The 576,716-nt window shown below is 35.2% G+C and overlaps 3 protein-coding genes and 1 non-coding gene across 5 annotated transcripts in view; 3 read left to right on the plus strand and 1 right to left on the minus strand.

Annotated features, from left to right (window-relative positions):
* Nucleotides 1–21,765: 21,765 nt before the first annotated feature.
* Nucleotides 21,766–89,956, plus strand: LOC150094863 (rho GDP-dissociation inhibitor 2-like). The gene is made up of 5 exons (XM_090411270.1): nt 21,766–21,952; nt 56,832–57,012; nt 67,075–67,158; nt 75,977–76,117; nt 88,764–89,956. Exons 2-5 carry the CDS (start codon nt 56,835–56,837, stop codon nt 88,958–88,960), a joined length of 600 nt encoding a protein of 199 aa, XP_090267396.1. The 5' UTR covers nt 21,766–21,952; nt 56,832–56,834; the 3' UTR covers nt 88,961–89,956.
* Nucleotides 89,957–108,469: 18,513 nt separating this feature from the next.
* Nucleotides 108,470–340,144, minus strand: not (ubiquitin carboxyl-terminal hydrolase nonstop). Of its 2 annotated transcripts, XM_090411717.1 has the most exons (15): nt 339,851–339,987; nt 337,679–337,815; nt 337,235–337,416; nt 289,594–289,726; nt 250,265–250,378; nt 236,372–236,473; nt 217,483–217,655; nt 199,489–199,636; nt 177,011–177,113; nt 169,095–169,177; nt 154,583–154,646; nt 145,718–145,844; nt 138,251–138,420; nt 136,578–136,727; nt 108,470–109,376 (listed from the first exon to the last, which is right to left on the minus strand). In XM_090411717.1, exons 3-15 carry the CDS (start codon nt 337,283–337,285, stop codon nt 109,334–109,336), a joined length of 1,461 nt encoding a protein of 486 aa, XP_090267843.1. In that variant the 5' UTR covers nt 337,286–337,416; nt 337,679–337,815; nt 339,851–339,987; the 3' UTR covers nt 108,470–109,333. The 2 variants fall into 2 exon arrangements, with proteins under 2 accessions (XP_090267843.1, XP_090267842.1); XM_090411716.1 differs by lacking the exons at nt 337,235–337,416; nt 337,679–337,815 and having other exon boundaries at nt 339,851–340,144.
* TRNAE-CUC (transfer RNA glutamic acid (anticodon CUC)) lies at nt 125,983–126,054 on the plus strand. Its single transcript has one exon. It is a non-coding gene; the product is annotated as a tRNA-Glu (tRNA).
* A 30,627-nt stretch (nt 340,145–370,771) lies between the features above and the next one.
* The window catches only part of eIF3b (eukaryotic translation initiation factor 3 subunit b), a 242,628-nt gene continuing 36,683 nt past the window's right edge, over nt 370,772–576,716 (plus strand). Inside the window, exons 1-14 of the mRNA XM_090410856.1 lie at nt 370,772–370,923; nt 399,684–399,879; nt 422,363–422,482; nt 454,503–454,560; nt 476,958–477,086; nt 487,667–487,959; nt 500,954–501,020; nt 503,730–503,776; nt 516,144–516,378; nt 521,300–521,372; nt 529,481–529,603; nt 552,128–552,206; nt 566,860–566,998; nt 567,134–567,259. Of these exons, the coding sequence (XP_090266982.1) occupies nt 370,782–370,923; nt 399,684–399,879; nt 422,363–422,482; nt 454,503–454,560; nt 476,958–477,086; nt 487,667–487,959; nt 500,954–501,020; nt 503,730–503,776; nt 516,144–516,378; nt 521,300–521,372; nt 529,481–529,603; nt 552,128–552,206; nt 566,860–566,998; nt 567,134–567,259 (1,827 nt within the window). The 5' untranslated portion in view covers nt 370,772–370,781. The remainder of the gene's footprint in view (nt 370,924–399,683; nt 399,880–422,362; nt 422,483–454,502; nt 454,561–476,957; nt 477,087–487,666; nt 487,960–500,953; nt 501,021–503,729; nt 503,777–516,143; nt 516,379–521,299; nt 521,373–529,480; nt 529,604–552,127; nt 552,207–566,859; nt 566,999–567,133; nt 567,260–576,716) is intronic.

The raw sequence follows: 576,716 nt of genomic DNA on the forward strand, positions 1-576,716 counted from the left end.
TGTGTGTGTGTGTGTGTGTGTGTGTGTGTGTGTGTGTGTGTGTGTGTGTGTGTGTGTGTGTGTGTGTGTGTGTGTGTGTTCAACTGAAAATGACAATTTGACCATTTGTTATGTCGTTCATAGACAAGTACTCCATTAAACACAGTCACACAATAAATTGCAAAATAAATGAAAGTAGAAGTTTAAAGCAAGATTTTAGGGCTTCATTTAGAGTTTTGGAAGCTTAAGAAGACAAACTTTGCGCGTGAAGTATCTTCACGCTAATTTACTTGTATACAGAGGCTTTTGACTTCACATCAATGCCATAAAACAAAACAAAAAAAAAGAAAAAAGCATTGGCCAGGTTTCTATCTTTATTGAGGTCTCATCAGCAGGAGCTAGACTTAGAAGATACTAAGGTAAGATCAATACGTCATTGTATTCAGATCATAAAATATTAATTGCCGATGCAAAAGATGAACTACAATTAGCATTTTACAACCTTGACCAGATTGCCACTAAATACGATATGTGAATATTTCCTGACCAAACAAAAGTTATGGAACTTAAAGGATCACAACCAATAATAAGAATCAAAACAGTTTTAAATAAGAAAACAAATAACAAGTTAATAATTTCTGTTATCTTGGTTGTAATATGTTACACTGTAGAAAACAGATTCAACACTTAAATTAGTAAAATTAGCAAACATTAATAGCATTTTAGTCAAAGAAATGCCAGATTAAGGTTTTATTTTACATAAATGTGTTTATTATACGGAAGTGAAAGAGTAACATTGAAAAATAGAAATTAATAATTAAAATAAAATAAATAAATAAATAGATCAACAAAGAATAACATCATCGCAATTTTTTTTTTCTTTTCAGAAAGGCAACCGAATACACTAAAGGAGAAAAATAAGTACGACTACAACAAGAAACAACCTAATAAATAATTAATAAAAAGTGGTTCAACATTGAAATAAAATTGACATTTTATTCCAATGTTGGAATAAAATTGATATCAGTGGATATCAACAAAATACTAAACATACAAATAATATATAAACCAAAAAGAAAACGAAAGAGAAAACTGTTCAAGTGAAACTGCAACGGACTATGAGGCTTAATGTTGCGAAAGGAAGGTGACAGGGAAAAAGATCGTGCCTTGTACAATACAGATAAATATTACATCAGTTGAGATTATCATATAAGGTATATGTTTCATCTTGAAAGTAAATTATATCCATCCTTCCTCTTGTACTGAGATCGGCAATCATTAATTTATGCCGGTGCTAGATGAATGGAGGAATTACTGAGTAACTAGAACTGCTTTCTGATTATCACATTTGATGAAATTGCTTCATGCAGACGACAACTGTAATGATATTAGACCGCTGTGTAACACGTTTCTGTAGATTGTCATTTCCTAATTTTGGTAACCTGCTAATGAGAAATTTGCACTTCGCGAAAGTTTACGCAACTTATTTAACTTCCAGGTAATTTTCCTGTTTGCAGCGAATAGCAATAATATCTGGAACCAAGATTGTTCTTGCCGCAAACCAAAATGAGCATTTTCCTTATAATCTAAGCCAGTAATTTTCACCTGTGGTCGGCTACGATGGGACTTAAATTAAATAAATAAATATATATTTTTTAATTATCCAAACAAAACAAATTAAAATTGAATAAGTAAGTAAAAATTATTGAAATCAAATGGAGACTTAAAAAAACTAACAAACAGCGTCAGAATGTTCAAAGGCTGAAGCAATAAAACTAATATTGTTGTTCACTTCACCCCTCTTTTGTTATTCGTCATTCTGCCGCTAAATTTGTAGTGGCAGAATGATCTGCCGCTAAATTTGTAGTGGCAGAATGATGAATAATAAAAGAGGGGTGAAGTGAACAACAATATAGTTTTATTGCTTCCGCCTTCCCTTGCTCTTTTGTCAGATATGAAGTGAACATCTGTTATCCACATTTCAACCAATTGCTTGTTGTTTATTGATTTTTATTACTGAAGGTTTCCCTCCTTCGACTAAGGCTCAGTATATCTTCAGAAGTGCTAAGTGATACTTGGACAAAGTGTGTCATGAGTTAACCCCAGTATTTATATATTTTTCGGAAACGTTTTTTAATAATGGAAAAGGCTTAGAACTAGGACTTTGAAAAGAAGAGTAAATGAAAAAGGTAATGCTAACCCTAATTGTGATACACGTGTTGTTACGGCGATTAAATCTGATACTATTAAAGTAGAAGAAACAAGCAGTTCAAAGAAAAAATGCAGTAGGAAATATAACAGTTCATATTTGAAATTCGGGTTTACTTAGTGTGGAGATGAAAGTGAACAGAAACCTCAATGTGTTTTGTGTTATGAAGTGTTGTCGAACGAGTGCATGAAACCTGCAAAACTCCAACGACATTTAGAAACTAAGTTTTTCACATTGTGATGTGAAAAATAAGCCAATTGAATTTTTTCAGTGACGCTTAGGGACATCAAATCATGGGAAAGGTATAGTTTCGGCCATGGGTTCCATTAATAACAAGGCACTGGAAGCATCCTATCTCTTAAGTTTGCGCATAGCGAAAACAGGGAAAGCTCATTCTATCGGGGAAAATTTGCTACTTCCAGCTATAAAAGATGTGGTAAAAACTATGTTTGGCAACAAATTACTAAAAGATGTTGATTTGATTTCTCTTTCAAATGACACTGTCGGTCGCAGAATTAATGATATGGCAGGTGACGTAGAATCTCAGTTAATCGAAAGAGTTAAGAAGAGCCCTTATTATGCGTTACAAATAGACGAGACTACTGTTATTACAAATGATGCGTAGTTAATATGCTACGTAAGATATGCCCATGATAACAGCATTCATGATGATATTCTGTTTTGCAGAACTTTTCCGTCCCGAATAACTAGAGAAGAAATATTTCACACTCTCAGTAAGTACATAATACACAAAGGGATCCAGTGGGAAAAATGTATAGGCTTCTGTTCGGATGGAGCTCGCGCCCTTACAGGTAGGCATAGTGGGGGTTGTTTCTATGGTCAAGGAAGTAGCTCCGGATATGAATTGGGTATTGTTTCATACATAGGGAAGTGTTAGCCTCCAAAGGAATGCCACCAGAATTTAAAACTGTGCTATACAACGCTTTAAAGCTAGTTAAATTAAAGCTCGACCGGTAAATAACAGGTTATTTTCAGTACTCTGTGAAATGGGCAGTGAATATATACAACGTTTGCTTCATTCTGAAATTTGCTGGCTTTCCAGGGACAAAATACTAACAAGGTTATTCAATTAAGGCATGAAGTTTTATTATTTGTAAATGAACGTAATTCTGATTTTGCATCACTCCTTGTTAACGAAGCATGGTTATCAACACTATCCTATCTTTCAGACATTTTGTTTCGAAATTAAATGAATCAAATCTCTCCCTTCAGGTAAATTCTTTAACTGTTCTTGATGCCTACGACAAAATAAAGGCATTCGAGAAAAAAACTGGTTTTATGGATTAACTATGTAAAAGACAGACGATTTGTACCTTTTCCAACATTGGAATCCTTTTTAGTGGAAAATTATATTTTGTTGATTCTGAGTTTCTGGAAAGGGTTTGTGACCACCTCAAAAATCTGAAATGGAATTTTGAAACATATTTTCTGAATAACTTTTATAAGAAATTTCAGTGGGTTCGCGATCCATTTCAGGCTTGCGGTGACGAGAACGACCTTTCGTTATCGAAAACAGAACAGTTAATTGAGTTTCAAGTGACAGTGGACTTAAAATGCAATTCCGTGATCTTGGTTTGGCTCGATTTTGGATCTAGCCTTCAGTGAGAAGTGAATTTCCTGAATTATCTGAAGAAGCATTGAAAATCTTCATGCAGTTTTCTACAACCTATCTTTGTGAGAAAGGACTTTTAGTGTTAGTGTGTGTGCCGATCTTCGACTGAAGTTGACCAATATTGAGCCAGATATCTATCTAGCAACTCTGCAAGGGCAGAGAAGCTCAACCATCTCGTTAAAAGTAAGTAGTAACATAATTCTATCATATTATTTATTTGTTTAATTAAAATTAAAACTTTATTCAATGATGATACACTTTTAATCGTTTACCTCCAATTTAATTATGTTTCCATGTATTCAAACCATGCTCTTAGATTTATTATGTTATAAATGGCATAGTTTTTCCGAAATGTTAGTAATTCCTACATAGGTTTTTAAAAAAATTACAAAAATTCAAAACGACATATAGGGAAATAAATTAAAAACACTATGTTTATTTTTGAAGTAAAACTTTAATTCCAACATTCTAAAATGTTATTTTTCTTGCTTTTCTGTTCGCAAAATTGTCGATAACATTGTCGAAGTCTATTTCATCACTCAGTTGCTGTTTTATAGACAGTATGGCAAGATTTCTTAAGCGCCAAAAAAGTGCTGCCGGGGCGTATCTTCCCTCACCCCACCCTCCCAGCTACGCCTTTGTAACTTAGTGGTCCGTAGAATTGTTTTAGACATTTTGCCTGTCCTTGGGCTTAGAAAGGTTGAGAAAGCTGATCTAAGCTATTACAAATAATATTAACACTAAATATGTTCGTGCTTAACCAATAAAATTCAGAGCACAGCTACCTAAGTTTTTCTGTTTCTTGTTAATTGAAATTTAACTTCGTGGTAAGGGTACATAACATTTGTTTTGAAATGATAATGTAATATGTACACAAATAGTAAAACAAGCACTATGATCAGTGACAATCATAAAGGAAGAATACGGAAGTCTACTAAATAAATAAATTCCGTGTGATGATACAGCGTTCCCCCTTTTTACGGGAGTTCACGGTACTATCTAGTCCCCCTAAATTTTATCCGGGCTCCGGAACCGGCATAGGCTGACGAATCAGACCAATGGCTGGGTCAGTATTCCTGACTGTAATCCGTGTGTCCTCGGACCGGTTTGCCTGCTTGCGGGATGAAAAAACACCAGATAAACTGGCCGAAAAAAAACCTGCTGTCCACGCCTAAGACCGGCTAACTTGGCTATGGCTGAGGAAGATCCTTGAGATCCTCACGTCGTTGACGAGAATCGAACCTAGGAGTGAAGTGTGAATTGTAAATTTATAGTGAAACAAATTTAAACAAAAAAATACATTTTTAAAAGGTAAGTGTATGAAATTTAATATTATTTTACTTGTTAGTTTTATGATTTTTTTGCTTTTAAACTGAAATAATTTAATTTAGGATTAATTAATTAGTTGATTTTTAATAAAATATGCCGGTCAATTTTTTAATATATGAAATGTGCTAAAAACTATTAATTCCAAATACCCCCCCCCCTCAAGAATTAAAGATCATTAAAATCGATGCAAAATGAAAATAATGTATTTATAGTTTGCATCGACAAATAATTACATAAAAAAAGCTAAAAGAAGTTTATTGATGTAATTATTTAATTAAATCAGTAATTATAAAAAGTTATTGATGTAATTATTTGTCTCCAAGCTTCCCCCCCCCCCTCCCCTTCCTGGAAAGCATGACAGCACACCCAACCGAAATGATCACGCGACGCCACTGATATATATATATATATATATATATATATATATATATATGTAGAAAGTATTTTTACCTTGGGTATAAATATGTTAATATATATATATATATATATATATATATATATATTTTTTTTTTTTTTTTATTTAACTTGATGAAATATACATTAGAATAATAAAAGGACTATTTACATATTATAAGTATATATATTACAGAAAAAGGAAGATTTTCCTTCCGGATATACAATAGAAAGTGCAATAAATGAATCAACATTACAGTTCAGTTTCACTCTTAATATTTCGAATTTCCTCTATGAATTTAGCGAAAATTCTTGTTGCTTTTTAGTAATCAAGTTCCAGTGAAAGCCTCCTTTGCGGTTTCCGACGGAGGCTATACCTGAGGGTTTGTGTCGATTCGGTGATGAATGGGTGCTGGTTATTTCTTGTGTGTTTTAGGTAGAGGCTGTAGATGACAGCCTTAGCGCAGATGAAGAGGAAATTGCATATTCTGTGTCTGTTTTCTTCTGTATGGACTAAATTCCAGTAGTCTTCTTGGTTGTGTGCGTAGTTACAGGTAAGAGGCAGTGTTTAGTACATAGGTTTTCATCACTTTGTTTGCAGGACAGGTTAGGTGTGTGTGTGTGTGTGTGTGTGTGTGTGTGTGTGTGTGTTCCAAGGTACCTGAAACTTCGCAGAATAGACTCGGATCCGTTCCTCTGAGCTGAAATTTATAGAGCTTAGGTCGGAATCTCGTTTGGCACACTTCGATTTATATGGCAGATCCCACTGAAAACTGAGTGGCATGTGGAGCCTTGTAGATGAAAGGGTTAAGGATGAATATACGAAGGGCGAAGCTGGCGGCTTTGGTATATTTTCTTGTAGATAGAGGGAAGAATTGGAAGTGAGGCTTCAGATTGTACAAGATGAAATATCGGCTCCGAGCAGTTTCTCGGAGAAGGAAGGAATACGGATTCCCTGAGGTGTAGCGATATCCAAATAGGCTTTTATAATAGCAGCTTGCATCTGTTGATATTGCTTTTCAGTTTTTGGGTTCTTCATTGGTAGGCTTGTGAATGTTTTCCAATTTAGAATTTAGGGTCTGGGTCAGGAGGTCCCCTATGCAGGGGCGCGCCGGCAATAATGTGCAATGTGTGCAACGCACACAGGCGCCAAAGATTTCTGACTGATACCTTTTTGTGGCTCGATGGATCTCAATCCCTTGGATTATAATCCCTTCATCTCTAAGGTTGGGTTTATTTAATAAGAGATTATCGAGCACTTGGCTCGCCCAAATTAGAGCGGTGTGGAAATGCTTGTGCCAATGAGCAGAGCTGCTTTCGGGCGCTTGTGTTTCCACCTGTCGTTTTCATCATAATTAGATGACTCTTGAATGATTCGATTGGGGTGAATAGCTGCTTTGGTGAAATATGCAGAGGCAATGACATGGAGAAACGTGGGAATATCTTGGATGTTAGCATCTCGATGGAGGAGAGCAAACCACGGAGCATCAAATATCATGCGAAGACATTTGTTTTGGATGACTTGTATTTTGATGTTGCTGGGGGGAAGTATGACCCTAAACCGGTGATCCGTATGTTAAAGTAGGTATAATAATTTTACTTAAATATAAACAGCTAATAAGCTTCATTTCGGCGATATACTAATTTCGGCGGTATAATAATTGTTTTGTAGATCCGTAGCTTGTTTTCAGTGCTGACTTGGCTTCTTCGGTTGAGAAGAGGGTAGAGCTGTGCAATTGCGGAGTTTGATTTGTTGCAGGCATATACAATGTGAGGGTTAAAACTGAGGCGGTTATCTAGTTGTATACCTAGATATTTGGTTTTGGATTTCCATGGAATAACTGTGTTGAAGTCCGCACGGTTAGCCTCATGGCTTTGCGCTTCGCAACCATATGACTGGGGAAGAAGTGTCCCAGGTTTGATTCCCGTCGAAGACGTGAGGAATTTGAGGATCATCCTCAGCCATAGCCAAGTTAGCCGGTCTTGGGAGTGGAGAGTAGGGTTTTTTCGCCAGTTTATCTGGCGTTTTTCATCCCGCAAGCAGGCAAACCGGCCCCGTGAACACACATGGATCTACAGCCATAAATACTTAACCTCCCATGAAGAGGCTCAACTTGCCCCAATAGGGACGGGGGGAGGAGGAAACTCCATACGAATAAATAAATAAATAAACTGTGTTGAAAAGTTTTAACTTCTCCGTAGTGGGATGCTTTCCTTCTTGTGAAAAGAATGCAGTGCTTTTGTCAGCATTAACGGTTATCCTCCATTTTCTGAACCATTTTTCCAGATTTGTTGTTGCGATTTGTAAGCGCTGCATAACTAAGTGTGGTCTAGATCTGCTCAGAATTGCCATGCCGTCCGTATAGCAAGCTATGATGGTTGAAGCCGTGCTTGGGACGTCTGCTACGAAGATGTTAAAAAGCAGTGGCGAAAGTAGTGAGCCTTGAGGAACACCTGCAGTGATTCTTTTCAGGGAGGATCTGAGTCCGCGCAGATTTACTTAGAATTTTCGTTTTTTTAGGAAGGAATTAATGAGTTTAGTGAGATGAAGTGGAATGTTGGCTGCAATTAATTTATAGATAAGGCCTTTGTGCCAAACCTTATCAAAGGCCTTTGCAACATCTAAAAAGATAGCTCCTGTGTGTTGTCTCCAATTAAAACTGGTTGTTATGAATTTGTCAATCTATGAACTTGTTGAGTTGTATTGTGCCCAGTACGGAACCAAAATTGCTCTTTAGGAATTATGTTGTTTTTGTTCACCTCTTCTTGCAGGCGATTGAGAATAACTTTTTCCGCGATTTTCCCCAGGCATGATAGGAGGCTGATTGGTCTGTAGTTTTGTGGAAATTGAGGCGCCTTTCCTGGCTTATGAATGAGGATTATATCTACTTGCTTCCAGCGAGTGGGAAAATAATTTAGTCTGAGTATTGCGTTTATGATGGCTACTAAATGCATGACTGCTTATGCGAGAGTTCTTTTATTATCATGTTAGTAATCTCATCAGGACCTGGGGCTTTTTTGTTGTTAGGCGAGGAGGAAATACTTTAAAAAATATTATTCATTAATTGTATCAAAATAAATTACATTTTTGTTTAAATTTTAATTATATTTTATAGATTTGCCTTAAACAAATTATTTATAATCACTTATTTGTTATTATTCCTTAAGATCTTATTTCATTCTGATCACAGTTCTAACAAATAGTTTAGCGTAAACAATGTAAATACTCACTTTACTGGATGACGCGCGTTTGAATTTGTTTAATCTTGTTTACACTCACATTTGTTCTAAACATATATAAGAAAATCTGCTGCAGTTTTTAGCTTTATTCTATATTCTGCTGTTATCAGCAGAATATAGGCAACATCTTGCAATGTATCTGAATGGTCATCCGAAAAATTTAAATCATTTGAACAATTACAAAAAATGGACAGAATTAATTACATCCTCAAAAAATAAAACTTGTATTGATCATTTGCAACAAACAGTTTTAGATAATGAAAGGAAACGTTGGTATGAAGTTATAAAAATAATAATAATTTTTGTACTACAGTTTTTAGGCAAACAAAATCAAGCTCTTTGTGGTAAAAGTAATAAACTTTACGATCGCAACAATGGCAATTTTTTAAAATGCATTGAGATGTTAGAAAAGTTTGATCCTTTTATATCGGAACACACGCGACGTGTAGCTAATGATCCTGATGATCCTTTAAAAATATGCCCTCCTATTTAGGAGATAAAATTCAAAATGAAATACTCACTTTACTGGCATCAAATATTAAAAATGACGTTTTTGTAAAGTGTTTTTTTATTGGGGTACGGGGTATAGGGGTGTCAACTAAAGTTTTGCACACAGGTGCCAGACACTACTGATGCGCCCCTGCCCCTATGATTCTTATTCCTGCCCAGTTCCATGTAGGGACAAGAAAAGGCTGGCCAGTTGTGAGACTTGTTATGTTTCTGTTCGAAAATAATGGTTCTGTAAGTACAGCTGACTCTGTTGATCCTGTCAGTGAGAGATGAAATTCTGTGTGTTTCCACCGCTGTAGAGTATCTCTGTAAAAATGAGGTAGTTTAGGAGGAAATGGTGCAGAACTGGCCATTCGGAGGATTGTGGAAAGTGTAAGTCCTCTGGTGGATGATTTCGTGATGTGATCGAAGGTGATGCATAAGTATGATTGCACTGAAGTGTTTTCAGAAGGAAGATTATCCTGAAGGATCTAATCTTGTTTTCAAGGGAAATCCTCCCTTACTGAGTGGCTTGCAGAGTTCACGGTATGTTGTCCAGTTAGGCTTGTTCCAGAGGAAACGTTTGATTGCTTTTGAATATGGTGGAGAAATTCTTCGGGGGGGGGGGGGGAGTGAGTACTTTGAGGGTGTGCCATAACACACTCGCAGCCATCTGGTTAATTATTAGTACTCTTCCTCTAGGTGAGGACATGGAACGAATGTGTTCCATTTAAGTATCTGTTTAAAACGGTTGTCCAGTTCAGTGTATTATATATTTTGGTGTTGCCAAGGTGCACACCTAAGTATATTTGTCCTTCACTTGACCAGGTACATTCGATAGGAGAATCATTTCAAGCCTTCCATCTGCCTGGAATTTAATTTGGCGCCTGAGGCTTGTGCATATAGTCTGTGTGCTTCCTCGGTTACTGTTATTTCTTCTTCATTTCGGACTATTACAGTGACGTCGTCAGCATATGCTGATAGGGTTATTTTTTGGTGTGGCTCTATTATGCTGGTTCGTTTGGAGATGATTGTGTCGTGTATTCTTTTTAAGAAGGGTTCTATGGCCAGTGTGTATAACTGTCCAGAGAGAGGACATCCTTGCTTGATCCCTCGGGAGAATGACAAAGTGCGAGTGAGCCTGTTGTTGATTTTTAAACAGAAGTGTGCATCTCGGTAGGACAATTGCACTGTTTCAATGATGAGAGGATCATAGCCAAATGCCTTTAGAACTTCATATAGGTACTCGTGCTCTACCCTGTCGAAAGCCTTCTCCTGATCAAGGCTGACGAGTGCTAGGTTTTCATGTTGGCTGTTTGCGATATGGATGAGATCTCTTATTAAATGGAGATTATCATCTATTGATCTTCCTGGAACAGAGTACCTTTGATGTTGGCCAATAACTTCAGGCAGTGTTGGCTTTATTCGGTTTGCTATAACTTTGGAAATGATTTTACAATCGGTATTAATTAGGGAAATTGGACGCCAGTTTCGGATATCCGTGTGGTCCCTCCCCCCTTCTTTGGTATCAATCGTGTTACTGAGGTCGTGACGGATTGTGCGAGGCCATTGATGTAGGCTTCTTGCAATGTTTTCAGGAGAAGTGGTCCGAGTTCATTCCAGAAGACTTGGAAAAACTCCGACGTGAGACCATCAAGGCCAGGAGATTTGTTCTTTGGCAAAGATGTGCATGAAGTTTTCAGTTCATCTAGCATGATTTTGTTTTCTAAGTGGTTCCGATCTGTTGCTGAGATTTTTTTGTTTCTTTCAGTAATTCGTGAATGGCATGATGGGATGTTCCTGTGGAGCTGTATGCATTCTTGTAGTATTGTAGGATTTCAGAAGTGATTTTAGTTGGATCTTCTGTGATGCTGCAATCTTGAAGTCTAATAGAGGAGATGCAGTTTGCTGGCTGGTATTTTTTTTTTCCAAAGAGAAAAAATATTTTGTGGGGGCATCTGAAAGATTTATTTGTAAGTGCCGCGATCTAAGTAGGGCACCTTTTGCAGATAATTCTGAGTGTCTTTCCATGGCTTGGAGGTCCGAATGGTATTCAGGGCTTTCTTCTGGGAGATACCTGAGCTGTTCTTCAAGTTGTCTAATGCTAATGTTTCTCTGTTGATTCTTCTGGTGACTGTAGATTTGCGTGAAGTATTTTATTCGTGATTTTAGGTGAAACCACCATGTTTTCATTGGGTCTGTATTCCCCTTGAAGTGAGTGAGGTTAGTTATTAAAACCTGAGTGTTTGTTATGTATTCTGGATCTTTCAGCAGGGTATTGTTGACGATCCAATAGGCACTTCCTGATTTGGATGCTTTCAACGATAATGAAAGTAGCAGCTTAATGAAACAATGATCTGAGATGTATGAAGGAATGTGTGAGATGTTTCTAACTAGAGGAACAGTGTGTTTGGAAATGTAGTATCTGTTCAGTCGTGCTTGGTAGAGTGGCCTATTAGTTGCTATGGTTGCTGACCTCCATGCGTAGGACTTCTTATCTGGATGTTGATGCTGAAAGACCTCAAGGAGTTCATTATTGTTTACCAGTGTTTGAAGTTGATTTATTAATGAGCTACGATGTTCAGTACATTGAAGTCTGTCTTTTTCTTGGTCAAGAGTGCAATTAAAGTCTCCATCTATTACGATATGTTCTTAGTCAATACTGGAAAGATGGTTTGAATGAAATCCAAGATTTGTGATGCCATAGCATCCTGCTGTGGTATGTAGATATTTAACACATGCAGGGTATTATGGTTGTGTGCTTTTATGTTAGCATACAAGACGTATCCTGGTATATCACTTTTTTTTAGTTTTGTAGGGAGATTGATGATGTACACCTAAGCTAACTCCTGCTCCATGATGTTGTTGGGTTGCAGAACGATGTAGGTCATAAGGCCATTCTGCCCATCTTCTAGATAAATTGGATGAGGAGTTGATATTTGTTTCTTGCAGAAGTAATAGGTCTATACGATGTTTTTTACCTGGTCAAGGACTATTCTGTTGCATAAAGCAGAGGCACATCATCTTGCATTGAGAGAAAAAAACGCTTAACGACAGTTTATGAAAGTTTAATTGTAGTTTGAATCTAATATTAGTCCTGGTATTGTGTTTGTAGACCATTAATCAGGTAGTAGATTCGCTTACTCCTGTTAACCTCTGCTCTGTTATTTTTACATTTCAATTTTGAGTGTAGATCCTGAAGTTGAGATATTAGTTCAGAGATTCTTTTGGTGTATTTAAGGGCTATAGTTAATTTGTGAGGGAGCCTCGTACTTTCTGTATGAAGGATGACAGCTGCTTCATGGTTAGGGGACCCTCAATGTGGGGAAGTTCTCCCCCCTCAGCTTCTTCCTCTTCTAAGTCATCATGTGGGAGTGCAGTTTCCTCATCGTCTGAGAACTCTGTTTCTCCTTGGCTGGCTGCAGGTGATGAAAGGCCATTTTGAGTAGTTTCTTCTATCAGATGAGGTTTTGAATTAGTGGGAAGATCCTTGTTTTCATGCTGTTTGTACTGTGAAACTTCGTTATCAGAGCTTTGGATCTCATTATTCGACAGAGCCTTGTCTTTTCCAGTTCGGTATTTTCTTGGATCTGAGATTCCTGATAGGGAAAGAGGTTTTAGTTTACTTTTTCCTATGCTTGGATTTTCTTCGCGTACGATGTTGTTCTGTTCAACTAGTTTGCTATTCTGGGCTGGGATATTTGTTGATGAATCCTTGGTAATATAGGGACTTTGTTTCCTAATGTGACCCTCTTCATGACAGAAGAAGCACTGTGATGAGAAAGATAAGTAGAAAGTGTAGGTTAGTCCATTTATGTTCATGTTGATTATTGGGAGGTCCTGTAATGCGTTGTTATTTGGAAAGTGCGTTAATGCCTGTCTTCGAAAGCTTTTAACATGAGAGAATTCGGGCTTTTTCGTGGCTGCCGACAATGTGCGTATTTTTATTGTTACAGAACCGTATCTTGATAACATGGATCTGATGAGTTGATGTGGAATTTCAGAGGGATCATTTGATACAGTTACTTTTGTCGGGGCCAGTGCTATTGGGGCTGCTTCAAAGTGATAATCGCCCATATCGACGCCTTTTTGCAGCATGGTGGTTTGTGCCAATGAGATGTCGCTGAAATACACCTGCAAAGTACCATCTATGCGGAAACGTCAGTATCATTTTTTGAGGGTACAATTTTGGCGGTCGCCGTCAGATAATCTTCTAGTGCGATGTTTTCTTTGGTGACGAAAATAACAATCCTATTTCCTCGAGAAGTGATGTTGCTAACAGTGGTAGTTATTTTTGCGTTAATCGGTTTACTGCTGGCTGATGTGGGATTCGTGTGTGAAATCAGTGTTTTGGGGGACGATAGGATATTTCCGTTTGATACAACATTAGCGTATGATTTAGAATTGACTGACCTGTTTTCCGTGTCCATAGCTCCCGTAAACTTTGCTCTTCCTTCCGGGTACGAAGTAGTGGGGGTCCTTGCTTTGCTGCGTCAGTGGTAGCACAAGAATCTGCGGTTGCAAGGGCAGGTAATCCTTCGCTTGTGATAGCCACAGGTGAGGAATGCAGCTAGTGCAGGTGGCAAACAAGGAATTATGGCATCGAAGTTGAAGAAATATAGGAAATCATACACCAGGAGAAGAAAACTGTCCTAAATCACTTATCACTACACTTACGCATCACAACACCTTGGCCACCTAGCATATAGATAATATTATTTTTTATTAAACTTTATAAAATATACATTGGAAGATAGGTAATAAAAAAATACTATTTACATATTATAAGAATGTATATTACATAGAAAGATGGATTTTCTTTTTAGATATATAATAGGAACGAGGGGGAACGATAGATTATTGGTAGACAGGATTTGTATTTTCAGTAAGAGTCAATATTACAGTTCAGTATCACTTTTAGTTATTTTTGCAGCTGAAGTGTATGGTCGTCGGCAATCCAGAACACTGTATCAGTTGGATTCCACCCCTCTATGAATTTTGTGACAGTTCCTGTTCCTTTAATAATCAAATTCCAGCGAAAGCCTGCTTTGTAGTTTCCGACGTAGTCAACACATAAGGGTTTGTTCCGATTCAGTGATGGATGGGTGCTGGTTATTTCTTGTGTGCTTAAGGTAGAAACTGTAAATGATGGACTTGGCGCAGATGAAGAGGAAATTGCATGTTCTGTGTTTGTTCTCTTCTTTATGGACTAAATTCCAGGAGTCTTCTTGGCTGTGTGCATAGTTACAGGTGTTAGAGGCTGTATTTGGGGCACAAGTGATCATCGCTTTGTTTGCGGGACAGGTTAGATATGTGTGTTCCAAGGTGCCTAAAACTTTGCAGAATAGATACTGATCCGATTCTCTTAGCTGAAATTTGTAGAACTTACTAGGATAGATTGCTGGAATAAATGGGGAAATTACGTGAACTTTTAGATACCATAAAAAGAAGGAAAACTGTATATTGGTCACTTACTTCGTAATGAAAAATATAATATACTTTAATTGATTATAAAAGGGAAGATAAATGGAAGAAGAGGACAAGGAAGATGAAGAAAATCTTGGCTGGCAGACATCAGACAGTGGATTGGCATGAACTCTGAGAGACTGCTCAGAGTGGCTGAGAATCGCTCAAAATTTGCCAGGGTGGTCGACGACCTTCGATAGGAAATGGCATTCAAAGAAGAAGTGGGATAGATAAATAGATGATCATTTTCCGTATTGCATCTCTTTTACAGATATTTCCAGTCATTGTTCAGCAGAACTAGTATCCATCATTACCCACCCACCCCATTTCTTCTAAACCTATATAACAGCACTGTATGCCATTAATTTTGAAGAATATCATAACTAGTTTTTCCTCTAGAACAATTCGTTTTGACCATTAGAGGAAAAACTACTTTTTCCTCTAATGGTCCTTAGGCATACATTGAGATACTGCCTTATTTAATTACTTTTTCGAAGAAGTTATACATACATTGCTGATATATTTCCCTTTCAGTATATGATACCAAGGGATCAAAGATAGTATTCTCCCGATTTGGTCATAATTTCCAGCTTTGCAGTTCGGCATGTAACGTCTCCTAATTGAAAGGAAAAAAACACTAGAAAATTTTCCAAAAAAATCTTTTCCTAATTAAAATTCGTTTTTTTTTATTTTTGTTGTGTCATCATGTGTTCTATTTCTATACTACTTATGAATTAGCGATCATTGCAGATACTCAGTCATAGGTCGTATGCGATGCGTATTCTCAAATCGTCTACTCAACTCTCCCCCCCCCCCCCAAGATTAAACCTGTGTGCACTAATCTAACACACAATCTGCTGTGAATCTAACACTCTTCAACCTCGTTCCTTCTTTTACATGTTGCATGAGAAACTTGTCTCGCAACAACTCAATTAATTCTCCTTCATTCTTATCATGAAATTTCTCTTCTATCCAAATCAACTTTTGAATAATTGAAGTCACCCATAATTATTACTCGTTTAGTACCCATCGGTGTTATTTAGCCATGCATTTAATTCTCCAGCAACTCAACTGCGAGGACTGTAGCAACAGCCATCATATATTTCAATCCTGTTAGTCTCTATTTTACATCCAGATATCCCCAAACTCACTGATACATCAGACATTATTACTAGTATTCCTTTCGTTCGTTTCTAACCTAACTGAACTCAACTCATTTGATATCATTAAAAGTACTTCCTCCCTTCTCTTTTATCTCAGCTATCATTCTTAAAAAATACACTAGATCCTAATTACATCTGATTAATAACCAGGTTTCATTAATGCTGACAATCGTAGACCACACATTCAATGCAGCAACGAATTCTGTCCCTTTATTCCTAATGCTCCTGGTATTTGTGTAAGTTTTATCTTTAAAACAAGATCAGTGACTAATAGCTGAATTTCTTATTAATATTATTCTCCTTCTCTTCTTCTTTTCATGATTTGTGGCTGGGAGGCCTGTTTAGGTCTGTCCCCCAGCGATTCATTATTCTCGTTCTTTGACTCTTTTGTCATTATTATTATTCCTCCATGGAATGAAAAGATTCATCGTCGGAGGTCCCGTTCTGAGAGTAGTGAGTATTCACTATCTAAGCATTGACCACACTCTCGGGTAATGGATTCCATTCACTCACTACTCTCATTGCAAAAAACCTGCTCCTCTGTCCCTTGCTCACCCCCTCCTTATACAGCTTCCGAAAATGTCCTTTTGTTCTCTCCTGTCTTCTCCAGTTCTATGAAAAACCACATCCACATTAGTCTGGTAATAACCCCTTAATATTTCAATCATATTACTCCTCCAGCTATCCACGAGTTTCTGAAAATAGCATGAATGCAGAAATTCAGTCAGGAATACATATCCATTATGTGGAGTATGAAAAAGTCATCAAAAACCTGAAAAGTAGGAAGGCAGCTGGAGTAGATGATATTCGACCAGAAATGCTCAATTATTGAAGTATCAAAGTTTTACAGTGGCGCATCGCATAATTCAGAAGGACTGGTTAGAGGGTCGAATTCCAGGTATTTTGAGCACAGCGCTCGTAGGACCCGTCTATAAAAAAGTGGAAATATAACTGGATGTGAGAATTACAGAGTTATTTCCATAGTGAGTGTTAAGATCTATGTAAGTATACCTGAGAAATGCCAAAGAAAAATTGTGGAAGGGAAGCTTGGTGAAGAACAAACTGATTTTAGGCCAAAAGGAGGCTTTCAGGATTAGATTTTCATGATAAAAGAAATTGGAGAGAAATCTTGAGAACATAACAAAGATTTCTACTTACGTTTTGTAGACCCGGAAAATGTATATGACAAGATGTCTTTAAAATGCTACCGTTATATGCTTTAAAATGGACATTATATCGAGCAGTACATAGTCTCTATTTGAACTGTAAATCAGCGGTTCGAATTGAAGGAGCTACAGAAAGATGGTTTTTTTGTTAAATTAGATGTGCGATAAGGGGACACATTATCTATGTTGCTATTCATCATCTATATGGATTTCATTGTGAAGGAAAGTGGTATTAAATCTGATATCAAAATTGGCGATATTAATCGTAGCTTATACTTCTGAATAAATCCAATACAAGTCTACAAGATTCAAAAAAAAAAAATCAGATAGGGAGTAGGCGACACCTTAATACCCTATCTAGCTTTTGGAGACTGAGTGGGCAATTCAGTCTACAAGATTCTCTAAGTAAATTGAATACCTGTTGTAATAAATGTGGCATGAAAATCAGAAATAAAATGGCAAAGACAATGAAAATGGCAGAGAGAGAAAGATTGAAAGCATGAACTGAATCATGTTCTATAGTGAAGCTATAGAACAAGTAAAATATTTCAGCTAATAAGGCACAATTTTTAGTTTAGATAGTACATTAAATATGAAATAAACAACAGAATTATCAAAGCTGGTATGATAGGAAGTCTCAGTTGAATAAATGTATATGGAACAATAAAGAAATTAGTCAAAACACTAAATTAGCTATATACAAGACATGCGTTCGAACCAATTTTAACTTACAAATCTGAGAGCTGTGCTAGAAACAAAACACACGGTCAAAGATTGGAGACCTCAGATATCAGAGTTCTGAGAAAGATTAGTAAAGTGAACAGATGCTATCGGTGACTGTATCACATTAAAAATGAGGATATTAGGAAAGAACTTGCCATTGTTAGCATTCAAAAATTGTTAGTAGGTAATATGGATACTTAAACAGAATGGGAGAGGAAAGATGAGCAAAACATGTGTTCTTTGCCAGGTCGGTAGCAACAAGACCCAGAGGAAGACCAAGATGTAGATAGACTGATGAACTAAAAAGTGTCTTGAAAGACAGAAATGTAAGACATGATAGTATTGTAGTCTTGACAGATAACGGATTACTGTGAAGGAAAATTTTTGATCATGAGCTAGTAATAGTGCAATTTTTTCATGTAGTACTATCGTAATTATCCTGCACATTCCCTGAAGTACAGTATATGTCAGGAATTTGATGATGACGTACTTAACAACGGATGACTGCAAATCGGCAAAACTTGTCCAAAAACTCGGAGAAAACTTGTCTTTAGGTGGAGAAAGGAAGGTAGAAATCTTCCTTTCTTCACCTTTCGATATTGTAGTATCGAAAGGATACTAAAATATTAACAGATTTTATAACTTCAGCAATACGTTCAGAAATTCTCTTAAAATACGGGAGTGGAATCTGAATGATATCTTCAGGAGATCGAGAAACTGGTGGCCTATAGCCATTAAAGGCTTTCTAATAAAGGATTCATTTAAGATTTTTTATAATAGCATATTTGATATAATTCAATGCTTGCTGTAAAAGGACTTCTGTTGAACATGTATTATGAGAACGATGTAATAAGGTCTTTATTAGGATGAAAATAAGAAGTAGCGTGGATATAACTATGGAAATGAGTTTCTTTTCTAAATACTGAAAATGATGAACTACCATCTGGTTAATGAAGAATGAAAATATCTAAAAAGATTCGTTGATTATTTTTATCCTCTTCTAAGGTAAACTGAAAAGCCGAACGAAGTATATTTATTTTTGAAAAGAATAGTTTCAAATCTGACGGCGAACCTTTTCATATTTCAGAAATAGCATCCAGATGTCTATACCACATATAAGTTTAGGAGAAATGTCTTTAAGGAGATGATCTCCAAAATATTTCATGTAGAAATTGGCAAGACTAGAAGAGAAAAGACTACCCATAACTGTGTCCTCAACGTGGTATAGTTTATCCTGTACATTGAAACAACTAGAGTAGATTTTAAAGTCAAAAAGTTTGATAATATCCAGAGGAAAATCTTGTTTAAGTAAATTAATAATATCTGTCGAAGGAATCTTTGTGAAAAGAGATACTATAACAAGACTAAACATAATATCTCAAGGTTCTAAATGTAGATTACAATTTTTTGTTACAAAATCTATGACATGTAGTTCTTGATGTGAGTAGTATTTTCCAGTGACCGAATATAATAATAGACAATTACGGTATTTATGTATCTTGATAAGACCCCATCTAGACTACTGTGCCTAGATATGGGTGCCAGGGTTTCTTCTTGATGGGGAGGAAGTGGAGAGGATCCAGAGACGAGTGACCAAGATGATAGCAGGTATGTGGAAAGAACCTTATGAGAACAGGTTGAAGATTTGTGGGTTACTAAAATTGGTTGATAGGCGAAAAAGGGGTGATATGATTGAGACATTCAAATTACTGAAGGGTTTCTATAGGATTAATCCAGAAGATATTTTTGAGAATGGGATTGGTGGTGGGAGGACTAGGGGCCATACATGGAAGCTGGGCAAGAGTGTGGTTAGCAAGAGTGTTAGAGTTAGGATTTTTACTTGGAGAGTGGTGAACGAGTGGAATAAGCTGCCAGAGTCTATTGTGGGTGCTATGACCCTGAATGAGTTCAAGGCGAGGTATGATAGATTCTGTATGAATGTGGAATTGTTGCTCTTGACATGATGTTAGGGCCTCCCTCGATGAGTCTGTCAACTCCTTCGAGTTGCCCGAGATAATAACAATAATAATAATAAAAATTCAAGTTTAGTCGTCGACTGGAGGAACTTTTTTTAAGCCTTTCTTCGACAAGTTCCTGAGTTAGTCAATCTCTGGCACGGGGAAAGAAGATTTTTTTCTCCTTCTTTTGTTACTTCACTTCATCTTATGTTCCCTACCTGGCTATTTTTTTTTGTTTGTTTGTTTTTGTTTCGTTTTACACAAGGCCTGTGTAGCGCAATGGAAGAGCTGCTTGCATCTATTGCGTTAAGACTTCCAAAGATAGACTTAAGTTCAAGTTTAATCGTCGACTGGAGGAACTTTTTTTAAGCCTTTCTTCGACAGATTTCCGAGTTAGTCGATCTCTAGCATGGGCAAACGTTTTTTTTTTTCAACCTGAAAACTTAAGAAAAGAGGTCTGAGTAGCTCACTGAAAGAGGCGATTGTATCTTCTGCTCTAAGCCACCCAAAGATAGACTTATAGTTCAAATCTAGTTGCCGATTGGAGGAACTTAATCTAAGCCTTTCTTCGACCAGTTCCCGAGTTAGTCGATCTCTAGCACGGGCAACCGAATTTTTCGTCCCGTAAACACAAGAAAATCGACCGCAGAAACTTCATTATTTTACATAGTAACATATCCTGTTAAGGTTAGGCACCAATAGATGGCAGCAGTTGTTTGCCGGTCTCTTCATCGATGACAACCTATAATTAGTGATATAAGTGGGCCAGGCATCTCTGATTGGCTACCGGTGGAGATTGAACTACCCACTCAGTCTCCAAAATCTATATAGCTTTAAAGGCCTTGCCTACTCCCTATAAGGAAATAAAAGGCTTATTAATTATTAAACTTAAGAAAATCAAACATAGAACCCACGTTGTTTCAGATAGTAACATATCCTGTTACTGTTTAGACATAACATATCCTATTACTGTTTGGACGGTAACTTATCCTGTTAACATATCTCTTGATACTTAACCTCTTGTTTGCCATTCTCTTAATAGGTGTCCGCTTATAATTAGTAATAGTCATAAGTCAGCTATCTCTGATTGGCAACCAGTGGAGACCGAATTGCTCACTCAGTCTCCAAAAGCTAGATACGGTTAAAAGGCCTTGCCTACTCCCTCTAAGGGAAGAAAAGGCGTCAGGTAATTTTTTTTTTAAATAATTTTCCTGTTTTTTCCCTCTTTTGAAAATTTTTCATTTTCATTGGTTGAATAAATTACTGTTGATGATCAATTAATCAGTCAATAAATCAGAATCTCATAAATCTGCTAACACCTTTATTATCATTATCATTAATAATAATAATAACGTAGGCACATCCAGGGAGTTAGGGACTCATTGAGGGGAGGGCCCTGGAAGGTGTGATTCCATACTAACTATAATATCTGTCCTTAGAAATATTTACTGAAGATACACCCACAATGTCTACTGGTAGCTTGTTCCATTTATTCACTGGATGCAATGAAAGAATCTGGACCTCACATTTTCTCTCCTCATTCCTTTACACAGGTTCCATGAATGTCCCCAATTTCTCCACCGCCAGCCATGAGCACCAAAAATTTTCCTTTATATATACTGTAAGAACCCTTTACTAGCTTGTATGTTTATATCATATCTCCTGTGTTCTTTCTATTTCGCAAACTTCAAAGGCCACGTTCCTTCAGTTTATCTCCATATGCAAGGATCTACATGCCGGATATGATTTCGGTTAGACGGTGCTGGAACATTTTCCGAGTTTCCTCATCTCCATGGAGCCCAGGTGACCCTATCTCATCACGGTAGTCCAGATGTGGTCTAAAAATTAAAAAAAAAAAAAAAAACACGAATAAGAATCGAAAGAGTTTATTTATCAGATATAATATTTAGCTTTGAAATCGATTATCTAGACTTCATAGTGTCAATCATTACACCGACTATATAATCAAATAAAAAAAATCCTAGTTCATAGAACGAATCACATTTTCTTCTGCAGATACCTGATTTACTTGTGACAGCGCGGTTTTAACGGGAAGGAAACGTATGAGGTGGGGAAGACGTGTAGAATATTTTGTTCTGCGTGAATATCTAATAACTTTGTGAAGTTAGTTACGTTAAGAAATAATCAGATTGTTGAAACAACACTTTATAGGAATTGACCATTTGACTTTGGAGAATTGAGAGGTGAGATACTTTACTCATCAAGAAGACGTTAAAATTTAAAATAGTTATGTGGAATGTTATTACTTATTATTCACCTGATAGTACTTGACATTTTATTATATTTTGTGTAGTATGATTTCAAAATCACTAAGAAGTCAAAATTTTGAGGTACAATGATTCTGTATACCTTATTCAATGTATATTTATAAAAAAAAAAGGTAATAATAATCGGAAAGTTTTGGGGCGTGTTTTCCTCTTCACGTTTTACAAATTCTCGAAAAGGCGGAGTATCTGAAGATCGTTTGGATCGAATCGATTACTTGGATTTAATTAGCCAAAGCTGAGAATTTATGAATCAAATAGTACATCTCTTTAAGGGTGAACAGATGTTTATTTCTTTCCCCCATTTTACTATATCAGTGAAAGTTTACTGAATTAATGCCACTTCCTTACTAATGTACAAAATGTCAACACAATCTTGTTGAGTACAAAACCTTAATTTATGTTTTATCGGTATTTGCAAGAACTGATAACAATTAAAGTAACAGATATTATAAAGATGGGTATAAATTTTAATATCCATATAATGAAACGAGTTTTATTTTGCAAATAAATCAACAGTTGTGGAAAGGAAAACACGATTCGGTTTACACCTAGTATGAGTTAATACTTCCAGTGGCATATGTTTTCTGATTAAGAAAATCATCAGCAAATTCCTGATATATACCCTCAAGAGGGGTACAGGATATGATAGTACTACATGAAAAATTGCATTTTTATAATTTATTATAAAAAAAAAACAAATAAATTTTTTGGTATGAAATGGGCAAGTATGTGCTTTTATAATACTGTAAAATTATGATTCATTTCCTAATGTCTCACTTGAAGTCATGTAATTCAGTATCTAGCTCCTGTAAATTTAAGTTGGCAGCTGTAATTATTCTAGTCAAATTGAACAAAGCAATATATGTTGGGGGGAGGGAATTATTATTATACAAGCACTTCCAGAGATTTATTGAGGAAACAGTTATCATATCTCTCCATGAATATATTTGTTGAAGTATAAACAACTCCTGTTGGTAACTTCTTTCCGCATGTCATGAAACTTTAGACCATATGCATTGCTGAGTACATGTTAATCAGATTTTAGAGATAGCTCCTTGTTCTCTCTCTACCACCTGCTATGACCTGAAATATTTGTCTTATATCTATATGATATAATCTTGTAATCAACTTGAATTTTTATCCCATCTCCTCACCCTATTTGCCAAGTTTGTAATCTCTGATTTCACATTTCCTCATGTAGAATATTCCACAAACCATGCCAGCCTGGTTGGCCGAGTGGATAGCGTATCCTCTCTCTACCCAAAAGGCTGGCGATTCGAAAGCCTCCATGGGCATGGATGTCTGTGGAAATACCAGTGGTAGACGGCATTGGTGTAGTTACAGTCAGTTGGTGATTGAATGGTGGAGATGGAGCTGTAGAACAGGTGCCCTCTCTCTCTCTCTCTCTCTCTCTCTCGATGAGTCCCTGGAGGTGTCAAATAATAATATATTATCTAAGTTACATGCCTCTAAACTGTTAGTGCAACCAGCTAATCTCTATGGAACTTAGGCCACTACATCTGACTATAAAGTTGCCATAGGGTATGAATAAGTAATCTATCAGTTCTAAGAAGGCTTGTATCACTCAGTGCTGGAAGTGCCACTTGCATCCTCTGTGCTACACTGCCTGATTGCTGACTGGAGGAAATCTTTCTAAGCCCTTCTTTGACAGGTTCCCAAATTAGTCGATCTCTGGCATGGACAAGTAGGTTTTTCGTCCTGTAAACTTAAGAAAGTTGACCATAGAACCTATATAGTTTCAGACAGTAACATATCCTGTTAGGGTTAAGTACCAAGAGATGGCAGCACTTGTTTGCTGATCTCTTCGTTGGTGTCTGCTTATAATTAGTAATAGTTATAGGTCAACTATCTCTGATCGGTTACCAGTGGAGATTGAACTGCCCACAGTCTCCAAAAGCTAGATAGGTTAAAAGGTCTTGCCTACTCTTTATAAGGGGGGGGGGGGGGAGCGCTAGCTGATGAATGCTCAATATCAAAACATCAGTATATTAAAACTGTGCTCTAAATTAGCATTTCTTTTATCCAAGTTGTCAGCTGTAATATCTTTACATAATAGTATGAAAAGGTTAGATCTTCCTATAGGAAAATCCTGCATATGCCACAATGTGTGAAGAGTTTCCATTTCTAAGAAATGGAAACACATGTCCATTTTTTAGGTTGCAAATTCTATAGCACATCAGTTGCCATGTGTGTGTGTGGGGGGGGGGGGGCAGATGATTAGAAAGCAAGGAGTCTGATGTTTTTCTTAGACATTGGATTTCATTTGCAGTGGGGATTTCATCCTCCCTCACAAAGTGTACCCTTGAGAATATGAGGAAAGTTGCTGTAGATAAGAGGATGAGAAGTTAGTTTAGTAGATTTGTAGTTGTGGACTAAGAGTGGATGTTGATGAGTAACCACTTGTTTTAACATGCTTAGAGAAAAGTATAAGAATGGTGAAAGTCAATTCAGCAGAGTAGTGCCATGAAATTATCAAATAGAAAAGGTACAGGTAGAATCACTTGCAGATGTAAAGAAGTGTTTGAAGTAATGATAGAGCTGACATCAGTTAATCAGATTTCCCTCTATATACCATCAGTGATTTTTTTTTAAATTCGATTTAGGTTTTGTATAAAATGGAAGGTTTGTAAATTCAGGTGGAATGATACTATCTGGATACTAGCTGGGCTGTATGTTCCAGGGACAGTTTTGCTGTGTGCCCCACACACACAGCAAAACCACAGTAACACAGATGAAATACTACATGACCACTACTTACATAAAATATTGAAGCCAAATTATTCGAATCTTTTTTTTTTTTTTTTATGGTTACATCTGAAAAGATGGCCAAATTACTCAATAAATTAATCTCTATCATGTATTCAAATACCATAGGGATGTATAGCTTCCCATGCCTGCAATTTAGCACAGTGTGGTGAGGCAAGAAGATATTCGTTAGCATCTAATTTGGAGAATATAGGAAATTTGTTACCATCATTAATTATGGTAAGTCAGGACTGGTATTACACCATACTTTGGACACTATCACACAGGACTAGCCAAATGAAAACTAACGCTACACAGAGGTAATTACACTTCAGAGAGAGAGTGAAAGAGTCTTTTTGATGTCAGTAGCACAGAAACACTCTCCAGATCTTAATGAGTAAGGTTGTGCATAGCCACACTAATTTATCAAATGGAAGCATTTTAAACCTAGTTCCAAATTATTAGGCAGTATGTTTCTTTTTATCCAATGTTAGATTGGATCATAATAGGATGTTAGTTAATTTTCTTGTTTGTCACACTTTGAGTTGTTTTCACTATTAGATTGTTATGCCTGTGCATTGTGATAAATTTTTTTGTATTTGAAGAATAAGATGATAACGGTGACATGAAAACAGAAACTAAATGTTCTTTGTGTCTAAAGTAATTATTGTGAAAGAATGTTAAGTGAAACAAACAGTGACAGAAGAGTGGTAAAAAATATTCTATTAATGCAGTTGAAACCTGAAATGTGGAAAAGCAACTGAAGTAATGATATTTGACCAGAAATGCTCAAATATGGAGGTATAAAAGTTTTACAGTAGCTACGCTGCATAATTCAGAAGGCTTTATCAGAAGTTCAGATTCTTGATGATTGGAGCAGAACTCTCATAATACCCATCAATAAAAAAAAAAGGGAAATAAAAGTAATGTGAGCATTGTAGAGGAATTTCTCTACTGCATGTTTAAGGTAAGATTTATGCACTCATACTTGAAGTTACTAAGAAAAATTGTGGACGAGAAACTTGGAGAAGACAAGCTGGGTTCAGACCAGATAAGGCTTGTCAGGGATCAGATTTTCACTTGATGTCAGATAGAGAAATCATGCATGTGTATATAACAAGGATGTGTATTTATGTTTTATAGATCTGAAAAAAGCATATGGCAAATTGCAAAGAGAAAATCTGTTCAGAATATTACAAATTATATGGGATTATTAAGAGAGATTTACAGGGGGTCAGGGACTTGTTGAGGGGAGGCCATAAGCTACATGCAACTGCTGTATAACCCTTTCAGAAGTTTAAAAGTCTCAATCATATAACCACTCTTTCTCCTGTTTACTACTGTCTGCAGTTTACAAATTCTCAATCTGCTTTTATAATCAGTATTCCAACATCCTGATATCATTCTTAACTCTCTCCTTTGCACTCTCCACTATCAGAATCACAAAAATATCCAGGAGAGACTTACACACAGTAGTCCAAGTGTGTAAGCCTTGATAAGACCAAGTGAGGTCTTATCGAGGCCTTGTAAAAAGGAAAAATGACATCCTATCTTTACGTGTGAAAGTTTGTTTCAGAATTGCAATTGTATTTTAAGGGCGTGATCTAGATTTTTCTCTCAGAGTGGTGCATGATTGGAATGGATTGCCATTGGATGATGTGTGTGAATGAATTGCAATTTCTGCTACATGATCTCTGAACTTCAACTTGCCATCTGCTGACATTCGAAGATCTCTAGCCTGATCAGTTTCTTCTAGCATAATCCCACCAATATGATACGACATTGTGATATCTAATCACACCAAAATGCATGACTTTACATTTACTGACATTCATTTTCCCTTGCCCACAATTCCAGCCTATTCAAATCATTCTGTAAGTACCATATTTTCCGGTGTATAAGACGCACTTTTTTACCTTAAAAATGGGGTGCGTCTTATGTAATGAAGGTAAAGATTGTTTCCTCTTTTCAAAGTCATACGCACTCCCTTTTATGTTCCAAGATCTTTGTAGGCGGTTAATGGTGCAATCAAATTGATGCGTGACCTTCACGTGACTTCTAGCGCGTCATTGGCTAAGAACGAGAGTCCCTATTTAAGTTTCATAATATCTTATCTGAGTAATCAGTTACTGATGTTTATCAGTATTGAGTTGACGTGTTGAGATATTTTGTGTTCAGTTTGATATTTCCCCATAGATTTTAGTGATAGAAAAAAACAGGCGACATTCATATACTTCAAGTTACAAATTGCAGGTTGTAAAATATGCGGAAGAACACGGGAATAGGGAAGCTGAAAGTCATTTTGGATCTCCACCTACAGTAAAAAATGATTAGAACTTGGCGTGGTCAGAAGGAGATTTTGTACAACTTTTTGATAACGAAAAGCGCGCGGAACGTGGAAAAATTTCAAAGTGGCCAGAACTAGAGACCGAAGTTTTGAAATGGATGCAAGAAAATCGACAAAATGGCATTGCCATTTCAACAAAAGTCTTTCTTGAAATGTGGAATTAGCAATGCCCTTGATGGAAGTGAAGATGATGATGATGAAGAACAAGAGGGAGAAGAAATTAATGATGATAGAGAAGAGTCAGATGACAGTGACATGGGTTTTGCAGGTTTCTGAAAGGTCAGTTTACTATTAAAAATTACCTATTATTTTATCCATTTTTTTTTTTTTTTAAATCATACTTGCAAGCTTAGGTTTTTTCCAGAAAATTGTATTAAATTTCTTGGGTGCGTCTTATACACCGGAAAATACGGTATGTATCAGTAGCATTCCTGATTATCCTACCTATCTTTGAATCATCAGCAAATAGCTGTGTGTTGTCAAATCCTTCCCAAAGTCATTCATGTACAGATTGAATAACAGTTCACCAAGGACTGATCCTCATAGTACAGCACTGGTTACCTTAAATCTTGCAGATTCACATCCGTATACCACTTTTTGATATCTGTCAGTCAGCCATCCTCTTATATTTATCCACAGCAATATTTTATAATCCACATCCATATTCTCCAATTTAAGCAAGTTTTCCATTCTGTATTCTGTCAAAAGCCTTAGCAAAATACAAAAGTATCATGGTGTATCCATTTCCCTTTTCCGGCTCAATGGTAACATTATTATCGAATGTGAGCAAGTTACTAAAACATGACTTTCCCTTAGTAAATCCATGCTGTTCATTGCAAAGGAGAGATTCTCAAGCGACCCATTTCTGAAGGTGAGCCCTAACTAACTTTTCCAAAATCTTCACCACCACTTCTTAGATACTGATTGGTCAATAGTTGGATACATTGGTATTTGCACTACTCTTGTGTAATGGGATTATCATACATTCTTTCCACTCCTGCAAAATCTTCTCTGTTCTGAGACTCAAATTATATAGCCTAAGGAATAGCCAGTTCAGCCAAACACTCTTTTAGCACCTGTGCTGATATCCCATTAGTCCCTATTACTGAATTGTTATTCAGTTTGTGCAACAGCTTTAATACCTCCTCTTCCTATCCCTGAGTTTCTTCAGAAGAGGTAGCAGTGAACTCAATGTTGCATACACCAAGTTGATCCCTTTTAGCAAAAGGGGCACTTATTAGTTGAACAACCACTTCACACTATCTGCATTTAAGAGTTATTCTTTCATATTCATTCTTTCTTTATTCTACTTGCATCATATCGATACTACAAATATCAATATGCTGCAAGCTTCGATATCGAAGCTTGCGGAGCCAGTTTCTTTTCATACTCAGACTCAGCTTTTCCATACACAGTTAACTCTTCTGACCTGCTGCTTATAATTTTCATGGGACATCATCCTTATGCACATGGTATTCCTTTCACATCATCCTTTTCTAACGAATCTCTGGCTTGATAAAATTACACATCCATTTGTCTCCTATCTTATTCTTCAAACTCGTGGGAAACATTTTGATATTGTATCATTTAAGTATTTTTTAAAATACTTCTCACGCATTGTTGATATTCTTCCCATCCAGCAACTGATATCATTGTGCTGAACTCAGTATACTCTTCAATTGGTCATAATTTCCTGCTTTGTAGTTTACTATGTAATTTCCTGAATGGAACATTCATGAACTTACCACTTCCAAAGTGAATACTGCATGATCACTGTCACCAACTGGATGCAGAATAGTTTTCTTTGCCAAAGCTCCCTCTGACACTATAATCAAATCTGACACTCTTTGACCTCGAGTTCCTTCTGTCTCATGCTGCTTGAGGAAGTTGTCTCGCAATAGCTGAGTAAATTCAGCGTCATTCTTCTAATGAGATTTTACTGCTACCAAATCAACGTTTGGATAATTAAAATCCCCCATTATGATTACCCTTTATTTAGTGATGCATTTTTTCACCACTAGCAATCAATCCGCCATGTCTGTAACCACACCCCACTATATATTTGATCATGTTAGATTCCACCTCACACCAAATAGCTTCAAACTCACTGCCACATGAAAAACTGTTACTAGTATTACAATCATAGGTCTCAACACTATATGGATTCAAGTCATCTGATATAATAATATAATATAATATAAAAATATAATAATAATCATTAGCAGCATGCCCCCCTCCTCTCTTATCCTGTCTATACTTCCTAAAAATACTGTAACCTTTACACTCAATACCAGTTAGTATGAGGGTGGTCTGGAATGTTCTCATCCTCAACCATAGATGGCAACACTATTGGCAAGATTTTTTTTTTTTTTTTCTAAGTTGGTACATCTGTCATAAGCATCCATGTGAAATTGCAATTCATTCTATCGAGTAGCAAAAGTGATGTCTGTATCCCTTGAAATGAATAAAAATGAGTATCGTGCAGTTATAAAATTCTTTGTAAAAGAAACTTTAACGCCAAAAGAAATTCATTAGAAGTTCTAAAAAGTTTATGGGCACTCTTCTCTTTCGTTTTCGACAATTAAAAAATGGGCTGCCAAGTTTAAACGTGGCTATACCAGCCTTGAAGATGATCCATGTGAACGTCCAAAAAGTGTAACAACACCAGAAATCATTGATCAAATGCACGATATGGTATTGGATGACTGGCGAGTCAAAGTATGTGAAATTGCTGAGACTATAGGCATTTCAAAAGAACATGTAGGATATATTTTGCATGGAGAATTGCAAATGAAAAAGCTTTGCGCAAGATGGGTGCTGCACTTTGCTCACAGCAGATCAAAAACATTTGCATGAAAATCTCTGAACAGTGCTTGGAGCATTTTAACAAGAATAAAACTGATTTTGTATGTCGATTTATTACTATAGATGAGACTTGGATTCACCATTACGCACCAGAATCCAAACAGCAGTCAAAACAGTGGACAGAAGCCGGTTGTTCAGTGCCAAAGAAGACAAAGTTGGTTCCATCAGCAGGAAAGGTCATGGCATTGGTGTTTTGGAGATGCTAAAGGCATTTTCTTTATTAATTATATTGAAAAGGTAAAACAATAACTGTGGAATATTATTCAGATTTTTTAACCAGGCTAGACAAAATAATTCGTGAGAAAAGACCCAGTTTGTAGAAGGAAAAAATCATCTTTCATCAGGATAATGTACCTGCCCTCAAAGGTGTTTTGGCAATGGGAAAATTAAGGGATCTGCACTATTAAATTGTTGGAACATCCACCCTATTCCCCAGATTTGGCTCCTTCTGTCTTTTCCCAAAACTAAAACTCTTCCTCACTGGTCAGCGTTTTTCTTCGAATCAAGAGGTAATTGCAAGTGTAGAGAGGTATTTTGCAGATCTTACTGAGAACCACTACAGGGACAGGATAATAGTGCTGGAGCATCACTGGAATAAATGTATTAGTCTTAAGGGAGATAATTAAAAAAAAAAAAATTTGAAATTATAAATTTGTTTTTTCGGTATTAGGCTGAGAACTTTTCAGACCACCCACGTATTTCTGATTCTGATAGCCAGGTCTCACTAATGCCTATAATCTGAGGTCCCAACATGTTAACAAATTCTATCCCTTTGTTTCTGATACTCCTAGCATATTTATATTGACATTATAAGCTACCTGCCTGTTCTTTTTTTATACTTTTGTCTATATGCTCTACATGACACAGTTGGACAACTTGTGAATCTCTGTTATTCTCTAGTGCCTTATATATATGTTTGTGTGTGCAGACATCTTTATTAATAGGATAAATGGAATGTTGTTATACAGAGCAATTCAAAGTCTGTTTAAGCTGTGAGCAGAATTGAAGTAACAGGAAGGTGGTTTGGTGTAAAATCAAGAGTAAGATAAGGGTGCGCACTGTATTCACTCTTAGTTAGCAGGAATATGATCAGTCATTACACAGCACTATTTGTGATAGTAACTGTTCATGCATAGGTATTCAGCAATAGTGTGTTTTACTGCTGATTACCTTGCACGTTAACACTATTGAAACATGTTCAAAAAACTTCCAATGGATTAATAGTACAGTTCCAATTGTGATTAAGGTCCATGAGATAAGATATTAAATCCTACAAATCAGAAATGAAATGTGAAATCAATCAGGGGTCTTTGCAAATGAAAACACATTTTTAAAGAAAGTAGTATTAAATCTGATATCAGAATTAGGGATATCAAACTGAGCTCTTTGCTTTATAGAGAGATGATGTATTCCTAAAACATCCAAAACAAATTTCCAGATTTTTATAATAAATTGGATAACAGCTGTAACAAATTTGTCACGAAAATTACAATAAAAAGACCAGAGCTATGAAAATAAGCAGGAAGATGGAAAACATTCTTGGCAAAGAATCTGTAGAATGAGTACAATATTTCAGCTATTTAGGCACAATTTTGTAGTGAAGATGGCAAATTAATTATGGAAATAGATAACAGAATAAGCAAAGATGGTCTGTTTTGGAGTCGTTGAATAATTTCTTATTGAATAAGAGCAATTTTCTAAAACACTCAGCAGTATACAAGACAGTTTTCAAACCAATTTTAACTTGTGGATCTGAGGGTTGGATTAGAAATAAAACAGTTGATCAAAAACTAGAAGCCATAGTTATGAGTTCTGAGAAAAATTAGGAGTTTAAACAAATGGCATAACAGCAGAATCATATTCATTATGAAGATATTAGGAAGGAACTTGACATTGTTAGCATTGAAGAATGCATGAGAGAAGGTAATGTAAGGTTACATGAGCAGAACAGGAGAGAAAAGATTAGCAAAGTAAGTGTTTAATGCCAAGATGGCAGAAAAAAAGACTCAGAGGAAAGACCAAGATCTAAGTGGATTGATGTAGTCAGAAGTGCCTGCCCTAAAAGACAAATGTTATATCAGACCATTGGCATGCTGGCAAGCGATAGACTAATTTGGAGAGAAATTGTTGATAGGAGAATAGTGATAATGTATGGTAAGTCTTCAACTCATGTGTTTTTGAGTTGAATGGATTTGTAGATAACACAACCATGGTACTTCTGTTTACGACTAGCTTTCATAGTAATATCATGTCATTAACATTTTGTTTGTTTCTATCTTGAGCACAAATTGTCTTGTTAGTGAACCTACATAGTACTTATTGTTAACAAAATATAAACCCTAAATATGTGTGAGAAATGTAAAAATAATGAGAATACGTGTATTCGGCAAATGCTAGAATTCTTTAAAATGATCGACAAAGAAGTGACTGGCTTAAACGTCCAGTATCCCGACCCCAAATAGTTGCAAAAGTGCTTAGAGCAGTGCTTGTGCTATATATTGATTTATAACAAGAAAAATACTGCTACAATAGTGCAGACATCAATGGAGAAGTACTTCAAGATCACATACTAACCTGTTGATGTATGTGTGTGTGTGTTCATATTGAACATGTAGTACTCTGTGTATTAGTTTTCTTACTGTTATATATAAATATATGCACTTGAAATGATGCCAAATAAAGTTTAATTTTCTCAGTTTTCTTTTAACCTGTTAAGTTTTAATTATCCTTTGAAACAAATGTATGCCAAAAATGCATCACATTTGAGTGCCATAACATAAGTTTTCAGCTTGCATGAAAATCTTTGGAATGAATTAACCCTCTAACTTGAGAGTATATGTGTGTGTGTGTGTGTGTGTGTGTGTGTGTGTGTGTGTGTGTGTGTGTGTGTGTGTGTGTGTGTGTGTGTGTGTGTGTCAGGAAATTTATAATGGAGATGCTGGTTTAAAATCCAGAGAAATATTAACAGCTTAATAAATATTATGATTATTACTGCATGGGGAACTTCCATGGTGTCTGAAGACATTGTAGGAGAACCACTATCCACACATTTATCATATCCCTCCTTGCATGCATTCATGACAGTGTACTTATTGTACAACATACTCTGGTAATTCATTGCATTCATTCACCACCTCTCCAAGTGAAAAATCTGGTCACCACATTCTTGCTGACCACACTCTATCCCCTCTAACAAAGTGACTAAAAATTTCCTTTGCATAAATTCTATAAAATGTTTATCACAACTCCTCTTTTACTGTCTATGGACCAGCTTCTGCAACTGCAAACCTCAATATATTTTCATAAAGAGCATTTCACAGGCTACTCGTTATCTTGGTCATTTGCTTCTGGATCCTTGCCACCACTTCCTCATTCCCAAGAAACTCAGTTGTGACCAGATCTGTGCACAGTAATACATCAAAGCCTATATTATGAAGTGGAATTATAACTTCTTTATCTTTGCTTGTTAGTATGTTCTTCACTAATCAAGTAATCTGATCTGCCCTTGACCACCTTAACAAATATACTCTGTCTACCAACATCTCCAGATTGCTATGTACACTTTTCCAAGTATAGTTCTATCAGTGTAGGTACACAGCTTGTAATGTTTTCATCCTAAATTGCATAACTTGACACTTTTCCACATTAAACTGGCACCTGTTATATTTTGTGCATACTGTCAACCTACTTCAATAATTTTCTATCTCATTTATGTACAAGTTAAATGGTATTGGGCCAAGCAGAGACCTTTACAGCACACCACCAGTCATTTGCTTTCTCCTAATTCTGTTCATCCATTACTACTCTTTGATATCTGTACATCAGCCACCATGTATCCATATCATCAGTTCATATCTACCCTCTTTTCTTCAGTTTGTGTAATGGAGTTAAAAGTAGTATCCTGACAAATGCCTTTGCAAAATCCTATAGTATCATCTTTTAGCTATTCCATTTATTACAGCTCAGCTGTCACTATTATAAAAAAAAGCAATAAATTACTAACCTTCACAAAATCATGCCTCCCTCCCCCCATAACATATCATATTCATGTTCACTCATTCCTGAATTCTGTCTTTGACTAATTTTTCCATTACCTTTAACTACCATTTAATATCAAGTAATAGATATCTTTGTTCTTGTGATGTGATATTTAATGCTATTAAATAGTGAGATGAGTAACTGTCAAAACCTAAATTTTTGACATGTTTGGTCCTTTCAGAGTTCTGAAGGACCAAATGATTTATTATTTTTTTTTTAAGGGTTAGGAGTTACATTGTAGGCTGAGTGTAGAGGTGGAATTTTTCTCTGGAGCCATGTAGGGTATGCTGAAATTCATGTTAGCCTTGACACATTTGTTGGAGGACCAAGGTTTAGAGAGTGAATAAAATGAAGAGATGAAACTTCTATTCAAGCAAGAATTTTTTCAATTATTTTGATCAGAGAAAGTGTTTGAGTGAGTAGAGCAGAAACACTAATAATAAACAGTAATCTGAAATAAGAGTATGGATTACAGTGGGCCATTAGACACCATTGTTGTGCCAAAATCACAAAACTAGAAATGGCTGAAGAAAAGGTATTCTATAGAAAAGAAACTTGGGCAAAGTTACAGTCTATACGAAGAGAAGAATTGGCCTTTACAGTATATTTGAAAGGAGAACTAATTCAGAAATGATTGAGGTTGTTGGTAAGTTTGTGATGATTATCTGATATTATGATAGACAGGTGGACAGTTTGGTTTTAGTCATTACAAACAGCAAATCATGGGAATTTAAAAAACAAGGGGAGAGAAATCCAGTTTAAGTTGTGAACATTCATGTTCCTAAGTAAGATGTCTTCTGTTTGGTAGCTGGGCTCTGAAAATCAAGCCTCAGTATTGAATGGAGACTAATGAGGGTGGCAATAGATGATGTAGAGCCATCTTTGATAGCTCAATGCTCCCTTGCCTTATATCTGTTTAAGATTCTCTGGCATGGGTTGTGAGAGCTCACGCTTTCCTAAGTACCACTTTTATGATGTAAGAATCATTATTATTATTACGTGACTCCTCCAGGGAGTCCAAGGATTCATCATGGGATGGCACACTACTCTACTTTGCTAAATACATCTCATCCTCTCCATTACTACTTAATTCTCCGACTACTACCATCAACGCCATCTATCACCCATCATCACCAACAACAGTACTTTTGTCTGTAAATTGCATGTGTTCTGAAGGCGGATTTGTCTGTATGCAGGATGAAAATCCCAAGTTTCTGGGAGAAAAAACTCTGCTACCACTGTATGAGATCAGCTAACTCATACATACTGAGGAGGACACGACAAGAATCAAACCCAGGTCTTTTCCATTCGAAAAGTGCAACATTCCACTATTCTTCCAATTGTGCTGCATCAGCTGTTAATCATGTAGAGTATAGTTTAAATGTTTGTTATGGACAGTAATTCTTGCTGTCACTTGTAATTCTGATAGAAATAGTAGGTAGGGCCAGGATGACTAAGTAGTGGTGCGTATTATTTGTTTTTGTTTAGGTTATGTGAAAGCATTTATTAGTGGGTTTTTTTCTCTTGCTGTTTCGCCATTTTTTTGCAGATACTTTTTCATCTGCAGTGATACCGTATTTGTTTGATTTCATGGTTAAAGAATTCAGGTATAGCATACGAGTGTCTCACTTGTGTGCCTGCATGCATGCATGCGGTGGAACTGTGATCTTACTCTACATATCAGTATCTCTTGCATCTTTAGGCTAGCCTGCAGAATTACTTTGTCTTTGTATCCTCAAATGGAGGATGTTTAGTGTGCTTACAGTATTTGACATGTCCTTCAAGGAACATGAAGAGGGACGTGTCCTTGAAGAGAGAGAAAAAAAAATGGGCAGAGGTATGAACTGGAGGCCCTGTTTTGGGGACAAGCAAAGTTGACAACAAGCGTGGTCAACTTTTGAAGCTGTTGATGTAGCGAACCATGCAATATTGCTAAGAAATTAAAACTTCAGCAGAAATGATAACTTGAGAAATGTTTTGGTTTTTTTTCTCAGTAGAAAGAAAAAGAAGAAAAAAGGAAAATGATGGATACATAATTTTCTTTTCTTTTTGTGATCTACATGAATGATTGTAAATTTACCCACAGTAAAACATACTGATATGCTAATGATATAACATTTCATAAGTCTCCAAACTGTGCTGAATGGTTCGTAATTACACTTTATGTAATTTCCTGTAAGCTTATGAATAGCAGTCATATGGATGATAGTGTTCAGCCCCTGGCTGGAAAGAAGACCTGGGTTTGAATCCTGTTCAGAATGTAAAAAATCATTATAAGGATTTCATCGAAAAAGAAATAACTAGTTGCTAGTCTTGCATAGAAACAGCAGGATTTTTTCTCTCAGAAAATTGTTTTTAATCTGTTGGCTAGAGAACACAGAAGACAGCAGAATTTACAGGCCTCATAGCTTTAATTGCTTTGTCCATGGTTTACATTGGTGATGGCAAACTTAAATTGTATCCTCAGGCTCTATTTATCAAATAACATTGCAAGATTTATTATTGTTGTTGTACAGGCACCTCCATGGAGTCTGAAGACTCATCACAGGAGACCCAAACTATCCACATAATCTATCATAACCTCTCCTCGAACCCATTAACAAAGTACTTACAATTGACTTTGGCAATCCATTCCATTCATTCACAACTCTCCAAGTGAAAAATCTAGTCTTCACACCCTACTAACCACACCTTTTTTCAACTTATATGTTGAAACATGTGCAGCAACTGTTCACTACCCCTTCTAATAAGTACAACAATCTACAGGTCTTCAAATGTAATGTTAGCAAGCTGCTCCTTAGCTATCTGGTTGCCCACAATTCTAATGTACTACAGGTTGAACCTGTCATGTATGGGATTACCATTAAAAGGAAAAAAAAAAAAAAGAACTTAAATCACAGTAATCATGGATACCTACTACTTAAATCTCAGCCTTTTAAGTCTTTTGTTTGATGAACAACAACAGGCTATACATTCCATGCCTTTCCCCAGTGCCGGCCCTAGGAATTTTGCTGCCCCTTTCCCCTAAAAAAATTCTTTGATGACGTCTTAAAAGCCACGATGTTAAGCTAGGCTTCAACATGTCTGATTATAAATTCTAAATAGTAACATTAGCTAATGAAAATTCTTAAGTTAATGAAAAATTATCATAAACTCTTTCTTTACAGAAAGAGAGAGATAATTAACCCTTTAACGGTGGAATTTTGTTCTGAAAATGTTTATCTGCATGGATAATTAAAATCAGTTGTACTAATATCGACATTACTGGGATGAGAAGTACTTGCCATGAGCTCGGAATTTTTGGTTTCGGTCCTTTCACTTATTTTCTCTTGTACTACATTAGCTGTTTCAGTTTAGTTTTTAGATATTTATGCAAAGCCCTGCTTTTTTTCTGAATATCACGTTCTTTTTTCCGATTTTCGTTTGCAATATTCTGTGCCTGATAGTTTTTTTTTTTTTTTTTTTAATCAAAGGATCTCTTCAGTATGAATTAAAAAAAATTTATACTGAATTTTATCAGACATATTGAAATGTTAAAATTATTTTCAAAGCCAAATCCTAATAACTGTATCAAAATATTATTAACAATCACTGCACAACTGTATTATCAAAATACGTAAATAGTCTGTATTTATGTGTTTTGATTCTATTTCTTTAACTGGTTTACTTTTAACCGATTATCTCATTATAATCGTTTGGTCTCATTGGTTAAATGAGATTTACCCTCAGTCAAGGTCAACTCATGACCAACAATGGAATCGGAAATGAATGCAAAATAGGTGTTCTACTATAGTCACGTCATCTGATATTAACACCGACAGTGCGATATTAAATGCAACATAATACTACATTATTATGATTATGATTTTTTAAAAAAATATGCAGTACAATGAAGTTTTGTAAAATTTCTATCTTAAATCTGTCTATCGATTTCTTTATATATCTATCTATTTCTTTAGACTTGTCTTCTATATTTTCATTCGTTAACTTTACTACACTTTATCCTTATCAGTTACCTTTCTATATAGTCAGTCAATCTTAATTCCTTTTCTCTACTTTCAGTATATTATACTTATACTTGAGATTTCTAGAAATTTATTTGATTATTTCAGACTGCGCCACTAAAAATCCCTAATTGGCATAAGAAATTAATTATACCTCCAGCAGTCATGGCTAACTCCTAACTTAAAATTCGCACCAAGGTTTAATTTCTTTCCTGCTTACAGGATCAGATTTATTTGGGAACAGTGCAGTTGCTAAAAAGATCAGACGGCACTTCTTATAAATAAAACAAACATGTTTATTCACACTTAGACAATAATACAATGTATACACCTAAATGATGTTACTATCATTATCTCTCAAGGTTAAGCATCAAGATTAAAAATCACATAGAACAACTCTCAGGCATGTTATAAGCATTAAATACGTAAATCATCAAAGAATTAATTCTGTATATCAAATAACTATCAGCCCACTTACAATCTAGAAATTATCATGCTTTGACAAGTAAAAATCTCCAATTCTAACTTTCACAAAAAGAATGTAACACTCACCTAGCAATCAACCTTTCACACCATCACAATTCTAAATTCTATAATTTTCTTATCAGCTCTTTTAAACCATTTCAATGTAATACAACGTAAGCTTAAACTTTCATTAACATCTTTTCAATTCTTCTAAAAGAAGATTTACTTCATACGAATTAGTTTTCAATCTATTACATCTTTCAATCCTATGAATTCAGTCTATCCGAAACAGTCCTTCACATCATAAATTAAGAGAAAGTTTTCAACAAAAAAATTCAACTCGCATTATTTCTTTCATAGGCACAATTGCACTTTAATTGTATCTTCTCTTCGGGCTTATTCTGGATCCCCCCCCTATTGTTACGGCTTGCTCTATCGCTTCAGACGCATCATGGACACTGTGTTCTCCTCTGGAATTACTCACAGAGCTGGAGTGCAATCTTTCGGCATAGTAGGCACTCGGACGTAGAGGCATCTTGGTCCTGGGCTGCTCTACAAGGTTTTTCCTCCGATTACCCTCCATGACTTCATCCGGGATTGTACGTAGTCCATGGATAGACTCCCCTCTTTTCTCCTGGCATCACATCTCTCCAAGTCGATCCACCTTAGTCCATTCCTGACCTTTTTATTTCGCCTCTCTGGACCTTGCGCGAAGTTTCTTAGACTCCAAATATTTCCGCGCAAACTTTGAACTAAGGTCTAAGATCCCCGTACCTATCACATGCTAACTCCTTTCCTTCTAGAAAGTTCGACTTCTATTTCCCTGAAGTATAGTTTAATCCCTTTTTCAGCATAGCGTAACAACTTCTGATGTATACTGCCCCCCTCTGCTATCGACCTTGACGGCAGTGTCGGACTGCTTTGGTTACAATGGGTTTCCATTCTACCGTATACCAACTGATACATCAAATATATTTCGGAACTCTAAGGTAATTTCCCCTAAACTTCTATTTTTAGATACCTGTGTACTTTATTTTTGCATGTGTAATTCCTCTGGGTCTATACAGGTGGGCATTTTGTATTACTTATGTAGGTAATTCTAACGTACTTCTAATCTCTGAGGGATTCTCTTTTGAAATACACACTCATATATCTTTTATCTACAGAATCATGTAAATTTTAATGGGCTAATTTTATATGAGCTGATATTATTGTTTACATCTCTTATATACAATTTTACAATTCTTTGAATTTCAGATGTGACTCCTGTAAAATCGATGCAATTAAACAATGTAAGAATTATGATGTTGCATCGAATTTTACAGTTTTATTATATAAAAATTTAACTAACGACTTCCTGAAGTCTGGTTTCAACAGAGAAGGAATAAATGACTTTTTTTTATGATTTATTTTTCGTATATTTTAGGCCGATTTTGCTGCTCCCAAAAACTTGTCGTCCTTTGCAAATGCACGTGTTGCACCGTCGGTAGAACTGGCCCTGCCTTTCCCTCCATCCTCCTTTATATATACATCCTAACTCCCTATGACTTAGTTTTATTCTCAAACATGAAATTAAGCAGTGCTAAATGTGACCTCATATGGAAAATACAAGTGGTGTTTCCAGCAGTAGCAGAAGAAAAAAAATGCTAGATACTGTGTATAAACTTGCAAGGAGACACTTTGAATGCAACAGCAGTGATGATCTAAGGAGAAATTTGTCAAGAGGAGTATATATGTTGAACTATAAGGCAGATGATTATGGAAAGCGCTGTAGTCCTTTCACATCAATACTATTGGATAGTAGTATTGATGTGGTAGCGGATAGTGAGCTGTGGGGAAAACAGTTGACAAACCATGAAAATTGGTTAGGACAAACCTAACAGCAATGTACAACTATATTATTATTATTACAGTAACCTCCATTAAGTTAGTAGACTCATTGTGGAAAGTCCACTCAACAAACAACATGTCTATCATATTGATCTTTGAAATCATTTACACTCCCTACATTCCCAATACATTTTATTCACCAACTCTCCATTTAAAAAATCTACTCCTTTACACTCCCCTCTACACAACTTCTGGGATGGTCTCTCGTTCTTCCCATCGTGCCATCCATTCTTTTTATAATTAATTCTGTATTAATCTGATTGAACCTAAAACTAAAAATTAGGTGACTAAATTGAATAGGAGTGAAATGGAACAATGAAATTATGGAGAAAATATGAAAGATAATTGGTAGTGAACAAATGTATCTGGAAAGCTGAAAACTCAGTGAAGAAAGAGAAAGTGTACAAGATTGACCATTTAAGCCAAAGAAAGTTCAAGAGAGTTTTTCTACTATGCAGCAGCTAAGAGAGAATAATTATGGAAGTGTGGCACTGGTGGATGATTATGGTAGCAGGGTAACCATGGTGAGGTATTCATCGGTATTGTGGTTTAATTCATAAGCCAAAGCAACAGAATAAATAAGGTATTTATTTATTTAGTTGCTAATGTTATTTTGATTTTCTACCTGGCGTCTTCAGAGCACAAATAGTTTGTCACAATATGCAAACACTAATAATCACTTATTAGTAGAAACAATTCTAAAAATTGTAAGGGACAAACAAAAAACTAAAGTCTTAATTTGGTGCCATCTATTGTTAGATAAAGAGAATTCTATACATAATAGCAAAATAACAGATGGATTATTTAATGAGCACTTTTGTCAGTTACATCACTGATGTGAATCTTAGAGATCTAATATTTATCTCCCTTCACACCAGTTTATGTGAAGCACAAAAAATATTAGACAATAAAAGTGAATCAAAGGTCTTTGAAATTTTAAGTGGGCTAGATGATTATTATTACATAGGCATCTCTAGATGAGATGCCTATGTAATAATAATCAGACTCACTGCAGAAAGCCCACCTCTCCTGAACTCATTCACTGATAGAACACTCATGACAAACTGACAACCCATTTCACTCATTCACTACTCTCCATGCAAAATAGCTAATTCTGATGGCATTGCTCACAACACTTATTCATTTTCCAAGACTACCCCTTCTCTCTCTCCCTCTCCTCCTCATGTATCAAAAAAATTTCCTCTGTATTAATCCTATAAAACCCCTTTTAGTTACATTACTATTACAAGTCCTCTTTTCTGCCTATCTGCAATCTTCAAATCCTCAAATTTATCCTCACATCAAACGTTACACAGACCATTCTCTCCAAGTACACTGTGGGTGTCTGCTCTCCCATTGGCAATTCTGACCATAATTTTATTGAAGTCTCCTCTACAGTTTTGTCCTCCTCTCAGCCAATCTTAGCCTTGTACTATATGGCACTACAATTGTGCCAACTGGGATAACCTATGAAATTTTTATGCTGCTTTTCCATGGTCAGATTACTCTTTTCACTCTCCCGATCCAAACACCTTCACTGAACTGATAACTGAAATAATCCTCACTGGAATAAGAGCCTTCATTCCCTACTCCACTGCAAACCCCTATCCTGTCCAACCCTTGGTTCTCAAAAAAAATATGCCTCTGCCATCCACGATAAAAATGAAGCTTTTGTTTAATGGCTTAAATGAAAACCTCCAGCTTATCATTCAACTTACACTAGAGCTGGAAACATGTGTAAAAAAAGTTATCAACGATTCCAAAGCAGACTTCATAAGAATGAAATACAATAAACTTGCCTCCTACTCAACTGGCAGTCAAGTCTTCTGGTTCCTTGTTAAGGCTGTTGGGCTTCTGCCCATTCCTGTTGCCACTTCTCTTGCATTCTAATGGCACTATGGTGACCTCATCCAAGGAAAAGCCAGACATCAGTCTTTTCCTTCATTTCCTGCCTGGATAACCAAAGCAAATCACCTCCTGTACTCCCACATGTCCACTGCATGCCTGTTCTAAACTTTCCCAAAAGGACATCAGATAAACCTTCATTAATCTTGATACTAATAAGGCTCCTGTTCCAGATGGTATTCCTCCATTTGTGCTCAAGACTTGTGCTCTAGAACTGATGCCCATCCTATATCACCTATATAAATTACCATATTCTACTGGCATCTATTCAATAGTATGGAAGCAAACCCACATCCATTCTTCACCCAAAAAGGGATACAAAAGTCAGCCATCTATCAATCCATTTCTCTTACCTCAGAAGTGATGGAGAAGGTTATCAACAACAGCTTCTTCATTATATGAAGACTCAACAGTTAATTAGCAATCACCAATATGAATTCTGCCTTTCTTATAAACAACCTTCTAGCTAATCTCACCCACCTTTGCACACATACCACGGAAAGATTTGGAGAAACTCGTGTTAGTGCTCTTGATATTTCAGAGGCATTTGTGTCTGGCACCGAGACCTCCTGAACAAGCTGCCATCTTATGGCCTTCCTTGTACATTCTGTGATTGGATTGCCTTCCTCTCATTTATGCAACTTTGCCTAACTGAGAGGAGAGCTCCACATAGCCTTTAAAGGAATGCAGAGAACCAACCAGAGCTTCTAATCTAATGTCCAGTTCTTAACTTCTTATGGTGCACCCTGTTAGGTATCTAACCGGATACTGAACGAATGAGGATGAGCTTGCAATTTGGGATTTAGCCAACCAGAATCTAACTTTATTGGTTTAGACCACAATGCAAAATGATACATGACAGAATTTCATGCCAGCTGGGGTGTCGCCTAGTTAAACAAGACCTCGTTGTTTTTGGCATTGAACCAGGGTGAACAGCAAAAAAGTCAGCTACTGAAACACATCTCCCATTTAACATCACCAGAATTCAAGATCGGTACTATCAACATACGAAGACTGAATGACAAAGAAATGGAGCTGGCTGAGGAATTGGATACGTACCAGATCGACATAATAATAGGGGCAACTGAAACAAAAAAGACAAACTGGCAAGATCTTTCTAAGCAATAAATACAAAATGTTATAATCAGGGAAAAGGAGTAACTATGGTATTCAACACTAAATACGAGAATAATCTTCTTGAATGGCAGGTAGTATCAAGGTGGGGTGGCATGGGCAAATATCAGAATGGGGAACTGGAACTTATTTGAGCCTATGGTGCCACAAAGGTAGAAGTGGAGGAATTTTTTGAGGCTTTAGAGAAAGCAACTAACACAATGAAAAAGGAAAAGTTGATCCTTGTTAGGAATCTAAATAGAGTAGAAAATGATTGTCAAGGCATACAAAAATATTTTCAGAAAATTTGGAGAAAAGAGCAAAGCTAATAATAATAATAGAGGCAAATACCTCTTGGATTTGGTGAAAACAATCTAGATTCAAGCCAGATAGAGGCTGTCAGGATCAGATTTTCACTTTACTACAAATAGTTGAGAAATCATGGGAATATAACAGAGATCTGTATTTAAGTTTTGTAGATCTGGAAAAGGCATATGACAAAGTGCAAAGAGAGTAGCTACTCAAAATGCTACAGTTGTATGGTGTCAATGGGACATTATATCAAGCAATACTTAGTCTTTATTTGGGTTGTAAGTCAGTAGTAAGAATTGAAAGAAGTACAGGAAGACAGATTGATGTTAAATCTGGTGTCAGACAAGAATTTACATTATTCCCTTTGTTATTCGTTATCTATATGGATCACATTAGGAAAGAAAGTGGTATTAAACCTGATATCAAAATTGGGGATGTTAATCACAGTTTACTTTATGTAAATTATGTTATACAAATCTGGTACAAGTCTGCAAGATTCCCTGACTAAAGTGAATAACTTTAGTAATAGATATGGTATAAAGGTCAGCATTAAAAAGCCAAACTCAATGAAAATAAGCAGGAACATTGAAAATATCAACTGGATTTTGAATGAAGAACCTATAGAACAAGTAAAACATTTCAGCTACCTAGGCACAATTTTTTGTGAAGATAGTAAATTAAATATGGAATTAGACAACAGAATCAACAAAACTGGTATGGTTGGGAGTTAACTGAATGGGTGTATGGAATAAGAGGGAAATTAGTCGAAACACTAACTTGGCTATATACAAGACAGTGTTCAAACCAATTTTAACTTGTGGATCTGAGAGCTGGATGAGAAATAAAACACTTTGCCAAAGACTAGAGACCACAGATGTGAGAGTCCTGAGAAAGATTTATGGCATCAGTTGCAATATCATATTAAAAACGAGAATATTAGGAAAGAACTTGACATTGTTGGCATCCAAGAATGTGTTAGCAGAGTTAATCTCAGGTGGTATGGATACTTAAACAGAATGGGAGATGAAAGATTAGATAAACAAGTGTTCTCTGCCAGGTTGGCAGGAAAATGACCCAGAAGAAGACCAAGATGTAGGTGGATTGATACAGTAAAAAAGTGCCTTAAAAGATAGAAATATAAGATCTGATAATGTTGGAGTCTTGACAGGTAACAGATTGATTTGAAGAAAAATGTAGATAGGAAGTTAGTAATGATGTAAGTTTTTTCATGTAGTAGTAGCATATCCTGTACACTCTTTGAGGATATATCATGTCAGGAATTTGATGATGCTGGACTGTTTCAAGGTTCTGCCCTTGGCCATGCTCTTCCTCCTTTATATCAATGACTTCCTTTCTCTGACTTCAAATCATATTCACAGCTTTGCTGTTATCAGCAAAGCTGTGAATATGACAGCTCTTCGTTCCTCTTCCTTATTCAATAAATCTTGTGGTGCCCTAATGTTAGATACCTCAAGATCTTCCATGACCAGTGACTTGAACACTAATGTCCTCAACATCTTCAAATGAAGTGAAGATAATTTAGTAAATTTCAATGCTCAGAAAAACTCAGGCCTGCCTACCCACAAAAAAAAAATAAATAAATAAAAATCTCATCCTATCTCATTTTTGATAACATTCCAGTTTATCCTGACACAAACATATTATTTACATAACTTTATTGGCCACTAAAAAGCTTTATTTATAAGATTTGCATAATCTTATAAGATTAGCATTCTTGGGGGGGGGGGAATACATTCTATGTATTACAAATGACAGAAATGGTTTGCAGGAAACTGATGATACTAGGGATTTGGAGGTGGAAACAGTGAATTAAAATTCAGAAGGTATATTGCCAAAGTTGAGAAACAGCTTAAAGGATTATTACTTGATTGTTGAAGAACATTGACAAATAGAGATAGAGGCTATCTGTTTTTACAAGAGTAATAGAACCATAGTGTTGACTACTATGCACAGGTTTGGTTGCCTGGGTTTTTTTAGCGGTTAGGAAATGGAGAGAATCCAGAGGCACATGACCATGGAGATGGAATAAAAGTGTGGTCTGAAAAATATGACTGATAAGCAGAAAACAGGATATGGTAAAAACATGTTATTAAAGGGATTCTATATAAAATATTTCTGGGGCAGAGTTGACTACTACCAGGTGCATCCCCCAGGTGGTGGATCGGGGAACAGCCTTCAGATATGGAGACTAGCTGTGTATAAGCAGAGCAATCTGGCGAATAAGCAGCTGTAGACCAACAGCGGCTGAGCTATCAGGGCATGGGGGAGCAGAAGTGGCAACTCTGTCTCACTTAAAACCCTACAAAGCTCAGTGACAACTCGGTGACATGGCGAGTAATGCCGCCATTAAATAAACACCTGCTAGGACCACTGCCCCTGACAGTGGGAAGCAGCATTGTCAGTACTGACACAAGGTTGAAGCCAAATGATAAAGGAAAAGCTTGATCAGAGATTTGCAGATGGCAATATGATTATGTTGTGTACATCTGTAATATTGCAGAGCAGAAAGCAAATGGAAAAACTACTGCTCTACCTTATCTCCAGAACAACCACCATGGCGAGCAAACTCTTACAATTGGCCCTGAGTTCCCGGCGTCCCTTAAATGGGACAGGGGGTGTGAAGAATCTCCGGGCTCAAAATGGTGTCCTCTTTTAAAATCGCAACTTGGAATGTAGAACTCTGTATGAAGCCGGCAAATTAAGAAATGCCACAAGAGAAATGAAGAGGCTGGGCATCCGGATTTTGGGAATTTGTAAGACAAGATGGCCAGGATCTGGAAAGTGTCAACAAGATAATACGACAATGTATTACTCTGGGAATGATGAGAACAAACATCGACATAGTGTAGCTGTAATAGTAGATGAAGAAATCAATAAATCAGTAATAAATTGGATTCCATTTTCTGAAATTTGAGAGACAAGATGTTACTTGTGAGACAATGCTGTTACAACTTAAGGGAAACCCCATTAACATAGATATCATCCAAGCTTATGCACCCACAGCTGACAAAAGTGAAGAAGATGTTGAAGAGTTTTATGAACACCTAAAAGAGATTAAAAACCTAACAAAGAAACATGATATAAACATAGTGATGGGTGACTCCAATACAAAAGTGGGCAGAGGGGGTAATGGAGGAATTGTTGGTGAACATGGCTTAGGCACCATAAATGACAGAGGAGATCACCTAATCCAGTTCTGTCAGGAAAAAGATCTAACAATAGCAAATACCTGGTTTAAACTTCTGCCCAGAAGACTGTACACTTGGAAATCGCCTCAAGATAACCGATATAACATTATCAGAAATCAAATTGATTATGTACTGATAAATAAAAGATTCCACAGTAGTATAAAGAGTACAAAGACTTATCCTGGAGCAGATATCTCATCAGACCATAATCCCATAGTTGCAGAAATACGTATTAGATTAAAATCAGCTAAAAAATCACAAAAGAAGAAAAAGAAAATTGATTTAGAAAAAACTAAAAGAACTAAAGATAAAGAAAAGTGCCAAGTCACAGCTTAACCTGCGATTACAACAGATTAACATAGAAGAAAATAAAAGAGTGGAATCTCTTTAGAATAGCTTAAAGAATATCATCGTAACAAGTATTGAAGAAGTAGGTTATGTGAATAATGTAAAAAAACAGGAATGGATGACAAATGAGATTCTCTCTCTCTCTCTCTTATTGATACAAGAAGAATATACAAAGACATATACAGAAACACATATCATCAAGAAAAAAATAAAAGAAGCCAAGGAAAATTGGATGAAAAATTTATGTACTGAGATTGAACTGCTTCACAAGAAACATGATCATTTCAATCTGTATAAGAAAATCAACGAAATTTCCAGAAAACTCAAAAAAAAAGCAAACAGTGTCTTTAAGAGAAGACAAAAGTGGAAAAATAGTTCTAGAAGAAGAGAATAAAGCACAGATTTGGATAAAATATGTAACAGAACTTTTCAATGATACTAGACAGAAGCCTATAAATATAAAAGATAACATTCAAGGATCAGCAATCATGAAATGTGAAATAGAGAATGCTATAAGATCAAGTAAAACAGGAAAAGCCAGTGGACCAGATGGTGTGTAAACAGAATTTGTAAAATTAATAGAACCAGATAACATCAAACTTCTTGAAAAACTATTTAATAAAATATATGAAAGTGATGAATTTCCATCAGATTGGCTCAAATCTACATTTATCACTATCCCAAAGAAACCCAAAGCGAATTCCTGTGGTGACCTCCAACTTATTAGTCTATTGAGCCAAACATTAAAAATATTTTTGAAAGTAATTCAGAATCATATTTATAGAAAAAGTGAAGAAACTCTTGGTGAAACACAATTCAGCTTTCGAAATGGTTTTGGTACTAGAGAGGCCCTTTTCTGTGCCCAAATATTGATACAAAAATGCATAGAAAAACAGAAATCTGTCTTTATGTGTTTCATAGATTTTTAAAAAGCATTCGACAAATTCAGACACTAACTTAATAGAAGTCCTTTAACAAATAGGGCTACACAGACAAGACATAAGACTAATAAGAAATCTGTATTGGAATCAGTCAGCTACCATTCAATTAGACAACATTACCACCAGTGATCTTAACATCAAAAGAGTGAGACAAGGATGTGTGCTCTCACCACTCTTGTTCAATATATAAGCAGAGGTAATCTTTAAAAAGGCATTGGAAGAATGTCCAGAGGGAATCGCAATAAATGGAAAGATTGTTAACAACCTACGATATGCAGGTGCCACCGTGCTAATTAATAACATTATGGATATCCAAAAACTCATTGACAGAGTATACATAGAAAGCCAAAGAATGGGAATAAATATAAACATTAACAAGACAAAATACATGGTCATCAGCAAACATCTAGCCTCATCATTGAAACTGACACTCAATGGGAATAAATATTGATCAAGTGTCAAGATATAAATATCTTGGTTGCTGGCTTAATGAAAGGTGGGATCCTGAAATAGATATAAAGACAAGGATTGAAGTTGCATGGCAGTCCTTCATGAAAATGAGAACATTATTCTGCAATAAAGACCTAAACATGGAAGTCAGATGCCGAATGCTGAAATGCTACGTGTAGTCTATTCTGCTCTATGGAGTTGAAACGTGGACATTAAAGGCGACAACCATCGAGAAAATTTAAGCCTTTGAGATGTGGCTATATAGAAGAATGCTAAAGACATCATGGACAGAAAAATTATCAATGAAGATGTCTTAAAATCCATTGGCAAAGCTAAAGATCTTGTACAAATAATCAAGAAACGTAAAACATCATATCTTGGCCATATCATGAGAAACAGCAAATACCAACTTCTACAAACTATTTTGGTAGGAAGAATTGATGGCAAAGGAACTAGAGGAAGAAAAAGAATATCATGGTTTGACAACATCAAGACGTGGACAGGAAAGAGCAGCGCACAACTGCTCCAATTACCACAAGAACACAGTTTGTTCACCAAGATGGTCACTGACCTTCGATGGAAGATAGCACCATAAGAAGAATATAAAATATTATATATATATATATATATATATATATATATATATATATATATAAATAAAATATTATATATGTTTGTATGTATGTAAATTCTTATTAAAGGGATTCTATATAAGATTGATTCAAAAGAAGTTTTTCAATAGATAACAGGTAGAGCTTTAAAATTATTATTAGCATGAGACCTTCATGGAGTCAAAAAAACATTGCAGAGGTCCCCACGTTAACAAAGATCATTGAACATGCCTTGAACACATTTGCAGTTTCTGCACTCACAGGAAATGCATTTCACTCACCAACTACTCTCCTTGCAAAGAACCTGCTTCTCATCCCCTTGCTCACACCCTTCTTATACAGCTTCCAGGGATAGTCTCTTGTTCTACCTTTATCTTTCTCTATTCTATGAAAAATCCAGATTAATGTGGTAACAACCCTCACCAACTTATATGTCAATCATTCGCTTTCTTTTTATTCATGAAGCTTTGCAAATTGCATTCTCTCAATCTCTCTTCTTGCCCCACATTGCAGGGTCTTGACACAAACTTAATCTTCTTTGGACCTTCTCCAAGATATCCTTGAAAACTGGTGAGTGACCATATCACTGCATAGCATTCCATACAACATCAATACGGCATTATACAAGGGAACCATAACCTCTCTGCTTTTATATATTATGTTCCCTTCTTCTTATCATTACCATAATCTTTGTGATTGTGTCATAAAATTTTAGCGGCATAATGACTGAACTTCTGGTTGTAGTGGTTAACAAAAACTTGATCTGTCACCTCCTCCACCTTATTCAAATTTCAGTGTTAATAACTTGTATCCTTTTTATCGCATCTTTTGCCTACAAAATTTCAAGATCTTACATTTTGCAAAATTAAAATGGTAGATCCACTCACTTGTCCACTCACACTACCTCACTCATCTATTTAGAGCTCTTGCAAGACCAAAAAAATTGTGCTCTACTCCTCATGATTCTTCCCAATTTTGCATTGTTGGCAAACATATGCATATCTCCAGTTATGCCTATCCCAATATTGTTAGTGTACATTGAAACAGTAATGGTCAAACTCCTCAATTAACAACCCATTGTTACTTTTCTGAAAGCAATCACCTATTCAATCCCATCCATTCCAATTTAGTTACTAGCTGTTCATGTGACTGTCGATCAAAGGCACGTGAAAAATCTAAGTATATCACTGTTTGCACATCTCCCTTATCGACTGAATTTGTCACCTTGCAGTTCATAAGTAGCATTCTAAAATATGACCTCCCTTTAATAAACTGATGCTGACAATCAAAGAATACTGCTGTTATCAGCTTAATTCTGAATACTAGCCCTCACCAACCATTCTAACACTTAAATATAACTACATTTCTGATGTTGGATAGCTCATGATCAGTGTTTAAGCAGCATCTGTCTCCTTTCCACTCACTCTTTCCATGCTATATTTCCCAGTTGTCTAAGTTTTTTTCATACATTTTACTATGGTGGCATAGCCATTTTCTTTGTCCAGCTCATCTGTTCCTTCATCAAAAGTGACGAATTACTATGCTATCCTGTAGAAAGTATCATATTCCCATCCACAAATTCATGAATTTTGCTCTCAACCAACCTTTTCAATACCTTCACCACCACTCCCTCCTGATATAGTAATTGGTCTCTAATTAGCTACCTCAGTCTTGGAGCCTCTTTTGTGTAATGAACTTATTTTGCCGTCTTTCCACTCCCTTGGTGCTTTTGCTAGTATTGGCAGTCTGGTTAAGGACACTAATATTTCTCCTAGTTACCTTTAACTTACTTATTTCTCTTCGCTTCATAGGGAGCATAGGACCTCAACCACAGATCTCCTCTCTCTCTCTCTCTCTGTGTGTGTGTGTGTGTGTGTGTGTGTGTGTGTGTGTGTGTGTGTGTGTGTCATTGTTTCCTTCTTCCAGTGTCCAGTTCTTCTCCATAAGAGCTTTACCTAGGGTATGTCATTATTAATGATTTTATATTCATTTAAGGTTATTTTTGGTCAGATTTTTCTGTTGTCCTGATTTTCATAGCAAATCACTTTTTTTAACAAGGATGAGTTGCTAGCCCTTCATTCAACCTTACCTATTTGCCCGTACTTGGGATTTGCATGATGATGCATAGCTGCATCATGGCTGGTTTGCTTTAAACCTGTAAACTCAGGCCAATATTGCATCCAATACAATGTCTTTAAATTCTATGTCTTTATGTACATTGATATTTCATGATTGAAATCTCCTTGTTGCTTATTTATATTTTCCCATCAAACTGTCACATCAGTAACTGTGATATATCAACCTAGATTATCATCTAGGTTGAGATATCATAGTTATTTGATGTGACACTCAAATCACTAGCCAGATTGGCTGAGTGGTTAGCATATCCACTCTCAAATCAATAGGCTGCAGATTTTAATCTCATGTTGACTTTATAGGTTGAAGATGACTTTCATTGCCCAGTATGAGACCACAGTCTTGCTTATTTGGTGGAAGCCTAAAGTGACTTCAAATAGCTCAATGTTTGATCTATAGAACATGATCAAATGTATAGAACATTTGATCTTTTGAAAATGAAATACAAAAAAAAAAAATAATAATAATAATAAAGTAGAAAAAATCCTTGGCCCACCCGCAATATGAATGTTCTATAGGTTTACAAAAACCTTTCATGGGTAGGAGCCATATATATATATATATATATATATATATATATATATATATATATATATAAAAAACATCTTAGTAACTTCTTGTGTCGCCTTTCATTAAATTTATCTTTTGGTAGTCAAAGAGGTAATATATAGTCTGACGGGTATATTTTGCTGACAGATGCATACTATTAAAACTTGGGAAATGCTGTTTATTCCTACCAAATCTAATGCATACATCCTCTTCGTAGTTCCTGGACAACACTTTTATAGCTAAGTTATGCAAGGGCAAAAAAAGTTAGTTCCTATCACTTTCAAATTGGGACCAGTTAGCTAAGGGAGACTACCCTAACAGAAAACATTAGTCCTCCTGGATTTCTGGGGTTTGGGTTAATGATCCTGGCTTGGAAAACGTTACCTTGTCATAAAGTTTGGGAAGTCTCCATAGTTCAGTCAGTATAGGCGAAGCGCCTTTGGTTGGAAACACCTGGGTTTGATTACTGTCAGTTACGTGAGGAAGCTTTATCTGGTCTTGACTAAAGGTGAGTTAGCCGGTCTCTTACAGAGGTGGGGAGTTTTTTCACCCAGAAACTCATTTTTCATCCCCCCCCCCAGGACAGTCAAACCACCCCGAGAACACATGCATCTATAAACATAGGACACACCAGGAGACATAGGGCTAACTACCTTATCCTCGATATGGTAGTGGTTAAGTGAATAGAAAATCCTCAACGCCACAAAGAGGAGGGAAGGAATAGGAAGATATAAGAAAAAGTTTGAGGAAATGATAACTGCTAGATGTACTAAATGACAAAAGTGGCAAATGCTATAAGGATTTGAAAATTGGATCAATGCTCTGGGAGTCAAAAATTGGAAGACCTCGGCAATAAGAAAGGCCGGCAGAAGTTTCTGAAGGCCAGGACCCACAGGGCTGTTGAGCCGATGATGATGATGCAAGTTTTATCTTTTTGTAATCATTCTTCAAAGCTCTTACTTCCCATATGGCAAAATGATTTTTTGGGAATTCTTTTGGCTTCCTTAGCTTTACTATCAATCCCCTTCTTTACACCACTTACTTTACAACCCTCTGATTTTAGGATTGTAAATTCTGTTATGACTGTATGAAAGCCAGACCATAGATTTTTAGTTGATTGAGGTATGTATCCTTTTATGGTAAGCTGCTAACAGACTAGTATCACAGCATACAACTGAAAATCAAACTTTTAACCAATATGGATGACTTCTAATAACCGAATCAACGTGGCTTACAACTTTTTTATCCGATAACTAGTGTTTATGTTACAAAATATTGTTTACATAAAATAAAAGGTTATGAGTTGGGTACTGTTGTAATTTGTCTTGCTCTTCTCTTATATATTTTCAGTTTAATTTAAAATCATTTTATGGTATACAGTGCATATTAGTGCCCTTATAAATATTCAGAAAGAGGAAAAGTAAATTTGAGAAGACATTGAGTTACCTACCCATGAGTTTATATTGTAATATAACAGGCTGATATATATTATACATTATATATAATATATGTTATAACAGTGAATGGATGTTGACTCATGCTGCATCAGCTGCTCATGTGTTTGAGGGAAAGTGGAAAAATAGTATCAGCCAGTTCAACTGAACATTCTGCATGAAAATAACTGCAGAAGAGACAGAGCAGAAACAGTGAAAATAAGTAGAAGTAGTTTAACTGAAACACAGTTTTACTGTGTTTATGTCCACCGTAAAGAAGTTTAACTGAAAGTATAAATTAGACAAGATATTCCGATTTGTGTGTGATAAACCCATTATGTGTTAAGGAATGAATAATAGAAAATTCAAAAATAGTGTAAGTGCATGAAGAATGGTATATCTTTTCATAAACACCAGATTTTTTTTTTTTTTTCCCCCCACTATTAGGACTCTAGATATTTAAAAAAAAAAATAAAAAAAAAAATAAAAAAAAATAAAAAGTTTCACACTACTTTAGCATAGAAAGTCTGTCATTGAGATTTGGATGATTAAGAACTTCTGCAATTTCTTCTAACAGATGTTCAAATTTGTAACTCCTTTTATGTAGAAGATTAGTGTTATCCCTAAGGATTCTGTGGCTAATGTTATTAATTTCATGTTCTGCAAGGCTGGACTTATCTAAGACAGTTATTTAGTTCAGTCAGAGGCAAAGCTAGGGAGGAGCAGAGGGTGCAGTCCTGTCCCGGGCGGCACTTTGAACCTTTTTGAACTTTTGCAGTTAATTCTAAAATACAGTCTTGAGAACTCATTCCCAAATATTGTAATACTACTGTGAATTTTCCTCAATTGCTGTAAGACTTGCTAGTTGTGAGAGTTTTTCTAAATAAAATTGATTAAGAATTACCTATATTACTATGAAATAGACTTTGCCAATGCAATCGATGATTTTGATAACAGAAAAGCAAGAAAAATAACATTTTAGAATGTTGAAATTAAAGTTTTACTTCAAAAATAAATATAGTGTTTTAATTTATTTCCATATACGTCGTTTTGACTTTTTGTAGTATTTTTGGTGTGTATTGTGAGGGGCAGCAAACTCAGGGACCGCCCCGGGTAGCATGAGCTCTAGCTACGCCACTGAGTTCAGTATAGGATTGGTGTTCAGAAATAAGTTTTGCAGCAGAGTGACCAGTTTGCTTGAAATAGGATAAATTGGAATCTGATACTTAGATTCAGGTAGCAAGAGTGGTTTGCACTTTATCTTTTGGAAAAGGAAAAAGAAACCTGATATGGCTAATGGGTTTGCTTGTGACTGCAAGATGAAATTTATTTAGGATACCAGCAACAATTCAGGACTGGGTGGACACGAATATGATACTTTTATAATGTATCGTATTCCTCTCTGCGAATCCTGAATTTTGCCTTTTACCAACTTCCTAAATATCTTACCTACCACTTCTGAGGTACTGATTAGCCTATAATTTTCAGCTTCTGTCTTGGAGCTGCCTTTGTTTGCGAAGGTTTTTTTTTTTTCTTTTTTGTTTGACTTCCAGATAACAGGAGGTCCTCCTTAAAACAGCCTTTCATTGTGCAGAGAGTATCATTGAATATGGTAGCTGAGTTGAACATGAATATTTCTGTGGTTTAACAAATCTTCATTTAATTTTCAGTATGGACACCATGTGTTTCTAAACAGAAACAGATTTATTTTAATAAATAGCATGAACCAACAAGTTTTGTAAGTTGTTGGACTTATGTTATCAGTTATAAGAACTTCAATGCTAGTACGCATAAACAGTGACCAAAAAAAAAAAAAAATTGTATTAACTAATGTGCAAGCATTCGAACAACACTAGTTGCTGTCATGTTCTGTGGCATTAAGTATGTCATATTCCAGTTCCTTGGTTATTAGATTTTTGATGAATGCAGGCCAAACATAATGTAGGATTAAAGTAACCTTGGTTTTTTGTTGTGTTGTGTGAAGGTATGGAGCATTTCTGAGGCCTCTTTAGATTTATAAAACAGTTGTGATTAACATTTCTGTTGTTGCATTCTCAGAACTAAGGCTCAAATTAAACATTTGGTCAGAGGAGGTGTCAATTCTCTTGTGCATTCTCATAATATACAGGCTGATATGCCATCACATCCCATGAATGTGTTGGCACTGTACTTCTGCAATATCAAAAGCACCTCCAATTCACCTACCTCTATTCTTTCAATAGTCAATGTCACATCTGACACCAGGAAGAGGCGACATAGTTACTTTTGCCATAGTAATTTGCTTACTTTTTATAATAAAATGACAATGGAGTTGGATAAAGGAAATTGCAACCCAGTGATACTGCTGAACTTTGTCAAGGCATTTGACAGGATATTGCATGGAATTCTGTTGCATAAATTGGAGCAAATGGGGATGGATATGAATCTGGTGATTTGGATTAGAGGGTGGCTGATGTATAGATATCCTAGGAGTTGAGTCCAGCAGAGAGTAGGTGACTAGTAGTTTACCACAGGGCTCGGTCCTCTGTCAAATCATTTCCTACATCAGTGATGTAGGAAATTATTTGACAAGAAATCGGTAGTTTACTGATGATGCAAGACTGAGAAGAGCAATAATCAGTGAAGGTGATGTAGAGATTCTGCAGGATGACTTAAATAGACTAGCAGTATGGGCAAAGGTGAATGACTGCCAATTTACCGTGACTAAGTGTAAGGTGATGGGAAGAAGAGATCACAATCTCTGTTCTGTACTGATTCAACTGAACTGCAGGAAACTGATTAGACCAAGGTTTTGGATAGGGAGTTGCTGTTTAGTTGATGTTTAGAGTGAAAATAAAAGATAGAGCAAATTTCAGATTCATTTCATCAATATACATGTTTCTCAGTGTTGTTCATTTCCACATCTAGCTTGCAAAACCATACTTACTTTCCCTAACAAACTCAAATTTCAATTCCTTCTAGCAAAAGTAAAATGAAACTCTACTTCGAAAGTAAAATTTCATTTTACCCTGAATTATGCACTTTTCTTTAAAAAGTGACAGATGCTTATGTTCACTTTGATATACTATGTTAGAGAATTTCCAGGTTATAATCTCCTTTTTTGATAAAATTTGGCTGAAAAATCTGTTCCATTGTATCGAATTCATTTGCTGTCTCTGTTGTTCTAATGCAACCAACCATTCTGAGCCTTTTCAATTTCCTTTCTTGAAATGTTGATTCTTATAGAGTCTGGTTGTCCTAATAGTTTATTAGGACAGCTGGAAATTTCAAAATAAAAATCTGCATTTTGATAGCATTAACAGATTTTTTAATTCAATAAAGAAAGAAAGAAATCTTTCTATTAAAAATAATTAAAGTATCATTTATCTTATGCACAGTTTGTTCATTATACAAACTTCATGTTTTAATTTCAGGAAATGGCTGATGAACCAGAGGTTGAGCAACCTGTACCCGAAGATGAAGAAGATGTTAATTATAAACCTCCACCTGAAAAGAGCTTAAAAGAAATAATTGAGATAGATCAAGATGATGAGAGTTTAATAAGATATAAAGAAGCACTGTTGGGTCAAGCTACAAAAGATGAAGTAATTGTAGGCAAGTAATCATTGCTTTTAATTATTTGAATTTTGTTGCCCTGTTTTTCTCCCATAACATAATGTATTTTCTAGTTAGTGATGAGACAATGAAAGATTCACATTATTTATAGCCCTCTGAATACAGTCTGCTTGCAGTGGTTTAGCTGAGTATATTAGTAACATTTGTATTAGACAAATATCATTGTAAATCTATTGTATGTGTCCTCATGGAATAAACAGAATATTATAATAGTACTACATAATTTAATTTGGAAATAACAGATTCCAAAATCTGTTATTTCTCATGTCTCCAATATTGGCAGCTTGCTAAGGCACTACTAATTTATTAGTCCATCTAGATCTTCTGAGCCATTTTCTTGCTATCCTGAAATCAAACATTTCTTTTACTAATCTTTTCCCTTCCATTCTGTGTATTTTAGATTTTTTTCTGTTGACACTTTTGTAATGCAAACAATGTGTTCCATTTTGGTATCTTCATTTTTAACGTGATTCTGCTAATGATCAAAAATCAGATCCAATTTTTTTTCTATGTTTTCATAGTTTTTTATTGCTGGTTTTCCTACCAAACTGTTACAGCATTTATTCAATTTAGGTAGTCTTGAAGACGTGATATATTTATTCAGGAGTGTAACGTTATTTGTATAAAGTAGTGCTAAGTTTAATATATCCAATTTTGATATTAGATTTAATGCCACTTTCCTTCTTAATATGAACCATGTAGATGTCCTCCTGTGATGCGTCTTTGGACATTCCCTGGAGGTGTCATGTAATAATAATAAAATATAGATGTGTGTGTGTCCTTTCTTATGATTGATTTTATGTCATTCAATCTTCCTGTATATCCTTCAGCTTTAACTGTTGTTTACAACTTAATTATAGACTATGTACTAATGTATATAGTTTATATACATTAGTACATAGTTTATGCTCCATATGTTTAATTGGTAACCGGAAGAAACAGAACAATGAGGAAAAAGAACAGGGAAAAAAAAAACATTTATTTGTGTTGTGTCTATTTATTAATGAAATATCTATATAAAAAAAATAATTAATCACTACAGAACAGGAGAAAAAATAAAACATTTGTGTTGTATCTATTTATTAATGAAATATCTATATAAAACAAAATATAAAAGAAATATATATAAAAAAAATAAATAAATAAAAAATTAATCACTGCAGGTTGGCCATTCAGCATAAAAACCTCAATTTATCTTCTTGATTTTGATATTCCTGCACAATTATTGCCACTTGATTACTAAGGGTCTCATACCTCTTTTTTCTGACTTCTGGGCGACCTGTATAGGCATTGGCTAATAATAATCGCTGGCAAGCTATATCTCATCTTAATCCATCTAATAGGTTCCAAATGCTTGGGTGACAACAATGAGTTTAAGGCGTTGTGAAAACCTTCACAACAACTTGTAGTCTTAGGACATCTCTCAGCAGCAGCCTCAAAATGATTCCATATTCTAATTGGAAAGAGAGGTGATCTTCCTGCAACTCCTTCGATGTAGGTTGAGAAGAAATATGTGAGAACTTCATTGTAGTTATCCTCATCTGGAAATGTGGCAGCTAGTTGGTCAAAGACAGTTCTTACATGTTATTGGCACAAAAGAGAGAGCAGGTAGGGACTTCATGTCAATATCAGACTCACACACTTCCTTTAAGCCAACACTGTTGATCTTCCTAATAACACTCTGGCAAAGGTGAAAGTAGCATCCTTTTACTTCCTTGTGGAAAAGCAACGAGTAGCAGACATACATGCTTTTTCAAAGTCCAGCAGAATCTTTTGGGGTGTTATATTGGGCACCAATTGTTGCAATATGGTAAACATTCTGTTGTATGTATCCATATTCTTTTTTTTTGCAAAAGAAAATAAATACATGGAGGATATGAATTGCCACTCATCTAGCATGCCATATATACAGCTGAAAAAACATGCTAGGTGCTTTATCAAATGTTCTGTCTCATTCCCAATGAATCATTGCCAATATTCTTTCTGGGTCACCAGCTCCTATATCATACAAAATGAGGTCAGCATACTTCTCTGGGATAGGAAAATCAGTTGTAGCTGGATTGGGAATATAAGTAGTTTCTTTATGTTTAAAAAGACTTCGCACGAGTGAGGATTGCTTTGGTAAGTGTTCCAAAACATCCCTATTCACTTCTGATAAAATATTTCCCGTAACATTCCTTGGAGTTGCACCAACTGCCTTCATGTCTTGCTTCATCCTAGCCTTTAAAATGTTTGCCTGTGCTTTTTGAGAATTGAATCATGGCAGTGTTGTGGGACCTCTCCAATGATATTTTCTTCCTGTGTCCTCAAGAATGCCTTGCATTTGGTGGCAAAGTAGACTCTGCATCTCCAGTAAATCACTCCACTCTCGTTTTCCCTATACTTGGTATATTCATATCCTTGGTACAGTAGAACTTGATTTCTTTTCTGTGTCAGTGAAAATTCCATGATAATAGATCTGTTAAAAAATAAAATTATTAATTTTAAATTCAACTCTGTCATAGTACTAAGCTAACTAGTAAATTATATGGGCAGATAAGTACCCGCCGATATGATCATAAATGCATATGAATGCTTACCTTACAAATAAATTGTATGTCTACAGTGAATATGTGGAAGATGGATCACTCTTTTATTCTGGCAAACTGATGATACAATTGCTAAGATGTTTTCACAACAAAAATTCAAATGCCATGCAAAAGGACACCAAGTAAAAGTGTTATATTGCAAACTTACTAGAAACTGCATTAGGGGTGTTGAGTGAAAGAGTACCTATTCCTGGTAATCCTGTAATCTGGTAAGTCACTCAGTTCTTAAGAAGTACCCCTGTAATTGCTTAGTATTCTTGGAAATGTAGGCATACAGTTTATTTGTATTTTTGCTAGAACTACATCCGGATAAGTTTTGACAAAACCAATAAGGCGCCACGAGGAGTCTGTGAAGGACTTGCTCATTTTAATGTTGTAGAACTATACATTGATGTTTTTATGCCGAATGGGCAACCTGCAGTGATTATGTTGTATAAAAATCTATACAACATATTGAGATACGACAATAATAATAAATAATAATAATAATAATAAATGTTTTATTTTTCCTCTGTTCTGATTTGTCATAGTTCTGTTTCTTTGCTGTTCTGTTCTTTCATAGTTCTGTTTCTTCATATTCTGTTCTTTCATCGAACCATTTAATTAGTGGTGTTTTGAACTGCTTTTCTTTTAGTTATGCTTTTTCCAGATCTAAAGAAGCACAGATACTTCTTATATTCCAATGATTTCTTGACTATTTGTCATAAAGTAAAAATTTGGTACTTACAATTCCTGTTTGGCCTGAACTCAGTTTATTCAAGTTTCTCTTTCATAGTCTTATCTGTTTCTCAAGTCTGCTTCCATAAATCTTACATGGAATACTCAGCAAAAATTTTTCTTTATTATTTTATAATTCTTTTTAAAGATGTGGTTACTCCAACCATTTGGAATTCAATCTTCTGACTAGGCCTTTTGAATTATGCAATAAACTCATATTGCTTGAATACCAGATCTCTGTTTTATTAATTACACATTAGTACCTTTTTATCATAGTATTAGGTTTTCACCTGCAAGAAAGAAAAAAAAAATCCACGCGGTTATAGAAAAAGAAAAGGTTGTATTTATTTATAGTCATAGTTAGAGTGGTTTTAACAATATTCCACCTCTTTATCACGATTCCTTTGTTGCTTGCTGTCTTTTTCTTGATTACTGTCATTATATATACATTGTATGAAAGTTCTGTTCTATGATTCATTCTCTTTCCAGAAACATGTTTCCTTCTGGTTGCTACAGATTTGGCAGACTAACCCCCCTCCCCCCCCTAGACTATGGCTTTAAGAAAGAACAACAACAGGAAAGAGAAAATATATTTGCTTTAGTTTTGAGTATTCTAGGAAGTTTTCCCTAAGATACATATGTGACTTAAAGGGGGATTCTCTCCACTTTAGGAGGGGGAGCATCCAAAAATGGATTCTGTCAACTCTCTGTGTTAGACAATTTCTTTTTCTTTTTTAATTTATTTTTAAATATTTTAAAAATTACCTTTTATGCTGTTCCACATAAGATATAAATGTTCTTACACTAACCTTTACATTAGTGTTAAGTATTTTTTGCACCCAGAGAGAGAGTGGCTCAGGGGTTAATGGTTAGAAGAGAAAGACTGTCATGTCATGTTGATATTAGTTTGCATGGACATCTGCTAAAGGCTTAGTTTTACTAGTTTCCTAGATAATACAAGTTCTTATTGTTGTTAACTGAGCCCTTCAGGGAGTCGAGGTCTCAAGGGAGACTGTACATCACCCAGACCAGCTGTCATACCTTCCCTTAAACTCATTCATACTAAATGATGTACTTACTACCTCTAAAGGCAAACTATACCAATGACTCACTTCTTTGTGAGAGAACAACCTAGCCCTTATTCCTTTCTTGAGCACAAACAAACTTAACTTCCTTGGATGCCCTTGTGTTGTTCTCTCCCCTTCTTTATAATGAAAAATTTCATCAGACGATATCCTATAACACCTATTCAGGAGTTTATAGACTCTGTCATATTGCCCCTCTTTCCCCTGTTAACCAGTAGTCTGTAATCCACATACAGGTAACCCTCATAACGCAGTACTTGTAGTAACCCTTTATCTTTTCATGTTTTTCAACGCACGACTTAAAAATCAAATTTTATTTTCGTTAAATTTGTGTCTACCCGTATCGTGCAGGTAGTTATAAGTAGCGAATTTATATTAGGGGAAACACCCTTTAGCACGCATGTACGTCAGTTGTATACTGTATAAAGTGTTTATTGTTGAAAATTGTCTTCGTTTTCTGCCAGGAAAACGCATTGAAAATCATAAGTGTGTTATCTCAAGCTGAGTACTTTATTTTCTGGTGAGTTACATACATACATAATTAATATGTAATGGTTTTTTATGTAAAATAATTTTTTTTATAGTAATGGCCACAAATTGCATTGAAAAGGAAAAAATGAAGATTGAAAAGAAAATTCATCTCGAAGAAAAAAAAGTTAAAATCATGGATTGGTTGAAAAATGGAGAAAATCCAGTCGTTGTAAGGACTTTGAATTTAAATGATTCAACAATTCAAACAATCAAACACAATGAACATAAAATCCGAGAAAGTGTTTATTGCTGGGTCAACGGCAAGTGCAAAGCTCGTTGCTTGTGTATGCAATTTTCTAAGAGAAAAATGAAGCAATCTCTAATGATTTGGAAAGAAGATGCACTCAAAAGAAAATTCCTTTGGATGGAAATATTATTAAACAAAAAAAACCTCAAAGTTTATAAACATTTATAATGAAGATGAGGTGTTCAATGCTGATGAATCCGGGTTATATTGGAAAAAAATGCCAAAATGCACCTATATTTCGAAAAATGAAAGATCAGCTCCTGGATTCAAAGTTTCCAAAGACAGAATTACTGTACTGTTTTGTAGTAATGAATCACGTGATTAGATGACAAAACTAATGTTTATTAACTGATCCTCATGCTATGAAAGATTAAAATATGCACTTATTTTTATTTTGCCTAAAACATTTATGCATTACGTGCAATGAAGCTTAATTACAATTTGTAATTTTTATAATTTTATACCATGTATTTATGTCATAGTTTATGTTTTAACTTACATTTTAGTGCCTGTATTATTACTTTTTTTTTATTCCTTGGAGGTATGGATGTTTCTCTCTTTTAATACCTTATTTGCCCATCTTAATACCTTAAATGATGGGCAAATACCTTATTTGCCCATCATTTTTTCAGCAGATAGCATTTCTGATATTCTTGGCATGTTTAGACCTTGTTCTTTCTTTCTTTCTTTAGTGCTAGCTTATTTTTGTTTACTTCTTGTTTTTTGTTCCAAAAAAACTGTTTTTTGGGACAAAAACTATTTTTTGGTTCTAATATTGTAGTGCTGAGAGCTGAATGTAGATAATTATTATTACTATTATGGGCAACTCCAAGGAGTTCTTAGACACATCGAGGGAGACCCTAAACATCAAGAACAACTATTCACACAGTATCTATCATACTTTGCCTTGAACTCATTCACAGTCATGGCACCCACAACAGACTTCGGCAGCTTATTCCACTCATTTACCACTCTCCAAGTAAAAAACCTAGCTGTAACATCCTTGCTAACCACACTCTTGCCCAGTTTCCATGGATGGCCCCTACTCCTCCCACCCCACCACCAGTCTTGTTCTCAAAATATCTTCTGAATTAATCTTATAGAAACCCTTCAGTAATTTGAATGTTTCAATCATATCACCCCTTTTCTGCCTATCAACCAATATCTGCAACCCACATATCTTCCACCTGTTCTCATAAGGTTCATTCCATAGACCTGATATCATCTTGGTCACTCGCCTCTGAATCCACTCCACCTCCTCCCCATCAAGAAGAAACCCTGGTGCCCAAATCTGGGCACAGTAGTCAAGATGGGGTCTTATCAAGGCTCTATACAGAGGAACAATAACTTGCTTGTCTCTGCTCGTCAAAGTATTGTTCCGTAACCAAGTGATTTGATGAGCTGATTTAGCCACTTTTACAATGTTCCCCCTAAACTTCAACTCCCTATCCACCAACACTCCCAAATCCCTGACCTTGTCAATCTCCTGGAGTACAGTTCCACCAATGTGGTATACTGTTGCTAATCTTTTCACTGCAAAATGCATAACCTTACATTTTGCCACATTAAATTGACATCCATTCTCCTTAGCCCAGTCCTCCAATCTATCCAAATCATCCTGCAAAATTTTGACCATGTACATTCACTATTGCTCTACCCAACTTTTCATCATCAGCAAACAAATGAACAGTTCCTCTCAGATCCTTTCCTATATTGTTAATGAACAAATAAAATAGTAGTGGTCCAAGAACAGAACCCTGCAGCCCACAACTAGTCACAGGCCGTCTTTTGGACTCTACTCCTGAATAAACTACTCTCTGATATCTCTCCATCAACCACCACCTATCCATCTCACCGACCCTATTGTTACACCCTGATACCTTAAGAATGTAGAATTCCCAGCCATCATGGTGTAACATGAAGAAAAAAATAAAATAAAACCCCTGTATAAAAGCTAATAGATGAATTATTTAAAGGAAAGAAAAATATTCTTGCATCCAAGTAAAATATATAACAAAAAAAAAGTGTTGAAATATTACAGAATTATTAAAAGAAGGAAAATATTACAGTTGTGTTATAAAACAATTAGCTAAGTAAAACAGAAAAGATTAGTAATAAGAAATTGTATGTGAGAGGCTAGAGATTAAAATATTAAGTAAATTCTTAAAAATTTGGAAGGGGGGGTTGATTTAGAGGCTAGCAAAAGAAAAACAATAGATTATCGCTCAGGGTCAATTCCCGGATTTGAGACATCGATACGGGCTCGCCGACCAAAGGATGTTTGGCAAAAAAACACGAATCAAAAAAAAAGTCGAATCAAGTAAGGGGCAGAGAAAACAAATTAAAGAGGGTGCCGTTAGGAGTCAAGGTATAAAAGGGTTAGAACCCCCCCCCCCCCCCAACGAGGCTTTTTCGTGGATAGTTTCTTCATGAACTCCTTCGTATAGGTTTCGCGTGGTTTTTCTGAGTGGCGGGATTGGAGTTATCTCCGTCATCACAACAAGAAAACAATAGTGAGCGGGATTTCGATTCTGTATTTCCTATGGCAAGAAACGAGGAATGCCATTTAGCTAAGGAAAGAAAGTATTATCTATGTGCTTCATCGTCCAGTGACAACTACGAGAAAGGGAAATCTGTAAAGAAGTCGGTGTCCACGTGGTGAGTTTCACAGCCATTGTATAGATGATTCTAAAAGTGTCCTTAATTCAAGTACGAAAGGTTAAGATCGCGTAAACACAGTTTATTGCCAAAAGAACTTAGGAGTGACAGATTATAGGAGATATCATACCAGGATAGTACAATCGGATAAAGGTAGAGGCCAATATAGAAAACTCAAGAGAAAAAGGTACTGGAAAAATCTCATGTTAATTGAAAATCGTCTGTAATTGTTATCATTATTCTATTACTGAACTGTTGAAGAGACTAAGAAAAGTTATACTAGGACTTTAGTGCCTGACTGATTATAATGAAAGTATGCTTGTTAATATTATATAAGTAATTATGTGTCTTGAAAAATCATGCATGTGTATTGTAACCTATAGGAAAGTTTAAATGTCAAAGTTATGTGTTAGTACAGTGAAAGGATAATATAATCTACATAGTTTTAAATAGTTAAATAGAGTGAGTTGATCACATATGTCCAGATGCTACAGCATATAGTGTATTCAGAATAATATAGGGTTAACTAATGTGTTAATTAGATCTAGGATTATACATATGATTGTATGTGTTGAATTTGTTGTAGCAGTATGATCACAATACCCATATAGGATCATAGCCAAATACTTGCGATTAGCTAATGTTATTTTGTAAATGTTTCTTAGTATTGAATTGAATTATATTAGAAATTGAATTGTACCATGCTAATGAGTTTAATAAACCTTTGTTCATTGATAAAACAGTTGTCTGAAATTGCTGCCCAATGCACCACTTGAAAAACGTATGAACCTAATTACGCGGGAAGTTAATGTGTAAAAAGCAATATTGTTTCACATTCAGACATATTTTAGTGATTTCTCCATGTTTTTGTATTTAATATCTCAAACTAAATGTCCCAAAAGGCACAGTATAATATAAATATTAGGGACACTAAGGGAAGAAATAACTTAAATATCTGTATTTTTGGGTGATATCTCGTACATAGATAAAAGTTGAATATAAATAAGCATAACTTCACTAGATAGGATAATAATCGTAAGATGGGACACAACACTATATCCATCCCTATATACTGCAGTTTACTGATTAGAATTCCATGTGGTATCCTGTCAAAGGCTTTAGCAAGGTCCAGCAGTATCACTGTAAACCCATTACCCTTATCCAGTTTAGCTATCACTGTGTTATAAAACATGAGCAAGTTACTGAGGCATTATCTACCCTTCACAAAAAGCCATACTGTCCCCCATACAGTATCCCATTTTCATCTATCCATTCCTGTATTTTTTCTCTTGACTACTTTATTCAAAACCTTGACAACGACTCCTGATATGCTGATTGGTCGGTAATTTGCAACAGCAGCCTTGGAACCTCCTTTATGCAGTGAAACTATTTTCCCCTCTTTCCACCCCCTTGGGAACTAACCCATACCCGAGACTCAAATTAAACAAAATAGTCAATGGCACTGACAATTCTTTAGCCACTTCACATACGAACTGAGCTGGTATACAATCCAATCCTACAGATGTATTCACATTAAGGTTTTGTAAAAGACTATTCACTTTCACTTCATTTACCACAATTCCCGTATAAGCTATTGGTTCCTTCATTCCTGCAATATCACCACCTGAATGATATACTCTTGCAAAGTGCTTGCTCAATAATTCCACTATATCAACTGATTTGGTTATCTCCCTACCAACGGCATTCCTTAAAATCATTCTGCCGTATACATTTTTTCTTTTACTTACTGCATATCGAAAAAACTGTTTGGAATTCTCTAGCTTACATGGCTAATTCCCTTTCATAATCCGCTTTTGCTTTTCTTACCACGTCGTTACCCTTCTCCTGCACTTTATACTGTTCGTGTGCCTGCAGGTCACCTTTCTCCTTAAATTCCCTTCACAGTTGTTTTCACTTGTTTCTTTTTTTGCAGCTCAAGCTTAATGGTGTTATTCATCCATTTAACCACTGCTTGATTTACTCTTCGGACTCTAGGTATACAGTCAGCTTACCTTATGCAAACGCTCCTTAACCACCTCCCATGCACTATCATATCATATAATGTCGTGCCGTTGTGTTAGATAAAAGCTAAAGAGTCTTCACAGTTGCATAAAGTGTTTCATTGCAATATTTTAATGTTGAATGTTCTGATTGTTTGATAACTAATGTCAGTCATATTTAATGTATTCTAAAGTGATCAATTATTTTCTTATAGATCCAGAAAATCCAGGCAAAGTGATTGTAGACAATCTAGTAATGCTAGTGGAAGGAAGACCTGATGTTGTTTTGGATTTAACAAGTAGGTAGAGCATTTAGGAAGGATAGAAGGGATGGATGGAAACAGATTTGCATACTTTTTGTATACAAATTTGTAAGAGCAAGTTGAGTTTTGCTTTTTTTTGATGGTCAGAATTGTTTTTTTTCCCCTCATACTGATTTGATAAATTGATTATATGCAATATGATTGACTTAGCTCTGTTGGTGCCATATTCTTTGTACATTTAATGTTAAATTACAGTTCAATTTTCAGTTTGATAATTTTTTTTTTCCTCTACAGCTCTACATGCTTTATTAAAACTTAAGAAATTAGGTAGATTTTATAATTTTGTTAAAATTCTTGATTTAATATGAACAACTCAAATTGATCATGTGAAGCTATCAATTTTTATATATGAATTTAAAAGTAATATTACATACTATTACATAACTATTAATGCTATTAAACATCATAATCTGTATGTATCAGTTTTATATGTACTACATAACAAAATAAAATGTTTTCCATGAATATTTTTTTTAACAGTATTTCTAAAGGCGAGAATTTCATGTAATAGGCTTTCTGGTATCGAATTTCAAGTATCCAATAGAAATTGATCTACAATCAATAGGTCAACACATAATGCAAATTACTCATCCTTATAAAAACATGGGTTGCAGCCACATTATTTCATTCCCATTTTTTTTGCTCAGTGTGTTAGCTACATCACCAGTACCTTCAGGATGGCAAGTCAAATTAAACTTGATAATTATATTCTTGTTTTATCCTTTATCCAAGTTTATTTAAGCAAAGATTAAACAATAATAAAATTTCTTGTCAATTTTAATTTAACCTATAACCAAGTGAAAAAAAACTTTCAACTACTATCTCTGATCTAGAGTGTTTTAATAATAAGATTATACACCTTTTCACTACAGAGTACTTAAGAATGATGTAGTCTGTGCTTGACTTCTTTCTATTAAGAAAGAAGTGCAGGGATTTTTTTGAGTCATTAGAGAAGGCAGCCAACATGAAGAAAAAGGAAAATTTGTTTCTTGTTAGATATCTGAACAGCAGAGTAGGAAATATATATCAGACATACAGGAATGTTTCAGGAACATTTTAGAAAATTGCAAAGCTAATACTGAATTTCTGTTCAGATCATGCCCGTGTCATTACTAACACTGTGTTCCAGCATAAAGATGTGCACAACTTCACATCAAGAGAAATAAGAACTCTCATTGAATTCTTATTTCTTTATAGTGGCTTAGGACACAAAGTATATATTCATTTGAAAATTTCTGGAATAAGAGACACTAGAATGCAAATAAATAATTTATTAGCTAAAATTAATTATTTACAGCTGATGTTTTGCTAGCATTATCAGAGGCAATTTAACACTATATACTCAGTGAAGACACAAACTAAAATAACCTGAATAACAAGGACAGTCACATACATGGAGGGTGACAGTGGTGCTTGTCATGGTGATTCCTGTTTTTAATGCCAATAGGTAGATAGGGCAATGCACCAAAATCTATTTAAAATTATACTCTTCCATTCTGTTACAGTTAACTGGGTTCTGTAGAATTTATACTGCTTCCAGGAATAGTCTCTCTGATTTCAACTAGGATTTGTACTGTCCAACCACAGATCCAAGACCCTAGTCTGGCAACCTGCCAAGAAGAGTCAATTCATGCTGAAGGGGGAAAAGAAATGAAGGATGTACGAATTGGTCACCAACACGTGAAATCATGTGCTTTATACTTAAAATTTTCCAATTGTTATACAAACAAAATAATTACCACTTTAAAAACTACAATATTATTATTACATAGCACCTCCAGGGAGTCCAAAGACTCATCAAGGGAGGGCACCTACTCCACACCTCTCTGTCTCCACCACTCAATCCACCAACTATGACCATGTTCATCATCTACACCAACACCATCTACCGCAGACCACCACTAGTGTTTTGACAGACAATCGCAAACATCCATGATATGGTGGGATTTGAACCTGCAACCTTTTGGCTGGAGAACAGATATGCTAACCACTCGGCCAACCAGGCTGGCCATCTTCATAAAAGAAGAGTTAATTTTCTGACGTGTGATAATAAACATGCGCAGAAGTGCCGAAGGGTCTCTCATGTGTGTGCATACAGTAAAGTAGCCTTGCTTTCTTCTGTCTTATGAAGTGGGCTTTATCTAAGGAATGTTGAGATTGTCTGCTTTTTGGTTCTCCATTCCAGAGGTATTTTTATGTTCTTTTTTTTTCCTGACCAAAGTAGTTCATCCTATCTGTCCAAAATATTGAGTTCCACACTGGTAGTGGATGCTGTAGATACCTGGGAGGAAGCTACGTGTCTATGACAAATGATCAGGGCGATCCTTGATTTGTCTTTGGCAGGTGGATATTTTGTTTAGGTTGTATGCAGTTCTGTTTCAGGAGGGAGTCCAGTTTATCTGTTGTGCCTTTGATGTAGGGTAAAGATATAGTGATATGGTCTGGTTTGTGGGGAGGGAGGAGGATTTGTTGGGCCTGGGGACAAAATGTGCTCTCCCCTGGAGGCTGAAGTTTTGAAAATTCCAAGTTTCTGGACAGAATGGTGGTGCAGAGTGGCATGTAGGTATCTGCCTACCTCTGTGTGGGGTGGGGGAGGCTTTGCCTTGTAACTAAAGTATTCAAGAAGGCAAGAGCCCCTTCTTTTCTGCTTTCACAGTGAATACATATCTTCCTCAATGGATATTATTGTGGAAATGTAAAAAGTTTAATCAGAGCCTGTAGGCCATGCAGCTAAATGGCAGACATCTATATACCTCAACCAACTTGGGGCTTGAGGCAGGGGAGGAGGGGGCGAATTAAGTACTGAAGATTTGATTCCATGTATAAATTCACAAGGAGGTAAAAGTGGTGAGCCCATTGTAACACCTTAAATTTGTGTGAAAGAACTGGCTGTTCTAGCTAAAATACCCTGATTTAAGCAGTGCTTAAAGAATTTTGTCAGGGAATAAATTTTGGACAGGAGAACTTGTATACTGAAGCATTTGTAAAAAGGGATGACATCAAAGCTTATTTTGTATAGTCATTTTAAAGTGTGTGGAGTCTTTATGTATGACGATATCTTGTCGATGTGTTTTTGCTAGTGTATAGGTGGGGCAACTTATGGCATCCACAATGAGGTGCTCCAGGATTATTGGCCTTAGATAGCCCATATAGTATAGTCTTGGTGTATATGGATAAATTTTCAGTTTGGACACAGTTTCAGTAGCCAACTTGTATTGCTTTCAAGCAGACTTCAAGTTTTGTTTTTAAATTGATACTGTAAGGTTTTTATACTATAGGCAAGTAAATTGATGTATTGGATAACAAGTGTGTAGTGTTAAATTGCCTCTGATAATGCTAGTGAAACGTTGGGTGTAAATAATTTATTTTAGCTTGTAAATTATTTATTGGTTCCAGTGTATTATTATTGTTCCGGGAAACTCCAAGGAGTCGACAGACTCATCGAGGGAGGCCCTAACATCATGTCTGGAACAACTATTCAACATTTACACAGTATCTATCATATCTTGCCTTGAGCTCATTCACGGTCGTAGCACCCACAACAGACTCTGGAAGCTTATTCCACTCATTCACCACTCTCCAATTAAAAAACCTAGCTCTAACACCCTTGTCAACCACGCTCTTGCCCAGCTTCCATGCATGGCCCCTAGTCCTCCCACCACCAGTCATATTTTCAAAAATATCTTCTGGATCAATCTTATAAAAACCCTTCAGTAATTTGAATGTCTCAATCATATCACCCCTCCTTCGCCTATCGTCCAATTTCTGCAACCCACAAATCCTCAACCTATTCTCATAAGGTTCATTCCACAGACCTGCTATCATCTTGGTCACTCGTCTCTGGACCCTCTCCACTTCCTCCCCATCACGAAGAAACCCTGCTGCCCATAACTGGGCACAGAAGTCCAGATGGGGTCTTATCAAGGCTCGATACAGAGGAACAACAACTTGCTTCTCTCTGCATGTTAAAGTATTTTTCATAAGCCAAGTGATTTGGTGACATGGTGACCTGGCCTCCCTATCCACCAGCACTCCCAAATCCCTGGCCTCATCAATCTTCTGGAGTACGGTTCCACCTATGCGATATACTGCTGCTATTCTTTTCACCCCAAAGTGCATAACCTTACACTTTGCCACATTAAACTGACATCCATTTTTCCTAGCCCAGTCTTCCAAACTATCCAAATCATCCTGTAAAATTTTGACATCCTGTGCACTCACAATTGCTCTACCCAACTTTGCATCATCAGCAAACAAGTGAACACTTCCTCTCAAATCCTTTCCAATATCATTGATGAACAAATTGAAAAGCAGTGGTCCAAGAACAGAGCCCTGCGGCACTCCACTAGTCACAAGACGTCTTTTTGACTCCGCTCCTGAATAAACCACTCTCTGGTATCTCTCCTTCAACCACCCTCCTATCCATCTTACCAACCCTATATCTATCCCCATCTGCTCCAATTTACTGATTAGGGTTCCATGTGGTATCCTGTCAAAGGCCTTGGCAAGGTCCAGTAGTATCACTGTAAACCCATTACCCCTATCCAGTTCAGCTGTCACTGTGTTATAAAACGTGAGCAAGTTACTGAGGCATGATCTACCCTTCACAAAACCATGTTGTCCCCCATACAATATCCCATTTTCATCTATCCAATCCTGTATTCTTTTCTTGACTAATTTCTCTAAGACCTTAACAATGATTCCTGATATGCTAATCGGTTGGTAATTTACAACAGCGGTCTTGGAACCACCTTTATGCAGTGGAACTATTTTCCCCTCCTTCCACCCGCTCGGGACTAACCTAGACTCGAGACTCAAATTAAACAAAATGGTCAAGGGTACTGACAATTCATTAGCTGCTTCTCGTACTACACGAGCTGGTATACCATCCAACCCCACAGATGTATTGACATTGAGGTTATGCAATAGACTACTCACCTCCACTTCATTCACCACAATTCCCGTATAATCTACTGGTTTATTCGTTTCTGCAATGTCACCACCTGGATGATATATTCTTGCAAAGTGCTCACTCAGTAACTCAGCTATCTCAACTGATTCGGTTACCTCCCTACCATCGGCATTCTTTAAAATCATTCTGCCATGTACATTTTTCCTTTTACTTGCTACATATCTAAAAAACTGTTTAGGATTCTCTTTAGCCTGCATGGCCAATGTTCTTTCGTAATCCTTTTTTGCTTTTCTTACCACACTCGTCACCCTTCTGGCCTGCGCTTTATATCGTTCATGTGCCTGCCGGTCACACGTATACAGTTCTTTGTTCCAGAAACTTCGACATGAATAATGGCAACAGGCATGGAAATTGAAATACAGAAGTATATACAGGAGATTTGGAATTGGAAGTGATCACCATTTAGTTTTGAGTAGGTTAAAAATTAATTTCATATTGAAAAGTAAGTTTTTCAAAAAAAAAAAAAAAAAAAAAGTTGTGCATCATTTAAAGGTGACCTGTAAACTCAAAGGGAAGATGTTGAAGTTTAGTCATGGTTTGAAAAGCACCTTCATGCTTTTCAAACCATGACTGTACAGTCTAAGAGGGAGGTGTTATTAGGGACATTCTTGTCTTGGAATACTACATTGTTGTTTGGAAATGAAGTTTGGATCATGGGATGTGCTTGATTACCCAAAATGTTGAAATAATCACTTGCAGTAATTCTATCATGAAGAGTAATAATGGGACCAACGGATACCATGATATTGCTGCCCAAACCATCACAGACTGTCCAATGCTTTATTGTTGGCACAGTGCATTCCAGATTGTTGGGGATTTTTATATTCCAGTTATTCATAGATATTATCTTAATATTAATCCTACCATAGAGATGATCTGTTTCTAACAATTATTTTTTTTATTTCCGAGTGTACCTACATATTATTATGTGCACAAGGGTTCACTCCAATTGGTGCAATGATCTTAACTCTTTCTTTCAGAATCCAAATAATCACTGACTCAAGACCAAATACAAAATAAACACATTTAATAAAACAAAAACAATATATATACACTTCAAACAATATTACATAACTAACTACAAATTAATTGGCTCCAAGGCCTTTTTAAAATAAACTTACCCTTAAGACTAAAGACTTTGTTTTCAAAATGACAAAATGTTCATAGCCAGTTTCTCTCTCTGTCAAGGCCCTTCTCCAAAGACATATGACTTTATTCTTCATTTTTACAGGATCCTTTCTCATCACTTATGTAGCACACGTTAATTCTTCCGAATTTAATTCTGTCTCTTTTCTTCAGTAGAAATAATAGTCAGATCCGGCGTCCTTAATACAGATGAAACTTCCTAATCAGAGTTTTCTCGAACATTCCTTTTGAATGTAAATAACAAATTCTTCTTTTATTCACTAAATGCTTATTGACAGTCTTAACTCTTCCAATAAAAAAAACTTACAGTTCTATGATTTCCTTTTCGGAATCTACTATAAATCTTTCAATTAGTGTTTCCTCCAATATTCCGTTTTAAAACGAATATAGCAATATTTCCCTTTTATTTATCCACATACTAATTCCACATTAAAACTTAATAGTTCCACGATTCCTTTTTCGGAATATACTATTAATTTTCCTCTGACTGTCACAATAAAACTTAAGTTCCTCTGAATCTAAATATCTGCTGGCCTGTGTTCTAAATTCCTTCCAAACGCTCTCCTGTTTACTCTCTCCTTGCTTCGATACCGAACTTGTCAGCTGTCAATCACACATCAAACGTCTCGGCGAGCATGCGCACTCCTTGAAAATGGCAAGTGAGAAACTAGGTGTAATGGCTGGCACGTTGTCTCCGTTAGCGACAAGAGAGAATGTCTTCATAAAAACACAACTTTTGATAATTTTAAATTACAATAAAATTCTTTTAAGTAATACAAATATCAAATCTGGTAAGTACATCAATTTTTTAACTTCTTTACATATCATTTTTGACAAAACAATTTCAATAACGGGCACATCGCAAGTGCCAACAATGTGTGTTATGAAACTAAAACTAATAAACATTTTAACATAAATAATTCGTAAAAATATTCAAAATTTTAATTATGATTATTTTTACACTATCATGAAGAATAATAATGTGAACAACGGAATACCATGATATTGCTGCCCAAACCATCACAGACCGTCCAATGCTTTATTGTTGGCACAGTGCATTCCAGATTGTTGGGTTCCTTGTTCTCCAAACATAAACTTGTCCTGATGAAGAAATCAGTGCAGAGGTCGACTCATCTGACCATATCACACATTTCCAGTTTTCGAATCAGAGGTTTAGCAATTGCAGCTCTATCATGAATATTGGATTTATGAAGCTCATGTCAGACAGTTTTTGTGGGAACAGGTTTTTTAGCACAAATTATCACTTGGTACAATCACTAATGCACTTGCATGAGAACTATAGAGTGTAAACAAAACAAGGAACATTCAGTGCTACTACTATATTTTTTTATTATTTCTTTTTTCATTATAGCCAACACAAACAAATCCTTTTCCTAAATATCTTAGTGTTTCCATTATTTTATCCAACTCTTATATATTATAGTAGAATTATAATAGTCAATGTAGTGTAAACTGTAAAATACTACACATTTATGGTCAATTACATGAGAGTCCAGCATTAAGAACACAGGTGTGCCACGACAGAAATTACATTATGCTATTAAAGGGTTTAGTTTGGTTTATTGGTAGTGTATTTGGGAAATCCCATGTATTTCCCAAATATAAGCTAACAAAATCTATATATTTACACATATTCTAGTCTATTTTTGCATATTAAAAAGAGACAAAATATAAAACCTATCACGTTTTAAACTTTACTCTTCTCAGAATGATTTCCATAAATTTTCTTTTGTCTTGTGAATGGGAAATAGATTGCTGTTGATAGTGTTTCTCAAATGCAAGTAGCAGAATGATGTATTACCTTTTTACTCTATAGTTGAGATAGATGAGAAAATTTGTTTACTGTGTTGAAAATTATACATACAGTAATTTGCCATTTATCTGACCACAGTGGGAAAGACATGCATGAGCCAGTTCATTGAAGGGTTGCTGTTTTTGAAAGTCAGATAAATGGTAGATTACTGTACTTGATAAATTATTTGTTTTCATCCATAGTTTATCCAAACATAATCAAAGAAATGTGTGTATGTGAATTTTTATAATGTCAAAGCTACTTTTTGTGTGTGTGTGTGTGTGTGTGTGTGTGTGTGTGTGTGTGTGTGTGTGTGTGTGTGTGTGTGTGTGGAGAGAGAGAGCAGTTGGCTTACCATCACTTTGCTCTGTATATTCCATAATGCAAAATGCACTTCCTTTCAGAGCTTATATAATGCAATGCAGAGACCAGTTTTTATCTTTGAGGTCTCATCACTGGAGGATAGATCCTGTAGTTATATGTGGAAATATTCTTCCACCTGAGGTATTATCAAAGATAATAAATGGAGCATTGCTTGTGTTTGGATGAAATAGGGATAAAATATGGGTTGTCTCATACATGCGATCATCCATATTTCATTATGGGTGGTTCCATATTGTACATCAGTCTGTATACCAAAAGGGGAAATCCATCCTCTTTGAAATCCAAACTGGGCAGTTCATGTGATCTGATTGTTGTCAAGCTTTCCTGCATGTTAATTTTATACTTGTATTATCTTTTGTATTTACAGAGATGACCAGTGATCTCTAAGAAAGTGGTTCTAAAATTAGTTAGCATGAGTGTTTTTTTAATTTATTTTTTTTTTATATATCACTTTATTAATAGTTTTTCTTGTTATTTAGCTGATTTGGAATCATTAAAAAAAAAGATATTTATTGTTAAAGAAGGTATCCAGTATCGTGTTCGCATTAATTTCTATGTTCAAAAAGAGATTGTGACAGGACTGAAATATGTTCAAAAGATATATCGACATGGCATTCAGTGTGAGTATGCTTCTGTCTTGTTTAGTGTTATAAACACATCATTAATAAATTTTGGTGGTGGTAGTGGGGAGGGTAGGAATATATTATCAATATAAATACATCTGCATAGAGTTAGAAAACTTGCTCACTTTACCAGTATCATGTCTAACATATACTATGAACACATTCCATTTGCTTGCCACCTATCTGTGTAGAGAATCTGTTCCTCATTCCTTTGTCAGTGCTCTTATAGAACTTCCAAGGATGGCCTCCCTCCCTCTCTAATGGGGGGGGGAAATACATTTCACATCTCTTCTGTAATGTGAAATGTGCATTTTTCCTATACATCAAGAATAACAAATAGCCACAATAATCAGTTCTTTACTGTGCTGAAATATGAAACATATAAACATTATATATAATGAATTTCATTATATATAATGAAATATATATATTTTAATGAAATATATATATTTCATTAGTGTTTTTGTTTATTCCTACACTTTAAAAAAAAAAAATTCTAGTTTCTTTTCCAATATATTCATCTACTTTGAAAACAAAAATTCTAATTTCTTGTTTTCAGCTGCTTCCAAACTACTAAAATTGCACACCTTATATTCACTTATCTCATCATCATCATCAAATTCCTGCCATGTACCCTCAAGAGGTGTACAGGATATGACAATACTACATGAAAAAATTACATCATTACTAACTTCCTATCTACAATTTTCCTCCAAATCAGTCTGTTACTTGTCAAGACTCCAACATTATCAGATCTTATATTTCTATCGTCTAAGGCACTTTGTACCGTATCAATCCACCTATATCTTGGTCTTCCTCTGGGTCGTTTTCCTGCCAACCTGGCAGAGAACACTTGTTTTGCTAATCTTTCCTCTCCCATTCTATTTAAGTGACCATACCACCTGAGATTAGCTCTGCTAATGCATTCCTGGATGCTGACAATGTCAAGTTCTTTCCTAATATCCTCATTTTTAATATGATATTGCCATTGATGCCATCTGTTCATGCCTCTAATCTTTCTCAGGACTCTCATATCTGCGGTCTCTAGTCTTTGGTCAGGTGTTTTACTTCTGACCCAGCTCTCAGATCCATAAGTTAAAACTGGTTTGAACACTGTCTTGTATACAGCTAATTTAGTGTTCTGACTAATTTCTCTCTTATTCCATATGAATTTATTCAATTGACTTCCCACCATACCAGCTTTGCTGATTCTGTTGTCTATTTCTATATTTAATTTACCATCTTCACTAAAAATTGTGCCTAAGTAGCTGAAATGTTTCACTTGTTCCACAGGTTCTCCATTCACAACACAGTTGACATTTTCAATGATTCTGCCTATTTTCATTGTCTTTGTCTTTTTATTGCTGACCTTCATACCATATCTATTACAACAGCTATTCAATTTAGTCAGAGAATCTTGCAGACTTGTAGCGGATTTATTTAGAAGTATAACATCATCTGCATAAAGCAAAGAGCTGACATTAACATCTCCAATTTTGATATCAATTATCAATGATATCAAAGATTATCTTAGTCTTATAAATAAGACAAGGGGAATGTAATACAAATGAAACATAGTTTAATTAAATAACTATATAAATATAATTATTTCAAAAAATTCATTTAAAAATATGCTTTGTCACATTTATACCAATTTTAATTTCAGGAATAAAAAAAATAATAAAATAAAAATTATTTTAACAACAAACAAAAGAAACAAATCCCTTTACTAATCCTCTCTAGGATTAACCACTATAACTTTTCCCTGCAATCAGTTCCAAGAGTCATTTCACTCTGGCTCAAAGTTAACACTCTTTGTTAACTCTCAAATAATATAATGACTTCTGCAACCTTAGTAAACTTCAGTATAAACAATTTTCAGAAGAATTACCCTACTTCAGAAAGAAGAGAAAACACTTAGAGTAATTGTTGGCTCTCTACAGTTCTCTAAACAAATCTTCATTTCATGAATTCAGTTTCTTTCATTGTTGAAATAATTTTCTTCTTGTCCTCAGTATTCTGTAATACACACACACTATCATGAAGAACACTGTTTAGAAGAAAAACACCACTTCCTACTTGATACAGAATGATCTGTCTTCAGTTTCATCTGTTGATAGGAACAAACATTGTTAAATAAACACTAGACCAAAACTACTACTGAAATTTTCTCTTAACAAAAACTTGAGCTATTCTTTATTCTTTTAAAACAAGAACAGCATTTCATGCCTTCTTCAAGATCTTTATTTTCTGGTAGTTGTACATCATTTGAAAGAATAAATATGTTCAGATTTATTTTATGGGACTCATAAAAAAAAGTTCTATTAATTTGCTGTCTCTACTGCTCCCATAATTCCGCTAACTGTTTGATCTTTTAGATTTGATGTCCTTCAATCCAGTTTTCCTAATGGTGAGGTCATTTTCTTTAGAGACTTTAATGTTCACAACACCAGCTGACTCTTCTACCCCAATTGCACAGATCAAGCAGGTAGAGAGGAGTCATTTGCTATTACCAACAACCTTACACAAATAGTGCACATGCTTACCTGAATACCAGGAAACCCAACCACTCTCAAAATACCTTGGACCTCTTCCTCACTAGTGACCCATCCAAGTACACTGTTAATGGTGATCTATTCTCTAGGTAGCCAAGTGGGACAATCTGTGCAACTACTATGCCATATTTTCTTGAATGGATTATTACTTCCAGCCATCTGACCCAAACCTATGTGCTGAACATATCACTGAAATAATTCTTATTGGCATGGAAACATTTATTCCCCCATTACACCCTAAGTTCCAGTCCCCTATCTAAGCCTTGGTTTTACCACAGGTGTGTCAAAGCTGTACAAGAGAAAAATCAAGCATACCATAACTGGCTGGTATCCAACAGTCCATCCTCCTAAACTGCCCCAGATTTGCAAGAAAATGACTTTGTAAGAGCTAAAAGCAGGAACTTGCATCCTGTCCACATGGCAGCCGTGCATTCTGGTCTCCAGCCAAAGCCATTGGTCACAACTTCTGCCCAACAACTCCAACCACTATTGTGTCCTGATTGGCTCTGTTGCATCACCTGCAGAAAAAGCCAGCTGCCTGACTTCCTACTTCTCCTTCAATTCTTTTACTGCTGATTTTGATAAATATCCTCCAACCATTCCACACACACTCTACACTCAGTATACCCTTTCACCAAAAAGAGATCAGGAGAATTTTACTCAAATTGGAGTTCAAAAAGTCTCCTGGTCTAACTTGGAGGTCTGTGCTCCAGAGTTGACTCTCATTCTATATCATCTTTTTACACTCTTATTACACTGGTATCTGCTCTGCAGTATGGAAATTATCTCATATTCAACCTATCCCTTAAAAATTCAGTACTCTCAAACTACCATTCAATTTCTTTTACTCCAGTTCTTTTCAAACTAATGGAAAGAGCTATCAACACTCGACTGCTATGCTATCTTGAAGATTCTCAGCTAATAAATGACTGCCAGTATGGGTTCCATCAGTCAGTCAGCAGGTGATCCTCACTTAATGGAAAAGTTTGAGTCCTAAATGGTCGCCCTTGATATCTCCAATGTATTTGACTGGGTCTTGCACAAAAGTCTGTTAAGTAAACTCCCATCATTTGGTCTGTCCCCTGACTTTTGCAGTTGGACTGCCAGCTTTCTGACTGGATGCTCACTTCAGGTAATGGTGGATGGTTACTTAGAAAATAAGTATACAACCACTGCAGGGTCCCACAAAGTGCTGTTCTTTCACCTACCCTATTCCTTCTATTATTTTTATAATAGACGGTGCTGTTATTTCACCTACCCACAAGCTGCTCTTTCACCTAGCCTATTCCTTCTATTATTTTTATGGCTATTTAGCCTATTTTTGTTTAGAAGTATCCCAAGTGGTACTCCTAAACAAAAATAGCCATAAAAATAGTATTTACTTAGAGGAGTAACATGGGAATTTTCCCAGAAATAATACTTATTCCTTCTATATATAAATTACTTACTTCAGCAGATTAACTACTAACTCAATACATAGTTTAGCTGATTACAGTGCATTTTATTCCTTCCTTTCATTTGATTCGACAAATCTGGCAATGCACAAATTACCACAATCTCCAGACACCTAACCACTACCACCTTCAATACAGATCTCCAAAACATTCATCACTGGGGTTTGGATAATCTGGTCAATTCTGACCACACACACAAAAAAGAACCCTTCTATTCAAGATTTACTTTTGATAACATCCAAATCCCCATGCATGATGAGATTTATTTTTCTTTCTTTTTTTGCTTATACTGTAACTCCAAACAACTCCTAACTTTATACAATCACAAATCCGTCTGACCATTGAATACTGCTCCCATATCTGAGGTGGTGTCCACAAGAGCTCCTTAAAGGTCCTGGACTCTGTACAGAAAAGGGCAGTCAGACTGATCAGTGATCCCCACTGACGGATATGTTTTACCAACTTTCACACAGGTGTTCAGTTTCTATTGCTTGCATCTTCTACAAATGCTTGTCTGGCAGTTATTCATCAGAATTAGCATTAATAATACCCCCCCCCCCTCTGTCAAAATCAATTCAAACACATGCAGTAACTAACCAATACTCCCTCACAGTTCATCTCCAAACTCACAAACAAATATCTCCTCTTCTTTGTTCATCCCTTCCACTGCTGCCCCATGGAACAGTCTGCAATCTTACGTGTCTCCCAAGGAATGCAATCCACAACATTTTCAAGATAAATGCAAACAAGTTCCTTTTTGCCCATTCATGGTATTAGCTTTGACCAACCTCTTATGGATGGGTTTCCATGAAATTTTCACCCACAAAATAATATGGGTGAAAATAATAGTGCACTAATACCATAAATAGCAGAAAGTTGAGAAATTAAAAACTTGTTAATGCTGCATTGGCATAATCCAATAAAAATAATTATTCAATTACATTCATTTTCACTATGGCACACACTACTGTGACAAACTTGCTTGCTATAGCAACTGAAAAGCCCTGATTTGAAATTCCATAGGCACGATGCTGTTATAAAGAAAATTCATTATAGCAAACTATTCCTGTAGACCCCATGAGTTTGCTGTAGTGAGAGTGTACTGTACTTGAACCATTTGAATGAATGAATGAATTGGTTCTAAATCATTATCAAATCGCTGTCCTGGTTGGCTGAGTGGTTAGCATATCCGCTCTCCAGCCAAAAGGCTGCACGTTTGAATCTCACCATGGGCATGGATGTTTGTGGTGGCCTGTGAAAATACTAGTGGTGGCGGTGGGCGGTAGATGGCAGTGTTGTAGTTCATTGTAGTGGGGGAGACAGAGTTGTTGTAGAGTAGGTGCCCTCCCTCGATGAGTCTTTGGACTCCCTGGAGGTGTTATGTAATAATTAATTTGATTTTTTTTCCTAATAATTTTTAACCAGTGGTTGTTGCTTCATAAACCACATGAATGATCTGATTGTTTGATTAACTTCCAGTCTGCTTCATTTATTGAATGAATATACAAGTGGGTGGGGGGATGGGAAGTTCTGTTAAACACGTAGAACAAAAATTATATTAAAGCAGCTGATATAACCACAAGAAAGAACATAAGTTACCTTCATAACTCTGCTACTGGTATGTTCTTTCTTGTTTACATCAATTGCTTTAATATAATTTTTGTTCTAGGTGTTATCAGAACTTTCCAGACCCCCCCCCCTCGTACATACACATGATGTTTAAAAGTTTGTTTAAAAACTTCTGAACATTAAGAGTTGTGACTACCAGATACAGTATATACATTTCCCTTAACTTGAAGCTATAAAATTGATTGGGCTCTTTGAGCTGTCAGGATCCTGCATCCCATGGGTTTTTAAGGTAAGGAAAACTGGCATCTCATTGTATACATTGAGTGGTCAATTTGTAGCAACCCCCCCCCCCCAATCCCTGTTGTGTAAATCAACAAGCCTGTATAAAGTAGTGAAGCATGTGCTAGGTGTGTGTGATGCATGCACAATTCATTGCAATAATGTTCTTGTGGTGGGCCAATTTCCACTTGACGTAATTGAGTACAGTATGGTAGGTGTTGGTGCCATCAGTACTGTCGACAGGGTGTAGCATAGAGGCAGCCTGCCTCACAGTGTCGCTTAATTAAGGGTGATCGTTTAGCCATATTGCAGTAAGCACTGCATTAGGGCAACAAGATATTTTGCAACATCTGATGTAGATGCAATAGATTTATTTGAAGAATTAAAAATTCTCTCAAAAATAATACAAGAGAAAAGTGGTCCTCACAAAATTTTATCATATATATAAATCTTGTAGAATTTATCCCAACGTAACCACAGCCATAAGGGTATTGTTAACAATTCCTGTTAGCGTAGCAAGTTCAGAAAGAAGTTTTTCCAAGCTTAAACTGATTAAAAATTATTTGCAAACAGCAGTGACTCAAGAAAGATTGGTTGGTCTAGCAGACATAGCTTATAATTTAAATATAGAAGAGCTTATAAACAGTTTTATTGTGCGATATCCCCATAGAGCAAGCATTTAATTAATATTATTATACATCAGAGGAGAGAGATGTTTAAATTTTTGCCTCAGGGCAATCTAACCTGACAACGCCCCTGGGTGCCACACATGCACAGCAGTATACTGAAAATGAGCCAACAACTGGAAAACATCCAGAGACACGTGCTCTTGTTAGGGACTGCTGGAAGATTCATTCAATCTAATGAGCAGGCTACAACCAGACATTTGGTGCCTCACTATAACAGTAGTTTGTAAAGAAATATTGTATCTCCTGCTACAGCTGTAACAGGCTTGTGAAATTCCTGTCACATCTCACTGAATTGAAATATACGTAAATAGTTAAATAAAAATTAGTACAAAGGAACATTTCTATTAAAATTTTAATCACTACATAAAAAAATGGCTTTTATTTAGAATTTATTCCAATTCTGCTCCTGAGAGCTTCCGTAGCTAAGTCAGTATAGGCGAAGCTCTTTGTTCGGAAAGACCTGGGTTCGATTCCCATCCGTGACGTGAGGAAATCTTTATCTGGGCTCTTTTGACTAAAGGTGAATTAGCCAGTCTCATGCAGAGGTGGAGGTTTTCCTCTCCCGGAAACTCAGGATTTTCGTCCCTCAGAACAGGCAAACCAGCTCAGTGAATGCACACACGCAGACATAAAATACCTTTTCCCCCCAATGTCAGGCTCTGTGACAATTCAGTTGGGATTACGTGCATAAAGTTGCATCATGCAAAAGGCTGATGCCAAATAGATGCGATAAGACACAAGAGGAAGAAGAGAAGATTCGAATTCTGCTCCTGACAATACAAACAAACAGCTATGGGTAAAAGGAATGCAGAATAGCAACACTAGATGAGTAAAAAAAAAAGTCACTGGTCACCAGATTTGACTAATTTTACTTTCAGTTGTTTCACATTGACAGCAGTAGCAGTTTGAATCAGTGGATTTGTAGTTCCAGGTGGGAACACTGATGGCTGGTTGGTTGTGGTTTTATGTTATTTTCTTGGTTCATACCAGTGGAGTGATATCTACATGTTACTCTACTTAAAGATTGTTGCTAAATAGGTGTGCTCCTTCATGCTTCTGGTTTATTTATCTAAGTTTCCTTTAGCAGGATAATGCACTTACTGCAAAGCAGAAATTGTTTAAGAATGGTTCACAGACCATAAATGTGGCCTTATTGCACTTTATCCTACAAAATCACCAGCTCTCAACCAAGCTGAGTATCTATTGAATGATTGAAATGAACTGTTCATTATAGATCAATATGCTGCAGTTTGGTCTGAGGTAACTGTAAGATGTAGTTGAGTCTGACTGAACTATAGGTGTATGGAATACTTTCAGTACCTTATCAAATTTATGACTCCCACTTTAAGTATTGAGACTATTTTGAAGGCTAAAGGAATGGATTTTGCTGTCAACACTCAGTGTATTTGATTATCATTTTACATTCTTTAATATTTTTAGTTTTGATATATCTCTCTTCCTTTTTTTGTACTGCTGGATAATTAACTTGTATTAAGTCACTGTTTCCATTTATTTACAGTAATGAACATTTACATACATCTTGCAGAATGTAACAAAAATAATCATAAATGTAATTTTTAAAAATGAATAATAGTGTGGAAGAGTTACTATAGTTATCTTTGAAAAAAAAAAAAAGGTCTCCTGAGGTGGCTTGAAAATAAGTTTTATTGATCACTTGAACAGGGTTAATCTCTAATCAAGTTAATCTAACAGGCTAATCATTAGACCACCTAAGGAATTAATGTTGTTAATGTACAACCTGTTGTGGGTGGTATTTGATATTAAAAAAAAAGTAACACAAGACTGCAGTATGGTAGTATTGATACTTGCCAGATTATTTTCAACTCAGTTTAGAATGGAATGGAGATCAATGTCAAGTTTTGCTGAATGAAGGAATGGAGTATATCATCATTATTGGTAAAAAGGATTTGAGATGTGGAAGGTCATTTTCTGTAATGATTTAAGATAAGACAGGAATAGCACAGAAAACCTACATGAATGAATTGATTAATTCAAATTATGTGCATTTTTTTGTTGTATTGTTTTAAAAACTGTTCATTTTTGAACTCATGTTCAAAGTCAACAGAATGATACATTGTTGTTCATTTGGAAAGACCTGGATTCAAATCTCATGTCTTGTGATCATTCTAGGATATGATGAACCTTTAGTAGGACTCACAATTGAAAGTGATTTAGCTAGTCTTGCATAGAGGTTTTCCTCCCAGAAATGTGATATTACTTGTCTGAGGTCAGAAGTGACTGCTCGGATTTTTCATCTGCAAAACATGAAATTGACCAGAGGTACATATGCAATTAATAGAGAAAATACACTCACCTTAGGTTTATTTTGAATTACAGCCAAATTAACTAAATAATCCTGCAATTACTTGAAAATAAAAGTTCTACATTTGGTCTCTAGAGTAGAGTTTTAACCAAATAATGCATTGTTCGTTCACAGCCTCTCATGAGTTGGTACTCGTATAAAAGAAAAACAGCTAGAGAAGATACAATTTTTTTTATCCCATTTGATTGTATGTTTAGTACTGTAAGTTAAGATTAAACAATCTGGTGTCTCGTTTTTCATCCCGAACACAGTACTTCTCTTTTTTTTTTTAAGGCCTCCAGTAAAAGGACCTAGCTTTAGTTACTATCAGAATTCTAGCCAGTCTTAATCTTTCTCACAACTTTAGGCTGCATATTTATGTGGCTCTTTGCATAAACATTTGTATTATAGGATAGGTGAATCTTGTTAAAATCTGGCTAGTGTAGCTGGATATAAAATTACAGTTTTCACCAGAGTTAAAGATAGGTACTACCAACATAAGAAGCCTGAATGGCAAAGAAATGGAGCTAGCTGATGAATTAGATAAGTACCAGATTGACATAATAGGGGTGACTGAAACAAAAAAGACAAAAACTGGTGAGATCTTTCTGAGCAATAAATATAAAATGTTATATTCATGCAATGACAATCAGTGAAATGAAGGAGTAGCCATAGTATTCAACACTAAATACGAGGCTAATCTTCTTGAATAGCAGGCAGTCTCAAGTAGAGTGATGTGGGCAGATATCAGAATGGGGAACTGGACAATGAGACATATTTGTGCCTATGGTCCCACAGAAGGTTCTACTAAAGTAGAAGTGGAGGAATTTTTTGAGGCTTTAGAAAAAGCAACTGACACGATGAAAAAGGAAAAGTTGGTCCTTGTTGAGGATCTAAATAGCAGAGTAGGAAATGATTGTCAGACATACAAAAATATTTTGGGAAAATTTGGAGAAAAGAGCAAAGCTAATAAATAATAATGGTAAATATCTGTTGGATTTCTGCTCAGGACATGGACTGATTATTACTAACACCATGTTCCAACATAAAAATGTGCACAAATTCACATGGAGAGAAGAGACAAGGAATAAGATAAGTCTCATTGACTATGTTATTGTTGATAGTGATGTTTTCTCCATGGTGCAGGACACTAGAGTGTACAGAGGATTTGAAATTGGAAGTATTCACTATTTAGTCTTGAGCAGGATAAAATTGAATTTCATATTGAAAAGAATAACATGTAAGAAAGTTTTAAAGCGAATAAAAGTTGAGCAGCTCTCAGATGTGAACTGTAGACTAAAATACACAAAGATTATTGAAGAAAAAATGAAAGAGTTTAAGAACAGGAATCAAACCTTGGAGATTCAGAGGCAAACTCTGAAGAAAACATTGATTGATTCTGCCAGAGAGGCATGTGGTGAGGTTGTGTGCAAGGAAAAAAAATTCAGAACTCCCTGGTGGACACAAGAAGTTAAAGAGTCAGTGAAGGAAAAGAAGAAAGCATATCAAAAGTTCCTGGCAAATAAGTCAGCTCGTGCTCTTAGAGAATATAGAGACAAATGCAAGAATGCTAAATACTGTGTAAAACTAGCTAAACAAAAGTCATGGGAGGACTTTGGCAAGAATATAGAAAATAAATATCAAGAAGGTGGCAAAATATTCTGGAGGTTGTTGAAGAAGCTTAGGAATGGAGGAAAGAGTGCTGTAAAAGGAGTTAGAGATGATAAAGGTGACCTGAAATCTGGAGAAAAGGATATCCTTGAAGTATGGAATAATTACTTTGAAAAACTGCTAAATGAAACAAGCAGTGATGACAGCACAGTGGTAAAAAACACTGACCAGGCATGCAGGCAGGAATACATATCCATACTTGAAGTAGAAAAAGCCATCAAAGGCTTGAAATGTGGAAAGGCAGCTGGAGTAGATGATATTTGACCAGAAATGCTGAAGTATGGTGGTATAAGAGTCTTACAGTGGCTGCACTGCATAGTTCAGAAAGCCTGGACAGAGGGACGAATTCCCAATGATTGGAGTAGAGCTCTCATGGTACCCATATATAAAATGGGAACTAAAACTGAATGTGAGAATTACAGAGGTATTTCCCTACTGAGTGTTCCTGGCAAGATCTATGCAAGTATACTTGAGAAACAGTTGAGAAGAATTGTGGAGAAAAGCTTGGTGAAGAACAAGCTGGATTCAGGCCAAATAGAGGCTGTCAGGATCAGATCTTTACGTCAAAAGACGTAAAGCATGGGAATATAACAGAGATCTATGTTTAAGTTTTGTTGATTTGGAAAAGGCATATGACAAGGTGCCAAGAGAGAAGCTATTCAATACGCTACAGTTATATGGTGTCAATGGGGCATTATATCAAGCAATACTTAAGTCTTTATTTGAGTTGTAAGTCAGCAGTTAGAATTGAAGGAAGTACAGGAAGATGGTTTAATGTTGAATCTGGTGTGAGACAAGGATGTACATTATTCTCTCTGTTATTCATTATCTATATGGATCACATTATGAAGGAAAGTGGTATTGGAGATGTTAATGTCAGCTTTATGCGGATGATGTTATACTTCTAAATAAATCTGCTACAAGTCTGCAAAATTCTCTGACTAAATTGAATAGCTGTTGTAATAGATATGGTATGAAAGTCAGCAATAAAAAGACAAAGACAATGAAAATAGGCAGAATCATTGAAAATATCAACTGCGTTATGAATGGAGAACCTGTGGAACAAGTAAAACATTTCAGCTACTTAGGCACGATTTTTAGTGAAGATGGTAAATTAAATATGGAAATAGACAACAGAATCAGCAAAGCTGGTATGGTGGGAAATCAACTGAATAAATTCATATGGAATAAGAGAGAAATTAGTCGGAACACTAAATTGTAGTGTTCCGACTACAATTAAGTTAAAACTGGTTTGAACACTGTCTTGTATAATTAGCTGTATACGAGACAGTGTTCAAACCAGTTTTAACTTATGGATCTGAGAGCTGGGTCAGAAGTAAAATAGTTGAGACCGCAGATATGAGAGTGCTGAGAAAGATTATAGGGGTGAACAGATGGCATCAATGGGAATATCATATTAAAACCGAAGATATTAGGAAAGAACTTGACATTATCAGCATCCAGGAATGCGTTAGCAGAGCTAATCTCAGGTGGTATGGTCACTCAAACAGAATGGGTGAAGAAAGATTAGCAAAACAAGTGTTCTCTGCCAGGTTGGCAGCAAAATGACCCAGAGGAAGACTAAGATATAGGTGAATTGATATGGTACAAAGTGCCTTAGATGATAGAAATGTTGGAGTCTTGACAAGTAACAGACTGATTTGGAGCAAAATTGTAGATAGGAAGTTAGTAATGATGTAATTTTTTTCATGTAGTACTATCATATCCTGTACACCCCCTTGAGGGTACATGGCAAGAATTTGATGATGAGTTTTTGAAACAATGCTCAACTATGCAGTATGTTGATTTAAAATAATGAGCGTATTTTAATGAGACTTTTTTTAAAAAAGGGGGGGGGGGGCGAAGCTTATTAACGTTATTGTACACTATTGTTTTTGAAATGTGTTTAAATATGCTATATACTTATGATGATGCTAGCTCAAAACTTAATTACTTGATTTGAAAATGTTAGAATCTTCAGCATTCATGTCATTTTAGTTTTCTAAGAAACCTGAAATGACATAAATGCTGTTTCAGGTAAATAGTTCTCAGGAATGATTGTAATTGATTTTAAATGATAGAATTACTTGTTTTATTTTGTAGGTGAGAAAATGGTTCATATGGTGGGTAGTTATGCACCGAAACCTGAAATTCAATCATATACAACTCCAGTAGATGAAATGCCATCAGGCATGTTGGCAAGAGGAACATATATAGTGAAATCTCTTTTTACAGATGATGATAAACATGAACATCTCAAGTGGGAATGGAGTTTTGAGCTCAAAAAAGACTGGAACTAAATCATTTCAATTAAGATCACATTTTGGTTACATATACAGCTCCTTTTACTGACATTTGTTCTGGATTACAACTTTTTTTTTTTAATATACATGCAGATTATAAGCTGTGATGCACAGCAGGAATATGTATGTCTGGTGTTGGTAATTTGGAAATGTGGCATTTTTATTTGTGCCTTACACTTTTTCTCTAAAGTCTTTTCAAGATTGCATTGCTATAGTGATGAAATTGGATGTGCTTGCCTGTGTCTTATGGTGCTGAATATTGACATAAGTTGATATCTCATATTTTCACAGTGGGAATAAGATGATTGCTTGTACTATAGTGTTTTAATAATTGAAGATCCAACAGATCGAAATAGAATTGTGTAGTAACTTTTTTCTTAATTATATATATTTTTTGATTAAATTGTTAAATGTTAATCAGTCTTTTTGTTCACCAGTATATAGGATCGCACAATTCGTGTTAATTCTGAGTTTCTCAGAATTCTGCTTTTTCTTTTACCATAGCCTAAGCTCTAGCAAAAACACAAAGCAGTAATTCTACACTGCTATTGAATGGGAAACATACTTATCAACATAATGCTGACACATAGTACTGCATGCAGTTTATGTGATAAAACATCCCTGCCTAAATTTTAATTTTGTAACAATTTTGTTAAGTATTTTGCGTGTTTGGGATATTGTCCCATAGGACCAAATTAATGTGCAATGAAATTTGACTGTGTAAATGTTTTTTTTTTCTTCTTCTTTTAAGACTATATAATGCCAAATGTACAGTTTTCTCAGTAGATATAAAAAGTAGTGAGCATTTGTAAGGTTTAGCTACTATTTTATATAGCTTTTTTTCTTGTGAGAGGGAGGTTTAGATAATGAATATGTTAATTTAAAAAATTGCATAAAACAGCATAACAAAAACATTATTGGAAATGCAAAGTTGGCTGTGTAGACTGTATTCTCTCCCAAAATACTGTATAAAATTAAAATCTTATTTTCCAATTTGGCTATTTTGTTTTCTTTCTCTGTTATAAAGTATATTCATACTTAAATAAAATAACACCAAACATCATTAAGTAATAACAGCATTATACCATGGATTCGGATTGTACTTTTCACTTTGGAAATTTATATAGTTGTTCTTAAAGAAAAAGAAATAAAGATGATGAGTTGCATCACCTGATATTGGGATTGATAGTAGTGGGTGTATATGTGTTATTTTAAAGCAGTGCCATATGCCTGAAGATTAATTAGGAGTAATGTCAGTGAAGGGTAGGCACAGCACCCAGTGCAAATGATTTTAACTGTTATTAGACCTAAGCAGAATTATGCATCATGTTGGAGACTTAATGGATTGTATACAGCATTCAGAAAGGATTAAAAACAGAATTTAATTCTTCCTATATTTTCTCAGTCAATGAGACATCTTCAGGGATTACATAAAAACAAATAACAAACAATACTAAGCCCAACCACGTGTGTGACACTAAAGTCCTATCTAGGTGGAGCCCCCTCTAAGGGCAGTTGTAGGTGGCATGGAATGTAAAGTGGGACCTCTGGTGATAAGCATTTCCCAAATCTTAGTAAGCTTAATGCAACCATATTTGTTAAGATTTGGTTGATTCCTGAGAGCTGCTGCTGATTCTAAGAATAGTCTTTCTCTTTTGAATTTGCTGTGGTGGAGCATGGTGTTTTTTTCCCCATGAGATCCTGTGGGTTGTATCCAAGACATGGTCAGATGTATGATTTATGTTCCTCCAGGCGGATAGTAGCTGACCTGCCTGTCTGTCCAAAGGATGCCAGTTTACAGGAACAGGGTACTTTATAGACTCCAGGCACTGAGAGAGGAGGGAGCTGATCTTTTGTAGAGCAGATAAGGGTAGCACGTTTGCGGTGGGGCTTAAATGCTGTGTGTAGGTTGTACTTTTTTAAAATTTTGGCTATTTTTTCACATGTGCCATGGATGTAGGGTATGGTGACGGCATTTCTAAACTCTTTTTGAAGAGAAAGCCAGGGGGGGGGGGGCTGATTATTTTTTTAATGCTGTGATAGCTGTAGCCATTGGAGAGGAAAGTGGTGTGTATGTGGTCAAGCTCAGTTGTAAGGGCAGTTCCACTGGAGCAAAGATTGTGGGCTCTCTTGGTAAGAGTTTTAATAATGCCATATTGTTGAGCAGGATGGTGGTGGGAACGTTTGTGGATGTATCTGCCTGTGTGCGTGGGTTTTCTATATACCGTGAAGGAAAGTGTACCGTTGGGAAGGCGTGTAACTAAGGTGTCTAGGAAGGGTAAACAATTGTTCTTTTCCTTTGTCATCATGAACTGGATTCCTGGATGTAGACTGTTGAGGTGACAGAGGAAGGCGTCTAATGTGTCTGGGCCATGAGGCCAAATAGAGAACACATCATCTACATATCTTAGCCAGATAGAAGGTTTGAGAGGGGCTGAGTCTATGGCTCATTTTTCAAAATCTTCCATATAAAAATTGGTGAGAGGAGGGAACCCATGGCAGTTCCTTCTATCTGCTTATAGATTTTGTTCTTCCAAGCAAAATAACCAGAATAGATGGCAAAGGAAAAGAGATCTAAGATGTCAGAAGGAAAAACGTTTTTTAAGAATGTTGAGTTATCAATTAAGGGTATATTGGTAAACAATGAGGAAGTGCCAAAGCTTACCAATATGTCTGTTATTTAAGGTTAAATTTTCTATGAGGATTTTGAAATGGGTAGAGTTTTTTTATATAGGATGTGGAAAGTCCAGTTAGAGGGGGGGGGGGGGGTCAGAGAGTTGGCCAGCTGTTTTGACAGTTTGTAGCAATGTGCATTAGTGGCATCTACTATAGATCTTAGTGGGGAATTGGGTTTGTGGATTTTTGGTAAACCGTATATTCGGGGGAGATGGAAACAGAAAGGTTTTTCAGTTTATTCGTGATTTCCGTGGGCCAGGAAAACACTTTTTTAAGTAAGTTTTTTAACTTGTGTTTGGTTGCATTAAGCTCCCTAAGATTTGGGAAATGCTTATCACCAGAGGTCCCACTTTTTTTGGGTGTGTGTGTGGGGGGGGGGGGAGTTATTGATGATAGTTCTCCTACCTTAGAGAGAGTAGGAGTCCAACTGCAGGCCAGTGAAAATAGCACATTTGAGGCTATCTGGTGTGAGATAGAGGCAGCAAAATAATATACAGCTGGATGCTTTAATGGGGGATGGAAAAGATGGGAATAGTGTGCATCAGCAAATAAGATCAATGAGTCTATGGCAGGTAATTATGGGGAATTTCAACTATGGGAATATAGATTATAAGAAGGAGAGGACACGAGAAGAAGGAAATAGAATTTATGCAGCTACTAAGGAATAATTACCTGAGACAGCATGTGAAGGGTTTGAGAGTGCTCGATCTAGTAATTGCATCTGAAAATTTGTCTATAACCAGTATGACCAGGTTGTTGCCAACTGGTGAGAATGATCATATGATCTTGACCTGGGAGGTGGCTGAATGAGTCTGATAGTTGCCACAACTCCCATTTGTTCATGTTTCAGTTATCTAGACGATATACAGCAATTTTTGAAGCAGTGCACTTTAGGACTCTATTTTGGCATGGTGTAGGCAGTGGCTTTCTTCCTGTGGTTTCCTTCACTTTTGATGGCAGCCATGCTACAGTAGATTGACCACAAGACACCCTTTTAGCTATTTCACTAAAGAATAGCCTTCTTTATTCAAAGCTGAAGCACACTTTCTGCGAGGTGTTAATTGCACGTAACTAGCCCTAACCATTTCAGCATGAAAATACAAAACCTAGCTCTTGCTTTCTATTTATAGCAAAAAAAAAAAAAATTCTGACACAATAGCAGCAACTATTACATTATACAGAAACCCTTGGTAATGATGATGATGCAGCACAATGAAATATATAATGATAAGCCAATGAAAATGACCTACCTTAAACTATATGTAAGGTGATGCAATTTCTATGAGCATGAGTGTATATTAGCCTAGCAAATAAAAAGATAATCATAATTTTAATCATGGCAATATATGAAATGAAGAGATAGCATTTGGGACAAAGAAAATGAGTTTTTTGAGAGATATTAGGCAGTATGTAAGCAGGAGCATGCAAGAATCGGGGTATTTGATTTGATCATCTCATCAGAAGATATTATAAATGAGTTGTCGAATCTTTAACTTCTCGAAGTTTATCTGAATAATAAATTGGAAGCAAGTAGTAATAGTATGAAAACGTAAAAATCCTTCATGTATTGCTCTACTCACTTCAGATCAGGAAGGAATGAAGAGTACAAGTTCCATATAAAATTTCTATTATCTTAAATACAATATCTGTGTGCTTTGCATAAAACAACAATACACATAAAAAAAAAAAAGTGTGCGTGCATTCTCTTCACCAGCCTAAAACACTGGCAAAATCTTGCTTTGCAGCCCAATTTGTTTTACATGTAACATATTTTGCACTTTCTTCTAATACACATTTTCTTTTTTATAAACGAGTATTGAACTATTTTTGATTAAATTTCTAATGTTACCTTGAAAATTTTTGCAGGACCAAAGAGATTCTGATTACTTCACATTCAATTTACACTTTGATAAAGGATTAGAGAAGAATACAATTTCTTAGCATCTTTAATCTATTGTATAACTAAGTGGAAAAAACTTTAAGCAAATGTAGGAAATATTATAAAAATTTAGCATTTGGAGTGTTTACTGCATTTTAAAAATGGTTGCACTTTCAGTGATGATCCCCACACAGGCCAGCCACTCACACCACCAAGACGCTGACTACATCCATATGTGTTCATGAGAAATTGTTTAACAATCAGAGAACCTGCTAATGAACTCAACATGTTGTTCAATGCATGTCAAGTGAAGCTAATGGAAAATCTTGGAACAAGACAGTGACAAAACTTGTATGCAGCTTCTCATACAGGATTAAACAGAATAACATAGTAATAGTCATCACATTGGATGTCATAGGTTTATAGCTATAAACTGACAAAACATGCCGCTATGGAATCCATCTCCTCCATCAAAGATAATGAAACAAGTCTGTACAATGCAGTCAATTTTTTGTTCACACAATGGGCCTGATACATCAGGTATTTCTTCATGAACATTGGATTGTGAATTATACCATTTACAGATCTATTATTCTGAAGATAATTCATCAGAATCTGTTTCTGCATCTCTCTGCCCCCCCCAGGAATTCTAGACATAGCATACTTGTTTTCATTTCAACTTACTCATCAGTGTTACCAAGTCATCACAAAAGTACAACTGATTACACAGAAGCTACAAGCCAGTTCTTATTTAAGTGCAGTTCCTCCTGCAATTATCTTGGATTGCATTTTAGATTTTTCCTTAAAAAAGCTTTTTACTAAAAGAATCAAAAGGCTTCAGTTTGGCAATGCAAAATTATATAAGTTGGATATTAGATCCAGCATTATTTCAAAGCTGAATGTAGAACATGGAAGTTTCATAAAAATAAGTTGACCAGAGAGCTTGCAGGAATGCACTCACCGATATTCATAAGTTGCCTTAGTGTGAACTACTTAGAAAACATAAACACTGTCCAAGCATCTATATATTCACTTTCTATTGGTCCATTTTGATAAGATTTCACTGTATTTTAGTAAATATTTTTATACACTGACGGAGAGTTTGCTTACAAAAAATACACCAACATTTCAGATTCCTTAGTACTGAACAAGAGTTTTTGCTCTCTTAAGGTTTCTGCCTGGTCTCTGAGGAGAACCAACCAGTTCAAAACAGCTGTCAGGCTAGTGAAACCTTATCAAAATGGGCTAATAGAAAGCAATTATATAGACGCTTAGACAATGTTTGTTTTCTAAGTAGTCCATGCTAAGGCAAGTCGTGAATGTCAGTGAGTGTATTCCTATAAGCTCTCTGGTCAATTTATTTTTTACAAAACTGTCATAGTTTCTATGTTCAGCTTTGAAATAATGCTGGATCTAATCTAATATCCACTTATAAAAAAAGTTTGCTATATTGTACAGTAAGTATTACATTTATGCATGTCAACTTGCAATCCCTTTCCACTTAATGTATATCTCACTTCTTTCTCAGTCCCTTTTATCAACCAGCAATAAATGACTTTTTCAAGGTAAGATACATCCTTTTTCCTTCAATAACACTGGGCACCTATGTAAATCAGGTGAACTTGTGTTCACCTGTTTTATTGCATTTATTTAGTGCATAGAATTTAAAAAATGGAACTTGTTTTTTTTTTCCAGCTAGAGTTGTATATGCAAAACAGGCCCTAAGTTGCTGTTAATGATATATTAAAAGATACACACATTTTACCTTGATGGACCTGTGATTTCAGTCAGGATTTCTCCATGACTGCAGGTCATAAAGAGTCCAGTTATTCCTGTTTTGAGCCTTTCTTCATTTTCTTCCCACCTTAAGGCCGGTCTTCCAGGTTTCCTTTTGGTATCTCTCTGATATTAATTTGTTACTCTGACTATTCATCTGTTGTCTCTCATTCAAGTTGTAGATTGCTTTTGTTACATCTTGGAGTCTAGACTTCTTTCTGATTTCTGTGTGTCTTACTTGGTCTATTTTATATATATATATATATATATATATATATATATATAGCACATTCTTCTTTTAAAGTTGTTTCATGTTTCACTGCCATAAGTTAATCCTAGTAGGATGTGATTATTGAATAGATGGGCTCTTATTTCTGTATGTTTTGGTTGGTAATTGTTGATTTTATTTTGTTTCAACTTTTTCGATTGTGTGGGATTCTAGATTGTATAACCCATAATATATATATGTTATTTATATATATAATTAAAATTGTAAAAATTAATATAAATTATGATGATTCAAGCCTCCATGGAGTCACAAAACTCATTGTGGGAGGCCCATCCTAGAAAACAGTATCATACCACTGTTTGTGCTATCACCACTATCCAGTCAACCCTGTAACTACCTCAAAAGTTTAAAAGTCTCAATCATATCACCTCTATTAACTGCCAAACTCTGTAGTCCACATTCCCTCAGCCTATTTTCATAACATTGTACAGTACTGATACCATCTTATCTGCCTCCTCTGCACTCTTCATCATCATCAAATTCCTGACATGTACAGGATATGATATTACTACATGAAAAATTTACATCATCACTAACTTCCTATCTACAATTTTCCTCCAAATCAACCTACTACCTGTCTAACATTGTCAGATCTTAAATTTCTATCTTCTAAGGCAATTTTTTTACATGATCAATTCATCTATATCTTGGTCTTCCTCTGGTTCTTTTTTCTGCCAACCTGGCAGAGAACACTTGTTAACAGAGAAAAAATGTCAAGTTACTTCCTAATATTCTCATTTTTAATATGATATTGCCATTCATGCCATCTGTTCAGGACTCTCATATCTGCATGTGTTTTATTTCTAACCCAGCTCTTAGATCCATAAGTTAAAATTGGTTTGAACACTGTCTTGTATATAGCTAATTTAGCATTTTGACTAATTTCTCTCTTATTCCATATAAATTTATTCATTTGACTTCCTACCATACCAGCTTGGTTAATTCTGTTGTCTATTTCCATATTTAATTTACTATCTTCATTGCAGGAGAAAAATTATTCTCCAAGATGGCAGAGGAAAGGCATTCCTCATGGAAAAAAGAAATAGAAGCCCTTGATATGACCCATAGTAGCAGAAAGGCATGGAACTTTATCAACAGAATTAGGAAGGATTTCACTAAGCCATATGAGCATCTGCAGGTAACAGCTAATCAAATTGCTCATCAACTGCTGCTGAATGGAAAATTCACTAAAAAACACACAAAAAATAAGATACTTAGAGCCCCAAGTGAGGAACAAAATATGATTAACTCATATTTCGCCATTACTGAACTCAACTGTCATAAACCTATTAAAAGCTAGAAAATCTGCAGGCCTTGATGATGTCTGTAATGAACAGATTAAATATTTTGGAACCAGGACTAAAGAGTGGTTATTAAACCTATACAACACTTGCCTCAGAACCCTAAGGATACCAACTATCTGGAGGCATGCCAAAGTGGTGGCCTTTCTGAAACCAGGAAAACACCAACCAAAGCAAAAAATTACAGATCTATATCGCTACTCAGCAACCTCTTTAAACTCTATGAATGATTAATTTTGAATAGGCTACAACCCCTAATCGAACCCCATTTTATTGCTGAGCAGGCTGGCTTTAGAGCAGGCAAATCCTGTACATCCAAATTTTCAACCTCACTCAATATATAGAAAATGATTATGAGCAAAAATAGCCACAGGAGTAGTCTTTATAGACCTAACTGCAGCATATGATACCATAAATCATCTCGCACTCATCCAATCACTCTTGGAAAACAGACGCTTTTACGTGGACCTTGGGGCTAGGAGAGCCGCTGGCACCACCAAAAAAATGGCCTTCCCCAGGGAAGCGTGTTATCACCATTACTTTTCAACATCTATGTCAATGATCTCTCCATCTTTTCAGGAACTAGAAATTTTATCTATGCTGATGACCTTGCCATAGCTACTTAGTCAAAAAATTTCAAGTCCATTGAAACTACTCTATCACTTGCCTTAAACAGTCTAATCACATGCTATACCAGCAATCAACTAAAACCAAACCCCTTGAAAACCCAGACTAGCCTTTTCCACCTTACCAATAAGGAAGTCAACAGGAAGCTACAGATTTCTTGGGAAGGCTCTAATATAGAACATTCCTGGAAACCAATCTACCTCGGTGTGACTCTCGATCGTATGCTCTCATATCAAACCCACATAGAAAAAACAAAGGCAGAAGTGAATGCAAGAAACAACATACTAAGAAAGCTCACTTGCTCTAAATGGGGTGCAGACCCTAGCACATTGAGATCTCTGCCTTGGCCTTTTGCTATTCTTCTGCTGAATATGCCGCTGAAAAACTTGACCAAGCATTGAATTCAATTCGAAGATCTGCATTCTCAGCTGATGAAAGAAGCAGACAAATGAATGATGAACACCACTCTGTTCGGCCAGACCGCTGTGCCCCAAAGACTAAGATCCCGACAACTATTGACCTACCTAAAAACCTCCCAGAGACAAGACTTAATGGTTTGCACTATATCCTGAAAATAATACTGGTATTCCAACAGCCGAATATCTTCCACGTGGTGCCCACTTGGAAAAGCATAAACAGACTCTGGACAACACGATGCTGCAAACAAAACTTTTTTTTCATATTTAATTATTATTCCCTGTATAATTCACTTACCAAATCTAAGCTAATCTCATTGTAATGTATCCTAATTTGTTATAAATCATGTTGTACGACTTACTGACTACTGTACTACTTGTGTTTGGATATGAAATAAATTTACTATCTTCACTAAAAATCATGCCTAGTTGAAATGTTTTACTTGTTCTATAGGTTCGCCATGCAGTTGATATTTTCAATACTTCTGCCTTGCCTTTTTCGTCTTTGTCTTATTATTGCAGAACTTCATACCAAATCTATTACAACAGTTATTCAATTTAGTCAGGGAATCTTACAGACTTGTAGCAGATTTATTTAGAAAGTATATCATCTGTATAAAGCAAAGAGATAACATTAACATCTCCAATCTTGATATCAGGTTTAATACCACTTTCCTTCATAATGCGATCCATATAGATAATAACGAGATAATATACATCCTTGTCTGACACCAGATTTAACAAACCATCTTCCTGTACTTCATTTCTAACTGCTGACTTACAACTCAAATAAAGACTAAGTATTGCTTGAAATAATGTCCCACTGATGCCATACATCTGTAGCGTTTTGAATAACTTCTCTCTTGGCACCTTGTCATATGCTTTTCACAGATCCACAAAACTTAAATACAGATCTTTGTTATATTCTGATAATTTCTTAACTATTTGTCATGAAGTGAAAATCTGATCTTTACACTCTCTATTTGGCCTGAATTCAGCTTGTTCTTCAAAGTTCTTGGCCTAACAATGAAAAAACGAATTTATAATTGCAAAATTATTTTTTATTTTTCAACATAATCTCCCTTAGACTAATACATTTATTCCAGTGATGCTCCAGCACCATTATCCCATCCTTGTAATGGTTTTCAGTGAAATCTGCAAAATACCCCTCTACAGCCGCAATTCGAAGCTTGATTCGAAGAAAAGCACTGTCCAGCAAGGAAGAGTTTTAGTTTTGGTAAGAGATAGAAGTCAGAGGGAGTCAAATCTGGGGAATAGGGTGGATGTTCACACAATTCATAGTGCAGATCCCTTAATTTTCCCATTGCCAAAACACCTTTCTGGACAGGTGCATTGTCCCTGATGAAATATGATTTTTTTTTTCTTCTGCAAACCAGGTCTTTTCTCACTAATTTTTTCGTCTAGTCTGATTAAAAGATCAGAATAATATTACCCGGTTATTGTTTTAACCTTTTCAAGATAATTATAAATAAAATGCCTTTAGCATTCCAAAACACCAATGCCATGACCTTCCCTGGTGATGGAACCGGCATCTTTCCACTGTTTGGATTCTGGTGTGTAATGGCAAATCCAAGTCTCATCGATAGTAATAAATTGGCGTACAAATCAGTTTTATTCTTGTTAAATGCTCCAAGCACTGTTCAGAGATTTTCATGCGAGAGCATTTTTGATCTGCTGTGAGCAAGTGCAGCACCCATCTTGCACGAAGCTTTTTCATTTGCAATTTTTCATGCAAAATATATCCTACACATTCTTTTGAAATGCCTATAGTCTCAGCAATTTCATGCACTTTGACTCACTGGTCATCCAATACCATATCGTGCACTTAATCAATGATTTCTGGTGTTATACTTTTTGGACATCCTTCACGTGGATCGTCTTCAAGGCTGGTATGGCCACGTTTAAACACGGCAGCCTATTTCTTAATTTTTGAAAACGAAGTTTACAAGTGGGTTAAGCGATTTCAAAGTGGTCATGAGATGTTTGAGGACAACAAAAAGCCGATCGTCCAAAAACTGGACTGAGCGAAGTTAACATCCAAAAAGTGTGTGATTTCATCAAAGAAAATCCGAAATCGTCTGTGCGATTGATTGAAGATGAATCGGGGATTCCAAAATCAACTGTGAACAACATTTTGACCAAGAGTTTGGGCCTTCATAAATTGAATTTGCAATTTGTTCGCAACAAGTTGACCGACGACCAAAAAATGTATCGAATTGAACACTGCAAAGATCTCATTAAAACCACTCGTAAGGACTGAAACTTCTTTAAAACGATCATTACTGGTGAAGAAACATGCTGTTTTGAGTATGAACCCTAAACAAAGCGGCAGAGTGGAGACCACCAGAAGAGTGGCATCCGAAAAAAAGTCGCTTGGAGAAGTCAAAAGTAAAGACAATGTCGATTTGTTTCTACAATTCCAAGGGCATTATTCACAAAGAATTTGTTCCACCTGGCCAAACAGTCAATGGTGAGTTTTATCTCGAAGTTTTGAAGCGATTGATAGCGAAAATTCGTCACGTACGACATAAATATCGTGACAACCGAGGGTGTACAATGAATGACAACTCTTATTTCTGCAGGTCAGCATCCTTCTCAGTATTGCAGCAATCCTTTGGGTTACCTTCACAATATGTTCCCTGAATTTCAGGTTTCTATCAATCACCACCCCCAGATCCTTTACCTACTCCCTGACTTACTCCGAACTTCAAGACTTTACATTTAGCTGCATTAAACTGAACCCCTATTCATTTGCCCATCTGTCCAGTTTATTCAAATCCTCTTGCAGGGCCTACCACATCTGCACTATTACCAATAACTCTTCCCAACTTCACATTTTCTGCAAAAAAGCTGAATATTCCCCTGCAATCCATTGATATAAAGGTAAAACAATACAGGTCCCAGTACTAAGACCTATGGGAACCCACTTGCAATCTTCTACCTCCTTGATACTGCTCCCTACCAGATAGCCAAATCCAGTTCACTAACCTGACATCTAAATCCATGTGCTACAACTTAAATATCAGCTTATCATGTGGTACCCTGGCAAATGCCTTTGTAAAATAAAAAAATTGCAGAATATGCCTTTCCCTCATCAACCATTCTCATCACTTTATTATAAAGACAATCATATTACTAAAACAAGAGTGCCCCTTAACCCATGCCGATTCTCACAGATAACATTACCCTCATCTTCTCAATGCTGTAAATGATTTCTCCAAGATCTTAACTACTTATGAAATACAAACTGGTCTATAGTTTGACACTTCCAATCTGCTATCACCCATATGCAATCGCACTATCTTATCCTCCTTCCACTACTTGGTACCTTTCCCACGGCCAGACTTTCATTGAAAAGCCAGGTCAACAGAGCTGTCAATTTTATAGCACTCTCAAAACCCATGGCAAAATCCTATCTAGTCCCATTGGTTTATTGACATCCAGAGCTCAGTATATGAAATACACTCTTCTTGCACTTCTGAACCTCGAACCTGCCCTATCTGTCTAGTATTAAAACCTACTTCTCCAGGATGAAATACCCCAATAAAGATGATTGAACAACTCCACTTTGCATCAGTCACTCTATTCCCATTTTTATCTGCATTCTTCCACAATCATTTCTCCTCCTACTGGCCACATAGCTAAATATTCCTTAGGATTTTCTTTGGATATCAGGGCAAATCTCTTCTCATATTCTAGTTTTGCCTTCCTTACCACACCAGTCTTGGCCAGTCTTATATTCTTCATGCATCTGCTCCCTGTCTCCTTATATCTCTTCCATAACCTCTTTTTTATCTGCAATTCCTGTTTGGCGAGAAGGACGAGATATCATCAGTGCTTGTGGTATACAGCTTAATAAATATTCCTTCACAAGTTCCCAAGCACTGATGATATCTCGTCCTTCCAATTCCTCCCTCCACAGAACTGCTGCAATTTGATATGTAAGACTATTATAATCACCTGCTTTATAATTCCAGATATATTCCTTTCTCTTTGATACTCCTGCATGTCTATATTCATCTTCTAAGATGACTAGACATGCAGGATTCCCCCCCCCCATGAATAGACATGGGGGGGGAAGATGCCATCTCAGTTATAATCAGCTCTTCTGATGCTATGACCAAATCCAAAACTCTTGAACCCAGTGTTCCTTCTACTACATGTTGCCTAAGACATTTGTCCCTCAAGAATTTCAAAAATTCCATTCCCTTATTACTACGTGCAGTTTCCTCTTCCCAATTTATACTGCTGTAGTTAAAATCTCCCAAAACAATCATTCATCTGTTTATCTCCTGCTCTTTGCTGTCTGTGTTCCCACTAAATATCCTATCCTGCCCACCTCTATCTCACACCATATGCTTTATAAACTATTAGTGCCATTAACCTCCGTCCCCCCAAATCCTCCACTCTGAAAAGATATATGTCATCATTTATCATAAGCAGTACTCGACCACCACGTTTCCCCTTCCTATCCTGTTGAAAAATGAAATACCATGTTACTTCTATTCCTGTCAGTATATCATCTCATCAACCTTGTCTCAGATATCTCAATAATCTTTGGACAGGCTGGTGCCACCAATTCATCTCCTTTATTCTGGATACTCCTGGCATTAGTATAAAGAATCAAGGCATTGTCACTTATTTTATACTTATCATTATCCTCTGGATTCAGCCTTACCTGATGTATCCCCCCCTTCTCCCAAGCACCTATTCTCACAAGAGGCCACCCCTGCTACCATCCACCCTAATAATTTTAGTTTCCCTGCATTGACACCGATTTCTTCAGAAAATAACATTCTCTCCAGATGTCTCTCCACCTTTCTCATTCAAATCCAAGCCATCCCTCACATACAGTGCCTCTCTCTCTCCTCAAATGCCCTCTAGGCATCCATGTATTCCAAGCCTCTCAATACATTCTGGCTATTATACTATTCATTATTGATGCTCTTCTCTGCAGCTCTACATTATTATACCTGGGCAATACTATCTCTGTCTTCTTCCATATAATCTCAGATCTCTTACCACCCAATTCACACTGACTCTCAAACCATTTGTACCCACAATCACAATGCATGGGGGGTAGGGGGGGGTTGTAATAAGCTACTGGCAAACTAAGCTGTGGCTGCTGCCATTATTCAAATACTGCACAAAGAACTACTACAAAACTATGCTAAAATATTATGTTTTTAAATATTAAACAAATATTAAAGTGCTTGCATATTTTACTACATTTACAATAATTAGGAAAAAATAAACACATATTTTGAAGTACTTCATGTCCTCCTGTATGTTGTACACCTTTGCATGTCTCTCTTTGAAGAAATCAACAAATGTTTCCCATTAACATGATGTCTGGCAGAACCATTTGGTCTGCTGATGTTTCACTTCACTAAGGTTTTCGAGAAAATCTAGGTAAGAATGAAACAAATAAATCTGCAATGACATCTTTCCATCATGAGGTACTCTGTTATAATTTGATCAATTTTTATAATTTTCAGCTTTGTCCCCCCCCCAAAAAAAAACCCTTGACCAATATACTCTGAATAATTTCCAGGCTTTTAGCAAGACTTATCTTTTACTACTTCCCTGTTTCATTTCATAAAATTTGAGAAGGTATTAAACAGGCTTATCTTTTAATACCTCCCTAATACGAGGTACAATAATTATACTTTCCTTAAATTTGGATTCTCAAATTTTTCTGAAAGTTTTGTGGTTAGGTGCTGGAATGCAGATCAATTTTTGTCTAATGCTTTAACAAAGTTTTTCATGAGACATACAGTGATGAAGAAATGAACAGAAGTTAACACTGGGCTTGCATTTATATTCTTTCTTTTTGGTATAAAATCTCTGCCGTATTTTCTTAATGTTTTGTTGTTGCCCAACTTTACAAAAAGCAGCAATATTTTGTAAATCTTCCTTACATACTCAGCAGTACAGTAATGCAATTACTTTTAAATCCCCACAAAATATTCCAGTGGTAGTCCTTTTACCTTATTGCTTCTATTAATCTGGACATACAGAGGTCTCCTTCATAATAATGCACAAAAGAAATATAAGGCCTCTCATTATGCTACACTGTGAAACAAAACAGGTTATGGAAGGGTCCACCAATACACAAAATTTCAAGCCGAAACTTAACTCATTTCAGTTATTTTATATCAAAGCAGTAACAAATTTCATTTATTGGTTAAAGCATAGAAAATCCAACTACATTAGTAGACTAATGTACCTTGATTTTCTAAAATGTGATAATTATTACATGATATTTTGGTGTTCTCCAAAACAAACACTGGCATCCCCCAAACATCATATACCTGTATTTTCCTGGAATACAGTGAGTCTAATTAACTTTGCACTCTAATTAACTTCTTTCTTTTAGCACTTATAAATGAATTGCTTACAAAAGCAGTTGGTAGTTGTATTACAGCCTATAACTTAAATGGTACATAACAAATTAAAGAGTTTCAAAGTCAAGTGAGAATGTGAACAGACTGTGCTGTAGTATTCAGATGTGTTCAAGCTGTTACAACATCTACAAAGAGAAACTTAATTTTAGTATTATTACTGAATAATTTATGAAAAAAATTCCAAATATATGCATTTGTAAAAACAAATTCTTATGAGATGGAATTTTTTGGATTGCAGAATTGTATTGAGCTCCTGAATACACTGCAAAATACACTGGAATTAGCTAATTACACACACAAAGTTTTGATTTGCTGATCAGTCTAACCAAACCAACTTCCTTATTCATTTTTATAAATGCCTCAAGTAAAAGCAAACATTCCGGAAATTCAGTTGGCTAGTCATAAATGCCAATTCACAGACTGAAATATGCAATTTATACTTCTAAATGATGCAGTTAAATGACTTGAAGAGCAAAAATGGTTGAATGGCAAAACTTCATGTGCTGCACTCACCTATTTTATTAACTTAGGGAATGTGTGCAGATAATGTATATTATTTTTATTTACATTAAACTAAATAAGAATTAAAAATAACGACCTATCTTGTTGCCAATTATAATTGTTAGAAAATCATAGTTAACAGTTCTAATAATTCACAGTCTGATTTAGTCACTCAGTGCAAGAGGTTAACATAAGCTTGTTAAATATAACTGATTAGTGGTGCTAATTATAGGCCAATATTCCTAAAGATGAATTTGTTTAATTTTATATATATTTAATGGAGTGTATCTTGTTTAATGTTCAAACAGTCTAATAAAATGCAAATAATTGCACTTGCATAAATTTTAGGCCAAAATAGTGATACAATATTAATGCCAAATTCATCCAAAAAATACATTTAATTTCCTAAATCAAAGAAAATACTCAAATGCAATATTATTATTCAGGCCTCCATGCAGTCAAAAGACTCATTGCAGGAGGTCCTTTGTAGGAAACACAAAGTCTATCAAGACTCATCATGGGAGGTCTCTCCAATGAAACACAAAGTCAATCATACCACTTCTTAAACTCGTTGACTGTTCTTGCTCTCACCACTCTATCAGGCACTGCATTCCATGGTTTCAACCACCCTCCATGCAAAGAAACCACTCCTCACCCTCTTGTTCACAGTTTCCTTTCACAACTTCCAGGGATGGCCCCTTGTCATCACTCTTTCCTAATGTTCAACCAAGCATAAGAACTCCCCAGTGTCAACCCTGTAACCACCTCTCAACAGTTTAAAAGTCTCAATCATATCACCTCTCCTCCTTCTATCCACTAAACTGCATTCACACTCCCTCAGCTAATTCTCATAATTAACATTGTTCAGTCCCGAAACCATCTTTGTTATCTGCCTCTGCACCCTTTCCACAGTTAATTTATCCCCTTCAAATCCTGGGGACCAAATCTGAGAATAATAGTCTAAGTGTGGTCTGATCAGGGTCTTATACAACGGAATGATAAATTTTAACTCTGCAGGTCAGCGTCCTCATTATTGCAGCAATCCATATAAAAATTAAATATCAGGAAGATGTATTGAAATGGAGGGAAGCATACTGTAAAAGAAATCAGATATGATAAAGGTGGCATGAAAATGAAAGATAAAGTAATGATATTCTAAATGTTTAGAGAAATAACTTGAAAAGATTTCTAAATGAAACAAGTGACAACATGACTGAAAAAAAAAACATTCAAGAGGAATGCAATCAGGATTACATATTAATACTTGAGATAGAAAAAGCCACGAAAAACCTGAAATGTGAAAAAACAGCTAATGATATTCTACCAGAAATACTCAAATGTGGACATAAGTTTTACTAAAATAAAGAGCCAAAAGGCTATATAAGTTTTACTGTATTGCATAAGTCAGAAACCTGGTCAGAAGGTTGAATTCCATACAACTAGAGCAGAGTGCTCATAGTACCTATCTATAAATAAGGAAATAAAATTGAATGCAAGAATTACAGAGGAAATTCTCTACCTAGAATACTTAATAGTAGTCTAGGAAAAGTATAAAGAGAAACTTGGAAAAGCTGGGTTCAGGTTTAGTGGTCATGATCAAATTTTCACTTTAAGATAAATAGTTGAGAAATCATGGGAATATAATTGAGTTTTGTAGATCTGGAAAAGGCTTATGATCAAGTGCTTAGAGAAAAGCTGTTCAAACAGTACCAATTATGTGGGTAAATAGAACATTGTACAGAGTAATACATAGTCTCAGTATGTTATTTTCAACCACAAAATTAATTAAATAAGATAACAAATTGGGTTTTAGTGGTCGGAATTTGATACAACTGGTAACCGACTAGTTTCGCCACGTTAACTAGTGGTGTCTTCTGGGTTTGATGAACATGCAAATATAAACTTAAAACAAGCTTTGATTATGAATCAATGCATAACGGGAAAAAATTATACCGAATGCATAGGAACCATTAACGTTAACCATTCTAGTTAACGTGGCGAAACTAGTCGGTTACTAGTTGTATCAAATTGCAACCAATAAAACCCAATTTCAGTTATCTTATTTAATACATAGTTTATATTTAAGTTGAGATCAACAGTTAGATTTGTGAAGAAGATAAAGGTACAAGCAAGAATACAACTCCCACTTATCACATTATATTAAAGAAAACGACATTAAACCTGATATCAAAATTCTAGATATTCAACTCAGATTTTTATGTAGATGATTTTAAAATTATTCATTTTAATTATCCTACCTTAGAATTAAAAAGACAAAGACTGAAAATAGGCAGAATAAATTGAAAACAGCTGCATACTGAAAAAGAAATCTATTAAACAAGTAAAAACATTTCAGCTATTTATGCACAATTTTTAGTGAAGATGGCAAATTAAATATGGAAATAAACAACAGAATAAGCAAGGCTGGTATGGTGGAAAGTCAAATGAATACATTTATTTGTAATGTAATAAGAGAGAAATTAGTCAAAACACTGAACTAGCTGTATATGTGACAGTATTCAAACCAATTTTAACTTATGGAGTTGGTTTAGAAATAAAACAGTTGATAAGAGACTAGAAATGACAGATATGAAAGTTTTGAGAAAAAAATTAGGGATGTGAACACATGGCATCGATAGCAAAATCATATTAAAAATGAAGATATCATGAAGAAACTTAGTATTCAGAAATGCTAACAATGTCAAGATATAACATGAGCAAAGCACTAATCTCAAGTGTTATGGTTACTAAAACAGAATGGAAGAGGAAAGGTTTGCAAAAAAAAAGTGTTTTATACCAGGATGGCAGAAAAAATAAAAGCTATATGAACTGTGGCAGTTCACGTAGAAGACTGAAATAATAATTAACAATATTGGAGTCCTGATGGTTAAGATTAATTTGGAAGAAAACTTAACAGGAAGTTAGTAAACTTTTCATGCACAGATGACTGTCACTACAGCAACTTCTAGGGACTGCAGGAATAATCTGTAGTAATGGATAGTCTGTTATAGTGAATTTCTTTTATAACAGCACCGTACCTAAGCGTCTTTGCTTAGAACTTTTCACTAGTTTGTTATTTATCGTGATGAGTGTTACAGTGAGAGTTGATTGTAGTACTATCATAGTATGCTGTACACTTTTTGATGGTATATATCTGGAATTTGAAAAATGCTCATCATTATCAATGTTTCATGGTTTTAATGAAATATGACTATGAAAATAACATACTGATTGACAACTAGCTCACACTCAAATATTTAGTTATTTTGAGCATTGGAAAAGTGCAAAAATGTTTTACATAAACATATTATTAAACATTTAATTTTTCATAATGTTAAAAATGATCTGTATTTGTTATCTGTATGCGTAACCATTTGGCCATTTCTCTTTTGATGGTAGAGTAGATTTTCTACCCTCAACATAATGAAATAAACTACACTTCCAGTAGTTTTGCATATTAAAATTCAGCATGATTTTTTTTAAATGTACATAGGTAATTTTAAATTTTAAAAATAATCCTATATGATCATATTACTGCAGATGAATTAGAATGTGCAATTTACATGACAACACTTGTTAGTGTTATTTATTCATATAACGTTTTCTTGCTGTACAGACCTTATCACATTAACAAAGAAGTACTATTACAAAAAGTAATGCATTATTACAGTTTACAATTTAGAAGTTAAGCCTGCATTCAAGAGACAGTGCTACATAGTCATAAGCAGCAACTTTGTACAGAATGATTTGACCTTCCCTTCATACTTGGAATTTGTTACGTTCCCTACATTAAGTGAATTGTGTTCATTTCAGTTTGTTGCTTGTACAAGCCATAAAAAATTTCAGATTACTGATCATTTTTAGTAATTACACTTACTAGAAAATCTAACTATAATATGCATGAAGTTCACTGTTCAAACTGTGACAGATTACAATAAATAATTACATACATTACTAACCTGAATTATTAAAGGCTATGTACACATTTGTTAGACAAGCATAAGAACATTTCCAGACATATGGACATTCTGGTTATCAATATTTAATGTTCACTGTTTTCGAAGAATACAACTAGGTTTTAACAAAGTGATAATTACATATACACAAGGAACACATGGATTCAGGCTCTTGGCATAACACTGATAGATGATACCCTGGTAGCATTTAAGGTTGTTTAGAGTTAAATGCCTTATTAACATAAGGCCAATATTTAAGAAAGTACTGCAAACTTCACTGATTTCACTTGGTATGTGAAGATTTATGCTCTGACACCATAATACTGTATTGGAAATAAAATAATACCTTAAGTCAGTGGTATACTTTTATTATTTCAGGGAACATGCGACCCTGGACAACAGTTGAGCAAACAGCCGTGTCAGAACTAATACACAGTGACCTCACTTAGCCTGAGTGGAGATCATTACATCAGAATACACAAACATGGAGGAATTAGTTGACAACTAGGGTCCAGCCTCTGTCATTCATATTCTAGGATCTGTTTATGATAAAACAGCAAGTAGCTGAAAGATAATGTAACAATTACTATTACTTCATCTACAAGACTAATAATCCCACAATGCTTAATAATAATAAATAAAAAAGGAGTTAAAAAATGCATACACTATATATACAGTGATCTCTCAATTATCTGATGGAATCAGGAAATAAATTTGCTAATCAGTTAACTAAATGTACAGTTACATATACGTGCTATTGTATCAGAAGTCAGCTGACATTCATAACTAAAGGTTTAATGATTTAAGAATCAAGTAATAGAGAGATCACCATGTTTCGCACATCTTAATTACAGCACTCCCTCGATTATTGTGCCTAATGTGTTCTTTAAAACAGGCGCATTAATCGGAAACGCACTAATAGAATATAATAACCTATGGAAAAAAGTATACTTCATTCCTCAAATTTCTCTTTTGATCCTCAATTTTTTTTTACAAAAGAATTAGGTTATGTCTCAGAGCCAAGTTAAAGGAAAACCATGAAGCTGAAAACAATAAAACATATTCAGAATATAAATTATTATTCTGCTTCTTAACAAAGATTTGAGCTAATGTAGTTTGGCGGGCATTCTGTTTCTTTTTTTTCATACAACTGATAGTAGGGCCCTATTGCCTCTTCTGCAAATTTTACTGCTTCTCTCTTTATCAGGGTCAGCCTATAAGCATTGCTGCTTAAAAACTTTGATTGTGCAAATTTTCAAATTGCTCCTCGGAAATTGCTTTGGACTAGTCAGTGATTAAATTTTCTTCATATTCTTCAGGATCTTCCCACTGTGTATCTAAATTTAGCAGGTGTCGGAATCACTCAACTTCTCAGAATGAGATTTAATTAGCTTAGATTCATTTGAAAAGCCTCTAAAATCATTTGCACAATGTCGAAGAATGTGATTCTAAATGGCTCGCATATTGCAAGCAGTAATTGAATTCGACTTTGCGACTTTATAACCAGGCTGAGATTTCTCTGATCTGGCCAGAAAAGTCTTGAAAGGTATTCAGTTCCAAAAAAAAAAAAAAAAAAAAAAGGCTGGTTTCATCGACATTAAATATTTGTTGGTCATAATAGCCCCCTTCTTACACAATTTTCTTCAAAATCTCTGGATAATTTGTGGCCACCTCTTTATCTGCACTTGCAGCTTCGCCTTTGATTAGAACATTATGCAGGCTATTTCTCAAACCACCCATCACTACCGTGGAATTCTACTTTTCCATCAATGAGAGCCCTTTCTTTCAAGGTTACAAAGAGATAGTTAGCCATAAAGAATGTATAGATAGAAAATTTTAAAAATCTGTAACATTCATTTTTAAGATGTATGTAGGCACACTAATCTAATTTGGGTATCGAAAAAAATGACGCACTAATCGAAAATGCACTAATCAGGGGCGCATTAATCGAGGGATTGCTGTATTCACTTTATTTCCTTCAAAAAAATTAAATTAACTGTAGACTGAAATTGATATTTTACTATAATTATCATAAACTGATGAATAACCAATCTTGATTATTTGAAACATAAAAACAACCAGCAAGTAATTAAAAACTAAATAAATTAAAGGAAATAAAATCATGTAAATAAGTAGGTTGTAAAACCAATGACCAAAATTAATGATTTTAGTCATTAAAACATTACAATTTTATTTTCTTCTTGCATGTTGTGAGAGAATCACAAATTAAGTATGGGACTAGACTAGCCTGGTTGGCATATCTGCTCTCCAACCAACAGGCTGCAGGTTTACAAGTCAGATTCCCATTTTAGTAAGCATGGATAATTGCCTTCAGGTGGGGAATCAATTTCATCACCAAGCGTAAGACCACACTTTGCTCACCAGAGGAAAAAGTTCCATGTTTAGTCTTTAGAGTAGGGATTATGGATAATTTTAAAAAATAATACAAAAATAAAATATATGAAATTAATAAAAATAGAAAAAAACCCTTTGTCTACTCATGATACTAATATACTATAGGTTTACAATCTTTCATGGGTAGGAACCATATAAAAAAACACCTTTGGTCTTGTGGTCCACTTATTTGTCCAACCCACAGTCTATTGAGATCCTCTTGGAAGGCCAAGAGGTTCTAGTTCTATCTTCTCATAGTTCTTTCCAATTTTGCATCATCAAACAGCTGCATATCTCCAGTTAAGCTGGTCCCAATGTCATTAACATACAAGTTAAACAACAATAGTCCCAAAACAGAATCCTGTAGCGCACTTCACTAGTGGCCTTCCTCTGTATGGACTCCTCCATATGCAACCTGATGATTGCTATCTGACAGCTAATCAGCTATTAAACTCACTAAGCTATTATAATTTCATCAGTTTCAATTTAGCTAAAAGCTTGTCGTGTGGCAGTCTATCAAAGGCCTTTGAAAATACCAAATACACCATTGCATCTCCTTTATCCAGCAAATTTGTCACCTTGTTGTAATACATAAGCAGATTGCTAAAACATGACCTTCCCCCTAACAAACCCATGCTAACCATACTGCTATTATCAACTCATTTCTGAATCTTAGTCTTTACCAATTTTCTCAAACACCTTAACAACTACAGATATCTTGTCTTCCTTTGTCCCTTATCTCACAATTTTGGTATTTTACACTTACAGTTCCACTATCTGGTTTTTATTTCTTTAACTAGTTATGTGCTCCCTTCTTCCCATCAACAATTTACGCAGCTTCACACGTCTGCTTTCACTCAAATGCAGACCATCTGCAGCAAATAGCTCTCTCCTACCTTCAAATTTATCCTACATATCAAACTCAAGTCGTATCTTCCTGCACATTCTAGAATGATCACTGCTCTTCTTTTCAGCTCTTCACTATCATACCTTAATAACATACAATTCTACCTACCACTCACTCTTTTACTTCACTGTTTCTAGCAACACTTGCAAATCACATGCTTTCTCATTCACACTTCCTGAGAAGTCATTTGTTCCAACCAGCAGTCAATTCCTCTGCATTTCCTCTCCTCTCCACAGCCTCAGTCACTCTTCCTAGTGCACTACATTCACTTCTCGGACTTTTGCCACATTCTTTTGGCTTTTGTCATTCTCGCTACCATTGATTGTTTCATTCATTTTCTCAAAACTAACAAGTCTTTTACAGTCTCTCTTTGCTATCAAGATGAGCACTCATTCTTGATAGCACTCCATCTGCCTTAAAAATTCATAATTTATCAACATAACCTAATGAATACATATAGCGCATCTTATGAAATGACTAAAATCAAAATTTAATTCTTGTAAAAACAAACTCAAACAAATAAGCCCACCCACTACAAAACACTGTGACCACACAACCTCTATTTCAACTCTTACATGTAAACACACAATTATCCACAATTAATTAGTCAAACTTATCTAAACCAGGAGCCATTTTTTCATGTTTTTAATCACATAATTCATGAACAAAAATCTGCACAGGAACAACTCCAATATGAGTGAATTTTTAGTTTCTCTTGAACAGACAAACAAAAAACCAAAAAATTATCCATTAATCAGAGTTTAATTTAAATTTTTAAGCTGGCTTCAAATACATATCTGACAAGCAGCAATTCAAATACAGTATATCAGAAAGCCAATGTTAATGGTCTAATAAATAACAAAACTTTCTGTTACCAAATAAAAACTGAAATATAAACTTAATAAAAAGTATCCTTTCTTTTAATAAATTTAGTTTAATCCTTCATTCAAGTGTAAGCAAACAACGTTTGCACCTGAAAATATCTTCAGGACTGGGGTAAGGTAGTGCAACACCAGGCAACTCCGAGCAAAGGTGGACCGAGCTCTCATTACTCCTTGTCTCAGTATCTCCCATAATGCAAAGCACATCTCCTTGTGAACATGTATACTGCTATGCATTAAGGGAAGGGCCACTACCCTTATTGAGGTCTCATCAGTGGGAGGCAGACCCAAATCCAGTTCTCTAAATCCAGAGTAATTCAATAATAAGGTGGTACACCTGTTGGCAACTCCTATAAGTAACTATGACCTCTCCTATTGCTTCTGCCTTAGTATCTCCATGGTTGGGTCTGCCTCCCACTGACGAGATCTCAATAAAGGTTGAAACCGGTCTGGGTAGCGGCCCTTCCTTTAATGCATAGCAGTATACATGTCCGCAAGGAAATGTGCTTTGCATTATGGGAGATACTGAGACAAGGAGCGATGAAAGCTCGGTCCACCTTTGCTTGGAGTTGCACTACCTTACCCCAGTTCTGAAGATATTTTTAGGTGCAAACTTTGTTTGCTTACACTTGGATAAAGGATTAAACTAAATTTATTATAGTCTAACCAAGTGAAAAATAAACTTCCAATATCCTTTCTTTTAATGTTACATGGTTCAGCACGCAGAAATTATCTCCATAATTTATCAAAATTGATTAATAAAAGTATATGATGTATATTTACAATAGTTTATGGAAGAATTTTATTATGTATCTCATATATTAAAGCAAAATACCTAGATATAAATAACTCTGAAATTAAGAAAACTTGGGGAACATGGGATATATTTCATCTCACTTATACTGCTTAAAAGACAGTTTCCTAAAATCAACTTCACTAAAATCCTAAAACAAATCCAAATGTGTTGATGAGCAAAGAGTTAAAGCAATGATACAAATTAATGCTAATAAAGGAAATGAAGATATAAAAAGGTGTCACCAGGCAAACTCAATCTTGCTGAATTATATGATGAACTTTATGATATTTTTCTAGAAACAAATGCAAGGAATAAAGAATTAGCTAGACAGGAGAAGAATGCTGTTTGGGCAATGGTCAAGGAATATTTAACTTTTACAGAAGCAATGTCCAAATATATTTCACAGGTACCCCTCTATATAGAAGGAAAAACTAACATTTTTCAGTCTGAGATATTTTACGTGCACTAGCTGAATACATTTTTTTTTCAGGGGGGGGGTGTTCCTGTTCTTCTTGTAGATAAACTTATAAAACTTGTAGAAAAAATCCAGAAAATATTAAAAACTAGTTAACCCCCCCCCCCATTCATAACAGAGATTACAATAAATCTATCACCATTCCTTATATCCAGAGCATGTCTGAAAAGCTAATAAAAATCCTAAAAAATATGGCCTGACTACCTGTTACAAACCATAAAAGAAACTGGCATCCCTTATCTGCTCCACCAAAGACCAGCCATTTCCCCTAGACCTACCTGGAGTATACCAGGTCCCTTGCAGTTGTAAACTGTCCTACCAAGCCAAACAAGCAAGACAGCTAATATCAGGATATCCAAATACAAAGACTACATTCGGGTTTCACCAATACAGCCACTCGGGACTTGCTGACCATGCACTAGATACCTACCACAGAATACGCTGGAAGAAAGTCATTTTACTACACCTCAGCAAATATAAATATGAAAGATTATTTTTGGATTCAGCTTCAGTCTAAAAAACTTCCCAAACCTCAACAAATTTGGATGCATGAGACTGCCCCAAATTTGGGAAGCGTGCGTCCTAAGAACATCAGCCCAACAGCCAAGACAACCCAATTTAGTCCACTAGGGGACACCTTTAGGACTCTAGGACCAATGGCAGTTGCCTTCTTCAGCCTCATTTGCTCGTTGTTAGTGCCTGCGTGCACATCATAGTTTTATGTTCCCAGAAGATGGCATTGTAACATTGCCGAAATATTGGAAGGTATTGATTAAAATTTTTTAATTAATATTTTGGTATATGTTGTCATTTCCTGAAAAATTTAGTCATGTATAACCAACGTATAAGTTTATCTACAAGAAGAACAGGAAATCTGCTCACAAAAATCACCCATCTCTGGACAAATGCCATGGAGAAGTTTGGCAAATCTCAAGTGGTTGCACTTGATATCTCCAAAGCTTTTGACTGGGTCTGGCCTACTAAGCAAACTATCATCATTTGGTCTGTCTCAGGACTTATGTACTTGGATTGCCAGCTTTCTCTCTCTGGATGCATATTATGTATGATGGTGGATGGTTCCTTATCCTCTCACCATTCAGCTAATGCCAGGGATTCCACAAGGTTCTGTCCTCTCACCAACCCTCTTCCTGCTATATATCAATGACCTACTTCAGTTGACCTTCAACCCAGTATACAGTTTTGCAGACAGCATATTGCACTCCTCCCTTTCATTTGATAAACCTTATTCTACACAACTCACCTCAACCTACAGAATATCAACCACCACTGCCCTCAATTCTGATCTCCAAGCCATCCTCCAATGGGGTTCAGATAACCTCGTCAATGCTAATAAAAAAAGTAATACTGGGAGAAAAAAAACATTTTCTCCCAGTATTACTTTTGACAACACCCAAATTTTCAGACAAGATGAGATTTCTCCTCTTGGAATTAACCTGACATCAAGCCTTTCCTGGCATAAACATATCACAACCATTGCATCCTCAGCTTCTAAAAAACTAGGATTTCTCTTTTGCTCAAGATGTTACTTCACCTCTTAACGGCTGTTAACCTTATATGAATCACAAATCCACCCAGCTATTGAATATTGCTCTCACATTTAAAGTGGGTTCCCCAAAAGCTCCCCTCAAAGTGCTTGATTCAATAGAGGAGAGCAATTAGACTTATTAATGACCCATCTCTTACCAACTCACTCCTCCCACTTTTGCACAGATGTTTGGTTTCTGCAATATGTGTATTCTATAAATATTTCCATGGAAAATGTTCATCTGAAATAGCATCAATAATTCCTCCACTTAGTACTAAGCTTGTTGGAACATGTGCAGCTGCTGCTGCTCAACATCCCTTCACAATGTACTTCGAAACCCACAGAACAAGTTTCTTTTCCAGCTCCTTCATCCTTGCTACTGCTATATCATGAAACAGTCTTCCCCCTAATGTGTTACTAAAGGAATACAATATACCGTCTTTTAAATCAAATGTAAACAAGTTCCTACTTTCCCAACCCACTATACAGTACTAAAGGCTGATCAACCAACCTCTCGTGTATGGACTCAACATAAAATCTTACTGCCCTCAAATAAACTATGTAAAGAAAATGGATATCATTCTTAGACACCACTCCACCTAAAGACCTTTAGATTATGATTTCACTAAATTGCAAATCAAGAAATTAAAAAACCTACTCAAAAAAGTTTCTTTCTAGCCTCCTGACATCGCAAAAAAAAACTTAAATCCTGCAGTTTCCATCCCCCTGGCTATAAATTATCCAAATAGTTAGTGAAATCTTTTGCTCCCCTTTACTGGTCACATATCACATCATACATAAAACTCTTCTCATTTTAAATTTCTATTGAAAATCTAATTGTTAATGATATCCTAGTGAGCTTCAACATCACCTCATTGTTCACTAACATTCCCTTATATAACACCTTATTGCTTTAAAAAAAAAAAAAAATGTTTTTCCTCTTGATATCATAGGCCTCTTTTCCTTTGCTCTCCATTCCAGTTATTTCTCTTGGAAGAACAAAATCTATAAACAGATAGAGGGTAGAGAAGGGGGAGACCCCCATGTCTCCCCCCCTTGGCAATTTATTAATGGAAAAATTTGTAAAACAAGCTCATGACTCAGCACCTCTCAAACCTATCTGTAGATGATGTATTTTCTATTTGGTCTCATGGTCCAGACACATTAAACACTTTTCTGTCACTTCAATAAGTCTTCACCCTAGAATCCAATTTACAATGGAAAAGGAAACTAATAATAGTCTGGCCTTTCTAAACACCCACCTAACTAATGGTTAACCTGTCCTTTTCAATATACAGGAAACCCACTCACACAGACAGATACATTCACAACCTTTGACAAATACTAAAAAACTGCCTTGACATTATGTATTGTCTTGACATATGTATCTGCCTGTGTGAGTGGGTTTCCTGTATATTTCCAAGGCAGTTGACATCTGCCTTGGCATATTGGGTATGGAGAGCAATATGGGGAGTTGTGTATGTGGAACAATATCCTAGAAGAAAAGGAAAGTCAATAGCGGTGTGCCTCAGGGATCTGTTTTAGGGCCAATGCTGTTTAACCTGTATGATAATGGGGAAGATCTGAATGAGGACATACAGCTGTTTGCAGATGATGCAAAGTTGGGACAAACTACGAGGGTAATCTGAAAAGTTCTCGGCCTCAACCATAGATAGCAACACTATCACCAAGAGTTTTTTTTTTCCCTAAGTTGGTACATCTGCCATAAACAACCATGTGAAATTGCAAGTCATTCTATCAAGTAGTTTGTTTTATACAGCTGTCTAAAGCAAAAGTGTTGTCTGTAACCCTTGAAATGGATAAAATTGAGTATCGTGTGTTTATAAAATTCTTTGTAAAAGAAGGTTTAAAGGCAAAAGAAATTCATTCGAAGTTCATAAAAGTTTATGGGCACTCTTCTCCTTCATTTCTGACAATTAAGAAATGGGCTGCAGAGTATAAACATGGCCATACAAGCCTTGAAGATGATCCATGTGAAGGATGCCCAAAAAGTGTAACACCGCCAGAAATCATTGATCAAGTGCACAATATGGTATTCGATGGCCGGCAAGTCAAAGTTCGTGAAATTGCTGAGACTATAGGCATTTCAAAAGAACATGTAGGATATATTTTGCATGAAGAATTGCAAATAAAAAAGCTTTGTGCAAGATGGGTGCCACATGCTCACAGCAGATCAAAAATGCACTTTCATGAAAATCTCTGAACAGTGCTTGGAGCATTTTAACTGATAAAATAAAACTGATTTTGTGCATCGATTTATTACTATGGATGACACCTGGATTCACCATTACACACCAGAATCCAAACAGCAGTCAAAACAGTGGACAGAAGCCAGTTCTTCAGAACTAAAGAATACAAAGTCGGTTTCATCAGCAGGAAAGGTCATGGCATCGGTGGTTTGGGATGCTAAAGGCATTTTGTTTATTAATTATCCTGAAAAGGGTAAAATAATAACTAGGGAATATTATTTCGATCTTTAACCAGACTAGACGAAAGAAAAAATTTGTGAGAAAAGATCCAGTTTGAGAAGAAAAAAAATCATCTTTCATCAGGACAATGCACTTGCCCATAAAGGTGTTTTGGCAATGAGAAAATTAAGGGATCTGCACTATGAATTGTTGGAACATCCACCCTATTCCCCAGATTTGGCTCCCTCTGACTTCTGTCTCTTCCCAAAACTAAAACTCTTCCTCGCTGGTCAGCATTTTTCTTCGAATCAAGAGATAATTGCAGCTGTAGAGGGGTATTTTGCAGATCTTACTGAGAACCACTACAAGGATAGTATAATGGTGCTGAAGCATCACTGGAATAAATATATTAGGCTAAGGGAGATTATGTTGAAAAATAAAAATTAATTTGGAAATTATAAATTCATTTTTTCATTGTTAGGCTGAGAACTTTTCAGACCACCCTCGTATGAGGAGTAGAGCAGATGTTGTGGCCTTACAAGAAGAATAGACTGAGTGAATTGGCATGTGAGTGGGGATGCTAGTTGAATGTTGAAAATGTAAGGTTTTAAAATCTGTAAAGCAAAGATAGGATGTAGAATTTACTCTTGATGGGGATATATTTTTGGAAGTGGAGGAAATAAGAGATCTTGGGGTGATGATGGATAAGGATCTGAAATTCAAAGGACATAGTGCCAAAATTGTGAGGACAACACACCAAATTCTGGAAATGATGTGGAGGACACTGACTTGTAGAAGTAAGGAGATTCTGGTCCCACTGTATAAGGCTCTAATGAGGCAACATATGGGCTACTGTGCACAGATTTGGTCACCTGGTTTTCAAAAGGATGAAGAGAGTCCAGAGGCGATTGACCAAAATAGTTTCTGATCTCTGGAATGTTGAATATGAAGAAAGGTTGAGACAATGAAATTTGTAGAATTTAGTAGATAGGAGGAAGAAGGATGATATGATAGAGACCTTCCTATAACAACCCCTTACTAACTTGTATGTTAGTACAAGTTAGTAAGGAATTGTTATAGGATTAACGTTGAAGAGGTCTCTCATAAAATGGGAAATTAAGGAAAAACAAAAGGCCATCCCTGGAAGCTGTATAAGGAGGGTGTGAGCAAGGGAGTGAGAAGCAGGTTTTTTTGCATGGAGAGTTGTGAATGATTGGAATGCACTGCTTGAGAGCATAATGTCTGCAGAGAATCTGAATGTGTTTAAGGCACAGTATGATGAGCTGGCTATGACAAAAGGGAACTCCTAGATGAGCCTGTGGTTCAATGGGGATCTTAGGATGATGATAATAATAATAATCTCTCATCTTCCTTATACCCTCTTTTTTTTTTTTTTACCTTGCGGTGTCGAGGGTCCATTGATCATCGGACCTCACTCCGTTTACAGGATAAGGTGGTCAGCCTTATGCCCCGGTGTATCCTATGGCCTGTAGTGTTGAGTTCTCAAGGCCAGTTTGCCTGCTTTGCGGGATGAAAAACCCCAGAATAAACTGAGGAAAAAACCCTGCTGTCCACACCCAAGACTGGCTAACTTGGCTATGGCTGAGGAAGATCCTTCAGCTCCTCACGTCACTGACAGGAATCGAACCTAGGACACTCCTTCCCCAGGCTTATGGTTGTGAAGCGCATAGCCACTAGGCTAACCGCGGGGACTAATAATAATAATGACAATGAAAAATATATCTGCAGTCATTGACTATAGTCAATCTGACCTTGCAGATCATGCATGCTTTGGATACAACTCACAGAATCAAGTGGAAAAAGACCACCATGTTCCATCACAGTACATTTAGAAGAGAATATTTTTAGAATCTGCTGCTGCTCTTAAAAACCAGCCTAATTTGAATAAATATGGTTGCATAAAACTTTTCAAATATGGGAAACAATAATACTTCATGTGTTCTGACTTTTGTCTATTTTTGTAGAAGATGAAATACCAGAGTTTCATCAAGGATCAGTATGGTTTTGTTAAAGGTTTCATTTTAGCAATTTACTTATACATTACACAGGATAATGCGTGTATTACAAAAGGAGATGCAGATAACAGTAGTATATCTACTGTTAGATGTTTTATTGATTTACTATTGAAAATAGATTTATTATACAGATATTTTGTCTCACATATCGTAAGACATCATCAGAGTAGACAGAGAACAATAAGGAATTTAAATAAAAGAAACAACAGAGTACATGCATTACATTGGAATCTCTCTCTCTACACACACACATACAGTAGTGTGTTCATTAGTTACAAACTATTGGGCTGAAAATAAAATTTAATTTAATAATTTTGAGTTAAAAAAAAACAACAACTCGAGAATACAATTTATTTTATTATTATTATTATTACCCCAAGACCTCATGGAGTCAAAGACTCATCTGGGAGGTCCTTTTATCATACACACAGCTCATCATACCGTGCCTAGAACACATTCAAACTCCTTGCAGACACCAACTCTCAGGCAAGGCATTCCAATCATTCACAACTCTGCACAAAAAAAACCTGCCTCTCACTCCCCTACTCACACTCTCTTTATACAGTTTCCAGGGATGATCCCCCTCTGGTTCTCCCCCGATCTCCCATTTTCTGTAGAACTTCTCCAGCATTGATCCTATAACAACCCTTTACCAACTTGTAGGTGGTCTCTATCATATCTCCCCTCTTCCTCCTGTCCACCAGACTCTGCAAATTACATCTTCTCAATCTTTCCTCATACTAGACATTCCAGAGGTCAGAAACTACCTTAGTCAATCGCCTTTGGACCCTTTCCAACGTCTCTTCATCCTTCTGAAAACCAGGTGACCAAATCTGGGTACAATAGTCCATGTGTGGCCTAATCAAAGCCTTATACAACGAAACAAGAATCTCCCTACTTCTACACATCAATGTCCTCTGCATCATTCCCAGAAGCCTTTGTGTTGTCTTCACAATTTTGGCTATGTGTCCCCTAAATTTCAGATCCTTATCCACTATCACCCCCAGATCTCTTATTTCTTCCACCTCCAACAATATATCCTTGCCAAGCATAAATTCTGCATCCCATCTTTGTTTTCCAAATTTTAAAACCTTACATTTTGCAACATTGAACTCGCGTGCCCAATCACTCAATTTATTCAAGTCTTCTTGTGAGGCCACAACATCTTCACTGCTCTTCATGCTTTGTCCCAAATTTGCATCATCTGCAAACAACTGAATATCTCCATCCAAATCTTCACCTATATCGTTAATATACAAGTTAAAAAGTAATGGCCCCAAAACAGACCCCTGAGACACTCCACTAGTGACTTTCCTTTTCCTCAATACAGCTCCCCCATACACAACTTGTTGATACCTATCAGATAGCCAATCTCCAATCCAATGCACTAATCTAACCAACCCCATCTGCTCTAGTTTGACTATCAATTTATCATGAGGTACTCTATCAAAAGCCTTTGCGAAATCTAAGTACAGTAGACTCTCGACTATCCGGCCTCCTTACTATCTGGAGCCCGGATTTTATCACGGAGAATTATAATAATACAGTAATTCTCCATGATAAAATGAGGAATACGTACTGTAATTTACTTTGCCAAGGCGTTGCAAGTGGGTGTCTGCTACAATCCTCCTATGTGCCGTGTGCATAACACAAGTTGAGACATGCAAAGTGCGGATTTTCCCACTTTGTCAGTTGTGTATCAGATGTCCACAAATGCGGAATATGTTTGCCATTGTTCCTGGTTACGTTAGTAAATTGTTAGTAAAGAGATTCGAAACATATCACTTGTAAAGTCTTGGAAAATTCTTTTGGACCATGAAGGTGAACATTTCAACCTTGAACCCATGTGTGAAACCAAAGTGGAAGACGAAAAACGATAAACTTGTTTCGTTGCTCAAAAATGTACTGAGCTGTGACGATGTCAATGCAGAGGACATTACAGAATGGATGTCAAACGACGAAGTTGAAATAACCAACAACGATATTGTGGAAATGGTGACACAGGGGGAAGGAGGAGGAGGCATCCTTAGATGACAGGAAAAATCTCATCCCACATTCAGAAGGGTTCGAGACGATTGAGGCAACGCTACAGTACATTAACGAGCAGGAGGAAGCGACACCAGCTGATATCATCTGCTTGCATAAGTGGAGGGACATTGCGTCAAGGACTTTTTCAAAAACTAAAAGTTTTGACTCTTTCATCTTAGGCCTACCTTTTCACATTTGTGTGAAAAGGTAGGCCTAGAACTCCGGCCTATCCAGCTTTTGTATTATTTGACTATCCGGCCTGCCCTTCCGCCACATTAGGCCAGATAGTCGAGAGTCTACTGTATATTACTGTGTATTCTTCTCCTCTGTCCAAGGAAGCAGTCACTTTATTGTAATAAGTAAGTAGATTACTAAAACATGACCTCCTTTTAGCAAATCTATGCTGTCCATCAAAGATAATACCATTTAATATGAGTGCAAGACTCGTATTTAAAAAAATGTCAAGACAGGTGTCAACTCCCTGGTACAAAACCCAGTCCTGAATTCTAATTTTATAAACTTCTCTAAAACTTTAACTGCCACTCCTAATATATACTAATTGGACTATAATTTGCTACTTTTGTCTACTACTGCAGTGGAATTATTTTCCCCCTCTTTCCGCTCTTTTGGGGCTTAAATTAAACAGCTTGGTAAGACATTATAGCAGTGTTCACATTAAGGTTCTGCAATATACTAAGCACTGCTATTTTTTCCATCTCTTGTCTCTCATCAGTCAGTAACACATTGACACTGCAATATCACAACCAAGACGGTATACATTTGCAAAATGATCACTTGATAATTCAACTATTTGATATGGTTCTGTTACTTCCCTACCATCAACACTTTTTAAAGTAATCCTTCCATAGTTATAACTCCTTTTACTTGCCACATAGCAAAAGAACTCCTTAGGATTTCTTTTGGACCCATCAGCTAGCTTCCTCTCATAATTAGCTTTGGCCTTCCTTACCATCCAAGTCACCCTCCCTGTAATGGTTGCTTTATTTTCCAAGGAAAAGTGCAAAATGCAAGTTACAGCTGATCGGCGTTGAGGTCCGATGACAGGTCTTAACAAGCAAAGTGTTGCCAACCACACACTTTCAAGTGATCGGGATTTTACAAGTTCAGTATGCATCGGCAGGAACGTGCATGTTATGACTTATTCACTGTATAATACTATAAATACATGAGAAATAGATTGTATCTGAATTGTATAACAAGCAGTTAGCAATTTGATGTAGTGGATAAAAATTTTAGTGCATGTTCAATTTAGTCGGTACCTTACTTACACAGATTATGCAAAGCAAATTATTGTTGCTCCAATAAAACAGCAGGTTTCACATGTGTATTTTTATACCTTTTCTTGTAAAAATAATTTGGTTTAGGTACGTGAGAAATTGCATTCTAGCAATTTCATAAATTTCACTTTTTTTTTTTTACAGATAATATCATGGCTGAACTCAAGAAGAAATGTAGACAATATAATATTGAATATTTGAAATACAGCTTTATTCAGTCACCTACAAACAAAACATTACCAATGTGCCTGATTTGCCAAAAAGCTTTTTCAAATGAATTGAATCTATGAAGCCTTCAAGACTAGAACATTTGATAAAAAAGATAAGGATTTATCATATTTTCAAGTTTGCTGATTGCTAAATCAGGAAAACTGCATAATGTTGGTGAAGAACTAATCCTACCAGCTGTTAGTGAGGTCATAAGCACTGTACTGCACAAGTCAGCCTCTGATATTATCAAGAAATTCCTTTCAACAATAATACAGAGCAACAAAGAATTGATGAAATGGCCCAGGATGTTGAAGACTCATTATGTGAGTATTTAAAAACAACCCAACTCTCTATACAACTTGATGAGTCTACTTTAACAGGAAATGAAGCCTTACTTTTAGCATATGTATGATACATAAAAGAAGAAAAAATCTGCCAAGAATTATTATTTGCTAAAAATTTGCTAACTGACGCTAAAGGAGAATCAATATTTCATGCATTGGAAGAGTTTTTTAAAGAAAAAGAAATCCCTCTGATTAATATTTTGTCAGTTGCTACTGATGGTGCTCCAGCGATGGTAGAGCGCTATTGCGATTTTATTGCATATTTCAAAGAGGCGGTGGCAAATGTATTCACTCGTCAACATTTAGTTGCCAAATACCTGAGTGATCACCTACACAGGACATTACATTATGTAATTACAGCAGTCAACACCATCAAAAGTCATTCACTGAATGATAGATTGTTTGGACAACTTTGTATCGAAAACAATGAAGAATTCAATCACTTGCTACTCTTCACAGAAGTTCATTGGCTATCAAAGGGTGCCTGTTTGAATCGATTTTAAAAATCTTTGACCAGTGCTACAGTTTTTAGAAAACAGAGATGATTCTTTAGGAGCCAACTTAATTAATTTCAGAAGTGACATTTGACCAACTTGTTTAACAAATTTAATGAAACAAATCTACAGCTCCAAGGAAATGAGCTGAATTTAATAAAAACAAAAGCTGTTATTTCTGTGTTTGTGTCAAAATTTGTCCTGTACAAACAAAACTTAGGATGAGGAGAATTTAGCCAGTTTCCAAATCTATCAACAGTGGAAAAATGTGATGAAGACATGCTCGGCTATTGTCTGCACTTGGAAGCTCTCCATTGTGATTTCAACCAACGATTTAAAGATATTCTTGAAATGAAAATACCTGATTGGGTTTTGGACCTTTTTCAAGTACAAACACAGAAGAATCTTTACAATTACAAGAAGAACTGATAGAAATAACAACAAATGAGGAATTGAAATTAAAATTCAAAAACAGGTACCAACAGTTCTGGTTGTAAAAGTAGATGCCCATACTTTATCCAGGATTGTGGGCTGTAGTAAAAAAGTTTTTAATTGCATTTCCATCATATTTAGTGGAACGTAGGTTCAGTGTGGTCACAAATCTTTTAACTAAAAAAAAGAAACCGACTGCCAATAGCTGATTGCAGTGATTTAAGAATGCTGCTGACAAATATAGAGCTAAATATCAATAAATTGGTAGCAGCACACCAGGCTTTCCTTCTCATTAGGATTGGTTATAATATTACTGGTCATTATTTACTATTTTATGTGCATTTTTTCTTTTACACATGTGCAATTTTGTGTTTGTTTTCTTAATTTTAATAGTGTTATTAAATTTTCAGCTCCAACTTGTCCTATGTTTACATGCAATTTATGAAATTTTAAATAATTTTAAAATTTCATGAATTTCAGTTCTAAGGTGCCATATTTCCAAACTTCAAAAATCTTGACTAGATGCATAATAAAAAGCAAATTTGTTTCTATCTATTTGTTTTCATATTTTCATATGATTTTCTTTTATATGTATCAGGTAGAGCTGGTCAGGTCTTAGAAAGTAGTTTCCAGGGGGTGCTGAAGAAATTTTTTTTGAAAAGGGGGTGGTAAGCCAAATAAGTTTGGGAACCATTGAGCTAGACCGATAAAAGTTCTGAAATGTCAGTCATCATTTTTCTTTCATAAAACACTCTGGACATTTCTTTTCTACTATTAGTAACATCCATTGCAATAAACAAGACATTATGGTTAGCATTAACAATAATCAGATTGACTACTAATGCTATGAAGGAAGAAAGAAGAAGAAGAAACAGGATAATAACACAGGGTAATATAGGTTCCAACATGGTCTAGTGGTTAGGATACCTGGCTCTCACCCAGGAGGCCCGGGTTCAATTCCTGGTGCCGGAAAAATGTTTTTTGCCAGCAAAGGTTGGTCGATTGGTAGAGCCTCTGCTACTAATAGCTCAGTTAAGTAAGTTTGAGCGCGGTTAGTAGTTGGATGGGAACCAATCGTTCGATGCTGTTGGCACACTCTCCCTTGATGAGTCTTTGGACTCCCTGGAGGTGTCAAATAATAATAATTAAGAAGTTCCTGAAAAACACTCATGGCCTTGCTCAAGCACTGCACAACATCAGAGTTAGATCAAGAGAACCCTGGACTATCCAAGAATAGTTAGTCTCCTTTCTCCAGTTCTAACCAACATTTACATGAAAGTATTCAAAGAAAAAACCTCGGAAGAATATCCACTGAAGCCTAAGGTATGAAAAATGTATACTGATGATAATGTTCTCTTGGGTTGAAGACAAATTTAGCAATCTCTTCTTGATTTTTGAGGTCACCTCAACAACTAGCACCCCTAACATGAGATTTACTGCTGAACTAAAGTCAAATGGATTCACTCCCTTTCTTAGTGTTCTCAGCAATGGGAGAACAAGCTTGCTGTAACATTATTGATGGTTGAGTTAACCAAAGAAATCTATTTCCTAATAAATTCATTCCAACAAAATGGTTATGACAAATGTACATCTCTAGACCCTCCTTCCAATCAGAAAAGCTCAACGAACTTCAGACGACAAGGAAAAAGGTTTTATTTCACTTTCCTACACTGACTCTATATCAGTCAACATATATCCAGAATTCTTAAGGAGTACAAAATATAAACACTACCATTTTTTATTAAAATAGAACCCCTACTTTGATCATTTAAACCTAAACACAGTTATACCTATGGTATAACTGCAAGACCCCATGCTATGAACAAAGAAAAACCTATTTGAGCAAAGCATCAAAGAACATGCCAATGACACAGAATAACAGAATTGTGGAATACTGATTATGAAGACAGATTGAGAATTTGTAGACTGCAGACATAGCAAACAGGAGAAAGATGGGATGTATGATTGAGACTTACAAACTTCTGAAAGGGTAATACAGGATTTCAATTGATGAAATTTTTCAATTTAAGGAGTGTGGGGGGGGGGGGGGGTAGATGAGAGGGCATCCTTGGAAGCTGAGAATGAAGGCCACTAAGAAGGGGGTGAGGGCTAGATTTTTCTCTGAGAGGGTGGTGTGTGATTGGAAATGATTGCCATTAGATGTTGTGAGTGCAAGCAGTGTGAATGAATTCAAGAATAAGTATGATAGCTGGTGTGTGTAGTAGGCAGCCTCCCTCGATGAGTCTCTCACTCCCTGTTGTTATTATTATTAATAATAAAGAAACCAGAGTCTTTGGAATGCATCTGAAATCTTACACTGGTGCTTATGACAAGACTCTGGGAGTCTCTTGAGATTATGCTAGATTAGTGTAAACTTGAAAAGGAATCCTAGTATTTATCTATCTGAATAAGGAAGCATGCAACCATATACAATAATCATATGCCCACAACTACTTTTAATAACTATAATCCTACATAATACCATATTTGTTGACACCATGTTATTCTTTTTGCTATTTGTAAGTCTGTCTTTTTTATATATTTTTATATTGCTTACAACAAGTAAAGATGTCTCTTGCAATAAGGACAAAACAAGTTAGATTAATATTTTATATTAAAAAACACTATAATATATTTAAATATAAAGAGCTAATAAGCTTCATTTCGGCAATGAAAACATTACTTAAAATAAGGGGATATTAAATCCCACATAGTTTTAAAACCGAATGAGAAACTCAAAGATTGGAATCAGAGAGTTTCTTGCCAAATATAGTAAACTATAAAGTATCGGCGACACTAGCGTTAGCAAATGCAAGTGATCCTAGTACATAGTACAATACTGGGCAGTTCGTTGCAAAGGTGGAGAAGTTCAGATCGCTATTCTTAGGTATTTTCCATAATGTAAAAACACATTTCCTAGGAAATGTATGCTGTTATTACATTATGGAGGGAGGTCACTACCCAGACCGGTTTCAGCCTTTTCACTGATGAAGCCTCAATAAAGGCTGAAACCGGTCTGGGTAGTGACTCCCTCCACAATGTAATAACAGCATACATTTCCTAGGAAATGTGTTTTTACATTATGGAAAATACCTAAGAATAGCGATCTGAACTTCTCCACCTTTGCAACGAGCTGCCCAGTATTGTACTACATACTAGGATCACTTGCATTTGCTAACGCTAGTGTCGCCGATACTTTATAGTTTACTATATTCGGCAAGAAACTCTCTGATTCCAATCTTTGAGTTTCTCATTTGGTTTTAAAACTATGTGGGATTTAATATCCCCTTATTTTAAGTAATGTTTTCATTGCCGAAATGAAGCTTATTAGCTCTTTATATTTAAGTAACTTAATGGTTGCACCTGTTTGGATAACTCATTCGCAGAGTATATAAGTTCTTTTCGCTATACACTTTGGTATTATTAGGTCTAGCTACTCACTGATGAAGCCTCGATAAAGGCTGAAACCAGTCTGGGTAGTGACCTCCCTCCATAATGTAATAACAGCATACATTTCCTAGGAAATGTGTTTTTACATTATGGAAAATACCTAAGAATAGCGATCTGAACTTCTCCACCTTTGCAACAAGCTACCCAGTATTGTACTACGTACTAGGATCACTTGCATTTGCTAACGCTAGTGTCGCCGATACTTTATAGTTTACTATATTCAGCAAGAAACTCTCTGATTCCAATCTTTGAGTTTCTTATTCGGTTTTAAAACTATGTGGGATTTAATATCCCCTTATTTTAAGTAACTATAATATATATTATATAAACACACATACACACATATATACAAAATGGTTTGACAAAAAAATGGAAACACTTGTTATGAATACATATTTCTCTATAATATATATAGTATTGGACCACATTTTGCCTTCAATATAGCCTGAATTCTTCTTGAAATGGACTCAAATAAGTTCTGAATAGTTTCTGATAGAATTTTGTACCATTCTTCTTGAAGAATATCTTCAAGTTGTTTTAAAGTCATTGAAGGTGAGAATCTGTTTCTTATTCTAGTCTCCAAAACTGACCAGAATGGTTCAATAAAATTTAAATCTGGTGATTGTGCTGGCCCAGGAAGATACTGAAGTTCACCTTCATGCTCTTCAAACCATGAAGAGCATGAAGGTGATAGCCATTGAATACCGCATTGTTCTTTGGAAATAACATTTGGATCATGGGATGCACTTGATTACTCAAAATATCCAAATAATCACTTGCATTACTTCTGCTAAGAAGTGTAATAATTGGACCAACAGAATACCAAGATATTGCTGCTCAGCCTCAATCACAGAACTGCTCCCGTGCTTTACTGTTGGGAACCAAACATTCCAGATTGTAGGCTTCCTTGGGTGTTCTCCAAATGTAAACTTGTCCTGATGTAGGAAACAGCATGAAGACCAACTCATCTGACAATATCACATGTTTCTAACTTTCTAATGTCCAGGTTTGATGGTTGTGACACCATCATTTATGCATCCGAGCATTCTTTTCAGCAATCAGAGATTTAGCAATTGCAGCTCATGTGAGACAGTTTTTGTGGAATCAGGTTCTGCAAGATGAATGTTCAGTTCTGCTGTACACTGAGAAGCTTTCTAAAGAGTTTTGCAACTCTATAAAATTTTTCTAATAAAAAATGGATTAATCTTTTTCTAATGGAGTCTATATCTGGAAGAATATGTATGACCTGATCTGTCCAATTCACAAAATCTAATGCAATCTTGGTGCTCTTCTAAGCATATCATCGCAAACCTACCCATAATATTAAAGACTAAGGACAAAAACCGGATAATGTAATGGAAGCTTTTTTTTTTACAATCACATGTATATATGTATTTATATGCCAGCAAACAAACCAAGAAGATTTTTATTAATCACTAACCAACACATTAATATTTTTTTTCTCTAAACTCTGAATAGTCTTGTCTCCCAGTAATTTTGATTCCATATAATGAATATCTTCAGAGTCAGCACAGAAAAAGACTTATTATAATTATGAGAATCATCACATTCTGAATTTGGCTAATTCTCTTTTGATGATCTTTTATCTTTTCCAGTAGAATTTATTAAGTAGTATATTTCATATTTAGAGCTATACTTTTTCCTTCCAATTTAAGTGTATATACTTCTAGCTCTCTCTCTGTCTCTCTCAAATAGAAGTATTATTATTACTAAACTAACAAAGAACATGTTCTAGTAGTGCAAGATAATAAGCAATACTGCAGGAAGTATAACCTTTTACTACAAGATAATTCTACTTATCTTGCACCTTCAGAAACCCTATACAATCCCAAATTAAATAAACTACTAGATGAAATTCAAGTCTGGGACGAAGAAACAACAAAAAAAATCTATGCCCATTATGCTAGAGCTTCTAGACTGTATAGTATTTCCAAACTGCACAATTATAATTTTCCTGCACAAAAATTCTCCTTACATGAACAATCCTGGAGTTTTTAAAAACCATAGGTCTGATATTGTTTTACTGTCCAAAGATTTAATCAGTTTATATATGGTTTCACTTTTTAATTCCACTAACAGAAACATCAGAAAGATTTTCCTCCCAATATTGTGAAATTATCTGATTTTGATATTAATGTGAAACCAGATAATTTGCATATCGTTTTCATATTAGGAAAAAACTTGAAACAAACTGAAGGAAGGGGAATGTACTCTCCAATCTCTCCCACCCTTGCTAAGTATTGCTTGGAGCATTTTGGGTGGCACATCTTGAACACATTCACTTTCCCTATCATTGTTATATGGATGACATTATTGCAAAAATTTGCTTATCCCAAGGCAACCAGACTAACTCAGACACTATCAAAAAATCTTGGTTTGCTGTGAACATGCATTATCTTTAGGATGAGACTATTTTATATATAAAGTATTTTCTCTCTAATGGTTATAACTAACATGTATTACAGATAGGTAATATGTGTTTCCTCATTTCTGAAATGTTATTCTGTTCTATTTTTAATCTTACAACTGCATTGAAAATGCAGTTGTAAGATTAAAATTAAGATTGAAAATTAAAATTAAGATTGAAACATGACCAAAGATTCCGGTTTCAGTTATAAAATTCCCTTAAGTCCCCCCCCCCACACACTTTTTTAAAAATTGTTATTGTAATAATTACAAGCATTTGAATCCAAATGCTTATGAAAAATAAACCAAACTAAATGAACTGAGAAAAAGACCAATCAAATAGTGAGAAATGAACTAAATTATAAAGAACTAATATTATTAGACAAAACTCAATAAAAAGAGGTCAAAATGGTATGGTCATGTAAACAGAATGAATCAACAGAGATTACCTTATATCACCCTACACCACCAAACGGACAAGGGCAGAGCAAGAATAAACTGGATCACTAATATCAAAAAAGCTGCTAAGATCAACAGCCTCCAAGATCTTTCAAGAAAGACTTTATTAAGAGAAGAATGGAGAAGATGGACTCATGAAGTAGTCAACCCGTCTTGACAGAAAATAATTAATTAATAATAACTTTAACAAACACCTCCCAAACTTGGAAAGCCAAATTCACAGATGAACATCTGTGGGCTGTTCCTCTATAAATTTGGCTTTCCAAATTTGAGAGGTGACTCTGTTGAAGTTATTATTTTGTTCCATTGACCGTGAACTCAATAGCCATTTAAACTCAGTTTTCTGCTTACAACATAATTTATATCATGTAGCTGTCTGTTATACTTTTGACATTTTATAAATTTGACATCTTATATTTATATATAATCTACTCTATACTATAAAATGATAAGCTGAAATTGGAAACGGATGTGACGTCGGCTTGAAACGGATGTAAGCTGTAATGTTTTTATGTAATGTTTTTGTCAAGTTATTTGAAACGTTTTGAAACTCAGGGGCTACCCTGAGTGTCAAGTCTTCAAAATTCGAGTCATCAGAATTCAAGGAGAACCGGCCTACCAGTCCGGAACACAGGGGGTTGGGTGCCATAGGCGTCAGGGGACGGAGCCCCTAGTTGTATATATAAAATTACTGAAAGAACAGAAGAATTTTCAATTTATAAGTTATTCAAATTCTTATGTCTGTGATCAAAAATCCAGGAGTATGCACAGCATATTCTGTTATAGTAGGAGGCAATTTGTATAGGTTATCCATGCTGGAATTGGACAATAACAATAATGCCAAGGTGGAAATTTTGTTTTTAGGTAACATTATTGTGATACTGTGTCACGAGTCTCACCCACATGAGACAGATAGATAGATAGTGGCCTTGGTAAGGGATTGGATAATACAACTGCCATTCGTACATAAGTGTTTTGTATTTTGCCTTTTCAATGTCAGATTTTTTTTTTTTTCCCCTACTGTGAACTTTCTTCTTTGTGAACTAAGAATGAAGCTGGAGTTTATTGCTTTTGCACTGTTGAAAGATCAAGACTTAGATAATGTGTGTAGATTTTGAATAGAAAAGAGAGACGAAGGCTTTCATTTTAACAAGTATAATTTCAACAACTTGGTCAGAGTGAGTTATATTAGAAGAATGTAAATTGTAAAAGAGAATCTGAATAGTAAAAGAAAGGTAGAATACAAATCATCCCACTTGGCATCATTATAGTCCAAAGAACATAAAACTGAGATTAGGTAAGGGGACATTCTGTCTCATGTGCTCTTTCTTTAATGCACACAGATCAAGTCATACGGTAAGAACGTGACTGAGCCATCAATCAGTTGCGGCCCTGATGAAGGTCAGTCAATACATACCAAGAGACATTCTGTTTAAAACTTCCTTTATATTTTAGTTTAAAAATTAATTATAGACTAGCCCTGCATTTATCTGAAGCTATATTTTCCAAAGTGTGGTATGTGTACCCCCCCCTTGGGGTACACATACCACACTTTGGAAAATACAGCTCTAGAAGAAACAATTTATCAAGTTGTGGTCTGAGTTATCTAGAATAAAATCATCACATTAAAAAGAGAACTTGTTGAAAATGAATGCTAGATGATTAGTGAGGATTATCTATCCAGCGGTTAAATGAATGAGCCCCCCCCCAAAAAAAAAGGATGTCTATAAGTGTAGTAACAAAAACCACTACCATTTATAAAGTTATCGATCCATCTAATTCTCATTCCTTAGATGAGTTCAGTTCTCTGGTTAGAGATTTTAGACAATTAAAGTTATCAAACAGTTAAATCCCACTCCTCTCCCACCTCTCATAAACATCTCTTCCTTTATAAAAAGCTATTTATTTCAAAAGTTTAGGAGATCTTACCCTCAAAAATTCAGTCACTATTAGCTTTGACATTATTTCCCTTTTAAAAGCATAGCACTAATAGACTTGATTTAATTAAGCTTTCCCAACAGCATGTTTGAATAAATTCACTCTCCATGTTGGTTATTTTGCATCATCATCATCATCAAATTCCTGCCATGTACCCACAAGGGGGTGTACAGGATATGATAGTACTACATGAAAAAATGAAAAAATTGGTTATTTTGCATGGGAGAAAATGCAAAAAAATTAAATGATACTATCACTTTTGCCCTTTCCAACCTATTTTATAGACTGAACACTTAGAAAACAGATCCCTCAAAATAGTCACACTTAAATTCACAGTTTAGCTACACTGTGTTGATGACGCTTCCTATTTGGTTTCATCACCCAGACATACACTGGATACATTTATAGTCACGTTAGTTATACAGCCAGCCCTCGGTTTACGATGGTCCAATTTACGCAGATTCACAATAACGCCGGATGCCTGCGCATGCTTTCTTACTGTAGTGTGGTCTGACTGAGAAACGACGCTAGCAGGCACTCCAGTGTTCGAGTGTTTACCGAGCTACTATGATGTATATGTATCAAACCTAGTTTTACTGTTGAATCTACTTAATTGTTCTATTTAATTCTTTTTACATACATACGTATTTAAATTGATAAAGTACATAATTACATACCATGTCTGATAAAAGAAGTGCAGAAAAGTTAGCAGAGCTTGGTGTTAAGAAGGTGCAGAAATCAATCACACTTGAAAAGAAGATGTAGACTTATTACAGACACGTGCTAATGTCTGTAGAAGTATGAACTTACCTCCATCGACTGTTACTACAATTATGAAAAATGCAGATAGAATAAAACAGTCTGCGCAACAATCCATGGCATTACTAAATGCAAAACATGTAAGTTATAGCAGGGGTAAACTTCATGAAAAAAATTATTATCATTATGGGTGAATGACGTGAATTAGAAAAATATTCCTCTGATGCAGGCTGTTATAACTGAGAAAGCAAAAACAATTTTTGAGGATCTTAAAAAGATAGAGGTGAAGAAACATTTTTAGGAAGCAAAGGTTGGTTCATGAGATATAAGTCTCAAAGTAAGTGCCATAGTGTCAAATTATGTGGTGAGGCGGCAAGTGAAGACGTTGCAGCAGCAGCTGCTTTTCCTAAAGAATTTCAAGACTGTGTAGAACAAGGAAGTTATCCTCCTGATCTCGTTTTTAATGTTGATGAGACTGGGCTCTACTGGAAAAAATTGCCATCATGCACCTTCACTTCCTGTGAAGAACGTTCCGCTTCAAGTTTTAAAGCTGCAAAAGATAGACTTACGCTTTTGTTGGGTGCAAATGTCTCCAGAACTTTGAAGCTTAAACCAATGTTGGTATACCATTCACAGACACCACACACCATCAAGGGTCTAAAAGCCATGCTGCCAGTCTATTGGAAATGGAAGAAGAAAGCTTGGGTTACACAAGACATTTTTATAGATTGGTACACAAATTATTTTTGTCCTACCATGCTTCGTTCTGTAAAGAAAATGATTTGCCAGCCAAGGCATTGCTTCTCTTGGATAATGTCCCTGGACATCCTCAAAACCTTACTGAAGTAAGAACACCATTGGATGTCAAGGTTGTTTACATGCCCCCAAACACAACATCGCTTTTGCAACCGATGGATAAGGCGATTATATAAATCTTCAAAGCCTCTTACCTCTGTATAACATTTATGGAAATGGTAAGAGTCTTGGACACTTCAGGAAAAACTATTAAAGACTACTGGCAGTCATTCGATATTTTGAAGGGTATTAACAACATCAAAGCAGCTTGGAACGAAGTGTCAGTAAAGTGTTTAAAAGGAGAATGGCAAAAACTTTTTCCAGCATTTATGCACAACTTCAAAAAATTAGAGCAAGAGGAGAATGTTACTGAAGATGTTACTAAGCTTGCGCGAGAGGTGGGATTGAATGATATTACAGCTGAAGATGTGACAGAAGTCTTAGAGAGCCATGATAAACCGCTTTCCAATGAAGACTTAAAAGAATTAGCCAAACAATTAAGTCAACATCCAAAGGAGGAGAAAGAAAATGAAGAAGGTCCTCAGAGAGATATAAAAATGGCTGATTTACAGCGTATCTTTGCAAGCATAGAGACACTGACTGATGAACTCTTCGAAATGGACCACGATTGGGAACAGAGTGTGAACGTAAAAAGGAGTGTAATCGCATCTATTCGACCTTACACTGAACTCCTTAAAGAAAGAAAAAGAAAATCTAGGCAGTTAAAACTGGATACTTTTTTTTCAAAAAAAAAAAAAAAAATGCAGGTGATCCGAAACCAGGGACTGCAACGTAGAAATATGTAATATCTTTTCGAAGTTTCATATTTTTTGTATATAATTTTGTTTTGTTTCATTATTAATAATTTTATTTTAACAAATATATATATGTATGTATTTTTTGATTGTGCAGAACATAACTTTGTACCTCCCATTAAAATTGGATTCGTTTTACGCCGATTCGGTTTACGTCCATTTTTTTCAGGAATGGAAGTGAAGCGTAAACACCGAGGGCTGCCTGTATTTCTTTCAAATGACTGTCTTTTTAGCTGATCACTGAAAATCTCATCCACACAGTAGACAAACAATCACATCCACAATTACCCAGCCCAACAATATCTTGAAACATTAGCACATAGGGCCAAGGTTATTATATAAAAGTTGTGCTGTAATATGAAATATTACACCACAACTCCTTCCCCAACACACAAAATCATAGCAACTCATTAATTAAATGGTTACTTTTAAATGAGAGAGATACATTAAGGGAAAAATATTGTGGAGGAAGGGTTTTTTTGAGGATTTTGACTGTGCAGGAAACCCAGTGAAAGTAGAATGTGCTTCCCCCCTCCCCTCCAGACCAAAGAAATGAAGAGGTTGTAGAAGAGTTGTGTGCTTATTAATATTAGTAGTCTTCCACCAAAAGACTTAAGCCCATCTAGCATGTCATGTTTTGCTATCTAACTAACCGATTTGTAAACAAAGTATTATAAAATACTACCAAATGTATTCAACGAGTTTTATGTTCTTTTAGAACTGAGTCAAGCATATAAAAACGTGGCAGCTGGAAGAAAGTGGTGTACATTTATATATATATATATAAACAAATAGATGAAACAATATAATTTTTATATTTTCAAATTTCATTCTAAAAGCATGTAACCATACCCTTCACTATCCAGGACATCCTGAACACTTGCTCGGGTAATAAGGTGATCATCACATTTGAACCACTGATCACGATGCTGCCTAATATATGCTGTGTAGTGGCCTGTTTCTATTGTGCCACTGTGATTGACCACAGCAAATAAACAGTACCTGTAATCAAAGATGTAAATATTAGTAATATTTATTGAGTTTTCCAAGGGATGTGAAAGAGAGAGAAAGAAAGAGATGATAAAAGGTCTTTCAATTCTAATGAATAACAGCTTAATGAGTTGTTCACAGTTAATTTACACATATATACACTACTGCTTGATTGTGTTTATTATAGTCTTTTTAAAGCAGTACATGTAAAGTGGCACTGGATAAGAAATTATCTGCACTTTAAATTGATTTTATTAATAAATTAGTATGATTCAAAAGCTATTAGTATGATAGAAAATACAAAAGCACAATAATGGGGGTAACATGAGAAAGAAGAGTTTGAATTTGTAAAAATGAAAATCCAAAATTAACATTTCAATTTTGATATGATTTAGAATTTTTCACATTATCAATAATCTTCAGACACAGAATTAGACTGTTAACCAAATGCATTTCATAACTATTACTTAAACTCTGAATTAGAGAAATACTGTACATCTGCAATTCTTGTTAGAGGCTTAATAGAGCAAAAACAGCACTGGAAAAATATTAAAACTAATGTTTAATGCTACTGATATTTTGACTGAGTCAGAGACATCTTTGGGGAGTACAATATAAAATTGTAACTTAACACACAAAGACACAAAAAACAAAGTTAAATTCAGCAAACCTACTTGTAAAAGTAACCTACTTGAATTCAGTCTCCTCAACAATCATTCCTACTTGATTTTCATTAAAAAAAAAATAGTCCATTTTGCCTATTCTTACTTTTAATATCATCAAGGTTTCCAGTCAAGAAGAGATTTTGCTTCTTGGTTAACAATGACATGAAGCATCTTCTGGAATAAACGTCATATCTCTAGCAGACTTCAGTACCAAAAAATTGCTACACTCCCCAATGTATATTAGATGCTACTTTGCATCTAAACTGCTCTTTCCTCTATAAATCTTAAATCTTAGTTTGAAATGCTTCATCCATATCCTTAAGTAGAGATGTGCTCCCCATAAAACCTTGTTAATATTGTTAATAATTAAGTGTGGAAGACTTAATACAACAGACAAATTAATGACTCTTCTCTTACCAATTCCCTTCACTTAATCTCATAAATCCTCAGTTACCTTCTTAGTGCCCTATCTTCTATAAACTGTGTTCACCTAAACTTGCAATTCTCTCTTCTTCAGAGTGAACATACTAACAATTAACCCTCTTCATTCTTACCTACTGTCCTGTAAAATAGGTTTCTTTTTTTCTCTTTGAAGAGTTATTGACATCTCAAAAGATGTCACTAACCTTCTTTCTACTTTATCCTTATCCCATCCATTGTGCTGTTATACTATAGATTGTGAACCTTTTGCGAGGAAGATTGCTATAAAAAAAAAAAAATTGAAGTTTTCGAGATTCTGCTGTTTAAAAATTCTCTTAACAATGAACAACTGTGAAAATCTCTAAAAATCAATTTTTTTTCTATCTTAAAATTGTGTGAAATGACCACTTATGGCTGATAATTGTTATTATTATAAAATATCAAACTTACTTATTATCATTACTGTTGGCACCATTATTAAAATTTTTATCTCCACCACCATTACCACCACTGGAAGTTTTGCTGCGACATGATGACATAAATGGCATCATGTCCAGGCACTGGGGAAAGGAAATAAATGTTGAGATCTTCTTATGGAAGCGGCTGGAATGTTCGAAACGCTAAATATGTAGCATAAACAAATTGGAAATTAGATATTAATTGAAAATTTTATAGTACACTAGATATTGAAAATACATCATTTTGTATTAAAATAGATTGGTTACAGATAGCTGCTGAGTTACAGAGATGTATTATATTATATGAGAGAAATAAGAGTAACTCATGGGCCCAAATTCATTGGATATCTCTGAAGATAATTTTAGGTGAATCCTATGATTTAAGCCCAAAAGAACTAAATATAAGAAAAATGAGTTTAGAAAAGAAATATCGATGATATAAAGTAAGCTACCTGCACAAGAATACTCAAAAATAATCTATGTGTTTATGGTACACAGTTTTCAGGCAGACCATATTGTTAAAAATAATAATATGAAATATTTCTTACCAAACATGCTGAAATTATTACTACTAGTAAGAAAATTTGAATTTGTTTGGTTTATTAGTCTATTGTTATGTAAAAGTAGACACTGAACTGTTTCATGCATTAAGAATCAGCAGCACCTTCATGCTGGTAGATTAAAAAAGGAATAAAAAAATTGAAACAAAATTTAGAGCAGAAAAAATCAAAACCAAAAGGCACGTCTTTTTTGATAGCAGGGAAGTGATTGTTGAAGATAAATTCTAGTATGCTGAGAGACTTCCTAAATGATTTCTAGATGTCACTGGTGAGACCTTGGTTTAGTTGAGAGAGCCATATGAATGAATGGCTATAGATGATTCCTTGATACAACATGAAATTAAGTTGTCCTCCAGATATGGTATGATGGCTGCATTATCCCAATCAAAAGTGTGATTAGTGGTAGATGAATGATGTGAAAACTCAGATTTTTCTTATTTTCTATATTCAACATTGATAAGATGTTTCTCTTTCTCTCATGTCAAAACTTTTGTTTTGTTTGTCTGACCTATGTAAGCTAGACCAAAAGAACATGGAATTTTAAAAACACCTGTTTGTAAATGAGATTGCTGTCTGTTGGAGATCTAAGGAAGCTATGGACAGTTTGGATAGGTTTGTAAGTTGTCTGATATTAAAAAATGGAAAGATTTCTGATGTATGGGTTGAAAACAGAATCTTTGTTCTGAATGTGAAGATTTTGGTGGGAAGGAGTATCGGAAAATAGTATCCTCTGGATAATGTTCTTGGAATATCTTTCTGTTGAGGACAAAGTGGTCAAGAAGAGACTGCAGATCTTCTTTTAGCATCTTTTAAAACAGACTAATTTTTTGGGAATGAATTATGCATAATTTTCAGGATGGTGAAAACACAAATCATAAAGATAGAATTCAGTATGGATAGGTTGAAAGAAAATATAAATTTCATTGGACATTTTCTGTAAACTCACCTCCTACTGAAAAAGGCTCTTCCAATGAAATGCCAATCTTCTGTGTTTGCGATTAGTGAATCAAATTTTTGGATGGAATGAGTTGAGAGAATGAATAATAAAATTGTTGCAACTGGATACATCGTACTTGAGTTGCGATGACAGAGTTGTCATGGACATTACTGATTATGTTTCAAAAATATACTCACACTTGAAGACTCTTTCACCTACTCTACACTAGGTTATCATCCTGCCTAGACCACTTGTGAAGAAATAGTGTAGTTTTGTAACTGCCTTGAATTGATTGATTTATGGTTTAGTGGCACAAGGACAGCAAAAGTCATACTGCACCACACCAAAGGTAACAGCAGTACATAAGGTATTAAACAATCAATCAATAAAGAGATAAACGAGTAAGTAATACATATGTACAAAAAATATGTTAAGCAATGCCGTATCTACATATAAATAGAATTTATAATCAGATGTGTTTATATAGACAGACTCGATAGGAAAACTCAAATCTTTTCACACTAACTCCAGGATTATACGATTTATCCAAGATTCAGAAGACTGATATTCTTTTGAGATATTGTTGATGGAATAAGCTCACCAAATTATCGAAATATTTTTCTGGATTATTAAAAAACGTTGGGCACTCTGACTCTTATATAAGAATTCAGTCCATTTTGTGCAGAAACTGTCACATATTTCCATCTAGGCTGGTATCCTTGCATGTCTAGATACAGTTTCTTTTTACATCAATGCATCCTTTGTTGAAGTCGAGCCTTATTAAAAATCTCTTCTCACCAGATGTCATAAGACTGTTCAAGCAATGCCTTCAAGTCCAACTTCTTTAAATAGAAAATTGTTTTTACAAGGAACTTTTCTTTGGAGATTGGCAAGGCCATGGGAAGCCCCTATTCCCCTTCTGCTGATATTTTCATAGACAACACTGATAAAAAGGTCCTAGTTCAGAGTGAACCATCTGGAGGAGATATGTTGACATCTCTATAGTTTGGACACATGGTATATTCATTTTAAGCAATTTTAATTATTCTCTCAATTCATTCTAATATGAATCAAAATCCAAAATTTTGATTCATATTAGAATTAAAGTGCAAGTAAACTATTTTTTCCTGATATTCTAATGTCGGGGAAAAAAAAAAAAAAAAAAAAGGTAGCATTTTCTGTAAGCTTGCTCATACTCAATGCTAAGACTCTGCATAAGTCCAGTTTTGATGGTACTGACACCAGGCAAGGTGCAATGCCTGATGACGAGATGTCAACAGTGGTAAACAATTAGGGCGTTGGCTCCCATAGCCCATGGTATGCAGGAAACGTCATACCATTCACTCATTGACACTGCTTGGACCTCCAACATTGAAACTGAATGTGATTTGTGTTGCCATTGTCCTGCAGTTGGTCTGTATGAGTTTGGACAGTCTACATTGACCCTGGTCATCAATGGCGTATGGTTGGCTACCACTTACTCGGTGGACACTGGTATACTTGTGGTAGATCCTTGATACGGTTGATAAGGTAATTGTGGTAGACCCTTGATACAGTTGAAAATGTTACCTTGTTAAGGTAACATTTTCTGTATGCTTGCTCATACTCAATGCTGAGACTCTGCATAGGTCCAGTTTTGATGGTACTGACACCATGCAAGCTGCAATGCCTGATGATGAGCTGTCTACAGTGGTAAACGATTAGGGCATTGGCTCTCGTAGCCCATGGTATTCAGGGTACGTCATACCATTCACTCACTGCTTGACAATGAATGTGATTTCTGTTGCCATTGTTCTGCAGTTGGTCTGTATGAGTTTGGACAGTCTATATTGACCTCGGTAATCAATGGCATATGGATGGCTACCACTTACTCGGCAGATGCTGGTACATTGTTGGTGTACTTGTAGACCCTTGATACGGTTGCACTCAAAATTCCTAGGGGTCTTACCACTTGGGCAATAGAATGACCTATCTGTCTTGCACTGATAATACATCCATGATCAAAATCACTAAGATTGCCACATTTATCTATGTTCGTTGATTGTGATACACTGTTGGGAAGCCACGATGTTTGCCTATTTACTGTCTGTGGTCGGTTTGGGTACATTTCATTCTGCGCAGGGGATGCCAGATCAACTTCCCATCGCCTCTAATGTTTTGTCCACTGAGTGTATATTAAATACATTAAAATGGAGAATATTATGGATCCAACCATATTTTATAACCAAATATATATAAAAAGAAACTTAACATTTTAAAAATTTACCAGAGAGCTTACTAGAATATAACCTTTGGTATTGGAGTTGCCTTAGTATGTGCTATTTAAAAGTCACAAGCTCTTCAAAGGAGTCCATACATTCGTCTTTTATTAGTACTTATTAGGTTTCACTGGTTAAATTTCAGAGACAAGGCAGAAACCCAGACAGCAAAATTTCACTGGTTTTTGTCCTATGTCAGAAAGCTAAATTCAATTGGCTGATGAAAATCAAATTATACGAAAAAGATATCAGGCCAATGAAACCTAATTTAAGCACTAATAATAGATGAACATACAGGCTCCTGGGCTGAACGTGTCTTTTAAGTAGCACATACCATGGCAGCTCTCTGCCGAAGGAACTACCTGTATACATGTGTGTGTGTGTGCGCGCACGTGTGTATTATATATATACACACTTTTTGCAGCTAGAATCCAAAACATCAATAATAATATAAACTGATTAGGAAATTTGATTCCCTCAAACGTACACAAGACCGTTTATCCTCTAATGCTTAACAATGTTGTCATTAATAAATCTTCACATATTCTTATAATGGCAGAAATCAACGTACTCTCCAAAGGGCTTAATTTTGTTCCTTCACCTAGATCTATTCCTAAAGAACTTTTTCTTACAAAAATAGAAAAAGCTGCCTCTAATCTACCAACACAGGATGCAAACCTACTTAGGATAGAAGCTATATTTGCTATTAACAACAGTAGACCTCCCATTGACAACGTCTCCTGTTCGGAGAGAAAAGCTCTTCATCAACTGCGGAAAAATAAAGATATCATCATTTTGCCAGCTGACAAAAGGAATGCCACTGTCATCCTAAATAGAACCGATTATCGCCTCAAGATCTATGAATTATTTGATTGTAATACTTACTCTGAACTTCAAAGAGACCCCATGAGAGAACTACATAACCAGACAAATAATCTTCTCAAATCCGCCTCAGAATTATCTAGGAATATCCTAGATAATTGCTCCGCTCTCTTCATCCACTTATTCCCCATTTATATGGTCTTTTGAAGATCCACAAAGAAAACACTCCTCTCAGACCAATAGTTGAAGGCATTTACTCCCCTATATACCTACATACAATCTCTCGCTTCCTCCTTGAAACATCTACAGAATGTACAGCATAGCCGAGGGCAATGGTAGAGAGGTGCAAAGACTGTACCATGAGCGATATCCTATGCGGCGTGTACCTGATCATAAAATGTTTACACGACTGCACCATCAGTTGTGTGAGGCAGGCACCTTCCATGTCAGTTGACATGATGCTGGATGAGCACGGACAGTCAGAATGACAGCTATGAGCGAGGACATCTTGTGTATACAAGATGTCCTCGTTGTGACAGATAACCCAGGTACAAGCACGCGATTCCCCCCCCCCCTGGAGTCTGGGTGTGTGCATCAGAAGAGTCTGGCGAGTACTGCATGAAGAAGAGCTACACCCCTATCACTTGCAGTGATTGCAGGCATTGACAGCTGTTGATTATCCCCTATGCATGGATTTCGCCCAGTGGTCCTGCAGCAAAGTGTCGTACAGCCCGATTTCCTCGCTCATGTGCTCTTTACGGATGAATCAACTTTCGCACATCAAGGCGTAGTCAATGTCCATAATGCGCATTAGTGGGCGGCCTAGAACCCCAATGGTACACGTTCACAGTCGAACCAGCAATGGTCGCCATCAATGTCTGGGCGTGCATGACTACTTAATTGGACCCTACCTACTGCCGGACCACCTCGATGGGCGAACGTACCGTATTTTTCTGCAATAGGTTTTGCCGGAATTGTTTCAGGATGTTCAGGTCACCATCCGCTCCCGTATTTGGTTCCAGCATGATAGGGCACCCACCCATTTCAGCATGAACGTGCGTCAGCATCTTAATGCCACATCTGGGAACCAATGGATTGGGCACGGTGGTCCCATCCCGTGGCCACCCGATCTTTCTTGTCTCAATTTCTTTCTGTGGGGAACATTTGAAGAGTGTCGTGTCCGAGACGCCTGTGCAGTCTGCGGAGGATCTGGTAGCCTGACTGTCCGTTGCAGCCTGCGATGTGCACGACAAGCCCGGTGTTTAAGAGCAGGTATGCCAATCACTACTCTGCCATTGTGCTGCCTGTATCAATGTTGGTGGGCGGACGTTTGAGCATTTGTTGTAATGATCTCCAATAAATGTCACTCTGGAAACCTGTGTCTGTCCGTCCTTCATTTCCGACTCCTCACTGCATTTGCAGCCCGCATATTCTATGACAAATATTGATGGTTTCGGTGTGTACTACCATCCCCTCACATTTGGACCATGAATTCAGGGACACCCTGTGTATATATATATATATATATATATGACTATTAATATCTAAAGTATGTCCTCTGATCTTAATATTTATATTGGGTGTTTTCCCTTTTTCTCTTGTTACCAGCATGGTTTTATTTTTCTTGCAGTCAAGTCCATATTTTTCACTTAGTATCAGTGTCTCTTCTAGTAGGTTTGAAGATCTTTTTGTTTTCAGCCAGCAGTACCGCATGACACACACACATTTGACTATCAAATATGTTGAATCCATAATATTCTCCATTTTAATATCTTAATAATGCCAAATTGAAGCTTTTCAGCTCATATTTTAGTAATATATATCAAATACATTATCTGGGACAGAGTAGCTTCATTGTACTATCAATTTCTTATGATGACATTATCAAAAGTGTCAAAACAAGATAAGATAACTTATTTTGCAAATCTTTATTTGTATTTTTCAATAAATTAAACCAAAACTTAATTCCAGGCCGACTGAACATTTGGCAACACTCAGGAAATAATTGTGAGATATCAGATATCATTTCAACACTATGTAACACTTCATAGGATTCTGGTATTACATTAAAATAGAATGGCAGATGGCGAATTCCGTGAGAATGGAAAATTTTATACCAAACTTGAGAAATCACCAATAAAATGTTATGGGTAAAAACAACAAAAGCAAGGATGTCACACTTCAGACTATGCAACTATTTTTAAATAATGTAAACATTTATAAACAGATGCAACACTTAATGAAGAATACAGACTTTGAGGATGACATTAAAAGATGACACTCTATACCTGAAAACAAGATAAAAATTACAAAACTTGAGTCTTGAGTGGCTATGTTTGAGAACAGGCAAGAATATACATTAGTTATCATCACTCTCAAAATGTTTGACATGGGAATTGCGAGGCTATGCTTCAATGAAGATTTGAATGTATATTGTCTGCACATTTGGTACTAGTTATTTCTTGTGCTATCATCCTTGGTCAAACATGCTTTTAATATTTGCAGCACCCTCATCCTAAATTACTAGACCTTAATCTAAGGCCAAACAATTTGTATCACTGACAGAATCAAGTTACTGTGATGGATGCCATTTGAGAAATTATTATTTGTAATTTTCAAACTGTGTTAGAAAAAAATATATTAGAGAGAGCCAAAGAGAAGCATTTCAAAACTAATCCTCTTGTCATAGATAAAGTATGATTTGAATAGTCAAAAAAAAGCAATTGTTCTAAGAAATTTTTGACAGGCTGCCATCAGATATTGCAAGATCCTCACAGTTTAAAAAAATCAGATGATACTGCAACAACAAATCATGTGGGGAAAAAATATACATACCTTAAAAAAAAACTAAAAAACAATTGCTGAATCAATAAAAGAAATACCTTCAAATGGAAGCTAGCTACAACAGGAAGTTTTTTCATAGTTAGCTGCTTAGTGGATTCCTGATAACTTTGACAACTACTGCACTTTATCTTTGCTGAACTTCCCAAATGTTCTGGGCGGGTGAACCTAAAAAACAAATATACAACAAAGTAGCTGAAAAATTACCAGCCATATTACAGCAAAATACATATCTGAACTTTAACAGATAAAAAATGCAAACTTTGAACTACATGAATTATGTGAACATTTTCCACAAATGTTATCAGTTATATTTGCATCTAAAAAATGCTATGTATACAAAATCCAAAAATAAATAAATAAAAAATTGCTTGTCACTATTTTAGTGTAGAATTTAAATATGAAACGTTTAAAATTAATATTTTTTTTCCTCTTGAGAGATGACTAGAGATGATAGAGAGAAAAATTTAACTATGAATTTTTTCAGGAGAAATTTCAATAATTTCAACTGGAGGGGCATACAAGATGTGTGTGTGTGTGCACACTGCTTGGAAAGAAGTCAACAGACACCCCCCCCACACACACACACACTGGGTAAGGTGAATCGTGTCATGTAAACAAGTCATGTGTTTGTAGTTGGTATAAACTGGAGGAATATGATGCTCCCAAGTCAGTGCAACTGTGTCCGGGTGAAATGGCTGCTAGAAGAGAACTGAGTGAGTTGAATTTGAAAGAGGCATTGTGACAGGATGCCACATTGCAGGCCTATCTGTTCAACCAATTGTTGATAAATTGGGCCATCCTAGGTCAACAATCAGTGTGATACCATACTGAGATAGAAGTGCAGGGAGTCAACTGCATTTGCTACCCACAAGTGATGACACACACTGAACACGACCATAGGGTGCTATGAAGGAAAATAGGTTAAAAAAAACTACCATTCATCAGCCAACACATTGAATGCAGAGTTCCAGACATTGACTGGAACATGAATCTCCACATTAAAATAGAAAAAATTCAAACACAAAAAATTCCAAACCGAAGCTTCAACATGATTTTTGCATGGTAGAACCAGTATGTAAGCAGCCCTATATTACCTGAACTAGGTGGAAATGTAGGTGGCAATGTGATAGTATGGTCCTGTTTCTCCTGGTTTGGCCTCTGACCTCTGTTTGTGGTTTCATGAACATTGAACTCCAAGAGATATATGAACATTCTGGACAATGCAATGCTTCCTACTTTCTGGCATTGCTACAGAACTGACCATTATCCTTTCAGCAAGACAATGCACCATGTCATAAGGCTGCTGCTGTAACTGCACAGTTTGTGGACATGAACATATCCACACTTGACTGGTCTCCACAGAACCCTGATCTCAACTCTATTGAACATCTGTGAGATGAACTGAAGCATCAGGTGAGGTCAAGGAATGTCGGCCCCAAAACAGTACAGGATCTCATTACATGCCGACATGAAAAATGGTCCAAAATTCTCAACGATCACTGTCATGCTTGTGGAAAAGTGTGCTCCATAGGATTATTATTAATCATCAACAGACCTCCATGGAGTCAAGAGACTCATCATGGGAGATCCCACTATCACATGTACAACTCATCGTGGGAGATCCCACTGTCACATGCACAACTCATCATACCTCAGCAAATGCATTCACTGTCCCTGCAACCAAACTCTCAGACAATGCATTCCAATCACCCGCCACTCTCCATGCAAAAAATTTCTACTACTTACTCCCTTGCTCACACCCATCTTATACCAGGGATGGCCTTTCATTCAAACTTTGGTTTGCATCATCATCATCAAATTCCTGCCATGTACCCTCAAGGGGTGTACAGGATATGACAGTACTACATGAAAAAATTACATCATTACTAACTTCCTATCTACAATTTTCCTCCAAATCAGTCTGTTACTTGTCAAGACTCCAACATTATCAGATCTTATATTTCTATCGTCTAAGGCACTTTGTACTGTATCAATCCACCTATATTTTGGTCTTCCTCTGGGTCATTTTCCTGCCAACCTGGCAGAGAACACTTGTTTTGCTAATCTTTCCTCTCCCATTCTATTTAAGTGACCATACCACCTGAGATTAGCTCTACTAACGCATTCCTGGATGCTGACAATGTCAAGTTCTTTCCTAATATCCTCATTTTTAATATGATATTGCCATTGATGCCATCTGTTCACGCCTCTAATCTTTCTCAGGACTCTCATATCTGCAGTTTCTAGTCTTTGGTCAAGTGTTTTACTTCTGACCCAGCTCTCAGATCCATAAGTTAAAACTGGTTTGAACACTGTCTTGTATACAGCTAATTTAGTGTTCTGACTAATTTCTCTCTTATTCCATATGAATTTATTCAATTGACTTCCCACCATACCAGCTTTGCTGATTCTGTTGTCTATTTCTATATTTAATTTACCATCTTCAGTAAAAATTGTGCCTAAGTAGCTGAAATGTTTTACTTGTTCCACAGGTTCTCCATTCACAACACAGTTGACATTTTCAATGATTCTGCCTATTTTCATTGTCTTTGTCTTTTTATTGCTGACCTTCATACCATATCTATTACAACAACTATTTTAGTCAGAGAATCTTGCAGACTTGTAGCGGATTTATTTACAAGTATAACATCATCCGCATAAAGCAAAGAGCTGACATTAACATCTCCAATTTTGATATCAGGTTTAATACCACTTTCCTTCATAATGTGATCCATATAGATAATGAATAACAGAGGGGATAATGTACATCCTTGTCTCACACCAGATTTAACATTAAACCATCTTCCTGTACTTCCTTCAATTCTAACTGCTGACTTACAACTCAAATAAAGACTAATTTTGGTTTGCTTACACTACAATAAAATATGGACAAAAACAAGAAACCAATTATCATATACAAGGAAAGGTCTGGAAGTTCATATAAAGGCCCAGAACAAAAATGATATTAAAGCAACTGATATAATCACAAGAAAGAGCATACAATGATATAAAAACATAACTCTTTCTTGTAAGGTTACATGGTGATCAGCATTTATATTTATGAATTTAGGGACACAAAACGCACGTGTTGAAATGATTATTTTACTAATTATTAATAAAATAACACTTGACGTTTCGACCCCTGTATTGAGGTCATCATCAGAAGGATACATGTGTATAGGGAACCAAGCTACATGCTCTTACACTCTATACTGGTAAATTATATCTATGCTGTTGATTAATCTTTTTCTTAGCCTGACCTCTAGCAATAATTAAATAAAATAAAATAAAATAAAATTGAATAAATAAATAAAATAAATAATAAATAGATTAAAAAATTAATAATTAATAAATAAAATAGATAAAAATCTACAATAAACTCTGCTAAAGTCCTCATGTACTAAGATTCTTCTGGATTTGTACGGTTCAGATGGCTATACTATGATATTCTTCAGGAATTGTACAGTTCAAGTTGCTATTGAATGCTAAGGGAAAAAAACACTTCACCAAGTCTTCTTGTAGTTGGATTTTTCTTCGGCTTGTTCTGGTTGCTATAAAGGTTGCAAGTGGGTCCTCCACATTCTTGGAATGGTTAGGCCATCGTTTTTGTTCAGATTTGGGTTATGTTTGAGCATTTCACATGCTTCTTTAAATTTCCTCTTGAACCAAGCTTTGGTGTGGTGTAGGGACTTGGTATTTTTCCAATCAATTCTGTGTTTGGAGTGCGTGGTCAGAAAGGCTGGTTTTTCCAAAATGGAGGTATTTAATGTGTCATTTGTATTCGTCCTTCCTAATTGGGATGGTTCGCCTTGTTTCCCCTATGTATGGTGGGTTACATGTGCATTGTATTTTGTATACCCCTGGGTGAGCTAGGTGTGGAAGAGGATCTCTGGAAGAACTGAGTAGGTGTCTTAATTTTGTAGGGGGTTTAAAGGTGGTTTTGAGGTTGTATTTGTGTAGTGTTCTGTCTATTTTTTCAGAAATGCCTCTAACATAAGGTTAAGGTATGGCAACATGCATTCTTGAAATCTTTTTTGTTTTTACTAGTATCTCCGTGGAGGATCTTGTGAATAGTTTTTTTACTGTATCCATTTTTTATAAATGTGTAGTTGATTATCTTGTATTCCTGGTTTAGAGCTTGTTCATTTGAACAAATAGTTTGAGCTCTGTGTTGAAGGGTGCTTATGACACGTAGATTTAATTTACCGGTATAGAGTGCAAGAGCATGTAGCTTGGTTCCCTATACACATATCCTTCTGATGATGACCTCAATACAGGGGTCGAAACGTCGAGTGTTATTTTATTCATAATTAGTAAAATAATCATTTCAACACGTGTGTTTTGTGTCCTTAAATTCATAAATATGAATATAAGAACATACGTTACCTTCATAACTCTGCTACTGGTGTGTTCTTTTGTGTGGTTATATCGGCTGCTTTGAAATCATTTTTGTCGAGGTGTTTAGCAGAACTTTCCAGACCTCCACCCCCCCCCCCCTCTCATAATATCAAGCCTCAGGGAAAAACTTCAGGACTTTATTCTTTTTTTTTTTAAATCTAGTCCCTACTTACCGCATCATCCTTATACATTCAGGGTAAATCAAAAAAAAAAAAAAAAAAATCAACATTAGCCATCAGATCAGAAGTCTTCAGTTCTCTGCATCCCTTACAGGATATGTGAAGATTTCTTCCTCCTCTTCCTGGTCATCTAGCTTCAATTTTTTAATATGACAGCTTTCCAGACATAGCACAAGAAAAGAGTGGCCATGTAAGAAACAGAAGCTTATTAAATTCTATACAGCTGTAATGAGAAGTAAATTAATGAAAAATATTATGTGAAGCCTGTCAAAACAGAAAAATCTATCAAGACAGAAGACATGCCATCCAAGGAGACAAGCTAAACTTTAAATCCTGATGATTTCTTCACAGTGTAAATTGAATACATGACCTTCTCTAAATAAGTGAAACTTCAAAGGTCATGAAGACCTTGCTATCATCTAAAATTAAGAGGAACTGGAATATGAATAAGATGTTGCAAAATTCTGCATTTCCATCTCACTACTTCTAATAAACAACAAAACTAATAAAGTTCTGAATCCCTCAGTTTACAGGATGGATATGGTGGTTTAGTGGAAAAATCTGAAGGAACCTGCTAGATTAGGGAATCTCCATAGATGAAAAGATACTGTAAATGATGTTTTGTTATTAACTAATTCAGAAAAGAACCATTTTTATTTACAATGGGAAAATATTAAGGATTGTACTCATAAAACACAATTTAAAATTATTATTATTACTTGCTACCTCCATAAAGTTATACAACTCACTGCAGTCTACTTTATCTAATTTGGGTGTGGGCATCAAGAATCGAATCTCCCAAAGGAGAAGAAAACTGACTGCCTCCATATCCGACTAGCTAACTGCCTTTGGCACAAGATTCAAACTGATGTCTTCTTTCCAACCAAAAGGAGTTGCAAGTTGTACCATTTAGTGGTCTCCTGACTGCATTTGCCAGCCTGTTAACCGAGTGGTTAGCATATCCGCTCTCCAGCCAAAAGGCTGCGGGTTTGAATCTCGCCATGGGCATGAATGTTTGTGAAAATACTAGTGGTGGTGGTTGGCAGTAGATGCAGTTGGTGTAGATGATGAAGGTAGTTGCCGTTGGTGGAGACGGGAGTTGTGGAGTAGGTGCCCTTCCTCGATGAGTCTTTGGACTTCCTGAAGGTGTTACGTAGTAATAATAATAATAATAATAATTTAGGAAGGATTAAACTAATGAAGCTAATGAAAATGGAAGCACTAAACATAAATGGTGGAGCATTTTGATTTACATATCAATAGGTTAGTGGTGCAGAATGCATCAATTTAAAATGTGTCAATGTATCACTTTACTTTGGATGAAGGAAAATAAGTACATGGAGAATAAATATACTCTTTGTACTTATAACTGAATATACCAAATAATTATAATCAAACTGTATGTACTAAAAACTGTTTATTCCTAAATCATTCTTATTTCAAAATTGGATTATTTACTAATATTCTAAACTTTGATCTCAGAAAGTGGTACTGCCTTAGGCTAGTTTTCAGAATTTGTAGAATGTTAAATTTTACAATTAAAAAAATAAATAAAAAATTAAAGGAACATAATGATTCATTCATTCAATTCCTGACAGATAACTTCAAGGGATGTACAGGATACTATCAAAGTACTACTGAGATCCCTCAATTTTCCAATTTTCAAATAAATGAACCTTCAATTAACCAAGCACTGAATGGATTGGTGTATAGATCAACTTTAGGTACATCACCATATAAATATACCTTCAGTTAACCAACTCCTCAATTACCTGACTAGCAAATCAGTTTCCATTGCAGCAAGATAATTGAGAGATTAATGAATATAATTAAGTATATATGATTACTAGTTTTCTATCAACAATTGTCGTCTCAATTAATAAATTATATGTCACTGATTACAGTTCCTTGATGAGCAATGTACAAGGAAGCCTATACATTTCCTGTTAATCCTTGATTTGTAACCTAGATTTGTTTTCTTTTGTAGAATGAAAAGATTCAAAACATATAGCAATGGAAAATTTACTACAGTAAAACTGATGCAATTCTCGGTACACAATAAATAACGGAAAATAACATGAGTTTTTTCCGTTATTTATTGTGTACTGATATGTCTACTCATGGTTTACCTCTTTTAAAACTTGATGCAATTCTCTTTTTGTCACACTCCAAATTTTGGGCTCTTTCTTTCAGCGGTACAGCAGGAGAGAGAGAGAGATTGCGGTGTGTGAGGTGTTCCTAGGAGCTTTTGCACTGAAGGCACTTCTACTATGCAGCTGTCTTTAAATGCATTAAAAACCAACTATGAGACAAACAAGCAACTTACAATCCAATGATGGCAAGACTGTTAACTGGTGTATTTATAATCATCAGATTATAAGTCAACCAAATAGCATTAGTCTTAACTTCAAGGGCAGATAGCTTTGTTGCTATTACCTTCAATAACATAAGAAACTGATGACAAGCTTTTTGTTTTGTTTTAAATAAGTATTTAAACAAAGCAATTTCTACTAATGATGTATTTTTAAGTGTTTGTATCATGTTAGAGTGCTGATGCACACTGATACATCAGTGTGCATCATCTTTCCATTCCTAAATTCATGAGTGCTTAAAAAACACGAAACTAAAAATATTTCCCATATCATTTGGATAAAAACTGCAATAAACATTTTCTGTCTTATAGATATAATTGTATTTAGTCATATACACCTGGAAATAAAAATGTAGTAATACACTGATATCCAAAACCTAAGGATGAACACTATTTCTAAAGTTACAACTGCAAATTCAGATGAATAAGTTTGTGGCAATTTGTATAACTGACAATTTCCGGTAGAAAGTGAGTACACATTGAAATTTTCAAATCGCACACAAAGGGGTCATGTGGTAGCACTCAACAGGATAAAAGGCAAATTCTGCACAAAGCGAGTTTGGTTTAAGAAAGCTCTTTTTATGAAGGAATCAAGTTGCAAACTTGGATATCTTGTGATGTCTCAAAGACATCATCTAGATGATTTCATGTGCAGGGAAGAATTACTGGAAAGTTTGAAGAAAGCCACAGAATTACTGATATTTCCAGAGTTTGGAATCTCACATAGTGTTGTATCAAAGCTCTGGACAATGTTTCAAATCAATGGAACGTGTTCCAGACATTTGCTAAGAGGTTGTCCTCACTCTACCCCAGAAAAGCATGAAGACAGATTTTTGTTATAACAATATAACAAATATAACAGCAAAACGTAATTGATGCACCATGGCAGGTCAGCTTGCAAGTTGGCTCCATTCAAGCACAAGTATGCAGATGCCGACAAACTGTGGCAAGATGTCTGCAATAAGTAGGTTTATATACTTGAAGGCCTGTATTCAGTGTCCCTTTATCCACAGCTCATCATAGACCATGTTTTCAGTGATGCTGAATCCATACAAACTGGACAAGACACCAATGGGCTAATGTATACTCCAATTCTAGATGACATTTGATCTGCTGTGAGAGTCGTACTGCTTACCATTGCAAGAATGTTCTTGAAAGGGATAGATATGCCGGTGCTTGGAATCATGGTGAAGGGAGGCATTATGCTTAATGGACACACCAAGCTACAAATGTTGGAAAAAGGAACTATGACTGGTGAATGCAACAAAGTTCTTCAACATCATATTTGATTGTTCCGTGGTGCTGTAGGTGAAGAATTCATTTTTATGGATGACAATGCCACACCATACATGAGCAGTGAGATGCTTCTGGAGAATATTAATCGAATTATCTGGAGGATATTAAGAATCGAGCAGCCAGCATGCTCTCCAGATCTCAACCCCGTAGAACATGTTTGAAATGCAACAGGAAGACACGTTGATGCTCGAAATTCCCCTCCAGAAAACAAACAGGGCCTCATCCTTGCTTTGAAGGAGAAGGAGGAGCGAGCCACTTTGCTTCAAGAACTCCTGAATCACTTGGTGCTAAGCATGGTATGACGTGAGAGCTGTATTGCAGTTCAGGGTGGACATATTCTATACTAAAATGTTTCTCTGCATAGTTTTCTGTAAGCAGTACATTAATTCCTTAATTACATTCTTAGAAAATTTGCAACTTTTGCCAAAAACGTATTGCAATTTAATTTGGGTATAAAAGTTATAACACATTTTTTGTGTAATATAATTTATTAGTATGCTAGCAATAAATTTATGTCAGCATTTGGCTATAGTGATGAAAATTTTTTCAAATACAGGTAAAAATGCAGTTCACCCTTAGCCTTAAGACACCAGTACATAATGAAAACTACATTATATATATATATATATATATATATATACACATACACACACACACACCTTTCTAAACAATCCAGTAACGAAGTTGGTTCTAAGTTCTCTTCCTCTCCATTACTTCCTAATGCTAGAAAATATTATAAGCAAAAACATTAAGAACAATTGTTTAAAAAAGCACTTTCATTAAATTTTCAAATAAAAATCTACAAGTAACATTTCCAATTTCCATAAACTGAAATACATGAATAAGTATATTACTTAAAGCACTATAATTAGGAGTTCAGTGGGATTGGTTGTTTATATTATACCACGGCACAAGTTTAGAAGCAAGCATACTATTTGTAAAATACATGTATTGAAAAGTTCAAGTTTCCATGCTTGATATATCCATGTGTTCGTGTCTGCTGAGTACTATGTACAACAATTTTTTTTTTTTTTTTTTTTTTTTTGTAAAGCAAAAATTACTTTATTTAATAAGTAGTTTTGTACAAAATTTGAATGTACTTTAGATTTAAAAATAAGACCAAAAAAAAAAAAGTATTCAGAGAGAAAGATTTCTGAATTAACAACTGTCATTATTCAAATTAAACTTGAAAAAGATGTTGAATATCATAGCGAGATGTCAGATGTATCGCTCATTGTTGCAATGTGCTATATGACTTCTCTTATAGCCTAATTCATTGATGGTCTTTTATAATGTAAAGTCATGAAGTTTGGGATACATCGATAGGAAGCTGCATACTCAATTGGAGGAGCTGTGCTGTAGGGGAGATAAGAGATCTGGGGGGGTGATGATCGATAGAAAACTGAAATTCAGGGGGCATATTGCAGAGGTGATGAAGGTAACCCAGAGGATTTCTGCAATACTGAGAAGGAAGCTGCCCTGCAGAGAGAGAGAGAAGAGTTATCATTCCGTTGTATAAGACGTTGTATATTATTTTACAGATCATTGGACGGATAATACTGGCATAAAAAATAATTACACCAGAAACTTACAAAATACCTTAAATGATAAAATAACAATGAAAGAATTAAAGGACAACCTAAATAAAATAAAAAATGGCAAATCAGCAGGAGAAGATGGGATAAACTCCGAACTGTATAAATTTGCTGGAAAAAAATTTCATCAAAGATTACTAAAATTTTTAAATAAAAAATATAAAATGGACAAATACCAATAGACTGGAATACAAGCAGAGTAATACCTATATTTAAAAATGGGGATAAAACAAAACCTGCTAACTACAGAAGTATTAGTTTATTGAATACATGCTACAAAATATATAGCATAATACTTAATGAAAAACTAAAAATATACAGTGAAAAAATATTATTAGAATTACAGGCATAGACTTCTGTGGCTAATTGGTTCAAAAGATATATTTCGGTGATTAGACCACATTTTTTATTATTCAGAATTAGAATGTCAAAATGGATTTAGAAAAGGATGCTTTACAATGGATGCAGCTTTCTGTTTAAAACTACTTATAGAAAAAAGAAGAGAATTTAATTTAGAAACTCATCTTTTGTTTATAGATTATGAAAAAGCATTTGAAAAAGTAAAAAGATATATACTGTTTGATATATTACAAAGAAAAAATATACCTACAAAAGTTATAACATTTTTTGTGTAATATAATTTTTTAGTATGCTAGCAATAAATTTATGTCAGCATTTGGCTGTAGTCATTTATGTAGTTATGTATATTTTACTAAATGCAATATTGAATATATATAAAGATAATGAAATAAAAATAAATGAAAAGTTGTCTGAAAAACAATCTATAAACCAAGGAGTAAGACAGGGATGCCCTCTGTCTCCAACACTTTTCAATATTTACATTAATGAACTATTAATACAGTGGAATACCTTAAACAATCAAGGTATAGAATTTTCCCAGAATAACAAAATAAATATGCTATTATTTGCAGATAATCAGGTAATAATATCAGATAAGGAAGACAATTTACAAAGAGCAATATATAATTTAAACATTATAGTAGAACAGTTTGGAATGAAAATTTCCATAGATAAAACTAAAACAATGGCATTTTGTGAACAAACGCCAGTTAGAAACAAAATAGTTATTAATAATAAAATAATAGAACAGATAAATACTTTCAGTTATCTTCTTGGATGTGAAATATCATATGAAGGAGAAAAAGACATAAAATTAAAAACATCAAAATTTTTACAGATTATAAGCCTGATAAATAGAACACTCAACCCAAATATAGTATAAAAAGAAACATGCTGGAAAATATACAATACTTTAGCAGTGCCCACATTATTATATGGCAGTGAAATTTGGGCAATAAACAAACAAGATAAACAAAGAATAAAAACAAGTGAAATGAGATTTATGAGAAGAACTGCAAAATACACATTATTAGATCAAAAAAGGAATGAAGACGTTTTAAAAGAACTAAAAACAAATTCAATGGAAGAAAAACTAAACAATTATAAACAAAAATGGATTGAACATGTAAACCGAATGGCCAACACCTGATATCCTAAACAAATACTAAAATATAAGCCAATTGGTAAAAAAGGATATTGGATGGATAATGAGACTGGAACAGACCAATATGGTCTATTCCCGTAATTATTGTTATGATGATGTATAAGACCCTGATCAGACCACACTTAGACTATTGTTCTCAAATTTGTTCCCCAGGATTTGAAGGGGAAAAATTAACTGTGGAAAGGGGTACAGAAGCAGATAACAAAGATGGTTTCAGGACTGAACAATGTTAATTATGAGAATTAGCTGAGGGAGTGTGGATGCAGTTTGGTGGATAGAAGGAGAGGTGATATGATCGAGACTTTTAAAGTGTTGAGAGGTAGTTACAGAGTGGACACTGGTGGAGCAGCAGGAAGGAGTGATGACAAGGGGCCATCCCTGAAAAGTATGAAAGGAAGCTGTGAGCAAGAGGGTGAGGAGTGGTTTCTTTGCATGGAGGGTGGTGGAACCATGGAATGCATTGCCTGATAGAGTGATGAGAGCAAGAACGGTCAATGAGTGGTATGATAGACTTTGTTTCCTAGGAAGGATAGAATTTGAGAAGAATCAACCAAGTTTTGTAAAGATTACAAACACTGAATTTCAATAAAATTCTACCAGAGAGAATTCAGAAAATAGCTTGCATAGACACGAACAAAATTAATCTAATAACTGTGCATTCTGTAAATTGCTCCTACAAAAACATAATTAGAAAAAAAAAATTTTCTTTGGCATATATTACTAATGCTGCAACAATAAGAAATATATTTGCAAACACTTCCACAATCTATCAGTACAAAAACTATTTCAAGCAGCTTCTTCAGATGAATATTGACATTTATCTTAAAACAGCCCATTTAATAAACCTGCTATAGACACAGGCAAAAACCAATTTCTGTCTATGTCCTATAGCAGATATCAGTATAACCAACTTTAGTAGCTGTAGTAGCAATGTGAAAGAAATGAGTGAATGCCAGCAGACAGAGAGAGAGAGATGAGCAGCATGATTGAAGGTGCAGAAGGCAAACATAATGTGCAGATAGATATAACATTAGGAGTCTACTTACTTGGAGGATGGTGATGAGTGGGTGAGTGAATGTAGAGAGAGAGAGAGAGAGAATGTATGGAAAATGAGTTCAGAAGCATGAAAGAAGACATCAGGAAACTGGGGGGGAGACTAGCTGATGTAAGCAAACAAGAGTAAGAAAAAGAAATGTGTCAGGCTTAATTAGAGAGAGAGGGTTATAAGGAATGATGGAAGGAAAGAAAATAGGAGAACCAGGAGAAGAGAGGAAAGGGAGATAGTGAAGCACAAGAGAGAGAGAGAGAGAATGACAGGAAGGGTGGTACGTGAGAGTGCAAGGGAGGGGAGAAAGAGAGGGGGGGGGGATGCAGTGAGCAAAAATAGGTTGGTTGATTCATTAAGAGTTTATTGGTGCAAGAACAACAAAAGTCATACTGTGTGTTGAACCAAAGGTTACAGCAGCTCAAGATAATAATAAACCATAATAAGTTAATCAGTAAATATCAATGTTGTGTACAAAAAGCAAATTTTAAAAAATTAAGTAAAGCAAACTGCTATCTCCATGTAACTAGAATATATAATCAAATGTGCTTGTATAAATTAATTCTTTTTAAAAAGTTAAGAACTTCATGCAATTTGTACAAGTGTCTGATAAGATCTGCTTTACAGTATATGGCTCAGCCAGATTAGTGAAAAATTCATTCCTTTTTTGAGTGAAGTGTTGGCATTCCACCAGAACACGATGAATGGAGAGATGCATTTTGCATTGTTTACACACGAGTCACAGCCCTCAAGCAGAGACTAGCAAGAACAACTTCCTCTCTTTTGTTTTTTCTGTTGACTTGACTGCCAATGCTTAATTTCAGGCTTAATCTTGTGCTTATTTGTCAATGCTTCCTGCCATGATGACAGCCATTGGGTTATTAATTTTGATCTCAAAGTGTCTGTAAATTGTATATATAGGACTGATAAACAGTACCTGGAAATCATATGAGCTGGTCTGATTAGGAGAAATCAGATCAGCTCATTTCTCCTAATCAGATCAGATCTGATTAGGAGAAATGAGACTGCATCTGCAGTCTCATTTCTCCTAATTCCAATATGGCCAGAAATATACAGCATAGCTGAATTTCAAAATTAAGAACCTCCAATTTGCACAACATTTATAGAACCTCGAATGTCTGCACACATATGTATTTATATATTTTTATGTCATGTGTCTTTATTATGCCACACGCTAAATAAATAGAACCTCGAAAAGTTGGATGTGGATTATACAGAAGAGGCAAGATGGCCTATAAAGAGATCAATTAGTCAGTATAAATTATACACTTTTAATAGTGGTTTTCTTTTATATGCACAAGCGCAGGCTGAACTGAATGCAACTTTGTTGTATAACTGCTGCAATCGAGCGGGATTTCATTGGATGTGATAAAGACCGGAAGAAAATCAGTATTCTGATTTGTACACATTAAATAACTGAATATAGACAGATGATGGAATGTCAGATTTCCTTACTTGGCATAGTGAGAAGTTGTATGATGGAGCTGTAACCTGTCATGGAGAAATGCTGTTATGTTCGGTGTAAGTAATGTTGTCAGGATTCATGCCAATAGCTTGCATAACCTCCTTAACATGCACACCAAAAAGACATATGGAAATGTGATGTATGTGATAGTGAGCCTTCCAATGGTGAGAAAAGATACTGGTGCACACAGGAAGCTCTGGAAGAGACTATTTTTAGAGAATAATTATTATTATTCCTCCTCTTGTGCCTTATCCAGGAAACTCACAACCAATTCTGGCAATCCCACTTACCGCTCACAATTGCTAACCACACTTTTACCTAAGTTCCAGGGATGACCTCTTGTCCTACCTCCTATAGCCAAGTGCTGAAATATTTCATTTGTATTAATCATATTAAATTATTTAAGTAACTTAAATGTTTTGTGTGATATCCCCCCCTCCCCTTTTTTGTATATCAGCAATTTTGCAACCCAAAAACTGTCAATCTATCCTCATAAGGAGTATTCCACAGACCACTCTCATCTTAGTCACTCACCTATGGATCCTCTTCGCCACTTCCTCATCTCCAAGAAACCCAGGTGATCAGATCTGGCACAGTAATCCAGATGTGCTTGTATCAAGGCCTTATAAAGAGGAATGATAACTCCCTTAATCTCTGCTTGTTAGTAAGTTCTTCAATAACCAAGTAATCCTATGAGCTGTCCTGGCTACATTAGCAATATGCCCTCTAAACTTCAACTCCATCTACTACTACTACCCCCAAATTCCTGGCTTCATCCATTTCCCAGAGTACAGTTGCCTCAATGTGGTACTCAGCTTATAATCTTTGAATCCCAAAATGTGTAACTTTACACTTTTCCACATTAAAATTACATATATTATCTTTTGCCCATACTATCAGCATCACCTTGCAAGCACTCTACATCACCTTGATTAACTATTACCTTACCAAACTTTTCATTATCAGCAACCATGGTCCAAGCACAGAGCCCTGCATTACACCACTGTTCACCTGCCTTCTCCTGCATTCTGTTCCTCCATATACTACTTTCTGGTATATCAGCCACCCTTTTATCCATATCACCAGTTTCATATCCATTCCCATTCGTTACAGTTTGCCCCATGTGATATCCTATCAAATGCCTCTGCAAAATCCAGCAGTATCATCATGTAACCATTCCCTTTATCCAACTCAGTTGTCACTATTATAAAAAGTTAGTAGATTACTAAGGCATGACTGACCCTTCACAAAGCCATGCTGCCCCCCCCCCTCAGAGTGTCATATTATTATCCACCCATTACTGAATTCCCTTTTTGACCAATTTTCTGAGTGCTTTTATCACCATTAATGGGATAGTGATTGGGCTAAAATTTGTTACCACAAACTTAGACCCTCCTTTATGCAAAGGAATTATTTTGCTCTCCTTCTACTCTCTTGGGGCTCTGCCAGAGCTGAGACTTAAATTACACAATATAACTTAAATATAAAGAGCTAATAAGCTACATTTCGGCGATATAAACAATATTTTAAATTAAGGGGATATAAAATCCACATTGTTTCAAAACTGAATAAGAAACTCAAAGATTTGAATCAGAGAGTTTCATGCCGAATATAGTAAACTATAAAGTATCGGCGACACTAGCGTGAGCTAATGCAATTGACCCTAGTACGTAGTACTATACCGGACAACTCGTTGCAAAGGTGGGGAAAGTTCAGATCGCTATTCTTAGGTATTTTCCATAATGTAAAAACACATTTCCTAGGAAATGTATGCTGTTATTACATTATGGAAGGAGGTCACTACCCAGACAGGTTTCAGCCTTTTTTGAGGCTTCATCAGTGAGTAGCTAGACCATAATACCAAAGTGTATAGCGAAAAGAACTTATATACTCTGCTATACGAGTTTCCAAAGAGGTGCAACCATTAAGTTACTTAAATATAAAGAGCTAATAAGCTTCAATTCGGCGATATAAACAATATTTTAAATTAAGGGGATATAAAATCCACATTGTTTCAAAACCGAATTTTTTATATCGCCGAAATGAAGCTTATTAGCTCTTTATATTTAAGTAACTTAATGGTTGCACCTCTTTGGAAACTCGTATAGCAGAGTATATAAGTTCTTTTCGCTATACACTTTGGTATTATGGTCTAGCTACTCACTGATGAAGCCTCAAAAAAGGCTGAAACCGGTCTGGGTAGTGACCTCCCTCCATAATGTAATAACAGCATACATTTCCCAGGAAATGTGTTTTTACATTATGGAAAATACCTAAGAATAGCGATCTGAACTTTCCCCACCTTTGCGACGAGTTGTCCGGTATAGTACTACGTACTAGGGTCACTTGCATTAGCTCACGCTAGTGTCGCCGATACTTTAAAGTTTACTATATTCGGCATGAAACTCTGATTCAAATCTTTGAGTTTCTTATTCGGTTTTGAAACAATGTGGATTTTATATCCCCTTAATTTAAAATACACAATATAATTAAACTTAATTCAAATTAAAAAAAATTTTAATTAAACTGGCAATGCCTAGTCAAACGCATTGCCAGTTCCCTGCACATTCTCTTAAAACACTAGCCAATATCCCATCCAATCTCACGGCTGTATTTGCATTCAGAGTCTGCAATATCCTAAGTACATTTGGTGTAATATGGATAACTAATGATATCAAATAGGAATTGCAGATGAAAAGGTTATTATGGAAAAATTATAAGGAAAGTGGGGAAAGCAATTGCATGAGGAATATAAGACTCAGTTCAGGAAAGTGACTAGCATGGTAAGGAAGGCAAAACTTGAATATGAGAATCGATTAGCCCTGAGATCAAAAGAAAATCCGAAGGAATCCTTTCATTATGTGGCCAATAGGAGGAGAAATAATTGTTGAAAAATAGCATTGTTAGATGAAAATGGGAGTAGAGTGATTAAAGCAGAAGACAGTGGAGTTATTTAATGATCACTTCATTTAAGTATTTCATCCTGGAAAATGTTTCATTACTAAAGGAATGGGGAGGGTTCAAGACTTAGAAGCCATTACAAAGTGTGTTTCAAATATTCTGGATGCCAATAATGCAATGAGACTGACAGCTCCAGTGACGGCTTTTCAGCAATAGTCTGGCTATGAAAAAGGTGCCAAAGGAACAGAAGAAAGGAAAGACAGTGTTATTGCAAGGGTGGCGATATTCAAAATAGACTATCTTGAATTTCTTTTGTAGTTGTTGAGTTTGGAGAAATTAGTTAGTAGATGCTGGTAAGATCTTTCATATGACAGAACAAGGGGAAAGAGTAAGGACTAGGAGCCATCTCTAGAAGTTACAAATGGAAGTGGTGAGTAAGAAGGTGAGGAGTGGTTTTTTTGCATGGAGGGCAGTTGGACTCTGGAATGCATTGCCTTATAGCAGCAGTTTTCAATGTTTTTTATCTTATAACCTACTAAAACTAATTACTAAAATTCTACGGCACACCATTCAAGTATTAAGAAATATATCAACTGTTTCAAATAAAGACAAAACCCATTGCAACCCTCTTCTCAAAATTCAAATGGAGTTTCAAAAATCTCTTTAAAACTCCATTTATTTATGACACCTTGTTACAAGGTGTCGTAAATAAATATATATAAATCAAGGTGTAATGAAATACAAAAGAATAATCAAAGTTATTTATGATAGTAATTGTTTATTAATTTTTTCTAATATGCATACATGTAACATAAATGTATTTTATTTAATGAACGAGACACTTGAGCTTGGCAGTGTTTCATTATGTTCCTTACGTGAGGTCCGATTGTAGATAGCCATACTGTCAAATTTTCTTCCTATGTTTCAAGCCATAAGCTATTCTTGATTTTTTATAGTGTTCATTGCAGAAAAGCTAGCTTCATACAATTATGAAGTGAAGAAAGGAAGAAGTGCTTCAATTGTCTTTTTTGTGATAATGGGATATTCACTTTGAAGAGACAACCAGAATGAAATAGTATTTGTTGAATGTGTAAGTTTTAATCCTCTGTCATTCCTTATTTCCGTTAGCTCATCGTCTTCTGCAGTGTTTAAATTTGCCAAATGACATGCACTTAAGACATTGTATGACAAATGAATCTCTGTCGCACAACTGGAGGAACCCATAAACATACAACAATACATATCTACAATAATAGATATAATAAATCTATATTATACCAATATAATCATAATCCACTCTTAAAAATTCCGTTCAATGCAATATAAACATTATGACTCCTCGTATACTTTGTAGGTAAAATGAACAAAAAATTTCTTTTACATCAATTTTTATTCCTTTATATCAAAATTCTTGTGACACACCAGTGAACCATTCGCAGCACACCGGTTTAAAATTGCTACCTTATAGGGTAGCGAGAAAAAAATCACATCAGTTTAAGGAGTGGTGTCATAGACTGTGTTGTCTAAGATGGATCTTGCATGATAAGGAGGTCCTGAATAACAATAATAATGAAACAAGCCCACTATAACAGTGTGATTATATACCAGCTTGAGTTTTGAAAGAAGGTGATAAGGAATTAGTAGTACCTTTGACCGCATTGTTTAAGTCTCAGCTCTGGATTGCTCACAAAGGAACAGAAAGAGGGGAAAATAGTTCCATTGCATAAAGGAGGCTCCAAGACAGAGGTAGCAAATTACTGATCAGCATCTCATAACTCGTGGTCAATGTACTGGAGAAGTTGGTTAGGAGCAGAATACAGGAATGGGTAAAGAGAAATGGGATGCTATATGAGGAGGGAATGCCATGGTAAGTTGCTCATATTTTATAATACAATGACAGCTGAGTTAGATAATGTTTACAGTGATACTGGCTAGACTTTGCAAAGGCTTCTGACAAGATACTGCATGAAATTCTAATCATTAAATTCTCTACTCCTGAATAAACTACTCAGAGAGTAGTTTATTCAGGAGTAGAGTCCAGAAGAAGGCCTGTGACCAGTGGCATGCTAAAGGGCTCTGTTCTAGGAACACTACTATTTAATTTGTATATCAGCAATACAGAAAATGATCTGAGAGGAACTATTCAGTTGTTTGCTGATGTGAAACTGGGTAGAGCAATAGTCAAAAATTATGTTAAAATTTTGCAAGATTACTTAAATTAAGGGGATATTAAATCCCACATAGTTTTAAAACCGAATAAGAAACTCAAAGATTGGAATCAGAGAGTTTCTTGCCGAATATAGTAAACTATAAAGTATCGGCGAACACTAGCGTTAGCCAATGCAAGTGATCCTAGTACGTAGTACAATACTGGGCAGCTCGTTGCAAAGGTGGAGGAAGAAGTTCAGATCGCTATTCTGCAAGATGATTTAAATAGACTGAATCAATGTAATGTGGCTAAGTGTAAGGTTATGCATTTTGGGGTGAAAAGATTACCAACCATGTACCATATTCCTGGAATGTGCTCCAGGAAACTGATGAAGTCAGAGATTTGGGAGTGTTAGTGGATAAGGACTTAAAGTTTAGAGGGCACATAGCAAAAGTGGCTAAAGCAGCTCATCAGATTACTTGATTACTGAAGAATACTTTGACGAGCAGAGACAAACAGGTTTTTATTCCTCTTTATCGAGCCTTGATAAGACCCCATCTTGACTACTACATGCAATTCTGATTACCTGGATTTCTTGGCAATGAGGAAGAGGTGAGAGACCAAGATGGTAGCAGGTCTATGGAATAAACCTTACGAGAATAGGTTGAAGATTTGTGGGATACAGAAACTGGTTGACAGGCGGGAAAGGGGTGATCTGAAGGGTTTTTACAGGATTAATATAGGAAATTTTTCAGAACAGCTCTGGTAGTGGGAGAACTAAGGGCCATCCTTGGAAATTGAGCAAGGGTGTGAGGACTAAATTTTTTGCTTGATGAGTACTGAATGACTGGAATGGGTTGCCAGAGTCTGTAGTGGATGCCATGACTTTGAATGAGTTTAAAGAAAAGTATGAGAGATATTGCATGAATATGAGACAGTGCTTGGCATAACATTTAGGGCCTTCCTTAGTGGGTCTATGGAATTGTCCATATAATATTAATAATAATACTGCACAGTTTTATATCATTTAGTTTCTTTAACATGTAAATGCTTTTGCTTTGCAGTGTCATGTTCTTCTGAAGGAGAAGAGATTAATAGAATAGCTTAAGTCCTATAGTCTTCATCCTTGTATTAGCATGCTTCAAACTAGATCTAATATCAATGGCTTTGAGTTTCACAATAGTTGAGTTCTCAGGATGTTTTGCAACTTCTTTAAAACATCAAACTATTATTCAGTGTATCATCATCATCATGTAATTTTGAGCCTTGATCAGTGGTCTCTGTTATAGTAGATGTCCCCTTTCTGTTTTCTCTTGAGGAATCAGTCTGCTCTTGGTAGTTATATGCATTTTTATAGATGCATTATACCAACCTTCCACTATTAATAACTAATATATAACTAATATGTGTATAACTAATAATAACATTTTTATAGATGCATTATACCAACCTTCCACTATTGCAATAAAAAAAAAGTTAAATGTATAAGATCCTGTACGTTAAATGAGAACTGTAAAATAATTGTCATTACAGATGTAATGGAAGCACATCATGATGAAAGTTGGAAAATGTATCGCAAAAAACTGTAGCCTATCAGTTTGAACAAAGTTGTTTGATATCATAAACTGACATCTGTCACAAATGCAAGCTTGTGATATCAACTGTATAAGTTAAAAATGCATAAATGGGAAAATATAAAAATATAGGCATCACAGATTTCAACAAAGGGATAGAATATCAAATTCATGTTCAGATTTTGAAAATTCAGTAATATAGTAAAATTCCAGAAACTCAAACAGGCTCCTAACTAATACATTTATCAAATATCTGTGAAGATGTTAATTCAGTTTTATTTAGGTTTAACACTTATTGAAGAGGTAAGATTAAAAAAAAAAAAAAATTATTGGGGGAAAAATAAAAACATTAAAAATTTTAAAAGTAGCAGTTATATCATAAATAACTAATATGTGAAACAATATGAATTTTTAACAAGAATAAAGAAATTAAGAATACCTATGTATGTATGTATATATATGTATGTATGTATATATATATATATATATATATATATATATATATATATATATATATATATATATGTTTATAATTATTAAGTGACTTAAACCCGAGAAAAAATATAAGAGATTTAATAAGGCAGCCTGGCTGGTAGAGTTGTTAGCGTATTTGCTCTCTAGACAAACGGCTGTGGGTTCCAATCCCGTCGTGGGCATAGATGTTTGCGATTGTCTTTGGAAATATTAGTGGTGGTGGTTGGCGGTAGATGGCCTTGGTGTAGCTGCAGTCAGTTGGTGGATTGAGTGGCAGCAGAGGCAGAGTTGTAGAGCAGGTGCCCTCCGTCGATGAGTCTTTGGACTCCCTGGAGGTGTCTAATAATAATAAGGTTTCACTACTAGTTTCAAAAGAAATGCCGACTTCATCAGGTGAATACAGCACCATGGAGAAAACAACATCTTAAAAATATATTGTACTTTTATTCTCTGCCAATACCAATGTTGAAGGATGACAACATCAAATAGACTGGAACTTAACTTCAAACATCCATAAATACTCTGATGAATTAGAAAGATGTATCTTGGAATCCAAAGAAACAGCTCTCGACCCTACCCATCTAGACAGCAATCTTAGTTACAGCCTACCCGATTCACATAGTGCTGTAACCCAGTTTTGGAGTACTCATGATATCATTCACACGCAAAGTGCTTCATACCAGAGGGGAAAATAGTTCCACTGCATAAAGGAGGTTCCAAGACTGCAGTTGTAAATTACCGACTGATCAGCATATCAGGAATCGTTGTCAAGGTCTTGGAGAAAATAGTCAAGAGGAAAATATGGGATTGGATAGATAAAAATGGGATACTGTATGGGGGACAGCATGGTTTTGTGAAGGGTAGATCATGCTTCAGTAACTTGCTCACGTTTTATAACACAGTCACGGCTGAACTGGATAAGGTAATGGGTTTACAGTGATTCTACTGGACCTTGCTAAGGCCTTCAACAGGATATCACATGGAATTCTAATCAGTAAACTGCAGCATATGGGGATGGATATAGGGTTGATAAGATGGATAGGAGGGTGGTTGATGGAGAGATATCAGAGAGTGGTTTATTCAGGAGTAGAGTCCAAAAGACGGCCTGTGACTAGTGGTGTGCTGCAGGGTTCTGTTCTTGGACCACTACTGTTCAATTTGTTCATTAGTGATATAAGAAAGGATCTGAGAGGAACTGTTCATTTGTTTGCTGATGATGCAAAGTTGGGTAGAGCAATAGTGAGTGAACAGGATGTCAAAATTTTGCAGGATGATTTGGATAGTTTGGAGGACTGGGCTAAGGAGAACGGATGTCAATTTAATGTGGCAAAATGTAAGGTTATGCATTTTGGGGTGAAAAGATTAGCAGCAGTATACCACATTGATGGAACTGTACTCCAGGAGATTGATGAGGCCAGGGACTTGGGAGTGTTGGTGGATAGGGAGATGAAGTTTAGGGGGCACATTGCAAAAGTGGCTAAATCAGCTCATCAACTCACTTGGTTGTTGAAAAATACTTTGACAAGCAGAGACAAGCAAGTTATTGTACCTCTGTACCGAGCCTTGATAAGACCTCATCTCGACTACTGTGCCCAGATTTGGTCACCTAGGTTTCTTCTTGATGGGGAGGAGGTGGAGAGGATCCAGAGGCGAGTGACCAAGATGATAGCAGGTCTATGGAATGAACCTTATGAGAACAGGTTGAAGATTTTGTGGGTTGCAGAAATTGGTTGATTGGCAGAAAAGGGGTGATATGATCGAGACATTAAAATTACTGAAGGGTTTCTATAAGATTAATTCAGAAGATATTTTTGAGAATGGTGATGGGAGGACTAGAGGCCATACATGGAAGCTGGGCAAGAGTGTGGTTAGCAAGGGTGTTAGATCTAGGTTTTTTACTTGGAGAGTGGTGAATGAGTGGAATAAGCTGCCAGCGTCTGTTGTGGGTGCCATAACTGTAAATGAGTTCAAGGCGAAGTATGATAGTCGAATAGTTGTTTTTGACATGTTAGGGCCTCCCGCGAGAGTCTATGGACTTCTTGCAGTTGCCTGTAATAATAATAATACAACTAATGCTTGGACTCAATTTCAAACACTACTACTACTTGTTCTAAACTATGTGTTTGTCTAAAGTACGATATATTTTTAAGATATAAGATTTATATTATATTTTTTCTCGTATTTAAGATACAAGAAAAAATATAAGAATCTCTTATATTTTTTCTCGGTGTTTAAGTCAGTTAATAATTATAAACATGTCATTAAACTGAGTCAATTACTCTTTAAATATATATGTATATATATATATATATATATATATATATATATATATATGTGTATATATATATATATATATAGCTCTCGACCCATATATATATATAGAAAAAAAAAGTACAAATTATCTGGATTATTGCTTGTTCACCTGAGGTGGAAGACTGAAGATGAGAACTAGAGCCCAAATCTAGAGAAATATCCCAGAATGGATCTATAGTAGTAGAGACTGCCCTGAAAATTAAACAGTCTTCATTAATTTAAATATATATATATACACACACACACACACTTAATTTATAAAAACATTGAGTTAATTGAATGTTCTAATTATGAAAAATGTGCTGCAAAACAAAATCTCAAATTGAAATACTTAGTTTTACTTCCCTGTGATAATAAAAACCTCTATAACCTAATTCCTCTTCTAATCTCACAAAGATTTTAGTTATTGCGAAGTCATATAAGTGAAATAGCAACTGCTGAGTAATGGGTAAAAGAACATTTTAAACATTTAAAAGAAAATTTTGAACATTTAAACATTTTAAAAAGTACACTAAAGTATTTCAATGAGAATTGAGAAAGTACTTACATGACTTCTGGATAATACACTGAGTGGCCACTTTATTAAGAACACCTCACCATTTAGGGAAATAGACTATTGTTGAAGACAGTGAGTCATGTGGCTGCAGTTTGCTATATAAATCAGGCAGACATGTCATGAGAGGGTTCTGTTTTTTTGTTTAACTTTTTTTTCATATCAATCCCATATATGAGAGGTCAAAAGACCTATAAGCACATCAGTGCTGTGTGTGTGGTGGGGGATGCCGATCAGGACTGAGATAGAAGTTTGATCTTTTTTATTTTTTTTTAAGAACTGCAAATTGTAATTATATATGTAATTATGGGAACACTACATGAGGAAAGCTGTTCCAGAGGCAAAAAGAATAAAACAGGAAGAGAAGCAGGTTCAGTGTGTTTGCTGTTGCACAGTAAAGGGATGCTGGGCTGCTCTTGTATTAAGCAGTGCAACTGAAAGTGAAGGAATGATAGTTGGAGCAATTCACTGGAGCAATGATCATGGAAGTACCTGTAGAATAGACACAGTGCTGAAACACTGCATCTGTGAAATAGAGGTTAAAGTGAACCTGTAAGAGAACGATCATCAATGAGATGATCCTTCAATGTATTTGTACATAGGAGTTGGTTGGGTGTAAAACAGTCTTTTGAACAAAAGAGAATGCCTAGTTTCTTGGATGATGAAGAGGCTATTGACATGAGGTGTTTATACCAGGAGAGACTGGAGATAAACTCATCTCAGGGTGCACAGTTTGCTGTACTCTATCACAAATGGGGGTACAGGAGCAGATGACCATCCTAGGTCCCAATGCTATCAGCTACGAACAGGAAGATGTTGCTTCAATGGGCATGTGATCACCAACACTGGACAACTGATGACTGGAAAAATGTTGCTTAGTCTGACAAATCCCAGTTTGTAATGTATTATACTGATGGCAGCAACAAAAAGACCATGGACCCTTCCTGCCAAGTAGCAACAACTCAGGCTGATGGCAGGGGTGTAATAGTGTGGAAAATGTTTTCTTGGCACAAATTAGGTCTCCTGATACTAGGTGAACACCACCTGAATGCCACAGTCTATCTTAACATCGTCACTGATCATGTTCATCCATTCGTGGCTGCAGTTTACTCACCGTCAAATGGAATAGGTACCTCCAACAAGACAATGTGCATGCCACAAAGTGAGTAGCTTGCTGAAGTTATTCAAGGAACATGATAACAACTTTCCTTTACTTCAGTGGCCAGTTCAGTCCAAATTCAACACAATAGAGCATCTCTGGGATGAAGTGTAACAAGCAGTTTACAGCAGCAATGTGCCACCATCCCATCTGCAACAACTGGGTGTTGTCATTGTGAGAACATGAACAACCATCTTAGAGAAATGTTTTAGACAGTTGAATCAATGCCACAGAAAATACAAGCTGTTCTTAAGGCAAAAGGAGGTCCCACTCATTATTAAATGCTGATCCTAATAAAGTGCCACTCAGTGTATGTTGTCTTTGTTATCCCTATAGAGTGAGCTTTATAGATGAGTTAAAACTCGACTCCTTTATAAGTTTCTTTCTATGCCTTATGAGAATGGAATGAACTTTGGATTATTAGGGTATATTAAATTATCCAATACAAAAAAAAAAAAAAAAGTTTTACTGCATACTACAGAATGCGAGAAGTTACATTCTCACTTCTGCAAGTCATACACAAAATTATGAATTTATGAAATTTATGAATTAATGAAAACATCTGTCTTCATTATAAGTTTCCCTAAGTATCTATTACATTAGAAAAGAATGAATACTGAAATACATTATTGGAAATGGCTGCATTTAACATGGCTCCAACATAGACATGTTGCAAGACTTGTCAATAGAAAAATTTATTTTTCTTTAAGTTAAGGGATATTACATCCCACATTGTTTCATAGCCGAATAAGAAACTCAAAAAGTTTCATGCCGAATATAGAAACTATATAAAGTTTGGCGAGTCCAAGTGTAAGCAAATCCCTGGATCTGTTATTTATTTCCTATTCCCTCAAAGATACATTTTTAATTGAATACTTAGGGTAACTTGTAGTAAATTTAAACACCTTCAATAAAATAAGCAGTGTTACTGAATATTTTCTCAGCCATCTTTTTTTTTTTTTTTTTTTTTTTTTTTTGCACAAGCATATAATAATATGAATAAAATAAAAAAGACAACATTGAAAACTCAATATAATCACATTACATGATATTACTTTTATTAAATGAACTAATTTGACTCTGCTTTTTCAGGATTAAGCTCACAAAAATATATTTAAGAATACATAAAAGATCACATTTTCTAATATGCTAATATTATAATACAAAAATTAATGAAAAAAAATTTTTCTCCCTCTTTCTTCTCTTCAAGAAGTGAATTTTGATTTGTTGAAAACACCACTAATTATGAAAGCAGTCATCTTGAATGAATTCCATTTAGAGCAAAAAAAAAAAAAAAAAAAAAAAAAAAACCACCAACTTTCGTACAGCTAGTCAAAATTCGAATTTTCATAAAGGTTATAAAGCATGTTTTTTCAATAGAATTTTATTTGTGAAATTAGCATTTGTGAAGTGCCTCGAATATCTCAAATGTAATCAGAACTGATTTCAAGATATATATTCTCATATGAATCTTTTTGCTTTGCATAAATTGTGTGCTTTCTGTACCCAATGACTGCATTATAACTAACTGTTATATGTATTTTCTGGCAAAAATTTGAAAGCGGTTGTTAGACAAATGAGTTTAGTTAGTTACTACGTTTAGTCTACAATCAGTCTGTTTTGCTTGCATGCATATAGCAGAGATTCTGTGAGAGGGGGAGTGTTTTTTGTTATGAAGTGTTATTCCAGTTGCCTCTAATTGCTGAATATAGTACAATAAAACTACTTGCTTTTCTTGCTTCTGCAGTATAGCATCTGTTGAGTTTGGAATGTTTTTCCCGGCATAGGAATATTTTTATTCCAGCCTTTGAAAACGACAGATGCAGTAAACATTTATCTATTCCTGAATAAAAATGAATATGTCTATGCATTATTACAAGTGACTGATCTACAACAAAACACTAGCATATGCAAGATATCTATTATTGCTAAGACAACAAAAGAGCTGCTGACAAAAAAAAAGTAGCGAATGTAGGATTTGCGAAAGAGTGGATAATTCTGATGATGATCGGAATTCTATTAGTTTAAAAAGTGTATACTGATTCTCAGTAAGCAGAAGAAAATTCTTAGAAAACCAAGCAAAATTTAAATAAAACAAATAAATAAATACACATAAGTACAACAAATTTTACAAGACAATTTGCTGCTCCAATAATCAACATGTATTTTACCACACCTAAATGAATCACCTGATCAGCATTATTCCTCCCTATAGTTATTTACTGAGCTACCAAATTATTGCATCAGTCTTCCTTCTTTACCACTTCCTTACATGGGAAGTGGTCAAGGGGTGTCTGAAGGAAATTTAGGGAAGCAATCAGCTATATTAACACAAGAGCTGTATAAAATAAGAAATTCAGTATAAGGAGCAGAACAGAAGAGCTATAGCCACGATGAAGAAGGAAAAAAAAAAAAACAGACTATAAAAAGCTGATTCAATAGAGCAAAGGAAATGTGAAAGAATTCTGAGAGAGAATTTTCACGACATGGCAAATACAGGTATCCTTTGCTTAATGTGGGATTTAATTAACACAGCAAAATTAATTGCAACAATCCCTTTATACAGGGTGTCCCAAAATTCATGCAAGATTTAAATTTAGCGCCATTTGTGTGGTAAAGTGTTGCCAATGAGAAAAAAAAGACAGCATGACAGCTGACAGTTCAGGGTTATTAAAAATGGAGTGCTACATGAAAGAACAACGCTTGAATGGATTATGGAACAACAACAAGTGGATGCTTATTTTTTGAACAAAATCATCTTCAGCGATGAGGCTCATTTTCATCTTGATGGCTTCGTTAATCGACAAAATTGTCGCATTTGGGGTTCAGAAAATCCACGAGTGATTGTTGAGAAACCAATGCATCCACAACGTGTCACTGTTTGGTGCGGATTTTGGGCTGGAGGCATCATCGGTCCATTCTTCTTCAAAAATGCAGCTGGTAAGGCAATAACAGTTAATGGTGCTCGCTATCGCGACATGATAATCCAGTTTTTTTGTGCCTAAATTGCAAGATATAGATGTGGACGACATGTGGTTTCAACAAGACGGTGCCACATGCCATACAGCCCGAGAAACAATTCAATTACTGCACGAGTCATTTCCTGGTCATGTAATTTCCCGTTTTGGTGATCAGAATTGGCCGCCCAGATCATGTGACTTAACCGTGTTGGACTTTTTTCTTTGGGGTTTTTTGAAGTCTAAGGTTTATGCCAATAAGCCACGACCACCCACGCCTTGAAGGAGGAAATTGAGTGATGTATCAACGAAATTCAGCCACATTTATGCAAAACGGTCATGGAAAATTTCGACAAAAGAGTGTGTATGTGCCAGCAAAGCCATGGAGGCCATTTACCTGATATGCTATTCCATGCATAACCCCATACTGTATACTTTATGAATCATTAAGAAATTACAATTTTTAATTAAAAACCTGTGTTTTCTATCAAAATTACTTCTTGCGTGAATTTTGGGACACACTGTATATACATGGTAAGAGTTTTAATTAACGCGCCTTTAAATTTACCACCCCAGAACATGCAAGCCTCGAGGAGAGTTTCCTGGCCATGTGCATGACGACGTCATTCCATCCCATTAGGCATTAAGAGTAGGTGTATTACAAGCTCCAATTGTTCTGCTGCATTTACAAATTACGTTCTTCATAAATTTTACAGCCCATTAATCATGTCGAAGAATAAGAGCAATCCCACATTTCACATTAAGTGAAAAAAACAAGGAGGAAAGTAATTCCCTTAGATATAAAACTTAATATAATTAAAAGATTTAAACGTGGCGAAAGCAAAAGTAAGATTGCCATCGAATTTTGTTTTAACGAGTCTACGATATGGACTATTTTATCCAAAGCTGATGAGTATTGCGAGCAAAGGTAAAGTTGCATCTACACCTGCAAGTATGCAATGCACATATAACAGAAGTGCTATAATGGTTGAAATGGAAGATCTGTTGATTATTTGGCTGGAAGACTACAATCAAAATAGAATTCCGATTAGTGCCTATAATATCACAGCCAAAGCTCTAAGCCTCTTTTCAAGACTTTAAGAGAGTAAATATAACAAAGACAATTCAAAATTCACAGCTAGCAAAGATTGGCTTGAAAATTTTAAATCTAGGGATGGACTAAAGAATGTGAAAATAACAGGTGAAGCTGCAAGTGCATTTCCTGCTGAGCTGTAGAAAATTATCGAAGAAAATTATTATGATTGCCACCAAATTTTCAATGTAGATGAAACTGGCCTCTATTGGACAAAAATGCCATCTAGAACTTTTATATCAAAAAAAAGAAGCAGCACAGCCTGGCTATAAAGTATCAAAAGATCGCTTAACTGTTATGCTTGGAGGGAATGCTAATGGAGATTTTAAATTGAAGCTGCTGCTTGTCTATTGAACTCGGAGCCCAAGGGCTTTAAAAAGATGTAATAAGAACTCTTTACCTGTAATTTGGTGGGTGAATCAGAAGGTTTGGATTACCCAAAGTCTATTCAAAGATTGGTTTAAGTGTTATTTCTGTTCAGGAGTTGAAGCTTATTGCAAGAGAAATAACTTAGCTTTCAAAGCTCTTTTGCTTTTAGATAACACGCTTGGTCACCCAAATTCTCTTAATGATCTGTGTGAGAAAGTTTTATTTTTTCCATCAAATATGACATCATTGCTACAACCCATAGACATGAGTGTCATTGCAACTTTCAAAGCCTATTTTCTTAAAAAGACATTCTCAAAGGCAGTAGATACAACGATGGGAGAAAATGTGATTATGCTCCAAGAATTTTGGAAAAATTGTAACATTAAACATGCAATTGAAAACATTCATGACTTGTGGGAGCAAGTGTTTTCTAGTTGCATGAGAGCTGTTTGGAAAAACCTTTTGTCAGAATGTGCTAATGACTTCGTGCATTCTGGTTTTGATGGTGTTGATGCAGAAGATGTTAAAGAATTATTGGATTTAAATTCAAAAGAGTTTTCAGTGACAACAATCTTCTTGAAATTGAACAACAACATGCATATGAAGACAACAAAAAATGGAATGTGAAGACGAAGTTCCAAAGGAGATAACAATCAAAGAACTGGATGGAATATTTTGCAGTTTAGAATCGCTTCACAAAACACATCATTGCTACAACCCATAGACATGGGTGTCATTGCAACTTTCAAATGGATATGGATCCAGATGTCAATTGAAGAATGCTTGTTTGCTGAGGTCTAGAGAGTCATTTTGCTTGTTATCGTAGAATTTATGCTGATAAGAAAAAAACGAAAACTGTTCAAATGACTCTTGATAATTTTTTTTGATAAAAAATTGCAGTAATTAATGTCAGTACAAGCATTTATTAAACATTTACTTTGCATTCATTCATCTTTCCTAAAGAGTACCATATAAAGCGAATTATTAATACAGTAATCAATCATGGACGAATTGTAATTTTTACCATTGATTATTATATTTAACATGATTATGATATATGCGTTGACATCGAGGGATTAATTAATCACGTTAATCAAGGGATAACTATATAAGAAAGAATGAATGACCATCTAAGGATAACCATGGTGAATATTTATGGTAGGAAAGTGTAAAATGCACAAGAAAGGTCGATATCAAACCAAACACGAAATTGATATGAAAGCAGAAAAGTTAGCAAGCAGAGATGTGGTGAGTCTCCATAGACCATCAAATCTGGATAAGCAGAATATGCTTTAACTTCATCTTATACTCAAAATCAAGTAAGTACACATGAAGGGATGAAGAAAATGAGTAATTTAGCATACTCATCTTATGCACCTTATCAAAAAAGAACATGGTAATTTGTGAACTATCTACAAACATAACTTATTTCAATTTCTGTGACTATTAATTATTATAGTTCTTTAACTGATATTTACATAAAACTAATGAAGTGCAGCCCTGCGCCTACAGTCTGATAACTGAATGTTCAAAAGCCAATCTGTTTTTTATGGGAAAAGAATCTGTTTAAGACAAATTTAGCTTTCTGGCAAGTGTTGCATGCAGAATCAATAAGGATCCCAAGGATGTTAGAATGATGGGTGTAAATCATAGTTTATAGTGGTTTAACAGTACACTTCATGTGTGTGTATGTGTGTGTTATGTTCATATTTCACAAAACAAAATGGTTTTCAAGTTGATAACTATTTTCTTCATGTATTAAATTTTGACCTGAATGAAATAATTATAGATCAAACAAATTACCTAAGATATCAGTACAATTTAAATTTAACATTCACATTTATGACCAATAGCGACAGCTGCAAAATTATCAAACTATGTATTTTAGACTTACTTGCAAGCTTGACATATGACATCAGATTGTAATCCACCGGTAAATATCTGGTCAATAATACAGTTACAGTGATGAGGATTACTACTGGACAGTCCATTGGTACCTGAATTTAATTACGATCATATATTACTTTATGAATTGGCGCATAAAGGAGCTTAATTTAAAAATACCGATTACCAAACTCTTGTGAGCATAAGTAATAAACAAAATTAAAGATTTTACATATTATTTAAAAATAAGACTAGATCTAATCTATGAAAGCTACTCATAAATACACCAAATACAATACAATTTTTTCAGCCTGGTGCATAGCTACTCTAAGTTAGAGTAGATATTGCAAAACTACTGCAGAGAAAGAAACTGCAGGTTTGAATCCCAGGTTTGAAACTCACATGCTCTGGGGAATGGATGTTTGTGATTGTTTTTAAGTGGGAGATTTCATCACCCAATGTGAGACTAGCTTTGCTCATTGGAAATTTGAAATGGCTTGAAAAAGTTGCATGTTTGGTCTCTAGAATAGGGTTTCAAGATTGTATAAAAAATAAAACAAAAAATAAAAAAATTAAAAGTTATATAAATTTAATTTTAAAAATCCTTAGCTCACTAATAATACTAAAGTACTATAGGGGTTTACAACCTTTCATGGATGAGTCACATATGTTTATAAGTCATCCTTGACAATGAGGAGTTGATCCCATTAATTTCTTTTCTTTCTTATTTAATAGCTTCATCTAATGTTTTACATTAACCACTGCACTATGTAAAGAAGTTAATAAAGAACAGATTATTATTACATAATATCAACCTTTGGATATTGAGGAGTGATAATAATTTTGAGCACTGCCCGTGGACAGGATGCAGCCCGAGGTGTGATTTTGTGCAGCTCGCCTGTGGGTTTTGATTTTCACGAGTGAAAAAAATAAAATAATAATTTGAATCAAATAGGTATTAGATGTTTTAATTCTATCACTAATCGATAATTGAGATGTTGGTAATTTTATATGGTGTGTTTACATCACTGTATACCCACGTGTTTTTCAAATATTAGATGTGTCAAAGAAGCGTTCTTATATTGTTTTGTTCCAACTCGTATGCTCTGGCTGCTCGCAGGGAATGTGAGCATGCGATTAGTGTTGTTCATTTGTTCAGCTATCGAGGTTTTGTCACTGCTGCTCAAATTATTAGATACGCATTATGCTGCAGCCCTCGGGTAAATCTTTTTTTTTTTAAATGCAGCCCTCGGATTACCCAAGGTTGGACAGCCCTGCAGTAGATGATGCCATTTACTGTTAATAAATATATTAACAGTAAATAAATATAAAGAAGAAGCTGAAGCAGTCCAATGGATAAGTATTCAAGTTCTCAAGTATTCGAGAAACATGTTCTTCTGATCAGAACAGACACTCTTCATGGAATTGGGTGTGCCAGAGCCCCATTAGCCAGCAATTTTCAGGGTTCTCTGCAGGGTTTGATGCAACAATCCAAAAAAAGTGGTAGCAAAAGAAAACTTTGGTAAGATACCTGAAAGTTTTCTGGGTATGATGTAACCATCCAAGTGGGGGGGGGGGGGGAAGAGGATTAGGCAAAAGAAAAATTTTCATGTGAACATACTTCAGATAAACATCAACAGCACTTAAAAAAAAAGATGGAAGATTTTTACGCAAAAATAACATCCACACTGCATGCTTACAAGAAATGAAACTAAATCAAAATCTGAAGCTTCAAATCAAATAATATTCAACATTAAGGAAAGACAGACCTGATCGTTCTGGCAGAGGTTTAGCTATACGCTTACAGCAGTGGAGGAGCAAGAACTTGGATGGGGGCCCCCAAGTGCAACCTAGTTTTGAGCCCCCCCCCTTGTTCTAAATGCTAAACGAATGCTATCAAATCAATTTATTATTAATAAAAACTACTTGTCAATCAATTGTTTCCCTAAAAATAAATCTCTATTTTTAGCCTTTTGCAGTCACAGATAACCATCATAACTCATTATTGTTTATTGTGGAATTTAAAATAAAATGCAAAATATAATATTATTTATTAATAAAAAATAATAGGAAAAATTACATTGTATATCTTATTTATTGCAGAAAATTCATGCAAAATTTACATAAAAAAATATTAAAATTTATTTTTAATAATTATTAAATGCTGTTGGAACATTAGAACAAGTATGTACATACATTAGAATTGTAAATACAAAAAACGAAATTGGAACTTTTCTCGCTTTATGTTTAGCAAATTTATCAGTAATATATTCATAATCTAATAACTGAACTACATCATTTTCTATGAACATCATTGACAAATTAGTTAAATGCAACTGAGTTAATGAATTTCGTAAATAATTTTTAACACGTTTCAAAACCAAAAATGAATGCTCACCACTAGCGTTACAAATAGGTATTGTCAAAAAAAATTTTAGAATCGTCTCTACATTTGGAAATGTAGACTGCAAACCCCCAATTAATAACTTGTACATGTCAACAGGATCGGTGGTATTTTCTCCTTTTATGAATGCAATGAAATGAATAATTCTATCTTTAAAATATTTAATGTCAATATTTTTATGATAATTTGCAATTATTCTGTCCACACATTCATTAAATTCAACATCAGTCATTTTAAAATCAAAAAATAATTGAAAATCCTTAGTACATCAGTATAATTAGTGGTTATCCTAGATATTTCAGAAACGAGTACGTCGCAAATAACATTATGCACATTTATTACGCAATTTTGTTTTTCAATAAAATGTGTGTCTCATTACGAGTAGTTTTTTCAAATTGTAATTTTCTTCTTTTAAACCTGTCCGCCTTGTAGTTTCGGTTTTCTGTTAAAAAGTTGGCATCGTTCTCAATTTCATTGAATTGATTCCTGACAACCATGATAAATTTGAAAAGTGATTTCAAAAGATTTGTTCCTAACAATAAATTGTACTGCATTTCTTGTAATGATTTGCTGGTATTATTTATTCGTTGTAACAACTTATCCCATAAAACTGTTAGTAAAGCGGTTTCATATTCATTAAAATGTACTGATAGTTTCCTTGCCTCCAATTTACTCATTCATTTTTCATTGTTGGACATACTAATTTGAATTAGAGCTTCTTTAACATTTTGATAATTAGATTTTAATACTGAAACTGCATCTGCTCTTGATGCCCATCTACTGTCAGTTATTCTTTTTATATGTCGAGATTGAACGTGTCATACATTCAATGAGTATATTCCATCGCTGAGTGGACGTTGAGAAATATACATATAAATTTTGAACAAATTCAAAATAATGCAATGCACAAGATCAGGATTCTGCAGCACAATTTCCTATTAAATTTAGGTTTATGCTAGCACATGGTACATAAGTTGCTGTATCAATATGATGTTTTATTCTAGCTTGCAATCCGCTGTATTTTCCAGCCATATTTGCTGCAGTATCATACGTTTGACCCCTACAGTTTTTATATCTATAGATAGCTCTCCCAAAAAATTTAATACAATCCATTCTAAGTATTCAGAATCAAGATTTTTGATTTTGAGGAATCAAAAAAGCCGTTATTTTATATTTCCATATTTATCAACAAATCTCAGAATAAAAGTTAATTGATCTATATGAGTTATATTGGGAGTAGAGTCTACAATAATGGAGTAATAAATTGCTCCTTGAACTTCAGAAATTAAATATTTCTGAACTTTGTTGCCCATTAAATTAATAAATTCATCACATACAATGTGCGGTAAATAATTCACTTTGCCTCTACCTGAATTACTGAATCTTTGCAAATGACTTTTCAAAAAAAACTATCGAATTCCGCAAGATACTCGATACAACTTGTGAAATTTCCCCCTTCAACTGGAATATGTGGTCACGAAATGCTAATCCCAAACTGGCTAATAATTTCACAGTGGCACTCACTCGTTTTAAAACAGTTTGCTAATACTTTTGCTCTGAATCAATTTGCTTTTCCAAGTGCGTATCAATATGCTCAGTAATCGATAATCGTTTTTGGAGAGTTAACAGTCAAATCACTCTCCCAAAATGATAATCGTTTTTGGAGAGTTGATTTGAAATGACATGGAGAAGATTCGTGTTCTTGCAAGCTTAAGGCTAAATTTCTCCAGTCGTTGAACCATGCTGAAAATTTTGTTTGTAATTCAGAAAACAGTGTGCACACATAACAATAGACACATTTACTTGTTCCTGAAAATAATAACCATTGACGAAATTCTTTGGTGCCATTTACATTCACGCAATAGAAATTAGATTTGGAAATATTTCTATAGTAAGGTCGGTTCCTATCTGTATATTGCACTTGAAAAGTTGTAATATCTCCAGTGTTACATGATTTATTGATTAAATAGTATTCTATCATTTTATCAGATAAATGACATTTCATTGGGAAAATCACAATGGTTTTCAGTTTTACTACAGTCTCCTGAAACTATGCAAAATTTGTTTTGTTGTTTTGATTGCCCTTCGCTGTTTTGTTCTTCATTAGGAAGATCTATAGCACAAGGTTTTCATCCTTCAGATTGTTTTTTGATCTTCTCTTCCTTTTCAATTCCAATTCCTCTTCAGAGTTATTCTGTTCTTCATCAGTAATATGTATAGCGCAAGTTGTTGATCTTTCTGTATGTATTTTGATTTCCTTTTCAGTTCGCTCAGTTAAAAATTTAGCCAGCGAATTTCTTTGGTGCAGCGTATATTTTCCTTTTCTTTTAACCTTTTGCATTTCTCAGCTCCGCTCTGAAATCTTCCTTTCATGGCTAAATAAAATAAAAAATACTAAGTAAATTAAAGCAAAAATAATAGTAAAATAAAATTAACTGAATTTCGCCTTAAATTGATTTTATTATTTAATGGTATGATTCTAATAATCGACTAAAATGCAGTGGATTTTACTGTCTTGAATGGATCCTTGCTGTTGATTCTAATAACCAGTGATCACAATAAACAATGCTTGCTGTATATAACATAAACAATAATATAATACATGAATACTTACTTGATAACATTTCTTTTACAAAAAAGTGACACTAAAACACCAACCACACCAAAATTAAAGCAGTTAAGAACTTTTTATTCGTTTGCACAATTTGCAAGAGAAGATCAACTGCACTTATTTGACTGGATAGTAGGTACGTAAGCACACAAAGAATTTTCATTATTATTTACTACTTAAGATATTTTCTCATGGTCGAAAGGGAAATTTTATTGGTCAGTTATTAAGTAGTAAAAACTTTTACTATAACATTTGTCATTCAACGAATGGCAAATTATCTAGATGAAGATGGTATCTATGACTGAGGTTCGTAGAATGTATCTACGGAGACCCCTGACAATCGGAGACCCCAAGTGCACGCTTCTTGTACCTGTGCGATGGTCCGCCTGGCTTATGGACCAAACACATTAAATATAAAGAAAATATTATTTTTGACTCAAGTAGTCAAAAATAATACTACCACAATGTATTATTACAATAATCAACGCATATCACCCAGATAACACAGATATAAATACAGAACTACTTAAACAACTAAGTCAAACAATGTCAGACCCAACTTGGGCTCCCCAACTAGATTGGAAAGGAATACAAATAGAAGACATAATTGATGATCTAAACCTTGAGATCATAACACATGCATATCAACAAGCAAAATACATATCGGTCAAAACCAATAAGCACAGAATCAGCATTAGACATCACAGCAGTAGATTATGAAACTGGAAAAAAAAAAAAAGGACTTGACAACAACAAAGAAACATGCTATAAGAATGAATATTGTTGAATCTATAACAAACTTATAAAGTCCATGGGAATAGTTTCTTATAGCAGATAGTTTGCTTAAATGAATTTCTTTAGCATAGTATTATGTCTGTGGTACTCTAGTCAGGACTTTTCAGTAGTTTGTTATAGTGGTGTATGATATAGCAAGAACTGAAGTGTAATAAAGGCTAAAGTGTAATAAAGTAGTTGCACTTTGTAATAAATTACAAAGTGCAACTATTATAACATTGTTTAAAGATTGTAAAGCTAAATGGGGTGCTTAAGGGTCAAAGTTGTATAACTGAGAGGAGATCTCCACATAGCCTTTAAAGGAATGCGGAGCACCGACCAGGGCTTCTGACCTAATGTCCAACCCAACAGGGCGCACCACGAGAAGGTGAGGCGCCCTGTTGGGTATCTACCTGGCTACTGAACGAACGAGGATGGGCTGGCAATTTGGGATTTAGCCGACCAAATTGTATTGTATTCTTACTTTATTCTTACTTATTCGTACAACATGTCGGCTGGGGCGCCCGGTTAAACAAGGTCCCTGTTGTTTTCGTCAGGGAACCAGGGCAAACAGCGAAAAGTCAGCTACTGGAACAAATCTGAAAACAAACTCCAACTCAACATCACCAGAGTTAAAGATCGGTACTATCAACATAAGAAGCCTGAATGGCAAAGAAATGGAGCTAGCTGAGGAATTAGATAAGTACCAGATTGACATAATAGGGGTGACTGAAACAAAAAAGACAAAAACTGGTAAGATCTTTCTGAGCAATAAATACAAAATGTTATATTCAGGCAATGACAATCAAGGAAAAGAAGGAGTAGCCATAGTATTCAACACAAAATATGAGGCTAATCTTCTTGAATGGCAGTCAGGTAGAGTAATGTGGGCAAATATGAGAATGGGGAACTGGACAATGAGACTTATTTGTGCCTATGGTCCCACAGAAGGTTCTACTAAGGTAGAAGTGGAGGAATTTTTTGAGGTTTTAGAAAAAGCAACTGACACAATGAAAAAGGAAAAGTTGGTCCTTGCTGGGGATCTAAATAGCAGAGTAGGAAATGATTGTGAGACATACAAAAATATTTTTGGAAAATTTGGAGAAAAGAGCAAAGCTAATAATAATGGCAAATATCTGTTGGATTTCTGCTCAGGACATGGACTGGTTATTAATAACACCATGTTCCAACAGAAAAATGTGCACAAATTCACATGGAGAGAAGAGGCAAGGAATAAGTAAAATCTCATTGACTATGTTATTGTTGATAGTGATGTTTTCTCCCTGGTGCAGGACACCAGAGTGTACAGAGGATTTGAAATTGGAAGTGATCACTAGTCTTGAGCAGGATAAAATTGAATTTCATATTGAAAAGAATGACATGTAAGAAAGTTTTTAAAGCGAATAAAAGTTGAGCAGCTCTCAGTTGTGAACTATAGACTAAAATACACAAAGATTATTGAAGGAAAAATGATAGAGTTTGAGAAAAAGAACCAAACCTTGGAGATTCAGTAGCAAACCTTGAAGAAAACCTGATTGATTCAGCCAGAGAGGCATGTGGTGAGGTTGTCTGAAAAGATAGAAAAATCAGAACTCCATGGTGGACACAGGAAATTAAAGAGGCAGTGAAGGAAAAGAAGAAAGCATATCAAATGTTCCTGGCAAATAAGTCAGCTTGTACTCTTAGAGAATACAGAGACAAATGTAAGAAAGCTAAACACTGTGTAAAACTAGCTAAACACCAGTAATGGGAGGACTTTGGCAAGAACATAGAAAATAAATATCAAGAAGGTGGCAAAATATTCTGGAGGTTGTTGAAGAAGCTTAACAATGGAGGAAAGAGTGCTGTAAAAGGAGTTAGAGATGAAAAAGGTGGCATGAAAATGGGAGAAAAAGATATCCTTGAAGTATGGAATAATTACTTTGAAAAACTGCTAAATGAAACAAGCAATGATGAGAGCACAGTGATAAAAAACACTGACCAGGCATGCAGTGTTTTTTTATCACTTCAAGTATGGATAGAATACCTATCCATACTTGAAGTAGAAAAAGCCATCAAAGGCTTGAAATGTGGAAAGGCAGCAGGAGTAGATGATATTCGACCAGAAATACTTAAGTATGGTGGTATAAGAGTCTTACAGTGACTGCACTGCATAGTTCAGAATGCCTGGACAGAGGGATGAATTCCCAATGATTGGAGTACAGCTCCTATAGTACCCATATATAAAAAGGAAAATAAAACTGAATGTGAGAATTACAGAGGCATTTCCCTACTGAGTGTTCCTGGTTAAGATATATGCAAGTATACTTGAGAAATGGTTGAGAAGAATTGTGGAAGAAAAGCTTGGTGAAGAACAAACTGGATGCAGGTCAAATAGAAGCTGTTAGGATCAGATCTTCACTCGACGACAAATAGTGGAGAAATCATGGGAATATAACAAAGATCTGTATTTAAGTTTTGTCGATTTGGAAAAGGCATATGACAAGGTGCCAAGAGAGAAGCTATTCAATACGCTACAGTTATATGGTGTCAATGGGGCATTATATCAAGCAATACTTAGTCTTTATTTGAGTTGTAAGTCAGCAGTTAGAATTGAAGGAAGTACAGGAAGATGGTTTAATGTTAAATCTGGTGTGAGACAAGGATGTACATTATCCCCTGAGTTATTCATTATCTATATGGATCACATTATGAAGGAAAGTGGTATTAAAAATGATATCAAAATTGGAGATGTTAATATCAGTTCTTTGCTTTATGCAGATGATGTTATACGTCTAAATAAATCCACTACAAGTCTGCAAGATTCTCTGACTAAATTGAATAACTGTTGTAATAGATATGGTATGAAGGTCAGCAATAAAAAGATAAAGACGATGAAAATAGGTAGAATCGTTGAAAATGTCAACTGTGTTGTGAATGGAGAACCTGTGGAACAAGTAAAACATTTCAGCTACTTAGGCACGATTTTTAGTGAAGATGGTAAATTAAATATAGAAATAGACAACAGAATCAACAAAGCTGGTATGGTAGGAAGTGAATTGAATAAATTCATGTGGAATAAGAGAGAAATTGGTCAGAACACTAAATTAGCTGTATACAAGATAGTGTTGAAACCAGTTTTAACTTATGGATCTGAGAGCTGGGTCAGAAGTAAAACACTTGACCAAAGACTAGAGACTGCAGATATGAGTCCTGAGAAAGATTATAGGTGTGAACAGATGGCATCAATGGCAATATCATAAAAAAAATGAGGATATTAGGAAAGAACTTGACATTGTCAGCATCCAGGAATGCATTAGCAGAGCTAATCTCAGGTGGTATGGTCACTTAAACAGAATGGGCAAAGAAAGATTAGCAAAACAAGTGTTCTCTGCCAGGTTGGCAGGAAAACGACCCAGAATAAGACCAAGATATAGGTGGATTGATACGGTGCAATGTGCCTTAGATGATAGAAATATAAAATCTGATAATGATAATATTGGAGTCTTGACAAGTAACAGACTGAATTGGAGGAAAATTGTAGATAGGAAGCTAGTAATGATGTAAATTTTTCATATAGTACTATCATATCCTATATACCCCTTATGGGTATATGGCAGAATTTGATGATGATGTAAAGATAAATTTGAACTGCAGTTAACTAAAAAAATTCCTAAAAATTTTATGATATGCAAAAAAAATAATATTCTGTGAGTGTGAATTGAAAAGATATTTCAACTATTTCACAAGTGTTTAAATAGACAAAGGTAAGATTAAAAGAGGGATCATATAGGTGAAAAAAGTATGATATACCTAATAATATAATAGAGAAGAATCTTGAAAGAGGGAAAACCCTATGCCAACAAAAAGAAGGCAAAATATTATCACTACACAAAAAAACTGGCTAATAAAAATGTTTTTCAGTTATATACTTTATATCTGCAGTTGTGGCTTGAGTACTGGAAAGACTGTTTAGGTTAGGAAGAGTGATGGAATGAATTTAAGAAATAGAGAATTCTCTATGACTGTCAGCATGGGTGTGTAATGGTACATCTTGATTTAGCATTTTATATGAAAGTGATGAATGTACTGAATAAGAGGGACTAACAAAATGATATATTTGAAATTTGCAAAGACATTTGATATATTACTGCATGAAAGCTAGTATACAAAATGGCAGAAACAAATTGCAAACCTACCTTCATTGGTATGTATAGTATATGAAACAGCAATGTGCCCATCATCCTTCTCAAAAAAACTGAAATCATAACACTATCATATTGAGCTCATAGTTTATGCTCCAACACACAAGATCTTAAGCAAGAACTTCTCAACATCCAATGTATTATGCAACTGAATGTCTTCTCAAAACAGACTTTAACAACATGTTTTTTGATTCTTATAAACTTCCCTCCAACAACCCTGAAAGTACAAAGAGTCTCAATTCCATATATTTCTGGCATTTCCAAACCAAATTGAGGAGTCCTCAAGAAATATAACGTGATATCTACATTTATTCTGTTCAAACTTTTATTGTGGATTCCTTCTTCTACAGATAAAGGATAAATTACTTATCTTTAGGATAAGTAATTTATCTTTAGGTTAAATACAGAAGTTTACCAAATTCTCTGTGAATTCTAAATTTCTTATTTCAGATAAACTGGACATTCTGTGAGAAAAAAATTAAGTGACTATCAATCCTACATCATTAATAAGAAATGTGGCCTAGCACAACATGGAATTGACACTGATCACAGAATATTCTGGTCTAGATCATGTTTAATTCATTGATACCACTTCAAGTTCAAATGTTTACTTTGAAAGGAAAGTGCCAAAGTTTTTATCCATCATTCTAACTTGAATCCAAACAAATGTCTCTATTTATCTTATTGATAAATTTTTTTCTTTTTAATGCAATCAATATATATATTGATTGTATTAAATTTTATATATATATATTGATATATATATATATATATATATATCAACTGCTACAGCTTACACATATCGAGTTGTTTCTTTCATACTATTATGCAGCTCATACTGTTTTAAATAACCATTGTTAATGTTCTACCTTGTACTTCCTGCCACTGATGATAATCCATGAATTTCAGGTTGAAATATTTGGTAATTAAAGTTCATTATTTTATTTCCTGTGCATACACATAATCTAGTATTACATTTATGGCACAAGTATCTTCGAAGCATTATAACAGATTAGCCACATGGAGAGGAAACTGGTTGTCTAAAAGATACCAGAAAATTGTGCATCAGTGGCATGTCACAATGTCCTGTTCTTAGATCACTATGCGTTAATGTTCAACATATTTGTTATGCTGCTTTGATATAGAAAACTGACAACTAAAGAAGTGGTTGTGCAACTAAATAAGGCCTTGATTAGACTGTACACTGTTTCCACCGTGATGAGGAAAGTTGAGACAGATGACTGATTAATGCAATATTAGGACTTTGACTTGTAGATAAATGGAAAATGCCAAGGATCCATCAGGCCAGTGTTAGATCCTGAATGGAGAGCTTTACAAGTAAAATTCAAGTAAAATTTACTTTACAAGTAAATTCTTTATTCAGGATTTAACATAATAAACTACTACTAATTAAGGAGATATCTGCACATCGGCTAATAATTATGAAGTATTGTTTTATGTTTTGTAATAACGTGTAGTCCATGTTTGCCATATAGTGAGAGTTATTGTTAGGTTATTTGTAATTCCCAAGTAAGCTGTCTAGTACATTGCGAAATTCTGAGAAAAATTATAAGTAGTAATCCGGAATTATCGCATATAATCTGTACGAGTCGAGCGTAGCGATGGAGGCTATACCTACGCAGAAAAAAATTACGTCAGAGCGGCTACCTAGAATAATGTAACCTGACAGGTTAGGGAGAGTGTAGGATCACCCAAGGGGCATGAACGATGGGGTTCGTGGGTGAAAACCACATCGAGTAGAGGGCGCCCGAATAGGGCAAATAAAAGATGAAGCACGCCATTTTAGGAGCCTTTTTAACCTTTTGATCTTCGGTTGCGGGATTCGAGTTTTAGGGGGAGTTGGTCGGAGGATTTGTGAGAGAGCGGTGGGCCGACTATGATAATGACGGACGGCAGGTTCTTTTCTTGAGAAGGCTTGAAGATTTTCAAGCAGAGCTGATCGCGATATGACAGCCTATGTGGAATTGAGCCTTAGCAGAATGTCCCATTGGAGAAAGTTTCCAGCGGAGCAGTAGACAGCACGCAACAGTCGGAAACGATTAGAAGAAAAGCGTAGTACATCGCCAGGTGCAAAGACGGCCGAAGAATATGCAGTAAGGTAATCCAGACCTACATGAGATGGTGGCATGAAATCTGAAAAGATCCGGTAATGTAAAAGTTTTCGTTCTATGTTAAGATTCGTTTAGAAGAACAAGAAATTTGTGTGCATTGACTAAAGGACACTAGTAGAGAACTTTTAGTGAGAATTTGACTGAATTAATTAATCCCTTGTGGAACGAAGAAGAGTTGTTAATAGGCAGTAATTTGTGAATGGCTAGACTTGCTTAAAAATGAAATTTAGAATTAAGATAATTATTGATAGAGTATTAATGAAACTGTTCAATGCGTATTCTGTGAATAACTTGTGAAAGGAATTATATGGTAGTAGTATTATGCTTAAACCTAATCTTATCCTTTCATAATTGAAGGATTTAACTTGCTCTGATTCATTGTGATTTAGTATAACCCTTAACTTAGAGTGAATTTTGATCCATTGAGTATTTAAACTTACATAACTGTAAATGTTTTATGTTTTCCAATAAACATGCTTTGTACCTTATACCTGAGTTATGCCTGATTACGAATTCAAACCACCACTTATGAAATAGAACCTTTTTGGCAGGAAGGAATTTAGATATAATTGCTTAAGTGAGATTCGGTCCACGACTGCTAACTGGATCTGCACAGCGCTAGCGTGAGATAAAATAACTGGGTGTATCCCTTTAGAATTTAGGAATATTTCCCTGAACAAGAGTCTCTTCTGTTATAGGATATTGGCTGGCGCAGCAAAATATAAATTTTCCCAAAATCCGAAGAGGAGATAGATCTGAATTAATATCTTAAGGGCACAACAGTAGATTAGAAGGAGAGTTATTATAGAGGTAGAACAAGATATAATATAGAGAAAGCAGCGACATAACAATAGAGTAGCCAGTAGGATTTTGATTGTATAAGATTTTAAGTAAGCAAGGATAGATTCAAGAAACAGTAAATTAATGTATAAGAAGATAACAACAGACTAATTAAACTAACATAGAGAAATTACAATTTAACACCAGTATGTAATCAGCATCTAGGAATAGGAGATTGTTGTTCTTATTGCTTTCCTTTTCTAAAGTAAACTGGATCCTGGGGTGTTGATTGTTTAGATGTGTTAAGAAAATGTTGATCGTATTCAAGCTATGTGGCCAAATGACCACAGTAGTGTAGCCAGACAGTGGGTTTATGTGGTGCAGAGTTAAAAGTTTTTTTCTTCAAAGCTCCATGAAGAAGTAGGTCAGTGCTGGAGAAAATGGAGAATCCATGACTGTCCCCCCCTCTATCTGTTTGTAGAATTTTCCTTGCCAAATGAAACTCGGGCTTTTCATTTGGTAAGCAAAATTCTAAAAACAGACAGAGGAGACAGTCATGGATTCTCCATTTTCTCCACTCCTGGCCAACTTCTTCATGGAGACCTTTGAAGAAAATGCCTTAAACTCTGGCCCACATAAACCACTGTCTGACTATGCTATGTATGGATGATGTGTTCTCCATTTGGCTACAGAGCTTGGATACACTCAACATTTTCTTAACACATCTAAACAATCAACACTGGATCCAGTTTACCATAGAAAAGGAAAACAACAGTCACACATTCCTAGACACTCTGATTACATGCCAGCATGATGGATCCTTGGCATTCTAACAAATTAACAAAAATTCTAAGAAAATACACCCTTACAGACTACATAAAAAATTGGCATCCTTATCTACTCCACCAAAGACCAGATACATTCCCTAGACTTAGCAGGTCCCTTGCAGTTGCAAACTGTCATAATAAGGCCAAGCAAGCAGAACAGCCAATATTAGAATTTCTGAACACAAGAACTACATCTGGTTCAACCATTACAGCCCCTCTGGACTTGCTGACCATGCTTTCAATGCCCACTGCAGGATACACTGGAAGAAGGCCACTCTGTTGCACTGCAGCAAATATAAATATGAGAGTCCTTTCCTTCATGCTTACACTGTGATCAGAATACATCGTGAAAATTATGGAAACAACTACCATGTTAGAGTAAAACTTTAGTTTAATATAACCCAAAATAAATACTTGATGTTTCAACCTTCACATTAAGGTCATCATCTGGAGTATACACATATATATATACAAAGTCACAAGCTGCACTACAATCTACATGGCATGCTAAAGTTACTGACCAATGGTTACAACTATTGGCCTGATCTCCAGTGGGGGAAAAAAAAAACCTTACTACATCAAAGCTAGAGTTCTATTATTATTATCTATTAGGTTACAAAATTATATTAAGCTGGAGAGCAACATGTTTACAAAAAAGAAAAAATTAATAAATAATAAATAAATAACTTATATAAGTATACATATAAATTACAACCAACTGGTATGGATATTGGCCAATAAAAGCTGAAAAATTGCTTAAAGTCCTAAAGGCAAGGTTTGCTGGAAACTAGGTGGGCTGAATGTTTGCCGTCCAATTTTTTGGGATTTTTATGCCACAATTATCGTTATCCCTTTCCTGGATATACTAGTCACAAGTCTTCCCTCAGGCTGTCTATCCTTCACTGTTTACTGCAAAACTACACATACTGGCTAATATATACATGCTAACTCATATCACCAACCCAGCCATGCTTAGTGAAAACTTGACATGCCGGTCCCAAGCTCGGATAAATGGGTAGGGTTGAGCGCAGAGCTAGCAACCCAGTATCAGAAAAAAATCTTTGCTATGCAAACTGAAACTTTCCAAAATGTGATACCGGATGAAGAAAATAGAACATGAGGCACCTCTGTGAAAGCCCTTCTGGGGAAGCAGAGGTGTGGAAGAAAGTGACAGACACCTTACCAAAAAACAAGCTTAGACGGGGATGTTAGAATGTTAGAACCATGTTCAAAACTGGGAAGACATACCAAGTCTCGAGAGTTCTAGAAAAATACAGACTAGAAATAATGGGATTAAGCGAAACGAGATGGATAGGAACTGGAAAAATCAAATTAAACTCTGGGAACCAAAATATGAATGACCACACAAAGGGAGTTGCACTAATGATGACAAAGAAAGCTCATGGTGCACTAATGGAGTGGAACCCAATATCAGAAAGAATACTAAATGCTACATTTAAAGTCGGCAAGCAGAACATCACAATAACTGCTATATATGCACCAACAAATGATGCGATCCAGGAAGAAAAGGATAATTTTTATAACATGCTACAGAGAAGTATAGAAACAACAAATAAAAAAGATATGCAACTTATAATTGGAGACTTTAATGCTAAAGTTGGAAATGATAATACTAATAAAGAAACTGTTATGGGAAAGCATGCAGAAGGAGAAATAAATGAAAATGGAGAGTTACTTATAGACTTTTGTATGTTCAATCAGCTTGTAATAGGAGGGAGTCTCTTTCAACATAAAAAAATACACAAGTGGAGATAGATAGCACCAGATAGAAAGACAAAGAACCAAATAGACCATGTACTTATATCAAGGAATTGGAGGAAGTCACTCCTGGATGTCAGAGTTAAAAGAGGAGCCAAGGCATATTCAGATCACTTTCTCCTAACAGTTACCATGAAAGTAAAAATATTTAAAAATAAACAAACAGTGCACAACAGGAAGAGGTTTAGAATTGAAAAACTCAAAAACAAAGAGATTAGAAATAAATTTATAACAACTCTACAGAATAAATGGGATAAACTCGAAAAAAGAGAGGGAGATAACATAGAGGGAAAATGGACTAAGATTAAAGACATACTAATAAGCACATCAGAAAAGATATTGGGATTTCGAACTAATACAGACAAGGAATAGATATCAGAAAACACCAAATTAAAAATAGAGGAGAGAGAGAGAGAGATAGAATAAAATATATAGAGCAATTAACAGAGAAATAAAAAGAAGTGCAAGAAATGATAAAAGAAAATACATAGAGAATCTAGCACAAGAGGCAGAGGATGCTGCATATATAAATGATACTAGAAAGTGGTATGATATTACAAGGAAATTAAGTGGAAAAAGAAACAAATGGATAGTTCCTATATACAATAAAAAAGGAAAACTATTATTAAATGAAAAAGAACAGATAAATAGATAGGTGGAATTCTTCTCAGAGAAATTTCAAGAAATGACTGATGGTGATCAGAGCCTATAATTAAATGAACAAAATGCATCATTAGATATAAATTTGAAAGAAATAACAAAAATAGAAATTACAAAAGCAATAACTCAGATCAAAACAGGTAAAGCACCGGGAGCAGACAAACATACCAGGCAATATACTAAAAGCAAATCCAAAACCTATAGCAGAGATAATATATCCCTTACTAAATGAGATATGGCAGAAAGAAGAGTGGCCTAAGGAATGGAATACTGGATTACTCGTTAAATTACCCAAAAGAGGGAACCTATCTGAATGCAAAAATTGGAGAGGTATAACATTGCTGAGTGTTATAAGTAAAATACTATCAAGGATAATACTAGAAAAAATCAAAATAGAAATAGAAAAACAACTAAGACCAGAACAGGCAGGATTTAGAGCCAATAGATCATGCACTGACCACATTGCTACTTTACAAATTATCATAGAACAATCATTGGAATGGAAGGCAAGCTTATATTTAAATTTTATCGATTTTGAACAAGCTTTCGATAAACAGTATAAACAGATTTTCCCTATGGAAATTACTCAGAAATTATGGACGTCCAGAAAAAATAATAAGAATAATTAAAAAAATGTATGAAGATTTTGAAATTAAAGTAATACATGGAAATATCCTCTCAGAACCATTTAAAACAAAGACAGGAGTAAGGCAAGGTTGTATACTCTCCCCTACTATGTTTAATTGTCGTAGACTGGGTGATGAGAAAAGTATCTCATGGAAATACGGGATTACAATGGTTACTTCAAAACCAACTCCACGATCTAGATTTTGCAGATGATATCTGCTTACTTTCACAGAAGCATCAACATATAGAACAAAAAACAACAACACTTGTAGAAACAGCTAAAAAAGTTGGTCTTAGGATAAATAAAAATAAAACAATGTTGATGAAAATAAATGCAAAACAAAATAAACAAATAACAATAGAAGAAATACCGCTTAAAGAAGTAGAACAATTCATATACCTTGGTTCAATAGTATCAATAAAAGGAGGAACTACTGAAGATATAAATAGAAGGAAACAGCTGGCTTATTCAACTTTCAACCAACTTAGAAATATTTGGAAAAACAAGAATTTGTCTATAAAAACTAAAATGATAATATTTAATTCAAATATAAAGGCAATACTAATGTATGGATCAGAAACTTGGATGTTAAACAAAAAGATAGTTAAGTATCCAGATCTTCCTAAACAAGTGTTTAAGAATGATACTGGGAATATATTGGCCAAAACAAATATCAAATGAAGAATTATGGCAGAGAACAAAACAGAAACCCATGTTGCAACAGATACGTGAAAGGAAATGGAGATGGTTGGGGCATGTGTTTAGGAAAGAAGATAAAATAATAGTAAAACAGGCTCTAGATTGGAACCCACACGGTAAAAGAAGATGAAGAAAGCCAAGAGAAACATGGCAAAGAACAATACTGAAAGAAATAACAAATATTAATAAAAACTGGAACCAAATAAAAGCAGAAGCAAAAAACAGAGTCCGGTGGAAAATGGTGGTGGAAGACCTATGCTTCCAGGTGGAGTGAAGGGGATTAAGTAAACTCATATCACCAGCCTTCACAAAAACTTGGAGTCATTAACAACCTCAAAAACAGAGCTATAACAATTTGCTCTAATGAACAAACTCTTAAATAAGAAGTAAAAATTATTAGCAATACATTTATAAATAATGGCTATAGCAAAAATACTATTAATAAAGTTCTTCATAAAATTTCATCAAAAAATAATATAGATGACAGTAAAACCCATAGCTATCCCATACATTACAGCAGGAGTTCCCAATCCTATGCCCGCAGGCACCACGTGCCTGTCAACCAATTTGTGTGTGCCCGCCGCTGTTCAACCATGTGCCGTATAGTTTGAAATAATCGCGCAACAATTCATGGCATGCTATATGATGCATGCGTTAATGACACATGATGAGTATTAAATGCATACAATGTAAAGTAGACATGCATTCGAAGTTGTTCATTCCAGTTTAACAACTGGATTATCATCATATTCTCCTAATTATGAAGCACTGGCCAATGAAATGCCAAAGATCACACTAACTTACATATATATATTTAAATTTTTCATTTAACAAATAAATTATTCATTTAACAAATGAATTCAAAAAATTTGCTTGAAAAAATAGATGGTGCCCGTCGCCCTACCGGTATTTTAGAATGTGCTCTAGGAAACAAAAATGTTGGGAACCCCTGCATTACAGGGTTATCAGAAAAAAATTAATAGAATCCTACACCATTATAATCTTAATCCCACTTTTTAACCACCTTTAAAATTAAAAGACATATTCAGCTCCTCTAAGGATCCTCTCCCCCCATTGGCACATCCTGGAGTTATTGCATCTATTGCTTGCACCTGTATCATCTTATATTGGGGAAACTGGACATACAATACCCATTCGTAAAAAGAACACAGACACATTAAATTTAACAATTTTGGTGAAATAGTCCTATCAGATCATGCTCTTAACACCCCACACCAAGTTGATTGGAAGAGTACTTGCTCGTTACATCATACAAAAACCTGGTATGAATGGAAATTTAAAGAAGCCTGTAAAATTTTCATTAACCACTCTAATCTTAACAATAATGGTGGCATAAAAATCGCAAAACTTTGGATGGCACACATTCAGTCCTAAGTTTCCAGCAAACTTAGGACTCTAAGCATTTTTTCAGCTTTTATTGGCCACTATCCATGCCAGTTGGTTGTAATTTATATGTATACTTATATAAGTCATTTTTTATTTATTTATTATTTATTAATTTTTCCTTTTTTGTAAACATGTTGCTCTCCAGCTTAATTTAATTTTGTAACTTAACAGATGATAATAATAATAATAGAACTCTAGCTTTGATGTAGTAAGATTTTTTTTCCCCCCATCAGAGGTCGAGCCAATAGTTGTAATGGTTAGTCAGTAACTTTAGCATGCTATGTAAAGGCATGCTAAATTAACGTGAAGGTCAAAACGTTGAGTGTTTATTTTAGTTTATATTAAACTAAAGTTTTACTCTAACATGGTAGTTGTTTCCATAATTTTCATAATGTACAAATATGAGAGGCTATTCCTCAAATCTGACTCAGCCCCAAGAAACTTTCCAAACCTCAACAAATTTGGGGGTATGCAACTGTTCCCAAATTTCGGAAGTGCTCATCCACAGATCTTCAGCCCAATAGCTAAGACCACCCAATTTAGTGCACTAGGGAACACCCTTTAGAACTCTAGGTTCAACATTGGTTGCCTTTCTTCAGCCTCGTTTGCCCAGTGTTATTGCACATATCGTTGTTTTTGTGATCCCTGATGATAGCAATGTAATGTTACCGAAATATAAGAAAGTATTAATTAAAGTTATTGTAATTAATATTTAGTATATGTTGTTATTTTCTGAAAAACAATAGTTATGAATAGCCAGCACCTGTCTAAAAGAACTTCTGTAATTTTATTTTGTCTATGTATATATACATATATTTTTTTAATAAGTTAGAAAATTATTTTTTAGTTATTTTTTTTAGTTATCTTACATTAGTTACTTTTACATTGGTTACTTTTTTAGTTATCTTACATTAGCTACTCAGGTGGCTTTTTGTAGAATTGTCTGTTATTGTTTAATTAGCAGTCTATGTTCTTGTACTAACGATGCCTATGATACTTAATGTAAAAAATTAATGTAGAATTTTTGCCTAAGTTTTTTTTATGTGAGTTTCCTTGTTTTAAAGTTCTTTTAAGAACTTTAAAACAAGGAAATTATACCAACTAATTTGCAACTATGAAATGCTATGAGTTATGCCAACTCAGCATTCGTTACTGAAATAAAGCAATAAATTGCATCCTATACTTATTCTTATTATATTATTAATATTTTTAGTTTAATATGATCTGTACTTAACCTTTATGTCCGCAGTTTGAATTGAAGAAAGGTATAGGAAGATAGATGTCTTGATGCAAAATCAAGTATAGGATAGGAAAAGGGTGTATGCTATTTCCACTGTTATTCATCATTCATTATGTCCATATTATGAAGAAAAGTGGCATTAAATCTGATATCAAAACTGATTTTTTTTTTGTGGTTTCCACCCACAAAAGCTTTTTTTATAAACCTATAGTACATTTGAACCATGGATGGATTAAGGTTTCATTTTTTTTTCTATTTCTATTAATTTTATAATTTTTTTATTTATTTTTTACATAGTCTGGAAACCCTGTTCTAGTAACCAAGCATGCACCATTTTCAAGCCACTTCATGCCGCTAATTATCTGGAGAGTGGTCACACACCCGGTGATGAAGTTCATCTCTTACCCAAAGACAATCACAAACATTCATGCCCATGGTGAGATTTGAACCTGCAAACTGTTGGTTGGAGAGCAGAAACATTAACCACTCGGTCAACCAAGATGACAGTTTGATCTAATAAGACCAATTTGCCTGCCAATCCTCACTCATTTAATATCCAGGAAGATGCTTAATGGCTAAGTACACCATGAGAAGATAAGGATTGGATGTTTGTTTCTGCAAACTTGAAGGTTTGTTTACAAACCTTGGAGGTTTATTATTAATCATAATAATTGTAAAATATGTGGCAATTGATAAGGTTGGAAGTGGAAAGAACGTGTTACCCTTAGTAGCACATATATGCTGAAGTTATTTATTTTTTGTGTGGTCCACCCACAAGGGGGAGGTTATTTATTTAGAGAATAATGAGACAACTGCTATTAACCCTATATGGGAAAGTATGACACCATCTTATTAAAGAAGCATATTGCTCCTTTGTAATGTTTTATCTGCAAAATTGCACATATTCTCTGGTCAGTTTGTCTATTTGGAGGGATGAAATACTCTTCCACCTCATGCAAGACTGGCTAACTCATTTCTAAAAGAAAATGCCAGATAAGAATCGTTTGAATCCTAGACCCATGTCTTTCCAACCAAAGGGCAACATTATTAACAACTGAGCTACAGAGGGCTACAAAAAAGGTTGCAAACCTATCATAAATATGTATCATAGTTGGACTAAAGTTTAAGTAATACATGACTGATAGCAAACATTTACTTTTTTTTCAAACTACTAGAATCCTCCAGTAAGCCAGATTTTTATCCACTCGGCCAGTCAGACTGGCCTGGCTGGCCGAGTGGTTAGCATAATCGCTCTCCACGCCAAAAGGCTGAGGGGTTCGAATCCCACAGTGGGCATGGATGTTTGTGATTGTTTGCAGAAAAACTAGTGGTGGTGGTCGGTGGTAGATGGCATTAGTGGAGTTGTGGTCAGTTGGTGGATTGAGATATGGAGACAGAGTTGTAGAGCAAGTGCCCTCCCTCGATGAGTCTTTAGACTCCCTGGAGGTGCCAAATAATAATATCTCAGACTAGCAGCTGTGAAATCTATTTTCTATTTAAAGACATTCACAAATATCTATAATGCTGGGATTTGCACTTCTAACTAGTGGATGGAGAATGGGGGATGCTGTGTACTCACAGCCAAAAAAGTCAAAGTGGATAGCAATTTTGATAATTTCTGGTTAAGATTAGAAATCATCTTTTCTGAGTGAAAATTCAAATTCTGAAATTATATCAATTCATAAGGGAGGTTTGTTATATAAAATGGAAAATTATGGGCTGTTAAGACTTAAGTGTCTGAAAGGTATTCATTCATTTTGAAATAAGTGAATACTTTTATCAATAAAGCAATTGAAAAATCAGTTAGGATCCAAACCCAGAACATCACTGTGAGGAATCGCATACTCAGTAAGCACAGTCAAGTTTGATAAAAATCCATTAATTTGTTATGAATAGGTCACGAGTAAAAGTAGATTCTGACAATTGTTATGATGCAATTTATTTAGATTTCAACAAAATCTTTAATATTCCATATATATTTATTTTGTGCAAGCCTGCAGAGAGTTAGCCAGGGGTTGGTTTTCCTCCTGGTACTCAGTTTATTTTAAGGGGAAAAAAAAAATCTTTTTTGTAACAAAAATTGCTTCAATAGAAAGTAGAAATTAGGTGATTTACAAAGTTCATAACCATTACCATCCTGAATGGAAGGGTGAAATAATATAAAATATTTTGTAAATGTGTTGCTGAAAAAGGGTCTTGTACCATGTAGAACTATTTTCTCATAATACAAGCATATGAACAAAAAAAAAAAAAAATATATATATATATATATACGGTATACAAAAGTATAAGAATCACACTGTAATTGCACTGTTTCATATATAACTTCTTTAAAAATTACTCAACAAGAAAGTTTACTATACCTTTACAGTGTCTATGAAGCACATCCAGTGTTGCAATAAAAAATTCGTGAGCATCCTGCTGTTCATAGCCAGCTAAATGCCTTGCATGAGTCCATACCAAATGAAGTAAGCGATATGGAATGTGTGGAGTACTTTTCCCTGAGTAGAACTATGAATTAAACAAAACTTTTCAATTTATATTTTTAAAAAAATCACTCTCTTTCTAATGAAAAAACAAATAAGAGGGAAGACAAAATAAAATTCAATAATGCCACACACACACAAGCAAGAATGGTACCTAGTGTAAAATCTCTCATGATATGTAACTTATCATGTTTGCTTTTACATGCTTTTCTAAGCAGATTGCACTCAAAGAAATGTCAACTTTGTCTGTAATAATCTTATATTTGTAATAACTTAGTCACGAGCCTTTGTTAAAATAATGTGGTGCATGACATCATTATGTAACGCTGTTAACTCATGTCCATATATGACAATTTCACAAGACACGTGAAGCATGATGTCATCATTATTATTTTAGAGGAGTAACATGGGAATTTTCCCAGAAATAATACCCGATGTCATCATGTTCGGATATCAATAATGACCAAATGGAAGTTTCGAGACGTGCGCATGCATACAATGGAAATCCAGGTCTTTATAAGAGGAAACATTGAGAAGGGCTTTGTCTTAACTTTCTAACTCGGAAACTGCTCGGAGCCGATATTTCATCTTGTACAATCTGAAGCCTCACTTCCAATTCTTCCCTCTGTCTACAAGAAAATATACCAAAGCCGCCAGCATCGCCCTTCGTATATTCATCCTTAACCCTTTCATCTACAAGGCTCCAAATGCCACTTAGTTTTCAGTGGGATCTGCCATATAAATCGAAGTGTGCCAAACGAGATTCAGACATACAGTGGAGACTATGTCATAACATCCTGCCAACTTCTTCTAAACTCTATAAATTTCAGCTCAGAGGAACGGATCCGAGTCTATTCTGCGAAGTTTCAGGTACCTTGGAACACACACACACACACACACACACACACACACACACACACACACACACACACACACACACACCTAACCTGTCCTGCAAACAAAGTGATGAAAACCTATGTACTAAACACTTCCTCTTACACCTGTAACTACGCACACAACCAAGAAGACTACTGGAATTTGGTCCATACAGAAGAAAACAGACAGAATATGCAATTTCCTCTTCATCTACAGCCTCTACCTAAAACACACAAGAAATAACCAGCACCCATCCATCACCGAATCGGCACAAACCCTCAGGTATAGCCTCCGGCGGAAACCGCAAAGGAAGCTTTCACTGGAACTTGATTACTAAAAAGCAACAAGAATTTTCGCTAAATTCATAGAGGAAATTCGAAATTTTAAGAGTGAAACTGAACTGTAATGTTGATTCATTTATTGCACTTTCTATTGTATATCCGAAAGGAAAATCTTCCTTTCTCTGTAATATATATACTTATAATATGTAAATAGTCCTTTTATTATTCTAATATATATTTTATCAAGTTAAATAAAAAAAAAAATTAAAAAATTAAAAAAAATACAGGGTGTTCGGGATAAATTTGACATATTTATAATTAATTATATTTTTCCGTAAGTTACATGTATTAACACACACTTCTCTTCATTTAAAAGTTTGGACCCTTCTTCATTCATATACAAGATGTCAGAAAGGATGGATAGCTGGAACCCACCTGAATCATGGAAGAGAATAACTTGTATCAGGATGATTCGTGCCCGCCATCAAAATAAGGATATTACGACTGCTGCCCAATGCTCCCTGAATACAGTAAAAACAATCAGGCATGAACTAGAGACTTGCAATGGTGACTACGAGGATGTAGCAAGAAGAAAGATCCCTAGCAGACGATCTGATTGCGTTCGTACAGCAGAATTCCTCGCAAATCTGCAGGAACAGGTGTTGAAGAACCCTGGCATTGGAATTCGGGCTTTGTTCGTGGAGTTGCTAACTGTAGTCAAGCCCTGGATAACAAGGGTAGCCAATGGTAGGCCGTATGTATGGCAGCAGGATTCGGCCCCTTGCCACACCTCTGGGAAAAGTCAAAAATGGTTGTCTGAAAATTTCTACGACTTCACCAGTCCAAATGTTTGGCCTCCAAACTCCCCAGACCTTAACCCCATGGATTATTTTGTATGGGGCGCAGTTGAAAAAGACACCAATCGCACTTCCAGTAATACAAAAGCCCAGTTAATGGATAAAATTAAAACAGTTTTTGCGGCCCTTCCCAGGGAGACTGTAGCATCAGCTTGTTCGAGGTTCCGAAGCAGAATTGAAGCTGTGATCGATGCTAATGGTGGTTATTTTGAGTAAATCTTGTTGATAGTATTGTAATTAACTCTGCCTGTAATGTTTTTTTGTCAATTCATCAATTCATTAATTCATTAATGAATTGACAAAAAAACATTACAGGCAGAGTTAATTACAATACTATCAACAAGATTTACTCAAAATAACCACCATTAGCATCGATCACAGCTTCAATTCTGCTTCGGAACCTCGAACAAGCTGATGCTACAGTCTCCCTGGGAAGGGCCGCAAAAACTGTTTTAATTTTATCCATTAACTGGGCTTTTGTATTACTGGAAGTGCGATTGGTGTCTTTTTCAACTGCGCCCCATACAAAATAATCCATGGGGTTAAGGTCTGGGGAGTTTGGAGGCCAAACATTTGGACTGGTGAAGTCGTAGAAATTTTCAGACAACCATTTTTGACTTTTCCCAGAGGTGTGGCAAGGGGCCGAATCCTGCTGCCATACATACGGCCTACCATTGGCTACCCTTGTTATCCAGGGCTTGACTACAGTTAGCAACTCCACGAACAAAGCCCGAATTCCAATGCCAGGGTTCTTCAACACCTGTTCCTGCAGATTTGCGAGGAATTCTGCTGTACGAACGCAATCAGATCGTCTGCTAGGGATCTTTCTTCTTGCTACATCCTCGTAGTCACCATTGCAAGTCTCTAGTTCATGCCTGATTGTTTTTACTGTATTCAGGGAGCATTGGGCAGCAGTCGTAATATCCTTATTTTGATGGCGGGCACGAATCATCCTGATACAAGTTATTCTCTTCCATGATTCAGGTGGGTTCCAGCTATCCATCCTTTCTGACATCTTGTATATGAATGAAGAAGGGTCCAAACTTTTAAATGAAGAGAAGTGTGTGTTAATACATGTAACTTACGGAAAAATATAATTAATTATAAATATGTCAAATTTATCCCGAACACCCTGTATATATATATTGATGTGAATAAGACTGTGTATATATATATATATATATATATATATTATTCCTTTTTGATTTAATTAAATGGTTTGTGAACAATACATTGCCTGATTCTGTCAGTGCACTATCTTGAAAATTTTGAACCTGCATAACAAAGTTTAAGTGAACAATAATCAAGCTATAACTAATTAAAGGTAAAGATTAACATCAGTGCTAACAATATCCGCTTTGTCTTTAGTTTAAAATCTTATAATCTCACACTCAATACATATATCTAAATAGGGGGGGATATTCAGCTGTTTACTGATGATGCAAAACTAGGGAGGGCAATAGTTGATAAAGGTGATAAGATATCTTGCAGGATGACTCAAATAAATTGGTAGTGTGAGCAAAGGTTAATGGTTGTCAATTCAAAGTTGTAAAATATAAGGAAATGCACTTTGGGATGAAAAAATTATACACTTCATATCATACTGATGGTACTAGTTTACTGAAAATTGATGATGCTAGTGGGGTTGATTTTGGATGGAAATTTGAAATTCAGAGTACATACTACTAGAGTTTGTAAAATAGCTCAGAGGATTACTTGAATGCCATAGAGCATTAACAAGTAAAGATAGGGAGGATATTAATCCTCTTTATAAGGATATGATTCGGCCAAAAGTTGACTACTGTGCACAGATTTGGTCATATGTATTTCTTGGGGATCAGAAGGTTGTGGAGAGGATTCAGACAAGCGACTAAGCTGGTGACAGGTCTGTGAAATGGTCCCTATGAGGAGAGATTGAGGGTGTGTAGATTGCAGAGTTTATCTGACAGGCAGAGGAGAGGGAATATGATAAAAACTCATAAGTTACTTAAGGGATACTATAATATTGACACAGAAGAAAGTTTTCGATACATGGGAAGTAGGGGGAAAACAAGGGATCACACTTGTTAGCTGTCTAAGAGTGTGATAAGTATGGGTGTGTGTGTGGACTAGGTTCTTTTCTTGAAGAGCGGTATGCATTGTTGGAGGTAGTTACGAGTGCCCCAACAGTAAATAAGTTTAAGGAAATGTATGATAGGTATCATGTTAAGAATAGGGTGGGGTCTTCCACGATGAGTCTTTTGAATGCATTGAGTGCTGATACAAATAATAATACACACAATATATTTTAATATACCTGAATAAATTTAAATCAGTTAAAATTACATTATAATTCTTTAGCATCATTTAAGGTGTGTGAGAGGTTACCTTCCATTTTTTTTAAAATGTAGAATCCAGAGTATATCATCACAGATATTTGCTTAAGTACAAATAGTTCAGGAATCATGAGAATATAACAAGGATCTGTATATAAGTTTTTTAGATCAGGAAAAATCATATTACAAGGTGCCAAGAGAAAAGCTGTTCAAAACACCGCAGTTATATGGTGTGAGAAATAAAGGGGGTAACACAGTCGGAATTGAAATGAGTACAAGAAAATGGTTTTATATTAAATCAGATGTGAAACAAGTGCATATTATCTCCACTGTTATTCATCATCTATATGAATCACATTATGAAGGAAAGTGGCATTAAACATTGAAAACGTCAACTACATGATGAATGGAGAAACTACAGAACAAGCAAAACATTTTAGCTATTCAGGCACAATTTTTGTGAAGATGGCATATTAAATTTGGAAACAGACAACAGAATTAGCAAAGCTGGTGTAGTAGGATACCAGCTTAACCATCAACATCTTACCAACCCCAACAAAACTATACAAATTCCGAGTTAGAGCATCAGATATCTGTTCTGTAACACCTCAGATACCTTGGAACATACCTACCTGATCTTTTCTGTCAAAAAAAGGGATCATCACATACACACTGCCTCTACCACCTATAATCATCCACACAGCCATGAAGACTACTGGTACCTACTACACACACACACACAGATCAGAGAAGAAAAATATACAACTGTCCTTTCATTGTGTGACTATTAAATTATTTCAGGAAATTACAACATATACTAAATATTAATTAAAAGAAACCTTTAATCAATACTTCCTATATTTCGGCAATGTTACATTGCCATCTTCATGGGAACAAAAAACTATGATATGTGCATGCAGGCACTAACAATGAGCAAATGAGGCCGAAGAGATAACTAATGTTGTTCTTAGAGTCGTAAAGGTGTACCCTAGTAGGCTAAATTGGGTTGTCTTGGGCTGATGTTCTCATGATGCAAGCCTCCTAAATGTGGGGAAGTCTCATGCACCCAAATTTGTTGAGGTTTGGGAAGTTTTTTTTTTTTAGAGCTGAGGCTGATTCCATGAACAATCTTTCATTTATATTTGCTGCGGTATAGTAAAGTGGCTTTCTTCCTTCGTATTCTGTGGCAGGTATCCAGAGCACATGGTCCACAAGCCCAGAATGGCTGTATTTGTGAAACCGGATGTAGTCTTTGTGTTCGGATATCCTAATATTAGCTGTCCTGTCTGTTTGGTCATAGTAGGACAGCTTACAGCTGCAAGGGACCTGTATACTCCAGGTAGGTCTAGGGGAAGTGGCTGGTCTTTGGTGGAGCAGATAAGGGATGCCAATTTCTTATATGGTTTGTAACAGGTCGTCAGGTCATATTTTTTTTTAGGATTTTTGGTTAACTTTTCAGAGGTGCCCTGGATGTAAGGAATGGTGATAGATTTAGTGTGATCTTTGTAATGGGGGGGGGGGGGGGGGTGGTTAACTGGTTTTAATATTTTCTGGATTTTTTTGGAGTTGTAGCCATTGGCTAAGAACATGTTAAGGATGTGGTTCAGTTCAGTGGTTAGGGCATTGTCATCTGAACAGATTAATTTTGCCCTGTTTTTTATAACCCCATATTGTTGTGAGGGGGGGGGGAGATGGGATTGTTGATGAATGTATCTGCCTGTATGGATTGGTTTTCTGTAAACAGAAAATGCCAAGGATCCATCAGACTGGCATGTAATCAGAGTGTCTAGGAAAGGAAGACTGTTTTTTTTTTTCTTTTTCCAAGCTGAACTGGATTCTAGGGTGTTGGCTGTTTAAGAGTGTTAAGAAGATGTGGAGTGTATCTGAGCCATGTGGCCAAATCACGAAAACATCATCCATGTAGCTTAGCCAAACAGTGAGTTTTTGTGGGCTGAGTTTAAGGCTTTTTTTTCTTCAACAGTCTCCATAAAGAAGTTGGCCAGGGGTGGAAAGAGTGGTGAACCCATGGCTGTCCCCTCAATCTGTTTGTAGAATTTTTCTTATCAAACGAAATAGCCTGAGTTCATTGCGAATTTAAATAGGGCTGAGATATCGAGGAAATTTGGCTTGGATGAGCTCTAAGGTATCTTTGAGTGGGACATTTGTGAATAGAGAGGAGACTACCACTTCCTCAACTACCACTACCACTCAACACAGTAATTAACCTGTCTTCCATTACGAAGCCTGAAGCACTTAGCGCACTTGCATGTGGCCACAATTTCACCGTAGTGCCTAAGAGCCTAAGAAAATACCTTCTGAAGAAACAATGATACAGTAGAATGTGGAATCTGCAACCTTCCCAACCATATTTCCAACAATATCAGACTGGATGTAGCCTGTGTTCTTACCAAAGCAAAAACACCAAAAACCAACCTATCCAAAGAAGAATATAAAGCTCTACAAGAAATGAAGAACAACAGAGAAATAGTAATTACCAAAGCAGATAAGGGCAATGCCACTGTAGTTCTCAACCAAACAGACTATACAGGTAAGCTTACTTCTTTATTGTTAGATTGGTCTACCTACCTACATATTGAATATGATCCCACCAGCTCCAAAATAAGAACACTCCAAAGGCTCCTTAAGAAGGTTACTTCTTGGCCTTTGGAATTTACTAAAACTAAAGCCTTTACTCCAGATTTCCCCAAATATATGGACTACCAAAAATCCATAAACAAAATGCCACTACATCCCATAGTGGATGGCATTGATTCCCCCACATACAAATTACCAAACATTTAGCCAAAGCACTCACACACTATACTGGCAACACACCATCATATATAAAAAACTCAGCTCACTTCAAGGCCAGTATAGAAAACCTCTGACTCCAACACACTGACATAATGGCCAGTTTTGATGTCTCTGCCCTATTCACGAATGGAATCAGCCTCAGTTCTAAAAAAAACTTCCCAAATCTCAACAAATTTGGGTGTATGAGACTGCCCCAAATTTGGGAAGCTTGCATCATGAGAACATCAGCCCAACAGCCAAGACAACCCAATTTAGCCCACTAGGAGGCACCTTTAGGACTCTAGGAACAACATTAGTTACTCTCTTTGGCCTCATTTGCTCGTTGTTAGTGCCTGCATGAACATATCATAGTTTTATGTTCCCGTGAGGATGGCAATGTAACATTGCCAAAATATAGGAAGTATTGATTAAAGGTTTCTTTTAATTAATATTTAGTATATGTTGTAATTTCCTGAAATAATTTAATAGTCATGTGTTACCAACGTATAAGTTTATCTACAAGAATTTCCTTTCATTTGCGGCAAAAATTATCAAATACAGTTTTTTTTTTACCTAAAAAACACAAGAGAAAACCAGAATCTCTTAGCTACTGAATTCAAGCAACATTTTAAATGCACCCTATGCAGAAAGCTGAACAGCTGACTGCCACTGGAATGTCATCACCACTGAGAACAGGGACCTCTAAACCAATTCAATGGCTAGTGATATATGACAGTTTCCTTTCCCTGTTATATTAGTTCCAAGCAATCTTCAACTTTTATGCATAATTCCATTCTCATCTCCTGCACTTGCTGGATGCCTTACCTGCAGCTATAGCTAGCAAAGGATTACCTACCATTGCAATCGCACATTCCTGTACCACCAAAGAAGCTATACACATGGAAACGGTCAGTCAATTCTAAATGTTATGCTAATGTAGTATTTAATTAAAATATCCTATCTTCACCAAAAACTGATCTCACACATGAATGCCATATCAGCAAAACAGTAGACTAATTAACACAAAATAACTACCACTGTACCAATGTCATTTCCCAAGAAAATAGAACTGTGATTTTCAGCACCAAAGAAGGCACTCTGCTAGAAGAATATCTGACAGCAATTACAAAAATTGTACCTGCTAAAAATATCATTGATACCTCAATGCATGGCCAGTACTGTATAGATATATATCAACCACACCTCATGGGCACCAACAGTACTTAAAAAATGGGTTGACATCAGTGTCTACACATTGGGGCTCAAAGCAGCCACAAAAGCACTGGCAATGACAAAAGCAATCGTATCAAATGTTCCCCCTGAAATTCCTCATCAACTCATCAGATCCATATTGTCAAGATATAGTTCATCAGAAAAGTGGGAAGTAGAATATAGAAATGGGTTGATAACAGCAGTATTCTCTGTGGTTATCAGCACGGGTTTGCTAAAGGGAGAACATGTTTCACTATAGCAAAGTGACAAATGTCTTGAACAAGGGAGATGCATATACATTGCTATACTTTAGATTTTACAAAAGTTTTTGATAGTTCAATTTATTTAACAGCTTCAATAAGCTGTTAAATAAATTGAAGCAGATGGGATTGGATGACAGACTTTTGAGTTGGATCAGTGACTGGATGACACATAGTTATCAGAAAGTTGTATATGGAGATGCAGTATCCCAAAAGAGGAGGGTCGTCGCTTGTGATGTACTGCAAGGGGATCAGAGTTTTGAGACCGTTGTTGTTTAATCTGTATATTAATGATATTGGGATGAGTTTAACTGGTGATATGCAGCTGTCTGCATATAAAACAAAATTGAGGAGGGTAATGCAGAGTCAAGCAGATGTTATGGCCTCACAGGAGGACATGAATAGATTGCATGAAGCAGGTAAATGGAAATGTCAATTCAATGTTGTAAAGTGTAAGATTTTGAAATTTGGTAAGCAACGATGGGATGCCAAGTATACATTTGGTAGAGAAACTTTAAAGGAGGTGAAGGAGATGAGAGATCTGGGAGTGGTGGTGGACAAGGAGCTGAAATTCAAGGTCCACATAGCACAAGTTGTGAAGACATCACATTGGATAATGGCAGTGATGCAGAGGATCCTGACATGCAGAAATAAAGAAGTTATGGCACCATTGTATAAAAGCCTTGATCAGACCTCATATGGATTATTGTGCACAGATTTGGGTTTTCATGGTGATGAAGTTATGTTAGAAAGGGTCCAGAGAAGATTCACAAAGGTAATCAGTGGTCTTTGGAATGTGGAGTATGAGGACAGACTGATAGAATGTAAACTGCAAAGCCTCATGAATGGAAGGAAGAGGATATGATAGACATATAAGCTAGTCAGAGGTTGTTATCAGGTTGACGTGGAAGAGATTTTTCATAGAATGAGAGAGGGGGGGGGGATAACAGAGCAAGAGGCCATCCCAGGAAACTGTATAAGGTGGATATGAGCAGAGGAGTGAGGAGTAGGTTCTTTACATGGCGAGTGGTTTGTGAATGGAATTCATTGCCTGAGTGTTTTGTAAACGTAGACATATTGAGTCAGTTTAAGGCATGTTGGATGAGTTCTGTGTGCGATAGTGTGCACCTCCCACGATGAGTCTCTAACTCCGTGGAGGTCAGATGCAACATACCAAAGATAATCAACACTGACTTAGATGGAATCACCTATACTTTCTACATATCTGTCTCATCACAATGCTTCTTATGTCATGAGCAAGGTCACACATTAGGAAACATTGCTCCTACATTGTCAGTGACTCATTATCAAATATGCCAGCCCAGAAGAACAGACCAGTATCATACATGAAGAAAATCAAAGCACATCAAAAATAAACTGAAAATACTCTCTCCATCACAAATTTCAGAACCAAATAAATTGCAAACTGCACATGACAAGGATCAAGTTGCTCTTGAGTGCCTGCAGAGCAATGAGATCCAAAGTTCTGATAATGATGTTTCATAGGATGCAACACTTAACAAACGGCATGCAAAAAGTGACTCTAACAGAGATGACCAAGAAGAACAAATTATAAGCAATCTCAGATGCAACAACCAGAATTACCAACCTAGCTTTCCACTAATTCAGAACGAACCTCATTCAATGAAGAAAATACTTAGAATTGCCTTACATCACCTGCAGCCAAGCACAGAGGAACAGATTTCCCAGACGATGAAGAAACTACTTCCACATGACTTAGTAGATGAAGCTGAGGGTGAACTTCCCCATACTGAGGATCCCTTAACCATGAAGCAACTGTCATTATTCATACAAAAGGTATGAGGCTCTCCTCATAAATTAACAATACTGCTCAAATACACCACAAGAATCCCAGAACTAATATCTTGACTTCAGGATCTACTTCAGGATCAGAGCAGAAGTTAACAAGTGTAAATGTAAATATAAGCATATAAATGTAGGGATAAGGAGGTGATGGTGCCTCTATATAAGGCATTGATCTGAATACACATGGAATATTGTGCTCAGATTTGGTCGTCTGGTTTTCACTGTGATGTGGAAACACTAGAGAGGATCCAAAGGCAAATGATAACCAAAATGATATCAGGACCCTTGGGTATTGGTTATGAAAAGCATTTAAAGGAATGTGGATTATAGTTTGGTGGAGTGGGGGGGGGGGATATGATAGAAAACTTCAAGTTAGTTAAGGGATTCTACCAGATTAATATAGAAAGAATTATAAAGAGTAGATGTTAAGATGGGAAAGAAGAAGAGGCCACCCATGGAAGTTGTATAAAGATGCAGTGAAGAAGGGTATGAAAAGTGTATTTATTTATTTATTTATTTATTTTTTTTTTATTTTTTATTTTTTATTTTTTTTTTACATGGAGAGTTGTTAGTGAGTGGAATGCATTTTGAATGCAAGGAATGTAAATAACTTCAAAGTTCATTATGATAGAATGTTGCTGGTTGAGTGGGCCTCCCATGAGAGTCTATCAACTCTGTGGAGGTTACCAAAATAATAATTAACAGGCTGCAAACACAACACAATATCAGGACCAACATCAGGTGCCAATTTATAATCGTAATCAACCTTTTCATAAACATGTCGTTGAGTATTTTTTCTCTCAATGCAAGAGAACATACCTTTGCCTTAGGCAATAGAGTAGTTCTTGATCATATATAGAAATACCATATGAATCTAATATTGATACTAAAAACAAATATCAACTCATCATCTAATTTATCTACAAAATAAGTGGAGTGGCCTTATGATCTTCATCTATCATCAATCTCCCTACAAATTAAAACTGATCACAGACATACCAGGGCATGCCTTGTATGCCCTGCATTTATTCAATGTTTATATACCATAGCAAGATGCTCTGGAATCTAAAATCTTGGACTTCATACAAAGCCATCTTCCCAACATTGACATGTCATAATACCTGAGACTTTAACTACACTCACTGACAAAAAAAAAGACAAGCTGCAGTGTGCTGAACATCACATCTCATTAATAAACAAACTTCAGGCACTGGTAAACGATAATGAACTCATTGATTACTGAAATAAGAGCCAACAGGCTTCACTTCGGCAAAGTAAAATTATTCAAAATTAAGTGGATATTGAATACCACGTTATTTCTTAGCCGAATAAGAAACTCAAAGATAGGAAATCTAATCTAAGAGTTTCATGCCGAATATAGAAAACTATAAAGATCAGCAAGTCCAAGCATCAGCCAACATCTGGTAGTGCAATGCTAGGGCGACTCGTAATAAAGGTGGAGTAAGTTCCGATCACTGTTCTTAGTATTTTCCCATAATGTAAAACACAGCTCCTAGGAGATGTATTACTGTTCTACATTATGAAACCGGTCTGGGTCGAAACCCAGACCGGTTTCGACCTTTTTTGAGGTCTCATCAGTGAGTAGGTAGACCTAGATGTAATACTAAGGTTTCAATGGTCAGAACTCATATAATGGTCAGATCTTATTTGGCTAAGAAATAATGTGGTATTCAATATCCACTTAATTTTACTTCGCCAAAGTGAAGCCTGTTGGCTCTCATTTCAGTAATTGTATTTGTGCACCTTTTTTGGAAACTCGTACAGTAAAGATATAAGTTCTGACCACTGAAACCTTAGTATTACATCTAGGTCTACCTACTCACTGATGAGACCTCAAAAAAGGTGTCAAAACCGGTCTGGGTAGTGACCTTCTCTCATAATGTAGAACAGTAATATATCTCTTAGGAGCTGTGGTTTGCATTATGGGAAAATACTAAGAACAGTGCTCGGAACTTACTCCACCTTTACTACAAGTTGCCCTAGCATTGCACTACCAGGTGTTGGCTTACGCTTGGACTCGCCGATCTTTATATAGTTTTCTATATTCGACATGAAACTCTTAGATTAGATTTCCTATCTTTGAGTTTCTTATTCAGCTAAGAAATAATGTGGTATTCAATATCCACTTAATTTTGAAGAACTCGTTGATGTCTTTCAGCATCAACGAGTTAAATTTAAAAAACAACCAGGTCAGATGAGCTGATAATTCTTCAACCTCTATTCTCCTATCAGTCAATATCACCAGCTAGATAGTACCTCTTCCCCCTGAAAAATGCTTACTCAATTAAACTGTTTGTTTTTGTTCTGTTACCTCTCCACCACCAGCACTTTTTAAAGTCATCCTTCTACTTGCCATATAGCAAACTTAGGGTTTCCTTTGGCCTCATCAGCTAGCTTTCTCTCATAATTAGCTTTAACCTTCCTTAGCATACCGGTAAGGAAGACTAAAGCTAATTATGCCTGCACCTTATACTGCTCATGGGCATGCTGATCACTTTTTTTCTTTATAATGCCTCCACAACCTTTTCTTTATGTGCAACTCCTGCTTAATGAAGCTATTCATCCATCTAACTCCAATATAATTCATTCTTCTGACTCTAGGTACATTCAGATATGGCTTTCTTCGAACATCCCTAGACCACCTTCCATGCACCATCATCTCTTCCCTTCATATTTTTATGCCATGACTCTGCTGAAAGCAGACTCCTCAGCTTGTCATAATCACCTGGCTTGTAATCCCACATATATCAATTCTTAATAGAAAGTTCTGCATGTCTGGCAATTTCTCAGGACAAGACAACATGATCACTTTCTCCAAGCAGAGGCAGGGTAGCTAGATTGGTTCATATTTAGTTCTCTGATGCAATGATCAGATTCAGCACTGATGAACCTCATGACTACTACATTGTATGTTGTCTCAGGTAATTATCTCTCAGCAGCTGTATAAATTCCATATCTTTCCTTGCGTATGATAATTCCTCCTCCCAATGCATGTTACCATAGTTGGCATCCTAATAATAATTACTCGACATGTACTTATTATGCTAATTGACAAGTGCATATCACCTACTTAATTCCTCCAATATACCCCACCCCCAGATCATAGTAACAACTAATTACATATTTAGTCCTGTTGGCCTCTATCTCACACCAGATAGCTTCAAATGAACTGCCCTTTTGAATCCCTGTCATGTACTTTACTCTTTTTCTCTTGATCATTTTTTCCTCTGCTATCATTAGCAAACCTCTCCTCCCCCATCCTGTTCCTTCTGTCCTTTCTGAAGACACTATATCCATCCACTGAAAAACAGATATATAAACTTATTACATTAGATACTATGATTAAAATTATTAAATTTAGTGAAGATGGTGTATTGAATACAGGGGGCCTGCAGGCTAGGCTGATCTCGCACTACTGCTGTTACAGTTGTTAAAAACAAATATACAGTTCTAAGTGAAGTGACAAGTACTATACTAGTCAATACTATGGTTATCCCTACATGTGGCAATCTTAATGCTGAAATGGAACAACTTTTAAATGTGTAGATCGATGAGTAAACTGGTTGACATGTATCATTATGAGCTATTCAGAATAACTTTCATTTGCAAAAATTATTCAAAATTTTTCATTTATAAATATATATTGTAAATTCATATATATATATATATATATATATATATGCACGTGTGTGCGCACACACACACACATGCTATCTACCAATAATTGTGTGGACACTTTAGCAATTTACAATTGATACCAGCAGGAGAACCCTAATATCAAGTATGTCCACCTTTGGCTTTGATCACTTCCTGCACCCTTTGAGGAAGGCTTTCCACCAATGTGCAGCAAACATCAGGTGGAATTTGTCTCCATCAAAGCGGCACTGAGTTCAGTAACAGATCAAAGACGTACTACCCTGGACCTCAATTGCCAATTTGTCCCGCAGGTGTTCGATGGGGTTGAGATGGGACTCTGTACAGGCCAGGGCAGTCACTTAACACCCATCTCCTCATACCATTCCTTAATAGCTGCAGATTTGTGCATGGGACATTGTTATCTTGATAGTAACACGGGTCCATTCCATAAAAATTCCACAGTGAATCAGGCAGAACATGATTATCCAGAATATCAAGGTACTGAGTGTCTTCATGGAACCACAGACAACAACCAGTTTGGAGTGGTCCCACTCCAAACCTACTGAATGCACCCCACACCATTACTCCTCACACCAAACTTTACTGAGGGTACAACACACACTGTAGTAACTAGCATTTACTACGCTGCCTCCACACCCACGTGCTGCCATCAGACTGGAAGCAGGTGAACCTTGATTCATCACTTCAGTGGTACCATTTTCCACTGGTCAATTGTCCAGTTCACATGTTCTTTGCACCAGGCCAGATGAGCCACCTTGTTCATTGTTGTGATATTAGGCTTGTGTGCTGCTGCTCTTTCGTGGAAACCCAGTAAATGAAGTTCTTTTTGTACAGTATTAGTGCTCACCATGGTGTTACTAGTGCTCTGGAACTCATCACGGATGGCCTGTGCCGATTGTAGCGGGTTTTTGCATTTAACAGCCTCCAGTCGTTGTCAATCATTTTCAGCAGCCACCATGGGTGTTTTCCTACACTAGTAATGCCAGAACATCTTTATTTGTTGATCACATTGCCAACTGTTGATTTCGGATGCTCCAGTTGAGTGGCAATGGCACATATGGACATGCCACCAATGTGAAAGCACACGATGACACCTCTCGAAGTCATTGAGTTCACATCCTGTTGCCATACCACCAGGATTCAACTGCTACGATGAAATACTGATTCCTACTATCTGTACTGTATACCAGTTTTTATGTTATTAACAAACTTGGAATGTTTCATAACTTTAATAACAGGGGTGTCCGGACAATTATTGGTAGATTGTATGTGTGTGTGTTATTTAACAAAACCATGTTAAAATATTTAAATATCTTAACATGATTTTGTTTATGGAAAATATTGTCAGCTTAGGTAATTGAAAATGAAATAAAAGATGTATAAAAATATTATGTTGATAAAATTATGTTAAAATAATATTTTACTGTAAGAAGAATACAGCAGCAATGCTTGTAGTTTCGTTATTAGTAGCTGACTAGCAAGGCCTAACCATGCCTCATGACTATGTCAAAGAAGGAAACAGTATCATTCAGTAGTATGAAGAACTGGCAAGATATACATACCTTCCTACATCATTGGAGTTAAAATACCTGTGGATGCTTTCTGTACTGAGTGCAATGAAATAATCATCAAGTGAAAAAGAAACATCATCACACTCCCAGTAAAAATATCCAGTCTGCCATTATGAAAAACTTCCCTTTGATGTTTGTGATACCCAACTATCTGAAGTCATTTCATCATGCAGTCAAATTGAGAGAATACAATACATGTTTGACTATGATAGGAAATTGAACAGCTGCTGGATATGAGGTAAGAATGTATTTTATATATGTAGAGAGAGAGAGAAGAGCTATAAAAAAACAGGAACACATGGAAGAATACAAGGGAATGCTAGAAATAATTGCCTTTAAGGAATAAGAAATGACTGGCTGTATTTTGTGATTCCCTTATTTGTTCAAGTTCTTTATAATCTTCACTATTGTGATTTTTGGTTCTTTGAGTGGAGATTAGATGAAAAACTATTCTTTATCTGGAACTGACAGTTCTTAAGTAAAAAACGCCAGAAAATTCCATATAAGTTGTATTTCTGCTTCAGTTCGAAAGGTGTCCATATTTGTGACCACACAAACATTTACACTTGGAAAAGTATCCTCTTCATGAAGCATTAGTATATTGTGTTTAATTTTAGGAATCATGTGAAGCCAGGAAACAATTAGAGGAGTCTTTAACAGGAATAAATGTAAAAATATAATATCGGTGAAATTGCTATTCCATGGGTGTGCACTGCACACCCGGAGTATTTGTCCCTGATCCATACTATTTCTTTGCTATTCCAATTTATTATTCCAACTACTACTTACTTTTCTTTCATGGTCCCAGTATTCAGTTGTTTAGGTAATTGCATATATTAAATACCACTTCCTGACATGCCTCTGCAGGGGGGGGGGGGGGGGGAAGGAAAGTGATTCGCCATAGATGATGATCTGGAACCTGTGTCGTATGATGGGTATGTCTGTATAATTAAATACACTGTTAATGGCTTCCACAAAACATTCTGAAAATTGTTAACATCATTATCTTGCCAACAGACAGTTGTAAACCTATATATAGCATATTCAGTACCATGGGTTATACAGTCTAAATCCATTCTCTAGAAATCAAACATGAAACTTTTTCAGGCCTCTTCAGGCCTCCATTCAAGCCTTCAAATAGCAATCTCACTAGACGATTTTCATCTGAAACCCAAATAAAGACTATGCTTATCACACTTTTATCAGTTTTTTTTTTGTAATATATATTATTTCAGAAAGAAATTATGGAAAAAAATAAGTTTCTTTGTTATCATAATTATCATAGCTTGCTTTCTTTTATTTCAATATATGGATTCCATTTGCCCACCTTTATGATTAAATTTAGTTGTATTCTGTTGTAGTTACAACTATAAAACCTTCGCGTGCAAGTATGATTATTATGAGATACATGTACAGTTGGTATCTCACTATACCAAGCTTGCAGGGTCCACATATGAATAGTTAGTTATAATAAATAGTTTGCTATAGTGAATCTCTTTTAGTATACCAACGTAGCTTTGATTAGAAGTTTTTAGTACTTTGTTATAGTGATCTAATTGATAACTGCATTTACTACAGTAAGAGTAATCTGTTTATATTTATATATACAGATTACTCTATAATCTGCTTACACCAGCCCATGAGTGAAATTACAATTAAAATGAATCAATGAATTAAAGATCAAAGACATCGTCTCAATACTACAACTGTATGGAGTCAATAGTTTTAAATTATTTCTTAAAATATTTTAAACCTGAACAATTAACAAAATAAGCAATTAATTTAATTAAATAATTAATAAACAATTAATAATTAATGACAATTAATAAGCGATTAAAACAAATAATTAATAAACAATTAAATAATTAACAAAATAAATAAAAATAGCCATAAAAATTAATAACTGAACAAATAATTTTAGCAGTATCTATAATAAAGGCAACTGTAAACTGATGACAAAAATTTTTGGGAGAAATATATACCCATCTTTTCCGAAAGTTAATATTAATAGTGACATATGTAAGTATATGCTTATGTAAGTTGTTCTTACATAAGCATATACTTATTTTTGTTTTCACCAGTTAAATTTGCAGATGGCTTTTCATTCAAATGCATATTCTATTTTACATACATATTTTATCCCATACTGCTTTCATAAATCTATTAAAAATGTCTTATATTCTCTATTTAGAATCATTTACCTCTTGGAAGAGCCTGGACATTTCACAAACCAGGCACATGGAAGGATCGTCCTGAAACTGACATACATGTCTATCTGCCAGGAAGTAATCTCGCAACAGAGGTGTGTGCGTCAAAGCTTGAACTATACAGTTCATAAAACAGGTGTTCCCTAAGTTAATCAAACCTCGCAACCCTAAAATAACATGACAAACTTTAATAACAGTTGTAAAAATTTCAAATTTTTATCATCATCAAATTCCTGATATATACGTACAGAGAGTGTAAAGGATATTATACTAGTACTACATGAAAAAGTTCCCATTACTAACTTCTGATCACCAATTTCTTCCGAATTAATCTGTTATCTCTCAAGACTCCAATATTATCAAATCTAATATTCAAACAACAAAATTACATGATAACTACAGTAATGAACTTTAATGAAAGTACACATATAAACAAATATGTCAGTGTGTAGAAACAACAAGCAAATCAAAGAACAGGATCACAGGGTACATAAAACAATTAGTTTACCGATTAAAAACAGTTGCCATGAGCTAGAAATTAATATTAAAACTATTTTTGATGTTTACATTATTATTATTATTTTGATAATCTCCATGGAATCAACAGACTCATCATGGAAGGTGCACTCAACCAGCAACATGTCTATCATAATGAACTTTGAAGTTATTTACATCAGCTGCATTCACAATGCACTCCAACAATGCATTCCACTCGCCAACTCTCCATGCAAAAAATCTACACTTCACACACTTCTTCACCACATCTTTATATAACTTCCAGGGATGACCTCTTATTCTTCCCATCTTAACATCCACTCTTTTATAATTCCTTCTGTATTAATCTGGTAAAATCCCTTAACTAACTTGAAAGTCTGTCATATCTCCTCTTTTCCTCCTATTCACCAACCTCTGAAATCTCCATTCCCTCAAACGCTGTTCATAACCAACACTCTAGAATCCTGATATCACTTTGGTCATTTGTCCTTTGACCCTCTCTAGTCTAAGCATAATAGTCTATATGTAATCAACGCCTTATATAGAGGCACCACTACCTCCTAATTATCCCTACATGTCAATATACTTTTTATCATAGCAGCAATATGATGTGCAGCCTTTGCGACACTTGCAATGTGTCCTCAGAACTTCAGTCCATTGTCTACCATCACTCCAAGATCCTGAATCTGATCCGCTTCCTGAAGTATAGTTCCATCAATACAATACATAGTATTATATCTCTGTATCCCAAAGTGTAACACCTTCCATTTATATTTGTATAACTTTTTATAATATTTTATATAGCTGCAATCCCACTCATTGTCCAAGCTAAAAGTCTATTCAAATCTGTTTATAGATCTTATTTTTCCAGCTATATAACAAATTCAAAAAGCTTCACATCAGGAGTAAAATCATCATATAGTAAATTAACAGTGTCAGATAACAGTTTGGTCAGTTCCAGTTTGCCTGTTCTGAGGGACAAGAAACCCGAGTTTCTGGGAGAAAAAATCCTCTACCCCTCTATGAGACCGGCTAACTTGCCTTCAGTTGAAAAGCCCTGATAAAGGTTGTTCATGTTCTAGATGGGATTCGAACCCAGACCCAGGTCTTTCAAACCAAAGGGCATTGTCAAAACTGACTGAGCAACTGAGACTCCTGGAATGTTGGTAAATAGAAAAACAACGTCAGAGCTGACTAACATATCTGAATCTTGTATTTGAATATATCCTTGATTTCTTCAAGAAAATGTGTGGAATTCTTGATAAATGATCTGGATCATCCAATATGGACAGTTAATAAACATGAAAGAAATTTAATATTTCTATAAGTAGGAGAGTCAATACAATTCGCAATGGATCTCACTGGACAACCTTCTTTATTAATTTTTGGGAGACCATATAAATGACTAGCCCTTCCAAAATGGGTACATAACTTATAAAAAGTCTTTTGATCCCAGATAATAACTTCATCAAGGAGCTTATTTAATTGTTTAATCTGTGTTTTTGCAGAGTTATAACTAATTCCTTGATATACTGAGGTATCCTGCAAAATGCAGTCCATCTTCATCTTGTAGTCAACTTTATCCATTACCACTACAGCTTTTCCTCTATTAACATTTGAAATAGATAAATGGTTCTTTTGTTTTAATGAAAGAAGGGCACAGAGTTCAGTACTAGATATATTACAAGGAGGTAATTTGCTTATAAAGAGTAAAGCAGCAACTTTAACTTCAAAGATCAGATCTTATATTTGTCTTCTAAGACATTTTTTACTGTATAGATCTTTTTCCAGAATACTTGGCAAGCGTTCCATAATGGGACAGGAAAGGTGTCTGCTAACCTTTCCTCTCCCATTATGTTTAAGTTACCGTACCACCAGATTAGCTCTGATAACATATTCCTGAATGCTAACAATTGCAAGTTATTTCCTAATATCCTCATTTTTAATGTGATACTGCCACTAATGGTTCACTTCCCTAATCTTTCTCAGAACTCTCATATCTATGGTCTTTAGTCTTTGATCAAGTATTTTATTTCTAACCCAACTCTCCCATCCATAAATTAAAATTGGTTTGAATACTTTCTTGTATAGAGCTAGTTTAGTGTTTTGACTAATTTCTCTCTTAGTCCATATAAATTTATTCAGTTGACATCCTACCATACCAGTTTTGCTAATTCTATTGTCTACTGCACTTATTCAGAATACGGTTGACATTTTCAATGTTTCTGCCTATTTTAATTGTCTTTGTCTTTTTTTATTGCTGATTTTCATACCAAATCTATTACAACAGTTATTCAATTTAATCAGGGAATCTTTCAGACTTGAGCTGGATTTATTTAGAAGTACATCATCTGCATAAAGTAAAGAGCTAATATTAACATTGCCAATTTTGATATGAGATTTAATACTACTGTCCTTCATAATGTGATCCATATAAATAATAACAGTGAAGATGATGTACACTCTTCTCTCACACCTAAAGTAACATCAAACCATTTTCATGTACATCCCTCAATTCTAACTGCTGACTTGCAACTCAAATAGAGATAATGAGGTATTGCTCAATATAATGTCTCATCTACACCATATTACTGTAGCATTATGTACAGCTTTTCTCTTGGCACCTTGTCGTATGCCTTTTCAAGATCCATAAAACATAAATATAAATCCTTGTTATATGCCCAGATTTCTCAACTATTTGTCTTAAAGGGAAAATCTTATCCTGACAACTGCTATTTTGCCTGAATCGAGGTTGTTCTTCACCAATCTTCCCTTCCACAATTTTTCTTAGCCATTTCTTAAGCATACTTGCAAAAATCTTACCAGAAACACTCAGTAGGGAAATATCTCTGTAATTCTCACATTCAGTTTTATTTCCCTTTTTATAGATGGATACTATGACAGCTCTACTCCAATCATCCAGAATCTGACCTGGTTTTTCAGAAGTATGCAGTGCAGCAACTGTAAAACTTTTATACATCCATATTTGTGCATTTCTAATCAAATATCATTTACAAATATCATCAACATGTAGAATGGAGGCAAGAATTTGGAGAATTAAAGGTGAAAGAATCAGGTGTATCAAGTGTTGCTTGGGATAGTGTTAATAAGGCTGTAGGAATGGAGGACATATCAGCATGTATTTTTAAACAATGGGTAAAAGAGTTAACCATGCCCTTGACCTGTTTATTTAATGAAAGTCTAGTGGGGACAGTTCCTAAGGAGTGGAAAGAGGGTAAAATAATACCTATCTGCAAGCATGGTTCTAAGACAGAAGTTTCCAATTATAGACTGGTCTGTATATCTGCAGTTGTGATCAAAGTGTTGGAAAAATTGGTTACAAATAGAATACAGGATTGTGTTGATGGGCATAACATTCTCTATGATGGTCAGCTTGGGTTTGTGAAGGGCAGGTCTTGTTTTAGATATTTGTTTACATTTTATGATACAGTGACAAATGCACTGGATAAGGGAGACTCATATACAGTGATTTTATTGGACTTCACAAAGGCATTTGACAGATTACCACATGACAGCCTGGTGTTTAAGCTGCAGAAGATGGACTGAAGATTGGCTTTCTGAAAGATACCAACAAGTTGTGCATGATGGAGTAGTGTCTCAAAAGAGAAAGGTGACCAGTGAGTGAACAGGGTTCTGTTCTTGGGGCCCCCTACTGTTTAACTTATTTGTTAACGATATTTCATTGTGAATTGACTGGGGAGGATTTTCTAATGTTTGCTGATGATGCAAAGTTAGGTCAAATTATCAGGAGTATTGTCCAAGCTAAAAGTTTATTCAAATTTGTTTATAGATCTTATTTTTCCAGCTGAAAAATAAGATCTATAAACCTGTTTGAATATAACAAATTCAAAAAGCTTCACATCGATATTGTAGTTTCAATATTAATAAATGCAAGGTGTTACAATTTGTGGTACACAGACATAAGACTGTATACTGTATTAGTGGAGCTGTACTTTAGGAAGTGGACGAGATTTGGGATCTTGTTCCAAAGATCAAAGTTCCAAGAGAACATTACAAGTGTTGCAAATATTGTACATCATATTGTCACTAGGATAAAAAGTACATGTAGGGATAAGGAGGTGGGGATGCCTCTATGTAAGGCATTGGTCAGACCACTTATGTACTACTGTGCTCAAATTTGGTCACTTAGTTTTCACTGTCCTCCTTAATGGTATTGATCCATTGATCTCAAGAGCTATGCCAGCAGTAGCTAAGCCACTGGTAGGGCCTCCCTAGCTGGACAGGTTGAGAAGTAGGGGCCAGACTAAGAGAGAGAGATATCCTGGCCCTCCAAGGTTGAGGGTTTTGTGTAAGGCTGGTTTCCTTACCAAGTAAAAAATTTCTACAGCTTAGATGCTTGAAGTAGAAAATTCATCAGACTGAAACAAAGGAAAATGACCAAGGATAAAGGTAACCGATTAGGAATCTCAGAGATTTTAAAAGTAGCCATGTGGAATGTGCAAAGCATGACAACAAAGGAATTAGAATTAGTAAAACAACTAAAAACTAAATATATTAATATAGCTGTAATAATAGAAACAAAAAAGAAATCAAATAGATGGTATTACTATGCTATATAGTGGAGTTGACAACATATCAGAGCTCTAGTGGTGTGACCATTTTAATTGATAATAAATGGAAAAATGGAAAAAATGGAGTGCTTAAGGGTCAAAGCTGTATAACTGAGAGGAGACCTCCACATAGCCTTTAAAGGAATGCAGAGAACCGACCAGGGCTTCTGACCTAATGTTCAATCCTCACCTTCTTGTGGCGCACCCTGTTGGGTATCTACTTGGATAATGAACAAACGAGGATGGGCTGGCAATTTGGGATTTAGCTGACCAAATTGTATTCTTATAGGTTAAACCAAAATAAAAAATGATGATACAACATGACAAAATTTCATGCCGGCTGGGGCACCCGGTTAAACAAGGCCCCTGTTGTTTTCACCAGGGAACCAGGGCGAACAGCTAAAAGTCAGCTACTGGAACAAATCTGAAAACAAACTCCAACTCAACATCACCAGAGTTAAAGATCGGTACTATCAATGTAAGAAGCCTGAATGGCAAAGAAATGGAGCTAGCTGGGGAATTAGATAAGTACCAGATTGACATAATAGGGGTGATTGAAACAAAAAAGACAAAAACTGGTGAGATCTTTCTGAGCAATAAATACAAAATGTTATATTCAGGCAATGACAATCAAGGAAAAGAAGGAGTAGCCGTAGTATTCAACACAAAATATGAGGCTAATCTTCTTGAATGGCAGCCAGTCTCAAGTAGAATAATGTGGACAAATATGAGAATGGGGAACTAGACAGTGAGACTTGTTTGTGCCTATAGTCCCACAGAAGGTTCTACTAAGGTAGAAGTGGAGGAATTTTTTGAGGTTTTAGAAAAAGCAACTGACACAATGAAAAAGGAAAAGTTGGTCCTTGCTGGGGATCTAAATAGCAGAGTAGGAAATGATTGTGAGACATAAAAAAATATTTTGGGAAAATTTGGAGTAAAGAGCAAAGCTAATAATAATGGCAAATAACTGTTGGATTTCTGCTCTGGACATGGACTGGTTATTACTAACACCATGTTCCAACATAAAAATGTGCATAAATTCACATGGAGAGCAGAGGCTAGGAACAAGAAAAGTCTCACTGACTATGTTTAAAATTGAATTTCATATTGAAAAGAATGACATGTAAGAAAGTTTTAAAGCGAATAAAAGTTGAGCAGCTCTCAGATGTGAACTGTAGACTAAAATACACAAAGATTATTGAAGAAAAAATGAAAGAGTTTGAGAACAGGAATCAAACCGTGGAGATTCAGTGGAAAACTCTGAAGAAAACATTGATTTATTCTGCCAGAGAGGCATGTGGTGAAGTTGTCTGCAAGGATAAAAAAAATCAGAACTCCCTGATGGACACAGGAAGTTAAAGAGGCAGTGAAGGAAAAGAAGAAAGCATATCAAAAGTTCCTGTCAAATAAGTCAGCTTGTGCTCTTAGAGAATATAGAGACAAATGCAAGAATGCTAAACACTGTGTAAAACTAGTTAAACAAAAGTCATGGGAGGACTTTGGCAAGAACATAGAAAATAAATATCAAGACGGTGGCAAAATATTCTGAAGGCTGTTGAAGAAGCTTAGGAATGGAGCAAAGAGTGCTGTAAAAGGAGTTAGAGATGATAAAAGTGACATGAAAACAGTAGAAAAAGATATCCTTGAAGTATGGAGTAATTACTTTGAAAAACTGCTAAATGAAACAAGCAGTGATGACAGCACAGTGGTAAAAAACACTGACCAGGCATGCAGTCAGAAATACATATCCATACTTGAAGTAGAAAAAGCCATCAAAGACTTGAAATGTGGAAAGGCAGCAGGAGTAGATGATATTCGACCAGAAATGCTGAACTATGGTGGTATAAGAGTCTTACAGTGGCTGCACTGCATAAATCAGAAAGAATGGACAGAGGGACGAATTCCCGATGATTGGAGTAGAGCTCTCATAGTACCCATATATAAAAAGGGAAAAAAAACTCAATGTGAGAATTACAGAGTTATTTCCCTACTGAGTGTTCCTGGAAAGATCTATGCAAGTATACTTGAGAAACGGTTGAGAAGAATTGTGGAAGAAAAGATTGGTGAAGAACAAGCTGGATTCAGGCCAAATAGAGGCTGTCAGGATCAGATCTTCAATTTACGACAAATAGTGGAGAAAGCATGGGAATATAACAAAGATCTGTATTTTAAGTTTTGTCAATTTGGAAAAGGCATATGACAAGGTGCCAAGAGAGAAGCTATTCAATACGCTACAGTTATATGGTGTCAATGGGGCATTATATCAAGCAATACTTAGTCTTTATTTGAGTTGTAAGTCAGCAGTTAGAATTGAAGGAAGTACAGGAAGATGGTTTAATGTTAAATCTGGTGTGAGATAAGGATGTACATTATCCCCTCAGTTATTCATTATCTATATGGGTCACATTATGAAGGAAAGTGGTATTAAACATGATATCAAATTGGAGATGTTAATGTCAGCTCTTTGCTTTATGCGGATGATGTTATACTTCTAAATAAATCCACTACAAGTCTGCAATATTCTTCGACTAAATTGAATAGCTGTTGTAATAGATATGGTATGAAGGTCAGCAATAAAAAGACAAAGACAATGAAAATTGGCAGAATCATTGAAAATGTCAACTGTGTGGTGAATGGAGAACCTGTGGAACAAGTAAAACATTTCAGCTACTTAGGCACGATTTTTACTGAAGATGGTAAATTAAATATAGAAATAGACAACAGAATCAGCAAAGCTGGTATGGTGGGAAGTCAAATGAATAAATTCATATATTAAATAAAAGAGAAATTAGTCGGAAAACTAAATTAGCTGTATACAAGACAGTGTTCAAACCAGTTTTAACTTATGGATCTGAGAGCTGGGTCAGAAGTAAAACACTTGACCAAAGACTAGAGACCGCAGATATGAGAGTCCTGAGAAAGATTATAGGCGTGAACAGATGGCATCAATGGCAATATCATATTGAAAACGAGGATATTAGGAAAGAACTTAACATTGTCAGCATCCAGGAATGCGTTAGCAGAGCTAATCTCAGGTGGTATGGTCACTTAAACAGAATGGGCGAAGAAAGATTAGCAAAACAAGTGTTCTCTGCCAGGTTGCCAGGAAAAGGACCCAGAGGAAGACCAAGATATAGGTGAATTGATATGGTACAAAATGCCTTAAACAATAGAAATATAAGATCTGGTAATGTTGGAGTCTTGACAAGTAACAGACTGATTTGGAAAATGATTCTGCCAATTTTCATTGTCTTTGTCTTTTTATTGCTGACCTTCATACCATATCTATTACAGCAGCTATTCAATTTAGTCAAAGAATATTGCAGACTTGTAGTGGATTTATTTAGAAGTATAACATCATCCGCATAAAGCAAAGAGCTGACATTAACATCTCCAATTTTGATATCATGTTTAATACCACTTTCCTTCATAATGTGACCCATATAGATAATGTACATCCTTGTCTCACACCAGATTTAACATTAAACCATCTTCCTGTACTTCCTTCAATTCTAACTGCTGACTTACAACTCAAATAAAGACTAAGTATTGCTTGATATAATGCCCCATTGACACCATATAACTGCAGCGTATTGAATAGCTTCTCTCTTGGCACCTTGTCATATGCCTTTTCCAAATTGACAAAACTTAAAATACAGATCTTTGTTATATTCCCATGCTTTCTCCACTATTTGTCGTAAATTGAAGATCTGATCCTAGGAAGTTAGTAATGATGTAAATTTTTCATGTAGTACTATCATATCCTGTACACCCCTTGAGGGTACATGGCAGGAATTTGATGATGATGATGATGATAAATGGAAAAATAAAATACTAGAGTCCAATTTTGTAAACAATCGAATTATAACAGTTAAATTAAAAACAAATAGAAGCTGATTAAATGTCATAGGAGGATATGCTCCTGAAAAAAGCAGTAAAGAGGATTCCAAACAATTTTATGAGGAACTACGAAAACAGTTAAATAAATGTAATAAAAATGACTGTATTAATAGCAGGAGATCTCAATGCCAGAGTTTTGAAATGATCCAATCCTAAATGTCATAGGAAAATATGGAGAAATTTGCATGAATAACAATGGTCAAGAACTATTAGACTTCTGTACTTTCAATAGTTTTTAAATAACCAATACTTTTTTTCAAAAAAAGAATATAAATAAATATAACTGGAATGGCAGAGGAACAAGATCTGTAATGGATTATATCAATGCTAATCAGAAACTAGCTCCATGTGTGAGAGATGTACATGTTTACAGATGAAGTGAAATTTTTTCAGATCATTATTTAGTGGTCCAGTCTGTCTTAATGCTAACCTAAGCTATAACCTATAAAACAGATTACCTATGAAACAGAAATACCAGTAAAATGGAAAAAGGAAGTCATTAAATAAATTTAATGACTAGAAGCTGAAAAATACCAAAATAGAAAAATACTATTTATTATTTGAACACACAATTAGTTTCGTCTTCATCGAGTGCATAACATGAAAAGAGAAATACAAAAATATAAATTACAAGAGAAATAATAACTATAAATTAACTTGCAAATGTACCTGAGATTTGAAGCCAAAACTGGATAGCCAAAGACAATTAGATAGGTTATAGCTTAGGTTAGCATTAAGACAGACTGGACTGAGGACAATTTCTGTTGATTCCACAGTATTTCTCTCCAGTTCATCATTGAATCTAAAAATGTTTTCTGATTTGTTCTAGATCACTGGATGAATGACAGAATCTTCATGTTAGGGTGAGCATCAGAATTAAAAATGTGATTAGATAGTGTGCTGGCTCTAGTTCTGCCATATGTAATGTCTCTCAGATGTTCTTCTGTACTCAACTCAATGCATTTCATCTGACCAAAATAGAGAACATTGCAGTTACACCAAAGACGATAAACTCCTGGATATGTTAGGCTGTCATGTTTCAGTTTAGATATATCAAGTAAGGAATGGAGTTTGGAAAGAGGAGTAAAAGTGTGTATTTTAAATTTGAGACTTTTAGTTAACTCTGGTAAAACAGAGTTAATATATGGTAGAGATATAAAGCCTTTGACATTAGTACTATCTTCAGTATGGTCAGCATGTAAATTAAAAAGTAGCTTACAAACAGTCTGTTTAGGATAGCCGTTTTTCTGAACAATTGTAGGAAGGAAATGTAGTTCTCTTCTTCACTGAGGAGGGGCTTACAAGTTTACCCAATGTAGAAATGATGCCAAGCTTTTGAAATGGATAATGATGAGATTGCACATGGTGGTATGTGTGGATTTTCTATAAATAGAGATCTTCAGTATTTCTGACATATGAGTGAGTCTGACACAGGAATGGAAGAAAACCATCTCAACTTCCAATTCTGAGGTAAATTGTACTCTTGGGTGTTGATTGTTGAGATGGTTTAAGAACTCCTTGAAAGAATCTAGTCCATGATTCTGAATTAAGAAATCATCAGTATACCTTTTTCACAACTTTGGCTTCAGCAGGAAGGAATTTTTGGAAGTTTTTTTCCCACTTGGTTAGACTATAATAAATTTAGTTTAATCCTTTATCCAAGCGTAAGCAAACAAAGTTTGTGCCTTAAGTATCTTCAGGGCTGAGGCAAACTCGTGGTAAAGGTGAACCAAGCTCTCATCACTCCTTGTCTCAGTATCTCCCATAATGGAAAGCACATCTCCTTGTGGACACGTATAATGCTATGCATTAAGGGAAGGGCCACTACCCAGACCGGTTTCGACCTTTATTGAGGTCTCGTCAGTGGGAGCCAGACCCAGAAGTGGTGATACTAAGGCAGAAGCAATGGAGAAGTCATATTTATCTATACGAGTTGCCAAAAGGTGTACCACCTTACTATTAAATTACTCTGGATTTAGAGAAAGATGTTGGAAGGTTTTTTTTTTTTTTTTTTTCTAAGCTTGAGTCCACCTTTACCACAAGTTGCCACAGTCCTGAAGATACTTCAGGTGCAAACTTTGTTTGCTTACACTTGGATAAAGGATTAAACTAAATTTATTATAGTCTAACCAAGTGAAAAAAACTTCCAACATCTTTTTCTAAATCCAGATTAATTTAATAATAAGGTGGTAACACCTTTTGGCAACTCATATAGGTAAATATGACTTCTCCATTGCTTCTGCCTCAGTATCACCACTTCTGGGTCTGGCTTCCACTGACAAGACCTCAACAAAGGTCAAAACCAGTTGGAAGCTTAGGTGATGAATGGCAATGCAGTAGCCGATGAAGTTAACTGAGGCATGGCTGTTGCTGTTACCCCTCAGATGACATATAAGCAAATGAGTGGCTCTGCTCAGTGGTGGGGTGAGCCTGACACGGGGTAGAGCCAACGCTGAGAGTTCTCAGTGGCAGGGTGAGCCTGTTACTGAGAGGAACAATGCTGAGTTTTTGGAGTTTGACCTGTACTTGAACATTCAACAAAGGTCAAAACCAGTTGGAAGCTTGAGTGATGAATGACAATGCTGTAACCCATGAAGTTTTAACTGAGGCTTGGTTGTTGCTGTCACCCAGGTCCTGGGTGGTGGTGGTGGGTGTAATGAATGGCAATGCTGTAGGCCATGAAGTTAACTGAGGCATGGCTGTTGCTGTTACCCCTCGGATGAGATATAAGCGAATGAGCGGCTCTGCTCGGTGGTGGGTTGAGCCTTCCACGGTGTAGAGCCAACCGGTTTTGAGCGTTCTTCTTGGTGGTAGGGTGAACCTGTTACTGAGGGGAACAATGCTGAGTTTTTGGAGTTTGACCTGTACTTGAACATTCAATAAAGGTCGAAACCGGTCTGGGTAGCGGCCCTTCCCTTAATGCATAGCATTATACATGTCTGCAAGGAGATGTGCTTTGCATTATAGGAGATACTGAGACAAGGAGTGATGAGAGCTTGATCCATCTTTACCACGAGTTACCTCAGTCCTGAAGATACTTCAGGTGCAAACTTTGTTTGCTTACACTTGGATAAAGGATTAAACTAAATTTATTATAGAGAAGGAATTGCTTTTTTCTCAAAGCTTTCTAAATATAAATTTACATAGGGGATAATGGGTTGCCCAAGGCCAAACTGAAGTTTTGTTTATAAATAGTATTTTCAAAAAAGTAACTAGAATTTATAGCAAAACTGAAGCCTTTCAGATAAAATATTACATTCAGCAAGATATTCTGTCTAGCTGGATGTACTATTTTATAAGTAACATATAAATTTACTATGACCTAAAAATGGCAAGTTCATTTACTAGTTCATTTTGTAGAAATCTGTTCTGTTTTAGCAAACTTATGTGCTTTAACTAAAGACTATCTATGAAATCCCAAAGGTCTAAAAGAGGTTCACTAGCCAATTATGAATGATTAGACTTTTGTCTATTTCAGATAATTCTAGCCTAGTAGTAGTAGCAATTCTTTCCCACAGCAATGCAAACAGTTTTTTTTTGGTAAATCAAGGTTGAATTTCTTTGTCCTAAAATTATTTTTAACTCCTAAGAAACTTAGGTATAATATCACTGTCTCTGCACCTTTAAAGGAAAGTTTTAAAGCCTGTTTAGAAATCTGTATGAAAGTTTTCAAGTTTGCACACAACACAAAACGAACAGATGACCCACAATAAGTATGCATAACAGACAAGCTTCTATAGTTAGAAATGTCCACGGTATTATTTCCAGTATAAACCACAAAATATTAAGAAAAAAATAGTTCATTCAACAATAAACATGCCAGCAAAGGTTGGTCAATTGGTAGTCTCTGCTACTAAGGGCTCACATGAAAAGTTAAGTAAGCCTGAGCACGGTTAGTAGTTGGAAGGGGTTCAATGCTGTTGGCACTCTGCTAAGGACTGGTCATTCTCATAGGGTTAACTTCAGCCTGTAAACTGACGTATGTCAGGCCTCTGTGCCCTCGGGACACGTGGGGATTATAACATTTTCCTGTACATCCCTCGAGGGTATATATTAGGAATTTGATGATGATGATTCAACGATAAACATGTCCCATAGGTACAATGATATTTTAAAGGAAATTCATTTTAGCTAACTATCTACTAAAATGAAATAATTTATTAGTCCACACAAGTTTACTATAAGTGAAAGTCAATAGCATGTGTACGTGCAGACAGACAGGACACCCAAGAGAGATTTATATGAAAGAACATATTAAAGATGTAGAGAAAACATACCTGGCATAGCTTTTCACACTATTATTGAAAAGCATCAGATACTTTGGCAACTCACAAGAATATCACAGAGTGAATTCAACAGCTATGTTTGCAAATTCAAAGTAGCTGCTAAAATGACAAGTTGTCCAACACAATGCAACAAAAATCATGGCCTTATTTTAAGCCAACTATGATCAGCATACATAAAAGACCTACAAAACTGAGACTAGATTATGGTATACATTACATAGTGAAGCTCAATATGAGTTGTGTTTAAAATCTCAGCATGTGTACCATCAATTTAACAATTCCATATAAGGTAATTTATGTTATAGAAATTGATTTTTTTTTTTTTTTTTTTTTTTTTTTTTAATGTTGGGTCCCATACACAGGAGGTTGGTTGGCCAACCTATAGTACATTAGTACCGTGTATGGGTAGTGGGTTGGGAAAGGAATTGGGATCTATTAATCAAAGTGTTTTTTTCAAATTAAATTCCTAGTGAAGAGTGCAATACAGCACAGGCTTGTTGATTAAACAAATTTTACTTAGTGTTTTCTTCTTGTGGTTCTATCTAGTTCATACTACCATTGCCACATATGGCAAGAGAAATGAGCAGTTAATCAGAATTCTCAAAATCCTATGAAATGGAAAGAATAATCCTTAATCTAAAAAATGAACTTCATTAAAAATTCATTACAAAAATTAATACGGTGTTTATACACACACTTTGTCAAAATGAGTATCGGGACACCACTGCATTTCAGAGCAACTTAAATTGCACACACCAGGTGATCAGGATCTTTCTTCAACCCTGATCATACTTTCCATCTTTCTAGGCATACTCTCTACAAGTTTGTGATATGAATCAAATGTTCTGAGGATCATTCCTCCTTCAGTATATCCATCAGTCCAAATAACATAGCTGTCACAATGGTCAGACCCATGCCTAGCATTACACTTTATCCCAAAGGTATTGTATTGGAATGAAGTGTAATGTTATGTAGAAAGAGACATGAATCTTTCTGTAACACAACTATGTAGAAAGCATTGCATTATCCAAAAGTGTTGAATATCCATCAACATTCATCCTTCCAGGCACCACAAAAGGTCCAAATCCATACCTAGAGAAACAAGCTCCAGACCATTACATCTCCACTACTAATTTTATAGTTGGGATGATGCATTCAAGCATTATCCCACTTTATTTCAACTACGTTACTTTATAACACCATATGAGAAAAATAAACCAGATAATTTATTAAACTGCTGATATTTAGCTGGATTTCAAATCAGTATCCTCTGAGTGCAAAAGCATTTGTCACAAATACTACAATCAAATAATTGTGGAAATTAAGATTCAATAAATGATTAAACGTTACTTGTGTTCTGTGACAAATGCTTTTGTGCTATGAGGATGCAAGATGACAGTCTAAAGGTTCAGCACAATATCTGCTCACTCAGTTAATAAATTACCTAATCCTACTAAAATAAATTATAATACAAACAACAGTTAAACAAGTCAAGCTTTGCTACACAACTGTACTGATCAGAAAAGCAGAAGATCAAAAAATTGGAAGCACACGTGTGGTGTGTGTGTGTGTGGAAAAGGAGTCTTTTCTCCAAATTTAGACTTGGAAGGTATGCTAACATAAAGAAATAATTATCTCTATTGATGATATCCATATGCTATTCATCTATTAGTAATTTCAGTTTTCTGTAAAATAAATGAACTATTTTAATCATTTATTAAAATTATTAAAAATAGTTCATTGAAAAATGCTGATCCAATACTCATTTTCAAATTAGTAAATAATAATAAATGGTTTCTCAAAGTTTTTTGAAGTGAAAATGACAGTGTAGACGTGCACATAATACAACTTGCTGCTGTTGTTTATCAGTTATGATTTTTGTTCATAATTCTTTGACAACACATTAAAAATTATTTCAAAATAACATTACTTGTAAAGTTTTCTATTAGAAGGGAAAACAAAAATTAACTGCCAAAAATCTAGTTTAACATATCCTTATATAAATATTTTATATAAAATTTAGGTATCTGTTTTAAAAAAATTATTATTATTATACATGAGCATCTCCATGGAGTCCCCAAAGACTCATCGTGAGAAGCTCACACCAACTATTATTCAGAGAATGCCCATCATACTTCTAAAACTAGTTCACTCACAATTACCTCTGGCAATCCATTCTACTCACTTATCAAATAAAAATAAAATAAAATAAAAAGTTCTTACATCCTTACTAACCACACTTTTATACAACATCCAGAGGTGAATCTCTTGTTCTCTCCTATCCAGTCATATTTCTTTAGCATGCATTCTATAAAATTTCTTTAGTGCGTGTGTGTGTGTGCATATTGTATCCCCTCTTTATTGCCAACTTCATTGCCCACAAACCTTCAGTCTATCATCACAAAGGGGCACTTCACAAACCAGTTACCAGTTCTGATTGTATAAAACCTTATGAGAAATAATAACTTCCTTATCACTGCAAGCCAGCATGTTTCTTAGCATCCAAGTAACCCTTGGAGCTGTTCTATCGATTGCTATAATCTTCTGAACAACAACTTTCTACCATTATCCCTAAGTTCTTAGTCTCATAATTTTTTTTGCACTGCAGTTCCATCTATTTAATACACAGCCTGCATTTTATCATCAGTGTAAAGCTATGCATCAAAGTGCATAACTTTATACTTTAACACACTGAATTGGCAGCCATTATCCTTTACTTACACTGTCAGTCTATTCAAATCATCCTGCAGGATCTCTACAGCAGTTTTATTAACTGTTGCGTTCTCTCTAACTCCCCAGTTTAGTATCATCAGCAAAACTGGATATTTTCCTCTTGAATCATTCCCTAATATTCTTAATATAGCAACTGAACACTAGCACCTCTATCACAGAACCCAGGGCATATCACTAGTCACTGGACTTCTCACTGATAACTCTACCATAAACTAATCTTTGATATCTGTCCACTTAGCCACTCTCTTATCAATATCACCAATTTCATGTCCATTACCATTTGCTTCAAATTATGTAATACAATTCCATGTAGCATTCTATCAAATGAATTGATCTAGCAATATTTTTATGTAGCTATTTCTCTTATCCACCATAACTGTCACTTTACTGTAGAAAATGGGTAAATTACCAAAACATGATTTACTCCACTTTCACAAAACTGTTGTCCCCAAAGAGTACCATATTTCTATCCACCCTTTGTCCTTAAATAACATTTCTAATACTTTAACTGCCACTCCTGAGATGATGGTACATAATTTGCTACCTCTGTCAGGAAGCCTTCTATCATGGTATTTTAGTATTTTAATACTAAACAGATGATGCAGCTTTACATGAAGATTTTAGTAAATTGTATGAGAGGGCAACAGCATGTAACTATCAGTTCAGCACGTCAAAATGTAAGGCTCTGAAATTTGATAGGCAACAATGGGATACAAAATACACAGCTTGGAAAGAAGTTAAGAGACATGCCCCTATGGATAAAATGCACTGTGCCATGTAACAAACCATGTGTTTTTGTAGCTGGTATAAATTGAAGGAATATAATGCTCCCAAGTCAGTGCAACTGTATCTGGGTGAAATGGCTGTGAGAAGTGATGACCTGATGGAGTTGGAAAGAGGCTATGATATAGGATGCCATTTTGCAGGCCTATCTATTTGGCAAATTAAGTCATTCCAGGTAGTCAACTGCAAGTGCTACCCACAGCAGTGGATAGCACTTGCAGTTGATAGCACCCCTATCAGTGAGTGCTAACCACACTCACCAAATGTGATCATGGGGTGCTATGAAGGATAATACATAAAAAACACCATTCATTGGCTGACACGTTGAATGCAAAGTTCTTGGCAATGACTGGAACACAAATCTGCACAAAAACAGGATCAAAAACATTTAGAACTGAAGGTCACAACACAGGTTTCCATGGTAGGACCACAATATGCAAGCCCCACATTACCCGAACCAACATGCAGAATCATCTTCAGTGGCAAAGAGCATGTACAGTGGGACTCTTTCAGCAAGACAATGCATCGTATCATAAGGTTGATGCTATAACCATGTAGTTTGTGGTCACCACACTTACTGGCCACCACCAAGCCTTGCTCTCAACCAAATTAAACATCTGCAGGATGAACTAGAGCATTGGATGAGGTCAAGGGATGTCCACCCCACAATCACATCCCACATCCAGGACCTCAATTACATGCCTACAGAAAGAACAGTCCAAAATTCCAATCCATCGCTGTCATACACTTGTGGAAAGTATGCTCCATAGGACTGCTGCAGTCATCGCAGTGAAAGGAGGTTCTATATCTTATTAAGGTGGCCGCTATGGCATTAATTGATTTTTTCCAAACGGTGTATACACTTATTGGGAAAATTTTGGAGAAAGGTGGGAAGACAAGAGACCTCAAAGTAGTGATAGTGGACAAAGATCCGAAGTTCAGAGGTCACACTGCACTGGTTGATGTGAAGTCATCGCATCAAATTATAGCAATGATGCAAAGGACATTAATGTGTAGAAAGAGAGATTCTGGTTCTATTGAATAAGGCCTTGATCAGGCATCATATGGATTATTGTGCAGTGATATGATACTATGGGTTTCATGATGATAATTATACTGGAAAGGGTCCAGAGAAGACTGACTAAGTGGTAACTGGTCTTCGAGATATGAAGACAGAGTGAAGAAATGCAGTTTGCAAAGCTTGGTGAACAGGACGAAGAGAAGGTTATGACTGAGATATTTAAGTTGGTAAAGGGATGTTACTGGGTTAATGTGGAAGAAATTTTTCATAGAATGGAGAAGGGGAGGATTGAAACAAGATTAGGATATTCCAGGAAGATGTATAAGGGGAATGTGACTGAGCTGCTAGTGTTCAGTTGCTATATTAAGAATATTAGGGAATGATTCAAGAGGAAAATATCCAGTTTTGCTGCTGATACTAAACTGGGGAGTTAGAGAAAGCAACAGTTAATAAAACTACTGTAGAGATCCTGCAGGATGATTTGAATAGACTAACAGTGTAAGTAAAGGATAATGGCTGCCAATTCAGTGTGTTCAAGTATAAAGTTATGCACTTTGATGCAAAGTGCCAGGAAGATGTATAAGGGGAGTGTGAACAGGATCATGAAGATCCATTTCTTTGCATAGTGAGTAGAATGGATTCCTTGACACTGTAGTGAATATGGATACATTGAAGAGTTTAAAGCATGGTTTATGTGTACCTCCTACAAAGAGTCTTTTGACTCCATGGATGTCTGGTGGTCTGGTGTTAATAATAATAAATAGCTCCAAATGCACTGCTCACTCGACTCAACTTTCTTGTTCAAGTTCTACTTCTGCTGGTTGCAATTCTTCTGCCATCATTAGCAATCAACCCACCCTTCCACAAGTCCTATTCTCTCTAATGTCTCCAATTACATTATATCACTGTGACAATACCTTTCTCTGTCAACCAATTTTAATTTCCACCAAAAATAACACTGAGAAGTACAGTGCTTCAATTAGCTTTGAAATATCTATTCTGAGCATTGGTTAAAAATCTATATATATATATAAATTATTTTATTTATTTATTTATTATTATTAATTTTTTACCTATATATGAGTTATCAGTAATTCTCTTTCTTCTGGGATTCCTCCTCAGAAGATCCATTTCAAAACTACTTGGTTCCCATGGATAATACTGTTCTTTCATACCTAATAAAATATAGCTCAATAAATAAATGCTTAAACTAAATAAAGAACTCATACATTTAATAGGTTTTGCTACTTGACAATTTTACCAATAATAAGTGTCATTAATAATACTCTTCTAGGATTAACACTCAGAAAATTAACTTCAAAATTGTGGATAACTGCTTCTATATAGATACGTAAGCTGTTATACTTTGAAAAATTAATGACGGAAACTTAAACTTATGTGAAATAAATTATTAGCTTTAAAATTTTCACCTAAGTATCAAAGGCATCTTTAGTACAATAACGGGACACAAAATAAATTATAATAAAAGAATCAATTTTAAAAAGCACCACTACAGCATCAGGACAACAGATTATAAGTAAATTCCTAATTAAAAAAAAAAAAAAAAAGATATAAGATAATAATCAGGAATTTGCATAAAACTGACATAATATTTCCCAAAATGGGAATAAGCAAAGGTCATCGGATGTGTAAGTTCGGTCAGTGTAGAAAAGCCTCACAACTATCCTGGTAGAACTGTTATGATGTGGTCTGTGCCTTATATTACCCTGCTTTGCCTTTGCTTTCTTTATTTAATATATGTGAATAGTCAGCTGCCTTAACTATCGACTGCCACCATTTATCTAGTTCTACTATATCTTATTTCTCACATTCTACAGTCTAACAAATTTGTTTTAATGACTGCTCCAGTTAGCTTATATACTGAGTATGAGAATATAAGATCTTAAATCAAAGACTAAGCAGATATCCTTTCTTTTAAGCTTACACAGTGATCCAAATGCATTTTTTTAAAAATTATGGAGACAACTACTGTGTTTGTAAACAGTAGTTGTCTCCATAATTTTCAAAAAAATGCACTAAGCAGATATCATTTATATTCCCTGCTTATATTATTCTTACTTTAAACTAGTCATGGCTTAAATATAATTCATATAAACTTCTATCTTATGCAGGTTCAAATTTTTTAGGATAGTGCACTGACAGAATCAGTCCAATGTGTTGCTTACAAACCATTTAATTAAATCAAACAGAAATATGAACAGAATGAGTTACATTCACATATATATACACAATGTCATTACAATTCTGCTAGTCTCAATTCTTTCTAATCTAACCTTAGTTCTAAGCTAATTCTCAATCTAGCATAACATTTACTGAATATAAGACATACCTTGGTTAAGCCTAATTCACCATTAATATACATTATCTCATAAGCACAGATGCTTGACATACATTCTTGTTCAGTATTACAACTACTTACAATTCTTCTTCAGCAGACAGTCTTTCACATTAACCTTTTGTTCACACATAACTCTTTTTCTTGTCATTCTTGTCATTCTTTCTGCTTGCTGACACTTTCCTGTTTTCATGATAAAATTTTTCTTTGTCAGGGTTGTCGACTATGCCTTGGCTTTTAGGACCCTTAACATGGCAGTGATGTACAGTTCCTTCCTTCCCTTTGAGACAAATGACGCAATATTTCTTGCATAGCAATGTGCCCAGATAGAAGATTCAGAACCCTCGACACTTCTCTATAGATTTCTGACAGCGAACTTAGTGTGACGGAGACTCGGGTAAGAGAAAACTTAGAAAACTCTAAGACAAAATTCTCAGGACATTACTGTTTCATAGGGTGAAGCAAGATGCTTTTTATACAGTCCCATTGTCTGATATCTAGGAAATATTGAATGGAGAAAAATAATGAGCTATTAGCTCGCCCTATGAGGGCATGGGAGTTACATATCTTCACTTGATATTAAGATGGCTTTAGATCTTTATGTTTGTAGGTCTTTTTCATTGTAGTTTGCAGCTTGTTGTATCAGTTCATTAGGGTGTGTGGTCGTCTTCAAGAAGAACTGTTGCTAGAGAGAGTAAGAAAGAATAGATATATGGGATATTTGTTTCCCAATGAATCTGAACATTTCCGACGAACTATGGAGCATTTAGTATCATTCATAAACATTTGTCTTGCATTCATTGCAATTTAAGAATATTCGTATTGAAGGTATGGCTCCAAGCTGCAGAAGCATATGTAATTATAGGATAAATCACCATCTGGTAGAGAAGCAGTTTGTTTCTCGCGTTTAACTTGCTGTTTTTGTTAATCAAGGGTAGAGTTCATTTTTGAAATTATGGATTCTACAACCGTGTTAGAATAACTCTTTTTATTATCCCGACGTTTCAATCTTCATATCAAGATCATCATCTGGAGCATACATAAATATATAATACAAGGCTGCGTTACATTTGAAACTAAGCCAGAGAAACAATGATATGATCACATGCTACTCACTGGTATGACCTCTAGTTAAAAAAAAATAAAAAAATAAAAATTAAAAAAAATACATCAAGCTAATTTAATTTTTGATTACAGATAATTTTCCTTCCAGTAACAGTGATGTCCTATTTCTATTATTACAATTGTTATTTTTGATTTTAAAAAAAATAATAATAAAAATAAATAAATTACAACATGTCCTATTTTTCAGTAGTTGTCATTATAGATTTAGGATCCTGGATTTTCTAGAGTCCTGTTTATAGTTGTTCTTAGAGAGGAAGGATTCGTGGGATGAATATATGCCTTCCATATATATGGGATTTTTAGACTATCATTATTGTTTAGATTGGGGAGGTTGATAATGATCTCACAAGCTTCCTTAAATTTGCAGTCATACCATGTTTTGTTGTGATGTAGACAACTAGTGCTTTTCCAGTCAATTCTATGTAAGGTGTTCAGAGCATGATCAGAAAGTCCAGCTTCACCATAATTATTATACTTGATGTGTCGTTTATGTTCTTTTTGTCTGATAAGAATTGTGTGTCCTGTTTCTCCTATGTATGGTATGCTGCAGTTGCCGTAAATACGGTATACTCCAGGGTGGGCCGGCGGAGGGAGAGGGTCTTTGGATGAGTTGAGTAAGCTTTTTAATTTTGCAGGAGGTTTAAAGGTGGCTTTGAGGTTGTATTTTTGTAGTACTCTGTTTATTTTGTCTGATGTCCCTTTAATGTAGGGAATGATTATAGTTTTACTGTAGTCTGGATTGTCTTTGTTTTTTATTGAGGTCTTGTAGAGAATTTTGTTAATAGTGTTTTGGCTGTATCAATTTTTTTTGAAAAGTATTACTGATCATTTTAAATTTGTATTTCAGTGTCTGTTCACTGGAGCAGATCTTCAGAACCCTGTTTTTTTAGGGTATTGATGACACCTAGTTTTTGTGTTAGGCGGTGGTAGGAGTTTATGTGTATATATTGGACAGTATGTGTCTGTTTCCGGTAAACAGTGAAGGAAAGATTGCCCGAGGGAAGACGTGTGACTTCACTGTTTACCAGAACAAACAGGAAGATCTATATATAAATATATCTCCAAACATCAAGAGCACATCTGTCTTATTAAACTTCACAAATCTGGCCTTGCTCAACATGGAATTGATAATGCTAACAACAGGATCCAATGGCAAAATGCTAAGCTGCTACATAGATCTATATATAAACATGAACGTTTATATAAAGAAAGTGCTGAAGCCTTACTTCATAAACCTAATCTAAATTGGAACGATTGTCTCACTATTCCCAAAGTTTGGGAAGTTGTAATTCTCAATTGCATTAAATAAATTTTTCTGTTATATTTTAATTTAATTTAATTATTTTTAATTTCAGCCCATTAGTTTTAATCCATGAACACACAACTGCATATGTAGAGGGATTTCAATTTAAGCATGCTCACTACTGTTTTTTAATTCAATTCCTATCGTTGTTCGATAATTGTACCGATGATGTCTTATGATATATATAACATATAATACATAAAATATAACTTTTTTACATAATAAAAAAAGTTATTTACTATGGCATGTGTTATTCTATAATGATGGATACTCCACAGGTTTCACTATATAAGTAAGATAAATATATAAGTAAGATAAATATTTATAAATATTTATAAGAAAAATATATATAAATATATAAGTAAGATAAATATTTTGATAAACCTTTACAGGTTTATCAAAAGTGTGACAGATGCTAAGAAAGACCATGATCTCTTCATTCAAAGTCAATACTCTCTCTCCCTTTTGCAGTATATTTGCTAGACAGTAAGGAAAGAAATAGCACTAGGCTTGTTGGAACAATGGCAAGCCAAAATTGAGATGAACAACACACAGAAATTCACATGTTTGAGAAAGCACTTATCTGAATTGTTGCAACAGAATAAACACAAAAACATACAGTAAAAAACAAATAATTATGTGCATACATTATATATATATATATTGCATTTCTACTGGTGCTCTCAACTTACCAGTAGAAACTACTAGGATAAGATGGTTGGTTGATTGATTGATCGATTTGGGATTTAGTGGTGTAAGAACAGCAGAAGTTGACTGCACCTATACAAATGTTACAGCAATACTTCAATACACATATTTATTAAAAAAAAGTTAAGTATGTACAAATCTATATCAGATTTTAAAGAGGCCAAATTATCATCCTTCCGGTCCCTTTGCCAAGACCATTGGGCACAACTTTTGCACATCTGTTTCCACAACTCTCAACATCAATATGGTACTATAGTCACCTCAAAGACAAGGCTGACTTACTGGCATCAATCTTATCTTCCAATTCCTGCAATGATGACCAGAACAAAGTTCCCCCCATCTTATCAAGAACTGCTCACTGTAAGTCACACAAAGTCTTCTGAATCATCCTTAATAATCTTAATGGGGATAAAGGTCACCCAGCAAACTACTGTCCAGTTGCTCTCATTTCTCTCTCTAAAGGGTCATCAACAGCCAACCTCTGCACAACCTGAGGAAACACACAAACTAATCACTGACCAGCAATATGGATCCATGCTTGATTCAAAACCATCATTCTAAGCCTTCACTATCCTTCTCTGGATTGAAGCCATGGAAAAATCTAGGGGAACTCACATAGGTTCTCTCTAAATAATAATATTGTTATTATTATTAAGAGAGACTTCCAGGAAGTCAGGGACTCGCTGAGGGAGACCACATAATACACACACCAGCTATCATACTTATTCTTGAATTCATTCACGCTGCTTGCACATACAACATCCAATGGGAATCCATTCCAATGACACACCACCCTATGAGAGAAAAATCTAGCCCTCACCCCATTCTTAGCAGCATTCATTCTCAGCTTCCAAGGTATTGATATTTGATACCCTCTTCTTCTTTCCGCACTCTCCATAAAATGAAAAATTCCATCAACTGAAATGCTGCATGGCCCTTTCAGAAGTCTGAAAGTCTCAATCATATCACCCCTCTTTCTCCTGTTTGCTAGTGTCTACAAATACAAATTGCAATCTGTTTTCATAATCAGTATTCCACAATACTGATATCATTTTTAATATTCTCCTTTGCACTCTCTCCACTGTATCAGAATCACAACAGAAACCAGAAGACGGATCTGCACACAATAGTTCCAAGTGAAGTCTTATCAAGGCTATATAAAGAGGCAAAATGACATCCTTATCTTTACACGTGAAAGTTCGTTTTGGAATTGCAATTATCTTTAGAGTTGTATTTGCAATCTTTGCTACATGATCTTTGGACTTCAACTTGCTATCTACCAATAATCCAAGATCCCTAGACTCATCAATTTCTTCTAACAATCCCACAAATCTGATACGACACTGGATATCTAATCATGCCAAAATGCATGACTTTACATCTGGGGCATTTTCTCATACAATTCCAGCCTATTCAAATCATTCTGCAAGTTCTGCATTCCTGATTATCCTACCTATCTCTGCATCATCAGCAAATAGCTGTATGTCACCAGTCAAATCCTTCCCCAAGTCATTCATGTAGAGAGATTGAATGACAGTGGAGCAAGGACTGATCCTCGTGGTACAAGGACTGATCCTACTGGTTATCTTAAATCTTGCAGACCCACATCCCCCCGTATACCACTTTTTGATGTTTGTCAATCAGTCATCCTCTTATCGACAATAATATTTTATAATCCAAACCCATATTTTCCAGTTTATGCAACAGTTCTACCTTGCTGTATTCTGTCAAAAGCCTTAGCAAAATCCAAAAGTATCATGGTGAATCCATTTCCCTTGTCCAGCTCAATGGTAGCATTATTATAGAATGTGAGCAAGTTGCTAAAACATGACTTTCCCTTAGTAAACCATTGCTGTTCATTGCAAAGGAGAGATTCTCTCTTAATTCATTTCTGAATGCGAGCCCTAACCAACTTTTCCAAAATCTTCACCACCACTCCTGAGATACTGATTGGTCGATAGCTGGTTACATCAGTCTTTGCACCCTTGTGGAATATGATTACCATACATTCTCCTATTCCTACAGAATCTTCCCTGTTCTGAGATTCAAATTATATAGCCTGGTCAAAGGAATAGCCAGTTCAGATGAATACTCTTTTAGTACCCATGCTGATATTCCATCAGTCTCTATTGCTGAATTCTTATTCAGTTTGTGCAACAGCTCTAATACCTCCTCTTCATATACCTGAGTTACTTCATTCAGTGAAGAGGTAACAGTGAATTCAATGTTGCATACATCAGGTTAATAGCTTTTAGCAAAATTGGCAATCATTAGTTAAACAACCTCTTCTGTATCTGTTACCCTCAAACCGTCTGCATTTAGAAGAATTATTCTTTCATATTTATTCTTTTACTTGTAGCATATAGATAGAATTCTTGCAGGTCGTCTTTAGCTTACAGAGCTAGTTTCTTTTCATACTCAGCTTTTGCTTTCTGTACAACAGTTGTAACTATTTTAGCCTGCTGCTTATAATTTTCATAACAGACATCATCCTTATGCACATGGTATTCCTTCCACAGCATCCTTTTCTTATGAATTTCTTGCTTAATAAGATTACACATCCATTAGACTCCTACCATGTTTATTCTTCGAACTCTTTAGACACATTCTGCAAATGATATCATTCTGTTGAACTCAGTGTACTCTTCAGCTGGTCATAATTTCCTGCTTTATAGTTCAGCATGTAATTCCATCCTTTTCTGAATGGAACATTCATAAACTTAGTTACTTCCCAAGTGAGTACTGCATGATCACTGTCACCAAATGGAGGCAGAATAGTTACATCATTAACCGAAACACCCTCTGACATTATAATCAAATCCAACTCTCTTTTACCCTGAGTGCCTTCTGTCTATGCTGCTTGAGGAAGTTGTCTCACAACAGCTCAATAAAATTCAGTTTCATTCATCTCATGAAATTTTACTACTACCAATCAACATTTGTATAATTAAAGTCTCCCATTATGATTACTCTTTTTGCACCCATGATCTCTGTGTGGTGATACATTTCTTCATCACTAGCAAACCAATCCACCAGGTCTGTAACAACACCCCATTATGTAATTGATCTTGTTAGATTCCACCTCACACCAAATGGCTTCAAACTCACTGCCACATGAAATACTATTAGTTTTAAGTGGGGGGGGGGGGGGTTGCTGCCTATACAAAATAAAAAATAATAATTCTTTTTTTCCTAATTAGTAACCAATTTATTAATAAATTGGTTACTGGTTAGGGAAAAAAAAATTTTTTTTTTTTATTTTATATAGGTAGCACCCCCACTTAAAATTTCACCAGCCACCACTGACTACTATCATAGGTCTCAACACTAACTGGATTCAAGTCATCCAATATCATTAGCAGCATGCCCTTCCTCTCTTAACCTGTCTATCCTTTCTAAAAACATGGTACCTTTTACACTCAATACCAGCTAGTGTGTCTGATTCTGATATCCAGGTCTCACTAATGCCAACAATCTGAGGTCCCAACATATTGACCAAGGCAACAAACTTTACCCCTTTGTTTCTGATACTCTTAGCATTCATGTATAGACGTAATATACCTGCATATTCTTTTGTATACTCTTGTCTACAGCCTGCATGACAAAGTTGGACAACTTGAAGATCTCTGTTCTTCTCTAGTGCTTTATACATGTAGACATCTTTGCACACGTTTGATGGGTCTGAACTGGACGAACACAAATTCAAAATCATTCTCTCCTCATAATCATTTCCATGATAATGCCCATTCCTGTCATTACCACAATTATATAACACTGTCGCTCTTACACTCGTATTCTCACCATTCCTCCCATTATAATTTATAATTTAGTTTCCCTGACTTTGTATTAGGTCTCATACCAGTTATTAGTTTTGCAAGACTTAAAAGATATCAAAAGTATCTGATTAGATTTGGCACAGAGGTCCCACTTAGCAAACTGTCATTACACGGTATGCCTTCCACCTTCTGAGTGGATCATCAACATGCTCACTGGTTACTCACTACAAGTCATGGTGGATCATTTCCTCTCCTCAGATTTCCCCCCAGCAATGCTGGGCCACCCAGAGACCTACCAACAAATCATTGACCAGGAATATGGATTCCACCACTCTCAATCTACAGCCAATCTTCTAGCTTTCACCACCCATCTCTGGACTCAAGGTATGGAAAAATTCAGAATGAGAAATACGCTATGGTCAAAAAGTAGTACTGAACTTCAATACCCATTTATTCCATAACATATTGTCATAGTTATTGACTAGTTTTTTTTTTTGTTGTCGTACTGTAGTTGTGGAAAGATTCTATGCTTAGTTATAAAGTATGCTATACTTGACAATTCTTGATTTAATCCTATTCCTAAACGAAAATGTGAAATAAAGTGAAGTCAATGGCCTTTATATAGAAGTAAACTAGTCATGAAGTTACTTGACACTTATGCTTACATTTGAGTATAAGATTAAAAGTGTGTGTAGTTGGATTATGAAGTGCATTAAAGGATAGTAAATGGCATAATGTGGATGGCGGACTACATCACATATAGGTGGTGTAGTGTGTCCTCCTGTGATGAGTCCTTGGAATTCATGGAGTTGCCATAATAATAATAGTATATTATTTCTATGGTCTATACAGAAGTAATTTGATATTATTATTATTATTAAAAGGTTAAAATGAAGTGAAAGCTTTTGGTTTTTGAAACTAATTCAGGAGGCCAAGATATGACATTTTTAATGTATTGGGGGGGGGGGGGGTATTAATGGGGTTGTAATGTAGCAGTTTAAAAGTAGAGGGATCTCTAAGCAACACATTCATTTTCTGATTATATCACTGTTACTGAGAACACAGGAGCCTTACCCTTATTGCCAGACACAAATTTTGTCTTTACATAATTTATTGAAAGTGAAGAGCTGGCTGTTGGAGAGATTTCTTTCAGGCAGTGATACTTACATCAGGATGTTACATAGAGCCTGATGTTATAAGCCAACATTTGGAGGAAAGTTGCATGCTAAATATGCAACATGTGGTCTAGAGATGGAACTTGACAAGGTTCTACTGCATGGTTGCAGCAAAGTTAACGATACTGACAACTGTTTGTCAGGCCTTTTGACAAAATGTTAACTCGAAGAGGCCAAATCTGCAACTCAGAAAGAGATCTCTAAACAATGTAATTTTTTTTTTTTTTTGAATATATGTTTCTTCTTTATTTTTTGAAATTCCTTATGCTTAGATTTATCTGAAATATTTGAGAAAATACTCCAAAATTCTTGGCTGAGAATAGGAAAACAGTCACAACTTTAAAGAAATATAATCTCTGCACTGTTTTCAAACCTCATTTGAAACTGGCTGCACTTATCTGCTCTCCAAAGGAGCCACTCCCTTGCCTCTCTGTTCCAGATGTTTACAAAGTTCCTTTGTTCTTGCAACTTATCATATTATGGTCAAATTGGAAAATCTGCTGCCACAACTATGATCATTCAGGTCTGGATGACCATGCCTTGGATACCTTATACAGAAAAAATCAAATAGAAAAATACTAGGCTTCAACCACAGCAAATTCAAATGAAAGACTATTTTTTCAGAATCAGCAGCAGATTAAAAAAAAAAAAAAAATGTAATATAAATAAATATAGTTGTATTAAACTCTCCAAGATTTGAGAAATATTAATTCTTAGTGATCCAGCTCAATAGCCAAGACAAGCCAATAGTACCAATCATAGGACTTTAGCTGTGGACAACTTATACATAAACAAAGGGATCTATCTTTTTTCTAATTTTTTAGGAAATGACATCATAAACTAAATTATTAATTATAAAAACTTTAATTAATAACTACATATGTTGGCAATGTTATATTGCCATCTTCAGGGATCATAAAACAATGATGTGTGCATGCAGGCACTCACACTAAGCAAATGAGGCTGAAGAAAGGCAACTGAAGTCAGTCCTAGAGTCCTAAAAGGTGCTCCCCCCCCCACATAGTAGGGTATATTTGGTTGTCTTAGCCACTAGGCTGCCGATCTTAGAATATATGCTTCCCCAATTTGGGGCAGTCTCATACACACAAATTTGTTGAGGTTTGGTAAGTTTTTCAGAGCTAAGGCTAATTCAAGGAATAATCTTTCAAACTTGTAATTACTGTAATGTAATAAAGTGGCCTTCTTCCAGCGTATTCTGTGGTAGATGTCCAATGAATGGTCAGCAAGTCCTGAGTGGCTGTATTGGTGGGACTAATGCAGTCCTTATGTTCGGATATCCTGATATTGGCTGCCCTGCCTGTTTGGCCATAGTAAGACAGTTTGCAACTGCAAGGGACTTGGTATACTCCAGGTAGGTCTAGAAAAAGTGGCTGGTCTTTGGTGGAGTGGATAAGAGGTGCCAATTTCTTATGTGGTTTGTAACTAGTTGTGTGGTAATATTTTCTTAAGATTTTTGTTAGTTTTTTGGATATACCCTGGATATGTGGAATGGTGATAGATTTAGAGTAATCTTTGTTGTTTTAATATTTTTTGAGAGTTGTAGCCATTGGGTAAGAAGAGAACATAAGAAATAAATCTACTGAAACAACTATGATCATTCAGGTCTGGCTGACAGTGCCTTGGATACCATGTATAGAATCAAACAGAAAAAACTAAGCCACAACCACAGCAAATTCAAACTAGCAAGACTATTTTTTTAGAATCAGCAGCAGATTAAAATCCAACCTAATCTAAATAAATATGGTCATATTAAACTCTTCAAGATTCAGGAATCTTTTCACATATACAGACGCACTATCTTCGCTCTTCTAAAAGTAAAGTAGAATATGATCCCACCAGCACCAAATTCAGAACACTCCATAGGATCCATAAGAAAGTTACCTCTTTGCTGCCACCCACATTCTCTTGGCCGACACCATTGAAGCTATTCGTGCAATAGAAGTATAGCTTGCCACTACACTGGACACTGACCTTTGGGCAATCCTTTCCAACGTCTCGAACGCCTCAACAGAAAAAGTATTTCAAAGAATATGATGTCAGCATGTTAAAAAAATTTGAAAGTTTACAAAAGAACTCAGCTTCTGAACCTCAACTACTTCTCAACTTGGTAATAAACCTATCATTCCTTATCCTGAAGCAATCAGTGCACTCACACGTGGCCACAACTTCACTACAGCACTAAAAGAGATCCCTGCAGAAGAAATAATGATAAAGGTAGAACAAGGTATCTGCAGCCTTCTCAACCATATTGCCAAAAATATCAGACTGGATGCAGCCAGTGTTCTTATCCAAACAAAACCACCAAAAAAGCCACCTATCAAAAAAAGAATTCAAAGTTCAGCAAGAAATAAAAAGCAACAAAAAAAAAATAGCAATTATTAAACCTGATAAGGAAAATGCCAAGGTGATTCTAAACCAATCAGATTACACAGGTAAGTTTGCCTCTTTACTTTTAGATCATTCTACTTATCTCCCTATAGAATATGATCCCACCAGCACCAAAATCAGAACACTCCATAAGCTCCTTAAGAAAGTTACCTCTTGGCCTGTGGAAGTGACCAACTGTAGATGTTCCCCTCACCCCAAGATATATGGACTAACAAAAATCCATAAGCAAAATGTACCATTAAATCCTATTGTGGATGGCACTGATTCCCCCACATTCCCCAAACATATAACCAAAGTGCCCACACAATATACTGGCAACACATAAAAAAACTCAGCCCACTTTAAAACCAGTATAGAAAACTTCGCACATCAACACACTGAACAGTTTTGATGTTTCCTCCTTATTCACCGATGTCCCACTCAAAGATACCTTAGATCTCATCCAAACCAAATTTCCTTCCAATATCTCAGCCCTGTTTCAGTTCACCATGAATTCAGGCTATTTCGCTTGGCAAAGAAAATTCTACAAACAGACAGAGGGGAGACAGCCATGGGTTCTCCACTCTCACCACCCCTGTCAACTTCTTTATGGAGACCTTTGAAGAAAAAGCCTTAAACTCTGCCCCACATAAACCTACTGTTTGGTTATGCTATGTAGATGATGTGTTCACCTGTATGTGTAGATTTTCTGTACACAGAAAAAGCCACGGATCATTCAGGCAGATACATTCACCAGCGGTCACCCACTCCCAACAATATGGGATTATAAAAACCCTATATAGCAGGGCAAAATTAATTAGTTCAGATAACAATGCTCTAACTACCAAACTTAACCATATCCTTAACACCTTCTTAACCAATGGCTATAACCGCAAAAAAATTCAAAAAAATATTAAAACCAGGTAACCACAACCTCCTCTCCCTTCATAGCAGAGATTACTCTAAACCTAACACCATTCCATCCAGGGTATATCCAAAAAACGAACAAAAATCTTAAGAAAACATGACCTCACAACTGGTTGCAAACCACATAAGAAATTAGCATCTCTTATCCATTCCATCAAAGACCAGCAACTTCCCCTAGACTCACCTAGGTCCCTTGCAGTTACAAACTATGGTCAAACAGGTAGGACAACCAATATCAGGATATTGGCTGTTCTGTCTGTTTTCCACATAAGAAAACTGACTGCATTAGGTTCCACCAATAAAGCTACTCAGCCATTCAGAGCCACTTGATGACCATGCACTGGACACCCACCAACACCTTCTAAAGAATATGCTGGAAGAAGGCCACTTTATTACACTATAGCAAGTACAAGTTTGAAAGATTATTCCTCGAATCAGCCTCAGCTCTGAAAAACTTCCCAAACCTCAACAAATTTGGGAAGCATACATTCTAAGATCGTCAGCCCAATGGCCAAGACAACTCAATATAGCCTGCTAGGGGGCACCTTTTAGGATTCTAGGACTGACTTCAGTTGCATTTCTTCAGCCTCATTTGCTTAGTGTGAGTGTCTGCAAGCACATATTGTTATGTGATCCCTGAAGATGAGGATGTAACACTGCCAAAATATAGATAGTTATTATTAAAGTTTTTATAATTAATAATTTAGTTTACATTGTCATTTCCTAAAAAATTAGGAAGTATGTCTAACCAAAGGTACTGGGCCAAATACCAAAAATTGTGTCAATTATGGAGTTCATAAGTAACTTACTAAATCTGTAGATCTTAATTCCTTAAAATCAGAAACATGAAAATGCAGTTTATATTTACACTACAAAAAATAAGATAAATTGTTTCAGAATTCATAAGTTGTGGTTGAGAACTGTAAAAGTAAGAAACATGACCAATTGTTTTCTACTATATATTAAAGAACTGCAACTTGTAAGCAATATAACTAATTCAGTTAAAAGAAATTCATAATTGTAGTCAGCAATCAAATTTATATAAGGAAACATTTTTTTAATAATCAAAGTTTAAGTTATTTAATGACAAAGCATTCTAGATCTACAGCAAATATTAACTATTTTCCAAAATACAATACTAAAATCCATCCTTATAATAATTAGTTTCACAAAAATTTCAAATAATCAAAAATTGATATTTGACATACCTAGTGATCTAGCTGCTTTTCTTCTATGCTTCTTGGCTATAGTTTCCAGTTCCCTGTCATAAACATAATCTCCACATGAGAAACAAAAAATAGCTCCATAAGAGATATCGACAGCTGAAAAAGAAATTTTAAATCCCTTGAAATGCAGAATATAATAAGAGATTATAAAGTAAAGAAATGAGTACCAACAATCAATAAATTAAAAATACCAAGATATTATATACAGGTAACCCTCGTATAACGCAGTCTACAATTTCTAGTAAACCCTTTATTTTACTTTTTTTCATATATTTTTCACCGCGCACCTTAAAATCAAATTTTATCTTCGTTAAATTTGTGTCTGCCTGTATCGCTCAAGTAGTTAAAAATATCGAATTTAGTTTTATTGTATCCCTGAATAAGGTACTGTACAGAGGCTTTTGCAGTCTGTGCCATTCTCAACAAATAGTGCAATTAGAGACAGATGGAATAAAAACGGCACTACCTAATAAATCACATGTCCCCTCTCACACAAACTATGCTGTATAGACTTAAGCAAAACCATATGTTGAACTGAAACACAGTATCTAACTAAAAACTATTGTCCAATTTTTCAATTATGAAATAAGTGTTTGTTTTATTGCATTTGAAATTCTCGATATCATTATGACAGATCACAAAGGCTAACTTAAAATAAAATTCTACCAAGAATTCAAACATGCCATATAATGAATGTATGAGTTTGCCTGCCACCTCAAATGCAAACAAGAAGCCATACAATTCAACCAAGGGTTGAAACGTTCATGTGAGTTGAGCCAGTCAGTAATGAGAAGTTGCGTCAGAACGATAAATGACACCCTGTTGTGAATGTGTTAAAACTAATAGTGAATGTTGTTATGACAGTTTCAGATGTTATGGAATTCGATTGAAGAGAATTAGCATTTCAATTCAACACTTGCAGTTGCCTTTGTCTTTGGGTAGCGCGATCTTTTGTTAATACCACACCAATCATATGCACGTCTTTATAGCTGCTCTCTTGTGTAAAACAAAATTCAGCTTGTACGTATTGTAATAATTAAAAAAAAAGTTGAATAATTTGTAAGCGTATAAAAGGATATCACTTGTAAATCGTTGACGTGCCAGCAAAATTCTCAGACATGCCACCTCTGGCACGACTGTCATAGGTTCCACCTGTAGAGTTTACTGTATAAAATGTTTATTGTTGAAAATTGTCTTCGTTTTCTGCCAGGAAAGCGCATTAAAAATCATAAGTGTGTTATTCTCAAGATGAGCAGTTTATTTTCTGGTGAGTTACATACATATGTATGCTTTTTTTTTATGTAAAAGTTTCTTTTTATTGTAATGGCCACTAAAACTGCAACGAAAGGAAAAAAAACAACATTGAAATGGAAATTCATTTCTCTCGAAGAAAAAATTAAAATCTTGAATCAGTTGAAAATTGGAGAAAAACCAGGAGTTGTTGCAAGGACTCTGAATTTAAATGAATCAACAATTCGAACAATCAAACAAAATGAATATAAAATCCGAGAAAGTTTTATTGCTGGGTCAATGATGAGTGCAAAGTGCGTTGCTCGTATTCGCGATATTCTAATAGAAAAAATGGAGAAATCTCTAATGATTTGGATAGAAGATTGCACTCAAAAGAAAATTCCTTTGGATGGAACACCTTATTAAGCAAAAAGCTCTGAAAGTTTATAAACATTTAAAAGAACTTGATTAAGATTCTTCAGAAGAAATCTCTCAGCATGGATTCTGTGCCAGTAAGGGTTGGTTCGAAAACTTTAAAAAGCGGTTTTCTTTGTATAATCTTCAAATCCAAGGAGAATCAGCAACATTGAAGCTGCCCGGAAATACCCAGCAGAACTTTTAAAAATCATTAAAGAAGGTGGTTATAGTACAGACCAGGTGTTCAATGCGGATGAATCCGAGTTATATTGGAAAAAAAATGCCAAAACACACCTATATTTCAAAAAATGAAAGATCAGCTCCTGGATTCAAAGTTTCCAAAGATAGAATTACTCTACTGTTCTGTAGTAATGCATCAGGTGATTACATGACAAAACTAATGTTTATTAACTGATCTGCAAATCCTCGTGCGATGAAAGGGCTCGACAAGTCCACCCTACCTGTTTATTGGCGGGCCAACCAAAAAGGCATGGGTTACAGCTAGCATGTTTGAAAATTGGTTTTTCAAGTGTTTTGTACCCGATGTAGAAAGTTACACAAAGAAAAAGAATGAAGATAGTGATGACGATTAAAATATGAGCTTTATTTTATTGTGTCTAAAATATTTATGCATTATGTGCAATGATATTTATGTACAATTTGTAATTTTTATAATTTTATACTACATATTTGTGTTGCAAATATACGTATTGCAAATTTATTTGTTTATTTTTTATTTTTAATTAACAGAGCAGGAAGTTATTTGAGTAGGTTACTACTCACAAGCAATGATTATTTGCTATGTGCGCATTCAAGGAAAAAGTTTTAATTGTATATTAATTATTATAACTTGTTTAATTATATATATAATTAATTATTAATTAAATATATATTAATTACACACACACAAGCATATATATCATCATCATCATCATATATATATACATATATATATATATACACACACACACACACACACATTGTTAGGCCGAGAAGACACCTAAAAATGAAAAAACGAATTTATAATTTCAAAATTATTTAAATTTTTTAACATAATCTCCCTTAAGACCAATATATTTATTCCATCAATGCTCCAGCCCCATTATCTGATCCAAGTGGTGGTTCTCAGTAAGATCTGCAAAATACCCCTCTACATCTGCAATCATGATTTGAAGAAAAATGGTGACTAGCGAGGAAGAGTTTTAGTTTTGGGAGGAGATACAAGTCAGAGGGAGTCAAATTTGGGGAATAGGGTGAATGCTCCAACAACTCATAGTGCAGATCCCTTAATTTTCCCATTGTCAAAACACCTTTGTGGGCAGGTGTATTGTCCTGATGAAAGATGATTTTTTTTTTTCTGCAAACTGGGTCTTTTCTCACAAAGAATTTTTTCGCCTAGTCTGGTTAAAGGATCGGAATAATATTCTCCAGTTATTGTTTTACCCTTTTCAAGATAATTAATAAACAAAATGCCTTTAGCATCCCGAAACACCGATGCCATGACTCTCCTGCTGATGGAACCGACTTTGTCTTCTTTGGCACTGAACAACCAGCTTCTGTCCATTGTTTTGACTGCTGTTTGGATTCAGGTGTGTAATGGTGAATCCAAGTCTCATCCATACTAATAAATCGATGCACAAAATCAGTTCTATTCTTGTTAAAATGCTCCAAGCACTGTTCAGAGATTTTCATGCGAGTGTGTTTTTGATCTGCTGTGAGCAAGGGTGGCACACATCTTGCGCAGAGCTTTTTAATTTGCAATTCTTCATGCAAAATATATCCTACATGTTCTTTTGAAATGCCTATAATCTCAGCAATTTCAAGCACTTTGACTTGTCAGTCATCCAATACCATATCAATGATTTCTGGTGTTGTTGCACTTTTTGGACGTCCTTCACGTGGATCATCTTCAAGGCTGGTACGACCACATTTAAACTCGGCAGCCCATTTCTTAATTGTCAAAAACAAAGGAGAAGAGTACCTATAAACTTTTATGAACTTCGAATGAATTTCTTTTGCCATTAAACCTTCTTTTAACTGCACGACACTCAATTTTATCCATTTCAAGGGATACAGATAGGTTTGCTTTAGACAGCTGTATAAAACAAACTACTTGATAGAATGACTTGCAATTTCACATGGATGCTTATCACAGATGTACCAACTGAGAAAAAAAAAAAAAAATCTTGCCAACAGTGTTGCCATCTATGGCTGAGGCCTTTTCAGACCACCCTCATATGTGTGTGTGTGTGTGTGTGTGTGTGTGTGTGTGTGTGTGAGAGAGAGCGAGAGAGAGAAGAAAAAATGAAGAACCTATTGATACCCTTCTTGAACAGCTAAAAGTCTTAATCAAATGGGGAAAATGATACGGGTAGGGTTGTTCCAAAGAACAGAGGTAACTGAAATAACAGATGTGAGAAGTTGGTTTGTTAAGTTGGAGGGTGAATTGTGTATGGAGCACCAGCAAGTACTCCTGTTTTAATATGTTAAGAGGAAAATGGAGAAAGGGTAATGGTTCATTTGCTAGAGCAATGCCAATGAAAATACCTAAAGAAAAGGCATAGCATAAAAACAGAACAAATATAAAAAAAAGTGAAGGGAATCTGTGTGTGAGCGAGAGGGAGAGAGGGATCATCTCTTAACTTGATTACGCTCTTCTGGATGGTATATCAGGTATTCTTAGGAAGCTTGTTAATATATATATCCCATACACATAACAGATTGCAAACCTATGACATTTCAGTGATGTGTGTGTGTAAGAAATAAAAAGGAACCTATTGATCTTGAACAGCTGACCTTCTTCACACTGTTTTCTCTGGAAGGCTGTTCCAAAGAACAGATGTAAATGAAAGAGGAAGAGAAGCTAGTTCAGTAATTCTGAAGCTGAAATGATTATGGATGTTGATCAGCAGCTGCTCATAATTTTACAGGCTTAAAGAAACATGCCAAAATTATGGTGGTAGCCATTAGAACAAGTTATCAAAGTCCTGCTGTGTATCCTCAAAAGATGTACAGGATATTATGATAGTACTACATGATTAAGTTTATATTATTACCAGCTTTCTATCAATATCTTACCTCCAGATTAAACTGTTATTTGTCAAACTTCAATATACAAAGTGTCAGAGATCTTGCATTTCAACCTACTGGGACACTAAAAATGCCACAATTCACCTTGAACGTCCTCTGTAGTTTTCTCTGCCCTCCTATCACAGACAACTGTTTTACTAACCTTTCCACACTACTAGCTCTACTTACACATTCTCAAATGCTGACAATGTCAAGTTCCTTTTTAATGATTCTGCAATCCATTTGCGCCCCTAATTTTTCTCAGAATTCTCACTTCAGTCTCTAATCTTGAGCAACTGTTATTTCTAATCTAACTCTCCTAGATCCATAAGTTAAAATTCATTTGAATGCATAAATTTGTCTTGTATATTGTGTGGACAGACTTATGTGTTCGTCGAACATGTTGTTTATTATTTTAACGGTATAATAGAACACAGAAACTAAGTAAATAATTAATTTATTAACTTGATGCTGATATTTCGCTGGTGTTATAACCAGCATCTTCAGAGCACAAAAACACTGTTTGTTTTTGTGCTCTGAAGTGACAAACAGTGTTTTTGTGCTCTGAAGATGCTGGTTATAACACCAGCGAAATATCAGCATCAAATTAATAAATTAATTATTTACTTAGTTTCTGTGTTCTATTATACCGTTAAAATAATAAACAACTTGTCTTGTATATTGCTGGTTTAGAGTTATGACTAATTTCTCTTGTACTTCATACAAACATAAGTAACTGGTTCTCCACCACACCAGCAAAGCTGATATGGCAAGAAACCATTTGAGCACCTTTTTAATACCGCTTCAATATCAGTCCAGTGCATTCTTTGGTCTATTTCCAAATTTAATTAGACATTTTCACAAAACAAATGCACTGAACAACAAAAGAATTTTACCTGTTCCATAGGTTCAATACAGCTGATGTTTTATATTTGTGCGTAGCAATATCGATAGTTTGTTAATTAAATTTTGTTGTGTGATAGCTGTGGTTAGCATGCAATGTTTGGTTCAGTTAAAATTATGAAATAATTAAATTCTTTGTGTATCTTGTGTATGGCTTTGACAGTGAACAAAATGACAGTGAGACATAGATTAGCGCAAAAGACGAAAGCAAGGTGCATTGATTTTTCAAAAATGGTGACATGTCATGAATGTAATATGTATGCTGGGGGAGATATTGAGGATATCTATAAAGAGAGGAGTAATAAGAAAGATGAGAAAGCATAGGTGTGTGTAAAAAGTGTAACATGCTTATGGATTACGTGTCTTTGAATGCAAGTGGTAGCAGGCAAAAGGCCAGGAGATAATGAATGTAGCTATGGAAGTCAACAAGATTGACAGCTAAGTGCCTGAAAGATGATATGACTGATGATAATAGTAAGACAGCAGGGGAAACTGGCAGTATGTTAGTGGCACAAAAGTGAACGTGCAATGTAGCAAGAATGCTATTGGCATAAATGGCAGTGAGAAAGTAATTGAAGAGATGAAAGCAGAATTGGTAAATATGAGGCAAGTGATTAAACTTCTGAAGAATGAACTGAGGAGAATTACAGATTTGCATGGATGTATAAGAAAGATTGCCTTCTGAAAAAGATATTAAATGATTCGAAAGTAGCCATGTATAGGGGGGATTCCATGATTAAATATGTGATAAATCAAAAAGTACATAAGATTTATTTTCAGGAAAGTAAAATGAACAGAGTAATTGAAGCAGAGGATATAAGGAGTAAGCAAACGAAAGAGTTGTTTGTGGTAATAGACACAAATGATTTGGTTGGTAACAAGGAGAATGTAAAGATGGATGTCAGGAGGTTGTTAAGGAAAGTTAAAGATAAATGTGTGGTAGGTAAGGCAGTTAATATATTCCCCAAGTATGACAATAAGTTGAGATGGCAAGCAAAAATGGTATGTTAGCAGCATTCTGTGAGGAGAAAGGAGTTCATTTTGTAAGCATGAGAGATAAATCTGAGGAATGTTTGGTGTGAGTCAGCTAGAAAAACTGTTGGTGGAAAAGAAAGTAATGACCAAAGTGAATGCAAGACCTAAGGAAGTAAGAGGTGGTGGAAGAGAGGGAGAGTTTGTGAATGGAGTGGTGATTTGCACAAGTGAAAAGAACATGGAAGAAATACAAGACAGACAGGGAAATAGGATGAGTCTGGATGGGCAGGGAGACACTGCGTGAGAAATGAAGATGATGATTACAGGAGTAGATGAGTAAATGTGCAAGAAAGGATTGAGATAGTCAAGGATGTGGATATAGCATTTACATCTGGAGAGAGAGAGGTGTAATATTAGTGATAAAAGAGAGGAATGGCCAGGGGGAAGTATGGAGTCACATCTGAGACATCAATGGGACTAGTTATAGAACCAAAAAAGAAGCTTGTCTGTATATTTATGAATGCCAGAAGTATCCAAAATGGGGTTCATGATATTGTAACATTGATAGAGTTCAATCACCCAAAAACTGTTGGAATAATTGAGATGTGGTTGGATGAAAATGACATTCTGACAGGAATACAGATAGAGGGACATGTAGGTTTTTATAAAGAGAGAGAAAGCGAGTGCTATTGATGGTAACAGAGGAGCTATGCCCATCTAAGCTGGAGATAAAAGAAGCAAATAGTGACAGTAGTTTTGAAGTAGTATGGTGAAAGATGGATAGCATGAAAAGTTTAGTAGGCTGTTGCTATATATAGACCTGGTAATGTGAAGGTGGTGAGAAAGAAATTGTATAGGTAAATTGGTTTGGCTAATAAGAAAAGGGTGATCATTATGAATTTTAATTAAGATAATATAGACTGGAATAAAGGCAAAGAGAATGACTTTCTTGAAATTTTGAGGGCCAACTATTCTTAGGCAATATACAGGAAGATTGAGGGTACTGAATTTGATTACCTCATCAGGGATTGTTATTATAAATGAGGTGTCACATCTTCCTTCAGTTGACGAAAGTGACCAAGAAATGATCACTTGGGTGGTGGCCAGCCATATCAGACATTCTGTTAGAAAGGGATATATGTAGAACTATAAGGCTAGTGATTATGACAAACTCAAGAGGCAGCTTGCAGCTATAGCATGGAATAAAGAATTGGATGAGAAGGAAATCAATGCTGCTTGGTTCCTACTCAGGAATTATCTGGCAGAGGAAATGTCTGAGTCTATTTCAAAGGTCAGGAGATTAGATGAGGTAGGTATAAAATGGATGACTGAAGAGAAGAAGCATGGAAGCTGGAAGGAAAAAAGTATTGTGAAGGCATCACAAGATGAATGGTAATAATCAGTTACATCAAGAGCATAAGGAGCAAGCAAGGAAGTCATGCTTGGTAAGGGTAGCAAAGATGCAGTTAGCAAATGAGGCCAAAAGAAATCCTAGGGAGTTTTTTTTCTATGTTAGTCAGTGATAATGGTAGAATGATAACTGAGGAGGATACAATACAGAAAATGTAGAAAGACGACAAGGGGGGACATCCATGGACGTTAAGTTTATGTGCAATTAAGAAAGGGGGTAAGAACTAGGTTTCTCTCTCATAGAGCAGTGAGTAAGTGCAACCATTTGCCTGTTGAAGTAGCAAGTACATCCAGTGTGAACAAGTTTATGAAAGGATATGATAGCTGTTATGGGTGATGTACAGGCTTCTGCAATGAGCTCTTGACTCTCTAGAGATCTAATAATAGTCTGCATAAAGTAAACAGCCAAACTGAATATATTTTGACATCTGTTATTCTTCTCCTTCTTCGGCACTGCAGTCCCATGTAGGACCTGGGCCTCCCATTTTTGGGTTTCGTAACTCACTACAAGGTTGGGTTGTTACCCCCACACTCAACCAAGTGTAACTGTCTGTGAGCATTGTGTTCTTAAGACTGGTTTGCCTGCTTTACAGAAGGAAAAACCTCATATAAACTAGGGAGAAAAACCATGCAGTCCACTCCCAAAACCAGCTAACTTGGCTATGTCTGAGAAAGATCCATAGCTCCTCACGTCGGCGACAAGAATTGAATGCAGGACACTCCTTTCCCAGGCATACAGTATGGTTGCAGAACGCATAACCACTCGGCTAAAATTCGAGAGGGGTCCCTGGCACCTACGATGCCCAACCCCCTGAGTTCCAGACTAGTAGGCCTGTTCTCCTTGAATTCTGATGACTCGAATTTTGAAGACTCGAAATTCGAGTCATCAAAAAATCAAAAAAGGGGGTTCCTTCCCCCCCAAGCCCCCTCCCCCGAGTTCTAGCCTGGTAGGCCGGTTCTCCCGAGTTTCAAAATGTTTCAAATAACTTGAAAAAAATGTGATAGAAAAACGTTACACAAAAAGGCTTATCATTTTATATATATAGGGTAGATTCATTCCTTCCACAATACTTTCTTTCAGTTTCTGCTTTATATTGCTACTCATCCACTTAATCTCTACTCGGTTTATCCTTCTGACCCTGAGTAAGCTGTCTGATACTGCCTTGCTCAAACAATCCCTGAGTTTTTCTCATGCATTAATGACATTCATTCCATGTAATTTCTTAGGCCATAGCACTGCTCCAAGTTGACTCTTAAGTTTGTCATAATTGCCAGCTTTTTAGTTTTGCATAAACCCCTTCTTGAATGAAAGGGTTTATGTAAAATTTCTTGAATGAAATTTTCACATGTTGAGCAATCCCCCAGAATCTCCAGGGGAAAGTGACTGTATGGTCACTTTCCTCAATTGGAAGTAGAATTGCCACTGTAATTATATATAGATCTTCTGATGTGATTACCAGATCCAACTCTCTCAAACCCATGATGGTCCCCTCCATCATGTACAGTTTAAGGTAATTATCCTTTAGTAACTATATAAATTCCATTTTCTAGCTTCTCATTTTTTAGGAAATGACAACGTAAACTAGATTATTAATTATAAAAACTTTAATAACTACCTATATTTCAGTAATATTACATTGCCATCTTCAGGGAAGATAGCAATGTAACATTGTCTAACCAACGTATAAGATTATCTACAAGACATTTCATTTCCATTTTTCCACTTGCCCTTTCCCCCTTGTAATCTATATTCCCATAGTTGAAGTATCCTATGGTAATTACTTGTCCTCACTCATTGTACAGGACAAGTAATTATCATGCTAATCTGCCAATGCATGTCATTCACATCTTCTTTACACCCGATTCATACTCTATCATCAACCAACAATATATTTTGTCCTATTGGCCTCTATCTCACGCTAGACAGCCTCAAATGAACCATTTTTCTCAGATCTACAATCTTCCTTAACTTCTGTTTTTTTTCTTGAAGTTCTTCATATATCATTAATAATAATACACCTCCTCCTGCCCTATTTCCTCTATCTTCTCTGAAAATACAATGCAAGATGATGTTCAGGGGGCTGTACCAGCACAGTGTCTTGATACACTTTGGCAAAAGTTTTGACTCCCTTTCTCACAGAAATGCAACTTGGATACCAACTGATATGTCACCACCAAACCATCACTGATGCAGGGTGATGACCTCTCAATCCTAGGTGGTATGGTTTTAAAATAAAATGGTGATAAAATCAAAGACACGGAGAAGTGTCTTTGATTTTATCACCATCTCTGGTACCACAGAAGTTGTGGCATTAGAAAACGTCCAGTAGAAAGACAACAAGCTCTCACCACCAGTAAGTACACGTTACATTCTCTGTGAAACACTCATCTCTTGCAACATCACTTTCTGCATTCTCACAGGATCACAGCAGGGACATACCTTCACACCCTTACAAGATGTTGTGTCCTAACGCAGCATGGTCAATCTGTGCTTTGGTGGTCAGATACGTCTTCTGTATCATTATAATGGTTAATAGAAAGTTACAAAAACATCCTACCGATCCCGAGTGTTTTTAGCATGCAAAAAATAACAGATGGCTGCATTCCAACCTTGTGAAAAGCTATTTACAGTTACACGGTTTTCATAATTTCCCCAATGCATGTTAACCCATACAGCTAAACAACTCTCTCTTTCTCTCTCTACTGATAAACACTCGAATGTTGGCTGTGAACAGCATCACTAATGGAACTGGGCTTGCACAATTATATGGACAGCACAGAGGGTGCAGAAGTTGTAACAGTATTTATGGAAAGATTAGGTAGACTGACAGGAGATCTGCAGTTGTTTGCTAATATTGCAAAGTTGGGGAGAGTTATAAGGAGTGATACCAATGGTGCAAAGTACAGTATTTAAAGTACAGTAATATAAGGATATGATGTGTTTGGTACTGTACCAAGAAACTTCAGGAAGTGGATGAGATTTTAGATCTGTGGTGATGATTAACAGTACTTGAAGTTCAGTGTGCATAGTGCAAGTGCTATAAAGACTAAGTAGCACACTGCTGGTATGATAAGAAGTTATGAATTGTCAAGCAGGTATGAGGTGGTGATTGTGAAACTATATAAAGCACTGCTCAGACCAGAGATACTACTGTTCTCAAATTTGATCACCTATTTCACTGAAAGGTAAAAATCTGGAGAATATCCAGAGACAAATGACTAAGACAATATCAGGACTCTGGAATGCATATTATAAGGAGGTTCAAGGAAATATAAATTACAGAGTTGTAGATAGAGATCTTTATGTTAGTGAAGGAACTTTATCAATTAATACAGGACTGTACATAGAATGTAAAGTGAGGCCACCTCTGGAAGTTGTGTAAACATATGTGAAGTGGCAAGTGAGAGTACATTTATTTTTTTATTATTTTCTTTTTCTGAAGGGAGAATTATGAGTAAGTGGAATGCACTGCCAAAACATCAGAAGCTATGGATGTGAATCAATTTAAGGTTCGATATGAAAAATATGTTACTTGCTGAGTAAGACCTTCCATCAGTCTGGTGATCCCATGAAAGTTTGTTTTAATAATGCTTTCTATAAAGTCCCATGAAACACAGGGCTCAGTACTGGGATCTGTATTATTCAACCTTTATATCAATGACTGGTAATTAGCTTACGGAATTAACAATGCATATAAAGGATATTAATTAAAGGCAACTTTAATGAATAACTTCAATATTTTGGCAACGTCACATTGCCATCTTCAGGAACATAAAAATATCGTATGTGCACACAGGCACTAACAAAAGCAAATGAGGAAGGCAAGAAACTAATATTGTTCCTAAAATCCTAATGGTTCCCTCTGGCAGGCTAATTAGGTTGTCTTTGGAATGCATTGCCTGAGAGAGTGGTTAGAGCAAGAACGGTCAATGAGTTCAAGGAGTGGTATGATAGACTTTGTGTTTCCTAAGAAGAACCTCTCACGATGAATCTCTTGACTCCATGGAGGCCTGAATAATAATAATAACTTCGCATAGAAACGACCCCAAATTTGGGAGACTTACATTATGAGAACTTCAGCCCAACAGCCAAGACAACCCAATTAGCCCACCAGAGGGCACCATTAGGACTTTGGGAACAATATTTGTTTCTTGCCTTCTTCCTCATTTGCTTTTGTTAGTGCCTACATGCACATACCATACTTTTATGTTCCTGAAGATGGCAACGTGACGTTGCCGAAATATTGAAGTTATTCATTAAAGTTGCCTTTAATTAATATCCTTTATATGTTGTTAATTCCATAAACTAATTACCAGTTATGCATGACCAACGTATAAGCCTTGCTACTTTATATCAATGACATTGTCAATGGATTGCAAGGGGATATTCAGTTGTTTGTGGATGATGTGAAGCAGGGAAGGGTTATCAGTAATAGTGCAGATGTGGCAGCCCTGCAAGAGGATTTGAATAAACTAGACAGATTGGGATATGAATGGCGATATCGGTTTAATGCAACAAAATGTAAAGTCTCGAAGTTTGGGATTTATCGACGGGAGGATGCATACTCGATTGGAGGAGCTATGCTGGAGGAAGTAGAGGAGACAAGAGATCTGGAGGTGCTGATTGATAGAAAACTGAAATTCAGGGAGCATATTGCAAAGGTGGTGAAGGTAACCCAGAGGATTGCTGCAATACTGAGAAGGATGCTGACCTGCAAAGATAAAAGAGTTATTCTGTTGTATAAGATCCTAATCAGACCACGCTTAGACTATTGTTCTCAAATTTGGTCCGCAGGATTTGAAGGGGATAAATTAACTGTAGAAAGGGTACAGAGACAGATAACAAAGATGATTTCAGGACTGTACAATGTCAGTTACGAGGATCGACTGAGAGAATGTGGATTGCAGAGTTTGGTGGATAGGAGAAGTGATCTGCTCAAGACTTATGTTGAGAGGCAGTTACAGGGTAGACATTGGAAGTTCTTTCACTTGGTGGAACAGCAGGAAGGAGTAATGACAAGGAGCCATCCCTGGAAGTTACAAAAGGAAGCTGTGAGCAAGAGAATGAGGAGTGGTTTCTTTCTGTGGAGGGTGGTTGAACCATGGAATGCATTGCCTGAAAGAGTGGTTAGAGCAAGAACGGTCAATGAGTTCAAGGAGTGGTATGATAGACTTTGTGCTTCCTAACAAGGACTTCTCACTATGAATCTCTTAACTCCATGAAGGCCTGAATAATAATAATAATAATAATAATAACTTCTCATAATTTCTCAACTACTCAGTGTGAACTCAGCTTGTTCTTCCAAGTTTTTCTTTCACAATTTAATTACTTAGTCTCAAGCATGACTGCATAAATCTTGTCTGAAACCACAACAGGGAAATTCCTCTGCAAGTCCATTGTTTTGAGAGTATTAAGTTGAGTGCAATGGGACAATAGTCCGACAGCTGACTTATCTCCCTCTTTGGGAATATGATGAAAATAGGTTCACAACACGTGTTAGAATAATTACTTTACTTAACATTAAGCAAGTAACAATCGACGTTTCGACCTCTGCATTGAGGTCATCATTAGGAAAACATATGTATGTACAATATACAAGCTACATGCTGCTGCGCTATGTAAAAGTAAAATTAATCAAAATGTTTGTTAATCATTTAATAATAAATATCTGTTAATCATTGATGGCGCTAGTGTCGCAAGTGAACGTAGCGGTTGTTTTGAGCTATACTAGAAAAAGTGTTTTTAAATTGAAGTATAGTGAGGCATTTTGTCTCAAATTATGCTGCAGTTGGCTTCAATTGGATACAAATGTCCTTCAGTGGTGTTATTGTTGAAACTTTGTTGTTTATATTGTGTTTTCGCTACTTGTTTGTTGCACTGCTTCAGCATCTAAAGATGGCATCCACAGAGAGATGTACATCGGCAGCACAGAGGACTTCGTGCTACCGATTGAAAAATCCACAATGCATCCACTGTAGATTTTTCACAGTGGATGCATTGCGGAAACTGCTATATGTATGCTCCGAGGAATGTGAAGGATCTGCGGACTGTTTGGCTAAATGAGAAGAATGAAAACATTGACGTATGTGAGAAGTGTCTAGACAGACTACAGTGTTTGGAAATGGAAGCAAACATCAGGAGCATAGCAGAAGAGCTTCAGCAGGAGTTCGTGAATATGAAAAGCGACCTTCATCTCCTACAAGAGGAATTGGAAGTGCTCAGTAAGGAGGTTCAGGATATTAAGACTGAATTAAATGCTTTGAATAGAGAAATTAGGACTATGGAGATTACTTTAGCTGAAGTAACTAGAACAGGTTTAAGGGAGAATCTTTGGTGAATGATGAAGTAATGAATAGTATGGAAGTGATTGGGAGTCAACAGAACGAAAGAACATAAGCTAGAAGAAATGAGATGTTGTGAAAGTGAGGGTAGGCAAGTAGATAAGAGTGTTGAGGGAAAGTAATGAAACTGGGAGAGTCATGCTGAATAGTGTAGAAAATGAGGCTGTGAGTGATGCTTGTTTGGGTTTGAATGAAGTTATGAGTGGTATAATATATGGTGATTCAATGATTAAGGGAATAGAGAGCGGTATGCCTGAGGAGTGCTTGTCTGGCAGAACAACAGAGAGAGTGACTTTAGCAATAAAGAGAGGGCATGATGCAGAAAAGATGATAGTTATGGTGGGTACAAATGACCTGAATGGTAGTATTAATCAGGTAGCAAAAGATTAAGAACATTTTTAAATATCGTAAAGAAGAAAATTGTCAAAGGGAGGATAGCGAGTGTGCTGCCTCATTTTGACAATTATGAGCGATGATAATGAATGATATAATTGCAAGAATGTGCAAAAAAAAAAGAGGTCTGGAATTTGTTGATGTCTGGAGTGTGTTTGAAGGCAAAAGACAGCCATATGCAAGAGATGGGTTGCATCTGAACATGGAAGGTCATAAGCGTTTGAAGAAGTTACTGTTTTCTGAACAAATTAAAGTAATTGGGCAGGGAAACTAAAATTGAAAAGGTTGAGTGTAAGAGGAGAAACTTATGCAGTGAATGTATATTTGTTGATCTTTTTTTGCAGAATAATTTGAAGACTAGAGTGGATAAAAATCAGCATGGGACTACTCAAATTAGTAGAATGTACATCAGTCCCAAAGCTGGTACAAGAACTAAAGGGAATCTGCAATTTTTGTGTACTAATGCAAGAAGTATTCGAAATAAGAGGGAAGAATTTTTGGCATTAGTCAGTGCAATCTCACCAAAAGTTATAGGCATTAGTGAAACTTGGCTGTCAGCAGAAGATGTGGTTACTGGAATTGAATGCGATGGGTACAGTATTTTCAGGGAGGATAGAGAAGATAGAATGGGGGGGGGAGTACTGTTGACGATAGCTGATGAATTGCAGCCAAAGAAAGTAGTATATCAAGAGGATAGAAGTATGAATAATAGTTCATTTGAGGCAGTCTGGTGTGAAATAGTGATGCAACTAAATATAATACAGTTGGTTGCCACTATAGGCCAGGGGGTACAGGGAGTGATATTGAATTCATGCATCTGCAAATTAGTGCAATGAGTACAGGGTTGGTGATTATTATGGGGGATTTTAATTATGGTGTTATCAATTGGAAGGAGGAAATATCATGTGGCAAAAAAGGAAATGGAATTCATACACCTTCTAAGAGATAATTACTTAAAACAGCACATAACTGAAGGGGCTCGTGGTGTGAGAGTGTTGGATCTGGTCATAGGATATATGCATAAGTAAGGTGTCCTCGTTACCTCCAATTAGTGAGAGCGATCATGTGGTATTGACTTGGGAGGTTGCAAAATTTGTAGATTTCTCTCTTAAGAAGAGGTATATACAGAACTACAAGTTAGCTAATTATAACAAGCTTCTGAGTGAGCTTACAGCCATCCCATGGCAGAACATACTGCAGGGGAAAGATGTTAGTTGTGCATGGGATATAATCAGTGGGTATCTGAGGAAGGCAATATCAGAACGTATTCCCATGGTCAGGAAGACAAACAAGGTAGGCATTAGATGGATGAGTAGTAGTATCAGGCTTGATCTGCAAAAAAAAGAAAATGTTATGGAGAATTTACAAGGAGAAAGGAGATCAGTACACCCATGAGCAGTACAAGGCTCAAGCATAATAAGAAAAGCTAAATCAGATAATGAGAAGACCTTAGCCTAGGAGATCAAGGGTGATCCCAAAGAGTTCTTCCACTATGTGGCAAGTAAAAGGAAGAATGACTTTGGAAGGAATAACCATAGTGGGTGCTGATGGTATTGAGGTGACCAATTCAGATGTAATAGTAAAGTTACTGAGTGATCACTTTTCAAAAGTCTATCAACCAAGTGAGTATATCTCTGTACCTGTAGCAATATCTAATGTGAGAACTGAAGTTAATAAATCAGCGGTACTTAGAATTTGCAGAATTTAAATGCAAACACTGCTGTAGGTTTAGATGGAATATCAGCTTGGGTGTTGCGTGAATGTGCAAAGGAATTGTCAACGCATCTTACTTGGTTATTTAACTTAAGTTTGAACTCTGGTATGGTCCCTAGGGAGTGGAAAGAAGGCAAAGTGGTTCCTTTGCCTTCTTTCCACTCCCTAGGGACCACACCAGATGGTGATTGGTGCACTAAGACTGTGGTAGTTAATTACAGACCAATCACCATCTCGAGAGTGGTGGTAAAAGTATTGGAAAAGTTGGTTAAGGACAGAATTCAAGAATGGGTGGATCAGAATATGATACTCTACGGGGGGGGGGGCTAACATGGTTTTGTTAAAGGTCGATCCTGCCTTAGCAATTTATTAACTTTTTATAATAGAATGACATCTGAGTTGGACAAGGGAAATGGCTACACAGTGATACTTCTGGATTTTGCTAAGGCTTTTGACAGGATACCCCATGGAATACTGTTGTGCAAATTAGAGCAGATGGGTATGGATACTAAACTGGTGATATGGATAAGAGAATGGCTCATGGAGAGATACCAGAAAGTAGTATATGGAGGAGCAGAGTCCAGGATGACCAGTGGTGTGCCTCAGGGCTTTGTGCTTGGGCCGTTATTGTTTAATTTGTACATAAATGATATAGGAAATGGCTTGAAGGGAGATATTCAGTTGTTTGCTGATGATGCAAAGTTGAGTAGCTCAATAAAAAATCAAGCTGATGTTGAGAGTTTGCAGGATGATTTAAATAAGCTGGCAAAATGAAAAAAGGTAATGGATGTCAGTTCAATGTGGAAAAGTGTAAAGTTATGCATTTTGGGATTAAAAAATTACCAGCTGTGTACCACATTGATGGAACGGTACTCCATGAGATTGATGAGGCTAGGGACTTGGGGGTGTTGGTAGATAGGGAGATAAAGTTCAGAGGGCATACTGCTAAGGTGTCCAAGACTGCACATAGGATTAGTTGGTTATTGAAGAACACATAAACGTCCAGAGATAAAGAGGTTGTTATTATTCCCCTTTATAAGGCATTGATACTTCCACATTTGGATTACTGTGCTCAAATCTGGTCACCTGGATTGCTTGGAGATGAGGAGGTTGTGGAGAGGATTTAGAGGAGAGGAGATGTGACTAAGTGGGTGAGTGATGTAAAAAATGCTCCCTACATTGATAGATTGAAAGCTTGTTGTGGATTGCAGAGGTTGGTTGATAGGTGGAAAAGAAGGGATATGATAGAAACATTTAAATTACTAAAAGGTTTTCATAAGATTGATGCGGGGGAAATATTTCATCTGTGTGATAGTGATGGAAGAACAAGAGATCATCCCTGGAAATTAAGGAAAACTAATTTCCTTAGTTGTGTGTGAGAACTAGATTTTTTGCTTGGAGGGTGGTCAATGAGTGGAATGCATTGCCTGACTCAGTTAAGAGTTCATCATTTGTAAATGAATTCAAGAAAATATATGATAGATATTGTTTTGATAGTTTGGGTCTCCCACGATGAGTCTACCGACTCCATGGAGATGCTCATAATAATAATAATTTATTCTAGCCTGACCTCTGGTGGAAAAAAAAAATGGAACAACATTAAACAATTTCTACAGTCCTTTTGTACTGAGATTTTCTCCTGTCTGGGGTTGTTATAAGGGTTGAAGATGGGTCATCCACATTCTTTGAATAATAATCCATCATTTTTGTTCCGATTTGGATGATATTTTAACATTTCACAAACTCCTTTGAATTTTCTTTCAAACCCAGTTTTGGTGCAGTGTAGGGACTTAGTGCCTTTCCAGTCAATTCTCTGGCATGTTTGAAGTGTGTGGTCTGATAGGCCTGTTTTACCATAGTGGAAGTATTTAATGTGGCATTTGTGTTCATCTTTTCTGATTGGGATGTTGCATCCTGTTTTTCCTATGTAAGACAGGTTCACTGAATTTTGTAAACTCCTGGGTGCACAAGGCATGGAAGAGGATCTTTAGAGGAGCTAAGTAAATTTCTTAATTTTGCCAGGGGTTTGAATTTTGTCTTGATGTTGTATTTAAGTAATGTTTTGTCTATTTTTTCTGAAATACACCTAATGTAGGGTATGACATTCTTATAATCTTTTTTTGTTTTAATGGTATTTTTATGGAAGATCTTGTGAACTGTTTTTTTTTTTTTTTATTGTAGCCATTTTAACAAATGTTTGGTTAATGATTTCAAATTCTTGGTTCAGAGCTTGTTATAATTGGAGCAAATTGTTAAGGCTCTGTTTGAGGGTGCTGATGACTCCTAGTTTTTGTGTTGGATGGTGGTATGAACTTTTATGCCTGTATGTGTAGGTTTGCAGTAGACAGCGAAGGAGAGGCAACCTGAGGAAAGACATGTGACGAGTATGTCTAGAAAAGGAAGAAAATTGTTGATTTCAATTTCAGTGGTGAATCGGATGTTTGTATTGTTTGTTTAGGAATGTATTTAATGTTTCATGGCCATGGGGCCAAATAGGCTGGCCGAATCTAGAGCTCATTGCTCAAAGTCTTCCATGGAAAAGTTAGCTACTGAGGGGGAAAAGTGGCGAGCCCATGGCCGTACCTTCATTTTATAGGTAAAAATTATTTTGCCACACAAAATACCCAGAGCAGAGTAGGTGGGCAAAGAGGACTGTGATATCAGAAGGAAATATGTTTCGTAAGAGAAGAATAGTATCAATGATCAGGACATTAGTAAAAAAGGGGCAGTTATGCCGAAGCTGACTAATAAATCTTTGCGGTGAGTGTGATGTTTCTAATCTTGTTTTGAAGTGTTGTGTAATTTTTATCTAGGAGGGGAAATGACCTACCAACTGCTTGAGTGTAGATAATATTCCACCAACTGTGCTCAAGAGATGTACTCCTGAACTGACACTTGTCCTTTATTATTTCTACATTATATTATACTCAGCTGGCATCTACCCTACAACATGGAAGCAAGTTCATATATGGCCAATTCAAAAAAAAAGCAGGGGGGATGATAAGCATCTGCATCAGACTATTGACCTATAACTTTCCCCTTAGTATTGTCCAAGGAAGCTGGAAAAGGTTATTAACAGTCAACTTTGACACCTTGAAAACTCAACTAATCACCACTAATATAGATTTCTCCAGTCAAGATTTACAACAGATCTTCCCTACATCACCTGCCTCTGTACAGGTGCCCTGGAAAGGTATGGAAAACCTGTAGTATTGTGGTCTGCCTTCCACCTTTTGTAATTAGATTGCCAGATTTATCTTAAGACACTGCATATTGTGTTGGATGGGGTTCTTTCTTCAGATGTTCCTATAAATGCAAATATTTCACAGGGCTCTGTTATTTCACTCTCAACTAATCACCACTAATATGGATTCCTCCAGTCAAGATTTACAACAGATCTCCCCTACATCACCCACCTCTGTACGAGTGCCCTGGAAAGGTATGAGAAACCTGTGGTGCTATGGTCTGTCTTCCACCTTTTGTAATTAGACTGCCAGATTTATTTTAAGCCACTGCATGTTGTGTTAGATAGTGTTCTTTCTTCAGATATCTGTTACCTATAAATGCAAATATTTCACAGGGCTCTGTTATTTCACTCTTCCTTATGAACAGCCTTCACTCATGGCAGACAGGATCTGAGGTTGCTGATGATAACACAATTCCTCCTACTCATACAATAAGCACCCTCTGATTTTGATACCATCCTTCAATGAGGTGATGGCAACCTTGCTTCAATGCTTCCAAAACAAATTTATCTGTTACCTATGATATTATCGTTACCTATAATAATGCTCAGCATAACAGTGAAGCCCAGATCTCAAACTGACAGAAATCACTTCTATAGCATCCTTCTTTTTGTTCAAGATAATACTTTTCATCTGTCCAGCTATTAACTCTGTAAATTATACTAGACAGGACAAACTTAAACAAAGTTTGCACTTTAAGTGTCTTCATGACTAGACTACATGTATATAGAAGCTGTTGGCTTCATATCAACTGCTGTTTTCTTTCTTTTATGTGGCTCCCACCAACTAAACATTATATACAAACCTATAGTACATCTGTAGAGTGGGTGGGCTAAGGATTTTTTTATTTATTTTTTATTTTATATATATATATATATATATGTGTGTGTGTGTGTGTGTGTGTTACTTTAAGTATTATGCACCCGATGAATTCGAGAAAGATGAAACTAGCAGTGCCTTTGGAAATAAATTAATTTGGTTTTTTTTTCATTAAAATATGTGTATATTATATATATACATAATATATATGTGTGTGTGTGTGTGTGTGTGTGTGTGTGTGTAGAAAGTATTTTACCTTGGGTATAATAAATGTTAAAGATACCAAGCTATTTTAAACCTGGTTTTACTCCATTTCCCAAGTAAGCAAACAGACAAATAAGTCAAGTTTGTGCCTGCACGTAATGCAAGTCTAGCTGACCCTGCAGGTAGTGCAAGACCAAGGTAAAGCATCACACATCTCCTGGAGGAGATGTGTGATGCTTTGTATTAAAGGCAAGGGGCCACTACCCAGACCGGTTTCGACCTTTATTGAGGTCTCATCAGTGGGAGCCTTGCACTACCTGCAGGGTCAGCTAGACTTGCATTACGTGCAGGCACAAACTTGACTTATTTGTCTGTTTGCTTACTTGGGAAACGGAGTAAAACCAGGTTTAAAATAGCTTGGTATCTTTAACATTTATTATACCCAAGGTAAAATACTTTCTACATTTATATCTCTTCCTGAGATTTTTATTTAATAAGGTTAAAACACCTTATGGTAACTTGTTCTGGTAAAATACTTATAAGCTCTGTATTACTAAAATCTTGATATTTCTAGCCTAGCTCCCACTGATGAGACCTCAATAAAGGTCGAAACTGGTCTGGGTAGTGGCCCCTTGCCTTTAATACAAAGCATCATACATCTCCTCCAGGAGATGTGCTTTGCATTATGAGTAAATATTAAGATTAGTGATCAGAGCTTATTCCACTTTTACCATGAGTTACCTCGGTCTTGCACTACCTGCAGGGTCAGCTAGACTTGCATTACGTGCAGGCACAAACTTGACTTATTTGTCTGTTTGCTTACTTGGGAAACGGAGTAAAACCAGGTTTAAAATAGCTTGGTATCTTTAACATATATATATACACACACATACACAGAAAAAATAAATAAAAAAATCCTTAGCCCACCCACTCTACAAGTACTATAGGTTTGTATATAATGTTTTGTGGGTGGGAACCACATAAAAGAAAAAGAAAGAAAACATATAGTCTGCATGGTTAGTCTGGTGGCTATGCGCTTCACAACCATATGCCTGGGGAAAGGCGTGTCCTAGGTTCAATTCCCATCAATGATGACATGAGGAGCTTAGGGATCTTCCTCAACGACAGCCAAGTTAGCCAGTCTTGGGCATGGGCAGCAGGGGTTTTCCCCCAGTTTATCTTGGATTTTTCATCCTGCAAGCAGGAAAAACGGTCCTGGGAACACACACGGATACAATCGTGAATATCACCCTTATGGGATGCAGCAGAGGAGTGGCGAACCGGCTGCATTAATATGCCAGTAACCCTCCTCATTAGGAGGGGACTCAACCCATCCTAGATGGATGAGAAGGATAGGATATTATGTATATTGTGTGGTTTATTTATTTTATTTTTTTTTTACAAGATCTGGAAATCCTGCTTTAGACCAAAAATAAAACTTTTTCAAGCCACTTCAGTCCTCTAATAAATAGGACACTGGTCTCACACCAGATGGTGAAATTCATCTCCTACCTAAAGACAATCACAAACATCTGTGCCCACAGCAAGATTCGAACCCACAACCTATTGTTGGAGAATTTATACCCTAACCACTTGGCCAACATAGTTCCTTCAGATATGTATATTTTTATGCATTATGAGAAGGGAGAGCACCCAGAATAGCCTTAACCTTTATTCAGGTCTTATCAGTAGGAACTAGACCCAGGAAGATACTGAAGTTAAAAGTTAAATCAATGCAGAGGTCATATATTTTCCAACAAGAGTGAAAAGCCATGGCCTTTCCTTTTCCATTTAACCTGAGTATCTTCCTGGTATAGCAACTACTGATGAGACATCAATAAAGGTTAAAGTTAGTCTGGGTAGTGATCTGTTCAATAACATACACATCTCAAATGACAAGTGCAATGCATTATCCTGAGATCCTAAGACACTGACATGCACTTAACAGCCTTGATATATATAAGTAGCCAAGTCATGAAAATACTTCACATGCAAACTGTTTTCTTAAAGAGAGTAAAGGATTTGTGCTTATGGTCCCACAGACGGTTCTCCTAAGAAGAAATGGAAGAATTTTTTAAATCATTAGAGCAAGCAGTTTATATAAAGAAAACAAAAAGAGAGAAAAGGGTCCTTGTTGGAGATCTAAACAGCAGAGTAGAAAATCATTTCCACCAGACAGAAATATTTTGGGAAAATTTGGAGAAAAGGACAAGAACAAGGACAAGGCTAATAATAAGGATAAATATTTGCTGGATTTCTACTCAGGAGATGGACAAATCATTACCAACACCATGTCCCAACATATAGATGTGCACAAATTCACATGGAACGAAGACACAAGAAATAAGAAAAGCCTCTTGACTTGACATTGTTGATAGTAATATCTTTGTGCTAGCTCAGGATACAAGAGTATACAGAGGATTTAAATCTGGAAGTGATCATAATTTAGTTTTCAGTAAGATAAAAATGAATATCACATTAACCCCTTAACCGAGTTAACTCTGGTCCAAGAAACTGAATTTTTTCCACACACCCGAGTTAAAATGTGTGACCGTGAATTTTGGTTTCACATATAAATACAACCGAATATACACGCTAGACAATTTTTATGTTATATTTATATTACCCTATCATGGATAGTGATCACGACTGGTTATTTAGTTCAGAAGATGAAAGCGGGAAACGCTTCGAGGCCATAAAACAATTTCTACATTTTTCAAATAATGACGAATTTGATCCAGCAAATCACCCTCGCCCAACGGAAATTGGCAGAAAAACGACTGCTTTCTGATATTTAATTGGTGCATTAAGGGGTTAAAAAAGAACAATGTGTAAGAAAGTTTTTGCAATGTGTAAAAGCAGTTTTTACAGGTAAATTGTAGACTCAACTATACAAATATTATTCAGGAAAAAATGACTGAACTAAATCTTGTTTTCAAAGTGATACTGAAGAAAACATTCACTGATTCAGTATGGTAAAGTTGTCTGCGAGGAGAGAAAAATAAGAGTACCATGGTGGATACAAGAAGCAGTCTTGGAAAAGAAGAAAGCATACCAAAAAGCTCCTAGCAAATAAGTCATATTCCTAAAAGAATACAGAAAAAAATTTAAGAGAATTAAGCAATGTGTAAAAGTAGCCAAACAATACAGAAGATAAATATCAGGAATAGTGGTCACAAATTTATCGTCTTTTTTTTTTTTTTTTTTTTTATTACCAGTAATATCGTAAATTTTGAAATGTTACTGGTTTACCAGTAATGTTTAAATTTTGACTCCAAATGTGAAAATTTTAATAAAAACATCATGCTAACAAATTTTGTATAAAAAAGGTCTAAAATGAAACCAAAATGAAACAAATAATTGAATATTTTAGTTATTAAACACTTATAAGACTACATTGTTATTTTTCTTGTGCAGAAAATATGCTCTTAAAAAACTGAGGTATTTAAACTATCATCCTCTAGTTGTGATCTAATCTTGGTGAAGTAATGCCTTGCATTTGAAAAAGATCTCTCTGCTTCAATACTTATGAAGCAAATTGTAATTAATGCATCAAAAGTTGTCTGTGAAAATTTTACTTTAATATTCTGCTCTTTGAAATATATAATTTCTTTTCTTACTGGTTTACCAGTAATTTTTAAATTTTTACTCCAAATGTGAAAATTTTAATAAAAACATTATGCTAACAAATTTTGTATAAAAAAAGGTCTAAAATAAAACAAAAATGAAACAAATAATTGAATATTTTAGTATAAAAATGATTATATATATTTGTTCATTATTAGATTGCATCATTTGTTCAATAAACAAATTAAATTTTTCCTTCACTGTTAAATCTTTATTGGAAAATTCTGATTTGGAAATTATAGCCAGCAATAGCAAAACTGAAGTTGATAATGGCATTGAATTTGTGACATTATCATCATCAGTTATTGTTTTGCCTTCAGTACGTGCAAGTTTGAGCAATTCGAGAATTGCATTTATTATAGCAGTTTTATTGCTGTTATTAAAAATTCCATAACAATCACTAACATTTAATTTTTTTAAGATTATGTAAATATAGTAAAACATCAGAATAAATGGTACATCTTTCTTTCATGTCGTTGCTTTTGCCTCCGTGGGCAATGGAAAAATGGACATTACAATGTTGGCATACTACGTTTCTTACATCACTACACAATAATAATAATAATATAATAAATTTAGTTTAATCCTTTATCCCAGTGAGAGCAAACAAAGTTTGTGCCTGAAAATATCTTCAGGACTGAATATAGTGTTGTACTATCTTACCTTGGTAAGTAGCACAACACCAGGCAACATCAGAATAAATGGTACATCTTTCTTTCATGTCGTCGCTTTTGCCTCCGTGGGCAATGGAAAAATGGACATTACAATGTTGGCATACTACTTTTGTTACATCACTACACAATAATAATAATAATATAATAAATTTAGTTTAATCCTTTATCCCAGTGAGAGCAAACAAAGTTTGTGCCTGAAAATATCTTCAGGACTGAATATAGTGTTGTACTATCTTACCTTGGTAAGTAGCACAACACCAGGCAACTCGTAGCAAAGGCAGAGCAAGCTACCAACATTCCTATCCCAAGTATCTCCCATAATGCAAAACACATCTCCTTGTGGATATGTATACTGTTATGCATTAAGGGATTGGCCACTACCCAGAGACTAGTTTTGACCTTTACTGAGGTCTCTTCAGTGGGAGCCAGGCCCAGAATTGGAGATACCAGGCAGAAGCAGTAGCAAGGTCATCTTTACCTATAGGAGCTGCCAAAAGGTTTGCGACCTTTTTTTTATTAAATTACTCTGGATTTAGAGAAAAATGTTGAAAGTTTATTTTTTACTAGGTTAGAATATAATAAATTTAGTTTAATCCTTTATCCCAGTGAGAGCAAACAAAGTTTGTGCCTGAAAATATCTTCAGGACTGAATATAGTGTTGTACTATCTTACCTTGGTAAGTAGTACAACACCAGGCAACTCATAGCACAGGTGGAGCAAGCTACCAACACTCCTATCCCAGTATCTCCCATAATGCAAAACACATCTCCTTATGGATATGTATACTGTTATGCATTAAGGGATTGGCCACTACCCAGACTAGTTTGGGTAGTGGCCAAAGTGACAAAGGAGTGTTGGTGGCTTGCTCCACCTTTGCTATGAGTTGCCTGGTGTTGTACTATCTTACCAAGGTAAGATAGTACAACACTATATTTAGTCCTGAAGATATTTTCAGGTGCAAACTTTGTTTGCTCTCACTGGGATAAAGGATTAAACTAAATTTCTTATATTCTAACATAGTGAAAAATAAACTTTCAACATCTTTCTCTAAATCCAGAGTAATTTAATTAAAAAAAAAAAAAAAAAGGTGGAAAACCTTTTGGCAGCTCCTATAGGTAAAGATGACCTTGCTACTGCTTCTGCCTGGTATCTCCAACTCTGGGCCTGGCTCCCACTGAAGAGACCTCAATAAAGGTCGAAACTAGTCTGAGTAATGGCCAATCCCTTAATGCATAACAGTATACATATCCACAAGGAGATGTGCTTTGCATTATAGGAGATACTGGGATATATAGGTCCTATAGGTAAAGATGACCTTGCTTCTGCCTGGTATCTCCAACTCTGGGCCTGGCTCCCACTGAAGAGACCTCAATAAAGGTCAAAACTAGTCCGGGTAGTGGCCAATCCTTTAATGCATAACAGTATACATATCCACAAGGAGATGTGTTTTGCATTATGGGAGATACTGGGATAGAAGTGTTGGTAGCTTGCTCCACCTTTGCTATGAGTTGCCTGGTGTTGTGCTACTTACCAAGGTAAGAGCAGTACAATACTATATTCAGTCCTGAAGATATTTTCAGGCACAAACTTTGTTTGCTCTCACTGGGATAAAGGATTAAACTAAATTTATTATATTCTAACCTAGTAAAAAATAAACTTTCAACATCTTTCTCTAAATCCAGAGTAATTTAATAAAAAAAGGTGGCAAACCTTTTGGCAGCTCCTATAGGTAAAGATGACCTTGCTACTGCTTCTGCCTGGTATCTCCAACTCTGGGCCTGGCTCCCACTGAAGAGACCTCAATAAAGGTCGTAACTAGTCTGGGTAGTGGCCAATCCTTTAATGCATAACAGTATACATATCCACAAGGAGATGTGTTTTGCATTATGGGAGATACTGGGATAGGAGTGTTGGTATCTTGATCCCCCTTTGCTACGAGTTGCCTGGTGTTGTACTACTTACCAAGGTAAGATAGTACAACACTATATTCAGTCCTGAAGATATGTTCAGGCGCAAATTTTGTTTGCTCTCACTGGGATAAAGGATTAAACTAAATTTATTACATTCTAACCTAGTGAAAAATAAACTTTCAACATCACTACACAGCTTGTCCAGTTGAATAAATTTGAATTTTTCTGGAGATCGTCATTAAAACTGCAGTTTTGCCTCTTTGATATTGCAAGGATAGACTTAAAGCTTTAAAAAATAAGACTTAAAATTTAAAAAAATATGACTTAAAACTTTAAAAAATATGAAATTTAAACAACCAGTATTGAATAATAATGCCACCAGTTAGCATACAGACAAACAAAAACTAACACTACAGCAAAACAGAAGCCGTTATTTCTTATTTTCTAATTTCAGAGACACACAAGTGCTGCAACATGTATTTTTCATTATTCAAATTAAGGGGATATTTAATCCCACATTATCTCAAAGCAGAATAAGAACCTCTAAGATAGAAATCAAAGAGCTTCATGCCGAATATAGCAAGCTATAATAAAAGTTCGGCGAGTCCAAGCGTAAGCAAATACCTGGGTAGTACAATACTGGGCAACTTGTAGTAAAGGTGGATAAAGATAGGATCACTATTCTTAGTATTAACCCTAATGTAAAACTCATCCCCTAGGAGATGTATGTTGTTTTACATTAAGAGAGAGAGGTCACTTCCCAGACCAGTTTCAACCTTTATTGAGGTCTCACCAGTGAGAATCTCATCGGGACTCATGAGAACTCATCAGTGGTCTGGGTAGTGACCTATCTCTCTTAATGTAAAACAACATACATCTCCTAGGACAGGGGTGTTTAACCTGTCGATCGCAGAGCGATTTTTGGTCGATCTCTTGTGTATTCCTCCTTACTTACAAATTTAATTAAAACTGAAAACATAATATTTTATTCATCATTATTTTGTATTATTTTTAATTCGCTTTAAACGTATTGGTATTGTTTATTTATTTTTCGTTAAAATTGTCAAATCAGTAATTTTCTTATTAGTCCGGGTAAATGAATTAATTTGGATCAGTGGAAGTCAAACAGTGAGCCGAGTGAATACGATTATAAGCAAAGTGTAAAAACTCGATTGTAGCTTAAATATTCCAAAGCACATTACATCGACTTTTTACTTAGGTTAAGTCCCATGTGAATATTGTAAAAAAATAAACTTTGTTTGTCTCAGTATAGTTTGTATTAGATGTTTTTGTAAATAACTTTTTTGAAGCTAACTGTATATACTGCTTTAATAAGAATATGTTAGAATGTTAAAAACAAAGGGAACGTTTTTGTCGCCGAAGCTGTACATGGCGGCATTAAAAAGATTGTTACTGAAACTTGAATGTATGAGAAAGGCTTGCAGGCTCTAAGTGTAAGCATCTCCAAAGTCAGTCAGAAAGAGTTCAAACAACTTTCCGATGGTCAGCAACTTACAATCAAAAGAAAGTGGAGGAGAACAAAAGGTGGCGTGCCAAACTTGAAACTTAAGATGAAAGACTCATACCGATTCTGTGGGGGTTGCCAAACTTCATGCAAGGTCTCAGAGGAGGCCTAATAAAAAGGGACTGAAGCAAGCAGAAGGGGTCACGGTTCCAGAATTGCTGTCAGAGAGGAGGCCGCCTGGTCCAGAGTCGCCATCAGAGAGCCTGCCCGGATCCACGTTGCTTGAGAGAGGAGTTTCCCGCTTCTGGAAAGGAGCTTCTCAGTTCGAGATGTCGCTAGAGAGAGACTACTTCTAGGCCGCAGACAAGGTTTCAAATTGGCGAAAGGAAGAGTTCCAATTTCCGGAGAAAAGTTTCCAGGCCAGGTTAATGTCAGACATTCACCAGTGTGTTGCGTTTTCATTACCCTTTGATGAATCAAACGACTTCACTGATATTGCTCAGTTAATGGTATTTATTTGCATGGCATTTCAAGATTATTCAAGTAAAGAAGAACTTTTGAAAATAAGACTATTATTAGGAAGGACTAGGGGAGAAGACATTTTTTCGGCATTTGATGAATTTGTGAAACAACACAAACTTCCGCTTTTTAAACTTGTGTCTATTACTACTGATGGTGCTCCTGCAATGATAGGTAATAAATCAAGCTTCATTTCATTATGTAAAAACGATGACAAATATCCAGATTTTTTAACATACCACTGTATTATTCACCAACAAGTACTGTGTAGTAAAAGACTAAACACAAAAGATATTTTGGATATTACATTTAAAATTGTAAATTCTGTTCGAGGAAAAGTCCTGCAACTGCAGTTATTTAAATTACAGGCAGATGATGATAGGGAACTTCTGTTGTACAATAATGATCGCTGGCTCAGCAGAAGTCAATTTTTAGAAAGAGTTCTTGTATTAATTAATGATATAAAAAAATTTTCTTGATGAAAAAGGAGATATTTATCCATAATTGAGTGATAAAAGATGGTTGTTACACTTATCATTTTTAGTAGATTTCTGTACGAAATTAAGCAATTTAAATTTAGAGTTACAAGGTAGAGATAAAAATTTAATTGACATGTTAAGTTCAATAAAAACTTTCCAACAATACTTACTTTTATTAAAGAAAAATATAAATGACAGCAAATTTAGACATCTCCCATATTTATTAAAATTTTTTGAACAAAATCAAGAAATGCTTCGTTATGATTTAAAAGAATTTATTCATGAAATAGAATTAGTTGAGGAAGAAATAAATTCAAGATTTAAAGATTTTAATAAAACTGAAATTATTCTATCTTTTATCAATAATCCATTTCAAGAAAACTTGAACATCACAGAAATTTCAAATAAAATTAGTGGGCTGTTTGATATAAAACAAGGTGAAGTAGAACTTGAGATAAACATTCAGAATAGTTTACATTTAAAATCAATAAACAATGAAGTCATTTGGAAGTATGCACATGAAAAATTCCCAATATTAACTGATAGTGCGCAAAAAATTCTGTCATGTTTCGGATCGACATACTTGTCAGAATCCGCTTTTTCAAATATGACTGTCATAAAAACTCAATTAAGAAACCAAATTACAAATGATGATTAGGATGATTGTCTGCAATTGGCCCCTTCTTCATATCAACTTGACTATGAAAATATTGCAAGGTCCAAACAATGCGAAATTTCACATTAACTTTTTTTTTTTTTTTTTTAATCAACCAGCATTTCCTGCAACTTGTGAGTTTGTAATCAATCTGTTGTTTTTTCTAAATTTGGTTTTCCAAAATAGAGAAATAAATATTTCATTCCAATATATATTTTTTTTTGTTGTATTAAAATAATTAAAAATGATAAATAAATTTTTAAATACACAAATAAAGTTTTTAGTTGTGTATTTTTTTTTAGTTGTTTATTTGTGCGTAATCAGATATCAGGTTGGGGGAACGTGATCTATATAAGAGAGTAGATCGCCAAATAACTTATATATAAGAGAGTAGATCAGCGAATAACTTTTTATAGAAAAGTAGCTCGCGTAGTAAAAAAGGTTGAACACCACTGTCCTAGGGGATGAGTTTTACATTAGGGTTAATACTAAGAATAGTGATCCTAGCTTTATCCACCTTCACTACGAGTTGCCCGGTATTGTACTACCCAGGTATTTGCTTACGCTTGGACTCACCGAACTTTTATAGCTTGCTATATTCGGCATGAAACTCTTTGATTTCTCTCTTAGAGGTTCTTATTCGGCTTTGAAATAATGTGGAATTAAATATCGCTTTAATTTGAATAATTTTTACATCGCCGGAGTGAAGCCTTTTTGGCTCTTTATTTCATTAATGTATTTTTCATTTTCTCTGAATAAATCACTGCAGATATTGATATTGATATTGAGTATCGAACAATGCAACTCCATAGTTATACAAATTACTGGTATTAACATTAATATACAGTATAGGTTATTAATATATCCATGATATTAATATACAGTTATAGGTTATGAATAATAATTTATGACTGACCAATATTAAAGTATATTTAGTTTTTATTAAAAATGGGACAAAATTGACATTTTCATTAAAACGACAGGAAAGTCAGGAAATATGAAAAAAATGGTACTGTCCCATTCAAAACAATATGTATGGTCAGCTTAACCTACCTAAGAAGCTTTCGCATTTGGGATGGTGCATCAAAAAATTGTCTAAAAATTCTTGATGCCGTTCTGAAGAGGGCGATAACTGATGACAAGAGGGCGAAAATGGATGTCAGTTCAATGTGGAAAAGTGTAAAGTCATGCATTTTGGGATTAAAAGATTACCAGCTGTGTACTACATCGATGGAAAGGTACTCCAAGAGATTGATGAGGCTAGGGACTTAGGGGTATTGGTAGATAGGGAGATGAAGTTCAGAGGACACATTGCTAAGGTGTCCAAGATTGCACATAGGATTACTTGGTTGTTGAGGAACACACTGACATCCAGAGATAAAGAGGTTATTATTCCCCTTTATAAAGCATTGATACTTCCACATTTGGATTACTGTGCTCAGGTCTGGTCACCTGGATTCCTTGGAGATCAGGAGGCTGTGGAGAGGGTTCAGAGAAGAGTGACCAAGTTGGTGAGTGATATAAAAAATACTCCCTACATTGATAGATTGAGAGCTTGTGGATTGCAGAGATTGGTTGATAGGAGAAGAAGAGGGGATATGATAGAAACATTCAAATTACTAAAAGGTTTTTATAGGATTGATGCAGGGGAAATGTTTCAGCTGTGTGATAGTGATGGAAGAACAAGAGGTCATCTCTGGAAATTAAAGAAGAGTGTGGTTAACAAAGGTGTCAGAACAAGGTTTTTTGCCTGGAGGGTGGTGAATGAGTGGAATTCATTGCCTGACTTAGTTGTGAGCTCTTCGTCTGTAAATGAATTCAAGAAGAGATATGACAGATATTGTTTTGCTAGTTTGGGTCTCCCGCGATGAGTCTACTGACTCCATGGAGATACCCGTAATAATAATAATAATAATAATAATGACTCCTGTGACTCTCTCTCACAGTTTAAACATTATGTCTCTTGTACAGACATTTCCACTGTTCTTTAAGCAAAACTATCAGCCATCATGCTTATTCATGTTAAACCTACAAGAACATGAGCAACAACTGATAAAGGTAAAGTATGTTAGTGGATCTGTGAGTGTGCAGAAAAAAGAAGTGAAAAAGATAATTATTTTGGCAGGCACAAATAATTTGAAGGTGAGAAATAAGCAATGAGAGAGGCTATGAAAGAGTTGTTAAAAGTAGCAAAAATGAAGAGCAAGAAAGTAAAGATCGAGTCTGCTGTCTTGGTACGATAGGACACAGAAATGAGAAAAAGAGCCACAATTACTATCTCCAAAGAAGGAACAGTGTGCAGTTTATAGAGGTGTGGGGTGAATTTGATGGACATAAGGATCTGTATATGGCTGATGGATTGCACTTAAATGGTTTTGGTGCAAGATGATTGAAGAAAGTATTGTTCAGTGAGAGTATGGAATTGCAAAACCAGAGAAACTTGAGATACTAGGGGAGGAACAATCAAGCATTTGTCTAGCCACCTCTGGGACAAATGAGTGTGAGGAAATAGTCGCCACTGAGATAAATAAGTATATCATTCCTGTGAAGAACTGGGTACATTTTCCAAGGTTTTGAATCTGAATGGGCAGAATACAATTATGTAAGGATAACTGTGAGCCCAAGGGGATGTTGAAATGCATCTACAAAAATGCACATTATCAGAAATAAAAGAGGAGTTTTTGGCATTGGTCAGCTCAACTTGGAAAAAATTTATTAGCATCAGCAAGACCTGGTTGTCAGAGAATGACAAAGTTACAGGAATAGGATGTAACAGATATTGTATTTTCAGAGAAGACAGGGAAATAGGACAGGAGGAGGGATATTATTAATTATAGCTGAAAAACTTCATCCATCGATTCATTGGACATTAGCAGATGCTGTATGATCACTCAGACTTGGTGATGAGCTACACCAATCCTCGCCAGGTGGTCCTGTTGTATGCTTTTCTGGAGGCTTCAACTCATTGAAGATCAGACATTCCAGACCATCCATCCATCTCATTGACAGTCTACCCTTCCTCTTTTTTTTTTTTTTTTTTTAAAGAACTTTACCTTAAACTACTGTCTAATCTTTAGAGGTACCTGTGGCATAATTAAAATTAATAACTTAACACGTATTAAACCAACAGTAATAACTTTAATGAATTAAAGGTAGAAATATATGTACCATAAAAGGTACAATTTTTTTTTTTAAGAATTTTTTAATGATATTTTATTAATATTAATCTTCTGGCACGCAGCAAAAATTTAAATGGTAATCCACCGACTGTTCTGTACTTTGTATTCCATTCCTTTAACTTTTTGTTCTACACTAATGATGTACTGTTACTTTCCGTATGAAATATTTGTACCTTTAATTCATTAAAGTTATTACTGTTGGTTTAATACGTGTTAAGTTATTAACTTAAACTACTGTTTCGAGAAGTCCTATTTTCATCCTTTCAATGTGTCCAAAGTATTTCAATTTTCTTTTGTCAATATCCTTAAGGAGTCTGAAAGGTCTACTGAACTTTTTTAGAACCCATTCATTTGTCTGCCTTTCAGTATAATATCCTCAACGAACTTCTGTAATACCACATCTCAAAAAGCAGCTATCCTTTTCCTATCAAACTTCTTCAGGGTTCGAGACTTACATCCATAATTTGCTGTTGTAAAAACAACTACACCAGAATCTTCAACTTTGTTCCTGTGAAAATAGTTACACCTTCCAGATTTTAGACAAGTTTGTTTTAGCCATTCCTAATCTTCTTCTGACATCTTCTGAACAGCTATTCTTCACATTAATAATGGATCCCAGGTACTTGAACTTGTTGACTTCCTCAATTTTTTCTCCAATGAAGAACTTCAACCAACAAAAATAGAAGTTAAGGAAGATGGTAGATCTGATGGAAATGGTTCCCTTGAATCTGTCTGGTGTGTGAAATACAGGCCAATAGGACAAAATAAACTGTTAGTTGCTGCTATAGACCTGGGGTTAAGAAGAAGATGTGGACAACATGCATCGGCAGATTAGCACGAGTGCAGGTTGAGCAATTATCATGGGAAACTTCAACTATGGAGGATATAAATTGGAAGGAGGAAAGAGCAAATGGCAAAAGGAAATGGAATTTATACAGGAAAAATTAATTGAAACAACACACAATGGAGAGGACCAAGGGTCTGAGAGAGTGTTGGATCTGGTAATAGCATCAGAAGATTTATCTATAACTACAGTAGCAATACTACTTTCTGATCGCGGAAAGTGAAAGTCTTGCTGATGCTAATAATTTTTTTCCACGAGCTAATCAATGCCAAAAACTCCTCTCCTTTATTTCTGATAATTGGTATTTGTGTAGATGTATTTCTATACAAATTGGGCCCACAGTTACTCTTAGGTTGCTCAACAGGTAGAAATTTCATTCAAGAAAGGGTTTATGCAGAGCTACAAAACTGGTGATTATGGCAAACTTAGGAGGCAACTTGGAGCAGTGCTATGGCATAAGAAACTATATAGAATGAATGTCATTAGTGCATGGGAAGCAGTCAAGGATTGTTTGAGCAAGGCAGTATTGGAGTGCATACCCAGAGTCAGGAGGATAAACTGAGTATGGATTAAGTGGATTAGTAGTAATATAAAGCAGGAGCTGCCAAAAAAAAAAAAAAGAAAGCATTGTGGAAGGATATAAACAAGGTGATCAGCATGAAAATGAGCAGTATAAAGCATAAGTAAGAAGGGTAACTAGTATGGTAAGGAAGGCTAAATCAGATTGAGAGAAAATCAGCTAAGTAAGCTAAAGTTAATCCAAAAGAGTTTTTTTTTGCTATAATAGCAAGTAAGAGAAAGGATGATTATGGAAAGATAACTTTACTCAGTGTTGATGGTAGGAAAATAACAGAAGCAGAAGAAAATAGTTGAATTAAATAGTGATCATCTTTCAAGGGTATATCATCGAAGCAGTGACTTTGCATTTACTGATGTGAATTAGACTGAGATGAGACTCGAGGTAGATGAACTGGAGGTACTCAGTATATTGAAAAATTCAATGTGAACACAGTAGTGGGCTGGACAATATGTCAGTTCATGTACTACAAGGATTGTGCAGATGCCTCTTACAAAGTTGTTTAATTTATGTCTCAGTGCTGGCAAGGTTTGAAGGGAGTGGACTGAAGGTAAGATATTTCCATTACATAAAGGTGGTTCCAAGACAGAAGTAGAAAAACTACAGCCGATTAGTATCTCTAGAGTGGTGGTTAAAGTATTGGAAAAGTCGGTTAAAAGTAAAATTCAGGAATGGGTGGATAGGAATATGATACTCTATAAGGGCAGCATAGTTTTAAAAAAGGCAGGTCCTAAGTAATTTATTCACATTTTATAATAAGATGACAGTGGAAGTAGATAAAGGAAATGGCTACAACACGATACTGCTGGGCTTTTGCAAAGGCATTTGACAGAATACTACATGGTAAACTATTATTACATAAATTGGAGCATATGGAAATGGATATGAGGATGGTGGCAGAGGGTGACTGATAGTCAACAGATGATAATGTATGGTGGAGTGGAATCAAGGTGTATGAGGGAGACTAGGGAAATGCCCCAGGGCTTTGTACTAGGACTATTTAATTTGTACATTGATGATACAGTGGAAGATTTGAGGGCCAAGGATATTCAGTTGTTTACTGATGATGCAAAACTAGGAAGGGTAATAGTTGAAAAGGGTGATGTAGATATCTTACAGAATGATTTAAATAAATCGGCAGTGTGGGCAAAGGATAATGACTGTCAATTTAATGTTGCAAAATGAAAGGTAATGAATGCAATTCACAGGATGAAAAGATTATATACTTCATATCATATTGATGGTAGCAGTTTACAGGAAACTGATGAGGCTAGGAATCTGACGGTGATGGTGGACAGAGATCTGAAATTCAGAGGATATATTGCAAAAGTTGGTAAAATAGCTAAGAGATTACTTGGATGTTGAAGAACACACTGACAAGTAAATATAAGGAGGTTATTATCCCTCTTTATAAGGCTATGATTCAGGCACACATGCTGACTACTGTACACAGATTCGGTCACTTGCTTTTCTGGGGGGGGGGGGGATCGGGAGGTGATGAAGTGGATTCAGAGACGAGTGACTAAGTATGATGACACATCTCTATGCAACGTTCCCTATGAAGATAGATTGAAGGTGTGTCGGTTGCAGAGTTTAACTGAGAGGCATGTGATAGGGGATAAAGATAATACGATATGAAGTATATAATCTTTTCATCCTGTGAATTGCATTCATTACCTTTCATTATGTTACTAAAGGGATTCTAGGAGATATACACAAAGGAAATTTTTCAATGCATTGGGAACATGGGAAAACAAGAGGTCACAGTTGGAAGTTGTCTAAGAGTGTGGTTAGAAAGGGTGTGCAGACTATGTTCTTTACTTGGAGAGTGGTGAATGAGTGGAACGGATTGCCAGGGGTGGTTGTGAGCACCCCCTAACAGTTAATAGGTTTAAGGAGATGCATGACAGGTTTGTGTTAATGGTGAGTCCTTTACCATACCTTTACACTCATCATAATGTGATGAGTCCTTTGACTCCATGGAGTGTCCATATAAATAATAATAAATAATAACTGTCCAACATCATTTTATTAAAGATGGATGGGAGTAGCAAGTCAGTTGAATCTACAATTCAACTGACTTGCTACTCCCATCCATCTTTCATTTATTTAACTCAGCTCTGTGGAATGGAGCTCCTCATGAAGCTTTCACAAATGACTAACTGTGTGCAAATATGGTTATCTAGTTTTCACTATGATGTAGAATTTTGACATCACAATGAAAGAAGAGAATCAAGAAAGATAAGTGACTAAGGTATTATCAGGACTCTACAATGCTGGTTATGAGTGTGGAGGGAAAAGAAATGTAGAATTTAGTGGTTAGAAAGAAAGAAAATACGATAGTCATTTAAGTTAGTGAGAGGATTTTACAAGATTAAGACAGAAGGGATTAAACACAGAGTGGAAGGCAAAGGAAAAGGAAATGAGAGGTCTTTTCTGTGTGTCTCGCAATGAAGAGAGAGACAGACAGAAAAGTAAATTTTTAAACAGAGTGAGAGATAAGTCAGATGCGCTGCCAATGCTTGGTGTGACAGAGTTTAGGATTCAATGTAATAGTTACACTGATGCTTTCAATGATGCCTCCCACAATGAGTACTACATTCACAGATGTTGGTTATAATGATAACAATAAGAGCCAATAAACCTTCGGTTTTTTGGTTCATTATGTAAAAATACATAATCTTATATTTTGACATGTATTAAACCATTATTCATATTTTATCATGAGGGTACTACAGGATTAAACTTTCATTATTACTAGCTTCTTATCAACAGTTTTCTTCTAAATTAATCTGTTATTTGATGAATTTAAGTTAGCAATTCATATAATGAACTTCAATTTTGTTTAGCCAGAACCTAGTGACGGACAGACAAAGCAAACATATAATCTGGCAAAATGCATCAGAAAATCATTAGGAATAATATATTTTTTTTGAAAATAAACAATAAGAAAAAAAAAGTAGGAATCATAAAATAAACATAAGAAACATACAAGTCCTGCCTACTCACAGCACTACAATATTATATTATACAAATGCTGAAATTTTGTGGCATATGTGGGATTTTCATAAGATGAGATGCATCCCCCCCCCACACACACACACACAAACAGAGCATGATTTCTTTTCTTGAAGGAGCTTACTTTAAATTACCTAATAAATAACAAACATCAAATAACATATATTCAATATACTGAGAAAATCTTCCAAGAATGATAATGAAAAATCATGTTTGTATTCTAATCTTATGGCACAGATATACATCTTTCACAAAATATGTGTGTGCATGCACGTGCAGTGGGATTCCTAACCATAAAGTGTTCACTCTTTTGCTTGATAATTTTTTGTTAACAATCAGTATCTTACAGCAAGTAGACAAAAAAAAAAAAAAAAAAATCTGCCTTTAAAATTTAGTGTCAAATTAATTACTTAAAGAAAAGCTCTACTCAGTGAAATCATTAATCAATAGCATCAAAAAAGTAGGAATCATACAATAAACATAAGAAACATACAAGTCCTGCCTACTCACAGCACTACAATATTATATTATACAAATGCTGAAAGTTTGTGGCATGCAGGGCCGGCCATCTCGGGGGGTGCAGTGGGTGCAACGCACCCGGGCCCCCACAATCAGGTGGGCACAACGTATTTTTTATTTTATTTTATTTTTTTCTTCTAATTTTGCTTATAACTAAAGGGATTTCATCGACAGGATTTTAGGGCCCCCGGTAATAATAATATCTCTGTGTTTCTCTATTATATTAGTGTTTTGTGTTCAGTAAACGTTATGTTAACCTGTTATATTTCTAATGTGTTTTTTTTTGTTTTCCTGTGCCAAAATCATTTGCAAGTAAGAGGTTTTACAATACGTTTATTTCGAATCCTTTAATTTTTACCTTTTAAAAATATTTTAGGGCCCCAAAAGGTTTCTTGCACCCAGGCCCCTTTATAGAGAAGGCCGGTCCTGGTAGCATGTGTGAGATTTTCATAAGATGAGAGGCATTCCACCCCCCCCCCACACACACACACAAGAGCATGATTTATTTTCTTGAAGGAGCTTACTTTAAATTATCTAATAAATAACAAACATGAAAGACAAATAAATATATATATATATATATATCCTTAGTAGAATTTGTGTCTTTAAAACAGTACAATACTTAAAAATAGTTTGCATTTTTGTAAGCTATCCATCACTTTCAAACTTTTTTTTTAAGTTTTAAAGACAAACGTTTCTTTTCCACGTGGTAGAAAAATATGAATATTTATTATTCTTTCATTTAATAATTTCATTACAAAGCAGAAGCCTTTTAAGGATCTGCTTTTATTTTATTTTATTTATTTTATTAGAGTCTTATTGTCTATTAATATTAGCATAATGCGATTTTTTCCCCCTCAACTAGCACTGGTAATAAATCCAAAATTCAAAGCTGTGATTTTCTCACAAGATAAGAAAACTCCTGATAACCAATTGCAAAAACAGTTATTAAAGATGGAATTAACACATCAAGTCAACTGCCCAACTTAGAAAACTCACCTCATCAACTTACTCATTCTGCATTTTCTTTAATTAGCTAGTGAAAAACAAAACTATTCCCAAATGTACTTCATAATGATAAGTAATATCAATTCATGTTCTCACAGTATTTCAAACAAAACTTACCAAGAAAATGCTTTTTTGTGCGTGCATGTTCATGAATATGTTTATCATTGTAACAGCCAAAGTAAACACAATGAAGACATGCATGAAGACGAAGACTGTGACATCTGCAAGTGTGACAAATACAAGACCTTGCCTAGAAGAATAAAAATTCTATTCACTAACACATAAAAGTGACATGCAGCAACAATATATTCACAACATTAATATATTTTATGTAATTATATAGCAACAAGACATGAATATAATTTGATGTTTTATACATAGTCATAATATAAATATAATATTTCATGTAATTTTTATAAAATTATACAAAAGGCAATATATAAAAATTGTTGCATGTATTTTATGCAATTCATAAAATAAATTGTGCTGATGTACACTATACACCAATAATCTTGAAGATAATTATCTCCAAGATAAATAATTACATTTGTGAGAAAGCTATATTTAGTTGAGTGCAAAAGCATGGAAAGGATTTAAAACAAATGTGATAAGAAAGCCAACTGAGAACCAGAGTGGGAAAAAGTCTCTCTTTTGGTGAAAAAAAAAAAAAAAAAAAAAAAAATTATATAAACTATTACACTTTTTTTATAATGTTCGTCAAGTTGCTTTTTATTTTATCGTCCTACATGTTTCGCCAATTTTTCTATCGGCATCTTCAGGGAATACAAATTAGTAAGCTATATGAAGGTAACAGACTAGGTCATAACTAATTCATACAAAAATTAGTATTGTGCGAGACAATGTGCGTGTCTCGGGAACGTGATTTATTTGTTATGACTCATGATGTAATTGTCATGAAAGTTCATTTCTTTGATGTTTAATGATCTGATTAAAGCTTTCCAAATTTCTGGTAAGGTTAGACCTTCATTCTTGTTTAGGTTTTCAGTTGTAAAAGTTTTCAACTGAAAACCTAAACAAGAATCAAGAAAACCTAAATAGAGGCACTCCACTAGTGACTTTCCTTTTCCTGGATATTGCTCCCCCATACACAACTTGTTGATACCTATCAGATAGCCAGTCTCCAATCCAATGCACCAATCTAATATCCAACCCCATCTGCTCTAGTTTGACTGTCAACCTATCATGAGGTACTCTATCAAAAGCCTTTGCGAAATCCAAGTATATTACTGTGTATTCTTTTCCTCTGTCCAAGGAAGCAGTCACTTTATTGTAATAAGTAAGTAGATTACTAAAACATGACCTCCCTTTAGCAAATCCATACTGTTCATCAAAGATAATACCATTGTTATCAACCCAACTCTGGATCCTAGTTCTCACAAGCTTCTCCAACAACTTAACCACAACATCTGACACACAGATAGGCCTATAGTTTGATGCTCGAGTTCGATCACCTCCTTTATGAAGTGGCACAATCTTGCCCTCCTTCCACTCCTTAGGAACTTGACCGAGTGCAAGACTCATTAAAAAAATATGTCAAGGCAGATATCAACTCCCTGGCACATTCTTTCAGAATACGTGGCGATATATTATCAAGTCCCACAGCCTTATTAACATCTAGTTTACTCAACTCCCCATACACCTCTTGCTCACTTACAGTCAGTCTCTCCTCCCCATCATCAACTGCTCTCAATCCCTCCATGAAGTCACATTCACAAGATTGAAAGATCTTTATGAACTGCTCGTTAAGTATCTCCACCACACATTCTGCATCAGCTGTCTTTATACCATTTTCTCCAATCAATGTCATCCTTCCATAATTTTACCAAGTGTATTTATTTTCAGAACTGGAAATCTACCAAAAACACTGAAAAATTCCTTTTCCTAAATCATAATTATTGCAAATTCATTTTGATTATTACATACATAATTATTCTCTTATATTTTACAATTTACAATAAAAGTTCCATTTTTTATGCTGTATTGTTTTTTAAATAAATGTTCTCTATAAAATTTAATGAGTTTTATCACACTGCAATGGAAGATATTATGGATTCATCTACAGTGGTATCTCACTAATCCGAACTGCGGTTTGAAAGAAAAAAAGTTTTATTTATTACGTATTATTATTTTGTGTACTATTAATTAATAATTATTTTAACTATTATTATTTATTTTATTATGGTACAGTATTATTTTCATACTGTCGATTGTACGGTTATACTGGAGGACTATTTTGATTTATTGTGTATTCACGTTTGCTTTTTTATACTGTACAGTATGTACTGTATTTTCAGCATGAATTACAAATATACACAAAAAGAGGAAATTCAAAACGTGCATAATTTGGTTAAAAATATAAATCCAGATGTTGCAGAATGGATTACAGATAGAACTGAAAGTGAATTCGAAATCAAATCAGATGATGAAATTATAAATATGACGCTACAGAATGAATTAGGAGACGATAATGAACTCGAAGAAAAAAAAAGTAAAACATGAAGAGGCAGCTGACAGTTTTAATATGTGTATAGAATGGACTAAGCAGAATGATAAGCCATTGCACAAACTTTTTTGCTAATACAGCTCTGAGAAGAAGCATTTGAAAAAAGTTTAGTTTCAAAGAAGCAAATTAAATATTTTACTAAAATAAACTTGTGTACTGTATCATTATTTTATTTTTGTTTTATATTACAGTACAGTAGCTTTTTTCTATCAGTTAATTATTTACAGAATTAAATTGATATATCATTAGAATCTGATTATTTTTGTCTTAAACGCTAGTTATTGTTGTCTCTTGGGGAGAAATTCACTAATCCGAATGAGCACGGTTTTTATTAGTTCGGATTAGCGAGATATCACTGTATATTTTATAGCCATATACAGAAAGCAACTTAAGTTTCAAAAATTTTCCACATGAACATGACCATTGGAATCAGAGCTGCCTTGGCTTGCACTATTTAAGAAATTTTCTAGGTTTCTATATATCTTCTTCTTTAAGTGCTATTTCCTAATTTCCTAATGCAGTTCAGCAACCTTTGCAAATTTACTTCTGTCATTAGTGACTCTGATTAAGAGCTCTGTGTTCCATTTAGTCCAGTTTTTTTTTTATATTGTCCAGCCATGATATTTTTCTTCTTCCAGGTTTTCTCTTTCTGTTGATTTTACCTTCTAGTATTACCTGGAGAATGTTATATTTATGGTTTTTCATTAGATGTCCTAAGTAGGCAGTTTTTCTTCTTTTCACAATACTGATTAATTCTATAATAAATTTAGTTTAATCCTTTATCCAAGTGTGAGCAAACAAAGTTTGTACCTGAAAGTATCTTCAGGACTGGGGTAAGGTAGTACAACACCAGGCAACTCGTTCCAAAGGTGGAGCAAGCTAGCATCACTCCTATCTCAGTATCTCCCATAATGCAAAAACATCTCCTTGTGGATATGTATAATGTTATGCATTAAGGGAAGGGCCACTACCCAGACTTGTTTCGACCTTTATTGAGGTCTCTTCAGTGGGAGCCAGGCCCAAGTGAAGATACCAGGCAGAAGCATTAGCAAGGTCATCTCTACCTATAGGAGTTGCCAAACGGTGTGCCACCTTTTTATTAAATTACTCTGGATTTAGAGAAAGATGTTGAAAGTTTATTTTTCACTCGGTTAGACTATAATAAATTTAGTTTAATCCTTTATCCAAGTGTGAGCAAACAAAGTTTGCGCTTGAAAGTTGATTAATTCTAATTTTTATTTATTCTTCTCAGTACCTTTTCATTCTTCAAGTTTTCTGTCCATGAGATCTTGAGCAACCTTCTAATTATCCACATTTCAAAGGCTTCTGGTTTTTGATTGTATATGCCTTTAATGGTCATGTTTCAACTCCATATAATAAGCTTGACCATATATAGCACTTCATCATTTGTACTCAAATTTCAATGTTTAAGTCATTGTTACATAAAATGGGTTTCATGTTGATAAAGTCTTGCAATTTTGATTCTTGATCTTATCTTCATTTCATTAGCCAGAATTCCAGGTATTTGAATTTGATCACGTGTTCGATTTTATTTCCATTTAAAATTAGGTCAGCTGTTATCGAAGGGTTGTTGCTTATTATCATAAGTTTTTTTTTTTTGGTGTTAATTTTTAGGCCCATTTCTGTGCTTTCTTTGTTGACACATTCTAGGAGTAGTTGAAGATCTAGAATATTTGTTGTAATTAAAGCAGCGACATCTGCATAGTGTAAGTTATTTATTAACTGGCCGTTTATGATGATTCCTTTCTTTCTTCCTTCTAAGACCTTGAGAAAGAAGACTTCTTGAATAGATACAAAACAGAAGTGGAGATAGTGCAGATCCTTGCCTTACTCCTCTTTCAATTTTGATATTGTTTGTCCTGATCTTGTATGTTAGGATAGATGCACTCTGGCCCCAGTAGACGTTTTTAATGATTCTAATATCCTTATCATCTAGAGCATCGGTTCCCAACTGGTGGTACGTGTATCCCCGGGGGTATGTGCTGGGCCGTTTAGGGGTACACGAAAAATAATCAGTAATGGCAGAAAAATAAGTAAAGTAAACTATTTTACATTAAGATAGGAACTGAACAAAAGTGTCAGTATTTAAAAACAGCTATTTTAAAAACAAGGGGTACAATTTATAAAAATGGGTTTAAAAGGGGTACGCAAGTGGAAAAAGGTTGGGAACCACTGATCTAGAGGCTTAAATTTGTCATAAGTAAAGTTGAAATAGAGGATATTATGGATCAATATTTTATAGCCAAATGCAAAAAGAAACTTAAGTTTTGAAAATTTACTAGAGAATTTATGAATACATAACCTTCTCATAAACTCTAGTAAATTTATGTTTACTAGGATGTTGTTCAAAAGGATGTTGTTTGATCAAACTGACCAAGAAGGAAGATAATCTTATTGTCATGGGGGATTGGAATGCAGTCACTGGTGAAGGCAAAGATGGTAGAGAGGTGGGAAAGTATGGACTTCAATGCCGAAATGAAAGAGGAGACAGACTTTTGGAGTTCTGCCACCAATTCAATCTGATCATTAATAATACCTGGTATGAGGTACCAAAAAGAAGAAGGTATACTTGGAAAATGCCAGGGATATAGGAAGGTACCAAATAGATTATATTATGACAAGAAATAGATTTAAAAATCAAGTAAAATCATGCAAAAGTTACCCAGGAGCTGATGTTGATAGTGACCACAATTTGGTTTTATTGAAATGTAATCTGAAATTTAAAAAGTTGTCACAACCAAGGAAAAGGCACAAATGGAACATAAGTAACCTGAAAACAGAGGAAAAGCATAGAAACTATAAACAGCGAACTGATGAAAGCATTAAAACTGAAGAGAGGGAAAAGAAAAACATAGAGGAAAAATGGACTCATTTGAAGGATACAATCATCAAGGCCGCCAATGACTGCATAGGATTAATGAAGAAGCAAATAAAAAAAACATGGATCACCCAGGACATTCTAGATCTAATAGATGAAAGAAGAAAATACAAAACCTCCCTAAAGGAAGAAAGCAAAGACAAATATAAACATATAAAAAATATGATAAATAGAAAGTGTAAAGAAGCAAAAGAACAATGGTTTACAGAGAAATGTAAAGAAATAGAAGATCTAACAAAGACTGGAAGAATCGATAAAGCTTATAACATTATTAAAAGGAATAAGCCAGCAAAAACAAGACACGAAGTACAATTATCAAAAATAAACAGGGAAACATACTTATAGATAAGGAAGAAGTTTCGGAAAGATGGAAGGAGTACTTAGAAGATCTATATAGTGAAAAAGATCTAGATGCCAAGGCTATAGAAGATGAAACAAGACTCGATATGGAAGAAATTGGTCCAACTATATTAAAAGATGAATTTGAATTGGCATTGAATGAATTGTCAGCCAACAAGGCACCAGGCACTGATAACATCCCCTCAGAATTAATAAAATACTCAGGAAACATAACTAAATCATACCTTTTCAAGATCATAAAGGATATTTATGAAACAGGGATCATCCCCAAAGATTTTATACAATGCTCTATCATACCCATTCCTAAAGTAAATAATGCAAACAAGCGTGAAAATCATCGAACAATAAGCTTAATATCACATGCTTCGAAAATACTATACTACTCAAAATTATACAAAAAAGACTAACAAAGAAGGTTGAAGAACATGTTGGCAACGACCAGTTTGGATTCAGGAAACAGCAGGGGACAAGAGAAGCAATCCTAGCTCTAAGAACAGTTATTGAAAGAAGATTGGAGAAGAATCAAAATACTCTGATAGTCTTTCTTGACTTGGAGAAAGCCTTCAATAGTATTGACTGGAATCAAATGTTTCACCTCCTAAAAACAATAAAGGTAGATTGGAGAGATAGAAGGCTCGTATTTAATCTTTACAAGCATCAAGAAGCCCTAATAGAAGCAGCCAGCAACACAACAAAAACCGCAATAGCAAAAATACGTAGAGATGCAAGACAGGGTGCTCTCTTTCACCAATATTGTTTAATCTGTACATTGAAGATGCAATAAACTGAAAGAACTGATAGAAACAGGAACTAAGATAAATAGAATTAACTGGCTATGGTTTGCAGATGATATGGCAGTTTTAGCTGATAACGAAAACAAACTGAAAGCCACCCTAACAAAGATGGAAGAAATCTTCACACAGCACAGCCTAAAAATTAATTATAAGAAAACAAAATTATTAATTACAAGTAAAGCAAATCCAATGAAAATAAACCTGGAAATAAATAATAGGCACCAGGCACTGATAAACGTAGATTGGATAGAAAAATCAGAACCTACAACAGGTATCCTCTTTTAAATATCTTGGAAGTCTTATCACAGAAGATGGAAGAAACCAATCAGATATTAAAGTACGAATAATCCTAGCCAAAAAAGCATTCTATAACAGAAGAAACATTTTTTACCAGTAAAGGACTTAGCATCCAGCTCAAAAAAAGGCTAGTGAAAACATACATGTGGAGCATTGCATTATATGGTTGTGAGGCCTGGACTCTAACAAAGACATGAAAAAGTTGGAGGCATTTGAAATTTGGTGCTGGAGAAAGATGATGAAAATTAGTTGGACAGAAAAAAAAAGTAATGAAGAATTCTGAATATAGTTCATGAAGAGCGGTCATTAATGAAACACATCAATAAGAGAAGAAAAAGCCCAATTGGACACCATTTGAGGCATGGGGGACTGATTACAGAAATAATGGAGGGGACTGTAGAAGGAAAGAGGCCACGAGGCAGACCAAGAATTTCATATATAAATAACATAATGATGCTAACTGCTGCTAAGAGTTATGAAGAGATAAAAAGGAAGTCACAAGACAGGATGTTGTGATGTGCTGCTATAATTACCAATTTTTGGATTGATGCACCAAAGAAGAAGAAGAGAAGGATGTTGTTCTAAGATGTTTATGAGTTTATTATGTTGGACCTTATTGAAAGCCTTTTCAAAATCAAAAAAACAATATATATAGGTCAGTTTGTTGTTCTCTGCATCTTTGTCCTAAGATACATGAGCAGAAAAGTGCTTCTCTTGTTCCTACACCATTTCTAAAACCAAACTGAATTTCACTAATGAGATCATCACATTTCTGGTATATTCTGTTATGAATAATTTTTAGGATTTTGAGAGTCTGGCTCATTAGGCTAATCAATCTAAAATCATCATAAGTTTTGTATTAGATTTTTTAGGCAATGCAATGACAATTGAGTTCATCCAGTCAGTTTATCAGTATCATAAATTCTGTTGAATAATTTTAAAATTTTATCAATATTACTGTCATTCATTAATCATTTCTGTTGGTAATTCATCAGGTCCACATGATTTACCATTTCTTGATAATCTGATCATCTTTACTACTTCAGACTTCAAGATAGGTGGGCCTGTGACTATATTCTTTGAATTTGCTAAGTCTCATCTATTATCAGAAAGTAATGCCTTAATGTATTCAATCCAAACTTGTTCCTTTTTAGATGTTTCTAGGATTATCTCTCCTTCATTGGTCCTAAGTAGCATAGGATGTTTTTTCATCAATCTCAAGAATTCTTTAATTTTTTTTTGTGAAGATTAAAATCATGTTTTTTTTTTTTTTTTACATCCTCAATTCCATTACATTTTTCTTTCATTCAGTTTTCTTTGGCTTCTTTTATTTTAGATTTTATCATCTTGACCTGTATTTCTTTATATTTTGTAGTACCTTTATGCAGTCTGTGTTGGTCTACAAAGGATAAATCTCAGCAGTCAGCCAATCCTTCTACATGTGAGATATACTATAACCCAGTATTTCTGTACTTAATTTTAATAATTCTTATTTTAGTTTCTTCCATAATTCATTCATTTCTAATTCGTCATCATTGAAGTTCTTCCAAGTAATTTTTCTATTTTTGCATTCTTTAAGTTTTTTAAAGAATGCAAAAATAGTAAAATTACTTTATATAAATTATTTCATTCATCTGTTTTGTTTTTTGGATTTTCCCTGGAAGTCTCGACTTGAGTTCTGCGACTAGTAAATTATGATCTGAATCAATGTCAGCACTAGGCTCGATTTTTACACTCTTTACGCTACTTCTAAAATGTTGATTGACTAAGATGTAATCAATTTGGTTTCTGACTATACTTTTGCTATTGCTAGTTCTTGACAAAATTGTATTAAGCAATCTCCTCTATCATTTCTTATCCCAAGTCCAAACTCTACTGTGACTCCAGATACTCCTTTCCTTTTTTGTGTTATAGTCTCCCATTATGATGTTGATGTCATGTTTCTTTGTCATTTTGAGAAGTTCTTTCAGTTGAGAATAGAAAAGGTCAATTCCTGCATCATCTTTTTCTCATGTCAGTGCGTATATTTGTATAACATTGATGTTGAATGCTTGGTCCTTGATTTGTAGGAGCATTAACCTATCACAGAATGGAATAAAGTTGAATACATTTTTGGATGTTTCTTTACTTATTAATATTCCTACCTCCCTGCCAATGAGTATTATTACTGCTTCCAGAGTAATATAGGGTCATATTATTGGAGCAACATTTACCCAAGCCTGGCCATCTTATTTCACTCAGGCCTAAGATTTGTATTTTTAGTCTTCTCATTTCTTCAGTAACATTTCAAAGCTTTAAACATATGATTAAAGCTGAAAAATTGAATATATATATATATATATATATTCATCTATATTTCACAGCTGAATATATATATATATATATATATATTCAGCTGTGAAATATAGATCGATCTGGTTATTTTACAATGCTGAAATAAAAACTTTTAGACTTTTCTTTGATAATTATCCTTATGCACCAACTGCTGTCCATTTATGAAAATAAAACTCTCTGAAACAGAACTGCTTTGTTAGCAATTGAGGGTTCCTGCCATTTTAAGATTTCTGCCTAATCTCTGAAAAGAACTAACAGTTCAAAAACCTTAATCAAAAGCACTAATAAAAAATGAACATGTGGATGCCTGGATAGCATTCATGTCTTTCGTGGTGCAAGCTAAGGCAACTCCAATGCCAAGGATTGAAGTTACCTTAGCTTTGAATTGAATTCTCATAAATATATTTATCTATGAAATAAGGATTGTTCTTTTTATTTTCATGTGGTTATTACATTTTTTATATCTTTCTTCATTCTGCAATTTGACTGAAGCATACTGAATTAAATTTTATAAACAAATGTTTTGAAGAGAAAAAAAATACTCATTAAACATTTTTATTAAGTTTCAATGAGTATTTTTTGCAAAACAAAACATGTTTATAAAATTTAATTCAGTATACTTTGGCTGATTCAGTGCCTCGGCCAAATTTCAAACCAAATATTCAGTATTCTGTGCATTGGCCTAATCATGGTTCAGTGCATCCCTCAGTAACCAAATTTACATAATTATTTCAAATTATTTAATTTGCCAGCTTTATTGGCAAGTGGATAGCATCTCTACTCTACAAACTACAGGCTATGGATTCACATCCCCCTGTGACATGGAATGAGACTACTTCCTTACTCACCCTGATTTGAAAAACTAATGCCTAGTCTCTAGAGAAGGTTTTCAAGATGTATGCAACTTTTCATGGGTAGGATAAAGAAATATATAAAAATAAGTTAAAAATGCTTCCATAAGTTTTTGAGCCTCAGGAATATTAAGTTTATGAAATCTGAATAATCATCAGTAAGAATACATTTGTTCTACTGTCAAAGAAATAAAAATCCTGCAATGAAAAGCTAAATGGACCTGGCTAGAATTACTGTGAAAAACACCAATTAACAATGACTATCAGCACATCCATCCTATTTTTAAATTCTCCATCAGTTTTTAGGTGAGTTACAATTATTTTTTAATCCTAAACATCCAACATTTATGGAGTTGCAACATGCTCATCAGAAAAATCTGAATTTCCCTGGGTATAATCTTTTGAACAAAAAATTTGGACTAAACTTGCTTATATAAGTATACTCATCTTTAATGAATTCAACTTATCAGTCCCAAATTAATTATCAGTGTGTAATAATTAATACTAATTATTACACACCATGAAGAAAATTTGTATTCAGGTTGTGACTTAAAACAAGAACCTCAGAATATTAACTGCATGTATTTAACTGTAAGTCCAAAATTTCAATTTGGTCCTCACAACATCTTCAAAGGCACAAAGATAAGTTATGTATATGCTTGCAGACAGGAAAGCAAGTTGGTGAACACAGATCTAGAGGACTTAATGTGAGACCATCAGCTGACAGTCAAAATAAAGTGACCCTGAATGTCAGCTGATGGTCTCACATTAAGTCCTCTAGATCTGTGGCAGTTTGAGGTAGCTTAATTTGCTTAATGTGGTGGATATTGAATTACTGTTCCAAGAACTCCACATCAGATTTAAATTTGCACCAATTCTAATCAGTAGTACAGTAGATATATTTTTTCTCAGCAATGTATTACATCCATTACTGACTGCTATGAAGGTGCCATGTTGCTGGAGGAAAGGGGGGGGGGTTCTCCCTCTCCTATTTAGCTTTGTTTGAAAACACGCTAACATAAAAGGTCTATCCATCACAGGATTTGAATCTTTTCAAGCAATAGCATGTGATAAGCCATTCAGCTATGGAGGCAACTATTTGTTTTATAGTACTAATCTGGATTTGAAAACTTTCATTTGGCATGAATCTAGCTTATACTTAGACCAAGTTTATTTATTTATTTAACCTTTATTATTTTACATAGAAATCTTCATGGGGTTAAAGACACACTTTAGGAGATCTGCACAATGCATATTGTGTGTACCTCCTTAAACATATTTATTGACAAAGCACTTATGACTGTTTTTGGCAAACCCATTCCCTTTTTTTGCAAGTAAGTTTGCATATATCTTTCTTGAAAATACTCAACAGAGAAATTCTCAAGGGCAACTTTATTCTCTTTATCTTTTTGGCAGAATAGTAAAGAGAGAGAGAGCGCTCCAATCTGCTCATTGGATATCCAAGTTCTCTGCCCAAGATTCTTGCTCTATTATTTAGTAAGTTTCAAAGTAATTACTCCACAATCCAGGACCTCCCTTTCTTCAGTTTCACTATCATGTCTATTAAATTTGATTCCTCAATTCAATTACTCAAAACATTTTATCTTGGAATCCAGATATCTAATAACAAAACAAAGAATCATTTCTGATAGGCCACTACAATCTAATAATGATAAATGATTTCTGTTAAGATTCAAAATTGTGAATCGCATACATAACATACATTATGAAAATTATGGAAACAACTACCATGTTGGAGTAAAACTTTAGTTTAATATAAACCAAAATAAACACTCGAAGTTTCGACCTTCACATTAAGGTCATCATCTGGAGTATACACATACATACAAAGAAACAAGCTGCACTACAATCTACATGGCATGCTAAGGTTACTCACCAACCATTACAACTATTGGCCTGACCTCTGGTGAAAAAAAAAAAAAACCTTACTACATCAAAGCTAGAGTTTGATTATTATTATTATCCTCTATTAGGTTACAAAAATTAAATTAAGCTGGAGAGAAACATGTTTACAACAAAGGAAAAAATTAATAAATATAAATAAAAAAAATTAATAAATATAAATTTAAAAAACTTACTTATATAAGTACACATATAAGTTACAACCAACTGGTATGGATAGTGCAAAATAAAAGCTGAAGATTAGCTTAGAGTCCTAAAGTCCGGGTTTGCTGGAATCTAAGTGAGCTGAATGTGTGCCATCAAAATTTTTGGGATTTTTATGGCACCATTATTGTTGAGATTAGGGTGGTTATCAAAATTTCACAGGCTTCTTTAAATTTCCGTTCATACCAGATTTTTGTATGATGTAACGAGCAGGTACTTTTCCAATCAATTTGGTGTACGGTGTTAAGGGCATGATCAGTTTTTTTTTTTTTTTTCCCACCAGAGATCAGGCCAATAGTTGTAACGGTTGGTCAGTAACTTTAGAATGCCATGTAGATTGTAGTGTGGGTGGTTTCTTTGTGAATATGTGTATACTCCAGATATTGACCTTCATGTGAAGGTCGAAACATTGAGTGTTTATTTTGGTTTATGTTAAACTAAAGTTTTACTCCAACACAGTAATTGTTTCCCTAATTTTCATAATGTATTCTAATCACCGTGTAAACATGAAGGAAAGGATACATAACATACAGCTGCACACGTCAAAATAAACTAAGGTGAAGTATAAACACTGGAGGAAATTGTCAATATAATGTCTGTAACTGCAAAATATTCAAAATAATCTACAAACATAACAGTAACATGATTGTTACCCACAACTGATTGTAAAAGCCATCACCACTCCATATCTCAACAGCATCCTGCATAAAATACTGTTCAAATACCAAAAATGTCAAAATAAAGTAAAGTGAACTATAAACACTGGAAGAAACCTTTGTCATAATGTCTTTAACTGCAAAATACTCAAACTACCTAACAACAACATTATACTCCCCACAACTAACTGTAAAAGCTATCTTGGCAAACCCAGATCCCAACAACACCATGCAAAACATAAAACATTGTTCAAATACCATATTAGTACTGTATACAATCATCATAAGGCAGAATCTAGCAAACAATGATTAATCATCATTCAGCTATATTCTGCACAATGATGAACAAAGTCTTCTCTTTTGCCTGCCATTCTATTCTGAATAGTTCACATATAAGTTACTCCTCACTTTTTCACTTTGTCTACCAGCATATTATCAGTCTTTTTCTTACTCTTATTTTATCTAATGATAAGATTTGTTAATTTAGCACATATATTATCATTCAATTCTGGAGATACTATCGATCCAATGTCATATGTAAATTTTCATCATAATGTCAAATATTGTTAGTTATTTAAATAATTCTGTGTATACATCAAAACAAAGTACCATGAACTAAAAACCTTGAAAGAAACCTTTGTCATATTAGCCTTAAGTGCCAAGTACTCAGAAACTATCTACAAATGCAGTAATAACAATACTGCAAATTAAACCTCAATGCAAGATCTATCACTATCCTGTATCCCTAGTAAAAATAAAGTACAGTCATAAACAACATATACATATTACATACATTTTTTGTATATGAATACATATAATTACCCTGATAACTATCATCAGTATTCAACTATATTCTGCCCAGTGATGAGCAAAGGAAACTTTTACTTTATGTTCCAAGTTTTTCTTAACAAATCACCACACACACACACACACACACACACACACACACACACAATTTCTTTTTTTTTTTTTTTTTTATGTAATCTAATTTTTTGTCATGCTCTTCTTTTATCCAATGGTATTGGATAAAATTATAATTCTATTGTTTGGCTGACTTTTTTTTTTTTTTTTTTTTTTTTTTTTTTTTTTGTCCTGGCAATATCATTAGCCCACTGCCAAGTGTTCATTATTTGTAGGATATTTATCAACTTTGTTTGCTTCCTGATTCCTGTTGTTTTTTTTTTTTTCAGGTGTTTATAATTCGGATTTTAATGTCATTGTTAATTTCCATGTTTCTACATCATAGGTTATTGTTAGGATAAAACATCTTTTAAAAATGTTTTCATTTGCCAAAATACTGAAAACCCCATTTTTTTTTCTACTTTTTGTGTCTGCATTCATATATTTAATTCCATTATTTTTCTTTCTTAGACTAATTAACATCTGACTTTTTGAAAATCTACTGTAATTATGAATTTATTAAATTAATATTTTTAATATTTATTTTTAGATCTGTCTATTACTTCTTGATTTAATTCATTTAACATCTTCCAAGTTTTTAGCAAGGAGCATATTATCTACATAACCAAAACTACAAAGTAGCCTCTTATATTTCTATTTTTCATCATAAAATATATCTTTAAATATGCAGTAAATATTTTTGATAGAGTATTTCTTGTTTACTTTCTGCATAGTTCGATTTTTAAATAGAAATAAATATAATGCATACTTATGTTTCAATTTGTTGAAATATTTTTATTATTCTAGTTGGTGTAATTAAACTGCTTAGGTGTAATTTATTGTTTTTATTTTTATATTATGTATTTTCAAGTGCTTTTAAGATGTATGCTGCTGATAGACTCAAAACGATTTCCACAAACAATAAATGCTGCACATAATTCTAGAACTGTCATGTAATAATAACGGTATTTGATATTTTTTTTATTAAAATTTTTGTGATTAAAAAAAAAAAAAGGATATTCTGCTCTTAATATCCTTTTCTTTTTTTCCTTCTAAAATCTTATTTTCAGATGCCTTGTTTGTAATTATTTTTGTAAAATATGTCTTACATATGTAATACATTTTTTAAAATATTAGAAACTAATCATTTGCTAATTTTAAAGAAGAAATAGTTCATGAACTTTTAAAACTTATTAACCTTAAATGCTAGAGAATTCAGTTCACAAAAAAAAAAAAAAAAAAAAAAAATCCTTACATCAAACGCACACCTTATGACATGCCTAAATTGTGTTCTCAACATTAACTCTTCGTGGTTGGTACAGATAAATACGACTTAAAACATTTGATTTGTGTAGTGTAGCAAGATGCTGATAGGCCACACAAGTATAGTTTGCCAAGTGAATGATTTATTCACTCTCCAACCAACAAGTTGTGGGTTTAAATCCCATTATGTGAATGGATTTTTGTTAATGTCTTCAAGTAGATGAATTTCACTGCACACTGTAAGACCACCCCTTTGCTTATTGGAAGCCAGAAATAGTTTTAAAAAAAATGCAACACTTGGTCTCTAGAGCAGGGGTCTGGATTATGTAAATAATAATAATAAAAGAAAATATTAAACATAAATAAGAAATCTCTTAGTACACTAATGGTAATAATGTACTACAGGTTAACAGATTACATTTTGTGGATGGGAGGAGGGATGTAAAAAACAAAAACAAAAGCTAAGCTCTGGCCTCCAGGTCTCCCATATTTTAAATAAAAAATGCAAAGAAAATAAAAAAACTGGTCAGGCTATTACTATGAATTATTTCTGAAACATCAAATCAAACAGCAAGTTAATAGCATTTTGTAAATTTAAGAGATATCATTCACTTATAAAGTAAGGTACTAAAAGTCTGCTGAATTCATCATATATCAGTCCATTTCATTATAAAATAATTGCTAGGCATTAGTAATTATCATCAAATTCCTGACATGTACCCTCAAGGGGTGCACAGGATATGATAGTACTACATGAAGAATTTACATAATTACTAACTTCCCATCTACAATTTTCCTCCAAATCAGTCTGTTACTTGTCAAGACACCAACATTATCAGATCTTATATTTCTATCGTCTAAGGCATTCTGTACCCTATCAATCCACCAATATCTTGGTCTCCTTCTGGGTCGTTTTCCTGCCAACCTGGTAGAGAACACCTGTTTTGCTAATCTTTCCTCATCCATTCTGTTTAAGTGACGATACCACCTGAGATTAGCTCTGCTAATGCATTCCTGGATACTGACAATGTCAAGTTCTTTCCTAATATCCTCGTTTTTAATATGATATTGCCATTGATGCCATCTGTTCACGCCTATAATCTTTCTCAGGACACTCATATCTGCGGTATCTAGTCTTTGGTCAAGTGTTTTACTTCTAACCCAGCTCTCAGATCCATAAGTTAAAACTGGTTTGAAAACTGTCTTGTATACAGCTAACATAGGGTTCCAACTAATTTTCTCTTATTCCATATGAATTTATTCAATTGACTTCCTACCATACCAGCTTTGCTGATTCTGTTGTCTATTTCCATATTTAATTTACCATCTTCACTAAAAGTCATGCCTAAGTAGCTGAAATGTTTTACTTGTTCCACAGGTTCCCCATTCACAACACAGTTGACATTTTCGACGATTCTACCTATTTTCATTGTCTGTCTTTTTATTGCTGATCTTCATACCATATCTATTACAACAGTTATTCAATTTAGTCAGGGAATCTTGCAAACTTGTAGCAGATATATTTAGAAGTATAACATTGTCTGCATAAAGCAAAGAGCTGACTTTATCATCTACAATTCTGACATCATGTTTAATACCACTTTCCTTTATAATGTGATCCATACAGATAATGAATAACAGAGGGGATAATGTACATTCTTGTCTCATACCAGATTTAACATTAAACCATCTTCCTGCACTTCCTTCAATTCTAACTGCTGACTTACAACACAAATAAAGACTAAGCATTGCTTGATATAATGCCCCATTGACACCATATAACTGTAGTGTATTGAATAGCTTCTCTCTTGGCACCTTGTCGTATGCCTTTTCCAGATCGACAATACTTAAATACAGATCTTTGATATATTCCCGTGCTTTCTCGACTATTTGTCGTAAAGTGAAGATCTGATCCTGACAGCCTCTATTTGGCCTGAATCCAGCTTGTTCTTCACCAAGCTTTTCTTCCACAATTCTTCTCAACCGTTTCTCAAGTATACTTGCATAGATCTTGCCAGGAACACTTAGTAGGGAAATACTTCTGTAATTCTCACATTCAGTTTTATTTCCCTTTTTATATATGGGTACCATGAGAGCTCTCCTCCAATAATCGGGAATTTGTCCCTCTGTCCAGGCTTTCTGAACTATGCAGTGCAGCCACTGTAAGACTTTTATACCACCATACTTCAGCATTTCTGGTCGAATATCATCCACTCCTGCTGTCTTTCCACATTTTAAGCCTTTGATGGCTTTTTCTACCTCAAGTATGGATATGTATTCCTGACTGCATGCCTGGTAAGTGTTTTTTACCACTGTGCTGTCATCACTGCTTCTTTCATTTAGCAGTTTTTCAAAGTAATTACTCCATACTTCAAGGATATCCTTTTTTTTCCGTTTTCATTTCACCTTTATTATCTCTAACTCCTTTTACAGCACTCTTTCCTCCATTCCTAAGCTTCTTCAACAACCTCCAGAATATTTTGCCACCTTCTTGATATTTATTTTCTATGTTCTTACCAAAGTCTTCCCATGACTTTTGTTTAGCTAGTTTTACACAGTGTTTGGCTTTTTTACATTTGTCTCTGTATTCTCTAAGAGCACAAGCTGACTTATTTGACAGGAACTTTTGATATGCTTTCTTCTTTTCCTTCACTGCCTCTTTAACTTCCTGTGTCCACCATGGAGTTCTAATTTTTCTATCCTTGCAGACAACTTCACCACATGCCTCTCTAGCTGAGTCAATCAGGGCTTTCTTCAAGGCTTGCCACTGAATCTCCAAGGTCTGATTCCTGTTCTCAAACTCTTTCATTTTTTCTTCAGTAATCTTTGTGTATTTTAGTCTAAAGTTCACATCTGAGAGCTGCTCAACTTTTATTCGCTTTAAAACTTTCTTACATGTTATTCTTTTCAATATGAAATTCAATTTTATCCTGCTCAAGACTAAATAGTGATCACTTCCAATTTCAAATCCTCTGTACACTCTGGTGTCCTGCACCAGGGAGAAAACATCACTATCAACAATAACATAGTCAATGAGACTTTTCTTATTCCTTGCCTCTTCTCTCCATGTGAATTTGTGCACATTTTTATGTTGGAAAATGGTGTTAGTAATAACCAGTCCATGTCCTGAGCAGAAATCCAACAGATATTTGCCATTATTATTAGCTTTGCTCTTTTCTCCAAATTTTCCCAAAATATTTTTGTATGTCTCACAATCATTTCCTACTCTGCTATTTAGATCCCCAACAAGGACCAACTTTTCCTTTTTCATTGTGTCAGTTGCTTTTTCTAAAGCTTCAAAAAATTCTTCCACTTCTACCTTAGTAGAACCTTCTGTGCGACCATAGGCACAAATAAGTCTCATTGTCCAGTTCCCCATTCTCATATTTGCCCACATTACTCTACTTGAGACTGACTGCAATTCAAGATTAGCCTCATATTTTGTGTTGAATACTATGGCTACTCCTTCTTTTCCTTGATTGTCATTGCCTGAATATAACATTTTGTATTTATTGCTCAGAAAGATCTTACCAGTTTTTGTCTTTTTTGTTTCAGTCACCCCTATTATGTCGATCTGGTACTTATCTAATTCCCCAGCTTCCATTTCTTTGCCATTCAGGCTTCTTATGTTGATAATACCGATCTTTAACTCTGGTGATGTTAAGTTGGGGTGTGCTTTCAGATTTCTTCCAGTAGCTGACTTTTCACTGTTCGCCCTGGTTCCCTGACAAAAACAACGGGGGGGGGGCTTGTTTATCCGAGTGATGCCCCAGCCGGCATGAAATTTTGTCATGTTGTACCATCATTTTGTATATTGGTTTAAGCTAATAAGAATACAATTTGGTCAGCTAAATCCCAAATTGCCAGCCCATTCTCGTTCGTTCAGTATCCAGGTAGATACCCAACAGGGTGTACCACGAGAAGGTGAGAATTGGACATTAGGTCAGAAGCCCTGGTCAGTTCTCCGCATTCCTTTAAAAGGCAATGTGGAGGTCTCCTCTCAGTTATACAGCTTTGACCCTTAAGCTCCCATTAGTAATTATTAGTGCATTAATTAATTAATTATCACTAATGCAAAATATGAGTCATAGCTCAATCAGTATACACTAAGCCCTTTGGTTGGAAAAACCTGGGTTCAATTCCTTTCCAAGACTCCTTGAATGCCTGTTCAATTCCCTCTTTTGACTAAAGGTGAGTTAGCCATCTCATATGGAGGAAGGGGATTTTTTCACCTGGAAACTCAGGTTTTTCGTCCCCTAGAACAGGCAAACTGCTCCATGAACACACGCATCCACAGACATAGGACACACCAGAAGGCATAGGGCCAACCACCTTATCCTCAAGAAGGTCGCAGTTGTGAAGTCCACAGCTAAAAAACCTCAATAGTTCATAAAAAAGCTTAAGACAAGACATAATGTAAAAGATAAACATAACAGAAAATAAAACAATGCTAATACAACACAAATTCACAGAGAAGCATGGTCTGATTATTTAAGTCTTAATGTGATATTAAAAACACCATAGATTCATAACTTCCACAACAAGGATATATATATATAACCCATCAGAGTTGATGTCTGCATAAAATGTAGGAAATGGGGAGAGCTTGGTGACACTGATATTAGAAATGATTTAAGTAGTTGCAATAGCGGTGTGTCCTAAAATAGTGAATGCAGCAGATAAAGAGAGATGAGTAACATGATTGAAGGTGAGGAAGAAGAGTGTCATGAGGAAATGAATATTGCATCAGGAAGTGAAGAAGATCTAGGGCACAGCAACAATCGGGTGGGTGAATGTTGAACATGAGTAGGCTGCTTGGAGAGAGAGAGAGAGAGACAGACAGAGAAGCGGAACATGAAAAATGAGTTCAGAAACGAAAGAAGACATTAGGAGACTGCAAAGACTAATTGATATGATATGAAATGAACAAGAGGGAGAGACAGTTATAGGAATGATAGGAGACAGAATAGTAGAACCAGGGGATAAGAGGGATTCAGAAGATAGCAAGATAGTGTAGAAGCTAGAGATGGAGAGATGCAAATGAGTTGGAGCACAAGGAGAGAGAGAGAGAGAGAGAGAGAGAGAGTCAGGAATGCAGGTGAGCAAGAAATGAATAGAAGAGTGAGAAGTGTGATGTATAAAGATTTGTGAAGTACAGAATAGAATACTAGAGGAGTGTTTGTCTGGAGAAATAATAGACAGTGTGACTATGGTAATTAAGAGATTGTGATGATGATGATGGGTACAAATAACCTGAGAGGTATGAATTAGGATGCAAGAGATTTGAGGTTTATGATTTAGGTTGTATGGGTATAATATGTAAGATAATGTGAATAATCCAAGCCTTTCTGGATTATTCACATAATCCAAGAAAGGCTTTGATTATGTGAATGCTTGAAGTGGATTTGAGGATAGAAGAGAGCTGTATATGGAAGATAGACTGTATCTGAATGAGAAAGGACATAAGAAGAGAATGTTGTTCTTGGAGCAAGCAAGAGTATTATTGTTATTACGTGACATCTCGAGGGAGTCCAAGGACTCATCATAGGAGGGCACTCTACTCCACTTCGCTAAATACATCTCACCCTCTCCACTCAATTCTCCTACTACACTACTACTATCAATGCCATCTACTGCCCGTCATAACTAAACAACAGTATTTTTTTTCTGTAAATTAGATGTGTTCTGAAGGCCAATTTGTCTGTACACAGGACGAAAAACCCAAGTGTCCGGGGGAAAAAACCCTGCTACCTCTGTATGAAATCAGCTAATTTGCCTTCATTTGAAAAAGCAAATATAAGGATTTGATTCTCGTTGTGATGAGGGGAATCCATATATGGGTTTTTTTCAATTTTTAGTGACAAATGTCTCAGGCAAGTAGTAGAAGAAACACAAAGCTGAAGAGTTTTGGGGATTTGGGCATATCATCATCATCTTGACTTGGGGGATGAAGAGACATGCAGAAGAATTGATGGAGTTAAAAAAAAAAAAAGGAGTCGATGTGGAATTTATAAGACAGGTGATTATAATTGAGAAATCAATCTTAGAAATTACCCTGGGACAGTTTCATTGGTGGAAGAATTGGAAGAGTGAGATATCGCTAGTGCATGGGAACTAATGAAGAAATATTTATTAGCAGCAATGGCAAGTTGTACACCTTGGGGGAAAAAAGAGAACACGATTTGGTATAAAGTGAATGATTGACATTATCAAACAGGAACTGTAGTTGAAAAGGTGGTTATAGAAAAAGGAGTGGAAGTGAAAAGTAGTTGCATGAGGAATAATAAGCCAGAAAAGTGATCGGCATGGTAAGGAAGGCAAAACTTGAATACGAGAAGATTAGCCCTGCATTTGAAGGAAAATCCAAAGGAATTTTTTTGTCATGTGCACAAGTAGGAGGAATGATTGTTGAAGAATGACACTGTCAGACAAAAATGAGAATAGAGTGGAGTTGTTTAATGATAACTTTATTGGGGAATTTCATCCTGGAAAAGAAGATTTTATTACTAGAGGAATGGAGAGGGTTCAAGGTTTGAAAGTGTAAAAGGTGAGGGTGTTACAATACTAAGTACTCTGGATGGCAATAGGCAATAAGCAACTATCTTTTACCTATTTTGCAGGATAAAAATTCCCAGGTTTCCAGAATACTGCCTTCATGAGACTGGCTAACTCACCTTCGGATGAAAAGTTCCTTTAAAGGTTCTTCACATTCTAGATGAAAGTTGAATCCAGGTCTTTTCCAACCACACAATCAAAGTATCCTTTGAAAGTTGGGTTGAAAAATCATGATTAGGAGCCTTTTGAGGGTGATTGAGCTAGGAGGTTCCTAATCATGAAGGCATATGATATCTATCACAAATGGGGGTGGGGGGAAGAGAGAGAGAGAGAGGCCAGATTTAACAAAATAATTAGCTGCACAGATATAACTTTCTAAATTACTAATTTATTTGGTAATAGTTTCGATTTATGTTTTAAATCTTGCAAAAACTGATTTCAGACATTAAGTAGTGGGGATGCACTTTGATGCATGAGAAAAATTAATATTTAAATAAATATTAGCTCCCCAAAATGCTTGACTCAATACATAGGAGAGCAATTAGATTGATTAATAACCCATTTCTTACCAACTCACTCCTCCCACTTTCACACAGGCATTTGGTTTCTGCATTATGTGTATTCTATAAATATTTCCATGGCAAATGTTCATCTGAAATAGCATCAATAATTCCCCCCACTCAGTACTAAGTCCATTGAAACACCTGCAGCTGCTGCCCAACATCCCTTACCACAGAACAAGTTTCTTTTCCTCCTTCTTCATCTCTACTACTACCTTATTTCTTCCCCCTGATGTGTTTCCCAAGGAATACAATATACAGGTATCCCTTGCTTAACGCGGGATTTGATTAACGTGCCAAAATTAATTGTGGCAATCCCTTGATATACACACCAAGAGTTTTGATTAACACGCCTTTAACCCTGCGGAGCTTGCAGCTGATCTAACAGATACATGCAAAATGTTTAATATAAATATTCTTACACAATTCAGTGTATAGCTTGGAGGTCATGAGTAGCTGTGCATTCATATGTTACAAGTGATATTCCGCACTGTTTATTACTGTCAGTTTGGTTTAACACATGTTATGTAAAGGTTTGTGATATTTGACAGTAAATTGTATCTGAGAGATACTGTGACCTCCGATATCAGTATAGTATGGTTTAATTCTTTGTTCAATAATTTCTAGATTGTAACCGAAAATAAATAAACCATGTATTACTGAAATAGAGAGCCCAAGGCTTATTTATCATACATGTCCTCTAGGAGATGTGCTTTACTTTATGGAAAATACTAAGGAAAGCGATCTGGAGCTTACTCCACCTTTACTACGAGTTGCCCATAAGGTTGCTTATGCTTGCATCTGCCGAAACTTTTACAGTTTCTACATATTCGGCATGAAACTCTTGTAGTTTCTCTATTCGGCTATGAAATAATCCTGGATTCAATATCCACTTAATTTGTACCATGTATTATATTTGCAGTGTTTTTTCTTTATGTTTTATTGCTTGTTTGCCGAGGCCTTGAGAGACATTTTGCTTGTTATCGTAGAATTTATACCAATAAGAAAAAACTAAAACTGTTCAAACGACTCTTGATAACTTCTTTTGATAAAAAAATTGCAGTAAATAATGTAGGTACAAGTATTTATTAAACATTTATTTTGCATTCATTTTTTATCTTTCCTAAAAGAGTACCATATAAAATGAATTATTAATACAGTAATCGATCATGGACGAATTGTAATTTTTACCATTGATTATTAGATTTGATTAACGCGATTTTGATATACGTGGTAACATCAAGGGATTAATTAACCGCATTAATCGAGGGATACCTGTACAGTCCTTTAAATCAAATGTAAACAAGTACCTCCTTTCCCAACCCACTATCCATACACAGTACTAATGTACTACAGGTTGATTAACCAACCTCTTGTGTATGAGCTCAACATAAATCTACTTTGCTAAATACATCTCACCCTCTCCATTACTACTTAATTTTCCTACTACAACACCACTACTACCATCAACATCATCTATTGTCCCTCATCACCAACAACAGTATTTTTTGTCTGTAAACTGCATGTGTTCTGAAGGACGATTTGTTTGTACGCAAGATAAAAAATCAGAGTTTCAAGAAGAAAAAACCCTGCTACCTCCATATGAGATCAGCTAACCCACCTTCAACTGAAAAAGCTCATAAAAGGATTCCTCTCATCACAACAAGAATTGAACCCACGTCTTTTCCAATTCAAGGGCACAATGTTCTGCTGTTCATCCAATTGCACTATGGAGGCACCTCTTATACTGGATAGTTTTATGTTATACAGTTTTACAACATAAAAACTTCATTATCTGTAATATGTGTATGTGAAAGTGTGCAAATGAGTTATTTCATGCTCCCTAATAGTCATACTTACTAAATAGCTTAAGGAAATTACAATGTACAATAGAATATACATTAAAATAAATTTTAATACACTTTCAATATTTCAGCAACGTCATGTTGCCATTTTCACAGGAACTTAAAAACAAGACACGTGCACACAAGCACAACACACCGTAAATGAGGACGAAGCAGAAGCTATTCTTTCGCCTAAAAGTCCTGATGGTGCCCCCTAGCAGGCAATGTTGGTATTCTTGGCCGATTGAGCTGAAGGTCTTCTGATGTAAGTTTCTGAAATTTGGGGCAGTCTCATGCAACCAAATTTGTTGAGGTTTGGATTGAGGTATGAAGTTAAACGGTTTTAATTTGTTAGTGACTTCTACAGGTCAAGAAGTGACCTTCTTAAGGAGTCTGTGGAGTTTTCTAATTTGTGAGTTGGTGAGATTGTACTCGATAGGGAGGTAAGTAGCCCGGTAAGTGTGTTGTGCTTGTATGCACGTGTCTTGTTTTTAAGTTCCTGTGAAAATGGCAATGTGATGTTGCCGAAATATTGGAAGTGTATTAAAATTTATTTTAATGTATATTCTATTGTACGTTGTAATTTCCTTAAGCTATTTAGTAAGAATGTATAACCAACGTCTAAGCCTTTCCACGAGAATATTCATACTGTATGGATAAATGCTTTTTTTTAATATATGAAATGGATTTCTTATTAAATGGAGAAAAAGCAGAACAACAAAATAAAAAAGTTAAAATTGTTTAATATAGAAATATGTCATTAATATGTAGCAGTCATGTAAATTTTTAAATTTACCATAGCAATACATTTGACAATCTTCACTAATATATTTTTATTTATCTGACACTGATAGTCACAATATAAGGACTCAGATGAGCACATGACTGTTTGCACTATGACCTTATTGAAAATCTTTAGCCCTGAAATTTATTTATTGCGATTACAAGCTAGCTATATTGTGTTTTTACTGAAATAAAAATGTTGACATCCCTCAAATTATATAAGTTATCTGTTTTTAATATTTTTTTTTATTCCTAAAATTTCTACTCATTATTTTGTGTGCATCCTCAGTACAACTTAAATTATTGGAAAAACAGTAGAAGTATAAATGACAGAAGGATCAACAATGCAAATATGTCATCATGAGTGAGAACTAGCAATAGATGGGCTCACAAGCAACTAAGTCTATGAAGACTTAGTTTTGCAGGATTTAGTTTGGTTAGAATTATGGCTGAAACAATTAAATTAAAGCTTTGAGGAGTGCAGTGTGACTGTTAGTATAGGTTCTGAGGCTTATTGGCTTGGTTTCGAGTTTCCTGAGAGGATATCCTGCCACTTCTGTGTGAGACCAGTTAACCCACTTGAAAAGCACCTTAAGTTCTTCATGTTCTGGACAGGATTCAAGCACAGATCTTTCCAACTGAAGTACAAATGATGCATCACTCTCACAGTTGCACTACAGAGGTACTCTCAATGCTGCAGGAGGAAAAATCAGTATTTCCAAGAGGAGGGGGGGGGGAACTGCCACTTTTGTATGAGACCAGTTATCTTCAATCGAAAAACTTTGAGTTCTCATATCCTGGAAAGGATTTAAACCCAGATCATACCAGAGAGTACAAAAGTTGCATCACCCTTGCAATTGCACTACAGAGATACAAAGAAAGTCTTTATAAAGTTCAATTACCAGATTTAAACCCTGTTCTTTTCAAATGAACTCCAAAAGTGAATTGTGTTCGTTTTTGCATTCTGTGACCTCTCCTAGCATATAGCTTTACCTCTCCCATGATATTATTATATGATATATCCATAAAGTCCAGAGATCAGACTCCTTAAATTCATGCACTGTCAGGGCACTCGTAGCTAATTCTGGCAACCCATTCCGAACTCTCCATACAAAAAATCTAGTCCACACACCCTTACTAACCACACTTATGCAACTTCCTGGATGAGCCCTCTGACTATCTGTCATATGTGGAAAAATTTACTTTCATTCAATTTTATAAAATCCCTTTAATATCTTATAATTTCTATCATGTCCCCCTCTTTTCTGCCCATCAAATAAACTTTGTAACCCACACACCTTCAACCTATCCTCATAGGGAGCATTCCACAGATCTATCACCAGTTTGGTCACCTGTCTCTGAATCCTCTCTACCACCATCTGATTCCCAAGAAACCCAGGTGATCAAATCTGTAAGCAGTAGTCAAGATGAGGCAGAATCATAGCCTTATAAAGAGGAATAATAACTTCCCTAAAAACATGCTAACTTACTTGTTAGCATGTTTTTCAACATCCAAATAATCCTTTGAGCTATTTTACCTAATTTTGCAATATGCCCTCTGAACTTCAACTCTTTGTTCACCACTAACCCCAAGTCCCTAGACTCATCAATTTCCTGCAATCTAGTACAATCAATATGATACACAGTATGTAACCTTTTCAACCCAAAGAGATAACCTTACATTTTGCAACATTAAATTGACAATCATATCCTTTATCCATAATGCCAATTCATTTAAATCATTCTGTGAGATATCTACATCACTGTTATCAACTATTGACCCCCCCCAGTTTTCCATCATCAGCAAATAACTGAATATCCCCCTCCTTAAATCTTTCCCTATATCATTGATAGATAAATTAAACAGTGGCCCTAGTACAGAACCCTGAGATACTCCACTAGTCACCCTCATTCTCCTAGATTCCACTCTGCTATATACTATTCTCTGGTGTCTGTCAGCCACCCTCCTATCCATGCTACCAGCTTCATATCCATACTCATTTACTCCAATTTTTGTAATAATTTACTATGTGATATTCTGTTTATCAGATAACTTGCATAAAACTTGGATTTGTCTTTCTTTGGTCAGTCATGGAGAACTGCAGTGGTTTGCTGTAAAAAATAATATAAGAAATATGAAAGACACCAAGTATCATGAGCAAGAATAGTCTAGGCTAGAAGAACATGTTATTGCTTCTGCACAGTGTTCACTGGAAAAAAAGGAAAACTAAAGTCTTACAGAAGAGTAGAGATTCCTTATGGAAAGACTATATGGAAGCTGCAAAGCAAAACTCCATCTGAATATGAGCATAGCTAAATTTTACTTGACTTGTGAATTTTACATACATGAAGTATTTTCATGACTAGACTATAGACTTGTATGTAGAGTCAGCATCAGACTGCTGAATACATATGAACAGAGCTGATGGATTATGTTTATCCTTATTACATGAATAGTATTATTTGACACTCATCAATGCTAAGTATTCCTTTGTATCTTTATTAATAGCCTTTGCTAAAATTTTAATTATAATTAGGATTATGTTGCTCTGATACAACTCATGATGCCACGTTTGAATTATTGATCCTATTTATGCTTGTGCTATTGTTCCAGAATTTAAACTGCATAAGGATGCTCACAAAATGATGACAAAAAGTTTATTATTTCATTTAAGTAACAAATTTTTGTTATAAATAGATAAAGAAGTGTCTCCTTGTAAAGTAAATAGCATGTTACCTATTCATACATATAAATATCAATTCTTGATACAAGTGCCATTTGATTAAGTTTATACCCTGTTAATAATAACAGGATACATAAGTTAATGGACAATCATGCTATATAATCAAGCTGCAAAACATGCTTTATCATGTCTGTACTTGCAAATCTTTATTGTAGATGTTTCAAACTTCTACAAACAGTTTTCCAGACCTCAGGCCCCACAACTATGTAAATTTTCAAATAATACAATCCCTTCTCAAACTATTTAGAGGAATAATTGTTCTTTATCAATTTCTGTTCATCAGTGATAGAAATACTTCTCCTCTAATGGATTCTGTGGAGATCTTCCTCAATTTTTAATTTTTTTTGCGATATAAAAATTAACTTAAATATAAAAGTCACAGAAAATTCAACAATACAAAAAAATCTAAAGTCATAGCTCTTGTAGTCCTTGCCAACTTTTGAAAATGATGAGGGGAAGGGGAGGTTTCTGTTCAAGAAATGGACTATTCATTACTAATACAATGTTCCAACATAAAGATATGCCCAAATTCAGATGGAGAGAAGACACAAGAAATTAGGGAAGAATCATTATTATTATTCAGGCCTCCATGGAGTCAAGAGACTCATCATGGAGGTCCTTCTTAGGAAACAAAGTCTATCATACCACACCTTGAACTCATTGACCGTTCTTGCTCTAACCACTCTCTCTCAGGCAATGACACGGTTCAACCAACCTCCATGCAAAGAAACCACTCCTGACCCTCTTGCTCACAGCTTCTTTTCATAACTTCCAGGGATGGCCCCTTGTCATCACTCCTTCCTGCCATTCCACCAAGCTATATTAGCTATATTATTGCTGACAGTGATATCTTCATGCTAGTTCAGAACACAACAGTATACAACAGATCTGAAACAGGAAGTGATGACCATTTAGTTTTCTGCAGGATAAAATTGAACATCATATTGAGAAGAAAAGTGTACACAGCAATACCTCGATTAATACGCCTCCAATTAGTGTGTTTATTTTTAATATACCCAAATTTGATTAGTGCACTTATATACATCTCAAAAATAAATGTTACAGATTTTAAAAAATTTTCTATCTACACATTTTTTTTTATGGCTAACTATTTTGAAAAATCACTCATGAGGATGAAATAATTTAGTTACCAATTTAAAAACATTTTACAAAGTTATTTTTTAATGGCATACAACACTATTAAACAAAGTCAAAATTCTTTCAGGTGTTAACTAGACTCAAACATACAAATATTATGCAAGGAAAAAAAGTGAAAGAATTTACAGATAAAAGAAGAAAAATGAAGCATGTAGCAAAGTTTTCTGCAAGGATAGAAAAATCAGAACTCCATGGTGGATTTAGAAAATTAAAGAGGCAGTCACAGAAAAGAAGGATGCATATCAAAAGACCCTAGCAAGTGAAAAAAAAAACCATGTGCACTGAGAGAATAGAGAGAAAAGTGTAAGAATGCAATGCAAATGTGTAAAAGTACTTAACAAAAGTCATGAGACGGTACCTTGATAAGAATATAGACATATCAGAAAGGTGGCAAAATATTCTCGGGTCGGCTATGAAAAACATTCATGAATGAAGGGAAGAGTACTGTAAAAAGGAACCAGAGATAATAAAGGTGAAATGTAAACTGAAGATAAAAGATTTTCCAGATGTCTGGAGTAATTACTTTGAAAGATTACTGAATGAAACGAGAAATAATAGAAGAGTGAAAAAAAAAAAAAAAGGGAATCAATCAGGAGTACATATCAATATGCGAGGCAGAAAAGTCATCAAAAACCTGAAATCTGGAAAGCAGTTGGAGTAGATGATATTCAACTAGAAATGTTCAAAGTATGCAGTTCAAACATGCATAATTTAGATTCCCAAACTTTTGGATGTAAAGGCCCCCTTGGAAAAATTAAAATATTTCATGCCCCTCATCAAAAAAAAAATCGTATTACAGACATATATTATTATAATATTTGTTGTATTCATATTCAATACAAAACATACACAGCGAAAATTGCAAAAATCAAATGCAAATATTACATTTTTAGCATCTTACATACACATTTGACATGGCACACTTAGTCTTAAAACATTTTAAATTTGTTTTCATTATTTCACGGCCCCCCCCTCAACTAATGGCCTCCCAAGGAGGCCACGGCCCACAGTTTGGGAAGCACTGATTTAGATGACCTACGAATTCCAGATAACTGGAATAAAGCTCCGACAGATTGATCTATAAAAAGATTAAGTACAGCAATGTGAGAATTATAGAGGAATTTCCTTACTGAGTGTTCTTGATAAGATTTATGCACGCACATTTCAGCTGAATCTAAACAGACATTATCAGGATCAGATTTTCATTTCAAATAGTTGGGAAATCATGGGAATATAATAAGGATCTGAATTTGAATTTTGTAGCTCTGGAAGAAGCTTATGACAAGTTACTAAACGAGAGAAGCTCTTTAAAATGTTACATTATATGGCGTGAATGGTACATTATATCGAGCAATACATAGTATATATTTGAGTTGTAAGTCAGCAGTTAGAACTGAAGGATAAAGCAGGATAAGAGCAAGATGATGGTTTTATGTTATGTTAAATCAAGAGTAAAACAAAAGTTCAAAGAGTGAACATTATCCCTACTAGATGGATTGGACATACACTTAGGAAAGATCATGAAGAAATCTGTCATGCAGCCATGGAATGGAAACCACAAAGAAAGAGAAAGCATGGCCATCCTAAAAATACATGGAGGGGGGGGGGGGTTGACTTTAATGGAAAGTGATTAGAGTTTTGCTGAACTAAGACCAATAGCAAAGATAAGGAACCAATGGAAAGCATTATAAACTTCTGATGGAATCTGAGAAAGAAGAAGATATTAATTGGACATAAAAGTGGAGTAATTTTTGCAGATAATGTCATACTCCTAAACAAACTCAACAGAAACCTGCTGGACTCAATAACGAAAGTGAATAATTGCTGTCATAAATTCAATACAAAAATCAGCAATATAAAGCAGGAGCACTGCAAACAGGTAAACTGTTCCATTTGCTCACTGCTCTGCAAGAGCAAAATCTAGCTCATTCCTTCCTTAACCACCCACAAATTTAACTTCCATGGATATCATATCCCCCACCTTCCATATAATAAAAAAATTTCATCAACCAATACTGTAACACCCTTTCAGAAATTTGTAGACTTGCCATGTCACCCATCTTTCTCCTCTCTAACAATGACTTCAATGTACAAACTCTCACTCTATCCTTATAATCTACATTCCATAATCACAATATCATATTTATAACTCCTTTTTACATACTTTCCTGCTTTATCCCCTATAGAACCCAGAAACCACATCTGTGTAAGTGGTTCAGGTGGTCATAAGAGACAAACTGACTTCCCTATCCTTAGATGTTAATGTTCATTTCAATATCACAATTATCTTGAGTTATAATTGCAATTTTTGCTATGTGACCTGTGAACTTCAAATTCCTATCCACCACAACTTCAAGATCTCTAGCCATATCAGTTTCTCCAAGCATAATTACACCAACATAACATGCTCTTAGATAAATCATCATGTCAAAGTGCACAACTTTACACTTGCAAACATTGAATTGACAACCATTATCATTTTTCTCTCACTTCCAGACTATTCAAATCATTGTGTAAGTCCTATATTTTTATTATTATTATTTTTTTAATTCTGCAAATGAGGTACAAGAACCTATAGTATGTCAGTGCAATGTGTGAGGTGCAGATAACTGGGAAAGAAGAAATCTATTGCCATTTTTCTTAAAGTGCTGGAAGTTGGAGTTATTGGGAAACGTTATGAGAAAAGCAGTTCCAGAGAACAGAGGTAGATGAAATATATGAGGAAGAGGAGAAGCAGGTTTGATATGTTTGCAGTTGCAAAACAAGAGCAGAAACTGCTGCTCTTGTTTTGTAGTACCTGTAGAAGAGACAAAGCTGAAACACTGTCTGTTAGATAAAGGTTGTGAGCCTATAAGGGAAAGGTCATCTATGAGTCAAATTTCTTTTCTCTAAAGAGCATCTAGAATTTTTAGGGCACCACCCAAAATGTATAAACAGCCTAAGGATGAACAGATTTGGGATTTATATAGGGTTAGTAGCTAGATGGATGTGAAACAGCTTCTTGAGAAGAAAAGATACTAAGTTTTTTTGTTTTTTTTTAGAGGCTGGGGAGATCTTTGATGTGATGTGTTTGTGCCAGGAGAGGCATCAGTCTACAGAGAGAGAGCGAGAGATATGATTCTATCTGGTGATGTGTGTATTACTCAGGATAAAGAAAGGTCAGCTGAGATCCCTTTTGCATGAGAAAGGCAAAACTGCATTCTGGTACCATTGAAGGTGACCAAGAATGATATGAAGATCAGCATTTAAGGCATTGGTTGTAGATGACCATGATGCTAGGGATACCCGAGAATTACACAGTTTGTCAAACACACAAGATAAATGGAATGTGCAATCGACAAAGTTGTGGATAGGACTGTTGGTGATGGAGAGTGTGTCATTTATGTATAAGAGAAAGAGAGAAGCCCTGGGGCACTCCTGTATTAGCAGCACAGCTCGAAGAGAGGGTGCCATCCACCATAACATGCAGCGAATGACTAGAGAGAAAGCTGGCTATCCAACAGATAGCCAGCTTTCTATCTTTCTCACAGTGGGTTGAAAATAGACCAAAGAAAGGCAGCTTGCAAAGCAGGCCCTGGTGCAAAACATAACTAAAAGCCTGAAAATATCAAGGGTGACAAGCTCACATATCTCTGAACCTTTCCGTTGCCCATGTCCAGCAGTGGGTAATGTAGGCTAAAAAATCGGCCATGAATCTGGATTGGCTGAATCCATACCGGTGGTCGCTGATTAAATGATGAGCGTCTATACAGTGAAGTAGTTGATTGTTGATAACTTTCTCCATTATTCTGGAGTGGGTTGAGGTGATGGCCAGTGGTCGATAGTTAGATGGTAGGCCTTTATCTCCCTATTTTGGAATGGATTGGATATATTCTTGCTTCCACGTGTTAGGATATATGTGCAAATTGAATACAGAAAATTGAAGAGACAATAGACAAGGGTTAGCTCTAGAGTACATTTGATTACAATAGGTGAGATGTCATTGGGACCAGATGATATTTTAGCATCCAGGTTATTCAGCATTCTTATGTCTTTTTGCCAAAAGATCACAGGAGGGCATATGGTGCTCAGTTGCTGGCATAGAAGGAGATGATTTGCCTTCATCACCTAAAGATGACCTCCTGACATCACTCTTTTCCTCTAACTTCTGTTTAGGTGATGAAGGCAAAGTTTTTTGCTATTGGTCTTTATGAAGTTAGATTTATTCATATCTGTTTTACATTGATTGCATGCTTCAGCATAGGCTAAGTTAGAGGTTCTTAATGCAAGCCACCTTGCAGCAAGCCGAGTTTTTTTTCTTCACAACAACATATTCTGTTGAACCAGGGCTTGGAAAGTGGATAAGAATTTTGTAGAATGTGGAATATGACAGCAAGGATGATTTCTGTGACTGGCTTGGTGCAGGTGTCAGTATCAGAAGAGTAGAAGTAATAGTGATACCAAGGAAAGGAAGAGTAGTAGTTCACACTTGGTACCTCTGTAGTGCCAAAGGACACAAGATTGGGCAGTCAGTGAGAATGGAAACTATCACATGATTGTGATCTGAGTTGCAAAGAAGAGAGATGATTTTTCCAGTGTATCTGGAAGGAGAACTAGTTAAAAAAAGATCAAAAGGTATTAGGAAAGTGGAGGGGAGGAGTATATCAGTAGCATCCTCCATTGCCCTTCTCCTACTCATCTTTGCATTATCAGCAAACAATTGAATATCTAAAATCCTTCCATCATCATTAACATATAGAATGGATAACAATGGTCCAAGGACTGATCCCTGGGGTACACCTATACCACTGATTACCTTAACACATTTATGCCAGTCATGACACAAACTGTGTGCTTAGAGCTCACTTATTGGGGCAGGATATGACAAATCATCTTTCATTTCTGGTTTGCTTCATCTGTAGGGTATGCAACAAATCATTACATGCACCTCCTAGAAAAACCAAATTATGTTAGAAGGGAAAAGATTTTTTTTTTTTTTTGCTTTCCAGTTACATAATTCACCAAGAGAATTTCTATAACTGTATTTTTAAATTTCTGAAAGTGTCGGTATAACATGAAGACAGTACACAAATATTAGTTTTACATGAAAATTCTACTTGAAATACAAGTCATACATATTACCAAATGAATAAAAATGTGCTTTCCCATTGACCTAAAGTGAAGGGAAAAGTGATGTCATATGAGCAAACGGCCAGATGAACAACACATGCAAAACATAGTTTGGAATGAATGTGTGAAATCTGGCAGATTAACCTCCCCATATATACTACTCTCTGATAGCTGTCCCTCAGCTATTCACTTATTCAAGTCATTAGTATATACATTCCAATTCCATATTCTCTAGTAAACTAGAGAACTGCATAAATGCAACAGTCTTTCATGTCTTATAAAAGTCCAATAGTATCACAGTGTATCCATCCCTTTTATCCAAACTCAGCTGTAACATTAGAAAATAAGTAAATTGCTCAGGCATTGGTCATGTCTGAATTATAAATTAATTCAGGGCATATATACAATAGAGAAGCTATATATTGTGTTTGGCTGAACCTTTTTATATTATGCCAGTCTAGCAAGCATAATATAAAAAATATTAGTGAAAAGAGTTTAAGTTAACATAACATTAATTTTTAATAGCTCTCACTGATTTTTTTTTTTTTATGGTCAGGGTTGAAAGTAGCTGTGTGCAATTATAGAAGCAGTAAATTTAATCAATATTAAGAAAGAATATACAATTAAAAATGTATATCCCTATTATATTATTTAATTAATTATTATTACGTGACACCTCCAGGGAGTCCAAAGGACTCATCGAGGGAGGGCACCTACTCTACAACTCTCTATCTCCACTACTCAATCCACCAACTATGACGAACTGCAACCACACTAATGCCATCTACTGCCCACCACCACCACCACCAATAGTATTTTTACAGGCAATCACAAACATCCATGCCCACAGCAGCATTCAAACCCAGAGCCTTTTGGCTGGAGAGCAGATACACTAACTGCTCGGCCAACCAGGCAGACAATTATGTCCCTAATACCTCTAAGTAATAATTAATACAGAAAACAAAGCTTAATCAGATTATTTTAATGGCAATTATATAATGTTCACATTACAACAAACATCAATAACACACTGGTATGGATACCATTTCCTCTGCACAGAGAATCATACAACAGATTCATTTTTCTTAACATTTGTGGCATGAGGCTTTGGAATGCAGTGCAAATGGCATCCTTCAGTTGTTCTGTTTCATATCTGTTTTTGTAAATATTTAATTAAATTAATATTCTGATTAAACTTTAATTGCTTTGTTATTATTTGGGGAACTATGGTCTTTATGAAATAAAATGTATAATGATTATCTAATTTAGCATTGCTGAACATGTTGGTATTGTTATATATTTGTACAAAAGGGGGAAAAAAAATGACACTGAGAATAAAGGTAAGGAAGATGTGAGTGAATGAAGTGAAGAAGAAGATAAGATGGGAGTAAATATATACAAGCAACCAAAAACATAGGGTGGCGAGTCATGTTATGCATATAAGTTGGCTAAGCCACCATGAATAACAATTATTGAAAAATGAACACAGACAATAATAAAAATAAAATTAATTTTTAAGAAAACAATTTCATAATTGCATTCTTGGAGTATGACATTTGTAAAATGGAACCAAGAGCTATTTTTGGTATATGTGCAGTGAATATAATTTTGTTTTGCTACACTACATATGCCATAATTTTGTTTTACTTAATTTTGCATTAAATGGCCCAAATGAAATGACTTGACAAATCTTATCACCTTGTAAAATTATGATAAGATTGCATTTATAATAAAATTATGCATTTTATTATAAATGCAATAGCTTGCTTCTGGCTTACATACAAAAGGTATGTACAGGCATACCTTTTGTCATTATACAATGATCTGAGCAAATTCAAAATGGAAATGATTTGATAAATTTTAATCCATCCATAAGTTCAGTGGACATCATCAGACCGTATGGTCACTGCTCCTCAGTGTACTACACTAGCCCTCACCAGGTGGTTCTGCTGAATGCTTTTCTGGAGGCTTCAACTCTCTGAAGACCAGTCACTCCACACACCACCCAACTCAATGAGGGACTTTACCTTCTGTTAATGTTCTGAGAAGTCCTCCTTACATTATTTCAATGTATTAAAAGTATTTCAGCTTTTAGACACATTGAACACTATTATTAATCAATCACAGCCTGAATAATTTTGTTACTAAAAAAACATCCAATTTATACCAAAATTAAACCACATGAAAATCTTGCATATGCCAATTCCAAATTTAATTAAACTCTAAACTAGCATGGAATTATTGCACTATGCAAGTTCAACACATTTTTTATATCCTTCCAAATGGTCCAAATGAAACAAAACTTGGGATAGCCTGATAAACAACAGTAATAATAGCAACATGATCTCCTTTGGCTTAAGTTTTCCTTGCTCAATTCTATTACATTCACTGTCTACTGATCACCAAATTCTGAAAATCACTGACTTCTTTAACTTTCTTTCAATGATGCTCAACTATCTGCCGTGTAACTATCCAAACAGTAAAGTTATCTTTCTAAGTAACTTAAATATTCACAACTCAAAATGGCTTCTAATTCTGCATACAAAACTAGAAGAGATGCAGAAGTATTTGCTATAAGCAATGATCTAATGCAAATCGCTCATCTACCAACAAGAATACTGGATAAATATGGATAACCTTGTCCATTCTCCCAGCACTGCAGACATCACCTGTCATCTCATCTCATAACTCAGATCATAATCTTACACAAGTTTCCTCTTCCGTGATATGCCCTTCACAATCTCGCATTATTTGGTACCACAAGGGTGCCAAATGGATGATCCCCTTTTCCGAGACTTCTACTCTTCCTTTCCACAGTGCCTGACTACTGCTTCTGATCTGACCTGAAAAATGCTTGTTCTGAGCAAGTCATAAAATTATCCTTACTTTGGAGTAATGAAGGCCTTCATTACCCCAAATTTATTCAAAATGTCTGCCCATTGTTCATTCCACTATTTAACAACAAGTGTGACAAGACACCAAGAGAAAAATTCAGCATAATGCAAGTAGCTTAAAAGAACTCCAGTCTCATTCTCAGCATTCACCAAAGCATGCAACAAATACAAAACAATCATTAACAAATACAAATCTGTATTTGTTAATGATTGTTTTGAAAGAAAAGGCCAAATGCAGAAAGCTTGTCTTCTTTGCACATGGAAGTCACTCTACTAAGTGGCTCTACTTTCCTGCCTAGATGGCAGTGCTACAACAATATCTTCTGGTATTGTTTCAGCAGTACCAGCTGACTTTCTGCTATTTTTCTTCTCCACCAACTCAGAGCCTCCACAGCTCAAGCAGTACTGAAATGCCCTGTGGCTGGAAAGACCTAGGGTCAAATCATGTCTATGAAGCAAAGAACCTTCAAAAGATTTTTTTTATTATTATTTTTAACTAGGATGAGTTAGCTGGTCTTGTACTGAGTTAGCATGGATTTTGCTCCCAGAAACTTTTTTTCCCTCCTGTCAAACAGGAAAACTAGCCAGAAAACACAAGCAATTTACAGAAACTTTTTTTTTTAATGTAGTTCCCACTCACAAAAGGTTATTAGTAAACCTATAGGACTAAAGCATTTGTATTGTCGGTGGCCTAAGGGATTTTTTTTTTCAATCAATTTTATATATATTTTTTGGTAATTTATTTTTACATAGTCTGAAAACCCTAGAGACCAAACATGGAACTTTTTCAAGCCACTTCAGGCCTCCAACAAGCAGGGTGGTGGTTTCACACCAGTGATGAAATTCATCTCCCATTCAAAGACAATTACAAACATCCATGCCCAAGGCAGGATTCAAACACGCAACCTGTTAGTTAGAGAGCAGGTACACTACCCACTCGGCCAATCAGGCCAACAAAACATGCTGACTTCACAGCCTTAGTTAGCTGCTTTGACCATAATTCCAAACAACCAACCACAATCTCCTCCAACTTCTACAAAAATGACCATGGCAAATCATCTCCTGTCATATCAGAAAAATCATAAATACCCTAGATTTTAAAAAAAAAAAGTTGTCTAATCTTGATGATATCTCTCCAGTTTTACTCAAAGGTTGTTGTGCTCCAAAACTAATACCTATTCTATATTATTTCTATATTCATCCCAATACATGGAAGCAGGCCTATATTCAGACCATCCCTCACCCCCAAAAAAAGGAAGATAAAAATCTGCCATCACTTTAGTCCTGTTTTCAAATAATGGAGAAAATCAACTTCAAACAATTAATCAACAGCTGCCAGTATTGATTCTGACACTCCAGGAAACCTGCAGATCTCCTAGCCTAAATCACTTATATTAATGTGTATTATGAAGAATATATGTATCCTATTATAATTATGGTGAGTCAGGACTAGATCATGTAAGCAAACATTTCTTCACATGCTCTGGCCGACCAAAACCAAAGAAAACTATAGTACTGCACAGAAGACATTACCGGTCAGAGAAAGAGAGAGAGAGAGAAAATATTTCTAGACTTAGCACCAATTAGCAATAAAGCTACCTCCAAACCTGAATAAATATAACTGCATTAATTTATGAAATATTTCAAAGATGATCATTTAAGACTATCTTCAGCCCCAACAGCTAACTACTTTAAATCCAGCTCTAGATAGTGCACAGAATGTTAGTTAATTCTTTTTGTCTGTTAAAATTACTTGAGTGTAATGTCTTTTTCTGACATCATTTATAACAGAAAAAGGAATTAAACTTGTGCTCCTAGGATGCTTGCTTGAATCCACTGAAATATCAGTCACTTAACTATTTTGTACTTGGTGTTGAGTGAAAGAGCTAAATAATTAAGATGAATGACATGTTCCCAACCTGATTATATGCCATATGTCAAAACTTGCTTTGTTACAGTTCTGTATATTACTAATTCTTCTCTTATCTCTTTTTCATGGTATTACAATTCTAAAAAAAACAATAAATCATACAAAAAACCTCTAACGTTGTATAGAAGATGTTCAAATGGATCTTAAGATGTCTTCCAAATTTTTGGCAGATTAATGCAGCCATACTTGTAGAGGTATTTCATAGTCAGTGTCAACTGTAAAAATAGAACTTGTTACAAATTCTTGTAGTACATTGGTTGACTTCCATCTAATCTTGTGTGAAGGAGTATTCAAAGCATGGTCAACCAGTCCTGACTTGCCATAATGATGGCAGCAAATGCATTTCTTGTGTTCTCAAAGGCCAATACTAATAGATCTTGCTATTTGTCTATAACAGACAAAAGTTACAATCACAAGACACTTCCATTCGCATCAGGATGTGATAGAGGATAGAGTTTGTCCTTCAGTCAGCAGCAGATCATGGTTGCTAATTTGAAGTGTGGTTTGAATGTGATGCTGTGTGATACTCAAGTGCACACTGTAACAAGTAGTTGCGCTCTGATGATGCAGGTTTAAAATCTAGCAAAATATAAGCTAGTTAATAAATATATGATTTATAAAGAGAAATACATTGGTTTATTCAGCTGTAACAATATGAAAACAGACTAGTTTCACCATGGATACTTATTGCTGCTTCTGAGTGAAGATGAACAAAAATACAATAAAGAGGCTAACATGAGCTATAACATTAATAAAATAGAAAACATGTAGGAACTGGTACAATATAAGTTGAAACGGAAACCACATGCAATTAGAGAGCTGGCATGGGTTAACTGTGTAGTGATGTGTGCAAGGGTGTTGGCTGAAATTAGTCTGACATGCAGAAAGATCTAATGAGCAATTTCCAAATATCATACAGAATCAATTCTCGATTCCTATTGAGTGTGCCTTGTGAATGAATGACCATAGTAGATTCATTTATTTGCCCTACATAGGGAACAACTTCATGAGTGGTGAAGTTGTCCCTCTATGTAAGGCAAAGAGGTCTTAGCCCATTTAATGTTAAGATGTAGGGGGAGGATGAAAAGCTAGGCCCGAGCTGTCTTCTCCATTGTTATTAAAATCTCCAATATGCTCTTTCTGTCTAATTTCCAAACTTCTAGATGTCTGCACTATGTAAGAAAGGCTGCAAAAATATGGAATATTATAAACACCAAGATGTTTGTAGAAAGGGTTGTGGTCTTTAGACAAACAAAGGTAACCTTGTACAGTTAAAATGGAATTGAAAGCCACTCTTATGTTATGAGATTTGAGGAGACTAGCAATCTTGAATTAAAGTCTACCAATGTAAGAGGTGAAAACAGAATATTATTCTGTTAGGACCCTCTCCACTGTCTCATTCCATCTCTTCCACCTTTAAAATTTCCTAACCAACTGTATACACTTGCATCCCATTCTTGTCTACTAAATTTCAAAATCTTGCACTCTGAAAAATTAAAACAAAATACTATTCTTCACTCCTGCTCCAACAAAATACAAACATTCTCTACAGAAAGTCTGTTTCCATCCATTCTAAGAAAATGCTCTTCAACATTTAACCAGTAGCAAGGCCTTACTAACTTTTATGTTACAATCATACCAACACACCTTCTCTATTTATGAGGCTCTGCAAATGGTATGTCATCAATTTGTCTTCATTCCCAAATTCCACAGATCTGACACTCCTTCAGCAAATTTCTCTGAACCCTATCCAAAAATATCTTCATTCCCTGAAAACCTAATTTATGCACAATAATCCATGGTGGCCTGATCAAAACCTTATACAATAGAATCATTACCTCCTTACTTGTACATGTCAAGGGTACTCTCCTCATCACTGCCATAATCTGCTGCAATGTCCTCAAAATTTTAGCAATGGAATTTCTAAACTTCAGGTCCCTGTCTACTGCCAGATTCCATCTCTTCCACCTCCTTCAAAATTTCCTCATCAACTATATACTCTACATTCCATTCTTGCCTACCAAATTTCAAAATGTTGCACTATGCAACATTAAACTAGCAGCTCCACTTACAGTCTATTCAAATCCTCCTGTAAGACATCTACTGCACACCTTGTTCTCCCAAACTTTGCATCATCAACAAAATGTCAAATCTCCATTTAAACCACTCCCAGTATCATTAACTTACAAGTTAAATTATAATAGTCCAAAAAAAAGAGTCCTATGGCGGCATGACTTGTGACTCTTCTTCCAGGATATCACTTCCTACACAACTTAATACATATCATAGCTAATCTATTATCTACTCCCAATCATTCAAATTTAGTTATCAACTTGTTATGCAACACTCTATCAAAGGCCTTCTGCAAAATTTAAATAAAAGCAATATATTCCTTGTCTGATGCATTAAATAATGGACAAATTCTCACATATATAAGAGGATACTATTATAAACAGTCATACCACCCTTCCAAGTAACAATTTTACATTGTTTTAAAAATGCAACTTTTGTCTCAAAAATGCAAATCTTTCCATTTTGTTGCCAATACCAGTGCTGTCTTTCACAGCAATCATTTTCACACAAACACCCCACTATATCTCACCCACTGTAGTAAAGATAATGGTAACATACACTGTGATAAAAGCAATAATGCAGGTAGACTGTCTTCAGACTAAAACTGACTTATTATAAATCTTTACACTTTGGCTGAAAAATTCGTTTTCTTTCCTCATTAAATATTTGACTTTGAAATTACATACTAGTTATTATTTTGGATTCAGGATTACAATGAAATATCTGGTTACAAGATTTTATTTGGTTTCCCTTAGCATAAAGTAATACTACTAATAGAAATGATTATCCTGTTCATCATACCAGGAACCACAAATGGAAGGAGATCTAAGAACTACCATCTAATTTAAAAGTAAGGCCATTCTTATGTCTCTCTGAATGTAGTTTATGTTAAATCACCTTCAGTTAAATGACCATCAAATCAATTTCCCAAAATCAGTGGGGAATCTATCTGCTGCTCACCAACAAGCAATTAAGTTCACATTATTACTAGTTTCCTATTAAATTTTTTTTTTCCAAATTAATCTGCTATTTCTCAGGTCTCCATACTCTCAGATCCTACATTGTAGTCTTCTAAGGAGGCAGTATTAACCTGCATTAATCCTCACAAATTCTTGAAAATGCTAATGCTATCAAATTCCTTTCTAATACCATTTTGCATTCACTTCACTAATTATCCTCAGATCTCTCCTGTCTCTACTTTAGAACTATTTACAGTTCTTTTGCTTGGTTGAACAGCAGGAAGGAGTGAGACAAGAGGCCATCCCTGGGAGTTACGAAAGGAAACTGTGAGCAAGAGGGTGAGGAGTGGTTTCTTTGCATGGAGGGTGGTTGAACCATGGAATGCATTGCCTGATGGAGTGGTGAGAGCGAGAACGGTCAATGAGTTCAAGGAGTGGTATGATAGACTTTATGTTCTTAGGAAGGACCTCCCACGATGAGTCTTTTGACTCCATGGAGGCCTGAATAATAATAATAATTTTTAGTTATGATACAGTAAGAAATGCCTTAGAAGACTGAAATTTAAGATCTGATAGTATTGGAGTTCTGACAGACAGATTAATTTGGAGAAAACTGCCAATAAGAAGTTAGTAATAATGGAATTCATGTAGTACTATCATGATATCCTGTATAGTCTCCCAAGGGTACATACCAAGAATTTGACGATGATTTTCAGATTTAAAAGTTAAACTTGTTTGAACAGAACAAAAGTTTTAGTTAATTGCTCACTTATTCTATATAAATATATTCAACTGGCTTCTAAACATACCAGTTCTGTTTACTTTGTTACAATTTCCATATTTAATTTGCATCTTCTCTAAAATGTATGCCAGAAAGCTAAAATGTTTTATTGTTCTTTAGATTCTTCGTTGAGAATGCAGTTGATGTCATTCACACTGATATAATTTTTTTTATCAGTTTTCATAAAAAAATTGATTACATCCATTCTTCAATTAAAGTCCTAATCCTTATTTAGGAGTATAACTAGTGAAGTGCTGGAATAGCTCACACAAGCCAATTGCTAAATTTTCAAGAATTTTGCAAGCTGGTTAATAAACAACCAATGGCTACAAACTTAGAGCACGGCATGTATTTCAATCTACAATAGCTAGTGACATTTGGGAGTTAAGCTTACAAGCTTATAGTGTATGTATATGGTGACACATAAAGCACAATGAGGGGCATGCTTATTTCGATACAATTTGTGCTTCCTTTCCTACATGACAGCCTGGATAGGAATTATCTCTGTTAGAGTTTTACAGGAATTTATATTTTTTAACAAACATCTTAATTTTGACTGGGATGCATCTTCTTAAGGTAACGAATGGCATTTCAATGTTAACAGGCAGTGGATGTTTGACAACAATGGAATTCATTTATACTTTTAAGGGAAATGTAATTTTTACAAAGGGAAAAACTCATGTTTTTTTTTGTTGTTGTTTTTAATGAACCAGTTAAAAATTTACCAGCACATCTCTCCCAGCATAAAAATAAATAACAATTTCAAAAAAAAAAAAAAAAAAAAAAACTGGAATATCTCTAATACTGATATCAAATTAAATGCAATGTGTTTCAACAGAAGAATAATAGAGAGGGCATGCATTCTTGTCTTACACCTGATCTGACATAAAAGCCGTCTTTTATATCCTTTGATTCTAACTGTTAACTTATTAGTGAAGTCATCAATTCCAGATAAATACATAAGGATTGAAGAGGATACTGTGATAGTAATACATACTAAATTTACATTATTTTTTTTTTTTTATCAACAAATTTTCTTTCAAACTAAATTGTCAGATCTTACCTATCAGTCTTCTAATATACCATTAGCTACATTAATCCAACTAGATCTGATCTTCACCCGGGAATTTTTTCCCCCAACCATCCCACACCTATTTGGCTCACCCTTCATCTCCCTTTCTGTTTAAGTGACAAATCACTTAGCTTAGTTCACATATTCTAGAATTAGTATTCTGTGACAAATTCCTTTATAAATATTTTCATTTTTGATGATGATGATATGATTCTGACATTAATGCCAACTGTTCACCTCCCTAATTTTTTTTTTTTTGGTCTTTATCAAGAACCAGAGAACATAGAATTTATGTGCAATCTTGGTCTCTGATCTAGTTATTTCTCAATTTATTCACACTCAACTTTCAGACTGATAAGATTAAATTAGTGTGGACAAAGTCTTATATAATGCTATTAGTTTCGAGTTAAAATCCCTTCTCTAAATTAATTCTGCAAGCCACATGAACTTTGCTATGTCTGTTGTCTATTCCATATTTTTTGATTTATCACCTGCACCACTTGAAATTGTGCCTAGACACCTAAAATACTTGCTTTAGATTCTCCTTTGGGAATGAAGATGAGGTTTTTCGTATCAATGTAGTTAGAATCCTAAGACTTGTAAGGAACCTAATCAGGAGTATTACACCATCTGCATAAAGTAAAGACCTGACCTTAATTATCACTAATTTTAACATTAAGCATATAAACTTTTCCCTTCATAATGTGATTCAAGTAAATAATGAAATCGCATGTATCCATGTCTTATAGCTGATTTTACATCAAACCATCTTCCAGTAACAGCAATTCCAACTGCTGGCTTAAAATTAAGCAAATGTATACTGCTCTTGAAAGTTTATTTTTCACTTGGTCAGACTATAATAAATTTAGTTTAATCCTTTATCCAAGTGTGTGCAAACAAAGTTTGTGCCTGAAAGTATCTTCAGGACTGGTGTAAAGTGGTACAACACCAGGCGACTCCTTGCAAAGGTGGAGCAAGCTACCAACACTCCTATCTCAGTATCTCCCATAATGCAAAGCACATCTCCTTGCGGATATGTATAATGCATTAAGGGAAGGGCTGCTACCCAGACTAGTTTCGACCTTTATTGAGGTCGAAACTAGTCTGGGTAGTGGCCCTTCCCTTAATGCATAACATTATACATATCCGCAAGGAGATGTGTTTTGCATTATGGGAGATACTGAGATAGGAGTGTTGGTAGCTTGCTCCACCTTTGCAAGGAGTCGTCTGGTGTTATACCACTTTACCCCAGTCCTGAAGATACTTTCAGGCGCAAACTTTGTTTGCACACACTTGGATAAAGGATTAAACTAAATTTATTTAGTATACTACTACTCTGTTTTGAACAGCTTTCTCTCTTGGCAGTTTTCATATGCCTTTTTCAGATAACAAAACTTTCAGATTCTTCTATTTCCCCGATTTTTTTGACCACTTGTCTTAAAGTAAAAATCTGATTCTGACAACTCATATTTGGCCTGAACCCAGTTTCTTTTCTAAATTTCTCTTCAGTTCTCAATTATGCTTACATAACTTTTACATGGGACACTCAACAGAAGAATTCTGCTATAATCCTCAGATTGTTTTACTTCTCTTCATTACAGATGGGATATTATGACAGCTATATTTTCAATCGTTTGGAATTCAACTTTACGACCAGACCTTCCAAATTATGCAGTATAATCAGTGTAAAAATTTTATACCTCCACAGTATAGCATTTCTAGTAATTAGCTACTTCCAGTTTCCTTTCACATTTCAGATTTTCTGATAGCTTGTTTAGTTTGTTTTGTGTTTTTAAACTCCTTCACTTTTACAGAATAATATCTGCATATCTGAGTTTAAAATTTAATGCTGAAAACTAATCAACTCTGAATCTTTTTTTAAAAAAACTTCACACATTTTTCTTTTTTGACATGTTACATTTCTGTATTGCTTAAAACTAAATGAACCCCTATATATTGTTGTATTGGGAACCAGTTTGAAGATATCACTGGTAACACCAACAGGATCAGTAAGTTTTCTTGTATGTTTTTTCCATCTAAATTGATGCACAGATTTATGTTAGAATATGTTAGCAATTATAGGTCAATGACATGAATTGCTCTTTTCTCTAACTTCTTCCACCATGCTGCTGCATGTTTATTCATTTTTTACTCTGATATTTAAGTCTACAATAAGAACAAGCTTCCACTCCCAATTTTTTTATGTCAGCTGCCTGTTCTTCTAACTCGGATTCCATTATTTTCCTACTAGAATTTCAGTTGACCATGAAAACATGAGTCTCACTATCTAATTTCTCATTTTGAAATTTAATAATATACTTGAAATTTCCAACCATTTGAGAAGTTCATTTTCATGTTTAATTATATGATGTTATGATATCACCACTATTCTTTAGAAGTATCTCACTTATTTTTCTCATTCTGTAATACCTGTTATCATGTTGACAAGGTATTTCTGTAATTCTTCTGCTAGTTTCCCCACCTTTCCACTGATAGTTCACATGCTGACAGTGTTTATTTTCAAATCTAGTAGCTGACTCTTCTCTGTTTGTTCTCACAAATCCAGCTGGATCCTTGCAATGCCCTAGCTAGCATGAAATTTATTCACATTAACTATTACATCATATTTGTGTACATGGTTTGAGCAAGTAAAGAATGTAACTTTGGTTGGCTATCTCAAACTGCCAACCCATCCCTGTATGTTCAGTAATCAACTGGATGTCTGGTAACCAGGTACAACAAAAGAAGATTAGGATTGAGCACTGAGTCAGAAATCTTGGTCACCACGTTCCTCGCAGGAAATGTTTAGGTCTCCTTCCAGTTATCTAGCTTTTTTCTCTTTCACAGAAAATTTCTGACTACGTCATCCTTGTGCACTATAGGATGGTGAAGAAATACTGAAAGTGAGTATTACGGTCCTATTTTTCTTTAAAAATATCATGTACAGAAAAGACATTCCCTCCTTCAAATGTTCCAGATTTCATCTGATAAATAAAAAGGTAATGTACAACTTTTTTTTTAATTGAAAAATAATATAATGTTAGCACCTCATCTTGATTTTACAGAATGAAAGCAGTACTGAGAAATAAAACTGAACACCAAATTTAATGATTCAAATATTTCATGCCTGTCACAAAAATATCAGGATACAATTCAGGCCTGCAGCTTCGTAAATTAAACAAAACTGATGCAGAAATGATAAACTTAAAGCTTAGGGCTGGAGCTCTATGGTTACTTATCTTGTATAAAACTGCTTAATATCGCTCAGACTTTGCAACTTCACTCAAAAATCATCCTAACCTTAAAAGATATAAATGAATGATACTCCCTCTTCTGTTTCCAGAAAAAACAGTAATGTTAAAATCTCCAGAACAACTAAGGTTTTGCCAGGTAACTATAGAAGGCATCTATAGTCTAACTTGACCATTTCTACTTTCAATGAATTGCTGTGTGCATGTTGTAGTCTCAAATTGCATCATGATGATGTTTCTATAACAGAGATGAAATAATGGGATCATTTAAAGTTTAATTAGTATCATGTTCATTGTATGAACATAGTACTAATGAAGCAAATTATTTTAGTAATATATGTCACGGCAGCCAAATTAACTTTGTTCTTCCTTTTATAAATCAAAAGGCATTTATGACATAAATACTAAGAAAATAACTAATAAGAAACAAGCTACTTAACAAACAAATGACAACAATACAAAAGAAACTTTTTTTATTATTCAAATTAAATTCATTACCCTAATCAGTCTATCCCTGTTATTTTAAATATTTCCTATTTTCAGTAATGCTTATTTCCCATTTTCAGTGCAAAGACAATGTACTACAATTCTATTTCCACTGATATTGAAGCAATCAAATTAATGAAACTACAAAAATAATCATACTCATCAGTTACAAGCAAGTATATACTAGCTATTAAATGTTCTGATTTTCATTGTCCATACTGACTTTCCCAAGTGCCAGAATTCAGCTACTAATTCAGTTTAACCTACATACTAATCATTTGAAGTTATAATGGCCTGTTATTTTGCTACTGCTTTCTACTAAACAATGTACATTATGTTGGTAATTAAGATGGAATTCTCAAAGTTAAGAATTAATTAATTTAATAAGTTAATTCTCAAAATTAAGGGCTATGAAAACTGAAGTTTTTCTTTAAGGACAATAGAGTGGCGTCTAGAATTTATTTTCAAATTATAAATTATTTCATAGTTCCAAATTACTTCCAAATTCAAAAATATGAAATGTCAATTTCCACTACTTGACTGAAACAACAAACCCTTCTTATTTCACATTTCCCTTGAAGCATCATAGCCTCCAATTTGCCCATTCTCTAATAATGGTTCATCCACTTACAGAGCAAATCTTTTTTTTTTTTTTTAGATATTAACAGTTCACAGAAAATGTCATTTTACTGAAGACAGAATGCTTCCTCAATATAACAAGCGTTCCACTTCATATCTGTTAAAAAAAAGAAATACTATTAGGAAACATATTTTGTAATTATCATTTGTTAAGAAAGAAAACATAAGTCATATATGTTTAGTTATTAAGAAGAATGTATTTAAAAAAAAAAACATAATAGCACAATAATAAAAGTTAAAATAATTATAACTAAAAATGTAATTAATTATATATGTTATATTTACAATATATATATAGTGTATTATGATTTATATTATTTAGTATATATTTTGTGCATGAGTTATTCAAAATCACTTACATTAAAATTTTCTGCATTTTTTTTTAAATATTCTCTCCAAGAAAATGATTGATGGCTTCCTGAATTCCTAATTCAGCTATATTCTTCCTTATCCATCTTTTATTTCTTCAGATCTTTATTCTGCATTCCACATCTCACTTTAATAACAAACATTAAAAAATTCCATAAATCATAAAACATTATCTCAGGAAATTAAGTATTTTTCCTGGGATCCAAAAGACATTGTTTACAAATTACCTGAAATACTCATATATATAAAAATCACAAAGTTTAAAGAAGGCAGAAAATAGTGGAAAAACTGTTATTTTTATTTTCATCTTTTGGCACTTTAGAATGAACACTCCATTTACAATGGGGAGGAGAAGAGAGACAGAGAGAGGCCCACTCTCCTACTTTTCTAGAGACAGGTAGAATACTGATCCTCTAAGTATTATCTTAAATCTAATCATCATAATCAAATCCCTTGAATGCTATCTTTTTCTCAACCTTCAAAAATATGATATGACACAGCCTTAAGCAGTGAAAGGGGCACGTTCTACTTACAAGTATTAGATGCCTCTTTCCATACTTTTGGACTGAGCAACAATTACAAGTCAAGTGAATGACTCAAGCAGAATCTTTATTACAAAAATTTCATCTCACCAATATTCATGCTGTGCTATACTTGCTCATATTATTTAAAATAAATAAAAATTAAGAGGAATGAATTTGCCACCAGTCTTGGGGTATCTGATAAAACTACTAATAATAACTAAGTGCATGTCGCTAAAGTGTCCAATTCCATTGGACACTTTAATATATAACATATACTGCAGTATAATAATCATTAACTGGATATTAACGTGCTGCAATACTCATTTTGGGAACAATAATAACAATAAATTAGTCAGGCCTATGGATGGACTAATTTACTATATAACTATTGTGGCTTGTCTTTGTAAGAAAAACTAAGTCCTCCCATGTCTTTTTTTTTTTTATTGAAAGCAATCGCACGGGAGATAAATGAGAACTGTTTTATTGCTGTTCATTCCATTAAAGTGTCTTTATAATATAAACACAAAAACTATCAAGTTTTCATGTTTAGCATTTCGCACCGAAACATAATACTCATGATTTTCAGTCTCAGTCACAGCAAAATGTTATGCGAAATAATAATCACTCTCCCTTCCCTCAAAATTCGAAACAACTCCACAATGTTAATCACACACACATACAAAAAAAAAAAAAAAAAAAACTGCCATGATAATGCAAAAAAGGGGGAATCGACATTTCACATAAACGTATATTTGACACAAGGTGTGCGTATACGAACACAGAAGTACCGTATATTAAAGAAGAATGCCGAAAATAAAACTGTAGAATTACATTTTACAGTGCATCTTGAAATGAAACTGTCCACTTTCTAAAATAAAGTTAAAATGAACTGAAATATTTCTGCATAAAATTGTCTCATTATCTAATAATGGATATTCATCGAAATGGATCACCCTATCCAAAGTGGAACAATCGCTTATCTTCCTTTTGTTCGTTTCTAACCCAATAAACATAATCAAGAACAAAATGCGATTCAACAGCAAATACTGCCACTGATATATAAAGGAAATCATGGAGTATACAAAGCAATATATGTAGAATGGACATAAATGGATTGAGTTCGAATTAACACTGCAAGCAACAACAATGCCCTTGACCGATGAGTAATTCATGCATCTTATACAGCCCCGCAGAGTTCCTTCACGCATTGCGGTTTGAGCTCCCATACAATACGGGGAGCAGTGATGCCGAATAGCATCTGTGATCTGTCCGATAAGAACCGCATGTTCTCCAGCACGATTGTTGAGTTCGGTTGCAAAGCAACCAAACATTTTAAATTGTATGTGATCGGCAAAGTAGCTACCTTTTTAGTGTTTAATATAAATTCCTCTTTATCTGAAAAAGAAATTGCTTTGTGTTGCTTGTTTCGTCTAATAAGAAACCGGATTCGGTTCAACGAACTGAGCTTCGAAACTCTGGCATACAAACTACACGCTTTTTTGTCCACTTTACATTTATTAAAAAGCCGAAAAATGGAACAGGCTTTCCGCTGCCTACTCCATGCCGGTCGCAGTGCGCCTGACATGATAACATAACTACTGTCTTGACCGGTCCAAATGCACGATACAATATTCTTACCTTCTTTTTACGAGCTTCTTCAGACACGCAAGCTATAAAATATGCGTGAATAATTCGAAATGACTGCGTCCCTTTTAGAGATTTGAAATTTGTCAAATGCGTACAGCCATGTGCACTCATACTTTTTTAATCGTGCAAGCTATTAACAAACCTTCGCCTCCCACCACAGCCAACCGGCCGAAATGTACTGCTTTAAAGTGCAGTTTAACACTGTCAACTAACGCGTGAAATCGCTACGATACTAAGTACATAAGGTAAGAATAAATTGAACGCCTGGAGTACAATGTTTACGGATGTCGTACACCAACAATGACAATGCGCAGAGGAGTTAACTCACGGCCTATCCTGCGCATGTTATAGATTATTGTATTCTAGCCTATTTTCGTACACGGCTCTTCCATAATCAAAAGAACGCTGGAAAGTTGAGCATCTCTTTCTGTTCGAAATGAATTTTGTACACTAAATTCTAATATAGCAATGCAATATGTATGTGTGTGAAATGATCGACGTCGTGATTAATGTGAAGCTAAAAAACGTTATAAAATAAATTTTATATTATAAATTTTAAGTAAAACTCCAAAACCAAATCAGTGAATTAAGGAATAAGTTATAGTTTCATTATAAAATGAAACTGATTAAAAAAAAAAAAAAGAGCATTTGCTTAGACTAGGTATTTTCTGATTAGTTTTGTAAAACAGAAGTTAATGATATACTTCTGAAGTCTTGTCAAATATAAGTGAAATGAATGATAGCTAAAATATATTGGCCCAAATAAATATAGCCTAATGAATATTACGCAATATTCTCTGCAATCACAAATATATCTAAGCTTTAACATTAATATAAAAATTAGCTGATTGAATTAATTACTCCTATCTTTGCGAGGCATTTTTTTTTTCACAAAATACAAAAAGAAAGATGTCGTATGGTAGTCTACATATGATGTATTTATATTGATGGAGAATTAGAAAATAGAGGAGGGGGAGAAACAGAAAGAAATTTATTTATTTAAACTGAAACAGGTGGTAATGTTTAACTCCTAATGGTGTTCAAAGGAAGTTTAAACAATCTAAAAATAAACCACGATTTCTCTCTCTCTCTCTCTCTCTCTCTCTCTCTCTCTCTTGTAGATTATAGTGGGCGCAATAAAAGTTAGCTACTATAATAGATTTTATAATAAATAGCTATTATCCGAAGCTATTTTTTTTAAGCAGATCGTATATTTTATAATACATTTTCTGGAGCAGTTTGTTCATATAAATTTGTAAATGATTTTTCTTTTGATAAATCTGTATTTGAATCAGAATTTGGGATTTACTGGCTTGGCATGTTCAGAAATAGCTTTTTAAAAAGATATAGAAATTAATCAATATTTAACAGAATTAAGGATTAAACTATTGGTAAAAATCATGACATGAAAAAGAGTATTGCAAACATTGTTGAAGCAAACTTACTCAAAGCGTAATGGGGAAATGAAAACTTCAGTCTGTACAACAGCCTGGTTGGCTGCTTGGAGAGCGCTTCGCTCTCTTATTGAATAGGCTGAGATTTCGAATTCATTCATGGGCACATGGATGTTCGTGCATGTGTCTTTAGACCACAGATTTCATCATCTGGTATGAAACCTGCATCTCGCTTACTGGAGCCACTGACGTGCCTTCAAAAAAGTTCAATGTTTAGTAGCTAGATAAGGGTTTCTGGATAATGTGAGATATGATATTACAATTTTTTTTTTTTTTTATGTTTGACCCATACACAGGAGGTTGGTTGGTCAACCTATAGTACATAAGTACCGTGTATGGGTAGTGGGTTGGGAAAGGAAGAATTTGTTTACATTTCATTTGAATGACTTTAAATTGTATTCCTTGGGAAACACAGCAGGTGGGAGACTATTCCACAGTGCAGCAGTTGCAGGGATGAAGGAAGAGGAAAAGAAACTTGTTCTGTTTGTTTCTAGGTGTACTGTGAAAGGATGTTGTGCAGCAGCTGCACGTGTTCCAATGAGCTTAGTACTGAGCGGAGGAATTATTGATGTAATTTCAGATGAGCATTTCCTATGGAAATATTTGTAGAATATACATACTGCAGAGACCATACGTCTGAGTGAAAGTGGGGGTAGAGAGTTGGAAAGGGATGGATCATTGATAAGTCTAATTGCTCTCCTCTGTATTGAGTCGAGCATTTGGGCCCCGCCCCATATGTGGGAGCAGTATTCAGTACTCATGTCTTTACAATATCCAACTAAACTATAGGTTTACAACGTTATGTGGGTGAGTCACATTTTTAAAAACAATAACTAAATAAAAATAAGCATGTGGATTATAGTTTAGAAAGAAAGCATACATTTCTTGTCTTCGAACACTATAATAGAAGCGTATTAGAAATTGCGTGTAGACTTCAAAGATTAAATTTCTTGAAATCCCCCTCCCGAAAGAAAGAAAAAAAAGAGAGAGAGAGAGATGTTTAAGATTGAATATCGCATCATATCCAGAGAGGAAGGTGTCTTGTCTTATCTTAAGCTTTTCACGAACCATTGAGGTTCTTTAGTGTGGACTTCACAACCGCGACCGTCTCGAGGATAAGGTGATTGGCCCTATGCCTCCCGATGTGTCCTATGTCTGTAGATGCATGTGTTCACGGGACCGGTTTGCCTGTTTGCTTGCATTGCAGGCGGGCGCCACTACAAGGTGGACACCGTTTCGAAGTGTAGTATAAAGTTTCATTCTTTCTTTAAATTTTTGTAAACGAATTAAGTAATAATAATTAGCTAAGTCAATATAATTGCTGCAAAAACCCCTACCTCAAATTGAGACTGGTTAACTCACCTTTAGTCTAAAGAGACCAGATGAAGGTTCTTCACATCACTGACGGGAATCGAACCCAGGTCTTTCCGACCAAAGGGCTTAGTCTATACTGACTTATGGAGGCTGGTGTGATGGAAGAAAAAAAAAAGTGAATTGCCAAAAATAAAAAAATCTATCTATATAGCTATTTTAATTAAAAAACGGTTTTTTAAATATTAATCCATCTAATCCCTAAAAAAGAAAAATTTAAAGGACGTGCCTCTTTATCATATACTAAACAGCACAAAAAAAAAAAACACTGTTAACTTACAAGATTTCACATAGTATTAATTTAATTACGTCAACAGATATATACAAATTTTAAATGAATATTAATTTTTTTAAATATTAATGTACTTTTCATTCCCCTCATTCTCAAAAAGTTAAGGCTAAAACAACCTCACCTATTCCCTAAAAGGAATAAAAGGTGTTAGTGGAGTTGCGCCATCTGGTGCCTTAAGAGAATAAAAAGGCATAGAGAATCATTATTTCACTTTTTTATTATTGATACATTATTAAGGCTAAAGTATTTTTTATCTCCTTATCTTTTCCCAGAAGGGAGCAGACTAAACTTTTTTTAGTCTTTTTTTTTTTTTTTGGAAATCGGTATACAGTCGCTTCCCTATTCCCACATTCCTGCTAGAAAAGAGCTAACGCTTCTAATTATTTTTATGACTATTATTCTTTATATTTTTATAAATATAAATGTTTGATATGGTTAATATAATTTAATTGCCAGCTTATTTAGCTGAACTGGAGAGCGACTTCATTTTTCTTGATTAAATTCGCAAGCGATTGTGGGCATGGACGTTCGTGAATGTGTACTTACAGGGCCAGCGGAAGCGGGCCAGTAAGGCCTGCATAGCAGGCGGGCGCCACTACAAGGTGGGCACCGTTTCAAAGTGTAGTATAAAGTTTCATTCTTTCTTTAAATTTTTGTAAACGAATTAAGTAATAATAATTAGGTAAGTCAATATAATTGCTGCAAATTTACATATTCTGCATAAAAATAGATCAGATTTTCTCCCACTAAGATTGTCATGAAAGCGCCTTCTTAGGCAGCAAGCGCACTGCTGCGCTCGGCTCACAGCAGCCCTGTGCAACGACCCTATCCCGTAATGTATTTTCTACGGGATCTTAGTCTCATTCCGCTGAAGCGCTAGTAGTCGTTTCGCCCGGTTCAACAGGTGCAGAACTCTGTGAAATCGTCATGTCGCCAATCTAAGTAATTTTAAGGATTCGAACCATTATAACGATTCTAACCAGGTGTAATGTGATATAGGATTTTAAGATTGACAACTATAACGGCCCGTTTCACGGGAATGGTTTCTATTTTGAAATGAAAACAATAAAATTCAGTTACATTTTTGCTCTGGTTACTGTTGATAAGTAGTAGATATCATTTACTACCGCGCTGATAACGTATTTTATACACTTTTGGATATTGCATGGACTTCGTTAAACGAACATTTTGAACAACTTAAAACTCACGTCGATAATTTTAGTTTTTTGTATAGACTTTTCCGAAAAAACTGCGACAACTTAGAAATTATTTTGAAAGATGGTAACAATAAAAATATAAATGCCATGGAACTCTTTGACGAGATACAACCTTAGAGAGATATTTTTCGAAACGATACTTCAAAAATTGAAAATCCTCTCGATATTCTTAAATATATTGTGTCGAATAATTTATCTTTTCCGAATTTTGCAATTGTTTTAAGAATATTATTAACTAAACCTGTTAGTATAACAAGCGGTGAGCGTTTGTTTTCGAAACTTAAATTAATTAAGACTTATTTAAGAACAAGTATGTTACAAACAAGGCTTCAAAGTCTAGCATTAATAGCTATTGAAAATGATATATGTGAAAACCTAGACATTAAGAGTATTGTAGAATCATTTTGTTAATATCAAAACTAGAAAATTTCAATTTCATCATGATGATCATCATCATCAAATTCCTGCCATGTACCCACAAGGAGTGTACAGGATATGATAGTACTACATGAAAAAATTATATCATTACTAACTGCCTATCTACAATTTTCCACCAAATCAGTCTGTTACTTATCAAGACTCCAACATTATCAATCTTATATTTCTATCGTCTAAGCCACTTTGTACCGTATCAGTCCACCTATATCTTGGTCTTCCTCTGGGTCGTTTTGCTGCCAACCTGGCAGAGAACACTTGTTTTGCTAATCTTTCTTTGCCCATTCTGTTTAAGTGACCATACCACCTGAGATTAGCTCTGCTAACGCATTCCTGGATGCCGACAATGTCAAGTTCTTTCCTAATATCCTCGTTTTTAATATGATATTGCCAATGATGCCATCTGTTCACGCCTATAATCTTTCTCAGGACTCTCATATATGTGGTCTCTAGTCTTTGGTCAAGTGTTTTACTTCTGACCCAGCTCTCAGATCCATAAGTTAAAACTCGTTTGAACACTGTCTTGTACACAGCTAATTTAGTGTTCCGACTAATTTCTTTCTTATTCCATATGAATTTATTCAATTGACTTCCCACTATACCAGCTTTGCTGATTCTGTTGTCTATTTCTATATTTAATTTACCATCTTCAGTAAAAATCGTGCCTAAGTAGCTGAAATGTTTAAATTGTTCCACAGGTTCTCCATTCACAACACAGTTGACATTTTCAATGATTCTGCCTATTTTCATTGTCTTTGTCTTTTTATTACTGCTATAAAAGAAATTTAAATTTTAATTAATAAAATGTTTTCAAGAACAAAAGTGTAATGTAATTTCTTTCTTGTAAATTCATTCCACATGATTATGACAAAAATAAAAATAAATAAATAAACTGCCATTTGTTTGGGACTCCCATTTCAGCTTTGCAGGTGGGCATCGACCACTTTGTGTCGGCCCTGTGTACTTAGGTGGAAGATCATTTTCATCTCCCAGTGGGAAATCACTGTCCTACTTACTGAAGTGGCTTGTAAAAGTTCTATATTTAGTATTTAAAGTATATTCCCTTATCTCACCAATGGAACTAAAATACTCCAAGTACAGATTTTTAAGTGGTTCGAATTCACATTTAAAAATGTAAATTCTTAAATTCTCTAACATCTATTCATTCTCATAAGTTAATAAGAGAAGTAAACTATTTTATCTTTTATTTTAAAATTATTCATTTATGTTTTATTTTTTTATTTATTCATTTTTAAAAGGTTGGAATCATTATATCCCCTATCTGCAAGGCTACATGGCAACTCTCTTAAATTTTAGTTCATATTGGTATGAATCCTTTAATCAATTTCCGTTTTCCTGAGTTGCGCAATTAAAAATACGAGTTTTTTTTTTGGTGAAAGAACCTTGCCTGTGCCAAAATTCGTCTAACCTCGAGAATCAGCTGAAAACGTTTCTCTATTTGAAAACTATTATGGGTCCTAAGAAACTAAAAACCAGAATTTTGTCGTTATTATTGTAATCCAGGTATAATGGAGCCAGAAAATGTCAAAGGCTATATGAGCCTGCTGCGCCATATATAATTTTCATATTTTTATGTCCGCCATTTTCTTAGTTAAAAATTATCATTCAAAATAAACCGTCGACCCTTAAAAATTAACAAATATGTGCCACTTTTATCTCAACTGAAAGTTTTTTTTAAAAAAAAGGGAAAAAAAGTAGATAATGTTGAAGGGTGGACAATAACAGGCTATTTATTTTAAAAAATAGAATAATTTTAGCTGATTGCAATTCCTTAAACAACTGAATACATGAAAGAAAAGTAAATAATCGTTGGAATAATCAAATAGCAAAGAAATAACACGGATCGGGGGGTGGGATATTCCGGATGTGCTAGGTGTGCGGTGCACTCCCACGAAATAGCAATATCACCTATATTATATTTTTGAATTTATTCCTGTTAAAGACTCCCTTAATTATTTTCAGGCTTTGCGTGATTCTAAAATTAAACACAATATATTAATGCTTCATGAAGAGGACACTTTTCGACGATTAAATATTGAATCACATTCGCGTTAATAGCTCTCCAGTGTAAGGTCACAAATACTAACATCTTTGAGCCCTTAAATAGACGTGCAGATGGCTTAGTGTGTTCAGTTCCTAGAGTTCCGGTGGTTTTAAATGGCCCAGAAGGCGTGGCAGGGTGTGCTAGAAGTTGCTAGTGGTGGTGACTGGCTATTGTGTGAAGTAATTCAACTGAACGTTGTCATTTGTCATGAGTTGCTGTTTTTGTTTTCTGAGTTTAATCTGTTTTACGTGTGTGACGCATGAGCTGACGTGTTAATGACACCGATATAGACAAGTTTTTAATGGATATTCATAATTTCTATAACAAATTTATAACTTTTTTGCCAGTATTTACAATGGGAAACAGTGGTTACGATGTACTGAATGTTACGTTTTCTGCAAGAGCTTTCGCAGATAACCTTTCTTTGGTTCAATCCGGGAAAAAAAATAATTTCCCAAGTGATTCTGTGCGTATCATATGGCTATATTTAAAAATTGTATCAAATTTCAAATTATCCGTGTCTCACTCTAGTTTTTTCCAAAGAAAATCAAATCTCACCACAAAGCGTAAACCATCCATGCTTCTCACATAAACGGCACGCGTGAAGCATAGCTATTATGTCCATTTGGCCTTTATGCTATCCATATTTAAAATTATATTAACTGATAAATTAAAGTATTCAAAGTTATCCTACAAGCAATTGCATTGAAACCAATTAACATGAACGCTGATGCGCTATGCATTGTTAAAACTTTCATACATCAATCAAAATGCAATCATACGGTAAAATTGACATTTGTAGCGCAGGTTGCATAAGGCACACAGCACCCACAACCTAAATGGGCACGCGACGCCACTGGCATAGATATATATATATATTATATATATATATATATATATATATATATATATATATATATATATATATATATATATATATATATATATATATATATATATATATATATATAGAGAGAGAGAGAGAGAGAGAGAGAGAGAGAGAGAGAGAGAGAGAGAGAGACGCACATACATATATAGGTATAGATATATCCATACCAGTGGCGTCGCATGTGTGCTCTCGAGCTTTAGTGGGACGATATAACCACTAGAGAGCATATCACATAGGTGGCTGATAGGGAAGCCCACCATATATGATGAGTGGTCCGAATATATGAATAAAGACTAGTGGACCAACAGGGCCATAAGAGTCAATCATCATGATTGTAAGGGAAGCGGTACTCCTATGTCCCCCTAGCTGGATCTTTCCTCTTCTTCTTCGACTTTGAGGAAGATCCATTCACTTTAATCTTTCATATAAGGCCTTATCAGCCAACTCTTCTTACTTTATCACCCTTATCCTATTAGAGTACTCGAGGCCTACAGGGTATTTCCATTTCTGGCCTATATTTATGTCCACTCTAAAATCTACTCTTTCCCCTTCAATATACCGAATCCTCCTACATGTTTAAATTTGGAATAATGATAGTTCAGAAGCCTTAAGGTAGACGTCCTACCACTGGACTACCCATCGCTAGATGAGTAACCTGAAATGGAGAACACCAATTTATTTTTAATCTAATAGAGAAAAGTATTCGAAAATGAATCTAAGGAAAACGACGCTGGAATGGAAAAGTTAAACCAAGATGGAAACGGCAAAATATAATACGTAAAGTAAACTGGAAAGTAAGAGGAACATCGTATAAAGAAATACATCATCATCATCATCATCATCATCATGCGTATCAAGGATTTAGGCCTAGCATGGCCTGTTCCAGCCTTAGAAGTCATCGTTGAATCGTTTAAGAGGACGTCCTGGTTTTCTTTTTCTTAATGGCTTGTACTTTAAGGCTTGTTTTGGTAATCTTTCTGTTTTCATTCTTTGAACGTGTTCCATCCATTTATGTTTATATTTTTTAATTTTTTCTATTACTCATTCCTGGTTTGATTCTTTCATAATATCTTCATTTCTTTTGTGATCAAATAGGGTATACTTCGCAGTTTTTCTCATAAACTTCATTTCTGCTGTTGTTAATCTTTGTTTGCCTTTTTGTTTTATTGTCCAGATTTCGCTTCCATACATTAAGACTGGTAGGGCTAATGTATTGTATACTTTTAGCCTGGTTTGTTTTTGAACTAGGTTTGGTTTAAATAAAGAGTTAATTCAAACTGTTATTTTTAAATATTTCGCAAATTTTAGGTTTATATCTTTTTCATTTTCATATGTGATCATACATCCTAGGTAGTTAAATGAATTCACCTGTTTTAAGATCTTGTTATCTATTACTATTTTAGTTCTTGCTGGATCTTGTCCTTTAAATGTCATAGTTTTTGATTTTTCCGTTGATATTATCACCATAACCTTTGGATATCTCATTTAGATTTAAAATAGCTTTCTGTAAGTTATCTTCAGAATTTGTAATTATTATTTGGTCGTCGGCAAAGAGGAGAGTGTTTAAGTTAATTGTAGGTGAATCTTTAATTCCTTGATGTAAATGTTTATTCCATTTTATTATTATTTCATTTAAGTATATATTAAAAAGAGTTGCTGAGAGGGGACATCCCTATCGGACCCTTTGGTTTATCTCTCTCGTATATGATAGTTCATGATTTAATCTTATTTGTATTTGATTATTTTCATATATACTTGTGATAGCTTTTAGGATATTATTTGGTATTTGTCTTTCTTTTAATATGTTAAATAATTTATTTCTTTTAACTTTGTCAAATGCTTTTTCAAAGTCAATAAATGCAATATGTGTTTCTAAATCATATTCTCTTCTTTTCTCTATTATTAATTTTAGGCAAAAGGCTGGGTCTATACATGATCGTCCTTTTCTAAATCCATTCTGTACTTCTAGAATAAAGTTTTCGGAATATTTCATTAGTTTGTTATTTAAGATTCTGCTATATATTTTGTAACAGGAATTTAATATAAATTACATCAAATATTAAATGAAAGAAATTTTCAAATAGAAGCAATCACTGAAACAAAAATGAAATTAAAAGGAACCATCAGAACTGAAAATTTCAATGCAGTATATAGTGGAGTCGACAGAGACCAAAACCACAAGAAGATGTTATGATTTGAATTCATAATTCCTTTTAAAAACAGTTAAAATATTATAAATTATGGAATGAACGAATTATAGAAGCTAGAATAAAAATAGATAGAGGTTATTTAACAATAATTGGTTTATATGCCCCAGAAGAAGGAAGAGAAGATGATTATATTGAATTTTATAATCAATTAATAAATATATATAATAAAATAAATAAAAATTATTAGGTAATATTAGCAAGAGAATTAACTGCAAGAATTGGGAACATGAAAATTAATGATTATTAATAAAATTAATAAATAAAAATAATAATCTAAAATTACTTAATGAGGAAAATTGAAGGTGTTTGGTGTGAAATATAAATCAACAGGATGAAATATGTAATTGATTTCTGCTATAACCCAAGGGGTATAAGGGAGAATGTAGATGGTATGCATTGGCAAATTAGTAAGTTGAGTGGAGGACGTAATTATTATGGGCGATTTTAACTATAGGGGGACATAGATTGGGAGAAGGAATGGTCTCAAGGAACAAAGGAATTGGAGTTATACAATTGTTAAGAGATAACTACCTGACACAGCATGTAATGGAAGGTACAAGAGATTTGAGAGTGTTAGATCTGGTCACAGCATCGGAGAACATATCAGTAAGTAATTTAGATACACTGTCTCCACTTGGGGAAAGTGATCGTGTGGTTTTGACTTAGGAGATTATATTATGTGCTGAATACTCTGTTAAGAAGGGTTATGTGTGGAATTACAAGGCTGGTGATTATGACAAGCTGAGAAGTCGGCTTTCGAAAGTGCTATGGCATGAGAATTTAAAGAGGGGAGATGTTGATTGTGCATGGGAGATTATCAAGGAGTATTTAATGAACGCTGTATCTGACTGTATTCCCAGAGTCAGGAGGAGGAATCAGGTTGGAGTAAGATGGATTAATAGTATTATTAAGTGAGAGTTGCAGATAAAGAGAAAGTTGTGGTATAAGTATAAAAAAAAGATAATGAGCATTCCAATGAGCAGTACAAGATACAGACAAGAAGGGTAACCTGCATGGTAAGGAAGGCCAAAGCTAATTATGAGAGGAAGCTAGGTGATGAATCCAAAAAAATTCTAAGGAGTTCTTTCGCTATTTGTCAAGCAAAAGGAGGAATAACTTTGGAAGGATCACTTTAAAAAAGTGTTGATGGTAAGGAAATTACAGAAGCTAATCAAATAGTTGAGTTGCTTAGTGATCATTTTGCAAACCTGTACTATCTTGGTTGTGATATTGCAGTGCCGATTGTGTCATTGACTGATGAGAGTCTAGTGATAGGAGAATTCGAGGTGCTTAGTATATCACAGAACCTTAATGCTAACACTGCCATTGGGTTAGATGGCATATCGTCCCATGTTTTAAGGGTATGCGCAAGAGAAGTAGCACCTCCTATAACTTCGATGTTTAATTTAAACCTCAGCTCTGGTAAAGTCCCAACTGAGTGGAAAGAGGGGAAAATTATTCCACTAGATAAGGGGAGGGGGCTCTAGGACTGAGATAGCAAATTATACACCAATCAGTAAATTGGGAGTGGTGGTTAAGGTTCTGGAGAAATTGATAAAAAATTAGAATTCAAGACTGGGTGGACAGCAATATGATACTTTATAAGAGGCAACATGGTTATGTGAAGAGTAGATCTTGCCTCAGCAATTAGCTCACTTTTTATAATGAAGAAATAATCGAGTTGGATAAAGGAAATAGTTTTTCAGTGATCCGGCTGGACTTTGCAAAGGCATTTGACAAGATTCCACATGGAACTCTGTTGCATAAATTGGAGCAAACGGGTTTGAATCCCAGGATACTGATTTGGATAGTGGGTAGTCGATAGATATCAAAGAGTGGTTTATGGTAGAGCAGAGTCCAGTAGAAGGCAGGTGACTAGTGGTGTGCCTTAGGGCTCAGTGCTTGGTCCTCTATTATTTAATTTGTACATCAATGATATCGGGAATACTTTGAAAGGAGATATCCACTTGTTTGCTGATGATGCAAAACTGGGAAGATCGATAGTTAATTCAGATGATGTGGATATCTTGTAGAATGTCTTAAATAGGCTGACGGTTTGGGCTAAACTAAATGGCTGTTAGTTTAATGTGGCCAAGTGTAAGGTGATGCACTTCAGAAGGATGAGATCACATGCTGTTTATTATATTAATGGAACTGAACTTCAAGAAGTTGATGAGTCTAGGGACTTGGAAGTTATTGTAGACAGAGAACTTAAGTTTCGAGGGCATATTGCAAAGGTTGCCAAAACTTCAAAACAGATTATGTGGTTATTAAAGAACACACTGACAAGCAGGGATAAGGAAGTGATTGCCCCAATTTATAAGGCATTAATAAGACCTCATTTGGACTATAGTGCACAGATCTGGTCACCTGGATTTCTTGGTGATGTGGAAATGGTGGAGAGGATTCAGAGGCGGGTTACGAAAATTGTTGCAGGCTTGCGGGATGTTTCCTACGAGGATAGATGGAAGGTCTGTGGGCTTCAAAACTTATTTGATAGCCGTAAGAGAGGATATATGATAGAGGCATATAAATTATTAAAAGGATTTTATAGGATTGATATTGATATCTTTTTAAGACCAGTGCAGTAAGGGAGAGAACGAGGAGTCATCCCTGGAGATTGTGTAAGAGTGTGGTTATGTGGTTAACAATGGTGTTAGGACTAGAATTTGTGCTTGGAGGGTTGTAAATGGGTGGTAATGCGTTGCCAGAGGTGATTGTGAATGCTTCGTCTGTGAATGAATTTAAGGGGAAGTATGACAGGTATTATGCGAATAATGGTTAGTATGTTGAGTCTCCCGCGATGAGTGTTTTGACTCCACGGAGGCACCTTATATAATAATAATAATAATAATAATAATACTTTTTTTTTATTATAATGATATTTTTATTAATTACTAAAATATTTACACATACAATAAACATCTTGAGTGACATTGCAACTTATAATTTTACAGAATTCAGCACTAACTGCTGCATTTTCTACATTGGATTTCAATTAAAATTTTTAATAATACTTTTTAGCCTCTATATTACGTATTTACAACACATATTCTTCTAATATTAACAATAAAGATTATACAGAATTTTTAATTACAGAATATACAGAATAATAATAATAATAATTTTTAATAGTAATAGTAATTTATTGATTGATAAAATATTTACACATACAATAGACATCTTGAGTGACATTGCAATTTATGATTTTACAGAATTCAGCTCTAAGTGCTGCATTTTCTACATTGATTTCAATGTAGAAAATTTAATAGTATTTTTTTGCCTCTGTATTATGTATTTACAACACGTTCTTCTAATGTTAACAATGAAGATTATTCAGAATTTTTTGTATAATATTTTTTTTCTTTATATAATTTTTTAATTATAAGAATAATTTATTACATTATTTTTTCATGTTACATAAGAGCATGATATTAATGATATTTTCACATAATAATCAGTATCTTCTTGATTGTTGTATACTTTACTAACTGTTTTATTACATAATCTGCTTCTTTGGTTATAAGGATTGCGTGTGCGTGAGTGAGGCGAGTTAATCCCACCTACTTCGAAGCTTGGGTTAGCTTTTGTGAAGAGAGTGGGATTTAGACGTCACTATTTATGTTGTTGCTACTGTTTATGTATGGGATGTTGGCATTGGATGCTGGTCATTTGTGATGTGTATATTAATGGTATGTTAACTTTGTTGGTATATTTTCCAGAGTTCGTAGTTTAATGTTCTGCAGTTATCTATGTGTTTTAAATTTCTTGGTAGGTTGTTGAGTTGCGTGGGTATCTGATGTGATCTCACAAAAGAACCGTATGAATTGTTGAAGGGTGTAGGGATGTACAGAGTTGATGTGAGTTGTGTTATACGATATATGTCTCTGTTGTTTCGATAGGTGATGTTAAAGTGATTCCTTTTTAATATCATGTAGAGTTTCAGGTTTTTAATGCTCAGAATTCTGTGTATCGCCATGTGCTTGTCGGATATTGGTCGTTGCGTGTAAGGTGTCGAGATCACTATTAACACGATTTTCCTGTGTATCTGCAAGTTATCCAACTGTGTCATGCAAACTGCAGACAAGAGTATACAAAAGAATGTGCAGGTAGATTATTATCTGCATACGAATGCTAGAAGTATCAGAAACAAAAGAGAATTTGTTGCCTTAGTCAACATGTTGGGACCTAAGATTGTATATATTAGTGAGACCTGGCTATCGAATAAGACATACTAACTAGAATTGAGAGTAAAATGTATGGGATTTTTAGAAAGGATAGACAGGATAAGGGAGGAGGGGGGCATGCTGCTAATGATATCGGATGACTTGAATCCAGTTAGTGTTGGTTGAGACCTATAATTGTAGTACTACTACTAACAGTAATTCATGTGGCAGTCAGTTTAAAGCATCCGGTGTGAGGAGGAATCTAACAAAATCAATTACATAGTGGGGTGTTGTTACAGAACTAGTGGATCGGTTGCTAGTGATGAAGAAATGTATCACCACATAGAGACGATGGGTGCAAAAAGAGTAATCATAATGGGAGACTTTAATTATGCAAATATTGATTGGGTTCCACTAAAACCTCAGGAGATGAATGAAACTGAATTTATTGAGCTGTTGAGAGACAACTTCCTCAAGCAGCATAAACAGAAGGAACTCGAGATCAAAGAGTGTTGGATTCGATTATAATGCCAGAGGGTGATTCAGTTAAAGCTGTAACAATTCTCTTAAATGATACGATATCAGACTGTCCTCAGAGTACAAAGAATAAATAGGGTAAGAGTCAAATGGATGCATAATCTTACTAGGCAAAAGATTCTTAAGAAATGGATAACGTGTAACGAATACCGTGTGCATAAGCATGACGTCCGTTATGAAAATTATAAGCAGAAGGCTAGAATAGTCACAACAGTTGTACGGAAAGCAAATTCTGAGTATGAAAAGAAAGAAACTGGCTCCGCATGTTAAAAACAACCCACAAGAATTCTATTGATATGCTGCAAGTAAAAGAAAGGAAGAATATGAAAGAATAACTCTTCTAAATGCAGATGGAGTGAAGTTAGCAAATGCAGAAGAGGTTGTTCAACTAAGTAGTGCCCATTTTGTTAAAAGCTATCAACCTGGTGTATGTGACATTGAGGTCAATGCTACCTCTTCACTGAATGAAGAAACTGAGGTATATTAGGACGAGTTATTAGAGCTGTTGCACAAGCTGAATAAGAATTCAGCAATAGGGACTGATGAGTTATCAGCACGTATGCTAAATGAGTGTTCAGTTGAACTGGCTATTCCTTTGACTAGTGTTACACCTGATATCTTAAGAATGTAGAATTCTCAGCTGTCATGGTGTAACATGAAGAATAAATAAGTTAAAAACCCTGCAAAAGAGATAATAGATGAATTATTTAAAAGAAAAAGAAATATTCTTGCATCCAATAAAATATATGAAATATAAAGGTGTTTGTTAAACTAACTAACAAAAAAGAAAGAATATATTAATGTTGTAATATGGTATAAGTGAGAAAATTTAACTAAATAAGAGAAAAGGATTAGTCATAAAAGATGGTATGTGAGAGGCTCGAGATTAAAATATTAAGTAAATTCATAGAGAAATTTTGAAAGGGGATTAAGTTAGAGGCTAGCACAAGAAAAACAACAGACAATCGCTTAGGGTCAATTCCCGGATTGAGACTTCGTTACGGGCTCGCCGATCAAATGACGTTGGGCAGAAAAACGCCACCCTAATTGGTCGGTAAAGTCAAGTCAAAAAGGGAGACGGAGAAAAGACGTTAGAGAAGGTGCCGTTAGGGCAGAGGGTATAAAAGGGTTAGAAACCCCCCCCCCCCCATCGCACTCTTTTTGGCTTTTGGTTTTGGTTCTGTTCCAGGAGAGTTCTTCGCGAGCTCTTTCGTATGGATTTCACGGTGTTTTCCTGAATGGCGAGATAGGGGTTATATCTCCGTCATCACAACACGGAAACGAAAATGAGCGGGATTTCGATTCCGTACTTCCTATGTAAGACGTGAGGAATGCCATATAGTCAAAGAAAAGAAAGCATATACTTTGTGTTTCAACTCCAGTGTCAACTACGAGAAAGGGAAAGAAGTAAAGAAATCGATGTCCACGTCGCGAGTTGTACAGCCGTTATATAGATGATTCAAAGTGTGTCATAAGTTATGAGAGGTTAAGACCGCGTAAGCATAGTTCAATTCCAAAAGGAACGTAGGAGAAACAGATTATCGGAGAGGTTATACCAAGCTAGTTCGATCAGAAAAAGGTAGAAGCCCATATGGAAAATTCAAGAAAGAAAGGTACTGTAAAATATATCTCGTGTTAACTAAGATTCGTCTGTATTAGTTATCATTATTCTAATACTGAACTGTTGAAGTGACCAAGAAAACAATACTAGGACTTTAGTATATGACAAAATATAATGAAAGTAAGCTTACTAATGTTAATATTATATGAGTAATTAAATGTCCTGAGAAATTTGCATGTCTAATATATTGTATAAGAAAGTTTAAATGTCATAGTTATGTGTCAGTGCAGTAAATGGTTTAATTAATCTACTTAAGTTTGGATAGTTAAATAGTGTGAATTAATCTTATATATCCGTGTCAAATGAATTTATGTGTTGAATGTGTATGGCGGCATGATCGTAATACCCATTATAGGATCATAGCTTAATTATTTATGATAAGCTAATGTCAGTTTGTAAATATTTAGTATAGCATTGAATTGAGTAATAACTAAAATTTGAATTGTACCATGTTAAGGAATTTAATAAACCTTTTGTCCAATGATAAAACAGTTGTCTGAAATTGCTGTCCATTGCACCACTTGAAAAATTACGAACCTAATCACGCGGGAAATTAATGTGTTAAGAAACCAGATAAAGTGTCACGACTGCAACATAGTTTCACTTTCAGACATATTTTAGTTCTTTCTCCTTGTTTTTGTATATAATATCTTAAACTAAATGTCCCAAAAGGCGCTACATAATACAAATATTAGGGATACTAAGGGGAGAATTAACTTAAGTATTAGTAAACATTTTGGTGATATCTCGTGCGTAGATAATAGTTGAACATAGATAAAGGGGAAATAACTAGATAGAATAAAAATCATAAATTGGGACACAATACTAGGCTATTTATTATGAGTCTCTGAACAGGGAAGTTTCTGTAGGAATCAAAGGAATGTATGCTAATTCCTTTGCACAAGGATGATACCAAGATTGATTTATCAAACTATCAACCAGTTAGTATCTCCGGAGTGGTAGTGAAGATTTTGGAATAATTAGTTATGGCTCATTGAGAAATGGGTTCACAGCGAATCTCTACTTCACAACGAGCAATATGGGTTTACTAAGAAAGATCTTTGTTTAGCAACTTGCTAACATTCTCTAACAGTGTCACCATTGAACTAGACAAAGGGGAATTGATACACCATGATAATTCAGGATTTTGCTAAGGCTTTTGAAAGAATACAGCATGATAGACTCTTGCATAAATTGGAGAATATGGGTTTGGATTATGGAATATTTGGATAGGAGGATGACTGACTGAGATATCAAAAAGTGATATACGGAGGATGTGAGTCTGGAAGATTTAAGGCAACTAAATAGTGGTGTACCACAAGGATTAGTGCATTGTCCACTGTTATTCAATCTGCATAAATTAAAGATATTGGGAAGGATTTGAAGAGCGACATACAGCTATTTGATGATGATGCAAAGACAGGTAGGGTTATCAGGAATGCTGTTGATATGTAGTACTTCAGAAAGATTTGAATAGGCTGGAATTGTGGCATGGGAAAATAGAAATGTCATTTCAATATCAGTAAATGTAAAGTCATTAACTTTGGCGTGGTTAGATATCCAATGTTGTATTATATTGGTGGGATTATGCTAGAAGAAACTGATCAGGCCAGGGGATCTTGGAGTGTTAGTAAATAGGGGGCCATATAGCAAAAATTACAAATACAACACAAAAGATAATTGCAATGTAGAAACCAACCTTCACGTGTAAATATAAGGATATCATTTTGCCTCTTTACAAGGCCTTGATAAGATCTCACTCGGACAATTGTACGTAGGTCTGGTTTCCGTTGTGAATCTGATATAGTTGAGAGAGTGTTAAAATGATATCAGAATTGTGGAATACTGATTATGAAGACAAATTGAGAATGTATAGGCTGCAGACACTAGCAAACAGGAGAAAGAGGGGTGATATGATTGAGACGTACAAATTTCTGAAAGGTTGATGGAATTTTTCAATTTACGGAGGGTAGGGAAAGGATAAGGAGGCATCCTTGGAAGCTTAGAATGAATTCCCCAAAGAAGGAGGGTGAGGGCTGGATTTTTCTCACATATGGTGATTTACGATAGGAATGAATTGTCATTGGTATTTGTTTGTGAACCAGTGTGAATGAATTCAAGAACAAGTATTGTATCTGGAGGGTGTATTATATGGCCTCCCTCGATTAGTCCCTGTCTACCTGGAGGTCTCTCTTAATACTACTACTACTACTACTACTAATAATAATAATAGGAATATATGAAAAACATATTCTATGCAGGAATGGTAAAAAAATTATTCATTTTGTAGTTTATAACAATATTAACATAATCAATTCTTTCTATAAACATAAAGACATACATCAGTATACTTCGGCAGCAAGAAGATCATCATCATCTTCTTCATCTTGCCTATCATGGATTTAGGCCTACAGTGGCCTGTTCCGGCCTTAGAAGTCATCGTTTAATCTCTGAAGAGGACGTCTTAATCTCTTAAGAGTAGCAAGAAAATGGAAATCGATATTAGATTACTTTATCTTAAATGAAAAGACATCGAGTTTTCTTTAGATTTACTTCTAAAGGATATGAAATAACATCAAGATCAGACGATATGAAATAATTTGTCACCACCTCCAGTTTAAATAAAATTAAGATTTCCACCTAAATTGCTATGAATAACAAGAACAGAAAGAAAATTTAAAGCCATTTTTTCCCATAAAACTAGATTATTAAATGATACAGATATACAATATTTATATGAACAAAGATTTAACCAATATTTAGGTAAAATAAAATGAAATAAAGAAATAGAAATAGAATGGCTTAATATAAAAAATGGCACTAAATAGAGCACAGTAAATGAAAACTTAGAAAAGACCAAAAAAATTTCGATAAAAAAAACTGAAGATATGGGATGATACAATCAAAGAAATAATCAAAATGATAAAAGAAGCATATCATAAATAATTAAGCAGTAAAAAGATTAGAAAACGAAATAGAATATAAAAGAATAGGAGCCATAGCTAAAAGAGAAGTCAGAAAAAGACATAGAGAAACATCGAAAAATGTTTTTCTAATTTACAACATGATTTATATAGAATAAGACACAATATATATAAGATTTTAAAATATTTAAGTGCAGATACTATAGAAGCGTAAAATTAAACACGAATTGAAATTAGAGGAATTTCTAAAGTTCTAAAAAATAGTGGACAGATAAATATTTTAAAAAACATTACCTGCCCATCTTTAATGAAAACGAAAAGTAAATAACTAAAGTAGAAATCAACCTGAAAGAAACCAGAAATGGAAAATCACCTGGAGAAGATAAGTCAAATTTAGAATTATATAAATATGCAGGAATAAGGTTAAAAGAAATACTCTTATTATTTTTAAATAACATAATAATTAACCCACCAATTCAACAAGTAACCCACCAATAGAATAGAATAAAGCAATAGGGATCCCTATCTTTAAAAAAGGTATTAGCGGTGACCCTAAAAATTATAGAGGTATAAGTATTCTAAATTCCTGTTTTAAAATATATAGCAGAATTTTAAATAACAAACTAATAAAATATTCTGAAGGCTTTATTTTAGAAGCAGAAAATGAATTTAGAAAAGTGTGATCATGTACGGACAAGCCTTTTAGCTAAAATTAATAATAGATAAAAGGAGTTTCTTATATAGGGAAACCTGTGGATATTCATAACTATAAATTCAAACGTATGCCACAGTAATTAACTTTTTAATAATATGTAATTATTTCATCTTAAGTATCGTAAGATATCATTAATACAGTTATTAAACAGCAATAGGAATTACATTAAAAAAGCACATCAGTGTGCATGCTTACATTGGAATTCTTCTATGTATACAGTAGCGTATTAAGGATTAAAAACTATTGGGTTGTAATTAAATTAATTCATAGTTTTAGGAAACCATTAAAAGACTCAAAACATACCATGCAAGACCTCCTAGAATACGGTTCACCTAAATTACATGAAAGCAGCTATCCACTTAGACGTATTGGGGATTCTATAAGCAGCCTTACATATAAAATATCAAGATTTTTGTCAAAACTTCTCAGTCCCATCATAGGCCTTTTGAAGACATTAAACTGTCAGATATAGACATCTTAAAAGCTTCGACATTGTCTCTCTTCACTAATATCCCTCACAAAGAAACAACAGAATTGTTAACCGAAAAATTTCCATCCGATATTGTGGAATTATTAAAATTTACAATCACATCTGGTTACTTCACATGGAAATATAAAATATAATAACAAGAAGAAGGTATAGAACTCAACCTTCAATTCTGTTCAATGAGTTCTGTTCAACAATATGGCTACGATATGTTAATGACATTTATGCATTTTAAAGTCACAAGGAAGAAGAACTCTACGCATTTCTAAATAATATCAACAACCTTCGACCTCGCATCAAATTCACACTAGAAATAGAATCATCGACAGGTATTTCCTTCCTTGATGTACACATCCAACATAAACAATATCTTTCCATTTACACTTCTGTGTATTGAAAAACCAACTTGTTCAAGTCCGTATATCCACAATACATCGACTCACCATCCCATCTCGAAAAACAGCATCATAAAATCTTTGGTATCCAGAGCACACATATTTTGTTCCTGTGAAGAATCTTTAAAACAAGAATTGAAAATTGTTAAGATACACCCTTACTAAATGGATTCAACTCAATAGCAACCCAAAAAAATATTAGACATTCTCCAAAACATGAACCCAGACAAAAAGAAGCTCATAGGACTCCAACACCATATATCAAAAGCAACTCTGAACTTTTTCAAAAATTATGAAGAAATACAAACTCGCTGCTACCTATAAGCCAATCAACCAAATTCACAATTTGTTACCTTCTCCAAAAGACAATCTCTCACCACTGATACTACCTGGTGTATATGAGTGCCTTGTTGTTGTAACTATTTTTACTATGGACAAACAGAAAGATCTGTAAATAAATGCATCTCTGAACATCAAGACCACATCCTTTTTATCAAAGCTCACAAATCTGTCCAGCTCAACATGGAGTGGTAAACGTCAACCAACGGATAAAATGGCAACACACCAAGCTACTACGTAGATCCATACATGAATTTCAGCGTTTGTATAAAGAAAGTGCTGAAGCCTTACGGCTCGTACTTATTCTTGGCCGTATAGACTATCTCACTGTCCCAAAATGTCTGGGAAATTGTTATCCTCAACTGTATGAAATAAATTTATCAGTTATATGTCGCCTCCGTAGCGCAATTGGAAGAACGACGGTACATTGCGCCCTTCGATTGGAATAGGCCTAAGTTTGATTCTCGTCACGACGAGAGGAATCTTTATCTGGATGATTTCAATCGACGTTGAGTTAGCCGATCTCATACGGAGGTAGCAGGGTTTTTTTCTCCGGGATACTTGGGTTTTTCAACCCGCATACAGACAAATCGGCCCTTCAGAACACACGCAATTTACAGACAAAAAATACTAGTTGTGGTGGGCGACAGATGGCGTTGATGGAGATGATTCGTAGTAGAAATGTGATGTAGTGGTTGAGACTGTTGTAGGTATCCTCCCGCGATGAGTCTTCGGACTCCTTGGAGGTGTCAGGAATAATAATAATATTTTAATTTAATTACAGCCAAATATGTTTTAATCCTTAAACACGCTGTATACATAGTAGTAAGCATGAGCACTAATACGTTTTTTTAATGCAATTCCTATCCTATTATTGTTTAATAACTGTACTGATGATGTCTTAAGATACTTAAGACCAAATATTTACATATTATTAAAAAGTTAGTTACTGTGGCAATTTAGAAACACATATGGCATTTGTTGACTTTGAAAAAAGAATTTGATAAAGTTAAAATGAGCATTTTATTTAACACATTAAAAAAAACAAATACCAAATAATATTCTAAAAGCTATCATAAGTATATATGAAAATCAAATACAAATAAAATTAAATTATGAACTATTATATTCAAGAGAGATAAACCAAGAAGTCCAACAGGGATGTCCCCTTTCAGCAACTTTTTAATATTTATTTAAATGAAATTCTGATACAATGGAATAAAAATTTCTATCAAGATATTAAAATTTCTCCTAGTGTGAACTTAAACACTCTTCGTTTTGCTGATGATCAAATAATAATTACAAATTCTGAAGCTAACTTACAGAAAGATATTTTAAATTTAAATGAAATAGCCACAGATTACGGAATGATAATATCAACAGAAATATAAAAAACGATGGCCTTTAAAGGACAAGATCCAGTAAGGACTAAAATAGTAATAGATAAGATTTTAGAACAGGTGAATTCATTCAGCTACCTAGGATGTATGATTACACATGAAAATGAAAAGATATAAACCTAAAATTTGCGAAATATTTAAAAATAACAGTTGGAATTAACTCTGTATTTAAACCTAACCTAGTTCAGAAACAAACTAGACTAAAAGTATACAATATACATTAGCCCTACCAGTCCTATTGTATGCAAGCGAAATCTCGACAATGAAATAAAAAGACAAAGAATGATTAATATCAGCTGAAATGAAGTTTATGAGAAAAACTTAAAAGTATACTTTATTTGATCACAAAAAAAATGAAAAAAAAATTATGAAAGAATTAAACAAAAAAAAAACCAGTTAACGCCTTTAATTCCTTTAGTAGGGTGTAGGCGATGCTGTTTTAGCCATATCTAACTTTTGGAGAAAGAGTGGACAATTTAATCTCCACTGGTAGCCAATCAGATATAGCAGGCCCAAGGCTATCACTAATTAAGCAGCACTCAGTGAAGAGACAGGTAACTAGTACTGCTAGCCTGTGGGACCTAACCGTAACACAATATTTTTCTCCTTCTCCTTTTTCTTCTTCTTCTTCTTCTTTCTAAGATGAATTTTTAGGGTAGGTGGCCTGTTCCAGTCTCATGCCATCTCTTTCTTGGTCTTCTGATTCTTCTTTTCCCACTTATTTTATATCTGTATAATATTTTTCGTAATCTCCTGTTGTCCATCCGATTTAAATGTTCCATTCATTTTTGTTTATACTGTCGTATGTAGTAATTGCCGTAATTGGTTTTATCTGCAGGGATTGCAGAATTTCTTTATTTGTTTTATGGTCCCACTTGCTACATCCAGCTGATTTTCTGAGAAATTTCATCTTCTGTTTGAATTCGTTTTTCATCTTTCCTTTTTTATGGTCAATGTTTCACTTCCGTATAGTAAAGTTGGTTTTGACAAGACATTATATAGTGTGATTCTAGTATTTTTTTGCATTAGGGATGGCTTAAATATATTACAGTATTTAGTTTGATATTTTAGTGTCTATATCTTTTTCTTCTTCGTATGATAAATCACATCCTAAGTATTTGAAGGTATTTACTTGTTATAATAATAATACGTTAACACCTTTTTTCCATTATAGGTAGTACGCGAGGTCTTTAAACCCTATCTAGCTTTTGGAGACTGAGTGGGCAGTTAAATCTCCACTGGCAGCCAAACAGAGATAGCTAGCCCATGTATATCTCTAATGCTAGGCAGATACCGATGAAGAAACCGGCAAACAAGTGCTGCCATGTCTTGGTACCTAACCTTTAAAAGGATATGTTAAAGGTTAACATATTAACAAAGGTTAAAGGTTAGAACACACATTGTCTGAAATAATGTGTGTTCTATGGTCGATTTTCTGCAGTTTACGGGATGAAAAACCCTAAAAACCGCTTGCCCGTGTTAGAGATCGACTAACTCGGGAACCGGTCGAAAAAAGCCTTAGAAAATTCATCTAGTCGGCGAATAGAATTAAACTCGCGACGCTCTTTCTTCGGGTGGTTTAGCTCTGAAGAGTGTGAACCCCATTTCCTTTGAGATACAGAGGCTACCAGGAATAACTCAGGAATCAGTATTAGAAAAAAAATTTAAAAAAATGATCGTAGATGGATGGAACACGTTAAAAGAATGAAAACAGAAAGATTACCAAAAACTAGTTTTAAATTACGACCTATTAGGAATAAGAAAACCAAGACGCCCTCGAAGAGATTCAACATAAAATGCAGTTATACATTGCAATTAATGAAATGTGAAATACACACTGTGAAAGTTATGTAATACGAAATGTGAGCGGTGTGTTTTGTGGGTGGGGATTGTTATTGGAATGCTTCAAAACAAACAATAAATTTAAATCATTTCCACATAGGACATGGCTCAGATAATTTCGTCATATATTTTACAATGGTTAAGAAACTGAATTTTGAAAATAAAATCAGCGAATTTCCATAGTTTTAGGGAATAGGTGAGCTGTTTTATCCTTAACTTTTAGAGACTGATGGGACAGTTCAATTTCCACCAGTAGCCAATCAGAGGTAGCTACCCCAGTATTTATATACGGCACTGGTTGCGGTTGACAATTCTCGCCATCTTGTGGTCCCTATTCCTAAGACTGTTTTACTGTCCGAAAACAGTGTGAGTACGACGATCAATTTTCTTTAGTTTATGGGACGAAAACCCGAGTTTCTGGTAAGAAAAAAAAAAAAAAAACCTGCACGTGCCAGACATCGACTCGGGAACTGGTCGCAAAAAAGGCGTAGTGAGGCCTTTTTTGACGCTTCGTTTTTCATCTGCGAGGTGATTTGTAACACTATTGAATATAAATTTGTGATGGGTTTATAAATTAGTATCAAAATAAGAATGCAGTGCAGTTTAATATAATTTATTGTTCAGAACATTGGAAAGAGTTGTTCACAAACAACAACAGTGTATCTAAATCTGTAAGCATAACGACATAACTTGCATATTTTCATATATCGGAAAAATGCAAGAAAAAAAAATAACAGGCGATGTTCAAACCATAGTTATTCCAATAAATGTAGCTTGATGGTATCATTTTTTTTTTCTGAATATTTTTTAACACAAGCTTTGGAAATTAGTGCGAAAATAATTTCTACAATATTTTTCGTTAACGTGAATTCTTGGAACTCTTGGAAACAATTAAAATGTTTCCCTGGAATTTCATAACAGAGGAAATTCCTAATAGAACAATTTTCTCTTCAAGCCAAGAGGTCATAAAAGTTGCAACATCGCTGCAGTAAGTTAATGTCATTCTTGAAATTTGCGACGTTCACTTGGCAAAAGTAACAAGAAAATAATCATGCGAACTTTCTTTTAAAAAAACAGTTAATAACATTATAAATAACATTTCGTTTTAAACCTCTCTGGAAGAAGAGAATATGACTTATTTTTTTATTCTTAATATTATTTTATTTTATTTTTTGTTGTACTAAAGAATTAATACTGCATATTTGAAAAATATGCCTGTGTAGCTCAGTGGATGTGGCGTTTGCAAACCGCCGCACGAAGGAAGACTTGGTTTCGAGTCTAGTCGGCGACTAGAGGAAATTTTTCTAAGCCTTTTTTCGACCGGTTCCCGAGTTAGTCGATCTCTGGCACGGGCAAGCAGGTTTTTCCTCCCGGAAACTCGGGTTTTTCGTCCTGTAAACTCAAGAAAATCGACCGTAGAACCCACATTATTTCAGACATTAAATATATTGGGTTAGGGACCACGAGATGGCGGCACATTTGAGCCGTCTCTCTTCACTGTGTACCGCTTAATTAGTGATAGCCTTGGGCCATTATCTCTGATTGGTACCAGTGGAGATTGAACTGCCCACTCAGTCTCCAAAAGTTAGATAGGGCTAAATGGCCTCGCCTACTCCCCGTATACGGGAAAAAAAAGTCGTTAGCTGATTTTTTTTTTTTTTTATTTGAAAAATACATTTAGTGCTGGTTTATCTGTTATTATCAAGTCCATTGAAGAGCTTCTAAATATGACCGTGGTTCTGTAGAACTGCTTTGGCAATCTGTTGAACTTTGATGGAATAGAGCTTTTCGCTAGGGTTATTGTCAATTTTCTGTAGAGCAGCAGCAATTGCTAGACAAGAATAAATATGGACATGTGTTAGTTCAACTCATGGACAGTTTTGCATGTTTAATAGCTCCTACTACCGCCTGGCTGAGTTTTCATGCCTTTAAAATGTTTCGTCCCTAGTCTAGTGATCACTGTGGTTATTTCTCTATTTTCATTAATTTCACTGATTTCATTCTTCTCCTTGATAGTTTGTTTTACCAATCTTATTTTGGCGACAGCGTTAGCACCTGTTAGTGATAGTGGGTGCAATTTTTGAGAAAGTATCCTAACCTAAGCCTTTAGACATTTCCTCAATCTGAGAGGTTATTAACTAGCATTTCTTAGACATAGCTTATTTTTGAAATGGCATCTAAGTAGCTGTAACACTACTGAACACACTACAGCTGATTACAGATTGCAAAGAAATAGCCTGGAAGAAGAAGTAGTACCTGCTTCGAAAGATACACAACATTATTGCCGTATTTCTTTTGTCAAAACGGCAAAATGACATAATAGATTTTGAATACTGACTGTGATTATAATTTAGTTCCAGGAGTAGAGCTGGAAGGAGAAGGAGGAAAACAGTTGGAACGCTTCTAAATGAGCATAAATTTTGATGCAGTTCGTATCGGATAGCTTTCATTTATTTTCATCCTATCTACAATGGTTAAGCACTGGATATTATAGGAATGCGCACGAAAAAAAACACGTCTGTTGCAGTTTTAAGTGAAGGTGAACGAGCTCATGCTGAAATATCATTAAATATAAATTTTTGATATGCAATTTAAAATCACCTGTTGTTCATAAAAATAAAATAACTCTTTTCTAAAACTGATGCGTCATGGTCCATATAGTGGTATTTTACAAGGAAAGAGAACAAAGGTTCATATCTATTTTAATAAATGGTATTTTATAAATATTTAACATAATGATTTTCATTGATAAAAATTTTATATTTTTAAATATAAAATGTTAAGATAATTAAGTAAATAATAATAAACAAACATAAATAAATATAACCCACATTGCACGTCTAAGAGGTGTAACTGTGGTAAGACAGTCTGTCAGAATGGAGAATGCTGTCTGAGAAGGTTTGTAAGGACAAACAGAAATTCTTGTGTGTAGCAATTGGCCGAATAATTTAATGAAGAGGTTTCCGAATCATATCTCACCAAACAACGCGCAGTGAATTAAAAAGGATCGATATTGGCAGTCGCTAAATGAGGTCCAACTCGGTATAACATATATGTTTCTAATTTAGTGGCCGGTATGTGTATAAATACCTGGAAATTCTTGAGGCAAACAACATTTTGAGGTCAGACCTCAAAAAGAAAGAGGACTAAATATCTGAAAAGAGCAACAAAAGTGTTGAATTCCAACCTAAATGAAGGTATCGCTATAACACCTGTAATCAGATACAGATACACAGCAAGGATAATTGACTGCACACAAGCTGATTTGAATACACTTGATCATATAACACGAAAATTTATGAGAGTGAATCATGCGTTGCACTCACTCAATGATGCTGATCCCTTATACATAGCCAGAAAAGTGGATGTGGCCTTTTACAAGTCAAACAAACAGTAGAAGAGGAAATAGTTTTGCATAATAACATCAATGAAAACAGTGGTGTAGCTACAGCTTTTGCCACCCGGGGCGGTCCCTGAGTTTGCCGCCCCTCTCAATACACACCAAACATACTACAAAAAAGTCAAAACGACGTATATGGAAATAAATTAAAGCACTATGTTTATTTTTGAAGTAAAACTTTAATTTCAACATTCTAAAATGTAATTTTTCTTCAAGCAAAATTGTCGATGATATTGTAGAAGTCTATTTCATAGTAATGCAGGTAATTCTTAATCAATTTTATTTAGAAAAATTCCTCTCACAACTAGCAACACTTACAGCAGTTGTGAGAAAAATTCGCTGTAGTGTTACAATAGTTGGAACTAAGTTCCCGAGACTGCATTTTAGAAATAACTGCAAAAGTTCAAAAATGTTCAAAGTGCCGCCTGGGGCGGACTTCTCCCTCTGCCTCATCTAGCTACGCCTCTGAATGAAAACACAGAAAAGATGCTAATTGAAGTTTACAAAGAGAAATTAATGAATGCAGTAGATGTAAAAAAGCAGCACAATAAAAGGAAATGGGAAAAAGATCAGAAGGATGGAAAAATAAGGGACTCTATTCTCTATATTTGAAAGATATTGAAAGCAAACTGACAGTCATTTAACTTGGCAATGGCTTCAGCAGAGCAATCTCTTTCTTGAGGTTGCTCTGATAATTGCTGGTTCAGAACAAACACTACAAACAAATGCATTAAATGTGAAGATTGAAAAGATTTTATTTTATTTTATTTTAAAATCCGTAGCGATAGCAAATGCCGACTGCAAACATAAATAAACGACACTGGATCATCCAATTAGTTCTTGCAGCAAGATTGCTCACACAGACTAAACTAAGGCATTATCGGTAGTGAGAGATGTATACTAGAGCCTGTGCAGGAAATACACTCAATGGACAAAACATTATCGATAAGTGCGATGGGAGGTTGACACTAGTATGCCCTGCCTAGAAGAAACGCACCTAAATGTAATCGGTAAATAGGCAAACATCGGTGCTTCCCAAGAGTGTATCGCAATCGTCGAACATAGATAAATATGGCGATCATAGCGACTTTGATCATGGACGTATTATTGGAGTAAGACAGATGAATCATTTGATCGCCCAAGCGATATGAACCCTAGGGTTTTCGAAGGCAACCATGTCAAGGATCTATCGTGAGTATATCATCAAAGGATGCACCAGGGCCTAGAGTGCAAGAAGTGCCCGACCACACGCCATTGATGACCAGGGCCAACATAGAGTGTCCAGGCTCCTACAGACCACCCACAAGGCAACAGCGGCACAAATCAAATCCAATTTCATTTTCAGAGGTCCAAGCAGCGTTATCGTAAGAATGATATGGCGCACCCTGCATTACATGGGATACAGCAGTCGATGCTCTAATCGTGTACTGCTGTTGACAGCTCATCATTTGGCACTGCGCTTCGCCTGATGTCCAGACCATCAAAACTGGACCGCTGCAGTGTGTCCTAGAGTCTTATGGTATGAAGCATCCCGTTGTCAGTTGTACCGAGCTCATGAGAATTGCAGGTGATGTTAACAGCACGAGGTCATGGTCCCTTCCTGCTAGGTTGGCTTTGTTCAAGGAGGTGATGGCTCTGTGATGTTTTAGTGGAGTCTTCTCATGTGCAACATTAGGTCGCTTAGCTTGTATGGAGAGGTCCTTAAATATACAAGCTACCTTAATTTGCTGGCTGATCAGCTACAGACACACACACACACTTTCATGGCCTTCGTTCAGTCTGCAGCTGATGCAAACCATCGGCTGCAGGATGCACGATAAACAATGCAGGATGCAGGATGAACAATGCGCCGTCCCATCGGACTGCAAGGTCCTTGGATGTAAATCCGATCGAATCTCTCTTCGATGCTGTAGAGCGAGATATCAGATCCATGTATCCCAAACCCACATCTAAGTTGCAGTTGTGGGCAATGCTACATGAGGCATGGATGGAATTATTTCCAGCAACCCTCCATCATCTGGTGGAATCATTGTTTCAGAGAGTAAAGGGCTGTTATTTGCGTTAGAGGAGGACCGACAAGCTGTTAGGTAGGTATATCCAATGTTTTGTCCATTGATTGTATAGTTCCCAACTTGAAAAATCCCTTGAGAACACACACATCCTGAAAAGTTATTGAAAATGGAAGGATATTATGGGACTTCAGATGGACAACTTGAACATAATATGACTGTAGTCCTTCAACATGTGTTGTTTATTGATGTGGCAATATTAGGGGATAGTAAAGTACAAGAAAAAATGCATGAAATCTAAGAACAATGATCTGGAGATTTATTTTCAACGACTTTGGAACAAGAAAGCAAGAAGAGTTCCATATGTTATACGAGCGCTAGAAGCAATACCGAGATAATTATGGAACATCTGGAAAAGATGAGCCTCCCAGTTAGTTATGGTTAAATGAGCTTCTCGCCTATTTCCTTTGGGAATAAAATGTTAGCGAATTTATTATTTTTTATTTCATAAAAAATAATTAAGCTGTGTGAAAAAAAAATTTTCACACAGCTTAAAAACGGAACTAAATTAAATTTCTCGAATTTTTATTATCATGATTATTATTACGTGATATCTTTAAGGAGTCCTAAGATTTATTGTCGGGAGGCACACCTCCCGCTACACCCAACTCACCGTCTTGATCCTCCAACCGCACTATTACTTCCATCTATACATATCTACAATCTACCGTCCCCACAAAAAAATTATTTTTTGTCTGTAAATTGTGTGTTGTCATGGTCGATTTGCCTATATGCTGGATGAAGACAAAGATAGTATCCGGGAGGAGGGGGGGAAGCTATTACATTCTTCTTAGGTCAACTAACTGACCTTCAGTTGATTAAAACAGAATCAAATTTAATTTTGCGAATTATTATGAAAGGAACATAAATAATAAATCAACGAACGCCTTTTATTAAATTATAATTCATTTATGAAATCCAAAAGTATGGTTTTATATTTTATATAATTGGATATGAAATAGGCAATATTTTTTTCTTTCGTAATCGTTGTGCCACCTATTTTTTTATTTATTTTATTATTATTTTTTTTTGAATAACGACATAACACAAACCATGAGTTCATATTGGCAGCATGTGTCGCGAGGCTTTCCAAGATGGCTGAAGATAGTGATATGAGAGCAGGTGATGGCGATAAAACTCTTGAAAGTGAGAGAGATGATATCATTGTAAATGGTATAGAGGATGAACCCAACTTCAGTGATTCCGAGGGATTCATTGATGATATTAGTGATGAAGGTTAGCCGTTTTAATAACTTCTATATCATAGCATATTGTGTGTATACGTTCTGTGGCATGTCATTCATTGTTAGGCTTAATCATGTTTGCGTGGCTATATATATTTATTATTTGCAATTTAAATACATTTCGTTTAGATTTTTATGTTTGTTTAATGTTGTATTTTATGGCGACTGTTCATTAGGTGAGTTATTGAAATATTCATGAAAAGGAAATCTGACATGTTCAGAAGGTGATGAAAACGTTTATATAGTTAAATCTTGTTGTGATGACCCAGATGGTTTATTAACGTACCAAAATATCATTTATTTATAAAATTTGAAGAGCAATGGTATCTCAATTTCTTATTAGATGGAATTCATTATTCATAATTGAGATAAAGTAATATTTTAGAATAAAGATGGGATAGTATAGATTTACTTGCCAAATATATCCAGATTATTACACAATTGCCACAATTTCTCAGCTGTGATTTTTGCTGGCCTGGTTGGCAAAGTGGTTAGTGTATCCGCTCTCCAGCCAAAAGGATGCAGATTCGAATCCTGCTGTTGGCATGGATGTTTGTTAGTGAAAATACTAGTGGTAGTGGATCAGGCCTGTAGATGGCGCTGATATTGGTGGTAGAGGTGGAGACAGAGAGTTGTACAATAGGTGTCTTCCTGCGATGAGTCTTCGGACTCGAATAATAATTACTCAGTGTGATTGTTAAGTTGATGCACATGACAAGTATGATTTTTCCCATAATTTATCAACTGTTTGTGGATTTCTTCTTTGCCCATAGTCTATGTAGGAAATATACTCAATGGACAAAACATTATTGATAAGTGTGATGGGTGGTTGACACTCGTATCCTCTGCCTAGAGGAAATGCACCTAATCTGTTTTAAGTGTGCTTAGGTAAGTTAGGGTGTTGTGGGCACTATAAAGGTCTTAACCATGCCACTGGCCAAGACATCTATAGACGTCAAGTTATCATGGATGAGAAGTGCATATTAAAATTGTAATACCATTGATATTACATTGAAATATATGATGGATACGAAGTGTATGAGGATGCGTATATTTGATCCGTAATGGCCAGTAAGGTGGTTAACATACTCTCTCTCTCTCCAGGTGTTTCTGTCTTGCAATCTCTTTAAAGTGGAGAACGAAGAATTAGTTCATTTTGTAATACTGTATTAACTATCTTGTGATTCTAGGTTGCCCATGGTGTTTTTTACCAGACGTCAATCCCTCTGGTGCTATTTTAGGTAAACTACATGGCCGGCCACAATTTCTCAGCTGTGATTTTTGCCGGCCTGGTTGGCAAAGTGGTTAGTGTATCTGCTCTCCACCCAAAAGGATGCAGGTTCGAGTCCTGCTGTTGGCATGGATGTTTGTTAGTGAAAATACTAGTTGTAGTGGTCAGCAGTAGATGCCGTTGGTGTAGATGAGTTGCAGCTGGTGGATTGGCAGAGTGGTGGAGACAGTTGTAGAGTAGGTACCCTCCCTCGATGAGTCTTTGAACTCCCTGTAGGTGTTATGTAATAATAATAATAGCAACATGCTTTTATTATCATTGTATGAATGCTGATTTTTCTCGCATACATACATAATTCTCCTGAAAATAATCACATCAATACTTAGATTTTAAATTTGGAAGTGTATGCCTCATCTATAATACCAACTTTTTATGGTGAATATTGCATATATGTTAATATTCAGGGGGGAAATATGTTCCAATATATATCCTAATATGAATAAACAAATGTTTTTGAAGTGGGACTTAATCTTATTCATGAAACACTCTAAGCCCATGTTACACTAGTATTGGTACTGTGGGTGGACATGGTTAGATAATCCAGAAACTTGGAACACTTCTCTGTAGACCCCAGATGTGGAACTTTTTTTTCAAGTTTAGTTCTCTATTAAGTAGAATGATTTCATACTGAGAGATGAAATTCATATACCATCCTAAGACATTCATAAAACATCCATGTTGTGGTAGGTCAACAGGCAGTGATTCAGCAGCCTGTTGGCTGGAGAATGGGTATATTATCCACTTGTCCAACCTGGCTGGTGACTCATATATAAATTTATTTTATTTATTTATTTTTATTTTTTTTCCAAAAATGTTCAACTTACTGTAACAAGATGACAAGTGCATTGTATAAAGGGGAAGCATGCATGGTAGTATACAGTATTTAGATTTTGGCAAGATTGCTACTATGTGAAGATCCATTATCATGTTAATAAATAGTTACTTTCAGAGAAATGATCACTCTGGAAAAGATACTCTTTCTAGAATACACAATTTCAGTTTGGCAGAAATAAACTGTTATAAACTCGTATCATAACACCCATGAGAAATTCATCCCAAGTGTAAGTTGGTTTTCATCATTAACATGAACTTGGATACCTCCATCAGTGTATATCACATTATTTTAGACTCAGCACTAAAAATTACTTTATCCTACTCTTCCTATAACTTAAATAGTTTTCACTGAGCTATTCTAATCTATGATACTGAAGTTCACTGGTGTTTTCATAAGTTTGCATAATTTCATGTCCCATTCCAGACTGTTGATGAAAACACAGTTGTGCCTATGGAATCTTTTCTCTCTGCAGCAATCTCTTTTAAAGACACAAACCTGTTTTTAAATCGGTTTGTGTAATATTGCATTTGCCATAAGTGCGGCACTCAACCAGAGAATTTTTTTCTCTTATGGCTGAATGCTCCAGATTCCATTCCATTCTTATGACCTGCTTCAGAAGACACAATTCTGCTTCTTTTTACTTGGACTTATGTTCATTATAACCTTGTTAAATAAACAGTGTCATACAAAAGAAACTGTACGAATGACATACATACAAGGATAGATCTCTCTCTCTCTCCCTCCCTCCATGAGTTAGAGAGATCCATAATAGCATATTACATATTATTCCTCAAAACTGGTATTTGCACATTTATTACTGAATGCAGCAGTGCATTAAAAGTTATGCAGTTAACCCCGAGTTACGTAATGCACGCCTTACGTAAATTCGCAGTTACATAATAAATCTACTAGCACATATGAACACGTTTGCGGCTTTGTGCAGGTGCATCTTTGACAGCCTTACTGCAGTACAGTAGTAGATGTTATCACTGCTAGTTTTGTTGTTTTTTTACCCTTAAAATGGAATGCAAATGCAAAACCGAATGCGCTGATAATAAATTTAAAAAACAAAGGTCTGCAATTACTTTAGAAGAAAAGTTGAAAATAATTCGTATGTATAAAGGCAGGAAAATTCTATCAACAATTGCTCAGGAAATAAATTGACCTGTTTCGACAGTGAATACAATAGGGAAGGATAAAGTTTGTTTTCAACAATGCAAACTTTATCCTTCACTATTGTATTCGCTGTTGAAATAGATCAGTTTATTTCCCGAGCTGTTGTTGATAGAATTTTCCCACTTTTATACATAAAGGTGCGGTAGCGTTGAAGAACACAATTATTACCAAGTCAGGATGACAACTCAGTTGACCCCGACTATCCTCAGCCTTCAACATCGAAAGAGGTAATTCCCACAGAACAGCATTCCTTAGAACAGCTAACTTAGCCGTCACAAGACTTTTTTTTTTTATCTGAAAAGTGAATATTTCAGTTTGTTTTTATATTCTTTTATATTATGTATTTTTCATACTTTCATATTTACAGTATGTATATTATTCAAATACAATTGATAATTTTTTTTATAATTGAATTTTTTTTTAATTACCTCAAAAATGAAAAATATTAAAAATGGAAAATATCTGATTAAGGGCAAAAAAAAAAATTAATGCAAAACAGTGGTATGAGTAGCCATTGAACATTTTATTGTATGTATGTAATTTACAAATTCGACTTACGTAAAATTCGAGTTACATAAAGGTTTACGGAACACATTACTTACATAACTCGGGGTGTAACTGTATGTCTGTGGCAAATCAAAGTGAAATATAAGAATTTTTTTAATATAAAAAAATGCATATTTGTTGCAACTAATTTGCACTTATAAAGCTTAAACACACACACACACACACACACACACACACACACACACACACACACACACACACACACACACACACACACACACACACACACACACACACACACATAATCTGTTACTTGCAAATCATGAAGGTGCACAAATCATGATGTGTAGTTTCTTGCCCATTTCATGAATTGTACATCCCTCTTACACATTTCATGAACTGCAGAGAGATGTATTTCTGCACAATTCATGAATTCACTATGCAATTTACGAAATGAGTAGAAATCGTTTTGCATGAATTGTTCAAAATGCTACTCATTTCATGAATTGCACAAGGGCATTGTATGATTCACGGAATGTGCAAAATGTTGTGCAGTTCATGAATTGTGTAATTAAATGATCTGCACATAACATATACCCCCATGTGTACTGCATGTCTATATATCTGACCCACAATGAAAGGTTGCGAGACCTATACCATATGAGTGATGTGTGTGGTCAAATATAGGTGGAATGAATGTGTGTGGTTGAACATACACTTTGCTATGCAGAAAACATGAAGAATAGTTTGCCAGTGCCAAAATTGACAGATAGAACAGGATACAGTACAAATATCCAGCCATGGATATTTGTGATTGTCTGAAAATACTAGTGGTGGACGGTAGTTGGCAGTGTTGTAGCTGAGGCTTGTTGTAGTTGGTGGAGACGGAGAGATGTAGAGTAGGTGCCCTCCATCGATGAGTCTTTGGACTCCCTGGAGGCATCATGTAATAAAAAATAATATAAATTTTCTGTTATACACCCAGTGGTGAGCTATAAAGGGCTCACGTGAGCCCTTTGTTAAATTTTTCTCAAGTTTACGTCCCTTGTTCCTTGTTCTTGTTTAATAATCTTGTAGAACTAGAAAATACCACTGCAGATTGTATACATGCTACTATAATTGCTACTTTAAATTCATATGGATTTTCTGATAACTATTTAAAAAATCGTCTCATTGCATTTTGTTCATGGAGCTAGTGTAATGTTAGGAAACAAATCATGTGTCGCAATCAAACTTCTACAAAAATTTCGCAACATTGTGATTTAGCATTGTGTAGCTCATCGTTTACACTTATCATTAAAAAATCATTAAAGAAATAAATCATTTTGAAATATTTATGGATAAATTATGTTTTTTTTATCATCAAAAAAATCAACGAGAATTAAATACGATTGCAAAAGACCTTGGTATCGAAATTTTAAAGATCGGCCATGTGTTTGGACCACGATGGGCAGCTTGCAGTTTACGAACGTCCCTTGCTGCGTGGAAAAATTATCCAGCTTTATGCAAGCATTTTGCATCGAACGATAAATATAAAGGCTTTTTTAACCGACTTCTCAATTTGGAATTTTTAAATGATCTACATTAATGATTGATATCCTACAGGAATTATCATATCTGTCAGAAGCTCTACTAAGTCTCAATATAAGTATTATGAGGGCTAAGTTATGCTCGACGACGTGAGTTCCTTGTTAAAATTTTCATAGTTTATCACTGCTGTATACATCCCCAAGGGGTGTTCAGGTTACTATGACAACACGACTAAGTTTATATTAGTATTAATCTCCTATTCATAATTTTCCTCCAAATTAGTCTATTACTTGTATGCATGCCTATATTTTCATGTCTAACATTTTGTTCTAAGGCAATTCTGACTGAATCAATCCACCTAGACCTTGGTTTTCCCTCTGGATATCTTTTCCTGCCATCTTGGCATCAAATACCTATTTTGCTATCGCCCATTCTATTTAAGTAGCCATACCACCTTAGATTAGCTCCGCTGACACATTCTTGAATGCTAATATTATTCCTTTCTCTTTTACTTTGCGGTGTCGAGGATATTTCCTACCTTTAACTGCTACCATATTGAGGATAAGTGGTTGGCCTTATGGCTCCTGGTGTGTGTCCTATGCCTAGATGTGCGAGTTTCATGGGGCCGGTTTGCCTATTCTGGGGGGACGAAAAACCCGAGTTTCTGGATGAAAAACCCCTACCTCCATATGAGACCGGCTAACTTACCTTTAGTCAAAAGAGACCGGATAAAGGTTCCTCACGTCATTGACGGGAATCAAATCCAGGTCTTTCCGACCAGAGGGCTTCTTCTTTACTGACTGAGCTACTGTGACTCCTTGAATGCTAATAATGTTAAGTTATTTTTTAATATCTTCATCTTTAATATGATTCTGCCATTGGTTAACTCCTAATTTTTCTCAGAACCTTCATATCTGTGTCCATGTCTTTGGTCAAGTGTTTTACTTCTGACCCAGCTTTCAGATCTATAACTGGTTTAAACACTGTCTTGTATATTGCTAGTTTGTTTTTTTTGGGGGGGCTAATTTCTCTTATTTCATATAAATTTATTCACTTGTGATCTTCACTAAAAACTGTGCCTGACTAGCTGAAATATTTTACTTGTTTTATAGGATCTCCATTCAGAATGTAGGTGAAGTTTTCTATGCTCCTGCCTATTTTCATAGTTTTGGTATTTTTTATTGCTTGAAATTTGGTATTTTTCTATCCTTGAAATCTGTTATAGCTATTATTCAGTTTAGTTAGATTCCTGGAGACGCACTAGAAGTGTTTAGGAGTACATCATCTGCATAAGGCAAAGAGCTAAGTTTGAAATCTCCAATTCTAATATTAGGCCTAATGCCAACTTTTTTTCATAATGTGATCCATATAGATGATGAATAACAGTGTAGAGATTATGTGCATCCTTGTCTTACCCCTGATTTTACATCAAACCATCTTCCTGTATTTCCTTCAATTCTAGCTGCTGACTGACAAGTTAAATATGGACCATGGATTGCTCTGTATAATGTTCTCCCCATATAACTGTACTGTTTTGAAAAGCTTTTCTCTGGGTACTTTGTCATGCCTTTTCCAGCTCTACAAAACTTAACTACAGATCCTTGTCATATTCCCACAATTTCTCAACTATTTGTCATAAAGTGAAAATCTGATCTTGACAACCTATATTTGACCTGAACTCTGCTTGTTTCTTCTCCAAGTTTCTCTTCCACAATCTTTTTGAACCTCTTCAAGTGTGCTTGCATAAATCTTACCTTGAACACTCAGTAGAGAAATTCCTCTGTAATTCTTACATTCAGCTTTATTCCCATTTTTTATAGATGGGTGCTATGAGAGCTCTACTCCAATCATTGGGAATTCGACCTGCTGGCCAGGCCCTTTGAATTATGCACTGTAGTCACTGAAAACTTATACCTATATACTTAAGCATTTCTGGTCGAATATCATCTACTCCAGCTACCTTTCCACATTTCAAGTTTTTGATGGTTTTTTCTACCTCAAGTATTAACACGTACTCCTTGAAAATTTTCTAGTACGGTTTTACTGATGCTTGGTTTGTTTAAGTCTTTCAAAGTAATTACTCTAAAGATAAGGATATGTACGATATCCTTATCTTTAGTTTTCATGTCAACTTTATCATCTTTGAATCCTTTTACAGTACTGTTTCCTCCATTTCTAAGCTTCTTCAATAGCCTCCAGAACATTTTGCCACCTTTCTGATATTTATTTTCCATACTCTTACCAAAGTCTTCCCATGACTTTCTGTTTAGCTACTTTTACACATAGCTTAGCTCGCTTACATTTTTTTCTTTGTATTCTTTTAGGGCATCTATTGACTTATTTTCTAAAAACTTTTGGTATGCCTTTTTCTTCATTTCCTGGACTGCTTCTTTAACTTGTGTCAATCATGGTGTTCTTATTTTTCTATCCTTGCATACAGCCTTCACCATACCTCCTTAGCTGAATCAATCAATGTCTTCTTCAGAGTTTTCCACTGAGACTCCAATGTTTGGTTCTTGTTTTCAAACTGCTGCAAATTTTTTTCAATAATGTTTGCATAGTTGAGTCTACAATTTACTGTAAAAGCTGCTCAACTTTAATTCTTTTTAAAACTTTCTTACATATTATTTTCAGTGTGATATTCATTTTTATCCTGCTTAATACTAAGTAATGGTCACTTCCAGTTTCGAATCCTCTGCACACGCTTGTATCCTGAACCAGCTTTATGCTATCACTATCAACTATGATGTAGTCAATGATGCTTTTCTTTTTTCTTGTCTTCTCTCTATGTGTAATTTTTATGTTGAAACATGGTGTTAGTAATGACTAGCCACTGTCCTGAGCAGAGGTCCAGCAAATACCTACCATTATTATTAGCTTTGCCCTTTTCTCCATTTTTTTTTTTTTTCCTCAAAATGTTCCTTATATGCTTGGTGAGATTAATTTCCTACTCCTCTGTTATATACAGTATATTTAAGATATAAATATGACTAGTTTCATCCTTATTACAAAGGTGTTTTTCAGTGATAAAGAACATAGAAAATGCTATATTACCATTGCTGGTGTTAACAGATAAGTTGACCAGCATTTGATCATTTAAAACTCCTTCATTTCTTTCAGTCACAAGGATGATATTAACATTTGTCCTTTCCTTGGAAAGATCTGGATTCCTCATGCCGGCCTGGTTAGCATATCCGCTCTCCAGCCAGAAGGCTGCGGGTTTGAATCATGCCATGGCATGGATGTTTGTGATTGTCTGTGAAAATAATAGTGGTGATGGTGGACAGTAGATGGCATTGGTGTGGATGAGGTTGAGCGGTGGAGACAGAGTTGTAGAGTAGGTGCCCTCTATCGATGAGTCAGGACTCCCTGGAGGTGTCAAATAATAATAATAATAATGTCCTCTCTGGGATATGAAGAATCTTTATAAGCACTTTTCAACTGAAGAGTTTGATCTCATATAGAAATAGAAAGTTTTCATCTCACAAAAATTGGCAAACACCGGCCACATAACTTATAGTTAGCAGACTAATATTCAAGTTTCATAAATGTTGCGTCCGTAAAAATAAAGCACTAATTTAAAATAGCTTTGTACATGTGCTTATTGTTGTTCATGGGTGCAAGCTTTCACTTTTGAAGCATTCAGAAAGATTAAAACTTGGATTTATTTAGATCTAAATATAAATTCAGTGTAATCTTCTTGCAGCGTAATGAGCATAGTGTTAAGAAATAATGATCTAGAAGTTTGCAAAACTTGCATGTGTGTGTTATGATGATCATAAAAAATAAAGTTGTTTCAAATGATAGTATTATTTAGGTCATTCATAGCAGACTGGCACCTCTTAATAACAGGTACATCAGGACACTCGTGTTTATTTTTCATTCTCAGTTTATGAAATTAAGGAAAAAAAATCATGCAAATCTATAGCATTTGAAATCCAATGTTCCTACACAAGCACATCCACTTTTTAATTTGAATATAAGGGTCAAGTAAAATAACAGTAGATAGTGAAAGTATAGCATTTTCATGAAGTGTTTTCAACCTTTGACAAGCCTGAGCTATAAAAAAAAAATTTTAGCATAATAGATTTTACTGTTTTGCATGTTATAAGCAATATGATGCTTTTTTGCATGGTGGGGTACATTTTTATTTTACTTTTACTACTTGACTCCTGCACATGAAAGGATGTACCTGTTGTATATTAGTACTGTGTATGGACTTAAGGATATATGAAACTGGAAAATTTTTTCAAGCCACCTCATACCTGTGCAATGAAATTAGTCTATCTAAAGATATTCACGAACATCTATACCAAGGTAAAATTCGAATTCATGAACTATTGCAGAACATAAACACTGTTTGCCTACTTAATTAGGTCAGTAGTATCATCACATATTGTCAGTTTGCCAACCAGATTTGTGGAGTGGATAGCATCTTTGCTCCTCCCAACTTAATGAGTTTATTCATAATAACACGTCATGGTATAAATAACACCAAGAGAGGAAAAAATACGTTTATTAAATTTTTTGCTGGTTTTCTGTCCAAAACGAGTACAATTGTGATAAGTACACAGAACTAAACTAAATAATTGCAGAAAAGAATTCAAACTGTAACTGAAACGGAACTAATGTCCTCACATGGTGCCCTCTATGGGCCAGATAACAATAATTTAATTTGGAGTAGCTAGGCTATCAGGTCTCAAACTGACAGTATCTCTGATCTTTGTCAAATTAATGCAGCCACATTGAGGTTGGGAGAGTGCAGTGCTTCATAGTTGATGCTGATTCTAAAAATAATCTCTTAGTCCTATAACAATTTCTATGTAATGTTGTTGTTGTTTTCCTCCATCTAATCCTATAGTATCCAGAGCATGGTTAGCTAATCCTGACTTGCCATACAGTTTATCATATTATGTCATTTTTGTATTCTTCAAAGCAGAGGTTAACTGATCTATCCTACAAATGCCCACCATTTGTAGGTCTATCCTTGGAATTTTGCCAAGAATAGTCGATTCATGCTGAAGGGGAGAAAGAAATGAAGGATGTACAAATTGGTCGCCAACATGCGAAATCACGTGCTTTCTTGTCTGTCGCTGTACCAGTACTAGCTTGATTATTGTCGTCACTTTTTTGCATTATTTTTTTTATTATTAATTTGTATGATGGATCCAGTACAGTCAACAAGTTCTGTTGTTAAACGTTTCAGTAGCTCTTGCAAAAGAATATTGAATAATGTGCTGACATTCTGCGAAAAAGAATCGTCAGAAGGCCGTCTCCTTGTTCCCCTTTCTCAAGTCATAAAACGTTCAAGTGCAATTGCGGCCATATCGGGGTCAACTGTTAAAAGAATTCGTAGGGAATCAAAAGGTGAAGGTAAGCCAAAATTTAAATCTCCTAAAAAAAAAAGCGCCAGAGAAAGAAACCATCAAAACCGTAGCTTTGAATGATTTTGATGTAGACGTTATAAGAACTATTTACAAATTTTACGTGGTCGAGAAAAGAGTGCCAACTGTTCTGAAATTGATTCCTGTGCTTAAAGAAAAAATTAATTTTCTTTGGAAAAGAGAAACTTTAAGGAAAAGACTTCATGAAATCGGATTTTGTTTTAAAAAGTCCCAGAGTAAAAGGAAACTTATCATGGGGCGAAGTGACATTGTTTTATCTAGAACGCAGTATTTGAGAGCAATAACACATTTCAGGGAGGAGAAAAGACCGATTGTGTATCTAGATGAAACTTGGATTGATAGTAATTTAACTTATAGAAAATGTTGGCAGTCTAAAGAAGAATGTGGAGTGCCACAAACAGGAAATGCCTCGTGGCGCATAATAATTTTGTGTGCGGGTGGAGAATGGGAAATGGAGAAAACTATCCAAAGCCAATTCAACTATTGGAGATTACCATGGTCAAATTAATTCTACGATCTTCGAAAAGTGGGCAGAAAAATAACTGATTCCAAACCTCCCTAAAAATGCTAATGTTATAAGTGATAACGTTTCATATCACTCTATTCGATTAAACAAAGTTCCAAATTGGCCTAATAAGAAGCAAGATCTTATGGATTGGCTCTCTGCAAATAACATTTCTCGTTCCTCAGATATGCAAAAAATTGAATTGCTTAATTTGGTCAAAAGAAACTCACCCACAACTAAACTATTTAAATTCGACACGATGCTCAAAGAGCATGGATTTCTAGCTTTGAGGCTACCACCATATCATTGCAATATTAATGCTATTGAGTATGTTAAGGAGTAGCCATAGTACTCAACACAAAATACGAGGCTAATCTTCTTGAATGGCAGTCAGTCTCAAGTAGAGTAATTTGGGCAAATATGAGAATGAGGAACTGGACAATGAGACTTATTTGTGCCTATGGTCCCACAGAAGGTTCTACTAAGGTAGAAGTGGAGGAATTTTTTGAGGCTTTAGAAAAAGCAACTGACACAGTGAAAAAGGAAAAGTTGGTCCTTGTTGGGGATCTAAATAGTAGAGTAGGAAATGATTGTGAGACATACAAAAATATTTTGGGAAAATTTGGAGAAAAGAGCAAAGCTAATAATAATGGCAAATATCTGTTGGATTTCTGCTCAGGACATGGACTAGTTATTACTAACACCATGTTCCAACATAAAAATGTGCACAAATTCACATGGAGAGAAGAGGCTAGGAATAGGAAAAGTCTCATTGACTATGTTATTGTTGATAGTGATGTTTTCTCCCTGGCGCAGGACACCAGAGTGTACAGAGGATTTGAAATTGGAAGTGATCACTATTTAGTCCTGCGCAGGATAAAATTGAATTTCATATTGAAAAGAATAACATGTAAGAAAGTTTTAAAGCGAATAAAAGTTGAGCAGCTCTCAGATGTGAACTGTAGACTAAAATACAGAAATATTATTGAAAAGAAAATGAAAGAGTTTGAGAACAGGAATCAAATCTTGGAGATTCAGTGGCAAACTCTGAAGGAAACATTGATTGATTCTGCCAGAGAGGCATGTGGTGAGGTTGTGTGCAAGGATAAAAAAATCAGAACTCCCTTGTGGACACAGGAAGTTAAAGAGGCAATGAAGGAAAAGAAGAAAGCATATCAAAAGTTCCTGGCAAATAAGTCAGCTTTTACTCTTACAAAATACAGAGACAAATGTAAGAAAGCTAAACAGTGTGTAAAACTAGCTAAACAAAAGTCATGGGAGGACTTTGGCAAGAATATAGAAAATAAATATCAAGAAGGTGGCAAAATATTCTGGAGGTTGTTGAAGAAGCTAAGGAATGGAGGAAAGAGTGCTGTAAAAGGAATTAGAGATGATAAAGGTGAAATGAAAACAGGAGAAAAAGATATCCTTGAAGTATGGAGTAATTATTTTGAAAAACTGCTAAATGAAACAAGCAGTGATGACAGCATAGTGATAAAAAACACTGACCAGGCATGCAGTCAGGAATACATATCCATACTTGAAGTAGAAAAAGCCATCAAAGGCTTGAAATGTGGAAAGGCAGCAGGAGTAGATGATATTCGACCAGAAATGCTGAAGTATGGTGGTATAAGAGTCTTACAGTGGCTGCACTGCATAGTTCAGAAAGCATAGACAGAGGGACGAATTCCCGATGATTGGAGTAGAGCTCTCATAGTACCCATATATAAAAAGGGAAATAAAACTGAATGTGAGAATTACAGAGGTATTTCCCTACTGAGTGTTCCTGGCAAGATCTATGCAAGTATACTTGAGAAACGGTTGAGAAGAATTGTGGAAGAAAAGCTTGGTGAAGAACAAGCTGGATTCAGGCCAAATAGAGGCTGTCAGGATCAGATCTTCACTTTACGACAAATAGTCGAGAAAGCATGGGAATATAACAAAGATCTGTATTTAAGTTTTGTCGATTTGGAAAAGGCATGTGACAAGGTGCCAAGAGAGAAGCTATTCAATACGCTGCAGTTATATGGTGTCAATGGGGCATTATATCAAGCAATACTTAGTCTTTATTTGAGTTGTGAGTCAGCAGTTAGAATTGAAGGAAGTACAGGAAGATGGTTTAATGTTAAATCTGGTATAAGACAAGGATGTACATTATCCCCTCTGTTATTCATTATCTATAAGGATCACATTATGAAGGAATGTGGTATTAAACCTGATATCAAAATTGGAGATGTTAATGTCAGCTCTTTGCTTTATGCGGATGATGTTATACTTCTAAATAAATCCGCTACAAGTCTGCAAGATTCTCTGACTAAATTGAATAGCTGTTGTAATAGATATGGTATGATGGTCAGCAATAAAAAGACAAAGACAATGAAAATAGGCAGAATCATTGAAAATGTCAACTGTGTTGTGAATGGAGAACCTGTGGAACAAGTAAAACATTTCAGCTACTTAGGCACAATTTTTACTGAAGATGGTAAACTAAATATAGAAATAGACAACAGAATCAGCAAAGCTGGTATCGTGGGAAGTCAGTTGAATAAATTCATATGGAATAAGAAAGAAATTAGTTGGAACACTAAATTAGCTGTATACAAGACTGTGTTCAAACTAATTTTAACTTATGGATCTGAGAGCTGGGTCAAAAGTAAAACACTTGACCAAAGACTAGAGACCGCAGATATGAGAGTCCTGAGAAAGATTAGAGGCGTGAACAGATGGCATCAATGACAATATCATATTAAAAATGAGGATATTAGGAAAGAACTTGACATTGTCAGCATCCAGGAATGTGTTAGCAGAGCTAATCTCAGATGGTATGGTCACTTAAATAGAATGGGAGAGGAAAGATTAGCAAAACAAGTGTACTCTGCCAGGTTGGCAGCAAAACGACCCAGAGGAAGACCAAGATATAGGTGGATTGATACGGTACAAAGTGCCTTAGACGATAGAAATATAAGATCTGATAATGTTGGAGTCTTGACAAGTAACAGACTGATTTGGAGGAAAATTGTAGATAGGAAGTTAGTAATGATGTAATTTTTTCATGTAGTACTGTCATATCCTGTACACCCCTTGAGGGTACATGGCAGGAATTTGATGATGATGAGTATGTTTGGGCAGAAGTGAAAAGTTTCATTTGCCATCACAACATAACTGTGGATATTGACATATTGAAACTTTTTAAGCTTTCAGAACAGGCGATTGAAAGTATTACAGTTCAAAACTGGGGAAAATATTGCTCTCATGTCACCTCATTAGAAAATATGTATTGGGACAGAGACAGAATTATCGAAGAATCATGCGAACCTTTGTCCATCTGAATCTTGGCCCAATGAGATTACCAAAAACCACCCTTTATATAAGGAGGTCCCTAAAATTCACAAACCTAATAACTCTCCTTTTATCCCACAGTAGACTGCATAGACACCGTCCCTTCTCCCAGCTACAAATCTAACCTTTTGGTGATCTCATTGGGCCAAGATGTAACTTTTGTTATAATTTATACACCTTTTTTCTGTTTTGGATTTTGTATGGTCTCCGCCTATAATCTGATAAGTAGAGGAGTCCTTAAGGAGATACATTTGTCTATTGTAATCTGTTTGGTTCATCCTGTATAACTTTTAAGTGCCGATATTTCTTTAGGTGGAATGTTATTTGTGGGAGGTTTGTGGTACTTTCCTATTCACTAATGTACTTTTGACAGAGACCCTTGACCTCATCAAGCCACATTTCCCCCCCTGACATAACTGAATTTTTCAGATTCACCATGCATTCAGATTATTATTTATGGAAAAGAAAAACATACCAACAGCTCGATGCAACTGCAGTAGGTCTCTCACCAGCCAATTTTGATATGGAACATTTTGGAAACCAAGCAATTAACACAGCCACACATTAAACCAGCAGTTTGGCTGCACTATATTGATGATGTGTTTGCTATTTGGCCTCATGGTTCAGATACATTGGATTGCATATAACTTGGATACACTTTTGGTGCATCTTAACAGCTATTCTAACATAAACCTAACCATTGAAAAATAAAGTAACAATCATTTTCTCTTCCTATTTGTACTAATGGCTCATTATTCTTTTCTATTTACAGAAAACCTACTTATATAGGAAGGTATTTATATGCAATCATGCTACCACCCTTTCCAACAGTATGGCATCTTCAAATTCAAAACACTTACTTACTGATCTGGATTATTAGTTCAAATGATACAATCCTTGAAACTCGGCAGGGACCTGTACAGCACCTTTTTTTTATTTTTTATTTTTTTAGCAAATGGCTACAGTCAGTATAAAATACCATATGCATCCCCTTCCCATATATTGTAAATCAAAAAAAAATAGCCAAAGTTCTGCAAATATGATCTACATGTCACTTTCATACTAGTTTACTCCCTTCATCTGTTCTCAAGAGCAGCTTCATTCTTGTGCATGTCCTGGAGTGTAATAAAGGTCCTTGTGGTTGCAGTTTAACCTATGTTGGACAGATCAGTTAATGCCTTGAACACAGAAATGGCATAATGCAGCCATTTGTATTGTAATTCAGGATTGGTAGACAACGTTCTGGATACTCTTTCACATAGGATTAGATGGAGGTAAACATGAATATTGTTCCTGAGAGGCTATTTTTAGAATCGGTCTCAGCTATGAATTTCTCTTTTATGAAGTACAGTTTCAACTAACTATAGTTGTATTAATTTGCTAAAGAACTGAGATTATCAGCTTAAGACCTGATAGTCTAGATTTTCCAAGTTAACTTTGTGGTTATCTGGTCCTTAGTAGATGCCATTTAAAGACATTAGTTCTCTTTCAGTTACAATTTGAATTGTTTTTCATAATTATTTAGTTCATTGCTATGTACTTGTCACAGTTGTAATTGTGAAAAACCAGTGAAATATTAAGTTTAATAAATGTATTTTTTCCTCTCTTGGTTTTGTTTAATCACCTTGATCCTTTCAAAATGGCTTTTAGTCCATCATTGTATGACCACTTATCTGAGTTGAATGATTTGTAGATGATTGTGTAATCTGGTGCAAAGAAGCAAAATTTAGCAAGATCAGTGTATATATTCAAAACTAGATAAGTTTGCTTAAGATGAACTCCACTAACTCATGGCTCAACAGTCACAATAATTTTGTATTGTGACCTAATATGAGGGGGAGGGGCTGAAAAGTTCTGAAACACCTAGAACAAAAATGATATTAAAGCAACTCTTCTTATATATTCTAAAAGAAATGAACAAATTATTGCAATTTGATGAACCATGGGAGTTAAAGGGTTTTAAGATGTGTTCTTTCTTGTGGTTATATTAGTTGCTTTAATATAATTTTGTTCTAGGTGTTTATCAGAACTTTCACTCCCCCCACATATATTTGTATTGTGACTGAAAAAAATATTTTTCTATATTTCATTATCCATAAAAAGTTGCTACATCTAATTCTTGCATATGTATAGCAAAAACATTGTTTTTGCTATATAAATTTCCACTATTGGACCTGTGTAGGTTAATTATTATTCTTGACCTCCATGGGCTTGTGAGAGGTCCATTTTAAGCAACCATAGATAACATAGTTAATTGCACTGCTTCTTAAACTTATCTACTGTTTGCACTTTCATCTCTCAGGCAATGGATTCCATGCTCCTACCTCATCATGCAAAATACTTTGAAACTTCTAGGAATGGTCTGTTCTTGTTCCTTCTCCTCTTTATGCTATATGAAAATCTTCCACACTTCGTACAGAAATGCATAAACATGAACCACAACATGTATACTTAGAAAATAATTCAATTTTCTTTATTTGCAGAGCCATCAGTAAAGGTTAGGTTGACAAGTGCAGGATTCATTTTGCTTTTCTACATGGTTCTTCAGTAAATCGCCTGTGTAGCTCAGTAGATGTGGCGTTTGCATACACGGCGCTTAGCCACACGAAGGAAGACTTGGTTTCGAGTCTAGTCGGTGACTACAGGAAATTTTTCTAAGCCTTTTTTCGACCGGTTCCTGAGTTAGTCGATCTCTGGCATGGGCAAGCGGGTTTTTCCTCCCGGAAACTCTGGGTTTTTCGTCCCATAAACTCAAGAAAATCGACCATAGAACCCACATTATTTCAGACATTAAATATATTGTGTTAGGGTTAGGGACCATGAGATGGCGGCACATTTGAGCCTTCTCTCTTCACTGTGTACCACTTAATCAGTGGTACTGTGTACCACTGATTAAGTGGTACTCAGTGAATTGGTACCAGTGGAGATTGAACTGCACACTCAGTGTCCAAAATTTAGATAGGCCTAAATGGCCTCGCCTACTCCCCGTATATGGGAATAAAAAGGCGTTAGCTGTTTTTTTTTTTTTTTTTTTTTTTTTTTTTTTTTTTTTTTTTTCCTTCAGTAAATCCATTGTTTCATTTTGAAACTCAGGTGGCATTTCTTTAATCCCTAAGATTAATAATAAATATCTCTCATGCAAGGTAGATTTGTTAGTTTGCCTTAGAGATTCAGATGATTTTCATTAAATATTTGCAAATTCATTTATTTGCAAAAGTCCTAGAGACAAGATTATTCTCCAGCATGCCTCTTTCTATACTATGAATCTTGTCATCTTAATAGTATTTCATTTAGTCATAAAAGAACAGGATGTTCACAACTATAGCTGCTATTAGCTGTTCTAGTGACTCACCACCATCATCAAATTCCTGCCATGTAAACTCAAGGGGTGTACACGATATGATAGTACTACATGAAAAAAATTACATCATTACTAACTTCCTATATACAATTTTCCTCCAAATCAGTCTGTTACTTGTCAAGACTCCAACATTATCAGATCTTATATTTCTATCGTCTAAGGCACTTTGTACCGTATCAATCCACCTATATCTTGGTCTTCCTCTGGGTCGTTTTGCTGCCAACCTGGCAGAGAATACTTGTTTTGCTAATCTTTCTTCGCCCATTCTGTTTAAGTGACCATACCACCTGAGATTAGCTCTGCTAACATATTCCTGGATGCTGACAATGTCAAGTTCTTTCCTAATATCCTCGTTTTTAATCTGATATTGCCATTGATGCCATCTGTTCACACCTATAATCTTTCTCAGGATTCTCATATCTGCAGTCTCTAGTCTTTGGGCAAATGTTTTACTTCTGAACGAGCTCTCAGATCCATAAGTTAAAACTGGTTTGAACACTGTCTTGTATACAGCTATTTAGTGTTCCCACTAATTTCTCTCTTATTCCACATGAATTTATTCAATTGACTTCCCACCATACCGGCTTTGCTGATTCTGTTGTCTGTTTCTATGTGGAATTTACCATCTTCAGTAAAAATTGTGCCTAAGTAGCTGAAATGTTTTACTTGTTGCACAGGTTCTCCATTCACAACACAGTTGATATTTTCAATGATTCTGCCGATTTTCATTATCTTTGTCATATTAATGCTGACGGAGAGCCTGTGTAGCTCAGTGGATGTGGCGTTTGCACACCACCGCGCTTGGCCGCACGAAGGAAGTCTTGGTTTCGAGTCTAGTCGGCGACTAGAGGAAATTTTTCTAAGCCTTTTTTCGACCGGTTCCCGAGTTAGTCGATCTCTGGCACGGGCAAGCAGGTTTTTCCTCCCGGAAACTCGGGTTTTTCGTCCTGTAAACTCAAGAAAATCGACTGTAGAACCCACATTATTTCAGACATTAAATATATTGTGTTAAGGTTAGGAACCACGAGATGGCGGCACATTTGAGCCGTCTCTCTTCACTGCGTACTGCTTAATTAGTGATAGTCTTGGGCCATCTGTCTCTAATTAGGTACCAGTGGAGATTGAACTGCCCACTCAGTCTCCAAAAAAAAAAGTTAGATAGGGCTAAATGGCCTCGCCTACTCACGTATATACGGGAATAAAAAGGCGTTAGCTGATTTTTTTTTTTTTTTTTTTTTTATTAATGCTGACCTTTATACCATATCTATTACAACAGTTATTCAATTTAGTCACAGAATTTTGCAGACTTGTAGCAGATTTATTTAGAAGTATAACATCATCTGCGTAAAGCAAAGAGTTGACATTAACATCTCCGATTTTGATATCATGTTCAATACCACTCTCCTTCATAATGTGATGCATATCTTGATATAATGCCCCATTGACACCGTATAACTGTGGCATATTGAATAGCTTCTCTCTTGGCACCTTGTCATATGCCTCTTCCAAATCGACAAAACTTAAATACAGATCTTTGTTATATTCCCATGCTTTCTTGACTATTTGTTGTAAAGTGAAGATCTGATTCTGACACCCTCTATTTGGCCTGAATCCAGCTTGTTCTTCACCAAGCTTTTCTTCCACAATTATTCTCAACCATTTCTCAATTATACTTGTATACATTTTGCCAGGAACACTCAGTAGTGAAATACCTCTGTAATTCTCACATTCAGTTTTATTTCCCTTTTTACATATTGGTACTATGAGAGCTCTACTCCAATCAACAGGAATTCGTCCCTCTGTCCAGGCTTTCTGAACTATGCAGTGCAGCCACTGTAAGACTCTTATACCACCATACTTCAGCATTTCTGATTGAATATCATATACTTCTGATGCCTTTCCACGTTTCAAGCCTTTAATAGGCTTTTTCTACTTCAAGTGTGGATATGTATTCCTGACTGCATGCCTGGTCAGTGTTTTTTACCACTGTGCTGTCATCACTGCTTGTTTCATTTAACAGCCTTTCAAAGTAATTACTCCATACTCCAAGGATATCTTTTTCTCCCGTTTTCATGTCAACTTTTTCATCTCTAACTCCTTTTACAGCACTCTTTCCTCCATTCCTAAGCTTCTTCAACAACCTCCAGAATATCTTACCACTTCTTGATATTTATTTTCTATGTTCTTGCCAACGTCCTCCCATGACTTTTGTTTAGCTAGTTTTACACAGTATTTAGCATTCTTGCATTTGTCTCTGTATTCTCTAAGAGCACAAGCTGACTTATTTGCCAGGAACTTTAAATATGCTTTCTTCTTTTCCTTCACTGCCTCTTTAACTTCCTGTGTCCACCAAGGAGTTCTGATTTTTTTATCCTTGCAGACAACCTCACCACGTGCCTCTCTGGCAGAATCAATCAATGTTTTCTTCAGAGTTTGCTACTGAATCTCCAAGGTTTGATTCCTGTTCTCAAACTCTTTCATTTTTTCTTCAATAATCTGTGTATTTTAGTCTGTAGGTCACATCTGAGAGCTGCTCAAGTTATTCTTTTTAATAAGAAATTCAATTTTATTCTGCTCAAGACTAAATAGTGATTACTTCCAATTTCAAATCCTCTGCACACTCCGGTGTCCTGCACCAGGGAGAAAACATCACTATCAACAATAACATAGTCAATGAGACTTTTCTTATTCCTTGCCTCTTCTCTCCATGTGAAATTGTGCACATTTTTATGTTGGAACATGGTGTTAGTAATAACCAGTCCATGTCCTGAGCAGAAATGCAACAGGTATTTGCCATTATTATTAGCTTTGCTCTTTTCTCCAAATTTTCCCAAAATATTTTTGTATGTCTGACAATCATTTCCTACTCTGCTATTTAGATCCCCAACAAGGACTAACTTTTCCTTTTTCATTGTGTCAGTTGCTTTATCTAAAACGTCAAAAATTCCTCCACTTCTACCTTAGTAGAACCTTCTGTGGGACCATAGGCACAAATAAGTCTCATTGTCCAGTTCCCCATTCTCATATTTGCCCACATTACTCTACTTGAGACTGACTGCCATTCAAGAAGATTAGCCTCGTGTTTTGTGTTGAATACTATGGCTACTCCTTCTTTTCCTTGATTGTCATTTCCTGAATATAACATTTTGTATTTATTGCTCAGAAAGATCTCACCAGTTTTTGCCTTTTTTGTTTCAGTCACCCCTATTATGTCGATCTGGTACTTATCTAATTCCTCAGCTAGCCCCATTTCTTTGCCATTCAGGCTTCTTATGTTGATAGTACCGATCTTTAACTCTGGTGATGTTCATTTGGGGGTTGTTTTCAGATTTGTTCCAGTAGCTGACTTTTTGCTGTTCGCCCTGGTTCCCTGGCGAAAACAACTGGGGCCTTGTTTAACGGTGCGACATCCGAGCCGGCATGAAATTTTGTCATGTTGTACCATTTTTTATTTTGGTTCTAGTGACTCACAGTTGTGAAAAAAAAAAAAAAAAAAAAAAAAAAAAAAAAGTGAGAGAGAGAAAAATCCCTATTCTCTGGCATTTGTTAAAAACTTTGAAATCCTTTGAATTAGTAGGAATTAAACACTATCATAAAATGCATACTTAAAAAAAAAGTTATTTGATGATAATCATTTGACAATTTTCAAAGGCACACATATCTCACTTTGATAAAACATTGACATTAATGTCCTTCGGTCGGAAAGACCTGCGTTGAAATCCCATCTATGATGTGATAAACTGGTCTCTTTTGACTAAAGGTGAGTTAGCCAGTCTCATATGATAGTTTTTTTCATCTAGAAACTTGGGATTTTCATCCCTCAGAACAGGCAAATTGCCCCTGCTGTGAACACAAATGGAATTAGTATGAAAATATATATATCTAATCCCTTATTAGGAGGATTCAACCCCCAAAAGGATGGGGAAGAAAGAGGTGGAAACTCCTTACGAATAAATAAATGACAGCAGAAATATAATCATTAATTCAGTGTACTGTGCACTAAGTATCTCTGTCTCATTGCATTTAAAGAAAAATTGCGACATGCATAATACAGAAATCTCGACCAGCCACTATGAAATTTTTATTATATTTTTCACTCACATGCGCACAAACACACAGACATGTTGCATAAACATATTGAAATATCTTTAAGCATAGGTCATCAGTATTAATGTAATTCTTTTTAACTGAATTAGACAGTTTCCAAGGAAACTGCATAATTTGGGGATCAGGAACCTGTTGTTCCACCTTAAATTCATCATGTCTTAGCCTTCCTGTAGTTTTCCTTTTCTTAGGTCTATCCACCATATCTTTCTTTCTTTCCTTTTTTTTTTTAAAGCATTTTATTATTTAAATGATGTTTTAGCAGACAAAACATAAATATCTCAATTGGTGAATAAACTCGATATAAAATAAAATTTAAGATAATTTCATTTTTTTATAGAAAAATAAGACTTTTTATTAAAAAATGGGTTAAAGGGTGTAATTGCAGAAGTAACTGAATTTTTTTTTGGAATGTATAAGGAATCCTTAAGGGTTCAACCATCATATATTTATTTGTTTATTTTGTTTATCTCATCACTTTCCTGATATCTACTATCAAGGGGTGTTCAGGTTATTATGACAACACTACATGATTAAGTTTACATTATTATGAATCTCTTATCAACAAATTTCTTCCAGATTAGTTAATTACTTGGGAGCACTCCAATATTGTCATTTTGTTTATCTGTGGAATTATAATATAGAGCATTATAAAGATATTTTATTGCAAAAATAATACTCATACTTGGGGTGATCAAGTGACTCTTTATACATTTCCCAAGGACACGAACTACATTTGTTTTCCCAGAACAGGTATGTCAGGTTTGGCAGATTGTGTCATGAATACTGAATCAGATGGAAAAGAACTAGAGTACAAGAGGGCCTTCACTTCAATTCAAAGGTCACTTTCTATCAACTCTACTTTTTGTGACATTCATGTTCATTTGGAAGTATTGCTACAGGATATCTTCAGAATATAAATACAGGCCCAAAAATAAATATGAGGATTATTTTTATATAATATACAAAAATACTTGCATACTCACTGGCCTAGAGCATTCATTCAGATCATCTGCTTAGCTAATAAATTTTCCATTTAAATCATCAGGAAACTTGTTAATAGTAATGGTTCTCATCAGCCTTTTTTAAAAATTTGACCTTCCTTTTTATTAATTGCAGAATATAAATGCTTGAGATAAAAAATACTATTTTTATTTCATATATTTCATTAATGCTTTTTTGTGCCTTGTCATGACGAATTTGTATCATCTATAGATGTTAAAGAAGGCGGTATTAGTAATTTACAAGTGTTACTTTGCTTTGAGATGTGATATAATGCTATAAAGCACTCAGAATTTTGCCATCTGAAAACGTGCGGCCTGTTTCATTTTTTAGACTTTCTTCTTAATTTTTCTCTATACCTGCTTTATGGAGGTTTTGATCGTGTCCTTTTTTTATTTAATTATGATTGCCTGCTTGTTTAATTTTAACTTCAAATTCCTGATATGCCCTCAAGTGATGTACAGGATGTTATGATAGTACTACATGATTGTTTGCACTAATTAATATTAACTGATTAATTTGAAGAAAAAAAAGTTATTTGCCAGGCCTCCAATATTGCCACATTTAACATTTCATTCTTTAAAACACTTAACTATCAGTCCACATGTATCTTGATTCTCCAGAGGATGACCAAGATTCTGGAAGAATTCACTATAGAAGCAACACGAGATAAATAATAATAATCAGTTGCACAAAGAATATAAAGAGTAGGTCAGGAAGGTGACTCAGTTGGAAAGGACAGCACTTGAGCAAATTGGGCCAAGAAAAATCCTAGGGAGTTTTTTTTTTATATGTGATAAGTAGAAAAAATGATTATGGCAAGATGATGTTATTGGATGAGAGTGGTAGATTATAACTGCAGAACATATAATTGGGATATTCAGTGTGCAGTTCATCAGGGTAATTCATCCTCAGTATGAAATCAGAAGCTCAAGTGTAGAAAATGAAATGAGCGATTTGCTGGTGGGTGAGCAAGAAGTATATGAGCAGTTAAGTAAGCTAGATGTCAATAAGGCAGATGTCAATGGGCTTGGTGACATATTACCATGTTTTGTTAGGGAATGTTCCAGGGAATTAGCATCAGATTTGACCCACCCATTTCATAAGAATCTTGCAACAGCAAAAGTCCCAAAAATATGAAAGGAAGGTAAAATTGTCCCACTTCACACAGGTGATGCTATGAAAGCTATGACCACAATGTGAGCAAGGGCATAAGCAAGAGCTACAAAAATGATAGGCCAGTCTGTATATCTGGAGTTGAAGTTCAGGTATTGGAGAAGTTGGTGAGACTAAGATACAAATGTTGGTTGATAACAGAGATATTCTCTGTGCTTATCATTATGAGTTTGTTAATGTGAAGTTGTGTTTAACTACTTGCTTATGTGTTGGTAAGAAGGTAGCAAATGTATTGTACAAAGGAGACATATACAATGGTGTACTTTTTGTTGGTATACTTAGATTTTGCATAGGATTTTGTTAGTTTGCCACACCACAAGTAACTAAACTGGAGCAGCTGGAATTGGATGATAGATTAGTGAGTCAGATAGGTAGCTGGCTCTCGGATAGTTATCAGCAAGTTGTATATGTGGGTGCAGTTTCCCAGAAGATGAAAGTCACTAGTGGTATGCTGCAGAGGTCTGTTTTGGGACCATTTTTATTTAATTTATATATTAATGATATTGGGATGAGTTTAATGGTAATATACTACAGTTTGCAGATGAGACAAAACTGGAAAGAGTGAGGAAACGTGGTCATACAATGTATTAATTCCTCCTGTAAGACCACATTGTTTCCTCACTCTGGTATGCAAAGTATGCACTTGGTGGGGAATTTTAGGAGGAAGATGAGGAGACAAAGACCTTGGAGTGGTGGATCTTAAAGGATCCAGAGAAGACTGACTAAAGTGGTAATAACTAGTCTTTGAGATGTAGGATATGAAGACATACAGTTTGCAAAGCCTGATGAATAGGAGGAAGTGACCAGTATGATTGAGTCATTTAAGTTAGTGAAAGGTTATTGTTGAAGAAAATTTTCATAGGATGGAAGAAGGGGAAGAACAAGTTGCCACTCCTGTAAACTATGACCGTAGTGTGAGCAAGGGCATAAGGAGCAGGTTTTTCCCACAGTTTGTGTAATATTGTGTACCTTCTGTGAGTCTTGATTCCATGGAGATCTGTTGTTAATAATAGACAGAAGGTCGTATTATATTTCCATGATTTCTTAACTATTTGTCATAAAGTGAAAATCTGATGACAGGTCCTATTTGTCTGAATCCAGCCCAATCTCCAAGTTACTCTTCCCCAAGTTTTCTCAGCCTCTTAAGTATGCTTGTGTAAATCTTATCTCTATAAGGAAATTATTTTGTAATTCTCAGTTTTATTTGCCTTTTTATAGTAGGGTACTATGATAGCACCAAGGAGTAGCACTTATATTAAAACCAAAGGCTGAAAACTATATAGATTTGCAAAAAGCAGTACAGCAGACTTCAAGTCAAAATCTCCTAATTGTAATGGGGGACTTAAACGCAAAAGTAGGCAAAGACTGGAATACCTGGCCAAGAGTAATCGGAAAGTTCGGGTATGGAGAAAGCAATGAACGTGGTGAAAGACTGCTAAACTTCTGCTCAAATAATAGACTAACAATAACCAACACTCTTTAAACATCCAAAACCCCAAAGAAAATGGACATGGATATCACCAGACAGACAAACCAAGAATATGATAGACTATATTATTGTAAAACCGAAGATGGAAATCAAGTATCCTAAACTGCAGATCCTTCTCTTCAGATTGTGGATCAGACCATATGCTAGTATTAGCAAACCTAAGAATAAAGTTAAAATCTGGAAGCACTTTTAGAGTCAACAGGAGACTGAATGTAAAAAAAACTACAAGACAACAATATTCTAAAAAAATATCAACTAGAACTAGATAAAAACCTGAAGGAACTACCAAAACAGAATATAAACATCGAAGAACATTGGTGCAAATTAAAGGAAATAATATTAAATTCAGCAAAAAAAAAAACAATAGGTTACAGAAAGAGAAAGTAAAAAGGCAACAAGTTGCCTGGTGTTGTACTACCTCACCCCAGTCCTGAAGATACTTTCAGGCACAAACTTTGTTTGTTCACGCTTGGATAAAGGATTAAACTAAATTTATTATAGTCTAACCAAGTGAAAAATAAACTTTCAACATCAAAGTAAAAAGGATTGGATCTCGAATGAAGTAAAAAGGTTACACAATCAAAGGAAAAGCATGAAACTAAAAGAGAACTATAACAGAAATGAATATAATAGATTAACCAGAGAAATAAGAAAACTAATTAAAAGAGACAAGAATAACTGTTAGAAAAAAAATGCAAAGTGGCAGAAAAGCTATCAAAAGAAAATAAGCTTCATGGATTATATAAACAAATAGACCAAATTAGTAAGACGGACAACAAAAATTATAATGATCAAAAACAAAGAGGGACAACTAATTGAAAGTAAAACAAAAAGAATGGCCAGATGGGAAGACTACTTCAAAGATTTATATAATAAAAACAGCTCCCAGGATATTACGATTCCCACCACTGAAATGGAAGAGGAAACAAATATCTTTACCAAAGAAATAATAGCACACAGCATAGAAAAACTCAGAACTAGGAAAGCACCTGGCATTGATCAAATACATGCAGAATTCTTAAAAGCAGGAAAGGAACAACTTTTGGAACCATTAAAAAAAAAAAACATTATTTGAAAGGATCTACAAAAATGAAACAGTGCCTACTGATTGGACCAAATCAGTCATAACTCCTATATACAAAAAAGGAGATAAAACTGAATGCAATAATTACAGAGGCATTAGCCTCCTCAGTATTCCAAGTAAGGTTTTTACGAAAGTACTCCAAAAACAAAACAAATTAAGCCATATATAGAACTGACACTAGGAGAAGAGCAAGCTGGTTTCAGACCAGGGTGAAGCACAATTGATCAACTATTCACCTTAAGACAACTAATAGAAAAGACACTAGAGTACAACCAAAGTTGCTAAGTAAATTTCATAGACTTTCGTGAGGCATTTGATTCAATCCGTAGAAGAGAACTATGGAAAACTATGGAAGAATTTGGAATTCCCAACAAAACCATAAGAATAATAAAGAATCTATATGAGAAATCTGAAAGTGCAGTACGAATGGAGGACACCTTAACTAACTGGTTCCACACAGAGAGCGGAGTAAGACAGGGATGCAATCTGTCACCAGACCTGTTCAATCTTACACTGGAAGAAGCAACCAATAAGGCCTTAAACAATGAAGACTGGAATCAAAATATATAGGAAAAATGTGACAAATTTAAAATTTGCAGATGAGATTGCATTACTTGCAAGCACAGAAGAAAATCTACAACGAATTTCTGATAAAATAAAGGAGGAGTGTATAAAATCTGGATTAAACGTAAATATAGACAAAACAAAAATTATGCAAATAGGAAAAAGAAACACCGATCTGAAAATTGAAATTGATGGTAAGAATCTAAAGCAGGTAGAAAACTTCACCTACCTTGGAGGAGTTATTGAGCACAATGGTGAAATTATAAAAGATATAAACAGACAAATTAGTCAAGCATCCCAAACTTTTGGACGACTTAATAAAATATAATAAAAGTCAAGAGACATCAAACAAGTAACAAAAGTAAGAATCTATGAAACTATGGTCCTCCCAATACTCCTCTATGGAAGTGAATGCTGGAATCTCAAAAAGGCTGAAGAGAAAAAATTATTAGTTACTGAAATGGGTTGGCTAAGAAGATTACTTGGAGTATCTTTGCTGGATCGACTAAGAAACGAAGAAATAAGGAAATGACTAAAACAAGAAATAACAATAATAGACAAAATCCAAGAAAGAAGACTGCGATGGTTTGGCCATGTGACCTGAATGGGAACAGAAAGACTACCATCTAAAGCACTGAATACAACGATGGAAGGTAAAAGATCCAAAGGATGGCCCAGAATTAGGTGGATAGACAAAATAAAAGAGGACCTAAAAACCAAATCACAACAAGCGACACCAAACTGGACAGAATTGTTTGAACTCTTCTGGGACAGACAGAAGTGGAAAGAATTCATTCGGCCTCATCATCATCCACATAGATGATGGAAGAGAGAAGAAGACTATGATAGCTCTACTCCAGTTATCTGGAAAACCTTCTAATCAGACCTGAATTATGCAATTCAGCTAAAACTTTTGTACCTCTATTTCTGGATATATATTCTAGTTGCCTTTCTACGGTTAAACTTGAAATTATTTTAAAAAAGAAAAGAAATAATATCTATCATTATTTTATACCAAATAAGGAAATATTTGCCTTTGAAACTTTAAGAAGTTTTAGAAGTGATCTAGAGTTTACAAGAAGTTAAACCTTTGGCATGCCCTGCAATGATTTTGCATTACTTAAAAAGGCACAATTCTGTCCTGGAGTTGTGCCTTTCACCATTATTAGTGTTTTGATTTGACTATGAAATGATATAGTTCACATTGAAAAATGTTTGCAATTTAAGGTTTTTCATTTCCTGTTCACATCACGAATAATCCATTTGCTCTCATGTATAACAAAACATTACATGTGTGAATGTGTGTGTGTGTGTATATATATATATATATTCATTTGAACTTAGTGACCTATTGATTATTACATGCTGTACTTTTTCTTCATAGAACTCCTAGGAGATATACTGAAACATAAGCCGAAGGAAACTGATGGAGTTGAATCTGTTATAATAGTAGATGGAATACCTACAGTAGGCCCAGATAGAATTGAGAAGTTGAAGAATGTATTGAATAAGCTGTTTTCCAAATTTGGTAAAATCATTACTGAAGATTATCCAGTTGATGAGAATGGAAAAACTAAGGGGTAATGCAACTCCTTAAAATTTAAATTAAATTTTAATTTAAAAATGTGTATTTCTTTAGTCCTTGATTTTAGTCTGTTTAAAAATATTAAATATTTTCTTCAGGATTAAACATGATTATTCTGTAATTATCTGCTTAAAGGTTTGGCTTATCTAGTTAAAATTCATTTCTCTTGAGACTAAATATTAAATGTTTCTGATATTAGTTTCCCTTGTTCTGTTTCTTCTTTCCTCATATGTCTAGCAAAAATACATGGGTTAAGTTTTTTCTCTCTCTCTCTCTCTCTGTGTGTGTGGTGGGAATTATATGTTCCTCAAAATATTTAGGCTTATCATTATTCACTCCCATTCACTTTGCATTTATTATCCTCATTCATGTCATTATGTTTTAAAGCTTTAATTATATATGTATATACAAGGTGCATCCAGAAAGTAAGGTCAGGTCATGAATTAAGAAAAGAAAAAAAACTTATAGAGAATAAAAAAATGTTATTATATGCTAAAATACCTACATGTATAGGTATTATTTCTGGGAAAACTCCCATGTAAACTATTATTTTTACGGCTATTTTGCCTGCTTTTGTTTAGGAGTATCCCTGTTTTAATGTCATTGGCTTTTTTACTCAAGAATTCTTAGGGCATTGCAGATGTATTTTAGAGACAAATATATGTAGCATAATAGAAGAAAATTTGCACATACCTTTTCTTAGATGTTGTTGCTTGTCTTCTTTCTGCAGTGTGCATACTTCTGCTGTTATGGTGTTGAAAGGGGAGTGGGGAATGCAGGAGAATTTATTTGAAAAAATTGAAAAAACCTTTTTTTTTTTTTTGTATAATATATACATATATTGTTTTTAAGGGTGGACGGAGTACTTTTTTTTTGTAGGGTGGGAAAAAGAAAAAAGGGGCTGAAAATAGCAACTGTTTTTTTAGAGGAAGGGGAAGGTTTATGGAAAAAGTTTATGTGAGCAATTTCTAAAGTGCTTTGTCTTTGGAACTCGTGGGGGAAGTGGAGGCTATGTCATGTCGGCTTGGTCTTTGGTGTGCTTGTGTTATCTCCTATTGGTTGGAGTCATAACCTAATTTTTATGTTATGAAGCTTCCAACTCTCAGAGATTATGTAGGGCCAGTGGACGTTATTGAGTTTTCTTCATATTTTATGGCTATCATTTGCTATGGATATCACTCCCACCCATGTCCTTTTAACATCAATCCTTCCTCTTACCCAAAAAATGGTTTCTATTTTCAGATCCTTCACTCACTCCCCCACAAAGTACTCTACCCACCCTTAATAATAATATTATTATACATATAACCGGGGTGCTTAAGAGTCAAAGCTGTATAAACTGAGAGAAGACCTCCACATAGCCTTTAAAGAAATGTGGAGAACCGACCAGGGCTTCTGACCTAATGTCCAATCCTCACCTTCTTGTGGTGCACCCTGTTGGGTATCTACTTGGATACTGAACAAATGAGGATGGGCTGGCAATTTGGGATTTAGCTGACCAAATTGTATTCTTATTGGTTAAACCAAAATAAAAAAAAAATGATGGTACAACATGACAAAATTTCATGCTGGCTGGTGCATTACCCGGTTAAACAAGCCCCCCCCCCCCCGTTGTTTTTGCCAGGGAACCAGGGCGAACAGTGAAAAGTCAGCTACTGGAAGAAATCTGAAAACACACCCAAACTCAACGTCATCAGAGGTGAAGATCGGTAATATAAGAAGCCTGAATGGCAAAGAAATGGAACTAGCTGGGGAATTAGATAAGTACCAGATCGACATAATAGGGGTGACTGAAACAAAAAAGACAAAAACTGGTGAGATCTTTCTGAGCAATAAATACAAAATGTTATATTCAGGAAATGACAATCAAGGAAAAGAAGGAGTAGCCTTAGTATTCAACACAAAATATGAGGCTAATCTTCTTCAATGGCAGTCAGTCTCAAGTAGAGTAATGTGGGCAAATATGAGAATGGGGAACTGGACAATGAGACTTATTTGTGCCTATGGTCCCACAGAAGGTTCTACTAAGGTAGAAGTGGAGGAATTTTTTGAGGCTTTAGAAAAAGTAACTGACACAGTGAAAAGGAAAAGTTGGTCCTTGTTGGGGATCTAAATAGCAGAGTAGGAAATGATTGTGAGACATACAAAAATATTTTTGGAAAATTTGGAGAAAAGAGCAAAGCTAATAATAATGGCAAATATCTGTTGGATTTCTGCTCTGGACATGGACTGGTTATTAATAACACCATGTTCCAACAGAAAAATGTGCACAAATTCACATGGAGAGAAGAGGCAAGGAATAAGTAAAATCTCATTGACTATGTTATTGTTGATAGTGATGTTTTCTCCCTGGTGCAGGACACCAGAGTGTACAGAGGATTTGAAATTGGAAGTGATCACTATTTGGTCTTTAGCAGGATAAAATTGAATTTCATATTGAAAAGAATACCATGTAAGAAAGTTTTAAAGCGAATAAAAGTTGAGCAGCTCTCAGATGTGAACTATAGACTAAAATACACAAAGATTATTGAAGAAAAAATGAAAGAGTTTGAGAACAGGAATCAAACCTTGGAGATTCAGTGGCAAACTCTGAAGAAAACATTTATTGATTCTGACAGAGAGGCATGCGGTGAGGTTGTCTGCAAGGATAGAAAAATTAGTAACTCCATGGGGGGGACACAGGAAGTTAAAGAGACAGTGAAGGAAAAGAAGAAAACATATCAAAAGTTCCTGGCAAATAAGTCAGCTTTTACTCTTACAGAATACAGAGACAAATGTAAGAAAGCTAAACAGTGTGTAAAACTAGCTAAACAAAAGTCATGGGAGGACTTTGGCAAGAATATAGAAAATAAATATCAAGAAGGTGGCAAAATATTGTAGAATTTGTTGAAGAAGCTTAAGAATGGAGGAAAGAGTGCTGTAAAATGAGTTAGAGATGATAAAGGTGACATGATAACGGGAGAAAAAGATATCCTTGAAGTATGTTGTAATTACTTTGAAAAACTGCTAAATGAAACAAGCAGTGATGACAGCACAGTGGTTAAAAATACTGACCAAGCATGCAGACAGGAATACATATCCATACTTGAAATGTGGAAAGGCAAGAGGAGTAGATGATATTTGACCAGAAATGCTGAAGTATGGTAGTATAAGAGTTACAGTGGCTGCACTGCATAGTTCAGAAAACCTGGACAGAGCGACGAATTCCCAATAATTGGAGTAGAGCTCTCATAGTACCCATATATAAAAAGGGAAATAAAACTGCATGTGAGAATTACAGAGGTATTTCCCTACTGAGTGCTCCTGGCAAAATCTATGCAAGCATACTTGAGAAATGGTTGACAAGAATTGTGGAAGAAAAGCTTGGTGAAGGACAAGCTGGATTGAGGTCAAATAGAGGCTGTCAGGATCAGATCTTCACGTAACGACAAATACTCGAGAAAGCATGGGAATATAACAAAGATCTGTATTTAAGTTTTGTCGATTTGGAAAAGGCATGTGACAAGGTGCCAAGAGAGAAGCTATTCAATACGCTACAGTTATATGGTGTCAATGAGGCATTATATGAAGCAATACTTAGTCTTTATTTGAGTTGTAAGTCAGCAGTTAGAATTGAAGGAAGTACAGGAAGATGGTTTAATGTTAAATCTGGTGTGAGACAAAGGATGTACATTATCCCCTTTGTTATTCATTATCTATATGGATGACATTATGGACTAAAGTGGAATTGATCTTGATATCAAAATTGGAGATGTTAATGTCAGCTCTTTGCTTTATGCGGATGATGTTATACTTCTAAGTAAATCTGCTACAAGTCTGCAAAATTCTGTGACTAAATTGAATAACTGTTGTAATAGATATGGTATGAAGGTCAGCATTAAAATGATAAAGACAATGGAAATAGGCAGAATCATTGAAAATGTCAACTGTGTTGTGAATGGAGAACCTGTGGAACAAGTAAAGCATTTCAGCTATTTAGGCACGATTTTTAGTGAAGATTGTAAATTAAATATGGAAATAGACAACAGAATCAACATAGCTGGTATGGTAGGAAGTCAATCGAATAAATTCATATGGAATAAGAGAGAAATTAGTCGCGACACTATATTAGCTGTATACAAGACAGTGTTCAAACCAGTTTTAACTTATGGATCTGAGAGCTGGGTCAGAAGTAAAACACTTGACCAAAGACTAGAGACTGCAGATATGAGAATCCTGAGAAAGATTATAGGTGTGAACAGATGGCATCAATGGCAATATCATATTAAAAACGAGGATATTAGGAAAGAACTTGACATTGTCGGCATCCAGGAATGCGTTAGCAGAGCTAATCTCAGGTGGTATGGTCACTTAAACAGAATGGGCGAAGAAAGATTAGCAAAACAAGTGTTCTCTGCCAGGTTGGCAGCAAAAACGACCCAGAGGAAGACCAAGATATAGGTGGATTGATACTGTACAAAGTGCTTAGACAATAGAAATATAAGATCTGATAATGTTGGAGTCTTGACAAGTAACAGACTGGTTTGGAGGAAAATTATAGATAGGAAGTTAGTAATGATGTAATTTTTTTCATGTAGTACTATCATATCCTGTACACCCCTTAAGGGTACATGGCAGGAATTTGATGATGATGATATAAAAAACCCGGTTTTTTTTCAAATAATTCCCCACATTGCTTTACCCCTACTTTTCTCCCATCCTTTAACAGCTTAACAGCAGATGAATGCATATCACCGGGATAAGGAGACAGCCAACAACATCCAAAAAAGGTATGTCTGAATTTTCCTTCTATGTTATTCTTCATATATTAGTTTTATAACACATCAGTAATGGCCTAAGATTTGAGTAAAAAGCCAATGACATTGTAAAAAAGGGGCACTCCTGAATGAAAGTAGGCTATTATTGCCATAAAAAATAATAATGAATCTAATTCATTTTTTTTTTTTTTTTTTTGTAATTCTCCAAATATTTTTGAGCTGATTCCACTCATTGCTGTTTATGTGCATTGGTCAGCATTTTTGAGACCCATCTGGCACAGAAATTTCTTAATTCTTGTAGATAAACTTATATGCTGGTGATACATAACTTTTAATTTTAAGGAAAAGACAATGTATACTATTATATTAATTTAAAAACTTTAATTAATACTTCCTGTATTTCAGTAATGTTACATTGCCATCTTCAGGGGACATAAAAAATAATGATACGTGCATGCAGGCACTAACACTGAACAAATATGGCTGAAGACAACAACTGAAGTCGATCCTAGAATCCTAAAAGGTGCCACCTAGTGGGCTGATGTCTAAGAATGCAAGCTTCCCATATTTGGGGCAGTCTCATGCATCCAAATTTGTTGAGGTTTGGAGAGTTTTTTAGAGCTCTCCACTCATGGGTTATCCACCTCTGGCCAACTTCTTTATGGAGACCTTTGAAGAAAAAGCCCTAAACTCGGCTCCACTTAAACCTACTGTTTGGCTACGCTATGTAGGTGATTCGCTATTTGGCCACATGGCTTGGACACACTCTGCAACTTCTTATCACACTTAAACAATCAACACCCCTAGGATCCAGTTTACCTTAGATAAAGAAAACAATAACAATCTCCCTTTCCTAGACACTCTGATTATAATCCAGCCTGATGGATCCCTGACTTTCTCTGTTTACAGAAAACCTACACATACAGGTAGATACATTCACCAGCAAAACCCCCCCCCCCCCGCTCCAACAATATGGAATTATAAAACCCTATATAACAGGTCAAAATTAATCAGTTCAAATAACAGTGCCCTTACTACTGAACTTAACCGTATTCTTAACACCTTTGTGGCAAATGGCTACAACCCCATAAAATCCAAAAAATATTAAAACCAATTAACCTCAACCTCCCCCACCTCCCTCCTCCATAACAGGGACTACTCTAAATCTATCACTATTCCTTATATTCGGAGTACTTCTGAAAAGCTAACAAAAATCCTAAAAAATATGACTTGACAACTTGTTACAAACCATATAAAAAATTGGCATCTCTTATCCCCCCCCAAGGACCAGCCACTTCTCCTAGACCTACCTAGAGTATATCAGGTCCCTTGTAGTTGCAAAGTGTCTTACTACAGGCCAAACAGGCAGGACAGCTAATATCAGGATATCTGAACATAAGGATTATATCTATTTCCACCAATACAGCCATTCAGGACTTGCTGACCATGCACTAGTACCTACCACAGAATACGCTGGAAGAAAGCCACTTTACTACACTGCAGCTAGTATAAATATGAGCGATTATTCCTAGAATCACCCTCAGCTCTAAAAAAAACTCCCTAAACCTCAAAAACTTTGGATGCATGAGACTGCCCCAAATATGGGAAGCTTGCATTCTTAGAACATCAGCCCAACAGCCAAGGCTACTTGTCTAATTTTTCTACCCAATTTAGCCCATTAAGTGACACCTTTTAGGACTCTAGGATCAATGTCAGTTGTTGTCTTCTGCCATATTTATTCAGTGTTAGTGCCTATATGCACGTGTCATTATTTTTTATGTTCCCTGAAGATGGTAATGTAACATTACCGAAATATAGGAAGTATTAATTAGTTTTTAATTAATATATTAGTATGCGTTGTCTTTCCCTAAAAATTAATAGTTATACAAATTTTTTATGCTCCATCTTTTCTGTCATGGTTTCTTGAGTGACACTTCTGAGAATTCAAAAGAAAGTTCCGTAATTGTGAAATGACAATTATCACAAATTGTCTTATTTACTCTTTCCACCAAATCATCTATCGCCACACTTGGCCTGCCACTGCATTCGTCATGAACATTGTTGGGCCGTTTAAACAATTTACATCATTTGTAATTTGTTTAAAAACCTTAATTTCTGAACAACTGAATTTCTGCAACATTGTTGTTTTCCAAACAAAAACTATCGCACCACGAACCTCGCAACTGGTGGGATTTTTTTTTTTATCACAGCACTCAAATTATTCATAGAATAATTTGAGTGCTGTGAAAGAGTAAATAAGACAATTATCACAAATTGTCTTATTTACTCTTTCCACCAAATCATCTATCACCACACTTGGCCTGCCACTGCATTCGTCATGAACATTGTTGGGCCCTTTAAACAATTTACATCATTTGTAATTTGTTTAAAAACCTTAATTTCTGAACAACTGAATTTCTGCAACATTGTTGTTTTTCAAACAAAAACTATCGCACCACGAACCTCGCAACTGGTGGGATTTTTTTTTATCACAGCACTCAAATTATTCATAGAATAATTTGAGTGCTGTGATAATCTCTTGATAAAAAAAAGCCCCTCTCCCTATATTTTATTTGGTGGTAATTACTAAACAGACCTGACTTTCTGGATGTGCCTTGTGTGCACTGCTTGGAAAGAAGTCCCCCCCCCCCCATGGGTGAGGTTCATTGTGCCATGTAACGAGTCGTGTTTGTAGCCCAATTCAGTGCAACTGTGTCTAGGTAAAATGACTGTGAGAAAGAAGCTGATGGGGTTTGAAAGAGGTGTTATGATGGGATGTCATGTTGCTGGTCTATCTATTCAGCAAATTGTTGACAAATTGGGCAATCCCAGGTTAACAATCATCAGTGATACCATACATAGATGAAAGCGCAGGGCAAGTGTTACCTGCAGTAACACTAGCCCTGCTCCATTCAGAACTGAGCTCACAACATGGGTTTCCATGGTAGGACTGCAATATGCAAGTCCCACATTACCTGAACCAACATGTAACATTGTCTTCAGTGGTTCAAAGATTGTGCGCAGTGGGACATGGAAGCTTGGAAAACTGTGTTATGGAGTGATGAATCACGCTACACCCTCTACCAAGCAGATGGATTATTGTGGCAGATGTCTAGTGAACATATCTTATGAGAGTGCATAATGCAAACTGTGAAATTCAGAGGTGGCGGTATGATGTTATGGTCCTGTTTTTCTTGGTTGGGCCTCGGACCTCTGTTTGCAGTGCCATGAATATTGAACTCTGAAAGATATCTGAACATTGTGGACAATGCAATGCTTTCTACTTTGTGGTGTTTCTATGGAACTGACCATTGTCACTTACAGCAAGACAATACATCATGTCATAAGGCTGCTGCTGCAACTAGGGGTTTATGGACATGAACTTCGCTGCACTCGATTGGCCTCCACAGAGCCATGATCTCAACCCTATTGAACATCTGTAGAATGAAGTGGAGCGTTTGGGTGAGGTCAAAGGATGGCTGCCATAAACAGTCCAGGATCTCATTACATGCTAACAAGAAGAATGGTCCAAAATTCCCATTTCTTGCTATTGTTTGCTTGTGGAAAGTATGCTCGGTATAGGATTGCTGCAGTCATCCAGCAAAAGGAGCTTCTACTCTTATTAAGGTGGGCATCATAGCTATTTGTTCCTCACATTATGGTGTCCATTGACTTGTTTCCAAGCAGTGTTTATAAATTGAGTATCAGTACCTTAATTAAATTTGGATTTGGTAGTATATCACGGAAATTAGAACATAATAATAATAGATCCACAAAGAGTTGTTGCTTCCAGCTTCATCAACCCATTTACAGTTAATATATTTATCAACGGGGAACCGACCAGGGCTTCTAACCCAATGTCCAATCCTCACCTTCTCGTGGTGAACCCTGTTGGGTATCTACTTGGATACTGAACGGACGAGGATGGGCTGGCAATTTAGGATTTAGCCGACCAAATTGTATTCTTATTGGTTAAACCAAAAAGAATGATGGTACAACATGACAAAATTTCATGCCGGCTGGTGGGTTGCCCGGTTAAACAAGGCCCCCGTTGTTTTCGCCAGGGAACCAGGGCAAACAGCAAAAAGTCAGTTACTGGAACAAATCTGAAAATAAACCCCAACTCAACATCACCAGAGTTAAAGATCGGTACTATCAACGTAAGAAGCCTAAATGGCAAAGAAATGGGGCTAGCTGAGGAATTAGATAAGTACCAGATCGACATAATAGGGGTGACTGAAACAAAAAAGGCAAAAACTGGTGAGATCTTTCTGAGCAATAAATACAAAATGTTATATTCAGGAAATGACAATCAAGGAAAAGAAGGAGTAGCCATAGTATTCAACACAAAACACGAGGCTAATCTTCTTGAATGGCAGTCAGTCTCAAGTAGAGTAATGTGGGCAAATATGAGAATGGGGAACTGGACAGTGAGACTTATTTGTGCCTATGGTCCCACAGAAGGTTCTACTAAGGTAGAAGTGGAGGAATTTTTTGAGGCTTTAGAAAAAGCAACTGACACAATGAAAAATGAAAAGTTGGTCCTTGTTGGGGATCTGAATAGCAGAGTAGGAAATGATTGTGAGACATACAAAAATATTTTGGGAAAATTTGGAGAAAAGAGCAAAGCTAATAATAATGGCAAAAACCTGTTGGATTTCTGCTCAGGATATGGACTGGTTATTACTAACACCATGTTCCAACATAAAAATGTGCACAAATTCACATGGAGAGAAGAGACAAGGAATAAGAAAAGTCTCATTGACTATGTTATTGTTGATAGTGATGTTTTCTCCCTGGTGCAGGACACCAGAGTGTGCAGAGGATTTGAAATTGGATGTGATCATTATTTAGTCTTGAGCAGGATAAAATTGAATTTCATATTGAAAAGAAGAACATGTAAGAAAGTTTTAATGCGAATAAAAGTTGAGCAGCTCTCAGATGTGAACTGTAGGCTAAAATACACAAAGATTATTGAAGAAAAAATGAAAGAGTTTGAGAACAGGAATCAAACCTTGGAGATTCAGTGGCAAACTCTGAAGAAAACATTTATTGATTCTGACAGAGAGGCATGCGGTGAGGTTATCTGTAAGGATAAAAAAAATCAGAACTCCCTGGTGGACACAGGAAGTTAAAGAGGCAGTGAAGGAAAAGAAGAAAGCATACCAAAAGTTCCTGTCAAATAAGTCAGCTTGTGCTCTTAGAGAATATAGAGACAAATGCAAGAATGCTAAATACTGTGTAAAACTAGCTAAACAAAAGTCATGGGAGGACTTTGGCAAGAACATAGAAAATAAATATCAAGAAGGTGGAAAAATATTCTGGAGGTTGTTGAAGAAGCTTAGGAATGGAGGAAAGAGTGCTGTAAAAGGAGTTAGAGATGAAAAAGTTGACATGATAACGGGAGAAAAAGATATCCTTGAAGTATGGAGTAATTACTTTGAAAAACTGCTAAATGAAACAAGCAGTGATGACAGCATAGTGATAAAAAACACTGACCAGGCATGCAGTCAGAAATACATATCCATACTAGAAATAGAAAAAGCCATCAAAAGCTTGAAATGTGGAAAGGTAGCAGGAGTAGATGATATTCGACCAGAAATGCTGAAGTATGGTGGTATAAGTGTCTTACAGTGGCTGCACTGCATAGTTCAGAAAGCCTGGACAGAGGGACGAATTCCCGATGACTGGAGTAGAGCTCTCATAGTACCCATATATAAAAAGGGAAATAAAACTGCATGTGAGAATTACAGAGGTATTTCTCTACTGAGTGTTCCTGGCAAGATCTATGCAAGTATACTTGAGAAATGGTTGAGAAGAATTGTGGAAGAAAAGCTTGGTGAAGAACAAGCTGGATTCAGGCCAAATAGAGGCTGTCAGGATCAGATCTTCACTTTACGACAAATAGTCGTGAAAGCACGGGAATATAACAAAGATCTGTATTTAAGTTTTGTCGATCTGGAAAAGGCATATGACAAGGTGCCAAGAGAGAAGCTATTCAATACGCTGCAGTTATATGGTGTCAATGGGGCATTATATCAAGCAATACTTAGTCTTTATTTGAGTTGTAAGTCAGCAGTTAGAATTGAAGGAAGTACAGAAGATGGTTTAATGTTAAATCTGGTGTGAGACAAGGATGTACATTATCCCCTCTGTTATTCATTATCTATATGGATCACATTATGAAGGAAAGTGGTATTAAACATGATATCAAAATTGGAGATGTTAATGTCAGCTCTTTGCTTTATGCGGATGATGTTATACTTCTAAATAAATCTGCTACAAGTCTGCAAGATTCTCTGACTAAATTGAATAGCTGTTGTAATAGATATGGTATGAAGGTCAGCAATAAAAAGACAAAGACAATGAAAATAGGCAGAATCATTGAAAATGTCAACTGTGTTGTGAATGGAGAACCTGTGTAACAAGTAAAACATTTCAGGTATTTAGGCACGATTTTTACTGAAGATGGTAAATTAAATATAGAAATAGACAACATAATAAGCAAAGCTGGTATGGCGGGAAGTCAATTGAATAAATTCACATGGAATAAGAGCGAAATTAGTCGGAACACTAAATTAGCTGTGTACAAGACAGTGTTCAAACCAGTTTTAACTTATGGATCTGAGAGCTGGGTCAGAAGTAAAACACTTGACCAAAGACTAGAGTCCACAGATATGAGAGTCCTGAGAAAGATTATAGGCCTGAACAGATGGCATCAATGGCAATATCATATTAAAAATGAGGATATTAGGAAAGATCTTGACATTGTCAGCATCCAGGAATATGTTAGCAGAGCTAATCTCAGGTGGTATGGTCACTTAAACAGAATGGGCGAGGAAAGATTAGCAAAACAAGTGTTCTCTGCCAGGTTGGCAGCGAAACGACCTAGAGGAAGACCAAGATATAGGTGGATTGATACTGTACAAAGTGCTTTAGACGATAGAAATATAAGATCTGATAATGTTGGAGTCTTGACAAGTAACAGACTGATATGGAGGAAAATTGTAGATAGGAAATTAATAATGATGTAATTTTTTCATGTAGTACTATCATATCCTGTACACCCCTTGAGGGTACAAGGCAGGAATTTGATGATGATGATGATATTTATCAACATTGTGATTCATTGTTTATTGTTCTACTATTTGCTTATGTTGGTTTGAAAATAAATCTTTTGAAAGACTTGAAAAAAGTCTTTCAAAAGATTTGAAAGAATTTTTATATTTTATTTTTTTAATTTTTTTTTTAGACTCAGTAGTAGAATTAAAACAACCTAATCTTAATAAATATAGTTGTGTTAAACTTTCCAAGATTTGGGAAACTTCAATTCTTAGGCCTCTCATCCAACACAGCTAAGGCTATCTGAAGCACCCATAGATGGTGCCCGTCATTTAGACTTCAGTCTAATCTTTTCTGCTTATTGTTTGTCAAAATTTGTGTGTGTTTTGTAATTTTGATATTGTTTCACGGACAATGTTTCAGTGACTGGTGAAATATAGGTTTGATTAAATGTTGTTTAATTATTTGTATGTACTGTATATATTCCGTTAAACCCCTTAATGGGATTGTTTTGTTGTTGTGATTGGAATATGAGTTTACCTGTTCAGAGGTAACATGATGCCTTGAATGAAAGAGAAAACTTATTTTATTATTATTATTATTTTTTGGATGCTGAGGTGGTGATATTTAATGGTATGTTTATGCCAAGAAAGATTGGTCATTAGTTATCCTAGAAAGAGGAATGTTTTTGGACATCTCCATATTGTCAAAAGCAAGACTGAAAGAAAAAGAGTTCTTTGTTACAAGAAATAAGATAGAATCAAGCTTTACTAGCTTTGAAATTAACAAGGTAATCAAGCACTCCATTGAAGAATGCTTGGAGATCAGAATTTAGGGGGTTATAGATGGTAATATTTTGTAAGTTTTAGTAATCTATGTAGTCCAAAGTTTGCCAAATTAGAAAGAGGAGTGTAAGTACTGTAATCACCAAGACTGTATTGAATTTCTAGTTAACTGGATAAGGTCATTTGATATATGTAGCAATTTTTTTGTTCGTTTTACTGGTTACAAATAAATTTTGCTTGACAAATTGTATTTATTGTTTTAATTCTTTACGCCGAATAAGCAAACATTTGCATATGAAGAACCTTCATGGATCGGCTTCTTGTAGACATTCATGTTGATTTCACCTCAGTTAGTTTACCTTGGTATCCTATAGTACACCCCCATTTCAGATGTGTATATTTCCTGCAATATTGGAAGGAGTATTATGAGGCCAGTTTTGACCTTATTGAGGTTTTATTAGTGGGAGCTAAACCTTTGGCTACATTGAGAACTAAAATCCGTAATCATGTTTTCCATGATTACCAAAATAATTAACATTTTAAAAGTCTCTGGATTCTAAATGATAATACAAGTTTTTTTTCCCCCTCTTTTGGAGAAAGAGTAAATATTCGACATATTATATTGACCTGTAAAGGTACTTCAGGCACAAGTATTTGTTTGTCCGTGTCTTGGATAAAAACAAGACGATAACTACTTATGAAGTATAATTTACTTTCTAACCCAAGTGTGTGTGCGTGCGTGTGTAGGGGAGGACTTGCTACAACTATCTCTCATTTAGAGTATTTTAGTAATATGTTGATGCACCATTTTGTTACTTGTATATGCAAAATTTACATTGATTTAGCTTTTAGTATAATGACCCATTTAGTTCCCAGTAGGCGAGAGATTTCAAAGTTTGGGACCAGTCTTGGTCATCGCCTTTCCCATAATGCATGGCAAAATATACGCCCAAAAGGGTGTATTTTGCATTATGGGGTACTTAGGCTAATGTGAAGTCAGTTGCTATATACACAGTTGCCTTATTGTGAAGATACTTCATCTTTTGTTTGTTCGTGTTTGGGTAAAGGGAAAAAAAAACGAGAATATGTGTTGCTGATATATAGAGCAAAAAAAAAGTTAGGTGAAGTTTGGATACATTAGTTCCAAAGTTTGTGAATACAGGTCCATCCACCATCAGATGTAATGTGTCCAAACAGAAAGCTGGCAATCCATTTGCAGAATTCAGAAGATAGACTGTATGATGGGAGCTTACTTAATAGACTTTTATGCCAAATTCACATATATTAGAGATATCAGTGTAGTATCCAGGCTTATGTGATGGTTTATTAAACCCAGAAAAATTAGCCTGAACTTCAAAAAAAAACACAATCTCTGTACTGCTTTTCAACCTCATCAGAAGCTAGCTGCCTTTATCCACTCTCCTAAGGATCCACTCTCTCCCCTGTCTGTTCGAGGTGTTTGCTAATTATCTTATTATGGTTAAACAGAGCGTTCTGCAACCTTCCGCTGCCATAACTGTAGTTAGTCTGGTATGTGACTATGCTTTGGATACCTTGCACAGAATCAATCTTCACCACAACAAATATACACTTGAAAGACTTTTTCTTACAATCAGCAGCAGATTTGTTAAACCACTCTAATCATAAAAAAATTATGGATGTGTTAAACTTCCCAGATCATGGGAAGTTTATTACATCCATAACTAAAATCCTGCGAGCGGCATTCATACAGGGTGCCCCTCATAGAACTTGTGGCTTTTAGTCTAATTTCTTCAGCTTATTGTTTTGAGTTCTTTTGTGTGTGATTATACAATTTCAGATTGTATCCCTGACAATGTCTCTGTGATAGATGAAATATAGGATCTAATAAACTTATATTTTATTGTTCCTCTGAACTGTATTTATTCCTTAAACCTTATAATGAGATTAGAGGTGTCAAGGGCAACTGCTTGAGAGTTCCCAAACCTTCCAGTGGAATTGATCCAAAAGTGGTGGTCATAAGCAACATCTCAACTTGATCAAAAATTAAAGAATTTAAACTGGTAGTCTTATTGGTTGAGAGGTCTCCAGCAGCACAAAAGTTGAATGCATTAATGATTTTCTTTATTACTTAAGAAAGAATCGAAATAAAAGGTTGGTTGGTTTATAGTTTATTTGGCACAAAAACAACTAAGGTAAAGCAAATGTTTGCTTTACAGCTATACACAAACAGTTAAAGAAAATTGAAAACAATATGCGTGTACAAAAATTAAGTTACACAATGCAGCATCTACATATAAACAGAATTACCGCAGAGGGTACAGCAACATACAAGGTCAAAAGTTAGAGCAATAAAAATATAGTCAACAATACAAGTTAATAAACAAAAAGTATGTACGAAACCAAGCCAAGGGGCTGCATTATCTATATATAGATAAGATGACAACAAATGTTATTACAGCAGTACATAAATAGTCAAAAAGTAATTATTATATAATATGCATGCATACAAATTAACTTTAGCAATGTGGTGTGTACATATAAAAAAATTAGAAGTTACAAAAATATACAAGATCAAAGGCTACAGCAGTACATTATTAGTAAAAAAATAAACTAATAAATAATATATATCTACAAAAGTTAAGCAATACAGTATCTACATATGAACAAAATTAGTCAAATGTTTGTACAAATTAACTCTTTCTAAAAAACTTAAAAACATCATGTAATCGGCCTGAATATATATAGCTTGGTTAGATAGATAAAAATTTTATTCCTGTCTCATTAAAGTACTGGCACTCTACTAGAATATGACAAATAGTGAGACATGTATTGCATTTTTCACACGTGGGAGGGTCATTAGCCCTTAGTAAATAAGAGTATGTAAAGTGACTGTGACCCATGCAGAGCCTAGTAAGAGCAACTTCCTCTCTTCTCTTTATATGTCAACTAGAATACTTAATTTCAGGCTTTGCTTCTTGCCATAATGATTGCCATTGAGCAATTAGCTTTGATCTTGTAAACTATCTGTAGTCTGTATATGGTACTGTCAAACAGTATGTGGAGAAAGTATGAGCTGATTTAGCAGCTGCATCTGCAGCCTCATTTCCCGTAATTCTAATGGGAAATTCCAATGTGGTTAGAAATCCAGCACAATTATATCAAGCAATACTTAGTCTTTATTTGAGTTGTAAGTCAGCAGTTAGAATTGAAGGAAGTACAGGAAGATGGTTTAATGTTAAATCTGGTGTGAGACAAGGTTGTACATTATCCCCTCTGTTATTCATTATCTATATGGATCACATTATGAAGGAAAGTGGTATATTAAACATAATATCAAAATTGTAGATGTTAATGCCAGCTCTTTGCTTTATGCGGATGATGTTATACTTCTAAATAAATCCGCTACAAGTCTGCAAGATTCTCTGACTAAATGTCAGCATCCAGGAATGCGTTAACAGAGCTAATCTCAGGTGGTATGGTCACTTAAACAGAATGGGCGAGGAAAGATTAGCAAAACAAGTGTTCTCTGCCAGGTTGGCAGCAAAACGACCCAGAGGAAGACCAAGATGTAGGTGGATTGATACGTTACAAAGTGCCTTAGACGATAGAAATATAAGATCTGATAATGTTAGAGTCTTGACAAGTAACAGACTGATTTGGAGGAAAATTGTAGATAGGAAGTTAGTAATGATGTAATTTTTTCATGTAGTACTATCATATCCTGTACACCCCTTGAGGGTACATGGCAGGAATTTGATGATGATGGATACTTGCTTGTGACTGTTCATTGTGATCTGAGTATTAATAAGAACTTTGAACAGTATGATAATAGCTTGACATAAAAGTGTGAATTAAAGATACCAAGAAATTATATACTTGGTTTAATCCTTTATTCAAGTATAAGCAAACAAGGTTTGCACCCTGAAATATTTTCAGGACTGGGGCAACTCATAAAAAGAAGTAATGACTTAGTGATGTGAAGTCATTAGCTTCTTTATACGAGTTGTCCCAGTCCTTAAAATACTTCAGGTGCAAACTTTGTTTGCTTACCCGTAGATAAAGGATTAAACCAAGTATATAATTTCTTGTTATCTTTAATTTATGGTATAACCAAGTGGGAAAACTTCCAATAATAGTATGAATTTATGAAATTTCACAAATGCATGTTATACAAGAAATTCATTGTAGTACATCCATCTTTTGATGTCTTAAGGCATTCACATTATGAATTTAACGTTTTATTCTTAATAGATTTCCTTTTTATAATCAGTTTCCTCAATTTCATCAGGAAATTTTTTAAGGATTAATGCACCATTTCTTTTTTTCTACAACTGTTATCTATTTTCATTGAATAGTATATGTACACGTGCATAAAATTATTATTTTCCCCCTCACTTCTCTGCTTAATTATGTACAAGTTGAAGTGAAATATCACTTATAGCGTCAAAACATTTACGTGACATGATTAAAAATAAGTTAAGAAATCTCTACTTTGGAAATTTAGTTAAATTAAAATTTAATTATTTAATCTGCAAACTGAACTGAATTTTGAATCTTTATTGATTTTTTAAGTGAACTAATAATAGTACTTTGCTTGATTAGTGGATTTACCAGTTGCCTCAGTTATCATAACTAGAACAATTTAATTGTTTCATTTAATTAAAATTTAATTGAACATCCAGTTTTGTGTCTTTGTCATGAATACTTTAAATATTGAAGAACCATAAAAAAGATTGCACATGTACAATAAACTCGCACTGTACCAAACTTGTAGGACCACAAGAAGAGCTTAACATATAGTAAATTTCCTTTAAAATAACACTGTACTTATGAAAATTAGTCAGAGCTTTTGAGGGATATGTAGTTATTTGTTGTACCATAATTTGTATAGTCAGAGTTGACCATTGAGAGTTGGTGCAACTAGTGTAAAATAAAGCTATAAATCTAGAGTAACTCTCTTTACATTTTGTTTTTTTGATTGTCATTGTAATATCTCGCATTATGGGTAACATTATGCCATAAATTGTTTAAATGAAACTATTGCTAAATTTATATTATTTTTAAGGAAATAAAGTCAAAAACAAATAATGCCATTTTAAAAAACTTTCCACACCTCAACAAATTTAAATGCACGAGCCCAACAGCCAAGACTACCCAATTTAGCCCACTAGGGGATGCCATTTAGGACTCGATGCCCGACTTTGATTGCATTTCTTCAACCTCATTGCCCAGTGTTAGTGCCTGTGTGAACATGTCATTGTTTTTTGTGATCCCTGATGATGGCAATATTCATCATCATTATCAGCCATTGTTGATCCACTGCTTGATGAAGGCCTTTCCAAGATTACTCCAAAACTGTCTGTCCATGGCTCTCTTTTCCTATATCACTCCTGCAAATCTGATAATATCATCAATCCACCATGATTTAGGTTGGTGTCGTGGTCGTTTGTCCTCTCATGGAATTCAATCCAGTACTTCTTTTGTCCATTGTTAATCTTGTCTTCTAGCAATATGCCCAGCCCATTGCCACTTCAGATGTTTCACTCTTCCTATGATGTCAGAGACTTTAGTTTGATTTCTTATCCATCTATTCCTTTTTTGATACAGTCTTGTGATACCAAGCATACTTCTTTCCATAATAAATTGTGTTGTTGTTAATTTTTGAATTTCCTTTGCATTCAGTGTCCATGTTTCACAGCCATATGTCAGTATAGGAAGAATACATTGGTTAAAAACTTTTCTCTTCAGGCATAATGGTAGTTGGCTTGTGAATATTGAATGCAATTTTCCAAATGCTTTCCACCCAAGCATCGTGCACCTTTTAATTTTGTCCATGATATTTTGTTCCATTGATATCTGTTGTCCTAAGTACATGTAATGATCTACTTGTTTAATTTTCTCATTATTGATTTTTATTATTTCTGTTTGGACATAGCTATTGAACATAACTTGGGTCTTCTTTAGGTTTATCTTTAAGCCAGCTGTTTTGCTAGCAATTTGGAGTTCATGGATGCGAGTCTGTAATTCATGTGCATTTGAAGTAAAGATAACTATGTCATCTGCAAAGCATAAATGGTTTAAATAGCTTCCATTTATCTTCAAACCTTTCCCTTCCAAATCAAGAAGTTTGAATATTTCTTCTAGGCATGCTGTGAATAATTTTGGTGATATTGTGTCACCCTGTCTTATACCTCTGTATTTCTGCAGTAGAAATGTTTCCATTGAAATGAATTGCTGCTGTGGCATTGGTATATGCTGATTTGATGGTCCGGATGTATGGCTCCTCCACTTGTTGGTTTTGTAATGCTTTAAGTATTGCACAAGTTTTAAGTGAATCAAAGACTCTCATAGTCAATAAAACCAAGACATAGTGGTAACTGATATTCATTACACCGTTCAATAATCTGCTGTACAACTTGAATATGGTCCATTGTATTAAAGCTCCTTCGAAAGCCTTCCTGTTCTTTTGGTTGTGCTAGGTCTAGAGTCACACAAAAGCCTTGAGCTAAGACTTTTGTAAACCACTAATAGTAGACTGAAAGGTCGGTAGTTCGTCAAGTCTTCTACCTCATCTTTTTAATGTATCAGAATTAGGGTAGCCTTCTTCCATGTTCTTGGTATATCACTTTTCTTCAGGCATAAAGTAAATAGTTTTGCTAAGAGTTTGTAGATTATTTCTCCACCTGTTTTTAGAAGTTCAGCTATAACTCCATCCTCACCTGCAGCTTTCCCATTTCCTAAGCTTTGGATGCTCCACATAACTTCTGGTAGAATCTGTGGTACTTCAGCTGTTTCGTAGTTGTCTTCTTCATTTAATTCATCATCCTGATATAATATTGAGTAAAATTCTTCAACTCTTTTTGCTATAGCATATCTATCTCTGGTGATGGTCCCATCTTGTAGTGTGACTGCAACCATCAGTTTGTTGCTGTTCATCAATTGCCGTTTGGCTTTTTTGAGACTACAGTTGTTTACAATTGAATTTTCTTATTTCTTCTGTGATACATTTTCTGATCGTTTTGCACAGTTCAGTGTATTCAATTTTATTCTGTAAGTTAATTGATTGTTTCATTTCTCCTTGTTTCTTCAAAAGCTGTTTTGTCTCTCCAGAAATTTTGTCTTGTTTCTGTTCTGTGGTACCAGCTATTTCAAGTGAGCACTGTGAAAAGTTTTGGGTGATAATCTGATAGATTAGCATCGTCATCTATAATAAGATGTTTAAATATATTGTTTAGTTCATGTTGGAATATATCTTTTTTAATGTTGAGTTTGTGTACATCTGTTTTGCTTTGATCTTTGAAACATTTTTCTTCTTTCTTTTTGGCAGTTTATTTGGATTTTACTGTGTACCATACGATGGTCACTTCCAGTGTTGAAGATGTTTATAACAGAGCAGTCTTCAAAGATGGTTTTCTTATTGCTGAGGATAAAGCCAATTTCACTAGTTTTTCCATTTAGACTCTTCCATGTCCACTTTCTATGTGTTTTTTCCTTGAAAAAGGAATTTGTGAGATACAGGTTTTCTTTTTTTGCAAATTCTATTAACCTTGCTCCTCTGTCATCTCTTATGCCATCTCCAAAATTTTCCATTAAGCTTTCATCTGAATGTTGTGTACCAATTCTAGCATTAAAATCTCCCATTACAATTCTGAAATGATGTTTTCCTTTATTATAGAGTTGGGATACATCATGATAGAAGGCTTCGATTTCTTTGTCAGTATGACTTATTGTTGGTGCATAGACTTGGATGATCTTAAGAGTGTATCTTTTTGAGATTTGAACAATACTTGCTATTCAATTGGATATACTGTTAAATTCTATTATGTTGTTCTTCAGTTTTTTTTGTTGATCAAGAATTCAACTCCACTGATTCTTTCCTTATCTTGGCCTCTATAATATAGTATGTCTCCGTTTTTTAATTGAAGAATTTCTTCACCATTACGCCTAACTTCACACAGTCCAAGAATGTCCCATTTTAGTCGCTTTAGCTCTTCGAGTAGTTCAGTTAGCCATGCTTCACTGCTCAGAGTCCTACAGTTTAATGTTCCAAGGTCTAGTTTCCAATGGCAACATGATCTGGTTACCTGGGGATTCTTAGCACCACCTACTTTCATGTTTAACTGCCTGCTGCCATAGGTGGTAACAATCCAGCCTCTGGGGAATGAGGGCCATTTTATGTCTGTCGGATTCATCTTGGAAGATTAGGCCATAAATTCACCATGCTGGCCCGGTGTAGGTTGGTGAATAGCAATATTTTCACATGGATCGTAATTCCCAAACCACTGGCTGTTTATTCAATATATTCAGAGCTGTCCTGATATCCAATGGATGATAGTCAGGGTTTCCTCCATCTGCCACTTAGGGATTGTGCTTGGTAGCCCGTGGGAGTCCTGAGGATGGCAATATTACATTGATCAAATTAAAAAAAATAAATTTTTTTTTAAACTGATATTTATTATGTTATTTCCTGAAAAATAATAGTTATAATACCGATTTCAGTTTAGCTTTTTATATATTCAAAGCTTATAATGCTGGTGCAGTATATCAATATTTGCATAATTACCATGTTCTCATATCTTACTGAGATATGCGAGTTTATTCCTAAAGGTGTGGTAGTTACCATCTCTGCTCTCCAGTCATTGGGCTAGTTTTAATAAATCCAGCAGTGGGATGGTTATTTGTGAATACTTTTCAGATTGCAGATGGATTTTATTGTCTAAATGTCATCACTGTGATTCTTATTGAAGGCTTGAAGTGATTTGAAAAGTTCATTCATGTTTTTTGGATTTAATTTATCTAATTTTTAACCCATACATGATGCTGGCATTCTATAGGTTAGCAATCTTTTGTGCATGGGGGTTCACATTAGAAAGTGTTAGAAAAGAGTAGGGAGAGGAATGCAGTAAAGTTGTTCAGATATCTATTGAAAAATATGTATATGGTTGTAGCGGAGGGAGAAAAGTCATATCTATTCTCACTGCTAATATCATTCAGGATATTTATTTCCAAGAAATAAATATGCCTGGGAAAATGCTTATCGAGAACCTTGCACTAGAATGTTTCTCTCTCTCTCTCTCTCTCTCTCTCTCTGTTCTTTAATCATAGGTTTGCTATAGTTGCATCTCTTGTCATTTTAATACTTAGCAAACCTCTTATTATTAGTAGTAATCTTTAGCAATAATTACATATTTTTCATTGTAAGAAGATTTTTGTTACTACTTCATTTATCTCTTTATTACCAGAGATGTTTAGAACACTGAAAGGTTATTATGATGAATGCTCTTTCAAGGACTTGTCTGTGGGGGGAACCCATGTAGGTACTCATACATAAATACCTATTACCTCTTCTTGAACCCATTTATTGAAGATGCATATGCAGCATATAACAGTAGTTCATTCCACACACACACACACATACACACACACACACACACACTACAAGAAAAATCTGAACATCATGCTACTTACCAACACCTTGGAATAATTCCAACTACCTCTTCCAACCATAAGCTGCAAAATCTCACTTGTGTCAATATTGTAAATCACCCTTACTAACTTAGTAAGGAAAGGAGATATGGCAAACATGTCTCCATTCCTCCAGCTATTTTCTCAAACTTTGAAGATGACACTCCTTCAAACTTTTCATATGTACAATTCTATAGGCCACTTGTCATTGTGGTTATTGCTGCTGAATCTTTTCAACTGTTTCCCCATCTCTTTTGAACCCAGATTGGCATATTTGTTCACTAAGATATTTTTATTTCCCAGGAAGGGAAGATAACCTGAATTAGCCACTTTCTATTACTTTAGGGAAGATATTGTATGCATATACATTTATATATTCTAATAACTTTCAAAATTAATGATGTTGAACTTTTTTTTGTATTTCTAGATATCTTTTCCTTGAGTATTCTTCGCCAGAAAATGCTTTAGAAGCTGTAAAAATGACACATGGATATAGATTAGACAAACAGCATGTATTTTCTGTTAATTTGTTTACTGACTTTGATAAGTAAGTATTTACAAAACTGTAGTTTGTTACCCAACACTAAAATATAAGTTTATGTAGTTTATGCTGATTTTTTGTTTTCATTTATGTTCACAGATGATGCACCTACAAAATGTCATGAATGATAATAGTTATTATCTATATTATCTTTCACCATTTAGTGGAATGATAACATAGGCATATAAACTTTTTGTATGTGTTTATTGCACAATATAAGCACCATTTACTAATTTTCATACATCAGCTTTTTATGTTAATATATAGTTGATTCTCATTATAGAGAACTCGTGGAATTTGCAGCAGTAGTTTTAGTGCGAGTTAGCTATAGTGAATTTTCTTTATCATTAGGCCTACAGGATTATAGTAGAACTTTTCAGTAGTTTGTTTGAATGATGAATTTATTATAATGGTGTTTGCTATAGTTGAGTCACCTGTTTTTAGCTTCATTTCACTTTTTCTGTGGTTGGGCTATTGTTTTCACTCTTCTGATCCAAACATTTGTTCCAGTTGAAATAACTTGTCCATTCCATACAAATTTGTACCTGTTAATTTGTTACATCAAAAATTGTCAAAGTAGTTCATGAAAAACACTGCACATGCACTCTACTTGGCTTGTAATTAAATCCTCAACTATTCACTTTACATATGTAGAAGCTGCAAAAAGCTGGGAGAGGAGATTGCCAAAGTCAAATCTGAATTAAAGTGAATTTCCTACTTATGGTTATTTATATTCAAATGGTATTACTGCCCTTCTGATCTTTAGCTAAGGTAATTAAGTATCAGCTTCTTCCCTCATGTGCTCCTCCTAATTGTGCCACTGCATCATCACCCAGAACAAAAGCTGACCTGTTGACATACTTTTTCAACTCCTTATTAATGATAAATTGCCTCTTACCAAAAATAACATATCCCATGCTATCTCCTCCACATGGGGCACCTATTCTTGGTGGAGGGGACTCTGTGTTGATAGTATTGACCCTTTTCATTCTACCTCTTTTTCTGTACTTCTCATATTTTTCACTACTTCACCTGAATTCTTTCTTGTTTGCCATGGGATGTAAATAGACATTCAGAAAGGAGGATGTAGTTTGTATGGCAGGGGGTTTTGGATGACCTGGCCAAGATCAATTAGCAAGTGAGCTTGCTTGAAAGGATCAGTAGTGTTGCAGTAGGTCTGCTTCCCTATGGTCAGTGGAAAGAGAGCTCAGGGCTTGTTGCAGTGCATAAAGTGTTCAGAATAATCCCTACATTTACTCAGAAGTAATGTCAGGGTTACTCCAGACACTATATGCACTTCATTTGATGACAGAAATAAGAAACAAAAACATCTGACTCACTTATAAATATAATATTGTTTCTCATCGTGCAACAGGTGAAAACCCAATAGAGAAAATATCATATTTGCCGGCGAAGGTTGGTCGATTGGTAGAGCCTCTGCTACTAATGGCTCAGTTAAGTAAGTTTGAGCGCGGTTAGTTTGGTCCCCATCGAACGAAGGGGACCAATCGTTCGATGCTGTCGGCACACTCTCCCTCGATGAGTCTTTGGACTCCCTGGAGGTGTCAAAATAATAATAATAATAATAATAATATTTCATTATTCAAACAGGTTTAGATGGATTGGCAAAATCTTCCAAAATAGTTAAAAAAAAAAAAAAAAAAAAAAAAAAAAAAAACTATATTCCAGTGAAACTTCAGTCATTTCTCCTACTGATGCTGCAATCAACATTAGTTGGGGGGATGCCAATAACAACCTTATAAAACACAACTTTTCTAGAGGCATGATATGAGAATGAGATCTCCTTGATGTTCCAAATGGGGAAATATGTTCATAGTAAAAGATCAAGGAATGACTGGTATGAGGCTTATCTGAAATGTAGGAAAGGTTAGTGGTTCTGACCATGAATATCATTTTTATTTTTTTATGCACCCACACCTCTGACATCAGTAAAAGTAGGATATTTTCATCCTTTTAGACTACATTCCTAATCCACTAAGATGCTTTAAATGTTAGAAATATGGGCATGCGTATGCTTCGTGTTATGCTCTACTATCTTGCCCAGTGTGGTGGTAAAAGCATGATAATAGATAATATATATCCTGCAAAGAAAGCTAAATGTGTCAACTGTAAGGGAGACTATTCAGTCTCCTGTGCATACCCAACAGAAATGATTAAAAAGAGATACAAAAGATAAAATTTGATTAAAATATCCCATATGAAGATGCAAGGAAGAAGCCATCACAACATGTGTTCTGAAATCCTTGTATGCTGAGAGGATGACATGAAAATAATTTCATAGCCTATTATGGTTTTACTCTATGCAACAACTCTTGACATGATCCTGCTGAATGGAAATCTGCTTGTTAAGAAAATTATGGCATTACTGAAAGAAAAACTACTGGATACCTCCACAGAAAGAACGGATACTTCCATATCCACTGAAGTAATCCAGACATAACAGATGATAATGTATTGAACATTTTTCCAGAGGAAGAGATGTACACTGGATTGGCCTTTCATTCCCAAAATAGTTGACAAACACAAGCCAGACAAAGATAGATCATCAGTCTCTCAGAAATTTTGTAAGTCTGCCAAGCCGAAAGAATATGGAAATTAATGTAACTGTTATGGATTCTCCCGGCATATCAAGCTTCTTCTGCAGAAGCAAACAAATCTGTTTGTCTGCAGAGACATATTTAAAACCATATGAGGACTCCACCTTAAGCCATTTCACTATTTTCATAAGGACAGAACTGGAGATGGACCTACTCATGGAGGAGTGGCTATTCTAGTGGGCAACCATAAAGCTTTTTTGGCATTCCAGCTTAACACTGCTCTGGAATGGTAGCAATTCACCTTTCATCAGTGCTATTTCTTATTACAGATTGTTCCATTTATTCATCACCAGATTCCATGTTAAATCAGATCAACCTCGATAATCTTACATTGCAGCTCCCTCACCTTAGTGCTAATGCGAATGAGTGACCATATTGTTGAGCATATGCTTGACAGTAGCAGCCTTTTTCCTTAATAGACAAACTGCTTCTTTCATATGCCTTCCTGGTTGTATTCTGCAGTAGATCTTACAATCTGCTTCGCTGCTGTTCTTCCACTGTTCATGTGGTATGCTGAAAAGAACATAAATGGAAGTGATGATGTGCACTATATCCTCACAGGAACCATATTTTCCTATATGGATGCCCATGTGGAAAATTTTCCTTTTGCTATTTTGGCTAAATGCTGAAGCATTTAGCCAAACATCTGTCAATGCAGGGGTGTAACAGATTGTATTTTCCAGGCTGCAACAACTGGACTTCCAAAAACATCATCTCAATTTCCAAATATCAAGGAACCCTAAATGCCAAACAGTCAGTAAAGACAGCATTGGATTATATTTTGAAGATGCCCTACAGCTTCATATCTCATAGCTTTTAATCACATTAAAATCAAAGCTTTTTATGTTAGAAGTCAGAGTCATAAACAGTAACAGATGCACTTTACACCATTATCAATTTTGCAACCAGTGCAAAAATTGTATAGGATTGAAAAATGTGAAGGGTAGATATGGAATACACCATGCACCATTCACCTGCTCTGGAACATAATGGATATGTGGTTGCTGAATCCAATGCATTTGCAAACACGGGGGGGAATTGCTAGAATCTCATCAACATCTTTGTATCCTTGTGAATTTGGTATACACCCTCTGTCCAAAAAGAAACCGAACTTTTCGAAAATAGAAGAAACTAGTGATGCGCCTGTTGTTGTTGAAAGCGGCAACCTTCATTAGTGTTGTATCAACTGTTTGACATTTGTTTCATTAGAAGCCAAGTTATAGTGGCAAGAGTGACAGTGTGTTTTGACGAATGCTCTGAAAATGAGTTTCAAACAGAGAGCTGTGATTGACTTTTGTGTTAAACTTGGTATAAGTTTTACCAAAATGCATCAAATGCTTCAAAAAGCATACGGTGATGAATGTTTATCCCGTACTCAAGTTTACGAGTGGTTTAATCAATTTCAAAGTGATCGTGAGACACTTGAAGATGATGAAAAGTCAGGCCGTCCAAAAACTGGACCAAGCGAAGTTAACATCCAAAAGGTGCATGATTTTATCAAAGAAAACCCGAAATCGTCTGTGAGATTGATTGAAGATGAATTGGGGATTCCAAAATCAACTGTGACAACATTTTGACCAAGAGTTTGGGCCTTTGTAAATTGAATTCACAATTTGTTTCCCACAAGTTGACCTACGACCAAAAAATATACCAAATTGAACACTGCAAGGACCTCATTAAAACCACTCGTAAGGACTCATGACTCCTAACGGCACCTTCTTTAATTTCTTTTCTCTGCCCCTTACTTGATTCGACTTCACCGACCAATTAGGGTGGCATTTTTCTGCCAAACATCCTTTGGTCGGCCTTCCTTGAAACGATCGTTACCGGTGACGAAATGTGATGTTTTGAGTATGAGCCCGAAACAAAGCGCTAGAGTGCCGAGTGGAGACCACCAGAAGAGGGGGCATCTGAAAAAAAAAAAAAAGGTGCTTGGAGAAGTCAAAAGTAAAGACAATGCTGATTTGTTTCTATGATTCCAAGGGCATTATCCACAAAGAATTTCTTCCGCCTGGCCAAACGGTCAGTGGTGAGTTTTATGTCGAAGTTTTGAAGTGATTTCTAGTGAGAATTCGTCGTTTGTGGCATGAATATCGTGCTGCTCGACCATACGTCAAAACACACTGTTATTCTTGGCACTATAACTCGACTTCTAATGAAACAAATGTCACAAACAGTTGACACAACACTAATAAAGGTTGCCGCTTTCGACAACAAAAAGATACAACAGGTGGCGCCACTAGTTTCTTCTATTTTCGAAAAGTTCGGTTTCTTTTTGGACAGCGGGTGTAGCGAAATCTTCGTATGTTGATGTTTTCAATAAGAGAAACAGTGACTCAACTTTTCTACATGGACTACTCTTACAATTAGTCATTCATTGTGGTGCTAAAAAGAGTATTTTTTTTCCCCATTTCATTTAAATAATTTAAGATATGCAGGTGATACAACCCTCATAGTAAAAATTAAGATCTGGAGCGATTGATTCTATTGGTTAAGAAGGAAAGCAACAAAGCTGGGCTTAATTTAAACACTGACAGAACATAAGCAGTTTAGATGAATTTATGATTGAGGGAGATAAAATAGAGATTGTTGAAAGGTATAGCTTACTAGGGTTCAGAAGAAATTATGCCAAATGTGATGTTGAAATTAAACAGATAGCCATGAGGATTAAAAAAGCTTTGTTAAACCTGACAAAAATTATGAAAGATAGAGGTATGAGGAAGGCATGAAAGTTAGAATTATCAAAGCAGTGGTGTTTCTGGTAGTGATATATGAATGTAAAAGCTAGATTATTAAGAAGAAAGACAGAATGTGAATTCATTTATTTGAATTAGGGATGTGGAGGAGACTTAAGAATCCCATGGAATGCAAGAATGAATAATAAGCTTTTAGAGAATATAAAGACAGAATGCTCTTTGGAGGTAATGATTGCTAAACAGAAGTTAATGTACTTTGGACATATGCGAGTAGATGAATCGTTAGAAAAGGAAGTTATGTTGAAGAAGATGCTGAAAGAAAGACAGAATCCTGAGAGCTTTTGTTTGCAAGATCAAGAGTTGAAAACAACTGGATGCCACATAACAATAACAGTGCACTGGGGCCCCAATAACATCCATTATGAGATGATAAAATACATCTCACCGTTTTCTGTCTCCTTCTCTTACTATACAACACAATGCTTATTGTGGGATGGGTGGGTTCTGAATTCATGGAATAAGGCAATTGTCATTGCATTCCTAAAATCATGACCAAAACAAACTATTTCTGACCTATTGTTTTGACTGACTGTCTTTGTAAGATACTGGAAATGGTAAATGCCAGTCTTCTCTGGTATTTAGAAAGCAATTGTATCCTTTTGCTCTGTTCCCCCCCCTCCCCCCAAGTCTTTTGTAAACAGAGTTCAACATCTGTTCCTGCTAGAATTATCTATACGAGATGTATTCCTGAAACATGAACATCTGGGTTTGTTTTCTTTGATATGGAAAAAGATTATGACATAGCCTGGAGATATGGTATATTGAAAGATTCACATATCTATTAAAAACTTTTTCTTTAGTCAAATGATCCAAATCTGAGTGGGAAGCACATTATCCCAACTTCATCACCAAGAAGAGGGTGTTCTTCAAGGCTTTTAATTGTGGCACTGCCAAAGTAAACTCAATCACTGAATGACTCCTTCCAGTAGTAGGCAGTGCTTTATTTGCTGATGACCTCAGAGTTCACTTTTATTCTTGTAATATGAAAGGTACTGAAAGATAACTTTAAGCGGTTGATCATATCTATTCATGGGCTCTTCTGTCAAAAATGCACTCTTCAGAAACCAAACCCAAAATTGAGAATGAGACAAACTATTATTCCAGTAGGAACAGAAGTGAAGTTATTAGGAGTTGCTTTTGGTAATACAAGCTCGTGTGTTTTACACACATTCATCAACTAAGAGAAAGATGCTGGAGATTATAAATTATATATTTAGTTTAATCCTTTATCCAAATGTAAGCAAACAGAGTTTGTGCCTGAAGTATCTTTAGGACTGAGGCAACTCGTGACAAAGGTGGAGTAAGTTCTCATCACTTTCCTTAGTGCCCCATAATGCAAAGTACATCTCCTTGCGGATATATATAATACTATGCATTATGGGAAGGGTCACTACCCAGACCGGTTTCGACCTTTATTGAGTTGCCCTAGTCCTGAAGATACTTCAGGCATGAACTTTGTTTGCTTACACTTGGATAAAGGATTTAACTAAATATATAATTTATAGTCTAACCAAGTACGAAAAAACTTCCAACATCTTTCTCTAATCCAGAGTAAGTTAATTATAAGGTGTGACACTTTCTGGCATATGGAAATATGAGTTCTGTATTGCTTCAACCTTGGTATCACCTCTGGGTCTGGCTCCCACTGAAGAGACCTCAATAAAGGTCGAAATCGGTCTGGGTAGTGACCCTTCCCATAATGCATAGCATTATACATGAAAGCAAAGAGATATGCTTTACATTATGGGATACTAAGGAAAGTGATGAGAACTTACTCCACCTTTGCCACGAATTGCCCCAGTCCTGAAGATACTTCAGGGGCAAACTTTGGTTGCTTACACTTGGATAAAAGATTAAACTAAATATATAATTTATAGTCTAACCAAGTGGGGGAAAACTTCCAAGATGCTAGAGAGTATTGAATGGGATTCATATCGATGTCCTTCACTTCACCTTTATTGTGCACTTGTTCACCCAAAAGCTTGATTATGTATCTCATTCCTATGTTTCCTCAAGGGAGAGTATCTTTCTGTGATTATCCACCATTAGTTTATATGGATAACTCCTGGTGCATTTCACACATCATCCATTTTAAACTCTGAATTTATGTTGAGGCAAATGAACCTGCTCTGTTGCTTCCACTGAAACAGTTGTACTATGCCCTAAAAATAGTCTTTTTCCTAAGCATCCTACATTGATTAGAATTTTTATTTTATTTTTTTCTGTACCTTTTTGGAAGTTCAATATTGCACACATACTCATCTGTTTTGGTATGTATGTCAAAGAGATTATGCAAACTTTTGGTAAATGCTGATAACATTGCTTGTGCTAAACTGATGGTATTCCTGACCATCTTGTCTCCAGTCATAATTCAATCAAAAGTAGTAAGTATATTGTTATTTAGCTTGTGCACATAAAACTGCTGTCAAAAATGTATGACACACACATACATACAGACTCGTGTTCTTTATAGGCTATCTCATCTGTTGTGTGTGATCCACATCCAGTGCTTCATGATGCTCTGCAGGTATTTTATCTCATGAAAATCCCACTTCATTTTGATGGTTGATTATCCTGGATATGCAGCTGCCATACTTTTTTTCAGTTTTTCAATTTCCTATACAAACTAGACATTTAATAAAAGTATAGTTAATCAGTCAGTTGTCATTTTCCAGGCAGGAAGCACTAACAAATAAATTGCATAATATTTAATTTTGAAATTAAGCATTGACAGTCAATTCTATGTAGAAACAAAAGAGATTGCTGGGCTTCATATATGTTATAGTCATCGTACACATTCTAATTGAGTACTGATGAGCTATGTGTGAACAGCGTTACATTTATGCATATGATATATGTATAAAGTTCCTAGTGCCTGCATTTAAGCCTACTTTGGTGACTGCTAGATCCATTAACATCTGCTTCGATATCACAAAAATTATATCCACAATCATCTGTAATGCAAGTTGAGATTGGTAGACCATGATTTTGATACTACTCCCTTACACAGGATAAATGGAAGAAGACCTTAGGTTTATGTAGAAGTCATTGTGGGTCTGAATAATTTTCTTAAGATACTTTATTTGCATTTCTGTTGAATTTCTGCTCAGGATATGGACAGGTTATTACTAACACAATGTTTCAACATAAAAATGTGCACAAATTCACATGGAGAGAAGAGACAAGGAATAAGAAAAGTCTCATTGACTATGTTATTGTTGATAGTGATGTTTTCTCCCTGGTGCAGGACACCAGAGTGTGCAGAGGATTTGAAATTGGAAGTGATCACTTTTTAGTCTTGAGCAAGATAAAATTGAATTTCATATTGAAAAGAATAACATGCATGAAAGTTTTAAAGCGAATAAAAGTTGAGCAGCTCTCAGATGTGAACTGTAGACTAAAATACACAAAGATTATTGAAGAAAAAATGAAAGGGTTTGAGAACAGGAACCAAACCTTGGAGATTCACTGGCAAGCCTTGAAGAAAACCCTGATTGATTCAGCCAGAGAAGCATGTGGTGAGGTTGTCTGCAAGGATAGAAAAATCAGAACTCCATGGTGGTCACAGGAAGTTAAAGAGATAGTGAAGGAAAAGAAGAAAGCATATCAAAAGTTACTGGCAAATAAGTCAAGTTGTACTCTTAGAGAATAAAGAGACAAAGGCAAGAAAGCTAAATACTGTATAAAACTAGTTAAACAAAAGGCATGGGAAGACTTTGGTAAGAACATAGAAAATAAATATCAAGAAGGTGACAAAATATTCTGGAAAAAGCTCAGAAATGGAGGAAAGAGTGCTGTTAAAGGAATTAGAGATGATAAAGGTGACATGAAAACTGGTGAAAAAGATATCCTTGATGTATGGAGTAATTATTTCAAAAAATTGCTAAACAAACAATCAGTGACAGCACAGTGGTAAAAAAACACTGACCATGCATTGCAATCAGGAATATATATCCATGCTTGAAGTAGAAAAAGCAATCAAAAGCCTGAAAATGTGGAAAGGTAGCGGGAGTAGATAATATTCGACAAGAAATGCTCAAGTATTATTATTATTATGTGGCACCTCCAAGAAGTCCAAAGACTCATCGAGGAAGGTCACCTACTCTACAACTCTGTCTCCACCTAGTTCTCCATCTACAATGAACCACAACCACCACCATCATCATCATTTACACCAATGCCACCTACAGCCTACCACCACCTATAGTATTTTCACAGACAATCGGTGCCCATGGCAGGATTCGAACCTGCATCCTTTTGGCTGGAGAGTGGACAGTATGGTGGTATAAAAGTCTTACAATGGCTGCACTGCATAGTTCAGAAGGCCTGGACAGAGGGACGAATTCCAAATGATTGGAGTAGAGCTCTCATAATACCCATATATAAAAAGAGAAATAAAACCGAATGTGAGCGTCACAGAGGTATTTCCCTGCTGAGTGTTCCTGGTAAAATTTATGCAAATATACTTGAGAAATTGGTTGCTTAAGGGTCAAAGATATATAACTGAGAGGAGACCTCCACATAGCCTTTAAAGGAATGCGAAGAACCGATCAGAAACCCTGATTGGTTCTTCGATGTTCAATCCTCACCTTTTCATGGTGCACCCTGTTAGGCATCTACCTGGATACTGAACGAAAGAGGATGGGCTGGCAATTTGGGATTTAGCTGAACAAATTGTATTCTTATTGACTTAAATCAAAATAAAAAAAAAAATGATGGTACAACATGACAGAATTTCATGCCAGCTGGGGGTGTCGCCCGGTTAAACAAAGCTCGGTTAAATAATCTTTCTTGCATTGTTTTCGCCAGGGCAAACAGTGAAAAGTCAGCCTACTGGAACAAATCCTAAAACTCACTCCTACACTCCATCACCAGAGTTCAAGATCAGCACTATCAATATAAGAACCCTGAATGGCAAAAAAAAGGAGCTAGCTGAGGAATTGGATAAGTACCAGATCAACATAATTGGGATGACTGAAACAAAAAAGGCAAAAACTGATTAGATCTTTCTGAGCAATAAATACAAATTGTTATATTCTGGCAATAACAATCAAGGAAAAGGAGTAACCATAGTATTCAACACAAAATACGAGGCTAATCTTCTTGAATGGCAGGCAGTCTCAAATAGAGTGATGTGGGCAAATATGAGAATGGCGACTCGACAGTGAGACTTATTTGTGCCTATGGTCCCACAGAAGGTTCTACTAAGTTAGAAGTGGAGGAATTTTTGACATTTTAGATAAAGCAACTGACACAATGAAAAAGGAAAAGTTGGTGTTTGTTGAGGGTCTAAATATCAGAGTAAGAAATTATTGTGAGACATAGAAAAATATTTTGGAAAAATTTGGAGAAAAGAGCAAAGCTAATAATAATGGCAAATACCTGTTGGATTTCTGCTCAGGACATGGACTGCATGTTCCAACATAAAAATGTGCACAAATTCACATGGAGAGATGAGGCAAGGAATAAGAAAAGTCTCATTGACTATGTTATTGTTGATAGTGATGTTTTCTCCCTGGTGCAGGACACCAGAGTGTACAGAGGATTTGAAATTGGAAGTGATCACCATCTATTAAAAACGAATAAAAGTTGAGCAGCTCCCAGATGTGAACTGTAGACTGAAATACACAAAAAAAAAATCGAAGACAAAATTAAAGAGTTTGAGAACAGCAACCAAACCTTGGAGATTCAGTGGCAAATCCTGAAGAAAACATTGATTGATTCAGCCAGAGAGGCAAGGATAGAAATATCAGAACTCCATTTTGGATTCAAGAAGTTGAAGAGACAGTCAAGGAAAAGAAGAAAGCATATTGAAAGTTACTGGCAGGTAAGTCAACTTGTGCTCTTAGAGAATACAGAGACAAATGTAAGAAATCTAAACATTGTGTAAAACTGGCTAAACAAAAGTCATGGAAGGATTTTGGTAAGAACATAGAAAATAAATATCAAGAAGGTGGCAAGATATTCTGGAGGTTGTTGAAGAAGCTCAGAAATGGAGGAAAGATTGCTGTAAAGGGAATTAGAGATGATAAAGGTGACATGAAAACAGGAGAAAGATATCCTTGCTGTATATGGAGTAAATACTTCGAAAAATTGCTAAATGAAACAAGCAGTGATGACAACACAGTGGTAAAAAAACACTGGCCAGGCATGTAGTCAGGAATACATATCCATACTTGAAGTAGAAAAAGCCATCAAAAGCCTGAAATGTGTAAAGGCAGCAGGAGTAGATGATATTCGACTAGAAATGCAAGTATGGAGGTATAATAGTCTTACGGTGGCTGCACTGCAAAGTTCACAAGGCCTGAACAGAGGGTATTCCAGATGATTAGAGTAGAGCTCTCATAGTATCCATATGTAAAAACGTAAATAAAACTGAATGTGAGAATTACAGAGGTATTTCACTACTGAGTGTTCCTGGTAAGATATGGGCAATTATACTTGAGAAATGGTTGAGAAGCATTGTGGAAGAGAAGCTTGGTGAAGAACAAGCTGGATTCAAGCCAAATAGAGGCTGCCAGGATGGATCACATTTTCATTTTAGTACAGATAGTGTAGATATCATGGGATGACCTGGAAGAGTGATGTCCTATTTCTATTATTACAATTGTTATTTTTGATTAAAAAAAAAAATTATAAATTACAACATGAATAAATTTTCTTATAGTTTTTTTTCTCCTTAAGAGTGATGTCCTATTTTTCAGTATTAAAGTTATTTTAGATTTAGGATCCAGAATTTTCTAGAGTCCTGTTTATAGTTGTTCTTAGAGAGGAAGGATTCGTGGGACAAATATATGCCTTCCATATGTATGGGATTTTTAGACCATCGTTGTTTAGATTGGGATGGTTGATAATGATCTCACAAGCTTCCTTAAATTTGCGTTCATACCATGTTTTGGTGTGATGTAGACAACTAGTGCTTTACCAGTCAATTCTATGTTCAGAGCATGATCAGAAAGTCCAGCTTCACCATAATTATTATATTTGATGTGTCATTTTTGTTCTTTTTGTCTGATCGGAATTGTGTGTTCTGTTTCTCCTATGTATGGTATGTTGCAGGTGCAGTAAATATGGTATACTCCAGGGTGGTCCAGTAGAGGGAGTGGGTCTTTGGATGAGTAGAGTAAGCTTTTTAGTTCTGCAGGAGGTTTAAAGATGGCTTTGAGGCTGTATTTCTGTAGTACTCTGTTTATTTTGTCTGATGTCCCTTTAATGTAGGGAATGGTTATAGTTTTACTGTAGTCTGGTTTGTCTTTGTTTTTTATTCAGGTCTTGTAGAGAATTTTGTTAATAGTGTTTTGACTGTATCCATTTTTTTTAAAAGTATTACTGATCACTTTAAATTCGTTTTTCAGTGCTTGTTCACTGGAGCAGATCTTCAGAGCCCTGTTTTTAGGGTATTGATGACACCTAGTTTTTGTGTTGGGTGGTGGTGGTAGGAGTTTATGTGTATATATTGGCCAGTATGTGTCGGTTTCTGGTAAACAGTGAAGGAAAGATTGCCTGAGGGAAGACGTGTGACAAGTGTATCTAGAAACGGCAGTGTGTTATGTTTTTCAATCTCAATTGTGAATTGAGATTGACAATTCACAATTGAGATTGAAAAACATAACACACTGCCGTTTCTATTTCAATTGTGAATTGTATACATTTGTGTTGCTTGTTTAGGTGGCTAAGGAAAGTGTCTAGTGTTTGGCGGCCATGAGACCAAATCGCAAATTTTTAAAAAAATTTTTTTTGTTTTATATTATATATTAAATATAATTAAATATATTAAATTATAAAAAATATGATAAATAAAAAAATTATATTAAATATTATATATATATATATACTAGGGGGCTCTTCCCCCTAATGCTTACCCCCCCCCCCCCCCCAAGTTCTGGACTGGTATAGTTCGCCCACCGATTAGAGATCCTTCGAGACTTCTGCGCATCGTAGAAAAAGGAGAATCCATTCCGATAATAGGTTGGAAAATTAACTTCTCTTTTATGATTATTGTAGTTAACTGTGTTGCTTGTATAGCAGTTGGAAAATTTTACCTATAAAGCACGTGATTTCGCGTGTTGGCAACCAATTCGGACGTCCTTCATTTCTTTCTCCCCTTCAGCATGAATCAACTATTCTTGGTAAGGCGCGAAGCAGGGACCTACAAACGGTGGGCGAACTATAGGCCGGTTCTCCTTGAATTCTGATGACTCGAATTTTGAAAACTTGAAATGCCCCCCCCCCCCCCCCCACACACCCGCCCACACACACACACGGTGCCCAACCCCCCGAGGTTGCGGACTGGTAGGTCAGTTCTCCTTGAATTCTGATGACTCGAATTTTGAAGACTCGACACTCAGGGTAGACCCTGAGTTTCAAAACGTTTTAAATAACTTGACAAAAAACGTGACACAAAAATGTTATAATTTTATCAAAAAAAAAGCTTATCATTTTACTTAAATATAAAGAGCTAATAAGCTTCATTTCGGCGATATAAACATTATTTAAATTAAGGGGATATTAAATCCCACATTGTTTTAAAACCGAACAAGAAACTCAAAGACTGGAATCAGAGAGTTTCATGCCGAATATAGTAAACTATAAAGTATCGGCGATCACTAGCGTGAGCCAATGCAAGTGACCCTAGTACGTAGTACAGTACCGGACAACTCGTAACAAAGGTGGTGAAGTTCTGATCACTATTCTTAGGTATTTTCCATAATGTAAAAACACATTTCCTAGGAAATGTATGCTGTTATTACATTATGGTGGGAGGTCACTACCCAGACTGGTTTCAGCCTTTTTTGAGGCTAGACCTTTGCTACGAGTTGTCTGGTATTGTACTACGTACTAGGGTCACTTGCATTGGCTCACGCTAGTGATCGCCGATACTTTATAGTTTACTATATTTGGCATGAAACTCTGATTCCAGTCTTTGAGTTTCTTGTTCGGTTTTAAAACAATGTGGGATTTAATATCCCCTTAATTTAAATAATGCTTATCATTTTATATTATAGAGTAGGTGTGTGTGTGTTTTGTTTTGTTTTTAAATCAAAAATAACAATTGTAATAATAGAAGTAGGACATCGCTGTTACTGGAAGGAAAACCATCTGTAAGCAAGAATGTTTATTCATGTAATCAAAAATTAAATTAGCTTGATGTAATTTTTTTATTTTTATTTTTTTTTTTTCCACTAGAGGTCATGCCAGTGAGTAGCATGTGATCAAATCATTGTTTCTCTAGCTTATGGTTTGAAATGTAAAGCAGCTTGTCTTGTATATTTATGTATGCTCCAGATGATGATCTTGATATGAAGATTGAAACATTCAGGATAATAAAAAGAGTTATTTTAACACGGTTGTAGAATCTATAATTTCAAAAATGAATGCTGATCACCGTGTAACACTAAAAGAAAGGATAGTCATAACACTAAATTACTTGTATACAATACAATGTTCAAACCAATTTTAACTTATTGATCTGAGAGCTGGGTTAGAAATAAAACACTTGACCAAAGACTAGAGACAACAGATATGAGTCCTGAAAAAGATTAGAGTCATGAACAGATGGCATCAGTGGCAATATCATGTAATGATATGTAATGATATTTAAAGAAGTTAGTGCTGAAGTTGCATGGTCAGCAGGCATATGCTTCTTTATGTTGAGAAAACCTTGGTTCAGATTACAGCTAGGGTAATGTCGTACGCTTTTTGCCCTTAGTTGCTTTAGTCATGATTCCAACTGTCTAAGCCATGTGAAGTGAAACTCATTAACTTTGTAGTGTGGACATTTTGTCAGATGATTCGTAAAATTCTCTATGAATATCTGAAGAGTTTTGTATGTTGAATTTGATCTACATAATATAGACTACTTTTCATTTAGCCAATCTAAAGTGATTTGCAGTCCAGTAACAGACAGCAAAAAACACAATTGGTGTCTGTGTCTGAAAGTTTTCAGTTGAATTTTTTTTATCAGTTCTAGAGGTAGTGTCTGCCCATACCTGCCAGGTGGCCTTTTTTAAACTGTGCTATCATAGATTTTATTATTTCAAATATATACATTACCTTTTATGTTTATCAAACCTCTGCTTAAAAATTTTACTGGATTTTGTTGTGCATATTTTGCTTCTAATCTTAGTTAACTGATCACGAGCTAAGCTCACCGTTCCAAGCAATTGCCTTAATCAATAATTACCCTGCACCTAGAGACAGTGGTTTTTCATTCTGCTATACACAAATCGCATGCGTGTGACACATTATAACATATAAGAGACTGTCTCATCTCTCTCTAGATGTCTTGAAAATCTCTAAACCTTTCCATGGAGCTTGCATGAGATAGGTGATATGGGTGATAAACTGGAAGATCCTCTTCGTATCAAATGTGGAATATATACATGTAATGAAAATGATGGCTGCTTATCCTTTTTTTTTTTTTTTTTGAGATCACTTTTTTCTTAATGACATTCTCCTGACAGATTGAAAACCTGTAGTAACACATCAGTACTATGGATGGGTTAAGAGTTATATAATCCAAAATAAATCTTGCTCTGGAGACCAAACATTGTACTTTTTGAAGCACTTCAGACTTCCACTAAACCATGTAGTGATTTTGTACTAGATGTTGTTGTCATCAAGTCTGTTGAAGAGCTTCTAGATATGACTGTGGGCCTATAGAACTGGTTTGGCAATCTTTTGAACTTTGATGGAGTGGAGCTTTTCTATAGGGTTATTGTCAATTTTCTGTAGAGCAGCAGCAATTGCTGGACAAGAATAGATATGGACAGGTGTTAGTTTGACTCCTGGTTGAACTAATCTATATGTTCTCGTCTATCACTTAAATGAGAACATTTTATATAACAGCACTAAATCTATTTATCAAATCATTCATTAAAATAATATACATAGCATTGGACTTGGATACCATTTTTCTTTCATTACCTGTAGATTTCTATTAAATTTTGCAATTTTTTTTTAATGAAATTTAATACAATGATATCTGAATGAATAATAACTAAATGAAGAAAAATCTGCATTCATGATAATAATGGAGAATGCAGATTTTTCAGTAATGATTAATAAGAAATCAGTCAGTAGATCTGATTATTTCATCAACTTTATAATATCAATTCCACCCACACCATGTACACACATAACTGGTTGCATGATATGTGCAATGTACAAATAAGCAAGGTGGTGTGACATTTGTCTGGTTACAAAATCCTGTAGTAAGTTCTTTTCGTTTGCAGGTTTGGATTCACAGCATGGTGTGCAGTAACCATGCTGACATGTAAACATATATTTAAATTTCATGTTGGAGGCTTAATGGATTGTAATACAGCACTCAGAAAGGATTAAAACTGAATTTAATACTTCCTATATTTCGTTTCAGTGACTGAGACATCATCAGGGATTACAAAAAACTAATTACACAAATACCACACAATACCAAGCCCAACCACGTGGGTGACTCTAAAGTCTTATCTAGGTGGAGTGCCCTCTAAGGGTGGTTGTAGGTGGCCTGGAATGTGAGGTGGGATCTCTGAAAAGTGTTTCCCAAATCTTAGGAAGCTTAATGCAACCTTATTTATTAAGATTTCAACCAAACTAACTAGTTCTTTTTCTTTTGCTAATTCACTCATCTAAAGTTATAGAAATTTTTTTCCCATTCTTCTTAATACAATCTAATTCATTTATAGTTTCACTTTTGGCATTGTCATAAAACGTATGAATAAGATCTATTACTCAAGTTATTTTTGGTAATGAATATCCCCATTGTTGCAGTGACTTTCATATGAACGAGCTTGTTGTAATGCTATTAATGGACAATCCATCCATTGCAGCAAGTTTTGCTATATTTTCTTATAAACTGCTCGTTTTCATGAAATTAAAAATATTGTTTTTTTGGACAGGAGGAGGGTCCAGGTGTTTCTTTCTTGTCGATTATTATTTTATGAACTGTTTTCAGATGATTATGGAGATCGCTTGTAGATGATGCTTTGCCGCTCAACATTTTATTACAATGATTGTAGCATGCCTTGTTTTTTCCATCCTTTTTGGAATTATCCTAAACCTCCGACTTATTTGCAACATTCATTTTGGTCTAAAAATCAACCGAAATATTTTTATCGGTGACATTAATATTTAATAATGAAAGAATGTTATATTATTAGAATAGACATTAATAAATTTATTTACGTTTTTGTTTTTACTGACTAAAACAAGAATAATAAGCTATAACATAAACTTCCTATTTCTGCTTGTGATGAACGAAGCTGTCACTGCGCATTGTGTACTTGTAATATGGGTAGTATGCAGGACTAGTCTGGTGGGGATGCACATTAGTAGCACAGCTGATGTCATCGGTCAGTCTGTGTGCTGTGGATGTCAAACATTTGCCTGACTCATGAAAATGAGTTTTACTACAACATGCTTGTGCCCAAGGCGATTTCAAGTCAAAATGTTAACATTTTTAATTAAATAATTAATTTTTACATATTAATTCTAGTATCTAAAATTGTTTTTTTAAATTTAAAAACCAGTTTTCGAATTTTACAAATTTATCCAAAAAAAAAAAAAAAACGGTTTTTAAAAACTGACAAACCCTAATAAATTAGTCAAAGAACAAAATTAGCTATATACAAGGACTCTGTTCACACAAATTTTAATTAAGACTATCAAAGATTTGGAGACCACAGATTTAAGTTCTTAGAAAAATTATGGGAGTGACTAGATGACATCAATGGCAGTATCATTAAAAACGAGGATATTAGGGAGGAACTTGACATTGTATAGTCAAGTTTCATTGACATTGAACTTGAAGGGTATGGTCAACTTAAATAGAATGTGTGAAGGAAGTGTTAGCATATCTGAACAAAAAAACTTAAACAAGTTTTTTTCTTAAGATAGCAGGAAAAAGATCCAGATGAAGACTAATATCTAGTCATAGAAAGTTATTTCCACTTGGCCAAGAAATTATATTCTTGTTTAATCCTTTATCCAAGTGTAGGCAAACAAAGTTTGTGTGTGAAGTATCTTGATAATTAAACTCCTTGTATATAGAGGCAAATTACTTCTCATTAATTGCCCTACTACTACATATGTGGGAAATGTATGAATTCTGCATTACTTTAACCTTGCTATTTTTTCTGGGTCTATCTCCCACTGATGACTTGACTTATTGCTCTTTACGCCTATAAGGTGCATGAGGCCACGAGTTTAGCTTACCCTCCTTTTGCTTTCCCCCAGCTTGACCGTCCTAGTTTGTTTCGTGCTTGGATTACCATCCGGCGGCATGTAATTTTGGGTCTTCCCCTCTTCCTTTTACTATCAGGCGTCCATGTCAATGTTATTCTTGTGTGTTCTGATGTTGGCATTCTCAATGCATGGCCTATCCATGTCCATCTGTGTTTCTTTAACTCTATTGTAATGGGTTTTGGTTTTGTTGTAAATTTCAATATTTGAGATTTTATTTGGCCAATAAATTTTGAGAATTCTGCAAAGATATTTTGTTTGGAAGGCATCTATTTTATTTCCTTGTTGTTTGGTTAATTTCCATGATTCACTTCCATAAAGTAATACAGATTTAACAGTTGAGTTAAAAATTTGCACCTTTTTAAGTTTGTTTTTATATTGGATGATTTCCAAATTTTGTGTAAAGTTTTAAATGCGTTGCAAGATTTTTTTATTCTTATTGCAATGTCCTCGTTGGTACTACCTTCCGTGTTGACAGTTGCTCCGAGGTAATTAAAAGTGTTTGTCACTTCTACTTAATTTCCATTTATAAAGATTGGGTCATTCTTTTTACTGTTGATTTTTAATATTTTGGTTTTCTTCAAATTGATGTGCAAGCCTATATGTTTAGCAGTTTCCTATAACTTTGCTATCTTAATTTTCATGTCTTCAAATCTAGATGATAGTAGTACAATGTTGTCAGCCTAGTCCAAATCTTCTAATGTGGTGTCAATGTTCCATCTTATTCCAGTTTTCAGGGTATGCTGCGTTATCCAATCTATGACAATGATGAAAAGTGTTCCAGACATGACACAACCTTGCTTAACACCAGTTTTGATGTAAAAACTTTTGGAAGCAGTTCCATTTAATAGAATTTGTCCTTTACCCATCATACAAATCTTTTATAATATTTATTATTTTGTCAGGAAATCCATAAATTTTTGGAATTTTCCATAGACAGTCTCTGTCTATGCTGTCGAAAGCTTTTGCAAAATCAATAAAACTGAGATACATAGTTGAATTTAGTTCAACACTCTATTCAATTATGTTTCTAAGAATAAAAATTTGATTCATTGTGCTGCTTCCATTTCTAAAACCTTGTTTTTCTCAGAATTTTCTCATTGCTATTTTTTATTCTGCTTATTATGATTCTAGCAAAGATCTTTGGTACTGACAATAGGCTGATTCCTCTCCAATTGGTGCATTCTGTAAGATCACCTTTTTTTGGAATTTTGACTATTTGTGATTCTTTCCAGGTACCCTGAACCTTCTCATATGCCCATATGATATTAAACAGTTTATACAGTATAGTTGCTGATGTTTTTAGGTCAGCTTTGAGCAGTTCAGCACTAATGTTATCATTTCCACTTGCTTTTCTATTCTTTTGGATCTTGATTACTTCCATGATTTCTTGCACTGTGATCTCTCCCATGTTTACATGAAATTTGAATTGATTTGGCATCTCTTCGAAAGGGGATTCGATATTGGGATTGATAGTCGTGTTTAACATTTAATAATTCTTCAAAGTACTCTTTCCATCTTTGTTGGACTTCTTGCTCTTGAGTTAGTAGTTGCCCATTTTTATCTTTAACTCCACATTCATTCATCTAATAGGTTCCTCCAAGTTGTCTTATAATTTTATAAACTTCTCCAAGATTTCCAGTATCATTCACTCTCTGAGCATCCTCAGCCAACAGCTGATAATAGTTTCTCTTGTCATATATTTCTTCTGGTAGAGCACTTTACCATCTTATGTACGTCTTGGTATCGTTGTGTCCTGAATAAACTAAGAAATGTTTTAACACGAATTATTCAGGACACAACTTTATTTAAACATGGGCTGTGGCATTTTGGCAATAGATTAGAAAGATAACTTTATGTATATAAATCAAAACTAAGAGCGAGAAATTGTACAAAAACGTATAAAAATGTTTGTAAGACCTAATCTGTAATGCATGTGGGTCAGATATAGAAATTAATTAAAGCTGTTAATTCTATTTAAGAACCCCATTTCATGTATTATAAAGTAGCAAAGCCTGTGAGCCAGAGTTCAAGGGTCACCTTTAACCGTCTTGTGTTACGCATACCAAAAAGGGAGGAAGGTAGTTATAGGAAAGAGAAACTAAAGCACCTTCCAAGAAGAACACAACATGTGCACGTGCGATGTAATAGAGGGAGCTGGACGCCATGATGTAAACCCACGTGACCGCATTGGTGGGTATCGCGATAGCCGAGAAACACCGAGAAGAGAACGATAACAAAAAGGCCAAGCAAACCCCACTCGAGGTTTTTTTTTTTTGGGTTCCTGTTTCCTGACCTCTCGGATGTAGGGTCCAGTCCACTCCGACAGAGAAGTTCCTAGCTGGCCATGGAAGGCATTGGTTCATCTGTTGCAGTGTTCGAGAATGGCCTAGCTACCTCCTAAGACTAGGATAGCTGTGCGATGTCGTGTGACGGAGGAACCAAGCAGATGCCGTCCGTTCTGGCTATGCTCATGAGCCATATCCCCCTTCCCGCCGAGGTTCTAACCGTATAGTTGATCAAAAGTGATCAGACGAAAAGCAAAGTGAAGAAGCTTTGATGACCAGACAAGGCAAGAAGAAAGACATAGCATCAATACAGAGATTTTATATTTAGATAAAGTAGACTTTTGTATTGTGATTTCCAGTTAAGAAAGAGTGTGTTTCCCTAAGAAAGTTTGTGAAGTGGACTAAATTTATGGAACTTTAAGAACTATCTACAACTTGTCCCAGGCCGATTTGTTTGAGAATTATTTGCCTAACAAGGCCATGTTTATTCTGCAGGAATTAATAGTAAATGTGTAGAATGATATAACCAATGACCACGTGAATGTAAAAGGTGTGTTAGACATTAATTAGATAATGTTAAGATACTTATAACAGTGGTCTATGCAAGTTTATTTATATGCTTTGTATATTAGTATTGAACCAAGGATCTTACTTGAGAATAATTCAGATTAATTAGTAATAATGCTTGCTTGTATGATTTCTCTATTTTATTAAACATGTTTCTTAGTACCTGCCTGACCTGTTGTTAATGTATGAATTCAAACAGCCACTCATAAAAATATTGACGAACTTAGCGGGAAGAAGGTGGTCTATGCAAGTTTATTTATATGCTTTGTATATTAGTATTTATCCCCCCCAATAGAATGGAAAAAAGCAATTGTGATTCCTATCTTTAAGAAAGGTAATAGAGATGACCCTAAAAACTATAGAGGTATCAGTATACTAAATTCCTGTTACAAAATATATAGCAGAATCTTAAATAACAAACTAATGAAATATTCCGAAAAATTTATTCTAGAGGTACAGAATGGATTTAGAAAAGGACGATCATGTATAGACCCAGCCTTTTGCCTAAAATTAATAGTAGAGAAAAGAAGAGAATATAATTTGGAAACACATATTGCATTTATTGACTTTGAAAAAGCATTTGACAAAGTTAAAAGAAACATATTATTTAACATATTAAAAAAAAGACAAATACCAAATAATATCCTAAAAGCTATCACAAGTATATATGAAAATAATCAAATACAAATAAGATTAAATCACGAGCTATCATATACAAGAGAGATAAACCAAGGGGTCCGACAGGGATGTCCCCTCTCAGCAACTCTTTTTAATATCTACTTAAATGAAATAATAATAAAATGGAGTAAAAATTTACACCAAGGAATTAAACTTTCACCTACAGTTAACTTAAACACTCTCCTCTTTGCAGACGACCAAATAATAATTACAAATTCTGAAGATAACTTACAGAAAGCTATTTTAAATCTAAATGAGATATCCAAAGATTATAGTATGATAATATCAACAGAAAAATCAAAAACTATGGCCTTTAAAGGACAAGATCCAGCAAGAACTAAAATAGTAATAGATAACAAGATCTTAGAACAGGTGAATTCATTTAACTACCTTGGATGTATGATCACATATGAAAATGAAAAAGATATAAACGTAAAAATTGCAAAATATTTAAAAATAACAGGTGTAATTAACACTATATTTAAACCAAACCTAGTTCAAAAACAAACCAGGCTAAAAGTATACAATACATTAGCCGTACCGGTCTTAATGTATGGAAGCGAAATCTGGACAATAAAACAAAAAGACAAACAAAGATTAACAACAGCAGAAATGAAGTTTATGAGAAAAACTGCAAAGTATACCCTATTTGATCACAAAAGAAACGAAGATATTATGAAAGAATTAAACCAAGAACCAGTAATAGAAAAAATTAAAAAATATAAACATAAATGGATGGAACACGTTCAAAGAATGAAAACAGAAAGATTACCAAAACAAGCCTTAAAGTACAAGCCATTAGGAAAAAGAAAACCAGGACGTCCTCTTAAACGATTCAACGATGACTTCTAAGGCGAACAGGCCATGCTAGGCCTAAATCCTTGATACGTATGATGATGATGATGATGTATATTAGTATTGAACCAAGGATCTTACTTGAGAATAATTCAGATTAATTAGTAATAATGCTTACTTGTATGATTTCTCTATTTTATTAAACATGTTTCTTAGTACCTGCCTGACCTGTTGTTAATGTATGAATTCAAACAGCTGCTCATAAAAATATTGACGAACTTAGCGGGAAGAGCCCACGTGTATGATTAAACAAAGCAAGCCACGACTGCATGCAAGAATTTAGTGTACTGAACATAAATTTTATTGTAGTTTAATTATTACCATTCTGAGAGAGCCATCCTGGGTAAGAGTCCCATCTATCCTCGGTATTGGCTGGCGCAGTTATAATATAAATTTTGTCAATGCTCATCGGGTGGACTCTCTTAGAATGATGTGTAAATGGTCATGTCCCACACAAGGACAAAGCCCTAAACACTAAGTAACCTACACGTGGTTAAACTTTAGAGAGGCCAATAGGAGTGCTTATTAAAAAGGGGGAGATTTAAAGAAAGAACTGAATAAGTGTATGTCTTAAAATTGAAAATTATATACAGGAATAAGAGATAAGTTTAACAAGGAAGTAATAAGAATAAACAGCATATAAGAACTAATAAGCTAAGTAGCGATATAACAGTATTGCTTCTGATATTCTCCACGTAATCTTTCTGATTTGAAGTTGTTTTATTTTCTCTTTTATCTTCCTTTCTTTAATTAGTTTTAATGTCTTTCCTGTAATCCATTCTTTGTATGACTTCCCACTTGTCACTCCTAAAATATCTTCTGCAGTTTTATTGAAGGCTTCTTTACACTTTTTCCAGTTGGCTTCAATCTTATTTTCCTCATATTTTTCATTTGATTTTTCCAAAACTGAGAATCTATTCTTTCAGTTCATTGGTAAATTTCTCTTTTATTTTATTTTCTTTCAGTTTATCAATGTTATATTTAATTTTCTTATTCTTTTTTAGTTTTGAATTTCTTGCTAGCTTTAATTTAACTATTGCGGTTAGCAGAAAAGGGTCTGAAGCTGCTTCAGCTCCTCTTTTAACCTTTATATATTGTAATGTCCTCTTGAAAGTATTACATATAGCAATGTGATTGATCTGGTTTTTTGTTTTTCCATCAGGAGAGATCCATGTTAGTTTGTAAATTTCCTTATCTTTAAAGATGCTACCTCCTATAATGAGGTTATTTAATTCACAAAAGGATGTAAAAAGTTCTCCATTTTCATTTTGTTCACCACTCGTTTCGTTTCCTGTAGCACGTTCATCCTCCGTCTTTCTTTTCCCTGCTTTAGCATTCATGTCTTCCATCAAAATTAACAAGTCATGTTTAGGGACTTTATCAATCACTTTTTGAAGTTGTTCATAGAATTGTGCTTTCTCCATTTCTTCAGCATTTGTGGATGCATATACTTGTACGATGGTCAATTTCATGAACCTGGAGAAAAATCTAGCTTTAATTATTCGGTTATTTATTGGGTTCCATTCCATCAGACTTTTTCCTTGCTTTCTCACTTACAATCACTGCAACTCCTTTCTCATGCCGTTCATCATCTCCCGAATACAATATGCAATATTTGTCGGTTGTTCTTAACTCCCCATAACCTATTCATCTTGTTTCAGCAATTCCTAAGATATCAAGATCGTATTTACTCATCTCGTTGACTATCTGCCTAGTTTTTCCAATGTGGTACATTGTGCCAACGTTCCATGTTCCAATTTTAAGTTTAATTTTAGGGTGAGTGATTGACTTCATCCGCAAGTGAGGTTCCATGAGGCTTTGCCCCACCTGCATCATAGATGTTGGCTCCCCTCTGAAGTCCTGTAAATATTCGTCTGTTGGGAGACCACAGGTCGTGGCACTCTGTCCCAAGGGATTTCTTGTTGCTTCACTCGTTTCTGTAATCATGGATTTTTTTTATGAGGATGGGTGATTAGCTCATCGCTCGACCTTCCTCTTTTAACCGGGCATAGGGACAAGCATACGCTCCACCTATGGCAGAGTTCTCCCACTGATGAGACCTCTGTAAAAGTTGAAAATGATCTGGATAGTGGCCCCTCCTCATAATGCATAACATTATACACATCTGAAAGAATGTATCCTTTGCATTATGGGATATTAAGGCAATTAATGTGAAGTCAGTAGCCTCCATATACTAATAACCTAGTCATCAAAAAAAAAAAAAAAAAAAAAAAAAATCACATTTGACATCTGTGGATGCTGTGTGGTAGAGAATCCCGTGCTTCACTGGGTTTTGGGAGTGAGGTCTTCTGCTAGAATAAGTGGTAGGGTCACAGATTCTCTTTCCACAAAGAGTTTGTAAGACAATCACAAACATCCATGCCCATGGCAGGATTCAAAGCCACAGCCTCTTGGTTGGAGAGCAGATGCTAACCACTCAGCCAAACAGGCAGGCAGCCTAGTTGTGAAGATATTAAATGCACGAACTTTGTTTTTCTTGCACTTGGATACAGCATTAAGCAAGAATATAATTTCTGGCAACTTTAATATCTAGATGGATTGATTCAGTAAGAAATGCCTTAGAAGGGAAAATATTTTCCTTCTAAAGAGGCAGATCATTCAGAGAGAGTAGGTAATGTAGTGCTATCATAATATCCTGTACACCCCCTAAAGGTACATCAGCAATTTGATGATGTGAAAGTGGAGTGAGCACATTAATAGAATGGGATTTGCATAGTAGCTCTTAATATATCTACTATGCTATCCCTTTCTTAATAGAAAGGGATAGCATAGTAGCTCTTTCTGAAAGAGAGGAGAGGATGTTTAGGGAGATGAAATAAAAAAAAAAAAAAAAGAAAAAGAATCAGCATCATTCTTATTCATAACATGCAGGTCTGACCTATGTAAGATAGCTCATGTTATGATGTAAACCTGGATGTTTATAGAATGTGTTCCAGTCTTTTGGCAATCGAAAGAGCTTGTATATGGTTTGAATGGGTTTATAGGCAACTTTGATATAATGACTTAAGTATTGTATTTAGTAGGTATCTACCTGGATACTGAATGAACAAGGATAAGCTGGCAATTTCGGATTTCTCATATCCTTGTCATATTCTCATGACTGATCCCAGCTTGTTTTTTACCGAGTTATCTCTCCTATAATTTTTCTCAGCATCATCCCAAGTGTGTTTGCATAAACTGTACCTGGAACACTTAGCAGAGAAATTTATGCATTCAGCTTTATTCCATTTTTTATAGATGGGAACTATGAGAGCTGTAATCCAATCATCTGGAATTCAGCCTTGTGACCCAGGCCCTCTGAATTATGTAGTGCAAAACTTCATACCTCCATATTTCAGCATTTCTGGGCTAATATCATCTACTCCAGCTGCCTTTCTATATTTTAGGTTTTTGATGGCTTTTTCTACCTGAAGTTTTGGTATATACTTCTGTTTGCATTCCTCTTGAAAATTTTCTACTACTGTTCTGTTACTGCTTGTTTTCATTTAACAGTTTTTTAAGTTACTTACCTCAGACACATAGATTTCCTGTTTATCATCTTTAATTCGTTTTACAGTACTCTTTCCTCGATTTCTAAGCCTTTTCAATAGATTGCAGAACACTTTGCTGGTTTCCTTCTATTTATCTTCTACATTCTTACCAAAGTCTTCCATTCACTTTTATGAAATGTAAGAGTGCTAAACTATATTTAGCTATTCTTACACACACACATAGCTTAGCACTTACATTTTGTTTTGTATGTAAGGCATCTGCTGACTTATTTGTTAAGAAGTTTTGGTATGCTTTGTTATTTTTCTTGTGTCCACCATGATGTTCTTATTTTTCTATCCTTGCAGACAACTTCTCAACATACCTCCCTAGCTATTCAATCAATCTATTCTTCAGAGTTTGCCACTGAAACTACATGGTTTGGTTCTTAAAACCAGTAATGCTTATAGTCAATAAGGCTTTTCTTGTGTCTTCTCTCCACATGAACATCTTGTTGTTGGAACATATGTTTGTTATATAGTTGCCTCTGTAGTGCAATGGGAAGAATAGCAGAACGTTGCGTCCTTCGATTGGAAAAGACCTGGGTTTGATTCTTCTTAATGAGGGGAGTCCTTATACAGACTTTTTCAATTGAAGGTGAGTTAGCTGATCTTATACGGAGGTATCCAAGTTTTTTCCCCCAGAAACTTGGGTTTTTCATCCCACATACAGACATTGGTCTTCAGAACACATGCAGTTTACATGTGTTCTGTTGGTGATGATGGGTGATGTGACTGTGTTTCAAAGATAGCTTTTCTTTCAGGTCCTTCATCCTACTCTGCTTTAGATTTCTACCTGGGTGACTCGTGCAGAAACCAGTAATCTTGGCAATATGCAGAACTGGCCAATTGAGTTGAAATGGAAACTCGGGTCACTTCACCCTTCTAATTCAATAATTACGTTTCACCAAAAATCTACAATACTGACATTCCTCTGAAACCCACAGTTGGCTGTTAGAGCTTACACTTTTATTCGAATGTTTTGTGGGATTACTGAAGGGCTTTAAGTCTGTAGTCATCGACTTGTGAAGAAATCAGACACTGGTTTCTTCACTATACCATTTTGCTTGAAAAGACTTCAGTTTAATTTCTTTAAATGGAATTGTCATCAGGGTTGTTTATAGGTCAAAGCTAGTTTAACAGAGAGGAGAATTTAAAAGGGCTTCTGATTTATTGATTAATCCTCACCTTTTCATGAATGAGGGTGGGCTGGAAGTTTTGGATTTAGCTGACACCAGATTGTATTGTGTTAACATAACAATACAATCACCCTCCACTAAACAAGCTCAAGCTCCCTAACCCAGGCAGAAAGTTACCTACTGGAACAAAGTCCAACTCAGCATCATAAGATAGGCATCGCCAATGTTGGAATTATTAGCAGAAAAGAAGTGGAACTGGTGGAGGAATATAGAGAATTACCATGTTGACATAATGTTGATACTGAAACAGTAAACGAAAACAGGTGGTAGATAACTTTCATTGCCTGGTGAAATACCATGACCTTGCTTATTGTGGAGTTGTAACAGCTATGTTTGGTTCCTAGAGCAGGGGTTCTGGTTTCTCTTCACCCCAACCTTTGACCTGCAGCATGAATGATAGATACCTTTAGAGAGTACAGCAGTTAAGCAATTCTGCAGGCTGACCACCAGTTAGTGCATGGACCGAAGATGGTAAAACATCTTGTGGGAGGCTTCCTGATCAAATGATATATAATCTACACTGTCAGGTCATTCCTGCATCCATGTAATAGTATGCAGGTGCCACTGTCGAGCAATGTTGTTGTTTGTGAGCTGGATGCTCACAAATACATTATTCTGTATGGGCAGCATGTTCAAGAGTCTTTTCTCCCATTGCATGTTTTCCTTTTTTTCTTAAATTTTTGTAACATCAAACATGACACTAAAGTCTAAATAGACTTAGTATCTCAGGAGTTCAACTAAAAAACAAACCTCTATCTAAAATTCAACAACAAAAAAAAGTTTTAACTGAAAAATCACGCAAAAAAACTTTCGTATTCACTTTACTAATATCCGTGGCATCAACAGTAACTTAAATGACTTGCATCATCATCATCATCTTCAGTCATCCAAACCTGATGCTCTGTTTCTGACTGAACTTCAAGTTTCTACTAAATCAACCACAGCTCATCTTAACTGTCCAAATTATACTCCTGCAATAAGGGCAGTACTTTTGCTTTTGTGCATTTGATATTCCTTGTCAAAGAATACCTAAACTAGAATCTTGCCTTTTTGATCTCAGGTGACTTGGAAATTTCTTTGTCACATTTTGTTTCATTCATCTGCTGCCTCTGCCGTTCTCTCAGTTTTGAAAATCATTCCAACCTTTTTGGCTTCCTGTCTTCAAAGCTTGATTTCATAATATAGTCAATTTCCAAACATTGAAGTGACCTTTTTGATGATTTCAATGTCCATAATTCTAATTGGCTTCCTTTTTCAAATTTCACTGACCAAGCTGGAAGAGAGGCTGAGATTTTTGCTGTAAGCAATGACTTGAAACTCATCATTTAACTCTCTACCCAAATTCCTGACAATCCTCTTCTCTCATCCAACATTCTAGATTTTTTTTTTTTTTTTTTTTTTTAACTAGTTCTCATTTCAGGTACTCTGTTCAGATGACCGCTACTCTTGGCAATTCAGCCCACAATCTTATCCAAGTTTTCATCTCTGGTAGAATGTCCTTCTTTCACCCAGTTTTTGCCAGCACAACCCCATGTGCTCTGGCATTTTATATATATATATATAAATATATCCCAATGGCTTTAACAGGCCTTTAAGGCCCACAACCTTCCAAGCATGCTTGGATTTCGTAACTGAAATACGAGGATAGAATGGTCACTCCTATGCCTCGAGGTATTCTTGGCTGTATCCCTGTGTGTTCACGGGCCGGGTTGCCCGCTTGCGGGATGAAAAACACCAGATAAACTGGCAGAAAAAACCCTACTGCCTGCGCCCAAGACCGGCTAACTTGGCTATGGCTGATGAAGATCCTTCAGCTCCTCACGTCTCCGACGGGAATCGAACCTAGGACACTCCTTCCCCAGGCATATGGTTGTGAGGCGCAAAGCCACTAGGCTAACCGTGTGGACTATATATATATATATATATATATTATATATATAATACTGAAATAATCTAATAATCAAACACATCATTTTCTTTAATTATTGTTTTCTAATCTATCCTGAAAAAGAACATTCCTTTTTATTCCTCCTCCATAATTTTTTTACAATCGAAAAAACCATTGCAATAAGTGGCGCATTTGATACAGGCCCAAAATTGCCAGAGGCAAATGCTGTTTCCCTCGCTTCACCAGATGTTTAGGTCGGTGATAAGAGAACTGTGAGTGTCCCAAATGAACATGTTAAATGCAATTAAGAGCTTACATAACTGTACAACTGACAAGATCTAGTCCTTTCTCATACCTTGTTTAATCTCTCTCTCTCTCTCTCTCTATATATATATATATATATATATGATCTAATAAAGTGGAAATCTGTAGTCAACCCAGGAATAAACTTCAATCGATGTACAACAGTAAATACATTGTTTTTTTGCAGATAATCAAGCATACAAAAATCAGAAGAGGCCCTTCAGAGATCTATTCACCGTTCACCATATAGCAACTAACTAGTGCATACAATTTGCAAATTTCACTAAAGAAAACTAAAATTATGCCATTCTGGGGTAAATATTCCATACAAACTAAAATAGTAATTGAAAATCAAACTCGAGAACAAGTAACACATTTTCATTTCAATGTTTAGAGTGTGATATAACATTTGATATAGCTAATGACGTAGATAATAAATTACACCATTTTCAAGCAATCTGTGACAATATGAGATGAATAACAAAAGGCAAAACAAGGAAAGAAACAACTAAAATTTTATAGTCATGACAATACCAACAACACTAAATGGTTCAGAAGTTGGATTGAGAGGGAACAAAAAAGATGCAAGGAGAATATGAGCAGCTGAAATGAAATTTCTTAGAGCAGTTAAAGGATCTACAAGAATGGATAGAATACAAAATGATGAAATATGGAAGGAATTACAAATACAGGCAATAGTAGAACACTAAATTGAAGGGAATATGTGCAATGAATGGAAGAAGGAAGGTTACCAGAGAAAGTAAAGTATAAACCTAAAGGGAAAAGAGATACAGGAAGACCTGATGCCGAACCAGGCTTTTAGCCTATATCTTGAAAGAGGAAGAAGACTTTTAATGAGAAATAAAGTGATTTTATTCATCAGTATTCCCTCTAAGCTGTGCACATTAGTCAGAAAAAGGAATGGACATGCTTAGTAACTGGTGCACAAAATTTTGCTTTCAGAATTTCCCATTTGCAGTCAATTTTTGAATTATTTTGCCAAATTATGATTAGCAACTTATACCATTTTGGCCTTTAATGAGTATCAGTGGGAAAATAGTGGAAATATTGAGAGCTATTTCAATGAAAAATGATATTTATCATATGCTAATACAAATGTATAGATATGGATAAAACAAATATATCACCTAGTACTATCATAGTGCTGTGTGATAAATTTATATTATTACAAACTTCCTGTCAATTTCCAAATTTGTCAGCAGTTCAGTATTGTTAGATTTTATATTTTAGTCTTTGCACTTCTGTCAGTCCACCCAGATAGGTAACCATACAACCCCATATTAACGGAATGCCAATAATGTTAAGTTCCTTCCTTTCTAATAATATATTTTTAATATGACTCTGTGATTGATACCATCATTTCACTCTAATTTTTCTCATAACTCTCTCAGATTAGTGGTTGCTAGTTAATATTAGAATACTCTAGAATCCTCCAGTATATTCTAAAATGTCATTACATTTTTATATTGCTCAGTTGATTGAAAAATCATAGGTGCCCAATGTAATCTTGTGGTAATAGCTTATATCTCCTTAGTGCTAATCACCAGAAGAAATATCATTATGGATTAGGTTTAAGTCATCCAAATATTTGATCTTTGGCACAGTATTGTATAGAAATGTGTGATTTTTAATCCCGCATCTCAAAAATTATTTTAGAAATTACATATACCTGTTATAATTCAGGGCCATGAGATTGTCTGTCATACTTTCAAGGGATATCTTTACAGTATTTGGTGATATGCTTGATCTCAGCAGTGTTAGCTGAAGGCTGGAGACTGGCACGCTAATAATCTTCAAAAAAGTTAGGGATGAAAGGAGCTTTGCCTACTCCCTTCGAAGAATAAATGGCATTTGAGGATTTATTATTTTTTTATTTCGAAAAGCCATTCATGACAAGAACAGTATTATTAACATTAAAAAGTAGTATCAAATACAGCCATATTTTCATAAATTCTAAGTACAGATCAAATAATTAAACCTTATTTTGAAGTTGAACATATTTTTGTGTTCTGTATTTTTGAAAGGAGATTATTAAATGAATGCCTTATTATTTTATTGTGCTTCAGATATGAAAACATACCAGAGCATTGGGAAGTACCTGACCCTCAACCATATGTAGATCATGTAAGTGTTTACCTTAAAATTTGAGTTGTTTTGCTTGCCAGCTGATTTTGCCACCTATTATAGTTATGTTTGCATTCTGTGTTATTCATTTAGTGACATTGTGCTTGCTAAGTGCTTATATTGTTAAGTTGTTAAGAGCTGATATCTAGTTTTTGCCAGCAACTAACATCTGACTCCAAACTGGCACAGACCAGGAAAATCTATCGAATTAAAACAAAACTTTACAATGGCTGTTGAGAGGTGTCATCACTGCAACTTGATCTTGCCGTTGTTTTGGGTGATCAAGCAAAAGATCATCAGTCAAGAATTGAAGTATTCAGTGAAATTAATGTGCAACTCTTATTGAGACAGACTCTAGACATTGAATACTGCTCTGATTCTGCTGGTCAAGTAAGTTAGCCAAATGAAAATTCCTGTCTGTAGTTAGATCCAGCCTGCATCCTTTAATGTATGAATCTCATTGAGAATACTTGAAAAACTACTGAAGTCAATTAGACTGCAGCATGATACCCAGACCAGTACCTAGGTCTTCTGCAGATCATGTGGTGGCCATATGTCATTCTTGAATGGTGTGTTGTAGGAAGTAGCAGCCATATAATCTTAGCAGCTGCCTTAATGATTTTGTTCTAATGGCCTCATCACCAGTTCAATTGCTCCATAACAGTATGAAAAACAACTCCTACTAACACTACCTGTCAGTGCTCGAGGCATGAACAATATCGTTGCTTTGGCTAGATGGTATTATTCTGACTTAGAGAAATTCAGTCACCATCCCACATGAAGGACCTAAAAACATTCAGCCCGTGCTTAAACCACTTATATGCATCGATAGTCCAGTGGTAAAAATTTCTACATGAACTCTTATAAATTAGAGTGACTATTCAAGGAATGCTATGAAATTGTTTGTGATCAACCTAATTTGAACTATACACTAATGGCTGAAATATCTCAAAGTTTTGGGAATTAGTGATTTTGAATTGCTACGTTAATAATAATTATATATATAATGCACTTTGTAATGTTTTTCATTTCTTATTGGTATGGTAGTGACTGACCCAGTTGAATAATAGAGAAATTAGCCATACTACACTGGTTTAGTGTTCAAACCACTGCTAATATATGGATCTGAGAGTGGGGTTGGATAGAAAGCAGATGATCAAAGACTAGAGACCACAGATAGTTGAGAAAAATTAGGAGATTGAACAGATGCCATCTATGGCAGAATTATATTAAAAATGAAGTCATTAGAAAGGAACATGACATTGTTAACATTCAATGAAATATAAACTGATCTAAGATGGCAGGTTTGATTTCTTAAACTGGAGAGGAATGGTTAACAAAACAGTTGTTTAATCCAAGATGACAGGAAAAGACTTAGATGAAGACCAAATCCTGTGGTAAGTTGATGCAGTTGGAAGTGCTCTAGAAGATTGAAATATCATACTGACCAAAGTTTTTAATTAAACAATAGATGCAGACAACCTCAAAGGTTTCTGTTATTATGTGCAGTTTGCTTTGATATCTCATTTTCTCTATATGCAAGTTATTCTGAGACTGTGACTGGATGGATTTCACTCAAATTTGGTATCTGAAATTCTTACAAAATTTTGTCAGGATATTCAGTTTTTGTTTGTTTCAATCACACCATTTTCAGCAATACAGTGAGACAAAAACATTTAATTACCACAATATTTCCATTAATTAAATTAAAATCTGGGATGACAAATGCGTGTATAACACAGAGAGAGAGAGATGTTCGTATGGTAGACAGTTATAAACTTCACAACTGGATTTCACAAATGGTGTTTAGTGTTCAAATCACTGTTAATATATGGACCTATTAGCAGACAAAGAAATTAACCTGATTCAATGATGATTTTATGAGTGTTGCATTTCTAATGAGAAAATTCAAACTGATAATAATTCCACATTGACTGGGTGGAATATAAATCTGGTATTTAGAATCTCAAAAAATACCACTTGTATTGGCAGAATTAGGCACTAGTTGTAGTTTGAAATGGTAGCCAGATGATTTTTGATTGCTTTGCAGTCTCATTAGATTAAAACATTATGGATAATGGATTCCTTTTATTTTATTCCTTCCATTATTCACACAGTTCTTTTATATTCCAGCACAAAGGCAAACAAAATGTTATGGAACGATTTCACCTGAGAAATAACACATTATTATTTTGCATAGTTTTCTGGCTGAAACCTATCAGATGCATCCCTCTGCATGGTGGATGAAAGGAATCCCTGATGTGGAACTTGATTCCTGGGTTGCTCCAAATATACTGAATAAGTAGCCATGGTCCATATAGACCTAGACACGATGCTAAGGGGTTATAGCTTGTCTACCCTATTTCAATGGGCTAACACCCCATTCCCAAAAAACTACTACCTAGAAAGGAAAAAAAAAAAGCTTCAAACTGGCACGACTCAAGAAGCAGCTATTGGATTATGATTTTGGGATATGGAACTCAAGACAGGAACATCTAAGTACTCATATCAGAAATCCATATTAAAAAAAAAATAAAATTTAAATTAGTGGTAGTAAAAGAAACAAAATGGATTGGAACAGAAATCCAAAATTTTGGAAAATTCACTTTTTTTTTTAAGTAGTAATGAATCAAGGAAACAAATTTGGAGTAGCATTTTTAGTAGATAGACATTTAAAAATTTTTAGATCTTAGACGTGAATGAAAAATTATGTACAGTAAGAATCAGGGCAATTTTTTTTTTTTTTTTTTTTTTTTTTTTAATTTAGGGATTATAAATGCTCATGCACCAACAGAAGGAAAAGGATTTTTTTTTTCTTTGTGTAAAATGTAGATGTTGCATGATTCAGCACCATCTAATGACAAAAATGATTATTGGAAATTTCAATGCCAACTTTGGACAGAAAGATAAGTATAAAGGAACAATTGGAAAACATAGTCTACATACTCACTCTAATGATAATGGACAGAAAATGATAGATTTTGCTGTAAGTGAAAATATGGTTATATCTTATACATGCTTTCCTGATAAAGGCATCCATAAAAGGAGATGGATATCCCTAGATAGTGCAACTTTAACCTGCCAACTGGCCATGACGTCTATAGATGTCCAGCTAAATCTGGATATGATTCTGTAACACTCGTTGAATAACATGGATAAGAAGGGCAATTGGTCTCACTATTTCATCCACCTTGGCCGGTAGGGAGGTCAATCAAATTGATCGTGTTTTTAAGATCAGATTTGCATCAATTATTGTGGGTCTAAGATTATTACAGGGACATGCTGTGATTCAGACTATTGCCTCATCCAAATTAAGTATAGATGCAGAATCTCAGTGGTGGTGGTGGTGGGGGGGACAAACATTAAAGTTTTTTGTAGAAGCTTAAAGAAGATTAAGTTAAAACCAATTTCTGATGTAAAATTAAATAAAAAAATGGAAGCTGAAAATATATAGAACAAGATATAGAAAAAAGCTGGACTCATTAGAAAAGGGATTCTGAATATTGCAGAAGGAACTCTGGGATATGAAAATAAGGAAGAGAGATTGGTTTATGAAGAATGTTCTTAAGCAATAGTAAAAAGGAAAAAAAAAACATGCAAAGAATTTACTATAAGACTAGTTAGGATGGAAGAAGAAAGATATAAAGAACCGAGATGAGAGGCAGGTCAGATCAGTCAAAGGATGAAAATACTAGTCCTTAATGAAATAATATGCACAGTAGAATAAGAAATGAGGAGGGGTGATCTTAGACAAGCATATAACATAATTAAACAAATCAAAGCAGAATATGAGTCTGGGCTTAGATATATCCAGAGATGGACAATGAAACATGTTAACAAACAAAGAAGAAATAGGAACATTACTTCTGTAACCCAAAATTATGTATCAGTTGCAACTGCAGATGATTCTGTAGAGCTATCAAGGCAACATCTTATAGCGATATTGTACATTCATTCAAAAAAGAATAAATCTCTAGGAATAGATAAAATTCCTGTTGAATTGATGAAAGCAGGAGGAAAGAAACTAGAAGACATTAATTTATTTTAATCATATAGAAGAAAGAGCAGATGCCCAAAAAATGGAGAAAGAATATGATCTGCCTAATATATACAAAGAATAGCAAAACAGTTTGAGGAAATTATAGAAGTATTTTCCTATTATGTACAACATACAAAGTATTTACTTCTATTTTGAAGATCAGATTAAACCAATTTATGGAGAAGATATTTGATGTATACCAAGAAGGTTTCATGAAAGGCAAATCTACAATTAATCAGATACATGTAGTTCACCAATTATTAAAGAAATTTTGAGAATTTGATATTAATATTCATATTTTTGTTGATTTCCAAAAAACATGCAACAGCATTAATGGAGAAAAATTATATGAGATACACTTTGGAATACTAGATAAGCTGGTAAAACCCACAAAGTTAACAGTGGTAAATTCAGAAGCATAGGTTAAAATACAAAATGATTTTGTAGATCCCTTTTCAGTAATTGAAGGATTAATACAAGTTGGTTGATAGTCTAGCTTCAATATTTCAGCTTAGTTTTTGAATACATTATATGAGGAGAGGGGCTGAAAAGTTCTGATAAACACCTAGAACAAAAATGATAAAGTGATCATATATCCTAAAAGAAAAAGAACAAATTACCACAATTTGATGAAACATGAGGTAAAGGGTTAGATATGTGCTTTCTTTTGATTATATCAGTTGCTTTAATATTTTTGTTCTAGACATTTATCAGAATTTTTCAGCCTCCACCCCTCATACATAAAAGGCAATCCAATAAATAAATCACTGCAGATTGTAGTAACATGAAAATGATGTTACAATTTGTCAGAAGCAACATATATTGAAATTAGAAAAATTAGTACATGAGATAGGGCTAAAAATTAATGGGGGAAAAAAAAGATTGATAACAAACAGAATCAGTTAACTGAAACAAGTGTGAAAATTAGTAACCTTGAAATAGAAAAAGTGGATTTGTTGCATTAATCTTGGAATAATGATAAGCCAACCATATGAAATAGTAGAAGTGCAGAATCAAATAAAGAGGGGTAATCAGGAGTTTTATTCTCTCTCTCTCTCTCTCTCTCTCTGTGTGTGTGTGTGTGTGTGTGTGTGTGTGTGTGTGTGTGTGTGTGTGTGTGTGTGTGTGTGTGTGTGTGTGTGTGTGTTGGAAGAATAAAGCATGAATATGTAATTCATTTATTTGTTACTTATGGGTGTAAAACCTGGATATTTACACCAGAGGTAGGGAATCTGATTTCAGCTTTTGAAAGGAAAATCCTTAGGAAAATATTTGGCTCAGTGAATGATCTCTGTAGAATTAGATGCAACCATGAGTTATATCAACTATAAAGAACCCACAAATCTAGTTTCATCAAGTTCAAAAAGCTGCAGTGGGCAGGACATGTTTTTATAAGGAAAATAACAGTATTCTTAAAAGAACTATAAATAGTAAAATTTTTGGTAAAAGACCAAAAGGGAAACCAAGAACAGTATGGATAGATATCATTCATCAAGACAGCAACATCATATCACAATGTCTGAACCAGCAAAGTAAGGTTTTGGGCAGACCGGATTGTCCATTAGGCCAAGTCTCGGTTTGGGCTGGAGAGTGGAAAGATGATATTGGGTAGTGGTTTTAGATTTTCAAAATGGTGCTGAATCCACAGAACTGAAGTATGAAATGATTGCCTTGAATGATAAATACCAGGTTTTAACTTGCATAAATTTTTAAATTATATTTCATGTATTTCCTCTATTCCTGAATGGTATCTCCACCTTGATGTGGTGAAGAAACTTGCATGCACCAATGACCTCAAGAGGTCATTGGTGCATGCAATGCCAGTGGTAGCTAAGCCGCTGGCAGGGTCTCCGTAGCTGGAAAAATTGAGAGATAGGTGCCAGACTGTGAGAGATACCCCAATCCTCTAGGTAGGGAGTTTTGCATAAGGCTGGTTACCATACCAAGTAAAATTTCTGCAACTCAGATGCTTCTACTGGAAAATTCGTTGGACAGAAACAATGGAAAATGACCAAGAAAGAATAAAGGTAAATGATTATTAATCGTTCTTGGACATTTTAAAAGTAGCCAGGTGGAATGTACAAAGCATAACAACAACGGGTTTAGAATTAGAATTAGCAAAAACTAAAGCTATTAATATAGCTGTGATAACAGAAACAAAAAGAAATTAAGGGAACACAAAAGATATAGATAGTTTTACTATGGTATATAGGAGAGTGGCCATTTTAATTGATAATAAATAGAAAAATAGAATACAAATGTACAATTTTGTAAATGATTGAATTATAACAGTTAAATTAAAAACAAATAGAAGCTACTTAAATATCATAAGAATATATGCTCCTGAAGAAAGTAGAAAAGAGGACTCTGAACAATTTTATGAGGAACTGAAAATACAGTTAAATGTAATAAAAATGGCTATATATATAAGTAGCCGGCTGGTTGGCCGAGTGGTCTGTGTATCTGCTCTCCAGCCAAAAGTCTGAGGATTCGAATCCTGCCATGGGCATGGATGTTTGTGATTGTGAAAATACTAGTGGTGGTGGTGGTGGTGGTCGGCAGTAGATGGCGTTGGAATAGATGATGAAGGTAGTTGGTGAATTGAGTGGTGGAGACAGAGTTGTAGAGTAGGTACCCTCCCTCGATGAGTCTTTGGACTCCCTGGAGTGTCATGTAATAATAATAATAATAATAATAATATATATATATATATATATATATATATATATATATATATATATATATATATTTGAAAAAAAAATAGATTTAATGACTCCAAGACCGAGATAACATATAAAGATTTTAATGATAAATACTACTAGTTTCGGCATATAGCAGCCTTCTTCAGGTATTTATAAAGGAAAGGAATACTAATAAACATTGAATTATTTAAACAAACTGGAAATTACAGGTACAAATTGCCTCACATAATCGATACATAAAAACGTTGTATTTTTCAAGTTGTTCCAACTGGCGTGCCATTGTTTGTTGCAATTGTGCGTGCAAGTTCACGTGAACGCCAATATTGAATAACTGCAGCATGGCTATCTGGGATGTTATAACTTAAATTATTATTTAAGTGGACCGGGTTCAGTAGGATTTCCCTTGATTCTACTATTTTCCTTTCAAACTCATCTTCACAGCGAAAAATATTTTCTGATCTATTCCAGCATACAGAGTGGCTTTGTTGGTCATCATTAGGATTATTTGAAAAAAGAACATGACTGGATAACGCAGTTGCATGAGATCTTTTGTATGAGATGTCTCTCTCTCTTATGCTCTTCTATGCGTTGTTCGATAGATTTGTTAGCTTGACCAAAGTATGGGATATTGCAATCACACCACAATTTATATATTCCAGGGTACTTAAGGTTGTGATGAGTAGGTTTTGGATGGCTGATTAGAGAGTGGATTTTTGGAAGTGTGGTGAAGAAGGTCCTGATATTATATTTTTTAAGGACTTTAGCTATTTTCTTAGTGACTGTGCTAATGTATGGAATGGAGATGCTACCTTTATAATTAATAGTCTCTGTTGTGCACTGTTTAGGAGGGTTCAGAAGAAATTTCTTAATTGTTTTTTCAGAGTATCCATTTTGTTTAAAAATAAGAGTGAGGTGATTCATTTCTTTTTGTAGTTCATCTTGTTCATTTAAGAGAGAACGTGCTCTGTGTCCTAAGGTAGATATAATTCCAAGTTTTTGTGGTGGAAAATGATGAGGAAAGATTATGCAGATATCTATTGGTATGCGTAGGTTTTCTGTACATAGAGATTTTTAATCTTTCAGAGCATCGTGTAAGCATAACATCCAAAAAAGGTAAAGAGTTATTATTTTCTATATCAGCAGTAAATTTTATATTAGGATGTTGGATGTTTAGATGACGAAGAAAATCTGTGAGAGCTGTGTGCCCGTGATTGCAAATAATGAATATATCATCAACATATCTTTTCCAAACTTTTGGTTTAAATGAGAAGGAAGATATGGCTTTCTTTTCAAAGTCTTCAAGAAAGATGTTAGCTAGCACTGGGGACAAAGGGTTGCCCATTGCCAGGCCTTGTTTTTGTTGGTAAATGGAGTCCTTATATCTGAAGTAACCAGAATGAATGCAATGCTTTAATAAAGTGAACATTTTTTTGGATAATTTGTCCTGTAGTAATGTAAGTACCTCGTCCGTAGGAACGTTAGTAAATAAAGATATAATGTCAAAACTAGCTAGATGGGAATATCTTTAATATGAGAAACAAAATCTGTGGTGTTTTTGATGAAAGATGAAGATTTATTGGAGAAACACTTGAGGTACTTTGCTAAATATTTTGAAAGTTTATATGTAGGTGAATCAATTCCTTCCACAATTGGGCGAAGAGGGATGTTTTCTTTATGAATTTTTGGAACTCCATAGATGCGTGGGATAAGAGGATGTAGAGAGCGTAATGAGAGGCGAATATTATAAGGAAGTTCACTCGCAGTCTTTAACAAGTTGTTTCTACGGTTTTGTAATTCTCTTGTAGGATCTTCCTGAAGAATTGAATATATTGAACTATCTTCAAGTAATTGAAGCATTTTGTTGTGGTAATCTTCGGAGTTGAGGATGACCGTAGAGTTGCCTTTATCTGCAGGTAAAATAATAATGTTACTGTTCTGTTTTAGATTTTTTAAGGCTTTTCTTTCAGCCACTGAAATATTATCTGTTGGAGGTTTGGCATTATTTATAATAAAAATCGATTCAATACGAAGAAGTTTCGCCAAATGATTAGGAATGAGTGAACTTGCTTTTTCTATTTTTGTAAGAAGAGATTCTTTAGGGATAAATTTTGGTGAGGGAATAAGGCCTGGCAATGGGCAACCCTTTGTCCCCAGTGCTAGCTAACATCTTTCTTGAAGACTTTGAAAAGAAAGCCATATCTTCCTTCTCATTTAAACCAAAAGTTTGGAAAAGATATGTTGATGATATATTCATTATTTGCAGTCACGGGCACACAGCTCTCACAGATTTTCTTCGTCATCTAAACATCCAACATCCTAATATAAAATTTACTGCTGATATAGAAAATAATAACTCTTTACCTTTTTCGGATGTTATGCTTACACGATGCTCTGAAAGATTAAAAATCTCTATGTACAGAAAACCTACGCATACCAATAGATATCTGCATAATCTTTCTCATCATTTTCCACCACAAAAACTTGGAATTATATCTACCTTAGGACACAGAGCACGTTCTCTCTTAAATGAACAAGATGAACTACAAAAAGAAATGAATCACCTCACTCTTATTTTTAAACAAAATGGATACTCTGAAAAAACAATTAAGAAATTTCTTCTGAACCCTCCTAAACAGTGCACAACAGAGACTATTAATTTTAAAGGTAGCTTAGGGATAAATTTTGGTGAGGGAATAAGGCCTGGCAATGGGCAACCCTTTGTCCCCAGTGCTAGCTAACATCTTTCTTGAAGACTTTGAAAAGAAAGCCATATCTTCCTTCTCATTTAAACCAAAAGTTTGGAAAAGATATGTTGATGATATATTCATTATTTGCAATCACGGGCACACAGCTCTCACAGATTTTCTTCGTCATCTAAACATCCAACATCCTAATATAAAATTTACTGCTGATATAGAAAATAATAACTCTTTACCTTTTTTGGATGTTATGCTTACACGATGCTCTGAAAGATTAAAAATCTCTATGTACAGAAAACCTACGCATACCAATAGATATCTGCATAATCTTTCTCATCATTTTCCACCACAAAAACTTGGAATTATATCTACCTTAGGACACAGAGCACGTTCTCTCTTAAATGAACAAGATGAACTACAAAAAGAAATGAATCACCTCACTCTTATTTTTAAACAAAATGGATACTCTGAAAAAACAATTAAGAAATTTCTTCTGAACCCTCCTAAACAGTGCACAACAGAGACTATTAATTTTAAAGGTAGCTTAGGGATAAATTTTGGTGAGGGAATAAGGCCTGGCAATGGGCAACCCTTTGTCCCCAGTGCTAGCTAACATCTTTCTTGAAGACTTTGAAAAGAAAGCCATATCTTCCTTCTCATTTAAACCAAAAGTTTGGAAAAGATATGTTGATGATATATTCATTATTTGCAATCACGGGCACACAGCTCTCACAGATTTTCTTCGTCATCTAAACATCCAACATCCTAATATAAAATTTACTGCTGATATAGAAAATAATAACTCTTTACCTTTTTCGGATGTTATGCTTACACGATGCTCTGAAAGATTAAAAATCTCTATGTACAGAAAACCTACGCATACCAATAGATATCTGCATAATCTTTCTCATCATTTTCCACCACAAAAACTTGGAATTATATCTACCTTAGGACACAGAGCACGTTCTCTCTTAAATGAACAAGATGAACTACAAAAAGAAATGAATCACCTCACTCTTATTTTTAAACAAAATGGATACTCTGAAAAAACAATTAAGAAATTTCTTCTGAACCCTCCTAAACAGTGCACAACAGAGACTATTAATTATAAAGGTAGCATCTCCATTCCATACATTAGCACAGTCACTAAGAAAATAGCTAAAGTCCTTAAAAAATATAATATCAGGACCTTCTTCACCACACTTCCAAAAATCCACTCTCTAATCAGCCATCCAAAACCTACTCATCACAACCTTAAGTACCCTGGAGTATATAAATTGTGGTGTGATTGCAATATCCCATACTTTGGTCAAACTAACAAATCTATTGAACAACGCATAGAAGAGCATAAGAGAGACATCTCATACAAAAGATCTCATGCAACTGCGTTATCCAGTCATGTTCTTTTTTCAAATAATCCTAATGATGACCAACAAAGCCACTCTGTATGCTGGAATAGATCAGAAAATATTTTTCGCTGTGAAGATGAGTTTGAAAGGAAAATCGTAGAATCAAGGGAAATCCTACTGAACCCGGTCCACTTAAATAATAATTTAAGTTATAACATCCCAGATAGCCATGCTGCAGTTATTCAATATTGGCGTTCACGTGAACTTGCACGCACAATTGCAACAAACAATGGCACGCCAGTTGGAACAACTTGAAAAATACAACGTTTTTATGTATCGATTATGTGAGGCAATTTGTACCTGTAATTTCCAGTTTGTTTAAATAATTCAATGTTTATTAGTATTCCTTTCCTTTATAAATACCTGAAGAAGGCTGCTATATGCCGAAACTAGTAGTATTTATCATTAAAATCTTTATATGTTATCTCGGTCTTGGAGTCATTAAATCTATTTTTTTTCAAATGTATAACAACCGAGTAAAAGCTGATCGCCATATATATATATATATATATATATATAAATAACTTGGAATGGCAGAGGAACAAGGTCTATAATTGATTACATCATTACTAATCAGAAACTAGCTCCACGTGCAAGAGATGTACATGTTTACAGAGGATGTGAAATTTTTTCAGATTTTGTAGTAGTTTCTAAAATTAAAATACTAACAAAATTTAGAAAAGAGATAAATAAGGGGGGGGGGGGGTATATGAAGTATATCTATTACAAGAATAAAAGCATTAGAATGCTATATCAATCATGATTAACAGATTACTTAAAGGAATCTAAAATCTGTGAAGATATAGAAGAAGAATGGGGAAGTTCATAAAGCAGCCTGTGAATTACTTGGAAAGAAAAATAAAATATTAAAAAGAAAGTCATTAAAAATCTGGAACACAGAAATAGAAATTTCAATTAAGGAAAAACAAATGGCTTACAAATCGCTTCTTCAAAAAGTATACAAAGGAAACAGAAGAAATATGCAAAAACAAGATAAATAGCTAAAACCATGGTACAGAAAATTCACCAAGATTTTTGGGACAGTTATTAATAAAATAGAAGACAAACAAAGCCTACAAAATATTAATGAAGAAAAAGACGTGCAAATACAAGAGAAATAATGGATAGAACAAAAATTTATGGTATGATCCAAATTTAATAACAGAAAATAATAATGAAGAAATCAATACTGATATAAAATCAATAAAATTGGAAGAACTAAAAGAAGCAATAACGATATCAAAAAATAGAAAATCAACCAGATTAGGTGGCATAAATACAGAACTTTGGAAACATGGCAGAGAATATTTACATCACAGATTCTTAAAATTAATAATTGTTGGAGGAAATGTGAGGCTCCATCAGATTTGTCCCAAGCTAAGGTTATATCTGTATTTAAGAAAGGAGACAGAAGTGATTGTGGAAATTTCAGAGGAATCAATCTATTAAATACAGGTTGCACTTTATATGAAAATTCTTAATAAAATACCTAGAAATATTCCAAACAACCTGTTTGAAATATTTCTCTAAGAAGAACAAAATGGTTTCACACATGGAAGATCGTGTATAGACTATGTTAAAACAAATTGAAAAAAAAAAAGACTAATTTAATTTAGAATCTGAGAAAGCTTTTGATAAAATACATACAGGAAAATTATGGAATACAATGAAAAACAAGGATTACAAGCTATACAAAGTTTATATAAAGATACAAAAATACAGTTACAGATAGGTAATAAATTTACATAAGAGATTGAAAGTAGTCAAGCTGTTAGGGATGTAGCTTATCTCCAACTCTCTTCTATATATATATATATATATATATATATATTGATCAGATTATCAGATTATTCAAATATAAAAAAACAAAACAAAGGTATTTTGTTAACCAGGAGAATTGTTATCAATATAATGCTGTGTGCAGATATCAGATTACATTACAAGACAGTGCATGTAATCTTCAAAAATCAATATACGAATTGAACAAAATAAGCCAACAGTACAATTTAAAAATTTCACAAAAGCAAAAAGTCATGGCATTTAAAGATTGAGATCATGTTAGATTAAAACTTGTCATAGAAAATAAAATAATAGAACAGGTGACACAGTTTAATTGTTTAGGCTGCATGCTAACATATCTAAAATATAAAGATATAAGTGAAAAAATAAAGGGCACTGAATTAAAAAAAAAAAAAAAAAAGAGGTGAGAAACTCGACTAAAATTTTATAAAGTACAGTGATATCTCGCTAATCTGAACTAATAAAAACCATGCACACTCGGATTAGCAAATTTTCCTCCAAGAGGCAACAATAACTAGCATTTAAGACAAAATAATCAGATTCTAATGGTACATGAATTTAATTTTGTAAATAAATGAAGTAACTGATAGAAAACAAAAAGCTACTGTACTGTAATGAAAAATAAAAAAAAATAATAATACAGTACACAAGTTTATTTTAGTAAAAAAATTTAATTTGTATGTATTGTTGAGGATTCTGATTTAATAAAATTGCATAGTTTAGTACGTAACTTAATTTGCGTAAAAAATATCACTTTCTTGTATACAACACAAAAAAAAAAGGTTTTACAAAATAACGTAAAAAAAGTTTATTTCTTTGTAAAAAAAATGTCACTGATTTTCTTTTGCTTCTCGGAAGCTAAACTTTTTTCAAATGCTTCTTCTCGGAGCTGCATTAGCAATAAAATTTTGTGGAATGGCGTATCATTCTGCTTAGCTCATTCTATACACTTATTAAAACTGTCAACTACTTCTTCATGTTTTACTTTTTTTTCTTCAGGTTCATCATTATTCTCTTCTAATTCATTGTGTAGTATCATATAATTTCAGCATCTGATTTGATTTCGAATTCACTTTCGGTTCTACCTGTAACCCATTCCGTAACATCTGTGAAATTTCAACATCTGAATTTATATTTTTAACCAAATTCTGCACATTTTGAATTTCCTCTTTTTGTGTATACTGTATTTGTGATTCATGCCGATAATACAGTACATACTGTACAATATAAAAAAGCAAACGTGAACACACGATAAATCAAAATAGGCCTCCAGTATAACAGTACAATCGACAGTATGAAAAAATACTGTACTTGAGGTTTTCTCAGAAATACTTTTATTTTTTAATTTTCAAAATGAGGGATACGAAGGTGAGGTATAATAGTTAAAATATTAATTATTAAATAAAAATAATAGCACACAAAATAATAATATGCAATAAATAAAACTTTTTTTTTTTCAAACTGCATTTCGGATTACTGGAGGGTTCGGATTAGCGAGATACCACTGTAATAGCCATTCCAACTCTGTATGATTCAGAAACATTGACTGTTAGAAAGTAAAATACAAGCTGCAGTAATGAGATTTTTAAGAGCAATTAAAGGATCCCCAAAATTGAACTATACAAAAAATGAAGACATCAGAATAGAACTAGATATTTATAATGTAAACAAAAAGATCAAGAAATACAGAGAGAAATGGAAAGTATCTATTTAGAATGGAAAAATACCAGCTACCAAACGAGATGGATAAATATAGACCAAAGGGGAAGAGAGACGAAGACCAACTGCAAGATGGAAAGAGTCAGAATAGGCAAATGCTTAATCCCTGAAGAGAAGTACAGGGCTATCAAACTTAAAGTATCAATGTGTTATGGCCTTGTGGAGCACCATTTAGTAATCTTGCTGCAAAACTTTGCAGGAATACATTGTGCAGCATGCAGAAGCCATATCTGAGAAACAAAAGTTCCAAAATTCACTGTCAGGGGGTGTAAACATTAAATGCATTGAATTTGCATATCATGCAACTCGGCAGGTGCCAGTAGGTCTTAAAAGATGGACACGGGCTTTTCACCTTCATTCTGCTTGTTAATACTGTCCACAGTAATGGTACTCACCTTGTCCTTGACGTGCTTTGCTTGTGAAGCTGTACTACCTAAACAATTGCCTGCTACTGCTGCTGCACTCTGTGAATTTCATCACCTGAAAAAAATGTCAAAGGTCCATTATTTCCATGTGCTATGCAAAGAATGATTAGTCATTTTGAATTAACAGGATCATGGAAGTGAGACCTGGCAGAGGTCTCAAACTAATCAGTTCACATCAAGTGAGTGAAGTTGCTATTGCCTTTTTAGAGCAGGCCATGAATAACAGTGTTTTTTCATGTGTCTTATACAACTTCTAGAAGATTCTGCATTTCTGCCCATTCAAGATAATCCTGACACTGGGGTTGCATCTGTAGGGCTTTGAAAGTTGACTGACATTCACTTTGACATTCGTTGCTTGAGTGGAGTTGGATGATTTTATAGGGTGATGAGGCTCACTTTCACCTGAATAAAGTTGTTAATATCCACAATTGCCAGGTATGGGCTGCACAAGATGCAATCCAACAAATTCCTTTGCATTCACCCATAGTTAACTATCTGGTGCAGATTTACAACTTGATCATTAAACTATTCTTCTCTGAGGACATTCGAGGTTCTGTGACCTGCTCAGTTACTTCTGAGAGGAGTTGTGATATGACAATTATTGTGCCACGTCTACGTTAGTATCTATGCATGGATTCAGTCAATTGGAATTCAGTCACAGGATGGGAGGGGTCCCTATACACACACACATCAGTTTTCTGTACAGGAGATTTTTCGAGAACATTTCACAGAAGCTAGGGTGATCAGCTGTGTGCTTCATGGCTCCCTCGTTCCCTGATCTGACCTCCTGTGACTTCTGTCTCTTGGGATTTCTCAAAGACAAGGTTTATCAGGATCATCCTGATAACTTGCCAGTGCCAAAAGACGGAAATAACACAGCATCCACACATCAGTCCCTACCAGGCTGTGTTCTGCCGCTGAACACACTATGTAAAGGATGTAGTTTGTGGCATACCAGGAAGGGCAGTTCATTGAAAAATACAGCCTATAAATGCATAATGGAAGTGAATAAAAATGTTATTTGTTGCTTTTCCCCATCTTATACACCTACAGAAAAATTACTACATCTACATTCAGTACATCATACAATACCCCTGTTGATGAAATCTTGTCAAGTTTTGCATCATTTCAATCACTGGATGGTGCTCCACAAGGCTTTAAACAGGAAATACTTTTAGTAAGCGAAGGTTTCTGTGGGTAAGCAGTTCTGGAGATAGTTTTCGGTATTGAGACCACATGTTTATTAAACAATAAAAGAATAAAAACCCGACAAGTTTCTCTCGTCGTAAGACTTACATCATCAGGGGTAATGGTGTATAAAAGTTTAACACAACAACAACCAAAGATTAATTGTCCATTAGATGTTTTTTTGACTTCATAACCGTTCATTAATTGAGAACCCAAATACAAAATGATACATTCGTTACTGTATGCATTGTTGGAACAATGCTAGTTGTTGCCACGTTCTGGCTCACGTGTGTTAGATCCGAGGCAGTTAAATTTTTGATGAAGGCAGACCACACTTGAAGTAAAATCAAGCCTTGATTTTTATTGCACCGTGTAGGGATTCTAAGCATTTTTGCAGCTTCTTGTAAATTTTCTTGTGAAACAGTTCTTATCAACATATGGCATGTTTGTCTGTTGCCAGAGTATTTGATGGCCATTAGTAGCTGTGTGGAATGCTAAGTGGAATGCTAATTTGTGTTCCCTTCTTTTTTCGACGTCTTTTATATGTTCAGCCATACGGATTTCTCCTAATCTTCCTATCTAGCCTACTAACAGATGCCACAAGAACAGTGAATCTGATAGACGCCTGGTTTTTTTTAATGGGATGATGCAGAGGTTTTGGTGGGTGTAGGAATCTTGATATTTTTTGTAAAGGAAGAAAAGCCACTTTTATGTTGTACTTGTGGGAAAATTGGAAAAAATCAGATTCACTGTTCTTGTGACATCTGTTACATAAAAATGTGTACAACTTCACATGGGGAGAAGATGCAAGGAATAAGAAAAGTCTCATTGACTGTTAGTGTTGACAATGATGTCTTCCCAGTGGTTCATGACACACGAGTGTACAGAGGATTTGAAATAGGAATAAAATACACAAACTTCATTGAAGAAAAAATGAAGGAGTTTGAGAACAGGAACCAAACCTTGGAGATTCAGTGGCAAATCCTGAAGAAAACATTGATTCAGCAAGAGGCATGTAGTGAGGTAATCTATAAGGATAGAAAAATCAGAACTTCATTTTGGATTCAGGAAGTTAAAGAAACAGTCAAGGAAAAGAAGAAAGCATATTGAAAGTTCCTGGCAAGTAAGTCAATTTGTGCTCTTAGAGAATACAGAGACAAATGTAAGAAAGCTAAACACTGTATAAAACTAACTAAACAAAAGTCATGGGAAGACTTTGGTAAGAACATAGAAAATATCAGGAAGGTGTAACATATTCTGGAGGCTATTGAAAAAAGCTTAGAAATGGATTGGGAGAATGCTGTAAAAGAAATCAGAGATGATAAAGGTATTCTTGATGTATGGAGTAATTACTTTGAAAGATTGCTGAGTGAAACATGTAGTGACATCAAGCTGGCAGAAAACAACCAACAGGAATGCCATTTGAAATATATATCTGTACTTGAAGTAGAAAAAAAACTATCACTAACCTGAAATGTGGTAAGGCAGCTGAAGTAGATAATATTTGATCAGAAATGCTAAAATATGGAGGTATGAAAGTTTTACAGTGGCTACACTGCATAATTCCAGATGGTTGGAATAGAGTGCTTATAGTACCCATCTATAAAAAAGGGAATAAAGTTGAATGTGAGAATTACAGAGGAAATTTCTCTACTGAGTGTTCCTAGTAAGATTTATGCAAATAATTTAGAGAAACAGCTAAGAATTGTGGAGGAGAAGCTTGGGGAAGAACAAGCTGGGTTCAGGTCAAACATAGGTTGTCAGGATCAGATTTTCAATTTTTTAAAATAGTTGAGAAATCATGGGAATATAACAAGGATCTGTATTTGAGTTTTGTAGATCTGGAAAAGGCATATGACAATGTGCCAAGAGGAAAACTGTTCAAAATGCTCCACTTATATGGTGTAAATGGAACATTATATCAAGCAGTACGTAGTCTTTGAGTTGTACATCAGCAGTCAGAACTGAAGGAGATACAAGAAGATGGTTTGATAAGTCAGCTGTGTAACAAGGGTGTACCTTATCTCCACTGTTATTCATCATCTATGTGCATCATATCATGATGGAAAGCGGCATTAAACCTGATATCAATGTTAATCTCAGCTGTTTATTCAGATGATGTTTTCCTAATAAACATAAGACAAGTCTGCAGGATTCCCTGACCAAATTGAATAACTGCTGTAATTTGGTAATAAAATTTGATATGAAAATCAGTATTGAAAAAACAAAGACATTGAAAATCAGTAGTAACTGAAAACATCAACTGCATTCTCAATGGAGAACCTATAGAACAAGTAAAACATTTCAGCTAAAATTTTTAGTGAAGATGACAAATTAAATTTGGAAATAGACAGCAGAATTACCAAAGCTTGTATAGTAGGAAGTCAACTGAATAAATGTATATGGAATAAGAGAGAGAAAGAGAGATTACTCAGAACACTAACTAGCTGTATGCAAGATGGTGTTCAAACCAATTTTAACTTATGGATCTGAGAGCTGGGTCAGAAATAAAATTTGTTCAGACACTGGTGAACACAGATATGAGAGTCCTGAGAAAGATTTAAAGGACTGAACAGATGGCATCAATGGCATTATTATATAAAAAAATGAGGATATTAGGAAAGAATTTACTACTGTTAGCATTTAAAAATGTGTTAGTAGAGCTAATCTCAGGTGGAATGGGAGAGGAAAGATTGGCGAAAGTAGCATTCTTTTCTCCCGGATGGCAGGAAAAAGACCCAGAGGAAGACCAAGATTGGATTGATACAGTAAAAAGTGCCTTACAAGACAGAAATATGACATCTGATAATATTGGACTGTTGACAGATAACAGTCTAATCTGAAGGAAAATTGTTAATACCTGGGTGGTCTGAAAAGTTCTCGACTTAGACCGTAAATGGCAGCACTATCGGCAAGATTTTTTTTTCTAAGTTACTTCTACATTTTTTCTACATCTGTCATAAGCATCCATGTGAAATTGCAAGTCATTCTATCAAGCAGTTTTTTTTATACAGCTGTCAGAAGGAAAAGTGTTTTCTGTATCCCTTGAAATGGATAAAATTGAGTATCGTGCAGTTATAAAATTCTTTGTAAAAGAAGGTTTAACTGCAAAAGAAATTAATTCGAAGTTCATAAACGTTTATGGGCACTCTTCTCCTTCGTTTTTGACGATTAAGAAATGGGCTGCCGAGTTTAAACGTGGCTGCACCATCCTTGAAGATGATCCACTTGAAGGATGTCCAAAAAGTGTAACAACACCAGAAATACAAACAGCAGTCAAAACAGTAGAAAGAAGCCAGTTGTTCAGCACCAAAGAAGACATAGTCGGTTCCATCTGCAGAAAAAGTCATGCCATTGGTGTTTGGGATCATCATCAGTTGCATCAGTCTTGGGACTGGTAGCTCAGCAGCAATTTCCTCCATTCCGCTCTGTCATTGACTTTCTTCCTGTTTTGGGATGCTAAAGGCATTTTGTTTATTAATTATAAGGGGGACCGGAAAGTAATCAATTATTTTTAATAGGTCATTTTTAGCCGATTGTTTTTTCTTAAATAACACAAAATTATTAAATTTGATTTTTATTTAAATATTAGCATTACTTTTCTATTTAAAAAAATCTGTTTTTTTTTTTTAAATTTTAGATTTTTTTTTTTTTTTAATATGGCGGACTTTAAAGTTGAAGAGCACCATTTACATCATTGTATGCTGTTTTTGTTTCACCAAGGAAAGAATGCTACCAAGGCTACCAAAATCATTTGCTCAAATTATGGAGACGTATTGAAGGTTAACAAATGTCACGATGGTTTAGGAGATTTGCAGGAAAAAAGTTTGATCTCTCTGATCGTCCTCGAGCTGGAAGACCTCTTACTCCAGATGACGATGTTCTTAAGACTCGTTGAATCAGATACAAAACAAACCATACAAGAATTAGCAGAGAAACTTAATTCATCATGGTCAACTGTCCAAGAGCACTTACATAAGAGTGACAAGGTTCTTAAACAGGGTGTATGGGTATCGCATGAACTGTCAGAAAACAATAAAGTACGGAGGCGGGCGATTTGCAATTCATTGTTGACCAGACAACAAAATGACCCCTTTTTGGAACGAGTCGTAACTGGTGACGAAAAATGGGTGCTGTATAAGAATAATAAATGCAAAAAACAGTGGCTTTCTCCAAATCAAACTCCAATTCCAACACCTAAAGATGGACTTCATCCACAGAAGGTTCTGTTGTGCGTTTGGTGGGATACTCATGGAATTATTCATTACGAACTCATGGAACAAGGTAAGACTATCACAGCAGCCATCTACTGTGAACAATTAGAGCGACTACATCAAGCATTGTTAATCAAACGTCCTGCACTTGTCAATCGAAAAGGGGTAATTTTGCAGCAAGATAATGCAAAACCACATGCTGCAAGAATGACTCAAGAAAAAATTAGGCAGTTAGGATGGGAACTTCTTACAGATCGTCCATATTCGCCGGATATTGTCCCTATTGGCTATCACTTATTCAGGTCCTTAGAACACAGCATAAGAAATAAAACCTTCCATCGCCAGATGATGTCCAAAGGAGTTTGATATCATTTTCTGCCTCCAAAGAAAAAACTTTTTTCCAAAAAAGGAATTCTAAATTTAGTAGATCGTCGGAACAAGGTTATAATTAATGATGGCTATTATAGAATTGAATAATGTTAATTTGTTCTTTAATAAAATTTATATTAAAAATGTGGTTCAAAAAATTGATGGCTTTCTGGTCCCCCTTATATCTTGAAAAGGGTAAAACAATAACTGGGGAATATTATCTTTTAACCAGACTAAAAGAAAAAAATTGTGTGAAAAGATCCAGTTTGCAGAAGAAAAAAATCATTTTTCATCAGGACAATGCACCTGCTCACAAAGGTGTTTTGGCAATGGGAAAATTAAGGGATCTGCACTATGAATTGTTGGAACATCCACACTATTCCCCAGATTTGGCTCCCTCTGACTTCTATCTCTTCCCAAAACTAAAACTCTTCCTTGCTGGTAAGCGTTTTTCTTCGAATGAAGAGGTGATTGCAGCCGTAGAGTGGTATTTTGCAGATCTTACTGAGAACCACTACAGGGATGGGATAATGGTGTTGGAGCATTGCTGGAATAAATGTATTAGTCTTAAGGGAGATTATGTTGAAAAATAAAAAATAATTTTGAAATTATAAATTTGTTTTTTCATCGTTAGGCCAAGAACTTTTCAGATCACCCATGTAGGAAGTTAGTAATGCTGTAATTTTTCATCTAGTACTATCATAACATCCTGTACACCCTATGAGGATTATATGTCAAGAATTTGATGATGACGAAATTAGAAAAGCTGGTATGGTAGGAAGTGAATAAATTCATATGGAATATGAAAGCAATTAGTCAAAATGCAAACATTTTTTATCTTCAGTGTTAGTGTGTTTTATCTTCGGTGTTAGAAGAATGTAATCTCTGATTACATTCTTCTTGAATATTTTCTATAGCCATTTTCTCACTGCTGTTTCATTTAACATTCTTTCAGAGTAATTAATCCAGACATCCAGAATATCTTTAGTTTTTTAGTTGTCTTCATAATCTGTGATTCCTTTTTAAGTACTCTATTTCTTGTAACCTTCATAGCATTTTGCCATGTTCTTGATATATATCTTCTGTATTTGTACCATAGTCTTCATGTGACTTGTTTAGATATTTTGACAAATGTAAGGAAAATCAAACAGTTTTTGATTTTCTTTCATTGTTTTTCTCTATGTTTTGTCAAGGTAGATGCTGGCTTACTTGCTAAGAACTTTTGACCCACTTTTTCTGTTTTTCATTGACTGTCTCTTTAAGTTCTTAAATCCACCATAAAGTGAGGATTTTTCAGTCATTGCAGATAGCTTCACATGCCTCTGGCTGAAGCAGTCAGTTTTCTTTAGTCTGACCGAGGCTCCAAGTTTTAGTTCTTAAACTTTCTTTTTCTATATATTTGTGCATGTGCGAGGATTTTTGAAATTAATTTTGTATATATATATTTTTTGTATTTTTGTTTACTTTATTTTTACCTGGACTGGAAACCATGCTCTAGAAACCAAACTTTACTGTAATGAAATAATGTTGAGCACTAACTCTCCAAAATTGTAAAGATGTCACTGGACATATGAAAGCAGCACCATGTTCTATTGTAAATATTTTTATGCTTATACATATGTTCTTCTTCTTCTAGCTTTACAACTCTTTGAATTTTAGCTTGCAAAACAATTTTTAGCCATTCTTTTCTTTTTTGTGCAATGTTCTTCCAATTATTAACTTTTAGAGTTATAAGATCTCTATATATATATATTGTATATGTGTGTGTGTGTGTAAAATTTGTATGTTTGATATATATAAAATCTCATTTAGTTTAACTTGTACTATTGCTAGGGTAATCTTCGCTTTTGGTTATTGGATCCAGATTGCTATGATCAGTATAGTGTAATTTATGATGGTGTTAAGAAGACTGCTATATATTTAAATAGTAATCCTGAACCTACATTGCTAAAAGATAGAGAGGTTTGTATTTCAGTTCATTTTTTAAATGGTAAAAGTAGAATAACCTTTTTTTTTTTAAATTAATTTTGTGAGTCTTAATGCTAAGGTTTATAGAATTTTGTTTTAATATGCAGAAAACTTAGTTTTACATGAAGTATTTTAATCAGCAGAGAAAGCCTCTGTTGCACTTGATAGGATAAAAAAAGTCACCTGTCAGTCCATTGTTTCACTACAAGAAACTGGATTTCCAGAAGTCATCATTTTCATCAGTGTGAAAATTTATAAACCTTATTCTTTAGTACATTGGTTCTCTAACAGTAGAAAAGAGTAATTATTAACTTAAACGACTTGAAAATATGAAGGTTATTTCAGTGGTTAGGAGATGACAATGAAATAAAGGACAAAGTGGGTTGGTAAAGTGGACACTGAGTATTTGGTGGCCAGTTGCTACTGTTAGTCAGAACATGGTTCCTGCAGGTTCTGAGGAGAAACAGAAGTATGGTTGCCATTTTAGTTGACAATCCTATCTTTGCATTAACTTCTTTAACAGAATTTTACGTGCGTGTTTCATAAGTTTTTATGACTACCACTCACCAGAGCTTGTAAACCTGTAGCACATTAATGGGCTAGTATGTGATTAGGAAAGTTATTTGCATAGCATGATGTTTTCATTTTTAGCCAACTCTCAGCTCCTTAACTAGATAAGATTTTTCCAACACACAATAGGAGGCATTTACAGCTTCATTTATTTTAAGATATCTAGACATATATTACATACAAAACTTTAGGTCATTAATTTGTTTGGAGAAGCTTGTTTAATGAAGAGAAAGTTTGTCTGTAAAAGTTGTTTGCATCACAAGGATGAATTGTTTTTAGTCTACATAATGACTTAAAGATAACTAAAGAAAATTGACTTCTGTGATGATTGTTAAATTATTCCTATGCATATCAGTGTTTGATAAAGATGATTCTGAATGAATGAATGATATAGCATTGATTGATACACATCTAGTTAACATCATACTCCATAAATGGAATACACCTTCCTTCTAAATAGTGTTCTTTATTGTATATTTCTGCTTTGTTAAACCATTATTGCATATTTTACGTCTAAATGCTTAGAAATGCTTAATGTTGACAGTTATTCATATTAATTATACAGTGGTGTCCAAAACCTAAGTACAAAACACTATTTTTGAAGATTACGACTGCAAATTCAGATGAATCAGCTTTTCGAAATTTGTATAACTGGCAATTTCGAGTAGAAAGCAGGTACACATTCAGATTTTCAAATTGTGTGCAAAGGGGTCATCTGGTAGCACTTAGTGATAAAAGGCTGCACTAAGCTGAGCACATTCTGTTTGAAAGAATAAAAGTTGCAAACTTAGATGTCTTGTAATGTCTCACACATCATGTAGGTAGATGATTTCACATGGAGAAGAATTATTATAAAGCTTAAAAAGGCCACAGAATTACTGAAATTACCAGAATCTTGCATAGTGTTGTATCCAGGCTCTGGGCAGCATTTCAAACCAATGGAATGTGTTCGAGACATTTGCTATGAGTGCCCTTCATCTACCACGGAGCATGAATACAGATTTTTGGTTAGAACTTCAAAACTTAATCGATGCACCACATCAGGTCAGCTTGCAAGTTGGCTCCATTCGAGCACAGGTACACAGATATCTCGACAAACTGTGGCAAGATGCTTGTGAAAATTAGGCCTATATGCACAAAGGCCTAGTCTGCATTCCTTTATTCACAGCCTATCGTAGAGGACATTTTCATGGTTTTGTATCCATAAAAATTGGACTAGGGCTAATGTACTCTTTACAGGTGACAGTTGTTTTAGTCTTTTTCTCCAATTCTAGAAGATACTTGATCTGGTGTGAAAGTGGTACTACTTACTGTCATGAGACTGTTCTTGAAAGGGGTAGATACTGCTGGGGTCATGGTGTATGTGGGGGGGGGGAGTCTACGTTTAATGGATGGACTAAGCTACATGTGCTGAAAAGGGACCTGTTGTGACTGGTGAACAATATTGCAATGAAATCCTTCAGTGTCATGTTTGATTGTTTCATGGTGCTGTCTGTAGGTGAAGAATTCATTTTTATGGATGACAATACCACACCACATCATACGCAATGGTGGAGATACTTCTGAACACCGAGGATAATCAAATTCAGTGGCCATCATGCTCCCCAGATCTTGACCCCATAGAATGTGTTTGGGATACAATAGGGAGACACGCTACTCAAAATCCCCCCCCCCCCCTCCAGGAAACCAACAAAGCCTTATTCTTGCTCCAAAGGAGGAATGAGCCAGTTTTTCTCAAGAACTCCTGAATCACTTGGTGTTAAGCATGGCACAACATTTTGAGAGCTACTTCACAGTTTGGGAGATGGATATCTTTCATACTGAAATGTCTCTGCTTAGTCTTTTGTGATTACTGTAGATTAATTCCATAACTACGTTCTTAGGAAATTTGTAGTGTTTGCCAAAAAGTCTTGCAATTTAATTTATAACACATTTTTTTGTGTAATTTATTAGTATACCGGCAATAAATTTATGTCCACATTTGGCTGTAGTCATGAAAAGTTTTCATACACAGGTAAAAATGTAGTTCGTCCTTAGCTTTTGGACACCCATAAGAATAGAATGTGATAATTTATTAAGTCAATATTTTGCTGGATTTTAAGACAGTCATCTTTGGAGAAAGGAAAAAAAAATATTATCACATTACATTCAAGTAATTATGGAAACAATTAAAAATTTTAATGAACAGAAGAGTTAATGTTTGGTTGTGTCATCTGCTCGGGTTAGATACAGTCTCCAGTCATCTATATATATAAGGGGTAGTAACGACTCAATCTGTAAGGCTGGCTGCCACTAAAGTGAGACATTCATATAGCCCAGTGTTGCTTCCGCACCCATGGGGTCCGCATGCGGAGGCATGACAACGTGGTCTCCATTCTGAACAACTGCTTTAAGAACAAAGGTTGGGAGACTGTGGTGGAACCACATTATAGGACCTCTGCAGGCTTGCGTAAGCCAGACTTAGTGATTAAAAGAGATGGTGATATTTGGGTAGTTGATGCCCAGGTGGTGGGAACAGGGCACCCACTAGCCTGTAGCCATAATAATAAGGTAAACTATTATAAGAATAACCAAGACCTAGTTAGTAAGATTCCAGAGGAGCATGGGGCAACTCAGAGGTTTACCAGCACCATCCATCTCTTTACATGCCTTATGGAGCGCAGATAGCTATAAAGACTTAAAACAGCTTGGGTTTATGCAGAAGGATATAAAAGTTCTTTCGTTGAGGGCCCTACATGGCACACTGGTGGCATGGAGTTGCCACCAGAGAATGACTACAATGATAACTAGAACAGGCATAGGGTAAAACACTTGTGAAGGCTTAGGCCTATGTCAAGTCTGGACGTGATGTAAGGGTAGTACTGCCCATAACCAGTACAAAGATTAATTTTAAAAAAAAATTGGTTTTAAAATGACCATTTCCCAAGTTAAATTAATGCAACATACTCAAGGTTTGGGGAACACTTTCTTGCTGTTGCAACCCTAAAAATAGTCAGACTTGATAATGGCATCTATGTAATACGTTTCTTCAGTTTAATCACATGGAGGGATGTTCAGTGCATGGGCTGGTAATCCTGACCTGCAATAATTATGGTGGTATATATATTTCTTTCTTCTTTAAGATGGATGTTAAAAGTTGCTGTCTGCCCATATTAGGCTAATTTACAGGAACAAGAAACTTTATATACCCAGGTGCATCAAAGGAATAAAGTTTGCCCTTAGGAGAGCAGGTAAAGATTACTAGTTTTATTGTGGTTTAAAAGTGATATGAAGATTATGCTTATTTACCACTTTGACTATCTTTTTAGGTGAACCTTTGGTATAGGGGATAAGAATAGTTTTTTCCCAGTGCTCTTATGTTAGAAGAATGGGTATTTTATTTTTCAAGGGCTGTTTATTATGATATAGCTCTTGGCATAATGTTTAGTATTTTAAGGAACCATTTTTGTTGGACTGTCTGTGGTGTTGATCATAAGCATCATCTATAACCATTGGCTTTCTATAAGAAAATTAATAATTAATTTGAAAGATATGAGACTGTCTAGGAAGCAAATGGTTCGTTTTTTTTTTTTTTTTTTTTTTTTTTTTTTTTTTTTTTTCCCTGGTGCAGTGTGAATGTACTTAAAATGATGTTGAAAAACGAATGCCTCCACCTAGCCAATTCTATGCAGAATACAGAGCAAAGCCCTCAATAAAGTTAGACTAACCTTTAATGTGGTTGTACTATATAAATTATGGGCTTGATGCCTAAACACATTAGTTTTAAATTTAAAATATCAAGAAATTATATTCTTGATTAATCCTTTATCCAAGTGGAAGCAAACAATTTTTGTGCATGAAGAATCTTTACAATGCAAATATTGTTTGCTTCCACTTGGACAAAGGATTAAACCAAGAATATAATTTCTTGGCATCTTTAATTTAAACTAATGTGTTTGGACATCAAGCACATAATTCATATCGCACAACTGCATTAAAGGTTGAGTCTAACTTTATTGAAGGCTGTGTTCTGCATAGGAATTGACTAGGAGGAGGCACGGTGCCCTCCCATCTACTGATTTTTATATTTTTCTTTTAGAGCTCTTGTGGGTACATTAGTGAACTGATGTAGCATCAGAAGTAATCTTGTCTGAATTTTTGAAGATGACGTTTTTTAGAATGGTTTTGGAATAAAGTTTATTCCCTAAAGGAGGAGTAGAATGATTTTATTAACTGTTCACCAAGTTGTAAGAGAGACTGTTGGTGCTGGAGATTATTATGGAATTTTGTATATCTTGGGTGGTTTAGCAGAGTAAAGTTTTTCAACTAGATAATGATTTCTTTGAATCAAGAAGCAATACATAATTGTTTATTATTATTTGTAAAATTTATTTTGTGTGTTATTTAAATCTTAATATGTAATCTGATTAAAAAAATATATTATGTTTCATTGTTCATTTTATTTTAACATTAGCATTACTCTTATCTTTGGTTATAATAAAATGGTATAATGTAACTTTAAAAGAGCAGTTTCTTTTTGTGGAATATTGCCTTTAGTTGGTTCAGATTTCGTAAGAATGTTAGTGACATCTAAAAAACATTGTGTGTAAATTGTTAGAGGAAATTTTGGTGGTAAACACCAAAATTTCCTCTAACAGGGCCTTTTCTGATGTACACATAACTCGTTTAAACTCATTCTTTCCGAATAGCTACGGAAAAGTCCTAGTGAAGCCTTATAGACACGATGTGTTAAAGAAATTTGAGTACCAGTCTTTTGCTTTAACAAACTATTCCTGTGGTCTTTATGAGTTCTTGTCAACTGAGGGATGACTTTTTCAATAATAATACTGATGAAGTAAATTTCAATCTGAGCAGTCTCAACATGTTTTCACCGGACTTAGTTGACCAAGTGTTTAATATATCCTCCACTCTTCAGCCAACAGTTTTGCATTCCACCAGGCATGGATGTTTGTGATTGTCCTTATATCCTTAGGTGGTAAATGAATTTTATTGCTTGATGTGTGACCACTGCTCTGCTCATTAAAGACCTGAAGTGACATGAAAAGATCAATTCTTGTAGAGAGGCTTATACGCTGGTTAGACATGATAACTAATAATTAAGGAATTGACAGCGTAGACTAGAAATATAAATTAAATGAACTTGAATATATACTTTCCGATATTTCGGCAAACGTCACGTTGCCATCTTCTTGGGAACTTAATACAAAGACAAGTGCATATAAGTACTACATAACAGCAAATGAGAACAGAAGCTAGGAAGCTACCGTTTTCCTAAAGTCCTGATGGTGCCCCCTGGTGGGCTATATTGGTAGTTCTTGGCCTTTGGGCTGAAGTTTTTCTGATAAATGTTTCCCAAATTTGGGGCAGTCTCATGCATCCAAATTTGTTGAGGTTTGGCATGTTCCTAAGGGCTGAGGCTGATTCCATGAATAGTCTTTCATATTTGAACTTGCTGCGGTGTATTACTGTGGCTTTCTTCCATCTTATTCTGTGGCGAGTATCCAGAGCATGGCCTGTAAGCCCACAGTGGCTGTACTGGTGAAATCGGATGTAATCCTTGTGTTCTGAGATTCTGATATTTGCTGTCCTGCCTGTTTGGCCAAAGTAGGATAATTTACAGCTGCAAGGGACCTGGTATACACCAGGTAGGTCTAGGGGAAGTGGTTGGTCTTTAGTGGAGTGGATAAGGGATGCCAATTTTTTCTATATGGTCTGTAACAAGTGGTCAAGTCATGTTTTTTTAAGATTTTGTTGATTTTTTCCGAGGTGCCTCGGATGTAGGGAATATAGTCCACCAGGGGGCACCATCAGGACTTTAGGAAAACTGGTAGCTTCCTAGCTTCTGTTCTCATTTGCTGTTATGTAGTACTTACATGCACTTGTCTTTGTATTAAGTTCTCAAGAAGATGGCAACGTGACATTTGCCGAAATATCGGAAAGTATATATTAAAGTTTATTTAATTTATATTTCTAGTCTACGGTGTCAATTCCTTAATTATTAGTTATCATGATAAGATCAAATTTTGATTTTCATGTTGGAGGTTTAATGGAGTATTGACAGCACTAGGAAAGATTTAAAACTAATTTTTAATACTTGCAATCTTTCGTCTGTTGCTGAGACATCTTCAGGGAGTACAAATAACACTTGTAACACACACACAAAGACAACACAATACTTAATGAAACACGTAGTGACTCTTAAATTCTTAAATTTTTGAGGCATTCATATTTATTTAAATTAGATTAATTTCTGAGTGTCGCTATAGATTCCAAGAACAGTTTTTCCTTTTTAAATTTACTATGGTGGAGCATGTGGCTTTCTTCAAGAAGATCCTGTGAGTTTGTATCCAGTACATGGTATGTAAGGCCAGATTGAGCATGGTCGTGATTGCAGATGTAGGATTCGTATTCATCTAAATGGATAGTGGCTAATCTACTGAGGTAAGCCATCTTGCAGGAACGGGGTAATTTATATACTCCAGGCACTGAGAGAGGAGGGAGCTGATCTTTGGTAGAACAGATAAGGGCAGCAAGTTTCTGGTGGGGCTTCAAAGCTGTGTAGAGGTTGTACTTTTTTAAAAACTTGGCATTTTTTCGATATATGCTGGACATAGGGGATGGTGGTGACATTTCTGAAGGGATGGCTAATTGTGTAAGCACTAGCCATTGGATAGAAAGATGTTTATGTATATGGTTGAGTTCTGTTGAAAGAGAGGTTCCACTGGAACAAAGATTGTATTTTTAATGATGTCATATTGTCGAGAGGGGTGGAGAAAGTTTGAATGTATCTGCCTGTGTGAGTGGGTACAGTAAAGGAGAGTTCAGAAGGCTTGTCATAAGGTGTCTAGGAAGAGTAAACTATTGTTATCTTCCTTTTCCATCGTAAACTGGATTCTTGGATGTAGACTATTGAGCTGACTGAGGAAGGAGTCTATGTCTGGCCAATTATCTATATATCCAGATACTAGGTTTGAGAGGAGTTGAATCTATGGCTTGTTTTTCAAAATTTTCCATGTAAAAATTGGCAAGTGGGGGGGTGGTTAACATAGCAGTTCCCTGTTTGTTTGTAAATTCTGTTCTTCCAAGAAAAATAATCAGAATTGATGGCAACGGAAAATAGATCAGAAAGAAAAACTTTTTAAAAAGTGTTAAGATTTGAAGGAATATTGGTGAATCTATTATTTAAAGTTAGATTTTCAGTCAAGGTTTTAAAATGGACAGTTTTTAATATATATATATATATATATATATATATATTTGTGATATAGAGGTTGAAGTGAATCTGTAAAAGAGGGATTATCTATGACATAGGTGGCCAACAGCAGGCCGCATGCGGCCCGTAACATGATTTTGTATGGCCAGCGACAGGATAAAAACTATATTACATTATATGTATTATCAATTTAGCTATTAGTTTCAACTGCAGATTTTCTGATTGATATACTAGTTATATATATATATATATATATATATATATATATATTGCGTGGTACTCAAACAGGCTTAGTTGGCTTGCTAAGGAAGGCTGGACTCAATTGCCCTGTATTGCACTGCATCAGGAGGCTCTGTGTGGTAAAATTCTGGAGATAGAGGATGTTATGAAAACTGTAATGAAGTGTGTGAATCTAATTAAGGGTGGAAATTGGGCCTTGACACACCACAAATGTCTTTCTTTTCTAACAGAAATGGAGGCAGAATATGACGATTTAGTGTTGTACACAGAAGTACGTTGGCTAAGAAGAGGGAACTGTTTGAAACAGTTTTTTGCTTTGAGAAAGGAAATAAAACAGTTTTTAGAGGAACATGAGAAGAAAAACAAAGAACTGATCACAAAACTATGTGATCCTCATTTTAACAGCTTACTCGCCTTTCTAACAGACATCACACACCACGTGAATGAACTCAACGTGAAGTTACAGGGATGTAACCAAACAATCTCATATTTAGTTGGACACCTAGATGGGTTCATAAGTTGACTGAAGGTTTTAAATTCACCCTAGTAAGAGGAAACTTGGTACATTTCCCTTCCTGCAGGGAGTTGATGGAGGTGAGCCATGACATTGACTTCAAGTTTTCTGTGCCAGTGTTAGACCAACTTTTGGAGCAATTCAGTAAGCGATTTTCTGACTTCAGTGACATGCGGCCACAACTAACATTATTTAACAATCCAATGCAATGCGACGGGGTGCTTAAGAGTCAAAGCTGTCTAACTGAGAGGAGACCTCCACATTGCCTTTTAAAGGAATGCGGAGAACCGACCAGGGCTTCTGACCTAATGTCCAATCCTCACCTTCTCGTGGTGAACCCTGTCGGGTATCTACTTGGATACTGAATGAACGAGGATGGGCTAGCAATTTGGGATTTAGCCGACCAAATTGTATTCTTACTGGTTAAACCAAAATACAAAATGATGGTACAGCATGGCAAAATTTCATGCCGGCTGGGGCGTTGCCCGGTTAAAAAAGGATTATATATAATCGGCCAAATGAGGAACACATTTACCAAATGTGTTCTCCATTTGGCCACATGGCCACACTCCCCACATTTGCTTAACACATTTAAACAATCACCATCCCAGGATCTAGTTCACCTTAGAAAAGGAAAACAACCACAGTCTTCTCTTCCTAGACACTGATTACATGTCAGCCTGATTGATTCCTTGGAATTCTCTGTGTACTGGTAGCTTACACTACCCCACCCTCCTAACAATATGCAATTATAAAATCTATATAACAGCAAAATTAATCAGTTCTGATAAGTACCCTAATTACTAAATTGACCACATTCTAACATTTCTTAGCCAATGGCTACAACCCCAACAAAATGCAAAAAATATTAAAACCTCTTAACCACACACACCCCCTTTCCTTATTTCAGAATAGAGACTATGCAAAATAAAAATCTATGACCATTCCATATATCTGGGGCACATCTAAAAAATTAACAATAATCATAAAGAAATACAACTGTACATCCACTTACAGATCACATAAAAAAAAAATGACATCCTTTATCTGCTCTACCAAAGACCAGTCACATTCACTAGACTCCCAGGTGTTTACCAGGTTCCTTGCAATTGCAAACAGTCGTACTGTGGCCAAACTCAGAATGACAGCCAATATCAGAATTTCTGAGCACATGGACCACATCCAGTTCCATCATTACATCTGCTCTAGACTTCCTGACACCCACCATGGCAAATGCAAATATGAGGCTATTCTTGGAATCTGTCTTAGTCCTGAGAAACTTTCCAAACCTCAGCAAATTTCAACAACAACGGTGCAAGAAACTTCCCAAATTTGGGAAGCACTCATCCTCAGATCTTCATCTCAGTGGCCAAGACCACCCATTATAGTCCACTACGGGATGCCATTTAGGACTTTATGCCCAACTTTGGCTGCCTTTTTTCAACCTCATTGATCCAGTGTTAATGACTATATGCACATATCATTGTTCTGTGATCTCTGATGATGGCAGTTTGACTTTGCTGGAGTAACAGAAGTATTAATTAAAGTTATTATAATTAATATTCAGTATACATTGTAATTTCTTGAGAAATAATAGTTATTAATGTCTAATGTATAAAACTTTCTACCAGAATTTATTGTGAACAACGGTTTTAAATTTATGTATTTCTTTCCTTATTATAATTCATTTTGGTAAAATTATGGAGACCACTACTCTGTTAATAGTAATAACTTTAATTTCTCAACATTTCAACCATTATATTAAGGTCATCATCTTGAGTATGCACACAAATACAGAGAAACAAGCAACATTTCATTCACGTGGTATATGCCAAAGTATCATTAATTTGATATTTTTGGCATTTGTTGACCATTACCCCACTGGCCTAACCTCTGATAAAAATGAAGGATTCCTATTGTAAATTCACTATCTCAATATTTTATACTAATACAGAATTTACTAATTGTTCATTACTATATGCACACTGTTCTCATCATTATTGCTTTCTGTTCTAAAACATCTTTAAATTTTTTCAGGGTTGGACAGAGTCATGTGTTGCCTGGTCCCCTCTAGGAACATATTTTTCAACCTTCCACCAGAGAGGCATTGCCCTATGGGGTGGTGAAGACTTTGGCCAAATAATGAAGTTCAGTCACAATGGTGTAACATACATTGACTTTTCTCCTTGTGAAAAGTATTTTACTACCTATTCTTCAGTTTCAGATAGTCGTGATGACTCCCAGTCTCTCATTATTTGGGAAATAAGGACTGGGACAAAGAAAAGGAGCTTTCATGTAGACGGACAGCTACCGTCATGGCCACTTTTTAAGTAGGAATTCAGTATATTTATTCCATTTTAAATATTTATATTGTCTTCAATATTTTGGGGAAAAAAATGGTGATGAATAATTAAAGATGTTCTCATTATCATTATAGGTTTATCTGCTTTTATCTAATTTGTTAATAAGAAAAGAACTTTTAATGATTAACATACATCTTACTAGGTTTTATTGTATTTAGCCCTTTTGAAAAATATTATATTGAACTATCAGATCACTCTAAACAGAATAAGTGCTTAAATTTTAGTTATCACATTTAAAAATAACATAGAATCATGGCCATTTAAAGAGTTGAATATAGATAGAATTGGAAGAGATTCTATAAAGATTGTGTAGAACTGACCATCTGATCCAGTGTCTAGTTTACAACTTGCTTTACATCCATTAGTATAAATGAAAGAAGATGCACTGGTGATTTGGGAATTAGACTGAATTATTCTGCAGTACAATTGAGATGACAACATAATTACAAAATAATACATGCTGGAATGAGGAATTCCTCAATAAAAGGGGGAGGGGGAGAAGTCATCTGTATCAAATAACCCCAACAAAAAAGAAAGAAAGCTCAGTCACTGAGAATTCATCCGTGAAAAGAAATGGAACTGGGAGAGAAACTACTATACACCATTGCCAGCATGTGAATCCTTCTAAATAATAACTAAGATGATTCCCTGATATAAGAAACAGGGAAGAGATAGTATATGTATAGTATCTGATGCTAAACCTGATCACATACTAAATGGGAGGCAATTCAAGTTGAGTGATGGGATTCTGTCACCCCCCCCCCCCGCCACACACACACACTCACAGAGAGAGAGGTGCAGGATCCTACCATCACAGTTAAGTTTGTTATTAAATCTTCCTAGATATTGATTTAATCTAATTTATTATTTTTCAAGTTTCCAGAATTTTGTTCATTAAAGCATTGGCAATATACTTATTACTGTCTTTCTTGCACACTCTCAAATGCTAATAATGTCATGCAATGTCATCAAGGCATCATAGAACCAAAAACAAGGCATGTACACAATTTTTCCACCTCTTTTATGTGGCCATAATTACCTTCTATACTCACCCATAATGCCCTATATATATATATATATATATATATATATACACCCCTTTTTTGAGTAATGTTAGCCAATGTATTAAAATAAGGGACACTCCTAAACAAAAACAGGCTATAATAGCCGTAATTATATTAATAGTGTTTAAGAGGAGTAACATGGGAATTTTCCCAGAAACTATACTTAATAATGTCATGTTTCTAATATCTTAACAGCACAAGTAAATAATTAAACACAAGTTTAATTATTATTCAATTAAAGTCCTAATAGTTCCAGTATGTCTTCTGTCACAGAGATTATATCTCTGTGACAAAAGAAATAGGATACAATATAAAAATTGTAATAACACATGAACATACAGTAAGTAGATGGGCAGTACAGCCACTGTAAGAATTTTATACCTCCGTACTTCAGCATTTCTGGTTGAATATCATCTACTCCTGCTGCCTTTCCGCATTTCAAGCCTTTGATGGCTTTTTCTACTTCAAGTATGGATATATATTCCTGATTGCATGCCTGGTCAGTGTTTTTTTACCACTGTGCTGTCATCACTGCTTGTTTCATTTAGCAATTTTTTGAAGTAATTACTCCATACTTCAAGGTTATCTTTTTCTCCTGTTTTCATGTCAGCTTTATCTCACTAATTCCTTTTAGTGCACTCTTTACTCCATTTCTGAGCTTCTTCAACAACCTCCAGAATATCTTGCCACCTTCTTGATATTTATTTTCTGTGTTCTTACCAAAATCCTCCCATGACTTTTGTTTAGCCAGGTTTACACAATGTTTAGCTTTCTTACATTTGTCTTTGTATTCTCTAAGAGCACAAGCTGACTGATTTGCCAGGAACTTTTGATATACTTTCTTCTTTTCCTTCACTGCCCCTTTAACTTCCTGTGCCTACTATGGAGTTCTGATTTTTTTTTATCTTTGCAGACAACCTCACCACATGTCTCTCTAGCTGAATCGATGCTTTCTTCAGTGCTTGCCACTAAATCTCCAAATTGGTTTCTGTTCTCAAACTCTTTCATTTTTTTAAAATAATGTTTGTCTATTTTAGTCTACAGTTCACATGAGAGCTGCTCAACTTTTATTTGTTTTAAAACTTTCTTATAGGTTCCTCTTTTCAATATGAAATTTAATTTTATCCTGCTCAAGACTAAATGGTGATCACTTCCAATTTCAAATCCTCTGTACACTCTGGTGTCCTGCACCAGGGAGAAAACATCACTATCAACAATAACATAGTCAATGAGACTTTTCTTATTCCTTGCCTCTTCTCTCCATGTGAATTTGTGCACATTTTTATGTTGGAACATTGTGTTAGTAATAACCAGTTCATGTCCTGAGCAGAAATCCAACAGGTATTTGCCATTAACATTAGCTTTGCTCTTTTCTCCAAATTTTTCCAAAATATTTTTGTATGCGTGACACAATCATTTCCTACTCTGCTATTTAGATCCTCAACAAACACCAACATTTCCTTTTTCATTGTATCAGTTGCTTTCTCTAAAGCCTCAAAAAATTCCTTCACTTCTACCTTAGTAGAACCTTCTGTGGGATCATAGGCACAAATAAGTCTCATTGTCCAGTTCCCCATTCTTATATTTGCCCACATCACTACTTTAGACTGCCTGCCATTTTCAAGAAGATTAGCCTCGTATTTTGTGTTGAATACTATGGCTACTCCTTCTTTTCCTTGTTTTTCATTGCCTGAATATAACATTTTGTATTTATTGCTTAGAAAGATCTCACCAGATTTTGTCTTTTGTTTCAGTCATCCCTATTATGTTGATCTTTTACTTATCTAATTCCTCAGCCAGCTCTATTTCTTTGCCATTCAGCCTTCTTATGTTGAGATGCGTTTCAGGATTTGTTCCAGTATTTGACCTGGTTCCCTGACGAAAACAATGGGGGCCTTGTTTAACCAGGCGACACCCCAGCCAGCATGAAATTCTGTCTTGTATCATTATTTTATTTGTCATTAAACCAATAAGAATACAATTTGGTTGGTTAATTCCAAATGCCAGCCTATCCTCATTCATTCACTATCCAGGTAGATACCTAACAGGGTACACTACGAGAAGGTGAGAATTGTGACCCTTAAGGTTTCTATAAAGTTAACTTATTTGACCTTGACAGTTTTCCCCCAGAATGGATGGAAAGTATTAAAGGGAAAGAGGACAACATCTAAATAAATAATTAAAATAAGTATTTCAATATTAAATGATATTTTTTCTTGACCACAGAAGCTATGTAAATTAAATAAAGCTATGTCAATATTTGGGAAATGTTAATCAAGTATCTGAGAAAAAACTATTTAATACCAACTAGTTTCACCAACTTGAGCTGTTGGCATCTTCAGGATACAAGACTGATGATTGGAACTAAAGCTAACAAAACATGTTACAGACTAGACATTAATAGAATTCTAATTATAAATCACAAAACAACACTGAATGTGTGCAATACATGTTTGGCGCATGCATGATTTCACTTGTTGTTTAGGAACATTTTATAGTTGGTACTAAAGTTCATTTCTTGTGTGTTTAGAGATCTAATGATAATAGCTTTTATCTGTTGGATTTCTGCTCAGGACATGGACTGGTTATTACTAATTCTAAAGCTAATTTAGTCCCTAATTAGATCTCCAAACACACAAGAAATAAACTTTAGTACCAACTATAAAACATTCCTAAACAACAACAAGTGAAATCATGTACATGCCACATGTGTATTGCACACATTCAGTGTTGTTTTGTAATTTATAATTAGAAATCTGTTAATGTCTAGTCTGTAACATGTTTTGTTAGCTTTAGTTCCTATCATCAGTCCTGTACCCTGAAGATGCCAACAGCTCAAGTTGGTCAAACTAGTTGGTATTAAATAGTTTTTTCTCAGATACATGATCAACATTTCCTAAATAGTCAATTTAAATAAGTATTTTAATGTTAGATTTAATACTGCTTTTCTTCACAGATGCAATCTATGTGGATGATAATAATAGATTTAGAGTACTGTACTAAATGTCTAGGATAATTACTTTGACAGTTTAAATCAAACAACCAATGACCTAGCAGAGTTAGAAAATGTTCAAGAGAAGTTTAAAAAAAAAATACTGACAAAGGGAAACTTCCTCAGTTTTCCCCCAGAAACTGAGTTTAGGCCAAATTGTTACTATCAGATTTTCACTTGAAGTTCGATAGTTGAGAAATCATAAATCATATGTTTATAACAAAGACTGTTTGAGTTTGTAGATCTGAAAAAGGCATATGACAAAGTACCAAGAGAAAAGCTATTCAAAACACTACAATTATATTGTGTAAATGGTACATTATAATTACATCATGAAATTATGGAAATAACTACTGTGTTAGAGTAAAATTTATTTAATACATACATACATACATCTTCAAGGCCCACCTTTCCTAATTGGGTTGTGAGGGCAACAGCTGCAAGAGGAACTTCCAATGGTCACGATCCTCTGCCACCAAGCTCAGGTGTTCTGGTGGGATTCCCAAACGTGTCCACCCAAGGTTTTGGATATAATCTATCCAGCAAGTCCTTGGCTTTCCACTTGGCCTCCCACCCTCTGGCTTGGCAAACAGGGCCTGCTGAGGGAGCCTCTCTTGTGGCATTCTGACCAGGTGCCCGTACCAACGTAACTGTGATCTCTCAACACAGAGAAGCAGCAGTTGAGTATTGAGGGTTTCCCGAATTGCAGAGCTTCTGACTCTGTCAAGTCTTGTCAGCCCCGCAACCCCTTGAAGGAACCTCATTTCAGCCGCTTGGATTCGTGTCTGCTCACACTCACTTCCTGTTCTTTTGGTCATTACCCAACTGTCATGACCATTGGTGAGGATGGGGACATAGATTGTATTGAAGACAGCCAGCTTTGCCTTCTGGCTTAACTCCTGCTTCAATACTACCGAACGGCCAAGCTCCCGCAATATTGAACTTGCTAAGCCAATTCGAGTATCTAGCTCTACATCCCATTTTCCATCATTCGTGAATATGGACCCAAGGTATTTAAACTTCTCCACCTGCTTCATTGAGACTCCACTTACATGTAGAGTGCACTGGGATAGTTGTCTTGAGACCACAAATGTTTCAGTTTTGGCCACACTGATCTTCATTCTGATCGTCTGCACAAACTGCTATAAACCTATCCAAGGTCTGCTGGAGGTCATCTGTGGAAGAGCTAAGCAGAACTAGGTCATCTGCAAAAAGCAGACGTCCAATGCTACATCTTCCAATTCTGACACACTCACTTCCTCGGCTGTGCCTATCAATCCAGTCCATAAATATTATGAAAAGGTAGGGTGACAGAACACACCCTTGGCGGAGGCCAACGGAGATTGTGAAAGGTTCAGACTTTGTGCTGTTTACCCTGACACAAAACTCCGGGCATTCATACAGGGATTTGATGGCAGCTAATAGTTGGCCATCCACTCCATACTCCTGTACTACTTGCCAAAGCTTATCCCGAGGAACCCAGTCATATGCCTTCTCCAAGTCCACAAAACATGCATTGACATTCTTGGCATATTCCCAAGATTTCTCAAAGACTTGCCTTAAAGTGAAAATTTGGTCAGCTGTGTTTCTACCAGGACGAAAGCCACATTGTTCTTCCTGGAACTTTGACTCAACTATGCTCCTGCACCGTCTTTCCAAGCACCTAGCATACACTTTCCCAGGCAGTCTGAGTAGAGAGATGCCACGATAGTTACTGCAATCCTGGTATTATTATGCCTATCTGCCATTGCTTTGATGCTTGCCCAGATATCCAAGCAGCCTGACACACTCGGGTCAGCCAGAGAACACTGCCTCGATTTAAGGCTTTTAGCATTTTGGGCCGAATTTCATCATCGCCAGCAGCCTTGCCCGATTTTAGCAATTTTATTGCTAAATGGACCTCTTCTGCTGAGTCATTGCTCCAATCTGCATCTCTTGGATGTCCACGACTGCTGGGCCATCTGGGTTAAGAACTCTCAAAGTATTCCCTCCATCTGTAGAGAATATCCTTCTCGGTTGTTAAAAGTGCACCATCAGAGGCCTTAATTGCCCTTGCTGTGCACGATTTCCTCTCTCGAAGGCAGTGGATGGTCTGCCAGAATACTTTGTTTGCATTTGCATAGGATGAGTCTAATCTTTTTCCAAAGGATTCCCAAGCCTTCTGCTTTGCTGTCTTTACTACCTCAGCAGCAGCTTTTCATGCCTCAGCATACTGCAAACGCATCTCAGGTGACCTGACCCTAAGCCATGTTAGGTAGGACTCCTTTTTTTCCCGAATAGTTTTTTGGACTTTTTGGTTCCACCATCACTGTCCGTTGCCACTCCAGCCGCTTTCTGCCACAGCATGAGAGTGCAGAGGCAGTGACTGCTGTTCGGAAAAAAAAACCTTACTACATCAAAGCTCATCTTGTTATTATCTATTAGGTTATGAAATTAAATTAACCTGGAGAGCAACATGTTCACACAAAAAATTTCTCATATAAATTATAACAAACCAGTATGGATGGTGGCCAATAAAAGCTGAAAAATTACTTAGTCTAAAATAAAACCTGAAAGATTGCTTAGTCCTAAAGTCAGGGTTTGCTAGAAAACCAAGTGGGCTGAATGTGTGCCATCCAAATTTAGTGATTTTTATGCCACCGTTATTGTTAAGATTAGGATGGTTAATCAAAATTTCACAGGCTTCTTTAAATTTCCATTAATACCAGGTTTTTGCGTGATGTAAAGAACAAGTACTTTTCCAGTCAGTTTGGTGCAGGGTGGTAAGAGCATGATCTGGGCGGCCTGCTTCACCAAATTTGTGTTCTTTTTTATTGGTAGGGATTGCATGTCCAGTTTCCCCAATATAAGGTAAGTTACAGGTGCAGTAGATACAATGAACTCCAGGGTGAGCCATTGGTGGGAGAGGATCCTTGTAGGAGTTGAATATGTTTTTTAATTTTATAGGCAATTTAAAAGTGGCATTAAGATTATAATGGTGTAGAATTCTATATGTTTTTTCTGATAACGCTTGAATGTATTGGATAGCTATGGTTTTACTGTAATCTATAATTTTTTTTGATGAAGTTTTATGAAGAACACTATTAATAGTATTTTTGCTATAGCCATTATTTATAAATGTATTGCTAGTAATTTGTAATTCTTGTTGTTTAAGAGCTTGTTCATTAGAGCAAATTGTTATAGCTCTGTTTTTGAGGGTGTTATTTTGCGAAGGCTGGCGGTATTAGTTAGCATGTAGATATCAGCTGGTATGTGTAGGCTTACAGTAAACAGTGAAGGATAGGCAGCCTGAGGAAAGACGTGTGACTAGTGTTATCCAGGAAAGGGATCGAGTTCTGATTTTCAATTTCAGTAGTAAATTGTATGCACTCAAGTTGTTTGTTCAGGTGGCTAAGGAATGTGTTTAACGTTTGGTGGCCGTGTGGCCAAATAACAAAAACATCGTCAATGTGTCTAAGCCAAACTGTAGGTTTTAAAGGAAAAGAATCTAGAGCTCAAAATTCCACATAAAAGTTAGCAAATGGGGTGAATAGTTGTGAGCCCATAGCTGTACCTTCTTTTTCTATGTAAAAATTATTTTGTCAAACGAAGTAACTGGAACATAGTATTTAGGCAAAGAGAGCTGTAATGTTGGCGGAAATTTTTCTGTAAGAGAAGAATTGTGTCACTGATTGGGACATTTGTGAAAAAGGGTAGAAACATACAAAAACTTGGTATGAACAGAAATTTAATGAAGCCTGTGAATTTTTGATTAACCACCCTAATCTTAATAATAATGGTGACATAAAAATCCCAATAATTTGGATCGCACATATTCAGCCCACTTAATTTTCAAGCAAACCCCTGACTTTAGGACCAAGCAATTTTTCAGCTTTTATTGGCCACCATCCCACTGGTTTGTTGTAATTTATATGTATACTTATATGATTAATATTTTGTGTGAACATGTTGCTCTCCAGCTTAATTTAATTTTGTAACCCAATAGATAATAACATGTGGTAAGGTTGTCTGCAAGGATAGAAAAATCAGAACTCCATGGTGGACACAGGAAGTTAAAGAGGCAGTGAAGGAAAAGAAGAAAGTATATCGAAAGTTCCTGGCAAATAAGTCAGCTTGTGGTCTTAGAGAATACAGAGACAAATATAAGAAAGCTAAACACTGTGTAAAACTAGCTAAATAAAAGTCATGGGAAGATTTTGTTAAGAACATAGAAATAGAAAATATCAAGAAGGTGGCAAGATATTCTGGCGGTTGTTGAAGAAATCTCAAAAATAGAGGAAAGAGTGCTGAAAGGAATTAGAGATGATAAAGGTGACATGAAAACTGGAGAAAAAGATATCCTTGAAGTATGGAGTAATTACTTGTTTTATTATGCACCCTTATTTTACTTTACAGAAAAAAAAATTTAAAAGTTATTATTTATTTTGCAAAAAAAGGTTAAAACTTTAAGAAATAGATGTTGAATGTTGTTTAGCAGTTTCAGATATTTTGAAATTCGGTCGAATATTTTTTCACCCGAATTTCTTAAACTCAACAATCGTCGGCTTGCAATCTTTTGCTGCACCAGTCATATGCATGTCTTCATAGCGCAGCTATCTCTATACCATTGCTGTCCGTTTCACACTCCACTTTCACTTATTGTTAGTCATTCATGAAGGATTGTTCTTAATGCTTCTCAAGTCTTATAAATTACTGATAATTTTTGCTTGAAATATGGAGAAACATTCAAGTTATTACAGTGCTGGTTTTAAGCTGAAAGTAATTGGTATTGCAGAAAAACTTGGCAGTTGTGTAGCAGGGTGTGAGTTTACAGTGACTGAGTTTAATGTGCAATATTGTCATAAACAGAAACTTGCATTACAAAACATTGCTAAAGATTTAAATATATTGTGCAATGAAGGTGAGCGGCCAATCACATAAATAACGTTGATAATTAAAATTTAAATGCATTCATTTTATAAGTAATGTGAGCAATTATAAATTATAATGAATACTAAGGATTATAAATGCTGATTTATTTTTTTCCTGATAAAATTTAGTTTCTGAAAATCTCCACATATATCTTGCACCGTGATTTTTTTAACTTCAATTTTTGGGGAAAAGTGCAAGTTATATTCGAGTAAATACGGTAGCTATAGTATTTAACAATAAACATGAAGATAAACTTGAGTGGCATGCAGTTTTAAGTAGCGTGACCAACCATCAAAATGAAGAATTGGGCAATGAGACCTACTTGTGTTTATGGTACAAGCGAAGGTTCTACTAAAGAAGTGTATGAAATTTTTGTCATTAGAGGAAACATCTGATATAACGGTGAAAAAATTCAGAGAGGTTTGTGGTTACTCTTGATATTTCAAAACTATTTGATTGGATTTTGCACAGAGGCCTACTTAACAAACTGTTATTCTCTGGTCTGTATATAAATGATCTCTCTCATAGACAAAATCTTATCTATAGCTTTGCAGATGCAGAGCTATAGATAAGATTTTTATATGCTATTCCTTCTTTTCATTTGAAAAACCTTGTAATGTCCAATTGTTAGAACCCTCAAGATCCACCATGACCACTGTCCTGAACTTCTTGTGGACTGCATTGCTATCCAGATTCAAGCCTGTCTGATCTCTTGAAAGAAAGATTTTACATTCAGTTACTGAAATAAGAGCCAACAGGCTTCACTTCGACGAAGTAAAATATTCAAAATTACGGTGAAGTATAATTTTGAATATTTTACTTTGTCAAAGTGAAGGCTGTTGGCTCTTATTTCAGTAATTGTATTTGTGCACCTTTTGGTGAATTGTACAGTAAAGGAATAAGTTCTGACTACTGAAATTTTAGTATTACATCTAGGTCTACCTGCTCACTAACGAGACCTCAAAAAAGGCTGAAACCGGTCTGGGTAGTGACCTTCTCTCATAATGTAGAACAATAATACATCTTCTAGGAGCTGTGTTTTACATTATGGGGAAAATACTAAAGACATTGATTGGAGTTTATTCCACCTTTACTACGAGTTTCCCAGCATTGCACTACCAGGTGTTGACTTTCACTTGGTCTCGCCAAACTTTATATAGTTTTCTATGTTCGGCATGAAACTCTTAGATTAGATTTCCTATCTTTGAGTTTCTTATTTGGCTAAGAAATAATGTGGTATTCAATATTCACTTAATTTTGAAGATTTTACATTCTTTCCAATAACTCTCAGTAATACCCAGATATCCTAACACAATAAGATTTCTGTTCTTTGACTGACCTACACCTCCAGTCTTTACTGGTACAAACACATTAGTCAGAGCTTCTGCAGCCACCAGCAAACTCTGTATACTTTTCTGCTCATTACACTAACTCACTGAACCAGCTTCTCTTTCATTCCACCTTTACAGCTGCTAACTCTATACAAATCCACCCAACCATGGAATATTGCTCACAAAATTTAGGTGGTGCACCCAAATCCTCTCTAAGAGCTCTCAATACTATCCAGAAGAGAGCACTGTGGTTAATTAATGAACCCTCTCTCATAAACATTTAGTTTCTGCCTTATTCTTATTTTACAGATACTTTCACTGATAGTGTGCTGCTGAACTGGCCATCATTCTTTTGCTTTCCTCCAAAATCATAAGGACAAGAGCTACTGCTAACCAACACCCTTTTACATTATAGCTTGAAACTCACTGAACCAGATTCTCTTTCGTTCCATCTATTTCTTTTCTTTGGAACAGCCTCTCCCCTGTCATTACTAATGCACTGTTTCAACATAATATACACTCATTCACATGGAGAGAAGACACCAGAAATAAGTAGTCTCCTTGAGTGTGTTGTTGTTGTTGATAACAATATTGTCACACTGGTTGAAGACAAGTATAGAGATGATTTGAAATAGGAAGTTATCGCCATTTAATTTTGAGCAGAAGGTGTCTAAGGCAGTTTTAAAAATAATCAGTCAGTCTTCAGAGCTGAAAACTCTCAACTCAAATGTACAAACATTCAAGTAAAAAATGAAATGACAGTATTTGGGGCGGGGGGGGGGACCATTAAACTTGATATACTTGGTTGTAATGATAGCAGGCTTCTGCTGTCATTATTCCTCTTAAATTACCTAAGCTTCTACTGTGAAGAAATATTGACTTGATTGGAGATGTAGGAAGTTAAAAAGTAGAAGCTTAGGAAATTTAAGAGGGATAATGCTAGCAGAAGCCTGGCAATAAAGTAAACTAATTTTATGTACTTGACGACTAAATATTACTAGTGTGTGTGGAGAATGCCATAGTATTTCATTTCAATACTTGAGACCTAAAATGGATTTTTCCATGTTTTGTTCCTATAACAAGGTTTCTGCCCCCCCCCCCCCCCCACTCCACACACACACACACACATGCAAGTTGTGTGGATCACAGCCTCATTGGCATGCTGAATAACTGAAGACTCAACTTGCCCCATTCAAGGGTATATCAGTAAAACAGCTCTGCAGCTGAGCTGCTAGATAGCACTACTTCTCTCAAGGATTTGGCAGTGGTGTTGCTTTTCCGGCCTTGAAAGGGAAGGAAATGTTATTTTGGGATTCTTGAAAAGTGCACATCTTAATGATAACTTTAAAAATAAATATTGTTTCTGGGTTAGAGATCAATGCAGTACATTAGTGTCACGGGCAGGCTAATGGGTTAGAGACAATGTCCCCCCTCTAAGCTGTATGTGCAAACCCCTAATAAATTTTTGCGTTTAGAATTTCTAATTTACAGTCAATAATTTTGGAATATACTCTAAAAACATATTATGATAAATCATACCTGTCACTTATTTAGTAATTTCTACAATGTCTCCACTCCAACATTACTTTAATCCATGCCAACTTACACTCTAATTAGTTACGTTTAGTCTCTGCCATTTGTTGGCAAACTGGTGCTGGTGTCAGCACTGCAGAGCCATATTTTTTTTAGAATGTTTACTGTCTAGACCGTACAGTCACTTGAAGTCATGCAAATAGTGCTGGATTTTTGTAGCTGTGCAGATTTAAGCAATTTAATTTAGCATTTGTGGCTTCTGACTTTCACTATTGTGAGCACAGGATACCGCACACAATGAGTCTGAGACAAACTTGCACACAAAATGTTTTTCATGTGCATATGGGCTAGCAAAAATTAGAGAGAATATTGGTTAGAAAATAATTTGGGGAACTGTTCTAGAGACCAAACACTGAATTTTTTCAAGCGTGAAATGGCTTCACTTCAGGTCCCTCAGTAAAACCTTTATAGTCATTTAGTATTGAATTAAGGTAAAGGGTTCTTTGTGTGATTTAAAAGTAGTGTTATTATCTAGCACTTTCTCTATCTTTTCAGAAGTATCCTAAATTGATCTAAGGAATAGAAATAATGCTATGAGTTTTGTGTTGGGAAATTGTTCCAAAACAAGGGACATTTATAAGAGCTTTTCAACTGAAAATCAGCTAAATTACCTTCTCATTTGGAGATAATAGGTTTCTTTTTCACAAAATTAGGTCCTCTGCTCCACATGTAAATCAGACACACTAAACTGTGAAGATGGCATTAACCACCTTATCTTATTATATAGGTTAAACTTAGGTTAAAGAAATGACTAATTTTCTCCAGTTGAAGTAAACTTGTTTGTTTTATGATCCATAGTTTGTGATAACCACACACACAAACTTGTTCTAGTGGTGTGTGTGTGTTTGTATATATATATATATATATATATATATATATATATTAAAATATTAATGGTGCGATATAATTACTCATAGAGAACAAGTATTTCACAGTTTGTAGTGTACATTTTGGTATGTCATTTGCAAAATATAGGACTATGATCTTTTTTAAATAATCAATAGTAACTTTTTATTTATCTGCTTGCTTTGCTTGTATGACAAAATTAATTGTAGACTTTTCTCTTCAAGATGGAGCCATGATGACAAATTCTTTGCGAGGATGGGACAAGATGTTTTGAGTATTTATGAAACTCCAGTATGTATCTTTTTTTTTTTTTTTTAATAATTTTTATTCTATGTATGGATTTTTTGCATATTTAAAGGTTCATAATTAGAGACAGTCTTTGTAAATGACATGTTTGTATATGTCCTTCGTAGTGACATGTCTTCAAAGGAAAAGATTGTAACAGTAGTAATAGATGTATGTAATTGTAATTGTAATGGGACAAGATGTTTCGAGTATTGACTAGAGCTCTTCTTAAAGTAGCGTGGTCATTTAAACAGATTGAGAGTGAGAGAGAGATAATCTAAACAGCTATTTACTGCCAGATTGACAGGAAAAAGACCAAGATCCAGGTGGATTGATGCAATCAGATATGCCAAAATATAAGATATCTGTATTAGTCCTAGTAATAAAATTGGAAGCAAAACTGTTGATAGCAGGTTTGATAATATGGGAAAAGCTATTCCCAGACCTCTTTTGACCTTTATTGAGGTCAGATAATTAATTTATCTATGTTGTTGACTTCAATTCTGATTTTGAACATTTTATTTTATACTCCAGATACCTGTAGCAAATTTTCCCAGGGAGGTGAATAATATATTTTATGATACATATTTAATTTGTATTTACCATAGCCATGTACAAATAGCTAATGATGAAGTATTTTCTTTTTCATATCTAAGTACTTATATACTAGTTGCCTCAGAGATTCCAGAATTCAGAACAGATTTTGTAGGAAATATATACTGTTTACAGTTATACTAAGAGTCACTTACCAACCAGTTTCAACCTTTATATAAAAGTTGTAGCCCATCTGGAAGTGATTCTTGTTATAATATAGACTGTACATTTCCTGGAAAATATATTTAGCATTATTAGATATTGTGGTAACTTGTAGCAATTTCAGCTAGTCAAGAAAATATAAACCAAATCTGATTTAATCATTTTGATTCCTAAAAGGGAATAGGTGGAATTTATTTAGTCCTAATGAACTTTTTGGAAATCAGTCGTTAGTTGGCCACCACCCTTAACCTATGCCATCTCTCTCTCTCAATGATTTTGAAGCCATTAGGGTGAGAGCATGGCAGGCAACTGTGAACCACATTTCATGTGCTGTCTTGAATAGTGAGTTCTGCATTCAATTTTGCCAAGTTGCAGAAGGAAAACCTCGGATTTCCTGGAGAAAAACTGTTTTCTAGTATCAAAAACTCAAACTCATTGAGTAAAGATCTAAAAAAAAGTACATTATTCAGCAACTAGAATCAAACCCATAATGGTCTTTCTTCTTGTGTCTTAGCATCATGGGATCAGAAAAATTACACAGATCCTTTCAAAAAAAAATTTCATGTGCAAAATTTTGTCTGATTATTATAGATTAAAACATGTAGGAAAAACAAATAATTTCTTGCCAAGTATAATACATGAATACTCGGTGTAATAATGTCTTGCATTAGATATAGGACTGTTAAGGTTGGGAACATTCATACTTTCATCTGTTGTCCATGTTGTCCACAGTCTGCAAAAAATAAATAATAAAAATAAAAAAATCCATAATTGATGCATGACTTCAATTGTTGACCCGTATACTGTCTTTGAATGCCTGTGATTCTGCATGTTGTGTTAAAACAAAAGATCTCTAAACCTGTTGCTTATGAAGTGTCTGTTAATTGAATTATGATGCTAATAGGATTATTAATGGGTGTTTTTTTTAATCAGCCATAATGCTTTTAATGTACTTGATCTTATCTCACATCATTTCATATTTTTTCTTTACTGTGATTAAGATCTGAGCACTGTCAGAAATGATCTCTTGATTTCTTTTTTCTTGTCTTTTCCTTCCATTGTACTGTTGTTATGGTGCATTTTTCAAATTTGACTTGAAATAGAAACATTGCTTGTGACTGGAAATGAAATAAAAATTGAACATTTGGTCTAATACAGCAAAAAGCCAACAGATTTCCAATTTTAATAATTTATAGTGCTTATACACACACACACACACACACACACACACACACACACACACACACACACACACACACACACACACACACACACACACACAGGTATCCCTTTGCTTAACGTAGGATTTGATTAATGCTGCAAAATTAATTGCGACAAGAGTTTTGATTAACGTGCCTTTAACCCTACGGAGCTCGCAGCTGATCTGACAGATACATGCAGAATGTTTAATATAAATATTCTTACACAATTCAGTGTATAGCTTTGGAGGTCATGAGTAGCTGTGCATTCATATGTTACGAGTGATATTCCACACTGTTTTTTGCTTGAGAGTCATTTTGCTTGTTATCGTAGAATTTATGCCAATAAGGAAAAAACTAAAACTGTTCAAACGACTCTTGATAACTTCTTTTAATAAAAAAATTGCAGTAAATAATGTAGATAGAAGTATTTATTAAGCATCTACTTTGCATTCATTTTTTATCTTTCCTAAAAGAGTACCATATAAAACGAACTATTAATACAGTAATCGATCATGGACGAATTGTAATTTGTACCATTGATTATTAGATTTGATTAACGCGATTTTGATATACATGGTAACATCGAGGGATTAATTAACTGCATTAATCAAGGGATACCTGTATGTGTGTGTGTATATATATATATATATATATATATATATATATACTTTTTCTAATTTTATTTATATAAGATCTGTTTATTGTAATTGCTGTTGTGTAATAGTTCAAAAATGTTTTTATATTTTGTATTCTCTAGTCTTTTGGTCTTCTTGATAAGAAGAGTATTAAAATAACAGGAATCCGGTAAGTTTTATTAGTGAATATTGTGTACTTAGTATGATTAAGAAGTTTCTTCGCTTCATAAAATCACTGCATTTCAGTTAGCACAATATTTTCTTAATTAGTTCAATCAAATGTATGTTTTTTAAGTTGAATGAGCAAATTGCTTTGGGCTTTTTCATAGTAAAGATCATGATGCTCTGTATAGGTTTAAAACATTGGTATGTTATTTTCTGATACATATATCGATTTTATCATACAAATTAATAGAGAAAAACTGTATAATTAGATAATATAAATTGAAGATCATATATTTGGAATATTTTTGTGGACACCAACATTTCAACTTTGGAGAGAACTTTACTGAAAAAGAGTATACAGACATTTTTGCATCTTCTACTCCATTATTTAGGTATTCTCAGGCACTATATATACCCGTTTGCATGTTTATGATCTGAAGCATAAAAAAAAAAAAAAAAAAGTTGAATCGACAGTCCCAAACAAGACTGCTTGTAGACATAATTGTATACTTATAGGCTTGAAGGTCTAAGGATCATTTTTAGACTATCACATAAAGAGCAGGCCAGGAGAGTGATGGCCATAGTAATGAAGGATATTTCATTTTATAATGTATCCTTTAGTAGACAAAGGATGGAAATTTTACCATTTATGTAGCAAGTAAATGGAAGAAGGATCTTGGAAGAATATCTGTAATGACTACAGATGACAGGAAAGTGATAGCTCTATTAGAAATAATTATTGTTGACTACAGTACAGTATGTATTCCTGCAGGCGCATCAACTTTCTGGATGTTGAGAAAGTGGATAACATAACAGAGATGGAAGAATTCTCTCTCTATGTTCACTGGGCATCTACAGATGCTGTATGGTCACTCCAATGCTCGGTGATGTTCCACACCAGGCCTCGCTATGTAGTCCTATTGTTTGCTTTTCTGGCAGCCTCAACTCTCTGAAGATCAGTCACTCCACACATGCCATCCATCCATCTCATTGATGGTCTACCCCTGCCTCTTTTTCCAGGAACTTTACCTTCTATTACTGTTCTGAGAAGTTCTCCTGCCATCCTTTCTATGTGTCCAAAATATTTTAACTTTCTTCTGTCAGTATCCTTAAGAAGCCTTAAAGTTCTACCAATCTTTTCTAACACCCATTCATTTGTACGCCTTTCAGTATATGATATCCTCAACAGCCTTCTAACACCACATCTCAAAAGTTTCCGTTTCTTATCTGACTTCTTTAGGTTCCAAGTCTCGCATCCATAAGTCGCTGTTGGAAAAACAACTGCATCTAAAATCCTCAACTTTGTTCCCATGGAGATAGATCCATCCTTCCAGATTTTAGACAGGTCTCTGACTGTTGTTTTAGCCATCCCTAACCTTTTTCTGACATCTTCTGAACAGCAATTCTTCACATTAATAATGGATCCCAGGTACTCAAACTTGCTGACTTCCTCAATTCTTTCTCCATTAAGATACACTTGTTTCTCAAGAGCTTCTCTGTTTGTTTTTCCTTTGAAAACCATGATCTTTGTCTTGCTAGAATTGAGTTGAAGTCCTCTGTTATTACTGATCTTTTTAACTTTGTCAAGAATTAGTCTTAGTTCTTCCATGTCATTACAAAGGAGTACTGTATCATCAGCATACCTCAGATTACTGATCAATCTGCCTCCTATCCTAATTCCTGTTCTGAGCTCATCCACTGCTTTACGCATGATGTCCTCTGCATATATACTAAACAAGTGAGGAGAAAGTAAACATCCTTGTCTAACTCCTTTTCCAACTTGAAGCCAGTCAGTCAATCCAACACCTGTTCTTACTGTGGCTTCTTGCTCCTTATACAAGTTGGCTATCAACGTGATACTGTGTTGAGGAAAACCCATTCTTTTCATTACTTCCCACAGTGTCACATGCTCAACACAGTCAAAAGCTTTAGAGTAGTCTAAGAAACACATTACCAGAGGGAGTCTGAATTCTTTATATTTTTCTATGATCTGTTTAAGGCAAAGGATCTGATCTCTGGTGCCCCTACCTTTCCTAAAACCTGCTTGTTCCTCGGGTATCTCTGCCTCAACTTTGGCCTCAATCCTATTTAGCATGATCTTTAATAAAATTTTGCTTGCATGAGATATCAAACTAATAGTTCTATAATTCTTGCATGCCTTCATATCACCTTTCTTGTGTAGTGGTATGAAAACTGACTTCTTCCAGTCTCTAGGCCGTGATCCTGTCTCCCATATCCTTGTAATCAGTCTATGAAAACACTCTTATCCCTCCATCCCCTGTGGTCTTAATTAACTCTGCTGGGATTTCATCTGCACCTGGGGCCTTATTGCTGTTGAGCTGCTTAACTGCTCTTTCAACTTCATGCCTAAACGGAGGAGGTTCCAAATTAAAATTTTCTTGGTGGGAGGACTCCAGATTTTCTTTATCCACTCTGCTGTACAGTTCCTCACAGTATTCTTTCCATCTGTTTTTGATTTCCAACTCTTCTGTTAGTAATGATCGATTCCTGTCTTTGATGACATTCAATTTAGGCTTAAACTTGTGCTTTAAGTCATGAACTAAATAAAACATCCTTTTATAATTATACCTTCTCATCTGGAACTCTATTTCTTCACATTTATTAGTATAGAACTTTTCCTTGTCCTGCTTGATGGCTCTTCTGATTTCTCTATGTAATCTCTTCTATTCTTCGGTCCCTGTGTCTCTTTGTTTTTCCATCCGCCTTCTTTTGATTAGTTTCCATGTTGAACCTGATATCCATGGGTCTCTTGGTTTTCTTATTGGGCCGAGATACATCTTCACTGTATCCAGTATTATCATCTTGACTCTTTCCCAAAGCATTTCTGGTGAGATTTCCTTATTGGTCTCCAAAAAATCATCCAGCCGAGTTAATGTTTCTTCTGTGAATCCACTAGGAATTACTCTAACATCCAATCTAGTGGAATGTGCCTGAACTGAAAGTTTTCGGCGTCTTAGTCTTACTTTGGCTCTTACCAGTTGATGGTCTGTACCACAATCTGCTCCAGGACAAGTATGCACATCAGAGATGCTTGTCTTCCACCGCTGGAGAGCCAGGATGTAATCAATCTGGTGCTTTGACCTATCAATGTTACATGTCCAAGTATAGGTCCATTTTGGATGTTTCTGGAAGCAGGTATTGGTAATAACTAATCTGTTAGCACGGGCAAAATCCAACAGTCTTTCACCATGGGTGAAAGACTGTTGGATTTTGTTCACCCAGACCAAACTTGCCACACTCCGGCCTGACTCTCATACTCTTTCCCACTTTTGCGTTTAAATCTCCTAAGATGTACAGTATGTCTCTCCTTGGTAGGCAGTCCAAAACAGTTTGTAAGTTTTCATAGAGTTCTTCACTCTCTTCTTCAGGCCTATCAGTGTGGGGGTGCATAAACTACCACAATTGATAGGCTGAGACTTAAGTCTAATGGAGGGTATCCTATCATTAATGGGGTTATAACCAAGAAGGCTTCTTGGATGAGCTGTCTTCAGTATCACAGCTACCCCATGATGTTTTGAGTCACCACCTGAGTAAATAACTAGCTTACCATCCTGTCTTTTGAAGTGACCTTTTCCATTCCATCTGGTCTCTGTAATTCCCAAGATGTCAATTTTATACCTATCCATCTCTTTACAGACAATCTCAAGAGTACCCATCTGTAAACCCCAGACATTCCATGTGCCTATGTAAAATTCCTTTCTAAGATTAATCTTATACTTTCTGTGTTGCTCATTCACAGTATCACTGACTTTTGATGGAGACTGTAATATACTTCTCGAACAGGACCCTCTGCCTAAGCCCTGAACGTGGCTCTGATTATGCTGCACGACAGCCGATGCAGCATGAGATGCGTTATTAGGAATCATAATAGCATTTTGGAGTGAAGTCATTGCAAGAAGAAAGTGGTAGGGTTGCAGAGGCCCTTTCCACATAAGATGAAATAGCAAAATAGGAAAGATTCACCCCTAGCCCTCGAATACTCTAATAGCATTGGGGGGGGAGGTAGCAAGAAGAAAAGAAAGAAGGAAAGAAAAAAAGGGGAGGGACCAGTCTACAGATAATATAACAGATGTATATTACATGAAGTAAGGCATAGTCCAGCATCAGGTACCTCGGGTTTGCCATGCCCGTACTTACTAAAGTGAGCCCTTGAAGATATGGAAGAATTAGAGATATTAAAACTGTTACAAAAGTTTGATCCAAATACAGCTTTCAGACGATGGGATATTGGCATTAGTGCTGAAAGAATATGTAAGAGAGACATTTTTCTGATTTGGTTGTTCAACTTGAGTCTCAATAATACATGCATGATTCCAAACAAGTGGAAGGTGAGCAAGAAAATTCCAATATACAGAGATGGAGCTAGGACTGATGCAGCAACTTTTAATGCCACTCAACTCCAGTGCGGTCATGTAGGTTTTGGAGAGGCTGATTAGGAATTGTATTTATGGATAGGTTAGACCATGCTAGAATCTTCTATTGGGAGCAGCATAGGTTTGTTAAAGGTAGGTCTCAATATAACAATCTGTGTTCTGTAACAATGACACTGGAGTTAGATAAGAGGATTGGATATACCACTGGTACTTCTAGATCTTACTAAAGGATCTGACAGTATTCCACATTTAGGGTTGTTACACTGCTAAGAGGGACAGGTATATAAGTTCTCGTAGTAATAATATATATTGAAATCATACAAAAAATGTTAACATTTATGTTGTATTACAAACATTGTGTAATACTTCTGTCTTTGAGTGCGAGTGTTAACCAGTGCCGATTTTATGCATATGTTTCATGTATTTAGTCTACTTCCAACCCTTCATGTGTCACCACTTCACCGGTGTTGTTGGCACACTTTGACCATACATTGTTTTCTCGTGTTTAAAAATTTTGCCCCAAAACGAGTAATCCAAATAAAAACAATGAACCTACAAATTCAACAACGATTGAGAGGAAGACTGTTGTTTTATCTATAGTAAAGAGAAATTTTTGTTTATTGTGCGATGGTTTAATTTAGTTGTATAATAAATAATAAATGTTGCATTTGTATTTATCCTTCTTTCATAGTTAATTAATTTCTATATTTATATTTGATATGATAAGCAAGTATAAATTTTCATAGAAAAAAATATTGATGCCCGCCACTCTTTCCAATCTAAAATGCACCCACGACCACAACCAGGTTGAGAACCCCCTGGGCTAAAGTATGATATCCAGTTTGTTTACTAAGTTAAGCAAGTGATAAAGGACTAATCTGATACAGAATTCATCCCTTTCTGGCTGTCTTGAACAGGCTTATTCTATGGGCAGACATTTTAATATTTGAAGCTAGCAACTTTGGGGCTTTTAATGGACAGTGGGTTAAAGTTTACAGGCTGCATCACTAAGGTGGTTAAGTCATTACATCAGATAACTTCACTGTTCAAAGAAACACAAACTTGTTAGGAAAAGGATTGCATACTGAGATCCAAGGAGGAGATAACTAAAAAGATTTAGAGGCAGTTGTACTGAGGACAGATTGAGAAAATGTGAACTTCAAAGTTTGAGGAGTAGGCAGATAAGATAGAAACAAGTTAGTAAGGAGAACTCACAGTATAGATATGTTACAGTTTATGGCTGATTCAGACAGACTTGGCTAGGAAGTGCGTTGGTACCAGATTCTTTTTTTGGCGAATGGTCAGAATTGGCTATCATTTTGATGCTGCTGGTGTGTCTGATGAATGTGAGCGTGTTCAAGGAGAGATATGGTATGAGTGGCAAAGATGCTCCCCATCACGTCGTGTTGGAATCTTTGAGGCAGGGCCTTTATGTACTAGTGGTTACTGACTACTCCTATAACAACAGTTGTCTAGATCTGATCACATTGAACAGGCTTATTCTATGGACAGTCAATTTAATATCTGGCTACTTTGGAGCTTATTGTGGACTGTGAGTTAAATTGAATTTGTTCTGAATTGCTGAGTTGAATTTTATTTCATGAAACTAATCACAGACACAGACTGCCAAATTTGAGCCTTTGTAGATCAGTAGATATGGACAGTGTCTCCTTTGGTTGGAAATGTCTCCTTTCATATCCTTTCTAGGGTGTGAGGAATGAAGGCTTTATCACCTGATGGTAAGTTTGCTGGTCTCATACAGAGATGCAAGTTTCCTTCCATGAAATTTATTTTATTCCACAAAACATAATTTCATCTGATCAATTGGTTTGCACCAAATTTGGAATATAGTGTTTTGTACATGGTTTGTTCCCTAAAAAATTCATACCATTTGGAATAAAAGACGGGGTGAGGATCATTCTCTTCATAGTCACTTAGAGTTGATTATACTACCAGTTTTGACCAAATTTGAAATATTGTTGTGTTGTTGCATTAGGGGCCACTGAGAATTTCAGCCCACTAAGACTAAAATGTACAGTATAAGAGTCGGAGCAACAAATTGCATCTTCTGCTGGTTGCATTGTTCTGATTTTCATAAAATTTAGAATATAGTTTTCTGATTTTTTTATTTTTTTTTTTAAATATGTGAATCCCACACACAAAGTTTGTAAACATTGTACATTATTATTGTGGATAGACCAATCCAAAAATTCCTGTACTAGAGTTTCAAACAAATTTTTTAAGGTACTTTAGGCCTCCATTAAATAGGATTGCTGTGTGAGACTTATTGATGAAAGCACTTAAAGACATTAATAAACATCCACATCCACAATGTGATTCAACCCAGAGTCTGTTAGTTGGAAAGTGTAAACCAGTATTCACAGCCAGCTATGTTGGCAGAGCTCCTGAGAAATTAATTTCAAATGGGGAGGGGGGGGGGGGTTATACTAAAGAATTGTTTCTTCTTTTGCCAAAGCCTCTGTAGATCATGTATGGCAACTAGTCAGTGAAATTTCAAATGTTGTTTGTCAGGTTGCTTAATTAAGACTTTCAAGAATTCAACAGTGTTGAACCAAAATAGATGCTGTTAGTGATTGTAAAGGAAAGAGAAGGAATGAATGCTGCAGATCAAGTTTTTATTCCAAAATCATTTTTAGTCAGTTTTTTTTAATATTTTTTTTTTGGTCCGCTTCACAATAAACATATGCAAAAAGTGAGCCAAGCACTAAGCAGGAGATTGGCTTCAGCTTAAAAGATGTTACTGGACAATAACCTGTTTTTACTGGATAAGGATATTGGCTGAACAATTTGTGCTACAAGATCATAAAAAAATTCATCTTAGCAGTATGTCATTTTAAAAGCATTAGCCAACAGAGAAAAAATTATGTGCTTAGTTAATAATTAAGTGCTGACACCTAACAGCCATTGACTACATTTTATACTGTATCAATAAAATGAGTATCACATTCCTGCAACACCCTTTCAAACTTGGATGTTTATAGAACTTATAAAAGATTGCACCTGAAAGAAAGAAAAATGCAGTCTTATATGTTTAGATCAGTGTTTTCTAACTGTACCACCATGCCCATATTAGGATGATGTGAGATTTTTTTCTATATATGGAATGTATATATCTGAACATTTTGTAAAAATAATATAGTGTAAAATAGATAAAACGTGGATAACACTGAATATACTTAGCATCACCTAACTACATCACCCACTGCTTAATAGACTCTACTTAAACACCTTGTTTCCTTCTCTGCATTTTTACTATTATTTCCACTGATCCATGTCATATGCTAGAAGAATGGGTTCTGTAAAATTTTTAAACAGATTGTTGGGATTCTGAAGTCAAAAAATGAAAATAACTGCTTTAGTCCATATGTATATATAAAAGTTAGCATCCCTTTTTTAATCTGAATATTAAAACTTTCTTTAGGACTATGGATAAGGGACCATTGTTCTATGTTGTAATCTACTTATCATACCAAAAATGTTACAGATATACATAATGACAATGAACAAAATATAATAGTTAATTACTTATCATAAAACGGATATTTCAGAATTATTAATTCATCTATCTCTGTTATTAATAACTGCTAGTTTTGAAAAAACAAGATATAATTTGTACAATAATCCTCTGACAGCATGGTCAGAGATATTATCCAACTTTTGGAATCTGTTTAAATGGAGACTAAAATACAAATGATTATAGAAATAATTCATACAAATTGCAAGAGGAAGGGAAAGAATACAAGTTATTATTATAGTATTAATATATTATTGTTTTTAATGGGTTAACATGATTCATATTAAGGCATTGTAAGAGCCTCATAACTTTGAGGATAGCTGTTCATGTTTACGACTTTGTGAATTAGCTTGGCTTCCTTCCAAAAGTTTTATGTTTAATTTTGAAACCATGTCATACATGTTGTTTTGATATGTCTAGTCCCGATGCTCATCAGTCTTCTTTGTGAAAGTGAATTTGACCAAAATATAACAGGCCTTAGTATCAGGTGCTATGTGCAGAGGTTAGACTGTTCCAGAAAATACCTCTAGAGAGTTGGGAGATATCGGGAGATATCAAGAATATCTGATACATCAAACTACACAAGTCTGGATTTCTCTGATATGGTATCTAAACCAAATATAGAATCCTTAGGAAAGCACCAATCTAATTCATAAAATCAGTTAAAGGTATGAGCAGCAGGTCAAGGAGATTGGAGGTATTACTACATCGCTGTAACATGAATAGAAATGATTAATTGACCATGCCATTTGTTTGAACAATTTAACGATAATTTAATGAGCTTAGTTTTATCTTATTTTGCAATTTATACATCTTTCTCTCACTCTAGCAGACCCATGTGGATCACATGAAAGATTTGTTATTGTGGTGTTTGTTTCAGATTGAGCTTTTGACCAGTAAAGTTAGATTATTGAAAAATTGTTTTTTTTTATTAGGTACATTTTTATTGTGATACAAAGATAACATGAACCAACTAGTTTTACCACCAATAATGTGCAGCTTCTTCAGGATAAAAACAAATATAAATTTAATGATATCATTATAAACTAAAACAAGCAAAGCTTGCAACCATTATAGTATAAATACTGGAAACATATGGTGGCACGAGTTGTCCACCTGCCAACATTGTTTTAGAGGCGATTAGCTGAAAAGTTGAAATTCTGGCATGTGATCTGATATGATTTCCAAATGTCATTTAGAATCAGTCTTTTGCTTGTTAACTTAGTTTACATTTGCTAGCCTTACATTTATATTTGTTTTTATCTGAAGAAGCCAAACGTTATTGGTGGTAAAACTAGTTATCTCATTTTATTTTATATTTGTATCATAATGACCTAATAACTTGATTTTTCAGTAATAGTTAATAGTTTGCTATAGTGAATTTCTTTTAGGCCTTAGTCTGCCACAAATAATTGGATCAGAAAATCTTGCATAAAACATACAAGACAACCTTTTTTTATTATTATTTATTTATTTTTATCAAAAAACTTTTGAAATGATAGTTCTTGAAAGTGCCATAATATGGATAGGATAAAAACCAAATAATAGTAGTTACAATTAACTAATATAAAGTGTTTAGCCATATGTTAAAACAGTAGTGACCTTGCTGCTAAGAAGGAAAACAAAATTCGACCATTTTGTTCATTAGTGTTTCATTCAACTTTTTTCATCTTGACTTTTAACTTTGAAAGCTTTTTATTTATAACATTATGCACTTCACACACACACACACATACATATAACAAAATTAAATTAGACATAAGCAGAACTCAAAATATGTGCCAACAGCATAAAGTCAGTGGAAGACGATCATAAACATCCATACCTATTTGCAATAAAACTATTTCAAAAATAATAACAGTGATTTGTAGTTGTGTTAAGCCAGCACATTAAAAAGGAGTGGAAGTAACAGAACAATGATAGAAGTACTACATAGTATAATCTGCATTACCAAAATGAAGACAAAAATAGTTGTGAATCTTTTATGTAATATTTACAAGATGTTATATTAAGAAGCCTGAATGACAAAGAAATGGACTAGCTAAGGAATTGGATAAGTACCAAATCGATGTAATAGGGGTGAGTGAAACAAAAAAGACAAAATCTGGTGAGATTTTTGTTGAGTAATAAATATAAAACGTTATATTCAGGTGATGATAATCAGGGAAAAGAAGGTGTAACTATAGTATTGAACACAAAATACGAGGCTAATCTTCTTGCATGGCAAGCAGTATCAAGTAGAGTGATGTGGGCAAATATCAGAATGGGGCCACAGAAGGTTCTACTAAGGTAGAAGTGGAGGAATTTTTTGAGGCTTTAGAGAAAGCAACTGACACAAAGGAAAAGTTGGGTTCAATAGGGGGTTATCAGGATCAGATCTTCACTTCAAGGCAGTTAGTTGAGAAATCATGCAAAAATAACAAGGATCTTTATTTAAGTTTTGTAGAGGAATGTGCAAAAGGCCTATGAGAAATTGCTAAGAGAAAAGAAACCCTGTTCAAATTGTTATATAATTGTACATTACAGAGTAATAGTCTATATTTAAGTTCTAAGTCAGCCGTTATGAAGGAGGGTATACCCTATCTCCACTCATATTACCATCTACATGGATTACATTTACCTAGAAAGTGACATTAAACCTGAAATCAAAATCAGAGATATTAAACTGAGAACTGAACTGTAATAAAATTGATATGAAAATCTGCAGTAAAAGAGACCAAAACTGAAGTTTGCCATGTTCTTGCCTCTTTTCAACTGCATTCTTAGTGGAGAACCTATAAAACATCTAAAACACTTCACTTGTTAGGGACTGTTTTTAGTGAAGAAAAATTAAATATGGATATTTCCAGCCCAACTCTCATACGTTATTGATTATGAGAGTTGGGGTGCAAATAATAAACAGTTGATCAAAGAGTAGAGACTACAGATATGAGAGTTGTGAGAAAAATTCGAGGAATAAGCAGATGGCATTGGCAGAATCATATTGGAAGTGAAGCTGTTAGGAACTTGAGAGATTATTAGCATTCAGGAGTGTGTGAGCTAATGGATGCTAATATACTGTTACTTGAATAGTAGAAGAAAGATCATCAAAATGTGTATGCCTAGAAGGTAGGAAAACTACCTAGTGAATGACCAAGGTCTAGGCAGATTCATGTAGTTAGTAATGCCTTAGAAGACTGAAGTATACAATTTGACCATATTGGAGTTGACAAATAATATAATTTGAAAGAAAATTGTTGTTAGGATTACGATTAATAAAGCTTGTGATTTACTATAATAGTATCCTGTAAATCTCTTGTGGATTTCATCATACTCTGGTTTTTCATCTCACATACAGACAAATTGGCCTTCAAAACATGCAACTTACAGATAAAAAATACTGTTGTTGCTGATGGTGAGTGGTAGGTGGCATTGATAGTAGTAGTGTCGTAGTAGGAGAATTAAGTAGTAGTGGAGAGGGTGAGATTTATTTAGTGAAGTAGAGTGCCCTCCTGCAATGAGTCCTTGGACTCCCTGGAGGTGTCACAAAATAATAATAATAATAATATTTGATGATGGTGCGTATGTATATATAATTTTTTTTATGTGAATCCCTTCCAAGAACGATTGTATACCTTAGTACATAAGTATTTGTACAGAATTTTGGCTATGGGTTAGTTGATCCAGAAGCCATACTCTGACATGAGAGCAAACATGTTCTCCTCGAGTAAACAGAGTGGTTGTTTCACGCTGGATGATGAAATTCATCTTGCACATTAACAGATATATATATGAGTGGGATTTGAATCTGCAGATTGTTGGTTGGAGTACAGATAACACACTATTCATTTTCTCAAATAGGTCAGTGTTTTCTTTCCTCTACTGACAAGCATTCTTAGTTATCTGATAAGCTGTATATCTTGTTATCCTTAACTATCCTGTAATTTGTTATTGTTTTGGCTAAACATTTTTTACCATCATGGCTTTTTTTTTTTTTTTTTTTTTGTATTTTCATCAGCAATATTTGACTAGTAAGACACATCCTAGTATTGATTTGAGGCGTGGAATGGTATTGATTTAAAAAAACATATAGTGATATGTAGTTCTTAATATATATTTGTGTCATTTCTTGTATAGTGGTTTAGTAATGGCTTAAAATGGTCTTTTGTACTATGCTGTTTAGTATGTTGCTTTTTAGTATTGTTGTGAACTTGCTATACATTTTCCTGATATTACTGACCTATAGTTAACTAAATATGCTGTTTAGTATGTTGCTTTTTAGTATTGTTGTGAACTTGCTATACATTTTCCTGATATTACTGACTTATAGTTAGCTAAATATGAGAAGAGTTTAACCATGATGTGTTAGTCTATAAATTTTATCGTTTAGTTAAATGACATGCATTGTTTATCTGATACGCTGACTATAGAAGTATTAAGTGTGAGTTATTCTTTGTTTATAGAAGTTTTAGTTGGTCTTCAACCAATAACATAATAGCTTATTGGGTAGCAGAAGAAAAAGATGTACCAGCCAGGGTTACGCTGCTGGAAATTCCAAACCGTGCTGAACTCCGAGCCAAAAACCTCTTCAATGTAGCAGATTGTAAAATGTACTGGCAGAGAGCTGGAGATTATTTATGCGTCAAAGTTGATCGTTATACTAAAGCCAAAAAAGAAAAGAATGAGTGGAAATACAGTGTAAGTGCAATGATTTGATTTCATACCTTATCTAAATTTGTAATGCTATATTTATTGATAGCATTACAAATTTCTTTTTTTAATACTTACAATCTTTCTAATAAGTTTCAGCATTTTATACATTTGGATGAAATAAAAGTTCTTCAGACATTTAAAAAAATTGTCAGAAAGTATCATCATATTATATATAAAATATAGTAGTCCATATTGTTCTACACATACATCATCATCACACTTCTCAAGGATTTAGGCCTAGAATGACCTGTTCCAGCCTTAGAAGTCAATGTTGAACACCTCTTTAGAGGACATCCTGGTTTTCTTTTCCCTAATGGTTTGTAATTTAAAACTTGTTTTGGTAAAATTGCTGTTTTCATTCTTTTAATGTGTTCCATCCATTTATGTTTATAGTTTTCTATTACTGATTCCTTGTTTAATTTTTTCATAATTACTTCATTTCTTTTGTCATCAAATAGAGTATACTTTGCAGTTTTTCTCATAAACTTCATTTCAGCTGTTATTAATGTTTGTGTTTTTATTTTATTGTCCAGATTTCACTTCCATACAGTGAGACTGGTAGGGCTAATGTATTGCATACTTTTATTCTAGTTTGTTTTTGAACTAGGTTAGATTTAAATATAGAGTTAATTACACCTGTTGTTTTTAAATATTTTGCTATTTTTAGGTTTATATCTTTTCATTTTCATATGTAATCATACATCTTAGGTAGTTAAATAAATTCATCTGTCCTAAAGTCTTGTTATCTATTACCATTTTAGTTCTTATTGGATCTTGTCCTTTAAAGGAAATCGTTTTTGATTTTTCTGTTGATAATATCAATCCATAATCTTTGGCTATTTCATTTAAATTTAAAATATCTTTCTGTAAGCTATCTTCAGAACTTGTAATTATTATTGATCATCAGCAAAAAGAAGAGTGTTTAAGTTCACAGTAGGAGAAAGTTTAATACTTTGATGGGAATTTTAATTCCATTTTATTATTATTTAATTTAAACAAACATTAAAATGTTGCTGAAAGGAGACATTCCTGTCAGACTCCTTGGTTTATCTCTCTTGGATATGATAGTTCATAATTTAATTTTATTTGTATTTGATTATTTTCATATATACTTATGATAGCTTTTAGAATATTTTTTAGTATTTGTCTTTCTTCTAAAGCCTTCAGAGTATTTTATTAGTTCATCATCATAATCAATTTCCTGACATGCACCCTCAAGGGGTGTACAGGATATGATAGTACTACATGAAAAATTTACGTCATTACTAACTTCCTATCTACAATTTTCCTCCAAATCAGTCTGTTACTTGTCAAGACTCCGACATTATCAGATCTTTTATTTTTATCGTCTAAGGCACTTTGCACCATATCAATCCACCTATATCTTGGTCTTCCTCTGGGTCGTTTTCCTGCCAACCTGGTAGAGAACACTTGTTTTGCTAATCTTTCCTTGCCCATTCTGTTCAAGTGACCATACCACCTGAGATTAGCTTTGCTAATGCATTCCTGGATGCTGACAATGTCAAGTTCTTTCCTAATATCCTCATTTTTAATATGATATTGCCATTGATGCCATCTGTTCACACTTCTAATCTTTCTCAGGAATCTCATATCTGTGGTCTCTAGTCTTTGGTCAAGTGTTTTGCTTCTGACCCAGCTCTCAGATCCGTAAGTTAAAACTGGTTTGAACACTGTCTTTTATACAGCTAATTTAGTGTTCCGACTAATTTCTCTCTTATTCCATATGAATTTATTCAATTGACTTCCTACCATACCAGCTTTGCTGATTCTGTTGTCTATTTCTATATTGAATTTACCATCCTCACTAAAAATCATGCCTAAGTAGCTGAAATGTTTTACTTGTTCCACAGGTTCGCCGTTCACAACACAGTTAACATTTTCAACAATTCTACCTATTTTCATTGGCTTTGTCTTTTTAATGCTGACCTTCACACCATATCTATTACAACAGTTATTCAATTTAGTCAGTGAATCCTGCAAACTTGTAGTGGATTTATTTAGAAGTATAACATTGTCCACATAAAGCAAAGAACTGACATTAACATCTCCAATTCTGATGTCATGTTTAATACCACTTTCCTTCATAATGTGATCCATATAGATAATGAATAACAGAGGGGATAATGTACATCCTTGTCTCACACCAGATTTAACATTAAACCATCTTTCTGTACTTCATTCAATTATTTTATTAGTTTGTTATTTAAAATTCTGCTATATATTTTTTTAATAAGAAGAATTTAGAATAGTTATACTTCTATAATTTTTAGGATCATCTCTGCTAACTTTTTTTAAAGATAGAGATCACTATTGCTTTTTTCCATTCTATTGGTGGGTTACTTGTTGAATAGATTTTATTTTAAAATAATAAGAATCTTTGTTTAAACCTTATTCCTGCATAGTTATATAATTCTGAACCTAACTTATCTTCTCCAGATGATTTTCCATTTCTTGTTTCTTTCAGGCTGATTTCTAATTCTTTAGGTATTTCCTTTTAATTTTCATTAAATGTTTGCCAGTTATCTTTTTTAAAGTATTCATCTGTCCACAATTCAGTGTAGAAATTTAGAAATTCATCTATTTTCAATTCGGTGTTTAATTTTGCAGTTTCTTTAGTATCTGTATTTAAATGTTTCAAAATCTTATATACATTAGATCTGATTTTATATAAATCATATCATGTTCTAAATTAGAGACAAATTTGTTTCATGATTTTCTTTCTCTTTTAGCTATGGTTCTTTTATTTTATATGGTTCTTTTATATTCTATTTCATCTTGTGATCTTTTACTGCTTAACCATTTATGATTTTTTTTTATTTTTAATTTTGGTTATTTCTGTGATTGTATCATCCCATTTCTTCAGTTTTTTTCTTTTTATTGAATTTTTTTGGTCTTTCCTGAGCATTTATTTGCTGCTGTAATTTTAGTATAATTTTTATCTTGTTATTCTATTTCTATTTCTTCATTTTGTTTTATTTTATCTAAATATTGGTTAATTCTTTGTTCATATAGCTATTGTATATTGTGTCATTTAATAATCTAGTTTTATATAAAAAAAAAATGTTTTAAATTTTCTTTCTGTTCTTGTTATTTGTAGTCATTTAGGTGGTGGTAATCGTACTTTTATTTTAAAGAAGTGATGACTAGGTATTTCATATCATATGTGGACTCTAACAATCTAAAGAAAACTTTAGATGTTAATTAAAAGAAATCTTTCTAATCTTTTTTTAAAAAAATGTTTTTAAAGAAATAAAGGAAAAATCCTTAGAAATCTAGCAGGTATATTTGCCATTATTATTTAATCTTTCCTGTTTCTGCAAATCTTCCTTAAACATTTCCTTATTTCCAAGATTCGTTTCCTACTCTTTTGTTCAGGTCTCCGTTGAGAACGATTTCTAGAACCTCTGTGATTATAGCTAGAAATGTCCCATTGTCTCCAGTTTTCCCATTTTGAAATCTGAAATTAGTGACTGTATAGCCATGTTATTTAGAAGGATCTGATGAATCACAGTATATCTGTAATTATTTTGCCAACTCCATCCTCTTCATGATATTTTTCCCCATTCTTCTGTTGAAGTCGTTCTAGAAGCTGATTTTTTATTGTCAGCAGTGATGTCCTGAGAAATTAGAATTGATTATCGTGTGAAAAGGTTTGTGTGTTCATCGCACATGTTGATTGGATTTTAATGGTATTAACTGAAACAGATATTAATTTAGTAAAAGGATGACTGTCTCCCAAATCTCTGGTAGATTTATACAGCCATACTTGTTGAGGTTTCGAGTATGTTTCAAGGCTTCTTTTGATTCCAGGAACAATCTCTCTGACTTGTAAAAGCTTCTGTGCAGTACTTTTCCTTGTTTGTTTGTTTTTTCCAGTTGATCCTGTGTGCAGGGGTATCCAAAGCATGGTCTACCATAGCGAAAGTGTCGGATATATTTTTTGTGTTCACTGAGATGGATGTCCACAGTTCTTCCTGCCTGTGCATAGTATCTGGGATCCATAGTAACAGTGGGACTCATACTAGTCCCACTGTTACACCGGATTGTGGTTGTCTCGCTACTGTAACGAACTTTGTATGCTCTGAAGATGCTGGATATAATAAGAAATATTAGCAGTTAAGTTAATAAATAGTTATTTTCTTATCAATCTCTGTTCGCATCTATACCGTTAAAATCCAATCAACATGTTCATCGAGCCTACTATGGGCAGATAGGAAGAACTGTGGACATCTGCCTCAATAAACACAAAAAATGTATCCGGTACTTTCGCTATGGCAAGTCGGGTCTGACAGACCATGCTTTGGGTACCCCTGCACATAGGATCAATTGGAAAAAAACCAAAGTACTGCACAGAAGCTTTTACAAATCAGAGGCTGTTCCTGGAATCAGCAGAAGCCTTGAAACATACTCCAAACCTCAACAAGTATGGCTGTATAAATCTACCAAAGATTTGGGAGACAGTCATCCTAAGACTAAATTAATCTGGTTTTTATTTATTTATTTATTTTTTTAACTTAGATGGTGCCTAATTAGGACTTTAGTCTTTGTGTTGCATGCTACAATTACTTATACTAGTCCCACTGTTACACAGGATTGTGGTTGTCTCACTACTGTAACAAACTTTGTTTGTATGCTCTGAAGATGCTGGCTATAATATCAGCGAAATATTAGCAGTTAAGTTAATAAATAGTTATTTTCTTATCAATCTGGGTTTGCATCTATACTGAGAATTGATTATGCTGTACCATTTTGACTGCACATTCAACCAATATTCATCCGCTCATTAAAAATGGACTTTAAGCTATAGCAATATTTCTTTTCAAATGCTTATTTTAATTGTTTATTCTGTGTATAAAACATTTCATACAATGTTTATTTTATATAGGGCCTGTACTATAATTTCGAGGTATTCCACATGAGGGAAAAACAGATACCTGTTGACAGTGTAGAAATAAAAGGTAAGCATTTGTGGTTCAATCTGAATTTTAAAAATCATTGCTCTAAGCAAGCATGAAGAGAAATTTATTATTAATGTTATTTGAGATTTCTTCAGTCGTGAGTCATTGGGAAGTGTCTGTCCTTCCTAAGTTATGTAACTTAAAAAACACAGTACTTACTGTGCCTCACCTTAAAACTCATTCAAGAACAGAGCACTCATCATCACCACCACCTCAGTAAAGCATTTCATAACCTGATTGCCATTAAATGTCCCTAGTCAGGATTGGCAGCACATACAATGACAAGCAGGGAGGTCGCAATACATATGTCTGAATATTTCAGAGACATAGAGAAGAAGAAATGCAAATCAGGATTGGCAGCAAATTACGATGTTCCTATAGATTACAGTTTCTGTTCAACAGTGTTTAAAGTGTCATCAGAAATTATAAAACAACTAGAACAGTTCAGCAAGAACCAAGGTATGTATTACATCAAGTATGATCATCTCATAAATCACCTAGCATATGCAGAAGCCAGTGGCACACATATTGCCACTAACCATCAAGTACTGTTAGCCTCTCTCTCTTTTTTTTAAATAATTGTGCTCATTGCCTGTTTTGCAGCTAAACTTTTTTATTTTATTCACCAATCTCCTGATGATGTGAAACAGTTTTTCATGAAACTAGTTGAGTATCTGAATAAGTAAATTTTTTTCCACGAAGTTATTCTGTGATTTAATACCATCATAACAATTTCGTTATACAGTACAAGCTTCTAGTTGGGTCATTATTGATGATCTTTGTCACATTATATAGTACATCATTATTTGGAAAACTCATTAACATTTGTCTGTGGAATCTTTTATTATGAATAAGTTCAGAATTTTTCATAGCTGCTGGCAACATTTTCCAATGACTGAACTGTATCTTGTTAAAATTCCTCACTTGAATCGATGAGGTATTTCAGGGGACGCATTTGATGCTATTACTTTAATCAGTTCTGGTGTAAAATCTCTCATCATATGTGACTTCGTAACTTATCATATTCGTTTTTGCATGTTTTTTGTTTAGGAGAATGTACTTAGAGAAATGTTAATTTCTGTAATAATATTGTAATGAGCCTTTGTTAAAATAGTGTGGCTCTTGACAGCATCGTGTAACGATATTAACTCATGTTCAGTAAGTAATTATAAAAATAGTGAAGAATTCCATGAATTGTCATAGATAGAAATTTCCAAAGATGTGCGAAGAATGACATCATCATGTCCAAAGGTCAATACATGACCATTTATAAGAGATGCGCACAAGGGAAGTCCAAGTGTATATAAGGCAGGCCGTCGAGGAGGAAATTTGTCTTGGTTTTCTAAGCCATCTCTAACCTGGGTCCACCATCACGTAAGGTTGTTCTCAGGAATTGAAAGAGAAGGAAGTTTGTCTTAGGGTTCTCAAACCTTCTCTTACCTGGGTCCACTGTCACACTAGATTCGCTGTCGGAAATCTAAAGATAAGCGTCATGGGTTCTGATCTTCTGCTTGGGTCTCTCATCACATGAGAAGTATTGTGTCAATCGTCTCGAAAGGAAAGAGCTGTACATTGCCACTCAGCTAAGGGGGAGTCCTATATGGTAAGGAATAATAGCGACTTGAACAGGGAAGAAATTTAGCGCGGAAAATCAGGAATGAGCCAGCAGATGGAAAGACAAGAAGACTTACATGTGAACAAAAGGTTAATGTGAAAGACAGTGTGCTGAACAAAAAATTTTAAGGAGTTATACATGTGTTAATTTCTGAACAAGAATGTATATCAATTGTGTTTGTTTATAAGATATTGCATATTATTATTAAGAGAGACCTCCAGGGAATCATAGACTCATCGAGGGAAGCCATATACTACACACACACACACACACACACACACACACACACACACACACACACACCAGCTATCATACTTATTCTTGAATTCATTCACGCTGCTTCTACTCATATCATCCAAAGGCAATCCATTCCAATCACGCACCACCCTCTGAGAGAAAAATCTATCCTCACACCCTTCTTGGCGGCCTTCATTCTCAGCTTCCAAGGATGCCCTCTTGTCCTATCCCCACCCTCCATAAATTGAAAAATTCCATTAATTGAAATCCTGTATGACCCTTTCAGAAGTTTGTAAGTCTCAATCATATCACCCCTCTTTCTCCTGTTTGCTAGTGTCTGCAGTCTACAATTTCTCAATCTGTCTTCATAAACAGTATTCCACAATCCTAATATCATTTTTAACATCTTGTTTGTACTCGCTCCATTATATCAGAATCACAACAGAAACCAGGAGACCAGACCTGCACACAATAGTCCAAGTGAGGTCTTATCAAAGCCTTGTAAAGAGGCACAATAACATCATTATCTTTACATGTGAATGTTCGTTTCAGCATTTCAATCATCTTTTGAGTTGTATTTGCAATCTTTGCCACATGGCCCCCTGAACTTCAACTTCCTATCTACTAACACTCCAAGATCCCTAGCCTAATCCCACCAATATAATACAACATTGGATATTTAATCATGCCAAAGTGAATGACTTTACATTTACTCACATTGAACTGGCACCCATTTTCCCATGCCCACAATTCCAGCCTATTCAAATCATTCTGCAAAGACTGCATATCTGCTGCATTCCTGATTATCCTTCCTATCTTTGCATCATCAGCAAATATCTGTATATCTCTTGTCAGATCTTTTCCAATATCATTAATGTACTGATCCTTGTGGTACACTACTTGTTACCTTAAACCTTGCACACTCATATCTCCCATATACCACTTTTTGATATCTGTCAGTCATAATCCATTTATAATCTATACCCATATTCTCTAATTTATGCAACAGTCTACCATTCTGTATTCTGTCAAAAGCCTTAGCAAAATCCAAAAGTATCATGGTGTATCCATTCCCCTTGTGTATTTCAATGGTAACATTGTTATAGAATGTGAGCAACTTGCTAAAACACGACCTTCCCTTAGCAAACCCATGCTGCATTGCAAAGTAGAGATTCAATGTCAACCCATTTCTGAATGCAAGCCCTAACCAATTTTTCCAAAATCTTCACCACCACTCCTGAGATACTAATACTGATATTGAATTAGGCTTACACAGATATTCCTTATTGTCAGTTAATGTATATATATGACAGGCAGGTTATTCTAGATTCTGAATTAGATTTAAAGGAAGAAAATGAGAACTAAGTTTGGATTAGAAAGAATTGAGAATAACAAAAGAATTGTAATGAAATTACATATATGTGTTAATGTGAATTATTTTGTGAATATTCCCTTTTGAATTAAATAAATGGTTTGTGAACAACACATTGGACTGATTCTGTCAATCCTAAAAAAAAATTCGAACCTGCATAAGATAGAAGTTTATGGGATTTATAATTAACCCATGGCTAATTTACAGTAAGGATATATATATATATATATATATATATATATATATATATATAAAAGCAGTCGTAAAACAATAAATTTGTTAAACTATAGAGCGTGAGAACATAACACATAGTAGAAATAGATAGATGACAGCAGTCCTTAGCTAAGGCAGATGACCATTCCCAAATATTAAATAAAAGAAAACAAAGACAAAGCAGGGTTGAAAAACAGAGTAATATAAAAGTAGAACCTAGTAATATAAAAGCAGAACGCAATTATAATACTAGGGCTATTTGAAGCTGCTTCAAAGGTAGCAGACTGATGTGATTTTCCTCGTGCAGTACTGTGTGTTCATGAAGTACAAAAAATGTGGCACTTCAAACCTTCATTATGCAAAGTAGTTATGCCATATTAGGTAACAACTTATCTTCTGTCTGTTTATTCACACCTGCCCCATGATGATTTGTTGTCTTTAGCTATGGAACTATACTCAAAAAACTATTAACTTATTCTAGAGTATACGCATTCCTCTCTTGGCAATTTAATATTCAGTCTTGTTTATTCATTTGCTATCTAAATACTTATCTGTGGTTTCCTTTTCAGAGTTGAGGCATTTTCCATTAACATTACTGCTTATAAAAAAAAGCTCATGAATTTTATCAGGTTCTTCAGAATTAAATATGAAATTCTCTTATACAGTTATTAAATTTCACTAGCATCCAATAAAGTAATATATTAGGATAGAATATTTCAAGTGCATTTACACTAAGTTACTACATTTTTCATGAAAAACTGGGTACTATATTACTTATTACTTGTAGATAGGCTTTAAATGTTGCACATCTGGGCTTAGACATGGCTTCTAATTTATTTTAGGAAATGACAACGTAAACAATATTATTAATTATAAAAACTTTAATAACTTATGTTTCGGCAATGTTACATTACCAAACAATTATATGTGCAGGCACTCACCCCTAAGCAAATGAGGCTGAAGTCAGTCCTAGAATCCTAAAAGGTGTCTCCTAGTGAGGTAAATTGGATTATATTGCTGTTGGGCTGACGATCTTAGAGTGTATGCTTCCCAAATTTCGGGCAGTTTCATGCACCCAAATTTGTTGAGTTTTGGGTTTTTCAGAACTGGAAAGATCCAAGGCATAGTCTTTCATACTTGTACTTCCTGCAGTGTAATAAAGTGGCCTTCTTTCAGCGTATCCTGTGGTGGGTGTCCAAAGCATGGTCAGCAAGTCCTTAGTGGCTTTATTGGTGGAACCAGTGTAATCCTTGTGTTTAGATATCCTGATATTGGCTGTCCTACCTGCTTGGTCATAGTAGGACAGTTTGCAACTGCAAGGGACCTGGTATACTCCAGGTCAGTCTAGGGGAAGTGGCTGGTCTTTAGTGGAGCAGATAAGCCAATTTCTTATGTGATTTGTAAATGGTTGTGAGGTCATATTTCCTTAGAATTTTTGTTAATTTTTTGGATGTTTCCTGGATATATGGAATGGTGATAGATTTTGAGTAATCTCTGCTTTGAAGTGGGGGTTGTGGTTACCTGATTTTAATATGGATTTTGTGGGGGGTTGTAGCTATTGGTTAAGAAGGTGTTAAGGATATGGTTAAGTTCAGTAGTTAGGGCATTGTTATCTGAACTGATTAATTTTGTCCTGCTGTATAGGGTTTTTATAATCCCTTATTGTTGGGAGAGGGAGGAGATGACTGCTGGTGAATGCATCTACCTGTATCTGTAGGTTTTCTGTAAGTGGAGAATCAGGAAAAATCAGCCAGGAATCCATCAAACTTGGCATGTAATCAGTGTCTAGAAAAGGGATACTGTTGTTGTTTTCCTTTTCCAAGGTAAACTGGATCCTGGGGTGTTGATTGTTAAAGTGCATGGTGAAACTGTGGAGTGTATCCAGGCCATGCAGCCAAATGGAAAAACACATTATCCACATAACGTAGCTAGTGGGTTTATGTGGGGCAGAGTTTTAGGCTTTTTCTTCAAAGGTCTCCATGAAGAACTTGGTCAGGGTTGGTGAGAGCGGAGAACCCATGGCTGTCTACTCTATTTGTTTGTAGAATTTTCCTTGTCAAATGAAATAGCCTGAGTTCATGGTGAACTGAAATAGGGCTGAGGAAATTTGGCTTGGATGAGGTCTAAGCTATCTTTGAGTGGGACATTGAATAAGGAGAAGACATCAAACTGACCATTATGTCAGCGTGTTGGAGTGTGAGGTTTCTATACGCGTTAAAGTGGGCTGAGTTTTTTGTGTGCAAAGGTGTGTTGCCTTGTATGTTGTGTGAGCACTTTGGCTAAATGTTTGGTTAATTTGTATGTGGGGAATCAGTGCCATCCACAATGGGATGTAATGGTACATTTTACTTATGGATTTTTGGTAGTCAGTATATCTTGGGGGCTGGGTCTATAGTTAAAAGGTTTTAGTCTGTTTGTCACTCCCACAGCCAAGAGGTTACCTTCTTATGGAGCCAATGGAATGTTCTGATTTATGTGCTGGTAGGATCATATTCTATCAGCAGGTAGGTAGAACGATTGAAAAGTAAAGAGGCAAGCTTCCCTGTGTAATGTGATTGGTTTAAAACCACAGTGGCAATTCCCTTTTCTGCTTTGGTAATTACTATTTTTTTTTGTTGCTTTTCATTTCTTGCAGAGCTTCAAATTCTTTTTTTGATAGGTTGCTTTTTGGTAGTTTGGCTTGGGTGACAACACTGACCACATCCAGTCATGTTTTTGGCATTATCATTGGGAAGGCTGTGGATACCTAGTTTTACTTGTATCGTTATTCCTTCTGCAAGGTCTTTTTAAGTGCTATTGCAAAGTTGTGGTTATGTGTGAGTGTGCTAATTGTTTCAGGCTTTGGGGTAAGGGATGATGGGTTTATTACCATGTTAGGAGGTAGTTGAGTTTGGAAGGTGAGTTCTTTTGTAAGCTAAATTTGAAGCTCTTGCATGTCAGAAATGAAAAGGAAAAATAAATAAATAAATAAATAAAAATAACAAAAATTCCAAGGAAATATGATCTCACAACTAGTTACAAACCACTTAATAAATTGGCATCTCTTATCTACTCCACCAAAGACCAGCCGCTTTACCTAGACTGACCTAAAGTATACCAGGTTCCTTGCAGTTGCAAATTGTCTTACTATGGCCAAATAGGCAGGACAGCTATTATCAGACTATCCGAGCACAAGGACTACATCTGCTTCCACCAGTACAGCCGGTCAGGACTTGCTGACCATGCTTTGGACACACACCACCACCACCACAGGATACGCTGGAAGGTCACTTTATTACACTGCAGGAAGTACAAGTATGAAAGACATATTCCTTGAACTTTCCCCAGCTCTGAAAAAACCCAAACCTTGAGAAATTTGGGTGCATGAAACTGCCCAAAATTTGGGAAGCATACATTCTAAGATTGTCAGCCAATTTAGCCCACTAGGGGACACCGTTTAGGACTAGCTTCTGTTGCCTTTCTTCATCCTCATTTGCTTAGTGGGAGTGCCTGCGTACACATATCATTGTTTTGTGATCCCTGAAAATGGCAATGTAACGTTGCCGAAATATAGGTTGTTATTAATTAAAAGTTTTTATAGTTAATTATCTAGTTCTAATATCCTAAAATATTAGAAGTACTGTGGAAGACTTGGTTTTAAATCTAGTTGGCAACTAGGGGAAATTTTTGTAAGTCTTTTTTCAACCGGTTCCCAAGTTAGTTGATTTCTGGCACAGGCAAGTGGATTTCTTCTCCCAGAAACTCTAGTTTTTTGTCCAATAAACTCAAGAAAATTGACTAGAATCCACACTATTTCAGACATTAAATATATTGTGTTAGGTTTAGGGACCACGAGATGGCGATACTTTGAGCTGTCTCTTTACTGCATGTCGCTTAATTAGTGATAGCCTTGGGCAGCTATCTCTGATTGGCTACCAGTGGAGATTGAAGTTCCCACTCAGTCTCCAAAAGTTGGATAGGGCTAAAACGGCCTTGCCTACTCCCTATATGGGAATAAAAGGTGTTAGCTGATTTTTTTAATTATTATTATTAATAATAATAATTATTATTATTATTAGTAGCAGTAATGAGTTCTACTGAAATAGATCCATCTTGAACCAGCATGTAGAACAGAATACAACATTATCTTTCATGTGTTAAGCTCATCAGCTATCATTAATCAGTTTTGTTAAGACCAGATGATAATTTCTCAACCAGGCTAGTTTACCTGTTTATTGGAAGATAAATTGATGCAGGAAAAAAAAATAATAATAATAACACCACTTCTCCTCAGCAGCCCACTTAGACCTACATATAAAGAACCTAATAAAAATTCTTCCACTACTGACAGGATCCGAACTTCTCTCTTTCTCGATCAAATAAAGCATTTAGAGTCCACTCAGCCACACAGTTATTTATTGTGACATTGAGTTTCCTGTGCTAAGTAATACTTTTCTCCACTTTTTAAATCCAAAACTGGCCACTATTGATAAAACAAACAACGCTTCTCTTTCAAGTTTTGATCACTGGGTATACATGTAACCACTAGGAAGACTGAGTAATGCAGCAATAATTGTATATTATTTCACTACCCATTATTCTGAAAAAAAAAATAGCAAATTGTTTAATTAGCATATGATGTTTAATTGACAAATTGCAATTTGAACCATTTAATCTTTTTTCATTCCACAGAAAACATAATAGCATTTGCTTGGGAACCAGTTGGTAGCAAATTTGCTATAATTCATGGAGATAGCCCCCATATAAGTGTCAGCTTTTATGGTATCAAAGCAGGGAGTACAGTTGCTCTTTTAAGTAAGTCATTAATTAATTTTCATTAATAATTCAGAAAAGTAAATTCATTTGTTCCTTCTAATAAAGATTAATTGACTATAAGTAAGCTGTTTATTCTGTATGTATAGTCAATTTATGCTAACATGGTTTTCCAGCCATCAGGTTGCAGGTTCAAATGTCACTATAGCATGGATATTCTGTGAAAGTTTTGGGGTTTTATCTGTTTTTTTATTGTGTTAGACTGCTAACCTGCTTTGTAGCAATCTGAAGCAGCTTAAAAATATGCATTGGTTAGTTACTCTCTAGAGTTATCAGATTATCTAATCCCCTTAGGCCATTTACAGTACTAAATGCACGATAAGTGTATAGTCTTATGTGTAGGTTTCACACAAACTGTATAAAGGAAGGATAGATAACACTATACACAAAGATGTTTAAATTTACAGTTTAGGTTAAGATCTATCTAATTTATTAATAGCTGTTTTAGGTTAAATATATTAAGAATGGTTATGGTTGAGTAATTGTGAAATGAGGGAGGGAGTAAAATTCGAACCGTTCATCAAAATTGTTTGGCTTAAGCCAGCATAAAATATTCTTTATCACTTAACGATCAGATGAATCAATTACTAACTTAAGATATAGTTCAATACTATAGTCTAGTTATTACCGTTGGTGAATTTTCACAATTCACACTTTTTTTGACTGTGATGAAAATTGTCATCTGGAATTTCTATATTTTTAATTTCTGAAATGTGAATTTTAGAATGTGAATTGAATATTTAATTTTTTTCACCTTCACTTTAAAGTAAAATTGAAGAAGTGTTTAAAATCTATAATTCATAGCCTATTGAACAGACATATGGAATTAATGCTAGCATGATTGATAATTTTCCTGATTGGTAATTTGATTAGTAAATTGGTAATATTATTTTTAATGCCTGGGATTGGATGAAAGAAAAGAAATGCAGAAAATTGTGGATATTAAAGCTTGCATTACTATATCTAACATTGGAGCCCTATAGTGATAGTAAGCTATAACAAATGTCTGTAAAATTGTGGCCAATGCACCATAACATCAATGTTATACATAAGGAAATTCACTGTAGCAAACATTTTACTAAAAGTAATGCCACTCTTGTGATAGCACCTCCCCCCCCCCACTCAAAAGAGATGTTAAGAAAGATTTTTTAAAAAATAATAATAAATGAATAACTAAAAAATTCTGAAAAAAATTTTTTAAGCCTGCTTATACAGTATTTCTCAAAACAATTCCTTCCTCAATAAAACAACAACAACATTTCCTCCAATTCATAAACAAGTTTTTCAAAGCCACTATTAGGAAAACCCTTAACATTTTTCAAATATTTTCTCTCTTTCCTTTTATCACTTGGTCATTTTCAGTATGGATGTCCATGATGCATCTTCAATTTAGTAAATAACTGGAGCCAGCCCCAGATTTTAGGAGGAATGGTCCACATTTGCTTCAGTAGTTATCGAAGAAACTTGAAGTTGCAGAATATCCTACAGCCTGGCCTGGGTTTCATTAGACCTGGGTTGTTTTCTGAAGTCTTTCTGGTAGATAGGCTTATACGTTACTCATAACTAATATTTTTCAGAAAATAACAACGTATACCAAAATATTAATTATAAAAATGTTCCTATATTTCGGCACTGTTACATTGCCATCATCAGGGATCACCAAAAACAATGATATATGCACACAGGCACTAGCAAATGAGGCCGAAAAAATCCAGCCAAAGTCGGGCATGTCCTAAATGGCACCACCTAGTAGATTAAATTGGGTGGTCATAGCCACTGGGCTGAATATCTGAAGATTAATTAACATTTCCCAAATTTCAGGGAGTCTTATTTGTCCAAATTTGTTGAGATTTGAAAAGTTTTTCAGTGTGGAGGCAGCTTTGAGGAACAGCCTTTCATATTTGTATTTGCTGCAGTATAATAGAATGGCCTTTTTCCAGCATATATGGTGGTTTCATCATTGCCTGAAATCAAATTTCTTCAAAGTAAATAACATAGTATACAAACAATCAGAAGGTCTAGCCATGGGTAGCCCCCTGTCACCACCGTGCACAGACCTATTTATGGAAAAACTTGAAAAAGGATGTTTTTTCCACCATTTCACCTAAACCGTCGATTTGGTGGAGATATGTGGATGACGTGTTCATCATCTGGAAGGATACGATGGAAAACCTTCTCGTGTTTTTTAATAAAATCAACTCACTACATAATAAGATCAAATTCACTATGGAACTGGAGAAGAACAAAGAACTACCCTTTCTTGACATACTGGTGAGGAGAGAAGATAACAATGTCCAATTGTCCATTTACAAGAAACCCACTGATACAGGTAGATATCTACATTATTCGTCTAACCATCATAGTTCACAAAAACACAGCATCATTCGTATGCTCCGTAATAGAGCTAATAGAGCTTTAAGTTCTATTTCGAAAGAAGTAGATGTACAGAGAGAACTGTCATAAATAGCTAACACTATCTCTGAATGGATACCCTTCTAACATTTTAAACAAATTGCTTTTTAAAGACAACCTCCAACAACATAGAACGAGTCCCAATATGTGTCCACAGCTGTCATTCCATATATTAATTCAGTATCCACAAAATTGGCGAGAATGTTAAAAGCTCATAACATCAGAGTAGTTTTTAAACCAATATGTGTCCACAGCTGTCATTCCATATATTAATTCAGTATCCACAAAATTGGCGAGAATGTTAAAAGCTCATAACATCAGAGTAGTTTTTAAACCAACTACCACGATCAGACAAGTCTTAAGATCATCAAAAGATGAGGTACCTTTCTTCAAATTTCCTGGAGTATACGAAATTCCATGCATGTGTGGCCTTTCTTACATTGGACAGACCTCTAGAAGTTTTGAAATAAGACAGAAGGAACATGTGGGGGATGTCAATCACAATAGAATCATCATGTCTGGTTTAGCTCATCATTTCTCAACATCAAATCACATTATAGATTGGAAAAACAGTTCTGTGCCTTACATTGAGAATGACTACAGACACAGAACTTTCAAAGAAGCAGCAGTGGTGCTATGCACAGGCAATAATTTAAATAGAAATCAAGGTGCTATTCTTAAAGACATGTGAAAATATCTCATCAATTCCCCCAGCTCAACAGAACTACAATATGCGAAAAACTACACAACATGTGGTCATGTACTGGATTCTGACTGAAGCATTCGAACACATGCACGCCATCAAACATGAATTATCAAATGTAACGGCCTAGCAGTTACTAAAGTGTATGTTTTCATGTAACTTGGTGTATTTGTTTTCACACCTGTACAGCCTTGAAAATGCTAGACAGTGGCTAGTGAAACTTGTTGGCTCTTTGTATTTGTAATCATTAAATCTTATGGTCTTTTAACAATAAAAGTTCTTAGTCTTGTAAGAATGTTGTATATACACATACATACCATATAAAATATGTGTTAATGAACTGTTTATGTTATCTGTAAGGCTTCTGGTCAACAATAGGCTATTAGTAGTTAAGTTTTTGGGGAGTCAAAAGTTATATGTGGATTTTCGAACAACACGGGTGGTCGGCACTTCTAACCCCTGCGTTGTTCAAGGGTCACCTGTATTTTATTTTAAAATTTTAATAATCTGATGAAATTTTTTTCCAGGAAATTTATGCAATTCGGAGTTTATCCCATCTTCTGCTGCTTTGCCATTTTTTTATTTTACTTCGGTTGTCCTTTAATTCTTTCATTGGTATTATATCATTTAAAGTATTTTGTATGTTACTGGTGTAATTTTTTTTTTATGTTAATATTATCTCTCCAAAGATCTGTGAAGTAATTCAAGAATTTTTTTACATATATTTTGCAATTTATATTTGCAGTTTTTTATATCAGCATTCATTTGTTTTAGTATTTTATAAGCATTAGGTCTTATTTTGTGTCATTTTCTAGATACGATACAAATTTTTCCACAGCTTTCTCTGTGTCTCTTTTTAGTTTCTCTTTTGGCTATTGCTTGTCTTTTGTTATATTCAATTTTATCTTCTTTGCTACTTAACCATCTTTTAATTTTCAATTATTGTTTTTATTTCATTGCCCCATATATGTAATTTATTTTTTGTATGTGTTCCCAGACTTTCATATTGCTGATGTAATAATTTCTTTTATAGTATTCCATTCTTTCTCAATGTCTTCATTTTCTTGTGTTTTTTCTAAGTAGTTATTAGTCCTCTGTTGGTATAAATTTTGCATACTTGGATCATTTAGTAGTCTTACTTTGTAAATTAAATTTTTTAATTAGATTTTGTTTCTCTAGTTTGTTTATTTTTTTGTGACCATTTTGGTCGAAACCTTAGTTTTTGCCTGCCGATTTCTAGCCCTCTCTTCTGACTTTAACATCTAGGAAGAGGTTTGATGCTTTTTCATTTGCTATAAAGTAGTCTGTTGTTGATTTTTGTCCTCTTGCATGCATGTATATTTTTGTAGAATGTATTCATTATTTTTAAATTATGTAATCAATGAGTCGCTTTCCATTTTTGTTTACTGTTGGTTCTCCAAATATCTCTATATTATTATCAGTTTTTCAATCCTGTTCTGGCATTAAGATCTCTGGCTATAATTATATCAGCTAAAAAAAAATCAGCTAACGCCTTTTTATTCCTGTATACGGGAGTAGGCGAGGCCATTTAGCCCTATCTAACTTTTGGAGACTGAGTGGGCAGTTCAATCTCCACTGGTACCCAATCAGAGACAGATGGCCCAAGGCTCTCACTAATTAAGCGGTACGCAGTGAAGAGAGACGGCTCAAATGTGCCGCCATCTCGTGGTCGCTAGCCCTAACACAATATATTTAATGTCTGAAATAATGTGGGTTCTACGGTCGGTTTTCTTGAGTTTACAGGACGAAAAACCCGAGTTTCCGGGAGGAAAAACCTGCTTGCCCGTGCCAGAGATCGACTAACTCCAGAACCGGTCGAAAAAAGGCTTAGAAAAATTTCCTCTAGTCGCCGACTAGACTCGAAACCAAGACTTCCTTCGTGCGGCCAAGCGCGGTGGTATGCAAACGCCACATCCACTGAGCTACACAGGCTGCTATAATTATATGGTCTATTTTATTTAATTTTTCATATATTCCTTGTAACTGTTTGAAAAAGTAATCATTTTCTCCTTCTTTCCTTCTTCAGGAGCATACTCTCTAACAATTGTTAAACATTTGTTTCTTTATTTAATTTTAATCGCACTTCTAATATTCTTTGATTCCAGTATGTATAATGAGTTATTTTTGCTTTAATTGATTATTATGGATCCAAATCATTACACCAGCTTTTGCACATATTTGTTTGTCCATTCCACTATATGATATGATAATTAGTTGTTTCTTTTATTCTTTTTTTGTTTCTGTAAGAACTGCAATTTCTATATTTTCATCATTTAAAATTTTATCTAATCCTTTGTGCTGTGTTTCTAATGTTCCATTTTTTTGATGTAGTGTTAAAATTTTAACTATCTTTTATAAGGTCTTTACCATCCTTTAACACATTTGATAAGGTCATGTAGTATATTTCACTATATTTTTCTTTTCCAAAGTTTATTAACCTTTTCCAGTTTGCTGTCTTTTCTCATTATTTCTGTCCAGTTTGGATTTCATTGAGACTTGAAAGTACTATGTGTTTCCCTATGTCAAGTTACTAGCATGACGATAGGTATCCTAGTGGTGGGGCTGCCACAAGGCAAATATACTTGCTTTTTTTAGTAAATAGTGGAAACTACAGTTTGAGAGGAAAGAGTCATCTCGATTTAACATTAAACCATCTTCCTGTACTTCCTTCAATTCTAACTGCTGACTTACAACTCAAATAAAGACTAAGTATTGCTTGATATAATGCCCCATTGACAACATATAACTGTAGCATATTGAATAGTTTCTCACTTGGAACCTTGTCATATGCCTTTTCCAGATCGACAAAACTTAAATACAGATCTTTGTTATATTCCCATGCTTTCTCGACTATTTGTCGTAAAGTGAAGATCTGATCCTGACAGCCTCTGTTTGGCCCTGAATCCAGGCCAAATAGAGGCTGTTATTCTTCAAGCTTTTCTTCCACAATTCTTCTCAACTGTTTCTCAAGTATGTCTTCTCAACTGTTTCTGTTGCCGCTAGAGGGATTCGTAGTGTGTAGTGTTCGTGAAAGCTCCGGATAAGATAAGTATTATTTTCAGTTATCGTTGATAAATTTATTTAATATTGCGTAGTTTTGTTTTGCCTTGCGTCTCTTGGTGCATCTTTTGTGTGTTTTTGGTGTCTATAATTTATAATTTGATAAAATACGTTGCAAGTAAGTATGGCTTCAGTACGTAGGAAAATGGCAGCCAGTAATGATGGTGCGCCATCTTTATCAAAGAACGGTAGTATGAAAGAGATGATTCAGTGTACTAGCTGCGAAATGTACGCTTTGCGGAGTGCGGTCGGAGTGTGGTTAGATGATAATAAAGGAGTGAATGTGTGTAGAAAATGTAGGGAGAATGAGAAATTGAAGAGTATTTCGGATTGTGAGTGTGATATTTTTGTCAAACTTCAGAATGAAGAAAATAGGGATATGACAAGAAACGGCGAGGTTGTACCAGAGAATTGTGAGAGTGTGAATGTAGAAAGTGTGAATGATAGTATTAATGGTTTTACTGAGAATAAAAAAGATGAGATAGACGCAATGAGTGAGATCGCGTTGTTGAATGGTGCAATACAAAGGGCAAAACGTAATAAAATAATAATAAAAAGTATGACAGGAAAAATAGACGTATGAGTGTGAACATGTACAAAATGAAAGATAGAGTGCTGTATGGAGACTCGTTAGTACGAGGTGTGATAGTAGAGGATTTGACAAAATCGTACCAACCTGGTGCGACCATAAAGGATGTAACCGAGTCTATTAGAGAGCAAAAGGAAAGGGTGAAAGAAATGATTGTTATGGCAGGTACGAATGATTTGAAAGGAGAAAAAATGGAAATGATAGAAGACCTGAATGAATTGTTTGAGGTAGCAAAAGAAAAGAGTGAGAGAGTTAGAATGATTAGTCTTTTGCCACGGTATGACAGTGAAATGTTTAAAAGGAGGGCCATAATTGCGAATGACTTTATGCGTAGGCTATGTATGACGAGTAGTATGGAATTGGTGGACGTGTGGAGTGAGTTTGATGGGCGAAAGGATCTATATAAGATGGATGGCTTGCATTTGAATGGTTACGGTGTAAGAAGACTTGAGAAAGTGTTGCTGAATGTGGTGGATGTGCAAATTCAGGGAAACTAGATTTATTAAGGGGTGGGGCAGATATACAGTCCTTAGGGAGGCAGTTGAATGTAAGAATGAACATAATATGCCCGAGCAAATAAGGACAACAAATCAGTGGGATAGTTAATATAAGGCATCAAGGCAGGGTTGGGGCTAATGGGGGTCTTAAATTCATGTATACTAATGCTAGGAGTACTAGGAACAAGAAGGAAGAGTTTTTGGCCATGGTTGGCACTTCCAGACCACAGGTTATTGGCATTAGTGAAATATGGCTGACTGTAGATGATAATATAGCTAGTGGGATTGAATGTGATGGGTATAGTGTGTTCAGGAATGACGGAGAATAAAATCGGGGGGAGGAGTATTGTTGATGATAGCTGATGAGCTGCAGCCAAGGAGAATAGAAGTTGAATTGTAGGATAGAGAAAAGAGCACATTTGAGGCCATTTGGTGTGAGATTGTGGCTAGCAGAACTAAATATACAATTGGGTGCTGCTATAGACCAGGTGATGGAAAAGATGGTGGTGACAGTATGCACAAGAAGAAATGAGTGGAAGGAGGGTGATTATTATGGGAGATTTCAACTATGGTCGCATTGATTGGAGTGAGGAGAGGACACACGGGAGGAAGGAATTGGATTTTATGCGGTTATTAAGGGATAACTATCTGCGACAGCATGTAATGGAAAATACTAGGGGTCAGAGTGCTTGACCTAGTAATTACATCTGAGGATTTGGCTGTAATAACAAATATGACCACATTGCCACCAATCGGTGAGAGTGATCATAGTGTCTTGACTTGGGAGGTGGCTAAAGGTGAAGAATTTTCAATTAAGACAGGGTACATGTGGAATTATCGGGCTGGAAAGTATAACGAGCTTAGGAGTTTGATTGGTTCAGTGCCATGGCATGTACAACTGCAAGGACTAGAAGTCGATAGTGCATGGGAGGTAGTTAAGAAGTGTTTGCATGAAGCAATGGCTGACTGTATACCTAGAGTCCGAATAATAAATCAACTAGGGGTTAAATGGATGAATAACACCATTAAGCTTGAGGTGCAAAAAAAGAAACAAGTATGGAGGGAATTTAAGGAGAAAGGTGACTGGCAGGCACACGAACGGTATAAAGCGCAGGCCAGAAGGGTAACGAGTGTGGTAAGAAAAGCAAAAAAGGATTACGAAAGAACATTGGCCATGCAGGCTAAAGAGAATCCTAAACAGTTTTTTAGATATGTAGCAAGTAAAAGGAAAAATGTACATGGCAGAATGATTTTAAAGAATGCCGATGGTAGATACGTAATTGAATCAGTTGATATAGTTGAGTTACTGAGTGAGCACTTTGCAAGAATATATCATCCAGGTGGTGACATTGCAGAAACGAATGTACCAGTTGAGCATACGGGAATTGTGGTGAATGAAGTGGCGGTGAATAGTCTATTGCATAACCTCAATGTCAATACATCTGTGGGATTGGATGATATACCAGCTCGTGTTGTACGAGAAGCAGCTAAAGAATTGTCAGTACCCTTGACCATTTTGTTTAATATGAGTCTCGGGTTTGGGTTAGTCCCGACTTTTATACCACCATACTTCAGCATTTCTGGTTGAATATTATCTACTCCTGTTGCCTTTCCACATTTCAAACCTTTGATGGCTTTTTCTACTTCAGGTATGGATATCTGTTCCTACCTGTATGCCTGTTGAGTGTTTTCTACCACTGTGCCATCACTGCTTGTTTCATTTAGCAATTTTTTAAAGTAATTTAATTACTCCATACTTCAAGGATATCTTTTTCTCTCGTTTTCATGTCACCTTTATCATCTCTAACTCCTTTTACAGCAATCTTTTCTCCATTTCTATGATTCTTCAACAACCTTCAGAATATCCTGCCAGCTTCTTGATATTTATTTTCTATGTTCTTGCCTGTCTTCCTATGACTTTTGTTTAGCTAGTTTTACACAGTGTTTCGCTTTTTTACATTTTTCTCTGTATTCTCTAAGAGCAAGAGCTGACTTATTTGCCAGGAACTTTTGATATGCTTTCTTCTTTTTCTTCACTGCCTCTTTAACTTCCTGTGTCCACCATGGAGTTCTGATTTTTCTATCCTTCACCACATGCCTCCCTGGCTGAATCAATCAGGGTTTTCTTCATTGTCACAAAATCTTCAAGGTTTGGTTCCTGTTCTCAAACTCTTTCATTTTTTCTTTAATAATCTTTGTATATTTTAGTCTACAGTTCACATCTGAGAGCTGCTCAACTTTTATTCGCTTTAAAACTTTCTTACATGTTATTCTTTTCAATATGAAATTCAATTTTATACTGCTCAAGACTAAATAGTGATCACTTCCAATTTCAAATCCTCTGTACACTCTGGTGTCCTGTACCAGGGAGAAAACATCACTATCAACAATAACATAGTCAATGAGACTTTTCTTCTTTCTTGCTTCTTCTCTCCATGTGAATTTGTGCACATTTTTATGTTGGAACATGGTGTTAGTAATAACCAGTCCATGTCCTGAGCAGAAATCCAACAGGTATTTGCCATTATTATTAGCTTTGATCTTTTCTCCAAATTTTCCCAAAATATTTTTGTATGTCTGACAATCATTTCCTACTCTGCTATTTAAATCCCCAAAAAAGGACCAACTTTTCCTTTTTTTCACGTCAGTTGTTTTTTCTAAAGCATCAAAAAATTCCTCCACTTCTACCTTAGTAGAACCTGCTGTGTCACCATAGGCACAAATAAGTCTCATTGTCCAATTCCACATTCTGATATTAGCCCACATCACTCTACTTGAGATTGCCTGCCATTCGAGTAGATTAGCCTTGTATGTTGTGTTGAATACTATAGCTACTCTTTCTTTTCCTTGATTGTCATTTCCTGAATATAACATTTTGTATTTATTGCTCAGAAAATCTCACCAGTTTTTGTATTTTTTGTTTCATTCACCCCTATTATCTGGTACTTATCTAATTCCTCAGCTAGCTCCATTTTTTTGCAATTCAGGCTTCTTATGTTGATAGTACCGATCTCTAACTCTGGTGATGTTGAGTTGGGCTGTGCTTTCAGATTTGTTCCAGTAGCTGACTTTTGGCTGTTCACCCTGTTTCCCTGGCAAAAACAACAGGGGCGTTGTTTAACCGGGCGACGCCCCAGCCAGCATGAAATTTTTTCATGTTGTACCATCATTTTGTATATTGGTTTAAGCCAATAAGAATACAATTTGGTCGGCTAAATCCCAAATTGCTAGCTCATCTTCGTTCGTTCAGTATCCAGGTAGATACCCAACAGGGTGCACCACGAGAAGGTGAGGATTGGACATTAGGTCAGAAGCCTTGGTCGGTTCTCTGCATTCCTTTAAAGGCTATATGGTGGTCTGCTCTCAGTTATACAGCTTTGACCCTTAAGCACCCCTTAATCTCCCTGTATTAAAATTTATTTAAATTGCCAGGTGGCATCGCTTTTGTTTTACTGATATTTAAATTAAGCCTGGCTTTGTTATGTTCCATCTTCACCAATAGAATCAACCACTCCAGATCTTCCTTAGTTTCTGCGATGAAGGTTATATCATCTGCATATCATAAATTATTTATTTTTCTGCCAGTAATCTTAATTCCATCTGGATCTTTGTCTAAATCAGCCATTCTCATAATATTCACTATAAATATTAAAAACATTAGGCTATAGTATACAATCTGCCTCACCCCTTTTTCCACTCAAATACTGTCTGTTTCTCCAGGAACTGTTTTTACTCAAGCTTCTTGGTTGTCTTATCAAGCTCTCTTATAAGAGAATTAGATGTTCAGGTATTCCCATTGATCTCATTACAATCTACAGTCTGTTGTGATTCACACAATCAAAAGCTTCCTTATAACCAATAAAACAAATGAATACGTCTGAAAATCTCTTGTTCTTTCTGTAATCCATCTCATATTGCTATTTGGTCTTTAGTTCCTCTACCTGTTCTTGTGGCATTTCTCTCTTCATATATGGCTCCAACCTTTGTTGGGTCGCTTTCAGCATAACTTTACTTGCATATAAAATTAAAGCAATGGTTCTATAATTCTCACAATCTCTGGCATTTGATTAGGATGAATGTTTTCCAATCTCTAGGTAAATATATTTTCTTCCACACTTGTTGACAAATTTCAGTCGATATATTCACTACTTCATCCCCCAGCTGCTCTCAATAATTCCACTGACATACAGTCAGCTCCAGGCTTTTTTTTTTTGGCAGCTGTTCCACTGTGATATCACTTCACTTTTCATTATTATGGGTTTCTCGAGAAATTCTCTCCTTTCAAATTCTTCTTCAATATTATTATCTTACATGTACAAATCCTCTGTATACGCTTTCCATCTTTCTTTCATTGCTTCTTCCATCAGAAGACATTTTCCTGAATTACTTTTCAACTCCTAATCTGAGGATAAATTTCCATGTAACATCATTTATTTTTCTAAACAGATCTCTTGTTCTACCTATAATATTTCTTTTTTCAATTTCCTTGCCTTGTTCAGATGTTTTTCCTTATCTTTGTTACTCTGTCTTTGGAAATCCAATTCTCTTCCTGTCTTCTGCAATTTTTAATTTCTTTCTGACTTCTACTTTAAATGCTTCATTTATAAGATTTAAATCAAATCTGATATTGGCCTTTTGTTTCTTCTTAGTCCTTAATTAAAATTTAATTTCAGCTATCAATAATTCATGATCTTTCCCACAGTCTGCACCAGTGTTTTTGCTGCTTGGATAGCACTCCTCTATCTTCTGCTGGCAACAATATAGTCTTTCTGATTTCATTCCTCAGTCCTACATGTGATGCCTTATTCTTCTTTTTCACCCACTTTTGCATTCTGGTCACCTAATATCAAGAGAAAATCTATTTTATCAATATTGTATACTACTTGTTGCAAGCTGGTGTAAAATTCTTCTACCTCATCATCATCACTTGAATCTGTTATACACCTGTATAACATTCACTGAATATGCCTTTATTGTGATTAGAATTATTTTATCGGACACAGGGTTGTAACCCAAAATCTATTTTTTGTATTCTCTTCTAACTATGAATGCTACTCCATTTCTTTGAAGGTTTTCATGTCCAGGGTAATTCATCATGAAATCATCAGTATCAAAGTGACCTATTCCTTTCCATCTGAGTTCACTGATTCCTGATATCTTAACTTGAGTTCTTCTAATTTCTTTCTTTGCCAGTTCTGGTTTTCCTTGATACATGCTTCTTGCATTCCATATTCCTATTTTATGTCAATCAGTAAAGCAGAGGCATCTTCTTCTGAGATTAACTCTATCAGAAGTTGAACTTCCAGAAGGCTTTGATCCAGCTTCTTCATTCTTTTTAACTTCATTGTAAGTTCCTCTCTGCTTTTCCCTAGTAGCAATTTCAGTGCCTTCTGACCTAGGTATTCCATCTTCCAGCGCTATATCACAATAACTTCATGCAAAGCACACATTCCACAGACAAATGTATGCTTTGCCGAGAATGGCTGGAGTTTGGTTTGAAAGTGATAGTGAAGGGAAAGTGTCGATCAAAAGTGTATCTCAGGTCACGAGATTGAAGAATTGGATGAAAATCAGAATACAATTGAAAATTGTGATGTAACGCCTGATAGCCTTGAGAGTGAGATTAAATGTGACACGGTTGAATGTGAGAGTAAAAGTGTTGAACGAGAGAATAGTTCGACTGATGTAAAAAATGAAGAGTTAGCTGCAATGAGGGAGATAGCTCAGTTTTGTGGAGTGATTGCAAAAATGTCTACCGAGTGGATCAGCTAATAACAAAAAGAAGTGCAAGATAAGACAAATGAGGGCATGATCGAGAGAGAGAGAGAAATTAAGGAGCGAGTATTATACAGTGGTTCAGTTGTGAAAGGTGTGATCAGTGAGAGTTTGACAAAATCATGCTTTCCTGGCATGAAAATTAATGATGTTAATGAGGCTATTAGAGCACAAAAGCGTAGGGTGAAAGAAATGATTGTAGTGGCTGGAACGAATGATTTAAAAGGTGAGAAATATGGCATGGGAGGAGGGCTGAAGAATTACTGGAAGTAGCAAAAGAAAAGAGTGAGAGAATTAAGGTAGCGAGTCTCTTGCCACAGTATGACAGAGTAGAGCTGAGAAGGAGGGGCCATAATAGCGAACGACTTGATGCATAGGTTATGTAGGAGGAGTGGTGTGAAGTGAGTTTGATAGGCGAAAGGACTTATACAAGAAGGATAGTTTGCATTTGAATGGATTTGGTGTTTGGAGACTGGAAAAATTGTTGTTGAATGAAGTGAAAGTGGATGTGCAGAATCAGGGAACTAGAGCTTTTTTTTGGGGGGGGGGGGGGGGGGAACTGTTCAGTGGATATGCAGACATCAGTGAGGCAGTTGAGTGTAAGAATGTGTATAATATGCCTGTGTTAGTAACAGTGGTAACAAACCAGAATGGGGTAATTAGTGTAAGGCAACAAGATAGGGGTGGGCCTAGGGGAGCTATTGCACTTTATGTACACTAGTGCCAGGAGCATTAGGAACAAGCAGGAGGAATTTTTGGCATTGGTTGGCTCATCCCAGCGATAGGTTATTGGCATTAGTGAGACATGGCTAACAGAGAATGATATAGTTAGTGGGATAGAATGTGAAGGGTATAGTGTGTCCAGGAAGGATAGAGAGAAAAGAAAAGAATGAGGAAGAGGAGTGTTATTGATGATAGCCGATGAACTGCAGCCAAAGAGAGTAGGAGTTCAACTGCAGGACAGTGAAAATAGCACATTTTCAATCTGGTATGCGATTGAGGTCAGCAGAACAAAATATACAGTTGGGTGCTGCTATAGACCAGGAATGGAAAAGATGATGGAGATTGTATGCATCAGCAAATAGACTCAATGAGTGGAGGAGTAATTATTATGGTGGATTTCAACTATAGTTACATTGATTGGAGGGAGGGAGGAAATGGATTTTATGCAGTTACTAATCGATAATTACCTGAGACAGCATGTAATGGAATATACTAGGGGGGTTCGAGAGTGCTCGATCTAGTAATTGCCACCAGTCGGTGAGCTCAGTCATATGGTCTTGACCTGGGAGGTAGCTAAATGTGTGGAATTACCAGGCTGGTAAGTATGAAAAGCTTAGGAGATTGCTTGGATCAGTGCCATGGCATGTAAAACTTGCAAGGGCTTGAAGTTGATAGTGCATGGGAAGTGGTAAAGGAGTGTTTGAGGGAGATAATGGCTGGCTGCATACCTAGAGTCAGGAGAGTAAATCGAATGAGAGTTAAATGGATGAATAACACCATTAAGCTGGAGCTGCAAAAAAAAGAAAAGAAACAATTGTGGAGGGAATTTAAGGAGAAAGGTGACATGCAGGCACATGAACAATACAAGGGTAACTAGTGTGGCAAAAGCAGATTATGCAAGGAAGTTAGCATTGCAAGCTAAAGAGAATCCCAAACAGTTCTTTCAATATGCCCCAAGTAAAAGAAAAAAATGTATACGGCAGAATGATTTTAAGGAATGCCGATGGTGGGAAGGTAACTGAATCAGTCGAAATAGTAGAATTACTAAGTGAACATTTGCAAAAGTATATCATCCAGGCAGTGATATTGCAGAAATGAGGGAACTGAGGTGAATAGTACATTACAGAACTTTAATGTGAATACATCTGTGGAATTGGATGGTATACCAGCTCAAGTGTCTTATGTGAAGCATCAAAGAAATTGTCAGTGCCCTTGACCATGTTGTTTAATCTAAGTCTCAGCTCTGGGTTAGTCTGAAGGGGATGGAAAGAGAGGAAAATAGTTCCATTGCATAAATGAGGCTCCAAGACTGCTGCAGCAAATTACTGACCGATCAGCATATCAGGAGTCATTATCAAATTATTTGAGAAGTTGGTCAAGAGCAAAATACAGGAATGGATGGATGGAAATGGGTTACTATATGGGGAGCAGCATGGTTTTCTGACAGGTAGATCAAGCCTCAGTAACTTGCTCACTGTTTTGTAATACAGTGACTGCTGATTATATAGAGAAACCTGTGGAGAATTCATGGCTAAAATTAACACACGTGAACCACAGTAGTAGGTTTTTTTATTACTGCTATTGTTCTACTGTACTGATGATATCCTAAGATACCTAGGACGAAATATTTAAGTAATAAAAAAACCTACTACTGTGGTTCACGTGTGTTAATTTTAGTAGTGACTGCTGAATTGGATAAGGGTAATGAGTTTACAGTTATGCTGCTGGACTTTGCAAAGGCTTTTGACAGGATACCACATATTCCCCTAATCAGGTGGGATGGTGAGTTTATTCAGGAGTAGAGTCCAAAAGAAGGCTTGGGACTAGTAGTGTGCGGCAGGTTCTGTTCTTGGACCACTGCTATTTAATTTGTTCATTAATGATCTGAGAGGAATTGTTCAGTTATTTGCTGATGATGCAAAGTTGAGTAGAGCAATAGTTAATACACATGATATCAAAATTTTGCCTTATGATTTGGATAGATTGGCGGACTGGGATAGGGAGAATGGATGTCAGTTTAATGGCAAAATTTAAGGTTATGCATTTTGAGGTGAAAAGATTATCTGCAGTATACAACATTGGTGGAACCCTACTCCAGGAAATTGATGAAGCCAGAGACTTGGGAGTATTGGTGAATAGGGAGTTAAAGTTTAGGGAGGACATAGCAAAAGTAGCTAAAGCAGCTCATCAGATCACTTGGTTACTGAAGAATACTTTGACGAGCAGGTCGTTGTTCCTCTTTATCGAGACTTGATAAGACTCCATCTTGACTTCTGTGCGCAGATCTGGGCACCAGGTTTCTTGGTGATTGGGAGGAGGTAGAGATGATCCAGAGGTGAGTGACCAAGATGGTAGCAGGTCTATGGAATGAACCTTACGAGAACAGGTTGAAGATTTGTGGGTTACAGAAACTGGTTGATAGTGGAAAAGGAGTGATATGATTGAGACACTCAAATTGCTGAGGAATTTTTACCAGATTAATTCAGAGGAAATTTTTCAGGACAGGTCTGGTGGTGGGAGTACTAGGGGCCATCCATGGAAACTGAGCAAGGGTGTTAGAATTTTTTTTTTACTTTGGACAGTGGTGAATGAGTGAAATAAGCTGCCAGAGTGTTGTGAGTGCCATGATTGTGAATGAGTTCAAAGCAAAGTATGATAAGTACTACGTAAATGTTGGATAGTTCTTGACATGATGTTTAGTCCTCCCTCGATGAGTCTAAGGCCTCCTTGGAGTTGCCCATTATAATAATAACTTGAGCTTCTGTTCATGAGATTTCCTTGGCAATATATATATATATATATAACCTGGCAATCCATTCTACTCATTCACCACTCTCCAAGTAAAGAAACTAGTCTGCACATCCTTACTTAACCACATTCTTAGACAGCTTCCAAGTGTGTATTGAAAAATTTCTTGTGTGTCAATCTTATAGTATTCCTTTAGTAACTTATAACTTTCTATCAGATGACCAAATCTGTGCACAATAGTCAACATGTGGCCTAATCATAGCCTTATAAAGAGGGATAATTGTAAATTGATGAGGTTATGGATCTGGGATTGATGGCGAATACACATTTGAAATTCAGAGGACATAATGCAAGAGTTGTCAATATGTTCTTCATCTAAGTAATCCTCAGAGCTATTTTGCCAACTCTTACATTATGTCCTCTGAATTTCAAATCTGTATTCACCATCAATCTCAGATCCATAACCTCATCAATTTCCTGTAAACTGGTGCCATCAATCTGATTCGAGGTATTATTATTTTATTATTATTATGCGCAACTCCAAGGAGTCCTTAGACTTATCAAGGGAGGCCCTAAACATCATGTCAAGAACTATTTAGCATTTGCGCAGTATCTATCATACTTTGCTTCGAACTCGTTCACAGTCATGGTACGCTCAATAGACTGGCAATCTATTCCACTCATTCATTACTCTCCACTTGTTCACTACTTCCCTAGTTCTCCCACCATTATACCTCTTCTGAAAAATTTCCTCTGAATTAATCTTGTAAAAACCCCTCAGTAATCATATCACCCCTTCTCTGCCTATCAACCAGTTTCTGTAGCCCACAAATCTTCAACCTGTTCTTGTAAGGTATGTAATCTTTCTTCTTTCTGAAGTGCATTACCTTTCATTTTACAACATTTGAATTGACAACCATTGTCCTTTGCTTACACTACCAATTTATTTTAATCATCCTATAAGATATCTACATCATTTTTATCGACTATTGCCCTCCCTAGTTTGGTATCATTGGCAAACAACTCAATATCCCCCTTCAAATATTTCAATATATCATTAATGTATAAATTAAAGAGTAGTGGTCCAGTACAGAGTCCTGGGCACTTCACTAGGCACTCTCTTTCATCTTGATTCCACTCCAGCATACACCTCTCTGATATCTATCAGCCACCCCCTGTCCATGCCACCAGCCTCATACCCATTCCCATTTGCTCCAACTTATGTAATAGTTTTCCATGTAGTGTTCTGTGAAATGCCTTTGCAAAGACATGGTGTAACCATTTCCTTATTCCAGTTCTGCTATCACCTTATAAAATGTGAATAAATTACTGAGGCAGGACCTACCTTTTATAAAGCCAATTTATTTTGTTATTTGCATGAAAATGGGTTTTTATTAATGAGAATATTTTATTTGAAAATGTTTAAATCACACAAGTTAACTCTTTGAATGGTGAGTTAAAAATATATATATATTACCTTCTGTGGCATATAAATACACTGCCTTTCATAAATTAAGCAACAAAGAAAAAAATATCATGATAACCCAAAAAACTGTATGATGAATTTTACTGTAATCTGTAAAAAGCAAGTATATGAGATATGAAAGAAACACCCACAAAAATTGTTAATAATTTAATTCAGTAACAAATGGGTACATGAAAACAATGATCAAAAGCAAGAGATCAAAATGAGATTGTCAGACTGCTTAATAAGAAATGTGGTCATCTCTCACAGCAGTACAGTGCTCACAGAGCTCAATAATAACAACCATTGCATCTGTAAAGCTCTCCCAAGTCCCCTCGAGATTTTTTGGGGAGGAGGGGGGGGGATCAAGAGCAGCACAGACATGCTTGATAGGATTAAGGTCAGGAGACCTAACCAGTCCATATGTATGATAGTCTCTTCTTGAAGATATTGGTCCATGAGCTTCATTCACTGAGGACAGGCATTACCCAAGATGATAATATCTTTGTAGGACATGTATCTCCTCTATATGCACCTGCATACAGATGATCATAATAGTCTGGGCCTTGTCTCTATAAGTTGCAGCATTCGTGGTTCCACTAGAAAGCACATACAGGTCTGCATGTGCATCTAATCAACGAGATGCCTCCACAAACCATTACACTCCTTCCTCCACGAACGTCCCCTTTATGGATATTACAGGGATGATAATGCTGGAAGTTTTTTTCACTTGGTTAGACTATAAGTTATATATTTAGTTTTAATCCTTTGTCCAAGTGTAAGCAAACAAAGTTTGCACCTGAAGTATCTTAAGGACTAGGGAAATCCATGGTAAAGGTGGTATAAGTTCTCATCACTTGCCTTAGTATCTCCCATAATGCAAAGCACATCTCCTTGCAGACATGTATAATGCTATGCATTAAGGGAAGGGCCACTACCCTGACCGGTTTCTACCTTTATTGAGGTCTCATCAGTGGGAGCCAGACCCAGTGGAGGTGATACCAAGGTGGAAGTAATGGAGAAGTCTAACCAAGTGAAAAAACTTCCAGCATCTTTCTCTAATCCAGAGTAATTTAATAATAAGGTGTGACACCTTTTGGCAACTTGTATAGATAAATATGACTTCTCCATTACTTCCACTTTGATATCACCTCCACTGGGTCTGGCTCCCACTGAAGAGACCTCAATAAAGGTAGAAACCGGTCTGGGTAGTGGCCCTTCCCTTAATGCATAGCATTATACATGTCTGCAAGGAGATGTGCTTTGCATTATGAGAGATACTAAGGCAGGTGATGAGAACTTTTACCACAAGTTGCCCCAGTCCTGAAGATACTTCAGGTGCAAACTTTATTTGCTTACACTCGGATAAAGGATTAAACAAAATATATAATTTATAGGGATGATAATGTGTGCCTGGTTCTCTCAGAGCAAATTTACAGCACTTTGTAGGGAAAATTGGGGCTCATTTGTGAACAGTGATTTCCATTAGTCTTGGGTCCAGTTGACTTGGAGTTAGGGGTATGCAAACTACTGGTTACCTAGCATGTAGACCACCTTCATGAAGCCAATGCAAGATCAGATTGTATCTGATTCTGAGTAGCTCTTCTGTTTTGGATGTGGTCCATAGCCTTCTTTCACTGTATCTCCGAGATGCTGTTTGTGACCATTAGAATTGGTTCTGCAGTCTATGAACCATAGAACGAATCATACGCACTCCTTTGACTACCTCCACCTAACTTTAGCCATCCTCTAGTCATAAAGGCTTGCTGCGTGAATTCATCGATTTAAATGTCTTTCAGCCATATCCAATAATTTGGCTATCACAAAATATCTTGTTCTCAACACGGAATGGAAAAACCATTCAAATGCCTGCATTTATGCTGTAGCTTATTTGCATATACTGCTGACTTATCTTCACTTTCAGCTTCGCCTGTGATTCAAACATTATGTAGACTATTTCTCTTTTTGAAACACTCGAACCACCCAGTACTAGCGTGGAATTCTTCTTTTCCATCATTAATAACCCTTTCTTTCAAGGTTGCAAAGAGACTTAATGCTTTTGATTTGATAAGGTCAGTGCTTAGCAAGATCTGTTTTTGGTTACAATCTTCGATCCCTGTAGATAGAAGTCTCTCTAATTCAATCATTATAACACTTTGATTTCGAGTGGTCTGCTTACAAGATGAACTTGAGCAGCCTTACATTTCTCTTTGTATTCAGCAGTTTTGCTTAAAATTGCTCTTATAGTTGATTCACCCATTTTGTGTTCTTGTCCTATCTTTACTCTGGACTCGCCTTGTACATTTTTCTTTATTATTTCACGTTTTCCTTCGAATGAGATTACTTTTCGAATCTTTTTCACACTTCCATTTTTTTGCTCACTAATTTTTTTACTCTTGATTAAAGGTTGAAAAAATACTTTAAAATAAAAAGTAAGGAAAACAATTGCAAAGGAGGCACAAGATACGATCAGCAAAATGCTGTGTAATTAGCAGACAACATAAATTTTGGTGGTAAATTTTGAATATAGTATACATGGAAATAGTGTAGTACTGTATGGCATTAAAAAATAACTTTGTAAAATGTTTTAAATTGGCAACCAAATTATTTCATTGAGATGAGTGATTTTTTTTTAAATAGTTAGCCATAAAAAATGTATAGATAGAAAATTTTTTAAATCTGTAAAATTTATTTTTAAGATGTATACAGGCACACTAATCCAATTTTAGAGGCACGTTAATTGCATTTGGGTATAGGGTAAAAAATAACACACTAATCGGGGACTCGTTAATCAAGCGATTGCTGTATTAACGTAATTAATAAATGGATACCATTTATTAAATGGATAAAAATCCTATTTTATTTTATAGCCAGTAAGTGAAACTCAAGATCGAGAACTACGATCTAAGAGTTTCAATGCCGAAAAGCTATCGGCGAAGGCAATTCGAAGCAAAGGTGGAGCAAGCTCCCTCACTATTCTTGATATTCTCTCATAATGTAAAACACAGCTCCTAGGAGATGTATTATTGTTTTACATTACGAGGAGAGGTCACTACCCAGACCGGTTTCAACCCTTTTTGGCTTTTCATTTTAATTACAAAATACAAGCACACCTTTATGGCATTCGTATAGTGAAGGTATGTAAGTTCTTTTCACTAAGCTTTGATATTTTCCTAGGTCTACCTACTCACTGATGAGACCTCAAAAAGGGTTGAAACCGGTCTGGGTAGTGACCTCTCCTCGTAATGTAAAACAATAATACATCTCCTAGGAGCTGTGTTTTACATTATGAGAGAATATCAAGAATAGTGAGGGAGCTTGCTCCACCTTTGCTTCGAATTGCCTTCGCCGATAGCTTTTCGGCGTTGAAACTCTTAGATCGTAGTTCTCGATCTTGAGTTTCACTTACTGGCTATAAAATAAAATAGGATTTTTATCCATTTAATGACTATTAAATTGCCAGAAAACTAGCCTTTTGGCTTTTCATTTTAATTACAAAATGGATACCATATTAAGAACTACAACTAAACCAAACATTCTTTACAGCAATAAGTGTACCTAACTAGAAATGCTTGCAAGATTTTTAATGAAGTTACTGCATGCTGCTGGGATTGGAATCAGAATTTTAACAAATAAATCGAATTCCTGTCTTGTGGTAATACCAAATTTAAAAAAAGGGTCCTATTTATATATATATATATATATATATATTTTTTTTTTTACGACCTTAGTAAGTCAATGAGGAAGAAATGGCCAACAAATGTGCTCTTAGCTTTTTTTTTATTTTTTTATAATCATTTCTGGGTCTCTAGATTTTAGCTTTGTCATTCACCCATTTCACATAAGCATTTTACAGCCCCACTCCCTTTCCATCCACTAAGGAAACAATGTTCCTAATAAAGTATGACGTCACTATCACGTGAATGTACATGCACATTTGCAGATATCAACACAGTAACCATTGTTTTGGTGAGTGGAGATCACATGGTGCATTCATAGACATACTTAAATGATTTAATTGTTTAGTGTCAGCTCTTTTGTTAGTATTCATATTTGTGTTTTTATCACAGCATAACTTTTTTTTTTTAATTTCATTAATGCCTAAATATCAGCATCGTTGTATTTATTAATCATTAATATTAAGAATAACGTTTTTTAGCCACTGACTCTCACCACAAAAAAATTGTTAACCTATTGAACATCAATACTGTTGATGGGCTAAGGATTGCTTTATACAGTATGTGCACATCCAAACATGGAACATTGTCAAACCACTTGAAGTGGTGGTCTCACACCAGTCCAAAGAATGTATCCCGATATATTGTATTCTGAATATGTTATTTATTTTTCCTTTGTAATGCTCAACTGTATACTACTGATTTACTTTTAAATGGTTCTGCAATTATCTTTTAATATTAAGTCAGAAATTATAGTTTTCAAATTAATCTAAATTATACTTAATTTTTTTAAAAATATAATTATGTAAGTAACAGTGGGAAAATTATTTTTGCAGAAAAGTTTGAAAGGAAGCAATGTAATCATCTTTTTTGGTCTCCAAATGGACAGTTCATTGTTCTTGCTGGTTTGAGAAGGTATGAAATCTAAGCTACTAAGTCATTTATTTTTCAAGTATTCATACAATGATGATTTCCCATTCTAATGATTAAATTTCTTTTAATACAAAAATGCACTCATTGGTAGAGAGGTGGCTCAAATTTTGCAGTGGCATGTTTTATTGCAGAAAATACTGAGCTAAACAGTTGTTTAGCACAGAACTACTGTCTTTAATAATTTCATGTTTATTTTTATTTTATTTTTTTTAACTACTGTTTACTGTTTTTGCTATTAAATTATATATTCTATTAAACAGATATGTCTCTCTTGTCACAATTTAAAGATGTGTGAAAGAATCATAATTACATTATGATAATTAAATAATTATTTGTCATGATTTGTCAATTGCATAAACAAAATAAATATGGTTTAAAATCTTGGGTATACTTGCATTACTAGGTTAGTTGCTCCATCTCTGTAGAAAAAGATCTTCAGAGATAGGCATCCTACTCTGGGCATTTGTACATTAACAAATGCTAAGAACAAAATTATAACTTCATTTTGTGCATCTCTTAATGAAGTAATGGTTATTATTGTAATCATCATCAGACCTCCATGGAGTCAAGCCTCATCGTGAAATCTCTCACATGCACAGCTCTACCTTGACTTAAATGCATTCACTGTCTCTGCATCCACCACACTTTCAGTCAGTGTATTCCAGTCACCCATCCCTTTCCATGCATCTACTCCTCACCCCATCCCACACCCTCCTTATACAGCCAGTGATGGCCTCTTGTTTCTCCCCCTGTATCCACCATTCTCTGAAAAATCTCATTCACATTAATCTGGTAATTATCCATTACTAACTTGTGTCTCGATCATGTCTCCCCCCCCCCCCCCCTCCTCCTTCTATCCACTTGGCTCTGCAGTTTTCATTGTCTCAACCTGTCCTCATGCTCCACGTTTTGGAGACCCAAAGCCAACTTAGTCTATTGTCTCTGAACCTTCTCAAACAACTCATCCTTTTGAAAACCCGGTGACCACACTCTGTGCACAGTAATCTATATGCAATTTGATCAAAGCCTTATACAATATAATCATAAACATGCTTACTTCTATATGTCAGTATTCTCCACATCATTACCATATCTCGCAATTTTAGCAAAATGTTCCCAAAATTTCAGGTCCCTATCTTCCAAACGCCCCCAGATATTTCATCTCCTTCACCTCCTCTAAAATATCCCCACCAATCTTTATACTTTGCAACCATATTTTTCTTCTCAAATTTTAAAACCTACACTTTACTATGTTGAACTGACATTCCCACACATTGATCCACTCTATTCAATTCCTCTTGCAAGGCTACATCATCTGCTCTACCTCTCATAGCTCTCCTTAACTTTGCATCATCTGCAAACAATGTGTATATCATCATTCAAGCCCTTTCCAAATCTCTGGGACACACCACTAGTGACTTTCCTTTTCTGGGATATCACTCCCCTATACACAATCTGCTGATACCTATCAGACAGCCACTCTCTAATTCAGTGCAGTGATCTACCATCCAACCCCATCTGTTCCAATTTAAATACCAGCTTGTCATGTGGCAGTCTATCAAAGACTTTGCAAAATCTAAATATACTACTGCATATGGATCCACCTTGTACAATGGCTTATAATTCAAAACTTTAGTCTTATCATCCCTGTATGAAGTGGAACAATTTTGCCTTCTTTCCACTCCTTTGGAACTTGAGGCAATCTAAGGCACATATTGAAAAGGTAAGTAAAAGCTGTTAACTCCCTAGAACATTCCCTCAAGACATGGTGATACCATCCAGACCTGTAGCCTTATTGACATCAAGTTTACTCAGTTTCTCAATATACCTTCTGTCCACTCACCATCAGTGATGCTTTCCACCTTTCCTCTACTCTAAAGTTCATTATGTTGCATTCACAATAATGAATTGCTTATTTAACATTTCTACCATATCCTCCTCCTTTCCACCTTTATCACTGACCAACATCATCCTCCTATAATTTCTCTCTTCTGCTGGCCACCTATCGTAAATACAATCCTTAAGATTTCTTTTAGCCTCACTTGCTAACTGTTGCTCATACTTTGCTTTTGCTACTCTCACCAAATGAGTCACCTTCCTTGCTTGCTCTTTGTTCTCTTCACGTAACTGGTTATTTCCACTCAACTTGTGCTTTTTCCATATTTTTTTCTTCCAGATTGCATGCTTCACCTCTTCAATCATCCATTTTACGCCTACCTTATTTAGTCTACTGACCTTTGGAATGCATCCAGATGTTTTCTCTGTCAGATATTTCCTGAGTAGTGACCAAGCAACATTGATTGCTTTCCCATCCAGTTTGTCATAATCACCTGCTTTATAGTTCAACATATAACCCTCTCACAAAAGTTGTGATATGGCTGACCACCACCAAAGTAATAATTTTGTGGTCACTTTTATCAATTGGCAGAAGATTTGACACTTCATTTACAGCAATATCTGAAGAGATGTTCAATTCCAAGACTCTCGAGCCTCGTGTACCCTCTTGGTGTTTGTACTATGAAGCATTATTAGGAATAATGAATGACACTTAAACCTTTCAATGCATATTGGAATAGGTTAATAGGAATATGACACTATATGAATGACAAACACTGTTGTGTGAAGAGAAAGTCTTGTGTTAGTAATTTACTCACATTTTTATAATGTGACAGATGAGTAGGATAACAGAAGTTGCTGTGACGTATTTGCCAAACTTTGCAAAGGCATTTGACAGATATTGCATGCAACCCTCTTATGTAAGATGGAGTGAATGGGGATGGACATAAAGCCGATATAATGGATGAGGGTGGCTGATGGATGGTAGTATATGGTGGAGTTGAAAGTAAGAGCAAGCAGGCGACCAGTGGTGTGCCACAGGGTTCTGTAGAGTGCTGCAGAACTAGACAGCAGTACTACTTATGCTTTTTACTAACTGAACAGCAGTACTACTACTGCTGTTCAGTTTGTGCATCAATGCTACTGGAATGATTTAAAAGAGGATATCCATTTTTGTTTAAAATGCCACATTGGAAAGCCGTAGTTAATTAGGTATTGTGAGATAATTGCTGCCAATTCACTGTGGCAAATTGTAAAGTTACTTTTTTTTTTTTTTTTTAATGAAAAGGCCACAGGCTGTGTATTACATAGATGGAACTGAGCTGCAAGAAATTGATGAGGCTAGTGATTTAGGAGTAATGGTGGACAGAGGGTACATGTTTAGGACACATTCGATTGGCTGAGTGTAGCATATCCATTCTCTAACCAAGCAGGCTGCTGGTTTGAATTCCACTGTGGATATGGATATTTGTAATTGTCTTTAGATCGCAGATGAATTTCATTGCCCAGTGTGAGATTGCTACCTTTGCTCATTAGAGACCTGAAGTGGCTTGAAATAAGTTCCATATTTGGTCTCTAGAGCATGATATTTGAATTAGGTTTAAAAAAAGGGAATATTTATACCACTCATGGTACTAATGTACTATAGATTTACAACCTTTCATGATTGGGAGCCACGAAAAAAAGTGGGCAAAATCTCAAATGACACTTGAATTATTAAGAAACACACTAATGAGTAGGGTTAATGAAGTTGTTACCAGTCTTTATAAGGCTTGACCACTTTTGATAGAGTAGATGTGAATAAACTTGTTCCCTCAAATTCTAATTAAATTTTCCAGTGCATGAATGGACTAGAGAGAACACAGGGTTGTCCTTGAAGTTGCATAACAGTTTGTTAACAAGAGTGTAAGGACAGTTTTTTCCATCATTTATTCATTTATGAATAGGAAAATATATAGAGAAATATTCATATTACAAAAAACTGAGATGGTCTATTGGATGAAAGTGAGCCAAGTTGCTCTATTTTGTACCAAATATTAAATATCAGATTGTTAATTAATGAGCCTCATCATCAAAAAGAAGTTTGTTTATATATTTCCAAAACTGTTTTCTTGGTCTTCCACCATATCTATTAGTGGACTTGTAGGTAGCAAGAGTAGAAAGTAGTAGAAGGTAGAAAGTAGGTGAAGATGGAGGTCTAAGTTGGTGTCCCAACCATCTCAGTTTACTTTGAATGAAGGAATTTTATCTTGCCATGTATACCCTAGTGTTGTTCAAAGGCATGCTGTCCCAAAGCTATTGATGATATTAACTGCTCGTTGGGTAGTGATGTTCCATGTCTAAGCAACAGGTGTAATTGTGACTGGTGGGTTTGTACTGAAAATTTTGATAAGATTGGATTTCAAGATTTTAGTTAGAATTTTATGAAATTGATGAGTTTTGTACTTTCTTTTTGCTATGTCTGTTAGCATATTGATGTAGGAAACCAAGGTACTGAAAATTATTTACTAGTTCAAGAATGTGGTCATTTAGCTAATATTTCCTTCTATTTCTGTTTTTTCAAACTTTAGTTTTACTTTCATTGACTACCAACCCAGTAGGTAGTCAATGGAAGTAAGAGTATGTAAGAGTGCTTTTTTACATAAGTTAAAGTTATTTCAGACAGTCTAAATGTTTCAATTAGTACAACATCTGTAAAACACAGATTACTTATGTCATGCTGAATCTTCGAGAGTTATTCTATCCCCATTTTCTGTGAATATATAATCAAAAGTAATAACAAAAAAAAAGATATGGTGCCAAAGTCTACCTAATCTACTCAAGTGGAAATAAGAAAGCTCAGTCATTTCTACATTAACCATTACTTATCATCATCATCAAATTCCTGCCACGTACCCTCAAGGGGTGTACAGGATATGATAGTACTACATGAAAAATTTGCATTGTTACTAACTTCCTATGTACAATTTTCCTCCAAATCAGTCTGTTACTTGTCAAGATTCCATTATTGTCGTTATCAGATATTATATTTGTATCGTCTAAGGCACTTTGTACCATATCAATCCACCTATATCTTGGTCTTCCTCTGGGTTGTTTTCCTGCCAACCTGGCAGTGAACACTTGTGCTAATCTTTCCTCGCCCATTCTGTTTAAGTGACCATAACACTTGAGATTAGCTCTGCTAACACATTCCTGGATGCTGACAATGTCAAGTTCTTTCCTAATATCCTCATTTTTAATATGATATTGCCATTGATGCCATCTGTTCACACCCCTAATCTTTCTCAGAACCCTCATATCTGTAGTCGCTAGTCTTTGGTCAAGTGTTTTACTTCTGACCCAGCTCTCAGATCCGTAAGTTAAAACTGGTTTGAACACTGTCTTGTATACAGCTATTTAGTGTTCCGACTAATTTCTCTCTTATTCCATATGAATTTATTCAATTGACTTCCTACAATACCAGCTTTGTTGATTCTGTTGTCTATTTCTATATTGAATTTACCATCTTCACTAAAAATCGTGCCTAAGTAGCTGAAAGGTTTTATTTATTCCACAGGTTCTCCGTTCACAATGCAGTTGACATTTTCAGTGATTCTGCCTATTTTCATTGTCTTTTTATTGCTGACCTTCATACCATATCTATTACAACAGTTTCAATTTAGTCAGTAAATCCTGCAAACTTGTAGTGGATTTATTTAGAAGTATAACATCGTCCGCATAAAGCAAAGAGCTGACATTAACATCTCCAATTTTGATATCATTTTTAATACCACTTTCCTTTATAATGTGATCCTTATAGATAATGAATAACAGACAGGATAATGTACATCCTTGTTTCACACCAGATTTAACATTAAACCATCTTCCTGTACTTACATCAATTCTAACTGCTGACTTACAACTCAAATAAAGACTAAGTATTGCTTGATATAATGCTCCATTGACACCATATAACTGTAGCTTATTAAAGAATATAAGGAATTTGCAACATACATAGGATATAAATTAAATTAAACTTTAATCTATATTTCCAATATTTTGGCAACGTCACGTTGCTATCTTCACAGGAAGTTAAAATAGAGATACGTGCACGCACGCACTACACACAGTAAATGAGAACGAAGCAGGAAGCTATTGTTTCTCCTAAAAGTCCTGATGGTGCTTCCTAGCAGGCCATGTAGGTATACTTGGCCGTTGGGCTGAAGGTCTTCTGATGTAAGTCTCCCAAATTTGGGGCAGTCTCATTCAACCAAATTTGTTGAGGTTTGGACTGTTTCTTAGGGCTGAGGCTGATTCCATGAATAGCCTTTCAAATTTGAATTTACTAGAGTGTATTACCGTGGCTTTCTTCCACTATATTCTGTGACGTGTATCCAGAGCATGGTCTGCAAGACCAGAGTGGCTGTACTGATGAAACTCGATGTAGTCCTTGTGTTCTGAAATTCTGATATTCACTGTCCTGCCTGTTTGGCCAAAGTAGGACAGCTTAATGCTGCAAGGGACCTGGTAAACACCAGGTAGGTCTAGGGTAAGTGGTTGGTCTTTAGTGAAGTGGATAAGGGATGCCAATTTTCTGTATGGTCTGTAACACGAGGTCAAGTCATGTTCTTTTAGGATTTTGGTAATTTTTTCCAAGGCACACTAGTCATCTGCCAGCCTGATGGAACTTTAGTTTTCTCAGTTTATAGAAAACCCGTCCATACAGGCAGATACATTCATCAACAATCCCACCACCCCACCTCAGAACAATATGGAGTTATTAAGACACTACACCACAGGGCTAAACTTATCTGTTCAAATGACAATGCCCTAACCACAGAACTAAACCACATCCTCAAGACTTTCTCAGCCAATGGCTATCCCCCCCCCCCCCCCCCAAAAAAAAAAATTCAAAAAATATTGAAACCAGTAAACCACAACCCCTTCCGCTCCTTCATAATAAGGATTACTCTAAATCCATTACCATTCCCTATATCCAAGTCACCTCGAAAATAATTACCAAAATCCTAAAAAAACATTACTTGACCTTGTGTTACAGACCATATAGAAAATTGGCATCTCCTATCCGCTCCACAAAAGACTAACCACTTCCCCTAGACCTACCTGGTGTTTACCAGGTCCCTTGCAGCTAAAATAGTAACAGACAATAGAATAATCAAACAAGTCAACAATTTTGTTTGGACTATAAATCAAGTTGTAGTGAAGATTTATACATTTCTAACAAAATTAGTAAATTCTCCAGAGTAAATGGAATAACAAACAAAATATTGTTTGTTATTCCACAAAGACCAGCAATAGTAAGAAGCCTCAAAAAAAAGCAGACCAGAACGTATAGTATTTTATCAAAACCAGCAATATTATATAACAGCAAAGCATGGACAAGAGAAAGAGATGAGAATCACTGCAGCAGAAATGAAATATGAGAATAACAGCAAGTTATAGAAGACTAGATAAAAAGAGAAATGAAGACATACTGAAAGAACTAAACCAAATGCCAATAATGGATAATAAAAATACAGAAATGGAAACAGCATCTGGAATGAATACCCTATGATACAATATCCAGGATGAACCACGAACAGTCAGTAACAAAAGCAGACTGATGAAATGTTGGGCTGAGACTGAAGTATGAGGGATTATAGTCTGTAGACTAGGTAAACGAAATTTGTTGAGCTAACAGGAGAGGAACTTTAACCACAGTTTATAAATTAGTTGATACCAAATATAACAGATATCCAGTCTCTTTTACAATTGCTTGGGGCTCAAACCACTACTGGACATAAGATAACAAAGCAGTAACATAAAGTGCCCATGTTCTACTGTTAGGATAGAAAACATGATTTTCCTCCAAAGTGTTGTAGATACAGGGAATGTGAATATGAATGAATGAAGAATGAAAATGTTATGGGTGGAGTGCAGATTAATAGATACCTTAATACAAGAATGGAGGTGCTTAAGGGTCAAAGCTGTATAACTGAGAGGTGATCTCCACATAGCCTTTAAAGGAATACAGAGAACCACCAGGGCTTCTGACCTAATGTCCAATCCTCAACATTTCGTGGTGCACCCTGTTGGGTATCTACCTGGATATAATAAACGAACGAGGATGGACTGGCAATTTGGGATTTAGCCGCCAAAATTGTATTCTTATTGGCTTAAACCAAAATACAAAATGATGGTACAACATGACAAAATTTCATGCCGGCTGGGATATCACCAGGGAACCAGGATGAACAGAGAAAAGTCAGCTACTGGAACAAATCTGAAAACACACCCCAAATCAACATCATAAGAGTTAAAGATCAGTACTGAGGAATTAGATAAGTACCAGATCGACATAATAGGGGCGACTGAAAAAAAAAGACAAAATGTTATATTCAGGCAATGACAATCAAGGAAAAGAAGGAGTAGCCATAGTATTCAACACTAAATATGATGCCAATCTTCTTGAATGGCAGGCAGTCTCAAGTAATGTGGACAAATATCAGAATGGGGAGCTGGGAAATAAATTAGACTTATTTGTGCCTATGGTCCCACAGAAGGTTCTACTATGGTAGAAGTGGAGGAATTTTTTGAGGCTTTAGAGAAAGCAACTGACACAATGAAAAAGGAAAAGTTGGTCCTTGTTGGGGATCAAATAGCACAGTAGGAAACGATTGTCAGACATACAAAAATATTTTGGGAAAATTTGGAGTAAAGAGCAAAGCTAATAATAATGGCAAATACCTGTTGGATTTGTGTTCAGGACATGGACTGGTTATTACTAACACCATGTTCCAACATAAAAATGTGTACAAATTCACATCGAGAGAAGAGACAAGGAATAAGAAAAGTCTCATTGACTATGTTATTGTTGATAGTGATGTTTTCTCCCTGGTATAGGACACCAAAGTGTACAGAGGATTTGAAATTGGAAGTGATCACTATTTAGTCATGAGCAGTATATTTGAAAAGAATAACATGTAAGAAAGTTTTAAAGCGAATATAAGTTGAGCAGCTCTCAGATGTGAACTGTAGACTAAAATACACAAAGATTATTGAAGAAAAAATGAAAGGGTTTGAGAACAGGAACCAAACCTTGGAAATTCATTGGCAAGCCTTGAAGAAAACCCTGATTGATTCAGCCAGAGAGGCATGTGGTGAGGTTGTCTGCAAGGATAGAAAAATCAGAACTCCATGGTGGACACAAGAAGTGAAAGAGGCAGTGAAGGAAAAGAAGAAAGCATATCAAAAATTCCTGGCAAATAAGTCAGCTTTTGCTCTTAGAGAATACAGAGACAAATGAAAGAAAGCTAAACACTGTGTAAAACTAGCTAAACAAAAATCATGGGAGGACTTAAATAAAAGAGCCAATAGCCTTCACTTCGGCGATGTAACATTATTTAAATTAAAGGAATATTAAATCCCACATTATTTCAAAGTCGAATAAGAAACTCAAAGATCGGAATCAAAGAGTTTCATGCCGAATATAGTCAACTATAAAAATTTTGGCAGATTGTAGCATAAGCTAAAGCACAACATTATCAACACTAGGGCAACTCGTTGCAAACATTGGAACTTTACCCACCTTTGCAACAAGTTGCCCTAGTGTTGGACTATGTGCTTTAGCTTATGCTACAATCTGCCAAAACTTTTATAGTTTACTATATTCGGCATGAAACTCTTTGATTCCGATCTTTGAGTTTCTTATTCGACTTTGAAATAATGTGGGATTTAATATCCCCTTCATTTAAATAAAGTCATGAGAGGACTTTGAACATAGAAAAGAAACATCAAGAAGGTGGCAAATTATTCTGGCGGTAGTTGAAGAAGCTTAGAAATGGAGGAAAGAGTGCTGTAAAAGGAGTTAGAGATGATAAAGGTGACATGAAAACGGGAGAAAAAGATATACTTGAAGTATGGAGTAATTACTTCGAAAAATTGCTAAATGAAACAAGCAGTGATAGCACAGTGATAAAAAACACTCAACAGGCATACTTGAAGTAGAAAAAGCCATCAAAGGCTTGAAATGTGGAAAGGCAGCAGGAGTAGATGATATTCGACCAGAAATGTTGAAGTATGGTGGTATAAAAGTCTTACAGCAGGTGCACTGCATAGTTCAGAATGCCTGGACAGAGGGACGAATTCCCAATGATTGGAGTAGAGCTCTCATAATACCCATATATAAAAAGGGAAATAAAACTGAATGTGAGAATTACAGAGGTATTTCTCTACTGAGTGTTCCAGGTAAGATTTATGCAAGTACAAACGATGAAACGGTTGTATTCTCGTAGAAAGGCTTAGATGTTGGTTAAACATGCTTATTAAATAATTTAAGGAATTTACAACGTACACAGGATATAAATTAAATTAAACTTTAATCCGTATTTCCAACATTTCAGCTGCTTGCCATCTTCACAGAAACTGAAAATAAAGACACGTGCACGCAGGTGCTAAACACAGTAAATGAGGATGAAGCAGGAAGCTATTGTTTCTCCTAAAAGACCTGATGGTGCCCCCTAGCGGGCTATGTAGGTATACTTGGCCTTTGGACTGAAGGTCTTCTGATGTAAGTCTCCAAAATTTGGGGCGGTCTCATGCAACCAAATTTGTTGAGGTTTGTACTGTTTCTTAGGGCTGAGACTGATTCCATTAATAGCTTTTCAAATTTGAATTTACTATGGTGTATTACGGTGGCTTTCTTCCACCGTATTCTGTGGCTGTACTGGTGAAACTGGATGTAGCCCTTGTGTTCTAAAATTCTGATATTCACTGTCCTGACTGTTTGGCCATACAGAATAACTGAATTTAATATTAAAACATTGTTTTAATATTAAATTCAGTTATTCTGTAGCCCCCCCCCCCCTTATCTGCAGTCAACCCCAATTCCAGAAATAAACAATTTATTATATCGGCAAAGTAAATATTAGATCCAACAGTATTTCAAAGTCAAATGTTTGTAGAAACTATTAAAGTTTTGTAAGTTGACCTGAGAGCTTACGAGAATACAATCCTCTGCATCCCCGAGTTACCTTACCTACTTAAGTCAAGTAGTGCAAGCTAAGGCAACACGAGGGTGCTGAGAATTCTATTCTTGTAATCTCTCTGGTCAACTTACGAAACTTTCAGTTTCTACAAACATTCAGCTTTGAAATAATGTTGGATCTAATATCCACTTTGCCTATGTAATTTTTAATTGCTAAAATGAAGTTGTATGGTTCTTTCTTTTAGTAATAGGCAATTCATAAGTTTTAAATTGCACCCTGTTCTGAGTAGTTCTTAGTTATCAGATCTACTGTCATGGTATCGCAGTGCTTGTGTTGAAGTAACCCTTATTTTACTTAATAATTGCCCCAAAGTGCAAGAGTAGTGATGCTGGTAAATTCAGATATGCCAAAGAGAAACCTAAAGTGCTTCCTTTTAATGAAAAAGGTGAAAGTTCTCAACTTCATAAGTAATAAATAAATATTATTAATATTAATAATAAAAAAACATATGCTGAGGTTGCTATGATTCCATTTACATTCAGATAACTTTTATTACAGTGTATTGTTATAATTGTTCTATTTAGTTATTAGTTATTGTTGTTAATCTCTTAATGTGCCTAATTTATAAATTAAACTTTATCATAGGCATGTATGTATAGGGAAAAATATAGTATATATAGGATTCAGTACTATCTGCAGTTTCAGGTATCCGCGGGGTGTCTTGGAACATATCCCCTGCAGATGGGGGGGACTACTGTATAGTCCCCCTTTTTTTGTAATGTCCTCAGTTCTTATCTGCAAAGAGTAAGGTATCTAAGATAAAATTATTTTCTCTTGGAATTCTTTGTTGGTTAACCTCCATTCGATTATTTCATTCATATATACAGTTGACCCTCGAACAATGCAGGAGTTAGGAGTGTCGACCTCCACTCAGCTGAAAATCCTCATATAACTCGATTCTCCAAAAACTTGACTACTAATAGCCTACTGTTGACTGGAAGCCTTACTGATAACATAAACAGTCATTTTAACACATATATTGTATGTTATGTGAATTATATACTACATTCTTATAATAAAGTAAGCTAGAGGAAAGAAAATATTAAGAAAATCATAAGGAAGAGGAAATACATTTGCATTGCTGTACTGTATTTATCGATACGGCAAGTTTACATGTTTGTTTACAAGATGAATCACATCTGTCAGTACCTACATCAATATTGTCTTATATGATACAAAACATATATGATGCAATATCCTGTTAGCGTATTGGATATGTTACTAATTAATTTTGCATTGTTAGTAACTCCTATAAGATTCACTGGCCTATAGTTCGTATTATGCAACAAACTCCCTTATGAATTGGTATTATTCTGGCATATTTCCAGTCAGCAGGAATGATCTCTAATCTTAATGACTTGCTGAAAATAAGTGATTTAATGCCCTAATATACATTATTTATTGGCCCTGTTGAGTTCCAGAAATTTTAAAATAACAGTGGTTGTCTGTTCTATATTAGATCTATTGCACCTTCTCACCTTGCATTATAAAGTTGATAAAGTCATCTTTATCTTTGGATTATATTTCATGATACCATCTTGATCATTGATGAAGGCATAGAAGGAGAAGTTGTAAATTATACCATTGGGCAAGGCATAAAGGCCAAACTACTAAGTTTTCTGCATTTAGCCTTCAATTTTGGATTTCATATGTAGTCTGTTCTCGACTTACGACAGCCATTCCATTAACTTGTTCGCTGAATATTGCTCACTTCCTCAATCCATGGATTAGTGTTATCATTGCCTTCAAGGTATGTTATTTAAGAAATACTTTTTCTCAGGCTGTTGCTGCTGAAGATGAAAAATTCCTTAGAGACTTTGGAAGGAATATGATATCTTGCACTGTATGTACAAAGAATGTAGGTGACAGCAGTGGATGAATGGTTGAAGAAGCTGCTGAAAATGCTATCTTACCATAAATACTGTTACAACTTCTGCATACACTTGTGCTGCCCACAGAATTGTGTGAGCCCAGTTCCTTTAGTGCCACTGTGTGCAGCCAATATTTGTGTGTTTATCAGTAAAGAGAGAATTGTTTTGTGCGAGTTAACATGCAGCGGGGAGATTATGAGAACTATGTAGCTATAATAGAACTTCACTAGAGGGATGCAGTCACCTGATATTTTCAATATACTAAAAACTGGATCAGTAGGATGTTTGTGTATTGGGCTATTAACTGTTATAATGATGCAGAAGATGTATCATTATAACTGCTAAAGAACAGGTCAACTGCACTGCATTAGGATGCAACAGCTTGTGATGGCTGTGAAGACACTCCTCTAGCATAATCCTGTGAAAAAGCAGAAGGTGATGTCATGAGAGATGAACATTTTGCAGAAAAGGATGTCACATGTACTAACTGATTCCTTGGGAGTGAGAGCCTATCATCGTTCTACTGGACGCTTCCTAACTCAACAACTTATATGGCAGATGGTGATAAAATCAAAGGCACGTCTCCAGTGGTATACAAACAATAGGCACAAATTCCTCTTCACAGATGAGAAGATTTTCACCATTGAAGAGTTGTTTAACTGCCAAAACGATCAGGTATATGCCCCAAATGGTTGCATAGCATGTGCCATAGCACCCAGGATTCAGAGATATATCATCACCTCACGTCAGTAATGGTTTGGTGGTGGGAGATGACATATCAGTAGGTGTACAAGTTGCATTTCTGCGAGAAAGAGGTAAAAATCTCCACTAAAGTGTATCAAGACACCATGCTGGAACCGGTGGTATGGCCTCTGAACAACACCTTGTTTTACAGTAGGCAGTGGACCTTCCAACAGGACTCGGCACCTGCACACAAGGCAAGGACCACACAACAGTGGTTGGAGGCAAATGTCCACACATATCACCATCTGGAAGTATTGATCTGAATCCATTGGACTTTAAATTGTGATTAGAATTTGAAAGAGTAGCCAGCAAGAAACAACACCTAAGTATTGCCACCCTGAAGATTTGGAGTGAGCAGTGACAGCGTTTCCTGTGGATAATAAATTTAGTTTAATCCTTTATCCAAGTGTGAGCAAACAAAGTTTGCGCCTGAAAGTATCTTCAGGACTGAGGTAAGGTGGTACACACCAGGGCAACTCGTTGCAAAGGTGGAGCAAGATACCAACACTCCTGTCTCAGTATCTCCTATAATGCAAAACACATCTCCTTGTGGATATGTCTAATGTTCTGCATTAAGGGAAGGGCCACTACCCAGACTAGTTTCGACCTTTATTGAGGTCTCTTCAGTGGGAGCCAGGCCCAAGCTGAGATACTAGGCAGAAGCATTCGCAGGTCATCTCTACCTATAGGAGTTGCCAAATGGTGTGCCACCCATTTTTAATGTTTCCTGTGGATGTTGAACATGTCACTATCGATATGTGGCTTCAGTCTTCAGGCATCCATGAGAGCAAAGGGAAGATTGTTTTGAATATTGAATGCTGTTATATACATTATATATGTGGTTTGTATGTACTGAAAGCTGTAAATGATTTATGGACAGATTAAAGGTTTATGCGTTATTTATGGCTAGACTAGGTATATGTTCATACTTTCACAAGATAAAGACAGCTTGCAGGTCTATGAATGTGCATGTTCAAGCGCTCACAATCTTGGTCTCCATACTTTTGTTCCAACTTCATCTTGCAATTTGCCCCTTTTAGCATTATTATTAATTAATGTATTTACAATTTTCTTTAGTTATTTATTCTTGTAAATTGGAGTAAAGCTTAGTTGAAAATATGTTTTAACTAACAGAGATTTTTTATGTTCAATTTTTAGCATGAATGGCTCACTTGAATTCATTGATACATCTGACTTCACAACTATGGCACAAGGAGAGCACTTCATGGCAACAGATGTTGAATGGGATCCAACAGGAAGATATGTTGTTACTGGAGTTAGTTGGTGGGCACATAAGGTTTGTGAATTTATCTTTGCAGTACATTTTTAAAATATATATATATATATATATATATATTACATATTTTGTTATATTTTATACATTTTTATGTAGTTTTGACTTTTGCTAAATAATCATTTTCCATATATGTAGGTAGACAATGATTTCTGGCTATGGTCCTTTCAAGGAAGATTGCTTAGAAGAAATAATGTAGAACGCTTTTGTCAACTTCTTTGGCGTCCACGGCCCCCAACAATTCTATTAGAAGAAAAAATCAAGGCATGTTTCTACTTTGTTAAATATTTTAATTAGAAAACTTATGATTCATAATAGGATTGTTTATAATTGTTTTTTTAATTATTTAAAGCTTTAAAGCAGGAGCGGGGAACATTTTTAGTATCAAGGGCAAAAATTGATAATTTAAAAACTTCTGCGGGCGACTGTAAATTTTAACTCTTATATATAGATAGTGTATGTAGTGTGCAATATATATCTTACCAGACGTATGACGATCATATTATATGTAATATAGCTATTTTTGGTTTTGTATATTTAATTATTTAAATTTAAATAAATTTAAATTATTATAAAATTTTATTTACATGTACATACGAGTACATCAGCAAAGGGGCGAATTGAAATAGACTCGCAAGCGAGGGGTTCCCCACCCCTCACTTTAAAGCAAAACATTCAGAAATTTATTTCTGCATTTGTTTGGTTATACACATGCTTTACTAATAGTAGGTAGTTTGCCTGCTATTAATAAAGCACGTGTATAACCAAACAACCGTAGAACATTATATGTTGAACATAAAAAAAAACAACGTTCATCAGTGCTAGTTTGCAGAGTATGCCTGTTTAAGTTTCTGAAATTTAAAAAAAAAAGTCACTCATATAAGCTTAATATATAGCTTTAGTTTTAAAATTTCTTAATTTGAACACATGTTATACATCCATATAATATGCATGCTGCTAAGTGAGTGGTACTAAAATTTTGGTAGAAGGCTTGAAAGTAGTAGTGAAGACAGTAAGTGACATAATTATAGAAATGTGGAAGAGTGATCTTCAATATAAAAAAAAGGCAAAAAAAATATTTTAACAGAAATTCTTCAGTAGAGATGGTATGTTCAACAAAGACAGAAATTTTCCAGATTGTCCAAAATAAGTTAGGCCACAAAAGCAGGATGTGGTAGATACCTAAAAAAACTAAGTGATTGAAGCTTACTTTTGGTGAAGTGAGAAAAAGTGGATATTTTTTTTGAGAGCATAAAATGCCACCTAAATGTTGAGAGGCTTCAAAATTCTTCAGTGTGTTCCTTTAATGTACAGAAGTGGAATAAGAGTAATTTCTTCTTCTTGGGCAGAAGAGGAAGTAAAATCCTATAGCTGTTGAAAGCTTTATTAAAAAGGGCTTTGCTGAAACCATTTTTCAAGAAAGTTGATTTAATATAATGTAATTCTTGATGCAATAGGTCATCTATAGAAATAAAGCATGAGATGATGTATTGTGGTCTTAATAGTCCCAGCTGTTTGACTAAGAAGATGATGCAACTTCACGTGGATATGATGGCTTGTGTGAGTTTTCTTCTGAAACACTGAGAAGTGATGATGCCATCCGGTTGAACAAAGAATATTCAGTTCCAAAAAAACTGATTGGTTATTTTTTTACTATTTCTAGTGTGAATTGTATTCTGGGATGAACTGCATTTATTTTGGATATGAAATTTTCAAGTTCAGAAAAAAAAAAAAACTATTCCAAATTGAAAAAATGTTATGGGTATATCGTGTACCAAACAGTAAGATGTTGGAGAAATATCACTGGGGAGACATTGTTTGAAGCATTCCATGAAGTAAGCAAGTAAGGGAAAAAGAGGGTTTACCATTTCCATATCTTTAGTTTGTTTGTTCAATTTATTATGAATGTAAAATATCCAGAATGAATAACAAAATCAAAATATTTAATGATAGAAAGAAAATCTTTTGTGAATAATTCACTGGTATCTGATAAAATAATGTTGGTGAAGAGCAAGACTATGTATATCTCAGCTGATCCTAATAATAGACAGACTCAAATGATAATTACAAATTTTGTTTTTAAAGTCAAGAATGTTCTCAATATGAGAGGTGGATTTCCCTTTGAAAGTAGAAAGTATAATTTTGGCAGCTCTCCAACCATTCTGTTATACTTCCTTAATCACCCAAAGTCATCCAAATAAAATATATCAAAAATTTAAGCTTCATGTCCATATTATTATATTAACCTCAATGACCACTTCTTTGCATCCATGGATTTAATGATGCGCAAAGACAGCAAAGCTGGTTTGATGGTTAATTTCTATAATTAAACCTTATTCTTATTCTCAGTCAGGTGTGGAATATTCTTAAATTCCAATCATACTGTTTTTCTTAATTATGGAAATATCCATTTTTGACATTTCAGTTATGATTCACATTTTTTCCTTATAATCACTTGTATCATATTCATATGATGATACAATGGCCATGAGGGCCCTTTTATGGGGAAGTACAGCATAATCTCAATCCCCTTTAATTTTATCTGGGCTCAGGACAGGCATAGCTGATGAATCAAGTCTATGGTGGCTGGGTCTTAAGTATTCCTGACTGTAATCCGTGTGTATTCATGGGGCTGGTTTGCCTGTTCTGTGGGACAAAAAAATCTGAGTTTCCGGGTGAAAAAATCCCCTGCCTCTATATGAGATCAGCTTCACCTTTCGTCGAAAGAAACCAGATAAAGGTTCCTCATATCACTGACTGGAATTGACCCCAGGGGCTTCGTCTATACCAACTGAGCTATGGAGGCTCTCTTATAACCACTGATTGAGTGATTCTGTAATTCTCATAGTACGTCTTAGTAGAAGTGTAAGCAAACAAAGTTTGCGCCTGAAGTATCTTCAGGACCGAGGCAGTTTGTGGTAAAGGTGGACCAGGCTCTCATCACTCCTTCTTAGTATCTCCCATAATACAAAGCACATCTCCTTACAGACATGTATAATTCTATACATTAAGGCAGTGTTTCTCAAACTTCAGATATCTATGGATCCCTTCTTAAAATTTCATTCTTATCAAGTACCCCTTAATTAATTACAAATAAATTAATTAATTAAATGAATAAATTAATTAAATTATTAATTAATTAAAAATATTAAAAAATTAAATATCTATTTTATTTGAATTTATTTCTAAAAATATGATTTATTTTTAATACAACAAACTTTATAAAGATACTATAAAGTTTTACTTACTTGAAATAATTTATCATCAATGAGAGGAGTAAAATTGCTTATGGTGAGATAAAATTTCAGCAAAATTTGGCTCTATAGTTGTTAATTTCAATCTCAGATGCGGTTCGACACCTATAATGCGATTCCTCTTCTTCGTCTTAATATCAACAAGGGCAGAAAATCGAACTTCGCACAGATATGAACTTGGAAATAGAAAAATGAGCCTTAGAGCTTTATCTGTTAATTCAGGAAATTCATTCTGTATTTGTAGCCAAAATGATGATAACGTGTTCTCGCTGTATTTATTTTTTCGGAAACCATCAGAAGCTAGTTCTAAAAGTTGTTCTTCTTCTATTGGCGATAGATCCTTTGGCATAAATTTGTTTTTATAGAAAGGGTATCTTATCCACTCAATATTAATATCCAATTCAGGGAAATACTTTTCTAGATTCATTTGTAAGCTTTTTAAATGCTGCGTGATAGTAATTTTCACATCACCATCAATTTGTTCATTTGAATTTGCGAGCAATTCATGAAGTGATGGAAACGCGTCAAATTCTCCATTACCAACCCACTTTTGCCATAACTTCATTTTTGCCAATGTGGCGTTCACTTTATCTTGGACATGAAATATAGAAATTTCCTTGCCTTGTAAAGATAAATTAAGACTATTTAATACAGTAAATATATCTGCCAGGTATGCTAATTGACAGCCATTTCCAATTATGTAAATGCTTTTTCAATTCAAACTTTTCATCAAGAAAAACTTTTAGTAGTTCATTCCGAAGTTCAAATAAACGAGTAAGGACTTTTCCACGAGAAAGCCAACGAACATCGGTATGGAAAAGAAGTTGTGTATAGTTGCTTCCCATTTCTTTGCAAAGTTGAGAAAAAAATCTGGCGTTTAGAGGACAGCCTTTAGTATAATTTATGATTTTTACTGCTTCATCAAGAACTTTTCTTAGGTCTGTAGACATCATATGTGTAGCCAAAGCCTCCCTGTGTATGCAGCAGTGTGTCGACTTTGCATTTGGTGCAACAGCTTGAATCCTTGACACAAGCCCTTTTTTAGATCCGACCATGGTCGCTCCGTCTGTGCTTATTCCAACACAACTTTTCCAATCAAGCTTGTTTTGATGCATAAAGGTATTTATACTGTTGAATATTTCTTCTCCTGTTGTATGTTCTGGCAAGGGTTGGCAATATAAAAGGTTGTCATGAATTTTTTGATTTTTTTCGTACCTAATGAACACTAGAAGATTTGCAAAATTTGTAATGTCGGTGGATTCATCTACCTGCAACACATAATAACGACTCTTATGTATTACGGATAACAATGTTTGTTTTATATTTTCAGCCATTTCAGTGATTCTTTGCTGAACGGTACTATTTGAAAAGCAAATCCGATCAAAAGATCTTTTTGCATTATCTCCGATCATAATTTCCGCTATTATTTTTGCTGCAGGCTTGATCAAAGTTTCACCAGTTGTTTCCGCTGCACCACTTTTTGCTATTAATAGCGACACACGATATGAAGCTTCTAAAGCCTTCATGTTTTCACCTCCTGACATAATCGATATTACTTTTTGAGATTCTTTTAAATTTTTAGTTTATTTTGAAAAAATTCGACAGGTCGGTCCTTGCATTCATTATGTTTCGATTCAAAATGGCGATTTAAATTACATGGTTTAATTTTTTAAAGTTTCACCGCAAATTACACATAATGGAATAGGTTCCTCTTCATTTCCCGTCCATGAAAATCCACATTTCAATAATTTATATCGTACTTACGAAGTTTTCTCATCTTCTTCCTAGTTGGTTCTTTATAGATGTCAGATGATGCACACTTATCAATTTCACTTGATCCACATACAATATCATCATTTTCTTGTTGCTGACAGCTACTTGTATCTACTATGTTCCTCTCTTTTGCACATTTTAAAAATTACCGTATTTAACGAACAGTCCTTCAACAAATGACTAGTGAAAGCAGACCTCGAAACAGACAGCAATGGTAGGCCAGTAGAGATAAAGCAGCTATGAAGACGTTCATATGATTGATGCGGTATTAACAAAAGATCGCGCTACTAATTGACAAAGGCAAACCGACAGTTCAGTTGAAATGTTAATTCTCTTCAACCGAATTCCTTATATAATATCTGAAACACATTCACTATGTATTTCTTAGTTTTAACACGTTCACTCAAACAAAACCATATGTTGCCGGTGCACCATATGGTTTTGATTGTCTACTATACAGCATTTTATGTGGGAGTGGTCATGCGATTCATTAGTTAATAACGTTTTTACCCAGTTGTCTCTAATTGCACTGTTTGTTGAGAAACATATTACACAGCCTGCAGATGTCTCTGTACCTTATTCAGTGATACAATAGGAACGTTTTACGATCTCAAACTTACATTTTATTCCATGCATTAATGATGCATAGCTGAAAATTGCCACAGACCCCCTGAAGACCTCTCACGGACCCCCCCGGGGGTCCACGTACCACACTTTGAGAAACACTGCATTAAGGGAAGGGCCTACCTAGACCGACTTCGACCTTTTAAAGGATTAAACTAAATTTATTATAGTCTAACCAAGTGGAAAAAAACTTCCAACATCTTTCTCTAAATCCAGAGTAATTTAATAATAAAGTGAGACACCTTTTGGCAACTCGTATAGGTAAACATGACTTCGTATAGGTAAATAGGTCTTCTCCATTGCTTCTACCTTAATAAAGGTGGAAGCAATGGAGAAGACCTCAATAAAGTCGAAACCGGTCTGGGTTGTGGCCCTTCCCTTAATGCATAGTACATGTCTGCAAGGAGATGTGCTTTGCATTATGGGAGATACTAAGACAAGGAGTGATGAGAGTTTGGTCCACCTTTACCATGAGTTGCCTCAGTCCCGAAAATATTTCAGGCGCAAACTTTGTTTGCTTACACAACTAAATTTATTATAGTCTAACCAAGTGGGAAAAAACTTCCCAATGTGTATGTTAAACATTTCCCCCTTTGATTTAAAAAAAAAAAATTAACTTGCTTTACATTTGAATGTGCAAGTTTGATCCTTTTTCTTTTATAATAGAAAATAATATTTTCTATTATAAAAGTTATAGACCATATTATGGTCTATTTTCCATCTGATATATATGTGTGTGTGTATATATATATATATATATATATATATATATATATATATATATATATTTTTTTTTTTTTTTTTTTCATGTTTCTCTTTGTAAACTACTTCAGCCTTTTTTTTTTTCCAAGAAATAAAATTATATCCCATCATTTAACCAATTTGAACCTTCTGCATGCTTTACAGTCTTGCTATATCTGTTCTTGCTGATAATCTTTCCTAGTTGACCATAGCATATTAAATCTGTGTGTAATATCAGCCACACAATCATCTCTTTCAACACGTTCTATTATGCAGAGTTTTATATTCAAATTCATGAACTTTTTAAGGTTTGTTAATTTTTTTTTGAAACAGATTCACTGACATTGTTTTTTCTTGTTTTGTGGTCGCATCATTATTAGATAAACAGTTCACACTCAAATGTTTCACATAGCAACAACTACAAAAAAAAAAAATAATAAAAACCATGTTTACTCTCTCAAGAATAAGAAATTCAGATTACAAGAACAAACTAGAAATTGCTTTTCTTTCTCTGAATAACTGGAAACAAAAAAATCTAACTAATACATAAAAAGTAGATCAAAATTTGGTGGGTGTGAAAAATACATTTCAAGAATTTATGGAATCACTAAAGCTTTTTTTAAAGAATAAAATTTGTTCAGATATTCTGAAATCCAAAGATCAACTCTTTGTACTATTAGATCTCAAATTAGGAATTTTCATTAAAAAATTATTTCATTCAACGTCTAACAAGAATAAAATAACAACTAAGAGATACTTGTACTATAGTAGGAAAACAAATTGTAAGAGGGAGCATAAATGAATAACTGTAATGTGAAATACAAAGGAAAGATGAATTTTGTTTATCTAAATAGAAATTCCGTTTTGTAAGTTATAGCGATCAAATTGTAGTCTATGAGAACTGTATATCAAGTGTAAACAAAGGTCGCATGCTAGCCACCTAGTTTAGCGTAATGCCTGAGGCAAACTGAGCTCGCTCTCCTCGGGGGGCAGAGTTATGACAAAACAGCTGCTTAAGGGTCAAAGCTGAATAACTGAGAGGAGACCTCCACATAGCCTTTAAAGGAATACGGAGAACCAACCAGGGCTTCTGACCTAATGTCCAATCCTCACCTTCTCGTGGTGCACTCTTGGGTATCTACCTGGATACTGAATGAACGAGGATGGGCTGGCCAGGATTTAGGGATTTGGAATTCAGCCGACCAAGTTGTATTCCTATTGGTTAAAAGATTAGCAAAACAAGTGTTCTCTCTCAAGTTGACAGGAAAACGACCCAGAGGAAGACCAAGATATAGGTGGATTGATACGGTACAAAGTGCCTTAGACGATAGAAATATAAGATCTGGTAATGTTGGAGTCTTGACAAGTAACAGACTGATTTGGAGGAAAATTGTAGATAGGAAGCTAGTAATGATGTAAATTTTTCATGTAGTACTATCATATCCTGTACACCTCTTGAGGGTACATGGCAGGAATTTGATGATGATGATGGAGCTTAAGGGCACAAGGGAAAGTGCCGTGTGAAGATTTCTGAAGTGGAAAGAGGATGCAACGGAGATAGAATAAATAAGGATTCGCATGAGTTTCAAGCTTTCTCGAGTTTTTTCCTGTTCTCGCTTGAACCTGCGGTTGCTGACCAGTTGAAGAAAGTACTACAATGTCTGACAATGACCTCTTCCCTGTGGATGCTTGATGGATACCGGAAGGACAGTACGCGAGAAGTCGGCATCCACTGTTTCGGGCTGTCAGTAGAAGTCCTACCGGAATGAGGCAGCAGAAGAGTTTTTCCCAAAGACAGTAATGCTGACCAAAGTGACCCACTAGAAATCAAGACGAATGCTAGCATCGCCAAAGTGCAAAGAAAGGCCTTATAGGATAAATAACATGACCTCCAAGTGGATGCAACCTGTTGAAAGTGTAGAGTCATATCCAACAAAAGAAGTCGGACTGTGCGGAGACGGTAATCAAACACACTGATGGTAACGTACAGAACTTTCTTACTTCTTTTCCAATTGTATTAGGAGAAAAGGTGAATCAGTTTCTAGTGGAAAGGAAATTATGGATAGATACTTAGGGAACTTTAAATGACTAATATGCTTAGCAATTTGTTGGTTTTTCATTAGACTGGTTGTCTGCAAACTTATGCATGTGTGTGTACTCAAATTGATATGAGGAGCTAGTATTGTAGATAGAATCTAATTAGAATTTTGTATTGTGAATGTTATGAGTATCATTGATTAACTTAGATGCTAGAGTTGTTGATTATTTATTAGAATGTTCACTTGTATTCGCCAGTTTGATTTAGTGTTTAATTGATAAAATTGTTGTGTTTTTACTAAATAGCTTAAGGAAATTATAACGTATACTAGGATATACATTAAAATAAATTTTAATACACTTCCAATATTTTGGCAATGTCACGTTCCCATTTTTACAGGAACTTAAAAACAAGACACGTGCACGCAAGCACAACAAACAGTAAATGAGGACGAAGCAGGAAGCTATTCTTTCTCTTAAAAGTCCTGATGGTGCCCCCTAGCGGGAAATGTTGGTATTCTTGGGCGATTGGGCTGAAAGTCTTCTGGTGTAGGTTTCCCAAATTTGGTGCAATCTCATGCAACCAAATTTGTTGAGGTTTGGATTGTTTCTTAGGGCTGAGGCTGATTCCGTGTAAAGCCTTTCGTATTTGAATTTACTATGGTGCATTATCGTGGCTTTCTTCCACCGTATTCTATGGCGGGTATCCAGCGCATGGTCTGCAAGACCAGAGCGGCTGTATTGGTGAAACCGGATGTAGTCCTTGTGTTCTTATCCTTAATCCTGTTCTTAATCCTTATATCCTGGTATACATTGTAATTTCCTTAAGCTATTTAGTAAAAATGCATAACCAATGTCTAAGCCTTTCCAAGGGAAAAAAATTCTTGTGTATGTTGGAATCTAAACGTAAGTGCTCTAAGATCCTAATAAACATGTTTTGTTATGTAAACCTGAGTTTTGCCTGAGCATGAGACCAACCTACCACTCATAAAATCTGAACCCTATGCAAAGGGAAATTTTGAACGTTAGGGTCACGACTGCAAGCTAAGAATCCTACAGATGTTGTAGAGCTTTTGTAAGATAAAATGGGTGTTAAGATTCTGGGAAAGTCCCTCTGAACAAGGATTCTTCTGTCCTAAGACTCTGACTGGCACAGCTTCAAAAAACAAATGTGTCAGTGTCTGAAAAGGAGACGGCTCCAGAAAGAAGGTCTAGAGAATTCATTCTTAGTTGGTGACTAAATTTTACTTTCATAGGGAAGTTTAAAAAGGGTGATTTGGAGTTTTAAGGTT

The sequence above is a fragment of the Typopeltis vanoorti genome, chromosome 21 (assembly GCF_054136105.1).
Source record: "Typopeltis vanoorti isolate ZY-2024b chromosome 21, IOZ_Tvanoo_1.0, whole genome shotgun sequence".
Taxonomy (NCBI): domain Eukaryota; kingdom Metazoa; phylum Arthropoda; class Arachnida; order Uropygi; family Thelyphonidae; genus Typopeltis; species Typopeltis vanoorti.

Coding starts and splice junctions, on each gene's coding strand:
- not (XM_090411716.1), bottom strand. CDS start 339,970: ATGAGTGCACATGGCTGTACGCATTTGACAAATTTCAAATCTCTAAAA. Junction 289,727..339,850: donor AAGAAGCTCGTAAAAAGAAG/GTAAGAATATTG, acceptor TTATTCTTCTAG/GCAAGGTCTTGTATTTGTCA. Junction 154,647..169,094: donor TCTTCAGTCTTCCACCTCAG/GTGAACAAGCAA, acceptor AATATTTTCTAG/CATTAGGAAGTAATGGAGAG.
- LOC150094863 (XM_090411270.1), top strand. CDS start 56,835: ATGGCTGATGAACCAGAGGTTGAGCAACCTGTACCCGAAGATGAAGAA. Junction 57,013..67,074: donor AAAAGATGAAGTAATTGTAG/GCAAGTAATCAT, acceptor ATTTTCTTATAG/ATCCAGAAAATCCAGGCAAA. Junction 67,159..75,976: donor TGTTGTTTTGGATTTAACAA/GTAGGTAGAGCA, acceptor CTTGTTATTTAG/CTGATTTGGAATCATTAAAA.